We start from the raw sequence: 513,845 nt of genomic DNA on the forward strand, positions 1-513,845 counted from the left end.
CCCATAACCCCTTGTATTTACCCTGCTAATCCCCCTATGGGGCAATTTATCATGGCCAATCCACCCAACCTGCGCATCTTTGAACTGTGGGAGGAAACCGGAGCACCCGGAGGAAACCCACGCAGACACTGAGAGAACATGCAAACTCCACGCAGACAGTCACCCAGAGCTGGAATTGAACCCGGATCCCCAGCTATGTGAGGCTGCAGTGCTAACCACTATGTCACTGTGCCATCACACATGTCCATGTTTAACATGCTTTCCAGGAGAGTATCGCTGACGGTGCAGTACTCCCTCAGGACTGGATTGATATGTCTCAGGACATGGGGTTGAATCTTGATAGCCACAGAGATGAGAGTGCTATCACTAAGCCAAGGCTGACACCAAGGTAGACTGGGATTGGTCTTCCTTTCCCAAAACGTTTATTCATGAATTTTGATGAAAGGTCATTGACCTGAAATGTTAATTCTATTTCTCTCTCCACAAGATTTACCTGCCTGCTGAGTATTTCCATCATCTTCTAATTTATTTCAGATTTGCAGCATCTGCAGTATTTTACTTTTGGATTATACAATGGGTTACGCGTGATATTGGTGATCACAGTTGTGGTGCTGATGACCTGATATGAATTGCTCAATGTCATCATATTTCACCACCTTGTATTTACCAAATATTGTCTATTATCTCTGTCACATTGCCAATTAACTATCACCACATATAACACTCAATGCAAAAATGACACTACTTTATATTTGTTAGCTTTCTGCTTGCACTGTGGGTGGAAAGCACGAGCGATAATGAAATTGTTACTTGCAGGGTTTATGGATTTTGCTAAATGAATAGGAATCTTCAGCAACCACAGCAACAATCATCTTCAGAAGTGACTGTTTCTCTTACTATTTGCCCATCAGTGAAATTGGATTTTACATTATCGTTTGTGCTCTCCTGAGAGAATTCACTAGCAAATATTTGAAAGGATCTTGCATTCAATTAAAGCTTTGCCCAAATCGCTGCCCGCTCTGTACTCAGAGATGGTCCATCGATTTTAGCCCTCACCACATTCAAAGCAAAACTCCTCATCTTTTCTCTCTGGAGCCTAAATGGATATCCTAAATTAATATGGAAAAATGGACGGGTGACAGGCTGGCACAGTGGTTAGCACTGCTGCCTCACAGCGCCAGGGACCCGAATTCAATTCCAGCCTCTGGTCACTGTCTGTATTGAGTTTGCATGTTCTCCCCGTGTCTGCGTGGGTTTCCTCCGGGTGCTCCGGTTTCCTCCCACACTCCAAAGATCTGCAGGCTAGGTAGATTGGCCATGCTAAATTGTCCCCTAGTCAGGGAGATTAGTGGGGTAAATTCATGGGGTTACGGGGATAGGCCTGGGTGGGATTGTTATTGCAGCAGGCTAGATGGGCCGAATGGCCTCCATCTGCACTGTCGGGATTCAATGATACCATATAGAGACTAAGCACCTGAGATATGCTGTCCCTTGACAGGAGGTGCCCATGGTTTCTTTGGTCCAAACCATTTGCAGGTCCACTTCCTGCTAAGGTCCTAGAGGGCATAAACAGAAATCTAATTGTGGGGCTGAAAAGCTGCAACAATGTCCCAGTCACTGCCATTCAGGCCTCCAGGCTACTGCCCAAAAAACAGCAGCGCTAACATCAACCCAGGGTGGAAGTGGGAGGGTCTGGAAAATACAATTTAAAAAATACATTTGAAAATTACACTTTTTGCTCCATTGTCTGCCATGACAGTCCTAACACAAAGCCCAATGTCAAGTTACTTTGGGCAACTGTCTGCTCGGCATGTGTTGAGTGAAGAACGTAACGTGGCAGGGCTGGCAACATTGCCCAATTCACATTCCCATGCTGGGCATGTGTCTCCTGCAGTCATAGATTCAGTACCAACCATGGCAACGTTGTGAGGCAGAGGTCTAATGCGATGGGTCTCCACCCTTCTCCTCCGCTTTGCTCTCTGGGGACTGTGCATACCCCAGAATCAACAAGGAGGGAGGTGGTGCTAGCGGAACAGTAATCGAGAGACCCGGGGTAATATTCTGGGAATCCAGGTTCAAATCCCACCACAGCCAATGGTGGAATTTGAATCCAATTTAAAAAGTCAGGAATTAAAAGTCTGATGACCATGAAACCATTGCTGATTGCTGCAAAAACCCCATCCGGTTCACTAATGTCCTTTAGGGAAGGAAATCTACCGTCCTTACCTGGTTTGACCTACATGTGACTCCAGACCCACAGCAATGTGGTTGACTCCTAAAAGCCCTCTGAAATGGCCTAGCTCAGTTAGAGGACAATTAGGGATGGGCAATAAATGCTGGACAGCCAGCGACACCCACATCCCATGATTGAATAAAAATAAACCTCCCCTCCACTGTTGTGTGACTTCAGTCTTACTTTCTCCCTTTATAGTCTACATGTATTTAAAACACAAGCTTGGTATCCCTTCATTTCATTAGTTGCCTCGCGCAACCTTGAGTGTGGAGCCTATACAATGACATGTCTACGACAGCTTGACATCTTACCGTCTAGGGCTCCATCTTCCCCAGTCGTCCTGCAATCTCTTGTCAGAGACCAAAGGAAAAAAAGGTCTTAGGCCAAGAATGAAAAAATACATTGAGAAATATTCACATCAGGGTTCAGTTTCCTCATCCACAGTGAGATGGGCATCTGCCTTCAGCATGGTGAAGGACTGCCACAGGGCTGCTTGATATTCTAGCCACCCAAGGTCGATACCATTTACCAGGATTGCTCATCACCAGCTATTTTAATACATGTCCACATATGGCAAAGCGGGGCACTGCTGTGAGACCAATTCATCACCCCGGGATATGCAGTGAGTGGTCACTGTAAGCTGAAGCACTCCCCTTCCCCAAACAGTCACTGCCTTTGCTGCAAATGACTTGGCCCTGAACCTCATGTGTGGGCCAGAGGAAGTCCTTCAATTAGATGCGTAGGTGTTCTCAAAGATGAAGGAGAACTATTTGGACATCTGTCTTGCATAACATGTCTTGGGGAACGGTTCGTGACAGAGTCTGGAGGCTGTGCGAGGCAGATGTGAGTGGTGTTAGCACACACTCAGTGCCTTACTGCAATACAGGCACTTATTGTTCTGTGAGATGACCTACAGGGGAGCTGACACTGTGTATCTGGATGTTTGACTCTTCCATCAGGCAGACGAACTTCCACTGCTGTGTGGAAAGAACATTTAATATGATACTGTTGGGATGCAAAGTTACTGAAACTGCGACATTCTACAACTTGTCTACATAAGTGGGGGTTCTTTCTTATTTGTAACTTAGTGATGGCCAGGATTTTGCTGTGTTCTACATGAAACACCATTACTCCTTGCCCTTGTTAACAGAGCTTGGTAACTCACCCAGTGAACCTTAGCACATTACAGGCTACTTCCCTATAGTCTGCGTATGTGCTAACCCTAGCTTCAGCTGGGAGGGTGGGGGCGGGGGTCTGACGATAGTCTATGCTCAAGTGTGCTGTGTAATTTGGCTACATCCAGTGCTCAATGGATTCTCCTTGCTCCAAGAGCAGGTTTGTGGGTACAATTCCAGAGTCAGAGGGTTGAGTGGCCAAGGAAAAGTTAGAATGACCCTGCAGCCTTGAAAGGAGGTTTGGAGCTGAAATGGTTCATCTGAAGCAATGCGCGGGTTAATCGAGGACACCACGCACCCCGGACATACTCTCTTCCACCTCCTTCCGTCGGGAAAAAGATACAAAAGTCTGAGACCACCTACCAACTGACTCAATAGCAGTTGCTGCTGCCATCAGACTTTTGAATGGACCTATCATATCATAGAACCATACAGTGCAAAAGGAGGCTATTCGGCCCATCAAGTCTGCATTGACCAGTATCCCACCCAGTCCCTATCCCCATAACCCCATGCATTTTCCGTAGCTAGTCCCTCTGACACAAAGGGGCAATTTATCATGGCCAATTCATCCAGCCTGCACATCTTTGGCTTGTGGTAGGAAACCAGAGCACCTGGAGGAAGCCCACACAGACACGGGGAGAATGTGCAAATTCCACACAGACAGTGGCCCAAACTGGGAATTGAACCTAGGTCCCTGGTGCTGTGAGGCAGCAGTGCTAACCACCATGCCACTGTGCCACTTAAACTGATCTTTCGCTACACCCTAGCTATGACTGTAACACTACATTCTGCATCCTCTCCTTTTCTTCTCTCCTATGTACTCTATGTCTGTATAGCATGGAAAGACAATACTTTTCACTGTATACTAATATATGTGACAATAATAAATCAAATCAATCAAATCCTGCCCCTGGACAAGAGGTCTTGCTACAAGCCGGTGTAAAGGAAGTTCAAGAGTGATGTTAGGAAATTGTTCTTCACTGAAAGTTTTGGAAAGGTCTCCTGATGGAATAGCAGAGGTTTGAGCCATTGGAGAGATAGTCAGACATTTGAGCCAGAATTTTACCAGCTCGCCCACCACAGGAATCAGAACGGGCGAGGGGCAGAGCATTGGAGGTCCGTTGACCTCGGGTGGGATTTTATGGTTTCGGGAAGAGCGAGACAATAAAATCCTACTCTTGATCCGTAGAGTTGTATTGAAGGGTGACTGTATTGGCTGTACAATATTGCAAGATCTGTGCATTTTGCTCATGCTGCCCCCTCTGTTGGGGAGGTGTAAATAAAGTTAGTTCAATATTGGCAGCTAGCAGTGGAACATGTGCTAGATTTACCCCAGTGCAATACACAACATTAGCCAATGCTGTTGCACCCATTCTGATGCTAGCATTGAGCACGCTTACCATATATATTAAAAGTTGAATTTATGAGACTAACTTTTCAGTCAAAGGACATGGGGTTGACTTTGTCACAGATGGGGTTGACGAGTATGCTTGATTTGGGGTCGCATGAAATTCAATGTAATAAAATAAAAACCAGCAACACAAAAAAATTCATATTAATTATTTGATAACATTACAGACTATAGACATTTTATCCATATTACTTAAATGACAACTAAACTTAAATGTAGAAATGTTTTAAACATTTGCTTACTGACTCAATTTCAATAGTATTTATACATATACAATTAAATTTGACAGAGTCATAGAATCGTACATTGCAGAAGAAGGCCATTTGGCCCATCAAGTCTGTACCGACTACAATCCCACCCAGGCCCTATTCCCAAAACCCCATGCATTTACCCTAGCAGGTTCCCCTGACACTAAGGGACAATTTAGCATGGCCAATCCATCTTTGGACTGTGGGAGGAAACTGGAGCACCCAGAGGAAACCCACGCAGATACGGGGAGAATGTGCAAACTCCACACAGACAGTGACCCAAGCCGGGAATTGAACCGGAGTCCCTGGCGCTGTGAGGCAGCATTAACCACTGTGCCAAGGTGCTGTCCAAACTTAATCATTAACATCTCCAGGATTTTCATTTAGTTCTGAAATGTTTCAGGTATTGATCCTTGAAAAGTTATAGGTTGACTTTTACACAAGGTATATGAAAAACGGGAAGCACTCAGGTCTGACAGCATTCTCCAACCTCGCTGGCAGCCGGGATTCTCCCATCCCGCTGCAGTGAACGGAGATTTGGCCGAGCGCCCAATCCTCTGTCCTCGCTGGCAGCGGCGGCTGGGTGTGAACGGCTGGAGAATTCTGGCCAGACTTAATTTTCTCTTCTTGCTGATGGGATCTTCCAATCCCACCGATAGTGACCTCCCCCATGGCGCGTTCCCTGGTGGCAGAGGTTGCGGGCATGCAAAACCCTGTGGACATCGGCGGGACTGGAAGGTCCCGCCCCCAGTTAAAGGTTGCCAGAAAATATGTCGTGGGCAGGGCTGGAAAATCCCGCTCAATACTTTGAGTAGAATATGATTCTCCTTCAGAATCATTGGGGTGATTCTCATTCTAAGTGTCGAATCCCCGCACTGCCAGCCTCCCAATCACTGGCCAGCCCCGCAACCCCTCATCGCTGCCCCTCCACGGCCCAATCACTGGCTGGGCCAGCCTCGGCTGCCCACGACCCACCTCGATCTTGCTCCTCCTCCTCCACTGGCAGCCCTGAACCCGCCCCCCTCCCCACCTCCCCAACCAGCAGCCCTGAACGCCCCCCCCCCACCCCACAGTCCCGCACCCCCACCCTCCACCCCCAAGCAGGCCGACCCCACCCCCCCACGCCAATACCCAGCCCCAATCGCTGGCTTTCTTCCCTCTGCTCGCAATCCCTAAACAGAGTGGCATCGGGACCCTCCACCCCCCCCTCCCAACGATCTCCCCCCGAGGCTGTGGTAAACCCCGCTGGAGTAACCACTCCTGGCAGGGTGTGGGGGGGAGATGCGCGCTTCAGTCGCGGACCTGCTAGTGATATTCAAAATATATTCAAATTAACATTTACATAAATTATGCAGCTCCGAGCCGTTTTCTGGCGTGGGGCTGACGGCGCTGGAAATCTGGCACCCAGAGACTGGCGGAAGCCGTGGTGCCCAGCGACGAGCCCGCGAAAGGGCCTCCATTTGAGTCTCCCGGCCCACTGTGCTGCAAAAGCAGCGCAGCACGCTGGGGGAATCACCCCCCATATTTTGTTGTGTTTTTAGTCCTGGTACCTTTGCTACCTTACCTGCTAAATCTTTCCAGCAATTACTGTTTTCATTTCAGATTTCCAGCATCTGCAGTTTTTGCTTCTATTGTATGAAAATTGATATTTTTAGGTCACAAAATCATGAGGTTGACTTTTGCACGAGATCCACATTATTCACATTATGCATGTCTGTATATGTGTTGTGTGTGCGTGTGTCCGTGAGTGTGCGTGTTCACATGTGTGTGTCCATGTATCCGTGTGTGTGTGTCCATGTGAGTGTGTGTGTCTATGTGTGTGTGTGTGTGTCCATGTGAGTGTGTGTGTGTCCGTGTGTGTGTGTGTGTGTGTATGTCCTTGTGAGTGTGTGTGTGTCCGTGTGTCCGTGTGTGTGTGTGTGTCCATGTGAGTGTGTGTGTGTCCGTGTGTGTGTGTGTGTATGTCCTTGTGAGTGTGTGCAATTGTTGAATGAATCAAAGATTATTACTTGCAAATAACATCATATATGAATACTTAATAAGGATTAGGTCAGCAAAGCTAAAAACAGATTATTGGGGTCATTACCACATTGCCGTTAGTGCAGGCCCACTGTGCTCAAACTGGTGACTGAGTTTCCGACAGTGAATAGGCTTCAAGAAGTATTTCAACAGCTGAAATGTGCCAAGAGATACCTTCCATTCATTCTTTGATGGGATGTGGGCATCACTGACAATGCCAGCATTTGTTGACTATTCTCAAATTCTCCTTGGCTGAGTGGCTTGCGGTGACAGTTATAGAGTCATAGAGTCATAAAGGTTTACAGCATGGAAACAGGCCCTTCGGCCCAACTTGTCCAAGCCGCCCTTTTTTTTAAAACCCCTAAGCTAATCCCAATTGCCCACATTTGGCCCATATCCCTCTATACCCATCGTACCCATGTAACTGTCTAAATGCTTTTTAAAAGACAAAATTGTCCCCGCCTCTACTACTACCTCCGGCAGCTTGTTCCAGACACTGACCACCCTCTGTGTGAAAAAATTGCCCCTCTGGACACTTTTGTATCTCTCCCCTCTCACCTTAAACCTATGCCCTCTAGTTTTAGACTCCCCTACCTTTGGGAAAAGATATTGACTATCTAGCTGATCTGTGCCCCTCATTATTTTATAGACTTCTATAAGATCACCCTCAGCCTCTTACGCTCCAGAAAAAAAAGTCCCAGTCTATCCAGCCTCTCCTTATAACTCAATATAACTCAATCCATCAAGTCCCGGTAGCATCCGAGTAAATTTTTTCTGCACTCTTTCTAGTTTAATAATATCCTTTCTATAATAGGGTGACCAGAATTGCACACAATATTCCAAGTGTGGCCTTACCAATGTCTTGTACAACTTCAACAAGACATTCCAACTCCTGTATTCAATGTTCTGACCGATGAAACCAAGCATGCCGAATGCCTTCTTCACCATTCTGTCCACCTGTGATTCCACTTTCAAGGACCTATGAACATGTACCCCTAGATCTCTTTGTTCTGTAACTCTCCCCAACACCCTACCATCAACTGAGTAAGTCCTGCCCTGGTTCAATCTACCAAAATGCATTTGCTGAAATTAAACTCCATCTGCCATTCGTCAACCCTCTGGCCCAATTGATCAAGATCCCGTTGCAATTGGAGATAGCTTTCTTCACTGTCCACTATGCCACCAATCTTGGTGTCATCTGCAAACTTACTAACCATGCCTCCTATATTCTCATCCAAATCATTAATATAAATGACAATTAACAGTGGACCCAGCACTGATCCCTGAGGCACACCGCTGGTCACAGGCCTCCAGTTTGAAAAACAACTCTCTACAACCACCCTCTGGCTTCTGTCAAGAAGCCAATTTTGTATCCATTTAGATACCTCACCCTGGATCCCGTGAGACTTAACCTTATGCAACAACCTACCATGTTTAGAGGACAGTTGAGAGTTACCATCTCACTGGGGGCCTGAAGTCACATGTAGACCAGACCAGGGTCAGGGTTTTCCAGCCATCTACCATCAGGATCACTCAGTCCCCCCGAAAGCCAATGGTCTTTTGGCTGGACTGCGCTGAATCTCCCAAGGTGGGCCCCACAATGATAGGGGTCAGAAAATCCCGGCCCAGGTATGGTGGCTTTTACAACAATCTGTGATGGTTTCAGGGTTACCGTTACTGAGTTAATTTTCGGTTCCAGATTTTGATAATTGAATTTAAATTCCACCAGCTGCCATGGATCTCCAGTACATTAATCTGGGTCTCTGGATCACTAGGCTAGTGATATCACTACTACACCTCCCTCTTTGAGGGTGTGAATGGTGCTATATGATGCAAGTCTATCTTTTCCCTCTATGTGTGTAGGGGAGAATATGCCCCTGTTTACATCAATGGGGACAAAGTAGAAAGGGCGAGAGCTTCAAGTTTTTAGGTGTCCAGATCTCCAACAACTTGTCCTGGTCCCCCCCATGCCGACACCATAGTTAAGAAAGCCCACTAACGTCTCTATTTTCTCAGAAGACTAAGGAAATTTGCTATGTCCACTACGATTCTCACCAACTTTAACAGATGCACCATAGAAAGCATTCTTTCTGGTTGTATCACACCTTGGTATGACTCCTGCTCTACCCAATACCGCAAGAAACTACAAAGGATCGTGAACGAAGCCTAGTCCATCACGCAAACCAGCCTCCCATCCATTGATGCAGTCTACACTTCCTGCTGCCTCGGAAAAGCAGCCAGCATAATTAAGGACCCCACGCATCCCAGACATACTCTCTTCCACCTTCTCCCATTGGGAAAAAGATACAAAAGTCTGAGGACACATACCAACCGACTCAAGAACAGCTTCTACCCTGCTGCCATCAGACTTTTGAATGGACCTATCTCGCATTAAGTTGATCTTTCTCTCCACCCTAGCTATGACTGTAACACTACATTCTGCACTCTCTCATTTCCTTCTCTATGAATGGTATGCTTTGTTTGGAAAGTGCGCAAGAAGCAATATTTTTCACTGTATACTAATACACATGACAATAATAAATCAAATCAAAATCAATCCCACACCTGTAAGGTTAACTCTTAACTGTGCTCTAAAGCAGTTGAGCAAACTTGTCAGTTGTATCTGGTTGATGGGCGATAGCTGCCAACCTTACCTGTGCCACCCACACCTCAAGAACAGATTTATAAGAAAACTGTTGAAAGATGTGAGGTCTCAATGAGAGTGAGGGCGGAGATAGCTGAGTGAGCATGGAAATTTGTGTTGCCAGTCACCATGCTGTTTTGCCAGGACCATCCCACTCCCGGGCCATTTTCCCAGAGGTGGGATGTGAGGTTGCCAACTCTGATTTTATATATATCTATCTGTATGCCTGGAGCTTTTATCACATGACTTGCCCCCCCACACTCCACCCATTAGTCAGCCAACACATCCATCCTTGGGACGCACTTCCTTCCTGTGCCAACTGGAATGCAACAAGACTCATTATCCAATCGGATGATGCTTGAGTGTCAACCAAACGACCTTTTTGTTTCCCACTTTCAATACTTTTATACCTGTTAAAGATAAATGTTCCATGAACATTGCAAAGACACAATGTCCAGAAATCTCCAACCTTGCCCACAGCTGGGGTTATCCAGTCCCGCTGCAGTGAATGGAGATTTGACTGAGCGCCAAATTCTACGTTCTCATTTAAAGTTTAAAAAGTTTATTTATTTGTGTCACAAGTAAGGCTTACATTAACACTGCAATGAAGTTACTGTGAAATTCCCCCAGTGGCCACACTCCGGCGCCTGTTCGGGTCAATGCACCTAACCAACATGTCTTTCAGACTGTGGGAGGAAACCGGAACACCCGAGGAAACCCACGCAGACACGGGGAGAATGCGCAAACTCCACACAGACAGTGACCCAAGTCGGGAGTCGAACCTGGGTCCCTGGCGCTGTGAGGCAGCAGTGCTAACCACTGTGCCACCGTTCCACCCACTTGTAGCGAGAGTGGGGCATGTGAGACCTGAGAACTCAATGAACTCAACTTAATATCCCAATGATTTTAATCCTGGATTCCACACAATGGTGTCCTGAAGTTGGATCTTCAATTCCAGGAGACTCCTGGCCAATCCTGGAGGGTTGGCAACCTTAGCAGGGTGGGGTCTGTAGCAGAACTGCAAGTGACAGACAGCCAATTAAGAATCTTTAAAGACCTAATGAGGCCGATTGTCAGAGGCCAAGTTGGCCTCTGGGGTCCCTTCTGAACCCAAGGCATCAGGGAGTAGGCCATCTGCCTGGAGGTGTCCTCCTGGCAATGGACCGGTTGGAACCGGCACTCCGCAGGCAGGTTTTGTGGCCTTCTCTGCTGCCTCGCCTCTTCTTTAGGCTGCTCTTTGGAGCTGCCTTCCTTCCACCATGGTGACCTGGCTGCTGAAGACACTTTTTAAATTGAAAGTCTGAAAGGTTGGAGAGCGAGCAGTTCAAAATGGAGACACCTTCTTTCTCAAGTACCTGAACTGCAGGCCGCTGCTTCTTCAGTGCTGAAGGCCTGGGATTGGTCCTTCAGCATTGTGAGCCTGTTTGCCATCCTTCATTGGACGGCGAGCCCGCCATCTGAACGCGAGTGGCCAATTCTGGAAAAATCACTGACCACCGTGTGGGCTTGTGGTCTCCATTTAACCCAGGAACTGGAGCTTCTGACGTGAAAGGCGATGCTCTTAGTGTAGTTGTAATGTTTGTGAATTATTGTCTGCCAACACGGAAAGAATGTACATGATGTTCCATCTCTAAACTCCCAGGATCCACTCTTTTTCAGTTGCTGCTCAACAATTTTCACCAGAAATGTGTTTTGTATCCATTTGCACGAAGTGGGTGTTGCTTTTTAGACCTGCAATTATTGCCCATCCCTAATTGCCCTTGGGAAGTGGGTGGTGAGCTACCTTGAACCACTACAGACCTTGTGGTGTAGGTACACCCACAGTGCTGTTAGGGAAGGAACTCCAGGATTTTGACCCAACGACAGTGAAGGAACGGCGGTTATTTCCAAATCAGGGTGGTGAGTGGTTTGGAGGGGAACTTGCAAGTGGAGTTGGTGTTCCCGTTCATCTGCTACCCCTGTCCTTCTAGATGGTAGCAGTCACGGGTTTGGAAGGTGTTGTCTAAGGAGCCTTGGTGAATTGGTGCAGTGCGTCTTGTAAATGGTGCACACGGCTGCCACTGTGCATCGGTGGTGGAGGGAGTGAATGTTTGTGGATGTGATGCACAGCAAGTGGGCTGCTTTATCCTGGATGGTGTTGAGCTTCATAGAATAGAATACTTCATAGAATAGAATAGCTTCTTGCGTGTTGCTGGAGTTGCACCGATCGAGGCAGGTGGGGAGTATTCCAGCACTCTCCGGACTGGTGTTTTGTAGATGCCAAGCCTTTTAACAGTTACACCAATCAAATGGCTCGTTAACTGCTTAAAAGACTCTTCACTATAGATGCCTTTTCCTCAACACCCTGCATCAAATTACCCAGGAGTGAATGAATTATAGCTACAATCACACAGCTTAAAGTTTAGAAGGATGAGGGGGCGATCTTATTGAAACTTACAGGATACAGCGAGGCCTGGATAGAGTGGACGTGGAGAGGATGTTTCCACGAGTAGGAAAAATTAGAACCAGAGGGCACAACGTCAGGCTAAGGGGACGATCCTTTAAAACAGAGATGAGGAGGAATTTCTTCAGTCAGAGAGTGGTAATTTTGTGGTACTCTTTGCTGCAGAAGGCTGTGGAGGCCAGGTCATTGAATGTCTTTAAGACAGAGATAGATAGGTTCTTGATTGATAAGGGAATCAGGTGTTATGGGGAAAAGGAGAATGGGGCTGAGAAAAATATCAGCCATGATTGATTGGCGGAGCAGACTCGATGGGCCGAGTGGCCTAATTCTGCTCCTATGTCTTATGGTCTGAAAACTGTCTGCTTCAGTGATTCCATTGGTAATTTGTCCATGTGGGTGTGAAGCCATCCCTTCTCACCCACCCCCCTCTCCCCCACCTCCACCTACCCCACCTTTACACATTGGAAAGGGAATCTCCTATTGCCTGCCGCAATCAGCTGAAGCGGTGCCTCTGACAGTCAAATATCATGTTGTATTTATTGTCTGTGCTGATGCGTGAGGATTTAGCTTTGTGTGTGAGATACCAGAGGGCAGCTGGTAACTATCAGATTAAAACCCAAAGGAGATGAGAGAGAGAGAGACTATCAGACGGGAGTGGAGGAAGAAACAAATTAATTGGACATCATTGTGATTTCCCCCTTCATTCACTCTCAATATTGTTGACAATTCTGAATACATTTGATATAATTATCCCTCACTGCATACTATTTTCCAGCTGAATATTTAGATTTTCTGCTTGACAGCAAACATCTCCATAATTTGTTCCAATCATAATATGGTGAAAGCTCCCACACACTCAGTTCCATCTGTGTAATTCCTCCACACACATTTATTAAGCAGTAATCACACTAATCTAGCTCATTCCATTCAGGGCATGGAGTCAGACTTTCACAGGATTTTACATTACCAACAGAAAGCATTTATCAATAAAAATGGCCTTTTAAGGCAGAGTTTCTATAAACAAACTTACTATAATCCAGTGTAGAAGTGCTTAGTGATTTGTGTTGTAAGAGCTCATGTATATATCTGTGTCAGTGTGTGTTTTTATTTGTTTCTGTCTGAGTGTCTATAGGATGCTTGTGTCTATGTGACTTTGTGCATCCATGTATATGTGTGTATGTCTGTGTGGGCAATGAGCATGTATGTTTGTGTCTGCGTGTGTGAATGTCATAGTGTGTGTGACTGTGTGTATGTTAATGTGTGTGTCTGTGAATAATGAGCATGTATGTATGTGACAGTGTGAGTGTATGTGTGTGTGAATGTGAGAGAGACAGTGTGTATGTGACAGTATGCGTCTATGCATGTGTGTGCGCCTGTGTGAGTAATGAACGTGTATGTTTGACTGTGTGAGCGTACATGCGTATGATTGCGTGTGTGTGCGCTTGCGCGTGCGGGTATGTGTGTTTGTGTGTGTGTGGGTATGCGTGTGGGTGTGTGTGTGACTGTGTCTGAGTATATGTGTGCACGTGCGTGTGAGACTGCAGGTGTGCCTGTGTGTGTAATGGGTGTGTATGTTTGTGACTGTCATTTTGTGAGTATGAGCGAGTATAGGTGGGATTTTACAGGCACTCTGCTTCTGTGCGTTTTCAGCAGGGTGGCTTACCTCTGACTGGCTCCCGTCATAAATTGGGTGGCAGGCACCAAAATCAGCCTGCCCACCATTGTAAAATAAATAATTAATGAATAATTGAGCTTGTTACCAAGCTTATTAACCTGGATGTCATGCTGCCCATCCCATCCCATCAAACTCCCTCCCACCTCGTCGATGTGGGCGGGAGTGAGGAACCCTCTTTTGACAAGTTTTTTATAAATATGCAAAGAAAAGATTCAGAGTCTGCCCTTTCCACATTGGGACACCTCAACCCCCATCCCCCCACTGTTGAAGTGGAAACTTTCCTGCTTCTTGACTGTGATAGAAAGACTCAACAAAGCTCGTTCTGACAAAATAACCCGCCTTTATTTACAAAAGCCTGCATACAGTATTGGCTGACAACTTGAGTTCAGAGGGCAGTTGGTACAACTTGCCAATTCCTCCTCAAGTCCGCAATTACACAAAGAATCAGTTCAGTATTTATACATAATCATTATCAGTTTGTGTGACCAGAGCATATTCAGGAATTTGATTAGTAATAGAATCATAAGCAATGTCATTAATCATGTCATCACTTGCTGACCTCCTGAAACTCTTTGTCTCAACATTCGCACCCTTATCTTGTCCTTTGATGGAACAGAAAAAGGTCAGTGACTCCTTCAGCCCTGACCTTATCTTGTCTTATTCATACAGCCTTAAGTTATGCGAAGTCAGCCTTATCAAGTCTTACAGGGGTCTGGCATTTTGAAATAGCTTTGGTCAGCCGTTCTTATATTGTACCAAATAGCTGACCAATTTTCCCATCATGCTATTCCTTAGTTCGTACAACTTCACACCACCCCCCTGGGACGTTGCACCCAACTCTGCACCTACCTACCTGGCCACCGAACTTTCCTCTCAATGGCTGCCTAATTCTTCCCCTCCCAAAAAGGCGTGACCTACCTGGGCCAGGCCTTCATTTTCCCTTCTACATGGGCACCATTGCAGTTCCAGCTGCTGCCACAACTCAGTTGGGACTGCTAGCCAATCAGATTGCCAATGGACTACTCATCCAAGGCCCAGGTTATTGCTCTGGGGACATGGTTTCAAATCCCACCACAAAAGTTGGTGGAACTTAAATTCAATAAATAAATTAAAATCTGGAATTGAAAGTTAGTCTCAGTAATGGTGACCAATTGTCGTAAAAACCCGTCTGGTTCACGAATGTCCTTTCAGGAAGGAACTTAGACATCCTTACCCAGTTTGCCCTACTTATGATTCCAGACCCACAGCAATTTGTTGATTCTTAACTGCCTGCTGAAAATGGATGAGCGAGCCACTCAGTTCAAGGGTACTTAGGGATGGGCAGCAAACGTTGGCCTTGTCCTTGTGGGCGGCACGGTGGCACAGTAATTAGCACTGCTGCCTCACAGTGCCAAGGTCAAGCGTTCAATTCCAGCCTCAGGTGATTGACTGTGTAGAGTCGGCACATTCTCCCTGTATCTGCAAGAGTTTCTTCTGGGTCCTCCGGTTTCCTCCCACATTCCAAAGATGTGCGGGTTAGGTGGATTGGCTATGCTAAATTGACCCTAGTGTCAGGGGGATTAGCAGGGTAAATATGAGGGGTTATGGAAATAGGGCCTGGGTGGAATTGTGGTTGGTGCAGACTCGATGGGCTGAATGGCCTCCTCCTGCACTGTAGGGATTCTATGATTCTATGATTTGTCAGTGAGGCACACATCTCATGACAAATATGAGTTAAAGATTGGCCAGAGGCTATCAAGGATGGAATTTCTCCATTGAGGGCTGGAAGTCCCACCCTCTGTCTGTTTGCATATATTATCACTGCATCGGGGCTTTTTTGGGTCATTTGGCTGCCAGTTGATTCTTGCAACAGGGAGGTGAGCTATTCGCACCCCTGGGAAATGCCTGTGTGTGTATCTGTGACTCTGCGTGTGTGTATGTGCATTTGTGAGTGTGTTTGTGTGTGTCCGTGTGTTTCTCTGCGAAAATGACTGTCCTTGTGTATGTGTAACTGTATCTGTCTGTGTGTGGGAGCTAAAGTTTACCAGCTAGGAAGTGGGAAAGCGTCACATTGGCTGCTTGACTCTTCCTGCAGCCATGTCATTTTCCCAGATTGCTCACGCCACTTAAAAGGCCATTCAGAGCCTCTTCCTGCTTTTGTTTGACGTTTTTAAATGACAAACCAAGGTGGCTGTGCAAGCATGTGTGTGTGCGCGTCTGTGTGTGCGCATATGTGTGTGTCTGTGCATGTGCATGCATGTGTGTGCTCATGCGTGCGTGTGTACGTGTGTGTGTTTGTGTGTGTGCACGCGTGTGTGTGTCTGCATGTGTTTGCGTGCATGTGTTTGCGTGCGTGTGTGTGCATATGTGTGTGTGCATATGTGTGTGTGTGCACTTGTGTGTGTTTGTGTACATGCATGTGTGTAACTGTGTGTGTGCGTGTATACACACGTGTGTGTATGTCTGTGTGCACACATCTGTGTGCCTGCGTGTGTGTGCATGTGTGTATATGTTTGTGTGTGTGCACGTGTGTATGTGCGCACATGTGTGTGTGTGTGTGTGTATGTATGTGTCACTGGGGAAAATATTGGAATTTAGGATTTAGATTCATCAGGGAGTGGTGGCTTGGTGATGAATGTAATCTAAAAAGATGTGTGGGTTTGAAAAAGCCCTGCGCTGGACAGAGCAAGAAAAAGCAGCGTACAATCACAGAATGCTTGTCTCAATGCTGAGCTGGAAGAACTCATCCTGTAGTACAGCCATGCACAACAGCAGACAGAGGTCATTGTCTTGCAAGACCTCTTGATTAATTAATACATAGAATCATAGAATCCTACAGTGCAGAAGGAGGCTAATCGGCCCATCAAGTCTGCACCAACCACAATCCCTTACAGGCCCTATTCCTGTAACCTCTCATATTTACCCTGCTAATCCCCCTGACACTAGGGTTAATTTAGCATGGCCTATCAAGCTAACCTGTACATCTTTGGACTGTGGGAGGAAACCAGAGCACCCGGAGGAAACCCATGCAGAGACAGGTAGACTGTGCAAACTCCACACAGACAGTGACCTGAGGCCGGAATCGAATCTGGGTCCCTGGCACTGTGAGGCAGCAGTGCTAACCACTATGTCATCTCAGAAGGAGGCCATTCGGCCCATTGTGCCTGTACCGACAACAATCCCACCCGGGTCCTATCCCCATAACCCCACATATTTACCTTGTAATCCCCAGGCACTAAGGGGCAATTAACCATGGCCAATCAACCTAACCTGCACATCATATTCATGAAAACACATGGCAGTTGGTAAGATGTTGAATACTACTTTAGGAAAAGCTGCATTGGAGTTATCAGCAATGACAAAGCTATACACTGAAACACAGATTGAGAAGGCAAAAGCTGAACATGAAAATAAACAGTTCAAAGAGCAGTTAATTGTCCTTCAGTATCAGATTCAAATACAGTCCATTATCCTTCAACAACACGATGGATAAAGAATAGCTTGAGCAACAGAATGGTAGACCCAACTCGGTGAGACACTTGCAATGTAAAGGAAAACCTGTGGAAGGATCTTCAACAAGCTACCAGGATCCCCCATGTCTGAGGTTGTCCATCAGAAACATTATAAAGTGAAACAAAAGTAGTTTAATGCCACTCTGAAAGGGCTGATCAATCAGTTCTCCGAGAAGACTCAGGAATGTTTGGTATTCCAGGAGGAGATCCGGGCACAAATAAAGAAACTGCAGTGCTGAAGGAAAATTATTTCATTCCCAAAGAGCAGAGATGAAAGTCAAAACACGGATTGGCAACGAAGGTGGAAGTTCTCACTAGAAAGCGCAATATCTTTCATAAACAATTGGCAGAAGCACAAAGACAGGATGTGAGCTGGAATGGTAGCAAAGAGGAATTATACTCTGCTGAGGAAATTCTAATCAGTGGGGAGAACACAACATGGGGCAGCAAGGAAATCTCTGAACAGATGTATATCGTCGATAAGTAGCCTTTTTCTCGCACGAGCAAGAATGCCTGCACACTCCTACATCTCCAGAAAGCGAGGATGTCAAGACTACCACTTCCATTAGCCAGACAGAACAATATAGCCTTTAGTGCTCAAATACTAACGAACATTCAGACTCATATTTTACCTTCAATCTCTCTTTGTAGAGTAGGTTTGTCCATTATCACCCCAGGTCCTGGAAAGTCCCCAGTGGTCAGGCCGGCCTACTGCCCCTGAGATTACTGTGAGACCACAAGTGAAAGTGTACCAGAGAGTGATCAGTTGTCTGAGGAGCCTCTGGTTCCAACTAGGACAATAGTGCAGCTGCTGGACATAGCAACGCCTGGACACAGATAGCAACTTCCAGTCTGCACAAGCACAAGGAATGCTGAACCCTGGGACCAGTCTCTCTCCATCAAAACGCAGAAGTGAGCCTACCACTAAACCTTCTTTTCGCTACAGGAATGCTCCTCCTCAGCCTCATACGGCCCACGTGGAGAAAGAAGAAGGAAAAGCAACACCAAGGAGATGAATGCCATTGTCGCCCACCCTGCGAGAAATGATCGAGAATAACAGCAACCATAGATCAACCAGTCCAGCCTCGCAGCCAACAACAAGACCCAGATCCAACAGATCACGCCACTCTCCTCACAGAGTGGAGAATAAAATGCGAGAAGGTTATAAAACCTCCAGACCGCCTGAACCTCGAACTACAAGGACTTGAAGTGGGAAGATGGGGGTAATGAGAATCATTATGAATCAGTCATGAATGGCGGAGCAACCTGAATGGGCCGAATGGCCTAATTCTGCTCCTATGTCTTATGGTCTAATATTGTAATAATACTAATACTGCGATAGCAATCATGTTTGAATAGCATTAAAGTTGTAACAATGAAGTAAATACATAAGACTTATGTAAGACTTGAAGTAAACTAATGTACTCTATATCCATGGGATAAAGACTCGGGGGTCTGGTATATACAGGGTAAGTGTGGGGATGAGTATATTACCACTCATACAGTGATGTAGAGGGCACATGACCCAGATCTAGGGCCAGTGTAGTGTTCAGCAGAGACATGATAAGACCTAGACATGGAGATAGCTGCTTGCCTGAATCCTTTACTGCATGTATATAGAAAGTTACAGGTGGTTAAAGACTTAACAGTTAACATATGGAAGACTACGATGACTGCCCTACCAGACATGTTCTGTAATCAACACCATCACAACAATGCCCTCCAGCCAACTTTTTTCTGTTTGCTAAGGAGGTCCCTTGTGCCCAGGTATTGCAACAACCCCCTAAGATTTCTGTTCAAACGTTTATAAAAGGAAGAAAGTCTTGCATTAACAATCCTTCATGACCTCAAGACAGCTCAGAAATACTTTTTGATGTGGAGTCATTGCTGTGATGATGGAAACAAGGCTTGCTCACTGCAAGACCCCAAAGTGATAGTGACCAGATAATCTGTTTCTGAGTGATAAAAATATTAGAAATGTCCAGCGGGTCAGGCAATATCTGCAGAGAGAGAAACAGAGTTAACATTTAAGGTTGATGCTCGTTCCTCGGGGCTAGAAGATGTTTGAGATGTATCAGATTTTAAGCAAGTACAAAGGCAGAGAAAGCAGGGAAAGAGTGAAAGGGAAGAAGGTTTGTGATAGGGTGGAAGGCAGGAGCAGGATCAAATGATCAAAGATATCGGCCAGAATCTTACCACCGTTCACACCTTCGGGAATTTCTCATCCTGTCCAGGCTGGCCGCCAAACTCTCCAACCTCGCTGCAGTGGGAGGGCGGCGTGAACAGCTGGTGATGTTGCAAGGCAAAAGGAAATGATGCTGGAATGAGGAAAAGCTGAATTTGGAAGAGGCGGAATGGTTACAAAACCTACTGTTTGAAAAAGCTGGAAGCGGAGGTGATGATCTGAAATGATTGAACTCAGGATTGAGTGAGGAATGCTTCAAAGTGCCTACCCAAGAGATAAGGTGCTGATCCTCAAACTTACATTGAGCTTCATTTAAACAGCATCAGGGACTGAGGCTGGCGAGGTCAGAACGTCAGGAAGGCAGAGAATAAAAATGAAAGGCTATTGGGGGTCTCTGGGTCGTGCATGCAGGCTCAATGGAGGTGTTGGGCAAACTAAGTGCCAGGGCTAACTCCCCTCCTCTTCTTCGAACAAGGACAGGCATCATGGTATAACATCTCCTCTGAAAGATGGCACCTCCAATTGTGCTTCACTCCCTCAGTGCTACTCTGGAGTGTCAGCCTAGATTTGGTGCTCAGGTTCCTGGAGTGGGGCTTGAACCTGTGACCTGTGCGCGACAGCACTTTGTGCTGTTGGGTTCTTTCAGGGATCCAGAATTTCCCATGTTGCGGCTGCAAAGATCGCCCACTCAGTCGGAGATCTTTGGGGCGGCACGGTGGCACAGTGGTTAGCATTGCTTCCTCACAGCGCCAGGGACCCAGGTTCGATTCCCGACTTGGGTCCCTGTCTGTGTGGAGTTTGCGCAATCACCCCAGTTCTGCGTGGGTTTCCTCCGGGTGGTCCGGTTTCCTCCCACAGTCCAAAGATGTGCGGGTTAGGTGGATTGGCCATGCTAAATTGCCCCTTAGTGTCCGTGCATGTTTGGTTAGAGGTTTCAACGGGGTAAATGTGTAGGGTGTGGAGATAGGGCCTGAGGTGGGATTGTTGACGGCACAGACTTGATGGGCCGAATGGCCTCCTTCTGCACTGTCGGGTTTCTATGATTTCCATAAGTGGTGATGGAAGAACCAAAGTCACTCGAAACCAAAGCATCCGTGCACATTCTCTCTGCGTGAAGACACAACGCACAACATCACTACCACACTGCGTAACATATCACAATATCCCCATGGAGAGCTGTGAAGTATTACCCCATTTGAAAGGAGGCATAATTAACTTTCTGGGTCACACGGTTTATTGTTTACTAAATGCTCTTACAACTCTTCTTTATGCTTTGAGTCCTTTACAAATGAAAAACATCAAATATATCAGGGGCAGCATTTTAAATTTATCACACTGCATTTTCCGCTACGTCTGAGAGTTTCAGCAGCGAACTCATGTTTGATGTGAAAAGCACCTCTCCATTTTGAATTCCAACCATCTGTTTGGCCCAAAGACACATTTGCTCGGGCGCTAAATGAAGTGTACTTCCTGCCCTTAATAGGATTGGTGCAAATGTTGCAGCAGGGAAACCTGTGGGAAACCTCATTAATAAATAATAACTCAGATTTTCTGTTTAAATCCCTATCTCTCAACACGGGTATCATTACAATAATTCTCACAGACACTGGATTTTCAAATTCCACTTTTCCAATTAGTGTAAATATTCCTTTGGCCTGGTGCCACCTGGGCCAGCCGGGCACTTGAGTTGTCGCCTGCGTTGCTATGGCAACGGTCGTAGAATTCTCTTACGAGCAGAGGTTGAGTAGGTTGGGCCTGTACTCATTGGAATGAGAGGTGACCTTATTGAGACATCTAGGATTCTCAGGGGGGGCCTGACAGGGTAGATGCTGAGAGGTCGTATCCCCTTGTGGGAGAGTCTAGGACCAGAGGGCATAATGTCAGAGTAAAGGGTCGTACGTTTAAGACAGAGATGAGGAGGATTTTCTTCTCTCAGGAGGTCGTGAATTGGTGGAATTCTTTGCCGCAGAGGGCTGTAGAGGCTGGGCCATTAAGTATGTTCAAGGCTGAGATAGCCAAATTTTTAATCAGTAAGGGAATCAAGGGTTATGGGAATAAAGTGAGAAAGTGCAGTTGAGGAATATCACTTCAGATCAGTCATGATCTGATTGAATAGTAGAACAGACTTGATTGGCTGAATGGCCTCCTTCTGCACAGTAAGGATTCTATAGTTCTGTAGATAAAAAAAATTAGTGCCACAAGTAGGCTTACATTAACACTGCAATGAAGTCACTGTGAAAACCCCGTAGTCACCACACTCTGGCGCCTGTTCAGGTACATTGAGGTAGAATTTAGCATGGCCAATGCACCTAACCAGCACATCTTTCAGACTGTGGGAGGAAACCGGAGCACCTGGAGGAAACACACGCAGACATGGGGAGAGCATGCAGACTCCGCACAGACAGTGACCCAAACCGGGAATTGAACCCAGGAGTTAGCAGTGCTAACCACTGTGCCACCTAAATATTAAATATTAGCCAGGACGCTAGGGATGACACCCCTGCTCTTCTTTGGGATCTTTCATGCCCAACTAACAGGGCAGACAGGACTTCGACTTAACGCCCCATATCACTGGTGGCACCTCCAACATAGTGGAACTCCTGCAGGATTAGCTTTGATTTTTTTTAGACTCAAGATTTGAACTCACAACCTTCTGCCTCAGTGGGGGGAGGTGCTATCAAGGCAGCCGGCATCAAGTGCCAGAGGCGCTGGGTGGAAAAAAGAAGGCTTTGAGATGATCTAAAAGTAGATTGTAAAGTATATTGTTTAATGTAGGGAGCAAATCGAGGAACATTCATTCCCAAGATGAGCGGTTTAGAAGGTGGAATTGTTCATTTTAATTTTGGAAATTTTTAAGTGGGCTTGAGAAAGATAATGGGCCTGAACATCCTCAGAGAAGCAATCGGAGTCGGATTGCCTCTCCACATCTGGTTTTTACCTTCATTTTTCTTTCCAATTATTTTGCCTGACCTTCCGACTCAGGCAGGGTGAGATCCAGGCAGTTCTGTGCATACTTGGGGCTTAGTGCCGAGGGCAGCTCCATCAGACGTAAGGAGGCCATGTCCCCATATTTACAACACAACCAAATCAGTTAAATGTCCAGCTGAGTTTAAAGATCCTTGACAGGCCAGGGAGAAGGTATATGGTAAATTGGTGGGATTTGGTGGGGGAGGTTGAGAGCGGGAGGGGTGGTGTGGGGGGCAAGGGGTGGGCAGGGATTCCTGCGGGGAGTGGTTGGGGGGATGGTTGTGGGAGTCCCGTGGGGGTTCGGGGGAGTCCCATGGACGTTTGGGGGTGGAGGGGGTGACAGGAGTCTTGTGGGGCATCACTGTGGGTCTTTACAACAGTTACCCAGAAGTTAGAAGAGCTTTTAATTCTTCTAACGTCTTCTGGGTAACTATGGATGTAACATAGTCAGAACCATCCCAACTTTGTGATTTTCTAATGGTTCCCAGCGCAGGGCAATTGCCCATGGGAAGTTTACACCTCCAGGCAAATACCTTGCAAACCTTCTGGGAGCCAGGGGATTCCGCAGCACATCTTTTGGGTATCCTTGCCCACTCCCCAATATGATGCCCTGGAGCTCAGAAGTTATGACCCAATTATTGAAAAGAAGCTGTTTATGAGCAGGAGTGAACAATTAGGCCCATGCCATGCCACCATTTAGCGATTGCTTCGACTTTGAAAGATACAGGTATGGTGGCTAGGACGCATGGCAACATTTCTAGTTGGATGTACGCTGCTGCTATATTGGTTGCACATGGTTCATCTCTCACTTTGACTTCCCACATCCACAATTAAGGCCCCCAAATTGAAGTCAATACTTTCAGGTTTATTCTAAGAGGAAATGTCCAGACCTTGCGAACAAGCCTTGGTTCAAAACCATATTCCCTTGGTGGCTCTCTCCAACTGTTGTGTAGAAGTTGTGCTCCAAAAGAGGTCCACAGTTTTTTACCATCAGCACAGACATTTTGTTACCAAACACAACTTTTTGTCTTGTCAGATTGTTTTGCAAGAATTATAATTGTGAAATTCAATACCTGATACCTTTAGACACGGCCGAATAGCCTCCTTCTGCGTTCTATGGGGATTCTCTGAGTCTATGAACATCCACCCAGCTCTTGGCACCAGCTCTCCAATCTGTCTTTGCCTCTGGCCAGACTTCAGGCTGGTACAGAACTTTGTTCTGTGGAACAGCGCATCAAGATTTCAGGCACGGAAGTTGGCTGGCCTGCAAAATTTTCCATCCTTTATTCCTCCTTTCCCTCTGCCTCAAGCTTGCATTGCTATTTTGAATGAATCAAATAAGCAATTAAACAAAATCAAATCAACAGAGGGATGACTCAAGCTTGCGTTGGCGCTCTGTCTCATCCGCCTCTAGTTTGTCCCACTCTTTTGCAACTTTGTAACACTGATGAGGTAAAATTAGTACTGAGTCACTGGGTGGGATTTTGCGGCTTCGCTCGGGCCAGAATGTAAGATCCTGCCCGAGGTCAACGGAGATTTCCGTTGTGGGACCTTCGCCTGCGCCAATTCCAGGGGTGGCCGAGGTGGTACAGTTCTGGCCACTCACTCATTGCATTTACCCATGGCTATGGCAGCGATTCCCAACCTTTGTCTTTTTATGGACCACTAGATCGACATCAAAAGCTTTTGCAGATCGCAACGTACGTTTATTTAACATAGCCTCTGGGTGACGTGAGTCAAACTTTATATTAATGAGTATCAAAAATGTAGCTATTTCTAATAATTTATCATACACACTCACAAATATATTGCAGCACATTTACCTGCAGTAGGCTTACCAGTGGAAACAGAAAACACTGACCTCATGAAATGGCTTATATAGTTTGCAAATGTCAAACGCTGGATAACAGGCTCAGTTGGAGGTCTGATTCAATGTTAAGTTTATTCCATTATCTAGTCATCAGTGCGACAAGCCCTGAAAATTCAGTTTCGCAAAGGTATGTTGTAGGAAAAGGCATGAGAAACGTTACTGCCTTGTTGGACAGTTCTGGGTATTTTGAAACAACTTTAAGCCGAACATCAGTCTGGTAGTTCTGAGAAAATTCCAGCCTTAAAGCTTTGTCACAGGGCAGTTCCACAAGGCTGTCTTGCTCTCTCTCGAGGTCAGACGTTCGAGGATGTTATCATCGAGGCTTGTGAAGGGATTTTGTATCCAGTTGGACTTTTGTGTGGGGAACAGGTCAGTACTCGCATGGCTGTGTTTTCAAACATTCCAGATGCTCTCTGATGTCATGTTTCACACTGTGGAGATGCCGGTGTTGGACTGGGGTGGGCACAGTAAGAAGTCTCACAACACCAGGTTAAAGTCAAAGAGGTTTATTTGGAATCACGAGCTTTCAGAGTGCTGCTTTTTCATCAGGTGAGTCTGATGAAGGAGCAGCGCTCCGAAAGCTCGTGATTCCAAATAAACCTGTTGGACTTTAACCTGGTGTTGTGAGACTTCTTACCATGTTTCACACTGTTTGGAAGCCACATTTCTGCCGTGGCCAAAGAATCTGACAGATTCGCAAACGAGTCTGCTCGAGTCATTTCGATTTTTTTTGACCATCGCTTCTATTTTGTCCGGCACATGAAGAACTGTCACTGATTTTCCCTGAAGACTCAGATTCAGACAGTTAAGTGGTTGAAAGTAGCTGCCATAGATACCAATCTGGTAAGCCACTGAAAATCACTTGTTGTGAGAGTTCAAACTCTGCGTCAAGTAAAAACATTCTCACTTCGTCATGCGACTGGAAAAGACACGCGAATACCTTTCCTAGGGAGAGCCAGCAGACCCCGATGTGCAGAAATAGTTGATGGTGATCACTGCCCATCTCCTCACATTCAGCAAATATTCAGAAATTAAGTGGACGGAGCTTTGATAAAATTAATGCTTCCTCCAAAACGGCCATGAGATCAGCAGCATTTTCTTTGCAGCCAATATATCCCTGAGGGTGCTGCAGTGAATGGATGTTGTTAGTGGAGCCACTGCTCTTACACACATAACAACCCCACTGTGTTGGCCTAACATGGTACAGGTCCCATCTGTGCTAACTCCTACATATTTTCAACAATCAATCCCATTGCAATTAATAATGTAACATCGATAATAATAGATACGAAGTACATAACTGTATTCCGCCCCCCCCCACCACCCCCACCCCCCCACCCCCTACCCCCCGCCGCCCCCCACGGACCACCTGCAATACCCTCGCGGACCACCAGTGGTCTACAGACAACAGGTTGGGAACCATTGGCCTATAGAGCAGACCATTACTTGGACTGGAAAACTGTGACTAAAACTTTCAGCAGGGTGTCAATCAATTCAGTAAAGAGAATCATAGAATCCTATAGAGCAGAAGGAGGCCATTCAGCCCATCAAATCTGCACCAACCACGATCCTACCCAAGCCTCATCCCCATAACCCCATGCATTTTCCTTAGCTAGTCCCCCTGACACTAAAGGGCAATTTAGCATGGCCAATCCACCTAAATCTGAGGATAGAAAGAACTTGCATTTATGTAGAATGAGAAGTGATCTCATTCAAACGTACAACATATTTTAGAGGGCTTGACAGGTTAGTTGCAGGAAGGATGTTTGCCCTGGCTGGGGTGTCTACAGCCAGGGGACACAGTCTCAGAATAAAGACAAATCAATTAGGACTGAGATGAGGAGGAATTTCTTCACTCAGAAGGTGCTGAATCCTTGAATTCGACACTCCAGAGAACTGTGATAGCGCAATCATTCAATCCATTCAAGGTTGAGATCGATAGGTTTCCTCTACATGTTTAAAACATTAAGGGATGGTGTGGGGGGGGGGGGGGGGGGGGGGGGGGGGGGTTCAGACAAATAGTGTTGAAGTAGAAGGCCAGCAATGAGAGCATTGAATCGAGGATTGGCCTCAGGAGTTCAATGGCCGACCTCTACTCTTAGTACTTATAGATTTTTTCATCCCCTTTGGATATCCCTAATTGCTTAACAACCAATCAATCACTTTGTAAGTGTTGTACCTGTTGTTGTGTGAACAAATCTGACAGCCAATTTACACACAGCAAGATCCCACAATTGGCAATGTAATAAATAACACCCTTGTAATGGTATTTTAACTTGATTATTTTAAGTTCCCTTTTGTTTTAGTCACAGTGGCTTTAGTCACCCTGCTTTAATCTGTTTATTTTATTGATCATTTGTCTTACTCAAAAGAGCATAATCAGCTGATCTGTTTTTTAGCTCAGTTGGCTGGATGGCTGGTTAGTGATGCAGAGCGATGCCAACAGCACAGGTTCAATTTCTGTACCGGCTGAGGTTATTCATGAAGGCCCTGCCTTCTCAACCTTGCCCCTCGTCTGAGGTATGGTGACCCTCAGGTTAAATCGCCACCAGTCAGCTCTCCCCCCTCAAAGGTGAAAACAGCCTATGGGGTCACCTGGGACTATGGAGGCTTTACCTTTTTTGGTGATGTTGAAAGGCAGCCCTTGGCACCGCTTGGCGCCATGAGAACTTTAATATCTACCCAAACAAGTAGATAGTTTTTCAGTTCCAATAGCACCCTGGAAAAGCAGCATTATTGATATTGGGTGAGATTCTCCGGCTTCCCAGCCACATGTTTCCCGCTGGCGGGAGGTGGCACATTGTTTGCAATGGGTGGGATTCTCTGGACTCGCTGCTGTGAATGGGAATTCCCATTGATGTCACCCCCACACCAGTGGGAATCCCGCGGGTGGGGTGTGCTGCCAGTGGGACCGGAGAATCCTGCCGACGTGAACGGCAGGAGAATTCTGGCCATTGTCTGTCAGGTGGCACATTAAAGTACCACTGTGCCACCCTCATTTGTGGGCAGCATGATGGCACAGTGGTTAGCACTGCTGCCTCACAGCACTAGGGACCTGGGTTCGATTTCCGGCTTGGGTCACTGTCTGTGTGGAATTTGCACGTTCTCCATGTGTTTGCGAGGGTTTCCAACCACAGTCCAAAGATGTGCGGACTAAGTGGATTGGCCAATCTAAATTGCCCCTTCGTGTCCCGGAATGCATAGGTTGGAGGGATCAGTGGGTAAATATGTGGGGTTACAGGGTTAGGGCCGAGGTGGGATTGTTGTCGGTGCAGACTCGATGGGCCGAATGGCCTCCTTCTGCACTATAGTGATTCTATGATTCTATGAAATCTACATACTCCGGTGGAAGTAGATACTGGCTCTGGTGGAAGGACAAGGAATTGTCATTGTGTAACTATCAATGTTACTCTCTCAAACAACACCATGAGAATAATAACAGCTTAACTGTATCATTTGCTGTTTCGTCGACTGGCTGTGCACGGTTGGCCATTGTCACTGTGTTTGCCGACACAACAGCAGTGACGGCACTTCATAAATAATTCATTGGTTGTGAAGGATTTGGGGGGACGGGGGTGGCTGAGGCCACGATAAAACTCTACACCAGTAGTCTTTCTTCCACCTCAGTCTTGGGAGATTTTCCCCAGTTGAGAGAGACCCAGGAGTTGAACTGAGTGTGAGTATGTCTTGTGCGCTTGCGCTATTTTAAAGAAAGGCCACGGTCCATTAATGAGAGAGTGATGGAGCCCTGTGACAACTGCTTGACAAATCAGCAAGGGTTTGAAACTTATCAGATGTGTGGTTCTGCTTGGAGAGGTGCCACCCTGCTAGTCCCAGGAGACTAAACGCTATGCTGCAAATGAGAGGCTGGCACAGTCATTAGTGCTGGAATATCCCCTTCGTTCGACAGGCTTTCTACAAACGCACACGCCAGTAAAACATATTAGAGACTGTAACTATGTTATCCCCCAAAACCCAGCCAACTCTGAAATGAAATTTGAGCTTGATTATGCCAGTGCCACAGTGAGGGCCGGTGTGATTTGACAGACTGACTGGAGGGGGGCTGTATTCGCAATCAGTTGACCAGCGAAGTGTAGCAATCGATCTCACACTCAATCCCACAATTTTAATCAGACCAAGGTGTTGTCACGGTAATACTTTCTCAGATGCGCACGGGAGAGATAAAAAAATAATTCCACCAGTTTGACAATTTGCCAAATGCATCACAATTTCGGGTTTCCCCAGATTCCTGTGGCCTGCAAACACTCCAAAAATTGCCTAATCTCTGGCTGAAAATCCAAAATACAGTAAGGAGTGTAAATAATGACTTGCATTGATATAGCACCTTGAACAGAGTAAAACATCTGATTGTACTTCCCAGGATTATTATCAAACAAAATTTTGCACTAAAGCCGCATCAGGGGATATTTCACTTTGCTGAAAGCTTTGACATAGAGATCGGTTTTAAGGAGCGTCTTAAGGAAAGAAAGGGAGGTGGAGAGCGAGGCAGGGAGGTTGAGAAAAGAAATCTCTGAGCTTAGAACCTGAGCAGCTGAAAGCACACTCGCCAATGGGGGATTGATTATAATTAGGGGTGGGTAAGAGGCCAGAGAGGGTTAAGCTTGTGGAATTGTCTACCACAGAGAGCAGCTGAGGTCAAAACAGTTTTGTGTTTCCAAGAAGGAATCAGTTATACTCTTCGGGCAAAAGGGGATCAAAGGATAGGGGGGGGAACAGCAGGAACAAGTTACTGAGTTGGATGATCAGCCATGATCATAATGAATGGTGGAGCAGGTCCAAAGGGCCAAATGGCCTACTCCTGCTCCTATTTTCTAATTTGGGGGACGGCACACATCTCGGAGGCTTGTCGGGATGGAAGAGACTGCAGTGATTGGGAGTTGCGAGGTCAAGGGCTGATTTGAAAATAAAGAGGGGAGTTTAATAATGGAGGCATTGCTGAACTGGGAGCCGATGGAGATCAGTGAACACAGGGTGCTGGGGGGATGGGGGGAGACAGGGCTGGAAATGAGCTAGGATACGGGATGACATGGTGGCACAGTGATTAGCACTGCTGTCTCATAGCATCAGGGACCCGGATTTGATTCCCAGCTTGGGTCTCTGTCTGTGCGGAGTCTGCACGTTCTCCCCATGTCTGCATGGATGTCCTCCGGGTGCTACAGTTTCCTCCCACAGTCCAAAAGACGTGCTGGTTAGATGCATTGACCATGCTAAATTCTCCCTCAGTGTACCCGAACAGGTGCCGGAGTGTGGCGATTAGGGGATTTTCACAATAACTTCATTGCAGTGTTAATGTAAGCCGATTTGTAAGAATAAATAAACTTTTATACAGTCAACAGACGGCTGAAGCTTGTTCCTCGACTACATTAAGTCCCCATCATGCTGCTGTATTGCCAAACCAAATAGTTTACCTCATCAGGTTGCTCAATAGGTTGCTTTATACATTGATCAATCTCTACAAATTAATGCCTTTATTTCATCTCTCCAAAAGGTCTCAAAACACTCCACAAGTTATTATTATAGTTCGGTATTGTTATGTAGGAAAGCTACTTGATATATGTCCAAAGACGTGCGGGTTAGGTTGATTGGCCATGAGAAATTGACCCTTAGTGTCAGCGGGATTAGGCGGCTAAATATATGGAGTTGCAGAGATAGGGCCTGGGTGGGATTGTTGTTGGTGCAGGCTCGATGGGTCAAGTGGACTCTTTCTGCACTGTAGGGATTCTATAATTCAATAAATCTATGATTCTATGTTGGGAACCAGTATTATGTAGGGAACAATTATTATGAAGGGAAGCTTAACAGTCCTTTTGTGCAGAGCAAGGCAACAAACAGCAGTAAGGTAAATGACCATTTAATCTGTATTGTGGTTGTTGTTGAGGCACCAATGTTGGCCAGGATAATAGGTGAGCTCCTTGCTCCCCTTAGGATAGCGCCGTGGAATATCTATCGACCTGAACCACCAACATCGGTGATTTGTGTCCTTGTTTCAGAATGTTATTGGAAGGATGGGCTCCTCTGGCAATGTCAATGTGCGGGGAGAATTGATGCATCTGACTCATGAGTAATCATCCATCATATCTTGGCAATATGAACAATAAGAACCTGAGAAAATAACAGTTCTTCACTGGTGTATCTGACTCGATTATGTTTTCAAGAGCTGGTGTAGGGCTTGATGTGAAGAGGTTTGCCTCATAACTAACCTAATTTTACTTTTCACTAAAGTTTACTTATTAGTGTTACAAGTAGCTTTACATTAACACTGTAGTGAAGTTACTGTGAAAATTCCCTAGTTGCCACACTCCGGCACCTGTTCGGGTACACTGAGGGAGAATTTAGCATGACCAATGCACCTAACCAGCACGTCTTTTGAATGCGGGAGGAAACCGGAGCCCCCGGAGTAAACCCATGCAGAGAACGTGTAGACTCCACACAGACAGTGACCCAAGCCGGAATTGAACCCTGGTCCCTGCGCTGTGAGGCAGCAGTGTGCCACCGTGCTGCTAATTGTAGTTATGTGTTCTGGTCCTTTTCGGGTGTACCTTGACACAATAGTCTTGGGTCGCCTTGTCAAGGTATAAAGGCACTATATATATATATATACACACATTGGAACTAATAACAAGATATGATGAAAGATTATTCATGAGTCAGATGCATCAATTCCTGTGCATTGGTCACAAGAGTTATTTGGAGAGTCGATATTTCTTACAATGTACTTCTTATAGTTTCAGTGTTCTCTGTTGACTCTTTACTCCTGCTCAGCATCCCACAGGGAAGCCTGTACTTCCTATCAACTGGAGGATAATTGGTCTGGTGTTCCTGGTTGCGCATCAGGTCTGTTTATTGTCTCTGGGCTATGTTCAGGATTCTCACTGCTCACTCATGTTACTTTGCAAAATGATTAATAATGTTCACATCAGATAACTTTATAGAAGACAAAACCATCAAATGGATCAATCCCGTTAATGGCTGATCCGTTTGGGGCAATGTTTCCAACTTACAAGAGTGGCTACACTTCAAAAGTACTTAGAATCGTAGAATCATAGAATGGTTACAGCACAGAAGCAGGCCATTCAGCCCCATGGGTCTCTGCCGGCTCGCTCCAATTGAACTAGTGCACTCCCCTGCCTTTTTTCCATAGCCTTGCATTGTTAGTATAGTGGTTAATATCCCTCCTGTCACACGTGAGATCAGGGCTCACGGTGGCACAATGGTTAGCACTGCTGCCTCACAGTGCCAGGGACCAGGGTTCGATTCCCGGTTTGGGTCTGTGAGGAGTCTGCACTTTCTCCCTGTGTCTGTGTGGGTTTCCTTTGGCTGCTCTGGTTTCCTCCCACAGTCCAAAAGACGTGCGAGTTAGGTGCATTGGCCATGCTAAATTCTCCCTCAGTGTACCCAAACAGGTGCTGAAGTGTGGTGACCAGGGGATTTTCACAGTAACTTCATTGCAATGTTAATGTCAGCCTACTTGTGACACTAACAAATCAATTTTACTTTAACTTTTTCCCCGACGGGGAACATAGAAATTTAGCTGCAATGGCAAGTGGTAGGGCGATGGACTTGAAATCTAACAGGGTTTCCCTGCACAGGTTTGAACCTGTTCGCAGCAAGTATGAAGTTGTTTACTCGGCTCTCCAGAGAAACCACTGACTTGAAAATAAATTGCAAATTTTTCCTTTGCAGACAATGATCCAATTCTCTTTCGAAGGCCGTGATTGAATCTCCACACTATCAGGCAGTTCAGACCCGTGGGGCGGCACGGTAGCACAGTGGTTAGCACTGCTGCTTCACAGCTCCAGGCACCTGGGTTCAATTCCCGGCTTGGGTCACTGTCTGTGTGGAGTTTGCACATTCTCCTCATGTCTGCGTGGGTTTCCTCCGAGTGCTCTGGTTTCCTCCCACAATCCAAAGATGTGCGGGTTAGGTTGGTTGGCCATGCTAAAATTACCCCTTTGTGTCCTGAGATGCGTAGGTTAGAGGGATCAGTGGGTAAATGTGTAGGGCCTGGGTGGGATTGTGGTCGGTGCAGACTCGATAGGCCAGATGGCCTCTTTCTGCACTGTAGGGTTTCTATGATTTCCATGAGATCCTAACAAGTCACTGCATTAAAAAGATTTACCTCAGGTTGCCATTGTTTCTTTTGCCAATCACCTTAAATCCTTTGGTTCTCAATCCTTCTACCAATAGGAAGAATTTCTCCCTACCTGCTCTCCCCTGACCCGTGATAGGATTAATTGAGGTAAGGTAGGAGGAGGTGAAGGAGGGATATAAATACCAACATGGTGTTATAACGTAACCAATGATAACATTGGAATCTGTTATAATGTAACCAATGGTAACATGCTGTGAGGGTCAGCTGACCAGCTGACCCGGTAGACAATATAACCAATGGCAAAATGATGTGGAGGTCAGCTGATCAGCTGACCTGGCATAAATAGAAAGCAGGGATTTTATGGACTGAATATTGGTGAAATGAAGTTTTTTAATAAAATCTTTTCTTTGATTTAGTTTGTGAAGTTAGTTCTTTTATTGCTTGCAAATGAAGTATCCTTACTGCTGGAAGTGCACATAGGCCTGTTGGACTGAATGGCCTGTCTTTTTGTGCTGGGAATTCTACACAAAGTTTTGAACCAATGTGTGAAATAGGTGAATCAGACAAACTTGCTAGGTGAATTACATAGACTAGCTGCTTTAGCAGATCTGTCATACAAAAGCTAAGACACAGTAAGATATCTCACAACACCAGGTTAAAGTCCAATGGGTTTATTTGGAATCACGATCTTTCGGAGCGCTGCTCCTTCATCAGGTGAGTCAGGAGCGAATACAAACAGTTCTCACAAAGGAGCTGGCCACCTCTTCCCTGCTCGTTGTGGAACAGTAAAGCCTGACTTGCGATTGTGATGAAGGTGACTCAGTCCAAAGCTGATGAAACCCTTTGAAAAACAGCTTTGGTTTCGAGGAGCTGTGAAGCAGAGGCACTCCACTGCATGCTGATGAGTACCAATGGTGCTGTACATAAATTGACTAATGGATAGAGGCAGGTTTGATACTGCAGCTTTCTTCAAAACGTTGGCAATGAATCCTGCTCTTCTTACAGCTCTCCATCGAAACAGAGAGCATTCAGCAAATGAAAGTCATCAATCCCTTCATGATAAGGGTGCAATGAAGTACTAGCATTAGCGCATGGATTATTTCCCATTATCTGTGTGAAATGCATTTTTCCCATCTCCCTTTATTAAAAAACACAAATACTGAAATGGACTATTTTGTAAAGATGATTGACCTCAGTTATTCATACATCTCTCCACTTGTACTTCAGCCACTTGGTAAAATGGGTGTCACGCTTATGATTCCTATTCATGAAACTGATCAATGCGGACGTTTGGGGTAAGAATTCCTCTCGTGGCTATTTCTAAACCAGGAGTACAGCCTTTCTAAGTTTTCTCTTTGTAAATACTGCTCAGACTGACCATTGGTCTTCATATCCCACTGGCAGCCATTCCATGTATGTGATGTAAGTCGCTGACTTCTCAATCGATAACTGCAACCCGGGGGTGTGGGGGGGGGGGGGGGTGTGGGGGGTGGGGGTGGGGGGTGGGGGGGCGGGGGGTGGGGGGTGGGGGGGGTGGGGGGGCGGCGGGAAGTACATGGTTTTCACTGAGCTGTATTTGTACTCTGGGCTGCAGTGGTCCTATTGTTCACTGGGCTGCAATGGTCCTATTGTTAATGTCAATCCTGTGAAAGCAGAATTACACCACTCTACTAAAAAAAGAAAACCCCCTCAAAGACTTGATTCATAATTGTCCAACTCATGTACATAAAGTTTCGTTAATATTTAGCGCCGAGTAAATTAGTTATTGAAGGTTGTATGAAGGACTTAAAGAGGGAGGGATGTGGTGATCACCCCTTTCAGGGAAACACAGCAGAATAAGAGTTACATGGCCTGTGTAACTAATTTGGACTCAGAGTGTGGAATCGTCCCATGGTGAGGGAGGCTCCTAGGCAGTGATATTTTGGGAGCTAGCTACAGCCATGTAGTTGCTGTACATTTCTTATTAGTAAATACCTTTTGTGTTCATCAATGAAGTCTATGAAAGCGCATCTTTAACATATCATTTGGCTTATGCTGCCACTGAATATATGCATTATAAGGTTCCAACTCTGAGATCCAGTCATGGGTGGTTAAGCAACAATTGCAGAGACCGTGGCAGGGAAGGCAGTGGCATAGAGGTATTATCACAAACCCAGCGGACTGCAAGAGTCTCTTTCTCTACAACCGCATACCTTTTTTCAGTGTCAGATAGCACCCAAGATGCATTAAAGACTGATCTCCTGAACCCATTCAGTTGCTCTTGAAACTGGACTGCCCTCGTATTGTACCTGAGGCAGCAGCAGTGATTGTGGTTGGTATGTCATAGGGAGCTATAATATTGGTGAAAACAGCATGTCTTTAACCTGGTGGAATGCTTTCCCTTGGTATGCGTCCCATGGCCACACTTGAGCCTTGTTCAATAGGTGCCTCAAGAGCTACGTGACCTGTGCAGGTTTGGCAGGGGTTTTGCTAGCTTTTTTACTATTTCAAGGGATTGTTGAAGATCTGGAATGGATGATGGGGTCGGAAATTCACCGATGACCCTTTTTTTTGTGTGATTCTTTTTTATTATTGTCACATGTACTGGCACACAGTGAAAAGTATTGTTTTTTGCACTAAACGGACAAAGTATACCATTCATAGAGAAGGAAAGCAAAGGGTGCAGAATGCAGTGATACGATCATAGTTTAAAAGAGTTAGAATACAGTTTTAGAGGCGTAGGACAAGAGTAAAAGATAGAATTAGAGAGTATGCGAGACACAGCTTGCAAGAAGTTGCCACGCTCCAATGCTATCTTGAGTAATTGTACTGGAGAGTTGCTTGCAATGCATCTAAGAACTGTAGCGTGGTTTTGCATAATTTGGTTGCAGATAGTTTTAGGCATTGTGTTATCAGCCACAGATCTTTGTCAGACAAGTTAGACTTCCCCCTGTATCCAATTTAAAATTAGTGATTTGTCCATTGGTACAAATATCCACATTCCAGAATGTGCCTCGGGGGTCCTTGATCTCACTTGGGAAGCAATGTTGTTTTTGATTTTGATTTGATTTATTATTGTCACATGTATTAACATACAGTGACAAGTATTGTTTCTTGCTCGCTATACAGACAAAGCAAACTGTTCATAGAGAAGGAAAGGAGAGAGTGCAGAATGTAGTGTTACAGTCATAGCTAGGGTGTAGAGAAAGATCAACTTAATGCAAGGTAAGTCCATTCAAAAATCTGACAGCAGCAGGGAAGAAGCTGCTGTTGAGTTGGTTGGTACGTGACTTCACACTTTTGTATCTTTTTCCCAAAGGAAGAAGGTGGAAGAAAGAATGTCTGGGGTGCAAGGGGTCCTTAATTATGCCGGCTGCTTTGCTGAGGCAGCGGGAAGTGTAGACAGAGTCAATGGATGGGAGGCTGGTTTGCCTGATGGATTGGGCTACATTCACGACCTTTTATAGTTCCTTGCAGTCTTGGGCAGAGCAGGAGCCATACCAAGCTGTGATACAACCAGAAAGATTGCTTTCTATAGTGCATCTGTAAAAGTTGGTGAGAGTCGTAGCTGACATGCCAAATTTCTGTAGTCTTCTGAGAAAGTAGCGGCTTTGGTGGGCTTTCTTAACTCTAGTGTTGGCATGTTCCTCTTCATGTTGAGATTCCTCAATTTCATTAATGGCCTTGTGAACAAATTGGTGTATCTTAAATATTAATATATTTTATATTATAAATCTGTTGGTTTATAATAAAGTTTATTTATTAGTATCACAAGTCGGCTTACATTAACATTGCAATCAAGTTACTGTGAAAATCCCCTAGTCACCACATTCCGGCACCTGTTCAGGTACAATGAGGAAGAATTTAGCATGGCCAATGCACCTAACCAGCACATCTTTCAGACTGTGGGAGGAAACCCGGAGCACCCAGAGGAAACCCACACAGGAGAACATGCAAATTCCACACAGACAGTGACCCAAGCCAGAATCAAACCCGGGTCTCTGGCGTTGTGAGGCAGCAGTGCTAACCACTGTGCCAGCGTGCTGCCTGGAATGTGTGCTTATATTGGGGCAGCACGCTGGCTAGCACTCCTGCCTCACAGGCCAGGGACCCGTGTTCAATTCGTGGCTTCGGTTACTGTCTGTATGGAGTCTGCACGTTCTCCCCATGTGTCTGTGTGGCTTTCCTCCCAAGGTCCAAAAGATGTGATGGTTAGTCGCACTGACCATGCTAAATTCTTCCTCTGTGCACCTGAACAGGCACTGGAATGTGGCGACTAGGGGATTTTCCACAGTAACTTCATTGCGATGTTAATGTAAGCCTACTTGTGACACTAAGAAATAAATAAATATTGCAGAAGTCAGTGTACAATGATATATCTGTTTTGTAATTCTGTCTTAATATACTCAGTGCCTTTTTATATTGTAACATAGCTGGTGTATATAATTTTTTAAAAATTGATCCTTTCGTGGAAAGTGACCATTGCCAAGTAACGGTTTTAACAACACCAGGTATTTGTTACCAAATAAACCTGTTGGACTTTAACCTGGTGTTGTTAAAACTGTTACTGTGTTCACCCCAGTCCAACGCCGGCATCTCCACATCATGACTACCATTGCCAAGGCCAGCACTTGTTGCGCAACCCTAATTGCCCTTGAAATGAGTGGCTTGCAAGGCCACTTTATAAGGCAGTTAAGAGTCAAGTACATCGCTGAAGTCACATATAAGTTTAAAGTTTATTTATTAGTGTCACATTAACACTGCAATGAAGTTACTGTGAAAATCCTTGAGTTGCCACACTCCGGCGCCTGTTCGGGTACACTGAAGGAGAATTTAGCATGGCCAATGCACCTAACCAGCACGTCTTTCGGACTGTGGGAGCATGCGGAGGAAACCCACACAGACACGGGGAGAACGTGCAGACTCTGCACAGTCACCCAAACTGGGAATTGAACTCTGGTCCCTGGCATTGTGAGGCAGCAGTACTAACCACTGTGCCACCCCAGGTAAGGATGGCAGATTTCCTTAGGGAAGGAACCAGAGGTGTCCTTTATGATACCAATGATAGTTTCATGGTCACCATTACTGAGACAAACTTTGTATTCCAGATGTGTTGATTGAACTTAAATTCCACCTGCTGCTGTGGTGGGATTTGAATCCCTGTCCCAGAGCAGTAGCTTGGGCCAATGATTTACTAGTCCAGTGACATTATCACTACACTAGCATCTCAACAATACATTCAGTACGTACCAGAACAAAATGGGCAGAATTTTTCTCCCTCTCTGCGGCGTATTTGATGGCAGAGTGGGAGGTGGCGCTCTGCTCGCTGGCAGCGGGAGCTCATGGTCCAGCCATTGTCAACAGGATTTTCCATTGATCGCACTCTCACCAGTGGGAAACCCAGGCAGGGATGCACCATTGGCGGGACCATAAGCTCCCGCCAATGTGAACGGGAGCCAGATTTTGGCGAAAATGTTTTAAAGTAGAACAGCTGAACAGTTTGAAGAAAGCAGCAATAAGGTTGAGAATAAAATGCACAGGAGTTCCCCAAAGATTATTGTCCCTGTGCCCTAGGATCTGGACAGTAAAATCTATAATTTTTAACATGATCTTATTTGTTTCTTTAAACCTGCCTCCATGTAAGTTTTGTCAATGTGGCTTCATTCTGCTGAATGTAATAAGGGCACCAGGGAATGTCAGCGCAAGATTCCTGGGCTCGGATTTTAGAATGATGGGGTTTCCTTTCCCACATCCCAGGAGTCAATAGCAAACACATCCCCACGTGTACCGTTTAATGCTCCAAGTGTCATTTGAGGTAGAACATCCACCTCTGACTCAGAAGGAAGTTCCGCCTCAGGGAGAGATTGGCCAGCAACTTTCTAGTCCCTGCAGTGCCAGAAGCTGCAGTGGTGTCTGAGTCCTGGGGAGTCCATGACCAGGACTCAGACACCAGGACTCAGACACCAGGGCAGGGTGGAGAGGTGACGCCCAGTGAGGCGGGCAGAAAGTGGTGAGGATGATGGTGGAGAGGCCGGGGGGATGAAGGTGTGAGGGGAGCATGAGCAGCAGCCAGATCTTCTGAGGGGCGCAGGTGTTAAAAGGGGGCCCACTCGAGGCCTGAGCAGGGTTACTTTTCAGGTTTCCCCCATCATTGAGCTCCTCCCATCAGCTTGAAAATTGAGGTTGGGCGGGAAACAATCCTTCAGTGCTCAATAATTGGCCACTTAAGGTTAGGTCCCAGTGTAAAATTGCAGAGAAGTCAGGATGGACTGGAACCTGATGGGAAAGCCATTTGAAAGATTTTAATGCCACGCCCCCACCCAAAAACCTGCCACCCACACAACTTAAAATTCTGCCCCGTCTCTGTGCATAATCCTCACTCTCAGTTTGAGGCAAGATAACTCTCACAACACCAGGTTAAAGTCCAACAGGTTTATTTGGAATCACGAGCTTTCAGAGTGCTGCTCCTTCATCAGGTGAGGCAAGATAGAATTTCAAGGAATTATCGAAAAATCTTTTCGCAGGAAATCATTGAGTATTGACACAATAAAATAATTAATTGATATTCCACCATAGAGAGGCCGATTTTTAACACATGGAATATTTGGAAAGTTACATGACATTGTGTGGATATTAGAGTTTGCTTACTGTCAGTTAATCAGGTCCCCAAAAGTCCAGCTTCATACAAGCCAGAGAGTGGCAGGTTCAATTCCAGATCTGTACTGAGTTAGAAGATCCCACTCAGATAGCAGCTGAGGAACGATGGTCGGAATGTTACCACCGTTCACGTCAGCGGGATTTTCCCATCCTGCGGCGGTGAACGGAGTTTTGGCTGGGTGCCAAATCCTCTGACCTCACTCCAATAGGAGCATGGTGCGAACAACTAGTAAGATTGCGCCTAATGTTTTCATTTACTCCTTATGAGCTTGGAATAGCTGGAATAGCTTTCTGTAATCATTATACAATGAAACTTGCTGCACTCCGATACACACAAATAGTTTGTGAATACTCACAGCATTGGGTCACATATGAAGAAATGACTTTTTGTTAAAATACTAGATGGCTTCAGGTGTCCATGCATTGGTATGTCATCAAAATCACTGGCATAGAAACTGGGCAGTGCCATGTGGCCTACTGAAATAGCAGGCACAAAATGTGCACTCACACATGAACGAGGGGAAATAGAGGGATACAGGCAATTGGTCTAGATAGGATAATGTGATCGGCACAGGCTTGATGGGCCAAAGGGCCTGTCCCTGTGCTGTACTGTTCTTTGTTCTTTACTTCCAACCAGAAATGGGCTGACTGCCATATTGGATAAGGACAAGCAAGAAATGTCTTTTACCATGCCCTGAAGCAGGCATTATGCCCTTTATATAAGTACAAGATATTTACATATCCCTGAAGAGGTCAAACATCATTGAATCATGAAATCTCTAAAGTGTAAAAGGAGGCCATTCGGCCCATTGAGTCTGCACCAACAACAATCCCACCCAGACCCTATCCCGGTAACCCCATGCATTTACCCTGCTAATCCCCCCTGACATTAAAGAGCAATTTAGCATGGCCAATCAACCTAACCTGCACATCTTTGGACCGTGGGAGGAAACCAGAGCACCCGGAGCAAACCCACGGAGACTTGGGGAGAACATGCAAACTCCACACAGTCACCCGAGGCCGGAATTGAACCCGGGTCCTTGGCGTCCTCAGGCGGAACGGTAAAATTCGCCTCGTGGGGTTACGGGGATAGGGCCCGGGTGGGATTGCTGTGGGTGCAGGCTCGATGGGCTGAATGGCCTCCTCATGCACTGTAGGGATTCTATGAGGATTTTGTATCGGGGCCTCTAGAGCAGAACTTGAACCCACAACCATTCTTGCTTTAAAAAAAAAGACAGGACTGTTTTCCCTTCTGTGCGGTTAAGAGGTGAGATAAAGATGGGAAAAGTATCCGTCGAATAAACTCCCCTCCCCCACTGACCAAAATATAAGTGGAAGGTGGATTCTCAGTCATCACTGGAATCCAAACATGTGCCGCAAAGATCGCTCTGAAGCGTCTGCCACTGGGCCGCCAGCTGCTTTTGTTCCTCTTCAAACTAACTGGAACCTGATGTCAGCCCCGAGAGCCACAAAAAAAAGCAAGTGACCTATGACACTACCTCGTAGACATCATTAAACACATTCACTGCTGGGGTATTTTTCTCTCCTGACAGGCAAACTCTCTTTTGCTAATTATGACCAAAGAAAACCTTACACCCCTGAATCGATCTGATCTGGAGAGCGTTCACAAGCAGATAAATCCCCCACATAAAGCGTTCTGAATAAAATATTAATTCGGCATCCTTCAAAAGCACCTCTCAAGGTCACGGAGCTTGAAGTTGCTTCAGAAGCATTGAGTTTACAATACATCTGAGAACCGGGTTACATTTGCGTATTTAAATCTTGCGGGTATTGGCTCACATTTAGTTTTGGATGACTTTTTTTTGCTTTCCCAGCCTTTTCATTTTCCTTGTCGCCTGCAGGCTGTCCAATAATTTGATGCTGAAATCATACCTTTTCTTTCTTTTAGTCATGTTGTCAAAACATTGACTTTTTTTTTCTCGTGTTGGCTCCCAGCAAAAAATAAGAGGAGAATCAATATGCTGATGAATATTGCATGAGCTTTTGGACCACAGTGCAGTATGTGTGAGTGCAATAGCTCAGACTTGCTGACACCACACTTCAAGAGAAAAGCACACAAGCTATTTTCTTCTTGTTAAGTTGGCCTTTTGGAACAGATGCTGATTTTAGGTTAGCGGGAAGATGTGTATGGATGTGGGGGCATGTGTGCATCTGTGTATCTGTGTGTGTGTAGGAGGCAAGGCTTTGAAAGCCTTCACAATGGCTTCATCCCAATGTATGGTGGAACCTGTATAAATGATAATGTGCGGTACTTTCTGTGTTCAGCCCCTTCGTAGGGAACTGCCTGCACAGCAAGGGAGTGTAAATTGGACATGGATGGAAAGCTGGAACAAACAGAATTGCGTTCACTGCCTGTTATACAAAACATCGATATTCAGATCTGTTGAGTACAACTGAACTGAATAATAACACCACAAAAGCAGTGGCTGATACCATTCTATGTCGTCTCTCTGCCCATTTTGCCTCTCCGCACATGTCCAATTTCACTCCCTAAGTGTACAGAATTGGACTTTTGACTTCCAAAATAATCAATTACCCAAATTGAATGAAATAAAGGATTACTGAGCCCCAGCGCATCTCACATGTATTACTGCCGCTGTATTCATTATTGACTTTATTTTCTTGGACTTGGCAATCCCGTCCACTCCAGATACACCTTTTCTCATTCCCCATCCTCAAAACAGTGACTTGTATTGGGTCTAGTTACTCAGGTAGAAACATAGGGATTAGGAGAAGAAATAAGCAATTCATCCCTTTGAGCCCACTCCGCCATTTAACATGATCATGGCTGATCTTATCCTGGTCTCAAGGCCACTTTCCTGCCTGTTCCCCATAGTCTTTACCCCACTTTTCATCAGAAACATATCTATCTCTTTCTTGAATCTGTTGATTGATTCTGCCCCCACTGCACTCTGGGGCAGTAAGCTCCACAGACTCACAACCCTCTGAGAGTCGTTTCTCCTCATCTCAGTTCTGAACCTACCTCCCCTCACTATATTTCTATGACCTCATGTTCTAGACTATCCCACATATCTGTTCAATATCCGACTTATAAATCCCCTTTAGCATTTTATATACCTCACTCAGATCCCCCTCATTCTTTCATCCCACTCTGCTCCCTTCTCTCTTCCTTCTGCAACACCAATTTTCTTCTATTCATCCTTGAGATGTCCCAAGGACATATGTGGGCGTCACTGGCAAGGCCAGTATTTATTGCCCATCCTTAATTGCCCTTGAGAAAATAGTGTTGAGCTGCCTTCTTGAACCGCTACAGTCCAACACAGTGCAGGTACATCCATAGTGCTGTTATGAATGGAGTTCCAGGATTTTGACCCAATGACAGTGAAGGAACGTCAATATATTTTGAAGTCAGCATGGTGTGTGATTTGGTGAGGAGTTTGCAGGTAGTGGTGTTCCCATACATCTGCTGCCCCTTGTCCTTCTAGGTGGAAGGGGTCATGGGTTTGGAAGGTGCTGTTGAAAGATCCTTGACGAGTTGCTTCTGTGCATCTTGTAGATGGTGCACATTGTTGCCACTATATGTTGGTGGTGGAGGGAGTGAATGTTTAAGGTGGTGGATGGGGTGCCAATCAAGTGGCCTGCTTTGTCTTCGATGCTGTTAAGCTTCTTGTGTGCAAGTGGAGAGCATTCCATCACACTCCTGACTTGTGACTCGCCAATGGTGAACTGGTGTCAGGACAGTATTTACTCGCCACAGAATTCCTAGCCTCTGATGCTGCTCATTGGTCGAATGTGAATCGAATAATGACGAGGATTTTGAAATCAATGTGGTGGAGGGTTTGAGGTGGCAGGAAGGAGGGTGAGTGAAGGTCAATATGGACAAGCATGGAAGGTGAAAGCGCAATAAAGCTTTAGATTCGATGGAGCTAGTGTATGGAGGAGCTTGATCGGGCATTGGAAAATCTGTGACTGGAGCCCCAGTTACACTTTTTTCCCCCATTTTAGTGCAGGATCTTGGAGGCCAAATATTGTACCCCCGTGCAGTGGACCCTGTGCCTCTAATCATGTGATTGAAACAAGCCCAGGGATTGAACCTTTCAGGACAGCAGCATTAGGCATATATCCACTGAGCCACTGAGAATTATTCAACATTGAGGTGAAAACATGAAAGACTCATGAGGAATTCTGATATAAAGCATGAGTCAGGGCCAACCCTCGAGTAAGTATGGGTCACGGTATCTCCCAAGATGGCAAAGAAAGAGAGAGAAAATGAGACAGAATCTGGAGACTAAAAGTACTTTGAATCAGAGTCTCAGTGGAGTGTTTAACATTGGTACAACTGAGATTCAATTGCAGAGTAAATGATTCAGCATGCTGAGCTACAGATGAAGCAGATGGTCAATTTGTATATATGAAACTGGAGAAATTTAAATCCAACTATAACGAGAGTCAGGCAAAATGCTTCTTGACAATGTAATGGAACATTTATCAAGATTCAGCTCAAGTGTAACTTGATCCGCTAAAGATTACCGTGTTTGGCATGGTATGCCATAATGATGTCATGAAAACCACAATGTAAAACAAAACCCTCAGTGTTGAATAATAGCTTGTGTTGAGTATGTGACAAGCCTGTCACATTCCCACTGACTTACAGCGTGTCCCAATGCAATGATACTCTCATTACTTTAATGGGACTATCCCAGAGAATGCTTGCCAAGATCATATCTGTGGGCTCCCCTAGGGCCTCAATGGTACAATGTTACCTGGTGCCTACAGACCAGGAAAGCTCTCGACACTGAACTCTGGTCTCTGTTAAGTTATCTCAGGAGTGGGGGTTGATACAGTGTTCAGAAAGCATTGGTCAGCGTAAGGGAAGCAGGAGAGGGAGGGGCAAATTGAGGGACCAAAAAGACACCGTAGGTATTGTTTAATTTCTATAGCAGCTTATTCTTTCTGTTCTCAAATTAGTTTCTTTAAGGTTTGCAACATGATCAAAAATAGTCAAGACTGGCTCCCTCCACCATCTAATTGCACGCATTCAGTAACAACAGTAATGGCAGCAATAACAATGGTAGGAATAGCAATTCCCATTCTAAAAAGCTTCTTCTTGTATGGAAGGAAATGGCAGAACCCGACAAATACGTAACAGTGATGTTGAAGAGGAAGGGTAGATGTCAGCATGGGATTGGGAATACTGCCTGGGTTTGATCAAAGGCTTGCTTGATGAGAGAGGTTATAGGGAAATTTCGGAAAAAAGGGAGAGGGGAAGGAGGAGGATGGAGTTCAGGACAAGAATCCAAAGAACACGGACTGAGTCATCCAGTGGTTCAGTCACTCAGATTCACATTTTCATGCATGTACTTTCATTCACACCCTCATTCTCACTCATTCACGTTCACTCACACACACACACTGCACATATTTTAAGACCTTTTTATATCGCACAGGTATGTATAATATTGTCGTTAGATCCCAATGGGTGGAATCTCCCCGGTCCCACAGAGGCGAGTGTGAAGGTGACATTATGAACCAGATCAGAGTAAATGGTGTTGGGTCAGTACCATGATGTATTCCCCTCTCCCAGCATTCTTGCTGCAAGGTGGTAAGCATCGACAGCGAGAGTTAGCCAATAATGATCAATGGAGACACTAATGAAGGGGGCAGAGAGGACTCGGCCGGGTCCTTCCTGGTACTGGAGTGGCCTCCTGCTGGTACCGATCCCAGCAGCTCCATGGAGGCAGTGTCAAGGCAGCTGGCCAGTTGGCCATCAAAGCTGGAAGGTACAAGCCATATTGATGAGGTTCCAGGTATGAAAGACTGTACCTGCTGCCCAAATGAATCCTCCAGAGCACTTCCCACTCCACTTGGATGGGCCCACTTGCGTCGTTTCCCCCTTTGTTTTGGAAATTTCGTGCGTGCTTCTGAAAGGCACCTCCATTTTGTGGTGCCTTTCGTGCATTCCTTTCTTCCTAAGCAGAACCCACATCTTTCGGTGAAGCTACTGACCTTTCAAAGCTGTGGACTCTCTGATGAGGTTTGCTACTTCAGGAGCCCATCCACCGTCCTAAATTGGACAGCAGACCCTGAGATGGCCATTCGCTGGAAGGTAGTGTTTATATTTAGAGCTAGAGTAATCGCTGCATTGTTTTGAGATAAACAAGGCTTACAACAAACTGACAAATACACAACAGTGATGTTAAAGAATGCATGTTGACCAGGTTCAAATCCCCTTACTCCTCTTCAAAATAGTGCCATGGGGTGGCACGGTGGCACAGTGGTTGGCACTGCTGCCTCACAGCACCAGGGATCCGGGTTCAATTTCGGCGTCGGGTCACGTCTGTATGGAGTTTGCACGTTCTTCCCGTGTCTGCGTGGGTTTCCTCCAGATGCTCCATTTTCCTCCCACAGTCCAAAGATGTGTGGGTTAGGTGGATTGGCCATGTTGAATTGCCTCTAGTGTCCAAGAGGTTAGGGGGATTAGCCATGGTAAAATGTGTGGGGTTACGGGGATAGGGCAGGGGGTGGGCCTGGGTAAAATGCTCTTTCTGAGAGTCTGTGCAGACTCGATGGGCTGAATGGTCTCCTCCTGCACTGTAGAGAATCAATTGTTCTATGGATCTTATACATCCACCTGAGAAGACAGCAAGACCCGAATTAATGTCCCATCAGCAAGATGGCAGCTCCAGAAACGTAATATTCCCTCTGTAATGAACTGAGGTGCCAGTCTTGGTATTGTGAGTGGAATGTTTATCCATAACTATCTTTATTTCATTAAAACAAAATAGCTGTACTGCTTTTAGTGAAGCTGAAAGGTGAAATAAATATGAAGAAAGTCAAATTGCAATAACCTTTCCTATCTCCCACTAACCATGTGAGGAAAGTCACACCCTTGGCCAGTGTGGCATCTCAAGATGCATCCACTTAAGCCCACAACTCAGAAACAAGACTACAGCCAGCAAGGGGAGGCGATTCCCTTGTTGTCTTCTCAGGTGGATGTATAAGATCCATAGAACCACTGAACATCTACAGTGCTGAAGGAGACCATTCAGCCCATCGAGTCTGCACAGACTCTCGGAAAGGGCATTTTACCCAGGCCCACCCCTTGCCCTATCCCCATAACCCCAGACATTTTACCACAGCTAGTCCCCCTAACCTACACATCTTTGGACACTAAGGGTCAATTTAGCATGTCCAATTCACCTAATCCGCACATCTTTGGACTGTGGGAGGACACCGGAGCAACTGGGGGAAACCCATGCAGACACGGGGAGAACATGCAAATTCCACACAGACAGTGACCTGAGGCCGGAATTGAACCTGGGATCCTGGTGCTGTGAGGCAGCAGTTCTAACCATTGTGCCACAATGCCGCCCCATGGTACTATTTTTGAAGAGGAGTAGGGGGAATTCAGCCTGGTCAATATGCATCACTGTTATGTATTTGTTGACTTGTTTAACTCAGAACAATGCAGAGATGATCCTAGTTCCAAATGTAAACATTACCTTCCAGGGAATGGCCAGAATGGTATTGTCACTAGACTATTAATCCAGAAACCAGCTGATGTTCTGGGGACCCGGGTTCGAATCTCACCACAGCAGGCGGTGTAATTTGAATTCAACAAAAGAAATCTGGAATTAAGAATCAACTGATAACCATGAAACTATTGTCGATTGTCGGAAAAACCCATCTGGTTCACTAATGTCCTTTAGGGAAGGAAATCTGCCATCCTTACCCAGTCTGACCTACATGTGACTCCAGAGCCACAGCAATGTGGTTGATCTCAACTGCACTCCTTGGACAACTAGGATTGGGCAATCAATGCTGGCCAGCCAGCAACGTCCATACCCCTGGAATGGATTTAAAAATGTCATAGGCTGCACTTGCATATCTGGAGCTGCTGGCATGGGCGTGGCATCCAACCAATTACAAAAGCAGTATTAAAATAACACTGATACATAGAACAGCAACTTGCATTTATGCAGTGCTTTTAGCAAAGTAAAACATTCCAAAGTTCTCCACGGGAACATTATCGGACCAAATCTGGCCGCAAGCCACATCAAAAGATATCAAGGACTCGAAACGTTAACTCTGTTTCTCTCATCATAGATGTTGGGAGATGTGCTGAGTTTTTTCACCGTTGTCTGTTCTTGCTTCAGGTTCCAGCATCCGTAGTAATTTGCTTATTTTTAAGGAGATAATAGGATTGGTGACCAAAAATGACAGTCAAAGAGGTAGGTTTGAGGAACATCGCAAAGGAGGAGATTGAGGTCGAGAGGTGCAGAGGTTTGGGGAGGGAGGTCCAAAGGTTATGGCCTACACAACTGAAGGCACGGGTGCCAGAAAAATTGGATTGGTAAGAACATATGAACTAGGAGCAAGAATAGGCCATCTGGCTCCACGAGCCTGCTCCGTCATTCAATAAGATCATGGCTGATCTTTTTGTGGACTCAGCTCCACTTACCTGCCCACTCACATAACCCTTAATTCTTTAACTGTTCAAAAATGTATCTATCCTTGCCTTAAAAACATTCAATGAGGTAGCCTCAACTGCTTCACTGGGCAGGGAATTCCACAGATTCACAACCCTTTAGGTGAAGAAGTTCCTCTTCAACTCAGTCTCAAATCTGCTCCCCCTTATTTTGAGGCCATGCCCCCTAGTTCTAGTTTCACCCGCCAGTGGAAACAACTTCCCTGCTTCTATCTTATCTATTCCCTTCATAATCTTGCATAAGATCCCCTCACTCTTCTGAATTTCAATGAGTATAGCCCCAGTCTACTCAGTCTCTCCTCATAAGCCAACCGTCTCAAAACTGGAATCAACCTAGTGAATCTCCTCTGCACCCCCTCCAGTGCCAGTATATCCTTTTGTAAGGAGACAAAACTGTACGCAGTACTCCAGGTGTGGCCTCACCAGCATCTTATACAGATGCAATATAACCTCCCTGTTTTTGAACTCCATCCCTCTAGCAATGAAGGACAAAATTCCATTTGCCTTCTTAATTACCCGCTGCAACTTTTTGTGATTGCAAGAGGCTAGAATGATCATGGATCTCGGAGGATTGTACAGCTTGAAGATGATACACAGATGGGAGGGGTAAGGTCCTGGAAGGATTTGAAAAGCAAACTGAGAATGCTAAAATTGTGCTGTTGCTGGATATGGAGCCAACGCAGCCCAGTGCGCACAGAGGTGACGGGTGAACGTGACTTATTTACAATCTGATACTTGCACTTACGCACGCAGAAAATAATTGCAGGCTGTGTGCACAGGTGATAATTGCTGGGTGTGTAATGAATTTAATTGCACACGTGCACTTTACAAACCTTCCATTTGATTAAGTGTTCCGCACATCACAGGGGTTTTAGTGGCTCTTGTGTACATTGCAGTGCATCAATCTATAAAAAGAACTGTCTTTAGGCTGCAGAATGAGCAAATAATGCCCATCTGGCCACAAGCCAGGAATATCTGCCCATTTTATCGAATAAATAGTTTCCATTTATTTCTGATGGTTTTTTTTGTTCTGCTTATAAAAAGATGCATCTGTCAGTGTCAGTGCCACCTTCTGTACTGACTGATCTGCTATTCTGTGAGAAGACGACTAATTCCTGTGGGTTTTGCCACTAAATAAAGCTGCAGCCAGCTCCACAGACAGGCTCATTAAACTCAAAGCGTTTTTTTTTGTTTCATATACGCAGATTAAAGTAATAGAGAAAAGGCTCATGGTGAGAAGGAAGAGGACAGTCCCTAGCGGATAGCTTCCTGATTTGAAAGAACACTTACTTTTTGTGATTTTGAAATTAGAGGAACAACCTGCATCTATGTAGCGGTCCATCGCCACTCTTAGAAACCCCCCCAAAGTGCTTCACATGGATTGAATTATATTGTGCTCCTGTTATCTCGTGGGTGAAACAGCAGCGCTGTGGAGAACAGCAGTGTTCCCCTAAATAGCAATGCAAAAAAGGAAGAAATAGCTTGAATTTATATAGTGCCTTTCACAACCGCAGTCAGTGGATTATTTATGGGACTGTAGTCACTGTTCTTAAGAAAGCAAGCGGGGTAACAAATTTATCCATCGCAAAATCCCATAAACAACTAATTGGGAGAACGGCCAGTTAACTTGTTTTAGGTGGATACATATTGGCCAGAGGATCTCTTTCAAACAGGCGTACGGAATCGTTAAGATCCATTTGAATAGGTAGATAGGATCTCAGTTTGGTTTGATTGTCCCAGAGGAAGATAACCCATTTACCACTGCTGTAGGCACTTAGCAATCACTTTGCACTCCCAAGCAGGCTCCTTGGGGCAAGTAAGCTTCCGCTGTGTAATATCCTAACTATGTTGGGGGTTGTGGGTTTGAAGCAAAAAGAAAAGATGTGGTTTGCACACTGAGATTCAAATCAACAACAACAGATTTACCCTCGGACCTCGTGCTTGTACAGGGTACAAACTGAAATGAAAACAGCAGCCTGGGCAACACCCTAATGCCATCACCATCAAATCATGTGACCTGCTCTTAAAGCAATCATGCAACTACCCAAATATACAACACATTGGAAGCCTACCAGGCCAATACTGGGAAGTTGAGATTGCGGATACATGGGATGGGGTAATTCCCCGCAGGGGCTGTTTGAGGTGCATTTAGTGGTCAGGAACGTTAGAAGAAAATTATACTGACCAGGATTATCGACGTGTTCCCGCCTCCTGCTGTTTTCCCCAGAGGTGACCTCTGTACTCTGATGGCCACCCGCTGATGGTAATGGTGGAAATTCAATTGCATTTGGGACAATGAGACACCAAACCGAGACCCTATCGCACTTGTCACTGAATTAGTTAGCAGCCTTTTTGACAGGAAAGCTGCAATTTACCAATGGCTCCCAGATATCCCAATCCTGATTGTAACCCAAAATTGGTTCTGTCATCCAGAAAAGAAAGACTTGGGTGGCAAAGTTCCACCCGTAGAGTCTGTCAAACCCACTCTGGGCCAATATTTTTCAGACACAAAACCTTGACTTTCTTCAGCAATGGGAAGCAAAAAAACAGAAAGAGCTGGATGTACATTTGGTTAGAAATGAGATTACGGTTTATAGATCTCAAACATATTGCACTAAACCTCCTGATCACCAAACTGCTGGGAGCATTAATATACCAAGGATGAATGGTGCAGTTTGGAAGATTATATGAGGATATTGCTGGTTTTGTCTGCTTTCTGCTTGTGGTCAGGTGCTATTATTATAGCACCTCTCTCAGGGGATCACAAGGGTTCAGCACAAACTCCACAGTCCGTGAATTTACCCAAGGCCTGTAGCTGGAATAGGTGTAATGGGCCGAGTAGCCTTTTCCCATTCATTTCTTTCCTGTGTCCTCACTAGGTGTGGTCAAATGTGCTGCCTTTGGGATCAGGCTGAAGTGTTGCCTATTACTGAATGGAAAGATCTATACATTAACTCCCTGAGGAATGCAGTCTGCCCCAGGGACCCAGGTTCAATTCCGGCCTCGGGTGACTGTGTGGGTTTCCTCTGGGTGCTCTGGTTTCCTCCCACAGTCCAAAAGATGTGCAGGTTATGTTGATTGGCAATGCTATACTACCCATTATTGTCAGGGGGATTAGCAGGGTAAATATGCGGGGTTATGGGGATAGGGCCTAGGTGGGATTGTTGTTGGTGCAGGCTCAGTGGGCCAAATGGCCTCCTTCTGCACTGTCGGGATTCTATGGACCCTTTGTTTATTCATCCGTTACTGAGGCACATTGCATTGAACTAAATTGGCCAGAAGCAATGAAGGAGCTGGTCAGAAAACATTAGGTATCAGACAACCACATAGCCAGCTATATGCACACTGCAAAGCCCTCATTGTTCAAACCCACATCATTGACACTAGCTTCGAGGATGACAGCTGATGGGATTTCCTCGAATGGCCATTTAGCAGTGCAGCAGCAGACATATTCTCCAGAAGTTGGCCTTGCTCCTAAAACTAAACAGTTGAACCTAACTGTGGTCTACTTCTGGGATAAGGCTTTATATTCCAGCAAAGTAAGTGTGGAGAGCAGGTTCCCTGTGTTTACAGCCTGTGTTACACAACACGGCAGAAATACCAGCATCAGTGAAGGCTCTGCTCCCAAGCTGTCAATAAGAAGCACTCGGGAGCACACACCTCCAAGATGAAGTTAACAGTTCTATTCTCCTGCCTTTGTGTTTAACTCAAGTTTACAGAATTCAAATTTCTCCTCCAATGAGGCAAAGGCTTAAAAAGGCATTCAAGGGGGGACTTGGATGCTTATCTGAAAAAGGGAGAATGTGCAGGGAGAAGGTGGGGAGGGAGTGGCACAAGGTAAATTCCTCCTATGGAGAGTTGGCACAGGCACGATGGGCCGATTGGCCTCTGACTGTGCTATAATGATTCTGTGATGCCATAAAGTCACCTTTCCCAAACCCCTGGCTTGTGAAATTCATGATGTGGAGATGCCGGCGTTGGACTGGGGTAAACACAGTAAGAAGTTTAACAACACCAGGTTAAAGTCCAACAGGTTTATTTGGTAGCAATTGTGTGGCTTTTGCTACGAAATAAACCTGTTGGACTTTAACCTGGTGTTGTTAAGCTTCCTATTGTGAAATTCATACAGAGCAAAGAACAATTCTCAATATCTCTGGGAGTTTGACTCAGTTCACGGGGGACCCGGGTTCAATTCCGGCCTCGGGTCCTTGCCTGTGCGGAGCTTGCACATTCTCCCCGTGTCTGCGCGGGTTTCCTCCGGGTGCTCCGGTTTCCTCCCACAGTCCAAAGATGTGCGGGTTAGGCTGATTGGCCGTGATAAATTGCCTCTTAGGGGATCAGCAGGGGTTATGGGGATAGGGCCTGAGTGGATTGTTGTTGGTGTAGGCTTGATGGACCGAATGGCCTCTTTCTGCACTGTAGGGATTCTATGAACCCTGCTAAAGAGTGGTAACAACTCCTCCATTTGTGTCAGCAGATTCAGGGGTCCAACCCCACTCCTATTAGCTCCAGTGAAGAGAGACTGGCGTTCTGTCTCTGAAATTTAAGTTAACACCCAGTAGGAATTTGCTGTCTGTTGGGTATGGATGACCCTACGACTTGTGAGAGCCAATAACAACCCTCCGACCATGCAGGAGTCAGCACTCAATCAGTAGGTGGAAAGATGATGAGCATTCAAAGGTGGGCCTGTCGAGACTGTTAATCAGCCTTTGAAACCTTCCACTATTTTGTATTGTTCTCCGAGGGAAGAGAAGGTCTGAAAACAACACCTTGAGTTCAGGGAGGCTGAACTATCAGCGCTTGGGGAGGGGGCAGATGTGGTTCAAAAGCTGCTGGTTGGCTCCCGATGCTTTAAACTGGCTTGTGGGAGCTCGGCTGAGTCTATTGTGATGGTGCCAAGTGCTATTGATATCCTTGATGACTGCAAATCAGTGTGTACAACACAAGGGGTGGTTGCTGCCAATGGCCCGGCATCGTTGTGCAATGTTGGCAGACAATCCTTGTTCAGCAAGCAGCTCCTTTCAGATGCAAATGAGCCGTCAGAGCTGCGCTCGGTCTTTGATGCTAATAAGGACAGAAAATGTTGGAACCGCACCGCAAGTCAATCAATGCGTGAAAGCGAACGAGGGGCTAACCTTTTGGGTGAGACCCTTTGGCAGGACTGGCATGTTGTGATAAGGGGTCGCAGCTGCAACATTGTCCTGTGTTCAGCTGCCATTTTACTGCTGAATAGTTCCGGCTGCCAACTTGTGCAGTCAGCAGGAGCACTGAACAAAGCCTACCTGATTCGCTAAGGTGTTTGGCCAGGAGGCAAGCTCCACAAATGGTCACTGGCGCTAATGGATCCACTCTCCCCCCTTCCTCATCTCCAGCAACATGTCAAGATGACGTGGACTGAGACAGTTCGTTGGTCTTTGTTGGATCCCTCATTCTCTGCCCATGTAGCCAAGCTTCCACTCTTTGCTCTGGAGGTAAAGCTGCATCTTTTCCTGTTTCTCCTCCTATCTCCCCCTTGCTCTCCTCAAGCTCATTTTATCCATGACTCCTGGGGCAGGATTTTCTGGCTGCGTTCGCTCCAAGACCGGAAAATCCCACTTGAGGTCAGCAGCATGGTCCATGTCTCGCCCGTTACAATTCCACTCCTATTTCCCAACCCTATTTCCACCAACTGCTGAACATCTACTCTCCCTTCGTGGCTCCCATTGCTAAGCTGATACTGTGAATATTAATATCTTCCTAGACACCATCCCCTTCCCTTTCAAATCTGCCATTGTTACCAACCTCCCCAAATGTTAGCAACCATGGTGTTCAACTGTTCTATGTGTTTGATTATGTGAGTCTGTTTACTCTTGATGCTCACTGTGTTTGATTCATTAAGCCTGGGTGTGGACTTAGAGAAAAGTAAAAAAGACTAGAAGTTACTGGAAGAAAGACCTGTAAGCATGAAGCAGACATTTTAAAGCATGGGAGTAAAGGTACATATTATTTAAATATATGTATAAAGGTACATATTATTTCAATATATAAGCTGGGTCATTGCCTGAAATCAATTGCATTTCTTAAAAGATAATTTTTAGAATGCAAATCCTTCCATGCACACCATAGCAACATGCAACACCAGTATCATGATGATGTTCCTTACAACCTGTAGTGCATGGGAAGGAAAAGGTGACTTATTTCTCCATTCCCAACACACTAACTAAATGCGGGCACTCATATATGGGGAGCCACATTCAATGGCTCGTCAACCTTCTAGCAGATGGCTGCCAGCCAATGGAATAGATTTCTTGCATCGTTTCCACTTCTGTGTGTGCCAGATGTTTCCAAAATTGGGTGGATGAGAGGGGGTGATTCCAATAAAGAAGCAGAATCCTGATGTGTCCAACCTGAGAGACTCCAGAGTCCATATCGTGTCCTGGTCACCCACACCATTCAGCTAGTTTTCTCTACATGCATAGAACAACAAATGGGACATGGGCGTCGCTGGCTGGCCAGCATGTATTGCCCATCCCTAGTTGCCCTTGGAGGGCAGTTGAGAGTCAACCACGTTGCTGTGGCTCTGTAAGCCAGACCAGGTAAGGATAGCAGATTTCCTTCCCTAAAGGACATTAATGAACCAGATGGGTTTTCCTGACAATCGACAATGGTTGCAAAATCATCAGCAGATTCCTAATTCCAGATGTTTTTTATTGAATTCAAATTCCATTATCTGCCATGGCGGGATTCGAACCCGGGTCCCCAGAACATTAGCTGAGTTTCTAGATTAATAGTCTAGTAATAATACCACTAGGCCATTATCTCCCCCATGGATTGGAATTTAAATGGATTGGAAAGCACTTGAGCTCATGAAAAGGGAGATGTTAGAAAAAATCTCATTGAGGTACACAAGATGATAAAGGCATGGATAAGATATATCCAGATATATCTGCTTGATATTAAGCCATATCTGTTCGCCAATTTAAAAATAAAGAAAAAACTTGCATTTATATTGTGCCTGTAATGAACTCAGGACGTTTTAGAACCAAAAAAGAAATTTTCAAGTGTTGTCATTGTTGTAATGTAGGAAACCTGAAGAACTGTATGGGGTGGCACGGTAGCACAGTGGTTAGCACTGCTGCCTCACAGCGCCAGGGCCCCGGGTTCAATTCTGGCCTCAGGTCACTGTTTGTGTGGAGTTTGCACATTCTTCCCGTGTCTGCATGGGTTTCCTCCGGGTGCTCCGGTTTCCTCCCACAGTCCAAAGATGTGCAGGTTAGGTTGATTGGCCATGCTAAATTGATCCTAGTGTCAGGGGAATCAGCAGGGCAAATATAAGGGGTTATGGGAATTAGGTCTGTGTGGGATTGGCCTCCTTCTGCTCTGTAGGGATTCTATGATTCTATGAACTGTAACCTAAAGAGTTACAAACCAGGAGCTGGAAAGTGCAATTAGGCTAGCTAGTTCTTTTGGAGCCATCACAGACACAATGAGACGAATGGCTTCTTTCTGAGCTGTAAAGTCTCTATGCTGAAAGGATTGCAGCCAATTGCCACGCAGCAAGGTCCAACAAACAGCAATGAGGACTAACCAGATAATGGCCAGAATTCTCCGATGATGCCACCGTAAATGGAGAATTTGGCGCTCAGCCAAATCTCCATTCACTGCAGCGGGACTGGCGAATCCCAGCCACCGGCGAGGTCAGAGAATTCCGGCCAATATCTTTCAGTGATGGTGAGCAATGGATAAATTTTGACCAGCAAGAATAGTTTTCCTCCATTCAACAAAAAAACATTTTCAAGCACTGGTCTAGGGGTATGACTCTCACTTAGGGTGTGCAGTGCAAGAGATTATGAGAGATCGCGGGTTCAATTCAAGCATGAGCCCTTTGCTGTTGTTTCCTATTTGGCGGCACAGTGGCACAGTGGTTAGCACTGCTGCCTCACAGCGCCAGGGATCCGGGTTCAATTCCCAGCTTGGGTCACTGTCTGTGTGGAGTTTGTACGTTCTCCCCGTGTCTGCGTGTATTTCCTCCGAGTGCTCCTGTTTCCTCCCACACTCTAAAGATGTGCGGGTTAGGTGGATTGGTCATGCTCAATTTCCCCTTAGTGTCAGGGGGACTAGCAAGGGTAAATATATGGGGTTACAGGGATAGGGCCTGGGTGGGATTGTTGTCGGTGCAGGCTTGATAGGCCAAATGGCCTCCTTTTGCACTGTAGGGATTCTATGATTCTATGTTACATCCTTTTGTGTTGCTCAGCTGCATCCCAAAACCCTCCCTGTGCGACAAATTACTTTGAAACGCAGTGACTGTAGTCATTGCGAGGCAAGTTCAGTCATTATCTCTCAGCAGATCGGTTTTCTTTTCCAGTAACTGACACTCTGAGACCTCTGGTAAATATTTGCCGAGCAGCATTTGCATTCTGCTAACAAAATCTAATTGCACAATTATGCTGTAGTGCTTTCTGCGTCTGAGGCGAGTATCACTAATCCCTCTGTCTGCAAATGGCTATAGAATTACAAGCAGTTGCCTTTGTGATTTTCCTAATTTCCCTGAGGATTGTACCATGTCGTGGGGGGATGAAAACCAACAGTCTGTAATGACGGACTGAATTAAATGCAATCAAATCTACAGCACCAATGGAAGAACTGATGAAGGTCGGTGATGAGTCTCACGTGTTGTACCCATCTCTTCTCTTGAATCAATCTTTTGAATCGTTTGCAGAAGAGTTTCAATTTCGATCACAGTATTTTGGGCCTGTGAGACAATATTTGGATTCATGAAACTGCAGCCCGTATGGAATATTCAGATGAAAGAATTCTTGCTGCTTTCTGAACCAAATGAATAGAAAGAAGATGAGGATTCACCTGATCTAACTCATTCACACTAAAACTGGAAGCAATCAAGCTGGGCTAATTCCTGTATCTAAACACTGTCTCAAATTGGCTGGCGGAATATGATGGGCTGTGTTTTCCCAATCTCGGACATTCCATCTGGATGAGGGGACCCTGTCTGCCCTCGCCACATTAGCTTGCTTTTATCCCCACAGAAGAAAATCACGAGAAACACATAGCTGCAGAAAATGCTGGAAATACTCTACAGGGGCAACACAGTGGTTAGCACTGTTGCCTCACAGGGCCAGGGACCCAGGTTGAAATCCGGCCTTGGGTGACTGTGTAGAGTTTGCACATTTTCCCCTTGTCTGCATGGGTTTACTCCGGGTGCTCCGGTTTCCTTGCACTGTCCAAAAAGGTGCAAGTTAGGTGGATTGGCCATGCTAAATTGCTCCTTAGTGTTCCAAGATGTGTAGATTAGATGGATTAGCCATGGTAAATGTGTGGGGTTACGGGGATAGGGCAGAGGAGAGGGCCTGGGTAAGATACTCCGTCAGAGAGTCGGTACAGACTCAATGGACCGAATGGCCTCCTTCTGCACTGCAGGGGTTATATGATTGAGGTCAGACAGTAGCTGTGTAGAGAGAAACAGAGTTAACGTTTCAGTCTGTGAACTTTCCTCAGAACTGGGAAAAGTTAGAGTTGAAATAGGCTTTGAACAAGAGGCCCTTGTCAGATCCATCCCTTACTCGAAACCTATTCCATCTCTAGCTTTCCCCAGTTCTGATGAAAGGTCATGGGGCTGAAATGATAACATTGTTTCTGACTCCAGAGAAGCTTTGTGACCTGATGAGTAGGTCCAGGACTTTGTGATTTTATTTCGGATTTCCAACAGCTGCAGAATTCTCAAAATAAATGCCTACTCTAGACACTTCCATTTATCTGACAGTTTAAAATAACCCGTACATGACAAGGTCGCAACTTAATTGTAGATGAAGACATCCAGCTCGCCTCAGTTCACCCATCATCAAAAAAAATCTAAAGTCAGCTCATCGCAATGTCTGTTTGCTAAATGATTCCAGGACCCTGTCTTCCAAATGGAAATCAATTGACATGTTGACTGCTTTTTGTATGAAGAATAGCTGCTTGGCTTAGCCAGAAACTTGCTTATTGCCAGTTAGTATCAATGTCTATTATCACAGGTTAGTATGAAGTATTGATTTGATTTGCCTTTGCTGAATCATTCATTGGGAGTAATATTTTAACCTTGAATGATGTTGAATTAGCCACATATTATAGACTTTGCCTGATCATCCCTTTTATGGCCTTCACTGGTACAGAACACGCCAAAAATTACTTCATTTCAGACATCCTGTAATTGTAATAAAAATTTCATAACTGCAAGTTCTTTCTTCCTTAATGAGAATACACATGGTACTTGTGGTCTCAATGAAACATTTACTCTTGTTGGAGAAAGGTAATGACTAGCCTCAGCTACACATCACATATCTGAGCACCAAACATCACCATCCTCCTTTCAATCACAGATGCTTTAAGACCATAAGATATAGGAGCAGAATTAGGCCATTTGGCCCATCGAGTCTGCTCCTCCATTCGATCATGGCTGATATACTTCTTAACCCAATTCTCCTGCCTTTTCCCCGTAACTTTTGATCCCCTTGCCAATCAAGAACCTATCTCTGTCTTAAGTACACTCAATGACCTGGCCTCCACAGCCTTCTGTGGAAATGAATTCCACAGATTCATCACCCTCTGGCTGAAGAAATTCCTCCTCATTTCTGTTCTACGGAGTCGTCCCTTTATTCTGAGGCTGCGCCCTCAGATCCTAGTCCCTCCTACTAATGGAAACATCTTCCCCACGTCCACTCTATCCAGGCCTTTCAGTATTCTGTAGGTTTTAATGAGATCCCCCCCTCATTCTTCTAAACTCCATCGAGTACAGACCCAGAGTCCTCAAATGCTCCTCATGCATCAAGCCTTGCAGGTAAAGATCCTAGTGATATAATGCAGGGTGAGACACTAAGCTTTAGTGAGAGAGGAGTATTACTTTTGGTGGTTGATGATCAGCTGTAGGAACCAACCTTGCTGAGGGTCCCACCATACTGGATTGGGATATAGACATTAGTGGACCTGCATTCAATCCAAAACTTTAATGAAATTGCAGTTGCAATTAATGGAGATCACAATTGTATTGAACAGGTGAGTTAGGAGCAGTAGGTGTCATTTGGCCTCTCAAACCTGCCTTGCCATTCAATAAGACCATAACTGTTCTGATTTGATTTATTATTGTCATTAGTATTATTATACAGTGAAAAATATTGTTTCTTGCGTGCTATACATATGCATACCATTCATAGAGAGGGAAAGGAGAGAGTGCAGAATGTAGTATTACATAGCTAGGGTGTAGAGAAAGATCAACTTAATGCGAGGTCGGTTCATTCAAAAGTCTGATGGCAGCAGGGAAGAAGCTGTTCTTGAGTCAGTTGGTACATGACCTCAGACTTTTGTACCTTTTTCCCGAAGGAAGAAGGCAGAAGAGAGAATGCGTGGGGTCCTTAATTATGTTGGCTGCTTTGCCGAGGCAGTGGGAAGTGTAGACAGAGTCAATGGATGGGAGACTGGTTTGCGTGATGGATTGGGCTACATTCACGACCCTTTGTATTTTCTTGCAGTCTTAGGCAGAGTAGGAGCCATAACAAGCTGTGATACAACCAGAAAGAATGCTTTCTATGGTGCATCTGTAAAGGTTGTGGCTTTAACTGCACATTCTCATCTGTCCATAATAAACTTTTTGGTTCTGAAATTGGCAGCACTTGCTGAACAATCCTGAGTATGCTGATAGCTACAACAACCACTTCAGGAAATTTAGTTGAGCCCATACCATGACTCATTTACATTTGCGAAGAGCAATATACATTCATTCATACACATGGACTTACTCTCTGCAAACAAAAGGAATATGTTCAGGTCTTGCACCTTTTCTGGCAGCACAGTGGCACAGTGGTTGGCACTGCTTCCTCACAGCGCCAGGGACCTGGGTTCAATTCTGGCCTTGGACAACTGTGTGGAGTCTGCACGTTCTCTTTGTGTCTGCGTGGGTTTCCTCCGGGTGCTCCGATTTCCACCCACACTCCAAAGTTATGTAGGTTAGATGGATTAGCCATGGTCAATGTGTGGCATTACGGAGGTAGGGTGGGGGAAAGATCCTGGGTATGGTACTCTGTCAGTGAGAGTTGGTACAGACTCGATGGGCCTAATGGCCTCCTGCACTGTAGGGATTCTATGATTCTAATTACCCAGGAGTTTGGAGAACCTTTAGTCCCTGTTGTTTATTTTCCATGGCAACATTTCAGCCAATCGGAGTCAACTTGTCAACCAGTAACTGTCTTTTTCTCCTTTAGTATAAATTGTGATTGTTTGAGATTTGATGTTCTTGTGTTTGTCCTGACAAGTGAGAGGCGAAATACTTTGGCAGCAGGCCACTATTTTCAACAGTATATTTAGGTTAGCACTTGTGTCAGGAGGAGTTCAGTGCATGAGAGGACACACTGACTCTGAAAGCCCCTTCATGGTCACCGCTGGTGCATTGCAAATGGTTGATTAACCCTGCCAAGTTTTGTTGATTTGGTAACATCCTTCCGAGCGAGCCTCATCATGACCTGCCCCCTCACTGTAGCGAGGTATCTGACTCTGTTCCAGTTAATCCACTGCCTGGCGTCACACCTGCTGCCAGATATATGCCTCTGTGCCCTTTGGTCACCCTCTCCTTTTTCATTTCACTCCTCTCACTGTTGTGGAAATGTTTTTCTCATCAACCTCCAGGTCTGACCTGGGGTAAAATACTGTACTTTCTTTTCAATAACATTCTGCAGCTGTGGGATGCGATACGGGTTCATTATTAATGACCTTTGAGCTAAAGGCCTTTAGCTCATTCATAAAATCCCTACAGTGCAGAAGGAAGCCATTGAGTCTGCATCGACTCTCCAACAGAGGCCCTATACCAGGCCCTAACCCCGGAACCCCACACATTTCCCATGGCTAATCCCCCTAACCTACACATCTTGAGCCAATAAGGGGCAATTTAGCATGGCCAATCCACCTAACCTGCACATCTTTGGATTGTGGGACGAAACCAGAGCACCCGGCGGATACCCACGCAGACACGGGAGAACGTGCAAACTCCACACAGAGGCCGGAACTCTACCACGTCACCCGCCATGGAATCAGCGCGGGCGAGGGTCCGGCAACAGAAATCTCCGTTGACTTCGGGTGAGAATTTCCAGTCTCGCCCTAGCGAGGCCATAAAATCCCGTCCAGACGGTCATCCAAGGCTGGAATTAAACCCGGGTCCCTGGCGCTGTGAGACGGCAGTGCGAACCACTGTGCCGCCAAATTTTTTCTCTGGCATATTTAACTCCCTTTTAAGGAGGGATACAAATATTCAAATTCCTACTGAATGCACATGCTCTGTTGGATCTTTCTCCTATGGTGTTTTATTCATCCCTGTCTCTCTTTGTTAAACTTACTGATTCGAGCAATGCCAGGTTCAATGTCAAAAGTCGAAGCAGTTACGTTCATGCCCGAACATCCGTGCTGGCTATTGGATGCCAGATGAGAAACAGCTGGATTCTGGCAAAGAGCATGACAACGGGAAGGGAAATGATTGAGATGGCCAATGCAAGAAAGTGACAGGGTTCAACTGTAATCATATGGGACCACAGAGGGAAAGAGACACACAGTATGAGAAACTGTAGAGGGAAGGTTAAATAAGCAGAAGATGTAAATGGAATTGACTGACGAGGTCTTCTTCAATGGATCGGAAACCATAGCTTTTATTGTTGATGTAGAGTAGTTTTACTGTCTGAATTTCCTGCTGTTATTGATTACTTTTATGATTGCAGCCTGATTTTCTTTTTTTGTTCGATTTGTTTCTCACCTTGCCATCTCAACTTTTCCCCCCCTATTTATGTAACCGCCAGTTCTGCACTGCTTTGAGAAATCTGTGCTTCCTTCAATCCTTCTCTCTGGTGCATTTTTGATTTCCTTTGTCCCCATATTTGGGGCTTCAGTCCCACAGCGGAACACGCTGCCAGAGGAAACTGTCACAGTCCATTCACTTAAAATCTTCCAAATCCACTTTTAGTTGAGTTCCATTTAGTTTTCATTCCCAGAACCACCATTTCAGGTCATGCCTGATTTAGCTAATGCTATCCACGCTGGCCAACACAACTGAAGCACAAACTGAGATGCTAAGCTCTGGAATTCACTCCTCTCTCTCTCGCTCCTTATATCTACTTTATTGGCCAAGCTTTTGGTCACTTGTCCCAATATCTTCTTATCTGTCACAGTGTCAAATTTTGTGTGACATATTAAAGGCTGTATGTAAATGCTAGTTGTTGTCCTTATCCATTTAGTGGAGATTGGCAAACTATTTCCAAATTCTTGTGCTATTCTGTTACTACCAATCAGGTGTTTAGGAGTAGCCCTAGTTATGGGCGGCATGGTGGCACAGTGGTTAGCACTGCTGCCTCACAGCGTCAGGGACCCAGGTTCGATTCCCGGCTTGGATCACTGTCTGCGTGGAGTTTACACATTCTCCCCATGTCCGCGTGGGTTTCCTCCGGGTGCTCTGGTTTCCTCTCACAGTCCAAAGATGTATGGGTTAGGTGGATTGGCCATGCTAAATTGCCCCTGAGTTCAGGGGGACTAGCTAGGGTAAATGCATGTGGTTATGGGGCCTGGGTGGGATTGTGGTTGGTGCAGACTCAATGGGCCGAATGGCCTCCTTCTGCACTGTAGGATTCTATACAAAAACCCCTTGTGGCTCATTCCTTTAAAGTAAGGTGTTATACTCACTTGGATCTTTCTTTGTAACCTCATCAAGTGCCGAGGGAGACATCAGGGACTCATACTCTGGGTAACCGAAGTACGGAACAAGCTTCCTCTGCTATGATAAAAACAGAAGATGCTGGAAATAGTCAGCAGATCAGGCAGCATCTGTGGGGAGACGGAGAGCTCATAAAGGGTCATTGACCCTCTGTTTCTCTCCACAGGTGTGCTCCCTGGCCTGCTGAATATTCGCAGCATTTTCTGTTTTTCTTTCAGATTTCCAGCATTCCAGTATTTGGCTTTTTATTTATTAGTGTAATCCTCCACTGCCACTGCTTTCAGCTACTCCCTTTACAAAGCAGTGACACAATAACAGGCCACCACAAGAAACATTACTGCCATGGGCTAAATCGTGTTCTGCATAAAATGTAGGCGTCCAACAGTCCTCAGGATGTCAGAGGAGATCTTCTTCAAGGTGGAGTATTCAGCCCCTGTGGCCTGTGTGCTTCCAGTTCAGTTCCAGACTTGGACTTCATTCTGGTCCTCTTCCTGAAATGACAGGGCCAGCATTTGTTGTCCTACCCTAATTGCCCTTGAACGACACAGTGGCACAGTGATTAGCACTGCTGCCTCACAGCGCTAGGGACACGGGTTCAATTAAGGCCTTGGGTCACTGTCTGTGCGGAGTCTGCACATTCTCCCGTGTCCGCATGGGTTTCCTCCGAGTGCTCTGGTTTCCTCCCACACTCCAAAAGACGTGCGGGTTACGTGGATTGGCCATGATAAATTGCCCCTCAGTGTCAGGGGGGACTAGGAGGGTAAATATGAGGGGTTACAGGGATAGGACCTGGGAGGGATTGTTGTCAGTGCAGGCTCGATCGGCCAAATAGCCTCCTTCTGCACTGTAGATTCTATGAACTGAATGGTTTGTTAGGCCACTTGAGAGGGCAGTTAAGAATCAATCACATTGTTGTGATTCTGGAGTTGCAGGTAGGACAGATCAGGCAAGGGTGGCAGATTTCCTTCCCAGAAGGATGTTACTGAGTCAGGTGGACTTTTATGACAATAGTTTCACGGCCATCATTAGTTGGATTCCAGATTTTTATTAATTGAATTTAAATTCTACCAACTGCTGTGGCGAGATTTGAACCCATGTCCCCAGAACATTATCCTGGGTCTCTGGACTACTAGCCCAGTGACATTACCACTCGGACATTATCTCCCTCCCTTCTCCGCTGATGCATTCAAAGGTGCTGGAATGCAAATAGGATATCAGAAATAAAATGTGTGTGGTACCCATCATTTCTGTCCCTTCCCTGCCCTCAATTTTGTCACTTTTCTCTACTTTTTCAACAACAACTTGCATTTATATAGCGTCATTAACACAATACATTCCAAGGGTGCTTCACAGGAGATTTATAGTGTCAGGGGGACTAGCTCGGATAAATGCATTGGGGATAGGGCCTGGGTGGGATTGTGGTCGGTGCACTCGATGGGCTGAATGGCCTCCTTCTGCACTGTAGGATTCTATGATTATCAAAACAAAAGTTGATGCCATGTAGAGATATTCGGACAGGTGATTCCAGGATTAGGTTTTAAGGAGCTTCTTTCTTTCCAATTTCCAGCATTTAATGTATTTTTCTCCCATCCATTCTCATTCCATTCCACAGAACTGCAGATCAATCCCATCCTTCCCATTCCCTAACACTTGCAAAACCCATCCATCAAATAAAACCTGGGACCGCAAACTGGCATTTCTGGCTTGCAAATAACAGAGCCACGATGTCTGACAGCTTCCTGCCACTTGTCCTTAGCATACAGGTGAAAATAGAAAGCATTGTCACTCTCCTTCTGTGGTGTGAATCCCAGCTCAAACACTGTTAATGAAGGAGTAATTTTCTACTTGAGATAACAATCACACCGTCACTAATTACATGGGTATGTTTGTGTCTGTGGGAGGGGATGAGGGGGTTAGGCACTGATATTAATGAAATCCTGAACTCAGATGCCCTTGAGAAGTCAATCAGTTCTGACCTGATTTGGAGCAGTCAGACTATTTATTTTAAGTCCGCTGCTGTAAACCATTTAACTCTGTTCCACTGCCAATCCTTCACTTCCGCACCAGGTATAGGGATCAGCAAGGTGGAGATACGCTCATCTTCCCTTCCATTCCCAGAACACAGAACAGTTTTCAGGAAGTGTTGAAGCGTACGGCTCATGACTTCAATGCTACATCTCCAACCCCACTCCTGCCTTCACAAACCGGCACCAGCTCAACCTGTTAGTCGGAGCTTGGGAAAGCCATGGAAGGTCATTAACCTGAAATAATAACTCTGTTTCTCTCTCTCTCTCTCTACAGATGCTGCCTGGCCTGCTGAGCATTTCTATCATTTATATTGGAAAGGATGGAAATGACTCAACACAAGGCATCAGGGAAAGAGATTAGCATGACAGTGAGGAGGGGAGCATGGAAAGGGATGGGCATAGGCAAAAATCATTCAGCAGGTGGAATCTTCCATGGCTGTTTGCAGCAGGTAGCTTGACGGTGGGGTCCAAAGATGTTGTCTTTGCCACATTGAATTTAGCAAAGACAATGCTAAAATTGTCCCTTAGTGTCCAAAGGTGTGCAGGTTAGGTGAATTGGCCATGGTAAATGTGTGGGGTTACAGGGATAGGGTGGTGGGGGGGCTGGGTAAGGTGCTCTTTCAGAGAGTCGATGCAGAGAAAATGGGCCGAATGGCCTCCTTCTGCACTGCAGCCATCCTGTGGCATTCTAACTTAACTTGCGTGATTGTCATTTATATGACAATTTTCCTGGCGGAGTCAGCAGTAGCTGTGGCATGAAGTGTGTTGGGCAGTTAAAGGCGCTGTATCAGCACAAATATTGGTTGCTCCTGTTGCAGTGTAGATTCCTCATAAAAAGCAAACAGGTTTTGAATTTCAGACCCTTTAAGTCAAGTCGACACAGCATGCCGCAGGGTTAAAATATCCTGCCCGTACAAATCTGTTAAAAAGGTAATTCTTACGTACACCAGCTTTTTAAAAATGTATTTACAGGAACGTGTGGGTTGCTGACTGGGCCCACATTTATTGCCCATCACTATTTGCCCTTTAGAAGTGGTGGTAAGCTGCTTTCTTGAGCTGCTGCTTTCCCTGAGATGTAAGTACATCCATGGTGCTGTTAGGGAGGGTCAGCACTGTTCCTCCGCAGCAAACTATGTTTGTCTAATCTCAAAGGCCATGGAGTAGATCATTGCGTGCCAAGTTCTACTGAGTGCACGAGGGTTTCGGGCAGTCATTTGATGTTGTTCATAAGAAATAAGAAGCCAGTAGCAGTAAAAGTGGCCATAAAACTGTCAGACTGTCCTAAAATCCAACTGGTTCACTGATGCCCATTAAAAATGGAAATTTGCTGCTCTTACCCTGGTCTGCTGCTTGTGACTATATGTCACAATAGGCTGGTTGACTCTTAAGTGTCCATTGAAGTGGCCCAGCAAACCATTCAGTTATATCAAATGGTTACACAAAAAATACTGACTGCGGTGGTTCATAGAATCCCTACAGGGCAGAAGGAGGCCATTCAGCCCGTCATGTCTGCACCGACTCTCTGACAGAGCATGCCCCGCCCCATTCCCTTAACCCTTTGCATTTACCGTGGCTAATGCACCTAACCTACACATCTTGGGACACTAATGGACAATTTAGCAGAGGCAATCCACCTAACCAGCATTGTGGGAGGAAACCGGAGCACCCAGAGGAAACCCACACACACACATGGTGAGAACTCCGCACAGACAGTGACCCAAACTGGGAATTGAACCTGGGTCCTCTGGCACTGCGAGGCAGCCGTGCTAACCACTGTGCCGCCCATTAATGTGAATGCCCATCAACATTTTCTCAAGGCAATTAATGAACAATGGGCAATAAATGCCAACCTTACTAGAGGGGAACCAAGCCCAGCCTCATGATTTAAGGCAGCCTATTGTGCCTCACTGCAGTTCTGCACTCATCCTTTTCGATTATGTTAGTGTTCCCCAGAATAGTCTCGCAACATGTGGCATGTAAAGCCATCACACTATCTGAAAGCTAAATTAAGAGTTTACTCCTGGACACACTAAGTGATTTAATTTAGCTTTTCAATGCAGATCGATATGTAATCTATATCTCTGATGACCTGACAGAGGTCCATTGAGACCAAAATCAATAACTTACCCAAGCTGAGGCCACAATTTTTCTTTTGAGAATAAGTTAAATTGTGATTTCAGTGTGATCATCGAGTACCGTGTAATGAAACCCAAATGGTTTTATTGCTGTGCATAATGGAATCCACCTGAATCAATCTGATCAGATTTCTGCCAGGGTACTGAAACTGCTAATTGTTACCTTGCTCCTGCTTTGCTTCACAGACCATGCAGAGTTACCGTGATTTGTCCCAATAAAGGCTCCTGAAAAGGATTTTCTTTAAAGAATGATGTGTGGTCAAAGAGCTTGTGTGTGTATATATCTGTACAAAGAACAAAGAAAGTTACAGCACAGGGATAGGCTCTTCGGCCCTCCAAGCCTGCACTGAACATGCTGCCTGTCTGAACTAAAACCCCCTACCCTTCCGGGGACCATATTGCTCTATTCCCATCCCGTTCATGTATTTGTCAAGACACCCCTTAAAAGTCACTATCGTATCTGCTTCCACTACCTCTCCCAGCAGCGAGTTCCAGGCACCTACCACCCGTGTCTGTGTATGTGCGTGTTTCTGTGTGCATGTGTGTTGTATGCACCTTTGTGTGTGCACATGTACACATAAGTTTGAGTTTATTTATTAGTGTCACAAGTAGTCTTACATTAACATTGCAATGGAGTTACTGTGAAAATCCCCTAGTCGCCACACCCCGGCGTCTGTTCGGGTACACTGAGGGAGAATTTAGCATGACCAATGCATCTAACCAGCACATCTTTCGGACTTGTGGGAGGAAACCAGAGCACCTGAGGAAACTCACGCAGACATGGGGAGAATGTGCAGACTCCGCACAGACAGTGACCCAAGCTGGGAATCAAACCCGGGTCCCTGGCGCTGTGAGGCAGCAGTGATGACCACTGTGCCACCGTGGCTATATGTGTGTGTCTATCTGCCTTTGACTTCTTGTGGATTCCTCACGTCTTGTAGATTCCTCGCATCCTTCAACATCAGCAGCTGTGCCTTCAGCCATCCAAGCACTAAGCTCTGGAATTCCTACACTAAACTTATCTGTCTCTGACACTCCCCCTACACCTTTCACCAAGCTTTTATCCATCCCCCCCTAAAGTCTTTTGTTGTTTGTCTTATTGTGCTTCTGTGAAGAGCGATGGGCAGTTTTCTACATGAAGGATGCTATATAAATGCAGTGTTGTTGCTGTGTTCGAAGGCTCAGTGGATGGGAGCTGAAGGAATGGGCGAGGTGGTGGTTTACAGAAGCACCAAGCTTTTCCAGGATTGGGCTTTGAACTCGGAGTTCTGCTTTGCTGAGCGTGAAAATCTATGAGAGACCTTAATAACCTCATTAACCAATGCTGTTACCTTGTGTGATATTGAGCCTCTCCATCTCACCGTGCCTGACTCTCAGACTAAGGCTCAGCACCTTTTGTTCCCCGGTGGATCACACTCTAGCTTATGGGGTGGAAACAAATGTAAGTTTTTGCCATTCCCCTTCCTCCTCCACCGCACAATTCGGGACAGTTTAGTCCTCAATTCACACTGATCATATTAACTAGAATCAGAGGGCACAACCTCAGGCTGAAGGGACGATCCTTTAAAACAGAGATGAGGAGGAATTTCTTCAGCCAAGAGAATGGTGAATCTGTGGAACTCTTTGCCGCAGAAGGCTGCGGAGGCCAGGTCAGTGAGTGTCTTTAAGACAGAGATAGATAGGTTCTTGATTAATAAGGGGATCAGGGGTTATGGGGAAAAGGCAGGAGAATGGGGATGAGAAAAATATTAGCCATGATTGAATGGCGGAGCAGACTCGATGGGCCGAGTGGCCTAATTCTGCTCCTATGTCTTATGGTTTTATGTGTTATTTCTTCATGGGGAGGGTGGTGTGGTTGTGCAGGGGAACATCACTGCAGAACATGGTCCTTGCCTTACCCTCATTCACACTTGATCATTAGCATCACTGACTGGTGATCAGGAGTGGGATTTCTGGCTGATCTTTCCCCCCTCCTGATACAGGGATGTTGAGGGTGTTCCTGTCCAGAACTCAACTTATTCAGAAAAAGACTGATGCTTAAACTTGGGACTTTCCAAATGAAGAGATTTTAATCATGATGCTACATTAAAATTCTATTGCGCCCACTGTACACATATAGTTAAATAATAAACTTTAGTCGCGGATAATGCATCCACAGGCGTAGCATAAGGGTCTGGCACTTTTAGAACATAGAACATAGAACATTACAGCGCAGTACAGGCCCTTCGGCCCTCAATGTTGTGCCGACCTGTGAAACCAATCTGAAGCCCATCTAACCTACACTATTCCAATATCATCCATATGTTTATCCAATGACCCTTTAAATGCCCTTAATGTTGACGAGTCCACTACTGTTGCAGGCAGGGCATTCCACGCCCTTACTACTCTCTGAGTAAAGAACCTACCTCTGACATCTGTCCTATATCACCCCTCAATTTAAAGCTATGTCCCCTCGTGCTAGCCATCACCATCCGAGGAAAAAGGCTCTCACTGTCCACCCTATCTATTAATCTTTTGGGATTAATATGGCACTGAGTACAGTACCACTCACACAGTGATGTAAGAGAACACATGACTCACACCCAGGGTCAGTCTATTGGTGGATAGAGCCCCGAATACCAACAAGCAGCAAACCATAGAAAGGTTATGGCACAGAAAGAGGCCATTCAGCCCATCATGTCTGTGCTAGCCAAAATATGAGAGAGAAAAAGAAACTAGCCCTTCATTTTGATTTCACTTTCCAGCACCATTTCCTTCGGGTGCTGATCCAGATACCTCTGGATGAGTTGAGCGTTCCTGCCTCAGCCACCAATTCGGGCCGTGAATTCCCACCACCCTCTGGGTGGAGGCTTTTCCTCATGTCCCCTCTACTCCTTCTACCAATCACCTTCAATCTGTTCCCCCGGTAATTGATCCCTCAGCGAGGAGAAACAGACCCCTCATAATTTTGTACACCTCAATCAGGTCACCCCTCAGCCTCTTCTGTTCTGGGGAAAACAACCCGAGCCTATCTAACCTCTCCTCACAGCTGCAATTTTCAATCCTTGGCAACATTCTTGTAAATCTGTCCTGCACTCTGGCCAGAGCAATTATGTCCTTCCTTGAATGTGGTGACCAGAACTGTGCACAAAGTTCCAGCTGTGGCCTAACCAGTGTTTTATACAGTTCCAACATTACATCCCTGCTTTTGTATTCAGTAGCTTGCCCACTAAAGGAAAGCAGTCCATAGGATTTCATTACCACCTTATCCACCTGTCTTGCCACTTTCAGCGACCTATAGACATGCATTCCGAGATCTCTCACTTCCTCTACCCCTCTCTCCATCCTCCCATTTCCTGACTTTGTTTGTCTTACCCAATACATTACTTCATGCTTCTCCAGATTAAATTCCATTTGCCACTTTTCTGCCCATTCAATCAAAGAATTAATATAATTCTGGAGCCAACAGCCATCCTTTTCACCATCAACTATGCGGCCATTTTTGTGCCATCTGATAAATTTCCCATTCATGCTGCCCATATTTAAATCCAAATCATTAATATATACAACAAACAGCAAGGTACCCAACACTGAACCCTGTGGAATGCCATTGGAAACCGCCTTCCATTCGCAAAAACATCCATCAACCATTACCCATTGTTTCCTGTCACTGAGCCAATTTTGGATCCAACTCGCCCCTGTCCCTATATACCATCGATTTAACTTTTTTGATCAGTCAACCATGTGGGACATTTGTCAAATGCCTTACTAAAATCCATGTAAACAACATCTATCACACTTTCCTCATCTCGTCAATCCTCCTTGTTACTCAAAAAACTAAATTAAGTTAGTAAATTATGGTCTTCCCTTAACAAAACCATGCTGGCAATCCCTGATCAATCTGTGCCTTTCTAAATGACAGTTTACCCTGTCTCTCAGAATATTTTGCCCAACACCAAAGGTCAGACCGACCAGCCCATAATTTTCTGGCCTGACCCTTGCTTCCTTTATAAATATTGGTCCAACATTCACATACCTCCAATCTTCTGGTACCTCCCCCTGGTTCTAATGAGGATTAAATAGTGATGTCTTGAGGAGTGTACATATCACAGAGAAGGAGGTGCTGGAAGTCTTAAAGCGCATCAAGGTAGATAAATCCCCGGGACCTGATGAAATATATCCCAGGACGTTGTGGGAGGCGAGGGAGGAAATTGCGGGTCCCCTAGCCGAGATATTTGAATCATCGATAGTCACAGTGAGGTGCTGAAGATTGGAGAGTGGCAAATGTTGTGCCTTTGTTCAAAAAGGGCTGCAGGGAAAAGCCTGTGAACTACAGGCCAGTGAGCCTCACATCTCTGGTGGGTAAATTGTTGGAAGGTATTTTGAGAGACAGGATCTACAGGCATTTAGAGATGCAAGGACTGATTAGGGACAGTCAGCATGGCTTTGTGAGTGGAAAATCATGTCTCACAAATTTGATTGAGTTTTTTGAAGGTAGATGAGGGCAGTGCAGTTGATGTTGTCTCCATGGATTTTAGCAAGGCCTTTGACAATGTACCGCATGGTAGGTTGTTGCATAAAGTTAAATCTCACGGGATCCAGGGTGAGGTATCTAAATGGATACAAAATTGGCTTCTTGACAGAAGCCAGAGGGTGGTTGTAGAGAGTTGTTTTTCAAACTGGAGGCCTGTGACCAGCGGTGTGCCTCAGGGATCAGTGCTAGGCCCACTGTTATTTGTCATTTATATTGATGATTTGGATGAGAATATAGGGGGCATGGTTAGTAAGTTTGCAGGTGACACCAAGATTGGTGGCATAGTGGACAGTGAAGAAAGTTAACTCCAATTGTAACGGGATCTTGATCAATTGGGCTAGTGGGCTGACGAATGGCAGATGGAGTTTAATTTAGACAAATGCGAGGTGATGCATTTTGGTAGATTGAACCAGGGCAGGACTTAGTTAATGGTAGGGCATTGGGGAGAGTTGCAGAACAAAGAGATCGAGGGGTACATGTTCATAGCTCCTTGAAAGTGGAGTCATAGGTGGACAGAGTGGTGAAGAAGGCATTCGGCATGTTTGGTTTCATCGGTCAGAACATTAAATACAGGAGTTGGGACGTCTTGTTGAAGTTGAACAAGATATTGGTAAGGCCACACTTGGAATACTGTGTGCAATTTTGGTCACCCTATTATAGAAAGGATATTATTAAACTAGAAAGAGTGCAGAAAAGATTTACTAGGATGCTACCGGGACTTGATGGATTGAGTTATAAGGAGAGGCTGAATAGACTGGGACTTTTTTCTCTGGAGCGTAGGAAGCTGAGGGGTGACCTTATAGAGGTCTATAAAATAATGAGGGGCATAGATAAGGTAGATAGTCAATATCTTTTCCCAAAGGTAGGGGAGTCTAAAACTAGAGGGCATAGGTTTAAGGTGAGAGGGGAGAGATACAAAAGTGTCCAGAGGGGCAATTTTTTCACACACAAGGTGGTGAGTGTCTGAAACAAGCTGCCAGAGGTTGTAGTAGAGGCGGGTACAATTTTATCTTTTAAAAAGCATTTAGATAGTTACATGGGTACAATGGGTATAGAGGGGTATGGGCCAAATTTGACAAAGTCCCTCATGGTAGGCTGGTGCAAAAGGTTGGATCTCATGGGATAAAGGGGGAGGTGGCTAGATGGGTGGAGAACTGGCTTGGTCACAGAAGACAGAGGGTGGTAGTGGAAAGGTCTTTTTCCGGCTGGAGGCCTGTGACTAGTGGTGTTCCGCAAGGCTCTGTATTGGGACCTCTGCTGTTTGTGATTTATATAAACGATCTGGAAGAAGGTGTAACTGGGGTGATCAGTAAGTTTGCGGACGACACAAAATTGGCAGGACTTGCAGATAGTGAGGAGCATTGTCAGAGGCTACAGAAGGATATCGATAGGCTGGAAATTTGGGCAAAGAAATGGCAGATGGAGTTCAATCCTGATAAATGCGAAGTGATGCATTTTGGTAGAACTAATGTAGGGAGGAGCTATACGATAAATGGCAGAACCATAAAGGGTGTAGATACGCAGAGGGACGTGGGTGTGCAAGTCCACAGATCCTTGAAGGTGACGTCACAGGTGGAGAAGGTGGTGAAGAAGGCATATGGCATGCTTGCCTTTATAGGACGGGGCATAGAGTATAAAAGTTGGGGTCTGATGTTGCGGATGTATAGAACGTTGGTTCGGCCACATTTGGAATACTGCGTCCAGTTCTGGTCGCCACACTACCAGAAGGACGTGGAGGCTTTGGAGAGAGTACAGAGGAGGTTTACCAGGATGTTGCCTGGTATGGAGCGGCTTAGTTATGAGGAGAGATTGGGTAAACTGGGGTTGTTCTCCCTGGAAAGACGGAGGATGAGGGGAGACTTAATAGAGGTGTATAAAATTATGAAAGGCATAGATAGGGTGAACGGTGGGAAGCTTTTCCCCAGGTCGGTTGTGACGTTCACGAGGGGTCATAGGTTCAAGGTGAAGGGGGGGAGGTTTAACACAGATATCAGAAGGACATATTTTACACAGAGGGTGGTGGGCGGACACACTGGGAACGTTTAAGATTTATCTAGATAGCCACATGAACGGAGTGGGAATGGAGGGATACAAAAGAATGGTCTAGTTTGGACCAGGGAGCGGCATGGGCTTGGAGGGCCGAAGGGCCTGTTCCTGTGCTGTATTGTTCTTTGTTCTTTGTTCTTTGCTCTAAATGCGGGCAATTGGGATTAGCTTAGGGTTTTAAAAAAAAAGGGTTGCATGGACAAGTTGGGCCGAAGGGCCTGTTTCCATGCTGTAAACCTCTATGACTCTATGATTGGAAAATGATCGTTAGACCTTCTGCTAAGCATGGAGACAGCTTCTGGCTTATAACCATTACTGTATATTTATGAATAGTTATAAAAATCAATAAAGACTTAGTGTGGAGGGGAGGGCTCTTTCGGAAAGTATGTGCAGACAGGTCGAATGGTCTTCTTTTGCAATGTAGGGATTCTATGGAATTCTACATGTGTAAGATAATATTTAAAGTGGTTAAGGTTGGCCTACTGGACATACTCCAGTCTCTGAATTAGAAGGTGCGGGATTTGAACTTGATTCCAAGTAGTTGCAATGAATGGAGACCATAGCACCCACTCAGAAATGTGTTGACATCCAACTGGATTCTGACATCCAGTGGGTATGGGTGGCTGCTCATTTAATGGCTTGTAGCTGCTCATGAAAACCTTTGATCATACAGGACTAACCAGCCTATAGGCCAGTACAAAGAGGGCAATGGCCATGGAAAGAGTGCTTCCGTTGTGGCCTGTCAGACTGTTCATACTTCCACTATTACGGTGGCACAGTGGTTAGCACTGCTGACTCACAGCGCCAAGGACCCGGGTTCAATTCCTGGCTCGGGTCACAGCCTGTGCAGTCTGTATGTTCTCCCTGTGTCTGCGTGGGTTTCCTCCAGGTGCTCTGGTTTCCTCCCACATTCCAAAGGTGTGCAGGTTAGGTGGACTGGCCATGCTAAATTACCCCTTCGTGTCAGGGGAGCTAACAGGATAAATACAGGGATAGGGCCTGGGTGGAATTGTTGTCAGTGCAGGCTTGATGGGCTGAATGGCCTCCTTCTGCACTGTAAGGATTCTATGATTCTATTCCACCCGACTAGGAGATTTTCACTTCATTGCAGTGTGACTGTAAGCATACTTGTGACACTAATAAATAAACTTAAACTATTTCACTCAGTTCTCTGAGGGAAAACTGTGTAGCTACTATAACAAATGCATTAACCAATGCCATCCAAACCCCGAGATGAATTTGTTCCGAGTGTGTTTACATCACCACTCATTATTGCAAATACAACACTTGGGCATCAAAAAACAAATCATTAAATTTGTAACATCATTACTGCGAAATGACTGGGAATTAATCAGTGTATTACAGAGTGAATCATTTAGTTGAGAAAGATTATCAGGAGGGAATGACATTGATGGGTTTGAATAGTTTGTAACTGTCATCTAAATTCAATATCTTTTTAAACATTTTAAAATTTCCATGAAGCATTGATTCTTGTAACTAACCAACTCCACAGCAAGCAACAGCCAGATAGTCCCTTAGTAAAGCATAATTTTTTTTAACTTGACAGCCACTTTGGTGAACAGCGACTGCGTAATGCAACCATGTAATGCATCACTGCGGATCTCTATCCAGTCCATACCTTGTCACAGGAATCACTCTCTTGCAATCAACAACTCAACTACCTCTCCCTTCCCCGAACCCAAGAGGGCGGCATGGTAGCAGAATGGTTAGCACTGCAGCCTCGCAGCGCCAGGGACCCGGATTCAATTCCCAGCTTGGTGTCTGTGCGGAGTCTGCACATTCTTCCCAGTGTCTGCATCGGTTTCCTCCGGGTTCTCCAGTTTCCTTCCACAGTGTAAAAGACATGCTGATTAGATGCATTGACCATGCTAAATTCTCCCTCAGTGCACCCGAACAGGCACCAGAGTGTTGCGACTCGGGGATTTCACAGTAACTTCATTGCAGTGTTAATGTAAGCCTACTTGTGACGCTGATAAATAAACTTAAAACTTAAACTTAAAATCTTGAGGCTAATGAGCCCCAACTGAGGTTGACCCCATCAGTACAGACTTCGCTTCCCGCTGCCTCGGAAAAGCAGCCAGCATAATCAAGGACCCCACGCATCCCGGACATTCTTTCTTCCTTTGGGAAAATTATACAAAAGTCCGAGATCACGTACCAATCAACTCAAGAACGGCTTCTCCCCTGCTGCCATCAGGCTTTTGAATGGACCTACCTTATATTAAGTTGATCTTTCTCGGCACCCTAGCTACGACTGTAACACTACATTCTGCACCCGCTCCCTTCCTTCTCCCCTATGTACTCTATGAATGGTATGCTTTGTCTGTATAGCGCACAAGAAACAATACTTTCACTGTATACCAATGCATGCGACAATAATAAATCAAATCAAATCAAAAATCAGGGATTCGACCGGGGACGTTCCGGTCTGTACGGTTCAGCGCTACCTGTTTAGGTGGAGGACCCTATCCTAAATTGCAATGGCAGGTGCCACAGTGGGCAGTGAAAAGCAGATTTTGTGACTGAGGCTAGGCATCAGGACCAGCACTAGGACCTGGGGAATGTACTTGAGAACAATCTCAGGACATCTGCCTTCTCTTATAGAACAAAACCTTCCCCAGCCCCCAGCTCCGCAGCTTCCTCTTCTGGGACCCCTGTGTGATCAATGTTAATCTAACAGCATTATAATAAGTACCTAGAAACTATAGGTTTCCTTTTGAATCAAGCCACTCCAATTTGGTAGCAAGCCCCCGCAGTTTAAATTTCTTAAATAACCCACTACATTTCAAAAATGGAATAAGATGGTAGGATTAGATTTCATTCTAATTCAAAAGGTTAATATTACAAAGCTTCCTCGGTATTGCTGGGATATTAGTGACAATGCTGTTGATGTTAAATGATGAAGGCTTTTCACCCCCTCACCTCATGAAGGTGCTGGCTCAATCCTTCTTTAAAATTCATTCTCATGGTGTGGGCATCAATGAACAAAGAGAAATGTAGTACAGGAACAGGCCCTTTGGGCCTCCAAGCTTGCACCGACCATGCTGCCCGTCTGAACTAAAACACCCTACCCTTCCGGGGACCATATCCCTCTATTCCCATCCTATTCATGTACTCGTCAAGACGCCCCTTAAAAGTCACTAACATATCTGCTTCCAGTACCTCCCCCGGCAATGAGTTCCAGGCACCCACCACCCTCTGTGTAAAAGAAACTGCCTCGTACATCTCCTTTAAACCTTGCCCCTCGCATCTTAAACCTATGCCGCCTGGTAACTAAGTCTTCCACCATAGGAAAAAGCTTCTGACTATCCACTCTGTCCATTGCTGGCAAGGCTGGAATTTATTGCTCATTCTCAGTTACCTTGATGTTTTACACAACTTAATGGCTTCCTAGGCCACTTCTGAGGGCTGACATGTTGGTCTGTGCTGGGAATCACATATAAAGATGTGCAGGTTAGGGTGTCAGGGGAATTAGCAGGATAAATACATGGGATTATAGGGATAGGGGATGGGTGGGATTGTTGTTGGTGCAAACTCGATGGGCTCAATGGCCTCCTTCTGCACCGTAAGCATTCTGAGATTCTATGATAAACCCAGACTGCATAAGGACATTAATGAACTAGTTGGGATTTTAAGACGATTTGATTCTTTCATTATCACTTTTACAGCTGCCTGCTGCTTAATTGCAGCTTTAAATAAAAACTGAGTTCAAATTCTCAATGGCGAGGTTTGGACTAATGTTCTTGACATTTCTAGACGAGTAACATTATTACCCCAGGCCTGGGATGATGAGCTGGGTCCAGTTTGAATAGGTCATTCCAGACATCCACTAGTCTGTTGAAAAGGCTGTGGCCTAGGAGAAATATTGCTTAATTGACAACTCTTTCTCTGATCCAATCTGCCCATTTTATAATGTTTATTTACACAAGATAAAGAAGTATCAAGCGCTTGCTGTTTCATCTATGGATACTTTAAAGTGTCTGTGTTATTGGCTGTAATAAAAACAAATGTTTTAAAGAAAGAAATTACCAATGACTTTTTATAAGATTCTATTCATATATGATATTGTTCCTATAGGATTCAGTTGTTCTGTACAAAGTGTAACTGGGTGAATGGGTATGTCATAGGTTGACATGGAGAGTATGAGTCCTGCTTCACAGCTCCAGGGACCTGGGTTCGATTCCCGGCTTGGGTCACTGTCTGTGCGGAGTTTGCACATTCTCCTCGTGTCTGCGTGGGTTTCCTCTGGGTGCTCCGGTTTCCTCCCACAGTCCAAAGATGTGTGCATTAGGTTGATTGGCCATGCTAAAATTGCCCCTTAGTGTCCTGAGATGCGTAGGTTAGCGGGGTTAGTGGGTAAATATGTAGGGATATGGGGGTAGGGTCTGAGTGGGATTGTGGTCGGTGCAGACTCGATGGGCCAAATGGCCTCTTTCTGCACTGTAGGGTTTCTATGTTTCTATGATTCTATGAGAGGCCATTGGAGGTGGATGGAGGGGCACAGGTTGGAATGGGGGTGTGAGGGGTCAAAGGGATGTCAGTGGAGGGGCATGGTTTGTCAAGGGGGAATGGGTAGCACCCTTCAACGTACCTTACAAAAGGTTCTCTAAGCCATACGAAGGTTCACAACACCTCTGAAGCAATGTGAGCTGCACCTCCTTGAGAGGCTGTCCCGACTCTGCAAAAATTGTAGGGAAGCCAGGAGATGTCTATTGCTGAAATGGAGCTGGCCAGGTTGGGAATTCAGGGTGCCCACTTGTGACCTACACGAGCCTTCACCCTTTTCCCACAGTGGTGAAAATTGAACACACTGATAATGGGGCCGCACTGCATAACCCAGCCCAGGATGCTCAAGTTGTGCTCCAGAATCTTGGGTCTATGATCCAGACCAATACTTCGGTACTGAAGGCGTGCTACACAGTTGAAATGCTGTCTTTTGTGAAACCATGGTTCCATCTACCGCCTTAGAAGAATAAAACAGATCATAGAATCATAGAATTCTAGAATCCCTACTGTGCAGAAGGAGGCCATTCGGCCCTTTGAGTCTGCACCGATCACAATCCCGCCCAGGCCCTATCCCCGTAACCCCGTGCATTTACCCTGGTAGGTCCCCCTGACACCAAGGGGCAATTTAGCATGGCCAATCCACCTAACCCACACATCTTTGGACTGTGGGAGGAAACCGGAGCACCCGGAGGAAACCCACGCAGACACAGGGAGAATGTGCAGACTCCGCACAGACAATCACCCAAGCCAGGAATCGAACCCGGGTACCTGGCGCTGTGAGGCAGCAGTCCTAACCACTGTGCCACCGTGCCGCCTCTTATGCCACCGTGCCGCCCCTAAGATCCCAGGTCACACTATTTGGAGAAGAGCAGTGTGGAGTTCTCCCCAGCGTCTAGGCCAATTTTTAATCCCTCAACACCGATCACTGAAACGGAATATCTGGCCATTACCAATTTGCTGCTTGTGGGATCATACTGTGCACAAATTAACTGTCTCATTTCCAATATTACAACAGAGACTCTATAGGTATTTGAGGCATGCTAAAGTTATGAATGGAGGTGTTGTGGCGCAGCTGGGCGTATAACTGCCTCTGAGACAGAAGCTCCAGGTTCGAGTCCAACCTCAGGATTTAATGGTCAAGGAAGGTGCGCTCTTGCAGATACAGCTTTACAGGGATAGACACCCCCCCTACCCCCCCCCCCCCCACCCCATCCCCCCAGCTCAGGGTGACATTTGCCTCTTGTCAAGCTTCTTCAAAGCTCCACCACCTTGTTGGGGTATCACAGCTGAGCCCAGTCCTGGTATTATCCAAAATGTTTTGAATTCTAGAAGGGGGAAATCAGATTTTACCCTGAAATTAGGATGCAGGAGCAACATGGCCACTGTTCACTTCTGAACTAGACGTCCTGTACTTTGAATAACATCGCCAAAGATTCTCAGCAGATAAACTCATTGTCCTGTGCACTTCTTCACACTTGGATGGGGTCGCTGAATATCAGACTCAGGGCTGTTCCTTGTCAGAAGACGTGGCTTGGAAAGAGGGGGTGATTGTGAGAGGAGAGAATATAGGATCAGCTCGTTTGGCTTGGGTAGGGATATGATGAGGTGGTAAGTGACAGAGAGAGGGGATGATACGATCACTGGTGGGCTGATTGTGGCGTTCTCCAAGGAGCTGCACTGGTTCCTTAACTTTTCACAGAAACCAGATATCCAGGTTTTCTGAAGATACTAAGTTAGGTGGCAGAGTAAGATCTGTCCACTCAATGTAAGGCCTAGGGATATGGCCAGCTGACATCTGTGTAGAACAGCGGTGTGTGGATATGAAGCTCATTTTAAGGTGTTTACCTCGTTGCCAGGTGCATCTTTGCTCTGATTGGAGTATCATAGAATCCAGATAGTGCAGAAGGAGGCCATTTGGCCCATCAAGCCTGCAATGACTACAATCCCACCCAGGCCCTCTGCCCTTAACCTTAGGTATTTTACCCACTAATCCCCCTGACACTAAGGGGCAATTTGGCATGGACAATCAACCTAACTCACACATCTTTGGGCTGAGGGAGGAAACCGGAGCACCCGGAGGAAACCCACTCGCACACGGGAAGAACGTGCAGATTCCACACACACACAGTGACCCAAGCAGGGAATTGAACCCAGGTGCCTTGCGCTGTGAGGCAGCAGTGCTAACCACTGTGCCACCATGCCACCCCAAGAATGTCCTGTAGATTCTTTCCCCTCAGTATTACAGTTTGAAAGACATTCTCATCAAATAGCAACTCAACCAAAGCCTAGTCCTCGGTTTTCACCTAATCCCATGTTCTGTTATGGACATGACAGTAGGTGCTTCCAGTCATTCCCCTAGAGGCCCAGCGGATAGTGAAGCCTGGTGACTGACCATGATTAGCACAGCATTCGGGCTGAAATCAGATCATTAATGGAAATAATACAATCTTCTGTCAGTGTCAGCAGCTAAATCTCAGCCTTTGTTCCTCGGTCCGCTTGCTTGTCACGCAATCCATTGTAAATTTCTGTTTGGTATTCGAACAAGGGATCTCAGAGACACCAAGGTCAGATCAACGAAAAAGGTGAAGTTTTATGAAGAAAATGAATTCATTGCAACAAAGAGGGCCGTTTGTTTGATGTGAAGCGCACAATAAAATCCATGAGATATTGCGATCAATGGAAGCTTGTGGGGTAGCACGCTGTGAGGGAAAGGCTTTCAATTTGAGGAGGCTGCGCCTCTCCCCCACTGCTTCCCCCCACCACCCCACCTCTTCCCCTCCCACTACTCCCCATTACTAAGAAACACATCTGAAATGTTCCCCACCTAAGGAGAAATTCTGGATTGGTTTTGTCTTTTATATGTTGCTGTTTCTGATATTGTCTGACAGCTGTTGTGTCTCATCACCCAGTTCTCTCACAGCTGGTGACCACATGAAGGTAAAACAGGAAAGCTTTTTTTGTGCGTTGGATCATCAAGTGTCTGCTGCCACTCTATCTATGCCCAGTAAAAGCCCTACGCTGGCCGGAGCACAACAACAACTTGCATTTACATAGCAACCCCTCAAAACACTAAAATATCCAGGCGTCTCTTAGGAACATTACCAGAAGATATTAAGATGGCTGACCAGAAGTCTTGATTGAGGGGGAAGGTTTTAAGGAGAAGGCAAGAGATCTTTAAGCAGTGGAGAGGTTTACAGAGGGAATTCCAGGGCTTAGGCAACTAAAAGCAATGGCTGTCAGTAATCAAGTGTAGGAAATCAAGGATACACAGGAGATCAGAATAAAGGAAGTTTTTGGAGGAAAGCTCGGCTAGAAAGGAGTTATAAAGATGGGGAAGTTTCAGCACAAGGCTCAGAATTTGAAAGTTCAGTCCTTGAAAGATCAGAAGCCAAAGTAGGTCTGCGAGCATTGCTGGGGAGGGGGGCTAGATGAATGGGATTTGATGCAAATTATCATGTCGGCAGTAGAGTTTTGGAAGGGTTGAGACTCATGGACGGTGGAAGATGAGTGGCCAAAAACAAGATGATTGGAATAAAGCAAAATACGGCCGGTGCTGGAAATCTGAAATATAAACTGAAAGTGCTGGACATGCTCGGCTGGTCTGGCAGCATCTGGAGAGAGAGAAACAGAGCGTGGGGTTTTCCAGCCTCATCAACCAGTGGGATTTCCAGTCTCGCCGAAGTCATTGGACTTTTGGCTGACTCGCTGTGTTTGCCAGAGCGAAATCTGCCGCGCCCGGTAGAATTAACATTTTGACTACACATGACTCTTTTTTTCAGAACTAAAAACTCCAATTCCCAACAGATACTGCCCGAGCAGCTGAGAATTTCCAGCACTTCCTGTTATTATTTCAGATAGTTGAGTCTGGATGTAACAACGTCATGGATCCTCTCTCTGTGTGAGTGTGGTCCGCAGGAGGATGCCAATATGGGTACCTCACCCTACGTAATAATGTCACAGACTAATATCATTACAAAAGAAAGATCTTCAACTTATATAGCGCCGTTGACTTCTTCAGGCAATCCAAAAATGTTTCACAGTAGGTCGAGTACTTTTGACGTATGGTCACTGTTGTTATGTGGACAAAAAGTACATCAACGTTTGTGTGCAGCAGGTTTCCACAAATGGCAACGCGGTGAATAAATATTTGATCTGTTTTGATTCAGGGATATATACAGACCAGAAGAAAAATCCTAATGCCCTTGACATGGTGCATAAGACTCCATGGGCCTCAGTTTAATATTGTATATGAGTTAGCTGATTTCTGCCCAAGACAACAGGAGTGTTACTGCAGCTGGCCTCAGTGTTCATGGGCTACAAATGGAGTCCGCTAGGATTGCCAACTGGCTTGCCATAGCCGAGACGATGACCTCCAAATGCCCCAACCTTCCTGCCGTTGGCCACCTGACACATCAATCCTCAAGGAACTCCATCTTTCTCCACCAACATGTTCTTTGGGACCTGCGGAAGTGGCTATTGACTGGCAGACAAACAATCTTTTTATCCAATTCCAATTCATCCCTAAGCTTGTTTTTTCTCACAAATCGCTCTCAGCACTGTCTGGGAAGATTAATCTTTAATTCCTGGAGACTCTAAGACAATCTGCGAAGGGCGTGACGACTTGAATTCCCGACTCTGATCACAAGCAGGCCTGTGAATGTCGAGTGAGGATATCATAGAATCATGGAATCCTGCAGTGCAGAAGGAGGCCATTTGGCCCATCAAGTGTGCACTGACCACAATCCCACCCAGGCCCTATTCCCGTAACTCTACATATTTACCCTGCTAATCCCCCTGACACTAGCACGGCCAGTCAACCTGCACATCTTTGGACTGTGGGAGGAAACTGGAGCACCCGGAGGAAGCCCACGCAGATACGGGGAGAATGTGCAAACTCCACACAGACAGTGGCCTGAGGCTGGAATTGAACCCGGGTCCCTGGCGCCGTGAGGCAGCAGTGCTAGCCACTGTGCCACCGTGCCATCCAGGGTAATATGTCCTGCTCACCCATGATGTCTGCCAAAGGTCATCAAAGTCTTGACTCGAAAATGAGGAACTGGGGGTTGGGCACAATGACAGAAAGTTCTGGATATCCATGGTGCCATCCCCTAGTCTGAGAGAGAAGAGGAGGACAAATAAAACTCCCGAGGGTCCAGTTCTAGGCTGAACATAATAGTTGCCGACAACTCGCTAATTATTGTAAGTTCCGGAATTAAACATGAAAATTGAATTGTCACGCAGCTTTCAGCAACATGCTTTGAAATGAAACAACTTGTGTGTTTAAATGAAGTGAGGGCCAGGGCTGCTATTGGCCAATCTCAGTTCAGGGCAGGCCGTGGGTCAGTGTTAGGTCCTTTTGACTTGACAGTGATCGTTCATGACCAGATGCAAGATGGCCCAGTTGCTGTGGGATTGTTGAAGGACTCGGGAACAGGTCAACATGAAGACAGCTGAACATATTTAAAATGTCTGTCTTCAGATGATAATATCCGCTGTACTGTTACCCTCTAGGCTGTTTGCTTGAAGTATTAAAGTGACAAATCCTTACATTATCCAGTTTGGAAATCTGATACTGGTGACTCAGTCATCAAGTGTGGTTCCAAATGTGGGACTGAAACATAGGTTTCCTGGTCCCATCCCTGGTTTGTACTGAGATAGTTGATCTCAGTCTATATATCATTTGGATCACTATGTTAAAGGTTCACATTTACGTAGCGCCTTTCATAACTGTAGCGCATCCCAAAATATTTTACAACCATTGAAGTACATTTGAATGTGTAATAATTCTGCCAAGGCCAGTCTTCCATCACCAAAAGCCCTTTAATGATAACACAAAAAATACTCACACTCGGGGCTTACAGAATGCAAGTCAGTAACCGAGGACCGACAGAATCCTGATCCAGATTGAAGTAATGGATTTTAATGCCCCGTTGCTCAACAGAGCATTGGACAAGCCTCTACTTAGTCAATAAGTGTGTTTGTATTCCACGAATCCCCTGGGGAGATCTATCCCCCATACCCTTCGTGGCCATCATAACATCCCTCCCCCCTTAGATCCGTTTCTCCCCCAGTGACCCTGCCATCAGAAGGTCCTTTCCGTCGCTTGGCAGTCAGTCTGAAGTCTGTCAAAGGCAGCTCTGGGTCTGGCTGTGTGAACCGAATGGGAGGCCTTGCTTTCCGGAGGGAGTGTCACAGAATGGGCTCCTCCCTGCGTTCTACTTCAGCCGGGATGCCCGGTTCCTCTGCTTCCTTCTCAGAGTCCACGTCCTCATCTTTCAGAAGGGCTAACACTGGTTCAAGTTATGGGCAGACATTGGAGGAGGCCGCCTCTGTTGCCAGTAGTGAGACCCACTCAGGAGTGGACTCCCTGCCCCTGAGATGGTCCAAGTGTTTCTTTGCGATTTTACCTTGGATTTTGGCCTTGTAAGATACTGGCCCCATTTCCTCCATGATCTCTGGGACCAACTTGGACCATCAACAAAGTTCATTACGTAAATCAGATCACCTGTTTTAAATGTTCTTTCTGGCCTTGCAGAATCATGATCTTTTTCTGGTTTTCTTTTTGGGACTCCACTCTTCCCGCCAGGTTTGGGAAGAGTAGGCTCAGTCTTGTTCAAAGTTGGCATCCCATTAGTAGTTCCGCTGGAGCAACTCCTGTTGTGTGAGGCATGGTCCTAAAGTCAAACAGAAATCGTGCCAATTTGGTTTCTAGGGATGTCACCAGCTGTTTCGTCGTACTGTTTTTGAAAATTTGCACTGCCTGTTCCACCGGTCCATTTGATGATGGGTGATAAGGTGTTGTTCGGATGTGTTGGATACCACTACAGACACTAAGTTCTGGAAATCACTGCTCATAAAGACCGTGCCTTTGTCAGAAACCAAGATCTCTGGTATTCCATGCATGCAGAAACTTTGTCACAATTTCTCGATCGATGCCAAAACATTGAATGCATTCAAGAGGCTGCTACATTTAGCACTTGGGGCGAATGGGATCAAAGGTTATAGGGAGAAAGCAGGATTAGGCTATTGAGATGGACAATCAGCCATGATCGTGATGAATGGCAGAGCAGGGTCGAAGGGCCAAATGGCCACCTCCTGCTCCTATCTCCTATGTTTCAATGTAGCATGAGATGTTGTAGAGCCCATGCAGTGCACCTCCAACCATTTGGAGTGTGCATCTACCATGATTAAAAACATGGAGGCCATTAAGAGCCCAGTAAAGCCCACGTTCAAGTGTACCCATGGCCTGCCAGGCCACTCGCATGGATGTAGGGAGGCTGAGTGAGAGAGTTTTTCATTCTCTTGACATAAATCGCACCACCAAGTCTGTGATGTCTGAATTGAGGCCGGGCCAGCAGATATTGTTCCTCGCCGACATTCTCATCTTTGATACTCCAGGATGGCCATGACGTAGTTCCGTTAATATCGGACACCGCCCTGGATGAGGGACGACTACTCGGAACCCCCAGAGAATGATCCCGTCCTCAACTTGAACTCATCTTTCTTAGCCAGATAGGGTTTTGTTTCTTCTGAGGGTTGTCCTCAGAATCCACCATGTACAAGATTGGATCTTTTGGTGTGTAGGCCTTAATTTGCCTTGCGGACACCGGCAGAGTGTCCAAGCAATTTGGGGTCATCACGACCTCTTCTACTGCCAGTAGAGGAGCCAGGCTTGTGGGCTATGGGAGGTGACTCAGTGCACCCAGCGTTGGCTATCCATGTTCCAGGGCAGTGCTCTAGAAGGTATTTGTAGACCGCAAGTAACGAAGCCCAATGCTGTATCTGGCTTGGAGCAATAAGGGGGATTGCATTATATTCTTTAAAAAGTTTCAGTAAGTGTTTGTGGTCAGTAACTATTGTGAAACATTTGCCTTAGACGTATTGATGGACTGCAGCGGTTCAAGAAAGCGGCTTGCCACCATCTTTGCGAGACCAATTAGGAATGGGCAATAAATTCTGGCCTAACTAATGTTGCCCACATCCCATGAAGGAATAAATGAAAGCAAATTAAGTCTGATCACGGTTGATCTTTATCTTAAATCTATTTACCCTCATTGGTTTCATATCACTAAAGAAGCTGACCTAACAACTATCAAAATTGAAATTGGTAATTGGCCTTGACTCAGTAGCTTTTGGGAGGGGATAGTTGAAGGTTTCTACTACTCTTTGAAGATCTATAACTTGAATAACCTCACTCTAATTTTAATGTTATTCCTCCTCTCTCGCGAACAGAAGGACTTACATACATCCTTTGCATTAAAGAGTCTCTCATCATCAAGACCCCTTTTAAAGTGAAATTAGGAGTGTCAAGATCCTTTCATTTCTCTTGACTTTGACCTATTTTTCCTGATAATTTATGCTGCAGCCAGATACCTTTTAATAGCTTTCACCAACTGCTCGTCATGACTGTGAGGGTCAGTAGGCAGTCTAATCATTGAAGACAACACAGTCGAACCTGATCTTGTCTTCATCTATCACCCACACAATTTCGATAGGAGATTCCAGACGACAGGAGTAATGGGGAGAATTGGATGGATTTTCCTGCCTTTAACTGGGAGATGATCAGGCTGCTCGACTGAGGTGAGGTCACTCAGCAAAGACCAAGAATTGAACGAGGAGCTTTCTAGCCGGTGACATACTGGATGGTGCCTTTAAGAGGAGCACGGCCCGCTTAAAAAGAAAAAAAATGTAAAGCCTACTGTTCCAAAGAATTGTGACTATTTTCATAATGTTTCCTTCTTTTTCCTTCAGAATATCATAGTTAAAGGATGAGGGCAGCTGATAAATCCTGAGAGAGCCACTTTCGAGCAAATAACCAATACCATTATATGAAGTGGCTGCAATAACTTGTAGTACGGGAGGTGCAGCAACCTTGGGTTCAAGAATAGATTTGGAATATTTTCACTCTTCCTAATTGAAGAAAGGTCCACTGTGGGTCTTCATTGACATTTTCCTGTTGTCCCTCACTGCTGGCACAGCTATTCTTCCCAGCTTGCACATTGTGTTGTTAACTTTATCCCGATTGAGGCAAATCTGTTAACCCTTTACGACCGGACCCTGTAACTCCTTCCAATCAGGACTCTGTGTTACTGTCTGCAGAGTGTAAATTCCATTTGATTGAACCAGTTGTCAATGGGTAGGTAAGCTGGATTAGAAACTGGACAAACCAACCATGCAGGGTTCCTACTCAAAATGAGCACTGTGCTATCCACTTGTTTAGTTTTCATGTTGCCATTGTTCAGTTGGCCACATGGAGTAAGAAAATTGAGATGCAAGCGTGATTTTCTTGTGCTAGGCCCCATTCACCACCTTGAACATTCACTCCTTCCACCACCAGCGTAAATTGCAACAGTGCATACCGTCTATAAAATGCACTACAACAGTTCACCAAGCCTCCTTTGATAGCACCCCTTCCAAATCTACAATCTTTACCCCTTAGAAGGCCAAGAGCAGCAGACACATGGAAACACCATTGCCTGCAAATTCCCCTTCAAGCCTGACTTGGAACTACATTTCTTCACAGTCACTGGGTCAAAATCTGGAACTCCCTTCCAACAGCACTGTGGGTGTTCAAGGACAGTAAGAAGTCTCACAACACCAGGTTAAAGTCCAACAGGTTTATTTGGCAGCACTAGCTTTCGGAGTCTCAAGCTCCTTCATCAGGTGAGTGAGGACTTGTGTTCACAAACAGGGCATATAAAGACACAAACTCAATTTACAAGATAATGGTTGGAATGCGAGTCTTTACAGGTAATCAAGTCTTAAAGGTATAGACAATGTGAGTGGAGAGAGGGCCAAGCACAGGTTAAAGAGGTGTGTATTGTTTCCAGCCAGGACAGTTAGTGAGATTTTGCAAGCCCAGGCAAGTCATGGGGGTTACAGATAGTGTGACATGAACCCAAGATCCCGGTTGAGGCCATCCTCATGTGTGCGGAACTATCAGTTTCTGCTCAGCATTTCTGCGTTGTCGTGTGTCGTGAAGGCCGCCTTGGAGAACGCTTACCTGAAGATCAGAGGCTGAATGCCCGTGACTGCTGAAGTGTTCCCCGACTGGAAGGGAACGTTCCTGCCTGGTGATTGTCGAGCGGTGTTCATTCATTCGTTGTCGTAGCGTCTGCATGGTCTCCCCAATGTACCATGCCTGTTCAAGGAGGCAACTCACCACCACCTTCTCAAGGCTAATAAGCAGGGGTGCGAAACAGCCAGTGGCATTCAGTCCCATGAAGGAATAAAGAAAAAGGTATATCCAGTGATCAGACACTGAATAATGAAGTCAGCGACATCATTGCTCATCAACTGGTTCTTAAATTCACACGGCCCTTATTTGAAAATTGGATTCATGTTCAAATGCCCCCCCGCAACAATTTTTGTGTTTGAGGATATAGCAGACGTGCCCAGGAAGATCTCTTTACACCAGAGTCAGGGTGTTCACGCCTGTCCTTGCACCAAAAGCTGGCAGATCGACCTGTTAATGATCATGGGGAATTGCCGTGCATCTGCTGGTTCTGGGTCAACAGTCAGGCAATTGCAGAGTTATGCCATCTGTCTCGATTAGATTTAAAACCGACTACTACCATGGAGAGAACACTGCCAAGGTCACTTCCTCCCTTGACTTACTGCATCTAACTCCTTGCAGGGTATCATAGGCACCACCTGTAAAATGAGCCAATTTTATTCCCTCAGACACATCAAAACAATTAGAGAAAATGCTGGAAAATCTCAGCAGATCTGACAGCGTCTGTGGAGAGAGAATAGAGCCAACGTTTCGAGTCTGGATGACCCTTGGTCAGAGCTCTGAACCCAGCTCTGAAGATAAGTTGCATAAGCTCGGATTGTATTCCTTTGAGGCTAGATTGTCAGGGAACGATATAACCAAAGTATTTTAAATCATTAAAGGATTTAATGGGAATATCTGGTCGGGAATCTAGAACAAGAGGGCACAATCTTAAAATGAGAGTTAGGCCAGTGAGAAGTGACAGTCGGGAGTACTGCTTTTGATAAAATAAATCCATAGCTCATTCTCCAAAATTGCTGTGGGTGCTGGATCAGCTGAAAGATTCAAGATTGAGATTGGCAGATATTTGATGGTAAGGGGGATTGAGGGATATGGGATAAGGGGGAAAGGCAGAGAAATGATGTTGAGGTATCAGATAGAAACATAGAAACTAGAAGCAGGAGTAGGCCATTCGGCCCATCGAGTCTGCTCCGCCATTCATCATGATCATGGCTGGTAATCAAATTCACTATCCTGAACCCCCTTCCCCCATCTCCCTTGATCCCTTTAGCCCCAAGAGCTATATCTAATTTCTTCTTGAAATCCGACAATATTTTGGCCTCAACTACATTCTGTGGTAGTGAATTCCACGGATTCACCACCCTCTGGGTGAAGAAATTTCTCCTCACCTCAGTTCTAAAGGGTTTACCCCTTATCCTCAAACTATGACCTCTCGTTCTGGACTCCCCCAGCATTGGGAACATTCTTTCTGAATTTATAAGTTTCTATGAGATCCCCTCTCACTCTTCTAAACTCCAATGATCAGCCAGAATAACAAAGGTCTGTGGAGAGAAACAGGGTTAACAGAGTTTCAGGTCAACAATTTTTCATCAGAACAGAATTGTTAACTCTGTTTCTCCCCACAGATGCTCATTGAAAATCTCCATCCTCATTTGTGGCTGGACTTCTCCGGTGTTGCCGGAATACAAATTCTCCGTTCTCACGGACAAGATCGGAGAATCCCATCTGCTGTCTGACCTTCTGAGTATTTCCAGCACTTATTGTTTTTAATGGCAGACTCCCAGCATCCACTTTATTTTGCTTATGTACAAATCAGCCATGATCTATTTGAATGGCATGCACAGCATTGAAGGACTGAATGGCCTATTTTTAAAAAATGTATTCACTCATTGAGGGGGGCATCGCTGGCTAGGCCAACATTTATTGCCCATCCCTAATTGACCTTCAGAAGGTGGTGGTGAGCCGCCTTCTTGAATCATGGCAGTCCATATGATGTAGGTACACCCACAGTGCTGCTAGGAAGGGAGCGCCGGGAGTTTGACCCAGCGAAGGAATGACATAATAGTTCCAATTGTCAGAGTGGTGAGTGTCTGGGACGGGTATCTGCAGCTGGTGGTGTTTCCATCCTTGTCCTTCTGGTGGTAGAGCACACGGATTTGAAAAGTGCTGGGGAAGGAGTTTTGGTGAATTGCTGTTAACTGTTTCTGCGTAACGTGCATCATTCACCTCGGTCATGTTGGAAGACTTTGCTGATTAGTATTTCAGTAAATTAAGTGTTTTGGATGTAAGTTGCAGTGTATATGTGTGCTACACATGAGGACAATTGTACAAACTTGATTTGTTTTCACTTGAGGTGATGAAGTTTCCAAAATTATGGGAGGCATTGATAGAATGGATAGTCAGAGTCTTTTTCCCAGGGTAGAAATATCAATTACAATGGGACATAGATTTAAGGTAAAAGGGGGAAGTTTAAAAGGGATGTGAGAGGCAATTTTTTTACATAGAGGTTGGTAATTGGGAAGCATGGTGGCACAGTGGTTAGCACTGCTGCCTCACAGCACCAGGGACCCAGGTTCAATTCCGGGCTTGGGTCACTGTCTGTGTGGAGTTTATACATTCTCCCCATTTGGGTTTCCTCCGGGTGCTCCGGTTTCCTTCCACAGTGAAAAGGTGTGTGGCTTAGGTGGATTGGCCACGGTAAATTGTCCCTTAGTGTCAGGGGGACTAGCTGGGGTAAATGTATGGGGTTATCATGATAGGGCCTGGGTGGGATTGTGGTCGGTGCAGACTTGATGGGCCAAATGGCCTCCTTCTGCATTGTAGGGATTCTATGAAGTGGCTGGAATGCACTGCCAGAGGAGGTAGTAGAATCAGATACAATAGCAATGTTTAAGAGGCATCTTGACAAATACGTGAATAGGCAGGGAATAGAGGGATACGGACCATATAGAGGCCATTTAATATAGAAAGGCATTATGTGTCGACATAGGCTTGTTGGGCCGAAGGGCCTATTCCTGTGCTGTACTGTTCATTGTTCTTTATATTCTCGTGTCACGTGTGAATCATTCAAAGATATGCAGGAAAACCTTGAGGGATAAGAAGTACAAGAGTATCAGGACAAAAGAAAAATACTGTGGATATTGGAAATCTGAAATGTAACCAGGAAATGCTGGAAAGACAGGTCAGGCAGCAACTGTGCAGAGAGGAACAGAATTAAAGTTTTGAATCCATATGGCTCTGAAGAAGTCATATGGATTCAAGACAATCAAAGTTCTGAGAGTGCACCTTATGTCATTTAGGCTTGGGATAAATACTTGCTGCAATAATGAGCAAGACATTATCTTGGCACCTTTCCTTGGGTCTACTCCTCCACATTTGTAGCCAGCCCGTGGCCATATTGCAAGCATTGTGCCAAATGTCTCCTGCCAGCTGTATGGCACTTGTCTGAGATGGACCTCCTTGAATGTCGACCTGGGCACTCTGGCTTTCGTATTACTGGATACATTGGCGTCTCAAGGGCAGCCTGCACAACAATATTTGGGCACTGTCTGGAATTCGCTGCTGGGGGGAGGTTGTATCAATTTTCACCCCCTGCCCATAGGTGTATATGGAATTAAATTCCTTTGAACTTTAAAATACTCCTTCCATTTCTTTACTCGGTGAGTTATAAATTTTAGATCCTGAGGGGAAAAAACCTTCAATGAGATTTTTGTAACTTGCTCGCTCCAGTTTTTACAATTAGCTGCTGTTGCTATTATGGTAAAAGTCAAAATTTTAAGTGATAAACTTTAAGTGCAAAAAAAACAAGTGATTTAACAAATTGGAATATGTTGAGAATGGAATATAACTACAGTGCAACCAATTTTTTATTCATTTTTAGAATCCCGACAGTGCAGAAGGAGGCCTTTTGGCCCATCGAGTGTGCACCGACTCTCTGACAGAGCCCTATCCCTGTAACCCCACATAATTACTCCATTAATTTCCTCTAACCTACATGTCTTATGACACTAACGGGCATTTTAGCACGGCCAATCCACCTAACTTACAGATCTTTGGAGTGTGGGAGGAAAACAGAGCATCCGGAGGAAACCCACACAGACAGTGACCCAAGGCCAGAATTGAACCCGGGTCCCTGGCACTGTGAGGCAGCAGTACTAACCACTGTGCCACCCCAGATTTACAATTTGCACTATTTAACCAGGGCAAGTCTGTTCAAATTGCTGTCCACAGTTGTGCTTTTCTTGTCTTACTCAATGTCAGCTGCCTTTTTATGTTTTGCTGCAAACCCTATCATGACTCGGTATGGGAAGGAAAAAAATAATACTGTATTTCTCTGCTGCAGTCCTTTAGATCACGACAGCACTCAGTTAACCCACATTGTGAAATCTCCCAGTGGCACCTGATATGTACTTTAAATGCATAATTAGGAGCGCAGCAGAAGTTGTGGTGAAAAAAAAGGCTGTGGGCAGTAAGTTGAGTGGATGACCCACCATGCACTGCTCCCACCCTCGTCTCACAAATATTGATATCATTACTTTTATACATCTACTGATCTCAATCCATCTCCTTAGTAGCATTAGACTCAATGTAACTATTCTCAACCAGTGCTTTTTTTAAAGTTTATTTATTAGTCACAAGTAAGGCTTACATTAACACTGCAATAAAGTTACTGTGAAATTCCCCTAGTCACCACGCTCCGGCGCCTGTTCAGATCAATGCACCTAACCAGCACGTCTTTCAGAGTGTGGGAGGAAACCGGAGCACCCGGAGGAAACCCACGCAGACACGGGGAGAATGTGCAAACTCCACACAGACAGTGACCCAGGCAGGGAATTGAACCTGGGTCCCTGGCGCTGTGAAGCAGCAGTGCTAACCCGCTGTGTCACTGTGCCGCCCAAAAGCATACCACTTTGCATTACTGAATGCATTTATTTGGATATAATGAACCTTCTCCATTCTGTCAGGTTTAGAAGTCCATCCCAGTCAGTGCCCGGTTACTGACCACATAATTGTTAACATTATTTTCCAGTTTTTGCTTCAGTCACCCATTCCCAGCTGCTCCTGTTAAAGGGCTAGTACGATGTTTTTCTTGTTGTTATCGTTAGAACTACTCTTTCCCTTAAGTAGCCAGACAAAGTAACGGAGTGGTTTAAGATGATTGATTACTGCAACAACAGACCAAATCTTTAAGATCAACCAGAGTGCAGAATTCGGAAATACACAAGCAATTATAGTTTCAAATTTGATTACAAATAATTAGCATATACTGCTCAAAGTATAGCAGTCATCTCTATCAATTCACAGTTATTGATTAAGGTTACATCATTCATACATAACGGTCCAATTAACTTGTGCATGGTATATCATCAAGCAATGATAGCTACATCCCAAGCCAATGGCATATCAACCTCCCTTTCCATTGTTCCTTGTTCTAATGGGCAAACATGAACTGCTACTACACATTGTTCAATTAAATAGTCCTTGACTCTCATCTGGGTCTGCTTTAATCAAGACCTGTGGTTTCCACACAGCTTTCCCTGTGTGACTGAGATCTTGTCATCTGAAAGGGCAGACGAGATCTTGGTTTAACATAAAATCTGAAGGATGGCACCTCTGACCGTGCAGCACCTCCACAACACTGTCCCATGGGATTACTGCACTCTGTTAGAGGTCCTTCCTTTCATATAAGATTAGAATCCCTACAGTGCAGAAGGAGACAATTTGGCCCATCAAGTCTCCAAAGGAGCACCTTACCCAGGCCCGACTCCCTGACCTATCCCTACAACCTCATAAACCACCTAACCTAAACATCTTTGGACACTGAGGGAGAATTTAGCATGGCCAATCCACCTAACAGGTACATCTTTGGACTGTGGGAGGAAACCGGAGCACTCGGAGGAAACCCATGCAGAACCGGGGAAAACGTGCAAACTCTACACAGACAGTGACCCAAAGCTGGAATCTAACCTGAGTCCCAGCAGTACTAACCACTGTGCCACCCACGGTGCAGCAAGGTGTTGAGCTGAGGCCCAGTTTGCCTGTTCTAACAGTCAATGTCCTCCTGATATCCATGGTACTGAGATGTTAAGGGGCAATAATGCCAAGCTTGACCTGGTCTTAGCCGGAGTGATGGTTGGGGCACTCAAATTGATTTGACCACCACTGGTGTATGGGAGACGGGAAATCATCCAGGTTTTGTTCTCTTCATTGGCCTGTGGTGTCCCTGCTCGAATGTGTGCATGTCTGCAGCAAATCAGGCTGAACCTAAACCTATCCTAATGGTCAAACAACTGACTCACACTCACCGATCCTGGAGCAAGGCTTAGTGGCAACATTTCTATCTCTGTGTTAGATGGTCCACGAATCCCCATTCTGGATCGAACTGAGCTCAGGCTCTGAATTCTGAGCTGACATCCAGTGGGGTACTCACGGCTGGTGGCGGTTTGGGGCCCTTCCTCTCATCCTCTAGATTATGGGAGCCCTTAAAACCCTTCAGCCACATAGGACTAACTACCATGTTGGCTGATAGAAGGATGGTTATGGCTCCTGGAGGCAAATTCATCCTGCGAATCCTTCCACTACTTCACATTGCTCTCTGAGTGAACATTGAGTTTATTGAATTGAATTGATTGATTTGATTTATTATTGTTACATGTCATAACATCACAGAAGTTTACAGTAAGGAACCAGACCCTTCGGCCCAACTTGTCCTTTTTTTTAACCACTAAGCTAGTCCCAATTGCCCACGTTTGGCCGTATCCCTCTATACCCATCTTACCATGTAACTAGCTAAATTCTTTTTAAAAGACAAAATTGTACCTGCCTCTATTACTACCTCTGGCAGTTTGTTCCAGACACTCACCACCCTGTGTGTGAAAAAATTGCCCCTCTGGACCCTTTTGTATCTCTCCCCTCTCACCTTAAATCTATGCCCTCTTGTTTTAGACTCCCCTACCTTTGGGAAAAGATATTGACTATCTCGCTGATCTATGCCTCTCATTATTTTATAGACCTCTATAAGACCACCCCTAAGCCTCCAACGCTCCTGGGAAAGAAGTCCCAGTCTATCCAGCCTCTCCTTATAACTCAAACCATCAAGTCCCGGTAGCATCCTAGTAAATCTTTTCTGCACTATTTCTAGTTTAATAATATTCTTTCTATAATAGGATGACCAGAACTGTACACAGTATCAGGATACAGTGAAAAGTATTGTTTCTTGTGTGCTTATACAGACAAAACATACCGTTCATAGAGTACATAGGGGAGAAGGCAAGGAGAAGGTGCAGAATATAGTGTTGCAGTTACCGATAGGGTGAAGAGAAAGAGAACAAGCAGGAGCAATAATTCATAGACTCTGCTCCTGTTTCGCAAACAGGACCTCAGGGCAGACTTGATTTTCCCATTGGAAATACTGGAAGAACGGGAAAAATCCCACAAGGGGGTAAGTCAAGCTCTTTGCTCATTGTCGCGGTGTAGGACCTCTTTACAGAAACGGGATGTTGTAGCTGAGTGTTCTGCTGAGAGAGGGCACTGTGGAGCTAGCCTTTTTGTCAAAGGATACTCAGCAGGTTAAGTGTGTGTTGTTTGGTGTGTATGTGTGACTTAGCGTCCTCTGTGCAGTTCAGAGCTAGTTCATTTTGAGGCCATTTCAGTTACCTGAACTAAACAACGCAGTGCTTTATCTTATCATTTTATCAGTAAGATTAAGGAAATTTTTAACATAAGCTGACAGGTTTCCCAGCACATCTATTTAAGGCTGTTTACAAACTGTCAACAAATCCTAGAACCCTGTCGCCAGACAATTTTGTGGCAAACACCAGTCAGTAATGGATACTTCAGTGCTCACTATCGGTGTCAATAAAAATCGCTTATCATCTTCAAATTAAAAAAAGCAGAAGTTTGATCAGCTGCCAGACTTGGCTCGGTGAATAACACTTTCACCTACTTTTATTTCATCCTTTCGTGGGATGCGAACATCACTAGGCTAGGATATGCTGTCCATCGCTAATTGCCCTTGAGAAGGTGCTGGTGAGCTGGCCTTCTTGAACTATAGTCCATGGGGTATAGCTACATCCACAGTGTTATTGGGGAGGGGAAGGTGAGGAGAGTAGAAATTCAAGGATTTGACCCAGGGACAGAGAAGAAGTGGCGACATATTTCCAAGTCAGAGTCTACTGCCTCAGGATAGGTTGTAGATTCAAGTCCCACTCCAGAGACTTGACCATATAGTCCAGACTGATACTTCAGTGCAGTTCTGTGGGAGTGCTGCACTGTCAAAGGTGCCACCCTTGAGATGAGATGTTAAATTGAGGCCTTGTCTGACCTTTTAAGTGTCAAGATTCTATTTTGAAGAAGAGCAGGGGAGTTTTCTGCAGAGTTTTGGTTAATATTTATGCCTCATCAAGATCACTAAAACAGGTTACCCCCATAACTGTTCCACAGGTATTTGTAATACCTCACTGTGCACCAACTGGCCACCTAAAATTTCCATTCAGCTCTCTGGAATGGGACTTGAGCCCACAACTTGCTAACAGATTGCGAGGGTCTGATCCACTGAGCTTGGAAACTTCTTTCCACGTGGAGAGAGGAAAACTGCATTGCTGGCCTGCACAGCTGGTCTGGACTCAACACATCTGCATCCAAGAAAATGTGTAGCTCGCAGCACTGTGTTACCGCTGGGTTGCATTAAGATTAACAGCAACCATCAGATAAAGCATCAGTTGAATGAAGCACCTCTTCATACAGCCAGAGGCACCATAACTGGTTCTTTTTACCATACAGCTGAAGCCAGGTCTGGAATGTGAAAAAGCAGCAAAAAAAAGCTTCCTTATGGACTGCATGTAAACAAGTCACTTGTATTCGGAATGCCTGCTGCTGTAATGATAGCTGACATTCAGGTCTTGTGCTTCCTCAGGCTAACTTGCACTGTGAGTGAAATGTCTCTTAATATTCTAAGATTATTAGACTTGAAAGCAAGGCCCGCTGGCTTATCAAGTTTATATCCTATTAAGGAGATTATTTTTCATTTGGAAGGGAGCTTCAAGTTATACAACTCAGGGAAATGTCAGCAGCAGAGAAGGGAACTTGTCAGTTTTAGCACTAGTTTAATATTGTTACAGTTCTGGGCTTTAATGAGGTCAGGACCGAGACACTCATCCCCACCAATCTCCCCTGCTCACCTCCGGCGATATGTCCTCTGCACCATTAAAGGCAGCACCTCCACTGTGTTCCTGATGCCACGCTATGTACAGCAAAGTAAAATTGGCCCACATTTTGTGTTGTCCCTGATGAAGTGACATTGCTGACCTCAGAGAACGTTGCCGACAAAGATCCACTTTACTCTATGACATGGATTTCCCCTTTCCCAATGTTAATTTCATTCACTGGTGCCCAGCAACTGTGATGACATCAAGTAGGCTAAGCAGCCAATCACTGTGGTGAACCATCGTTGGTTACCACTGGGGGTTGTTCTTATGTTACTGTTGGGTTAGGGTGTTGTCACTGTGGGGGTTGTACAATGTTGTTGGGTTAGGGTGTTTACCTGTTGTAAATGTTATTATGGCACATCCCGGTGGGGCCCCGCCTCTGGAGGAGAGGTATAAGACCCTCTGCTCCGGCAGGACCCCTTCAGTCTGAACTGGTGTATTCGTGTTAGTTAGTTCCATTGTTTGACAATAAAAGCCTTCAATACTGAAGCCTTGTTCCACGTGCTTGATTGTCGCGCATCAATTTTATTGTCAAACAGAAAACTCTCAGCTGTACAAAAAAAAAGAGTATGGAACAGATCTTGAAACCAGATCGTCTGGCGTTGGACCCACGTGCGGTCGGTGCCGCTAACACCTTCGACCACTGGTGGAAGTGTTTCGAAGACTACCTGGCTGCCTCTGTAGCTATTACTACAGACAGCGACAAACTCCAAGTCCTCCACGCAAGGGTAAGCGACACGATTTATCTCGCGATTCGTGCGGCTACCACTTACCCGAGGGCCGTCGAGCTCTTGAAGAAACGATACACGAAACCACCCAACGAGATACACGCTCGTTACCTCCTCGCTACACGACGTCGGCAGTCAGGCGAAACCATGGAGGACTACGCCAATGCGCTCCTGCAGCTTGCCAGGGGTTGCGATTGTAAAGACGTATCAGCCGAACAATACATGTACGACCTCGCCCGAGACGTGTTCGTAGCAGGGGTAGGGTCCTCGTACATCAGGCTTAAATTACTGGAAAAAGGGAACCTCGACTTGACCCAAGCGATGGAGATGGCTGAGATGCTGGAAGCGGCGTCGAAAAGCTTGTCGCTGTACCCCGAGGACCACGTGGAGTCAACGTGGCAAGAGCAAGCTCAACTCCCTCCTCGCCCCGCAAACTCGCGCTCCCAGATCGATCCGACGACGGCGGCAGCTCCAGGCGGCCAGCGATGCTATTTTTGCGGTGGGGCCAAGCATCCACGGCAACAGTGTCCGGCAAGAACGGCAATCTGCAGCCAGTGCGGTAAAAAAGGCCACTACGGTAAAGTTTGCAGGTCGAAGTCCAAAAACGGCAGTGCAGCTTGTAACCCTCCAGAACGGAGACAATCTCCTTCGGCGTCGCAGTACCCACGAGGTCCGACCACGTGCGAATCCAGGACGGCGCCATCGTGGCTGACGGAGGAGGAGGAAGACCACCAGGAGTCGCTGCGTTTGGCGCCCTCGCCCACGTGCGATTCATGGGGGCGGCCATCATGGTCCACGACGACTAGGAGCGACCAGCAGGGGTCCTCAGCATCAACATCGGCGGCATGCAGTGACGCCCAGGGGCCAACGGTGGCGTCGATCTCCCTGGACCAGACTAAGCACCACAGGCTTGAGAATTCAATGATGGATATCAAGGTAAATGGTCGAACTGTGAATTGTCTGTTTGACAGTGGGAGCACCGTGAGTTTCATACACCCTGACACTGCTAAAAGGTGTGGACTCCGGGTTCTCCCTGCCAAGCAGACAATTTCCATGGCATCACGGTCCCGGTCTGTACCGATCCAAGGACGATGTATGGTAACTCTAGAGGTACAGGGCACAATTTACGAGCAATACAGGCTCCTTGTGTTACCTCACCTTTGTGCGCCAATTCTCCTCGGACTAAATTTTATGGTCCACATGAAGAGTGTGATCCTACAGTACGGTGGGCCACTCCCTTCACTGGCAGTAGGGAATCAGCCGCAGCCTCCAAATTGCCCAAAGCGCCCCGCATGCAATCTTTCCACTCTGAAAATCACTACACCATCCCTATTTAAGAATCTAGTACCAGGCTGCAAGCCCATCGCTACTAAGAGTAGGCGTTACAGCGCTGAAGACCGGATCTTTATTAGATCTGAGGTTCAGCGGCTCCTCAAGGAAGGGATCATACAGGCCAGTGCTAGTCCGTGGAGAGCGCAGGTCGTGGTAGTCAAAAGCGGGAACAAACCTCGGATGGTCATCGACTACAGTCAGACCATTAACCGTTATACGCAGCTGGATGCGTATCCTCTCCCGCGCATTTCTGATATGGTCAATCAGATTGCGCAGTACCGAGTGTTCTCTACCATAGACCTTAAGTCCGCCTACCATCAACTCCCCATCCGCCCAGAGGACCGACAATATACGGCTTTTGAGGCGGATGGTCGTCTATACCATTTCCTCAGGGTTCCATTTGGTGTCACCAATGGGGTCGGTCTTCCAGCGTGCTATGGACCGAATGGTGGACCAGAACGGGTTGCGGGCTACCTTCCCGTACCTGGATAACGTCACCATCTGCGGCCATGACCAGCAGGACCATGACACGAATCTCCAACACTTTCTGCGCACCGCATCTCGCCTGAATCTGACCTATAACAGGGAGAAGTGCGTATTCCGTACGCGCAGGTTAGCCATCCTTGGATACGTGGTGGAAAACGGGGTCATTGGCCCTGATCCAGACCGTATGCGCCCCCTTACTGAACTTCCCTTGCCCGCTAGCACGAAAGCACTGAGGAGATGCCTCGGGTTCTTTTCGTACTATGCGCAGTGGGTCCCCAACTACGCGGACAAAGCTCGTCCGCTCATCAAGTCCACGACCTTCCCACTTACGCCGGAGGCCCAATTGGCCTTCAAGGCTTTGAAAAGCGACATTTCGAAAGCCACGATGCACGCGGTGGATGAATCCATCCCTTTCCAGGTGGAGAGTGATGCATCTGATTTCGCCCTAGCCGCCACACTAAACCAGGCAGGCAGGCCCGTCGCGTTCTTTTCGCGCACCCTTCAAGGCCCCGAAATTCGGCACTCAGCGGTGGAGAAGGAGGCTCAGGCCATTGTGGAGGCAGTCAGACACTGGCGCCATTACCTGGCGGGGAAGCGGTTCACTCTGATCACGGATCAACGATCCGTGGCGTTTATGTTCAGCAACACGCAGAGGGGCAAGATCAAGAACGATAAGATCTTGCGGTGGAGAATTGAGCTCTCCACCTATAATTACGATATTATGTATCGTCCAGGGAAGCTCAATGAGCCCTCGGATGCCCTCTCGCGCGGAACATGCGCCATCATGCAGGAGGACCGCTTGAAGGCCCTCCACAATGACCTGTGTCATCCTGGAGTCACCCGACTCTACCATTTCGTCAAAGCCCGCAACCTGCCCTACTCGGTGGAGGATGTCAGGTCAGTGACGAGAAGCTGTCGGATTTGCGCAGAATGCAAACCACACTTTTATCGACCAGACCGGGCACAATTGGTCAAGGCCACTCGCCCTTTTGAGAGGCTGAGTGTGGATTTTAAGGGCCTCCTTCCCTCAACGGACCGGAACGTCTATTTCCTCAACATAATAGACGAGTACTCCCGGTTCCCGTTTGTTGTCCCCTGTGCGGACACGTCGACTGCCACCGTCATCAAGGCATTCAGTGAGCTTTTTACCCTGTTCGGGTACCCCTGCTACATTCATAGCGACAGGGGCTCGTCGTTCATGAGCAACGACTTGAGGCAATTCCTGCTCTCATTCGGGATTGCCTCTAGTAGAACCACGAGCTACAACCCTAGGGGTAACGGACAGGTGGAAAGGGAGAATGCTACAGTCTGGAAGGCTGTCCTACTGGCACTGAAATCCAGGGGCCTTCCAGTCTCCCGTTGGCAGGAGGTCCTTCCAAATGCGCTCCATTCTATCCGCTCCCTCCTGTGTACGGCAACCAATGCTACTCCCCACGAGAGGATGTTCTCATTCCCTCGGAAGTCGTCCTCGGGGATCTCATTACCAGCCTGGTTGACGTACCCAGGACCCGTCCTTCTGCGGCGACATGTGAGGGCTCGCAGGTCCGACCCCTTGGTCGAACCGGTCCAACTCCTCCACGCCAACCCTCAGTATGCTTATGTGGCATATCCTGACGGGCGAGAGGACACTGTCTCCATTCGAGACCTGGCGCCCGCAGGGGACGTAGCAACTCCGGTCGCTCCCATACCCCCTGTCACGAATCCCCTACTACTCATTTCTTCCCCAGACGTGGCGCGGTCAGCACCGGGACCAGTGCATAACAGTTATACTCCCATGTACAGCTTGCCTGAGACTCGGAGATCGGCGCCACCACCGAAGGTTCCAGGATCCCCTGCACCATCGCCTCACCAGGGCCAACTGGCCCGGGAGTCCTTGAGGGGACAGCCGGACGTTGTTTTGGAGAGAACGCCACCGCAAGCACCTGCTCCGGTTTCGCAACCAGTGTTGAGGAGATCACAGCGACGGTGCGGTCCTCCAGACCGTCTGGACTTGTGAATTTTGTACATATGACCTGTTTTTTTTGCACCCCGCCGGCCTTTGTTTTTAAAGGAGGGGTGAATGTGGTGAACCATCGTTGGTTACCACTGGGGGTTGTTCTTATGTTACTGTTGGGTTAGGGTGTTGTCACTGTGGGGGTTGTACAATGTTGTTGGGTTAGGGTGTTTACCTGTTGTAAATGTTATTATGGCACATCCCGGTGGGGCCCCGCCTCCGAAGGAGAGGTATAAGACCCTCTGCTCCGGCAGGACCTCTTCAGTCTGAACTGGTGTATTCGTGTTAGTTAGTTCCATTGTTTGACAATAAAAGCCTTCAATACTGAAGCCTTGTTCCACGTGCTTGATTGTCGCGCATCAATCACATTGAGGAATTCTCACAGCCAGCAAAGCAGGATGCAACAAGCAAATTTTGTCATGCTGATTTGATCATTTTTCAGAAAGTGAAATAAAATTTCAGACATGGATATGGTAAAAGCTGAAGTATCTTAATCAAACATGATTGTTGTTTTTTTTTAAAAACATGGACGTTGTAACGACTTTAATCAGGCAATTGAGGTGGGCCTGTTAGAATATGAACTCCCTGATTAAGGGCCAAATTGATGGGCCAATCAGGGAGCCTCTTGCTTTGTATTTAACCAGGCGTGTCAGTTCCTCTGGGGCTCCTAATATAGGCTGCCAACTGAAAGCACTTTATATGCTGGTGTCAGACTTGTAAATAAAGGGATTTTGGTGAAGGAACTTCTGCCTCCGAGGACTTATTACAGATGTTTATTATGACAAGGAGAAATCTGACTTTCCCCAAATATAAAATTAGTTTTTCAAGGCCAAAGAGGTTGTTCAGCCATAATTATAGCTTAGCACATTCCTCAAGAACAATTAGGTGTAGGCGATGAATGCTGACCAAACCTGCAAAACCCTCATCCCTTGAATGAATAAGAAATACAGCTGCATCTCTTTTAATAAGGCACAGGTTTTTTCAATGATTTCTATAGCAAAAACAATAGTTTAAGAAGTTTGAGTTCTAAGGAGAGGCTGGAGTTTGAGTTATAAGGAGAGACTGGATAGACTGGGACTTTTTTCTCTGAAGCGTAGGAGGCTTAAGGGTGATCTTATGGAGGTCTATAAAATAATGAGGGGCATAGATCAGCTAGATAGTCAATATCATTTTCCAAAGGTAGGGAAGTCTAAAACTAGAGGGCATAGGTTTAAGGTGAGAGGGGAGAGATACAAAAGGGTCCAGAGTGGCAATTTTTTCACACAGGGTGGTGAGTGTCTGGAACAAGCTGCGAGAGACAGTAGTAGAGGTGGGTACAATTTTGTCTTTGAAAAAGCATTTAGACATTTACATGGGTAAGATGGGTATAGAAGGGAAAGAAAATGGGGGCTTTCAAATTTGTTTTGAATGGGTGTTGCTGGGTGGCGATAAATGGGTGGATACAATGGCTCTTTAGGAGAATAACTCAATAACTTCCTGCGGGTTCAGCCATGGAAGTCCTGGAGACAGAAAGAGAGAGTGGGGGGCAGCTTGAGTGTGTTCAGCTTAGAGGAAGTAGGAAATGCAGATTGAGATCTAGACTTTCCTTCCGCTTACGGCCCAATTCTCACAACTTCTGGGAGCGGCACAGTTGGCGGCATGGTGGCACAGTGGTTAGCACTGCTGCCTCAGCGCCAGGGACCCGAGTTCGATTCCCGGCTTGGGTCACTGTCTGTGTGGAGTTTGCACGTTCTCCCCGTGTCTGCGTGGGTTTCCTCCGGGTGCTCCGGTTTCCTCCCACAGTCCAAAGATGTGTGGGTTAGGTGCATTGGCCATGCTAATTTGCCCCTTAGTATCAGGGGGATTAGTAGGGTAAATATATGGGGTTGTGGGGATAGAGCCTGGGTGGGATTGTTGTCGGTGCAGACTCGATGGGCCGAATGGCCTCCTTCTGCACTTGGGAATTCTATGATATGGGCCAAACGCAGGCAATTGGGACTAGCTTAGTGGTTAAAAAAAAGGGGCGGCATGGACAAGTTGGGCCGAAGGGCCTGTTTCAATGCTGTAAACCTCTATGACTGTATGACTAAGCGTATCTTAGTTTGGTGATTTTTAATTGGTTTCCATCTGCGAGGAGTTCGCCAGTGCACCCTTTGTAGCGATGGGGAATCGCTGACAACAACTTCTGGACTTCCAGCTTTAACTGTGCATGTTTGGATGCCTGAGGTTGCTTTCAGATTCATGGAGTGACGACCATGAAGGCTGACAGTTTTGCTGTCATTAATGCAAAATGCAAACCAAAGTAAACAACAATCACCGTGCTGATTTGGATTGGTGTTTTATCAGGGTATGGATACATACAGCGAGGTGCCGTTGTGTGCTACATCCAGAGTTCCTAGACTTATTAGCACTATGTTCTTTTAAGACTTGTTTATACCCTTTGGATAAAAGAACCTGCTGAGTGCTTTCACAATGGGAGACCCAGAAATAAACATAGCACACAGATATTTCTGATCGAAAATATCCTCAACATGTCAAACACTGTTGTTCTGCTTTGCTCCCCTAGCCTGTGAATCTGATTTGCTCGTTATACCCACTGTAATTCCAACAGAAGCAATGAGCATGATAGTTTCTTCCCCTGGTAGAGTGACGTTAATAATAATTGTGACGTATTTTCAGATATTTTGACACAATAAAGCATCAATACAGAGTATGTATATTTTCACCTGTTCTCAGCTGTTTGAGGAGTTGGCTGAAGTTTCTTCCAGTGATAATCTAGTTCACATTCAGGGCGCCACGGTGGCACCGTGGTTAGCACTGCGGCCTCACAGCATCAGGGACCCGGATTTGATTCCGACCTTGGGTGACTGTCTGTGTGGAGTTTGTACGTTCTCCCTGTGTAGGTTTCCTCCGAGCGCTTCGGTTTCCTTCAACAGTCCAAAGATGTGCAGGGCAGGTGCATTGGTCATGCTAAATTGTCCCTTAGATTTGTAGGTTAGGTGGATTAGCAGGGTAAATGCATGGGGTTATGGGGGTGGGCCTGGGTAAGATGCTCTGTCGGAAAGTGGGCGCGGACTTGATGGACCGAATGTCCTCATTCTGCACTGTAGTGATTCTATTATTCAAAGGTGAATCAAAGCGCTGGCCTCATGTGCTAAACAAAACGTTTGCTGTTGTTAAGTGTCAGAATTTACAAGTATTTGCACAGCACATTTCATGACCTCAGGACATCTCATAGCACCTAACACAGCCAATGAAGTAGGAACATAGGAATTAGGAGCAGAAGTAAGTAATTCAACCCTTTAGTATCATTTGCAAATTTTGCTATGTTACACACTATCCCTGCTTGCTGATCATTTATATAGATTGTAACTTACTTTCTGCACTGTTGCAATCTGGGAAATACAGTATACAATTTGCACAGAGCAAAGGTGTCACAAACAGTAGAGAGCTAATGTTCAGATAATCAGTTGTAGAGAGATAGTGGTTAAAGACTGTCTATTGGTCAGGTCACTGTGGTGAATTCATCTGCTCCTCCAATTGGTGCCATGGGATTGTTTATGTCCAGCTGAAATGACAGGTCGCACTTTGGTTTGTAACATTCCACCTGAACGGCAGCACCTATGATAGTGCAGTTCCTTCATTGTCGCTGGGTCAAAATCCTGGAACTCCCTCCCTAACAGCACTATGGGTGCACCTACACCATATAGACTGCAGCAGTTCAAGATGGCAGCTCACTACCAGCTTCCCGAGGGCAATTAGGGATAGGCAATAAATGCTGGCCTAGCCAGTAATGCCTACATCCTGTAAATGAATGGAAGAAAATTCCCTCAGTACAGCACTGGAGCATCAGCTGGGATTATGCGCTTATGTCCCTGGAGTGAGGTTTGAATCCACAACCTTCCAAGTCAGATGACAGTATGCTATCACCAGGCCACAGCAAGTTTTTTAAAAGATGATGGACGTGGTCTTACCATCCATTCACTGCTGCAAAGATGGAGAATTTGGTGACAAGCCAAATCTCCATTCACTGCAGCAGGATGGGAAAATCCCGCTAACGTGAACAGTGAGACAATTTCGGTCCATGACTTTCTTTATTTTTAAAAGATTCATTAAAATAGCTTCCTTCCTTAAATTAAAACCATGAGACTCACTTCAAATGAGGGATATTTAACGAGACTGTTAATTCCTTTCTATCTTTGTGATGCAGTTTGGATCTTTAACCAGTGTATGACTTAATCCATCAGTATTATCAGCAGTACTCATGAGACTGTTACTCAGCATGAGTCCTGGTGAATTCTCTTGTCTACATTGGCTGACGTGTATTGACTCTTACTGGAAATGGTACATGCGTAAGCTTTAGATAAGGACATCCTCGGAATTCCTTATACAGCTCTCATTATCACACCCAATGACAGAGGTCTCTGCATGAAGCATTGGTTAATTGAATCTGATGGAACCATGGTGCAGTGCATGCAGGGGCTCGGTGTAGAAAATGAGCAAATCTCACCAAAAAGAACTGAATGAGGGAGCCTGAGAGAGGAGGTGATTCAAACAGAACAGTTATTCCCTGCAGCAGTGCTCTCTTGTGACAGTACTCAGTACAGAGCAGAGTGCCAGGCAGGTAGAGCTGTACACTGAGAGGTCATTGTCTGAGAAAAATCTTCCCCATTAGCTCTGTTAGTAGCTGGACTGGACATACTGGATCTGGGCCTCACAGGTTCAATCCCTACTCAATACAGAACTCTCTAATCACAGTCCAGCTAGGAATAAGGATGATACAATTAGGCTGGGGAGTGAAAAACGTTGCCTAGGATTTCCAAGCCCCATTGAAACGTTTGTGGTGGATGGAGTGCTTAGATCCTGCTCTGTAAAATTCCCTTCCAACCATCTCTTGTTAAGACCCATCTTCATCATCGAGAATTTGGTCAACCTTCCCATTCTCCCCTTCTTTGAATGGCCATTTGTTTTACCACAAGCATCTGTGATGTGTCTTTTGAATGTTGCTTTCTATGTAAAAGGTGCTGTAGAAATGCAGGTTAATGTTAGTGTCTGCAATTGCCTGCTGATGATCATTGTCAATGGCCATACAAAGGTTGAGGATCTGGAGGACGGTCCTTAATTATTCAGGGGACTGTGTTCCAGCACAATTAAGAGATGGAAATGAAAAATTGTCAAATCAAACTGAAGTTCTACTGGTTGCCTAATGCCCTCCCTGCCCCACCTTCCCCTCGCCCTTCCACCCCTCCTGGCCAATCCCTCACCTGTGCTACTGCAGTGAAAATATTAAAGAGAAATATCGACTAAGTCTTCACTGCTACGAGAAGGATCATAAGAGGCTTCAACATCACTGTTCTCTTTGATATAGCCAAATGAGTGGTTCACTTGTATGAGAAATCTTTAATTGATCAGATACATAAAAAAGACTTGCATTTATATATTATCTTTCACAACCTCAGGGACCACAAAGTACTAGACAGCCAATAATGCATTTTAACATAGAATCATACAGTCCCTACAGTGCAGAAGCAGGCCATTCAGCCCATCGAATCTGCACTGACTCTCCAAAACAGCAGCTTACCCTGTTTAAAAACACTTAAATAAATGATGAGATAATTTGAGAGATTTTGGTTGAGGGATAAATATTGGCCAGCGCACCTGGTACACAAAACTCTTCAGTTCTTCTTCTCTGGGGAGATGGTGGCATAGTAATAATGTCACCTCACTAGTAATCCAATGGCCCAGGCTAATGCACTGGGGACACGGATTCAAATCCTACCATGGTCAATTCAATTAATGAATAGGAAAATCTGAAATTGAAAGCTAGTCTCAGTAATGGTGGCCATGAAACTATCATGATTGTCATAAAAACCCATCTATGTCCCCCAAAAGCCCACTAATGTCCTTTAGGGTAGGAAATCTGTTGCCCTTGTTTGGTCTGGCCTTCAATGTGGCTCCAAACCCATAGCAATGTGGTTGACTCTTAACTGTATTTTCAAATGGTTTGGAAAGTCAGTCAGTTCAAGGGCAATTAGCAACAGGCAACAAATGCTGGCCTTGCCAGCACCAGAAATATTTTTTTTAAAAATGAGGTCTTTAATACTCACAGGAAAGAGCAGACAGAGCCTTGGATTAACATCCCATCTGAATGCCAACACCCCAAATGGTATAGCACTTCCTCAGTACTGTCTGGTGCCAGCCTAGACCATTGACAGTCTGTGGAGTGAGGTTTGAAACCACAACTTCTGATTCTGAGGTGAGGGCCCACTGAACCAACAATCACTTCCACTCGCTCCAACATTATGAGTTCCTATATTACTGGTGGAGGCAGGAAAAGATAGAACGTAGCATGAAAACATCTTCATGAGGTGATGAAATGGTTAATGATTGATTCCCAATACCATCCTCCTTGTGGATAGAGAGGCCTGGGGTGAGGAATGGGATGGGGAAGGGGGGGGGGGGGGTGGTGCAGAGGCTGTTCAATATATATACATATATCCACTTTTCCACTTCAACCTCCACCACTTTGACCTCCCACATACTGCAGTATGGAAATTAAGTTCATAATGATAGCTTGAATAGTACGTTTGCAAGGTTCATGAGTGAGCTTGGAGAGCATGAATATGGTTAATAATGGACTGGAACCCAGGACATAAAACTGCAAATGATTCAATATTAATTGACATTCATTCCACGATCTCAATCAAGCCACCCACAATATTGGACTAATTCTTTAATTATATCAAAGTAAACTTGAATTATCATGCAATATTTAATGGTATTTTGTAACATCATGTTCAAAGTTATTATGTTTCATAACCTCTTCAGCTTTTTAACCTATTAAAAGAATATTCAATTCTATTTTTCATTTGGCATTAATTACATAGTATGTCATTATGTTTTGATTCATGCACTATTATGATATTTTGCAATATCATTGAGCACTGTGTAGGGGAGGGGCAGGAGCTAAATGTGACAGAATGCTAAATCACTGGTAAATGGTGCAGGTTACCTTCACTCACAGAACAGCTTTTTAAGTTGTGCAAATTAACATTGAGGGAATGGCAGTGGGATGAACAGGCCACTTCCCACAAGCAGAGGTGGGAGTTCAGGGGAATGAAATCAGGAGGGGGGGAAAAGTGGCGAAGAGGAGTTGGAGGGACATGGGGTGGAATGGGAGGAGTAGAGGGATGGAGACAGAGGTGCCATCCCCTTCCTGCTTACAATCTACCTATCTAGAGAAGACATTGCTCACTGGCCTACTGTCTCCTGCAGGTGTAGGGGAAAATGTAACTGTACATTTCAAGATAATGTATCTGAATTAACGGCTTTTTTTCTCTTCATAAAGATGACTACCATCATGTCAGTGCTATATCTCTGGCTGTTGTGTCATATTGTGTGACATTGAGAAATTACTGAAGGTGCTATCACACTGTGGGACAGTGTTATATCACTGAGACAGGCTCACATTGTGCGACAGTGTTATATCACTGAGAGAATATCACACTGTGCGACAGTGTGATATCACTGAGACAGGCTCATATTGTGTGACAGTGTTATATCGCTGAGAGAGTATCACACTGTGTGACAGTGTTACATCACTGAGACAAGATCACGTTGTGTGACAGTGTTATATCACTGAGAGAGGATCACGTTGTGTGACAGTGTTATATCACTGAGAGAGTATCACACTGTGTGACAGTGTTATATGACTGAGACAGGCTCACATTGCGTGACAGTGTTATATCGCTGAGAGAGTATCACATTGTGTGACAGTGTTACATCACTGAGACAGGATCGCACTGTGTGACAGTGTTACATCACTGAGACAAGATCACGTTGTGTGACAGTGTTATATCACTGAGAGAGGATCACACTGTGTGACTGTGTTATATCACGGAGACAGAATCACATTGTGTGACAGTGTTGTATCACTGAGACAGGTTCACACTGTGTGACAGTATTATATCACTGAGACAGAATCACACTGTGTGACAGTGTTATATCACTGAGAGAGGATCACACTGTGTGACAGTGTTATATCACTGAGAGAGGATCACACTGTGTGACAGTGTTATATTACTGAGAGAAGATCACATTGTGCGACAGTGTTATATTACTGAGAGAGGATCACATTGTGTGACAGTGTGATATCACTGAGACAGTGTCACACTTTGTGACAGTGTTATATCGTTGATAGAGTATCGCACTGTGTGACAGTTTTATATTACTGAGACAGGATCACATTGTGTGACAGTTTTATATCACTGAGACAGGCTCACACTGTGTGACAGTGTTATGTCACTGAGTGCAGTAACATATTCTTTGTGTCCTATTACTGGCTACAGTTTCACAATCTGTGTAGCATGATTGTTCTGCCTCACATTCTCCAGAATTATTATTCCTTTGTTAGAAACCATGGAATCTCTAGTGTGCAGAAGGTGGCTATTTGGCCCATCGAATCTGCACCAACTCTGAAGAGTTCATAGATTTGATTTGGTTTATTATTGTCACATGTGTTAACATGCAATGAAAGGTATTGCTTCTTGCGTGCTATAAAGACAAAGCATACCGTTCATAGAGAAAGAAACGAGAGAGTGCAGAATGTAGGGTTACAGTCACAGCTAGGGTGTAGAGAAAGTTCAACTTAATGCAAGGTAAGTCCATTCAAAAGTCTGACAGCAGCAGGGAAGAAGCTGTTCTTGAGTCGGTCGGTACGTGACCTCAGACTTTTGTATCTTTTTCCCGATGGAAGAAGGTGGAAGAGAGAATGTACGGGGTGCGTGGGGTCCTTAATTATGCTGGCTGCTTTGCCGAGGTAGAGGGAAGTGTAGACAGAGTCAATGGATGGGAGGCTGGTTTACGTGATGCATTGGGCTACATTCACGACCTTCTGTAGTTCCTTGCGGTCTTGGAAAGAGCAGGAGCTATACTAAGCTGTGATACGACCAGAAAGAATGCTTTCTGTGGTGCATCTGTAAAACTATGGGCCAAATGCGGGCAACTGGGACTAGCTTAGGGGTTTAAAAAAAAGGGCGGCATGGACAAGTTGATCCGAGGGGCCTGTTTCCATGCTGTAAACCTCTATGACTCTAAGTTGGTGAGAGTCCTAGCTGATATGCCAAATTTCCTTCCAACTTTGAGGAGTTTAATGTTTTGATAATCTATAAGTTATTGATTAATTGCTGCCAGTTTTGCAGTTAGACAGCACGTTTCAGTTTTCGACATTGGCTGAAAATCATCTGAAGTTTTCAGCTTTCTCCGAGATGGTGTCCTTTAAGTCCTCCTGCAGATGGTGCTGTCTGATGCTGAGGGCTTCCCTGCTCACCGTCACGCCAAGGTTCCTCAGTGTAATCGTTCAGGTGGAAGCGAGAGGGTATATGAATGAATGGTGCTGTTGGACTCTCTCAAGGTGGGGAGCATCAGCAGCTGTCCTATCCCCAGCAAACATTTCACCAACACAGAGGTACCAGCAGAGGCCGCTGGATTGTGACCGGCAGTAGGATTACTGACTGCTCCACCTCGGTTCAAATCAGCTACAACTTGTGAACTCTCTGCTCTGTGGGGCTGAGTGCCACATTGGGCGAGGCGGGCCAGTGTTGTGGACCCCGGTGGCTTTACCCCGACACTTGTTAGCATCAAGTTCGATTTGACTGCCAAACATCCCCTCTCATTCAGACTGGCCGTAGGCAGAGGGGAGCTGGACAGGGGGGTTCTCCTGTCTCTTTATCCGCAGGGATCCCTCCCAGATTGATTGATCAATCTGATCCCGAGGGGGTGGGGAGAAGGAGGAGGGGGATGGAGTAGGGGGTGGGGTTGGAAGGTGGGAGCGACTCCTGAGAGTGAGAGGCAGAATGTGCGGAGATCTGGGCGGTGGAGGGAGGCGGGCTGGAGTGCGTGACGGAATCAGCTGGGAAGTTGGAACAAGTTAACAAGAGACAACTCTTGTGGAGCCACGAGAGAGAGAAGGAATGAATGAATGAATGAGTGAGTGGAAGCGGCCTGAACATTGAGAAGACAGCCAGGGAGACGCGGAAATCTCTCGCTGGGGGATACATGGGGAAAGCTCTGCCGTCAATTTCAGCCGGAGTTTGAGTGAATTTCACCCCGGGAGCCGAGGGTTCGGATCCTAGACTCGCCGCTGCTTTTCTCGGATCCAGAAAGGAGGAATTTTTTTTTTTGAGTGGAATTTTTTTTATTACTTTATTGTTTTTTTTTCTTTGACGTCTGGGACGGGAGATTCGCGATGCCCGGGACACTGCCCTTTCTCCTACTGCTCACTGTCAGCTGGACTACGGGTAAGGGACAAGAAAATGTACAAGAAAGGATTGCTGTTTATAAATGTGGGAGGCTGGGGGGGAGAAGCGTTAAAACGAAATCACCCTCACCTCGGTGTGGATTTGACACTTTTAAGATTCTCCTCAACAATCTATCCCTGACACATAAAACCGGCTCTGTGAAAATAAATGCCGGGACTTTGCAAATATGAATTCCAACCCCAACCGAACCAGACGAGTAATATGGCATTCATTCCAGGAAAGCGGCTTTGATGACTCTTCTGTGGCTTTAGCTTTCAGAGGGCGAGGTTGGGGGGTAGGGCGAGGCTGGAATATTTGATTCCGAGGCAACATCAGAAAGTTGGTCAATGTGTAGTGCAGATGTGTGCGGTTTTCTGTGGCTGCCTGGAAGGCGGCAAGGCTCTAAGATAAACTTTGATTCCACAAGAACTGTCTGTGTGGGTGGGAGGGAGGGAGGTCCTGGCAGATTTAACCACACACACCTTCCCTCTTTCACACACCTCTCTCTCTCTCACATACATACCTTCTCTAACTCACACCTCTCCTCACACATTCACCTCTGCTCTCTCTCTCTCTCACACACACGTACATACACACAATCTTCCCTCTCGCACACAGACCTCTCTCTTCTCACATACACCTGCTCTCTCTCTCTCACACACATTTACTTCTGGGGGCTAAAGGGATCTTGGGGGGAAGGCGGGATCAAGATATTGATGAGCCATGATTAAAATGAATGGTGGAGCAGGCTTGAGGGGCCGAATGGCCTATCCCTGCTTCTAGTTTCTATGTTTCTGCTCTCTCTCTCTCTCTCACACACACACACACACATGCTCTCTCTCGCACACACCTTCCCTCTCTCACACACCTCTCTCACACACAATCTTCTCTCTCACATAATTCACCTCTCAAACACACATTTACAAATATAATCGCACTTCAGATATTTTACGCTGAAGACAGATTCAGTAAAACAATCCCTGCAAAGGGAAAAAGAAACAAACTTGGGGCTAATCTGCCCCATGTTCCCTCCACTCTCGCCGTATCCTTTAAAACTGCCTGCTATCCCTGCGTGACCTGCCGAGGCTTATCGCTCCAAAGGAGGGGATGTACACAAGCGGGACTGTGCTAGGGATTGGAACAGAGTATATATATATATATATATATACACACACACACACACATTGTGAGAGGCTGCACAGAGAAATCGCCAAATAGACAAAACGTTAATAGCTCAAAATGCCTGAAGGTATTTAGATGCTTAAAGTTGAATAAAGTGAGTTGCCGAAGCAATCGGAGGGATCTCAGTGTTAACTCGCCATAAAACAGAGTGGTCCGATATTTTTCCCTGGTGCGGTCGCATTGCTGAGCTGCTGTCAGGTCCCCAGCAGCCTGTGTGAGAGAGACATTAGGCAGCTTTATAATAGTTTAATATAGAGCTGGGGTAAGAAAGATCGAGTGAGGCGGGCCAGTGATCACAGACACGTGGTGTAGCTGGGCAAACACGAGAAAAGCCCAAACTGAGAAGTGTGTGTGTCAGTGTGTGTGTTACAATACAATGCCCTCTCCAAACAGGGGTCACAATGGAGCTGCCGCTATCATGAGGCGCCAGGGAATGAAGCCAGCTATTTGATTTCGAGAAGAAATTTCAAACAAAACAGCAGTCTTCAGAGAGGCTGAATTTTATTTCTGTGCGATTTGGGTTAATTACCTAAATACTATAACGTAACTGAAAATGTTGGATAAACTCATGGCAGGTTTGACAGCATCTCATAGAATCATAGAAACCCTACAGTGCAGAAGGAGGCCATTCGGCCCATCGAGTCTGCACCGACCACAATCCCACCCAGGCCCTACCCCCACATATTTTTACCCACTAATCCCTCTAACCTACGCATCTCAGGACTCTAAGGGGCAATTTTTAACCTGGCCAATCAACCGCACATCTTTGGACTGTGGGAGGAAACCGGAGCACCCGGAGGAAACTCACGCAGACACGAGGAGAATGTGCAAACTTCACACAGACAGTGACCCGAGCCAGGAATCGAACCCAGGACCTTGGAGCTGTGAAGCAGCAGTGCTAACCACTGTGCTACCCTCTCTGTGGAGAGAGAAACAGTTAACATTTCGGATCTAAATTACCCTTCTGTTTTGGAAGGATTAGTTAGACTCGAAACATTAACTCTTCACAGATGCTGCCAGACCTGCTGAGTGTTTGCAACATTTTCTGTTATTTCACATTGCCAGCACTATTCTGCGTTGATTTGTGTTCCTTCTCTCTGACCAAGTGAATGGTGTTTTAAGATTTTCCTGGAGTATTCCCCATGGAAGAGTTGCCCTCCTCAGTTGAGTTTCGGGGGGGTGGGGGGGGGAGGCTACAATCCAAGTGTCTATTCAGACTGTCCCCATGAACATTTCTGTGAGATGATGCAGAACTCTAGGGGAGAGAGTGATCTGGATTCGATCCCCCCATTCAGCCTTCCATTCTACATTTGGACATGTCTACTCAGTAATTTTGAGATATGCAAATTTCCCCCCCCCACCCCCCACCCCCACCCCGAAAGGCAAAACAAGAGTTCCAAACATGTGTCCCGGTCCAGAGTTTGAACTGGGACCAGTTGTGCTGTTGCCACAGGATCTCAGACTGTGAAAGCTCGGATCAAGTCAGTCTAGGACATAAATCCACCTCACGTTAGTTCGGGGTTAATCCTCCCAACTGTCTGCTCGGTCTCCGACCTTTGAATGAAACGCTTAGCAGCGTTTTGTTTGCGAGTTGCCAGTGTTGGTTCATTAGTGGGTGCAGATCACTTTTTTGCCCCCGTGGCCTATTTCCTTGTTTACACGATCTCCTGTTTTTACTTATTTGTCCAGGGGCTTAGTGAATAGAACGATAATAGCGCTGAACATTTGCTAGCTGTGAATTAAGCACGCTGCCATTAACACTTCAATTAAAATGTTCAACACAGGGACGGCCTTCCAGAGAACTAATTATTTCACCAAAGGTAGGATTACAAATTTAACCCTTTCATGACTAGTGTCGATTTTCGCATTCTCTGCAATAACCTCAACATCATTATGAAGCTCTCAGTTATAACACTCTCTCACACCTCACCTTCATTACCAGTCCCTTTCTGTTACACCCCACTCATTATCAGGCGCTCATTTCTAACCTCTCTCTTACACACCTCCCACTCATTAACGGGTCCTTGGTAAGGGCACTCCCTCCAGTCTACCCACTGTCATTGCCAATCCCGCTCCTACACACCGACCCCTCACTTACAACACTCCCTGCTGCACACGCCCCGCGATCATTCTGTGACTCCCGGGATCCCCAAGGTCAAATCCTCAGCCAAAGGAACACTTAGAATTCGCCCAGTGCTAGGGAATTGGAGTCAGGAGAGAGGATCCCAGAACCAGCTACTAAACAATTAGGAAGCACTCAAACATCTTTATTGTAAACTCCCTTTCATTGTTGTGAGAGACTCCTGACCAGGCTGTTTTCAAAACAGAAAATGCTGGATAAATTCAGCAGGTCTGGCAGCATCTATGAAGAGAGTCTAAGTGACCCTTCTACAGAACTGTTTTATTAATTTTATTAACTGTTTCATTAATAAAGAACAAAGAAAATTACAGAGCACAGGAACAGGCCCTTAGACTCTCCAAGCCTGCACCAACCATGCTGCGTGTCTGAACTAAAACTCTCTACCCTTCTAGAGACCATATCACTCTTTTCCCATCCTATTCATATATTTGTCAAGACACCCCTTAAAAGTCACTATCGTATCTGCTTCCACTACTTCCCCCAGAAGCAAGTTCCAGGCACCCACCACCCTCTGTGTAAAAAAAAAACTTGCCTCGCACATCTCCTTTAAAACTTGCCCCTCGCACCTTAAACCTATGCCCCCCTCATAATTGACTCTTCCACCCTGGGAAAAAGCTTCTGACTATCCACTCTGCCCATACCCCTCATAATCTTGTAGACTTTTGTCAGGTAATATTAATGTTAATTTTGTTGATTGTCAGAAAAACCCATCTGGTCCACAAATGTCCTTTCGGGGAGGAAATCTGCCATCCTTACCCAGCCTGGCCTCCACGTGACTCCAGAGCCACAGCAATGCGGTTGACTCTTAACTGCCCTCTGAAATGGTCTAGTAAGCCACTCAGTTCAAGGGCAACTAGGGATGGGCAACAAATGCTGGCCCAGCCAGCAACACCCACATCCCATGAATGAATAAAAAAAATTGGAAGTGTTTTTGTAAAAGCTGACTATGTATGAGGCACCTCTCTCATTCTGCAACCTCACATGGACTGAGCTCTTGGTCTATTGCTGCTCCCTCTCTCACTTTCCTGTCTCTTCAGGCACTATACGTTTCTGCTTGAAGTGACATTCTCTAAATGTCTGTCATTGTCATTAAAGAAAATTGCTGCCTCATCACTTTTACTAAAGAAAGAAGGGAATACTTGCACCTTTCACAACCTCACAATGCCTCCAAAAGTTTTACAGGAAAATGATGTGGTGGCGCTGGAGACGGTTCAGAAGAGGTTCACTGGATTGATTCTGGGTTTGAAGGGGCAGTCGTATGAGAAGCAGTTGAGCAGCTTGGGCTTGTACTCGCTGGAGTACAGAAGAATTTGATTGAGGTATATAAAATACTCAACGGGATTGATAAAGTAAACGTTAAACAAATGTTCCCCCTTCTAGAACAGTCTAGGACAAGAGGCCATTGTTGTAGAGTAAGAGAAGGGAGGTTCAAGACCGAGATAAGGAGAAGTTACTTCTCACAGAGGGTTGTGAATCTATGGAACTCACTGCCCCAGAGTGCAGTGGATGCAGAATCGATCAATGGATTCAAGAAAGAGACAGATAAAGAGACAGATAAATATTTGATCAAAAGTAGGATAAAGGGCAATGGGGAAAAGGCAGGGAAGTGGAATTAGGATGAGATGGAGATCAGCCATGATCACATAGAATGATGGAGCGAGCTTGAAGGGCTGAATTGCCTACTCTCGCTCCTATGTTCCTATATTCCTATGAAGTTCTTGTGGAATTGTAGTCACTGTCATAATGTGGGAAACACAGCAGCCACTTTGTGCACGGCAAGCTCACACAAACAACAACCAGGTAATCTGTATTTGTGATATTGACTGAGGTATAAATACTAGCCAGGTTACCAGGGAAAACTCCCCTACATTAGGATATATTTATCTCTGTTGGATCCTTGTTAATGTCTTACAGAAATCACATTGCCTTGCCACAAACGTTTGGTAGGTTTGGTGTAACATACTTTCTAAGTGCAGCTGAATTGTACAGATGCTGGGTTACAGCATTCTGTTATTTACTGACCTTCACTCTGAGTCTCTCAGTTATGGCACTTTGATACAAGTTCTGCAATGGTTATAAGGTTTTCAGGCAGGACACATCTTCAGTGTAAGTTAGAATACTTCTTTTTTACATACACACATATACTTCCAGTGGATTGCTCCCAGTTCTAATACTACTGAACACACCTTCTATACATTTGATCTTGTTTCATGAGATGTTGCCCATAGTGTTCATCCTTACTTGAAGATGGTACAGTGGTTAGCACTGCTGCCTCACAGTGCCAGGGACCTGAGTTTCGGTCTTGGGTGACTGTCTGTCTGGAGTTTGCACCTTCTCCCCATGTCTGCGTGGGTTTTGTCTGGGTGCTCTGGTCTCCTCCCGCAGTCCAAAGATGTGCAGGTTAGGTGGACTGGCCATGCTAAATGGTCCCTTTGTGTCCCAAGATGTGTAGGTCAGGGGAATTAGCGGGGTAAATATGTGGGGTTGTGGGCATAGGACCTGGGTAAGATGGTTTGATGGAGACACAATGAGCCGAAAGGCCTCCTTCTGCACTGTAGAGATTCTATGTGATTCCAATAGAACAAGGATGTGCAGGTTAGGTTCATTGGCCATTAAATATTGCCCTTCACTGTCCCAAGATATATATAGGTTAGGGCGAATATTTGGGTTACCAGGTACACCTGGGTAAGAGTGGGTGCAGACTTGATGGGCTGAATGACCAACTTCTGCACTGTAAGGATTCTGTGATTCTATGAATAGACAATAATCCAGTGATAATCAGTTGCTGGTTGGTTTTGGCAAGGTCTCAGCGATCCCATCAGAGCTGCACTAAACCCCTCCAATTAATTGGAAATGGAACAACTGGATCTGGTTGCCAAGGTGCAGTTTTATTTTACAGATCTGTACATAGAATCATAGCATCACAACAGTGCAGCAGGAGGCCTTTGGCCCATCGAGCATGTACCGACGACAATCCCACCCAGGCCCTATCCCCGCACCCCCACATATGTACCCTGCTAATCTCCATGACACTAATGGACAAATTAGCATGGCCAATCCACCCAACCTGCACATCTTTGGAGTGTGGGAGGAAACCTGAGCACCCGGAGGAAACCCACACAGACATAGGGAGAACGTGCAAACATGCAAACTCCACACAGACAGTGACCCAGGCCGGGAATCGAACCCGGGTCCCTGGCACTGTGAGACAACAGTGCTAACCACTGTGCCACCGTGCCACCCACATCAGGCTTCTCATCCATTCCCCCACCCTCTCCCCCCACTCGCTGTTATTGAAGCATCATTATTGCCCCATCAGCCTTGGTATGCCCTCCCTGACCATCTAGTTTGTCTTTGTGTTTTGTTCTGCTGTGCGCCAGTTAGCAAAATGCTTCTGATCAATATCCAAAATGCCAAAAATCATCAGTCACCACTGGGGAGTGATCGATGTTTTGTAGCAGCCATGCAGAGGGGAGAGTGACCCAGCAGAACTCCAGAATGCGTTTGGAAATATTTTAAGGCAAAGTGGTTGTCACTTTGTAATCGCATCAATTATCGAAATGTTTGGATAGGAAAGCTGAACGGGAAAGGGAGAGAATTTTAATTCTTTCCACAATTCAACCAACTGATTCTTGGCATTTGCTCCTGGCAGCTGCTGTGCGCCTTGCCAGGGTTGGTACAGCCTGAGTGCACTTCTTTTTAATGGATGTCAGCTCAAAGCTGGAGGCGGCCCCTTTCCTGATGTGAGCCTGATCTGGCTCAATCTGCAGAGTGATGAAAGGGTAAAGTGAGTGTAGTTTTCAATGCAGCCACCAGGTCAGCATCTTTGGGAGCGTGGCGTGGCTCCTGTTGGTTTTCCCAGCAGGATTGCTTAATGTCTCAGAGATCTCAAGTAAAAGGAGGCAGCCAAAAGTCAAAGCGAACCTTTGATTCCATTGGCTTGCAATCAGGCCGGACAAACTCGGCCTCCTGCTTGCTGCCCTGACATACAATCATGGAATGATAACAGCACAGAGAAAGACCATTCAATCCATCACGCCCACACTAGCTCCCTGAAAGTCCCACTCCCCTTTCTTTCCCATTGCTTTGCAAATCTCTCCTTATGCAATTTGTTTTTGAAAGCTATTGACTGTCTAGCAACTGTGTGGAATATCAACCTGGTTATTACATCCTGATCAAGTGACATTGAGGCTCAATGTGATGATTTTGTCAAATCCGTCATCCACAAGATTCAGTAACTGGGGGGAAAAATTGTCTCCACCGTAATGACATAATTGTTCAGAATGCTGGGCCTCCACCTCTGCATCCTGTCTTCAAATGTAGAGCTGATTGATTCAGTGAAAGCCCCCTCCCCTCCTTGTTAGCTGTTAGGATTCGAAGCAAATGACTATGGACAGTCTCAACCAAGTCTCTGTCTACATTTTAATACAATGTGGCACCAAGTTATCAATCCCATTCAGGCCACTTGGGCACCACGTTTGGAGAATGGAAATATCTAATAGGCATGGTAGGTTCTCTGGAACTGGGATTAAGGCACGATATTAAGCCTCCTATCGAGGGAACTTTACCATCCTTCTTGCTTGCACCTGGTCTGACTGGAAGTGCTAGATAGGAGAATGTCGAGGGATCCTTGCTCTGTGCCTAATCCACATTGGTCTTAAAATTACTTGCCAATGAATGCTACCTGAAATCAGTCCAGGAAGTGGATATTATAGACTGGTTATGCTTTAATCTGATCAATCCAATAACATCAAGGAGTGGTGAAAATGTGGCACCTGTTACTACAGGGAAAAGTTGAGATGAGTAGCAATTACCCGTTCAACAGAGACATAGGAATTAGGAGCAGAAGTAGGCAAATTCAGCCCTTCGAGCCTGCTCCGCCATTCAATCAGATCATGGCTGATCTCTCCCTGGTCTCAAATCCACCTCCGCACCTGTTCCCCATATCCCTTTTTCCCTTTGTTTTAATTAGAAGTGTATCCATCTCCCTCTTGAAACCATTCCATAATTCAGACTCCACCGCACTATGGGGCAACAAGTTCCACAAATTCACCGCCCTCTGTGGGAAGTAGTTCCTCCTCATCTCAGTTTTAAATCTACCGCCTCTCAACCTACACCTGTGACCTCATGTTCTAGATTGCCCCATAAGGGGAAACATTTGATCTACATTTACTTTATCAATCCCTTTTAAAATTTTATATGCCTCGATCAGATCCCCTCTCATCCTCCTAATCTCCAGTGAGTACAAGCCCGAACTGTTTAACCTCTCCTCATATGTCAACCCCTTCATCCCCGGAATCAATCTGGTGAACTTCCTCTGAACTGCCTCCAATACCATCACATCCTTCCTCAAATAAGGAAACCAAAACTGGACACAATACTCCAGATATGGTCTCACCAACACCCTGTACAATTGCAACAACACTTCTCTACTTTTATACTCCAGTCCTTTTGGAAGCCAGCTCAGTACATGAGGGAGAACAGAATGCAAAAATATACTGAGAGGGTGAAATAATGTAAGCTGGGAAGAGACATGTCTGCAAAGCGTTCGGCTGATTGACCTTTTCCTGTGCTGTAAAATTTGACTTAATTCTGTGTATCTAATTTCAGCAAAATACTTCTTGTTATACGATTCCCAAAATCTTGTCTAATAATTAGTAATTGAGTTGTTCCAAAACCAATTGTGAGATATAGATGCTAAGGATTGAATATACCTGCTGTAGGCAACCATGACATGATTTTTCCTTTGTATTGAAAATTGCTTTTACATGTAACTCTTGGCATCATTCTTAACTTGTACGTCTGTGATTACAAAATTCTCATTGCCAAATGTTCATTCAGATTGCCCCAGCTTTGCACTGTCTTGTCACAGGCTCGACACTCTGTGACTCCCATACTATTGAATGAATTACAAATGAACATTGGAAGTCACATGAACACTGGCTGAGGTGTAAGTCCACTTGTGAAGAAAGGCCCAAAGATACGACATAAGCTCAGGGTTTTAAGGCTGATTTAGGACATTTTAGAGGGTGGTCAACACTGGAGCAGGTTACCAGAGGATGTTTGAAACCTGGGCTTTGGATCAATTTAAGAAGAATGTTCTATAAAGAGGACAGTAGGACTGAAGACCCTTCTTCATGCAAACTTACCTTGTAAACTTAATACAATCCCCTTATAGTGAAGCTACTGCGCACCTAAAGTGAAAATAATATAGGTCCATTCAATGTCATGGTGTACTTAATTCGAAAAACTAAGAGGCAGTGATTTAGTTTCAAATTGCCATCAGATTTTGAAAAAGAGGCAATGAACCATGATCAAGCACACCCTGGTGGCTTTGTGGATAAATGTAGTTACTGGCATGGTGCAGTATTGCATGGCCGAGGTTCCCTACCTTAACCCTTGGGCCTGTACTTTCTTAGTTGATCTCACACTCGGGACAACTAAGACACTACAATCCCCCCCCCTCCCCCATTATGGGTCATTCAAAAACCCTGTTTTCAAACACTGGCGCTAAAAGATGTGCAGAGTGACTGAGACCAGGATTGGACTTATCTTTGCTGCCTCTAATTTGGAATAGTTCTTGGACGGCTATTCGACCATGAAAGCAACAAAGCCAATCACACTGCTACTCATTGTGTATGTTCAGACATAAATCGGGCAATTTTAACGGGACACATTCGTCAGGAACCTGATGAAATGGGGAGCAATGCTCACTTTAAACAGTTCCCTCTGTTACCGTCCTTTGAAAATGGTGGAAAATAATATTGAGCGGGGTGTGAAACCAGCAATTCCCCTTAGACAGTGGGTTTCTCAGTTAAAATTAAACCCCAATGTTTCAAGCCTGGTGTTTGTTATAGAATCCCTACAGTGTTGAAGGAGGCCACTCAGCCCATTGAATCCGCATCGACCATAATCCCACCAGGCCCCATTCCCGCAACCCCACATATTTATCCTGCTAACCCCCCCCCGACACTTGGGTCAATTTAGCACAGCCAATCCACCTAACCCGCACATCTTTGGACTGTGGAAGGAAACCGGTGCACCCAGAGGAAACCCATGCCGACACGGGGAGAATGTGCAAACTCCACAGACAGTGACTGAGGCTGGGAATTGAACCCGGGTCCCTGGAGCTGTGAGGCAGCAGTGCTAACCACTGTGCCACCGTGCCACCCAAAGATCTGTGCTTTCTTTTAAAATGCTAATTCACCTATCCCTACAGAGGAACCATTCCTCCACAATTTTCAAACCCATTTAAAATTATAGAATCGTCTTCACATTGGCAGAGTGGATCTTCGATCAGGCTTCTCTTCCACCGGTAGAACTGTGACTGCCCATTCATTGCAAGAAGCTGTTTCAGAGAAGTCATCCTTGTGACAATTGCCCAGGCTCTGAGTAAGATACAATAGAGGGAAAGCTTTCTCAGCGATGCACGAACTCTTTACAGACGCTGGCTTATTTTTTGCTTTTCGTGTGAAAAATGTCAGAGATTCACACTCATTGCCTGTATTGTAAAGCCTCCAGTGAGGGATATTTGCAACTGAATTCCCGATACTTGCTGTAAAGGGGTAGGTGAGGGGGGGGGGGGGGGGGTGGGTTGGGGAAGGGGGGGAGGGAGGAAGAATGCCCATGGAAACCAAAAGGGGTATTATTCAAGCTTGCTTCCATTAGAAAAGGACTTGGGATCAAGACTGATTAGCGTCTTAGGTGTTCTTTGACGCAAGAACTATAGCAACAGACACAGGCAGGAACAGAATGTGAAAGGTCCATGGGCAGGGTGAAAATAACAGTGCCAAACAAATTGAAATTTACATGGGGCTGTGCCTGGGTCGAGTAATGAGTAAACTGGGCTTTTTGTTCGGAGCTGTTGTGTTTTATTGCAGTCCTTTTTAAAGAGAGTGTCCCATGAGTCTGCTTTTGGATCTCTGCTCCTTGTCACAACAGTAAGCGGAAGCCCCATTTGGACCTATCTTAAAAAGCGGGAATGAAATAAATTGCAACATTTGCTTACTGAACTTTGGAAGTTTCTCAATCTGACTCACTGCCCTCTGTTCTGATAAGTATTTGTGTTCAGGGCTGTCGACCAGTTCTGTTAGTCTGACAGCTGAGATTTATTGATAAACCCTTTTTAAAATGCTGCTAATGCAGCAGAACTGCAAAATCTTCTTTGCAGTCTCTCCTGCTCATTGCGGTTTTTTTTTCTTTTGTCTCAATGCATTTGGACCTTTAAGGGCAAATTTCTCACTTGCGTTCCCCTGGGTCTTTCTCGTTGTCTTTCCCGCTGGAATCTCTGATATGGAAACAGTTTAATTTCTTGAAAATCAGTGGCCATGTACCCACTACCATGCCAATATCTGCCCCATCTGGGGGTGCTCCATGTTGTGAGCATGCAATCGGAAAATTTGCCTTTTTGCTCACTGTGTCCAAATATGATGGGCATCATTTTATGAAGGGGAAGGTGATGGCCTAGTGTTATTATTGCTAGACTATCGATCCAGAAACTCAGTTAATGTTGTGGGGATCCAGGTTCGAATCCCGCCACGGCAGATAGTGGAATTTGAATTCAATAAAAAATATCTGGAATTAAGAATCGACTGTTGACCATGAAGCAATCGCTGATTGTCGGAAAAACTCATCTGGTTCACTAATGTCCTTACCTGCTCTGGCCTACATGTGACTCCAGAGCCACAGCAATGTGGTTGATTCTCAACTGTCCATGGGCAACTAGGGATGGGCAATAAATGTTGGCCAGCCAGCGATGCCCAGGCCCCACAAATGAATTTTAAAAAACTATGCAGGCAAAGATGAGACTTGATTAGAATCTTGATTTTTCAACCTTTGCTCACCATTAGTTCCACAACAATGATGTGTTCGTTGGAAGGGTTATACTAATAGGTTACGTGGTGCGACCTGTATCTAGCTTCAGATGTTCAGTTAGCAGTGGAAAAGAAGGGGAAGTAACTGGTGGGTACACATGGTGTTCACCCCCTGTACTTTGTCCAGGGTTGTTATTGAGTTGTATGGCTCCTCTTGTACCTAGAGTGCAGGGCTATTCCCGTTTACCTTTTTATTTTAGCTTCCTGCTTTGAGGGGGAATATTGTGGAGATGGTGGGAAAGGGATCTTGGATTTGCCTCTCCAGAGGGGTGTCCAGGCAACTTGATGCTTTTCTTGTCCATTTGCCAAACTGAAAACCACTTCATCTGACTTTTCCGTGTCCATATGTGCCTTGTGCACATATTTAGTTAGGGACATTTTGTCCAGTTGAGATGGGGCATATCAATGCCACATATTTAGTTTAATATTCTCCCTGCATTGTTTGGAACCCACTATACTAGGCTTTTGTCAGGGGGTGATGTGTGTGGGGTGCTTTGCATCCAGGCAGAATGTAGCTCTGGACAAAAGCAGACCTTCCCGAGGGCAGTTCACTACCTCCATAGCAATCTACTGGCACTATGCAGACTGTTGAAATATAATTAAGTATTTGAATGCAATCACAGCAAAATCTGACTGTCGCAGACTTTTAGGAAGTGTGTTTCTTTTTACTGAGAGTCAGGCTCCTCTGACAGAGCTGCTATTTAAGCCATGTTCTATGTAACACCTTTCTAATGGAGTCTGAACCTGTACGGATGAGTTAAAAATGGTGACCAACAGCTCGGGCTGAAAAGACGGGATTTTTAGGTGGCTTTTGTCGGCTGACGGAGAAGTAGAAATGATGCGGAATGGGGGCTAAAGCGCTGAGGCAGAAGTTGCTGTGGGGAGCAGGGCCAAACTTTCACTATTTGCTTTTGCAAGAATTATGCAAGAGATATTGGCAGACACTTGGACAGTTGCTGAGTTTCTCTCTGTGTCAGTGAATTGAGTGGATGGCTGAAAGCAGAGAGTCACTTATTATTACAATAGCCTATTGACTGTATAATTAGCCTTGGCACACTGCTTGTTACATTTCAACTTTGTGAAATTGGTTTACAATTCGCAAACTGATTGTTGAGAAAGGAAATTCGGGGGATTCTCATTTGTGTTAGTTGTTGCAGTAATTTGATGGTACCCTAGACCCTGTACCCTGAGAGCAGCTTCCATCTGTGGCCTTTACCATTTACTCTCCCCCTTGATGTAGAGATGATTTCCAATTTCTAAAACTATGGGCCTGAAATCTAAGACAGCGATCAATTGAGAAACTCCTTTAACCAGAGGGTTGTTATGATGTGACACTCATTACCACGTGGAGTGATTGAGGTAAACATTTAAGGGGAAATTAGGTAAGCACATGCGGAGAAAGAGGAATAGAAGGATAAGCTGATGGGGTTCGATGAAGAGGGGTGTGAGCAGGGGAGGAGGAAGGCTCATGTGGAGCGTAAGCACCAGTCTAGACCCATTGAGCTCAGTGGCCTTTTACTGCTGTACATTTTATGGAATACTGTGTCTCCTGGCGTTACGGGGCTATCATGGTATTTTTCTTGTTGTATTTAAAACTATCGTTTCCCTCAAATAGCCAACTCGCGGAGTGGTTTCAAGATGGTTTATTTGGCGCTACAAGACTCTGACTAAGCCATTCAGACAAGTCAAAGTATAAAATTCAGAAATACACAAGCAATTATAGTTTCAAATTTGATTCCAAGTAATTAGCATAGACCAATAAAAGTAGAGAAATTATCTCTAACCACTCACAGTTATTGATTAAGGTTACATCACGCATACATAAGAGTCCAATGAATACATAATGTCCAATTAACTTGTGCATGTTATATCACCAAACAACGATAGCTATATCCTAGGCCAATGGTATATCAACCTCCCTTTCCATTGTTTCTTGTTCTAATGGGCAAACATGAGCTGCAGCTGCACATCGTTCAATTAAATGGTCCTTGACTCTTATCTGGGTCTGCTTTAATCAAGACCTGTGCTTTTCACATAGCTTTCCCTGTGTGACTGAGATTTTTAAACATGTGTGATTATTAACCCTTTCATCTGGCATTGCTGATGGTTCCAGGGGAGCTTTTAATGTTTAAATACCTGTGCAAAGTAACTGCTCCCAGCAGACACTGAGTATTAAAGGATTGTTCAAAACTTGAGCCATCATAGTCCAGCCTGTAGTTATTGTCATTCTCACGTGTGGACTATCGAACAGGGGCAGGGGTCACATATTGTGTAAACCCTAGCTAAAGTTTTCCCTCCCCCCTTGTTCTGGGAAAGTTGAGGGCACCTGTAGTGCAATAGTTATTACCCCATTGTGATGAGCTAGTTCTGGGTATACCAGGGCCTTTGACCTACCTCAACTAAGTAGCTCAGTATTACACTGGATGGCGGCTTCAGAAGAAAGAGTGAACTTACATCTATATAGCACCCTACAGCATCCCCTCAAAATGGTTCACAGCCAACTAATTACCTTTTGTATGAAGTCACTCTTATTGTAGAGGGATATGGGCCAAACGCAGGCAATTGGGACTAGCTTAGTGGTTAAAAATAAAAGGGCGACATGGACAAGTTGGACCGAAGGGCCTGTTTCCATGCTGTAAACCACTATGACTCTATTGTAGGAACAAAATGCAGCCAATTAATCCATGTATTGTATTACACAGTATTGTTTCGGTCTCTTTACCTAAGGAAGGATATACTTTTGATAGAGGAAGTGCAACAAAGGTTCACCAGACTGATCCCTGGGATGGTGGGATTCTCTTATGAGGAGGGTTTGAGGAGACTGGATCTATCAGTTTGACCTACAAACAGATCGGCCATGATCTTATTGAATGATGGAGGAGACTTGAGGGGCCGAATGGCCTATTTCTGCTCCTAGTTCGTATGTATGTATAGTTTTTAGAATTTGTAAGAACTGGGGGTGATTTCATTGAAGCATAAAAATTTATCACAGGGCTCGACTAGGTAGATGGATGGAAGGGATGGTTTCTCTTGGCTGGTAGAGGGGTGGGGTGGGGCGGTGGATGGGTGAGGGAAGGGGTGGGGCTGATCTAGAACCAGGGAACATAGTATCAGAAAATGTGGTCAGCTATTTAATATTGAGATGGGAGGAATGTCTTCATGCAGCATGAATCTTTGGAATTCTCTACCCCAGAGGACTGTAGAGGCTCAGTCGTTGAGTATGCTTAAGCAAGGGATCACAATATTTCCATAAATTAAAGATATCAAGAGATATGGGGATAGTGCTGGAAGATGGCATTGAGGTGGAAGATCAGTCATGATCTGGCAGAATGGCAAAGCAGACTCGAGGGGCCGAATGGCCTGTTTCTATTTCCTATATTCCTGCCCACAGCAGTGAATGAGTAGCAAAAACAGAAGATGTTGGAAAATCTCAGCAGGTCTGACAGCATCTGTGGAGCGAGAACAGAGCTAATGTTTCAAGTCTGGATGACCCTTCCTCAAAGCGAATGAATCTTCAGAGTGAACGAGTAGAATGAGCAGTCAATCTCTTTTGGATGGTGTTTGAGGGATGAATGTTGGCCAGGACACCAGGAGAATCCCTCTAAATAGTGCCATAAGATAGAAAATGCAGAAGGGCCTTGATTGAATGCTTTATGTGAACCCTGGGTATACCATGGCCTTTGATCTTCATAGCCTCCATAATGCAGTGCTCTCTCACTTCATATTCCATTCCATTGAATCATAGAATCCCTACAGTGCACAACTGGCCATTCGGCCCATCGAGTCTGCACCGACTCTCTGACAGAATATTTTACCCAGGCCCTCTCCCCCTCCTACCCTTGTAACCGCACACATTTCCCTAATCCTACACCTCTTGGGACACTAAGGGGTAATTAAGGATGGCGAATCCACCTAACCTGCACATACCTGGACTGTGACAGTTAACCCGAGCACCCAGAGGAAACCCATGCAGACAAGGGGAGAGTCCGCATATATCATATGTTCAAGTCCTGGAGCAGGACGTGAACCTACAATTTTCTGAGAATGAAATGTTATTATGCAATCAAGCTATAATACCTTGCCATTGGTGAAAGTTTTGACCACCTGCAATCTAATTTCAACAGTAGTGAGAGAGTAGTGAAAATGTTGAGAATAACTCACCCATTTCCCCCAAATCGTATTCACTTGTATGATCCTGCACCCAATCCCCCTTCAGCTGGGTCACCTTGGCACTGTGTGCGGGCACAACCAAAATTGGCATTGTGGGTGAGGAGAGAAGCAGGAAGGGAGTCCATGGCAAAGAGATTTTCAGTCTGCTTTCATGAATGTTCCAGTAATCCCCACTGGATTCCCACTCCTTTTATTATCAGCATAATGTAATTTTATTGTCAATTCTTACCTATTGTCCTCTTTCAAACCTCTTCTGCATCAACTTCATCATCATTGCCTTGTCAGGGCCATCAGGTACAACTGCTCTCAGCTGCTCTTTGCAAAGGGTCAGTGAAATCTGAATCTCCATAAAGCCAAGGCAAGGAGTGACAGGGCTCATTTCACACAGATATTGTTTTGAAAAGTTTAATCTCCCACCTTCCCGCAGAGAAATGCATCAGTGCGCTTGAGTGAAACCCTCTTTTTATCCCTTCATTACCTCACAAGGTGATTTCCATCTCTCCTGCTGCTTCCTTCATGATCCTTATCTTTGTCCCAGTGGCTTGCTTGCCTCCAGTCAGTCCCAATGCAGTCTTGTGTTATAACCCCACCCCAAACGAAGGAAGAAAGCTTACTAATTGTTTTATTATTTTCAGTTCTCCTGTGTTGAAGAACGTGCATTTATATAGTGCTTTTCGCAAACTCAAAATGCCCCAAAGCAGTTTGAAGCCTTGAAATACTTTTAAAATGCTGTAATGCAGGAAATGTAAACAGCAATCTGACCGCAACCAGATGTCTTAGTGATGATGGCTAAGGATTAAATATTAGCCAGGATACCAGTAAAACCCCCTCTGCTCTCCTTTGACTTGTGCCATGGGATCTTTTATATTCACCCAAAAGGGCAGATGGATCCTCAGTTTAATATCTCATCTCTATACATTGTACACTAGTGCACTGAAGTACTAAGCTAAACTTTGTACTCAAATCTCTGCAATAGGGCTTTGAACTGAGAAGTGAGAGTGGTACCCATAGAATTCTGAGGGAGTTTCCTTTGCAAAAGTATACCTTAGTCATAGAATATCTAAAAGAACAGAACAAAACATTTCAAATTGTCATCAGAGAAAAGAGCAGTGATCCTCAAATTATCTCCATAGGTCATGTTGCATTCTGAGGTGCTTCAATATTGGGAGTTTGCATGTTCTCCCCGTGTCTGCGTGGGTTTCCTCCGGGTGCTCTGGTTTCCTCCCACAGTCCAAAGATGTGCAGATTAGGTGGGTTGGCCATGATACATTGCCCCTTAGTGTCCCAAGATATGTAGGTTAGGGGGATTAGCAGGGTGAATACATGGAGTTATGGGGATAGTATGTGGGTAAGATGTTCTGTTGGAGAGTCGGTGCAGACTCGATGGGCCAAATGGCCTGCTTCTGCTCGGCAGGGATTCTATGACACAGTTACATTTGCTATATACAGTGAAGAAGTTCACAGTCTGAAGGGGGTTACACAGTTACCAGCCCCTCAGCTGAAGGGCCGTACACACATTCCCCATTGGGTCTTTGTGACACCTGCCCCCGGTTTGAGTGCGTCCCACAGTACGTCACTCAGGACCTTGGAATGTGCCAGATACCCACTGAAATAGAGTAATAGTGCCTCATCAAAGTGGTTATTTGACGGATTGATGAGCATTACTAGGTCACTGTCAATCCTAATATTCCCAATATTCACTTCCCAGCAAAGGATGCCGGGTAGGATTCCGTTGTGGAAACAGTGGGTCCATTTTTATTTTCTCCTTCATAACATTGGGTTGCGAAGTTGATTGGAGCACTTCTGTCTCTGCCCCGCTTGAGACCAACCAGCTGGTACACAGGGTCCTACCTGGTCTGTCTGATTTTGTGGTACCCATGAGGAACATCTTCACTCACTGTGTAATCAAACAACTGGATTCTCGGCTTAGTTTAGGAATAAGGATGTTTTACTGCAATTATATCGGGTGTTGGTGAGGCCACATCTGGAGTATTGTGTGCAGTTTTGGTCCTTATCTGAGGAAGGATGTCCTTGTTATAGAGGGAGTACAACGAGGGTTTATCAGGCTGAATTGTTTGTTTCGATTATTTATTAGTGCCACAAGTAGGCTTACATGAACACTGCAAAGAGGTTACTGTGAAAATCCCCTAGTTGCTACACTCCGGTGCCTGTTCGGGTACTGAGGGAGAACTTAGCATGGCCAATGCACCTAACCAGCACGCCTTACATCTTGAGATGGCAGGTTTGTCATATGAGGAGAGACTAAGTCGGTTAGGATTATATTCATTGAAGTTTAGAAGAGTGAGAGGGGATCTCGTAGAAACTTACAAAATTCTAACAGGATTAGACAGGATAAATTCAGAAAGAGTGTCCCTGATGTTGGGAGAGTCCAGAACTTTTTTTATATAGAATCATACAGTGCAGAAGAAGGCCATTCAGCCCATTGAATCTGCACTGACCACAATCCAACCCCGGCCCTATCCCCATAACCCCATGCATTTACCATAGCCAGTCCCTCTGACACTAAGAGGCGCACCACCAACACGCACATCTTGGTGTCATAGTTTGAGGATAAGGGGTAAACCTTTTAGAACTGAGGTGAGGAGAAATTTCTTCACCCAGAGAGTGGTGAATCTGTGGAATTCACTACCACAGAAAGCAGTTGAGTCCAAAACGTTGTGTAATTTCAAGAAGAAATTGGATATAGCTTTTGGGGCTAAAGGGATCAAGGGATATGGGGGGGAAGGCAGGATCAGGATGTTGAATTTGATGATCAGCTATGATCGTAATGAATGGCAGAGCAGGTTCGAAGGGCCAAATGGCCGCCTCCTGCTCCTAGTTTCCATGTTCCTATGTTTCCCCTACGCTGCTTTTATGGAACCAGCAGTCTGCTCCCTCCCTGAGGTGAGTGGGGTGAGAGCTCAGTGCCGCAGTATTGACCAGTTATTGAATGATCTGCAGTTACCGTGCCGTCAGGATCGCTGCTGTGGCCACCAGAGTGAGAACAGCAAGCACTGTAATACATAGTGAAGCTACTTTGAAAGAGCTTTTAATCTTTTCAACCACACCCACATCCCATCAATATCATGCTCCAGTTAATGCAGAAGATTCCTCAAATAAGTAGCACAGATGCACTGTATATTTGAGCAGTTTTATCCGTCCTTTTACATTGCAAATTTTAGCCTGCGCCAGACTCTTAAGCATACGATAGAACTGCATCTTGAAGCAGGAACTAGCAAACACAGTGCTAGGCTGCCGGTGCGATTATTTGGTGCCATTTTTCACGAGCTTCCTAAAGTGGAGAAGGTCGGCATTGTCGAGCTACATTTTGCTTAATGCAGGACAATCAATAGCACAATGTGTGCGCATTTAGTCATTAATTCAAAGTGCGTAGTGTGACAAACATGTGCCTTCGCCCCTGAGGCTTGGGTTCAACTTAAACCAGACAGATGGGGTGAAAGCTGTTACTTTTAGCATTTAAATACTTTATTTATTCAGCCTCAGCCGAGTTCGCGTTGGTACAAATCTGCGGTACAAGTGCATTCCCTTCCCCCACCCCACATCTCCTATTCACTATTCACAATGGAAAAAAGAGAAACAGCAGAATTTAGGGTTGCCAACTCTCCAGGACTGGCCTGGGGTCTCCAGTAAGTGAGGATCAATTTCCAGGACACTGCTGTGTGCGACCCTGGAGAAAAAAAATCATCGGGTCATTGAAGAAAGATCATTCCTTCTGTAATTTTCTTGGAACGTTTCTTTTTACCAGATGTAACGATATTGAAAATGAGGGAGGAAAAGTTGACAGTCAAACATCATGCAGTTGGATAATGAGGCTTATCTGGCCTGACGGCATTTATGGGGAGAAAATCGAGCCAACGTTTCGAGTCAGAGCAAATCTGACAGGGTCATCCTGACTCGAAAAATTAGCGCTATTCTCTCTCCGCAGATGCTGTCAGACCTGTTGAGATTTTCAATCTTTTGTTTCAGATTCCAGCATCCACAGTATTTTGCCTTTGTCCTTTTGATTTGATTTATTATTGTCCCGTGTATTAGTATACAGTGAGAAATATTGTTTCTTGCATGCTATACAGATAAGGCATACCATTCATAGAGAAGGAAATGAGAGAGTGCAGACTAGTGTAGCTAGGGTGCAGAGAAAGATCAACTTAGTGCGAGGAAAGTCCATTCAAAAGTCTGATGGCAGCAGGGAAGAAGCTGTTCATGAGTCGGCTGGTATGTTTCCTCAGACTTTTGTATCTTTTTCCCAACGGAAGAATGTGGAAGAGAGAATGTCCGGGGTGTGTGGGGTTCTTGATTATGCTGGCTGCTTTTCCAAGGCGGCGGAAAGTGTAGACAGAGTCAATGGATGGGAGGCCGGTTTGCTTGATGGACTGGGCTTCATTCTAGATCCTTTGTAGTTTATTACGGTCTTGGGCAGAGCAGGAGCCATGCCAAGCTGTGATACAACCAGAAAGAATGCTTTCGATGGTAAAAGCTATTTTGGACAATGAGTCTTTTTGCTTTTCAAGGAAGGCAGTCCGTCACAAGTTTGGATGTGTTGGCCAACTAATGGCTGGAGTGTGGAGGCAAAGCATGCGATGAAACCTCCAGGTTTACATTTAATCACAGTTGGCTACCCTAAAGACAATTTAGATGTCAACCAAGAGAATTAGGGGCTGAGATGTCAGCTGTGGATTAGCGGTAGTCTCTTCACTGCTGAGTGAATGGTTGCAGGTTGGAGAGGTGTACATATTTTCATACTTCAGTGCAGTACTAGAGTGGTAAGTGGTGCACTGTCAGTGGGCAGGTGGGTGGGGGCAGGGGGGGGGGGGGGTGGGGTGCCATCTTTCAGGTGTGCGAGGTTAAACCAAGGCCATGTCTGTCCTTTCAGCTGGAAGAAGAAGTAAGATCCAGTGGCAATATTCTGTGGAAGAGCAGGAGGCTACCTCCAGCACAAAACAAAATACAAAAGCAAAATGCTGTCAATGCTGGAAATCGAGGGGGGAAATATAAGCAGAAAGTTCTGGAGCATTTCTGGCAGCATGAAGGATATGATCTGGCCATTTATCACATTGCTGTTTGTGGGATCTTGCTGTGTGCAGATGGACAGCAGCATTTCCATTCCTGACCATGACTGAACTTAAATGGCTGTAAAGAAATTAGCAGCGCTTTTTACATTTTCAGAGTGCTCCAATGTAGAAAGATTTACAGTGCAAACTTGTCAGAGGAGAAGGCCTTTAAACACTGGACCCTCAAATATTTGTTTGTGTGTTGCACCTGTACAGGGGTCATTCTTTGACCTTGTGCTGCCTTAGGCAGCCCTGCTGCTAGCGACGAGGATTGGACGTTTGAGCACACAGTTGCTTGGAGAGTCATTCACAGCCAGTCCCACTACTTACAGAATGTGCAGCTGGTGAAGGAGGCAACCTGTCACCAAGCAGTGACAGGAAGCTAGCTCTGTAGCCTATTGTTCTTGTCAATAGATAGCACCACCACTGGCAGTGGCCATTTTCCATTCTTTTTCAGTGGACCATTTGAGCATGAGGGCTTTAATCTTGAGTTGAGTACACGCACACCCACACACCCCACACACACACACACACACAAAATCAGGAATAAGAGTTCTGGCTGAATGTCTCACCCCCACCATATCTGCCTTCAATAAACTCTGTTAATAAAGGGTAAGTCAGAGATGAGGCCTGATACATTGCTGATCAATATGGCTGTATACTACAAGGAGGTGGCGAGGGGGGCATGAGGGTGTGGAGGGCACGGTGGCACAGTGGTTAGCACTGCTGCCTCACAGTGCCAGGGACCTGGGTTCAATTCCGGCCTTGGGTCATTGTCTGTGTGGATTTTGCATGTTCTCCCCATATCTGCGTGGGCACTCCAGTTTCCTCCCACAGTCTACGCAGGTTGGGTTGATTGGCCATGCTAAATTGCCCGTTGGTGTCAGGGGGACCAGCAGAGTAAATATATGGGGTTAAGGGGATAAGGCCTGAGTGGGATTGTGGTTGGTGCAGGTTCAATGGGCCAAATGGCCTACTTCTACCCTGAAAGGATTCTATGATTTGATGGAGGATATGGAATGGGGAGTTTAGGCTATGCTACTTACTTCAGCTGTCTGGGCCTGAACTTCTGGAATTCTCTCCTTCTATCTCTCTACTTTCCTACCTCTCTCTCAAGAAACTCTTTAAAACTGAGTACAATTTCTAACCAAGCGTTTGGTCACCTGTCCCACAGTCTCCCTCTTTGGCTTGGTATCAGCCTGAGGCGTTTCACAGGTGTCAAAGTGTTAAATGAAAGTTGCTGTCAGTGTATTTATTTGGGAAAAACAGTGGGCATTCTACTCCTGAGTTTCGGAAGTATGCCTGTGGTGCCAAGAATTCCTGCTGGCAATTGGTGACATTGCTTTGAAGGTGAGCAGGCTGCCCGCTCACCTTCAAAGTATTCCCGTTGGCATGAAGCTGGTTGATATGATGTCATGTTGCCATATTGTTACGCTCCCTGCATGATAGCATCTCTATAAACAAATGCCCACATGAGTTGAGAAGACAACAAAAAGAGCGGCATAGTGGCACAGTGGTTAGCACTGTTGCCTCACAGTGCCAGAGACTCGGTTCGATTCCCGGCTTGGGTCACTGTCTGTGCGGAGCCTACATGTTCTCCCCGTGTCTGCGTGGGTTTCCTCCAAAGATGTGCCGGCTAGGTTGATTAGCCATGCAAAAATTGCCTCTTAGTATCAGTGGGATTAGTAGGGTAAATATGTAGGGTTACGGGGATAGAGCCTGGGGGAAGGGATTTTTGTCAGTGCAGGCGCAGTGGGCCGAATGGCCTCCTTCTCGACTGTAGGTGTTCTATGATTGTAACATTACATTTCTGTGGAACCCGCACCCCGAATCCCAGTGATTCGGGGGTCACTGACCAGACCATTCTAAGCAAATGAGAGGCCAGTAGTAGGAGAGTGGAGATATTTTTAATAAGCTAACCGTCTGATGTGCAAAGGGCAAACTATATACATACTGCCAGCAAGGAACACCGCAGGTACTACCACCACAGTCAAATTACTGAGCAATGTATGATCCTTTCCAGCAGGGAGATTGACAGCACTCAAAGAGATGAACAGCAATGACCTCAATAATTGGGAGTGTTTTATATGTGGATCAGGAACGCCTGTAATTGGGAATGCTGAGACATGTTTGCCTTTTCAGACAGGGTTGGGTTGGGATGTGGCACACATCGATCTGGATCAATAGAAGCTAAAATGTGGGGTGTCCACTCTGTCCTGTCGGTGACTTGCCTTTTGAAACAAAGCCCCCAGATCATTACAGTTGTGCGGGGAAATTGCCAAACAAACACTACGAGACAAGGAGTCCATAAATATTCCAGAGCTGTGTTCTTCGAGTATAGCTCCTTGTGTGTGGTTAACATGGTGGGTTGGGGGTGGGGGGGCCTGTTTAATGTGTATGTATTGTATTACACAGCCAGTGTTCCTTGGGGAGTGTTTGTAGTGTTGAGGTCAGCTGCAAGCCGAAGATTTCCATTGAGATAATGAAGAGACAACGATGCTCAAAATTTAATTTAGAGACAGAAAATCCGCTGAATCTGAAATATGTGTAGGGGTCTTTCCTGTGGATAGGATTTAACTCCTTCATTTTTCTTTTTTTTTTAACAGTTCTGAGTCTGATAAGGAACAATAACGACAGCTAGCATTTATATAGCACCTTGAACAATGTGAAAAGTACCAAGGTACTTCACAGCAGCATCAGAAGACAAAATTAGAGATAGTACTGAGCCATGTGTAAGATATTAGGAGAGAGTTGATTTATTATTGTCACATGTATTGGTTTACAGTGAAAAGTATTGTTTCTTGTGCGTTATACAGACAAAGCATACCGTACATAGAGAAGGAAAGGAGAGAGTGCAGAATTTAGTGTTACAATCATAACTAGGGTGCAGAGAAATATCAACTTAATGCAAGGTAGGTCCATTCAAAAATCTGATGGCAGCAGGGAAGAAGCTGTTCTTGAGTCTGTTGGTACGTGTCCTCAGACTTTTGCACCTTTTTCCCGATGGAAGAAGTTGGAAGAGAGTATGTCTGAGGTGCAGCCTAGTCAAAGGGGTAGGGTGTTAAAGAACCCCTTAAAAGGAGGAAAAAGAAAGTTTTAGGAGGAGAATTCAGAGCTAAGGCCCAGACAGGTAGGGCTGCCAATGCTGTGGCAAAGGGATGCTTAATAAACCAGAATTGCAAAGCTCTCAGAGGGTTGTAGGACAGAAGGAGGTTACAGAGCTGGGATATGAACATCACGGTGAGAATGATACATTTGTAGCATTTCATGCGCAGGAGACTATATGCGTCAAGTGTGAGAATGGGTGGGTGTTAGGATTCAGGTGGCTGAGTTTTGGATGGATTGTAGTTTACTGAGAATGGAAGCTGGGCTGCTACCTGAAATGAAAGAATTGAATCTGGAAATGACAAAAGCATAGCTGACAGTTTTATGTTTATTTATTAGAGTCATAAGTAGGCTTACATTAACACTGCAATGAAGTTACTGTGAAAACCCCCTAGTCGCCACACTCCGGCGCCTGTTCGGGTACACCTAGGGAGAATTTGGCATGGCCAATACACCTAACCAGCACGTCTTTCAGACTGTGGGAGGAAACCAGAGCATCCGGAGGAAACCCATACAGACATTGTGCCTTGGTGAATCGCTTCTCAGCCGCTTGGCTAAGATCAAGCGTGAGATCAGGTGTAATTCTTGTCCTTGTCAGCTTGGATGTAGAATGGCTTTTTTGTGGGGACCATGAATTGGATTCATTGTGAATTTGAATTGGTTTTTGGAGCAAGCAAGGAGATGGATTAAGGATTTGCCCCGTCCACCCTGCACACTGGCTTTGTAACTCTGAGATAGGAATGACATTTTCAAAAGAAACCAGTCGGAATATTTTTCTATGTTAAAGGGTACTGTAGAAATGCGAGCTGTTAAGATATTTTCACAGATATGCCTCTATGTCGGGCTCCTTCCATTGTTGCTGGCAGTCAGCAGATCCCTGACAGGGATTTTGGGAAGGATTGCTGTCCATGTTGTCAAACCTCCTTTCCTAGGAATTAAACAGTTTCTCAATGCCAGAAGCAGAATTGATTCGGAATACGGTAATCATGAACAAAGCCAAGCAGGGCCCAGAGGGATGTGATGCAGGCTGAGGTGCTTTTACAAATGAAATCTCCATGGATTAAAGAAATAAAGGGGTTATTAGGCAGCAGTCGTGAATAGGTGTAACCAACTCATTAGTATGTGTTGTGCAATGCCACTTTTTCCTATTATTTTGAACTGTTCCGTCGCTTTGCCTTTGTTCATTTTTTATGAGATTTTGTGCTCATCAACATGAGGAATATTAATGCTGTGGAATTAAACACTTTCACACTTCAGGCATCTAACACCAGTATCTAACACTGGCAGGACAGGAGGGCGACACTGGTTCAATTCTGTGCAGACTACTCTGTTTCCAGCAGGTCTATCCATAACTGCCTTCCTCCCCTTACAGGAAGATCAGTAAAAATTAAATAGCTGACAATCTGTCCAACTTGAGCCAACCCCAACCAGCAAAAAGACTAACTATAGTATTAGCATAGAACTTGGCAGCACAGAAACAGGCCATTTGACCCATCTGGTGAGTTTAAAAACTCGCTGAACCTCCTCCCACCTCACTTCATCTCACTCTATCGTCACATCTTTGATTTTCTTTCCCTCGTTTTATTAAAAGTAAAGTTTATTTATTAGTCACATCTGTGGAACTCTTTGCCACAGAAGGCTGTGGAGGCCAGGTCACTGAGTGTCTTTAAGACAAAGATAGATAGGTTCTTGATTAATAAGGGGATCAGAGGTTATGGGGAAAAGACAGGAGAATGGGGATGAGAAAAATATCAGCCTTGATTGAATGGCGGAGCAGACTCAATGGGCCGAATGGCCTAATTCTGCTCCTATGTCTCTGGTCTTACACTGAGGGAGAATTTAGCATGGCCAATGCACCTAACCAGCACGTCTTTCAGACTGTGGGAGGAAAGCAGAGCACCCGGAGGAAACCCACGCAGACACGGGGAGAACATGCAGACTCCACATAGACAGGCACCTAAGCCAGGAATCAAGCCTGGGTGCCTGGCGCTGTGAGGCAGCGGTGCTAACCACTATGCCACCGTGCCGCCCCTATTATCGAGCTTTTCCCTGGAAGGTTATTTAGCTTAACCACCCCTGTGATGGTGAGTTCTAAATTCTCACCTTACAGAAGTAAATATTTGAGTCCAATCCTCATGAAGAATGGGACCCAGGCAATGGAAGACATCACCATTGAGGGGTAAAGGAAGGAGAGCTAAGAGTTAGTGGGGTGGCCGGGGGTATGGTGGGAGGAGGGGTGGATCTAGAAACATAGAAACTAGAAGCAGGAGTAGGCCATTTGGTCCTTCGATCCTGCTCTACCATTCATTATGATCATGGCTGATCATCAAATTCAATATCCTGACCCCGCCTTCCTCCCATATCCCTTGATTCCTTTAGCCCCATGAGCTACATCTAATCTGTAGGACTTCCGCAGGTTAGGTGTGAAAGTGATGGTGGGATGAGAAGTTTTAATCGAGGTATCAGAAATTGTGAGCACAGTTGACTCGAGGTTACGCCCGCTTTACTCTGGTCCACTTGGCTTTGTGTCATAGTGCGAAACAAGTGAGTTTGATGGACTTAAACATCAGGAGAGATGTAAAATTCATCTGATGCTGTAGCACAAATTTACCCCACCAAGCGCCTCAGCCCCAGTTACAGGAGAACAGCTCCTATCAGCTTTAGTTACCACGTCAGCCAACCGGTGGTCGCTGTGAGTCGGTCTTTTCTGTGCTCAGTGGGATGTGTGGACGTTACGTGCCAACCACAAGGCTTGTCCAGCTGATGGCAGGCCTGATATGAAGATGATCCCAGTCCAGCGGAGCCCATCGTACCCGGAGAGAGAAATAAAGATCCTTTGTTTCAAATGAACCAAAATGCAGAGAAACATCCCCTTTTAGTGACACAAAGGCAAAATGGATACATTTTGTTTATGTTTAATTGCTTTTATTTTTCTAGCACTCTTGACACAGCAGTAATTGGGAGGATGCAGCTGAAATGTTTGTCCTGTTGAACTCCGGAGCTCTGAGTGAGCTCATCCTCCTTGTTTAGTTCTGTCTGAGTGTGTGATTAAAGGCTGCTGGTAATCTTTGAGCGTTGGATTGCCGGCTGTTGCAGCTGCTGATTAATTATTCCCACTAATTTGTTTGTGTGTGAGCCAATCCCCTAATGGCACTCTTGACGAGTATTTTATTCTCTGCTGTAGTTTCAGTGTTGCTTCCATCCCTCAGTTTCAGAGGCCTCAGCAAAGGCATTGACCCAGCAAGCTGCCTCGACTAGCCTGACTGTCAGCATCTTTGTCTACAGCCTCATAAAAGAACTTTTCCGCCAGCACCAGCCAAGCTCAGTGAGTTGTGGGTACAATTCCCACTCCAGAGACTTGAGCACACGGCCTAGACTGACACTCCAGAGTAATTGCTGAGGGTGCAGTGTTAGAGGTACCTGGCAGGGGGCGAGTCAATGATCAGACAAGGTGACCTCCCCTGCTAGACTAGAGTCAATGATCATAGAACCATAGGATCCCTACAGTGCAGACCATTCGGCCCATTGAGTCTGCACCAACTCTCCGACAGAGCATCTTACCCAGGCCCTATCCCCATAATCCCACATTTTTAAAATACTTTTCCAATTCAATCAAATCAAGTCCAATTCAGAGTCTCAACAAGTTGAGACATTTCCGATCCAGGCTGACAAGACAGGGCAAGCGACCATTTACCCTGTCCTGGGCCTGATCTACATGAGCCAAGCTGATTGGAGCAGGCGGAGAATTCCTCCTCCAAGGCTTGATCTCATTTACATCTTAGCCAAAAGGCCGAGATACCGCTTTTAAAAATTGCTTCATATGAAACATATGAAGCTTAAATGCAACCCAATGACCTCAACCAAGTGCAGCATCTGCATAACTACACTTGATCTTAGCCAAAATGTCGAAGCCCATAATCCCACATATTTACTCCACTGATACCCCTAATCTACACATCTTTGGACACTAAGAGGCAATTTAGCATGGCCAATCCACCTAGCCTGCACACCTTTGGATCAGGGTAGCCGATGAGGTTTAACCAAAGTATTTCCCAATCCAAATTTTCAAAGCCAACTCGGTCTTCTGGCTAAGATGAAGCGTCAGATCAAGCCTAAGATGGGTTACAATGTCTCATCTTGTCATCTTGGATCTTGTTTGTCTCCCTTTTCGGGACCATGAATTGGAATTTGGGTTGAATAAAAAAATTTGAAAATAAGAGATAACATCTTCCAAATACGGTGTGAAACCAAAGTCCAGTGGATATAGTCAATGTTGGGTGTAAGTGGTCCCATTGCACCATTTGGAGCGGAAAGCTCTCCTCGGTATCTGTCGGGATTTGCCAGTTGCTTGTGCATTACACTTCAGAGCAATGCAGATATGGCACTTGTTTCTATGTGTGTCAACAGGGGGTTTTAAAATTTCTCTGCAATCAGAAAATGTCTGCACCCTACATCTCTTGGCTGCTTTGACTTTGAGCCATTCGCTTTACCTGTCTCTGAGCCAACAGCCAGGCTTAACCAATCAAGTACAATGAGCATAGATCAGTTAGAAGTCTCACAACACCAGGTTAAAGTCCAACAGGTTTATTTGGTAGCAAATACCATAAGCTTTCGGAGCACAGCTCCTTCGTCAGATGGAGTGGATATCTGTAGATATCTGTAGATATCCACTCCATCTGACGAAGGAGCTGTGCTCCGAAAGCTTATGGTATTTGCTACCAAATAAACCTGTTGGACTTTAATCTGGTGTTGTGAGACTTCTTACTGTGCTTACCCCAGTCCAACGCCGGCATCTCCACATCATAGATCAGTTACCAGACTCTCATAATCAAACACAGTACAGTTGAACACCATCCTGATCAATATTTCTCTTTCAACCAATACTGATTAAAAATAGATGATTTTGTTATGATCACATTCCTCTTTGGGAACCCTTGCTCAGTGCAAATTGAGTTGTGTTGTTCTACATTGCAATATAGATTACAATTCAAAAGTGTTACACTGGCTGGGAAACATTCTTGCACCTTTTGAGGGCCTGAGAGACATTTTACAATTGCAAATCCTCCTTCTCCTTCTCCCTGACATAACATGAGAAGTCTTAAGTGAATCAGCACCTCCAACTGCGTCCCACCGTGTGGGAAAATATCTCGTTATGGAATGACTGAAAATAACAACTCGGAGGTCACCAAGGGAGCAACACACAGTATGCTTGGGGCTTCAGTGTGTGTTGTGCTGTAATACTCCACTCCTTTTTAAATTGAGAAGCCTGGATGAAAGAATAAGACCCCAAAGTACAGAACACCACAAAGACTTAAGGAAGGCTCAAGTAGGTACTTGTCATGTAACTCACGCTTGCAAGATATAAACAGAGAGGAAGACCTAGGGAGTTGCACGTGTTAGAGGTCCTGGGAAAGCCTGCGCTGGAATGAGAATTGTAAGTTTTAATTTCAGTGCAGTAAAGTTACCAGAAAGAGGCAGAGCATGGAAGATAGATTATTTAGAGATTAGCAAGCAAAGGAAAGGAAACATCAGAGAAGCAATAACTGTCCCTCCAGAGGAATCGGCACAATATCTGTTCATCTAAACAAAGCAGAAACATAACGTAACCTTCCCTTAATGAACAGCCCTAGAATTGTAACTTTTCCGTAGCCTTGTGAGATGCAGAAAGCAGAAACAGACACTGCTACGGCTTGAATGAAGTATTGAACTGCGTGTCGTGCTGTGCGATGCTGGCCCGAGCACCTCATGTAGTGGCACCTCTGCAGCCTTCAGTGAACAGTACACGGCTCACTGCCTCTCTCCCTATTAGAACTGTCATCACCTAGAAATTCTGATAAATTTTCACATTTGCGCTTTGCTGCCAATTAGTAACTTTTCCTGTTCTCCTCTGGTGATAGAGCAGGGGAAAAAGGTGCAACACTCATCGCTCCCACACCGGAATCCAAACAAACCCAATCGGGTGACGAGGGAGTTTTTAACTGCATTTTAATCATGTAGTTTGTGACATTAGTTGCAATATCTGAATACAAATTTGAACAAAACGGATATAGGTGATTGATGGCCTCTTTCTTTCATCAAATTCCCTTTGAAATGCTAGTCCTGTGCTCTAACATGTCCTAGGATGGTTGCTGTTCTAAACAGAGAGGGATTAGAATTTGACAGATAATATTACATGCAAAGTACAGTCCTTGGAGGCCTCACAGAGAGGGTTTAACAGTGAGGGGTATGTTATAGCATGTTCCTTTTATTGAGGAAGCCATAAGTATTGTGTGCCATATCAGTGTAACAGACAAGGACGTCATTAATAGAGTGTGCTCTGTTCTCTGTGACTGAGAGCAAGTATAAATTATGTGTCGGCTGAGATGTTACAGTGAAGTAGGACAGTGACCCTTTTTAAGCAGGTGGGGGATATTAGGAAAAGTAAGAGGTGTATATTACACCGCACAAGAGTTCAGGGGGCAATATGATCATCTTAGTAATACAAAACACTGACTGCCCCTGACCATCCCTTGCTGGAGCAGAGGGATATGTTAGGAAAATAGGGGCATTAAACCCAGATAGAAAGTAGCAGGGAGACTTAGAATCATAGAATGGTAATGATGCTATAGGACATTGAAGCTGGTCAGAAGAGTTTGCTTCAGGTTTTCCCTGTTGGATAATGCTCAGGGTTGGTCAACAACAACAATTTGCATTTATGTAGCATCATTAAAGGAGTAAAACACCTCAATGCATTTCATAGGAGCATTATCAGACATCATGATCGGAATTTTATCACCTCGCCCGTCCGGGAATCAGAGCAGGCACGGGGCGGACAATGGGAAGGTCCGTTGATCTCGGGCGGGATTTTACGGTTTCGGGACAAGCAAAGCCGTAAAATCCCACCCCATCAGTCAAAGAAGACATTAGGAGATGGTGATCAAATGCTTAGTAATAAATGGAGAGGCGAGGGTTACTGGTGGATATGAATGGTTTACTGAATTGCTTCTCGTCTTGCCCTAATACATGCAGCACACAAGAGTCCCAGTCCCGTCAACAGACTAGGTAAATGCCAAAGCCCCTGGGGCGGCACAGTGGTTAGCACTGCTGCCTCACAGCGCCAGGGACCCAGGTTCAATACCCGGCTTGGATCACTGTCTGTGTAGAGTTTGCGCATTCTCCCCCGTGTCTGCGTGGGTTTCCTCCGAGTGGTCCGGTTTCCTCCCACAGTCTGAAAGACCTGCTGGTTTAGCATTGGCCATGCTAAATTCTCCCTCTGTGTATCCGAACAGGCACCAGAGTGTGGCAACTAGGAGGCTTTCACAGTAACTGCATTGCAGTGTTAACGTAAGCCTATTTGTGACTAATAAGTTAACTTTTAACTTATATTTTGCATAAGGCACTGATGATTTAAACTGTGCAACCGAGGGGTATTAAGCTCCCAAGTCTGTTTTGAATTAAGTGAATTCATTAAAAAAAAGCACTTATATTGTCCACAGTTGTCCTGAGATAAGGAAGGGAAATATCAGAATGGTTCTGATCAATAAATGGAACAAATCTGCTGACACTCATTGCCCTGGTTGTGAAATAGTTACAGGAGTGCTAGAAAGCTGCTGACACCAGCCCAACTGTACAGATCGATGCCAAGCTATAACATTCACAAAGCAGCTTTTTCACAATAGCTACAATATGGGCTGTTTGAAATGTGCCAGCTGATGCCAAGCACATGCCACGCTGTTGCACAATGTGTATAATTGCAACATCAATGAATAAGAGCATTCAAAACCATGCTTACGGTTTGGACCTTTTTTTAGAACTCCCCTGGAGTGGCTTTTCATGAACATTTATTCAACCAGAGATAACAAATCCAAAAAAAAAACTGTGATTCATTCGACTCCATGAATGATTCTGTATTGTGTGTTACTGAGCAGTGGACTTGCAGGTTTGGTCAGTTAGTTGGTGGTAGGTGAGGCAGGACCAGGCCTGATGATGATGCCAGTCAATGCTTGACAAGGCGGCTGATGCTCATTGTCTAGGCTTACCACGGGAGTGAGGAAATTGAGGGCTGGTGGACCCCAAGAAACTATATCCTAGTCTGAGTCGGTGCTGCAGCAGAGGAGGGGAGGAAAGGACAGGAAAATCACTGCGGGCACACTGAGGGGAACTGGATGGAGGGCTCAGGAGGAGCTGTGCATGACAGATGGAGCCAGAACACAGAGAAGCAAGTGACAGCTGGAAGCTGACATCTGGCAAATCTCTGTGTGCTTATTCAGCCTCAGCGAAGCTCAACAGTGTCTGAGTGGCACATCCCAGTCCAGCACGCCATCAGGACAGTGCACATAACCAAAACGGTACTCGCGCATGGGGATATCTTGATGCTTCAACCAGAGTCTTGTTAATTTTTGAACTGCAGAGCGGTTTGTAAAAGGAAACAGCGCTGGCTACTCAATATTTAATCGCATTGTGCTTCATAGTGGGTGGTTGAGTGACCAGAGATAGCTCAGTGCACTCTGGTGAGTGTTTAATCAGGACGGCTGATTTATGATAATGTACTGAATGGATGACAGTGGCAATTTAAAACAAAACACAGGTTGCTTCAGGCTGTAAAGAGCGAATGTCACCATCGGGACCCCTCGTAAAAAAGTCAAACAGTTGTTAAGAATTATTAACGTTCACATCCTTTTTTAGCGTAGTTCTGTTCCTTTCAAAACAAATCTTGATAGTTTGAACAGTGGATGTTGGTGGCATAACTGATGGGAATGGATTGGAGGAGTGACGCAGCCTCATACTGTGGTGGAATCAGAATCCCACCAGTAAATATAGCTATTAACATTGGTTGGGGGAGTCATTGAATCCATATGCATGAATGAGTTGGATTCGCATCATTAAAGACATCCAAATGTATTTTTTAATAAAACAAGCTCCACATGAGCAAATATCCACATTGGAAGGGGAACAAGAATAGGTTGTTCAATCAATCTGATCATGGTTGATAGATTATTCAATTCCACTGGCCTTCCTTTTGTTCTATATCCTTTGATCTCCTTAAGCAACAAAAATCTATTGATCTCAGCCTTGAAACTTTATATTAACCCACAATCCACACCTAGTGCAGCAATGAAGATATTGGTCCACACTGGGAATGCAAATTCATAAAACATACCCTTCAGTCAGTAACTCAGGGCACTGCCTGAGGGAAGTTAATGTGAGTGATTAATATTCGTAGTGATGCACACATTGAGTGTAGATTTCCAGGCAGTTCTTCAAAAGCACGTTGGCAATGTCTTGATGAGTGAGATTCATGTCCTTCCCATCTTGCTTCACCACTTTGCCAGGGTCTAAATAGACCTCAAGTTGTTTTTTGACTTAAAGCAGAGGATTAGGGGATTAGGGGACTGGCAGAGGGTCAGTGGGGCTTTGCTGCATCTAACAAATCTTGATGAGATGGACTGAATGGATCAAAGGGTCTTTTCCCAGTCTCCTGTTCATTTATGCTATTAACCATCTTTCAGCTCCTTCTTTATTGATTCATTATCCTTGAACTGAGTGGCTTGCTGGGCCATGTCAGAGGACATTTAAGACTCTGCACTTTGTGGGTCTGGTGTCACGTGTAGGGCAGGCAGATAAGGAGGGGAGGTGATGGCCCAGTGGTATTGTCGCTAAACTATCAATCCAGAAACTCAGCTAATGTTCTGGGGACCCGGGTTTGAATGACAGAGCAATTTGAATTCAATAAAAATAATTCTGGAATTAATAATCTGCTGATGACCATGAAACCATTGTTGATTATCAGAAAAACCCATCTGGTTCACAAGTGTCTTTTAAGGAAGGAAATCTGCCATCATAACCTGGTCTGGCCTACATGTGACTCCAGAACCACAACAATGTGGTTGACTCTCACTGCCCCCAAGGGCAACTAGGGATGGGCAATAAATACTGACTAGCCAGCGACAGCCATGTCCCACAAATGAATAAAAGAAATGGTAGATTTCTTCCCCTAAGGGACATTTTTAACGATAATGGTTTCATGGTCGTCGAGGTTTTTATTCCCCATTGTGGGATTTGAACCCAGGTCCCCAGAGCATTACTCTTGATCTCTGGATTACTGTCAAGCGACAATACCACTACACCACCGCCTCCCCTGATGTATTTCCACTTGACTAAGTAACTGCCTCAATTAACAGCAGACAACACTAACCAGTAGAACACCAGCATGCCAGAATTCTGATTATTGCTCACATTGCTGGGCTTTACCAGTAACATTGCAATGATTTACTGTTCCTGAGAGCCACAAGTTGTCAGTCTGGCTGTGGAAGGCCACACTCCTGATTCAGGACCCATACCAACCTGATGGCCAAATTCCAATTTCCAAATTCCAATTATCTCGGTGTTCCAAGATGGAACACCTAGATAACAAGGACACCTGTGTCAGACTCCTATTTATTGATGACAGCTCAGCCTTCAACACTATTATTCCCACAAAACTCATCTCCAACCTCCGTGGCCTGGGCCTCAGCACTTCCCTCTGCGACTGGATCCTCAACTTCTTAACTCACAGACCACAATCAGTAAGGGTAGGCAACAACACCACCTCCACGATCATCCTCAACACTGGTGCCCCACAAGGCTGTGTTCTCAGCCCCCTACTATACTCCTCATACACCTATGACTGTGCGGCCAAATTCCCCTCCAATTCGATTTTCAAGTTTGCTGACGACACCATCGTAGTGGGTCGGATTCAAACAATGACGAGACAGAGTACAGGAATGAGGTAGAGAATCTGGTGAACTGGTGCGGCAACAATAATCCCTCCTTCAATGTCAACAAAACGAAGGAGATTGTCATCTACTTCAGGAGGTGAAAAGGAAAACATGCCCCTGTCTACATCAATGGGGATGAAGTACAAAAGGTCAAGAGCTTCAAGTTTTTAGGTGTCCAGATCACCAACAACCTGTCCTGGTTCCCCCCATGCCGACACTACAGTTAAGAAAGCCCACCAACGCCTCTACTTCCTCAGAAGACTAAGGAAATTTGGCATGTCAGCTACGACTCTCACCAACTTTTACAGTTGCACCATCGAAAGCATTCTTTCTGGTTGTATCACAGCTTGGTATGGCTCCTGCTCTGCCCAAGACCACAAGGAACTACAAAATGTTGTGAATGTAGCCCAATCCATCATGCAAACCAGCCTCCCATCCATTGACTGTCTACACTTCCTGCTGCCTCGGCAAAGCAGCCAGCATAATTAAGAACCCCACGCACCCTGGACATTCTCTCTTCCACCTTCTTCCGTTGGGAAAAAGATACAAAAGTCTGAGGTCACATACCAACCGACTCAAGAACAGCATCTTCCCTGCTGCTGTCAGACTTTTGAATGGACTTACCTTGCATTAAGTTGATCTTTCTGTACACCCTAGCTATGACTGTACCACAACATTCTGCACTCTCGTTTCTTTCTCTATGAATGGTATGCTTTGTCTGTATAGCGCGCAAGAAACAATACTTTTCACTGTAAATACATGTGACAATAAATGAAATCAAATCAATCACATGAGACTTTGTTCAGGAATGCTGTATCATAAAATTACCTGCTAATAGACAAAACATCAAGCCAACCTGCAAATTAGTACACTGACCTCTGAGGCTTGAATTCCTGAGGAATGCCCTTCAGGTCCATGCCGACCATGGTACCCTTCCTGCTAGTCCCAATTGTTTGGCCCATATCCCTCTAATCCTTTCCCATCCATGTACTTATACAAATTATTTTTAAATATTGCTATTGTATCTGCCTCAAATGTTAGAATGTAACCAATGATAACATTGGATCTGTTGTCGTGTGACCCAATGGTAACAAGGTGTAAGGGTCAGCTGACCCAATAAACTATGTAACCAATGACAAAATGATGTGATCAGCTGACCAGCTAACTCAGTATAAATAAGAACCTGTTGGGAATTGTTAAATAGCTTGGAATGGCCCAGGGTGAGGCCTCAAGCGTTGGAGTGAAGTTTCCTTATTAAACCTTTTTCTTTGATTATAAGTTTTGTTTTATTTTATTGCCTACAACTGAAGTTCCTTCTGGAGGATCAACATCAACCATTTTCTCTAGCAGCTCATTCCCATACATTCACCATCCTCTGCATGAAGAAGTTACTCCTCAGGTCCCTTTTAAATCTTTCCCCATTCACCTTAAACCGATGCCCTCCAGTTTACAATTCCCCTTCCCTGGGAAAAAGACTATGTGCGTTCATCCTATTTACAAACTTATGTCAGTATGTGCTGTGTCCACAAAATGTTACTTCCTGATGACACATTTTTGTAGCATTTTAATGCCATGGTAATTTCCCATATCCACATTTATAATGGAAACTCCCTATATAAACTTATTACACTGTAATGAGATCCTCCCACCAGCAGTGGCATTGTAGTGCCTCAATTTTGCATCTCTCAGATCGGTCTGTGCAACAAAGACAGCCTTATCTAACTTCTCAAATTGCTGCAACACGTATTAAGGGCGGCACAGTGGCACAGTGGTTAGCACTGCTGCCTCACAGCACCAGGGACCCGGGTTTGATTCCCGACTTGGGTCACTGTCTGTACGGAGTCTGCACATTCTCCCCGTGTCTGCGTGGGGTTTCCTCCGGGTGCCCTAGTTTCCTCCCACAGTCCAAAGATGTGCGAGTTAGGTGGATTGGCCATGCTAAATTGCCCCTTAGTGTTAGGAGGACTAGCTAGGATATGGGGATGGGGTCATGGGGATAGGGCCTGGGTGGGATTGTTGTCGGTACAACTCAATGGGCCAAATGGCCTCCATCTGCACTGTAGGATTCTATGATCTATCTTATAAATAATGATACAAATTAAAAGTATTATCTAAAAATAAGGCCAGAATATATGACTGTAAAATGCATTCCAACCCCACTTCACTGGGACATTACATGTGTCCCTGTTGGCAGTGCCACATGTGATTGGCTAGTTTTAAATAATAAAGTCTTGGTTTGAAAATGTATTCGTATTCTAATATCAACCTTCGTCATTCCTTTGAGTATGTCTATTGCATTAGTTATATATTCTTCTAAGATCCTGGCTGTATCATTCGGCAGTCTATATGCCATATAACTTTTTTTAGGGGCAAAGAGGGTCAAGTTTAATTGTTTGGACCGAGTAGTGGGTGGTCACTTGCACAGCTGTTAAGTTAGCGGTGGAATGTATCTGTAAAACGAGCCTCTGCCAGTGGCTCTCTCAACCTGCCGCAGTTTAGTCACACTCCCAGCTCTCCGGGGTGAAAGGATGATGTAGGAGAATCTTCTCTATGATGTTTGCAATGAAATACTTTCTTTCCCCTCTGACGCTACCACTCCCGCAGCAAGCTGCTGGCTAAATGTTTCAACACGGCTTGGGAAAGACTCAGGTTCGATCCCTAACCATAGGTATGTTAGTAAACATCAGCTGGGTTGGCAGTGGGAGTGCCACAATTAGTTCCAGTGACCTAAGAAGGGAATGAATCAGTCAATGAATCAGTCCAACCGCTGGCCCTTCCAAGACTCTGAAGGTCAGGTGCAAACTGTGTCAAGCTCTACTGCAGTGACCTCCCAACATCCCTTCAGCAACCAAATAGTCTAACACTCACTGTCAAGACTCGCCCATGCTGAATTCTAGTAGCACTCATTTGATAGTGATCAGGACCATTTCCCTTCATTAACCCAGGGGAAGTTCAATGCTGAGCCTTTGTCTTTTGTTCTTCCCCCACTCTTTCCCCCACTGCTGACAGTCTTGCATTCATATCGTGCTTTGACACAACTTTCACACATGTCCTAAAGCTCCTGATATAAACTAATTACTTTTGGAATTGTTGGAATTGGAATGTATTCACCTTGACTAAACCTAGCAGCATTTTGTACACAGCAAAATCCCACAAACTCCTCTTGAGGGTGAGTCTAGAATTAGACGGCACTGCTTTAAAAGCCACGGTCATCCTTTTAGGGCAGAGATGAGGGGACACTTTTTTTCTCTCAGACGGTTGTGCAACTTTGAAACACTCTGCCTCAGAAGGTGGTGGGAGGAGGGGCTTATTGAATATTTTAAAGTCAGGTGTAGATAGATTCTTGTTAGGGAAGGGAATCAAAGGTGGTTGGAGTAAAAAGTAATGTTTATTTATTAGTCACAAGTAGGGCTTACATTAACGCTGCAATGAAGTTGCTGTGAAAATCCCCTAGTCGCCACACTCCGGTGCCTGTTCGGGTACTCTGAGGGGGGAAATTTAGCACGGCCAACGCACCTAACCAGCACGTCTTTCGGACTGTGGGAGGAAACCGGAGCACCTGGGAGAAACCCACGCAGACACAGGGAGCACATGCAGACTCCGCACAGACAGTGACCCAAGCCGGGACTCGAACCCGGGTCCCTGACGCTGTGAGGCAGCAGTGCTAAATTTGGTAAAATGCCTTTAAGTCAGACAGGAAGCTAATCAAACTGATGCCAACTGATCGTGTTCACTTTGATATTCAACCAGAACAGACCATGTTCACACGTGTATGTATGCACACACAAATACATGTGTGCACACAGACCCACACATGTATGTATACACTCATGCAAATACATGTGTGCACACACACAGTGATGATTGCAGTTCAGAACTTTGTTTGTGATCAAGAATATACCTGGTCTGCCTGCACCCACCCATCCCTCTCCGACCACCCACTATCCCCTGCCGACTGTCATCCCCTTACTCCCATGGGTTTAGCGAGCAAAATAATTATTTAGTTTAGCTTCGAAGCTTGCAGTTAGGAAATAAAAAATTAAGTTACAGGTTTGATCCCTGTTTGATGCTGAATTGCCTGGTGGGAGTTGGGATTGTTTCAATTCCTGACAGAACTTGGGTTTAGAGGAAATCAACAAGGGCTCCTTACATTTGATTGTTATTAGTGTGAACATGTGGACCATGGGATCAGATTGAGCTTTGGTGACCCTTCCCTTCCCCAAACCCACCGCCAATACCCAATTGCCTGCCAACAGGCTCTAAGCTCATAATTGGTTACCGGGGTGAGGTATTGGAAAGAAGTTGGCATCCAGGCGACCAAATTTTACATGGCGCACAAAGGGATGACAGGGTCTTGTGTGTATGACTAACCACGCCAAAGCACAATCCAACTGCGGAGGATCAGTTGATGAGGAGTAATGAGGGAATTTGATTTGATTTATTATTGTCACATGTATTGGGATACAGTGAAAGATACTGTTTCTCGCGCTATGCAAAGCATACCGTTCATAGAGAAGGAAAGGAGAGAGTGCAGAATGTAGTGTTGCAGGCATAGCTAGGGTATAGAGGAAGATCAACTTAGTGTGAGGAAAGTCCATTCAAAAGTCTGATGGCAGCAGAGAAGAAGCTGTTCTTGAGTCGGTTGAGTCGGAATGAAAGGTTGGTAGAAATCAAAACTTGTTGTTCGCAAGAGGCTGTGATTGCTGCTGGTGCAATTGGAGCTTTCAAGCCTGAGATTGGTAGGTTTTTGTTAGTTAAACATATCAAGTGATCTGGAGATAGGTGGATAAATGGAGTCAAGGTGCAAATTAGCCTTGGTCAAATTGAATGGCAGAAGATAAAATCTACTCCTGCACCTCAATGTTCTGTATCAAGCCTGAAAATATCCTAAATGAACTCTTGGAATTCTGTGCCTCAGAAGGCAGTTGAAGCAGGGTCATTGAATATTCTTAAGACGAAAGCAGGTAGATTCTTGTTAGGCGCGGGAATCAAAGGCTATTCGGGGTAGATGGGAAAATAGAACTTGAACCACAAACAGATCAGCCTTGAATTTATCAAATGTCAGAGCAGGCTGATAGGCTGAATGGCCTACATCTGCTCCTATTTTGTATGATGGGAAACAAAATTTCTTTTGCAAAATTACACTTTATTCACAAAATAACTAAAAGAACTTTGCGATCATTTTGAAATGGCCATCAGGGAAAGTGCAATGGTGGTCAATTCCATTTTTACATGGATCATGTTGCATGTTGAGGTGTTGCAATACAATAAAAAGAACATTGCAAACATTTCAAAATAGCCACTGCAGAAAGTGCAGTGACATTCAGATTTTCTACATGGATCAAGTTGCACTCTGAGGTTCTTCAATACAATTGTGATACACGTAATATTTACTGTATACATTCAATGTGAGTCATACGGCCCTCCCCTCCCCTCCCCTCAGTGCACCTTGGCTGAAAGGTCTTAGACAGCGACAAACCTTAGACCACAAGATGATTTGCATGTAATGTCCTCGAGTTCCTGAAGGAAAAGGAGATGGTGGATCCTGCCGAATGGTTCCTTCAGCAAACCGTCATTGTCAGAACTTTCAAATAAGCCTCAAAACACAAACAAACTTTCTTTTTGCATAGGTATACTTAAAGTATCTGAAAGAAACATTACAAACTTTTTCAAACTGTCATTACAGGAAAGTGCAATGATATTCACAGTTTCTTCAGAGATCTCGATGGACTCTGAGCTATTTGAACTCAGTAATAAGAACGTTACAAACATTTGAATATTTTGGTTATAGAGAGTACAATCCTGTTCAAATTTTATACATTGGGCATGCTGCACTCTGTGGTGCTCCAATACAGTTACAGGTCAGTTTAGCTCAGTTGGCTGGATGGCTGGCTTGTGATGCAGAGCGATGCCAACAGCGTGGGTTCAATTCCTGGACCAGCTGAGGTTATTCATGAAGGCCCCACCTTCTCAACCTTGCCTTTTGCCTGAGGTGTGGTGATCCTCAGGTTAAATCACCATCAGTCAGCTCTCCCCCTCAAAGAGGAGAGCAGCCAATGATCATCTGTGACTATGGCAACTTACCTTATATGATTAGGATTAAACACACAGTCCGAGAGACTTTACCCGGTTACTAGCCTCTCGGTGAACGTTGGCCTTACACAGAGGCCTTTCCCCACTGCACCATGACGGTGGCTGCCCCAAGCTTGAGTGCATCCCTCAGCACCTAGTCCTGGAGCTTGGAACCCGCCAGTCTACAACACTCGGTCCAGGACAATTCTTTGCACTGGAAGAGCGAAGGTTTGGGGCAGACCAAAGAGTGTCTTTAACTGTCCTCCAGCAGTAGGTGATGTTTGTCTTGGTGTGTGTCCCTGAGATCATCTCGTAGAGCAGAGAGTCCTGCTCTACGGAAGACTTGTGGAACAGGACTGCTCGGGATGAACCACGACAAATACCACTGCGGGCAGGATTTTACGGCCTCGCTCGAGCGAGACCGGAAATTCCCGTCCGAGGCCAATGGAGATTTCCATTGTCGGACCCTCGCCCGCTCCGATTCTGTGGCGGGAGAGGTGGTAGAGTTCCGGCCACCATCTCGCGCGCCAGACTATCTTTGTAAAGGCACATTCCATAAGGAGGTGTGTGTCTGTCTCTTCCCCTCCAAAGCTGCTTTGAGGGCAGCGTGGGGGTGGCGCTGAGACTTCAGGCATGCCTGAAGGATCTGACGGAGAGGGCCTTTCTCACCACCAGCCCAGCTCAGTTTTGAGGCTTATTTGAAAGTTCTGACAATGACGGTTTGCTGAAGGAACCATTCGACAGGATCCACCATCTCCTTTTCCTTCAGGAACTCGAGGACATTACATGCAAATCATCTTGTGGTCTAAGGTGGTCATCTGAACAAATGTTCCCATGAGGGATAGGTGATATGGCATGGTCAAACTACTTGGAGCCTTCCGTGGCAATGTGGTCAGATTCCCACCCCTTGATTTAAACTCTGCTGGTAATGAGCTACTAATGAACTGTAGAGCAATTGGATCAAATTGCAGATTCCCTCCCCAAACCTCATTTTGGACAGCACATCTCATAGAAATCATAGAAACCCTACAGTGCAGAAGGAGGCCATTCGGCCCATCGAGTCTGCACCGACCACAATCCCATCCAGGCCCTACCCCCATATCCCTACATATTTTACCCACTAATCCCTCTAACCTACGCATCTCAGGACTCTAAGGGGCAATTTTTAGCATGGCCAATCAACCTAACCCGCACATCTTTGGACTGTGGGAGGAAACCGGAGCACCCGGAGGAAACCCACGCAGACACGAGGAGAATGTGCAAACTCCACACAGACATCTAGATATGTGATAATCCTTCTGGTCCAGGCTGATGAGGCAAATGCCCACCCTCCTGTCCTGCATGTAGGCAACTGTATCCCTGAGTAGCATGAAGCTAACTGAGATTTTCCTCCCAGGTTCAATACAAACAAAAACAGAAAATGCTGGAAAATCTCAGCAGGTCTGACAACATCTGTGGAGAGAGATTAGAGACAACATTTCGAGTCTGGGTGACCCTTTGTCAGAGTCATCCAGACTTGAAATGTTGGCTCTATTCCCTCTCCACAGAGGCTGCCAGACCTGCTGAGATTTTCCAGCATCTGCAGTATTTTGCCTTTATCTCAGGGCAAACAAATTATATACTTTATGCATAAAATATCAGAAAGAACGTTACAAAACATTTCAAAGTGGCCACCACACAAAGTGCAATAATATTCAGATTCTCCACATACATCATGTTGCATTCTTGAGGTGCTTCAATACAGTTAAAGAAATGTTACAGACATTTCAAAATAGTTATTACCAATGATGCAAAGTGTTTAAGTTATCCGCCTAGAACAAGGTACAGTACAAACAAACGTTTTAATACATTTTTACTCCTTTTTTGAAGTTACAAAGCCAATGCTTAGAGTGGACCAGGCAAACCCAAATTCATCTCCTTGCTTGCTCCAAAAAACCAAATTCAAATTGAATCCAATTCATGGACCCCCATCAAGATCCAAGCTAATAAGATAAGGCATTGCATCTTGGGCTTGATCTGAGCCAAAAGGCCAATAATTAACAAACAGCAAATTGCACCCTTGCATTCTCTGCTCTCTGTGAAGCCCCACTTGGAAGGGACAGTGTCCCCTCACATGCAGCACCTAAGCACTAGAATCATAGAATCCCTACAGTGCAGAACATAGAACATAGAACAGTACAGCACAGAACAGGCCCTTCGGCCCACGATGTTGTGCCGAGCTTTATCTGAAACCAAGATCAAGCTATCCCACTCCCTATCATCCTGGTGTGCTCCATGTGCCTATCCAATAACCGCTTAAATGTTCCTAAAGTGTCTGACTCCACTATCACTGCAGGCAGTCCATTCCACACCCCAACCTCTCTCTGCGTGGGAGAGTGGGGAGAAGGAGGCCATTTGGCCCACCGAGTCTGCACCGACAACAATTCTACCCAGGCTCTATCCCCATAATCCCATGTTTTTACCCTGCTAAGCCTCCCTGACACTAGGGGGCAATTTATCATGGCCTGTCCACCTAACCTGCACGTCTTTGGACTATGGGAAGAAACCGGAGCACCCGGAGGAAACCCACGCAGACACTCGGGAGAATGTGCAAACTCCACACAGACAGTCACCCGAGACCGGGAATTGAACCTGGGTCCCTGGCACTGTGAGGCAGTAGTGCTAACCACTGTGCCTCCGTGCCGCCAAGGTGTTGGGTTTCCGTTGGTATTTTTCTTTAGCTCAGTCTGGGCAGAAATTACATGAAAGATTGAGGAATTTTAAATGGAAGTGACACTAAAACCACTGGTAGCTGTGTTTTCTGCAATCATTCCCACTGCATCAAGATTCAATTTGGCCAGATTGGGGCCCCACCCACGAAACTGGCCCCTCCCAGTGAGTGAAATTGCAAGATTCTGCAGATTGCTTATCATGCTCTTCAGCGTGTAGGTGCCAGGCAGCACATTTTAAAGCTCTTTTCAGAACAAAAGATATTTAATTTGGTGAAATAGCTGACTAGTGTACCCCAGTGAATTGGTTCAGTGTTTCAGTATCTTTTAGTATTCATTGTCAGTGATTCAAAGCCTATGTGGCTCACAGGAGGAGGGCTACACTCCCGCATTCAAATAATTATTTTTGCTGCAAAACCCATTTCCAGCTCTAATTGCGCCCGGTGACCACTCTTCACAATATCAAAGAATATTTGTAATGGTAAAAGGGTTGAAAGGGTAACTATTATTATTATTCACGGAAGAATTTATGTTTAAAATTGTGCAAAGCACATTTTGGGAACATTTTTCTGACTGAATCCAGAGAATCCCTACAGTGCCATTTGGCCCATCAAGTCTGCACCTGCTGTCCCCTACCCCTGTGATCCCATGCATTTACCATGGCATATCTTTGGACATTGAGGGACAATTTAGAATGGCCAATCCACCTAATCTCCACATTGTTGGACACTAAGGGGCAATTGAGCATGGCCAATGCACCTAACTTTCACATCTTTCGACTCTGGGAGGAAACCCACGCAGACACGAGGAGAACGTGCAAACTCCACACAGACAATCACCCGAGGCCGGAATTGAACCTGGGTCCCTGGCGCTGTGAGGCAGCAGCGCTAACCACTGTGCCACCGTGCCGCCCAAAGTGGACCAAAAGTGGAAGATTTACCTCGATTCAGCCATCATGAGGAGAGATGGTGACGTGATGGTGTTATCATTGGACTAATGATCCAGAGGCCCAAACTTATCTGGGGACAAGGCTTCAAATCTCACTGCAGCAGCCTGGTGAAATTTAAATTTAGTTAATTAATAAATCTGGAATTGAAAGCTAGTCTTGGTAATGGTGACCATGAAACTATCACCGATTGTCGTATCTGATACACTAACATCCTTCAGGGACATAAATAGTCTCACAACACCAGGTTAAAGTCCAACAGGTTTATTTTGTAGCATGAGCTTTCACAGCACCTGATGAAGGAGTGGTGCTCCGAAAGCTTGTGCTACCAAATAAACCTGTTGGACTTTAACCTGGTGCTGTGAGACTACTTACTGTGCCCACCCCAGTCCAACGCCGGCAACTCCACATCATTCTTCAGGGATGAAAATCTGCCGTTTAATTGGTCTGAACACCAAACCCATAGCGAGCTGGTTGATTCTTAACCGCCCCTTGAAATGGCCTAGCAAGACATTTAGTAGTACCACACAGCCCACACAGTGGGTGTACCTACATGGACTGCAGCAGCTCAAGAAGACAACTCACTGCCATCTTCTCAAGGGCATTTAGTGAGTGACAATAAATGCTGGTCTAGCCAGTGGCGCCCAGATCCCATTAAAGAAGGCACAGTGTTTAACACTGCTGCCCCACTGCGCCAGGGACCTGAGTTCAATTCCAGCCTTGGGTGACTGTGTGGAGTATGCACATTCTCCCTGTGTCTGTGTGAGTTGCCTCTGATGTGCAGGTTAGGTGGATTGGCCATGGTGAATATGTGGACTTTGGGGGATGGGATGGGGGAGTGGGCCTGGATAAGATGCTCTTTCGGAGAGTTGCTGCATACCTGATGGGCGGAATGGCCTTCTGCACTGTAGGGATTCTATAGTTCTAATTACTCAGTCAGCATGTAGCCGAGGCAATGTGATCATAGAATCATAGAAATCCTACAGTGCAGAAAGAGGCCATTTGGCGCATCGAGTCTGTACCGGCCACAATCCCACCCAGGCCCTAACCCCATATCCCTACATAATTACCCACTAATCCCTCTAACCTATGCATCTCAGGACACTAAGGGGCAATTTTAGCACAACCAATCAACCTAACCCTCACATCTTTGGACTGTGGGAGGAAACCGGAGCACCCGGAGGAAACCCATGCAGACACGGGGAGAATGTGCAAACTCCGTACAGACAGTGACCCAATCCGGGAATTGAACCTGGATCCCTGGAGCTGTGAAGCAGCAGTGCTAACCACTGTTTAACCATGCCACATGATCTTCAGGAAACCATGGCCTAAATCTTCCAGTCCCGCCCGCCTTGGGAATTGTCGTGGGTGAAATGGATAATTTGACTGACCTCGAGTGGGAATTGCCAGTCCCCGGGTTGGGCAGAACTGGAACCGCGCCCCCCCTTCCCCATCCCCATCCCCACCCTGTGTCTTTTCAAAGTCGGCTACTTCCACTCTTCCTGAGCTTCACACATGTGAGAATTTTGGGTTCATTCTGCCGTGACTCTGCTTATCCTAAAGCTGGAAAAGGTTGGAGTGAATATGTCCACTTCTCAACACAAACAATCTTTCCTCAGTATCACAAATATCAAGGTGAAAACACTTGAGGTAAATACTTGGGCTTCAGGTAAGAGCATTGTTTCCTGATCACACATGCTAGGAATGTAGCTGTTGTGTCTATCCCAAGTTTTCCATTCAATTATTTCAAATCATGGGGTGTGTGAGCCAACGTATGAAGTTCTGATGTGGTACCACTAAGCTGATAATGAGGGTGGTTGTCTAACAGATCGAGTCTTATTACCAAGTGTCTGACAATGAGGGTGAGGCGTGCGACAGTGGAAGTGTTATAACCAAGCGTCTGAAATTGAGGGAAGGGTATAACAGAGAGGGAGTTTTATAACTGGTAATGACAGCATTTGAGCGCAACATTGAATTATAACCGCAGGCCTGTTAGTGAGGCTAGCTTGTGTGTTAGATTATAACTGGAAGCATCACCATGCATAGTCCATAATATAATGTTGGGTGCTGAATCCTTCAGAATCCTGGACCACACAACCCAATCCCACCAGTGCTGATTTTCCAGTGGTTGTTACTCAGACAGATGTTTAGTGGTGTAATCTGTTGTGCCCCTGTCATTTTCCATGGTCAATGCCCAATGGGCTGATGTACACCCCACCAACACCCATTAATCTTATGAGACAAACACAGCCTTTGCAGTGGTTAGGCCTCAGGCACTAAGCTGAGACATCTTGCAGTGTGATGGTACACAAGTCTCACCACCAACATTTAACATTTTCAATCCAAAATATACGTTCTCCACAGGAAGTTGGAACCCGCCTCTGCGGATCACCAAAGCTTGCCAGAACAAGTCACACTTACTGCAGTTGGTGAGGCCATGCCTGGAGTATTGTGTGCAGTTTTGGTGTCCTTGCTATTGAGGGAGTAGAGCAAAGGTTTACCAGGCTGTTTCCTGGGATGGCAGACCTGTCATATCAGGAGAGACTAAGTCGGTTAGGATTGTATTCATTGGAGTTGAGAAGAGTGAGGGGGGATCTCATAGAAACTTATAAAATCCTAACAGGATTAGACAGGGTAGATTCAGAAATGTTCCTGATGGTGGGTGAGTCCAGAACTAGGGGTCATAATTTGAGGATAAGGGACAAACCTTTTAGGACTGAGGTGAGGAGAAATGTCTTCACCCAGAGGGCAGTGAATGTGTGGAATTCACTACCACAGGAAATAGTTGAGGCCAAAACGTTGTGTGATCTCAAGAAGAAATTAGATGTAGCTTTTGGAGCTAAAGGGATCAGGGGTCATGGGGGGAAGGAGGGAATCAGGATGGTGATTTTAATGATCAGCCATGATCAAAATGAATGGCGGAACAGGCTCAAAGGGCTGAATGGCCTACTCCTGCTCCTATTCTGGTTTGGCACGAGAAAGGGAGGCCAGAAATGCAGCCAAGGGCAGGGCACTTCAGCAGTCAGCAAGCCCTGGCTTACTGTCAGTGGGTGCCATGTTCGAACATAGATTTCAGAAGGAAATTGGATAAATACGTGAGTGAGCAAAATTTGCAAGGCTATATAAGGAAAGAGTGGGATTGATCAATTAGCACTTTCAAAGAGCTGGCCCAAGCATAATGGGCCGAATAGCCTCCTTCTGCACTGTAGGGATTCTATGGATAAATCTCACTTGGTCAGGACATAGACTGTGGAGAAAGTACATCTTGTTCCTCTTGCCCCACTGTGTGCAAAAACACGGGGACCACAGTTGCCAGCACCTGCAGGATGCATTCCTGGGGTGAGATTTTACAGACCTTCCAGGGGCTGAGCTTTACAGCCCTGTCGCGGCCGAGGTGGGGTTGGAAAATATGGCAGGTTGTACTGCCTGCGGCATCTTCCAGTCCCGCCGAAGCCAATGGACCTTTGAACAACCTGCCATATTTTCCAACCCCACCTCGGCCGCGACAGGGCTGTAAAGCTCAGCCCCTGGAGGTTTAATCGCATGATCTCCTGCCTCTGAATGCCCCCAAGCACCCACCACTGGTTACTGGCCTCAATCATTCACGTTGCGAACTCCTACACCAAATGGAAAGCAAACAGGCTCTTAATCACCCTTTGGGTGGCGTCTGACTGTCAGCGAACCTTTTTATTGCAGCTCCAATATTTTTGCAACGAATAAGCGAAAGGAAATGTTAACAAAGTCACAGATGAATTTTTTCTGATATTGCTGATTGCTGTAATTTCTTTCCCCACAGTTACTTGTAGCAATGTCCGAGAGATTAATCTTTAATACTTGGAGATTCCACCTCAATTCTAGAGCGCTGGTAATCTTAATGCTGAGTGGGTTTGAAAAAGTGCCCTCGTTGTGACAGAGGTCGAGTTATAATGAGTATAGGGTCCATTAGATGGATAGTGTTATAACAAGAGTGCGATATGCAGTCCAACTCTTCACTTTCGCAGTAATTGACTTTATGCGCTATTTGAAAAGGGCACATTGTGAGTGAATATGCTGCGTTTCGATATGATTAAATGGATAATATTAGCATAAAGATGTATTTGCGTGGAGGAGTCAGGCTTGGGGAGATAAGGAGAACATTTCTGCAAACAGAATGCCTAGTTTCCTATTGTTGTACCTGTAAAACCCTTCGGGGTGGGGAGAGATAAGTGCAGCTGATTGTGAGGTGATTAATCTGTCTGTCACAGAAATGGGATTCACATTAAGTGGAATATACATTGAAAGTGCAGCGAGACTCCCGCAGACTGAGATAAACACACAGCCGCCAGTCCCAGTTATACCGGGGAAAATGAGGCCATTTTCCATGGCTGTAAATGCAGCTTGGCCTCTCCGTCTTGCTTGAAGGTGGATTAAAGGGGCACCATCTTTTATTGAGGTGCTCAGTAAATGAGTTTTGTTCGGGGTAATGGTTAAGCTGCCGTTTGACTCCCATCAACTGTCACTATGCCCATGTTTAGCCAACCTTTTCTAATTTTCCTTAATGTAAACTTTCTATGGTCCCCGTTCGAAGATGTCGGGAGTTTGGTTACAGCAATGAAAACAAGTCGAACTGCAGCTCCTCTACTGTGTCAGTTGGTAAATGCACAGCTGATGTGGGTGGACAAAGCTGATCAGGGAAGCTCAGTTTGATGAGGGGCTGTGTGAAGTTAGCTGATTTTAGCCTCTGCAGACGATCTCCCACCTTCCCCTTCCATCAACATTAGCTCAGCCTAAACTCTGTTTCCCTTATAATGCCTGTTCTGTTTGAGGTCAGCTTTCTGAGTCTAACCCACCTCCTCCCCCCCAGGCCAGGATATGGGCAATGCTGCATTTCTAGGCTACACCTGGGTGCTTAAGGTTGGGTCACTGATTGAATAGCAGCAATTCCTGCAGTGCTGGTGTTCCTGCAATAATGTGATTAGGCAAAGAACTCTAGCACTACCATATGATATGGGTGGCACAGTGGTTAGCACTGCTGCCTCACAACACCAGAAACCTGGGTTTGATTGCCTTGGGTGACTGTCTTTGCGGAGTCTGCATGTTCTCCCCGTCTCTGCGTGGGTTTCCTCCGGGTGCTCCTGTTTCCTCCCACAGTCCGAAAGACGTGCTGGTTAGGTGCATTGGCCACGCTAAATTTTCGCTTGGTGTACCCGAACAGGTGCTGGAGTGTGGTGACTTTGGGATTTTCACAGGAGCTTGCATCACGTCCTGTTCACCCCTTTGCCCACTTTCTCCTTGACTGAGTCACTGAATATTCCCATTTTAAATGTCTCACCCTCGTGTCTCTCCAAAGTTTCACCCTTCGCCACCATTGTAACCTCCGCCAGCTCCACAACCCTGTGTTCCAATTCTAACCCCTGTGCACCCCAGCAGTGACAATTCCTTTTGCTGCCTAGACCCCAGACTCTGAAATTCCCCACCTCTTCATCTCCCTGCTCCTTTAAAGCACTCCCTAAAACCTTACTCTTTGACTATCCACATTCAGCTGACATAATGGGCGGAATTATCCTGTCCCACCTGCCACGGGAATCGTAGCGGGTGGGACACGGACTATGTAAAGGTCCGTTGACCTTGGGTGGAATTTTCCGGTTTTGGGGCAAGTACGGCCAGAAAATGCCACCCGATGACTGTTTATGTAGCTCAGTATAGAGCAGAGAAGATACAGGAGATATTTAAGGGAGATGCCATCTGTGCAGCATGTATATATAAATACATGGGTTTGGGGTGCGGACTGCCCCTTTAAGAGTGCGGGTCAGGTGACTCCTGGGCAATTAGCTCCGCCCAGTGTGGGAGCCTATTGGGCACTCAGACCTAACTGTGAATGAGTGTACACCAACAATAAAGAGCTCCCAGTATTGAAGTATATGAGCCTACCTTGAGATTCTTTATGGTTCTTAGTCAATAAGGGCATGTAAAATAGAATGACATCTGTGCTGCAGTGGGAAATAATTGTCCATTGGTACTACTCTTTATTGCTGTTATTGCAAAATGCAAGTCTGGATGTAAAGTTACAGTGAGAATTTTCTTTTTGTACACTGAGGCCTAATGCCTGTTCTGTTTGAGGTCAGCTTTCTGAGTCTAATTCCCCCCAGGCCAGGGTATGGGCAATGTTGCGTTTCTAGGCTATACCTGGGTGTCCTTAGGAGGTGTTGGTTGGGTCTCTGCTTGAATAGCTGCAATTCCTGCAGTGATGGTGTTCCTGCAATAATGCAGCTAAGTAAAGAATTCTAGCACTTCCACCATATGATATGGGTGGGATAGTGGCACAGTGTTTAGCACTGCTGCCTCACAGCACCAGGAACCTGGGTTCAATCCCCTTGGGTGACTGTGTGGAGTTTGCACGTTCTCTCCGTGTCTGCGTGGGTTTCCTCTGGGTGCACTGGTTTCCTCCTACAGTCTGAAAGATGTGCTGGTTAAGTATATTGACCACACTAAGTTCTCCCTCAGTTTATTTATTAGTCACAAGTAAGGCTTACATTAACACTGCAATGAAGTTACTGTGAAATTCCCCTAGTCGACACAGTCCGCTGCCTGTTTGGGTCACTGCACCTAACCAGATGCCAGCATGTGGCAACAGGGGGATTTTCACAGTAACTTCATTGCAGTGTTAATGTAAGCCTATTTGTGACACTAATAAATAAACTTAAACTTTATTTATGCATTGCTCCAAGACAGAGTTCAAAATCTAAGATAATGAGGTGGTTGTTAAGGGCTCACCAGATTGGGTAAAGACAATGGCAAATCCAACTTTTTTCATATGTATGTTTTATTTTTCAGGTTCTCGGCTGCGTCTGGAAGACTCCGCGCCCCGAGTCATCGAGCATCCCTCAGACCTGATTGTGTCGAAAGGGGAGCCGGCTACGCTGAACTGCAAAGCAGAGGGACGGCCCCATCCCATCATCGAGTGGTACAAGGACGGTGAGCGAGTGGAGACACACCAGGATGACCCTCGCTCCCATCGCATGCTGCTTCCCAGCGGATCACTCTTCTTCCTGCGCATTGTGCACGGGCGGAGGAGCAAGCCGGATGAAGGTGTCTATGTGTGTCTGGCCAGGAATTACCTTGGGGAAGCGGTCAGTCGGAACGCATCGCTGGAAGTAGCAAGTAAGTGTCCGGGTGAAAAGGGCCCCTCCCTCCGCCACCTTCCTTGTGATGCACTGTCCCAAACACCTATCTTTATGATCCAATAGGCCTCGGGCTAAACACATGCCTTCAAGAAGTGTCATTCAGGAATTAGGCAGCGTTGTCTTAAACATGGGGAGACTAGAGAAGCTCAGACCTTAGCGCAGAGAATATTGAGCAGAGATTTAAGAGCGGTGTCCAAAGTTATGACTGGATTTGATGGTTCAGAGAGGGAGAAATTATTTTCACTGCCAAGAGAGCCAATTGCCAAGGACACCGATTTAAGACATTTGACAAAAGATCATAGGAATTAGGAGCAGAAGAAGGCAAATTTAAGTCCTTCGAGCCTGCTCCACCATTCAATCAGATCATGGCTTGATCTCTCCCTGGTCTCAAATCCACCTCCCAACCTGTTTTCCACATCCTCTTATCCCTTTTTTTATTAGAAATATATCTATGTAGATATACTTAGGTTCTAGGCTAAGAACCTAAGCGTAAGAGGAGGAATGTTTTTCTATAGTGATCTGATCTGCCTGAAAGAGAGGTGGAAGCAGATTCAATAGTGACTTCCAAAGCAAATTGCAAAAGTGATGGCAAAAGGAAAGATTTGTAGGTCTACGGAGAGAGAGCAGGAGAGTGGAGAGCTAATATGGTAGCTTTTTCATAGAGCCAGTACAGGCACGATGGGCCAAATGGCCTCATATGGTAAAAATGATTCTGTGAATTCAACATTCTTTCTGTGCTCTGATCCCAGGGACTGTTTCGGTCCCATCGGTTTGTTTGAACTTGGATAGGACATTGACTTCAATCTCTCCATTTATAAGAGGGACTCCATTTGCTGTAGGAAGTGATGCTGAATTTCCAATTCATTAGAGATGGCAGCTATGAGCGATTATAATTGGAGCCAGCCCCTTGTCCCAAGCATCCTCGAAACCCTTTTCACGCCGAGTGTTTATCAAATGTCGTTTGGTTGAGTTAAGCCATTGATCAGTCGATCAATATTGCTCGGCTGAGCATTGCAGCTTCCAGCTAGCAGAGGCCAAAGGTCAACGCTCACAGAACATTAACACCCGAATTGCAATGTCAGTGTTTGCGAGGTGTTACAGCCTTGTGGGCTGCGACTGACAGGCCCACGCCATTAGGACAACCTCAAGCCACAGTTTCCCATTTTGCTGACAGCTCATGTCAAAAGCCTTTAACGCTTTGAGGACTGAAATCTGTTTGCCTCAAAATGACAAGATGTGTCATGTTTATTTCTATTGTGTAAGCTGCTCGGAGCTGGACTTTCGAGAGTGTGAAAATGTATTGAGGGTCTCTTCAGTAATGCTGCAACCCTACACCCCTCCAGCATTAGGAGATCAATGCCCAAGCACCAAGGCTGGGGGCACCACTGCAGCCACCCCGAGAGACAGTAAGGAATCTTAAAGTGACAAGAGCCTCCTGTCTTACTGTCCCTGGCAGAGATTCAAGGCTGAAGCAACTCATTGAATGGGAGCTACTTTGGAGGAAGTGCAGTCTTTCCCCGAGATGCTGTTCCTTTGTTGCTGAACTTCGAGGTACAAATGCCCCTTCCCGCTACACCTACCCTTGCCTTCAACCCAAGAGAATGCCCGTAACCAGGGCGTGGCCCAGGGAAAGGGGACAGCAGGCTGGCCCCAGCCTCCCTGTTGGCATTTAGGTATTGGTGGATGGAGAAGGGGTATTCAGTTGGGCATTGCAACAAGGAAAGGGGAGAAACACCTTGAGCAGGGAAGAGGGTTGGCAACTGGCTTCATTGCTCTGTTTTCCCATTGACTTCCATCACTCGATGGGCTGAATGGCCTAACTCTGCTCCTATATCTTATTATCCAGCATGATTATGGGAATGATAGCGGAATATAGTCAGCCCTCAGCGTCGTAAGAAAGTCCATCATTCCCAGTTTGCATTTTATGGAATTTTTAAATCCTAAAAGGGAGCCTTCAAACTGTGCCAGTTCCAGGAAAGAGCAGATCCAAATGGTGTATAAGGCAGGAAGCTCGGAGCTCTGTCGTAATGTTTGTATTACAGTCCCAGCGCAAGATTGTTAGCTAGCATCACCCTGCTCTCCATACCCAGTGCCAGGGACCCGGGTTTATTCCGGCCTCGGGTCACCGTGTGGAGTCTACACATTCTCCCCGTATCTGTGTGGATTTCCTCCGGGTACACTCCGGTTTCCTCCCACTGTCTGAAAGACGTGTTGCTTCGGTGCGTTGGTTATGCTAAATTCTCCCTCAGTGTACCCGAACAGGCGCCAGAGTGTGGGAACTAGGCGATTTTCACAGTAACTTCATTGCAGTGTCAATGTAAGCCTACTTGTGACACAAATAAATAAACTTAAGCTTAAACGTAGCAGCGTGGGTTCCCACTTTCGGCCCCAGTGACTTCAGCCAGATGTTTCCATTTAGGTGGAGACCAAAGCTAGGGGGCCATAAATGTAAAACCATGAATAAATTCAGTGGGGAATTCAGGAGAAACTTCTTCACTAAAGAACTCCCTTGCTCCTTGAGGTCAATAAAATGGATGCATTTAAGGGAAAACAAGATGAGTTCATGAACTTTTTAAATTCATCCATGGGATGTGGGTGTCGCTGGCTAGGCCAGCATTTATTGCCCAACCTTAATTACCCTTGACAAGGTGGTGGTGAACTGCCTTCTTGAAATGCTGCAGTCCATGAATGGTGTAGGCACACCCACAGTGCTGTTATGGGGGTGAGTTCCAGGATTTTGACCCAATGACAGTGAAGGAATGGCGATATATTTCCACGTCAGCGTGGTGACTTGGAAGGGAACTTCCAGATGGTGGTGTCCCATAGAATCCATAGAATCTCTACAGTGCAGATGGAGGCCATTAGGCCCATCAAGCCTGCACTGACAACAAGCCCACCCAGGCCCTATCCCTGCAACCTCACGTATTTATCATGCTAATCCCCCTGACACTTAAGAGACAATTGAGCATGGCCAATCAACCTAACCTGCCCATCCTTTGGACTGGGGGAGGAAACTGGAGCAGGCGGAGGAAACCCGCGCAGACACGGGGAGAACGTGCAAACTCCACACAGATAGTGACCCGAGGCCGGAATCGAACCCGGGTCCGTGGTACTGTGAGGCAGCAGTGCTAACCACTGCGCCACCCATCTGCAAACCTTGTCCTTCTAGATTGGAGGAGTTGTGGGTTTGGAAGCTACTGTCTAAAGAACCTTCGAGAGTTCCTGCAGTGCATCTTGTAGATGGTGCGCACTGCTGCCACTGTGTGCTGGCGGTGGAGGGAGTGGATGTTTGTGTATGGGTGTCAGTCAAGCAGGGCTGCTTTGTCCTGGATGGTGTTGAGCTTGGAGAAAGGAACAGAAGGTTACACTGATGGGGGCGACACAATGGAAGGAGGTTCATGTGGATTATAAACTCCAGCATGGACCAGTTGAGCTGAATGGCTGTTTCTATGTTCCCTACTCAATATAGTCCTGTGTATCCCGAGAGTGATTATTAATGTGGCACGGGAAAGGTTGGTTGCAGAATGGAGTCTGAAGCTGCTGACTATACATGTTCAGGCTGTGCTATAAATACAGATTCCTCCCTTGTGCCTGCACCTCATGCTTTCGAATCTTCTAAAGAGTCAGCATTTGCTATTTTGATTTTTTTATTTCACTGAACTTCATTTGTTAAATTCAATTTTGGAAGGGTTTTGCCTGAAAGTGACACTTTGCAACATTAATCACAAACGTGTTACTCTATTGGGGTGAAATTTTTCTTTTTGATCCATTTTAATTTAACCAGCCTTCAGTATAAAGGAAGGAGGAGCTTTTGAAGCGTGATCGCTGTTGCAATATAGGAGCCCTGACATTCGCTTTGCACACAGCAAGATCCCACAAACCGATAATCACCAGCTGAGCTGTTTTTTTTAGTGATGTTGGTTGAAGGATAAATGTTGGCCAAGTCACTAGAATTCTTCTTTGAAATACTGCCGGGGTAACTTATGCACCCACCTGAGAGAGCAGGCAATGCTTTGGGTTCTGCAAAGGCGGGTACCTCTGACAGTGCAGCACTCCGTCAGCACTGCAGTAGAGTGTCAGATTCGTATGTGTTCCAGTCACAGGAGTGGGACTGGTTCTCTGACTTGGAGGTAAGAGTGTTTACCTGGATAGTGTTGATCACCGTGACTCCCAGTACTTGGATCATATTTACCTACATATGATCTGTGGTTGTACAATTGATCCTGCTGAAGTTGTGGCAATTTGTCTGAAGCCACAAATTGCAGCAAAACTTGCTCAGGTGATGGAGACCATGGGATCCTGTTGTGTGTGTGCGTGCACGTGTGTGTGCGTGCACGTGTGTGTGCGTGCACGTGTGTGTGCGTAAGAAAGAAGATACACATACAAAACTAGAAACAGATTTCGCACTGATGATGAGGAGAGAATTCATTCACAGTAATTAGACAGTTACATGGGTAAGATGGGTATCGAGGGACATGGGCCAAATGTGGGCAATTGGGATTAGCTTAGTGGTTTTTAAAAAAAAGGCAGCATGGACAAGTTGTGCCAAAGGGCCTGTTTCCCTGCTGTAAACCTCTGTGACTCTATGACTGACAGGGAAAGATCAAAAGAGAGAATCACAGTCATAACTAAGAGAAATAAATATAACCACGGACAGGGCCTGAAGCCAAGCCAGGAATGGACAAGGCTTCATTTGGTTGAATAGTATCACAATTTCCATACAACTCACTTGAGAAAGTCCAGTGGAACTGCCTCCGGGGTCACAGTGGGCAACCAGAGGTTAGAGGTCAGAAGTTGTTTAAACCAAGAGGTTTTCTATTTCCCTGACCCATCACCGCCTGACAGCTAAAGTGTCCTTTCTGAGGTGACACATGTCACGGCTCCTTCGGAATGGAGGGGGTCAGTGATGGATAGGAACTGACAGACATGTTACAAAAACGTTCAGAACTGATATAAATTGAACACGCATTGGAGTACAGCTCTGGACAGAAGCCATTCAAGCAAACAAAGAGTATCAAATTTTAATTTAAAAGGGAAATAAACAGAATTGTTCTCGGAAGTAGTTTTACCGTTTGCAAAAAGGACAAATACAAAGGTTTCACTGTTACGGAATGGTTCTGATGGCTCGGGGGTCTGTGTATTGTCAGGTTTGGTGTTGAACCCCACAGATCATGAATGTTGATATCTGGGGGAGGGAGGGAGGGGGGGGGGGGGCGCAGGTGTGAGACAGGATCAGGCTCAGGTGTAAATCTCATTGACTGCACTCCAGTACTTGCATAACTGGTCAAGGCACAGGAAGAATGGGCAATTTACCACAGGGCAGTCGGCACTTACAGGAGAGGAAGGGCGCACTGGTCAGTTACCTGACCGTGGATCCATGTGTGATTTTGGAAGAGTGGGAGTGTAAAACTTTGCACACAAAATCATGAATGGAATAAACTTGAGTTCACCTTCCACATGACAAAGCTTTACACTGGGAGCACTGAATTGTAAAATTTACTCTGATCATTCTTCTCACATTTGGAAAAGAGAGAATTGATTGGAATTCATTATCACAACTTGGAAATGTAACATTTAACAGCTCTGGAGATCTGGGCCTAATTTTACGCCTGATAAGTACCTGCTATTGTGGAAGTCTTATTAAACCCCTCCTTGCGTGGCTGAGGCCTTGCATCGCCAAGGTTACTCAACCGCTTCTTATCTGTTCCTGCCCCCGAGTCCAGATTTGAATGAAGCTGTTAAGTCATTGTATCTGCTAATGGTTTTATGGAGACTCAGCCTTGGCAAACACAGGAAAATTGGTCCTTATCACCTTTTGAGATAAATTATTGTACACCTGTGACCTACGTTGGTGGCCAAGACAGCAGCACAGGACTGAGCGTTACAAGCACAGCAGAGTGGCACATCACGTTCCAGATTTCTCTGTATGCAGGAAGGTAGTACTGGCAACTCTTCTCTGTAGGAAAGAGAAGGCTGAAATGTAACCCGACTGAGGCCCTTAAAGTTCATACGAACATTGATGATAGGAGCAGAAGTAGACCATTCGGCCCCTCGAGCCTGCTTCGCCATTCGACAAGATCATGGCTGATCTGTTTGTCCTGCAAGTTCTGCATTTCCTTTTTACCTCCGATGACCTTCAATCCTCTTGCTTCACAAGAATACCTCCGCCTTCAAAAGATTCAGTGATCCCACTTTCACCGCCTTGTGAAGCAGAGTCCCAAAGTCGCACAGCCCTCTTAAGAGAAAAAGCTTCTCCCCATCTCTGTCCTAAAAGGGAGACCCTTAATTTAAAAACAATGCACTCTAGTTCTGGACTCATCCACAAGAGGAAACATTCTTTCCACGTTGACCTTGTCAAGACCATTTGACAAAGGGTCATCTGGACTCAAAACGTCAGCTCTTTTCTCTCCTTACAGATGCTGCCAGACCTGCTGAGATTTTCCAGCATTTTCTCTTTTGGTTTCAGATCCCAGCATCCACTTTTTATCCAGAATCTTATATACTTCAATCAAGTCACCCCTCATGCCTCCAAACTCCAGTGGAAATGAGCCCAGTCTGTTTAAACTCTCCTCATGAGACAACCCATTCGTTCCAGTAATCAATCTAGTAAACCTCCTCTGATTTGCTTCTAACACGTTTACATCCAGAAATAAGGAGACAAAAACAGTTCACAGTATTCGAGATGCGGTCTGACCAGTGTCCTGTAATACTAAAGCAAAACATCCGTACTTTAGTTTGTAATTCCTCTCATAATAAAGGATAGCATTTCGTTAGCCTTCTTAATTACTTGGCGTGCCTGCATACTAACCTTTTGTGACTCATGCCAGCCCTTAACATCGAGGCAGCTTTTGATTGAGTGTGGCATTAAGGAGTCCGAGCAAAACTGGAGTCAATGGGAATCAGAGGGAAAACCTCCACTGGTTGTATTCATACCTGGCACAAAGGAAGATGGTTGTGGTGGTTGGAGGTCAAACATCTCAGCTGCAGGACATCACTGCAGGGTAGTGTCTGAGGCCCAAACATTTTCAGATGTTTCATCAATGAACTTGCTTCCATCACAGGGTCAAAAGTGGGGATGTTTGCTGATGAGTGCACAATGTTCAGCACCATTCACGACGACTCAGATGTTGAAGCAGTCCATGTCCAAATGCAGCAAGACATGGACAATATCCAGACTTGAGCTGACAAGTGGCAAGTAACATTTGCATCACAAAACTGCCAGGCAATGACCATCTCCAACAAGAGAGGGTCTAACCATCCCCCCTTGACATTCAATGGTATTACCATAGTTGAATCTCCCATTATCAACATCCTGAGGGATTCCACTGACCAGAAACTGAACTGAACCAGCCATATAAATACAGCGGCTACAAGAGCAGAACAGGGGCTAGGAATCCTGCAGCGAGTAACCCACCTCCTGACTCCCCAAAGCTTGTGCACCATTTACAAGGCACAAGTCAGGAGTATAATGGAATACACTCCCCTTCCTGGATGAGTGCAGCTCCAACAATACTGAAGAAGTTTGACACCATTCAGGACAAAGCAGCATGCTTGATTTCTACCTTTTCCACAAATAATCAATCTCTCCACCACTGACGAACAATGGCAGCTACAAGATACAGTGCAGGAACTCACCAAGGTTCCTGAGGGAGCACCTTCCAAACTCACAACTGTTACCATCGAGAAGGACAAGAGCAGCAGATACCTGGAAACACCACCACTTGGAGGTTCTCCTCTAATTCACTCACTATCCTGACTTGGAAATATATTGCCGTTCCTTCATTGTCACCGGGTCAAAATCTTGGCGCTGCCTCACTAATGAACCTGCACCTTAGAGACTGCAGCGGTTCAAGAAGCTCACCACCTTCTCAAGGGCAACTAGAGATGGGCAATAAATGCTGGTCTAGCCAACAATGGCCACGTCCCATAAATTAATTTAAGAAAGTTAAATGGACTAGAATACCTGGATCCCTCTGCACTGAGGAATTCTGCAGCCATTCTTCATTTAAGTAATATTCGTCTTTTTTATTCTGCCTGCTAAAGTGAACAGCTTCACATTCTCCCACATTATACTCCATCTGCCAGATTTTTCCCCACTCACTCAACCTTTTGATAGCAGTCAGCAACTTTCTTATGTCCACTTCACAACATACATTCCTACCTGTCTTTGTATCATCTACAAATTTATCTACCATGCCTTCATTCTCTCATCTAAGTAATTGATGTAATTGTTGAAGTCCCAGCACGGATCCCTGCGGACTCCACTTGTCACATCCTGCCAGTCAAAAAAAAGACCCATTTATGCCTACTCTTTGGCAGTGAACCAATCCTCTAACCAGGCTAGTATCTCACCCCCTACCCCATGGACTTTTATCTTCCGCAATGACCTGTGATGTGGCACCTTATCAAAGGTGATGTGGCAGCGGTAAATATAAGGTACTGAAGTCAATCATAAATGCAATAACAATGGGGAAGAAATCTCTTTATTCAGAAAGTGGTGAGTATATGGAAGTTGCAACCACTTGGAGTGCACAACAGAGATACACTTAAAGGGAAGCTGGATAACATGAGGCAGAATGAAATAATATGTTGACAGAGTTAGGTGAAGGAAATAGTGGGAGGAAGCTTGTGTGGTATGTAAACATCAGCATAGATCATTGGGCCGAATGGTTCTGTGTTGTAAATTCTATGCAGTTCCATATAAAAATAGGAAAATCAAGTGCAAATACATTCAGAGTGTCAGACATGATATCCTGGTGCAGATTGCACTATAGGTGAGTGAGAATCTGGTGCATATTGTTAGTGGAAGGAAACATTTTTTAATTCATTCGTGGGGCATGGGCGTCGCTGGCTAGGCCAGCATTTATTGTCCATTCTTAGTTGCCCTTGAGAAGGTGGTGGTGAGCTGCCTTCTTGAAACACTGCAGTCCACATGCTGTGGGTTGACCCACAATGCCATTAGGGAGTGAATTCCAGGATTTTGACCCAGTGACTGCGAAGGAACGGTGATATCTTTCCATGTCAGGATGGTGAGTAGCTTGGAGAGGAATTTGCAGATGGTGGCATTCCCATGTATCTGCTGCCCTGGTGGTTGATGTGGTTGATACCCTGAGCATGGCAAATGATTCACCTTCTTTCTTCGGGGGGGAAAAAAAAAAACAAAAGTCTGAGGACATGTACCAACCGATTCAAGAACAGCTTCTTCCCTGCTGCCATCAGACTTTTGAATGGACCTAAGTTGATCTTTCTCTATACCCTAGCTATGACTGTAACACTACATTCAGCACTCTCTGGTTTCCTTCTCTATGAGCGGCGTGCTTTGTCTGAATAGCGCTCAAGAAACAATACTTTTCACTGTAGACTAATACATGTGACAAAAATCAAATCAAAAAATAATCTAGAAGGACAAGGGCAGCATGTGCTTGGGAACAGCATCAATTCTAAGCTTCCCTCTAAATTAGTCACCATTCTAGCTTCAACATACAATGCCTCAAGTTAAAATGCAGAACTCCCTACTTAATGCCATAGACCGCAGCAGTTCTAGAAGGCAGTTCATCCCCACTTTCTCAAAGGTAACCCGACACTGGCAATACATGCCAGTCTCGTGAGCGACACCCACATTCCATGGATTAATTTTAGAACGAGGAGAGGAGATTACTGCAGGTTGGCTGATTGGAAATGCAAATCAATAAAGGGGATAGGATTCAAAGCACACTCCAGGCGCAATTTGTTGTATGCAGCATTCATACTGAGTCGCAGCTGAAGACTGAGAAGTGTTGCACTGTGGATAGCACACAATCGGTGTCAGTGATGAGTAATTACTCTGCACAGTCAGTAACCATTGACTGGCAAGTGCTTTGTGAGCATTGGGAAAGAAACTGTATCCTTTAGTATTGATTCCTTTAAATAGTTTAAAAACTGCGTGAGTGGTTTCTGTTTAGTTAAACCACACAGGAACATTTCTGGTAATTGATAGCTCGTCAGCATTTTATTCAGATCTGAGATATTTAAATTCAGCATTTTTGTGTGTGTGCGTGCGCGCGTGCGTGTGTGTTGAACTGTTGCTTTACGCTATGGCTCTGAAGCTACTGCATGAGTCGCAATGCATTATATTCTGTCATTAACTCTCTCAATCCTCCATCTCTCACACCACCAGCTCCCAATCTCAGCCGCTTCTATTGGGATCTAATGAGGGGAGGATTGACACTGTCTCAAAAGGTAACAAGGCAGAGAGCAGGTCAGGACAGGTCAGTGCCTGTAATTGGGAGAGACCAGGTAAAATAGTAGCATGTGGCTCAGTGGGCAGCAATATTGTCTCTGGCTCAGAGAGTGGTGGGTTAATGTCTCACTCCAGCATCTTGAGCATGAAATTCATGTTGACACTTGTACTGAAGGACCATCAAACTTTTAGAAGTGTTGTCTTTCCAATGGATGTTAAGTTATAGATCAATAGAATCATAGAAATCCTACAGTGCAGAAGGAGGCCATTCAGCCCATCGAGTCTGCACTGGCCACAATCCCACCCAGACCCCATCCCCATATCGCTACATATTTACCCGCTAATCCCTCAAACCTACACATCTCAGGACACTAAGGGCAATTTTTAGCATGACCAATTAACCTAACCCGCACATCTTTGGACTGTGGGAGGAAACCAGAGCACCCAGAGGAAACCCACGCAGACACAAGGAGAATGTGCAAACTCCACACAGACAGTGACCCAAGCCAGGAATCGAACCCAGGTCCCTGGAGCTGTGAAGCAGCAGTGCTAACCACTGTGCTACCGTGCCGCCCTTGTTGGGAGTTGGGAGAGTTAGCTCAAATGATAGAGCGCTTGCTTTGCGTGTGAGAGGTAGTGGCATTGATGCTCACACTCTCACTTTTGATTTTTGTTATCATGGGGAGGCAGTGGTGTAGTGGTATTGTCATTGGGCTAGTAATCCAGAGACCCAAGCTAATGTTCCGGGGACCTCGGTTCGAATCCCATGATGGTAATTTCAGGGCAATACGGTGACACAATGGTTAGCAATGCTGTCTCACAGCGCCAGGTACCCGCGTTCAATTCTGACCTTGGGTGATTGTGTAAAGTCTGCACGTTCTCCCCGTGTCTGCATGGGTTTCCTCTGGGTGCTCTGGTTTCCTCCCACAGTACAAAGATATTTGGGTTAGGTTGATTGGCCATGCTAAATTTCCCCTTAGTGTAAGGGGGATAAGCAGCGTAAGTGTGTGAGGTTATGGGAATAGGGCGTGGGTGGGATTGTTGTCGGTGCAGGCGTGATGGGCCGAATGGCCTCCTTCTGCACTTTAGGGATTCTATTCTATGTTCTGGTCAGAAATTCAATGGCCTGATTTTTTTAGTTGCTCAATGGGGAAGGGTTGAAATTGCGATTCATTTTTTCCTTTGATGCTCTTTGGTGTGGCAATTATTATTGATTGGAGGAATGCTACTGAGCGAATGAACTTTTAATAAGTGTCGTTGGCTCTGCTTACACTGTGCACTCTGGAGAGCTGTCTCCTTCTGTCCACACAGTCTGATGAATAAGGAAAGCTCAAAATCTATTGATTCCGAGCTTTAAAAAAGTGCCTCCGATCCTGCCATATGGGGCCAGTGCGACTGCGAGTCTTTCTGTCTCTGCTGAAGTGATTGAGGATGAACAGGTGTGTCGGGTTTCTCTTTAATCTCTTCATATCATTCCAGGACAAATGTTTGCTTTGACCTATTCTGCTTGACTGTAGTGACCTCCCTCGTGAATCGAGGCCACAATAAACAAGAGACATTTTACCGGGAGGGTTTTGTTCCCGGGACCATTGTGTACATACATTCAGTATATAAAACCACTCAACAATGTGGCATAAGGAATGTGATTTATCTGTATTAATGGCAGAACAAGTTTAATTGCCCTTCAGCTGAGACATTAGATCAAGGCCAATCCTCTACTTGGTCTAGAGATTCATTGGGGGGGGGATGTTCAAGGCCCTTGCGACAATAGTCAAAGAAAAGCAGGGAGCCCTCTCCATGTACTGGCCAACAACCCTTGCCACCAACATCTGTTGTGTTCAGTGGGTTTGCTGTCTTCAAGATGGGGTTGAATTTGATATTTCACATTCTCTGGAAAGATCAATTGCATGGTGAAAAAAGGAGCTTGTTTTTCCAAACAGGAATATAAAGAGATGTAATGAAATAATTCCTAGGACACATGGTTCATATAGTGCTGGAATATTGCCTTTGGCAAACATGAGAACTAGGAGCAGGAATAGGCCCATTGAACCTGATCTGCCATTGGATAATATCATGGCTGATCTGATTGTGACTTCAACGCCACTTTCATGGCTCCCGCATCCCTGCCCACCCCCGTCCCCCCCATAACCCTTGTCCATTAAATATCCACCCATCTCAGCCTTGAACATATTCAAAGACCCAGCCTCCACTGCTCTCTGGATGAGGGCTGACGAATGTAAAAAATAAGGATGGACAAATATAAACAGGCAGTTACTTGATAGCTCCTGGGGATCAGGATGGAGCAACTTAACGCAGATTTTTCGCAGGAGAAGAAGTGGCTTATGCAGAGCCCATGTTGGACTGGATTGTGTATGGCCAAAGAAATGGGTGTGCTTGATAAGGGGCCATGTGGCCTTTTTTATTCTGGAATTTCTGTCTATGATTAGAGATAAATGGACTTTGGTTCAGGATCCTGGGCAGTTATTTAGGCTGTAGCAGTGAAAACCTGCTTGGCCAGGTATTTTTTTCTCTTGCCCACATAGAGGAGAGGTCAAATAGATGCCTAAACTCCAGATCAATAGAGTCCAGTTGAGTCGGTCACAAGGTTAGATACTGTATCTCAGGAATGATATCAGATGTTGAACTCATGGCTCCCACACTGAGGTTAGACCGGCTCCACCATGGTGCAAAGCTAGGCTATTGATTTAAATTTGCGAACAAAGCAAATCTCTGCCCTCTACTTCTACCATTAGTAGTTTTGGGAGTGCTCATTCACTCATCGCAAAGGCAGGTGAAACCTTCCCTTACATGTGGCAAACTGTCAGCACAACACTGAAGCAATGAGAAACATGATAGATTTTCAATGTGTGTCCATTGTAGAAACTGCTCACTTCTCCACAGAGCATAACTTCCTGGTGCTGTGGGTAATTAAAGGGCATTTATTTGGGTGGGATGATGGCATACCAGAGCCCAGTTGCCTATGTGCCTCTGCCAGAGTTAGGTCCTGGATGGGAAGCCCATGGGCGCCCGTCCCGAAAAGCAGGTCTGGCAGCATTTGTGGAGAGAAGCAGAATTAATACTTCAGATCTAAGTGATCTTTCTACAGATACTGCCAGACCTGCTTTTCGGGATCTTTCTACAGACCTGCTGAGTTTGTCCAGCATTTTCTGTTTGTATTCCCGATTTCCAGCATCCGCAGTATTCTGCTTTTACCTCACAGCTTTCTCCCCATCAACGTCCATTGTCATGCCAGTCCCAGGTTTGTCAGTGCATACTTCAGTTACAAGAAAGTATTGACCCAGCTGTAGGTGGGCCTGTCGACATCGACTATGATAGATAAAACCATGCGCTCAGCTTGTCACCTCTGGGGAGGGTGGGGGGAAGTGGGGGAGCGGCATGATTCAATCAAAGGTCTGATCGAGGTCTTGACATTGGAAAGTGGGGAGAATGGGAAGGGGTGGATGCTGAGAGCCGGATTCCGTCCTCTGAGCTGAAACCTGATGCATGGTATTCGAGCAGTTACCAAAGAAGTAAAGCAAAAATCATTCACGCTCTTTGACTTCATAAAAATGATTCCCAAGAATGTTCGATCATACAAGACTCACCCTGCTCTTCCATCAGACCTGTTGGGTCATTATTGAGGGGGCTTGCTTCCTTCTGCTGGCCTGTGACACTTTTATTCTGACTGATTGAGCTGGCTATGATGACAGCTGACCTCTCTATACCAGAACTGCTGATTGGGTAGCATGTAGACGTGTCATCCTGAATACAGCCGGACCTGCGCTATCAGCATTGAGGGGAGACCAGTTTTGGGAGAGGACCCTGAAACCGGCATTAGACCCCAATGTAAAAAAGTTTAATATCTGCTGGAGCTGCAGGTCCTATGCATGTATAATTTAACAATATGGTGAGGAACATGCTTCTACTGAAGAATGTGTGCATGTGCATTGTTCACCATATTGGGTACTAAGGTGGCCATTTTATCGTGTAAAATGAGTGGGGCATCAATCAATTTCTTGGCCCTTCTGGGCCCATGTGTCTTGGCAGCTCTTGACATCTAATTTACTAGTTTGGCCATAGGTGTGACAGCCATTGATCTCTCGCTGAAGCGTCCCAGATCATTTAAAATAGCCCAGCTAACCAATCTCTGTCCAATTTAAAACCTTCAATCGTAATCTCCCTCCGTCTGTGTTCCTCTCTGAAGCATCCTGTCTGCCAACTCCTCGAGGTGGGACCCGGTGTGTTGGATTGGACAGGATTAGGAGGGGTTTGGAGGGAGAACACATCAGCGGTTGAGAGCAGATGATGGTCTCGGTGGGACTCTCATTGCTTTTCCTCACCTGGGGAAATCAGAGTGAATTCAGGCACAGAGAGGCCAGGCATTGATCGTGAGAGATAGATGTTGAAAAGAAACATCTGCCTTCATAAGAGTTGGCAGTGAGCGACATTGCGCAAAGTAATTGCAGCGTCTTGACTGACATGGAAGAACGTATCTGATATGAAAGAATGGATTCTGTATTGATTGCCATCACTACAATTAGTAACTGTCAGGCCGGGGAAACATTCGTGTCATTTTAGAGAAACGTACTGACGGAAATATTTCATCAAATATTTGATCATTCTTTTCACTTATTTGTTATTCCTGCAACTGGTGGGCTTGATAACTGACCAAGGTGGGCAACAAAGTGTCCTTGTTACTGGCTCACTGTTGGGGTGGTCAACAAACAACAGAGAGAATCATAGAATCTACAGTGCAGAAGGAGACCATTCAGCCCATCGAGTCTGCACCGACAATCCCACCCAGGTCCTATTCCCATAACCACGCATACTTACCCTCCTAATTCATTAAGGGCAATTTATAATGGCCAATCAACCTAACCCGCACATCTATGGACTGTGGGAGGAAACCGGAGCACCCGGAGGAAACCCACGCAGACACGGGGAGAAGGTACAAACTCCACACAGATGGTGACCCAAGGCCAGAATTGAACTTGGGTCCCTGGTGCTAACCATTGTGCCGCCCCAGAGGGTCAGAAAAATTCTTGACTGCTCGACTTGCATGCAATACAAGGCAGCGAAAATGTGCCTTGTTCTGCCACGTCACCTCAAGACAACTTAGAACTAGGCAGCTCACCCAGCACCTTCTCGAGGGCATTTTGGGGGAGGCAATAAATGTTGGCCTATCCAGCGATGCCCACAACCCTTGAATGAATAAAAAATGTTTTCAGATTTTAGGCTCATTTTGTTCTTTTATTTATTCTCCCTCAAGCCAGGGTACAGTTCCACAGCTACTGGATATTCTCTGGTATCTTGCCTGAGTGTTATAGTTATTTATGGACCCAGCCACTGTCGCCAGGCTAACCCTTCAGTCAAGCCTACTTCTGACCTCTCTGTCAAATGTGGGATCACTAGAATATCATCAAACTCCCTGGTGGATTTTTTTGTCCTGTTGTTCACTGACCCAAAGATCCTGAGGCCAACTGTAGAGAGCCCAATGGAAAACAAGCTGAGATCCGCTGACTCAATGCAGACTGAATCTGGGATCTTCCTCTGCACCACTTTGCGCAGTACGGTTACTAACTGAACCATCAGAGAGCTTTTAAAAAATGAGTGCAGACTAAAACGATTTAGATGCGAAAGATCATTTTGAGCATTTCATTCCTTGTTAAATGTTTTGGCTGAGATCCCTCCCGACCAACGCCCCCCCCCCCCCCCCCCCCCCCCCCCCCCCCCCCCCAACTTCTCAGTGGCAGCTGGCTACTGGCAGGATCTTCCAGTCCACTGATTTCTATGACATTTTGCGTGGCTCGCCCGTCCTGCTGCTGGGGGACCTGCCGCCAGGGAGTCGGCCTTTGGCAGGACTGGAAGATCCCACCGGTGGGAAGGGCTGGAAAATCCTGCCCTTTGTGGTTTTTTTTCCCTTTTGAAGCAAATTAAAACAGGAAAAAGAGAGAAATACTGGGATCAAAACCACAAAATGCTGGAAATAAGCAGCAGGTCTGGCAGCATCTGTGGAAACAGCAATGGATTTGACGTTTCAGGTGCATGGCCTTTCGTCAAAACTAGAGAAGGTCAGAGACAGAATGCTTCTTAAGACAGCACAGAGGTGGAGGAAAGGGCTGGAGAAGAACAATGTGGAATATCTGTGGTATGTGGAAGGAAGCAAGGTAAGGACAGAAGGGGTGATGGTGCAAGGCAAAGGGGCATAGTAATGGAACAAGTGAAAAAAGGATGTCGCAAGAGGAAATGTAAATGGGATTCGCAAAGTTGTCACCAATAGCTGTTGACTGAGAAAAGGTGAGTAGGTGTTAAATTAAAGTTTTAAATCTTATTTTTTCATGCCACATGTAGGCTTACACCAAGACTGCAATGAAGTTACTGTGAAAATCCCCTAATCAACACACTCTGGCTTCGGATACACTGAGGGAGAATTTAGCATGGCCAATAGGACCAGGCGACATGGTGGCACAGTGGTTAGCACTGCTGCCTCACAGCGCCAGGAACCCGGGTTCAATTCCGGCCTTGGGGTCACTTTGTGGAGTTTTGCACGTTCTCCCCATATCTGCGTGGGTTTCCTCCGGGTGCTCCAATTTCCTCCCACACTCCAAAGATGTGCGGGTTAGGTTGATTGGCCATGCTAAATTGACCATTAGTGTCAAGGGGATTAGCTGGGTAAATACATGGAGTTATGGGGATAGGGCCTGGGTGGGATCAGTGTCAGTATAGACTCGATGGGCCAAATGGCCTCCTTCTGCATTATAGGGATTCTATAATTCTATGAATGCATCTAACTAACACATCTTTCGGACTGTGGGAGGAAACCAGAGGCCCGGAGGAAACCCACGCAGACATGGGAAGAATGTGCAGATTCCACACAGGCAGTAGTAACCCAAGCCGGGAATCAAATCCAGGTCCCTGGTGCTGTGAGGCAGCAGTGCCAACCGCTATGCCATCGTGCTGCCCTAATTCAGTCATGAATGCTGTAAGGTGCAATTGATGGGCAAGGTGCTGTACCTCGAGCTTATGATGAGCTTCTGTGAGATAGGGCAGGAGGCCAGGGAATGAGAAGTGGGGTGGAGAATTAAAATCACCAGCAATCGGAATCATACTGAATGAAAGTGCACTGCAAAGAGATTAGCATTCTACGCTTGGATTTCCCCAGCGTAGAGAAAACGGCATCGTGCACAGCGAATACAGCGTGCTAAATTAAAAGAATCATAAAATCCGACAGTGCAGAAAGAGGCCATTCGGCCCATCGAACCTGCACCAACAACAATCCCACCCTATGCCCGTAACTCCACATATTTTCCTTGTTAATCCCACTGACACTAAGGGCAATTTAGTATGGCCAATCCACCTAACCCGCACATCTTTGGATAAGTAAGTCACTGTTTCACCTGGGAAGCAGTGTTTGGGATCAGTGGTAATAGAGGAGATGGAGCGTATTGCCTCTGCTGCATGGGATGGTGCTGTGAAAGGAGAGGGGAAATGCTAGGCCCTGCTTCAATAGATTTAATATAATTAAGTAAACTGTTGAGGGTTTGTTGGCCTCAACGCTCCCGCTTTGTGTGGACAAATGATGAATGACTTTGTGGTGAGCTGCGGCAGGCTTGTGACTCCCTAATTGTAATGTTTCAGCTCTAATGAAATCCCAGGTTGAATTGGACTAATCATATTTGCCCTCCAGGTTCCTGTCAAGAATTTAATAATCCTCGCGTTGTATTAGGAATAGATTGTTCCATTAAATCTTGAGCAGATTGAGATGAATATCCTGTGAGGGAAATGTATTGAGTGAGAAGTGAAGGAAAGTGAATGAAATTTCCCTTCCTAAAGGGGATTTATTCTCTGGGGCCCACAGTCAGGTGAGTGGGTTTAGGCACTGCTGTCTAACAGGAATAAGTCACGTACTCTGCCCTATTTATTTTCTGGCAAGGCAAATACTGCCTTTATTTAAATATTTTCAATTATTGTTGCCTGTGTTTGCATGTTCAACTCACTCCTAAGAAAATGCATATTGGGCCCTTGAATGGGAAACAGTTTGGAAACCTAATTTTGCTGTTGAAGGATGTCTAGAGGTCCTTACAGTCCTTCACATGACGCAGCCTGATGCCTGGCAGAACAGATAGGGATGCAGTTTCTGTTGATAAGAAACATTTCATCTTTTCAAAACCAACATTATTTCTCTGTTCTGCACAACTACATGTAACAGCTCTCTGGAACAGTTAGCTGTTCTTGGCACATGAGCATTAGCAGCCACCAGGCTCATGTCGGCCACATGGTCAAGCTCGGCACCTTCTTGCAGGAGTCACTGGTTGCAATCTAAAGTGGAAACTCTGGTTGGTTTTCTAGGGGTCATTGGGCTAATTGTAGTTCCCCTGCTGCCATCCAGACTGGCTCACCACAAACTGAGAATCAAACCATGGGCCTGCCTGCACCAAATGATTCAGTTACACTGCAGACATAGGCTTTGTCAGCTGGGTCAATCAAGAGCTTGAGCCATTTCCAGTCGATCTCAATGCTCCTTCTCATTTCGGGCGGGAAATTAGGAGGAGACAGTTATCGGTACTGACTTGTCCACGGCAGTGATGAACTATTACTTTGATTTGATTTATTATTGTCACATGTATTAGTATACAGTGAAAAGTATTGTTTCTTGCGCGCTGTACAGACAAAGCATACCGTTCATAGAGCTGGAAAGAAGAGAGTGCAGAATGTAGTGTTACAGTCATAGCTAGGGTGCAGAGAAAGATCAACTGAATGCAAGGTAAGTCCATTTAAAAGTCTGACAACAGCAGGGAAGAAGCTGTTCTTGAGTCAGTTGGTACGTGACCTCAGACTTTTGTATCTTTTTCCCAACGGAAGAAGGTGGAAGAGAGTATGTCCAGAATGCGTGGGGTCCTTGATTATGCTGGCTGCTTTTTCGAGGCAGCGGGAAGTGTAGACAGAGTCAATGGATGGGAGGATGATTTGCGTGATGGACTGGGCTACATTCATGACCCTTTGTAGTTTCTTGTGGTCTTGGGCAGAGCAGGAGCCATACCAAGGTGTGATACAACCAGAAAGAATGCTTTCTATGGTGCATCTGTAAAAGTTGGTGAGAGTCGTAGCTGGCATGCCAAATTTCTTTAGTCTTCTGAGAAAGTAGAGGCAAAAGACCCTAAGATACAGGAGCAGAAGTTGGCCATTCAGCCCATCGAGTCTGCTCCACCATTCAATGAGATCATGATTAATCTGATTTGATAATCCTCACCTCCACTTTCCCGCTTTGTCCCCATAACCCTTGATTCCTTTACTGATTAGAAATCTGTCCATCTCAGCCTTGAAAATCCACATCATACTTAACAACCCAGCCTCTACAGCCCTCTGTGGTAAAGAATTCTACAGATTCACTACCCTCTGAGAGAAGATGGCACGCAAACTGGCGTAGTTTCCAAAAGCAGCGCAGTAATCAAACCCATTCCCCTGGAAATGCACCAACCCAACATTAATGGTGTCAGATATGGCTCAGTGGGTAGCATGCCCATCTCAGAGTCAGAGGAATGTGGGTTTGGATCCAACTCCAGAGACATGAGCACATAATCCAGGCTGACACACCGCAAAAATTGACAGAGTGTGGGAAAATTCTGTGGGATAGCTCACTGAAAACTCTCTGGTTTTCAGACTTTTGTGTCACTTAGATTGTTTTGGGGAAAATTTTGCCCATCCTCTTTTGGATGAGGTGTTAATGCAAGACCCCATTTGCCCCCTCCAGTGACAATACTAGCATTTTGAAGGGTAAAACACAACTGAGGATCCAAGAACCAACATTGTTCTGTGCTGTACTGTTCTATGTTCTATGGATTGACAGAGCTAGTTTTTAAATGACAGAATGTCAATTTTGTTCAGAGTATTGTCTTAATGGTTCAATATTCTCTTTGATAGAGGCCCTTTTGATGGCGATTCTTCCCAAATTATACTACAAGTTGTATAAAATAATGAACACTGGTAGCTCAATTGCCTCTAATTTAGACGGTTGTGGGTTCAAGTCACTGGGGTTTGAACACACATCTGGCAATCCAGTGTGTTACTGATGGTGTGCTGAGCTGTTGAAGGTGCTGTCTTTTGGATGAGAGTTTAAACCAAGGTCTCGTCTGTTTTCCTACCAGATAATGGTAGAGCAGGGGAAGGCAGTGGCATAGTGGTATTGTCACTGGACTAGTAACACAGTGACCCAGAATAATGCTCCAGGGACCTGGGTTCAAATCCCACCACGACAAATGGTGAAATTTGAATTCAATTAACATCTGGAATGTAAGTCTAATGATGGCCATGAAACCATTGTCAATTGTCGTCAAAGGCCATCTGGTTCACTAATGCCCTTTAGGGAAGGAAATCTGCAGTCCTTACCCGGTCTGGTCTACATGTGACTCCAGACCCACAGCAATGTGGTTGACTCTTAAAAACGCCTTCTGAAATGGCCAAACAAGCCATTCAGGTTAAGGCCATTTGGGGATGGGAAATAAATGCTTGCCCAGTCAGCGACGCCCACATCCCATGAATGAATTAAAAAAAGATATCCATTTCTTTCAACAGCAATAGCAGCACTCAGAGCTTCTCACTCACACTCTGGGGATATTTGCAGGTTGGAAGCCAGTAGGAGAGTGATTTTAAAAAACATGTTTTAAATCAGCTGCTGCTAAGATTCCTCGGTTTTCTTGCCTGGAGCCTGCTTTTCTCACATAGCACAGAAAGGAACTGGAGTCTCACTCTTCCCAATCCACCGGATGAATCTTTCAAGAAGCCGACTTTCTTGACATTTATCACCTCTAGTCTCCACGTGTTGAGGTGTTTTTCTCTGTGTGCATACAGAGGCCACAGACAAGGAGAGTTCATCAAGTGGCAACATCTCACTTCTCCCATCCATTGTAACTTTGAACAGAGACCAATGGGGGTGGCTTTGGGGCAGAGGTGAAAGGCAGGCCAGCAAATGAGAATCGTAGGTACTGATTGACGAGGAGAAGTGGGTAAGTTTAAATTTATTTATTAAGGTTACAAGTAGGTTTACATTAACACTGCAATGAAGTTACTGTGAAAATCCCCGAGTCGCCACACTCCAGCACCTGTTCGGGTATACTGAGGGAGAATTTAGCATGGCCAATGCACCTAATCAGCACATCTTTGGACTGTGGGAGGAAACCGGAGCACCCGGAGGAAAGGTGGGCGTTCATGAATAACCTCGGCCAGTACAGGAAGACGGGAGTGTCAGCAGAACTGTCTGAACTATCACGCCTTATCAGTGCATTGTTTTGACCCTAGCTCTGACTGAGAAACTTGTGAGTTTGAGTTCCATAACTCCTCGCACAATGAGACACAGATTGAGTCAGAGTAATTCTTATCAGATACAGCCTCTATCATGCTGGATCAAGTTTTTAAATTTAAGTTAATTTATTAGTGTCACAAGTCGGCTTAGATTAACACTGCAATGAAGTTACTGTGAAAATCCCCTCGTCGCCACACTCCAGCTCCTGTTCGGGTACACTGAGGGAGAATTTAGCATGGCCAGTGCACCTGGTAGCACCTGGACGGCACGGTAGCACAGTGGTTAGCACTGCTGCTTCACGGCTCCAGAGACCTGAGTTCGATTCCTGGCTTGGGTCACTGTCTGTGTGGAGTTTGCACATTCTCCTCGTGTCTGCGTGGGTTTCCTCCGTGTGCTCCGGTTTCCTCCCACAGTCCAAAGATGTGCGGATTAGGTCGATTGGCCATGCCAAAATTGCCCCTTCGTGTCCTGAGATGTGTAGGTTAGAGGGATTAGCGGGTAAAATATGTAGGGATATGAGGGTAGGGCCTGGTGGGATTGTGGTCGGTGCAGACTCGATGGGCCCAATGGCCTCTTTCTGCACTGTAGGGAATCTAACCAGCACGTCTTTGGAAAGTGGGAGGAAACTGGAGCACCCAGAGGAAACCCACACAGGTACAGGGAGAACATGCAGACTCTGCACAGACAGTGACCCAAGCTGGGAATCGAACCTAGCTTCCTGACGCTGTGAGGCAGCAGTGCTAACCATTGTGCCACCCATAGTACAGCACCCGTTGGCCAGTTGCTTAGCAGTCGCTCCGTTGTTGGGATGGGGCAATTTGACTGGAGGAAATGGAGGCAGTTGCAGCGGGACAAGGGTTTGACTATCCATTGCTGCGCAGTGAGATGTGGATAAACCCATCAGACATCCATGCACTCCAGCATCAACAATGATTCGGAATACAAAGCAGAGCTTTGGCACAGAATGCAGGCTTTACCCAGGGTGGAATCTGGGTGTGCACAAAATTGGAGGAATTTGCCAGGCCCTTAGCCAAAGTGGTCGTTCGATATGAATCAAGGTCCGGCAGACTTGGGTTTAGATTAATCACTTCCTCTGCTTATTTGCTGCAGTGATTCATGATCTTGGCTGACTGACTTCTCACAAGAAATTTCTCACACGTTGGCACAGGATTCTTTCCTATCAAAAGTAATTGTTACTTCACTCAGTCCACAGTGCTGCATGGGATTGATAGACCATCCAGTATTCATCCTCATTCGTTTTGTATACCAGCCACCCTGAATGTATTGTTGATGCATTTGGAATTATTTAATGCTATCAGTCACTGAAATGCAAAAAAAAGGTGCCTGATTTGTTTGCCTTTATTTTTTCTTCTTCATAATTCTTACTGGGATATAATTCCACGGATTCTGCCCACTTACCTCACTTCCTTACCTCAACAAAGGTAATGGGAGCTCCGATGGGTTATTTTGATTGTGGGATATGTGCTTCACAGCCAAGTCTATGCCAGCAGGGTGGCATGGTGGCACAGTGGTTAGCACTGCTGCAGGGACCCGGGTTCAATTCCAGCCTTGGGTGACTGTCTGCGTGGAGTTTGCACGTTCTCCCCATGTCTGCGTGGGTTTCCTTTGAGTGCGCCAGTTTCCTCCCACACTCCAAAGATGTGCAGGTTAGGTGGATTGGCCATGCTAAATTGCCCCTTAGTGTCCCAAAGATGTATAGGTTAAATGGGTAGACCATGGTAAATGTGCGGGGTCATAGGGATAGGACGGGGGAGAGGGCCTGGGTAAGATGCTCTGTCAGAGAGTCGGTGAGACTCGATGGGCCAAATGGTCTCTTCTGCACTGTAGGGATCCTATGAACATGCTGTGTAATGAGCGTATGGAAGAGATCCTTCCGATTCCTGTGATTTACCCAAGGTCTAATTTATGAAGGCTTTAATTATTGATCCCCTGCTGTGGCACATCTCTCTCAGCATAGACCAGAGGCTGAACTTGGAAACATGCATATAAATAGCTCAGCAACACACAAGGGTGATGGGCATAATCACCAAACCATTGTCAGAGATGGCTGCTTCTATTCATCAATATGTAATGTGTGGTCACACCAGCCATTTAGATTTAGTTTGCATCCACCAGAGTTGGGTTTACTGCCTCTGAGTTTAGCCGTTGGGTAGATTCCATAATTACTTGAGCTTTCAAGACTTGCTGTCAAAATTAATTGCGGAGAGGCCAAGCACCTTCTGAACAGACTGGATATGTTTCTTGATGAAGAATCTGACGTTGTCAGTTTTGTTTAGTCAGAGTCATTGTTTGAATGGGTCACTGAAGTGCCAAGTGTCGAAACTACTTTTCAGGAGCGAAAGCAAAATATGGAATCAATCACTGACAAATAAAGAGGTTTCGTGAGCGTGGATTATGGAGCAGCCATTCGTAGCAATGGTCCCAATTGTTTCCATGAACTGTGGATCTCCGTTCGGACGAAGGTTCTTCCCACTTACTGCGTCTGCCTCATGTTTCCCTCAGCTCAAGTAAGCCAAACCCCCATTGTTACAACATGATTGGAACAGAATGTTGTATCAGTTCGGCGACAGAGTGAGGAGTGCAAGGCAGGAAGGCAAAAGTGGAGTTACAGTCAAGTCACGGCAAAGCGTGATTTGTTGCATAACAGGATCAGAATTCGCGGAGGCATTTTGTACACGGGAGTTCTTTGATGATCACACTCGCATTATCCATACTCCAAATATTCTGCAGAGAGGAATTGGTTTAGAAATAACCAGTTGATATGTAATTCAGTGCTTTCAAACTGATTTTGCATAGAATCTGGGTTCTTGGTGGCACAGTGGTTAGCACTGCTGCCTCACAGCGCGTGGGACCTGGGTTTGATTCATGGTATGGGTCACTGTCTGTGTGGAGTTTGCACATTCTCCTTGTGTCTGCGTGGGTTTCCTCCGGGTGCTCCAGTTTCCTCCCACAGTCTGAAAGACGTGCTGGTTAGGTGCATTGGCCATGCTAAATTCTCCCTCAGTGTACCCGAACAGGCACCGGAGTGTGGCGACTAGGGGATTTTCACAGTAACTTCATTGCAGTGTTAATGTAAGCCTACCTGTAGCACTAAATAAATAAACTTGAACTTAAAAACTTGATCCAGCATGATAGAGGCTGTATGTGGTAACAATTACTCTCCATACAGCCCTGATATTTAACTATGGGTTGGACGACCAGCAGTTATCAGATTGCCAACACTTTTCTAAGGACAACAATTATCATGCTCAGAGCGGAGTAATAAAACTCTTATCAGACATCCAGTGAGTTTGATTAATGAAACGCTCACATTTATATTGCCCTTTTGTGACCTAAGCTCATGCCACTCTGGGTTACCACCTGAAGTCAGGGTGGCATGGTGGCACAGTGGTTAGCACTGCTACCTCACAGCGTTAGGGACCTGGGTTCGATTCCTGGCTTGGGTCACTGTCTGTGTGGAGTTTGCACGTTCTCCCCGTGTCTGCGTGGGTTTCCTCCGGGTGCTCCGGATTCCTCCCACTGTCCAAATACGTGTGGTTAGGTGGATTAGCCATGTTAAATTGCCCCTTAGTGTCATGGGGTTATGGGGATAGAGCCTGGGTGGGATTGTGGTTGGTGCAGACTCGATGGGCCAAATAGCCACCTTCTGCACTGTTGTTGGATTCTGTGATGCACAGCAAGCTCCCACAAACAGCAATGAAATAAGTGGCCAGGTCACCTATTTTTACAAAAATAAAAGCTAAAATACTACAGATGTGAGAAAGCTGAACAAAACCCAGAAAATGCTGGATAAACTCAGCAGGTCTGGCAGCATCTGTGGCGAGAAAAACAGTTGATGTCCAGAATTTTACCGTCATGGGAATTGGAGCGGACGAGGGGCGGACCATGGAAGGTTGACCTTGGGCAGGATTTTACAGGATGAGCGAGACCATAAAATCCCATCCAATGATTCGAGTCCATATGATCCTTCTACAGAGAAATAGAAATTCTATACTTGGAGAGGGGGGTAAGACAGAATGGAAAGTCAGGGATAGGTTGGAGCTAAGGAGAGATTGACAAAGATGTCAGCAGGTCTGGCAGCATCTGTAAGGAGAGAAAAGAACTCATGTTTTGAGTTCTTTGTCAAAGCTTTGACAAAGGGTGATCTGGACTCGAAACGTCAGCCCTTTTCTCTCCTTACAGATGCTGCCAGACCTGCTGAGATTTTCCAGCATTTTCTCTTTTGGTTTCAGATTCCAGCATCCGCGGTAATTTGCTTTTATTGACAAAGACGTCATGGACATGAGACTAAAGGGGTGTTAATGGTGCCATTAAAGACTGAAGGTTGTTAATAGTGGCGTAAGGGTAAAATAGCAGAATTGGATGAAATGGTAGGTCTGAGGGTGGCACAAACGATTGAAGAAATTGACCGTGTGAAACTGGCGCAATGCAAATCGCTTCAGTGTCAATTTCCTCAGGAATATAGAGCCCAGTTCTGCTGTTACGCTGTAGTTACACTGAAATGTTCCAGGAAATTCCTGGATTTTCAATCATGTTTTGGGTGACCTATTTACTAATTCAGTGTGGGAAATGAGATGTGCTTGGCAAAGTTAGGAGCACGAACGGAATTAAGGACTTGTTCATGGGTCAGCTGTGCGTGTCCCTTTTGAAATCGATGCTGTTTTGTGAAAGCAATTTGAATCACTAACTTTGTAAATAGACATAGTGTCAAAGACAAGAAATGTGGCTGAAGGCAAAATACCCGTGGACGCTGGAATCTGAAACGAAAGCAGAAAATGCTGGAAAATCTCAGCAGGTCTGACAGCATCTGTGAGGTGGGCAGTTTATCACCAGAAATGGAGGCAGAGCGGTCAAGGAAAGGAAGTGAAGTGTCAGAGATGGACTATGTGAAGGTGATAGAGGGATGGAAATTGGAAGCAAAATTGCTAAATCTTTCCAGGTCCAGATGAGAGCACGAAGCGGCACCGAAATAGTCGTCAATGATCCGATAAAAGGAGTTGTGGGAGGGGACCGGAGTAGGACTGGAACAGGGAATGCTCCACATAACCCGTAAAGAGACGGGCATAACTGGGACCCACGTGGGTATCCAGGGCCACATCTTTTATTTGGTAGAGATGTGGATGATGGCTCTGTAACACTAATATTAAAGGTTTGTTCACTTGACTGTTCAATGATTCTGTGATAAATAATATCCCTGTATAATGCAGTGAGGGACAATCGAGGCCAGTAAGTGGGCCGCATGAGTGGCCCTCCTTCATCTCAGCGGGCCGCAAGATTGAAACCACCTTCTTTGCTAACCATGACTCCATGAATAAAAATGAATACACTTGATACACGTTGAATATTTCATAATGAGTTATAAAAATGCTTAATCATTTATATATTAATAGAACTGTCATCAACTTCAAGTGGTAAGAATAAAGCAAATGGTTACACTTGATTGGACTCTGACTGAGAGAGCTGTGCACTCCCTCTATGTTGTCTGCAATCAGCAATCTCACTTCACATGCCCTTGCTTTACATGCATATTTCTTTGATTAGAAGAAAAGCTATGCAGCGAGAAACCAGTGGAATGTGGCAACCTTGCACATGGGCAACAAGACGTCCCGTGGGCCACACTCGGAACCCTGATGGGGGTCGCAGGTGGTCCCTGGCCGCAGGTTACCCACCACTGGTAGAATGGGTTAACAGCTCATAGAGTCATACAGCACGGAACCAGGCCCTTTGGCCCAACTCGTCCATGCCAACCAGGTTTCCTCATCTGAACTAGTCCCATTTGCCTGCATTTGGCCATGTCCCTCTAAACCTTTCCCATCCATGTACCTGTCTTTTAAATGTTGTAATTGTGCCCGCCTCTACCATCTCCTCTGGCAACTCATTCCGTACATGCACCACCCTCTGTGAAAAAGTTGCCCCTCGGGTCCCTTATAAATCTCTCCCCTCCCACCTTAAACCTATGCCCTCTAGTTTTGGACTCTCCTATCCTGGGGAACAGGCAGCACGGTAGCACAGTGGTTAGCACTGCTGCTTCACAGCTCCAGGGACCTGGGTTCGATTCCCGGTTTGGGTCACTGTCTGTGTGGAGTTTGCACATTCTCCTTGTGTCTGCGTGGGTTTCCTCCGGGTGCCCCGGTTTCCTCCCACAGTCCAAAGATGTGCGGCTTAGGTTGATTGGCCGTGCTAAAATTGCCCCTTAGTGTCTTGAGATGGGTAGGTTAGCGGGTAAATATGTAGGGATATGGGGGTAGTGCCTGGGTGGGATTGTGGTCGGTGTAGACTCGATGGGCCGAATGGCCTCCTTCTACATTGTAGGGTTTCTATAATTCTATGGGAAAAGATTTGGCTTATTCACCTTATCTATGCCCCTCATGATATTATGAAACAAAACCGTGCCAGGCAGTGTTGTCAGGAGTGGTTGGAGTGGCCCTTTAAAATGTAGAAATTGCAAGGCTACTTAATGAGAGCAATGAACTGAGCACCTCACTGGGTATTTCAAGACCCACCTCTGCAAACCGGGCAACCAGCATCGACCACCTTGAAGTGTGTCCATTAATAACTGTGTCAGTGGAGTTGGGCTTTGTGAAGACCTGTCACCACCTCTTACGCATTTGTTTTCTTTTCTCAATCTCTTGATTATTTTCTGGAAGGTACTTAACTGGCAACAGGCAAGGGGTGGTGGTGGGGGGAGGGGGCAGGGGCGTGGGTGGGGGGGGGATGGTGCCTGTTGCGAACGGTATTTCTGGGGCCTGGCAGTCTCGGAGAGTCTTTGCCTGAGGCTGATATCACCTTCATTCTGTCGTGATACAGAACCCCACTCGGGCATGCTGTCAACAGGAATATTTCTGTGAAAGTAATTAAAATGGGTAGTTAAGGACGAAGTTTCCTTTCCGCTCGGTAAGGGCAAAACGTTTAAGAAATAATTCATTTCTGAGTTTTCTACGCAGAGAGACCCTTCCCCCAAAGAGATTGATTCCTATTAATGATACTGATTCAGTGAGTTATCATCTCATTTAAAACGCATCATCCTCGCTAGAAGCAGGGTTTTGTAGAAGTGACAGAAAAATGTTATGGATTATTTAAAAACCATCATCACTCTTTTGCACGTGGCATTTGGGCTCATTTTGATATTAATCATGTACATTTATGTTTGAAAACTCACAGCGTCCATTTACAAGTGCCCAGTAAATTGTTCGACATTATTGGGAATGTTTTACACACTCGCACTCTGTGCATGGGGCTTTATCTGCCGACAAACGCTATGGGGAATTCAGATAGCTGCTCCCTCGTGACTTCTGTCCATTTATCATCCAAACTCCCAACATTCTCGCTTCAAGAGTGAGTATCAGGGAGTGATGCAGGAACTAAGCAAGATACTGCGGATGCTGGAAATCTGAAATAAAAACAGAAAATGCTGGAAATACTCTGATGACCAACCTGAAACTTCAACTGCTCTGACCAAGACCGCAAGAAACTACAAAGGGTTGTGAACGTAGCCCAGTCCATCACGCATACCAGACTCCCAAAAATTGACTCCGTTTACACTTCCCGCTGCCTCGGAAAAGCAGCCAGCATAATCAGGGACCCCACGCACCCTGAGCCTACTCTCTTCCACCTTCTTCCATCGGGTAAAAGATACAAAAGTCTGAGGTCACATACTAACCGACTCAAGAACAGCTTCTTCTCTGCTGCCGTCAGACATTTGAATGGACCTACCTTATATTAAGTTGATCTTTCTCTACACCCTAGCTATGACTGTAACACTACATTCTACATTCTTTCCTCGCCTTCTTTCCTATGTACTCGATGAACGGTATGCTTTGGCTGTATAGCGCACAAGAAACAATACTTTTCACTGTATCCCAATACATGTGACAATAAATCAAATCAAGCCAAACTTGGTTTCTCCCTCCACAGATGCTGCTCATCTGTGCTACCAGCATTTTCTGATGAAGAAAGCTGCCTTAATGTGTTTTTCCCCAGCTCCAGTCTAAGTGAAATTATTCGCAGGCCCAGCCTCCAATCTGATCATTAATTCTACCGCGAGCGCCTTTGGGCTTCGCTGGCAGAAGCCAGATGTCGGAGAGCGACCTCGGCTTTGCTCTGAACGGAAAGAGGGAATGTTGCGAGACAGGTGACTCCTTGTGCCGTGCCCAAGACAGCTGGTTGTTGAGAATCCTGCTTTGTGGACAGGTGCTGAGGTGAAGAGTATTCCCGGCTGTTGCTGGAAGATGAGCGATCACTCTCTCGAGCTGGGGCTCCCTACAGGGCGCAGATGATGAACCATTTGTAGAGTCCACAGATTAATTCTGCAGCTGTGAGGGACCAAATTAGAGTTCAAATGTGAAAGATTAACCCCACCATTTCACTCGCGAAAAAAAAAAACCCCAGGGAAAACAAATCCTTTACTGATACTCGAAACTTCACACTGAAAGCAGCTTCTGAACCGAACTGAGCTTTAGCTTCTGGTGGAGACGGTGGTGAGATTGCAATGACCATTCCTGATTCCAAGTACCGTCTGCTGAGGAGATTGGATCTTTTCCCTGTCGTCATCCTGATAAGAATCCGAGAAAATTCCTTTTTTTTTGGTCAGGAATTTGAGCCATTGATTTTAAATGGGTTAAGATCGGTGTTCCACGTGAGGCGTATGCGTGAGGATTTGCTCAGTAGTAGGCCACACACAAGCTGTGCTGTTGAAGACAAAATAACATCCGCAGCAACGGGGGAAATAATATAAGGGACCGTGCATTAAAATGAACACAAGGTCGAGCACAAGAAAAATCAATTGGAGGGAACATTGAACAACAACCTCTGCTAAAACAATGAACAGAGGAATGTGGTATGTAAGTGTTAAACACTTGGCCCGTAACTATCAACAACAGTATCGCCTAGGCTATAAGTTGGTCCTTTACGATGTTGGCGACATGAGCGATTAAAAGGCTTTCAATTGATTTATCATCAGGTTTAAAAGATGCATCGGATCTCAAGCTGTGATCCCAGCCTTTGACCCTGTCCCTTATGTTGTCTTCTGTTCAGTTTTGAACTTGGCAAGAGCTGGCAATTCTGCTCGTACCAACTGGATGATAGAATATGTCAGCTGCCTGGATTGTGTCCAGGCTGAGGAATAATACTGAGTGAAGGGAGCTAACTGCTCCTGGAGCTGCCTTCTCACGCAGATACATATGCATTGTCACTTGGGGTACTGTCTTGCAGGGGAGAGGCATGCAACATACAACACATTTTAAAAAATTCATTTTATGGGATGTGCTGTCGCTGGCTGGGCCCAGCATTTATTGCCCGTCCCTAACTGCCCTACATTTCAGAGGGTATTTGGGAGTCAACCACATTGCTGTGGATCTGGAGTCACATGTAGGCCAGACTATTCCCAATGCTAATAGCAGACCCTTCAGTATTTTGAAAGAACTTATGTATTTTAGATATATGCAGTCACAGAGTCGCACAACACAGAAAAGGCCCTTTGGCCCATCGAGTCTGCAGCAACAATAACTACCACTGAAGTCCTGCTAATTCCATTTCCTTTGTCCCATATCCTTGAATGTTATGATGTCTCAAGCGCTCGTCTAAATATTTTTTAAAGGTTGTAAGGTTTCCGGCCTCCACTACCTTCCCAGACAGTGCATCTACGTCCACTCTATCCAGGCCTTTCGATATTCTGGTAAGTTTCAATGATAATCCCCCCCCTCATCCTTTTAAATTTCATCGAGTACAGACCCAGAGTCCTCAAATGCTCCTCATATGTCAAGCTTCTCATTCCTGGGTTCATTCTCATGAACCTCTTCTGGACCCTCTCCAAGGCTAGCACATCATTCCTTAGATACGGGGCCCAAAATTGCACACAATATTCCAAATGTGGTGTGACCAGAGCCTTATAAAGCCTCATCCCTGCTTTGTTTTCTAGTCCTCTCGGAATGAATGCTAACATTCCATTTGCCTTCCTAACGACCAACTCAACCTTCAAGTTCACCTGAAGAAAATCCTGAATTAGGTCTCCCCCCAAGTCCCTGTGTGCATCTGATTTCTGAATTCTCATCCCATTTAGAAAATAGTCTATAAAAAGAACAAAAACAAAGAAATTTACAGCACAGGAACAGGCCCTTTGGCCCTCCAAGCCTGCACCGATCATGCTGCCCGGCTTAACTAAAACCTCCTTCCCTTCCGGGGACCATATCCCTCTATCCCCATCCTATTCATGTATTTGTCAAAACGCTCCTTAAAACTCACTATTGTATCTGCTTCCACTACCACCTCCGGCAGCGAGTTCCAGGCATTCACCACCCTCTGTGTAAAAAAAAAAAATCTGCCTCGTACATCTCCTTTAAACCTTGCCCCTCGCACCTTAAACCTATGCCCCCTAGTAATTGACTCTTCCACCCTGGGAAAAAACTTCTGGCTATCCATTCTGTCCATGCCTCTCATAATCTAATAGACTTCTATCAGGTCGTCCCTCTACCTCCGTCGTTCCAGTGAGGACAAACTACATTTCTCCAACCTCTCCTCCTAGCTAATGCCCTCAATACCAGGAAACATCCTGGTAAATCTTTTCTGTACCCTCTCCAAAGCCTCCACATCCTTCTGGTAGTGCGGCGACCAGAATTGAACACTATATTCCAAGTGCGGCCTAACTAAGGTTCTATAAAGCTGCAACATGACTTGACAATTTTTAAACTCAATGCCCCAGCTGATGAAGGCATGCATGCCGTATGCCTCCTTGACTACCTTCTCCACTTGCTTTGCCACTTTCAGTGACCTGTGTACCGGTACACCCAGATCCCTCTGCCTATCAATGCTCTTAAGGGTTCTGCCATTTACTATATATTTCCTATCTGTATTAGACCTTCCAAAATGCATTACCTCACATTTGTCCGAATTAAACTCCATCTGCCATCTCTCCGCCCAAGTCTATGCCTCTTTTCCTACCAAAGTGCATAACCTCGCACTTTCCCATGTTGTATTCCATCTGCTACTTTTTTGCCCACTCTCCTAACCTGTCTAAGTCCTTTTGCAGCCTCCCTGCTTCCTCAATACTACCTGTCTCTCCCCCTATCTTTGTATCATCTGCAAACAGCCACAATGCCCTCAGTTCTTTAATCTAGATCATTGGTGTATAAAGTTGATTGATGTATAAAATATAAATTGACATATACCCTATGCCACGACTGATAAAAGTAAGTGTCCCATTTACCTTCTTAACTATCCTACTCACCTGCTCTGCTGCCTTCAGGTATCTATGTATAAGCACCCCAAGATCCATCTGTTCCTCTCAGCTTCCTAATGTCCTGACATTCTTTAAATACTCCCTTGTCTAGTTCTTCCAAAGTGCATAATTTCACTTATCAGGGTTAAATACCATTTGCCACAGCTCTGCCCATTTGACCAACTCATCAATATCTTCCTGCAACTTATGACCATCTTCACTATTAACCACCCTCCCAATATTGGTGTCGTCTGCAAGCTTGCTCATTGTTCCCCCCACTTTATCATATATCATTTATCATCCAGGAAGAGGATTTGTCCATTTTTAAGCCCGTCAGAGCCTCCAGTATCTCCTAATTTCCAATGTCAAAGTGTGCAAGTTCCTCATGATACCTTTTCCTGAATTCTGTGCCTGCATTCTCCTTTTCCTGAATGAAGACTGAGCACCAAACTTTCCGTCCTCGCTTGCAGCGGCGGCGGGGCATGAACGGCCGGAGAATTCCGGCCAAACTCTTCCTTGTGTGTTAGCTATTGGATGTCACACCTTCAGTGATCATTGCTCTTGCGGCCAGGTTGCCCACTGAACTCCATCCTATTCAATGTCTTCTTCAACGATTGGATGGTATTGTAAGGGATAGCTTTGGGACATCTGCTCCAGTAGAGATTGCATATTTGTCAAGGAAACATTGGTGAGTTCCTGCCGTTCATCTTGTAGGTGGCACGCATGGCTGCCAAGGTGTGTCAGAGCTGGAGGGATTGAAAGATTTTGCATGTGGAACTTTACCACAGTTCATCACGAGAATGTCAAGTGTAAATCAGATGTTTCTGCACATTTTGCCATAACTTGCAACTGGTGGCAAAGGTTATTTAATTTAATGCGTTTAGTAGCTTTGAGCTGAGACCAGGGCATTCATGCCTCCATTTTGCTGTCAGGAAGTGGCAGACAAAATGGACATCTGGGCCTCCTGAGAGAAGATAAGATGTATGTGACCACTATTTGATATGTGACAAATTAATTAATTAAATGTGCTTCCACCTTTTGCGTGGGTTTGCTCCAGTGTCCTTCCACTCTCCAAAGATGTGCGGGTTAGGTGAATTGGCCATGCTGAATTGCCCCTTAGTGTCTGGAGGTTAACAGGGTAAATAAGTGGAGTTATTGGGATAGGGCTTGGGTGGGATTGTGGTCCGTGCAGGTTCTATGGGTCAAATGGCCTCCTACTGCACTGTAGGGATTCTATGATTCTAATGAGCGCTGTGCTGGATATGAACCGCATTGCCGTGCCCTGTATCAACAGTACTGTGTTTTGGTGTGAATGTAAGGTGTGCAAGAATTCTCTACAACAGGTGGGAAGGCTGGATTGGGGGTGAAGGATTTGAAGGAGGCCTCTCATATAATTATCTTGTTGTTGGCATGCCATTGGCAGGAGGGGGATTGGTACTCTGCAGCTGATGACACACGATATTGTAAACCAAGTGATCTTTGCACCCCCAGCGTTAAACAATAGTCTCTTTGGCTCTTCAGGAGAGTTCTGAAGCACACAGGAGCAGAGAGAGATTAAAGCATTGCATGGAGGTCTGATTTCCCACTGTTAGAATAGGAAATGGCTTCACAGAGAGAAGCTTTCCATCGGTAGGTACCCAGATGAAAAATTAGGAATATCACACACAACCATAAAAACATAGAATCATAAAATTGTGAAATCATTGGAGTTAATAGAAAGGGAAGTGGGGGATCTGCAATTTCCAATTTTAAAAATTGATGTGCTAAAAATGAAAACAAATGCTACAGAATCTGTCAGCACAAAAGGCCATTTAGATTCATGATTCTCTCTGCAGGGCAGATTCAACCAGTGTCTTGGATAAGTGGCAAATCCCAGTGCTTGATGTTCCATAGAATCCCTACAGTGCAGAAGGAGGTTGTTTAAAGTTTAAAAGTAAAGTTTATTTATTAGTGTTACAAGTAAGGCTTACATTAACACTGCAATGAAGTTGCTGTGAAATTCCCCTAGTCGCCACATTCCGGCGCCTGTTTAGTTCAATGCGCATAACCAGCACATCTTTCAGACTGTGGGAGGAAACCTGAGCACCTGGGCTGTTTGGCCCATTGAGTCTGCACCGACAACCATCCCACCCAGACTCTATTCCCATAACCCTACCTATTTATCCTGCTAATCTCTGACAATAAGGGGTAATTTGGCATGGTGAATCAACCTTACCCGCACATCTATGGACTGTGGGAGGAAACCGGGGAACCCGGAGGAAACCCATGCAGACACAGGGAGAACATGCAAATTGCACAAAGACACCCAAAGCTGGAATTGAACCCGGGTCCCTGGAGTTGTGAGGCAGCAGTGCTAACCACTGTGCTGCCCCAACTTGTTCATACACACCAGGTATGACAAAAGATTAGCTTCAAGATCTTCTCTGACCAACTCAATTCTGTTGTTCCAGCAAGTCATGGGAAGATAACAGAGGATGGCAGTGCCATGTTTCTGGCCTTGGCACATACTCCATGGTCTTGGGCACTTAGTGCACAAAATTGCAGTCATTGAGCAGCTACCGAATTGTATATGTCGGCTAAAAATATCATGAGTAATGATGTGTCCGCTCTGGCTCAGTTGGCAGAACTCATTCCTTTGTTTCAGACGGTTTGTGTGTTCAAGTCCCACTGCAATAACTTGTCATCTCTGGTGGAGATAAAAGATTGCACGGGTTTATTTTGAAGGAGAGCGGGGTGTTGTCACCAGTGTCCCGGCCAATATTTATCTCTCAAATAACACCCCAAAAACTGATTATCTGGCAATTATTGCATTGCTGTTTGTGCACAACATGGCTGCTCTTGTACCTTACATTACAACAGTGACTACACTTCAGAAAGTACCTCATAGGTTGTGAAACATCCTGATGCTGTGAAAGGCTCTATATAAATGTAAGTTTCCTTCTCTTTGGTCAGGAGAGATTAATTTCCAATGGCTCACTGTGCAGATTGTCGACAGCATGTAAACCAGAGTTGATAGGACAGAACACCTGTTGGCTTGTCTAACGCCCCTCAGTATTTGCTGAATTAATTCAATTCATGGGACTACATTTGGTTGCTAAAAAGTCTTCAGTCGACAGAAGCTTAGAAACAAACGAGTTCGCTGAGCACAGATTATAGCAGCAGCAGTTACAACTAGACTCGGACATCTGTCTGTCATCAGATTAATTGACCAGCGCTTGTTATTGTTTGAGTGAAAGAAGCTGTTTGAACAGCTCGCTTCTGCCCTGCCGCTAACAATGACGGCAGGGTTTGAGCACGCTGCAAAGGGGCAGATGTTCCGACATTTTAAGAGGCTTTGTTACCCTGACAAAGTTCTGTGCAAAATCTTGCAGGAGCTGTTTGTAAACACAAACCAGAAGTGGAGTTTTCTTCCACTCGCTGTCTCTCCACTGCTCATTCTCCTACAAGCACTGACAGTTGCCGGGTTCCAGCTGCACCGGGGTTAATGACGCCTTGGCTTCCAATCCAAGTGGTCATTTTTTACATGACACCTTGGCAATGGGCATTGACAATACTGCCCAACTACAAAGGGCATCGCAATTGAGCCCAACCCTGTCCTTGCCCCAAAAGCCAATGCCATCTCCTTTCCAAGAAAAGCAGAATAGTCCGACCAGACTCCCCACAGCCCCCCACTCCACCGCCATCTTCCCTTAGCCCTGCTTCTGGGTAACATTACCCCCTCCCCACTAACTGATGTGAACTAACAAAGGATAGGAGTTGAATTGTGCATGATCTTGCACAATCTGGCTGATATTGGTATCGTTATCCTGTTGGCTACTTGGGGAGCATCAGGGGCCTGTCACTGCACAAAGGCACTTTTCATATTGCACTGACGTTGTGTTGAAAATGTGATATTGTAATCAAGCTGGCAACCAATCTTAATGCCAAAGGACTCCAAACCTTAACTCTGCTTTCTCTCACGTTCTCCCCATGTCTGCGTGGGTTTCCTCCGGGTGCTCAGGTTTCCTCCCACAGTCCGAAAGATGTGCTGGTTAGGTGAATTGACCATGCTAAATTCTCCCTCAGTGTACCCGAACAGGCACCGGAGTGTGGCGACAGTAACTTCACTGCAGTGTGAATGTATGCCTACTTGTGGCTAATAAATAAACTTTACTTTACTTTAGGTGCTGGCAGACCTGCTGAGTTTTTCCAGCATCTTCTGTTTTTGCTTCAGTCCCCATCATCTGCAGTCATAGAACAGAATCATAGAATCCCTACAGTGCAGAAGGAGGCCATTCGGTCCATCGAGTCTGCACTGACCACAATCCCACCCAAGCCCTATTCCCCTAACCCCACATATTTAGCCTGCTAATGCCCCTGACAGGCGGGTTAATTTAGCATGGCCAATCAACCTAACCCACACATCTTTGAACTGTGGGAGGAAACCGGAACATCTGGAGGAAACCCACGCAGACACGGAGAGAATGTGCAGACTCCACACAGACAGTGACCCGACGCCGAAATTGAACCCGGGACCCTGGTGCTGAGAGGCAGCAGTGCTAACCACTGCGCCACCAGGCCATTCCCCAGTATTTTGTTGATTGACCAATCTTAATGGTTGTTTGGCGCTTCAAGACAGTCTGTGCTTATTTTCTCAGTTCAAGGTTTCTCTGGTTAATGACAACGATTCGTGCACAGTGCTTTTATGCAGATAAAGTCAGCAAAGCCTGAGGATTATTTAAGAAAAGCAGGTTGGAAATAGAATGGATATTATCTCTTGTTCTGGGGTTGTTTATTCTGACAGTGCAGCACACTACAGGTCCTTCGGCATTGCTTTCCACTTTGACAGGAGCCATGCCGTGCAGAAAGCATGCAGAAGAAGCTGGGCTTTTTGAATGATTTGACCAGAATTGCCTGCTCATCAGGGTTCCGAAAAGGCTGCAAGGTTTAAAAATAGCAGAATCCCTTTCAAGTGAACAGCTTGAGGGTTGATGCTGTGAGACCGTGCTGCCTTCAGTCTGACCTACGGGATGAGGGGGGGGGTGGTGGGTGGGATTGGGGTTGGGGGTGAGCGGGGTTGATGCTGCTGACTGCAACATCACACGTTATCACGATGCTCCGTTTGGTGTTGAGAGTCGCGGTTACTGTACCCCTCAGATACAGTTATCAAATGCTGGCTCAGGATGGCACACAGGTTCTTGAAGCATGCCGGCTGCTTGGTGTTAGTCTCCAGAAAAATCACCATCAAATATCTATGGAATTTTTTTATTCATTTGTGGGAATAGGCATCACTGGCTGGCCAGCATTTATTGCCCATCCCCAGTTGCCCTCGAAGGGCAGTTGGGAGTCAACCACATTGCTGTGTAGGCCAGACAAGGTATGGATGTCAGATTTCCTTCCCCAAAGGACATTAGTGAACTAGATGGGTTTTTACAACAATTGACGGTCATCAGTAGATTCTTAATCCAGATATTTTTTATTGAATTCAATTTGTCGTGGCGGAATTTGAACCCAGGTCCTCAGAACATTAGCTGAGTTTCTGGATTAATAGTCGAGCAATAATACCACTAGGCTATCGCCTCCCCTATGAGAGACTACTTTGGGAGCTTCACAGAATCAGATAATGCAACTCCACCAATTGTATTTGCTTGTTTAAGATCCTTTTGGACTTTCCCTATCTATACTATTGCAAGTATTTTTACTTATTAATAGGGTTTAATTTAAAACACTGTTTCCTTGGTTCACCTTTTCATTTCTCCAACTCTTTTGATGCCTTGGACAATGGGCTATCATCCTTCATGAAGGTTTCTTCATTTTCACTGAAGGAGTTGTGTCGGCATGATCTCTTATAACAGATGTAATTCTACAAAGATATATTTCATTCAAGTAGCAAATGTGGCTATGAACTGCCAGTTAGTAAACGGAGAGCGCAAACCAAGGGGCGAAGGGGGTCATTTTAACCTACCTCGCTGGGTGGGAAACTCATGGGATTGGGCAGCAATATGGGAGAGACTGTTGTGATTTAGGGAAGATAGGAATGGTACAGTGGATAGCACTGCTGCCTCACAGCGTCCCGGGACCTGGGTTCAATTTCGGCCTCGGGTCACTGTCTGTGTAGAGTTTGCACATTCTCCCCGTGTCTGCGTGGGTTTCCTCCAGGTGCTCCAATTACCTCCCACAGTCCAAAGATGTGCAGGTTAGGCTGATTGGCCATGCTATATTGACCATTAGGGCGGGATTTTCCAGCCTCCCTCGTCCCAAAACTGGAAAATCCTGCCCGAGGTTAAGGGATCTTTCCATGGTCCGCCCCTTGCCCGCTCCTATTCCTGTGGCGGGCAGGATGGTAAAATTCACCCCTGAGTGTCAGGGGGATTAGCAGGGTAAATATGTGGGGTTACGGGAATAGAGCCTGGGTGGGATTATTGGCGGTGCAGGCTTGATGGGCTGAATGGCCTTCTGCACTGAAGGGAGTCTATGATTCTATCCCGTGGAAGAGTAAATTTTGAAAATGGAGCAGCAAACTGGACGGGGTGTAAAACATTGTACCCTTTAGATTCCCATCACATGGGCTAAGCTGAAATTGTCCTCTGTGTTCCAAGCTGACAAAGTCACTTCACATAAAAAAATTACTAAACATGTGGGATGTGAAGTTCAGCCCTTGCTGAATTCCACATACTGTGCCCAATTTATCCTGGATGTGGAGATGCCGGTGTTGGACTGGGGTAAGCACAGTAAGAAGTCTCACAACACCAGGTTAAAGTCCAACAGGTTTATTTGGCAGCACAAATAAAGTGCTACCAAATAAACCTTTGGAGCGACACTCCGAAAGCTTGTGCTACCAAATAAACCTGTTGGACTTTAACCTGGTGTTGTGAGACTTCTTACTGTGCTTACCCCAGTCCAACGCCGGCATCTCCACATCAATTTATCCTAACCATAAGTTCTATTTAGTTACCCAAGGGAAACTTTCTACCTGAACAATAAGTTAGTGAATGTTCAGATGGAACCATTGCTGCCTGTGTTCTGGGGGCACTTTGTGAGAGACACACAGCAATCCACCACTATATGTGATGCATTTTGGTAGAACGAACGTAGGGGGGAGCTATACGATAAATGGCAGAACCATAAAGGGTGTAGATACGCAGAGGGACCTGGGTGTGCAAGTCCACAGATCCTTGAAGGTGACGTCACAGGTGGAGAAGGTAGTGAAGAAGGCATATGGCATGCTTGCCTTTATAGGACGGGGCATAGAGTATAAAAGTTGGGGTCTGATGTTGCGGTTGTATAGAACGTTGGTTCGGCCGCATTTGGAATACTGCGTCCAGTTCTGGTCGCCACACTACCAGAAGGACGTGGCGACTTTAGAGAGAGTGCAGAGGAGGTTTACCAGGGTGTTGCCTGGTATGGAAGGGCTTAGTTATGAGGAGAGATTGGGTAAACTGGGGTTGTTCTCACTGGAAAGACGGAGGATGAGGGGTGACCTAATAGAGGTGTATAAAATTATGAAAGATATAGATAGGGTGAACGGTGGGAAGCTTTTTCCCAGGTCGGTGGTGACGTTCACGAGGGGTCATAGGTTCAAGGTGAGGGGGGGGGAGGTTTAACACGGATGTCAGAAGGATGTATTTTACACAGAGGGTGGTGGGGGCCTGGAATGCGCTGCCGGGCAAGGTGGTGGAGGCGGACACACTGGGAACGTTTAAGACTTATCTAGATAGCCACATGAACGGAATGGGAATGGAGGGATACAAAAGAATGGTCTAGTTTGGACCAGGGAGCGGCGCGGGCTTGGAGGGCCGAAGGGCCTATTCCTGTGCTGTATTGTTCTTTGTTCTTGTTTGTTTTTATATCTCGTGTTGCTCAAGTGACTGAGGGATTCACACAGCTTTGCGTTAAGGCTGATGTGAAGTGCTCCCTGTCCCTCGGTAGATGCATCCATCACTTAATTCATTCCATTGAAATTTGGTACTGGTTGTCAAGATCTGAGCAATCCTATGTGCTTACTTGCAAGGCTGCTGCTGGAACTTAAATGTTAAACTGCACAGTCTACCAACACAGAGCACCGAACCTTCTGCCTTGTCCAGCCCGGCCTGTCCTACCCATTTTTGTGGAACTCTCTCTGGAGCTGAGTGAGAAGACTTCCAGCCCATTCCAGTCACAGGCCTCACCCTCCAGGCCTTACTAATGAGTCATGCCGACTTGCTAATTATCAATAGTGCCCTGGAGCATTGCACAGAGAAGGTTGAGGAAGTATTCTCCATGAACAGAATCCTCTAGAAAAGGCTGAGAAAAGTGCTCAAATGTGTAGTCTGGGGTAAATGTTCCCTTACTGACGATATATTTGTTTCTTTAGTATTAGAGTGGCCATTTCATGCTCTCGATCCCTAAGCAGTGCAGGAATGCCTAAGGGGTGCAGGAGGACATGGCAATCTCTACTCTACATCCTCGGAAACAAGCTTGTGATATTAATCAGCAAAATATATGCCGAGATTGTGCCTGCAACTGCCAAATGCAGCAAATAATTACTTACATTTTGGCAACTCACAAAGTTTAATAGCCTCTGCTAATTGCAGCGTGGAATGCCCTCGGCGAGCGCTGTGCTTGGCTCCGAATATCACAAGCTCAAGCTCGTCAATAAACACAGTATTTGCATTGATCCCACCTGCCTTTGCATGCTTTATGAATTTCAGTTGACACGTGCAAACTGCCAGGAAAAGTGCAAACGTTCCTGCCTTTGATCAGTTACACGATCCATTCTTTCGCTTCGCTCTTTCCCCCAAGCACGCTGACTCCTGCTGGGGTGGAGCTCCAGCGGTCAAGACTTTATTTATTTATTAGTCACAAGTAAGGCTTACATTAACACTGCAATGAAGTTAGTGTGAAATTCCCCCAGTTGCCACAGTCCAGCACCTGTTTGGGTCAATGCACCTAACCAACATGTCTTTCAGAATGTGGGAGGAAACCCGCACAGAAACTGGGAGAACATGCAACCTCCACACAGATGGTGACCCAAGCCGGGAATCGAACCCGGGTCCCTGGCGCTCTGAAGCAGCCGTGCTAACCACTGTGCCACCATGAACCAAATCAGCAGAGTTTAGACTTCTGTGAGAAATTGAGCTGTTTAGTGCCCACCGCATTTACCCTCCTGTGTAACTGTGTGCTTTTGATTCCTCATTTAGAATGCCCCTACACACGTTCGCTTACGATGTTTCCCAGTATCGAACCTTAACGGGCACATAAACTGATGTGATTGTCCTCTCACTTATTTCTGTCAGCTCCAAGAGACCCAGTCAAATACTTCACTGGGATATCTTAACCCAGTTCCTAGTACAAGTCACTCTCAAGTTACCAGAGTGGCACAAGATTGGCAGTCCCCCACTCATCAGTTATTGTGGGTTTATCTCAGGATTCATTGGCTTCTTACTCGAGCAGAGAGCTTGCTGGGGGCAAACGTCTCTTTGTTCTGAACTGTTTTATTTACATGCCAGGTTAAATAAGACCAAGTCCTAGCAGACGCTACTCCCTGGGATGCTTCATACTCACCTCCTATTAGTGAGAGTGATATTACTGTGACATAGCTCCTCACGCACGGTGAGCTATCATTAGAGTTAACCCGTCACAATTCAGAGAGACCAGTTACGGCGTGGGAAGTGCGAACATCAGACTGGAGCAATGGAAGCTAAGGTTTTAAGTTTATTTATTAGTGTCTCAAGTAGGCTTACATTGGCATTGCAATGAAGTTACTGTGAACATCCCCTAGTCACCGCACTCTGGCGCCTGTTCAGGTACACTGAGGGAGAATTTAGCATGGCCAATGTACCTAACCAGCACGTCTTTCGGACTGTGGAAAGAAACCGGAGCACCTGGAGGAAACCCGCACAGAGACAGGGAGAATGTGCAGACTCCACACAGACAGTGGCCCTGGGAATTGAACCCGGGTCCCTGGCGCTGTGAGGCAGCAGTGCTAACCACTGTGCCACCGTGGCCACCACAATTCGACAGAACGTTTGCTTGAATCTAACCCACACTATATCTTACCTGGATAGTGTCATGGGACAGTGTGGAGGGAGCTTTACCCTGAGTCTAACATGGATATGCTTGAGCTGCACCTACTTGTGGCTGAGACGCCTGGGGTTGATTCTCACCTTGCTGCCAGGGATAAAAACAAATCTGCTGTTAAGTGTAGAAACTGGCAAATTTCATTTATGATGTGGAGATGCCGGCGTTGGACTGGGGTAAATACAGTAAAAGTTTTAACAACATCAGGTTAAAGTCCAACAGGTTTATTTGGTAGCAAATACCATTAGCTTTCGGAGCGCTGCTCCTTCGTCAGATGGAGTGGAAATCTGCTCTCGTACAGAGACACAAAATCAAGTTACAGAATACTGATTAGAATGGGAATCTCTACAGCCAACCAGGTCTTAAAGATACAGACAATGTGAGTGAAGGGAGCATTAAGCACAGGTTAAAGAGATGTGTATTGTCTCCAGACAGGACAGCCAGTGAGATTCTGCAAGTCCAGGAGGCAAGCTGTGGGGGTTACTGATAGTGTGACATAAACCTCTCTTTAACATCTCTTTAACCTGTACTTAATGCTCCCTCCACTCACATTGTCTGTATCCTTAAGACCTGGTTGGCTGTAGAGATTCGCATTCTAATCAGTATTCTGTAACTTTTGTGTCTCTGTGCCCTGTTTGAGAGCAGATATGATGTGGAGATGCCGGCGTTGGACTGGGGTAAACACAGTAAGAAGTTTAACAACACCAGGTTAAAGTCCAACAGGTTTATTTGGTAGCAAAAGCCACACAAGCTTTCGAGGCTCTGAGCCCCTTCTTCAGGTGAGTGGGAATTCTGTTCACAAACAGAACTTATAAGACACAGACTCAATTTACATGAATAATGGTTGGAATGCGAATACTTACAACTAATCCAGTCTTTAAGAAACAAAACAATGGGAGTGGAGAGAGCATCAAGACAGGCTAAAAAGATGTGTATTGTCTCCAGACAAGACAGCCAGTGAAACTCTGCAGGTCCACGCAACTGTGGGAGTTACAAATAGTGTGACATAAATTCTGATTCTAGGATCGCATGATAAAGACTCAGGAGGAAAAAAGCAGAAATATTTATGTGAAATAGTGTGACATAAACCCAATATCCCGGTTGAGGCCGTCCTTGTGTGTGCGGAACCTGGCTATCAGTTTCTGCTCCGCGACTCTGCGCTGTCGTGTGTCGCGAAGGCCGCCTTGGAGAACGCTTACCCGAATATCAGAGGCCGAATGCCCGTGACCGCTGAAGTGCTCCCCAACAGGAAGAGAACAGTCTTGCCTGGTGATTGTCGAGCGGTGTTCATTCATCCGTTGTCGCAGCGTCTGCATAGTTTCCCCAATGTACCATGCCTCGGGACATCCTTTCTTGCAGCGTATCAGGTAGACAACGTTGGCCGAGTTGCAAGAGTATGTACCGTGTACCTGGTGGATGGTGTTCTCACGTGAGATGATGGCATCTGTGTCGATGATCCGGCACGTCTTGCAGAGGTTGCTGTGGCAGGGTTGTGTGGTGTCTTGGTCACTGTTCTCCTGAAGGCTGGGTAGTTTGCTGCGGACAATGGTCTGTTTGAGGTTGTGCGGTTGTTTGAAGGCAAGAAGTGGGGGTGTGGGGATGGCCTTGGCGAGATGTTCGTCTTCATCAATGACATGTTGAAGGCTCCGGAGGAGATGCCGTAGCTTCTCCGCTCCGGGGAAGTACTGGACAACGAAGGGTACTCTGTCCACTGTGTCCCGTGTTTGTCTTCTGAGGAGGTCGGTGCGGTTTTTCGCTGTGGCGCGTTGGAACTGTTGATCAATGAGTCTAGCGCCATATCCTGTTCTTATGAGGGCATCTTTCAGCGTCTGGAGGTGTCTGTTGCGATCCTCCTCATCCGAGCAGATCCTGTGTATACGGAGGGCTTGTCCGTAGGGGATGGCTTCTTTAACGTGTTTAGGGTGGAAGCTGGAGAAGTGGAGCATCGTGAGGTTATCCGTGGGCTTGCGGTACAGTGAGGTGCTGAGGTGACCGTCCTTAATGGAGATGCGCGTGTCCAAGAATGCAACCGATTCCGGAGAGTAGTCTATGGTGAGCCTGATGGTGGGATGGAACTTGTTGATGTCATCATAGAGTTGTTTCAGTGATTGTTCACCATGAGTCCAAAGGAAGAAAATGTCATCGATGTATCTAGTGTATAGCACCGGTTGAAGGTCCCGTGCGGTGAAGAAGTCTTGTTCGAACCTGTGCATGAAGATGTTGGCATATTGAGGTGCAAATTTGGTCCCCATGGCTGTTCCGTGTGTCTGGATGAAGAACTGGTTGTTGAAGGTGAAGATATTGTGGTCCAGGATGAAGCGGATGAGATGTAAAATTGCATCTGGAAACTGGCAGTTGTTGGCGCTGAGCACTGAGGCCGTTGCAGCAATGCCATCGTCATGGGGGATGCTGGTGTAGAGTGCTGAGACATCCATTGTGACGAGGAGCGCTCCTGGTTCAACTGCTCCATGTGTGCCGAGTTTCTGTAGGAAGTCCGTCGTGTCGCGACAAAAGCTGGGGGTTCTTTGTACAATGGGTTTCAGGATGCCCTCGACATAGCCGGAGAGGTTCTCGCACAGGGTCCCATTGCCCGATACGATGGGACGGCCGGGTGTGTTTGCCTTGTGTATCTTCGGGAGGCATGGTACATTGGGGAAACTATGCAGACGCTGCGACAACGGATGAATGAACACCGCTCGACAATCACCAGGCAAGACTGTTCTCTTCCTGTTGGGGAGCACTTCAGCGGTCACGGGCATTCGGCCTCTGATATTCGGGTAAGCGTTCTCCAAGGCGGCCTTCGCGACACACGACAGCGCAGAGTCGCGGAGCAGAAACTGATAGCCAGGTTCCGCACACACAAGGACGGCCTCAACCGGGATATTGGGTTTATGTCACACTATTTCACATAAATATTTCTGCTTTTTTCCTCCTGAGTCTTTATCATGCGATCCTAGAATCAGAATTTATGTCACACTATTTGTAACTCCCACAGTTGCGTGGACCTGCAGAGTTTCACTGGCTGTCTTGTCTGGAGACAATACACATCTTTTTAGCCTGTCTTGATGCTCTCTCCACTCCCATTGTTTTGTTTCTTAAAGACTGGATTAGTTGTAAGTATTCGCATTCCAACCATTATTCATGTAAATTGAGTCTGTGTCTTATAAGTTCTGTTTGTGAACAGAATTCCCACTCACCTGAAGAAGGGGCTCAGAGCCTCGAAAGCTTGTGTGGCTTTTGCTACCAAATAAACCTGTTGGACTTTAACCTGGTGTTGTTAAACTTCTTACTGTGAGAGCAGATATCCACTCCATCTGACGAAGGAGCAGCGCTCCGAAAGCTAATGGCATTTGCTACCAAATAAACCTGTTGGACTTTAACCTGGTGTTGTTAAAACTCTTACGAAATTTCACTTCCCAATGGAAGTGATTGGAGATGGTTTCAATTGCACCCATGCTATCTGCAATGTCAAATTTACATTTGGATGCCAAGTTTAAAAAGTGTCCCAGAAATGAAATGTTTTGTTTCCCTGATATCCCTCACATTGAGGAGAAAAAGAATAAGAAAGAAGCAAGAAACTTCTGGAAGGACGGCCAGCGGGTCCTCCCCTCGGCTGAATGACAGATGTCTTTCAGGCAATTTCTGTTTACCTGAGTACAGCAGCTTCTATTAGCCCCTTACCCTCCTCCCCAATAAAAGGCCAATTGGAAGATTAGCTTAATCCTCTTATTCCCAAGCAATTACACAGTTAGTGCTGATACTGGAGAGGGCCGACGCACAAACTTCCGAAAGCGGCAATAATAGGCTTAACGCTGCTTACACTCTGCACTCAGCGATGGGATACAGAAGCGAGGCAGGAGTTTGCTCACAGCTTAAGATCCTGATCCAGAACTGTCGGTCAGGATTACGTGAGGAGTGTGCTTTTTGTTAATCTGAAATAAATCAGGAGCAGCGTGCTAGTTCACATTCCTCTCCCCTCCCATATCAAAGCAAGAGGCACCAGATTTCTCATTCTTGCCCCATAAGCGGTGAAGTGGTAATAACTTGATCCCATTTCTATATATTACAGCGTCTCATGGAGTCTGCAGAACACAAGTAAAAGTGAAATCCTTTATAAGGCAAAATATCTGATGCACCAGTTTTAAAACCTCCTCCAGAGCTCCCATTTTTCAATTTCAAGTCAATTTTGCCATTTCATGGATGAGCCAAATCAAATGGCAGCGTAAACCTGAAACTCTCTCTCCAAAAGGCAGCGGTCCCAGGGTCAAGTGGAATTTTCAAGTCTGGGAGCGATAGATTTTTATTAGCTCTGGGTATTAAAGGATATGGAGCAACGGTGAGTAAATGGAGTTGAGATAGAGATCAGTCATAATCTAATCGAGTGACAGAACTTGAAGCTTGAGAGGCTAAGTGGTCTGCTTCTGTTCCTACATTCCCAACCGAGCGAGAATGTTTCTTAACACAAGAACAGAAACTGCTGGAAAATCTCAGCAGGATGACGGCACGGTGGCACAATGGTTAGCACTGCTGCCTCACAGCTCCAGAGACCTGGGTTCGATTCTTGGGTCATGTCTGTGTGGAGTTTGCACTTTCTCCCCGTGACTGCCGTGGGTTTACTCCGGGTGCTCCGGTTTCCTCCCACAGTCCAAAGATGTACGGGTTAGGTGCATTGGCCATGCTAAATTGCTCCTTAGTGTCCCAGGATGCATAGGTTAGAGGGATTAGTGGGATAAATATGTGGTGTTACGGGGTAAGGGCCTAGGTGGGATTGTTGTCGGTGCAGACTCGATGGACTGAATGGCCTCCTTCTGCACTGTAGTATTTCTATGATTCAGGTCTGACAGCATCTGTGGGGAGTGAACAGAGCCAACATTTCGATGATGCTTCGTTAGAGCTTCGACCAGCTCTGACGATGGGTCATCTAGACTTGAAAGGTTGGCTCTATTCTCTGATGTGGAGATGCCGGCGTTGGACTGGGGTAAACACAGTAAGAAGTTTAACAACACCAGGTTAAAGTCCAACAGGTTTATTTGGTAGCAAAAGCCACACAAGCTTTCGGAGCTCCAAGCCCCTTCTTCAGGTGAGTGACCTGAAGTCATTCTGAAGTCATGTAGAGTCATCTGAAGAAGGGGCTTGGAGCTCCGAAAGCTTGTGTGGCTTTTGCTACCAAATAAACCTGTTGGACTTTAACCTGGTGTTGTTAAACTTCTTACTCTATTCACTCTCCACAGATGCTGTCAGACCTGCTGAGATTTTCCAGCACTTTCTGTTTTGTTTCAGATTCCAGCACCTGCAGTGTTTTGCTTTTACGTAAGCATATTTCCTACTTCATTTTGATTTTAAGGCCAGAAGATTTAAAAGACAAGATTACAGATGGTCCTCAGAAATTGAGGAAAATGGGAGCTAAGCTTTGTAAAGAAGTAAGGTTTGATTGCCAGTCTGAGCTGAGGTCTCTGATTTCGGCTGGCAATTATGACTTATTTAGAATTAGTTCCTCTGGTCCGTTGTAAGCTCTTTCGACCCTGTCTCCTTCCACCCGGTAGTATTTCTGGGAGGTGAAACACATGTCCTGTCAGCTTTACTCTTCCCTCCATCACGACGACCTGCAGGTATTTCGAACTTAGAATCCCTACAGTGCAGAAGAAGGCCATTCAGCCCATTAAGTCTGCACCGACAGCAATCCCACTCAGCCCTTATCCCCGTAACTCCACACATTTACCCTGCTAATCCCCCTGACACTAAGAGGCAATTTAGCATGGCCAATCCATCTTTGGACTGTGGGAAGAAGCCGGAGCACCTGGAGAAAACTTGCGCAGATACCAGGAGAATATGCAAACTCACCTCCACACAGACAGTGACCCAAGCCGGGAATCGAACCCGGGTCCCTGGCGTTCTGAGGCAGCAGTGCTAACCACTGTGCCACCATGTCCCCCCTTCTGACCAGCCTTCTTTGGGACTTCCTCATTGGTGACGCTGTGTCTCCATGTGATGCCCAGCATCCTACTTGGGCACACGCTGGTGAAAGATATCCCAAATTATGTGGCACCTTTGCTGTTCCTTTCCATGTCTCGCTGGCATGATTTGTAGTTGACAACGATGGTCAGAGTGGAATAATTAACCTGAGCACTCGTGGCTAAGGGAGGTGAAAGTTGATCAGGGTTCCTGTTCCTGTTCAGTGTCAATTGACTCCTGCTGGAACTGTTTGTGCCTGGGACATCAGGTAATGACCATTATGGGCAAATATGATAGCCATTGCCCTGGTTCATACATCAGTAATCACCACTTAGAGAAGGAACTGGAATATAATGATACATAGCCCAGCATGCAGTTAATGCCTTCAGGAAAGGAAAATGATTAAATATGATGCATTAGTGACTCAAGCACTTGAATTTAATGAGTGTATAGTTGAGCTGTTGCTTGCTGTCACACTGTCATTCTAGCAGACATATGTCGGACATACAAATCTACCCATAATCCACCATACAATTTCCTTCAAACCAGACAACTCACAGATTGGAGACCAGAGTCAAGCTCCATCCATACCCTCCCATTAAACCCTCCCAAATCAGCTACAGCACAGGTTAAATGTGGAGCCAAGCTCCATCTACACTGTCCCATTAAACATTCTTAAATCAGCTGCAGTGTGTGTTCAGTGCAGACTAAAACTCCTTCTGCAACGAAAAGACTTTTATTGCTCCCATAGAGTTGATTGAAACTTGACTGTAATGTCAATTAGGAGAGTAATTTTGATTGTAATTAGGTTGAAATAAAGAGCAAACATTGATCGACAGTGATATCTTGGTGTTACAGACTATTGTCTCAATAAATAAATGTTGTTTTGATCTAGTTCTAACAAAGAAGTCCAGGTTTTAAAACAGGACGAGCTTATATTGTTGATGATCTTGTGATTGGGAAGTTTTCTTTTGTCAATAGGTAGGTTTGTGGAACGATTGAAGGAAAATGGTAGACTGATTTGAATGGACGACAGGTAAACAGTAGCAGTCAAGTCACCATAGTCCCAGGCAGACTGGAGGTGATTTAACCTGAGGATCCCCACACCTCAGGTGAGGGGTAAGGTTGAAAATTTATTATTAAGGTTTTGTACCTGGATGCTCGGAGCATTTGAAACAAAATGGATGAATTAGTTGCACAGATAGATGTAAAGGGGTACGATATAGTTGGCATTATGGGGACGTGGCTCCAAGGTGAGCAAGGATGGGAACTAAACATTGAGAGCTATTCAGTGTTTAGGAAGGACAGACAGGAAGGAAAAGGTGGTGGAGTTGCATTGTTGATTAAAGATGATATTGATACAATATTGAGGAAAGATATCAGCAGACATTTTGTGCAATCTGTATGGTGGAGTTAAGAAACAGCAAGGGGCAAAAAGCATTGGTGGGGGTGGTATACAGACCACCAAACTGTAGTGGTAATGTTGGGAAAGGCATTAGACGGAATCAGAGATGCACGCGTTAAAGGAACCACTGTGATTATGGGTGATTTTAATCTGCGTATAGATTGGGAGAGGCAAATTAGTCACAGTCCAAAAGAGGAGGAATTTCTGGAGTGCATATGGGATGGTTTTCTGGAGCAATATGTTGAGGAACCAACAAGGGAGCAGGCCATTTTGGACTGGGTGTTGTGCAATGGGAAAGGATTAGTTGGCAATCTAGTTGCGAGAGAACCCTTGGGGATGAGTGAACATAATATGGTAGAATTCTTTGTCAAGGTGAATAGTGATGTAGTTGACTTTGAGACCAGGGTCCTGAATCTCAATAAAGGTAACTATGATGGTCTGAGGCATGAATTGGCCATGATGGACCGGGCAACATTACTGAAATGAAAGACAGTGGACAGGCAGTAGCAGGCATTTAAAGAACAAATCATAGGAACCCTGCAGTACAGAAAGAGGCCATTTGGCCCATCGAGTCTGCACCGACCACAATCCCACCCAGGCCCTACCCCCATATTCCTACATATTTACCCACTAATCCCTCTAACCTACGCATCTCAGGACAATTTTAGCATGGCCAATCAACCTAACCCGCACATCTTTGGAGAAATAGATGAACTCCAGAAGTTGTTTCTTTCTGTTTAGCGCAAGAGTGGTAAGGAAATTGTGGCCAAACCATGGCTTACAAGGGAAATTAGAGATAGTATCAGAGTCAAGGAGGAACAAACAAATTGGCAAGAAAAAGCAATAGGCCTGAGGATTGAGAGCAGTTTAAAATTCAGCAAAGGAGGACCAAGGGATTGATTAAGAAGGGAAAAATGGGGTATGAAAGTAAGCTAGCAGGGAACATAAAAGCTGACTGTAAACGTTTCTATCGATATGTGAAAAAACAAGATTGACAAAAATGAATGTAGGCCCCTTACAGTCAAAAATAGGAGAATTCATAACGGGGTTTAAAGAAATGGCTGAGGAATTAAATTTCTACTTTCTTCATATCTTCCTTTGTGAAGCTTGAAGCAATATACCAGAAGTGCTGAGAGAAACATGTTTTAGTGAGGGGCTGAAGGAAACCAGCGTTAGTAGAGAAATTATTTTGGAATTATTTAAGGAAGTGACCCTGGAAATAATAGATCCATTGGTGGTTATTTTCCAAAATTCTTTAGACTCTGGACTAGTTCCTACAGATTGAAGGGTAGCTAATGTAAGCCCACTATTCAAAAAGAGAAGTAGAGAGAAAGCAGGGAACTATAGACCATTGAGCCTAACGTCGGTACTGGAGAAGTTGCTGGAGTCCATTATCAAGGAGTTCACAACTCGGCATTTGGAAGGCAGTGCTATAATCAGACAAAGTCAACATGGATTTACAAAAGGGATATCATGCTTGACAAATTTATTGGAATTCTTTGAGGATGTAATTAGTAGAGTTGACCAAGGAGAACCAGTAGATGTGGTTTGTTTAGCCTTTCAGAAGGATTTCGACAAGGTTTCACATAACAGACTACTATGTAAAGCTAAAGCACATGGGACTGCAGATAATGTCTTGAGATGGATAGAAAGCTGGTTAGCAGATAGGAAGCCAAGAGTTCGCATAAATGCATCATTTTCTGATTAGCAGTCAGTGACTAGTGAGGTTCTGCAGGAATCTGTGCTAGGACCCCAACGATTTTCATTATATATTAATGATTTGGAAGAGGGAACTGAATGTATTGTCTCCAAATTTGCAAATGATACAAAGTTGGGTGGAAGGGTGAGCTGTGAGGAGGATGCAGAGATGCTTCATTGTGATTTGGACAGGCTGAGTGTGTGGGCATATGCATGGCAGATACAGTATAATGTAGATAAATGTGAGGTTATCCACTTTGGTAGCAATAATAGGAAGAGATCATTGCTTGAATGGGTGTAAATTGAGAGAAGTGCATACTCAATGAGATCTTGGAGTCCTTGTACATCAGTCGCTGAAAATAAGTGCACAGGTACAGCAGGCAGTGAAGAAGGCAAATAGTATGTTGGCCTTCATAGCGAGAGGATTGGAGTATAGGGATAGAGATGTTTTGCAGCAATTGTACAGGGCGTTGTTAGGCCACAGCTAGAATATTGTGTGCAGTTTTGGTGTCCTTATCTGAGAAAGGATGTCCTTGCTATCAATGGAGTACAGAGAAAGTTTACCAGGCTGATTCCTGGTCTGTCATATGAGGAGACACTAAGTCGGTTAGAATTATATTCACTGAAGTTTAGAAGAGTGAGAGGGGAACTCATAGAAACTTACAAAATTCTAACAGGGTTAGACAGGATGGATTCAGAAAGAATGTTCCCAATAGTGGGGAGAACTAGGGATCATAGTTTGAGGATAAGGGGTGAACCTTTTAGAACTGAGGTGAGGAGAAATTTCTTCACCCAGAGGGTAGTGAATGTGTGGAATTCACTACCACAGAAAGTAGTTGATGCCAAAACATTGTCTGATTTCAAGACAAAATTAGATATAGCTCTTGGGGCTAAAGGGATCAAAGAATATGGGGGTAGGTGGGATCAGGATATTGAATTTGATAATCCACCATGATCAAAAAGAATGGCGGAGCAGGCTCAAAGGGCTGAATGGCCTACTCCTGCTTCTAGTTTCTATGTTTCTATTAGTGTTCCAAGAAGGCGTACATTAACACTGCAATGAAGTTACTGTGAAAATCTCTGAGTTGCCACACCCCAGCACCTGTTTGGGTACAATGAGGGAGAATTTAGCATGGCCAATGTACCTAACCAGCACGTCTTTAGGATTGTGGGAGGAAACTGGAGCACCCGGAGGAAAAGTGGGGCCTTCATGAATAACCTCAGCCGGTGCAGGAATACAGGAGGGTCAGCAGAACTGTCTGAACTATCCTGCCTTATCAGTGCATTGTTTTGACCCTGGCTCTGACTGAGAAGCTTGTGTGTTTGAGTTCCTCGCACAATGCGACATAGCAGTGCAGTATTGAGTCAGTGCGGCACTGCTCAAGATCTTCCCGTTTGAGTCCATGCAAAAATTTCTTGGTCCTCGTCAAAGGTCAGAAAGTTGGTTCTCGTGTATCCTGACTCACATTCTTTCTTCAACCAAAACCGACAAAACAAACAGATTACTTGCTCGTTCATCCTGTTGATGTTTATGGGATGTAGTTGGCGCAAAATAGCTGCTGTTTCTGTTTACATAACAATGCTGCAATTCGAAATCAATCACTGGGGAGGGTAATTATAATTGACCTGGCCACTTTGTGGCTGACAGAGTGGGATTGGGTTCCTGTTTCACATCCTGGAAGACAGAGGACATATGTTTCATGGATTGTTTTGATTTGATTTATTATTGTCACATGCACTGGGATACAGTGAAAAGTATTGTCTATTGCTCGCTGTGCAGACAAAACATACTGTTCATAGAGTACATAGGGGAGAAGGAAAGGAGAGAGTGCAGAATGTAGTGTTACAGTCACAGCTAAGGTGCAGAGAAAGAGCAACTTAATGCAAGGTAAGTCCATTCAAAAGTCTGATGGCAGCAGGGAAGAAGCTGTTCTTGAGTCGGTTGGTACGTGACCTCAGACTTTTGTATCTTTTTCCCGACGGAAGAAGATGGAAGAGAGTATGTCCGGGATGCGTGACATCCTTGATTATGCTGGCTGCTTTTCTAAATGATGTGGAGATGCCGGCGTTGGACTGGGGTAAGCACAGTAAGAAGTCTCACAACACCAGGTTAAAGTCCAACAAGTTTATTTGGTAGCAAATACCATAAGCTTTCGGAGCACAGCTCCTTCATCAGATGGAGTGGATATCTGTGCTCTGTGTCTGTGCACTGTTGGAGAAAAGATATCCACTCCATCTGACGAAGGAGCTGTGCTCCGAAAGCTTATGGTATTTGCTACCAAATAAACCTGTTGGACTTTAACCTGGTGTTGTGAGACTTCTTACTGTGCTTTTCTAAGGCAGGGGAAATGTAGACGGAGTCAATGGACTGGAGGCTGGTTTGTTTGATGGACTGGGCCACGTTCACAACCCTTTGTAGTTTCTTGCGGTTTTGGTCAGAGTCGAAGCCATACCAAGCTGTGATACATCCAGAAAGGATACTTTCACTGGTGCATCTGTGAAAATTGGTGAGAGTCACAGTGGAGATGCCGAATTTTCTTAGGCTCCTGAGAAAATAGAGATGTTGGTGGGGCTTTCTTAACTATAGCGTCAGCATGGAGGGGCCAGGACAAATTATTGGTGACCTGAGCAGCTGAAAACTTGAAGCTCTCAACCATTTCCATTGCGGGAAGAAGAGTTTACGGGGCTTGGGTTCAAGTGACACTTGGAGCTGGATGCTGGATCTCAGTGGAAACTCAGGAACCGGGGTGGAATGAACAAACTGTACAAGCAAGATACAGTATAACTCCTAGTTCAAAGTTGCTTGTTTAAAATGAACTGACAGTTCCTGTTATTTACAGTTACTTAAACTGCTCCATTCAAATTTGAATTAAATCAATTCAAAATTGGACAATTCAATTTTCTTAGTTTAGTGAATGACTTCAATTCAGAGCAGACTGTATTTGATGTTGGCTCAGGGAGCAGAGTGGCTAGCGTTGCAGTAATGAGGACAAGTGGGCAAAGTACAGTTACTGAGCACATACTAATCAGGAAATTGCAATGCCCAGAGCTCGTGAGGTTATAGCTGAAGCTGAGTGTCTTCAGGGAGCGATGGAATAAGTCCCAGCTGTTGAAAGATGACCGGAAAGGCCAACATTAAGATGATGAGATCTTGTTTGAGAAGACTGGAAGATTGTTAACCCAGGCAGACCACTGCAGTGCTGAGGAAGTGCCGCATTGTCCATTGCCTTTCAGATGAGACATGCATTGTCAGGTTAATGTGAAAGATCCCGTAACACTATTCAAAGAAAAGCAGTGGATTTCCTCTGGTGTTGTGGCCACACCCTGAACCCCTAACTGATGCCTAAAAAAATCCACTCATTTATTTAGTTGAATGGACCTACCTCGCATTTAGTTGATCTTTCTCTACACCCGAGCTATGACTGTTGCACTACATTCTGCACTCTTTCCTTTCCGTCTCTATGAATGGTATGCTTTGTCTGTATAGTATGCAAGAGACAATACTTGTCACTGTATACCAATACATGTGACAAATCAAAATCAAATAGTACCTGTTTGTGAGAGCTTGCTGGGGGGCAAAATAGCTTTCAGGTTCTCTACGTTACTCCAAGGAGTTTATTTCAATAATGTACTTCATTGGTCATATAGTCCTTTGGGATGAAGATGTGAAAGACACCATCACTGGAATTCTATCGCCACGGAATCGGAATGAGCGAGGGACAGACAACGGGAATGTCTGTTGACGTCGGGCGGCAATTTCCGATCTTGCTCGAACGAGGCCTGAAAATCCTGCCCTCTGGCTGCGATTTAGCAGCCCAGTGAGATACCGTGGGTGCACATCACCGAACTGCCGCTAAAGCTCACAAGCAGCCAAAAATGGTATTTGCGCCGGCGGCAAGATCACAGTGTGGGGAGGGTTCACCAATGTTTGCATTGTGGGGATGGGGAGGGTTGCCCCGATGTTTGGCAGGGGGTGGTTCCTGATGTGGTGGGTAGGGGGGGGGGGGGGCGTTTAATTTAACTTTGAGATCAAGGTGCCCTTTAAAAAGGGCGCCCCGATCTCAGAATCCTGGCATTATTGATGCGTTTAGGCCCCGCCCCTCCAGCTGGCTGTGTGATCTTTACCGGCACTCTGAAACAGCACAGATTTAATGTGGTTAAATGAGGCGAGAACAAGTGTTCGTGAAGCCGGTGAGTTTCTCACAGTTTTCCACGCCGGATCCAGCACAGGGAAATGGGAAAATTGCACGGCGCAAGTCCTTTTTTTTCCCTCACGAACGGAGTTGGCAGCTGGAGGATTCTAATGACTCCAGCTTGTGACTTTAACTGATTTACTGACTGCCGCTCTTTTATTGATAGTTTTGAAAACAATGAATTAGCATTTCTGCAGGAAAATAAATTGGCTTCAGGCCATGACCAAAATCATAGAGGATTAAATTATGGGAATAGGTTGCATTAACTTGACTTGTATTTGTCTGAGTAGAGAAAATTGAGTGGGTGATCTGATTAACCTGTTTAAATTGATGAAGGGATTCGATAAGGTAGAAACTGAGAAACTATAAACTCTAAAGTAGAAATAAAATGCTGTGGATGCTGGAAATCTGACGTAAAACAGAAAGCTTTGTTCTAACGGCAGAGTTCTGAAGAAGAGTCATATCCGATTTGAAACGTTGGCCAGATCCGATCTTGTTTTCCCCGCCACTGCTGCCAATGAGAACGGAGAATTTGGCACTCAGCCAAAACTCCATTCACTGCAGCGGGACTGGAGAATCCCTGCCGTGGGCGAGGTCAGAGAATTCCAGCCGTTAACTCTCTCCGCAGGTGCTGCCAGACCTGAGCATTTCCAGCATTAATGATGAGCTCTGGTGGGACAGCCAAAAATCAGAGGGACACGATCTTAAATTCTCGACCCTTTGACAAGTGAACTCAGGAAGCCTCTCTAACAGAACTAGACAGGGTAGATGCAAGAAGGATGTTGCTGATGGTTGGGGTGTCCAGAACCAGGGGTCACAGTCTGAGGATACAGGTTGGAACGTTTAGGACAGAGATGAGGAGGAATTTCTTCACCCAGGGAGTGGTCAGCCTGTGGAATTCGGTACCACAGCAAGCAGTTGAGGCCAAAACATTGTGGGGGTGATTCTCCCCAAAAGATTCTAAGTGTCAAATTTGCGTGAAAACTGGAGTAATCACGTTGGTTTTTTCACTGGGAGTTCAGAGAAGTCTCTCATGCACTCTGAGCACCGCAGAGTGCCCTAGCATAAATCATGATAAAAATCAGTAGGGGGGCCCTATTCCCGCTGGAGAGGCCGACAGCATAGCGCTGAGTGGGCCACTGTGTGTGCGCCGATCTGTCAGCACCGAGATCGACGCATGCAGAGTGGCCCCTGTCTGTTGGCCTCCCCATCGCTGGCCAGTCCCACAATCCTGCATCGCCGGCCTTTCCAACCCCCACTGGCCAATCGCTGACTCCCCAAGCGTGCCCAGCCTCGAAAACCCCCCTCAGCCCCGATCTCCATCTCTCTCCTCCCCCCCCCCCCCCCCCCCCCCCCCAACCCTCATGCAGCCCCGACCGCCAAGCAGATTGTTCCCCCCACCCCGATGGCCAGTCCCGATCGCTGGCCTCCTTCCCCCACTGATCCCGACTGCAGAGTGACAGTGGGACCCCCCCCAACTCGACCGATTGCTGAAGTGGCTGAATGACGTACTCTGTTGTGATTTGATGGACACGCATCTTTAAGGGGCATGTCTTAAACTGATGTGCACCACTATTCACCACGAGCCAGGCTGTAATGCATAATGGCAGCATTGGCTTTGTTGTAATGGAATAGGGTAATAGTGAAAGCTGAGAAACATGTAGATCCAGCAGCTGGGGCAAGTCCACTTGAATCCAATACTTTTGGACTGTGGACGAGATAAAGAGAAAAATCACATGGAATCTTTCCAGAACTTTTCCAAAACATTGCGTGAAGATCTTATTTGATGTTGAATCATGTGACGAAGGTTGTGGTTTTTCCACCCATAAAAAGAAGGACTTACAAAAATAATGTGCAATGAAATCTCGATGAAGCTTTAATTTGTTCTGACCCGATGGGCCCGGTTTGTACGGCAGGAGTTGAGGCTAGAAAACAGATTTCTGCAGCTGGAAAGCCATAGCAGTATAAAATGATAAAGAAAAAAGCATCACATCATTAACCCTTCAGTTACTGAATGCCTGCTGCTGGTATTGCAGATTTGTTGACTTCCAGGATGTATCCAGCACAACAACTCCTGGACACTCTCCGTAATACACTGAAAATGTTGAAATCTCATCTGTTTAAAAACATGTCTCTTTTCTCTCTACTTTGGTAGAAGCGACTTCCTAGGAGGCTTATTGGCTTAGTGGGTAAGAAATCCGATTTGAACTGCATTATAAGGGCATACAGAGGGCTCTCCACAAGACAGATAAGAACATAATAACATCAGAAATAGGAGTAGGAGGAGATCATACGGACCAGCAAGCCTGCTCCACATTCAGTATGATCATGGCTGATTCTGGGCTTCAATTCGATCTTCCTGCACGCTCCCCATATCCTTTCATTCCATGAGAGACCATATATATCCCAGCCTGAAATATATTCAATGATGGAGCATCGACAACCCTCTGCATGAGAGATTTCCTAAGATTCATAACCCTTTGAAACTTAGGCCATAAGGAATAGGAACAATAGGCCATTCAGCCCCTCAATTCTGCTCCACTATTTCATAAAGTCATGGCTGATCTAACACTCAGTCCACTTTTATAGTATCGTAGAATCCCTACAGAAGAAGGCCATTCAGCCCATCAGATCTCTGACAGAGAATCTTACCAAGGTCCTCTCCCCCCCCCACCATATCCCCGTAATCCCGAACATTCACCATGGTTAACCCATCTAACCTACCACTGCCAAGGGGCAATTTACCATGGACAATCCACCTAACCTGCACGTCTTTCAACTGGGTGAGGAAACCATAGAAGCCAGAGGAAACCCATGCAGACACAGGAAGTATGTGCAAACTCCACACAGACCGTCACCCAAGGTTGGAATTGACACTGGGTCCCTGGCGCTGTAATGTGGCAGTGCCTTCTCTCCATAACCCTTAATTCTCCTATAAGACCATAAGACACAGGAGCAGAATTAGGCCACTCGGCCCATCGAGTCCGCTCCGCCATTCAATCATGACTGATATTTTTCTCATCCCCATTCTCCTGCCTTTTCCCCATAACCCCTGATCCCCTTATTAATCAAGAACCTATCTGTCTCTGTTCTAAAGACATTCAATGACCTGGCCTCCACAGCCTTCTGCAGCAAAATGTTCCACAGATTCACCATTCTCTGGCTGAAGAAATTCCTCCTCATCTCTCTTTTAAAGGATCGTCCCTTTAGCCTGAGGTTGTGCCCTCTGGTTCTAGTTGTTCCTCCTCGTGGAAACATCCTCTCCACATCCACTCTATCCAGGCCTCGCAGTATCCTGTAAGTTTCAATAAGATTCCCCCTTATCCTTCTAAACTCCAACGAGTACAGACCCAGAGTCCTCAACCGTTCCTCATACGACAAGCTCTTCATTCCAAGGATCATTCTTGTGTACCTTGTCTGGACCCTTTCCAAGGCTGGCACATCCTTCTTTAGATATGGGCCCAAAACTGCTCTCAATACTCCAAATGGGGTCTGACCAGAGCCTTATACAGCCTCAGAAGTACATCCCTGCTCTTGTATTCTAGCCCTTTCGATATGAATGCTAACATTGTATTTGCCTTCCTAACTGCTGACTGAACCTGCACGTTAACCTTAAGAGAATCTTGAACAATGACTTCCAAGTCCCTTTGTGTTTCTGATTTCCTAAGCATTTCCCCATTTAGAAAATAGTCTATGCCTCCATTCCTCCTCCCAAAGTGCATAACCTCCCACTTTTCCACATTGTATTCCATCTGCCACTTCTTTGCCCACTCTCCTAACCTGTCCAAGTCCTTCTGCAGCCCCCCTGCTTCCTCAATACTACCTGTCCCTCTACATATCTTTGTGTCATCTTAAAAACCTATTGATAAGATTCCTCCTCACCGCTGTCCTAAATGACTAATCCTGAGCCTTTATCCCTGTGTTCTAAGTTTCCCAGCCAGAGGAAAACGACCTCTCCGTGTCCACCATGTAAAGCACCTCAGAATCGTGAATGTGTCAATGAGGTCACCTCGCATTCTGCTAAACTCCAGAGAATATGGACCCAAATCTTTCATCGTCGAACAATCTCCTTATTCCCAGCACTGAAGAAGAAAGAGTCACATGCACTCGTAACGTTAACTCCGTTTCTCCCTCTCCACAAATATTGAGAGACCTGCTGAGTTTTTCTAGAATTTTCTGTTTTACTTGCTCCTCATCCCAGGGACCAATCTAATGAGCCTCTAATGCAACTATATCCTTCCTTAAGTAAGGAGACCAAAACTGAACACAGTCAGTTAGTCAGTACAGTAAAAATCTTAAAACATGAAATCTCGGGGGCGATTCTCCCAAAAAATTTCTAAGTGTCAAATTTGCATACAAACTGGAGTAAATCCCGCTGTGTTTTTTTCAGTGGGAGTTTCAGAATGAATCTCCCACACTCTGGTTACAGCAGAGTGCCTCAGCGTGAATCACGCTGAATTTCAATGGGCGGGTCCTATTCCCGCTGGAGGGGCCGGCAGCATAGCGCTGAGCAGGCCACTGCGCATGCGCCGATTTGTCCGCGCCGAGATCTGCGCGTGGCCCTGCACTGCCGGCCTCCTGATCGCTGGTTAGCTCGAGTGCTGGCCAGCACAGCAACCCCACATCGCTGCCTGATTGTTGGCCTCCTGGACGCGTTCAGGCTAGTCTCTCCATCCCCCCCACCCCCAGCCTGTCTCGATGTCCACCCCCACCAATCCCTTCTTAAAACTTCCACAGCATACATACAAGCACAGACACTTGGGGCGGTGGTGGTATTGTCACTGGACTAGTAATCCAGAGATCCAGGGTGATGCTCTGTGGTCCCAGGTTCGAATCCTCTCCACTGCAGATGGTAAAATTTGAATTCAATACAAATATGGAATTAAAAGTTTATTGATGACCATGAAACCATTGTTGGTTGTTGTAAAAACCCATCTGGTTCACTAATGTCCTTACCTGGTTTGCATGTGACTCCGCTGCAATGTGGTTGACTCTTAAATGCTTCTTAAATTCAATTTAAGGGCAAATTAGGTCCAGCCAGTGACTCTCGCAGGGGGGAGGGGGGGGGGGGTGGTTTAGAAAAAGATCCAGTTCCTGCCATCTATCTGGAGCTTTCCCATGTGAACACAGGCCCCTGGACCCAGTAGATATCTGGAGGTTCTAACCAATGAAGCATCAGCTTGGAGGAATATGTAGAGCTGAATCAATTATTTTTTGTCTCAACTTTGCAGGTTTCCAATTGCAGCCAAGTTACACTCCGATGAGAATTCTCTGGCTAAAGTTTGGTAATCACACATGAACGACAGGCGAGGCAGGGAGAGCACGAGTTAGGGCAGCATTTCTTCTCTCATTGATTCCAAAAACAATAGGTTCAAACCTTAAAACTGATCTCTGTCATGTGTTGGGGCGGCACAGTTGTTAGCTCGGCTGCCTCACAGCGCCAGAGGACCCGGTTCGATTCCCGGCTTGAATTACTGTCTGTGTGGAGTTCGCACATTCTTCCCATGTCTGCGTGGGTTTCCTCCGGGTGCTCCAGTTTCCTCTGAAAGATGTGCTGGTTAGGTGCATTGGCCGTGCTAAATTCTCGCTCAGTGGACCCGAGCAGGCGCCCGAGTGTGGCGACTAGGGGATTTTCACAGTAACTTCATTAGTGTTAATGTAAGCCTACTTGTGACACTAATAAATACATTTTTTTAAAACTTTGATTTCTAGTAGCCTTTGGCTCTTTTCAGGTTTTCCCCCCATCAATTTGGGCAGCATGGCGGCACAGTGGTTAGCACTGCTGCCTCACAGCACCAGAGACTCGGGTTTGATTCTCGGCTTGGGTGACTGTGCGGAGTTTGCACGTTCTCCCCGTGTCTGCGTGGGTTTCCTCCGGGTGCTCCGGTTTCCTCCCACACTCCAAAGATGTGCGGGTTATGTGGATTGGCCTTGCTGAAATTGCCCATTAGTGTCAGGGAGATTAGGGTAAATGCATGGGGGTTGTGGACATAGGGCTTGGGTGGGATTGTGGTCGGTGCAGACGTGATGGGCCGAATGGCCTCCTTCTGCACTGTAGGATTCTATGATTCTATGAATTAAAATGATTGCAGTTCAAAGCAAACAAACAGCCCTTCCCTCTCAGCTTCTCATCCTGAGTGTAACTCAAGTATTGGGTGAGTTCTTTGAAAGGACATTGTTGTCCTTTCAGTCCAAAAGTTAAAAAAAATCCAACTATCCAAGCGCAGTTTTAAAGTTTATTGATTAGTGTCAAAAGTAGGCTTACATTAACACTGCAATGAAGTTACTGTGAAAATCCCCTAGTTGCCACACTCTGGTGCCTGTTCGGGTACACTGAGGGAGAATTTAGCACAGCCAATGTACCTAACCAGCATGTCTTTCAGACTATGGGAGGAAACCAGAGCACCCGGAGGAAACCCATGCGGACATGAGGAGAATGTGCACACTCCACACAGACAGTGAACCAAGCTGGGAATTGAACCCGTTCCCTCGCATTGTGAGGCAGCAGTGCTAACCACTGTGCCACCATGCCACCTACAATGTCCTTCCAAAGTTTAAAAGAAAAATCCAGTTTATGAAGATATGGATATCCCAAATATAACTATGAAGGAATTATCGCGTGTCAGGAAACCTGTGGCCCTTTTAAGGGTTGCCTACTGTGTCTAAACGTGGGCCTGGAGGTTTCATCACATAACTTGTCCCCACACTCCAGCCATTAGTCGGCCAACACATCCATCCTTGTGACGCACTGCTTTCCCATTCCACTTGGAAAACAAAAAGACTCATTACCCAGTTAGATGAAGCTTGACTATCAGCCAAACAGAGAAATGTTGAAAGAAAGTGACAAAAAAAAGCAATCTTTTTTCAATGCCCCAGTGATTTTTCTCCAGGATTGTACATGGTAATGCCCTGGGGATGGCTCTGCAATTCCTGGAGACTCCAGGCAAACCCCAGGGGAAACGTGCACCTTCCCAACCCCAGGGGAAACGTGCACCTTCCCAACCCCATTTATTTTAAGCACAAAGGGATGGAGATGAAAATTTAGAACAAGGTTGTACTGTGAAGGAGTTGAAAAAATTGCTCCTGACCTAAAAGAGCACTTGGCAACTGTCAGATTGTAGTCAGGCAGCTTGGCTAATGTTATTAGTGAAGCAGGGGCCTCTTCTTTCATGTAAAGAATGTGTTTCTAATTCTTATCCAGATTAATGATACATGGAGTAACATTTCATCCATTCCAAATTATTCAGTTATACATGGATGCCTCTCGCTGCTAATCAGTCCTCCAAGTGTCCTTGCTTTTGAATTAATGTAGACGTTTTTCCAACTAACTGTGATAGTTGTTTCATCTTGTCAACTGGCCTATTCTTAGTCCTCTATTCATTGATTAACTCAGTAGTCCAGTATTGTGCACATTATTGATCAACACATGACATACTCAGGTACAGGAATCTAGCCGAGTGTTTCCTGAATGGGACAGAGAGTAAATTAGGAGAGGGAGAGATGAGGGTACAGACGGAGTTGGAAAATTGGGTAGGGACAGACAAAGCAATGAAAGCCAACAGGAGGGAGAGGAAAAATGGTTTGTGTTTGGATAATGGCACAGCCTTCTATCACACATCAATCAGAATGCCTCACTTTAGTTCTCAGCTTTGAGTTGAGTCAACTGATCCTCACCAGCTTGTGTGTTCGTGTTCAATTTGGTTTGTGGATGCTACAACTGATTCTAGCAAATCTCTGGTAGGGAAGGGGTAAACAGATGGGGCTTTCACTTCTGTGGCAGGTAGAAAAAGTTGTAAGAAGGGCAGTTGTGATTCTCACTTTCTCTCGGGGCTAAAGGGATCAAGGGATATGGGGGGGAGGAGGGGATATCAGGATATTGAATTTGATGATCAGCCATGATCATAATGAATGGCAGAGCAGGCTCGAAGGGCCGAAAGGCCTCCTCCTGCTTCTAGTTTCTATGTTTCTGCATGGGACTTTCAAAATGAAAAAAATGGAGTGGCATTGGGCGGGATCTTATAACCTTGCTTGTCACAAAACCGTCAAATCCCGCTTTCACTGTGCCTCTAAGTGACGAAGAGCAATTGGCGCATCCTAACATTTAAGGCTACGGACAAAGTGCTGGTAATTGGGAGGGAGGCCAGGGGTTTCCCGCATGTGGATGCGGACTCAATGGCCCAAAGGGCCTCTTCTACAGTGCATGATTCAGAACTTTATAATTTCGGGAACTGAAATTATAAATCATTTTCTTTTGCATTTTATGACACTTGATGGTGAGGTGGTAAATTTGGCTTTGGACATAATAGTCTAGATTTCAGATCAGCCATTCTTTTTACATCTCTCCCATTCGATTCAATGTTGATGATATTCGGGAGGAATGTACAATGGCGTCTGTTCTAATAATCTCCATTTTACATTATTGAACAAGTCAATATTATCTCTTTGATGTGATGATTAAGTCAAGTCATTTGCCAAATTATTAACTAACATGTGCCTTCTGCCTGAGTACCTCAACTCTACAAAGAAGATCTGATTAGCAGCGACAATGCTGGTTTCAGAGTGATAGCAAAGCACTTTATCCCAGCGGTAAGGGTTAGGTGAAGAGGAGCTGGGAACGAATCTGCAGCAATGCCATGTAGTAAGATTGCAGATGTTTTTATGGTTAAAACCATAATGTGGGCCTTTTATATACATGTTACTGGAGAACAGGAGTTTATAGCTCTCTGTAGAGTGAGCAATAATTTTATTCTTTTACGGGATGTGGGCTTCGCTGGCAAGGCCAGCGTTCATTGCTCATACCCAGTTGCCCTTGAACTAACTGGCTTACCACTTACTATTTCAGTTCAGAGTTTCAGCCACATTGCTGTGGGTCTGAAGTCACATGTAGGCCAGCCCAGATAAGGACAGCAGATTTCCTTCCCTAAACGACACTCATGGGTTCTGCGACAACCAGAGAAGGGATGGACAATTTGCCGGGACTATTGAAGGTCTGCTAGCTTTTCCGGTGTGAAATTCCGGTCTTGGGGTGAATGTGACTGGAAAATCCCACCGAAAGTTACCATTACGGCCGCCAACTTTCAATCCCAGATTTATTAATTGAATTTAAATTCCACCAGCTGCTGTGGTGGGATTTGAAACCACATACCGAAGGCACTAGTCTGGGCCTTTGAATTACCAGTCCGTCGACTTTACCAATGCACCACAATCTCCTCTTTGCATTAACCGAATGCTCTCCCAGTCTGTCTCGTCTGGCTATTATAACCACTCTGGTGCATCAGCCTCTCTCCTGGCCCCACCCGTCTGCCTCTCTGTCTGTTGCTCATTGCCTGTTCACTGCTGTGCGAGTATGTGAAACAATCAATGCACATTAAAGCCAACCAACATGCCATTGTTCGTGGAAGCTGCAAGAACTTCGAGAGGATCCAGTGAGGTCATTGTTTCTTTTCAGGATTTTTAGATGTAAAGTAATGTGATTGGCTTTCAAGAAAATCCATATGAAACCAAGGAACATGAACTCTCATTTGGATTGCGTTCGTGGAATGCATATTCTTTGGCCGAAATTCCCCTGACCTCGCCCACGGCTGGAATTATCCAGTCCCGCTGCTGTGAATGAAGATTTGGCTGAGCGTCAAATTCTCCGTTCTCACTGGCAGTGGTAGCGGGGCGTGGGAGACCGGAGAATTCTCGCCTGTGTCTCCAAGAAACTTAAAAAAGTCACCTGGACCGGAATTCTCCATCCATTCGCGCCGGCAGGATTCTTTGGTCCCGCCAGCAGCGCACATGGGGTTTACCCACTCCTAATGGGGAATGAAGCAGCGCCAATGGGGAATGAAGCAGCGCCCATGGGGCGACATTAATGGGAATTCCCAGAGAATCCCACCGCTCGCAAACAACGCACCACCTTCGCCCATGGGGGAAACATGGCTGGGAGGCTGGAGAATCTTTTGATTTGATTTTTGATTTGATTTGATTTATTATTGTCACATGTATTAACATACAGTGAAAAGTATTGTTTCTTGCACGCTATACAGACAAAGCATACCGTTCATAGAGAAGGAAAGGAGAGAGTGCAGAATGTAGTGTTACAGTCATAGCTAGGGTGTAGAGAAAGATCAACTTAATGCGAGGTAAGTCCATTCAAAAGTCTGGTGGCAGCAGAGAAGAAGATGTTCTTGAGTCGGTTGGTATGTGACCTCAGACTTTTGTATCTTTTTCCCGACGGAAGAAGGGGGAAGAGAGAATGTCTCGCCCCTGCTCTTTGAAAATAGTCCTCAAACTATCATTCTTTCCTTCCAATTATATTTATGTTTGTTAATATAAGCGTTTTTTGTAAGTGAATATGGGCTTCACTGTACCCACTCTGGTTTGCTATGTGGAGGAGGGTAGGTAAAGTCCGAGTGACATTGCAAATGAGCTTTCTGTTCATTTGTGTAACTGCAAAGAAAGGGCATCTTGTATTCTTTACCTTGTACGCAATTCAATTTACTCTCTGCTGTTTCAATTATCTACTAAACTATCAGTGACCCCAATGTTAGACGTAGAAGTACACAGGAAATTGTGCACCAGATAATTTCCCCTGATGTTTTTTTTTTGCGGTGTAAGATATTGTGGTCGCTGGGTTATTTATTGAACAGGAGAGAATGAAGATACCAGAAACAGACAGCGCCATGCAGAATGTGCGCCCTTGTTCTGAGGAGATTTGTGGCTCTGGATCTATGGACTGCGTTTCAGTGCAAAGCCCTCGGGCAGTCTGAGGTGTTCTCTCAACTCAGTCCCGGTCCGCATAGATTCGATCTTCATTATTGATAATGCCTTTGATGTTCAGGGAGGGCGGGGGGTTTATATTCAGAACAAGGAGCGAGCGAATCTTCAGTGCTGGGCGGAAGTGAATGGACAGATTCAGGGACTTGTATAAAGCGTGTGCCTTTTGTTTGGACTTGCTGTGCACGGCCTCGGATTTTGTTTGTTGTACTCTGTTGGAATGTCATTGTTTGTTCAAACCTTTATTGATGTCGGTCCTGTTAATTAAGGGTTCCATCCCCTCGGGGGGGTGGGGGAGAGGTTGGCAGTGTGAGGATGGCGAGGTGGTGAGGGGTGGGGGGGGGGGGGGGGGTTGGTAGGGGAGGGGGCTAGAACTCAGTTTCTATCTCGTAACGTGAAGCATGCCATGTCCCAGGGGGGGCTGAAGGGGCCATCTGCTGCTGTGTCCCCACTAATGAAGCCCTGTTGCTGGGACAAAGGCACATATTGATCTGTGCCTAATATTCACACATAGAACGACCTTTCTTTCAAACTGCCTCATGCCTGCCTGCCTTAGGGCCTCCAATGTAGTGTCAGTACTATTTTTTTTTTAGCTCCTTACATGGCTTCTAAAACTACAGCTGGGGCGGTGACAGCAAGTGGGACTGTACGTCTGAGAATACAATCAAGCCAGCGAAACCACAAAATATTTCCTCAGAATTGGCTTCTTGCATCGTCCTGATCTGCTGAACCCTAAATGTTTTAAATTTATGCTGATTGGATGATTCGCTGATGGGTTGCTAGGACTTTGTAGCTGTCAGCAAGAACAGGGCGCCGGGGACTTCTCAGGGGTCAGGGGTCGCAGTCATAATCTGCCAATAACCAGAGGGTATTGTGGGTAATTGTAAGTACCTAATGGGGAGTTAGCCTAATATATTTTTGATTAGTACTCGCGCACTAGAAAATCTGCAGAACATATGGTCGACATATTGTATGTGACAAGCGCGGGAGACATGACCTTCAACCTAGTGTTCTGACTATAAGATTTGATTAAGATCATTTTTATTGGAAGTGTACATAGTTGGATTGATGGCTTCAGGCATCTCAGTCCCAACAATGCGCAGACGACAGATTCCACGAGTTTGCGACAAAGAAGTGCAGCGACAAGCCTTTTGCTTTCATATCTGTTCCCCTCCATCTCACTCACCCTGTCTGCCAATGTACAGTCCTCACCCTGTCTGCCAATGTACAATCCTCACCCTGTCTGCCAATGTACGGTCTTCACCCTGTCTGCCAATGTACGGTGATGAATAGTTGTTAAGGAGGTAACCTCGCCGGAATTATAGGTGTTAAAAATTAAATTGTCACTCTCATTAATTTCCTTCCATTTGTTCCTGTAACTTTATTGAAAAACCGAGTACACAGGGTGACTAATTATCGGAGCTATTGAGTACAAATGTGTGAACGTGCTGGATTAACATCAGCAGAGGTATAGTTAGTAACACGGAAGTACATCAACTTGCATCCATGCTTATTCTGTAAATTTATAGAATCCAGCAAACAACATCGACTCACCAATAACCTGATCGCCAATGCTCAGTTTAAGTTCCATCCTTGACAAAACTGATGTCATTGGGGTCAAAAGGAAAGCTCTCACTTGGCAGCAGTTATATCTGGTACGACACAGTGGTTAGCACTCTGCCACACAGCGTCAGGAACCCGGGTTCGATTCCCAGCTTTGGGTCACTGTCTACGTGGGTTTCATCCGGGTCCTCCAGTTTCCTCCCACAGTCCAAAAGATGTGCTGGTTAGGTGCATTGACCATGCTAAATTTTCCCTCGGTGTACCCGAACAGGCACCAGAGTGTGGCGACTAGGGGATTTTCACAGTAACTTCATTGCAGTGTTAATATAAGCCTACTTGTGACACTAATAAATAATTTTTTTTTAAAAAGGAAGATGGTTGTGGTTATCGAGGGTCTATAATCACAATGTTAGCACTTCACTGCAGGATTTCAGAAGAACAAACATACATCATATGAGGAGAGATTAAATCGGTTAGTATTATATTCACTAGAGTTTATAAGAGTGAGAGGGGATCTCATAGAAACTTATAAAATTCTAACAGGATTAGATAGGGTAGATTCAGAAAGAATGTTCCAGATGGTGGGGGATTCCAGAACTAGGGGTCATAGTTTGAGGATAAGGGGGTAAACCTTTTAGGAATGAGGGGAGGAGAAATTTCTTCACCCAGAGGGTGGTGAATGTGTGGAATTCACTATCTCAGAAAGTCATTGAGGCCAAAATGTCTGATTTCAAGAAGAAAATAGATATAGCTCTTGGGGCTAAAGGGATCAAGGAGGTAAGATGGGATCAGGATATTGAATTTGTTGATCAGTCATGATCAAAATGAATGGCGGAGCAGGCTCAAAGGGCCGAATGGCCTACTCCTGCTTCTAGTTTCGATAAGATGTAGGAGAAGGAGTAGGCCTTTTAGCTCTTTCTGGGACCAGTTATATTCAGCTGTTTCATCAATGACTTTTATAGAGTCATAGAGGTTTACAGCATGGAAACAGGTCCTACGGCCCAACTTGTCCATGCTGCCCTTTTTTTTTTAAAACCCCTAAGCTAATCCCAATTGCCCGCATTTGGTCCATATCCCTCTATACCCATTGTACCATGTAATTATCTAAATGCTTTTTAAAAGATAAAATTGTACCCGCCTCTACCACTACCTCTGGCAGCTTGTTCCAGACACTCACCACCCTCTGTGAGGAAAAAATTGCCCCTCTGGACACTTGTGTCTCTTCCCTCTCACCTTAAACCTATGTCCTCTAGTTTTAGATTCCCCTACCTTTGGGAAAAAATATTGACTATCTACCTTGTCTATGCCCCTCATTATTTTATAGACCTCAATAAAGTCACCCCTCAGCCTCCTACACTCCAGAGAAAAAAGTCCCAATCTATTCAGCCTCCTTATAACTCAATCCACCAAGCATCTAGTAAATCTTTTCTGCACTCTTTCTAGTTTAATAATATCCTTTCTACAATAGGGTGACCAGAATTGCACACAGTATTCCAAGTGTGGCCTTACCAATGTCTTGTACAACTTCAACAAGATGTCCCAACTCCTGTATTTAATGTTCTGACCGATGAAACCAAGCATGCCGAAAGCCTTCTTCACCACTCTGTCCACCTGTGACTCCACTTTCAAGGAGCTATGAACATGTACCCCTAGATCTCTTTGTTCTGTAACTCTCCCCAATGCCCTACCATTAACTGAGTAAGTCCTGCTCTGGTTCAATCTACCAAAATGCATCACCTCGCATTTGTCTAAATTAAACTCCATCTGCCATTCATCAGGCCACTGGCCCAATTGATCAAGATCCCGTTGCAATTGGAGATAACTTTCTTCACTGTCCACTATGCCACCAATCTTGGTGTCATCTGCAAACTTACTAACCATGCCCCCTATATTCTCATCCAAATCATTAATATAAATGACAAATAACAGTGGGCCCAGCACTGATCCCTGAGGCACACCGCTGGTCACAGGCCTCCAGTTTGAAAAACAACCCTCTACAACCACCCTCTGTCTTCTGTCATCAAGCCAATTTTGTATCCATTTAGATACCTCACCCTGGATCCTGTGAGATTTAACTTCATGCAACAACCTACCATGCAGTATCTTGTCAAAGGCCTTGCTAAAGTCCATGTAGACAACATCAACTGCACTGCCCTCATCTACCTTCTTGGTTACCCCTTCAAAAAACTCAATTAAATTTGTGAGACATGATTTTCCACTCTCAAAGCCATGCTGACTGTCCCTAATCAGTCCTTGCATCTCTAAATGCCTGTAGTTCCTGCCTCTCAAAATACCTTCCAACAATTTACCCACCACAGATGTGAGGCTCACTGGCCAGTAGTTCCCAGGCTTTTCCCTGCAGCCCTTTTTGAACAAAGGCACAACATTTGCCACTCTCCAATCTTCAGGCACCTCACCCGTGACTATCGAAGATTCAAATATCTCGGCTAGGGGACCTGCAATTTCCTCCCTAGCCTCCCACAACGTCCTGGGATATACCTCATCAGGTCCCGCAGATTTATCTACTTTGATGCACTTTAAGACTTCCAGCACCTCCTTCTCTGTAATATGTACACTCCTCAAGACATCACTATTTATTTCCCCAAGTTCCCTAACATCCATGCTTTTCTCAACAGTAAATACTGATGAGAAATATTCTCATTCTCTTTCTTCTAAAATCAGGAGTGAGATTGAGGATTCCATAGTTCCATTCACAACTTTTCAGTAATAAAGCAGCCTATTCAGTCTACAGCAAGACCAGCTCGATAGCTCGTCCTGGGCTGACAAAGAGCAGGTCACTGATGTTGTATCAATGCCAGCCTAGAGAGAACCCAGACATCTCCTTTGGCCTGCACTGGCACCACTATCACCAAATCCCCTATTATCTTGCCCCACCCCCCACGCCCCCACCACTGCCACCCTTTCCCTACTGCTGCCCATTCCATCAATATCCATTGGGCTACTTTTGGTCTGAGGTTTAAATGGATTAGTCATATCAATCCAGGTTTTCATCCGTGAGACAGGTCGTGGGAGTCAGGAACATTCCTCTCTTGGCCCACTCGCCTCCGGGAGAAAGTGCTCACAAAGTTTAAAGTTTATTAGTGTCATCAGTAGGCTTACATTAACACTGCAATGAAGTTACTGTGAAAATCCCCTGGTCACCACACTCCGGCACCTGTTCGGGTGTACTGAGGGAGAATTTAGCATGGCCAATGCACCTAACCAGCACGACGTTTGGACTGAGAGAGGAAACCGGAGCACCTGGAGGAAACCCATGCAGGCTACGGGGAGAACGTGCAGACTCTGCACAGTCACCCAAGCCGGGAATTAAACCCGGGTCCCTGACGCTGTGAGGCAGCAGTGCTAACCACTATGCCGCCTCCAAGGTGAGATCTTCATGGCTGAAGGGGTGTGGGCTGGGGATCTAAGAGGGAGACAGCCATAGGGGTTGCTGCGTGCAGAGGTGGTCTTTTTAAAAGGCCCACCTCAATGCTATGGGAATTTGTCTTAGTTAAAATAAAACACAAAGGCTCTCAATGCCTCATGCCCCTTCACCCTCCAAACACTCTCCAGGGCCCATCCATGTCACCTCAAGCACCTTACCCAACCCCCCATGGAACCTGATGCTCCTTATGCCAAGCTCTGCCCTTACACCCACCTCCTTTGAACCCTCATACCCCCATTGCAAACTATATCACTTCCATGTCTATTGACCCACTCGCTACACATGACTTCGAACCAATGAACCCTGTAGTGGCAGGAGGATGCATTAAAAAAGCTTTCTCAAAAAATGTAGTTAATTCATAAGATTCTCTCATGGTGAAAAATAAAGTAATTTCACTAAAAGCTAATACAAGTGTCAACTAAAGTCTCAATAACAAAAACCACAACTCTTGAAACCACCTAACCTTGTGTAAACAAACATTGTTAAATTAACATCAGTGATCAGAGAGCCATTGCAATCAAGCAATGGTTTCTGTGGGATGCAGTTGTATTAATACTCAACTAGTTGGCTAGACTCTCAGCCAAGCATACAAAATTAGCTTATAGAACATAGAACAGTACAGCACAGAACAGGCCCTTCGGCCCACGATGTTGTGCCGAGCTTTATCTGAAACCAAGATCAAGCTATCCCACTCCCTATCATCCTGGTGTGCTCCATGTGCCTATCCAATAACCGCTTAAATGTTTCTAAAGTGTCTGACTCCACTATCACTGCAGGCAGTCCATTCCACACCCCAACCACTCTCTGCGTAAAGAACCTACCTCTGATATCCGTCCTGTATCTCCCACCACGAACCCTATAGTTATGCCCCCTTGTAATAGCTCCATCCACCCGAGGATGGAGCTTGACCAAGAACCTAGCCTAGGCATCCATTATGCTTGTTGATGTTAGAATGTAATTGGTGACAACTTTGTATTGGTTGTAATGTGACCAATGGGAACAAGATGTAAGGATCAGCTGACCCAGTAAACCATGGAACCAATTACAGAGTGATGGAATAGTCAGCAGACCAGCTGATTCACTATAAATAAGAAACTATGTAGAATTGTTGAGAGCTTGGAGTGGTCAAGGGCGAGGTCCCAAGTTTAGAGTAATGATGTTTCTTTATTAAATCCTTTCTTTGATTTATAATTTGGAGTAAGTTTTGTTGTATTTTCGTTATCTGTATTTCTGAAGAGTTCCTTCTGAAGGAACAGTTGAAACAGCTTCGCCCTCATGGAGGCTAAGGTTTATAACTCCTCTGAGGAACCATGAACCACTCGGTACCCCTATGCGCTGAGGCTGCCGAATGTATAGAACCATAGAATCCCTACAGTACAGAAGGAGGCCATTTGACCCATCACTTCTGCACCGACCACAATCACACCCAGGCCCTATCCCTGTAACCCCACGTATTTACCCTACTAATCTGCCTGACACTTAAGTGGCAATTTAACATGGCCAATACATCTAACCCGCACACCTCTGGACTGTGGGAGGAAACCGGAGCACCTGGAGGAAACCCATGCAGACACGGAGGGAATATGCAAACTCCACACAGACAGTGACCCAAGCTGGGAATCGAACCCGGCGCTGTGAGGCAGCAATGCTGACCACTGTGCCACCCTGCCACCCCATATGCTTTAAAGAATATAGAAAAACACCAAGAAAGAATGAACTTACGCTTTTAAAGCACTTTTCAGAATCTCAAGATATCCTAAAGTGATTTGGAGCCAAAAATCTACATTTTGAAGTGTCATTGCTATTGTTAACCAAACCCATTCCAAGAAGGGATGGATTGTCCTATGAAGAAATAATGCATAGACTGGGCCTTTATTCTCTGGAGTCCAGAAGAATGAGACTTCTTACAGGGCTGGACAGGGTAGATGCAGGAAGGATGTTTCCCCGGGCTCGGGTTTCCGAGAACCAGAGGACACAGTCTCAGAATAAGGGGCAAGCCACTTGGGGTTGAGATGAGGAGGAATTTCTTCACACAGAGGGTGGTGAATCTTTGGAATTCTCTACCCCAGAGGGCTGTGCTGGCTCAGTCATAGGGTGGGATTTTCCGGCTGTGCTCGACCCTAGACCGGAAAATCCCGCCCGAGGTCAGTGGACCTTTGCATGTCCATCCCCTGCCTGCTACAATTCCCGTGGTGAGCTGGATGGGAAAATGCCCCCAATATTGTCATTTCTGCATTGTTCCTGGGTCGATATTCACAGTGAAAGTTAGGAACGGCCAATAAATGCGGTTTTGACTGCATCATCCACATTCTAAGCACATTTTTCTTCTTATGTTCCATCTCACGGACAGGCTGAGTAATGCCAAAAAAGGCAGTTTCCTGAGTTGTATTTATCAAACCTTTCCGAAAAGAAATTTTTTAAAGCTGAGATAAACAAAAAGAAGTCAATGTTAATCAGAATTTTTTGGCACAATTTGATTTCAGGATGTCTTGGGTTTAATCGTTGGATGTCAACATTACTTATTATTTATGTCATTGTGAGGAACACATCTGTGTATTCCCAAATTTTCTTTCTCTCAGCAGGCTGTGTTTAGCTCATTTTCCTGTCAGCTTCATGGACAGATCACAACATGGAAATTTCATCACAAAGGTGGGGGAGGAAAGGGAAGCTAAACTTTTCAAATTGCCTCCTCTGAACAATCAGCCATGGTACTGCCTTGGTCAAGGAGTGACACTGAGTCATCTGTACCCAAGGATGGATGTAAGCCCAAGGAATTCTCAGTCACGGTCTCCAACATGGGGCTGGTTTTTATGCCCTCCCGCCCACTCCTCAGGAATGTTTTCTGTGGTGAGACACACAAAACATGAGGCGTGACAAGCCCATTGCCTCCCCGCCCAACCCCTCACCCAGTCCCCATGGGTGGGTGGGTGTGGAACTTGGCAGTCCTCCCTCCATTTTCAAATAAATAATTACCAAGCAATTGAACTTGTTGCCAAGCCAGTTGGTCTGTGTTCCACGCTGCCCACGGCATGAGGAATCTTGGCATCGGCAGGCAGAAATGGGGGGAGACATGTTGAAAGAGTTTTGGAAAGATGTGAAGGAATCGGGGCCACAGCATTCAGGTGTTGACCTTTGCTCTATGGGGGCAGCCCCCCCCAAGATATTACCCCTCCTCCACCTTTCTTCCTCCCTCCCTGGCCTCCCGTTGCCCTAACAATGGTGACCTTCAACTGCTCAGGCCCCTCACCTGTGGAATTCCCTCCCCAAACTTCTCCACACTTTTGTCCTCCCATCTTTCATCCTTTAAGATACCCCTTGAAACATAGGTCTTTGTCGAAACTTGGTCACCTGTCCTAACACCCCCCTTTCTTGTTAGCTGTCAGATTTTGTCTCATAACACTGTGGAACATTCCAGCATCTTAAAGGCACAATACAATAGCAATTTGTTGTTGATGTAGTTGTGCAGAATTCCAAGAGTGAACAGACTGAAAGAGAGACATGCATGGAATCGAAGAGGTTTGGTGTTGAGGAGATTCCGTTAACTAGGGTGTGTTGCCCTCCTCATTCAAGTTCAATATATGGTCGAAATTCATCTCAAGGCAAGGGTGAAGGGGGTTCCGGGGGTGGGGGAGTGGATTGACAGAATAGAGGGAGAGGCTTCCAATCACACCACACCTTGGAATATATGCAACAGAGAGAAAAGTCTACCAAAGGTCAAATAATCAGCAGCAGGAATCTAAAATTCAATTAAGTAATTGAGTCAGACACAAAACTGCGGCCTGACTTGATATCAGGCACTGTTCCAACTGAGCCGGAATCATCGTACTGCAACCTTTATAGGCTCTCTGAGACATTATTAAAAAAATAGAAAACCGGGCGGTTGCTACCCTGAGAGACCAAATCACTTCACAAACAGATAATTTTGTGTGTGTGTGCGCGCGTGCGCGCGCGGCGGGCGTGTGGGGAGGGCGTGTGGGGAGGGCGTTTGGGAGGGCGTGTGTGCGGGCGTGGGGGGGGTGTGTGTGTGCGCGTGTGGGGAGGGCGTGTGGGGAGGGCGTTTGGGAGGGCGTGTGTGCGGGCGTGGGGGGGGTGTGTGTGTGCGCGTGTGGGGAGGGTGTGTGTGTGCGCGTGTGGGGAGGGTGTGTGTGCGCATGTGGGGAGGGTGTGTGTGTGTGTGGGGAGGGTGTGTGTGCGTGTGGAGGGGGTGGGTGTGTGTGCGTGTGGGGGGGATGTGTGTGTGCGTGTGGGGGGGATGTGTGTGTGCGTGTGGGGAGGGTGTGTGTGTGCGTGTGGGGAGGGTGCGTGTGGGGAGGGTGTGTGTGTGCGCGTGTGGGGAGGGTGTGTGTGCGCGTGTGGGGAGGGTGTGTGTGCGCGTGTGGGGAGGGTGTGTGTGTGCGTGTGGGGAGGGTGTGTGTGTGTGCGTGTGGGGAGGGTGTGTGTGTGCGTGTGGGGAGGGTGTGTGTGTGCGTGTGGGGAGGGTGTGTGTGTGCGTGTGGGGAGGGTGTGTGTGTGCGTGTGGGGAGGGTGTGTGTGTGCGTGTGGGGAGGGTGCGTGTGGGGAGGGTGTGTGTGTGCGTGTGGGGAGGGTGTGTGCGTGTGGGGACGGTGTGTGTGTGCGTGTGGGGAGGGTGAGTGTGTGTGCGTGTGGGGGGGGTGTGTGTGTGCGTGTGGGGGGGTGTGTGTGTGCGTGTGGGGAGGGTGTGTGTGTGCGTGTGGGGAGGGTGCGTGTGTGCGCGTGTGGGGACGGTGTGTGTGTGCGTGTGGGGAGGGTGTGTGTGTGCGTTTGGGAGGGTGTGTGTGTGCGTGTGGGGAGGGTGTGTGTGTGCGTGTGGGGAGGGTGTGTGTGTGCGTGTGGGGAGGGTGTGTGTGTGCGTGTGGGGAGGGTGTGTGTGTGCGTGTGGGGAGGGTGTGTGTGTGCGTGTGGGGAGGGTGTGTGTGTGCGTGTGGGGAGGGTGTGTGTGTGCGTGTGGGGAGGGTGTGTGTGTGCGTGTGGGGAGGGTGTGTGTGTGCGTGTGGGGAGGGTGTGTGTGTGCGTGTGGGGAGGGTGTGTGTGTGCGTGTGGGGAGGGTGTGTGTGTGCGTGTGGGGAGGGTGTGTGTGTGTGTGTGTGGGGAGGGTGTGTGTGTGCGTGTGTGGGGAGGGTGTGTGTGCGCGTGTGGGGAGGGTGTGTGTGCGCGTGTGGGGAGGGTGTGTTTGTGCGCGTGTGGGGAGGGTGTGTGTGTGCGCGTGTGGGGAGGGTGTGTTTGTGCGCGTGTGGGGAGGGTGTGTGTGTGCGCGTGTGGGGAGGGTGTGTTTGTGCGCGTGTGGGGAGGGTGTGTGTGTGCGCGTGTGGGGAGGGTGTGTGTGTGCGCGTGGGGGGGGGTGGGTGTGTGGGGGGGTGGGTGTGTGGGCGTGTGGGCGTGGGGAGGGTGTGTGGGCGTGGGGAGGGTGTGTGGGCGTGGGGAGGGTGTGTGGGCGTGGGGAGGGTGTGTGGGCGTGGGGAGGGTGTGTGGGCGTGGGGAGGGTGTGTGGGCGTGGGGAGGGTGTGGGCGTGGGGAGGGTGTGTGCGTGGGGAGGGTGTGTGCGTGGGGAGGGTGTGTGCGTGGGGAGGGTGTGTGTGTGGGGAGGGTGTGTGTGTGGGGAGGGGGTGTGTGTGGGGAGGGTGTGTGTGTGGGGAGGGTGTGTGTGTGGGGAGGGTGTGTGTGTGGGGAGGGTGTGTGTGTGGGGAGGGTGTGTGTGTGGGGAGGGTGTGTGTGTGGGGAGGGTGTGTGTGTGGGGAGGGTGTGTGTGTGGGGAGGGTGTGTGTGTGGGGAGGGTGTGTGTGTGGGGAGGGTGTGTGTGTGGGGAGGGTGTGTGTGTGGGGAGGGTGTGTGTGTGGGGAGGGTGTGTGTGTGGGGAGGGTGTGTGTGTGGGGAGGGTGTGTGTGTGGGGAGGGTGTGTGTGTGGGGAGGGTGTGTGTGTGGGGAGGGTGTGTGTGTGGGGAGGGTGTGTGTGTGGGGAGGGTGTGTGTGTGGGGAGGGTGTGTGTGTGGGGAGGGTGTGTGTGTGGGGAGGGTGTGTGTGTGGGGAGGGTGTGTGTGTGGGGAGGGTGTGTGTGTGGGGAGGGTGTGTGTGTGGGGAGGGTGTGTGTGTGGGGAGGGTGTGTGTGTGGGGAGGGTGTGTGTGTGGGGAGGGTGTGTGTGTGGGGAGGGTGTGTGTGTGGGGAGGGTGTGTGTGTGGGGAGGGTGTGTGTGTGGGGAGGGTGTGTGTGTGGGGAGGGTGTGTGTGTGGGGAGGGTGTGTGTGTGGGGAGGGTGTGTGTGTGGGGAGGGTGTGTGTGTGGGAGGGTGTGTGTGTGGGGAGGGTGTGTGTGTGGGGAGGGTGTGTGTGTGGGGAGGGTGTGTGTGTGGGGAGGGTGTGTGTGTGGGGAGGGTGTGTGTGTGGGGAGGGTGTGTGTGTGGGGAGGGTGTGTGTGTGGGGAGGGTGTGTGTGTGGGGAGGGTGTGTGTGTGGGGAGGGTGTGTGTGTGGGGAGGGTGTGTGTGTGGGGAGGGTGTGTGTGTGGGGAGGGTGTGTGTGTGGGAGGGTGTGTGTGTGGGGAGGGTGTGTGTGTGGGAGGGTGTGTGTGTGCGTGTGTGGGGAGGGTGTGTGTGTGCGTGTGTGGGGAGGGTGTGTGTGTGCGTGTGTGGGGAGGGTGTGTGTGTGCGTGTGTGGGGAGGGTGTGTGTGCGCGTGTGGGGAGGGTGTGTGTGCGCGTGTGTGGAGGGTGTGTGTGCGCGTGTGGGGAGGGTGTGCGCGCGCGTGTGTGGGGAGGGTGTGCGCGCGCGTGTGGGGAGGGTGTGCGCGCGCGTGTGGGGAGGGTGTGCGCGCGCGTGTGGGGAGGTTGTGCGCGCGCGTGTGGGGAGGTTGTGCGCGCGCGTGTGGGGAGGGTGTGTGCGCGTGTGGGGAGGGTGTGTGTGCGCGTGTGGGGAGGGTGTGTGTGCGCGTGTGGGGAGGGTGTGTGTGCGCGTGTGGGGAGGGTGTGTGTGCGCGTGTGGGGAGGGTGTGTGTGCGCCTGTGGGGAGGGTGTGTGTGCGCCTGTGGGGAGGGTGTGCGCGCGCGTGTGGGGAGGGTGTGCGCGCGCGTGTGGGGAGGGTGTGCGCGCGCGTGTGGGGAGGGGAGGTTGTGTGTGTGTGGGGGGAGGTTGTGTGTGTGTGGGGGGAGGGTGTGTGTGTGTGGTGGGGAGGCTGTGGGTTGGGGAGGGAGGGGGTGGTTCAGGGAGAGATTCGACGGATGTGTGAAGAAATCCCCAAAGCAGTTTTAAAAAGTCAAGTATGTTTCCATTGCTCCTGACTCCCGAGTCACAACAGTATGTGACCCTTGAATGTGTTGACAATGCGCCTGATGAAAGCGAGAGCCTTTTTGCTTATTGGCCTCCACAACCATCATACTCCGATACCGCACAGCTCCCATATATCATAGAATCCCAACAGTGCAGAAAAAGGCCACTCAGCCCATTGAGTCTGCACCGACTCTCCGACAGGCCCTTCTACTGTATCCCCATGTACTTACCCCGCTAATCTGCCTAACCTACACATCTTATCATAGAATCTACAGTGCAGAAGGAGGCCATTTGGCCCATCGAGCCTGCACCGACAACAATCCTTGAACACTAAGGGACAATTTAGCATGGCCAATCCACCTAACCTTTAAATCTTTGGACTCTGGGAGGAAATTGGAGCACCCGGAGGAAACCCCACGCAAACATGGGGGATAATGTGCAAACCCCATGCAACAGTCACCCAAGGTCAGAATCGAACCCAAGTCCCCGGCACTGTGAGGCAACAGTACTAACCACTGTGCCACCATGCCGCCCTGTTGCCTGTTTATTTTTTTCACCGAGTATCTCTTGTCAATGACCATTGTCGAAACAGAGGGTTTAAATTTTAAATTTATCAGTGTCACAGAGTAGCCTTACATTAACTGCATTGAAGTTGCTGTGAAAATCCCCTAGTCGCCACACTCCGGCGTCTGTTCTGATACACTGAAGGAGAATTTAGCATGGCCAATGCACCTAACCAGTGCGTCTTTCAGACTGTGGGAGCAAACCGGAGCACCCGGAGGAAACCCACGCAGACACGGGAAGAATGTGCAAACTCCGCACAGACAGTGACCCAAGCCCGGGAATTGAACACGGGTCCCTGGCGCTGTGAGGCAGCAGTGCTAACCACTGTGCCACCATGCCACTCACAATATGAATCCTGACTGCATAACAGCAATATGATCATTCTTGGTTCAATATTTGTTTCCCAACTTAAATTTCCTTTCATGAATTTTGTATTGGCCAATATGATGGGAATGGGATGTATGATTGGAACTCTGTGTTGGTTCCATTTTCCTGGACATTCAAATAGTGGCCACCACATGCTTCAGACCATTCATAAGATAACCCATGCTCACATGCCTATATGGGGTGCTGGTCAGGGGCGTCCTTTAGCTCATGTGCTCATGCCAGCTGATGTGAATCGGTCTCTCGTAATGACACAGATGAGGAGTCAGAAGATTGAGGGTACGATTCCAAAACCGTGAGAACACACTCTAATGCAATAGTGTGTGAGTGCTGCACTGCATTTATCAAACTGTTATTAATTGGCTGTGGGACGTCCCAAGGTTGTGGAAAGCATTGTATAAATGCAACTTCCTTCATTTTGAATGAAGTTAGCTATTCTGAAGTGACCAAATCAGTGACAGGATAGAAAACTTAAAGTAATTCTGTGGGGCCTGGATAGAGTGGATATGAGAGAGATGTTTCCATTAGTAGGTGAAATTAGGACCGAGGGCACATCCTCGGAACCGAGGTGAGAAGGAATTTCTTCAGCCAGAGGGTGGTGAATCTCTGGAATTCATTGCCATAGAAGGCAGTGGAGACCAGGTCATTGAGTGCATTTAAGACAAAGATAGATGGGTTCTTGTTGGTAAAGGGAACAACCGTTACGGGGAAATGGTGGGCAGCACAGTGGTTAGCACTGTTGCCTCGCAGCGCCAGGGACCCAGGTTCAATTCCCGGCTTCGGTCACTGTCTGTGCGGAGTTGGTACATTCTCCCCGTGTCTGCATGGGTTTCCTCCAGGTGCTCTGGTTTCCTCCCACAGTCCGAAGGACGTGCTGGTTAGGAGCATTGGCCATGCTAAATTCTCCCTCATTGTACCCGAACAGGTGCCGGCGTGTGGCGACTAAGAGATTTTCACAGTAACTTCATTGCAGTGTTAACATTAGCCTATTTGCGACACTAATAAATAAACTTTAAAAAGAATGGGGTTGAGAAACGTATCAGCCGTGATTGAATGGCGGAACAGACTCAGTGGGTCAAATGGCCTAATTCTGTTCCCACATCATGTGGTGATGTGGAGTTGGCGGCGTTGGACTGGGGTAGGAACAGTAAATAGTCTCACAACACCAGGTTAAAGTCCAACAGGTTTATTTGGTAGCATGAGCTTTTGGAGCGCTGCTCCTTCATCAAGTGAGTGCTACCAAATAAACCTCGCCTGATGAAGGAGCAGCGCTCCAAAAGCTCGTGCTACCAAATAAACCTGTTGGACGTTAACCTGGTGTTGTGAGACTACTTACTGTACATCATATGGTCTTATGGACCCATGTTATGGGGGGAGTCACTTGACACTTTCAACATATAGGTGCTTTTGGTGGAGGGATGTAATTGAGCTGACTCATGACTGTAAATGCAACACCTCGGATGACATCTTTGGGCAATACTCACATGGAAAATATAATAGGCTTTTTTTTTAGGAGTATTTGCCTACAGGTTATAAATATACATCTCCGACTCCTTGTTATCTGTGGGTCAATTCCAACTGGGGAGGCTTATTAATTTGATGAGATCACATCAGGAGCTGACATCGTTAATCCAATTTGGGCTTCACTGAATCAACAGTAAGAACGAACAAAACCGAGAGGATGAGTGTGTAATTGTGACTTTTATATTTACCTGCTGTCTGACACTTCAGGAAGAAAACACTTGCTGATTATACATTCCATGTTCAGCGCTGCAACACTGACAGAAAACAACATTACAATGACACCAGCCCATTAAAAATTAAAATCATATTTTCCTGTCAGGTTATTTAAACCTTGTTGGATGCCTCTCGCTCGTTGAGAGAAGGAAGATTAATCAGGCACGAGCAGATTTATCCTTGACACCACACTCGCACTTGCTCAGGTTACCATCTGTAATTCTTGTAATGAACAATTAATTGCTGGTTGCAGTTATTCTAACTGTCGACAGCTCGTGCTTTCATTACACACACACTGACTGTTCACAATTGGCTTGGCCGTCCGTGCAGAGTTATTTCAGACGCGTTGTGTGTGCGCCGCTCCATTGCAGAAGCAGAACTAGCAAAATGCTTCCAGCACCGTTATCTCATTCTTTCAGATTCCAGTCAGGGCTAGAGCTTCTCGCATCTAAACCTGGTTGCTCCCCGCCGCACCCCCCTTCCCCCTCCCACTTCGCTTCCACAGCTCCCTGATCCTCCAAATGAGTGCGGGTCCCAGTGTTTGATGATTAGCTCCCTCCTGGTAAAATGTCCGCACTCCGGGCTTTAGGTGAGGATGGTGTCGGGTCTGGTTGTGATTCTCACCACATTTGGTGCTCATTAAGGCTCACACACAGCGGATTTTCCAGCCGTTACTGCCAGCGGAACCTTCCAGTCCTGCCATCGGCGACACATTCCGATCCCGCCAATGGCAACACCCCGCGGTGGGTTCCCCAGCAGTGGAGAGTGCAAACAACGGGAAGCCCCATTGACAGCGGCGGGATTGGAAGATCCCACTGTCGGCCGATGGTGGGCTGTCTCCAGTGCCGCAGCACGTGCTGCGGGAGAGGGAACCCTGCCTAGCCACTTAGGAAATTGGGCGGTATTTCTTGAACCATTTTCCCCTGCCGCAGTTATTCACACTCAGCTACCCACCACTGGGCCACAGGCAGAGGCCTCATAATCCATTTTATCCTTGTCGCCAATGTAATGATGTACACTATTGACTTCATCAGGAACACAAAGGGTATTTATTACTAAAGAAATTCTCTTCCGCTCCTGAAGCTGAAGGTTTGTGCTGTGAGTCTTACCATAGAACCATAGAAAATTACAGCTCAGAAACAGGCCTTTTGGCCCTTTTTGTCTGTGCCGAACCATTTTTTGCCTAGTCCCACTGACCTGCACTTGGACCATATCCCTCCACACCCCTCTCATCCATGAACCCGTCCGAGTTTTTCTTAAATGCATTTACCACTTTATCCGGCAGCTCATTCCACACTCCCACCACTCTCTGCGTGAAGAAGCCCCCCCTAATATTCCCTTTAAACTTTTCTCCTTTCACCCTTAACCCATGCCCTCTGGTTTTTTTCTCCCCTAGCCTCAGCGGAAAAAGCCTGCTTGCATTCACTCTATCTATACCCATCAAAATCTTATACACCTCTATCAAATCTCCCCTCAATCTTCTACGCTCCAGGGAATAAAGTCCCAATCTATTCAATCTCTCTCTGTAACTCAGCTTCTCAAGTCCCGGCAACATCCTTGTGAACCTTCTCTGCACTCTTTCAACCTTATTTACATCCTTCCTGTAACTAGGTGACCAAAACTGTACACAATACTCCAAATTCGGCCTCACCAATGCCTTATATAACCTTACCATAATACTCCAACTTTTATACTCGATACTCCGATTTATAAAGGCCAGTGTACCAAAGGCACTCTTTACGACCCTATCCACCTGTGACGTCACTTTTAGGGAATTCTGTACCTGTATTCCCAGATCCCTCTGTTCAACTTACAGTTGACCACAGTGGGGAAATTGCAGCTGAACAAACCCTCATCTTAACTAAGATTATCAACTGTGATTCTTTTTTTTAAAGTTTATTTATTAGTCACAGGTAAGGCTTACATTAACACTGCAATGAATTTACCGTGAAATTCCCCTAGTCGCCACAGTCCGGCAGCTGTTTGGGTCAATGCACCCTAACCAGCACGTTTTTCAGAATGTATTCACCGTATTCAATATATTCCTGGAGGTTTCATCACAGTGGTGATTGTCCCCTTAAGGGAAGCTCAGCAGAAGAGGGTCATCTAGCTTACAGGACCAATTAGGTCTGTCCACCCCATGGGATGGAACACTCTCTTCAGCTGAAGACATCTAGAAGCCATGTAATAAACATGTAGGGACTGGGGCAGCTGTTGGGCTGCTCTAGGGCAGTCAGTGAGGCTGTGAGCCTTTTTCTTTCGTAATAAATACCCTTTGTGTTCCTGACAAAGTCAACAGTGTACATCATTACATTGGCGACAAGGACAAAATGGATTATGAGGCCACTGCCTATGGCCCAAGATATGTAAGTAGTGAGATGTTGAGATATTGCCAGATTCTGAGGGATAAACTCAAAGCTAGCCTGGATTGGCCAGTACAGTCAGAAGTTTAGAAATATATAGTAAAGAATGAAGAGTAAATAATCTCCAGAAGCAAGAGCTATGACTTCGAGACAAACAGGCCTTGTGTTGAGGAAAAACAAAGAGTTGTTGCAAGTTTCTATTGTAAAAAGGAGAACACAGAAAGCAGTGTTTTAAGTGAAGAAGAAATGTCCCAGGGAGCAGGCAGCTAGAAGAGCCGTGGTTTCAAATTTAGGAAGAAAGATTGCTGCAGATAAACAGGTTGAAAAGCTCAAAAAAATCAGCCCAAGCAACACACTCTGTACCTGCATTGGTACGTTTGTTGCAAAACACAGCCGCAAAAGGAAGCCAACTATATCCAAGCAACGATGAAAGACCCCAGAAGGAAGGCAACAAAAAGCACTAAATGAAGAACAGTAAGAGAATTGCGGATTGGAAACAGGTCAACACTGTCGGAGACAGACCCAACCAATGGTGAAGCCGAAAAGGGTTTGGCTGAAGTTAAGGCAAGTAGAAATGAAGATTCCATTTGTGAGAAGTATATGCCCAGTAAGAACATGCCCAGTATATGTAAGTATATGCCCAGTAAGAAGTATATGCCCAGTAAGAACACAATGGATTCGCCTTGGAAGAAACTCAGAAATTAAAAGAAACTAGGAAGGACTGAACATAAAGAGGAATCAACGAAAAGAATTAAGGCTTTAGAGAAGACATTAAAACAACAAGATGACACGACTGGCAGCAAACTCGGAGAATAACAAGTTGTGAAAAATTAGTAAATGAAGAAGGAGGAGAACTTAATGAGACCATGGTGAATAAACTGAACCCCATGAAAAAGCAACCAGAAAATAAGAAGTCCAGTGAAGAATTGAACCAGGAGAATAAGAGCTTGTCAATGAGAAATTAACTAAAGAGGTCCAAACATTGAAATTGGCAGGAGAATCAACACTTCAGACAGAGAAAGAAACTGAGATTACATGCCAGAACCAGATTGCTGAAATGGTCACACAAATGGAAAGGCAGCAAGCCTGTATGGAAGCACTCCATGCAAGGCTATATTTGGAATTGTACATAGTTAAAGCCTACCAGTAAAAGTGTTTATGCTTCTTCAATGAGCCATCAAAAAAATGCTCTTCAACCTTTCAGTAGCAAAGTATCTGATCGACTTATTATGAACATAGGGTTTCTATGATTCTATGATTTATCAAACATAACTCTTTGGAGGCAAGTACTAATGAACTGCGTGTGCCAGAATAGAAACATAGAATCACTACAGTGCAGAAGGAGGCCATTAGGCCCATCGAGCTTGCACCGCCAACAATCCCACCCAAGCCCGATCCCTGCAACCCTTTTTTTCACACTTGCAATATTGTTATATCCGGTAAAGAGAAATGAAATCTTCTTCCATGTCCCGATGATTTTTCTCCAGGGTCCTGGAGAAAGATCTTTAACCCCTGGAGACCCCAGGCCAATCCTGGGGGGGATGGTAACCCAATACCGAACATGGGTGCTATCCAGCAGGCCAGTAGAACACAAGAATTAGGAGGAGGAGGAGTCAGCCATTCTGAGCCTGTCTCTGCCATTGGATAAGATCATGCTGATGTGATTGAGGCCTTACCTCCAGTTTGCTGTCTGCACCCCCCCCCCCCCCCCCCCACACACACACATAACCATTGACCCTCTTGTCAATCAATAATCTTGTCTAACTCAGCCTTGAATGCATTCAATAATCCTGGCTCTCTGGGGAAGAGAACATCACAGACTACTGACCCTCAAAGAGAAAACAAATTCACCATCTGAAATGGGGCACCCAAAATTATTTCAAAACTGTGTCCTCTAGATTTCCCTGCACAAAAGGGAAGCAGCCTTCCGGGAATCAGGAGTCACAGGACTGCAGGAAGGAGCTGCAGAAAGTTCCCTTGGTAGTTGCAGTGGGATTATCAGCCAATTGAAATCAAAACTCAGCAAAAAGCAGTGTCTCTTCCTACCATGCTGTAGTTTAGAAAGCCCACCAACACCTTTACATTCTCAGGAGGCTAAGGAAATTCGGCATGTCCACTACGACTCTCACCAATTTCTACAGAAGCACCATAGAAAGCATCCTTTCCGGGTGTATCACAGCTTGGTATGGCTCCTGCTCTGACCCAAACCACAGGAAACTACAAAGGGTTGTGCACATAGCCCAGTCCATCACACAAACCAGCCTCCCATCCATTGACTCTGTCTATTCTTCCCGCTGCCCCAGGAAAACAGCCAGCATAATCAAGGACCCCATGCACCATGGACATACTCTCTTCCACTTTCTTCCGTCTGGAAAAAGATACAAAAATCTGAGATCACGTACCAAACGACTCAAGAACAGCTTCTTCCCTGCTATTATCAGACTTTTGAATGGATCTACCTTACATTCGGCTGATCTTTCTCTACACCCTAGCTATGACTGTAACACTACATTCTGCACTAGCTCCTTTCCTTCTCTATGAACGGTATGCTTTGTCTGTATAGCATGCAAGAAACAATACTTTTCACTGTATCCCAATACATGTGACAATAATAATTCAAATCAAATGTTAGTGCTGGCACTCTCATCGTTGTGTCAAAAGGTTGTGAGTTTGAGTCCCAGTTCAGGGAGTTAAACAATCTAGACTGAGACTTCAGTATAATACTTGAGGGATTCTGCATTATTGGATTTGTCGTCTTTTGGATGAGACAATAAACTGAGGCCGCGTTTTCTACCCTCTCTGGTTCAAGGTCCCCAGTACTATTCAAAGGAGAGTAGGGCAGTTCTCCTGGTGTCTCAGCCAATACTTATCCCTCGAGCAATACTTAAAACAGGTTATCTCCTTATTTATTTTGTTGCTTTTCTTGGGAGCTTGTTGTGCATAGATGCGTCTTCAGGTTGCCTGCATTATGACTGTGATTATACTTGAGAGTATTTAATGGTCTTATAAAACACTTTGAGATGTCCTACAGTGCTGTGCAAATGCAGCACTTTCTGAATGCCTCAGACAGCCAATGGCCTCAGCAGGTTTTTTTTTATTAGTGTCACAAGTAGGCTTACATTAACACTGCAATGAAGTTACTGTGAAAATCCCCGAGTCGCCACACTCTGGCACCTGTTCGGGTACACTGAGGGAGAATTTAGCATGGCCAATGCACCTAACCAGCACGTCTTACGGACTGTAGGAGGAAACTGGAACACCCGGAGGAAACCCATGCAGACATGGGGAGAACATGCAAACTCCACACAGATAGTGACCCAGGCAGGGATTCGAACCCAGGTTCCTGGAGCTGTAAGGCGGCAGTGCTAACCACTGTGCCACCGTGCCACCAGCAACCAAACACTGGGAATTTTCTCTTTCATGATGTGGCATACTCCATGGAAGACTCCTTGGCCAGAATCAGTACCACTCTTGGTTAAGCTTACAAAGCAAACCATGATGGCCGTGAATGTCTTCACCACTTTCCTCATCGCTGCACAGCCTACCTTACAGGAATTTACTTTCTAACCCAGGAGTTGACTTTTCCCAAAAGGTCTCTATGAGCAGCTAGACTAGTCCATAATCGCATCTCAGCTCCTCCGGTTCTGAGCCAGCACCACAGAAAGCAAAGTGGGTGGTGACTGTTAACAGATGGAGTTCATTTATGGCCTGTAAACCCTATTTGTTTACTGCAATCAGATTCTTGTTTAGTGTATGCACTGGAGTGTGTCCAGTTCCCCTCTAACCTCAGTCAGAGCAGTGACAGATGTTACAATAACTTCAGAATCTGAGTTTTTCTTTAATGTCACCTGACTTTGGTTGCTAGCCTTTGGTAATGCTCTCTCCAACCCCCCAAAATTTCCTGATCGCTCCCCCGCCACCAACCACCCACTCCCACCCCCAACAATGCCCCCTGAAACCAACCCATTCCCAGTCTCCTTATTCACAGCTGTATCCTCGCATATTCCCAAGTGGAGACATTCATTTCCAGAATTTCCGGCTTGTATTTTAAGATAGAACGCTATCAGGAATCTAAACAAATGTCCAAGCAAGGGGAAGGGTGGGATATGCAATGGAGCGAATCTGTTAACAGCTGCACTGCCGAACAGCATTTCGGAACAGCGTCAATCCATTTACAGCTTCCCCCGCAGTCACGGGTGAAAATGATACCCAACAACTCAAGGAAGAGCCAAAGCTCTTTGAGGGACACGGCAGGCGCGGAGGCACAGTGGTTCGCACTGCTGCTTCACAGCGCCAAAGACCCGGATTCAATTCCCGGCTTGGGTAACTGTCTGTGCGGAGTCTGCCCATGTCTGCATGGGTTTCGTCCCACAGTCCAAAAGACATGCTGGTTAGGTGGACTGGCCATGCTAAATTCTCCCTCCGTCTACCCGAACAGGCGCCGGAGTGTGGCGACTAGGGGATTTTCACAGTAACTTCATTGCAGTGTTAATGTAAGCCTACTTGCATGTGACACTAATAAATAAAAAAGGCCACAACAAGTCACCTTCGAAGTTATTACATGGCCTCTTCCACCATTTTGACAGGCCAGTGTGCTAGCCGACTTCTGAATATCCTGCTTTAGGTAACAATGTAGCTTTAAGAATACCTTTTACACAGGAACCTGTTGCACAAACCACGCGACCCAGTCAGTCTGTCTCTCTGCCACTCACTTCAAATAGCATGTATGATGGCCAGCCAATCCTGAAGAACTTTCTGAGGAATAGGGGACCGAGCTGCTCTGGCCTAATATTTAAACCCTATGCATGCAGCATGCAAAACTCCCTACCCAGGTTCAACCTAGTGAACCTTCTCTGCACTGCCTCCAATGCCAGTTTATCTTCCTTCAATTAGGGGACCAAAACTGCTTCCAGTAATCCAGATGTGGTCCAACTAGTGTTTTGTATAGTTATAGCAAAGCTTCTCTATTTTTATATTCCATTCCCTTTGAAATAAAAGCCAACATTCCATTTGTCTGCTGAACTTGCATGCCAGCTTTTTGTGATTTCGTAGAATCCTACAGTGCAGAAGGAGGCCATTCGGCCCATCGAGTCTGCACCGACCACAATCCCACCCAGGCCCTATCCCCATACCCCCACGCATTTACCCTAGCTAGTCCCCCTGACACTAAGGGGCAATTTAACATGGCCAATCCACCTAACCCGTACATCTTCCGGACTGTGGGAAGAAACTGGAGCACGCGGAGGAAACACACATCAACTCCATACAGGGAATCGAACCTGGGTCCCTGGCACCGAGAGGCAGCAGTGCTAAACACTGTGCCACCGTGCCCCCGATTTATGTACAAGGACACCCAAATCCCTCTGTGCTGCAGCTTTCTGCAGTCTTTTTCCAATTAAAATAATATTCGGCTTCTTTATTCTTCCTACTAATGTGCATAACTTCACATTTTCCTATGCTGTATTGCATCTGCCAAGTTTTTGTCCAGTAATCACCTCTCAGTGTTAACATGCAAAGCATCAGGTTGCTTGTGCTATCCAGGCAGCTGCTATTTTTCCTTTATGCATTGTGGAACAGCATTGAAGAAATTAAATAGGATTTAGAACGTTGACATCAGGTGACAATAAAAAGAGGTTGTGAACAAGTGGAAGGTGTAAAACATTAATACACACCAGTGTCAGGCAAACAAACCTGAGCGTTGAGACATCACAATTGATGAGGACTGGAGGGGAAAGATTCCTCGATATAAAAATAAGGTCTGCATGAAATTTGTAATTGGTTCTTCAGGGTGTGGATTCATTTCTTGACTCTCGCGTAGGATCAAACCTGAGCTCAGGTGTAATACCTGTTCTTTGTCAGCTTGGATCCAATATGTCCTTTTAGTAAGACCATGGATTGGTTTGAATTTGAATTGTTTTTTGGAGCAAGCAAGGAGGTGGATTAGGGGATTGCTCCATCCACTCTGTACACGGGTTCTGTTACTCTGAGAAAGGAATAAAAATTGTTTTTTTAATTGGGACCGTTGGAGGGAAAAGTTACTTTGAGGTAACAGCTCGTTTTAACCTATTCCCTCTATTAAGCTGGGTAGAATTGTTTGCTCAATGCACTGTACGTCTATGCCAATAGGATCAATTTGTGTTGCTGTATAGGCAGGAAATAGATCATTGTGACCACTCTTTCAGATCTCCTAATTGGAGGAGACATTTTGGAATGAATCATCCAATGGGTTTCACTCCGGGCAGCTACTGATTCTGACCTAGGTAGCCAATATTGAGCCCTTATGATTCATCATGTAAATGTAGGCATTAGTTCATAGAGATTTCTGGAAGGAATGGCCTTTCTCCTCTGTAATTATTTTGTGATCTGGTGGTTGGAAATTAGTGTAGAAGATCATTGAATCCCTACAGTGCAAAAGGAGGCCATTTGGCCCATCGAGTCTGCACCGACTTTCCAACAGTGCATCCCACCCAGGCCCTATGTCCGTAACTCGCGTATTTACCCCGCTCATCCCCCTAATTTACACATCTTGGGACACTAGCATGCAATTTGGCATGGCCAATCCACCTAACCTGCACATCTTTGGACTGTGGGAGGAAACCGGAGCACCCAGAAGAAACCCACGCAGACACTGGGAGAACGTGCAACTTCCGCACAGACAGTGATCCAAGGCCGGAAGTGAACCTGGGTCCCTGGCACTGTGAGGCAACAGTGCTAACCACTGTACCACCGCAGAGCGAATCTGGTGGAACTTTTGTGTTCGACATGCAACAATAATGACCACTATTATATAGTGTTAACTACAGCTTAATTTCAATTGATCTATGAAGACTTTGTCTTGGTTACTTTTGGCCTTTTGTCCCTGTCATCCTCGAACACACACAACCATGCTCAGCACTGAAATATAACACTCTGAAGTGTTATGAGATAGGCCCAAGGGAGTACTTATGGGCCGGCAATCAAATCAAAAGGTTCAGTGGTCATTCCCAACTGTCATCAGACCCCCAAAACATTACAGTCCTGAAATTACTTCAAAACTCGAGGTATTATTTGATAGTTCATACCAGGATGCCCATTGGGTTATTTGTATTCAGTTTGCGACCCGCTTCTTTGTCTATTTCTTAAATGTCGATGAAATGCTTGATGCCAACACACAATGCAACTGTGTCAAGAGATTAACAACTCGGCTAGAATTTGTATTATTCTGAAAGAAATAATTTGTAGTAAATAACTAGCAATGCAGAGTATCTCGACTGGGAACACGATGGCACAGAGCATTGGCTGAACAAGTGAATAGAAAACTGAAGAAAAGATTAATAAAGAGTTTGATATGGGATGCGGTGCTGAGCACGGACACTGAGGAGTGGCGAGCTCAGATTTCTAGAAAATATTGAGATGTGGAGTGACTGAAGGCTGCTTTAAAGAAATGGGTTTTTAAAATATTTGTAAAAGCAGGGAGAGAGAGATAGGAGAAGATGAAGAATTTTAAGAAAGGAATTCAAAGTCTACGACCAGGTTGGCTAAAGGTTATTTCACCAAAAATGGGAAAAGGGAGGCAAGATGGATGGTGCTGTGTTGAATGGTTCGGTGTTTGATTATGTTAGTTTGTGTACGATTGATGCTCACTATGCTTGATTAGTGATGTCTGGGTGTGGAATCTGAGGAAAGTAAGGCTGTAGAAAGAGCTGCAAAACAGGACTGCAGGATGGAGTAGACATTTTAAACTACTGTGAATAAAACTGTTTTCACGTTGAGAAGCCAGTATCATCGCCGTACTGATCCAAGATATAAAATCTACAACAGATGGAAACTCAGAGTCACAGGAATGGGATCATAGAAATCAGTAAGAAGTCTCACAACATCAAGTTAAAGTACAACAGGTTTATTTGGTAGCAAATACCATAAGCTTTCGGAGCACTGCTCCTTCGTCAGATAGTGTTTCTTGTGTTTCTTCGTCAGATTTCCACAGTGCTCCGAAAGCTTATGGTATTTGCTACCAAATAAACCTGTTGGACTTTAACCTGGTGTTGTGAGACTTCTTACTGTGTTCACCCCAGTCCAACGCCGGCATCTCCACATCATCATAGAAATCATCATAGAAACCCTACAATACAGAAAGCGGCCATTCGGCCCATCGAGTCTGCACCGACCACAATCCCACCCAGGCCCTACCCCATATCCCTACATATTTTACCCACTAATCCCTCTAACCTACGCATCTCAGGACACTAAGGGGCAATTTTAGCATGGCCAATCAACCTAACCCGCACATCTTTGGACTGTGGGAGGAAACCGGAGCACCCGGAGGAAACCCACGCCGACACGAGGAGAATGTGCAAACTCCACACAGACAGTGATCCAAGCTGGGAATCGAACCCAGGTCCCTGGAGCTGTGAGGCAGCAATGCTAACCACTGTGCTACCGTGCCATTTGGGAGGGGATGCAGGACTGGATGAGATGGGCATTAAGTGGTTTATAGATTAAGGGAAGGATTTTATACTGAATGTAATGAGAGATGGAAAGTCAGAGCAGGTCAGCAAGAAAAGGAATGATGGATGAAATGCACAGTGCGGGACAGAGGACATCTGGTAGGGTTTTAGATGAGTTGGAGTGGGCTTGGTGGATTGGTTTGTAAATGGGGCAGCCCTGTGAAACTCCAACCGCAGTGCAGGCATGGAGAGATAGACATACAGCATTGTAGCCCTAACGTTACATCATTTTCCCCATACTCCTGGGATGGTCCACTTCTAATGCACCCCTTGCGATATTTTTGCCCTGACGTGCTGTCTGCCCCGATAAGATAGTGTGCTTGGCAGCTCTTACTTTATTTTGTAAGTATGGCTTTAGGCTGCAGCCCCGATCTTGCACCCTGTGACTTTGAATTGAATGCAGAATAAATCCAGTGCAAGAAAAGTGGCATCGACGTGCATTCCTGGTCATAAGGTTCCAGCAGAACGGGCATTTTAGATGATGCAGCAGGTCCGACATTGAATCTGTTGCTTTTTTTCCATCAAGGCCACGCAGAATTGATAATCCTCCTGTCCCCAGTGTATTTCCAGAGCTCCCCGAGGGAGATATTCAGAATACATTCTATGGATCTAATTAATAGCTGTGCTCTTCTGTTCCTGTAATATATGCTGGTTGGGAGCCATGAGTCCACTTTAGCTTCCTCAATGGTTTTTTGACTGACTGCGGGGTTAGCTGTTACTTTGGGTAATGGACGTATCTTCCATCCATCTGACTGGGAATATTCATTAATTCAGATCAGCGGAGACCAAATTGAATTACTAAAGGAGGGAAAAATGAGCTGGTGTAATTTGGTGCTGTTTACAGGCAGGAACTAATGCGTACATAGATCAAGGGTGATGTGGGCCATTACAAGCTTTAATGGAACTGCTTTGCGACTGAATAAATATAAGAATTACTTAGTAGATGCTGATTAGGCTGTTTTTAGTCAGATCATGTTGATAAAATGCCTTCGTTACTTTGTATATATTGTCGCTGTGCCATTCCTCTGCCCAAGGCTCTATCACGCAGGTCATTGTACAGCAGGTGCCCGTGGTAAGACATTGGATAATTGCACTGATGCCAAGGTAACACGACTGTGATTGGGTTTGTGGATCCCAGTGGTTCTGCATGAAGCATGAGGAGACAAGAATGTTGGAAAGCTTGGCAAGAATATTAGGTCCTGTGGGACGATCACTTCCTCATGCATCAATGCCACTTGCCTTCTGTCTCCAGGAACGCGTTCAGTTGCTATTTGAACCTCTTTGTTCTCTCTGTTTCAGTGATCTTCTCCCTCTGTCTTTCACCACAGCTTTGTTGTTCATCACCTTGTTAGGGTGATAAAGTTCTCCCCAAGCACCTTCCTTAATTTGGGTCCCCTGGCACTGGAAGTCTTCACCGTAATGAACCATTTGCCTGGGTTAATCATGAGCGGTTAGCAGTTGGATTCATGCAGATGTGCACAGATGTGACTGCTCGGGTGAATCATGAGCTGTGACTCCTCATGACGTTTTCTTTAAACATGTGCCAATATTTGTCAATCAGTGAAAAGGGGCGCCTCCTCTGACTAATGAAGATCTTCTCCTGTGGTCTCTCCGCAGTCCTGCGTGACGATTTCCGTCAGACGCCCAGTGACGTGGTGGTCGCGGCAGGTGAACCCACTGTTTTAGAGTGCCTCCCGCCCAGAGGGCATCCAGAGCCAACCATCTCCTGGAAGAAAAACAATGTCCTGATCAATGACAAGGATGAGCGGATCACGGTAAGCAGGGTGCGGCAGCAGGGAATGCCCAACACAACGGGAAATGGTCAGGTGGCACCCTATTGAGAAATGGCGGTGAACCGCACAGAGACTCTGATGCTTTCATGTTAAATGTTGAGCCATGAGGGACAAGCCAGAGTCTGTGAATACAAGTGACAGACTCTTATTCAACTGACTGAAACTTGTGCAGTATACTTCCCAGATCCCAGGGAGCAATCAGTAATAACCATTTGTGCTTTACATGAATGCATCCTGATCTTAATGTTTCATTTCCTACAACTTTAATTTTTGTTCATTGTTAATTGCCCAAAATAAACCTGCAATGCAAGGTGAAATATCCCAGAAGGGCAACATTCTGTATCCTTCAACATTGCACACTTTATAACACTCAGTCATACCACACCCTAATGTAACCTACTCCTTCGGTGTACCACACTCCAAGATACACAGTGCGTCTCCCTTCGTGTACCACAGTTCAGTAAACCCTGTTCCTCAGTCCAGTGTTCTTTCCAGTTGACTGTACCAGGCTGGGAACTTGGTGTTTATATCTGGAAGCATCTGGTGTTGTGGAATATATTAATGTCCTTTTCTCTTCTAGATTCGAGGGGGGAAACTGATGATCTCTAATACGAGGAAGGCTGATGCTGGCATGTATGTCTGTGTGGCCACCAACATGGTAGGCGAGAGAGACAGTGAGCCTGCAGAGTTGGTCGTATTTGGTAAGCACCATATTTGTATCCCAATTTTTTTGCCTTCAGCCCATGCAGCATGAACTGGCCTGTCAAGGACATACTGGTAAGCCTCTGTCAACTCTGCTTCCTGACCCCTACATACCTCCCACCCACAATTCTCATCCCTCCTCTCTGGAAGGCTGCCTACCATCTCCGTACGGTTCCAAAGGTGCCAGTCACCTCATGCTGCCTCATCCAACTCATGCGTTAGTCAGCTGTTCAGCTGTGAGGGGAATCACGATGCTGAGGGGGGTGGATCCCAGGCTCTCTCTAGCTCAGGTTGCTGAATCCAGTGATACCTCTAGGATTGTTGCCCAGTCTGAGGTGGTCTTGCAGCTCATTACTACAATGGGCACCGTCGTTTAGATAGAGCCCAAACCCACTTTCGAACCTGCCAATGGTCCGGTTTGCCCACTCACCAGTTTTTTTTAGTTGTTTCAAACTTTAGTTTATATTTTCTTCTCCAGTTTTTACCCTTTCTGCCTGATCAGGACTTTCTTTTTCTAATGTGGGATGTGGGCATCACAGGCAAGGCTGACATCTGTTACACATCCCTAATTGCCCTTGAACTGAGTGGCTTGCTAGGCCATTTCAGAGGGCGCTTAAGAGTCAACCCATCCCTGTGGGTCTGGAGTCGCAAGTCCGACAGACCAGGTAAGGATGGCCGATTTCCTTCCCTGAAGGACATCAGTGAACCAGGTGAGTTTTTATGACAATTTTCAATGGTTTCCAAACTTTTCTGGATTTCAACATCTGCCATGGTGGGATTCGAACCTGTGCCCCCAAAGCATTACTGTGGGACAATACCACTCTGCCATTGCCTCCTCACTGAGAATCGTTTTCCAACTGGTGTAGGCAAACTTCATGCCCACTCAACACTTATTCATGCACGACTTTAAACAGCGAGCACTGGCAGACAATTTGACACAGTAAGAAGTCTGACAACACCAGGTTAAAGTCCAACAGGTTTATTTGGTAGCAAAAGCCACTAGCTTTCGGAACAGGCTGTCCCTTCGTCAGGTGGGTGGAAGTTCCACCCACCTGACGAAGGGACAGCCTGTTCCGAAAGCTAGTGGCTTTTGCTACCAAATAAACCTGTTGGACTTTAACCTGGTGTTGTCAGACTTCTTACTGTGTTTACCCCAGTCCAACGCCGGCATCTCCACATCAAGACAATTTGACAGGCAGGCAGAGGGGAATTATGATTTTATCTTGATCCCACTGGGCACCCACTCAATCTGTTCTTTCCAGCAAGGCTCACTGGATCATAATTGGGGCAATGAAACTAAATGGAACATCCTGACTTTTACTTCTTACTGGACAACCCGGTTCAGCCATTGTGTGAACCAGATCCCATTATCAAAAGAATGTCTCCTCTTCCCATCCTGAATGATGAAGCATGAGCAGGAAGTTGAATATCCCAGGGCAGGATCGGGAGTGATGGCACGAGTCATTAATTTGTCTGCTAACTGAACAGGACTTTGATGGAGAGTACCTTAATCTTTAGAATCGGATGCTGTTAAGGTTCAACACCTTCACCTGAGGAAGGAAGTGGGGCTGTGGGTGTGGAAGCCATAGCGCGGGCAAGGTAGAATATCTGCAACGAAAGTTTCAGCCTGTTGCCCCGTGGCCCTGGGACGGCAAAGAGAGAAAATATTATAATCCAGTTTCTATTCTTAGTGTTGTTGACCTAAGCTGGAGTCCAGATGAGATACTGCAATTAGGCTTATTGTTCAGTGCAGGGAAATAATAATAATAATTTGGAGATTTTTTTGCCTTGTGTCTGTACGCCATACAAACTGGGCAGACCAACACCTTTGTAAGAAATGATTGAGTTATACACAAAGATAATGGCAAAGTAAGGAGCAGCACGGTGGCACAGAGGTTAGCACTGCTGCCTCACAGCGCCAGGGACTTGGGTTCGATTCCCGGCTTGGGTCACTGTCTGTGTGGAGTCTGCACATTCTTCCCATGTCTGTGTGGGTTTCCTCCGGGTGCTCCGGTTTCCTCCCGCAGTCCGAAAGACGTGCCGGTTAGGTGCATTGGCCGTGCTAAATTCTCCTTCAGCGTACCTGAACAGGCGCCGGAGTGTGGTGACTAGGGGATTTTCACTGTAACTTCATTGCAGTGTTAATGTAAGCCTACTTGTGACACAAATAAATAAATTAAAAGTAAATGAGTCAGAAAACATTTGATCTTGTTAATGTTACGGCCACTCCTGTTCAGTGAGGCTCACTGTAGGTACTTGTTTTACAATTGACTCAGTAAGTTATATTTCACCCCCAATAACTGGAGAAGGACAGCAATGGCTAATTAAAGGTACCTGACTACTCAACCCAATGGTGATCCATTGGTTGGAAAAGCCTGGCTTGGTTTCCACTAGCGGGGAGGTGATGGCCAAGAGGTATTATCGTTCGACTGTTAATCCAGAAACTCAACTAATGTTCTGGCGACCCGGGTTCGAATCCCGCCATGGCAGATGGTGGAATTTGAATTCAATAAAAATTATCTGGAATTAAGAATCTACTGATGACCATGAAACCATTGTCACTTGTCGGAAAAACCCATCTGGTTCACTAATGTCCTTTAGGGAAGGAAATCTGCCTTTCTTACCTGATCGGGCCTACATGTGACTCCAGAGCCACAGCAATGTGGTTAACTCTTAACTGCCCTCATGCAACTTGGGATTGGCAATAAATGCTGGCCAGCCAGTGATGCACATCTCCCATGAATGAATAAAGAGTTTAGAAGAGTGAGGGGCGATTTGATTGAAGTTTATAAGGTCCTGAATGGACCTTGAAAGGATGTTTCCTCTTGTGGGTGAGTTCAGGACTAGGGGATGCCCTATCAGACAGAGGTGAGGAGAATCTTTTTCTCTGAGGGTTGTGAGACTTTGGAACTCTCTGCCTCAGAAGGCAGTGGAAGCAGAAGTCAATGCGTATTTTTAAGGTGGAGGTAGATAGATTCTTGTTAAGAAAAGGGATCAGAGGTCATTGGGGTAGAAAGCAAATGTGGAACTCCACACAAACAGATCAGCCATGATCCTGTTGAATGGCAGACAGGCCAAATGGTCTACTTCTGCTCCTATTTTGTGTGTTTATAAGCTTGTTGATGCATCTGAGGGGTATTTATGGATCAGAATGACCAATTCTGGTGTTGCATCTCTCTAACTAATGGCCGTGGCTTGGTTTCCTTTAGCAGTTTGATGGCAGCCTTGTTACTGCCATTGATTGTGACATTTTGGCAGGCTTGAGTTCAGTGCCTGTGACTCGGCCCAGAGATCACATTTTCCTGGATTCAGAGAGGAGAGATGTTGCGTGTGGTGATGGCACTTTCAATTGTTAGAGAAGTGCAGGCTAGTAGCATGCGGAGAAGATAAAAGGGGAAAGTGATAGACCTTCGATCTCAGACTGAGTTCTCTTGCAACTTGGGACAGAATTTTGCCTTTGGGACCCTAATGTTGAGTGAAATGTGACTCACATCTTTGCACTGTCGCCTGGCAGTGATTTTCACCGAATTAGCCAATTAATGACAGCGGGCAGGTCCCAAATTTAGAGGGTGAATAGGATACCCTCCAACATGGAAATCTGTGGTTTAGATAAGAGAGAGAGAGAAGGAAAGTGGGTGTCTACATAACTCCAACTTTTGAAAATATTTTAGAAATATCCTCAGCTGCCAGGCCACCATTGTGAAGGGGGACAGGGCAGCCTATGGCTACAGCTGGGGTCAGGCAGTGGTGAGGGCCTCAAAGCCTGTCTGGAGCACTCGTCCTCTGGGTCTGCCACAGAGAGCTAGTCTAGGTTTTGATGCCTTGGTGGGGAGAGGAGCAGGTGCTACACGTCTCCATGAGACTTGGGGGTAAGATGGTGCTGGCACATGGCTGGCAGTGGGACCCATCCCCACATTCTCCCCCTGGTGGTGAAGGGGAGGAGAAAAATCCCATCTCTGAACTTTAGTACGAAGGTGTCATGAATGTGTTATTAGAAGATTCCGAAACAAGTCGAGGAAGACCTCAGGGCAAACCTCTGGACTGCCGATGGTTTGTCAACAGTGTGTTTGTTGTCTTTTTCTGTGTATGCTACTCGTGTACAGGTTCTCATTCTTCCCCTCTCCTGCAGAACGGCCCACCTTCATCAAACGCCCTATCAATCAGGTGGTCCTGGCAGAGGACACTGTGGATTTTCACTGCGAGGTGCATGGGGACCCAGTACCAACTACTCATTGGCGCAAGGAAGAGGGGGAGCTGCCACGCGGAAGGTACTGGAATTCAAGTATTTTAAAGCTTGTTAAATATTACATGATTATGTTACTTTGTTCCCAATCAAGGGAACTGTTCAGTCCCCAAGGGGATGGCATTGTTGTTAATTGATGTGTAAAGCCAGTTTGGCTCATGGAGGTCTGATGCCATGTTCTTCATTGGAACGGGCTAGAGTGAGAACCATTCCAGCATTTAATTCTGTTATCAGGATTTAAGCCAGGAGTGTAACTCTGGTTATTGTCCACTGTGGAACTGAGCCATTGCAGAGCTGGAAGGTTTCAGGTTCCATCTCCTGCCCATGTCGGTCCCCTCAATAGAAGGGGCAACTACAATTTCCTCAGCATGTCCGATAGATGTTATAGAAACAAATCTATTGATGTTCTTAGTCCTGATCACTATACAGTGACCTCCAATGGAAATACAGATGTTGGGTTCAGGATCTGCCTCTGTTGCGATGTCTTCCATACTCAACTCTGTTGATGAACATTTTCTGAGTCGGTCATGTGAAGGATGGCCAATAGCTGTTGGCATGTGGCAATCAGTAGCCCAACAGCATAGAATCCAAGTGCAGTAGAAGGCCATTCAGCCCATCAAGCCCAGACCAACAACAATCCCGCCCAGGCCCTATCCCCGTAACCTCACATATTCACCCTAGCTAATGCTCCTGACACTAAGGGACAGTTTAGCATGGCCAATCAACCTAACCCGCACATCTTTGGACTGTGGGAAGAAACCAGAGCACCCGGAGAAAACCCAGGCAGACACGGGGAGAACGTGCAGACTCCACACAGACAATGACCCGAGGCCGGCATTGAACCTGGTACTCTGGCGCTGTGAGGCAGCAGTGCTAACCACTGTGCCACCGTGCCGCCCTCCAATGGACTCGAGTCAAATTACCTTCTACTGCACTTGGATTCTATGATGTTGGGCTACTGATTGCCACATGCCAACAACTCTTGGCCATCCTTCATTACCGATTCAATGAAAATTGGGAGAAATGGAATATGGGCTGCCAATCACCGTTGCCAGCGTTACGATGACACAGCGAGTCAAAATGACCCTCAGTGAGTGAGCCGGTCTATTTTGTTTTGCACCAAGTGGCCAACAAAATCCTTTGTGTCTCCTAATAGGTTTGAGATTCAGGCTGACAACAGCCTGCGACTAGCTCGGGTTGGCAGCGAGGATGAAGGAACGTACACGTGTATTGCAGAAAACAGTGTGGGTAAAGTTGAGTTCTCAGGCACTCTGACTGTACACGGTAAGGAGCTGCGAGTTGATGTATTTGAACTGGTGACTGGTGTGTTTAAAGAATGTGCTCGCTTAGTGAATTATAACCATGCGCTAAGGTGTGAGTGATGGAATTCACTATTTCCAGTGGATAGTGGAATTGCCTCACAACGAAAAGCATTGTCGAAATGCACAACGTCTTTGGACTGGTTAGACTTGATAATGCTAATTTAACCTTCTGCAATGTTTTTGTATTTGAAGACTTTGGGGGGCATTTTCCAGCTGCGCTCGCCCCAAAACTGGAAAATCCCACCCGCTGTCAACAGACCTTTGCATGGCCCCACCCCCCCGACTCGTCCACTACGATTCCCATGGCGGGTGAGACGGGAAAATTCCAGTGTTTATCTCTTGATTTATGAGCCTTGACCGTGAGTGCCAAGCTGCATGTTCAACCTATTGCTAGGGCATCTCCTGACACTACCCTTGCCAACAGGGACACTTCCTCCCCACTCCTGACGCTGACTGGAGAAGGTGTTGGGTAGATGCCGGAGGACGGCAGAATGGATCTCGGCTATGATTTCACTAATATCATAGAACATAGAACAGTACAGCACAGAACAGGCCCTTCGGCCCACGATGTCGTGCCGAGCTTTATCTGAAAAAATATCAAATAGGCTCCCCCTGTACTTTCAGTTTAGACTCGAAGTGAGGAAGATGATGAACTCCAAAAATGAATGAGGGGACCTGAAAGCTACTGATGGAATCCCATCCCATCAAAAATCAACCTTTCCGGCAGACAAAGGGTTAAATCTTGGTCTTGTCCAATTCTAAAACATCCCTCATGATCTTTACTTACATTGAATTCACTTAAAGAAAATCCCTCTCTAATATTTTTGAATGGAGGTAGAATGATGAATACGTTTGAATAGTTATGATCATTAAAAACCACTCTCGATATCTCTGCGAGATTGGATTTTTTTTCCCCAGCGCTAGGGAGATTTGAACCTTGCTTTCTGTCAAAAGGTTTTCAAGGTGGCTGTAGCTGAAGATGGAGAAGCTGGTTTCCAGCAGGAGGTTAAATCTCTAAACGGCTCGGTTTGACTCACTCATCGGGTCAGCACCATCCTAAATGTTCTCCTTGTTTAATGGCTTCTGTTCGGAAGCAATATCTGAGAGCTGGAACTCATTCATTTACCATCCGCCGGTGAGGGACATTCAGCTCCCACTCGAATCAAACCGTAAAATTACCAGTGAACGCTCGCTGCTAAAAATGTGCAATTGTCAGGGCGAAAGGGATGCTCCGGTGGTTTTCTCTTTTCCCTGATTGATTGTCACTCACTCTGCAGCGGCATACCACCTATTACAGTGCACCTGGAGTGAGAAATGGAGACAGGAATTGGAAATACCCAACCATGGAGCCAGGCGTTCATTTTCATTCTCTCAGATTGGTTCACTATTTGAGCTGGGTAACTTTTTCAGATTAATTCTGGGGATGAGAGCATCGGCCAGCGTTTATTGTCTTATCTCCAGCTGTCCTTGAGGATGGGGCAGGCAGGGTGAGCTGCGTTCACTGTCCGTGTGGTGAAGGTGTCCCTGTAGGCCTGTTAGGCAGGGAGCTCCAGCGGTTTGATACAGTGACCATGAAGCAGCGAGGATGTACGTCCAAGTCAGAATGGCGTGGAATATGAAGGGGAATCAGTCAGTGATAGCGTCCCTTTGCTCATGTCCTTCCGGAACCCACGGATGCTGCTCATTGTTTGAGTGGGAGGGTGAGAAGGAGCCAAATTCCTGTTTTAACGAGAACAATGCTGATAGAATCATAGAATGCCTACAGAGACCATTCGGCCCATCCAGCCTGCACCAACCCAGGCTCTATCCCTGTAACCCCACATATTTACCCTCCTAATCCCCCTGACACTGAGAGGCAATTGAGTGGCCAGTCAACCTAGCCTGCACATCTTTTGGACAAGGGAGGAAATCGGAGCACCCGGAGGAAACCCACACAGACACGGGGGGAATGTGCAAACTCCACACAGTCACCCGAGGCCGGAATTGAACCTGGGTCCCTGGCGCTGTGAGGCAGCAGTGCTAATCAGATGTTAATTACCCCCAAAATGGTTATCATATTGAAGACATGGCGGTGTAATAATCATGGAACTGGAAGAGTAACCCAGACGTTCTAAGTACAAATCTCGCTATGATAACTTCTGAAGTTGAGTTAAATAAATTTGGTCATTTGTAGTGTCAGGGGGATTAGCAGGGTAAATACATGGGGTTATGGGGATATATAGAGCCTGGGTGGGATTGTTGTCAGTGCGGGCTCGATGGGCTGAATGGCTTCCTTCTGCACTGTAGGGATTCTATGATTTTTAAACTCGCACTGCGGTGTTTGCATGGTTCAATCTTGATAAAAGCAGAAAACAATCTGGCAGGAAATAATCCCTGAGTGCAGAATTGTTAGACACAGCAGATATAACCAGCCTGTTAATAAACTGCTGTAGCACAGCCCATGGACATACACAGCCAATTGTTGATTCTATTGAAGATAATGTTAAAATCACAGTGTACATTATAGGATATGTGGCCGCATCGAAGTGCAGCTCAATAGTGATTTGACCATATATTTAGTGATAAACGAGGTAACAGCAACCTATATTTATGTAGCACTTTTAACACAGGAAAGCTTCCCACAGGCGTGTTAGCATATCTAAGTTGGCACCAAGTCAAAAAGGAGGCATTTAGATAGGTGACCAAAAGGTCAGAATTTGATGAAAGAACTCAGAGAGTCTTCATTAATAATGTTTTTCTTAAAATTCTAGGGTAGGAATGGTACTGAAAAGCCTACATTTACTCCCAAGCGTTATTTCCCCTAAAAGAGGGTAAAGAGTTCATCTCAAATGAATCACATGTTAGCCAGTGGGGTTGGCAGGCTCCAGAAGGACACTGGGGATTTGGTTGAGTTTTTACAATAATCGTTGGGTTTTAAGTCAGTCATCGGTACTTTATAAACATTCATTCACAGTGCCGGCCCACAAATTATCTTTTTTTTTTACTGAATTCAATTTTGCAACTGTGGGATTGAAACTCTCAGGGCGGGATTTCCACCCGCGCTCACCTGAGGTCAGCTGACCTTTGCTTGGTCCGCTCCCCGCCTGTTATGATTTCCATGGTGGGCAGGATGGGAAAACTCCACCCACAATCTCGGGTCTGTTCATCAAGCTCTGTTACAACACGTTCCACCGAACACAGAACAGACCTTGGAGCTGAGCTGATTTTAGGGGGTTTAAAATAGATAAGACACCTCACTTCCTGTGAGTTGCTGAGCCACCTGAACATGAAGAGCGTGATAGTTACGTTGCTGCTCACTTGGGCGCCTTATTAGTTGGGGTTCCTTGCTTCTGATTGGTGACCTGTGACCCCCTGGTGGAGGACATTGGGTGACAGCAGGTTCGAGCTGGACCACAATGCCCACCCATGAAATTGAAACCATTGCTCCGAAAAGGGCCATCTTGGTGACCACCACAAATGCAATGTATTTGCAAAAGCTGGTCAGAGAAACTTTGAATAAATCATTGCCAACCTTGCAAATGGAATGCAGCATGTAAAGATTTCAATAAGTTTAACAGATGAACAATTATGTTTATTTCACCACAGGAAGAGTTAGCTCAGAAACAACATGTGCTGTTGACAAAAATTGAATCCAAGCTTCCAGCATATTTTAAAAAATTATTTATTAGTGTCACAAGTAGGCTTACATTAACAGTGCAATGAAGTTACAGTGAAAATCCCCAAGTCGCCACACGCCGGTGCCTGTTCGGGTACACTGAGGGAGAATTTAGCATGACCAATGCACCTAACCAGCATGTCGTTCGGACTGTGGGAGGACACCGGAGTATCCGGAGGAAACCCACGCAGACACGTGGAGAACGTGCCAAGACCGGGACCCAAGCCGGGAATCGAACCCAGGACCCCGGTGTTGTGAGACAGCAGTGCTAACCACTGTGCCACCATGCTGCCCCCATGTGTAAATGTACAAGTTCTTCACTTGAGATGCCCATCTCACCTTATCGAACGGGCGGCACGGTAGCACAGTGGTTAGCACTGCTGCTTCACAGCTCCAGGGTCCCGGGTTCGATTCCCGGCTCGTGTCACTGTCTGTGTGGAGGTTGCACATTCTCCTCGTGTCTGCGTGGGTTTCCTCCGGGTGCTCCAGTTTCCTCCCACAGTCCAAAGATGTGCGGGTTAGGTTGATTGGCCAGGTTAAAAATTGCCCCTTAGAGTCCTGAGATGCATAGGTTAGAGGGATTAGCGGTTGGTGGGATTGTGGTCAGTGCAGACTCGATGGGCCGAATGGCCTCCTTCTGCACTGTAGGGTTTCTATGATTCTATGATTCTATCTCTAAAATGTTCTTAAACTCCAGCACAGGGAGGCTCTAAGAACTTTGATTTCCCTGCAACAAATTCCTGGTGTTCCTGTGTTCGCCGACACTTCAGCTGAGGAACTCTGGGGGCTGTGCCTGGTTCAGTTAAACACCTAAATTCAGGTCTTCCCCTAAGGGTAAGGTGCAACCAACCTTCCTGAAGGGCAGCAGTTGCTTATGTTCAATTCTCAGTAGACGACTTGCACTTAATGCTATTGCAAGCAGGGCAAAGGTCTTCTTCCCCAGTCGCTGGCGAGGAACTCCTACCTTCCTCCATTCATGGTGGCCATTGAAGGTAGAATAAGGTTCAGCTTTCTTCAGTTTGGGCCACTTGCCTCATCTAAGTTCTAGTTCGGAAAGAAATGATTTGCCAGGCACCATTGGAACCACACGCCAGCAAGAATCAGTGTCTTCAGGTGAAGAGTGGTCAGAAACCATCAAAAGAAATCTAAATTCAAGTTGTGTGTGTGTGTGTCTCCTGTTCAAAATAGGATGCGATGGCTGGATGCAGGTCAAGCAGGGTCAGCCGCCAACTCGTGGATCTCCAGCTTCCTGTGTCATACCGCACGCACAACCCGGGAATGATGGAGATTTTCTTTTTATCATTGCCCGGCACTTGTGACGTTATAAAAGCATAAATTTGCTAGATTATTATTTTAAGCGGTGCGTTATGAATAGAATGTGTCACCGGGCAGCAATGGGGATGTGATAAATGTCTTCACACGATGAGGCCGACTCAATTACTCATGAACGCGGAGACACGAGTGAATTAAACTCAGGCTGATTTGAGGAGATATTCATCACACCTCACCGCTGCCCCTGACATATCCTTTATGTATTTGTAAAAGAAAATGATGATATATTTTAATGCACTGGGAACGTGGCAGTGAGTAGTTGAATAGTGATGGCAATTAAATCCGAACGGTGACTTTGCATTTTGCTTCACGCTCAATATCTGGGTGAAGTGATTTGACACGGCATTTTCACACACATCCCACATGAGTAATCTGCTGGCAAATTGTCACAAAATTGTGTAAAGAGTCCCGGAAACAGTGATTTGACGAGTTTTTCATTTCGGATGGATCCACAAGCCAATTAATCACTCGCTGTGCCAAATCACTTTTCCCTTATCAATAGCTAAAGTTAACGTTTCCTGCTGTTCTCCATGTTTAAGCCAACATTAATGCTGTCATTTGTGTATGAGTTCATTCATGAATTTTCCTTAACATCTCATGTATGTTTTTTTTATTTTTTTTCTTTGTTTCAGTTGGTCCATTCAGTAAGTATCCATTTCACCTCATTTACTTACTGGTGCATGCTGGGGTAGGTGGAGGTTTATAAATTAATGACTTTCATTAGAGGCATGTCCTAATCTTTAGACTGAACCTTCATCCATTACAGCAGCGATGGGGGGTGAAAGCCCCATGCACCAGGTATTTAATGCACAAGATCCAACTCTTTGCACAAAATTTCATTTTCTCATAATTTCATCCACAAAGTGAGACCAAGTGATAATTCCTGTGTCTCTGGAAGCAGCTATTAACTCATTTTGCGTCGCTTGTTGATGATGTCATGGTGCCCATTGCTGTGCGCTGAAGCACATGGGAAACCAGAGATGTCAACATTGGTGCCTTTTTATTTAAGGTTAATGGAATAAAAGTGTTTCTCCAGTGATTAAAATGAGGTAGTTAATGGCAGATGTATAAATCCCCAGGATCCTTATGGACTTCAGCCAGCAGGAAGGGTCATGACATCATCATCTGGGGGCCACAGCCCATGTAAGACCGATCAGAGGTCTGAAAGACACCAACATTCAAATCTGATGTTATATTAATTCAGACAATCAATAGCAGGAGCTGGTTTGTGTCGGCGTGTGGCTTGTGTAAAATAGTTGGCATCCTGGCATTTTTCTTCAAGAAAATGTATTTGTAGAATAACATTTTTTTCCATATGAGCCGATGTTTTACGGGCCCTCATTTTCTAAAGTGGGATGTTGCGGAGTTGAGGGTTACCAGTCTGCAATCCTGGTGGAGTAGGGATTCAGTTTGGATGTGGCATCACAACACCTCCCACCATCTCCACGTACTCCTTGTGGTCAAACAAGATTTGACATGCACTTTATCATCTCCGACATGAAGAATGGACCTTTAACAAGGTGCTTCAGCACTGCTGGTGACTGGAGAACTGCAGCATAGCAAGAGTCAGTGCCTTCAGGAGCGAGAGAATCGGAAGGGGGAAGGCAACAAGGAACAGATAGTTCCAGTGCAACTATAGAGGTCAACCAGAGTACATCATCATTAGGTTATTAGTTAATATAAAAGAACTCTCAAATCTCTCTTAAATCACGGACATCTTACTGCTGCTACAGAGGATGTGCATTCCCACTTTATTGTGTCAACTGAGCAGGCGTAGAACTTTAATGGGATAGTCCCTCTTGGAATCTGTCTGGGATGGATCCAAAAATAAACTAGGCCATTATCAGTCTACCATCTAAAAGTTAAGCAGGAAATGTACTCTGCCGGGGGAAACGGGATTAAACACTTACAGGGGCCAAGTCATTAGAAAACGACATACAGGGGATTCATCTTAACAAAAGACCCTTGCACTAAACAGCATGTTTGATAGGAAGGAATGAGATAATGAACAGATCAAGGCTCGAGTAGATAAAAGCTTAGAAATGCTGGAATTCTGAAACAAAAGGAAATATGCTGAAAATGCACAGCAGCGCTGTCAGAGTTTGTAAAGAGGAAGACAGGTTTTATGTTTTGGGTGTAATTCTTTGTCAGAAATTGCCCTTTATCTTCACAGATCGTTACAGGTATCTTTCAGCACCTTCTGTTTTTATTTCAAGACCATGACTGTTTTTGTAGTGATATATCTCGTCTCCAGAAACATCCTCAGACCACATTTCACTTGACAAAGCATCAGTCCAACAGGTTCAGAGCATCCAGTCCATATCCATGACTTTACAAAGGCCTGCCAGCTATTCTTATAAAGTGTTGAACTTGGCACAGTGGTTAGCACTGCTGCCTCACAGCCCCAGGGACCCGGGTTCAACTCCCGGCTTGGGTCACTGTCTGTGCGAAGTGTACACTTTCTCCCCGTGTCTGTGTGGGTTTCCACCGGTTTCCTCCTCCAGTCCAAAAAACGTGCTGGTTAGGTGCATTGGCCATGCTAAATTCTCCCTCAGTGTACCGAGTAGCGACTAGGGGATTTTCACATTAACTTCATTGCAATGTTAATGTAAGCCTACGTGTGACCCTAACAAATAAATAAATTTAAACTCTGGACTGGGATAGCAAAGTCCCAGTCACCACAGGCACACACCCTTACTCAGGCTCCTGAAGAACCAGCGATGGAGGCGGCTTGGGTGCGCCATTCTGGGAAAGAGGGAAATGTTCTGACTGGATGAAAGGATTTAAACTGCATCATTGCAACACACTTCCTGATGACGTGACTGAGCAGCAACGGTGATACCTTCACCGGGGAATGTTTGCTCCCTGTCAGCCTCACACAACCAACACATTGTGGGGGGAGAGAGGAGGGAGAAACGGTTACCCTAAAACTGCGTTTCCATTCTCTTTTTGCACTTAACATTCAAAATGTCCAAGAAATGATCGCCCCGGAGAAGATTCCTGACCGATGGGTTGATGTTGAGCCAAATACTTTCATTCTAACCTGATTCTAATCAGCCGTGCTTAATAGGAACATTGAGGAAACGTTTACCATTTCTTTGCCTCAACTTACAACAGTAACAGGTACTGATATTGAGAGCACATCCATAGATTTCATAGGCTTGCAACATTACAACCAACTTTGTTTTCAAAGGAGTGCTAGATACGTGACAAAAGTGGCAGTATAACTCCAGACTCAGGTTGTAATCTGTAGTCAGGGAAGGTTACTGCAGAAAATTGCTCCTTTAGAATTAAATCATTAAGATGTAGAGTACAAAGCCTGTATCCATTGTAGCTTAGAAGAATGGGAGGTGTCCATATTGAGACATATAGGATTCTCAGGGTAAATGCTGAGAGGTTGTTTCCCCTTGTCAGAGAGTCTACGACCAGAGGGTTTAATCTCAGAGTAAGAGATAATCATTTAAGACAGAGATGAGGAGGAATTTCTCATAGAATTAGAGAATCCCTATAGAGCAGAAAGAGGCCATTCGGCCAGTCAAGCCCAAACCAGCAACAATCCAACCCAAGCCCTATCCCCGTAACCCCACACATTTACCCTGCTAATCTCCCTGGTGCTAAGGGGCAATTAAGCATGGCCAATTAACCTAACCCGCACATGTTTGGACTGTGGGAGGAAACCAGAGCAAAGAGGAAACCCACGCAGACACAGGAGGAATGTGCCAAGTCTGCATTTTTCTCAAGGGTAGTGAATTCGTGGAATTCTTTACTGCAGAGGGCTGTAGAGGTTGGGTTACTAAGTATGTTCAAGGCTGAGATAGACAGATTTTAATCAATAAGGGGATCAAAGGTAACGGAGATAAGGCAGGAAGTAGAGTTGAGGATGGTCAGATCAGTCATGATCACATTGAACGTTGGAGTGGATTGGATGGGCCAAATGGCCTTCCGCCGCTCCTACACTTTATGCTAAACCTTTACAAATCACTGATTAGGCCTCAGGTGGAGTGTTGGAGTCTAGGTTTGGGCAGCACACAAAATTGATGTGAAAACCTCAGAGTGCTGAGGAAATTTATTGGACTGGTTAATGGGGGATGGGGGACACCAGTTACATAGAGAGACTAGAGCAGCTGGAGTTGTTCTTTTGGAAGAGGGAAGATGAAGGGGAGATTGAATGAAGGTGCTTTAAATTGTGGAATGGCCTTGATAGAGGAGACAGGGAGAGAGTCTTACACTGACTGGAGCATTGATAACCGAGACACACATTTGAAGAGGTTGGCAGATAAACCAGAGGAGTGAGAAGGACAGGGATACTCTTCCTAAAGGTTACTGGAGGCAGATTCAATAGCAACTTTCAAAACAGAATTGGGTAAATACATGAAAAATATGTGGGGCTGTGTGGAAAGTGCGGGTGAGTGGAACCAATTGGATTGTTCTACCAAAAGGCTGGCACAGGCAGAATGTGCCAAAAGGCCTCCTTTTGTGCTGTAAGATCCTATGATTGAAGATTTGCTTACCTTGGGTATCCATTGCTATTTCAATGGATGCACAATATGATTGAATGGCAATTAGATATCGATGGTGAGCTTGGCTGAAATTCTCCCATCTCACCCGCCGTGGGAATGTAGCGGGCAAGACAGAAAATTTGGGGGACCATTTACAGGTCTGTTGAGTTCAGGCAGGAATTTCTAGTCTTGGGGTGCACGGAGCCAGATAATCCTGCCCCTTGTTTCCAAAACATTTTGAGTGCATCTAATGGCAAAAGATTACTTTAGTGTGTCCTGGTTTGACTTGTGCTTTCAGTAATCCCAATGCTATAGAATTAATTGCAGCATGTGTGTGTCCATCCTTATGATGCCCATTAGCTGCAAGGGTCAGAGCTAAACCATGGCCTGGCAGCCTGTAATCAAGTCCCAGTCACCACATCTGTCCTTACGTTTATTATTGACAATCGGAGATTAACATCTGGAGTAACTTTCTGGGAAGCAGCTGTGCTGACTGCCAGAAGGTTTGCATCAAGGCTTTTTGTTAGCGAATCAAGGCAGAATAGCATCCAGGAAAAGTGAATTCATCCAACTAGAATCGAATCCTTCAATTGCAAAGAAGGATTCATAGTTCCCATATTTCCTCACCTTTGTAAAAACTCAATTTCAAGGACCCGAGGGGGTACAGAGAAGGTTAACCAGGATATAAAAGCAAATTACTGCGGATGCTGGAATCTGAAACCAAAAGAGAAAATGCTGGAAAATCTCAGCCAGCAGGTCTGGCAGCATCTGTATGAAGGCTTACCAGGGCGTTGCCTGGGATGGAGCATCTGAGTATAAGGAGAGACTAGATAGGCTTGGATTGTTTTGTTTAGAGCAGAGAAAGCTGAGGAGGGACATGATTGAGGTGCATAAGATCATGAGGACAGGGTGAGCAGGGAGCAGCATTTGTTGAGTAGTCAATAACGAGGGGGCATAGTTTTAAGGTAAGAGGCAGGAGATTCAGAAGGGATTTGAGAAAAAGCTTTTTCACTCAGAAGGTTGTGGGGATCTGGAACGCACTGCCTGGTAGTGGAGGCTGGAAACCTTACAACCTTTCAGAAAATATTTGGATGAGCATTTGAAATATTATAACATTCAAGGATATGGGGCAAGTGCAGGAAAATGGGATTAGCGTGACTTTAGTGGTAGATATTGACAGTGCAGATTCGATGGGCCGAAGGGCCTTTTCTGCACTGTATGATTCTATGGGCGGAATTTTCCCATCCCACCCACCACGGGAATTGTAAAGGGCAGGACACGGACCATGCAAAGGTCCGTTGACCTCAGGTGGGATTTTCCTGTCCTGGGGCGAGCGCGGCTGGAAAATCCCGCTCTGTGACTCTATTCCAGCCTTCATTTCTTCTGCGATTATGTCTCTATTGTTTCATTCTTTCAGTTTCTGATTTTTGCCTGGGTATGTGGGTGGTGCTGGCCCTGATGTTGGTTAAAGTATAGGCATTGGCCAGAATACTTTCCCCATTTTATTTCCCCAAATAATGCCATGGGATTTTTAATGTCTATCTGAGAGGGAAAGGACAGCCTGGTGCAAGATTTCATCCCAAACGCAGAGTCTCTCCCTCTGACTTTTACTGGTGACTCAGTGAGTTATGTGCTCAAGGCTCCGTAGTGGGCTTTAAAACCTGAACACTCTGACTCATGTTTAGCATGCTTGCTCTTAGATCAAGGCTGGTAGCTTAAAGTTTCCCTGAGAAGATGGGACTGGGTCTTCTTCTGTGTTTCAAAGCAGTACTTGCTACATTGCTTCAGAGGGCATTAAAAACCAAATACATAGAAATGGACTCGAGCTGCATGTTGGGACAGTGAGTGAATTTAAGGAGGAGTCAGACAGATTTTTAATTGGTAATGGGTTGAAGGGTTATGGGGAGAAGGCAGGAAAATGGGGATGAGGAGCATATCAGCCATGATCGAATGGCAGAGCAGATTTGATGGGCAGAATGGCCTAATTCTGCTCCTATATCTTATGAACTTAGTTCAGGCCATGTGGTGGTGCCCAGTTCTCTTACCTGAAGACATTAGTGAACCAGTTGAGTTTTTTTTGACAATGGTCATTTTGTCCTGTCCTTGCCCACCAAATAGCTAGGAATACAGGAACAGGTGTTGGTCATTCAGCCCCTCAAATCTATTCTGCAATGAGATCCATGTCTGATCTGCAATCTAACTCCTTTGCCCCATATCCCTTAATGACTTTGCATAACGAAAATCTTATCAATCTCAGACTTGCAAGTAACAACATGACCCCAATATCATCAGCCATCTGTAGAAGAGAGAACTCCAAACTTCTACCACACTTGGCCATCACTGAGGGGTTGGCTCTAATTTTTAGACTATGTCCCCCTAGCCTGGGATTCTCCAACCAGCAGAAATAGCTTCTCTCCATCAAGCCGGTCAGTTTCCCCGAATATTGTAAAAGCTTGATTCAAATCAGCCTAAATTCCAGTGAATGCAGCCCTGGATATCCTGAATTTATCGACGGTATTCAAAGCAGTGGGATTGGAACTCTCAACCTTTGGATTGTGAATCCAGCACCAAATGCATTTTGGAGGTGCATTCCCAAGCAATGAGGAGCCTTTTCCTTAGACACTGACTCCACTCAGGGAGAAACCTTGCTTTTGTGCAGGGTGCAGTTGGGTACCTGGCCTCTGGTGCCTCTAACAAGACTCATGTGAGCAGACAAATTAGGAGCAGGAGTAGGCCACTCGGCCCCTCGAGAATGCTCCACCATTCAATTAGATCATAGCTGATCTGACTGTAACCTCATCCCCACATTGCTGCCTGCCCCCGATAACCTTTCACCCGATGTTACTCAAGAATCTATCTAGCTCCGCCTTAAAATACTCAAAGGTCGGAATGTTACCACCATTCACGCCGGCAGGATTTCCCCACCCTGCTGCAGTGAACGGAGGTTTGGCTGGGTGCCGATTCCGGGGCAGGGGAGCTCGCCGAACGGCATTCTCCACTGGCCTCGGGGGCGATCTTACGAGCCTCGGAGCGGGTGTGTCGGTAAAATTCCAGCCTATGACTCTGCTCTGCTGCCTTTTTGACAAAGGTGCACTCCATGGACTCACGACTCTCTGATGGAAACAATTTCTCTTTATCTCTGTTTTGAATGAGCGACCTCTTAGTTTTATACAGTGGCCCCCAAAGTTCTAGATTTTCCGACGAGGGGAAACATCCACCTTGTCGACTCGCCTCAGGATCTCAAAGGTTTCGATCAAAACTGGAGTGTCCCAGGGCAGCAGACAGTGAGAGAGACTGAGTGAATTCCCGGCTGGTTAGACCACTGGCCCTGGGCCCTGTCCCTTCAATTTGAAAGAGAATGCATAACAACAACAGGCAGAGAACAGAGAGAAATATGAACAATGACCTGCACGGAGATATAGGACTAAACAGCGCTATTGGTAAACAGTGAAATCCTGACCTTTCGAAGCTCGCTTCAGCTGTTCAAGGTCTGTGAGAGTATTCATCCTAAAAGATTCAATCTGATCTGACAGCGCTGTCTGAATTCAAAGGGCACGCCTCCCTGTGTCACCTTAATTTCCTGTGCACCACATTCTAATCTCCCTTATCGTACTGTAACCATCTTTGACCAGAAATTGGAGGGTTTTGTTTGTCATACATGGAGGCTGTTCTTGTTGTCAGTGTTTCTCTCTCTCTGGTTTCTTTGAAGTGAAGAAGACCGGGAGACAAATCGGAATATTGATAATCAGTGACCCAGACCTCCCGAGCCGGATTCTCATTAGCATTTTTATCAGATCGGGACAGCTTCTTAACACAGCACGTTGTAATGTGAGAGCTAGCCTGGAGGGACTGGTGTCATGAACCCCAAATCTCTCGCCACCCCATCCACCCCCCTCCTCACAGTGTCCGAGCTTTGTTATTTTCAAGTGTGTTCAGTGCTCTGTTTTATGTTCTGGAAGAGCTTACCCTGAGTCAGAATCATATGCAAGGTGTATGTAGCTGTGTGATGTTGTCGTCCCAGTGCCTGCTTGTGTTGATCTGGACCGAGTCATTCCGAGCTTAGTCCACGAGCGACCAGAATAAAGCGACAGGCAAGTGCTGCCATGTTGGGGCACAACTTTCGTAAAATGGGCCCCGTCGTCCTCAAAGGCTCAGGAGTCACCCAGTTAATGTTGCATCATTTCAAAGATAAACCTACTGCTTTATTACAAGTGGAAGAGGTTCCGCTTTCATAAAGGACCAATGGAAGTCACAAGATCAAAAGAATTTTGATTTTGTTTTTGGACAGGCAGAGAATGATGATTTCTCCGTGACCGACCATTCACTATCTATTCTTCCCCCTGCCATGGAGTGTTCTGATTTCAACGTGTTCTTTTAGTCACCAGTATTCATTCCCAGACCCGTGCTCAAGCTTCAAAATGCAAGAAGAGACAAGTTGAGGTCCGTGACTTTCGAACGCTGTTTCTCCTGGGGCTCTCTGTGATATCAGCCCCGACTGGAAAGTCAATATGAGGAAACCTTTCAAGTTTCAGCGAGCAGGATTATCCAGCTTTTCCTGCTGGCGGGATCTTCCAGTCCTGCCGAAGGAGACCACCACCCCCTCTCCCCCTGGTGGCGGGTTACTCGGTGGCCGGAATGAAGAGCCGCACAAAACGGTATCGACATTGGCAGGATTGGAAGATCCCGCCGATGGCGAACTGCCTGCTTGTAGGGGCAGCATGTTGACACTGCTGCCTCACAACGCCAAGGACCCGGGTTCAATTCCAGCTTCGGGCGACTGCCTGTGTGGAGTTTGCACGTTCTCCCTGTGTCTGTGTGGGTTTCTTCCGGGTGCTCTGGTTTCCTCCCACAGTCCAAAGATATGCGGGTAAGGTGGATTGGCCATGCTAAATTACCCCCAAGTGTCAGGGGAACTGGCAGGGTAAATACATGGGGTTGGGGGAGAAGACCTGGATGGGATTGTTGTTGGTGCAGACTCAATGGGCTGAATGGCCTGTGTCTGCACTGTAGGGATTCTATGATAAGTTGCACCACATGGTTGCACATCATGAAGAGTACATCCATGTGTCACAGACCGTGAGAAACTCCACGTCCCTCTGCCAACTCGAGCATCAAATCTTGACTCCTATGAAGCCGTTTGATTGGCACCCATGCTACTGCTCCTGGGCAGCTTAGGTAAGATGAGATGTTTAGGGTTTTAACCAGATATCTTGGACTCTGCCCCAGCTCAACAAAGGGGGCAACTTATTCAACACAAGGTTAATAACTGTCGAAGCACCAAGCCATCTGAAATGATGCAATTAGAAATTGTACACCAATTCTTTTATTCATTCATGGGTGGGAGGTTTTGGGGACATTTGAGGAAAAACCTTTTTACTCAGAGGTGGTGACAGTCTGGAATGCGCTGCCTGGGAGGTTGGTGGAGGCGGGATGCCTCACATCCTTTTAAAAGGTACCTGGATAAATACTTGACACGCCATATCATTAAAGGCTATGACCAAGTGCTGGCAAGTGGGATTAGGTAGGCAGGTCAGGGCCGAAGGGTCTCTTCTGCACTGTGGTATTCTCTGATTCTGTGACATGGGCCAGTATTTATTGCCCATCCCAAGTTGCCTTTCGAGGGCAGTTGAGAGTCAACCACATTGCTGTGGCTCTGGAGTCACACGTAGTCATGAGGTGGAGATGCCGGCGTTGGACTGGGGTAAACACAGTAAGAAGTTTAACAACACCAGGTTAAAGTCCAACAGGTTTATTTGGTAGCAAAAGCCACACAAGCTTTCGAGGCTCTAAGCCCCTTCTTCAGGTGAGTGGGAATTCTGTTCACAAACAGAACTTATAAAGACACAGACTCAATTTACATGAATAATGGTTGGAATGCGAATGCTTACAACTAATCCAGTCTTTAAGAAACAAAACAATGGGAGTGGAGAGAGCATCAAGACAGGCTAAAAAGATGTGTATTGTCTCCAGACAAGACAGCCAGTGAAACTCTGCAGGTCCACGCAACTGTGGGAGTTACAAATAGTGTGACATAAACCCAATATCCCGGTTGAGGCCATCCTTGTGTGTGCGGAACTTGACTATCAGTTTCTGCTCAGCGACTCTGCGCTGTCGTGTGTCGCGAAGGCCGCCTTGGAGAACGCTTACCCGAATATCAGAGGCCGAATGCCCGTGACCGCTGAAGTGCTCCCCAACAGGAAGAGAACAGTCTTGCCTGGTGATTGTCGAGCGGTGTTCATTCATCCGTTGTCGCAGCGTCTGCATGGTTTCCCCAATGTACCATGCCTCGGGACATCCTTTCTTGCAGCGTATCAGGTAGACAACGTTGGCCGAGTTGCAAGAGTATGTACCGTGTACCCGGTGGATGGTGTTCTCACGTGAGATGATGGCATCTGTGTCGATGATCCGGCACGTCTTGCAGAGGTTGCTGTGGCAGGGTTGTGTGGTGTCTTGGTCACTGTTCTCCTGAAGGCTGGGTAGTTTGCTGCGGACAATGGTCTGTTTGAGGTTGTGCGGTTGTTTGAAGGCAAGAAGTGGGGGTGTGGGGAATAGTCACACGTAGGCCAGACCGGGTAAGGACGGCAGATTTCCTTCCCTAAAGGACATTAGTGAACCAGATGGGTTTTTCCGACAATCATCAGTAGATTCTTAATTCCAGGTATTTTTTATTGAATTCAAATTTCACCATCTGCCGTGACAGAATTCGAACCCAGGTCCCCCGAACATTTTCTGGTATAATAGTCGAGCGATAATACCACTAGACCACCCACCAGGATGAGACTGGGTTTAATCTATTCTGACATTCTTGTGTCCTGGTCCTGGGCCTGCCCTGCTTGACTCAGCACTTTGCGGTGTCGATGGTAGTCATGATGTGGAGATGCCGGCGTTGGACTGGGGTGAACACAGTAAGAGTTTTAACAACACCAGGTTAAAGTCCAACAGGTTTATTTGGTAGCAAATACCATAAGCTTTCGGAGCGCTGCTCCTTCGTCAGATGGAATGGTTTCCACTCCATCTGACGAAGGAGCAGCGCTCCGAAAGCTTATGGTATTTGCTACCAAATAAACCTGTTGGACTTTAACTTGGTGTTGTTAAAACTCTTACTGGACTCAGCACAGACCAGGGATTGACTCTGGGCCCTGATCATTAGGAGCCACTACGCACTGTACAGAGAGTATCATCTGGAGGGCTCCTGAACCACGTTTCTTGTTAACAGATATAATCAGAGTGGACTCCCATCTGTCTGCCAGCATCCTTCACAAAATTAATCTGCCTATACAGCAATATCCTCAGGTATTGGGCAGCAAGTAACACAGGGATGTTAATTGCACTTTGGTAACCACACACACAGCAACTCGATACCATCATTCACAGAGTGGGAATTGTTTTGTGTTGTGGGAGCAGGATTTTTGAATGCCCAGAGGATCCTGACTCAGAGAGGGACTATCTCCAAATCTATAGCTTCATTAACCCAAAGCCTTAGATGATCAGCATCACAATCTAACACCTGACACTGCGGCACATGTTCTCCCTATCTGCCACCGCTCAGCTCACACACACACACAGGCTGATTGTTTGCTGCACTCATTAAGTGACTGTGGGTGGGGCTGTGTGCAGTAATCCGTTTGAATGGTATCTGTGAAACATTCCTTTTTATACATCAAGCAGTGCCATTTTTCTTTTGCACAAACAAACTTGATTGCAGAGAGAATGAGGACATGGTCCCACCTCTGGAACAGGTATCACCAGAGGAAAGACTGTCAGGAGCTCCAAGTAAATCCATTTTGAGCCACAAAGCACATGATGGTCTTCAGGTTTATTTCTTTCATCAATACGGGCTTGTAGGAAGATTCTGTCGATAATATGAAGGATCGGTAGCCAGTATAAGACGTGGCTCTGTATTAAAAAAATTATTTGGTTATTAGTGTCACAAGTAGGCTTACACTGCAATGAAGTTACTGTGGAAATCCTCTAGTTGCCACACTCTGACGCTTGTTCGGGTACACTGAGGGAGAATTTAGCATGGCCAATGCACCCTAACCGGCACGTCTTTCGGACTGCGGGTGAGGCAGCAATGCTAACCACTGTGCCACCGTGCCGCCTGTATTAAATACAGGCTGCTTTAAATTCACATTTATACGTTTGCTGTAGAATTCATCCTGAACTATAAATGCTGCAAATTTGTCAGGAAACAGTTCAGTGATATGAATGAGTTACGGAGTACTCACTCGAACCATTCCAGCCCAGCCCCAAACTCAGAAAGAACTCTGCCACGGAGTGACATTTTCATTTCCCCGATGCACCTGGCTTTGTGAGAACTCTTGAATAAATTTGCAATTTATGCCAAATTAGCAACAGTTTTGTATTCTGGTGCCGCACCACTGAGAACTGAGTTGACACTGAACCCAAATCATTTCACTTTGGACCTTTGTAGCTGTCACGAGACAGGAACCTTCCATTGTTCAACTGGATCAAACCCAGGTCCCAAGTGTGAGGGGTCAGTGTGCTCACCCACCTTGTTTGCAGAAAAACTCTTTAAACAATGCCACTGGCACTCTCTATTATCGAATGATACAGCACAGAAGAGGCCTTTCAGCCCATCGAGTCCACACTAACACATTAGAAACACCTAATCCCATCTGACAGCACTTGGCCCATAGTCCTGAATGTTATGATGGGCCAAGTGCTCATCCAGAGACTTTTTAAAGGATGTGAGCAACCCGCCTTTACCACCCTCCCAGGCAGCGCATTCCAGACTGTCACCACCATCTGGATAAAAAAGTTTTTCCTCACATCCCCCCCAAACCTCCTGACCCTCATCTTGACCATATGTCCCTTTGATCCTTCAGCTAAGGGGAATAGTTGCTCCTTATCCACTCTGTCCATGTCCCTCAATCTTGTACACCTCGATCAGATCACCTCTTAGTCTTCTCTGCTCCAATGAAAACAACTCAAGCCTATCCAATCTCTCTTCATAACTTAGATGTTCCATCCTAGGCAGCATCCTGGTGAATCTCCTCTGCACCCCTTCCAATGCAATCACATCCTTTTGATAATGTGGTGACCAGGACAGCACGCTGTACTCCAACTGTGGTCTCACCAAAGCTCCATACAACTCCAGCATGACTTCCCTACTTTTGTAAGCTATGCCTCGATTGATAAAGGCAAGTGTCCCATATGCCTTTTTTACTACCCTACTAACATGTCCTTCCGCTTTCAGAGATCTGTGGACAAACACGCCAATGTCCCTTTGTTCCACAGAACTTCCTAGTGTCCTATCACTTGACATAAGATGCTTTTCTTAAAAAATACATGTTGATGGAATCTGCAGCAATAAAAGAAAGAGGTTTTTCACAATCCTCTAAACTTGTGTTCATCCAAAGCTCTGCTCCCCATATCCGAACTCACACCACGACCCATTCGCCCGTCACCCCTGTGCTTGTTGATTGGCTTCCCAGGGGAGGTGATGGCCTTGTGGTATTATCGCTAGGTTATTAATCCAGAAACTCAGCTAATGTTCTGGGGACCCGTGTTTGAATCTCGTCATGGCAGATGAAGGAATTTGAATTCAATAAAAAATATCTGGAATTAAGAATTTACTGACCATTGTCGATTGTTGGAAAAACCCATCTGGCTCATTAATGTCCTTTAGGGAAGGAAATCTGTCACCCTTATCTGGTCTGGCCTACATGTGACTCCAGAGCCACATCAGTGTGGTTGACTCTCAACTGCCCTCCAAGGGCAACTTGGGATGGGCAATAAATGCTGGTCAGCCAGCAACATCCATGTTCCACGAATGAATTAAAAAAAGGTCAGGCAATACTTCGGTTACAAAATTGTTGGGCAATGTTTTACAGTTCCTCATTGGGGTTTTGAAGGTGTGGGGGGAACTCATAAAATACAGCATGTGACCTGCCTGTAATCCTCACTGAAATAAAGTGTGGTGCCAGCGAGTTGGAGGACTGCTAATGTTGTACCTTTGTTTCAAAAATGGACCGAGGGACAGACTGAAAAAACACAGGACACAATAGTGGGCAAATGATTGTAATCGAGTGAGAATCATAGAATCCTACAGTGCAGAAGTAGCCCATTCAGCCCATCAAGTCTATACTGACCACAATCTCACCCAGGTCCTATCCCCATAACCCCATGCTTTTACTCTGCAAGTCCCTTGACACTAAGGGGTAATTTAGCATAGCCAATCCACCTAACCTGCACATCTTTGGACTGTTGGGAGGAAACCGGAGCACCCGGAGGAAACCCATGCAGACCCGGGGAGAATGTGCAGACGCCACACAGACAGTGATCCAAGCCGGGAATTGAACCTGGGTCCCTGGCGCTGTGAGGCAGCAGTGCTAACCACTGTGCCACCCTGAGATACGAGATTAAACTGTCATTTAGAAATGAAAAGTATAATCAGGGACAATCAGTTTGGGTTTGTTACAGGAAGATCATATCTGACTAACTGAACCTGTTGAGGAGATAACCAGGAAAAAGGGTGGTGCGGTTGATGTGGTCTAAATGGACTTTAGCAAGGCTTTTGATAAGGTCCCAAATACCTCTCATTTTACAGTGGAGGCATTGGGTAGGTTGCCCTTGGGTCTATTGAGGCTCTTAAGTAGCCATTTAAATACCTCATCTTGCCCCCACCACTATTTCGCCCACAGCGGGCAGGAGGCCAATATCAAGCGGGTAGCCTGGTAGCTTTATGGACTAGTGTTGGACAAGAGAGGAGGGGGTCTCCTGTACCCTTCAGAGGTTATTCGGTCAAGATAATACCATCTTCTAACCTTTCCCCCACCGGTCTCTCAAACCCAACTCCCCAATCCCCTCTGATAAAGGCAAAATACTGCAGGTGCTGGAATCTGAAACAAAAACAGAAAATGCTGCAGAAACTCAGCAGACACTGACGAAGAGTCATCCCGACTGGAAACGTTGGCTCTGTTCTCTCTCCACACACGCTGTCAGACCTGCTGAGTTTCTCCAGCATTTTCTGTTTTTGTCCCAAATCCCCTCATACCCCTGCCTGACAAGCAGGTGTCTCCAAAACCCCAGCCGTACCTTCATTCCAGCCTTCATTAGATCCTCTTCCTGAGGGATTGACTGTAATTCCAGCAATGGCCACCGCTTGGACCTGGCGCTGCTGTGACTATAGAGCTGCCGGCCAATCGGATTGACTCTCAGAAATGGGCTTCCCTCCCAGATTAGGGTGGACGTCTCACCGTTAGCCAATTAATGCCTCACTGAATTGGGGCAGTCTGTCCATCCCAGCCCACTCTTCAGGTTGCAGGATGGGAAACCCCACCAGGGAAAGTTCTGTCCCTCATCTTTATTTTCAAGTCCTCCATGGCCACACCCTCCCTATCTCTGTAAACCTCTCCAATCCCACAGTCCTCCAAGGAATCTGTGCTCACCTATTGTTTATCAATGATGTCATGGATGTGTGGCGGTCTGGTCTGGATCTTTTGGCCCCTGCTGGGGCCGCAATCCTGCTTCCTGACCATTTTCCTGAAGGCGGGGTCAGAGCCAAAGGGCTACTCGCCTGCATACGTAGCCAATCAGATTTCCTCAAGATGTATTTGGGGCTAATTAAAGGACGCTAACTGGAGTTTGCCAGTCAACCTCCAGGTTCCCCTATCGGCAACAGGGAGCCAGTTTAGGTGCTGGAGGAGGGCATCCAGCAGCAAGCCATGGGGTGAGGGGTAGGACTCCCCAAACCCAACCCAACCCCCCCCTCCCCTCCCTGCTCCCTCTCACCCCCACCATGCTCTCCATTCCCCACAGTGGTGACCTGGCTACTCAATCTAATTTGTAATTAAAGATTTGACAAAGTCTGAGACAGGATGTCACCGTGTTGACATTCCACTACAGCAAGCTGCAAATTTGATTGGTCCTCCAGTTTCGAGACCCCCTACTGCCATCCTTAATTGGACAGAGAATCTGTCTTAATGCCAATTAAGGGGATGCCCCGTGAAATCCCAGTGAGTGACCCTATGGCAGGTTTGAGGTCAGGATCTGGAAACAGTGTTGACCTCTGCATCCTGCCATGGAGTCAAGAGAAAATCCAGCCCTTTGTCCCTGTTTATCACTCTGGATCTATCTCTGAATCTAAATAGAGGTCTCTGTACATCCCTGTGTGTTCGTGTCTGTCTAATTCTGTTTCTCTTTGAGTAGTTGTCTCTCTGTGCGTGTGTGTGTGCATGTGTGTGTGATGTGTACATGTGTGCGCACATGTGTTTGTGTAGGCATGTGTGTGTGTGTGTGCGTCTGTGTGTTAGTGTGTGTGTGTGTGCATGCATGCTTCTGTATGCATCTGCATGTGTGTGTTTGTGCGTGTGTGTGCATGTTTCTCTCTGTAAGTATCCCTCGTTTGGAGTCCTATAGCAAAACTCCATTAACCAACTCCAGTTGCTTACCACCAGCTGCTGTGTGCATCGTACAGTCACCTTAAATTAACCTGTTCACAAATCAATTTACATCTAAAGCTTCGAACACCCTCCAGGCAGGCACTTTAACTGCACAAAGCTTTAAAATACACTTGCAAAATTGTGGCCGTATCTGCAATAGGGTTTGACAATCTGGATAGATGGTAGATGTATCTATTGGTTTGGACACTGCTCGAATCCTGGCCATTCCAATCCCCTTTGTTATTGTGTGGCTCCCTGCTACAAGTGTCAGCTGTGCCTCAGTGGGAGTATACCTGTCTCTGAGTCTGAGGTTGTGGCTCCAAATCTAATCTTATTGAGGTGTTGGGATCTTACCTGCTTGCTGGAGAGCTGGCGAGAGACTCACGCTGGCTCTATGCGGGAAGGCCCACTGAAATTGGTTTACCAGGCTAATTCCAGGGATGGTGGGATTGATGTATGAGGAGAGATTGACTAGGTTAGGATTGTTTTCACTGGAGTTCAGCTGAATGGCAGAACCCTTAAGAGTATTGATAGGCAAAGGGACCTGGGTGTACAGGTACACAATTCTCTGAAAGTGGCAACGCAGGTGGAGAAGGGAGTCAAGAAGGCATATGGCATGCTTGCCTTCATCGGCTGGGGCATTGAGTTTAAAAATTGGCAAGTCATGTTGCAGCTTTATAGAACCTTAGTTAGGCCGCACTTGGAATATAGTGTTCAATTCTGGTTGCCACACTACCAGAAGGATGTGGAGGCTTTGGAAAGGGTACAGAAAAGATTTACCAGGATGTTGCCTGGTATGGAGGGCATTAGCTATGAGGAGAGGTTGGAGAAACTTGGTTTGTTCTCACTGGAACGACGGAGGTTGAGGGGCGACCTGATAGAAGTCTACAAGATTATGAGAGGCATGGACAGAGTGGATAGCCAGAAGCTTTTTCCCAGGATGGAAGAGTCAATTATTAGGGGACACAGGTTTAAGGTGCGAGGGGCAAGGTTTAAAAGAGATGTATGAGTCAGATTTTTTTACACAGAGAGTAGTGGGTGCCTGGAACTCGTTGCCGGGGGAGGTAGTAGAAGCGGATACGGTAGTGACTTTTAAGGGGCATCTTGACAAATACATGAATAGAATGAGAATAGAGGGTTATGGTCCCCAGAAGGGTAGGGGGTTTTAGTTAAGTCGGGCAGCATGGTCGGTGCAGGTTTGGAGGGCCGAAGGGCCTGTTCCTGTACTGCAATTTTCTTTGTTCTTTGTTCTTTGAATGAGGGGGGATCTCATAGAGAGTTATAAAATTCTAACAGAACTAGACAGTGTAGATGTGGGGAGGATGTTCCCGAAGGTGGGGGGAGTCCAAAACTAGGGGTCACAGTCTGAGGATTCGGGGTAAACCACAGCATTCAGCTCTGAAAAAACGTCATCGAGACTCAAAATGTTGGCTCTATTCTTTCTCCACAGATGCTGCCAGATCTGCTGAGATTTTCCAGCATTTTTCTGTTTTGTTTCAGATTCCAGCATCCGCATTATTTTGTGTTTATCTGGCTTTTATCACTTTGTTATTTGATGGAGTTTGTTGTGCATAAAATGGCTCCTCCATTACATCAGTGGCTGCACGTCCAATGTACTCAAATTACTGTAAAGCATTTAAACTTAAAGTTTGAAGTTTATTTATTAGTGTCACAAGTAGACTTACATTAACACTGCAATGAAGTTACTGTGAAAATCCCCTAGTCGCCACACTCCAGCGCCTGTTCAGGTACACGGAGGGAAAATTTAGCATGACCAATGCACCTAACCAGCACGTCTTTTGGACTGTGGGAGGAAACCGGAGCACCCGGAGGAAACCTACGCAAAACATGGGGAGAACATGCAGACTCCACACAGGCAGTGACCCAAGCCAGGAATCGAACCCAGGTCCCTGGCGCTGTGAGGCAGCAGTGCCACCATGCCACGTTTGCTGACAACCTTAGATTGTGAATGGCATTGTAGAAATGCCAATCTTTCTTTCGGTATGTTTGCACTGTACCCTTTAGCAAGGTAAAATTCACAGGAACTGAGTCCTCCCAATGCCCGTCTGTGAAAATCTGTCCTAACTATTCTCATCTAAACATCTGGCTTTCATCCCTGTTTGTAATCGTTCCCTGTTGGATGTCATCATCTTAATATTGGATACTTTTAAAAGGCTTTTTCTCTGGAAGCCTCGAGTGTTGAGTTGATGGATTAACGCCTTTTCATTCAAGGACATCTCTCAGGAGCAGGCTCCTGATTACAGGGCTGCAGGTCCTGTCATTTCCTTTCAGCACACGCTTACATCCAGTTCAAAAGCTATAATCTCAGGGTAGGCCAGATGTCAATATCCTTCAGCACCTTTTACTGTGGGAAGCTCTGCCCGCTCAAAGGTATATTGAACTGTTTTGTCCGTGTGTTGTATTTAGTATGACAGGTTAATAAAGAAATCCCTCTCATATCTTCCTTATTTATGCCTTTCCCTTCACACTCTGTCATACTTCAGTCTATATAATGTACTGTTCACCAAACAGGAGAGCTGGTCGGAAGCTCAGCACTCTACAACTTTCTGTTTTACGGATTAGCTCGCAAGGATAAATGCGAGGACACTTTCTACTGGGTTCATATCCTTTGATTTTTATGAACTTAATCTCCTCTCTTTAACAGTGTGGCGACTGTGGGATTTTCATAGTAACTTCATTGCAGTGTTAATGTAAGCCTACCTGTGACACTAATAAATAAAAAAATACTTAACTCGACCCTGATGCCCAGGCGTCCCACCCTGGAAATCTGGCACAGAATGTTCTGAGTCTTGTTTGGGGAAGTTTACGGTTGCCGAGTGATCTGTGTGTCCTTGCCGAGTGGCCATTCTTCATGTTAGAGCTGTGATGCTGAATACTGACAGGCTTAACACACAGCGCAAGCACACGCATACACTAGCCACATACAAACATGCCAGCACCATATAAGCACACAGCAACACCATACAGATACAAGTGCAACCTAGGCATCATGTAAACAAGCACACCGAGGTCATAATCCCTCACCAACACCATACACACACATATACAAATTTGCCATATATACACACAATATTGTTGTGATCGAATGAGGAGGGGTAGAATGGGCCCCCCTCTTTTCCCACTCTTTGTTTGATTACAACAGTTTTTTTAAAAAAAGGACATGCTTGCCAATGCAGTGATTGTTTAACCGTTTACATACTGTGACAGTGAAAGACACAGGCTGGTTTCCTCGTAAGTTTTTAAGAAGAAACTAAATACATTTATTGTAATTCATACCAGGTCTAAACAAATTAAGACAAAAAGCTCCATCTCTCTCTCTCTCACACACACACACACACACACAACACACTACAAAGTGGAAGGATAGATTAAGCAGTTTTATAAAGTCCAATAAAAGTCAATCGCTTATGGATCTTGTAGATTGATGAATTGGATGGTTTCCGATTGAGCTCTGTGGTCCTTCTGGATTCAGCATCGAGACCATTTAAAGATGTTTGATGGATCACTTGTATCCTTTCCTTCTCGAAACAACAGCTGCCTGTGGTGTGTTGTTGGTCAAAGAGCAAGCAGAGTCTGAGCTTGCAGGCTGAGTGGAGAGAGAGAGATCCCTATTCCGGGGCAAAATATTTGGTAGGTGGAGCGGGGAGAGCAAATTCGGCATGGAGCAGTTCCTTAAATACAGAAAACGGGACGAGATGTCTCATCACACAATCCCCTCTCACCAACTGACCAGTTACCCAAACATGGTCATTGTTGATTCCAGACCCATGCTTTACATGATGAGATGATGGCTGGATGAGTTCCCTTCTCAGCCAGTGTTTGTAATCTGAAGTGATTCTGTCTAATAATTTGTTCCCACCCAGTTGAGTACACAGGTGATTGGCTGGATATTTTGTGAATGGGTGTCAGGAGGTGGTCCAATCACATTCATTCAAAGTGATTTTCTTTGATGGGTTCTTCCAGACAGGCTGGCTTCATTGGAATGACTTTGGATTGTGTAAAATATAATTATGTAAATGTTCAGCCATTTTACAAGCTGCTGTTTTAAATCTCTGGAATGCTGTGTCAGTCTTTTAAAACTCAACCGGAGGTTTCAGCCCAATAATTAAATGCAGTCATTTTTGATATAAAGAATTGTTTTATAACAGTGCACACATACGCATAGGCACACACGCGTGCACACACACTCATGCACACACTACGCACCCATATAAATCCCATGGACACATATTACTTTGCAACTGGAGTGGTGGGAACCTTGACTATTTCCCTCCCTGCCCTCGGACAATGATGCCAGTTGTTGTCCCAGCTAAGGGTGAATTGGGCTGAATCTGGAACCTCTTTCTCTCTCTAGATCAGTACTACACAGAGCAACACTTTTAAACCCATGCCTCTCCTTGGTACAGCTGAATGAGCCTGACTGAACTTAGGAATCTTAATGTGTGGTTTACCTGGAACTTGGCCCTTCATTTCACGAGTCCTATGTAGGTTATATTCTAATACATGTTGGAACACCAAGGACCATGGCTACAGCCTCAACATTTTATTACCTCAAACACTCCACGCTATGGCTGTCTTTCATCCCAAGTGAATGTCAAAGATCCCATGGTACCATTCAAAGAAGAGGTGGGGAGCTGCCTCTGTTATTGGGGTGGGGGGGGAGGGGGGAGAGCAAATTAAACATGGAGCAGTTTCTTAAACACAAAAAAATGGGGTGAGATAGCTCATCACGTGATCTCCATCTCACCAACTGACCAGTTATCCAAACATGCTCATAGCCAGTTGATTCCAGGTCTGTGCTTTACATGATCAGATGATGGCTGGATGAGTTCCCTTCTCAGCCAATGTTTGTTGTCCAAAGTGATTCTGTCTGATAATTTAATGATTCCCGCTGACTAACATGTATCCCACAACCAGCAGCTAAAACAGATTCAGAAAATGCTGGAAAATCTCAGCAGGTCTGACAACATCTGTGGAGAGAGATCGTTAGCTCTGACGAAGGGTCAACCAGACTCCAAGTGTTAGCTCTATTCAGATGCTGCCAGACCTGCTGAGATTTTCCAGCATTTTCCTTTTATTGTTTCAGCTTCCAGCCTTTAGCTAAAACAGATCATCTGGTCACTATTTCATTGATGGTAAAGCATTCTGAGACATCTTGAGATGAGGAGAAACACAACAGAAAGAGAAGTTATGCCTTTTTTTTGTCTTGGATCTGTAGCTCTTCACTGAGAAGGACTAAGTTTATTACCAGGGTTTAATCTACAAATGCTGCAAATTTGAGATTAAACATGGAAATTGCTTAAATATGTAGCAGACCATTCAGCATCTGAGAAGAGGAGAAAACCCAGTTATCACGATGACATGTGATGACGAGGTGAACTCATTTTGATGAAGGGTTCATAAAGATCAAATTGAAAGATTGAAAGGACTATATATAAGGCTGAGAGAGGCTCCAGAGATAATTAGTAACTCAATACAAGCACACAGAAGAACAACTCATAACAAAGTACCTTTCTCTAGATTTCTGTAGGGTTACAAAACTGAATATTCAATAGTAGTGTACATGTTGTAAGTGGTGCAATCTGATAACTCATAGAGACACAAGTGAGCTATGAATGACTCATCGTGTCGCAACAAAACATTCTCATCATCTAGCATCTACCACAATGTCAAATAATTACTGTATTTACTATTATATTCCCATTATAAAAATGGCAATATAATTTCCATATATAACTTGAGGTTTTCCTCTAGTCAAGTTGTCACCTGGACAGATGGGATTGTGGAATCTTTGATGAGGGAAACTAAATTTAGGATCAAGCTCCACCCCACAGAATCCCTACAGTGCAGAAGGAGGCCATTTTTTTTTAAATTTCAAAAATATACTTTATTCATAAACAAAAACTCTCAAATAAACCATTACAAAACAACATATCCAATAATTACAAACAGTGCAAAAAAAAGTCATTTTTACAATACTATACGATGCTTATTTACACATTACATTCATTACATTTCAAAACTTAAAACTATATACATACATCAGATTTTACTGTGTGCTGTTATTTTTCAGTTTAGCACATAGTTACGCAGGCCGAGGGTATTCTACAGTTACCGGGCTCTCGGTTGAAAGGCTTTACACGGTGGCCTTTCCCCATTGTGCCTTTGTGGCGGCTGCCCCAAGCTTGAGCGCATCCCTCAGCGCGTAGTCCTGGACCTTGGAATGTGCCAGTCTGCAACATTCGGTCGAGGACAAATCTTTCAACTGGAAGATGAGCAAGTTTCGGGCGGACCAAAGTGCATCCTTCACCGAGTTGATGACCCTCCAGCAGCAGTTGATATTTGTCTCGGTGTGCGTCCCTGGAAACAGCCCGTAGGCCAATTGGCACATCGAGTCTGCGTCAACCCTTCGACAGAGCATCCTACCCAGGCCCTAACCCTGTGATGTTCTCTCATAAGGAACTCTTCAAAATGCAGCTAATGAAAATACAACAAATCTTACTCCAACTTATAAATCAAAGAAAGAGTTTAATAAAGAAACATCATTACTTCAAACTTGGGGCCTCGCCCTGGGCCACTCTAAGCTCCCCACAATTCTACATAGTTCCTTATTTACAGTGAATCAACTGGTCAGCTGACTATTACATCAGTCTGTAATTGGTTCCATGTTTTACTGGGTCAGCTAACCCTTACATCTTGTTTCCATTGGTCACATTACATCCAATCAAAGTTGTCACCGGTTACATACTAACGCGTGACCCCACATATTTACCCCACTAATCCCCCTAACCCCACAAATAGCTCCTTCAAAGGTTCATAGCTCCTTGAATGTGGAATATGGTGAAGAAGGCATTCGGCGTGCTTGGCTTCATTGGTCAGAACGTTGAATACAGGAATTGGGACGTCTTGTTGAAGTTGTACAAGACATTGGTAAGGCCACACTTGGAATACTGTGTACAGTTCTGGTCACCCTATTGAAAGGATATTATTAAGCTAGAAAGAATGCAGAAAAGATTTACTAGGATGCTACCGGGACTTGATGGTTTGATTTGATTTTATTTGATTTATTGTTGTCACATGTATTAGCATACAGTGAAAAGTATTGTTTCTTGCATGCTATACCCACAAAGCATAACGTTCATAGAGTTCATAGGGGAGAAGGAAGAGAGTGGGTGCAGAATGTAGTGTTACAGTCATAGTCAGGAGGGTGCAGAGAAAGATCAACTTAATATAAGGTAGATCCATTCAAAAGTCTGATGGCAGCAGGAAGAAGCTGTTCTTGAGTCAGTTGGTACGTGACCTCAGACTTTTGTATCTCTTTCCCGATGGAAAGAGGTGGAAGAGAGAATGTCTGGGGTGTGTTGGGTCCTTAATTATACTGGCTGCTTTGCCAAGGCAGTGGGAAATGTAGACAGAGTCAATGGATGGGAGGCTGGTTTGCGTGGTGAATTGGGCTACATTCACAACCTCTTGTAGTTTCTTGCGGTCTTGGGCTGAGCAGGAGCCATACCAAGCTGTGATACAACCAGAAAGAATGCTGGTTTGATATCCTAATCCCGTCATCACCCCCTTGATTCCCTTTAGCCCCGAGAGCTATATCTAATTTCTTCTTGAAATCATAAATGTTTTGGCCTCAACTACTTTCTGTGGTAGTGAATTCCACACATTCACCAGCCTTTGGGTGAAGAAATTTCTCCTCACCTCAGTCCTAAAAGGTTCACCCCCTTGTCCTCAGACTATGACCCCCTAGTTCTGGACTCCCCCACCATTGGGAACATTCTTTCTGAATCTACCCTGTCTAATCCTGTTAGAATTTTATAAGTTCCTGTGAGATCTGCTCTTACTCTTCTAAACTCTAATGAATGCAATCAACAATTTCAGTAGAATGACATTTCGCCTTGACGACATTAAATGTTCATGAAAGCTTTCCCTTTGTGACATAAAACTGCTGTAAGTGTATTGGGAAGCTGATGTTAGTAATGATAGAATTCTTAAAAAAAAAAGCTTGAAGGTCAAGAGAACATTTAATGGTGAATTAAGCCTCATCTCTCCATTTTTAATCTGTCAAAAGCCTGAAGCTCTTTGAACTCGTGGGGTTTTTTAGTATCCTGGGAATGATCTTTACTCGTTGCATAAGCCGGGCTTTGTTGTGAGAGTTCTTCCCCTTTTTTAATTTGAGAAGTAATGCTGGTTTCTTTCTGTTCTTCCTGCAGTGCCACCGCAGATCGTCGTGCGGCCTCGGGATCAGATCGTAGCCCAGGGCCGCTCCGTCATCTTCCTCTGTGAGACCAAGGGGAACCCTCCCCCGGCTGTCTTTTGGCAAAAGGAGGGAAGCCAGGTGGGATTTGTCGCAGTCGGACAGCCGCAGTAACAGAAACTCAAACTCACGGTCTTGTTCCTCATGAGAAAGGAGTCGAACATCTTTCCGAAAGGGGAGGGTCTGTAGTCGCGAAGGTTGGAGACTGGGGCAGCATGGTGGCATAGTGGTTAGCACTTCTCACTGTGCCCACCACAGACAATCACCCAAGGCCGGAATTGAACCCTATGAGGCAGCAGTGCTCACCACTCTGCCACTGTGCTGCCCAGTGTATAGTTAAACATAAATTAGAAAGAAAAAATGATGGGAATACTCAGCGGGTGAGGCAGCTTCTGTGGAGAGAGAAACAGTTAATGTTTCAGGTCAAGGCACATAGTCGGAACAGAGTGGCACAGGGAGAAGTTTATAATCTGCACCTAACTGCCCTATTCTGAGTTCATTGCAATTGATGCTGATGCTGGCTACTTGAAATAATAGGGTATCCCACTGTCCAGCATGAATATCCCTCTTCTCCGATTAATGCATACAGTGACATACTTACAAACTGGACAACACTTCCTGTGAGTTGCCTGCAGACGATAAGAGTTCCTACGCTTTAGCGTGCAGAGACTGGTTCCCTGGGCTTTCAAGTGCTTTTCAGGAGCTGCTGGGCTTCCACATGAGTGATCCTGTTAAGAATTTGAGTAGAGAAAGTGCCTCAGCAAATACTGTTCTGCAGAGCAGTTACTGTAACTACAAGGCCCTGGGCCCCTGGGACATGGTCTCTGGGGTTAACTGTTACATTTAGACAATGAAGATATTACTATGTAAAGCTAGCCCAGCTGTCAGAGGTATCCTGTTGCTGTTAATAGGATCATTCCCAGTGATTCTTTTACCCATTTTACTTCTTGGACTCGTCCTGCTAATTGACCCCCCACCGCCTCCCAACGACCTTGGAACTTTGACCTTTCACCCAGCTCTTCATGTATTATTATTTGAAGCATTTAACCATTCTGGGAGCTCAATCCTTCTGATATTTCAAAATATAAATTTCATCAGAAAATTAGCATTAAAATATTTGCGTGAATCCCAAATCTTGGCCATTCTGTCATTGGAGCTTTGGAACAAAGACAGGAATTACTTTGCCAGCCGGAACCACTTAGATCCTGGAGGATGCCTGCATTTTTTTTTCTTTATTCTTTCATGGAATGTAGCATTGTTGACAAGATTGGCATTTTTTGCCCATCCCTAATTGCCCTTTAACTTAATGGGTTCATGAGGCCATGCACAGTGCGGGGAACAGGGGAGAGAGGGATTGCTGCATGCACAGAGTGGGGAAGTTGAGGAAAGCATCCACGCTCTAATGTTACTCCCTGGACCGCAACAACCAGCAGGTAAACGTGAATCTGGATAGCGTCAGCAAGCAGCAATACGGGAGAGAATGTTGTGATATGGGAAGATAGCACTGCTGCCTCACAGCCAGGGACCTGGGTTCAATTTCCGGCTTGGGTCACTGTCTGTGTAAAGTTTGCACATTCGCCCCGCGTCTGCATGGGTTTCCTCCGGGTGCTCCGGTTTCCTCCCACAGTCCAAAGATGTGTGGGTTAGGTTGATTGGCCATGCTAAATTGACCCTTAGTGTCAGGGAGATTAGCAGAGTAAATATGTGGGGTTACGGGAATAGGGCCTGGGTGGGATCAGTGCAGAATCGATGGTCTTATTGGCCTCCTTCTGCACTGTAGGGATTCTATGAGTTCAGAGGGCAGTTAAGAATCAGTCACACTGCTGTGGCTCTGGAGTCAAATGTAGGCCAGAATAGGTAAGGATGGCAGATTTCCTTCCCCAAGGACATTAGTGAACCAGATGGGTTCTTACAACAATTGATGATGAGGTTATTGAGGCTAACTTTAGATTCCAGATTTATTAATTGAATTTAAATTCCACCAGTTGCCATGGTGGTATTTGAACCCATGTCCCCAGCGTATTAGCCTAGGCCTCTGGATTACACATCCAGTGACAATACCACTACACCACTGTCTCCCAAAGGTGATATGGAAAAAACCAAAGAGGTAAAGAAAATATACACAAACCCATAAGAAGCAATGAAAATAATCAAAACAATTTAACGTAATACAGTAAAAGATTTAACTTTAAATATTGGGCACCAATTTAGGACAATCCCTGTCTTGTGCTTTTGCTTCCTGCCTGTTTCACACCTGACACGTGGGCAGCATGGTGGCACAGTGGTTAGCACTGCTGCCTCACAGCATCAGGGATCCGAGTTCCATTCCGGCCTTGGGTGACTGTGTGGAGTTTGCATGCTCTACCCTTGTCTGTGTGGGTTTCCTCCGGGTGCTCCAGTTTCCTCCCACAGTCCAAAGATATGGAGGTTAGGTTAGGCTAAATTGCCCCAAGATGTGTACGTCAGGGGGATTAGCGGTGTAAATACATGATGTTATGAGAATAAGGCTTGGGTGGGATCGTTGTCAGGGAGAGTCGGTGTGGGCTCAATGGGTCAAATGGCCTCCTTCTGCATTGTAGGGATTCTATGATTTTATGATTCACATGCCTCCTCTCCTGAAGATCTGACATATTTTTGGGGTATAATTCCATGGACACCAGCTGCCCTCCCACACTTCACCAACCAACCATGGATTCTGCACGAGTCTTGACGTTGAGTATTGGTAGGGAAGGAAGATGGACTTAAGTGAGGATTTTGAGGTCATTGAAATACATGTGAACAGTAACAGGGAAGGAAATCTGCCATCCTTACCTCGTCTGGCCTACATATGAAGCAAGAAGTGTGGTAGCCAATATTCACAAAAACAAGGTCCTACAAGTGAGATAAACTGTTTTGGTGATGTTGATTGAGTGCTGAGCTTGTTTTAGCGCACAATGGTGGCCATTTTGAATCTGATGAATAGCCAATGTGAATTTATAAATCTTCAGTTTTATTTTCTTGGCCTCCAGTCTCTCTCTGCATCAACATTCAATCTAACTAATTCTCTGCTGATTACAGCCAAGTTAACTTGAGGGTGAGGGATGAAGATTAGATCCCACCGAGATCCTCTCCAAAATACTGAGATAGTTTGCATCTGCTTGAGGGGCGGTTGGGGCCTCAATTTAACATCTCATCTGAAAGATGGCACCTCAGAATGCAGCACTCCCTCAATACTGCGCGGGACTGTCCCCATGTGCTCAGATCTCTGGAGTGGGACCATCAGGTAGTTAGAGTTGGAGTGGGGCAGAATTGATATAGAATCATAGAAACCCTGCAGAGCAAAGGAGGCCATTCGGCCCATCGAGCCTGCACCGACAGCAATCCCATCCAGGCCCAATCCCCGTAGCCCCACATATTTACCCTACTAATCCCTCTAACCTACGCATCCCAGGACACTAAGGTTCAATTAGCCTGGACTTACCAGTCCTGATCTGATGCTGAGCTCAAGCACACGCTCATTCCAGCAAAAAAAAGTGGGAGCATCAACACGGGCTGATTTCTCCTCTCCTCACCCACCCTACCTCCCCCTCTTTTTCTGCTGGCCATTACAGTGTACTTACCCTGAGTGAGACCAGTACTTGACATCGACCAAGTGCAAGTGGGCTCCACGTAGTTACCTAGTAAAACTATCCATGCAGCCCAACAAGGTCAAATCTGTTGATTAACCTGACTGTAATGTCTATTGCAATTTTGTTTTACTCTGGAACAATGAACAACGGGCTGGTTAAAACATGAGGGACAGCAGAGTGTTTCAATCAGCTGGAGGGGCTTTGCAATCCCGAGCGAGACAGACGACCGACGCAAGGATAGATATCTGATGACTTTGACCCTGACAGTAGCTGGGAGCTTAGCTGCGACTGTCAAGTTTGTTTTAGCAGACGGAGTTGTCCATTTTGAATCTGATTAAGTGCCAGTGTGCATTTATAAACCTGGTAGTCTTCAGTTTTAGTTTATTGGCCTCCAGTCTCTCTCTTTGTAAAAATCCAATAAAACTAATTTTCTGCTGATTACAGTCAGGTTAACTTGGGGAGTGAGGAAAAGAGAAGGTTAGATACTGAGAATAGTGTTCTGTTGGTACATTGCATTGTGTAGGGTTGCAAGACATTCTTTCAGCGTTTAGCAAATTCCCCCGATTTAATTCTGTCATTCATTCTCTCTATATTTAACATTGTGCACATTGTGTGGTTTTTTTTAAGGTAATTTAAGAGCCAGGGTGGAGAGAATATTTTTTTATGAAGCAAATTGTTGTCATCTGGAATGTATTGCCTGGAAGGAGATTCAATACTAATGTTCAAAATGGAATTGAATAAGTACTTGAAGGGGAATAAATTTCAGGGTCATGCGGGAAGAGCAGAGGGAATGGGACTAAATGGATATCTCTTACAAAGAGCCAACGCAGGAACGATGGGCTGAATGGCTTCCTTCTGTGCTCTGTGATTCTATGATCCTCATTAGGATGATGTGGAGATGCCAGCGTTGGACTGGGTTAAGCACAGTAAGAAGTCTCACAACACCAGTTAAAGCTCCGAGCTTGAGACTCCGAAAGCTTGTGCTGCCAAATAAACCTGTTGGACTTTAACCTGGTGTTGTGAGACTTCTTACTGTCCTCATTAGGATGTCAGTAAAGCATGAATCAGCAACATCTTGGGTTAATAGAACAGTCAGCTATTCAGTTGTATATGCCATTGCTCCATGCTAGAATCCCTACAGTGCAGAAGGAGGCCATTCGGCCCATCGAGTCTGCACCGAGCACAATCCAACCCAAGCCCCATCCCCATAACCTCATGCATTTACCCTAGCTAGCCCCCCCCCCCTGACACTGAGGGGCAATTTAGCGTGGCCAATCCACTTTTTGATTTGATTTGATTTTGATTTGATTTATTATTGTCACATATAGTAACACAGTGAAAAGTATTGTTTCTTGCGCGCCATACAGACAAAACATAGCACCCGGAGGAAACCCACGCAGACACGGGGAGAACGTGCAAACTCCACACAGACAGCGACCCAAGCCGGGAATCGAACCTGGGTCCCTGGAACTGTGAGGCAGCAGTGCTAACCACTGTGCCACCGTGCCAGCTGGTGTGGGCGGTAGAAAGAGGCCGAGGGTTTTCCACTTTTGTGTTCACCAGTCCTGATTTTAACTCCAGTGAAACGAATTTGTAGGGAACTCCATCCATTCTAGATCATCCCAGGATGAAGCACGGATGTTTACAGGTCGGTTCCTGGCAATGTTGTGGTGAAGGCACATGAAATCCGTCATAGAGTTTTCAAATGTCTGGGTTTAAGTAAATGAGTCTTCTTACTTATAATTTTTTTGTTCAATACACTTTATTGGAAAATTGATCAGATGTGTGTACAGTGTTGCATTCTGGAGCATGACAATGAGACTGGTTCTGTCTACTTGATACCTCCGAACACCTACACTCAGCAATATCCAATTTAAAACAGACACCATGTGGATTAACAAACACCTAAAAGATTGGAGGAAAGCAGTAATTGATGCCATTGCACAGGATAAACGTGGCGACAGCGTTGAATGGGGCTGTGGTCAGGCTCATCCATTTGCTTAGTGTAGTCTAGATCGGACAGATGATGTTTGTGTACCCCGCTCAGTTTGTATTGCCAGAGTGCAGCTGTTACCACAATGAATTACACTTGCCTTTCTTTGCTACAGATCCTGCTTTTCCCCAGCCAGCCTCAGCCTTTGGGGCGTTTCTCTGTCTCTCCGAAAGGCGAACTGACAATTACCGATGTCCAGTCAGGCGATTCTGGGTATTACATGTGTCAGGCAATCAGCGTGGCCGGCAGCATCCTGTCCAAAGCACTCCTGGAGGTAGAAGATGGTAAGTCCGAGAGCACATTTCACATCCACTCCCCCTCCTCCCTTTGTGTGTTGGAAGAAAGATGGATCGATTTCCATGTCTGCAATGTAGGACTGAAGTACCGCACTGGTACCATGGTAGCCAAACAGAACTTAGAAATTGTTGCAGATATTTTATTTGGGAATTCTTTGTGAGCCTAAAGACCAAAATTATTCTACTTATTCATCTCCCTACTCTGCAACTGTACTGGTCTTGAAATTTACAAAATGATTCAGGGCTGAGAGGCTCTGAATCTCAGCAGTAATGAGACAGCAATCATTCTGTAGTGCAGTGATGGGCAACCTCTGGCCCAGGGGCCACGTGCATTCCAGAGTTCTGAGCGCACCCCATGAGACGTTTTGTTAACCGTTGCCCATGCGCAGGGTTGCCGCATTCCACTGATGTCCGTCCACATCGTTTTTTTTCCTACCAAATGACTGAAGTGATACGCACGTAAAGCAAAGGTATGTGAAGTGAGGTGCTTGCTGATTATTGACTGAGAGAGCCAAAGCATCCAAAGTATAAATACTTATTTTGTTTTTACCATTTTAAATTGGGGAGTTCTATTGGTGTATGAATGATTAAGCGTCTTCTGTAACTCGGCGTGTATTAACTGTATTTAATCTTATTCATGGGGTCATGGTTAGTGAACAAGCCCGATTTCAATCTTGTGGCCCACTAAGATGAAGGAGAGCCACTCATGCGGCCCACTCACTAGCCTAGGTTGCCCATCAGTGCTGTGGTGGACTATAGCACCTCGTCACTTTAAAGTGTGAGTTAACACAGGCTAGAATTCTGCCTGTTACGGAGGAGAGAGAACCCAAATTCGACTCCTGACCGTCATAAGATAGATTTAAGTGTCAATAATTTACAACCTTTTTTTAAAGCGGTAGAGTGTATCTAATTTTTCAATTTAGCCCGTTATGCTTAGCCTGGAGTCAGTCAGTGGGGTGGAGCTAAGATGTTGTAAGTGGGCTGAGAAATAGATGAGTCAAAAATTATTAATGGCCTTTGCAGTCTGCATTAAAGCTCCTGCAGTGGCCCAGAGGAGTACCCGCTGTACCAGTGTGAAATTTCTATTGCTCTCACCAATCAACCCCGTTTGAATGAAGTTTCGGATTAGGTCTTTTGTTGAGGGCCCATAATCTCCAAGAATGGCCAAGGCATGTTGCATTCTGCAGGCAGTTTGGACTGGTTGCAAACCCCGGTTGCAGAAGATAATGGGCTGTTCCTTGAAGCAGGATGGCCTTGCATGCTTCTCCAGGTTGCTCGCTCTGTTTTCATTCCAACCATTGACCATCTAGTTCGCTGCCACCCTGTTACAGTTGCTGTGTGGATCGGGGGGAGTGCATACAGGACTGAAGAGGGGATGGGCTAGTGACGCTGTGAGCCATGCAGAATGATTTAGCTCCCAAAAACAAAGATTAAGATAGATTTTCTCCACTTGAATATCCATCAGAGCAACTGCTTACATTTATATAGAGCCAGTCACTTACATCGGCTGCTTCACTGGAGCGCTATCAAGGAGCATTGCTACTAATTTCTATTATGTTTCTACAGAAAATAATTGAGGCCAAAACGTTGTCTGATTTCAAGAAGAAATTAGATATAGCTCTTGGGGCTAAAGGGATCAAGAGATACAGGGGGGAAAGGCGGAGGATCAGGATATTGAATTTGATGATCAGCTATGATCATAATGAATGGCAGAGCAGGCACGAAGGGCCGAATGGCCTCCTCCTGCTTCTAGTTTCTATCAAACAAACTTTGTCACTTAGCGACATAGGGAGAAATTACAACAGACGGTCAAAAGCTTTGTCAAAGAGGTAGATTTTAAGGTCAGTCTCAACGTTGGGAAGAGAGGTGGAAAGGTGTGGGGAAGAATCGAGCAGCTGAGGGCATTGGCAAAGGGAGCACAGCAGTGCATTTCCCGACAGTGCCGCTCCTCCAGACACACTGGGCCCCCAACACCAACCGCATCAGCCTCAGGAGCTGTAATTGATGATGTCGGAAGAGATTACCGCACCATTAAAGGAACGCAACTGGGTAACAAACAGTTCAGAGGAATCACCTGGGTTCCCAGAGCCCCATTTTAAAACGTTGTCAGTCTCGTGTCAGACCAAATGATCTTGGGCTGACTTCTCCTGGCCCTGATAGAATAGTGAAGCCCCTCTGGCATTGTGAATGATGAGCACAGCCTGTGATAGCTGACAGGATGACAGACCTCCCCGAGACTACCTCTGCTCAGGGTGAGCCACTAACCGTGATTGATTTTCTTCCCTCTCCCCCTCGCTGCAGATTGTTGCTGGGAAACTCAATTGAGTGTGAGCGTTCAGCAGCCCCTGACGCTGCTTCCAAATCAATGGGGTATAATTCATGCTGCAAATGAGTGCAGGAAATAGAATTTGGGGAGCGTATCTCTGCACTGTGTCATCTTGCATGTTTTCATACCTCATCTGGTTTGCACAATAGGAAGCACAAGTGCAAATCCGTAACTGCTAACATTACAGCAGTCTTGGGGCATCCTTATAAGGGAAGCTATTTATTTATACTTTGCCTAAATGTTTACCATGTTTGTGTGGCATTCTCTGTTCGATACTTCACCTGAAGTCGTTCAAGTTAAAGGCCCAACACCATCTCTTGTAGAAAGAAGGGATGGCCAATAAGTGCAAGTCTATTTATCCGCAAGTATGTTTTTTGTATAAATAAATAGCTCAGCCCTTCACTATTTACACTCCCATATAAAGAGCTGTTGCCGTTTATTGGGGGAGCTTAAGGAATGGGCTCTGAGTTGCTGATGTTGGTGGATGTAGAAAGGAAAAGAAGTTTGAAAGAAAATTAAGAGTAAACTTTCAAGGTTACATTCATAGAAGCATAAATAATGAAGTATAAGGGATTAACATGTAAACCTTTAGTGCGGTTGAAACACAGCTTTCAGAGCAGGAGGAGCAGGCACTATTTCGGAATCCCTTCTCTATGACGGTTGTGTGGGACATGGAGTGAGTGATGTCCGCTCTGCCCAAAGTCAGCTCCTTGGCTTATCGCCTGCTGAGGCTTCATCATCTGCCGTTTCTTTGGCTGATCCGTTTCAGGGGTGGATTGCCAATGCTTTCCACTTATTACGGGGCAGCAGGACTCAAGATTGCCTCAGCTCGAATGGGAATCAATCCCGAACTGTTTCATGTTCTTCAATTCTTGATCTTCATCCTTTCACCTTAAATTCTCAATTTGTTATAAAATAAAAGCCTGTTTTTTAAAAAAATCATTCATGGGCTGTTTCTGGCTCGCCCAGCATTTGTTGCCCATCCCTAATTGCCCCTGAACAACAGAGAGGGCCGAAGGGCCTGTACTGCGCTGTTCTATGTCCTATGTTCTATGAACTGAGTGTCTTGCTGACCATTTCAGAAGGCATCTAAGAGTCGACCACATTGCTGTGGGTCTGGAATCACATTTGGCACTTGGGTTTTTACACCTCATGAACCAGATGGGTTTTTACACCAATCGACAACAGTTTTGTGGCCACCATTAGGTGTTTAATTCCAGAATTTAAAAATTAAATTCAGATTTCACCATCTGCCGTGGTGGGATTTGAACCTTGGTCCCCAGGCCATTACCCATGGTCTCTGGATTGCTAGTCCAGTGACAATACCACGACACCCCTGCCTCCCCTAAAACACCAACAAGCCTACGTTGTGCGGGCTTGAAGAGGTTGTGGAAGAACCTGCTCTTCCAGTGAGTGTGGAGGACAGAGTTTCATAGAATCCTACAGTGCAGAAGGAGGCAATTTAGCCCATTGAGTCTGCACCAACACAATCCCACCCAGGCACTATCCCCACAACCCCATTAGAAGTCAGGTCCTGGAATATTTTGGCTATTTCCTTGGCCCAGTCATGGTCGCTGCCTCATTGTTGCATTTACTCAGCTCAACCTTCCATCACTGCAATTTTCCAGAATATAGTTTGTTCCACTGAGAGTCTCCTGATGTTATTGAATGTATACCATTGACGTTGGGGGGAATTTTACCATTTTGAGTCTAAGTGCCGGATCTGGGCGTCAAATAGATCCGCGCCTGGAATCCTCTTTGCAGCGCGCCCATACCCGTTTTGCCGGCTCCAGCGCAATTCGCGCTGTGGGTGGGGCTTAGCGCTGGCGGACCGATCGGAGCTCTGAACTGCGCATGCGCAGTTTGAAAAAAATCTGACAGCACGCCCAGGCGCGAAAAAAAAAGCGGAGAGAGCGACTCTCTGACGGTCATCCTCTGGTCGGGTGGGGGGAGGGGAGGGGAGGGGAGGGGATGTGCCCGCTCATCCCCTGGGGTGGGGTGGAGAGGGGGTGTGACGTATCATCCCCTGGGCGGGGGGGAGAGGGGGTGTGACCGATCTTCCCCTGGGGGGGGGAGTAGAGGAGGTGTGACCGATCATCCCCTGGCGGGGGGGAGGAGAGGGGGTGTGATGTATCATCCTCTGGTCGGGGGGGGCTCTGCTGCCTGTCTGCGGCCGATCCCTCCTGGCACCATCACTGGTACACTACCAGCCACAGCCATCTCTCCCGCTCTCTCGCACCTGCAGGGAAGAGTAATCTGTGGCTGGTAGTGTACCAGTGATGGTGCCAGGAGGGATTGGCCGCAGACAGGTGTGTTTTCGGGCGCGAAGCTTTGGTAAAGTCAGGCCCTCTATATTGTACACTGCAGTCGCAACAACCAGCGGTATGTCTGACCTCTAGTTGTGCAATCTGGCACCTTCCTCTGCCCTTCCTGCACCCTCTCTCACATTAAGTTTTACCTTAGTCTAGTTATAAGTAATAATTCATCTTTCAGAAAAGCCTATTTATCGAGTACAGTGGCATGAAACATAACTGTTACTGGAGCCTGTTAAGGGTCGAGTTAATCTTGTTATTTCTTGACTACCCTGCAGTTTAATGCCCAGTCATTTTGCAGTTCTCACTGGCCTGAAATCAATTTGACAATTACTCCATCTCATTTCTCACCGTGTCACTGCTCACCGCTGTACAATCAATTTCCATTGATCGCCACAGAATCTCTCCTGGAAGGATCCCACTCTCTGGGCCCTTCCAGGAGCTGAGGCCTTTCAGTTTTCAACCCGGCTGGAGCCTTGAATTTTTCAGGTAATCCCTGGCAAGCCACAACAGTTTAAGTTGTTATTGGCTTTCTGTCTTTGACCAGGGCCTTCTGAATAATGTATTTCCTTGTGGCGCTGGCTTGTAGAATACAGGCCTTCCACCGAAGGCATTCAAAGGAATCTTTCCCTGTCAATGAAGAGAAATAGGAATGGAAGACAACAAAGAGCAGCTACCTGACTGCAGGTGGCCCTAGTGTCTCAGAAGATCACAAAATGTACTCACTGAAAGGTTAATATTTATGCCGTGTGGAAATCAAAGATGGCCCAGCTCTCTGAAGAAACATGAAAGCATCCTTTTTTGTAGCAGAAAGAGTTTTTACATTTTTGTTGCACCTTTTACAACATCAAGACACCCCCAGGTGTTTTACAGCCATTGAAGTACTTTTGAAGTGTGGTCACTGTTGTAATGCAAGGCGTTCAGCAATCTGAGAAGCAATAGCCTAGTGGCATTATCGCTAGACTATTAATCCAGAAACTCAGCTAATGTTCCGGGGACCCAGGTTCGAATCCCGCCACAGCAGCTGGTAGAATTTGAATTCAATTTTTAAAAAAATCTGGAGTTAAAAATCTACTGATGACCTTGAAACCATTGTTGATTGTCAGAAAGCCCCATCTGGTTCGCTAATATTCTTTAGGGAAGGAAATCTGCTGCCTTTACTGAGTTTGGCCCACATGTGACTCCAGAGCCACAGCAATATGGTTGACTCTCAACTGCCCTCTGAAATGGCCTAGCGAGACACTCGGTTGTTCAAGAAGGCAGCTCACCATCACCTTCTCAAGGGCAACTAGGGATGGGCAATTTCTCAGGACTATGAAATTGAGTGCGTTTTTTTAATGTACTAAGTGAGAATATAGTGTATGACCATCCCTCACCCTAAGTCACTTCAACCTAGAATTACTTTCCTGGGGAAAGGCTGACTGCTTCCCTGAACCAGCTAGATCCGTCCAAGTGGCTGGGATGATAGTCACTGTGTCGCAAATTTCACTGGTGGTGGGTCAAATAGACACAAGCGCCCATGTCCCACGAATGAATAAAAAAAAACCCCAACAATCCAGTGTGCTAGCTGAATGACGCTGAACAGAGAGACCAGGAGAGTTTGAGGTTCTTAACCCGAGCTGGTCTCATTGGGGCAACTAAAAGCAATACTGCGGATGCTGGAATCCCCAGCTGTTGGGGATGCTAGCATTGATAAGCTTTGACAAAGGGTCACCTGGACTCGAAACGTCAGCTCTTTTCTCCCCTCACAGACGCTGCCAGGCCTGCTGAGATTTTCCAGCATTTTCTCTTTTGGTTTCAGATCCCAGCATCCGCAGTAATTTGCTTTTATCTAGAATTGATGAGAATTGACTTTTGTCAACAGGGTGGTGTGGGGGAAGGGGGGAGGCCGGCGGGGGGGAGGCCGGCGGGGGGGGGGGGGGGGGGGGGGGGGGCGTGAGACATGTCTCAGTTCTCACAGATTTCACTTTTCATTGGGAAAAAAATACAACTGTGGAGAAGTGGCCATTAAATGCCTTAGAAATACCAGTTGTAACAGTTTGATGTTGGAATCGCTGTTGATGAATTGTTCAGCATCGTGTGACTGTAACCAGGTCAACTTTGTGAATGTGGTTGCTCTTGAGTTGACCGCTCCTGTCTATTTGACCCGCCACCAGTGAAATTTGCGACACAGTGACCATTATCCCAGCTACTTGAACGGATGTGAATGGAGACGGGTCTAGTTGGATCTGGGATTCCCCAGATCTTCCCCCAGAAATGGAATTCTAGGTTGAAGTGATTTAGGGTGAGGGGTGGTCGTACAGTTTATTCTCACTTAGTACATAAAAAAAACGCACTCAATTTCATTTATGTTTGAGTACATCAGAATTAAGGGGTGATAGTCCTGGGGAACTGTACACCTTCCAATTTCTGGGTCAATTTTTTTAAACCACATAGGGGTAACTAGGAAGGTGGGCAGTTGGTTACTCCAGTGACAAACCTTGCACACCTTTAAGGTTCTCCAGGGAGTTGAGACGTCCCTCTAATGGCGAGTGGACGGGGGGGTTGATGGGGAATGGGGGTTGTGGGGAGGCCATCAAGAATTCATACAAATGATGCTCCTATTATATCATGGAAACCCAGATTTATTTTTAACCTGAGCTGTTGCGGGGAAACAGTTCTCTATTTTTATTCGCCATATTTCAAAAAGGTTATGGAAGCTCTGTAACAGATGGAAAGAAAGATTTACAAGGGTGATACCAGAACTGAAAGGTTGTAAATATCAGGAAAGACTGAACGGGTTAGTGCGCTTTTCTCTAGAAATCGGAAGGATTAATGACCTAGAGGGTCTTTAAAATTATGAAGATCTTTGATAGGGTAGGCATAAAGAAAATATTAACGTTTGTGAGGGAATCAAAAATTGAGGAGCATGAATGGAAGATAGTCAATGAACAAATCCAATAAGGAATTCAGGAGAATCATTGCTCAGAGAGCAATTAGAAGAGGGAGGTTGGTGGCAGAGTGGCAGTGTCACTAGACTAGTAAAACAGAAGCTTTGGGACCACAGGTTCAAATCCCACCATGGCAGCTGGTGGAATTTGAATTTAATAAATAAAACTGGAATTAAAAGTTAGGCTGAAACTATCATCGATTGTTGTAAAAACCCATCTGGTTGACCAATGCCACTTTAGGGGAGGAAATCTGCCATCCTTTCCTGGTCTGGCCTGGTCTACATGTAATTCCAGACCCACTGTAATGTGGTTGACTCTTAACAGCCCTCTGACATGGCTTAACAAGTCACTCAGTTCAAGGGGCGATTAGTGATGGGAAACAAATCTTGGCCTTTTGGGCGGCACGGTGGCACAGTGGTTGGCACTGTTGCCTCACAGCATCAGAGATCCATGTTCGGTTCAAAGCCTTGGCTTACTGTCTGTGTGGAGTTTGCACGTTCTCCCCGTGTCTGCGTGGGTTTCCTCTGGATGCTCTGGTTTCCTCCCACAGTCCAAAGATTTGCAGTTTAGGTGCATTGGTCATGCTACATTGCCCTCATTGGTGTAGATTAAATAGGTGGGAATATGGAAATAGGGCATGGACGGGATGATCTGTCAGAGATCGGTGCAGACTTGGTGGGCCAAATGGCCTCCTTTTGAACTGTGGGCACTCTATGAAGCATTAGATCAAGCCTGGGAGGGGGTAGAATGCCTCATCCTGTCATAGAAATCATAGAATCATAGAAATCCTACAGTATAGAAAGAGGCCATTCGGCCCATCGAGTCTGCACCGACCACAATCCCACCCGGGCCCTACCCCCATAACCCTACATATTTTACCCACTAATCCCTCTAATCTACGCATCCCAGGACACTAAGGGGCAATTTTAGCATGGCCAATCAACCTAACCCGCACATCTTTGGACTGTGGGAGGAAACCGGAGCACCCGGAGGAAACCCACGCAGACACGAGAAGAATGTGCAAACTCCACACAGACAGTGACCCGAGTCGGGAATCGAACCCAGGTCCCTGGAGCTGTGAAGCAGCCGTGCTAACCACTGTGCTACCATGCCGCCCTTGGCACGGTATCTTGGACCTTGGATCTTGTCTGATTGAGCCCAAGATGGATTGCAATGTCTTGCCCTGTCAGCTTGGATCTTGTTTGTCCCTCACGTCGGGACCATGAATTAGATTCAATTTGAATTGGGATTTTTGGTTGGAATTAAAGTACCAAAAAGTACTCCAAAAAAAAGGTTTGCAAAGCCACCCACATTCCATGAAAGAATAATTTTTAAAGGTTTGGAACTAACTAGAACAATGTGTGCAGCAGAGCTTCATATAAGGGAAAGCAAGATAGGGGCTGAGGAATGAAAGATTACATGGATAAAGTAGATGAGAAGTGGTGGGAGTCGAGACCAGTTTGATTGAGTGTAAGAGCGATAAGGCCCCTCCGAGGGTCAGTGTGGAACTATGCAAGAGGAGCCTCACGAAGGACTTTGCAAGCAGATTTACACAATCACCCCTCTCCACCCCACCCCACCCCACCACCCAACATCATTACTGTGAGACCATGCTGGACACCTCTCCCTGAGACTGTGACTCTACCCTTTAGAGCCAGGAGCTCTCATAGAAACATGGAAAATAGAAGCAGATGTAGGCCATTCGGCCCTTCGAGCCTTCTTTGCCAATCATTATCATGGCTGATCGTCAAGTTCAAGATCCTGATCCTGCCTTCCCTCCCATATCCCTTGATCCCTTTAGCCCCAAGAGCTATATCTAATTTCTTTTTGAAATCACACAATGTTTTGGCATCAACTACTTTCTGTGGTAGTGAATTCTATAGATTCACCACTCCTCGAGCGAAGAAATTTCTCCTCACCTCAGTCCTAAAAGGTTTACCCCTTATCCTCAAACCATGACCCCTAGTTCTGGACTGTTCCATTCTTTTTGAATCTCCCACCTACTGGCCAGCTGCTGTGTTCACCTTTTTCGGCAGGTACAGGTGAATGCTGGGAATTGAGATTCCCCAGGTCTTGAAATATAGGCCAGTGAATGTTGTTACAATCGCTCTAGCCCTGCCCTGCCGAAGCACACTTGGGGTGAAAATTAGCTCCAGTGCCCGGTGTCTGTATTAAATTCTCCCGGGTCAGGTTTAGCCTGGCTAGGTACCGAGTAAAGGTTCCCTTACTCAGACACAACAATACCCCTCCGCCCCGACCACACCGGTGCGACAGTTCGGGTCCTTACACTTTGCTGCCTGTGTTTGTGGGTTTAGTGGCAGTATAGGCCGAGGCTTTTGTATCCTGACCAGAAGCGAGCTTGTGCCAAACTCACTTCACCTGCAGCTGACCCTTCGCCAGCCAGGGCTAGATTTGAAGCCAGTCCCCTACGGAAAAGAAAGTGTGTTACCCCGGACCCATACTTTTCCTAGAAGGAGCAACCCCAGAGAGCTAGCAATCTCAAGCTGTATGTACCTACCTCTCACTCACTGCAAACAGGCCAGGAGTGGGGAAGAGTCAGGAAAGAGAGAAGATTCAACTTTGATCCCAGGTTTCTGTTTTATTGGAGCGTATCAGCCATGCAAGTGTCCCTCCACAACTGTCAGCCCTGCTGGACTATGCAACTGCAGGAATTATCACAGCTGAGCTTGATCCTGTCCATATTTAGGATCAGCACTTTCCATCAAAATTCACTCAGTGAGCCAGAACAAAGAAACTTACAGCACAGGAACAGGCCCTTCGGCCCTCCAAATCTGCACCGACCATGCTGCCCAACTGAACTAAAACCCCTTACCCTTCCGGGGACCACATCCCTCCATTCCTATCCTATTCATGCATTTGTCAAGACGCCCCTTAAAAGTCACTATCGTATGTGCTTCCACTACCTCCCCCGACAGCGAGTTCCAGGCACTCACCACCGCCTGTGTAAAAAAAACTTGCCCAGCTAAAAATTTAAACTCTGCTTACCCAGGTCAGTTGTAACAGCTCAATCCCAAATGCAAGCAGAGTCGGCTATCTCAGCACAGACTAGGAACATGGGAAGTAATTGGGCCGACCACCAGCGGCAAAATAATTTAGTAACTGGAATATAATGAGGAGCAAATGGAGCTTCCGACGAATTCTTTAATAAAATGACCTGGTGCAAAGCCTCCTTGTATTTCACACTGCACTTGAAGCACTTTAATTAAAACTGAGACAAAGAACTTCACATATTTTACATGAAATAATTAAAGCCACATTTGAATTAAAACATATGTACCAGGCCTGAAGTCTGCTTATAAAATCGGCAACTTATTAAAATGTCTGTGCCTAAAATTTAATGCGATTGATGTGGGTCTAATTGGAGACATTTACTGACACTTTGACTGCCTGTGGAAACAAGTCATACATTATAAGAGCAGCCAATTAATGCTCAGCATTAATTGACTTTTTTAATTATTGCACGGGGGGGTCAAAGTGTCTTGCTGTGTGAGAGGGGGCAAGTCTCTTTGCCTGTGGCTGTGTGAAGGGGACAGGGGGAGACATCAATCCATCTCCCGAGCCTTTCAACCGGTAGTGAGAAGTCGATTTGAAGAGTCAACGCTGAGAGTATCAGCTGAGAACAGTCAATCAGCTTCACTGCGATCCTGTCAGCCTGTCCCATCTGTTTAGTGTTGCCTTGGGCAGACAAGCTGAAGCTCCTGGCTACAGTGTTCGTTTGTCGAACAATCTTTCCCTTCATCATGTAATGCACCATTCCAACAATACTGCTGCTCCCGTGTGACTCAGTGCTCACCTATATTCTGTAGAATAGCCTGGAACAGTTCCCCAGTGTTACACATCATTCAGTGAGTGCAGTTTCCTTGTCTAAAGCACTGGTCTATCTATGATATCTCACTGTAACACACAGTGCAATCCACAACCTTGTGTAACACACTGTTCAGTGTACACAGCTCCCAGTGTAACGCGATGTTCAGCGTACACAGCTCCCTGTGTAACACACTGTTCAGTGTACACAGCTCCCTGTGTATCACACTGTTCAGTGTACACAGCTCCCTGTGTATCACACTGTTCAGTGTACACAGCTCCCTGTGTAACATGATGTTCAGTACACATGGCTCCCTATGTAACACACTGTTCAATGTACGCAGCTCCCTGTGTAACACACAGTTCAGTACACAGAGCTCCCTGTGTAACACACAGTTCAGTACACAGAGCTCCCTGTGTAACACACAGTTCAGTACACACAGCTCCCTGTGTAACACACAGTTCAGTACACAGAGCTCCCCGTGTAACACACAGTTCAGTGTACACACAGCTCCCTGTGTAACACACAGTTCAGTACACACAGCTCCCTGTGTAACACACAGCTCCCTGTGTAACACACAGTTCAGTACACACAGCTCCCTGTGTAACACACAGTTCAGTACACACAGCTCCCTGTGTAACACACAGTTCAGTACACACAGCCCCCTGTGTAACACACAGTTCAGTGTACACAGCTCCCTGTGTAACACACAGTTCAGTACACACAGCTCCCTGTGTAACACACAGTTCAGTGTACACACAGCTCCCTGTGTAACACACAGTTCAGTACACACAGCTCCCTGTGTAACACACAGTTCAGTACACACAGCTCTCTGTGTAACACACGGTTCAGTACACACAGCTCCCTGTGTAACACACGGTTCAGTACACACAGCTCCCTGTGTAACACACGGTTCAGTACACACAGCTCCTGTGACACACTCTTTACTCGCTCCACGTCCATGTATAAAACACTGCATACTCCATTTAGACAGCGTAATGTTCTCCTTAGTTTGAATGCAGGTTCACTATCTAATCAGTGTTCTATCCATTATATCTACATGTAACCCCTTATACAGCGTGCAAATATCCCTGTGTAACACAGTGTACAGCACACAAATCTCTAACACCGTTTACAGTATACACTATATAGCGCACAAAAAACAATACTTTTCATCGTATACTAATACATGTGACAATAAATCAAATTAAGAAACATGCCCCTGTGTAACACAGTGTACAGCGCACACATCTCTCTTGTGTAACACTGCACAGTATACACATGTCCCTGTGTAACACAGTGTACAGCGCACACATCTCTCTTGTGTAACACTGCACAGTATACACATGTCCCTGTGTAACATGTCGTTCAGTCCATATAGCTCCCTGGGTCCCACACAGTCATTAACATCAGCTGTATAAGTGTTTTATTTGTCTTCACTTGTCTCCTTCTTGTGTTTCAGTCTCTTCAGATCGGATACCACCCATCATTCGCCAGGGCCCCGCTAACCAGACACTCGCCGTTGACTCCACAGCGCAGCTTCAGTGTCATGTGATCGGGAACCCTCTTCCCAGCGTGCACTGGCTAAAGGATGGGCAGAGGATCCTGGGTAATGACCCTCGCATTAGCATGCTGGATAATGGGACACTCCAAATTACCAACGTAAAGGTAGGATCCGGGCACTGCTTTATATTGCATCAGCCTTGGGGAAACATCATGGGTTTTCCGTCATTATTCCCAACTCCGGGGAAATTATTCGTGTAACCTTTTCTTTGCATCCTTCAAAGTGAATGATCCAAAGACACAAAAGGGCTCTTTTTACGGAATGGCATCTGAACTGATAAAATCTTGCACCTTAAACTAACGGATGAAAGATTTCAGGAAGCTTGGCTGTGATTTCACGATATGTGCTCCACACATTGAGAAATTGGCTCTTGGTTATCAAGCCAAGGATGTGATTGCACGAGAAAGGGTGCGGAGGAGATTCACCAGGATGTTGCCTGGGCTGGAGCTATGAATTTAGATTAGCATTTTGATGAGCCCTTGAAACATCATAGCATACAAGGCTATGGACCAAGTGCTGGAAATTTGGGATTAGAATAGCTAGGTGCCTGATAGCCAGCACAGACATGATAGGCTGCACTGCAAAACTCTACAGGGGTGATCTTACAAAAAACAAATTCTAATTCTAACCTGAACGAGTGTGAAAGTGGGAGAAATCTGCACCTATTTTTTGGGTGACTTAAAAAATTGAATCTTACCTGACTCAGTCAAATAAATATTGCCAAAATTGGAATCTGCCAGCGGGGGAAGTGGGCGGGGCCTGGATCATCTGAAAGCCGGCTGACAGCAGCAGAGGTCACCATTGCGCGTGTGCAGGTTTCTGTGCTCTGTGAATGCAGAAACCCTGTCATTGGGTTTCTCCTAGTTATAGCTGGCCTTTGTGGCTGAAACCATGCCCCCTCCCCCTACCGCGGGGTTCCGTGGCTGATCCCAACTCCCTGCCCAGACCGATCTCGAACCTGATTTCTCAGCTGTCTCATGCCCCACCCGTCAGCTGGTGGGGCGAAATGGTAGGATCACCCCTAATGACTCTCGCCGACAGCATACCCTGATCGATCAAAGTATGAAGAATTAAAATTATAAAACTATGTGGATGTCTCGCAAAATTTGGCTATGAAATCACTTACTTTCAAATGTCCAGCATGTTGTTAGGTCTTTAAACGACTCCTATCCTACATTCTTAGTCTTATTCACATCCCTGTTGATGACGTTTTTGACCATTTCCATTGAAACCCGTTTACTTTTAAATCTATATTCCCACAGATGTTTGTCTCGCTCTCTGTGCAGATGTTGTTCACAGTTGAGGGTGCCAAGTCATGTCAGAGCTCTGCTCAAACCTGAGGACAGTAAGAACTCTCACAACACCAGGTTAAAGTCCAACAGGTTTATTTGGTAGCAAATACCATAAGCTTTCGGAGCACAGCTCCTTCGTCAGATGGAGTGAAAATCTGTTCTCCAACAGTGCACAGAGACACAACATCAAGTTACAGAATACTAATTAGAATGCAAATCTCTACAGCCAGCCAGGTCTTAAAGGTACAGATAATGTGGGTGGAGGGAACATTAAACACAGGTTAAAGAGATGTGTATTGTCTCCAGACAGAACAGCTAGTAAGATTCTGCAAGATCAGGAGGCAAGCTGTGGGGGTTACTGATAATGTGACATAAATCCAACATCCCGGTTTAGGCCGTCCTCATGTGTGCGGAACTTGGCTATCAGTTTCTGCTCAGTGACTCTGCGCTGTTGTGTGTCGTGAAGGCCGCCTTGGAGAACGCTTACCTGAAGATCCAAGGCTGAATGCCCGTGACTGCTGAAGTGCTCCCCCGCAGGAAGAGAACAGTTTTGCCTGGTGATTGTCGAGCGGTGTTCATTCATCCGTTGTCGTAGCGTCTGCATGGCTTCAGCAGTCACGGGCATTCAGCCTTGGATCTTCAGGTAAGCGTTCTCCAAGGCGGCCTTCACGACACACGACAGCGCAGAGTCGCTGAGCAGAAACTGATAGCCAAGTTCCGCACACATGAGGACGGCCTAAACCGGGATGTTGGATTTATGTCACATTATCAGTAACCCCCACAGCTTGCCTCCTGATCTTGCAGAATCTTACCAGCTGTTCTGTCTGGAGACAATACACATCTCTTTAACCTGTGTTTAATGTTCCCTCCACCCACATTATCTGTACCTTTAAGACCTGGCTGGCTGTAGAGATTTGCATTCTAATTAGTATTCTGTAACTTGATGTTGTGTCTCTGTGCACTGTTGGAGAACAGATTTTCATTCCATCTGACGAAGGAGCAGCAAGCTCCGAAAGCTTATGGTATTTGCTACCAAATAAACCTGTTGGACTTTAACCTGGTGTTGTGAGACTTCTTACTGTGCTTACCCCAGTCCAACGCCGGCATCTCCACATCATGAAAACCTGAGTAAGCATGCAACACGGACTATCTCGCAACTCTCCAAATAACCAGTGCCACAGCTAAAGATCAGCAAAGCATGGTTAAAATCACAGAATGGTTACAGCACAGAAAGAGGCCATTTGGCCTTCCATGCTAGCCCTTAGCAGGAGTAACTCAGCTTGTCCCACTACGCCCACCCTTTCCCCCAACCATGCAACTCTCCAATTCCCTTTGAGAATCTGCCATCACCACACTCTCAGGCAGTGAATTCCAGATTCTAACCACTCGCTGTCTTAAAAAGGTTTTACCTTATGTTGCCTGTGGGGTTTTTATTTGCCATTCATCTTAAATCAGAGTCCTCTGATTCTCAACCCTTCCACCAAGGAGAAATAGCTTCTCCCTATCCACTCTGCTCAGGTCATGACTTTGAATATTCTGTATCAATTCTCCTCAACCTTCTCTAAGGAACAACACCGGCTTCTCCAGTCTATCCCAATTACGAAAGATGTTCCAGTTAGCCTCTTTACTGTGTACAACTCCTCATGGTTCCCAACAATGAGATGCCCATAATGGACTTTTCCCAGATCTCAAAACACTGTAGAATTATGGGGAGTAAAAGCATTGGCTGTGGAAAGTGGAGTCTAGCTGTGAAGTATGGGGGTTCAATGTGTGGAGAGTAAGCACACTAGTTGTGGAATGGAGGTGGGGGGGGGGATTGGGGGGGTGATGGGTGGTTGAGTGTGGAGAGTAGGGACACTGGATGTGGAGTTTGGGGGGGTTTGAATGTGGAGGGTAGGGATACTGGATGTGGAGTAAGCGGGAGGTTTTGAGTGTGCAGAGTCTGGAGACTGGATGTAGAGAACATGGGCGCTGCTTGTTCCCTTGGACAATGTTGCCCGGGGTCACATTTATTGTCTATTCCGAGTTTCCCTGAAAAGTTGGCAATGGGCCGTCTCCTTATGGTCATGGTGAAAGGTGAAAATATTCCCACAATGCTGTTGGGTAGACAGTTCTAGGATTTTGACCAAGGGAGTGAAGGATTAAAATAGTGAGGGTTACTTAAAGGAGGTGTTTGCATGTTCCCATGATGTTATCCAAATCCTAATGAAGGCTCACATGGGCTTATTCATTATTGGAGCAGTTAAATCCCTGGAAAATGCGCAAATTGTTGGGCACATGTCTTCAGCACAGATTGCTTATGTCTGCGTGCCAGCCATGCCAGTTAGTCACATCCTCACCTCTGAGTCAGCTGGCTATAGGTTCAAATCCCATTGAAACCTGAGCATAAAATCCAGGAAAACCTGCTGGTGCAGTGCCTAAGATGTGCTGCACTGCTTTTCTTGATACTTTTTTTATTGATTCGTGGGACATGGGCGTCACTGGCTGTCCAGCATTTATTGCCCATCCCTGGTTGTCCAAGGGCAGTTGAAAGTCAACCACATTGCTGTGGCTCTGGAGTCACATGTAGGCCAGACCAGGTGAGGACGGCCGATTTTCTTCCCTAAAGGACATTAGTGAACCAGATGGATTTTTCCGACAATGGTTATCAGGAGATTCTTAATTCCAGATATTTTTTATTGAATTCAAATTCCACCATTAGCCGTGGTGGAATTCGAACCTGGGTCCCCAGAACATTAGTTGAGTCTCTGGATTAACAGTCTAGCGATAATATCACTAGGCCATCGCCTCCCTTTCTTTATACTTGACAACACATGATGTTAATACTTGATCATGTGCAACTTAAAATTATGAGAAATGATCTGACTTGCTGTAGTAATACAGAAACATAGAAAATAGGGGCAGCAGTAGGGCATTCGGCCCTTCGAACCTGCTGCACCATTCATTATGATCCTGGCTGATCCTCTATCTCAATGCCATGCTCCCATACCCTTGACACCATTAGTGTCCAGAAATCTATTTATTTTCTTTTTTAATATATTCGGTGACTTGGCTTCCACAGCCTTCTGTGGTAGAGAATCCCACAGGTTCACCATCTTCTGAGTGAAGAAATTTCTCCTCATTTCTCCTCATAGCTTGAGACTGTGATCCCTTTTTCTAGAACCCCCACCTCCCCCAACTAGAGGAAACAACATCCCCGCATTCAGGTTAAAGCAAAATACTGGGATCCCTCTTCCGTTCTGTAAAGGGTCATATGGACTCTGAACATTAACTGTGTTTCTCCATAGGTTCACCCAGATCTGTTGAGTTTTTCCAGCATTTTCTGTTTTTAACCCTGCACCCAGTCGGTCCAACCCTATCAGAATTTTGTACATTTAAATTTGATCCCCTCTCTTCTAAGTTCCAGTGAATACAGGCCCAGTTGACCCACTCTCTCCTCATACGACAATCCTGCCATCCCAGGAATCGGTCTGATGAACCTTCGTTGCACTCCTTCTATGGCAACTATCTCATTTCTTAGATAGGGAGACCAAAACTGCATACAGTACTCCAGGTGTGGTCGCACCAAGGCCCTATACAGCTGCAGTAATGATGTGGAGATGCTGGCGTTGGACTGGGGTAAGCACAGTAAGAAGTCTCTCAACACCAGGTGAAAGTCCAACATGTTTATTTGGTAACACAAGCCACAAGCTTTCAGGGCGCTGCTCCTTCATCAGGTGAGTGGGAGTTGTGTTCACAAACCGGGCATATAAAGACACAAACTCAATTTACAAGATAATGGTTGGAATGCGAGTCTTTACAGGTAATCAAGTCTTAAACGTACAGACAATGTGAGTGGAGAGAGGGTTAAGCACAGGTTAAAGAGATGTGTATTGTCTCCAGCCAGGACAGCCAGTGAGATTTTGCAAGCCCAGGCAAGTCATGGGGGTTACAGATAGTGTGACGTGAACCCAAGATCCCTGTTGAGGCCGTCCTCATGTGTGCGGAACTTGGCTATCAGTCTCTGCTCAGCGATTCTGAGTTGTCATGTGTTGTGAAGGCCGCCTTGGAGAACGCTTACCCGAAGATCAGTGGCTGTGTGACCACAGCACCACACAATCCTGCCACAGCAACCTCTGCAAGATGTGCCGGATCATCGACACGGATGCCATCATCTCACGTGAGAACACCATCCACCAGGTACGCGGTATATACTCTTGCAACTCGGCCAACGTTGTCTACCTGATACGCTGCAGGAAAGGATGTCCCGAGGCATGGTACATTGGGGAGACCATGCAGACGCTACGACAATGGATGAATGAACATTGCTTGACAATCACCAGGCAGGAGTGTTCTCTTCCTGTCGGGGAAGACTTCAGCAGTCACAGGCATTCAGCCTCTGATCTTTGGGTAAGTGTTCTCCAAGACGGCCTTCACGACACACGACAACGCAGAATCGCCGAGCAGAAACTGATAGCCAAGTTCCACACACATGAGGACGGCCTCAACCGGGATCTTGGGTTCATGTCACACTATCTGTAATCCCCACGACTTGCAAAATCTCACTAACTGTCCTGGCTGGAGACAATACACATCTCTTTAACCTGTGCTTAACGCTCTCTCTACTCACATTGTCTGTTCCTTTAAGACTTGATTACCTGTAAAGACTCGCCATTATCTTGTAAATTGAGTTTGTGTCTTTATATGCCCTGTTTGTGAACACAACTCCCACTTACCTGATGAAGGAGCAGTGCTCCAAAAGCTTGTGGCTTGTGCTACCAGATAAACCTGTTGGACTTTAACCTGGTGTTGTGAGACTTCTTACGGCTACAGTAAGACATCCTTGCTCCTGTACTCAAGCCTTTTTGCAATCAAGACCAACATGCATTTGCTTTCCTAACTGCTTGCTGCACCTGCGTGGTTGCTTTCAGAGATTAGGGAGAGTTTAAGATTTCTTTGGACTGGTTGAACAGACATGAGCTGAATGTTTTTTGTTTCGTCTGTAGCTACCTTGTGATGTGGCATAACAAACACATTCATTTTAATTATGCGATACTGAGTAATATGTGAGCTTCATCCTTATTGAGTAAGCCTGGCTTTTCAAGTGTGCAGAACAAATTCACGTACCTATCATTCTCTAGTTTAACATTACAGAGTGTGACGGATTAACCTAGCTGGTTGTGTGTGCTATTTTCATGCAAGCATTAATTGTTCTGTAATACCAGTATAAAATTACTATACAAAGTAATGCACTACTAGTGTATTATGTGTTGATCTTTACAAATCAGAAGATCTAACCTTACATTTTGGCTGGAATTCTCCAATCTCATAAGCTCCGCCACCGAGAACATAGAAATTGGCGCTCAGCCAAAACTCCTTTCACTGCAGCGGGACTGGAGAATCCCAGCCGCGGGTGAGGTTGGAGAATCCGGCCTTTATGTTTTACTCACTATCCTTTTGCTAAAGGTTGCAATCCCAGCTGTTTTTATGCCAGATATTCTCACTCAAGTTCATTGACACTGGTCATTCCCATATCCCTGCAACCTGAACCTGGAGTGGATCTTTACCTGTCCAGGGTTCAACAGGACAATCTCTGCTATTGTTTGCTGATTTATTTGGAACTTGTCATGTGACTCTTGTTGCTTTCACTTGGCCAAATGAAACATATATTTGATCAAACTGTATACAAACCAGCAGGTTATTTACTTAAGACAGAGTAGTAATCAGCATGGTGTAGAATATTTACAGTAACCTATAAACATTCTACTTTGTGATTAGAAATTTGATGTTTGATGAATGATGTTTCAATATGCATTAATTGAAGCTTGGAAATAAATTGCCACTGTCTACACAGTGAACAACTATCAGAGAATCACACTTGTTCAGAGTGGGGCGGCACGGTGGTGCAGTGGTTAGCACTGCTGCCTCACAGCTCCAGAGACCTGAGTGACTGTGTGGAGCTTATACGTTCTTCCAGTGTCTGCATGGGTTTCCTCCAGGTGCTCCGGTTTCCTCCCACAGTCCAAAAATGTGCAGATTAGATGGATTGGCCATGCTAAATTTCCCCTTAGTGTCCAAAGATGTGTAGGTTAGATGGATCAACCATGGTAAATATGTGGGGTTAGATTGGGAGAGAGGGTCTGGATAAGATACTCTCAGAATCCTAGAATCCCTTTAAAGTTGAAGTTTGTTTATTAGTCACAAGTAGGGCAAACGTTAACACTGCAATGAAGTTACTGTGAAATTCCCCTAGTCGCCACACTGTGGCACCTCTTCAGGTCAATGCACCTAACCAGCACATCTTTCAGACTCTGGGAGAGGAAACTGGAGCACCCGGAGGAAACCCACGCAGACACAGGGAGAACGCGCAAATGCCACACAGACAGTGACCCAAGCCGGGAATCAAACCCGGGTCCCCGGCACTGTAAGGCAGCAGTGCTAACCACTGTGCCACTGGCAGAAGGAGGCCATTCAGCCCATCGAGTCTGCGCCAACCACAATCCCACCCAGGCCGTATCCTCATAACCCCATGTGTTTACCCTGCTAGTCCCCCTGACACTAAGGGGCAATTTAGCCTGGCCAATCCACCTAACCTGCAGATCTTTGGACTTGTCAGAGAGTCAGTGCAGACTCGATGGGCCGAATGGCCTCTTCTGCGATGTAAGGATTCTATGGTGTTCAAGTTTCTTCAAACCCAAGCAAATTACTGCGGATGCTGGAAAGCTGAAATGAAAGCAGTAAATGCTGGAAACTCTCAGCAGGTCAGGCTGAGAGAAACATAGTGAGTGTTTAAGGCCAAAGATCTTTAGCCAGAACTGCAAGAAGTTAGAGGTATAACAGGTTTTTTTTAAGGAGGGTTGCGGGGATAGGGCCTGGGTGGGATTGTTGTCGGTGCAGGATCGATGGGCCGAATGGCCTCCTTCTGCACTGTAGGGTTTCTATGATTCTATGAAATGCAGAGACAAAGAAAGGGGAAAAGTGGGGGAAGGACAGAAGGGAAGATGTGTGAGAGGGTGGAAAGCAGGAGAGTTTAAATGACAGAAGGGATAATGGTGCAAGGCGAAAGGGGTGATGATGGGACAAATAGGGAAATGAAAGATGTCTTTGGCGAAGATGTAGATGGAAATGGCAGAATCTTTATCAAAGTTTGCTTTCACCTGATGAAGGAGCAGCGTTCCGAAAGCTCATGATTCCAAATAAACTTGGTGCTGTGAGACTTCTTACTGTGCCCACCCAGTCCAATGCCACCTCGTAGAAAATAAATGGTAGCAATGGTTATGATCTGTAAATTATTGAACTAAATGTTGCATTTGGAAAGCGCCTAATTAAAGGATGAGGCGTTCGAGCTTCTGTTAAACTTGATTAGTACAGGAAGCTGAGGGGAAAATGTTAGAATCCATTATAAAGGATGTAATAGCAGGGCATTTAGAAATACATAATGTAATCAAGCTGAATCAACATGGCTTCGTGAAAGGGAAGCCGTGCCTTAAAATTTAATAGAATCCTTTGAGGTGGTAGTGAACAGGATAGATAAAAGGGAACCTGTAGATGTAATATACCTGGATTTTCAAAAAGCGTTCTATAAGATTCCACTCAGAGGACTACTTAATGAGCTAAGAGCCCATGATGTTGGGGGTGGTATATTAACATGGATAGAGGATTGGCTAACTGATAGAAGACAGAGAGTTGGGATAAGAGGGGCATTTTTAGGATGGCAACCTGTAACTAGTGGAGTGCCACAGTGCTGCGGCCACAATTATTTACAAGATATATTAATGACTTGGATGAGGGAAGTGAATGTGCAATTGCAAAGTTTGTGGATGACATAAAAATAGGTGGGAAGGCAAGTGGTGAGGATGACACAAAGAGTCTACAGGAGGGTGTAGACAAGTTGGCAGAATCTCTACCACCTCACCCGCCTCGGAATCGGTGCAGGCGAGGGTCCGACAACAGAAATCTCCGTTGATCTCGGACAGGAATTTCTGGTCTCGTGCGCACTAGGCCGTAAAATATCACCCATTAAGTGAGTGGGCAAAAACTTGGCAGATGGAATATAAAGTAGGAAAATATGAAGTTATGCACTTTGGTAGGAAGAATAAAGGAGCTGAATATTATTTAAATGGAGAAAGACTGCAGGAAGCTGCAGTACGGGGCGATTTGGGGGTCCTCGTGTATAAATCACAAAAAGCTAGCATGCAAGTTCAGCAGGTAATAGGGAAGGCAAATGAAATATTGGCCTTTATTTCAAAGGGAATGGATTATAAAAATAGGCAAATCTTACTAAATCTATACAAGGCACTAATTAAACCACACTCAGTACCTAGAATACTGTGAACAGTGGCATCAGAGGCAGTCCAGAAAATGTTGACTGGATTGATCCTGGGTTTAAAGGGATTTTCTTATGAGGAGAGGTTGTGTAGGCTGGGCCTGTACGTTTGGAGTTTAGAAGAATGAGAGGTGACCTTAATGAGGCATATAGGATCCTCAGGGGGTTTAACAGGGTAGATGCTGAGAGGCTGTTCCTTTGTGGGAGAGTCTAGGACCAGAGGGCATCATCTCAGAGTAAGGGGTCACCCATTTAATGATGTGGAGATGCCGGCGTTGGACTGGGGTAAACACAGTAAGAAGTTTAACAACACCAGGTTAAAGTCCAACAGGTTTATTTGGTAGCAAAAGCCACACAAGCTTTCGGAGCTCTAAGCCCCTTCTTCAGGTCAGTGGGAATTCTGTTCACAAACAGAGCTTATAAGCTTATAAGCTCTGTTTGTGAACAGAATTCCCACTCACCTGAAGAAGGGGCTTAGAGCTCCGAAAGCTTGTGTGGCTTTTGCTACCAAATAAACCTGTTGGACTTTAACCTGGTGTTGTTAAACTTCTTACTGTGTTCACCCATTTAAGACAGAGGTGAGGAAGAATTTCTTCTCCCAGAGCGTAGTGATCGGTGGAATTCTGTACCGCAGAGGGCTGTAGAGGTTGGGTTGTTTAGGATGTTCAAGGCTGAGATGGACAGATTTTTAATCAGTCAGCGATCAAGGGTTTTGGGGATAAGGCAGGAAAGGAGAGCTGAGGATTATCATATCAGATCAGTCATGATCTCATTGAATGGCGGAGTAGACTGGATGGGCCGAATGGCCTACTTCTGCTCCTACATCTTATGGAGAGTGATGTCAGAGTGGGCATGGAGAGGGGAATTAAAATTACACAATAAAAGCAGCTTCTCTCGTGGCTACAAACTGTAAATTAAATTGACTGGCTAGAGTTTCCGATAAGCCGATGTTTAGAAGCTGCTGGCCACAGAACGTCCATCAAAGAAATCAGTGGCCCGGTCCATAGATACCAAAGTCACAGCTGTCAGTCAAAGCCCATCCTCTGCATGTTAATGACTGAGAATGTTTTAGGATTGACTGCAATGTCTTGCTTCCATGACCTGTGTCAAGTGAATTATCTGCAATGGCTGATAATTAACAGTCAGCTTTCAAAGATACTGTTTACCCAATAGTCCCCTTAGATTCTGCATTCAATCCACATTAGCATATTAAACTACCTTTTGTTTTGATAAGATACAGTCACAGTAATCCCGACACTATTCATTTCCAAATTGTTTGATAGAAACCAAGACTTGAATGTAAATTAATTAACCTTTGCTTGCTAAAGCAAATGAGTGGCGCCAGAACACTTCAGGAACTACGGATAGCCCTGTGAGCTAATACATTTCTTTTATTCATTCACTGAGATGAGTCAGTTGCTGCAAGGCCAACATTTATTGCCCTTGAGAAGGAGCTGGTGAGTTCCTTCTTGTACTGCTGTAATCTTTGTGGTGAAGCTGCTCCCAATGTGGTGTTAGATAGGAAGTTCCAGTATCTTGATCCAGCAATGATGAAGGAACACCAGTGTAGGGAAAGATAGTGGCGTAGTTGGTAATGTCACTGGACTAGTAATCCAGAGGCCCAGGTTAATGTTCTTGGGGGAACAAGGGTTCAAATCCCAACATGGCAGTCGTAATCCGGAATTGAAAAGCAAATCATCAGTACTGGTCAAATGTCATTGAACCATAAAATCCCTACAGTGCAGAAAGAAGAGGCCATTTGGCACCAAACACAGTCCCACCCAGGCCCTTTCCCGTAACCCATCCATTTACCCTGCAAATCCCCAAACCTGTTGGACTTTAACCTGGTGTTGTTAAAACTGTTACTGTGAATCCCCCTGACACTCAGGGACAATTTAACATGACCAATTCACCTAACTCGCACATCTTTGGACTGTGGGAGGAAACCGGAGCAACTGGAGGAAACCCACGCAGACACGGGGAGAATGTGCAAACTTCACACAGGCAATCACCTGAGGCAGGAATTGAACCTGGGTTCCTGGCAGCAGTGCTAACCACTGTGCCGCCATGCCATCATAAATTAATTGATGTCCTTTTGGGAAGGAAACTTGCCATTCTTACCCAGTCTGGCCTGCACGTGACTCCAGCCCCACAGCAATGTGGTTAACTCTTAACTGCCTCCTGAAATGGTGTGGCAAGGCACTCGGTTCAAGGGCAATTAGGGTTGGACAACAAATTCTGGCCTTGTCAACGATGCCCACATCCCATGAAAAAATCAATAAATATTTCCAAGTCACGGGTGGCAGGAGGAGTTTGGAAATGATGGTGTTACCGCACACGTGCACCGCTTGTCCTTCTAAGTGGAGGGGTTGTGGGCTTGGGAGATGCTGTTGGAAGAACTTTGGCCATAAAGGAACACAAATCGATGCCTAATGCAGACAAAAACATCTTTTATCACAGACTTCCAGGAAAGCCCCAACATGCCACACTTCGATTGAAAGCTTTCATTAGTCCAAAGATGTGCGGGTTAGGTTGATTGGCCGTGCTAAAATTGCCCCTCGTGTCCTGGGATGCATAGATTAGAGGGATTAGTGGGTAAAATATGTAGGGATATGGGGGTAGGGCTTGGGTGGGATTGTGGTCGGTGCAGACTCGATGGGCCGAATGGCCTCTTTCTGTACTGTAGGGTTTCTATGATTTCTTTCTATGATGAATTAATGTAGCCTCTTTTAAATCTCGGGTTGCTCCAGAGTGCATCGCAACCAGGAAAGTACTTTTCAAGTATAGACATTGTTGCAGTGTAGGAAATGCAGCACTGGCTTGTACACAGCAAGATCCCAAAAGAACCAATGAGATGAACGAATGGATAATATTTTTAGTGGCATTAAAGCCCAGAACAAACCCCAGAGCTTTATTGAATAGTACCGTAAGATCAATTACACCCAGCAGGGAAGAAGGCATCTCCATTTAACATCTGTTCTAAAACACAGCCACCGGAACTTTACCACCTCACCCACTCTGATTCCGGGACAGGCGTGCTGGTAAAATTCCAGGGCAGCATTTCCAATAGTGCAGCACAACCTGAGAACACGAGAGACAGACAGTGAGAAACTACTTCCTGAGATGTTGGAGCCCAGAACAATCTTAATATTTGAGCTTGGTCACTGAGGGGGTGATTCCTGGAAGAACCTCCTCATACCAAGAGTAGTGGAAATCTGGAACTCCTCTCCCTCAAGACTGTTGCTTCAACTGGGGGCAAATCCTCTGTCGATCGGACAGCACGATGGCACAGTGATTAGCGCTGCTGGCTCACAGCACCAGGGACCTGGGTTCAATTCCGGCCTCGGGTGACTGACTGTGTGGAGTTTGCATGTGCTCCCCATGTCTGCGTGGGTTTCCTCCCAGTGCTTTGGTTTCCTCCCACAGTCCAAAGATGTGCAGGTGAGGTGGAATGGCCATGCTAAATTGTCCCATAGTGTCAGCAGGACTAGCAGGGTAAATACATGGGATTAAGGGGATAGGGCCTGGTGGGATTATGGTCAGTGTGGACATGATGGGCCAAATGGCTTCCTTCTGCAGTGATCATAGGATTCTATGATTCTATGAATTGGAGATATCAGCTGAAACTGACAGATTTTTGTCAGATGAGGGTATAGAGGGCGGATTGTAAAACTGAGGTGGGTGGTTGCCATTGAGGCCCAGAACAGCAAATATTTCATTGACAGGCAGAAGAGACTCAAGGATCTGAATGGCCCATTCTTGTTCCTATGTTCCACACCACATTTCATAATTTGCAAATTTCCTTTATTGCGTATGCTTTTTCCCCTCCAAACAACCCTTGTTTTTTTTTCAGAATATACCTCTGAGTTGTACATAGTTCAGTTTGTAGAATATTTCTGAATATTTTCAAAGTTTCAAAGCAGTGAAAGGCTAATAAGAGCCTTTGAAAAGTGGAACCAACTTGCCGATGGTAAGCTTGATATTCCTCTCAATGAAAATGTGGGAATGTCTAGTCTTGCTCCATAGTGAATAATCTAACAATGAAACTGTGAGCGCAGGAGGCTCCCAGCTACGATTCCCGAGAATGACTTTCTGTTAGTGTCACTCTCATGCCTTCCATTATCCTCACCCCCCATGTTGAATTTGAAGCAGCCACTGATCATTTTGAACAGTAGTGAGCTTTAATAAACTGGTCATTGAGATCACAAGATGGTTCCGTTAACACAAGGACACACTTTGTGATATTTTGTCACTAAAATCCACCGTGACTGCAGAAAGGGGCCCTGTTTTGCAGATTAAGTTAATCTTTCACACAAGTGCTTCTAGGTGCAGTGATGTGTATTTCCTTCAATCCAATTTGATCCACCCTTCTTCCTTTAACTTAAAAGATCCTAATACATTGATCAGTACATTATTCTACTCTGTCCTTTCAATCAATTTTTGTATTTTTATACCTGGAATGATTTATTGTAAAACATGCCACAGTTCAGCCCATAACTGTGACTACGTTCATTTTTAAATAAGGAACGTGTGGGCGACACGGTGGCACACTGGTTAGCACTGCTGCCTCACAGTGCCAGGGACCTTGGTTCGATTCTGGTCTTGGGTCACTGTCTGTGTGGAGTTTGCACATTCTCCCCATGTCTGCGTGGGTTTCCTCCGGGTGCTCCGGTTTCCTCCCACAGTCCAAAGAAGTGCAGGTTAGGTGGATTGGCCATGCTAAATTGCTCCTTAATGTGTAGGTTAGATGGATTAGCCATGGTAAATGTGTGGGGTTACAGGGACGGGGCGGGGGTTGGGCCTGGGTCAGATACTCAGTCAGAAAGTCAGTGCAGACCCGATGAGCCATATGGTTTCCTTCTGCACTGTAGGGTTTCTATAATTCTGAACCTTCTATAATATTAATAAGTGTATATCAGGAGACAAAGGACATCAGCCTGAAAGAACTCAGGGAAAGAGCAGGGGTGAAGGCACAATGGGCAGGTCTATCCGGCACTTTCTGCAGGCAGGATCAAAGGCGACTCCTGCCGTGGGGGGACAGGCAAACCATGCAAAACGTCGGAGAGATCAATGAGATCGGAAGATCCTGCCAGCGGCCAATGGCGATCTGCCTCTGCCGCCGGAAAATCGGTATGATTTCCCCCCAGAACAGAGAGTGGATTTTCGCGCCGGATCTTTCAGCAAATTAATTATGCGTTAGCGAGAGGCTTGGTGAAGCTATGGCAAGATGGGTGGCTGAGATGGAGGCATCGTGGCCCCCAAGCAGGTCTCTGTTGTTACATAGAACATAGAAAAACTACAGCACAAACATGTTAACTTCTTTAGGCAGGGAGATATTTTGGGTGCTGTCGGTGGTAACTGTGGAGATTCAAAGTGACAGTTGGTGATTTTTAGCTTCCCAGCTCACTAATAACCTGATTTCAAATTCAAGTTGTAAACCAACGCTGGAATTCTAAAGCACTAGGTTTTATTTTAATAAAAAGAGTTTGGGTCGGAACCTAAAATAGCAAAATGCCTGTTTTCCGCCAGATATTGCAGGGTTTTCCAGCATTTTCAGGCTGTATTTTACACCCTGTGAATGAAGTTTTTCTTTAAAAACTGCTACTCCTCCAACTCTATATCCCAAATTGCTCCACGTTTGGTGGTCAGGCCAGCAGTTGTCTGGCCTATAAGCTCGAGAATTGCCTTCCTAAATCTCTCTGCCTCTTTGTACCACTCTCTTCTTAAAAGCCTGAGTCTAACCATTTGCTCACATGTCCTAATATCCTAATACCATCACGCAAACCAGCCTCCCATCCATTGACTCTGTCTACCTTTTCCGCTGCCTCGGCAAAACAGCCAGCATAATTAAGGACCCCATGCACTCCAGACATTCTCTCTTCCACCTTCTTCCATTGGGGATAAAGATACAAAAGTCTGAGGTCATGTACCAACCGACTCAAGAACAGCTTCTTCCTTGCTGCCATCAGACTTTTGACGAGACCTACCTTGCACTAAATTGATTTCTCTATACCCTAGCTATGACTGTAACACTACATTCTGCACTCTCTCCTTTCTTTCTCTATGAACGGTATGCTTCATCTGTGTGGCACGCAAGAAACAATACTTTTCACTGTATAGTAATACATGGGACAATAATAAATCAAATCAAATCTCCTTATGTGGTTCGGTGTTGCATCCCCTATGTAGTGTTGTGGTAGGTTTACTATGTTCAAGGAGCTGTATTAATGCAAGCTGTTGTGATTATTATACAATAATCGTCTCTGTCTACCCTTTCTTTAATTTAAAGATCCTAATTCGGTGCATTAATCTATCCTGTTCCTACCATCAATTTTTGTATTCTTATACCTGGAGTGATTGATTGTAAAACTTAAATCAGTTCAGCGTTTGGCTGCGATGTAAGTTGATTTTTAAATAAACCATTGGTAATAAGTGTATATGAGGAGCTAAGCGGCCTCAGCCTAACAGAGTTAGGGTGGGAGGAAGAGCAGGGTTAAAAACACAATATTTAATGTACAAATGCATGGTGAAACCCTTTTAAACAATTATCACAGTATGAAGAGAAGATGTTTTAAATTCTCTTGCACTGGTGATGTTCAAAATGGCTGCCACTTTGCTATTCCAGCTGCATAGCTAGAACTGGCATTCAAGTAATAGAATCAAATTCACCAACAAGGTAAAACAGAGGCCAGTCATACATTAGTCATAAAAGCTTGTGGTCACGCTGAACATTTAGTTAAAAATTGATGCTGAAGTCTGTTGGGAGTGAAATATTTAACGTTTTTGTGCTTTCGTTGTCCCGAAGTCATGGGGTTAATGCATCTTCCTTGTCCCTGTGCGGGTAATAGCATCATTTTATTGCTGCTGTGGCTGTTTGCCCAGAAAAAATTAGAGCTGTCAGGCAGTTTCTGAGACGACTATGAATTAATGGTCCCCCGGGAGACAGCCTCATCAGGTCAGAGTGATTCAGGGGGTACGTGGGGAGGTCATGTGACTGAGCTCGGAGAAAGGGACAATCTGCCACTGAAACACACTCGGAATTGGAAATACAGAGCCGCTGAGTGGCAAGAGAGATCCTTTTGCCTTGGTTTTTATGCACAGTTCCCGTGTAATCGAGCAGGTTAATTAACATTACACATGCTGTGAGGCCTGTTGCTGATTGGCAATGTAAGCCTCCCAGTCCAGTCTGTCACCTCCAAAGTCAACGTATGTCTGATAACATTGTCATTTTAATTAACATTTCAAGGAACCAAACATTATAAACAAACAGGAAAATAGGCAGATATTTAAACAATTAGGGGGTCGAGTTCAAAGCATTTTAAAATTCAACATATGCCTCATGAAATAAATACATAGTTTTCCACATCTAAATAGGGGGATTTTTTACTCACATTGAGCCATAGAGTTTTACAACAAAAAAGAGGCCCTTTGGCCCATCATGTGTGTACAGGCCATTAACCACCTCTCTGATCTGATGTGTTATGGAATCCCTACAGTGCAGAAGGAGGCCATTTGGCCCATCAAGTCTGCACTGACCACAATCCCACCCAAGCCCAACTTCCGCAGCCCCACCCTGCAAATCCCCTAACACTAGGGTCAATTTAGCATGGCCAATCAATATAATCCACACATCTTTGCACTGTGGGAGAAAGCCAAAGCACCAGGAGGAAACCCACGCAGACACGGGGAGAATGTGCAAACTTCATACAGTATGTATTGTACATATACATATTATAACTCCACACAATATGTATTATATTGACATGTTATATTGATTATATTAATATCAAAGTTCCCACTGATTCAGGACAAGTGCATATTTACAGAAATATTGGGACGATATATATTCTTGCTGATATAGATGTAGCCTGTGTTCTTGCAAATATTTTTGTTATTCATTCGTGGAACATGGGCATCGCTGGCTGGCCAGCATTTATTGCCCATCCCTAGTTTCCCTTGAACTAAGTGGCTTGTTACGCTATTTCAGAGGGCAGTTGAGAGTCAACCACATTGCTGCGTCTCTGGAGTCACATGTAGGTCAGACCAGGTAAGGACAGCAGATTTTCTTTCCTAAAGGACATTAGCGAACCAGATGTTTTTTTTCCGACAATTGACAATGGTTTCATGGTCATCAGTAGATTTTAATTCCAGATTTTTTTTTTATTGAATTCAAATTCCACCATCCGCCATGGCGGGATTCGAACCCAGGTCCCCAGAACATCAGCTGAGTTTCTGAATTAATAGTCTAGGCCATTGCCTCCTTCTTGAGGTAAAAATACCATATATGTTTATTCTCACTTAATGTAGAGTTTTGGTTACTATTTCTCGGCTGCGTACTGTGATCTATGGTATTAGCTTCCATGGACAATTTACTTTTACTTCAGTTCAGTGCAGCACTGGCGCCATTTTATTAGATGCTTGGTGAATGTCAATGATTTGTCTATAAAATAATGAGGAACATAGATAGTCAACATCTTTTCCCAAAGGTAGGGGAATCTAAAACTAGGGGGCATAGGTTTAAGGTGAGAGGGGAGAGATACAAAAGTGTCCAGAGGGGCAATTCTTTCACACACAGGGTGGTGAGTGTCTGGAACGAGCTGCCAGAGGTAGTAGTAGAGGCTGGTACAATTTTGCCTTTAAGTAGCGTTTAGACAGTTACATGAGTAAGATGGGTATAGAGGGATATGGGGCCAAATGCAGGCAATTGTGAATAGCTTAGTGGCAAAAACTGAGCAGCATGGACAAGTTGGGCCAAAGGGCCTGTTTCCATGCTGTAAACCTCTTTGACTCTGTCAGTGATTCTCTGAAGAAAAGTATCCAGCCATTTATCTCATTGTTCTTTGTCTTTGCACAAGTTGACTGCTGTAGGAATGATAATTGTGCACATCACTGGTGAGAGTTTTAACGTGAGGAACATTGAAAGAACCTCCCCTCTCACACTACCATCCAAAAGTCTTTGCTAAAGATGGTGGCAGATGCTAGGTTTCAGTTCCAAAGGCATTGATAGACCCCAGTCAACCCAGACATTAAAGGGAGGATTTTGTGGCCCTACTATGGGTGGGAATAGAGGTAGGTGGAACTGAAAAATGTGGCTGGCCGATAGGGCTCATTAAAAGCCACGCTGACTCTTATTAAAGGAGAGCAACAGGAATTTCCCAATTGACCGCCCATTTTCCGTACTGGAGAGGGCCAGTTTGGGTGCTTGAAGGCAGGCATCTATAGCCCAGGAAAACTCAAGCCATTGTCAAGCAACTGCGACAAATGGGGAGAGGATGGCCTAGTGGTATTATCGCTGCTCTATTAATCCCGAAACTCAGCTAATGTTCTGGGGACCTGGGTTCAAATCCCACCACGGCTGATGGTGGAATTTGAATTCAATCAAAATTATCTGGAATTAAGAATCTACTGATGACCATGAAACCATTGTCAGAAAAACCCATCTGGTTCACTAATGTCCTTCAGGAAAAGAAATTTGCTATCTTTACCTGGTGTGGCCTACTTGTGAATCCAGAGCCACAACAATGTGGTTGACTCTCAACTGCCCTCCAAGGGCAACTAGGAATGCTGGCCAGTCAACGACGCCCATGTCCCACAAACGAATATGAAAAAGAATGCAGCATAGACTGGGGACTGAGTCGACTCCGAGGTGGGGCAAGGTGGTAAGTACTGTGACATGTGACTCTCTGCCGCTGCCAGGTGGCAGAGGGAGGGTCCACCAAGGAAACTGGGGTTGGAGAGGGCTCAGACTTTGAGGAAGGGGTTGACCTTGCACTCTCCCCCAGGAATTTAAGCGGTTCAGGCCAATAGTAAGCAGAAAAGAGCCATTTTTACATGTTTTATTTTGGGGCAGATATTTTTGTGTGCCTGTTAAGGTCAAGGATAGTTATGCTTCTTTCTGGATTAAGTACTTCCAGGTCAATTACAACACAGGTTAGATATTTAATAAAACCCTTCAATTCTGTTCTTCACGCAATCCAAGTGTATATAAAACACGGGTTAAGTGCAGAATAAGGGTTTCTGTACATTGATTATCAAGAATGTGCCAGACATATGCAACATGGAATATGTGCAGAATGAAAGTCCTGTACATTCTGTACAAATCATGTTGCAGCTGTATAAAACCTTGGTTAAGCCGCATTTGGAGAATTGTGTGCAGTTCTGGTCACCACACTACCAGAAGAACGTGGAAGCTTTGGAGAGAGTGCAAAGAAGGTTCACCAGGATGTTGCCTGGTCTCAAGGATGTTGACTATGAGGAGAGGTTGAATAAACTAGGATTGTTTTCACTGGAAAGATGGAGGCTGAGGGGAGACCTGATAGAGAAAATTATGAAAGGCACGGACAGGGTGGAGCGTCAGAGGCATTTTCCCAGGGTGGAAGTGTCAATTAAAAGGGGACACAGGTTCAAGGTGAGAGGGGGAAAGTTTAAGGGAGATGTGCGGGGGAAGATATTCACACAGAGAGTGGTGGGTGCTTGGAACGCACTGCCAGAGGAAGTGGTGGAAGCAGGCACATCAGCAATATTTAAGAGGCATCATGGAGACATGAATAGGGAGGGAATAGAGGGATACAGACTGAGTAAGGGCAGAGGTTTTTTTTTAGTTTAGTTAGGGCAGCACGATCGGCATAGGCTTGGAGGATTGAAGGGCCTGTTCCTGTGCTGTACCTTTCTTTGTTCTACTCTGTCTCTTCAAGCATTCACTGAACGCATACACACAGGTTTTACGCAGAATAAAGTTCCCCTTATGCTTTCCTAACAAGCAATCAGAAGCCAACTAGATTCAGGATATATTTCCTTCTTCAGAATCATAGGCCTGGGGCAGCCCTGGTTACAAGTAGACTGCTTACATTGCCTCACGAGTTAGATACTGGACAGTGATGGCTCTACACAAACTCTTCAAGCAATCGCATGTCAGGTGATGGGCTGAATGGCCTCTTCCTCTACTGTAGGTCCTTCACAGGAAGGTAGATGTTTAAGGGGGAGTTTTATTAAGATATTTACAATGATGAATGATCTCATGAGAGATTGCCTCCTCGTTGAAGCATCCTCTCTGTTACATACCTGCCGTCACCACCTGGTGTTCTCAAGCTGAAAGACCCCCTATTGATCCTTCAGCTTTGAGAGCCTATTCAAGATGTAACCATCAACTGATTATTATCAGTGGAGAAATGGAAGAAGATATTCAAATTGTTTTTATACAGAAGGTAACTGCAACTTAAAACACTTCAGCAAATCTTGCTGTTGAGACATCTGGGTGGGATTTTCCGGCCTTGCTCGACCCAAGACTGGAAAATACCGCTCGAAGTCAACAGACATTCCCATTGTCCGCCCCTTGCCTGCTCCGATTACCGTGGTGGGCGGGGCGGTAGAATTCCAGCGAGAGACTTATATAAGGGAATTGTGTATATAAAGAGAAGGTATGTGAACTGGAATGGGAGTGAATTAGACCTGAGACAAGAATGGCCAGCTTCTCTGCTGTAATTTTTATTACAGATGCAACCTGGGTTAGATTCAGGGTAAAGCTTCCTCTGTACTTTCTCATCAAACACCTCCAGTCAGGTAGTTTTTGCATTTGATTGAGGCAAGCACCTTCTTCACTGTCTCAGACATAGTATCAGGTAACTGTGGAGTAAAACAACTACTTCCATTAAATGCATCCACATAGGGCAGCATAGTGGCACAATGGTTGACACTGCTGCCTCACAGCGCCAGGGACCCGGGTTCGATTCCCGGCTTAGGCCACTGTGTGGAGTCTGCATGTTCTCCCCGTGTCTGCGTGGGTTTCCTCCGGGTGCTCCGGTTTCCTCCCACAGTCCGAAAGACGTGCTGGTTAGGTGCATTGGCCATGCTAAATTCTCCCTCAGTGTACCTTAACAAGCAAAGGAGGGGTGGCGACTCATGGATTTTCACAGTAACTTCATTGCAGTGTTAATGTAAGCCTACTTGTGACACTAGTAAATAACCTTTTTAAACTTTTAAACATTAGGCATAGACAGGTTTGGTGTCTCCACACTGCCCTATTCATCACTCTCTGGTTTAGCTAGAGGAAAAATACTTTGTTTTGACAACAAGAAGGCTCCACTGTTTTGGGGGTGAATCCCAAACATGCAAAATCCAGATGCTTCCTTATGACATAGGTGGAAAATAATAAATGTAGAGTTACCCAAGGCTACGATACAGGTATCTCCGCATTTGGCTACTAAACAGTATAGGAGAACAGCAGGGGGGCAGAGGAAAAGATACATACACCCTCTAATTAGTATTTGATCTGATTTATTGTCACATGTATTGAATTACAATGAAAAGTATTGTTTCTTGCGCACTATACAGACAAAACATACCTTTCATAGAGTACATCGGGGAGTAGGAAAGAAGAGGGTGCAGAATAGAGTGTTACAGTTACAGATAAGGTGTAGAGAAAGATCAGCTTAATACAAGGTAGGTCCATTCAAAAGTCTGATGGCAGCAGGGAAGAAGCTGTTCTTGAGTTGGTTGGTATGTGACCTTAGACTCTTGTATCTTTTTCCCAATGGAAGAAGGTGGAAGAGAGTATGTCCAGCGTGGGGTCCTTGAGTATGCTGGCTGCTTTTCCAAGGCAGCGGGAAGTGTAGAAGGAGTCAATGGACCGGAGGCTGGTTTGCATGATGAACTGGGCTATGTTCACAACTCTTTGTAGTTTCTTGTGGTCTTGGACAGAGCAGGAGCCATACCAAGCCGTGATACAACCAGAAAGAATGCTTTCAATGTGGACCTGTAAAAATTGGTGAGAGTCGTAGCAGACATGCCGAATTTCCTTAGCCCCCTGAGAAAGTAGAGGTGTTGGTGGGCTTTCTTAACTGTAGCTTTGGCGTGGAGGGACCCAGACAGGTTGCTGGTGAACTGAACGCCTAGAAACTTGAAGTTCACCCTATTGTCACCATCTCATCCTATTTCCTTACTTTGTTTGTGGATTATGTATCTTTCTTTCCTGTTGACCGGGTGAATGGAGTATTGTTTGAAATGACTGTTATTCACTTAACGCAGTATTAATCATTGGCCAGCCTTTAACATGTTGCCTTCTCTGTAGCACTGAGATCATATGAATCACTATTTACAGCTATCACAAGGAATGATCCACATTCTCCTGCGATTCCGCTGCGATTTGAAACCCCCTTCAAACAGTAAATGAGATGAAAGGGTGGTTTTGTGTGTGTTCAGTTCTTCTGCTGTTATACTGAATGAGGGACCTTCACACTTTGAATCAATCACTGTTTGGACTTGACATAGTTCAAGTCTTTATAAAATGATTCAATTTAATGTCCTTGGAGAGAGTATTTGTACAAACTTTGACCTTTTCTGGCATTATGGGCTGGCAGAATGATGCCACTGTCTTCGACTTTTAATCAGACTGTGTAGCGAATGACATTTCCCTATGACAGATGCTAATTTGCAATGGGGGCTGGGAGCTTGCCTGTTTGGTGACCCCTTACGCTAAATAACAAAGAATGCTAGTCCATCCCATGGAGCGATGATCCTAAGATCATGATCCAGAACTCTGATGGAGAAATATGAGAAATATAGGCGTGGATGTAAGCAGATGACATCCAGATGCTGGGCTATCGCTGATGACCAGGGTGACCTCTGAATATGATCTTGCGCGTCAGTCAATCTTGGGGCAAAATTTGTCAGCTGTGATTTTTGTGTTTTAATATCATGCTTGATAATTTCCCAGGAAATCCAATCGGGTTATTCTATAGGAAAACTTGCATTTATAAAACGCCTTTCACGACCTCAGTGGTCCCAGCCAATGAAGTATTTTTGAAGTGTAGTCACTGTGAAAATATAGGAAACAACCAATTCATGCACAGCAAGATCCCACAGACAGCCTGGAATACAGAGCACAATGATTATGTTTAAGTTTATTTATTAGTCGCAAGTAGGCTTACATTAACACTGCACTGAAGTTACTGTGAAAATCCCCTAGTTGCCACACTCCGGCACCAGTTCGGGTACACTGAGGGAGAATTTAGCATGGCCAATGCAACTAACCAGCACGTCTTTCGGACTGAGAGAGGAAATCGGAATACCCGGAGGAAACCCACGCAAAACATGGGGAGAATGTGCAGGCTTCACACAGACGGTGACCCAAGCTGGGAATCGAACCCAGGTCCCTGGCACTGAGGCAGCAGTGCTAACCACTGTACCACCGTGCCGCCCAGTTGGGTGCATGGTAGGTGCAAAGCATAAGCGACAGTACCAAACTGCATCCACAAATGATGCTAAACCTGTGACATCAGTGCTGAACTGAACTGAACTCTGCTTTGCGAATGCACTAGCTGACAACCATTGCCTGACATTCTTAAATGAATGGACTAGTAACCAGAAGTAATTATCTGGAGACATGGGTTCATGTTCCTGCTTTGGCCACTGGAGAATTCAAATACAACTAATTAAATAAATCTGGAATAAAAAAATAATTTCTGTGGTAATCACTGGATGGTCATTGAACCCCATTTTGTTCAGTCAACATATACTTCAGGGAAGGGAATAGAATTTTTTTAATTTATTATTTTTTTAGCATGTGGGCACCTTTGTTGTCCATCCCTAACTGAGTGGTTTGCCAGGTTATTTCAGTCTTGGAGTCAACCACATTGCTGTGAGTCTAGTGTCACATGTAGGCCAGACCAGGTAAGGACGGCTGATTTCCTGCTCCAAAAGGACCTTGGATTTTTACCACAGTTGATGATAGTTGCCAGGGTCACCATGACTGAGACTAGCTTTATATTCCAGATATATTATTTGAACTTAAGTTCCACCAGTTTCTCTGGTGGGATTTGAACCCACATCCTCAAGAGCATTAGCCTGGGCCTCTGGATTACTAATCCAAGGATATTACCATTACATCCCCACCTCCCCCTGTATAGTCTATGTATGACTTCATTCCAATCATTATTTTGTAAATTGAGTTTGTGTCTATATATGCCCTGATTGTGAATAGAACTCCCACTCACCTGACGAAGGGGCAGCGCTCTGAAAGCTAGTGGCTTTTGCTACCAAATAAACCTGTTGGACTTTAACCTGGTGTTGTGAGACTTCTTACTGACTTCAAAGCCACAGCAACATGGTTGACTGTTAACAGCCACCCTCAAGGCTCACCACAACCTTCTAAAGGGTAACTAAGTATGGGCAATAAATGCCAAGCTGGCCACTAATGCCCATATCCCATGACTGGTAAATTAGTAATTAAGTTAATTTCAAAGGATATGTTTTTAAGTGTTAGTTGAGGGATAAATATTGATCCAAATTCTGGCAAGAAAGCCACTTCCGCAAGATAGATCCATGGGATCTTTTACATCCATCTGGGAGAACAGATTGTTTAACATCTTGGCTGGAATTTTACTGTTCTGCCCACCTTGGGGATCTGAGTGGGCGAGGGGCAAACCATGGGAAGGTCAGTTGACCTCGAGTGGGATTTTACGGTTTCGGGACAAGCGAAGTTGTAAAAATCCCCTTTCTCGTCTGCAGTGTTAGCCTGTAATATGCCTTTGAGCTCCTGGAGTGTTATTTGACCTCACAGCATTCTGAACTAGAGACAAGAGTGCTGCCACAGAACCAAAGATAACACCACAGTGATGGACATCTTCAGAAATTACAGAACTTAGACTAACAAATAGTTGTTGACAACTCGATGTCATTGAGCAAGAAATCGAAGCTCAAATAACAGAGTGAGATATAATTCAAATTTAGTCTCATAAGTAGTAACTAGTTCAACCCTGGACCCAGCTGTTTGTACAGAAAACATTCAGAGCAACTAGGCAATAGATCGAGAGATGGATTTGAGTTCAAATCCAAACCACAACAGTGGGATAAAACTCTCTCCTTTCACAATGATTTGCTTTCTATAGATTGCAATGCAGGGGAACTACATCCAGGATGTGTAATGGGTTGACAGCATAAAGGGTGTGTGTGCGCAACAGGATTGTGTGTAATGGATGGGTATGCAATAAGTGAGCATGTAATGGATTATTTGTAACAGGAGGGCATGTTAAAGGCTGGGTGTGTAATGAGTGGGTGTGTAACAGGTGCACGTGTAATGGGCTGGGTATGTAAAGGAAATGTATGAAACAGGTGAGTCTGTAATGTGTTGGGTATGTAATGGGCTGTGTGTGAAATGGATGGCTATCTAATGGGTGGGTTTTGCAATAAGTCAGTACCTAATAGATGGCACTGTGGTTAGCATACGGGTTCGATTCCCGGCTTGGGTCACTGTCTGTGCGGAGTTTGCACATTCTCTCAGCATCTGCGTGGGTTTCCTACCGGTGCTCCGGTTTCCTCCCACAGTCCAAAAGACGTGTAGGTTAGGTGCATTGGCCGTGCTAAACTCTCCCACAGTGTATCCGAACAAGCGTCGGAGTGTGGCAATTAGGGGATTTTCACAGTAACTTCATTGCAGTATTAATGTAAGCCTACTTGTGACACTAATAAATAAAATAAAAGATTTAAAAAACCTGTATGCAATGGGTGGTTTTGTAGTGGATTGAGTGTGTACCAGGCAGGGTAAATGGGAACAATGTTTAGTGGCCTAGATGTATACAGGGGTGTGTAATGAATTATAAATCCATTAATGCCTAATTTTTGATGCATCAAAATTGAGTTTCGCTCCCATAATGTTACTAATTCATACTCAATAGTGTCAGCTTGGCTCAGTCTTCAGAAATTTTGCCTATAACTCAGAAGGTTGTGTGTGGTTCCAACCTTTTTCTAGAACTTGAGCACATCATTTAGGAAAGTAAGCTGTGGGGAGGACACAAAGAGATTGCAAATAAATGTAGACAGGTTGGCTGAGTGTGTAAGAATATGGCTGGTGGAACATAATGTGGAGAAATATGAAGCTACCCAGTTTAGAAGGAAAAATAGAAAGAAAAATGTTTTTTAAATGGTGAGAGACAGGAAAATGTTGGTATTCAGAGGGACCTGAGTGTTCTGTACATTGATGACAGAAAGTAGGTGCAATCAGGAGAGCAAATTGTATGAGCCCCTTTATTACAAAGGGATTGGAGTTTGAGTAAAGATTGTATAAGCCCTTATTGAGACCTCATCTGGGGTACTGTGTACATTTTTGATCTCGTGGCCTAAGGAAAAATATACTTGCTATAGAAGAAGTGCAACTAAAGTTCACTGGACTGAGTTTTGGAATGCAAGGATGAGGAGAGATTGTGTGGACTGGGCCTATATTTCCTGGAATTGAGAAGAATGTGAGGTTAACTGAATGAAACCTCAAATTTTTAGAGGACTTGACAGGGTAGGTGATCATAGAAGTTAATCATAGAATCATAAAATGCGGAAGGAGGCCATTCAGTCCATCGAGTCTGCACCGACCACAATCCCACCCAGGCCCTATCCCCAATACTCCATGCACTTACCTTAGTTAGACCCCCCGACAGTAAGGAGCAATTTAGCATGGCCAATCAACCTAACCCGCACATCTTCGGATTGTGGGAGGAAACCGGAGAACCCGGAGGAAACCCATGCAGTCACGGGGAGAATGTGCAAACTCCATACAGACAGTGACCCAAGCTCGGAATCGAACTCAGGTCCCTGGCCCTGTGAGGCAGCAGTGTGCCACCATGCTGCCCATGATGGGAGGAGGTTTCTCTTGGCTCCTGTGTTTCAAACCAGGGACGTGAGAGTCACAGAATAAGGGGTCAGCTATTTAGAACTGAAATGAGGAGAGTTTTTTATTCACTCCAGGGGTTGTTAATGTTTGGAACTTTCTACCTGTGAGAGCCATGAATGTCCAGTCTTTGCTTATAGTCAAATCAGAGATGAAAACTTTTCTGGAAACTCCAGGAAAAACGAGGTCTGAGGATAGGACAGGAAGGTGCATCTGACAAAGAAGATCAACGATGATCTTACTGAATGACACAGCAGGCTTGAGGGGCTGAATGGCCTACTCCTGCTTCTATTTATCTTGGTGTCCATCGTGACTCAGTTGGTAACATTCTTGCCTCACAAGGTTCTAGATTTAACTCCTGGGCTGGGACACAGAATGAAGACCAACACTGCAGTGCAGTATGGAGGGAGTGCTGCACTGCCAGAGGTTCTCCCTTTTTGACTGAGACTTTAAGCTGAGGGCCTATCTGCCAGAAAATAGGGTTTCAAAGAAAAGTAGGGTAGTTTTCCCAGATGTCCTGGTCAACATGTATCCCTCAATCAACACCACAAAACCAGATTAACTGGTCATTATCACATCGCTGTTCGTGGGAGCTTGCTCTGCGCTAATATGCTGCCATGTTTCCTGGGTCCAGGGTTGAACTAGTTACTATTTATGAAACTAAATTGAATTATATCTCATGCTTTGTGATTTGAGCTTAGATGTCTTCTTCATTACAACAGTGACTAAAAAGGATTTCATTAGCCATAACGTGCTTTGAGATGTCCAGTAGTTGTTGGAAGATGCCATATAAATGCAAGCCTTTCTTCTATCTCTTATTTCTAACCACTGTGGTTGAATGGAGTGCTGACGTTCAAAGCCAGAGTTCTCATGTGAGCAAGAACTGAAGAGCAAATGCTAGGTGAGGACAAGGCAGCGGGGAAAACAGGCAATAGAATGAAACAATTTTTAAAATCTATATTCCAGACATTTTGGTACAGAGTTTAATTGGTGGTTTTTAGACAGAATGCATTGAATGGTACAAGCTGATTGATCAATCATCTGTTAGAGACATCGTTGTTTCTAACATAGAATGGTCAAAGAGAAACAAAGCATCTTTCTACGAGGCACTTAACATTGAGTTTAACAACATTAGAGCTGAACCACTAGTCTCGTGTTCTCACGGATAGCAAATGCCAGTGATGAAGAGCTGGGACTGAAGTAAAGATGGTGTGGCCCATTGCTTGCGATGCTCATCTCCGTTGGCCTGGCAAAGTGGTCTGCCCCCTCCTCGGGCCTACAGGCCTTTCTCCCACCACACAATCCCACGTGACAGGAGCCTTCTGCTGTTTGCCAAATTTTACATGATTCCCTCCTGTTCTGCTATTCTGCTTACGTGACCGACCCCTAATCTTCTCTTTAGTTTCTATAATTAAAACAGATTATCGTGGATGCAGTCAGCAGGTCAGGTAGAGTCTGTGGCGAGAGAGAGAGAGAGTGTTTACATTCCAGGTCCCTAACCTTCATCAGAACTAGGAGATACTGAGCGGAATGTTCCAACCATTCCCACTGGTGGGATCTTCCGGTCCCGTTGTCAGAATACCCCCCCAGCTAAGGGTTCCCCCACAGTGGAGGATGTAATCAGAAGATCCCATCGTTGGCCATAGGTAGGCCAACCCTGCTGCCATAAAACACACCGTCAGAGGGTGGACGGAAAATCCCACCCATTTTCTTTTCACCTGTCATGTTGCAACGAACAACGAAAATTACAGCACAGGAACAGGCCCTTCGGCCCTCCAAGCCTGCACCGACCATGCTGCCTGACTGAACTAAAACCCCCGACCATTCCGGGGACCATATCGCTCTATTCCCATCCTATTCATGTATTTGTCCAGACGTCCCTTTAACAGTCATTATCGTATCTGCTTCCACTACCTCCCCCGGCAGCGAGTCCCAGGCACCCACCACCCTCTGTGGAAAAAAGACTTTCTATTCTTTTGCCTTGCACCATTATCCCTTTTGACGTCTAATAACTTCTGCCTTCTGTCCTAGCGCAGAACCTGTCCTTCTTGTCCTAAAGCTTCCACCCTCTCCCCTGCCTCTGCATTTGCTCAAAAGTCATTCATCTCACACACCTTCCCATTCTGATGGTAGGTCGGTGACATAAAAGCATCAACTCCAGGAACAGGAGAAGGTCATTCAGCCCCTTAAGCCTGTTCAGGCATTGAATTAGATCTTGGCTGATCTGTGTCCTTTAGTTCTGAGCCCCCTCCCTGCCCCCCAACCCAAATCTTCCTTTCTCCACAGATGTTGCCTGACCTGCTGAATTTAACATCTTCTGTTTCTATGTCCCTCCGCATCATGTTTGTTTTTGTACTTATGAAGGAGTTGAGAGCTGCAGAACAGAATATTAATTGTCCATTAGTCTTCAGGATGCTTTGAGTGGTGCCCACTGTGTCATCTGCAGCGACAGGGACAAGCAAGGACAGCATCCAATTGACTCTGCTTTGTTGTTGCTAGGTAACCGATACTGGTATGTACGTCTGCGTCGCCACAGGATCAAGTGGAGAGACGACCTGGAGCGGCTACCTGGAAGTGCAAGGTAGGGTGCAATTAAATCAAATTATGTCAGCTCGGAAGCAAACAGTGGCCGGAACAAGTCACCAGCATGGCCTGTTTAATTAGAACTAAAAGGAAATATGAAACTACAGATGTACATGGCCTAAATGCAAAATATGAGAGATTATTTGCAGTGCAAGTCACTAAATAAGCAAGAGAACAATGAAGACCATCCACCATTGACAGCAATAGGGATAGGGGCAGCACGGTGGCACAGTGGTTAGCACTGCTGCCTCAAAGCGCCAGGGACCTGGGTTCAATTCCCGCCTCGGGTCACTGTCTGTGTGAAGTTTGCACATTCTCCATGTGTCTGTGTGGGTTTCTTCCGGGTGCTCCAGTTTCCTCCCACACTCCAAAGATGTGCAGGTTAGGTTGATAGGCTATGCTAAATTGACCCTAGTGTCAGGGGGATTAGCAGGGTAAATATGTGGGATTATGGGGATAGGGCCTGGGTGGGATTGTTGTTGGTGCAGGCTCGATGGGCCGAATGGCACTGTAGGGATTCTATGATTTGCTGCCAGTGCTAACGTTAAGATTTATTATTTCAGTTATGAAGATCGGTTGGAGAGGTAAGGCTGTTCTCCTTAGAAGACTAAGAGGAGATTTGACAGAGGTGCTTAAAATTATGAGGGACCTGAGTTGATGGGGAGAAACTGTTCCCACTTGTAAAAGGATGGAGAATGGGAGGACACAGATTTAAAGCGATTTGCAAAAGAAGCAAATGTGACGTGAGAAAAGCTTCTTCACACAGCGAGTGGTTGGGGTCTGGAACGCACTGCCTGGATATGTGGTGGAGGCAGGTTCAATCGAGGCATTCCAGAGGGCATTAGATGATTATATGACTGGAAACAACATGCAGGGGTACAGGGAAAAGGCAGGGGAATGGCACTGAGTCATGCTGACTTAGAGAGTGGTGCAGGAATGATGGACCAAATGGCCTCTTTCTGTGCCGTAACAATTCTGTGACTCCTTCGGTAATACCACAGTGACCCTCCACACAAGCAGGTATAAACCTGGGGACAGCAGTGCCGTCCAGCAGTCATGTGAGTAAATCAGTCACCTCAGGTCCACCAGCAGCAGTTTGAGAGTTTCAATTTGGTTTGGAAAATCTGGAAATAAAAAGCTGGCAGCTTTTTATTTCCAGATAAATAAATCTGGGGGAAGGAAAGTTGCTGTCCTTAGCTAGCCTGGCCTCACTGTGTCACGCCAACACGGATGGTCCTTAACCTCCCCTTGGGGCCCTTAACCTCCTCAGGGGTCCTCACCTTCTCCAGGGGCCCTTACCTTCCCCCGATTGTTCAGCACTCCATCCTGTTATAGCAGCCCACAAAGGCGGCCCACCCTAAATGTTTGCCTTGTTGGTGATGCCAAAATCCTGCAAATTTGTCAAAAATCTTGAAGATGGAATTAAAATGCCCTCTCTGAAAGGGAAGGGGGGAATCTCAAACAGTGGAGGAGTAGGAGCGGGGCAGGGAAAGATGATAGCTCGGCTGGGCAATCACAAAGGAGAACAGCTCAGCATGGAGCTCCTGGCCCGGCAGCCATCCCCATCTGAAATATTAATAGAGCTCCTGATATATGTCTGACTTTCCCTGATAATTGCTCTTAAATGAACTCACCTTCCCATACATCACCGGCTGGTTTGATTTTCAGTGTCGCAACCTGACCTGGAATGGAGGCAGGTCAAGAGGTTAAACAAATATGTTTGATTGTGCAATGCATTACAGAGCTTGACGGCCTTTGAAACAAAGAGTGAAGAGGACAGGCCTACGCTGCACTTGGACCTTAAAGAGATGATGGCCTGCAGCATTTGTGAGGCGTTCGCTGGTGCACACTTGTGTGTTTCTGTCAGTTGGTGGATAGGAGTTGATTCTTGTGCTAGGTGGTTGTTGTCTTTTAGATCTTGTGACTGGTTGGATACGGCTCGCATCAGCCCAACAATTCCAAATCCGGAAGTATTTAAACTGGGGTCATCTGTGAGATGATGTAAATTCAGTGGCAAACATAGGATGTCGAAGGACCTGTGACCTTAATGCAATCCAGGAAATATTCACTGAATTCCCTCTCCAAAGAATAATATTTGTTGTTTTATTAGCAATTGTCTTTGAACACTGGTTAGGCCCGCACTTGGAATATAGTCTTCAGTTCTGGACGCTGCACTGCCAGAAGGATGTGGAGGCTCTGGAGAGGGTACAGAAAAGATTTACCAGGATGTTGCCTAATATGGAGGGCATTAGCTATGAGGAGAGGTTGGAGAAACTTGGTTTGTTCTCACTGGAACGACAGAGGTCGAGGGGCAACCTGATAGAAGTCTAGGAGATTATGAGGGGCATGGACAAAATGGATAGTCAGAAGCTTTTTCCCAGGGTGGAAGAGTCAATTACAAGGGAGCATAGGTTTAAGGTGCAAGGGGAGGAGGTTTTAGTTCAGATGGGCAGCATGGTCGGTGTAGGCTTGGAGAGCCAAAGGGCCTGTTCCTGTGCTGTAATTTTCTTTGTTATTTTGTTGTTATAGCTAGCTCTGTCTGTTGGGTTGTGGAAGGGGAGTGGAGTCCCAGCGACTGTGTCCTTGATGTGATTTGATTTTATTTTGATTTGATTTATTATTGTCACATGTATTGGGATACAGTGAAAAGTATTGTTTCTTGCACGCAATACAGACAAGACATACCGTACATGAAGAAGGAAAGAAGGGAGTGCAGAATGTAGTATTACAGCCACAGTTAGGTGTAGAGAAATATCAACTTAATATGAGGTAGGTCCATTCAAAAATCTGATGGCAGCAGGGAAGAAGCTGTTCCTGTGTCCTACAAAACTCATCTCTTAACTCCATGGCCTGGGGCTTGGCTCCTCCCTCTTCCCGCTGCTTTAGAAAAGGAGCCAGCATAATTAAGGACCTTACGCACCCCGGACATACTCTCTCCAACCTTCTTCATAGAAACGTTACAGTGCAGAAGCAGGCCATTCGGCCCATCGAGTCTGCACTAACAACAATCCCACTCAGGCCCTATCTCCGAAACCCCACATATTTACCCTGCTAATCCCTCTAACATACACATCCCGGGACGCTAAGGGGCAATTTAGCATGGCCAATCAACCTAACCTGCACACCTTTGGGCAACTTCAGTCAGAAAAATGATACAAGAGTCTATACAAAGTCTATCTGTGTCTATAGGGACGGGAGAGTGAAGTATACCAGTGCTTACACAGTGTTCCTTTGCCCCCAGGGCATCCTTCAGACAGAAATGCTTAAACCTCACTTTTAAGTGCACCATAGCATAGTGGCACTAATTATCCAGAGAGCTGGGCAAATGCTCCAGAAACATTGGTTCAAGTTCCATCCTGGCTGTAGTGGTCAGATTGTGACACTAGCCAGAACAGCCAAGGTGACTCAGTTCAGCTACAACACTGCCATTGGCCAACAGTATGGAAAATTGCCTCAGTGTGTCCTACCCAGAACTCTGGACAAATTCAATCCGGCCAATTACTGGCCCATGGGGTTGGTGGTAAGGGGGAGTATGAAGGCGAGGAGGGCATTTAAGCAGTTGGGAAGATGGTGTTCAAGTATCCCACCAATTTCCCACCTCTGGGTGGGGAAGGCCCATGGCCAGACTTCCCATTTCGCTGCCAGTTGAGACCCTTACTTGGCCAATTCATGACCCCATAAGGGCCTCATTCCACCTCTGCTGGTATTAACCCAGTGACGGGTGGGCCTGTGGTCATGTGGCATGGACGACCATCGAACCTTGTGCCTTCCAGCAGTAGGGGAGGGGGATGTGCAGGGGTGTGGCCCCATTCAAAGACACTGTGCTTGATCAAGGGACCCGGCATGCCAGCTGAGTGCCACACCACTGCCCTGGCTGCTGACACCCACTCCCCCATGATCCCGTCCCACGAATGCCTTCTTGTCTTGACTTACCTCTGTGTCACACTGGAGACAGCCACTGCCTCCTTGATGACACTGCTAAATGAATCAGCTGCCAGCCTCTGATTGGCCACCAGCTCTCAGGGGGCCTTGATCCTGGGAAAGGTTAGTGGGCACTTCAGGTCTTGAGACAGGCGGATTCCAGGAATGGGCAACAAAGCTCTCTTTTCTGTTCTTCAATGACAAGCAAGGCCTCAGTTGCCTCATAAAACCCTACCCATCAGCCATCTCTTATCAGCAAAGCGGCGTCATTAACAGTGCTATTACACAGCACTTACTCAATAACAACCCGCTCATCACTGTTCGTTTGCACTCTATCAGGGCCACTTAGCTTCAGACTTCTTTATAGACTTGACCATAAGAGCTGAATTCCAGAGGTGAGATGAAAGTGACTGCCTTTCACACAGGACAATATTTGACCGAGTGTGGCATAAAGGCACCCAAGCAAAATTAAATAAATGTGAATTAGGGGAGATCCATCCATTGGTTGGAGTCATACCTAGCACAAGGGAAGATGATTGTGATTTTTGGAGGCCAATCATCTCAGTCCCAGGACATCGCTGCAGAAGTTCATCAAAGTAGTGTCCTAGGGCCAACCATCTTCAACTTCTTCATCAATGACCTTCCTTCCATTATAAAGTCAGAAATAGGGGTGCTCGCTGATGTTTGCACAACATTCCCCTCCCATTCACAATTCCTTTCACCCTCAAATTAGTCTGTGTAAATATGCAGCAAGACCTGGACAAAATTCAGTCTTGGGCTGATAAATGACAAGTAACATTCACACCAGTCAATGATCATCTCCAACAGAGAAAATTTAAACCATCTCTCCTTGGCACCCAATGGTATTTCTATCATTGATGCTCACATCAACATTTTGAGGGTTACCATTGACCAGAAACTGAACTGGAGCAGCCATGTAAATACTGTGGTTGTAAGAGGAGGTCAGAGGGTAGGAATTCTGCAGTGAGTAACTCGCCTTGTGGCATCCAAAGCATGTCCACCATCTACAAGGCACAAGTCAGGAGTGTGATAGAATGCTTTCAGTGCAGCTCCAATAACACTCAATAAGCTCAAACCATCCAAGACGAAGCAACCACCTGATTAGTATCCTATCCACCACCTAAAACATGCACTTTCTCCAACAACAGCACACAGTGGCAGCAGTGTGTACCATCTATAAAATGCACCACAGCAACTCACTAAGGCCCCTTTGACATACTCATGACCCCTTTCGTCTGGAAGGACAAGGGAACAGGTGTATGGGAGCACCAGCACTTGCAAATTCCACATGCCAGTCACAAACTATCCTGATTGGAATTATCCCACCGATCCTTTCCTGTTGCTGGGTCCACATCCCTCCTCGTATCACGTGTACATACAACAGATGAACTGCAGCGGTTTGAGAAGGCAGCTCGCTGTCAGCTTCTCAGGGGCATTGAGGGATTGTTAATAAATACTGGCCCTGACAGTGATGCCCACATCCCAATACTGAATAAATAAAGAAGTGATAGAGAGCTGGATAGACCAGTTCATCTTTTCTCATTCCTTCTTTCCATATCAAAGTGCAGACTGATACTGGGGCATGGACCATTCTTGGTTACCTCAATGTTCCAACTCTTCTGTAGGGTCTCAAATATTGCACTAATTGGCCACAGGATGCATCACAGTTGTGTTTGATTGCTGCAGCCATCCGATTGGCTATTTTGAAGTTTCAATGTCTGACGAGGGAGCAAGAAGTCAAGTTCTGATTGGTTGTTTCACATTTTGTTCCCTCTTATGCCAACTAAAGATTAAATTGAGTGATTCGATTTAAGTCCCATTGTTTCAGTCAGAGAGTGTGGTATCCAGTGATGCATCCTGGGCTGTGAGGTGTGTTTGCCTGTGATTAGATGAACAGTGAAGACAATTTGGTGAAAAATGCAACTTACTTTCTTTCAGAAAATGGCAGCCCAACTCGCATCCTGTCGGCAGAACCAGACCTCCTGCCTGGCCCTCCCTCGAAGCCACTGATCACTGACGTCACCCGTAATAGTGTCACCTTGACATGGCAACCAAGCCAGCACATCGGAGGCTCGGCAGTCACGTCGTACATCATCGAGGCGTTTAGGTAGGAGAGCGAAGGAAAGCAGCTGGGGAGACGGCGAATTAATATCGCTGCACAGAGGCTTCACGTCTCCGCAGACAGGGGCAGGGTGTTATTTAGCGAGTGGCAGCTCTCGGTGCCAATCTTTCGCAGATTTATGAGGCTCGCTCGGGTGGGGAATGTGTTTGTTCACAAAGAGAGATTTGCCTGTCACAGACGTGACAGGAATGGCCCTGAATTACTGTCGGACATGTGCTGCACTAACAGGGAAAGGCTATGAGGCAGAACCAACATTGCTATCCAGGGAGGCAATTGATGGCTGCATTAGAGGTGTCTTGAAACCCATCAGTAACATTGCTGAAGGAGCAGCCAGTCTCTCTCTCTCATGGCTTGAGATGTTCATTCAGAGGAAGACATAGTAAAATATTTGCATTGTTTTGGTAATTTAATTATTTGATTTTTTTTTTAACCACACAACCTCCCCCCCACCCTCAAATTCTTCCCATGCCTTGTGCCTTTTCAGTGCTCCCAGGCTCAGATCCTCTGACATCGGCTGAGACAGAGGGTGGGATTTTCCTCCCCCTCCACGGTGTGCTTTGCAGCAGCGGGAGGGGGTCTACCGCTCGCTGGTAGCAGGCTCATATTGTCAATGGGCTTTCCCCTTGATCGCAGCCCTCACCATCGGGAAACCCGATGCCGGGGTGGAGGGGGAGGAGAGGAGGGGCGCCGTCCTCAGGACCATAAAATCTTGCCGGCGTAAAGGCCAGCAAGAGAATCTCTCAATGTTTATCCTTTGCTCAACTTCGGTCAACATCAGTCAGGCCAAGGTCATGGAATTGCCATGGGGTAGAGAGGCCATCACCAAAGCAATTGTGTTGCAATGGAGTGCCAAAGAGCTGTGCCCTCAATTCCTTAGTGTATGAATTTTTTATTCCCCCTTCATGTTCCACCTCTCCTGAAGATTGCTGAAGAGTGAAGCATGTTGCCAAAGATTTTTGTCATCAGGACAGGTACAAGAATACCAAAGTCAGTGCAGACACGATGGGCCAAATGGCCTCTTCTGCGCTGTAATGATTCAATGAAAGTTCCGATGATCACAACAATTAATATGATATATATTTGCATTATAATTATTATTGCATTTATAAGATCATTTGAAATTTGACATTCTTACGTCCAACCTGATGAGTGCAGGGTGAAAAGCTTTGACAACATGTCTCCCTCTTCAGCAATGTTCATCTTCTGGTGGTATTGGTTCCTGCTGAAGTATAGTCCCGAGAGCATTGGCAGATCCCAGTATCTCAACCAATTCTCCATCCTTTACATGTGAGCTGGGACAGTGAGTACCAGCATGTTAATCCATCAGGGGAAAATCATCACAGTTCAAGGAAGCACTCTCCTCACCTGATGTCAATACACCCTTCTCAGCATCACAGGGATCCCGCTCCTTGCCTTGGATTCAGAAGAGGTAACTCATGGGTTAATTTTTTTTAGAAAAAGAAATCAAAACAAAAACATAGCTGGGCAATGCTTTTGGTGACCATGGAAGGTATGCGTCTGGATTGAGGATGCCTCTGGATTGAGGATGCATCTGGATTAAGGATGCTTTCTTGAATTCCCACACGTTGCACAACAGCTACTTCCTCAGCTTCCTGGAAGTTTGAAGGAAGTCAAATGAAGGCACTAGGAGTCACCTATAGGCCAGACCAGGTAACGACAACAGATTTCCTTCCCAAAGGGACAAAGGATCAGGCAGGTTTTCACGATAACCTGTTAGTTCATGGTCACCAATACTGATGTGAATATTTTTTTAATCCATACTTTTTGACTAATTAAATTCAAATATCCAAGTTACAATAATGCGATGCAAACTGTGTACCTAGAATAATAGAATACCATAGAAATCCTATAATGCAGAAGGAGGCCATTCGGCCCATTGAGCCTGCACTGATTCTCCAACAGAGCATTTTACCCAGACCCTATCCCCATAACCTCACATACGTACCACGCTAAACCCCCTAACCTATACATCTTGGGACACTAAGGGGCAATTTATCATGGCCAATCGACCTAACCTAATCCAGGCCTTGGGAATGCTAGTCTTGTATCATGAGTGCTACACCCACTTGAAGTTTTGTCGAACTAAAGGAAGGTAATGGGGTGGGGAAAGCTCGGCTAGGCCATGAAGGAATTGGGCAATTGCACACGAGCTAAAGTTTTAAAATTGAGTGGTGGGTGAGCTGTGAGCCAGATAGGTCAACAGGCACAGGGATGATGGGCAGAGAGCTTTGGATGGCCTCAGGGGTGGTGGGGGGGAGGAGAATGCGGTCTGGTGGTGATATTGGAAGATAGGAGAGTCTTAAAATAGAAGCTTGGAATGTATATTCCAGAAACATTTTGATTTTTGATTTGATTTATTATTGTCACAGTGAAAAGTATTGTTTCTTGCACGCTATACAGACAAAGCATACCAGACAAAGGAAACGAGAGAGTGCAAAATGTAGTGTTACAGTCATAGCTAGGGTGTAGAAAAAGATCAAATTGATGCAAGGTAGGTCCATTCAAAAGTCTGACGGCAGCAGGGAAGGAGCTGTTCTTGAGTCAGTTAGTACGTGACCTCAGACTTTTGTATCTTTTTCCCAATGGAAGGGGGTGGAAGAGAGTATGTTTGGAGTGCGTGGGGTCCTTAATTATGCTGGCTGCCTTGCCGAGGCAGCAGGAAATGTAGACAGAGTCAATGGATGGGAGGCCTGGTTTGCGTGATGGATTGGGCTACATTCACGACCTCTTGTAGTTTCTTGCGGTCTTGGGCAGAGCAGGAGCCATACCAGGCTGTGATACAACCAGAAAGAATGCTTTCTATGGTGCATCTGTAAAAGTTGGTGAGAGTCATCTGTGCTTGCTGTCCTGGAATCGGGGTGGCCTTCATATCCCAGCGTCACAACTCTCATTGTGAACTGTGTTTTCTGCAGTCAAGTAAATAGCACAGGCTGGAGTGATGATTTATGCTTTGAGATTATAAATCACTTCAACTGCAAGTTGATGATACTCCCCAGTATTTCAGGTCATACGTTCAGGGTCTTCAAAGCTTATCAGTGTTTGATGGGCAGGAAAAAAAACAGCAGCAGTAAACTACAGAACGGAGAGTTGAAGGCTAGACTGTCGCCTGTCAACCTGTGAATTGTTTTCGTTCATGGAATGTGGAGATTGCTGGCTAGACCAGCATTTATTACCCATCCCTCAATCCCCTTGAAAAGCTGGTGGCCTTCCTGAACCACTCGGTCCATGTGGTGTAGGTACACCCAAGTGCTGTTAGGGAGGGAGTTCCAGGATTTTGACCCAACGACAGTGAAGGAATGGTGATATATTTCCCAAGTCACGATGATGTGTGACTTGGAGGGGAACTTCTAGCTGGCAATGTTCCAGTGCATCTGCTGCCCTTGTCCTTCTAGGTAGTAGAGGTCAAATCCAGCCATACAGATAATCAATGTAAGGGGTGAGATTGGACACCCTACTGGGTGCAAGGGTCGTACAAATGAGGTCAGACAGTCTCAGCCCAGCTCCCTTTTAGCATTGAGCTACAGCACAAAGCTGCAGCCTTACTTTCTTTAGATGGCTGGTTTGAGTAATAAGGAAAAGATATTATAGAAAAATTTAAGTATGAGGTAAGGGGAGCTTTATGTTGCATTTATCTGTCATCATAACTAATCTAGCGGGGCTAAGGATTGATTCATAGAATCATAGATCCCTACAGTACAGAAGGAGGCCAGTCAGCCCATTGAGTCTGTACCAATCACAATCCCACCCAGGCCCTATTCCGGCAACCCCACACATTTGCCCAGTTAATCCCCCTGACACTAGAGTTAATTTAGCATGGCCAATCAACCTAACCCACACATTTTTGGACTGTGGGAGGAAACCGGAGCAGCCGGAAGAAACCCACGCAGACACGGGGAGAACGTGCAAACTCCGCACAGACAGTGACCCGAGGCCAGAATCGAACCTGGGTCCCTGATGCTGTGAGGCAGCAGTGCTAACCACTGTGCCACCGTGCTGCATGATCAACAAGCCCTATACCCTACATGTGATAAGTACTGTAGCTCCTAAGGAGATCTTGTGATGCAGTGCTTGTGCAGTGCTTGCGCCCTACCGCTGGACCAGAAGCTCTGAAGTGCAGCATTGGAGAACTTGTGGGGGAATGGACAGTCTAGGCCTTGGCCATCCCATTGTAACATTGCGGAAGGGTCAGGGTAGGCGGGAGGCCAGTGAGAAAGCCATCCGAAGAGCCTCTCGTCTGTAAACCCTCCAGAGCGGGAACATAAAATTCTGCCTTTGGTTTTCCTGTGAGTGATTAAACGTAATGTCACTTGAAGCTATTCCCAAAATCCTCTCTGTTACACAGAGGTGCCTTTGTGAGTTGTACAACATTGCCGCACAACAGTCCAAGTCTATATTCAGACATATTGGTGTGCCAATGGGGCATCCTATAGCAAAATACCATTCAAAGTCTATTCTTAGTTTTGCATTCATAGAAACATAGAAAAACTACAGCACACACAGGCCCTTTGGCCCCACAAGTTGTGCCGAACACATCCCTACCTTCTAGACCTACCTATAACCCTCCATCCTATTACGCTCCATGTACTCATCCAGGAGTCTCTTAAAAGACCCTACTGAGTTCGCCTCCACCACCACTGACGGCAGCCGATTCCACTCGCCCACCACCCTCTGTGTGAAAAACGTACCCCTAACATCTCCCCTGTACCTACCCCCCAGCACCCTAAACCTGTGTCCTCTCGTAGCAGACATTTCCACCCTGGGAAAAAGCCTCTGAGAGTCCACCCGATCTATGCCTCTCAACATTTTAACAGAAATACAAGTCTCAATTCTTCATTTCAGTTCACCAACAGTCACATAATAATTGTGCGATATTTAAGTGTAGTATCCTGAAAGGTGAATCCTACAAGTTCCTCAGAGCAGACTGGCCTCCAGTCATAGTTAACTAGCCTCTGAGAGGCTCATAGATTTTGTATCTAATATTGAAACCTGCGCTTTGTATATTGTGTAAAACTGATGTCTGTGTAGTAGCACAAAGGGAACGGAGAATCAGTGAGCATGTAAGAGAGATGCTGAGACCCTGAGCTCCTTTGACTTTCAGCGGCATAATGGAATGCTCCCTTAACTATCCATTCACGTGAAATGTAATGTTCAAAAATATAAACCCAATGGTTCAGTCGCTGATTAGTTACAAGCGTAACGCGTTTCAATTCCTGGTCAAGATTAACGTGCGCCATAAAGGTTTGATCTAATCCTCTGAATACTAACTGATTTTGAAATTCCAATGAAGCAAGTTCACACATTACACTTGTAAAAGCTATATAAATGCAGAGCCTTGAGGTCTAAGCGACTCTCATTTTCTCTCCTGACACCCCAGGGCAACCTTCATCTTGATCATAGAACAAACGAATAGCACAGGAACATCCATCAGCTTTAACCAATGAAAGGACCCTGCGTGATGGATTATGTGGCCTAGGTTGTGGCTGGCTATGAGAATAGCAAATAACAATACCACGGAGTGACGGAATGAAATTATTTCCAATTAAAAAAACCATTTAACATTCTGAGTATCCAAGCTGATGGAAGCGGGCAGCAGCCTTCCGATACATTGAAATGCATCAAATATTCAAATGATCAGATCGTGTTTATATTCTGAGCTTTGATTTGGCTGGGAAGCAGGCCTCAAAGGAGATTTTCAATCAATGAAGTCTCTTTTCAGAACTATAGAACCATATGCAAATAAGCTCATTAAATGATGTTAAAGTGGTGGAAAATGGCCAATAATTAATTGTTGATTCTTGTTTGGAGCAAATCCTGGTTTTGGATTTGTACCAAATTCATCGAACATTCAGCAACTGGTTCATTTTGGAATGTTCCACAAATTTCAGAACTAACTTTGATAGCAAAATAAAATTAGCGAGCGAAATGGCTGCCAAAACCGTCAGTTTGCCTCCTATAGTCGATGCACTCGCACTATCATTTGGCTTGGGAAAGAGGGCATGATCTTGGAAACTTTGGCATTGACCCACGGGGGATTTTCATCAGTATTTTCCCCTTCCCCTTTCTCAGTCAATCCGCAGGTAGCACGTGGCAGACAGTGGCTGAGTATGTGAAAGTGGAAAAACACACAGTTACCAGCCTCAACCTCAACACCATCTACCTGTTCATCGTCCGTGCGGTCAACATGTACGGCCTGGGAGACCCCAGCCCCATCTCTGAACCTGTTCGCACTCAAGGTAAGCTGAGTTCACTCCATTCTCATAGAATCACAGAATCCCTACAGTGCAGAAGGAGGCCATTCGGCCCATTGAGCCTGCACCGACAACAATCCCACCCAGGGCCCTATCGCCCGCCATAACCCAAAGTATTTACCCTGCTAATCCCCCCCCCCCCCCGACACTAAGCGAGAATTTAGCATGATCAATCAACATAACTGTCACCTCTTTGGAGTGTGGGAGGAAACCCACGCGGAGAATGTGCAAGCTCCACACACACAGTGATCGGAGGCTGGATTTGAACCTGGGTCATTGGCGCTGTGAGACAGCAAGGGCAGAATTTTACGGTCTCGCTTGTCCCAAAACTGTATAATCATGCCTGAGGTCAACGGACCTTTCCATGGTCCGCCCCTCGCCCGCTCCGATTCCCGGGTGGCAGGACGGTAGAATTCCGGCCTAGTTCTGAACAACTGCCACAATTAATTCCCACCCTCTCCAGTTCTCACTGTACTGCTTACCATTCCATGGACAGCTTTATGGTGGCTTGGTTCAATTTTGTTCTGAAAAATGCTGAAAGAGAGAGGACAAGCATGACTTTATATTTTGATGATTGCATTGCATGTTTGAGCTTGGGATTCCCATTCCTGAGTCACTAGGTTACAGCGTCAAGTCCCACTCCGAGTAACTAGTGACCGGGGATGAGAGTTCCAGTTTCAAAATACTGCTTGACGCCGAGTTCACTTTTGCCGCTGCATAATTTTCGGTTGATTAAACTCTGAGCTCTCCACCAATAAAGTCAAGTCATTATTTTTAGTTTATTAATTAGTGTCACAAGTGGGCTTACATTAACACTGCAATTAAGTTATTGTGCAAATTCCCCAGTCGCCACACTCCGGCGCCTGTTCAGGTACACTGATGGAGAATTTAGCATGACCAACACGCCCTAACCAGCACGCCTTTCGGGCTGTGGGAGGAAACCGGAGCACCCGGAGGAAACCCACGCAGACATGGGGGAGAAGGTGCAGGCTCTGCACAGTCTGTGACCCAAGTTGGGAATTGAACCCAGATCCCTGGTACTGTGAGGCAGCAGCGCGAACCACTGTGCCAGCGTGCCGTCCCATAATGGGAGGAGAAGGGTGACAGTGTGAGGGAGCTGGATTAACACCACGTTGAAAGAAATGCCGATACAAGACGCCCTGGAATCCAGCACAGGGTTGTCAACTCATTTTTAAAATTGGGCTGTAGCAGTATATTTCCCCTCTGATAAGATTACAGCTAGTTACACCATTATTCCATTTATAATATATGTCGTATTAATTGTAAGAATGAATAATAATTAAAATGTTAATAGATTTACGGCTATTTAGTTAAATGTGTGACTGATGCATGCACCATTAATTTGAACTCAGAGACAGGGTCTGCATTGCTGCAGTTGTTCTTATTGATTAATTAATCCTGCAATGGACCATTAAAGTACTTAGCATAACTGTTAGTAGATACCGAGGCACTTAAATGCATTAGCACAAATTTATTGCATTACTTCTCCTTATTGTCCACAGACGTAAGTCCCACGGGACAGGGGGTGGACCATCGACAAGTGCAGCGTGAACTTGGGGAGGTGGTTGTGCAGCTCCAACCTCCTGTCACCTTGACGTCCACAACCATCCAAGTCACCTGGGCAGTAAGTAGTGAATACGGCAGTGCCGATGCAGGAGAGGGCAAAGTGAGAGTGAGCGTGTGAAGGGGAATAATAAATATCAGGTTTTTTTTTATTTATTCGTTCGGGGAATGTGGGCATCACTATCTGGACTAATGTTTATTGGCCGTCACTCACTGCCCTCTGTTTCAGAGGGCATTTCAGAGTCAACCACATTGCTGTTGTTCTGGAGTCACATGTAGGCCAGACCCTGTAAGGACAAAAGATTTCCTTCCCTAAGGGACATTAGTGAACCAGATGTGTTTTTACGACAATCGACAATGGTTTCATGGTCATCATTAGATTTTTAATTCCAGATTTTTATTGAATTCAAATTTTACCATCTGCCATGGTGGGATTCGAACCCAGGTCCCCAAACCATTACTCTGAGTCTCTGGATTACTAGTCCTGTGACAATACCACTAGGCCACCACCTCCCTGTATCACTGCCAGTTGGCTGACCATGATGAGAATTGCTATGAACATATGGAAAAAGGTAACGTGGAATATCGTTGATCCTTGGTACTCTTTCTCGAATATGTAAAGCTCCAACACCCACACGAGATGCTGGCACCTACATAGTCACTGCTCATCTGGACGTGAAGGGAGATGTGGGCAATAGATTGGACACTAAGTATCTCCTTACTCATCCTTTTCCCCAACAAGAAAGACCTCGGGTGGGATTTTCCAGCCCACCAGCGGCATGTTTCCCAGTGGCAGAGGTGGCTTGCCTTTGCCAGACAGTCCTGCCGGACAGGACTGTCCGGCCCCAATGATGCCTACGGTGTTTTGCGTGGCTCGAGCGTCCCCCCCACCGGGGACCCCCACCCCGGGGGTTTGGGGGTCCCCTTCGGTCTCGCCAGCGGGAATATCAAGCCGAGAGATCAAACAAAAGACTCAGTTGCTCTGAGTGTTGTGTGTATGTGGAGGCTGCAGAAAGCAGAGCAGCAACATTTTGTCTTCCTGAGTAATTGGAAACCTTGACGCAGGACGTGCTAGGACACAATGGTGTCCCAAGCATTAAATGCCAAGAACATAGATGAATGCAGCACATTGTATAGACCTCCTGCCGAGACAATGATTAAATGTATACCTTGCCTGCATTCTTTGGAAATGTTTCCAGGAATATAGGAACGTAAGAAATAGGAGGAGGAGTAGGCCATTTGGCCCCTTCAGCCTCCTCTGCCATTCAATTAGCTCATGGCTGATCATCTACCTCTGAGATCTACCCCACTATCTCAAATTTCTTGCTGCCATTCGCCTCCAGGAATCTGTTTTGAAACATGCTCAATGATTGAACCTCCACAGTCCTCTGGGATAGAGAATTCCAAAGATTCAGCACCCTCTAAGTGAAGAAATTTCCCCTCATCGCAGTCTTTAAAGATCTGCCCTTTATTCTGAGACCGTGTCCCCCTGGTTCAACTCACCAGCCAAGAGCATTACAGACAGTAACCTATAGGAACAGAAGGAGCCATTCAGCCCCTCAAACCTGTTTCATTGTCTAATGAATGACTGATTTGTATCGTAACTCCATCCACCTGCTTTGGCTCTAAGCTCCTTAATGCCCATAGCTGGCAAAGATCTATTGATCTCAGATTTAAAGTTATCAGTTCACCTAGCGCCTATTGCTTTTTGTGGATGCCAGTTCCACAATCCCACTGCACTTTGTGTGAAGTTGTTTTCTCTAACGCTTCAATGGCATGACTCTTGTTCTGGACCCCCTCCACCTCTGGTAAACCTTTCCCCCTATTTACCTTATCAATTCACTTCGAAACCCTCAAAATCACAATCAAACTATTCTTTCACCTTCTGTATACCAGAGAACACAAACAAGGGTTATGTTCTCTCCCTGTGCAATTTAAGCCTGAGAGTCCTGGTGATATTCTGCTAAATTTACACTGCATTTCTTCCAAGACCAGTGGTGTATCTTTTCTAAAGTGTAGTGCCCCTTGATTTTTTTCTTGTGCCTGGCTAACATTTGAGTGATCTGTGGCCATGGGCCCCTAGATCCCTTTGAATCTCTTTGGTTCTAAGTTTTATGCTTCTTAAAATTGGCTAGAGTTGATTCTTTCTTCATCCAAAATGGAGAGAGCGGGTAAATGGAGTTGAAATCAACCATGATTGAATGGTGGAGTGGACTCGATGGGCCGAATGGCCTTACTTCCGCTCCTATGTCTTATGGTCTTATGGTCTTATGACTCCTTGGTCATCTGACCTCATCTATAAGATGCTTGTATTACAGGTTGATCGCCAGGCCCAATTCATCCAGGGTTACCGGGTGATGTACCGAACCAAGACGAGTGTCTGGCTCATTCAGGATGTGAAATCTCCGGCCGAACGCTCGACCATTCTCGTTGACTTGAAAAAAGGCACTGAGTACGAGATTAAGATCCGCCCGTATTTTGACGAGTTTCAAGGAATGGACAGCGAATCTGTCATTGTGCGGACACCAGAGGAAGGTAAGGCACAATCTGAGAACCATTTTGTCCCATGTTCGACCTTCATCTCCAGTGACTAATCATGCACATGATGCACTGTATTTGTGAGCTGCCATGAGACAACCCATACTATGCCTCCAGTATGCGGCATACTATGAGGCAATCCCATATTACTGGCACAAACCACTTTTGTTCCCTTTAATATATCCAAATGATGGTGAAATTTTTAAAGAGAATTTTAAAGAGCCCAAAGATGTGCAGGTTAGATGGATTGGCCATGCTAAATTAACCCTAGTGTGAGGGGGATTATCAGGATAAATATGAGGGGTTATGGGAATAGGGCCTGGGTGGGATTGTGGTCGGTGCAGACTCAATAAGCCGAATGGCCTCCTTCTGCATGTAGGGATTCTATGAACTCCAAGCTTCTGAATGCAGCACATTGTACAGACCTCCTGCTGAGACAGTGATTAAGTTATTCAATTATTAATTAATTTATTAATTATTCAATGCATAGGGCAGATGACAAGATTTCACATTTTTTTTAAAAACTTCAACCATATCAAATGACTAAAACAACTATTGATTAAACACTTGCTTTTTGTAGGCAGCCTATATTTTAAGCAATCAAACTGAACTTTTGCCCCTTTCTACTTTTACTGGCAATCAAAAACTTCAATTTTGTTATGTTACTCAGTCTCTTAAGTAGACATTCACAGTTCCTGGAACTAATCCAAAGTGTTTTACGGCTCCCAACGGTTTTACTTCTGTTCTTTTTCCTTTCCCAATACCATCTTAACACAATGCGAGTTTTTTTCCTGGGGATTCTTCCTACAGGTTTGGTTAGGCAAACCCTTAATATTGTTTCAATTTCTCACAAACTAGCTTTTCAAACCAGCTTATCATTCACCACATTCCGCGTGGTGAATGATAAGAATCAGCATTTCTTTACTTATGGTGTAGGCCTGGCCAATATCTTTCTTCTTGCTCCTCCCCTCACATCACCCAAGGCCAAAACTGCAATTCCCCTTCTATCTGTGATACCTTTGGGTTTATAGGGAAGCCTATAACCTGATCTCAAAATGGCTTCCTCTACCATCTTCTCTATAGTAATGAGAAATATACTAGTCCTGTACCTAAATAGAATGGACAATCAGATATATCTAATTACCACTGCTTTGTATCTTAGAAACAAAGGTACAGGTTCCAGATCAACAGTAAATGTCTTGATACCAGTAACGCCTTTCTTGGAGGCTTAGGGTCTTCTCACTGTGGACTTAAGAAACAGCTGTCATCGTTCCCAATAGTTCATATTTGGCACACATCTCTTTCAATAATATTATGTCATCGAATTTATTTTTTTAATTCAGGAGAGATTCCTGTAAATCATAGAATCCCTAAAGTGAAGAAGGAGGCCATTCGGCCCACTGAGCCTGCACTGCCAACAATCCTACCCAGGCCCTATCCCCGTAACCCCATGTATTTACTCTGCTAATCCCCCTGACACTAAGGGGTAATTTAGCATGGCCAATCAACCTAACCTGCACATCTTTGGACTGTGGGAAGAAACTGGAACACCCGGAGGAAACCCACGCAGACACGGGGAGAATGTGCAAACTCCAGACAGACAGTGACCCAAGCCAGGAATCAAACCCGGGTCCCTGACGCTGTGAAGCAGCAGTGCTAACCACTGTGCCACCGTGCTGATCTTGTGACTCTCACGACAACTAAACCACCCAGATTTAATGTCAGACAGTCATCAGCATGGGTTATATAACTCCTTTTGTTTGACCTACATTTAAAGACACCGTTCAAAACCATGATAATCTTTTAAATTAAAAGAAATAGTCAAACATCATTATCATTTAAACCTCACACTTGTAACAACAGTCATTTATTGTCATCCTAACAGCATCATGGCATGAGCAGTTCTTTTTAAAATTGAATTTGAAACCTTATTTGAGGGCCTCAGATTGAAGCAGCATCAATACGTTAACAAATCTCAAGCTGCTGTGTATCAGATTAGTTTCTAACCTGCAGAAGCAAAGGGCTGATAGGACTGTGGAGTAAAATAAGATCAAGTAAAGCACATGGCCTATTTACCGAGAAAGTTTCCTTTTATAGCCTTGTTTACTTCACTCAATAACCCAAGATCAAGATAGTTGGAGAGGAGGGACTCCCACACCAGCTGAAACACAATGTGTGAATGATCACAGGCGCAGCAACCAACAATCTACCCCACGCAATCCCCTGTTCCTTATTCTTTTCCGCTTTTTCCTCTTCAGATCTCATCCTTACATCTTTCTCCGATCAGTGTTTGTCAAGGCTTTGGGAGGAAGCTGTCTGTCTGTTCAGCTTCCCAGCTGTGGAGTACACCATAGCATAAGGAGACCAAAAGAAAGAAAGAGGGGGAATTCAGTTTAACACCCACAGACTAAATACCCTCTTTCATGGCAAGCACCCGTTAATAAAACTCTGATAACAGATATTCATCAGTAATGCCGATCCAAGCTCTGCCCCAGTGTACATGGAGTTTGTCTAATAGCTGGAATGCAAAGAAGAAATGCTACAACTTAATAGGCTGATTGACTTGATTGAGCCTCTGAAACAAAGACTGTAGCTTGACTTGATGTAACAGTGAAGGGGAGTGGAATCCTGTCTGTTAATGAAATACTGGGCCCCAGGCTTTCCTCGAGAGGTTAAATGGTCTGGGGTAAAGTGTGATACAATGGATTGCACATGATCTGCGGAAAGAGTGGACTTGATGGGCCATTAGGTTTCCCCGCCTGAAGTGAACTGTCCACATGTGAGGAGACCAGCCCCGTGTAATGGCTGCCCTCTGTCTCTGACAAAAAACAATGAGGGAATCCGTAATGTTACACCCAGGGTCATTAATAATCGCAGCAAGCCTTTCATCGTCTTGTTTCTTTTTGGGGAGGACATGCTCTGATCTTATTTGCTCGCCATGACCGAGGTTGCCCCCAGGAGAATATCTGCTTCTCAATCCAGGAACTGTTCATTTGGAAAAAGCAGTCACTTGCCAACACAGGGTGGCAACGTGGCTTGACCTTCTCAACTGCTCTGTGAATGTGGCGTGAAGTTGTTTCTAAGCACAATAATGTTTTATATGTTTTTTTTTAATATATAAAGTAATTTGAAAGAAAGCTTTATTTGGAAATTTGTTAATTGCTGTAAGTTATCGCCTAACTCCCACCGGCCCTGCTTAACCTCCCGCAGCAGGACCACTGCACATCCTTGAACTCACTTTACCTCAAACATGTTCAACCACTAAAGTGCAACAGGAGATGTTTCAGAGTCCTGCGGCGTGCTTTCTCTTCGCTTAAACATTCTTTTCTTCCTTTTGCGCACAACAAAAACAGCCCCCGCTGCCGCACCACAAGCTGTTACCGTGGCGACAATTGGCTTGAGCAACAGCACCAGTATCAGCGTGTCCTGGGAGCCACCCCCTGCTGAGGAGCAGAATGGAATCATCCAGGAGTACCGGGTAAGCTGGGACACATGAGGGATAAATCAAATGAACAGTGGGGCAGGGGAAGCTAATGACCTGGGTCTGAAAATATATTAGCCTAATTTCTCAACAGTTGGGACACGTTAATTAAAGAATTTAATCATAATTGTTCAGAGGTGAAGAATGAAAACAAAAGAAGTCTCGTAAATCCGTGGGGACTTGGCATTTTTACAATGAGCCTTTAATTGTGCTAAGGTTACTGTTTACCATATGTTCATTAGTTTAATTGATCTTTATTCTCCCTACAGCTGGCCTGTCTTGGGGAGGGTTGGCGAGAGGAGGGGGGGGGGTGGTTGTCATGCATACTCGGTTCAAAAGCTTAAATAGGAAAGAATTGAGGGATATATTTGTCACTTAATTTCCGGTTAAGTTGGTTTCTATCAGTATCTCTTTTCTAGATATAAACACTCGCCGAACGAAATAGTATCTGGCATTGAATTCGCCAGTCGCAAATTGGAGAGGCACCAATTCGATAGTAGGCATGGCAGAAAACTGGCCAAATCTCAGCACACACACACTGTTGCACACACTGTCACACACACTGTCTCGCGCGCAACTGTCTCGCGCGCACACTGTCGCGCGCACACTGTCGCGCGCACACTGTCGCGCACACACTGTCGCGCACACTGTCGCGCACACTGTCGCGCACACTGTCGCGCACACTGTCGCGCACACTGTCGCGCACACTCTCGCACACGCACTCACGCACACTCACGCACACTCACGCACACTCACACACACGCACACACACGCACACTCACACACACGCACACTCACACACACGCACACTCACACACGCGCACACTCACGCACACTCTCACACACATGCACACTCACACACACGCGCACTCTCACACACGCACACTCACACACGCGCACATACTCTCACACGCGCACACTCTCACACACGCGCACACTCTCACACACGCGCACATACTCTCACACAGGCACACACACACTCACACATAATAATGCTGGCCTTACTCTGCGCACTCAGCCAACCTGTCTGTACAAATGCCGTGGGTTTTGTTCAGCCATCTACATGGTGTAGACAGTAAAGAACTAAACGTGTGCCTTAGCATTGAGAAGACAGATTGACAGAGCAGAACATGAAGGCAATCATTGATGGTGTTCTTCAGGAGGAAAACAGCCTTTTCTGTTCCGCTGGGAACTCCAGTCACCACACAGCGCAGGCAAAGAGGACAGAGACTCATCTGCCAGCGTAAATTTACTAACCAGTTGAACAATCACCCATGTCTACTGATTTCAGTTCCCCCAGACACAGGCTCAGTAACACAATCTGTTCACAGCCGCTGCGATTATCAACCACACCGGCTGGGTGAGTGTTCTGGCTGGACGCATCACTTGTCCTTTATAGGAACTGCTGGATTTTCATTATGCTCATCTCAAAGGAATGACAATTAAATTGGGACTATACAGGATGGCATTTTCATCCCCCCCCTCCAACAACCCATTCCTCTACCCCCACCAGATAACCACCCAGCTGGAGAAAAAAGAAATGGGCCTTTGTGTTACCAACTGTTTCTTTGCTAATGTTCAGCCAGATCTCTAATGTCTCCCCTCAGTATCTTGTGTGGATATCTCTGCTGATGTTAATCCAGCTCCCTCACATTCACTCAGTAACCTCTCCCTCAGCATCCTGTATGACTGTGGATTTCGTCCGGGTGCTCCATTTATTGCCTATTCCTAGTTGCCTGAGGGCAGTTGAGATTCAACCACATTGCTGTGGCTCTGGAGTCACATGAGGGCCAGACCGGGTAAGGACGGCAGATTCCCTTCCCTAAAGGACATTAGTGAACCAGATGGGTTTTTCTGACAATCGACAATGGTTTCATGGCCACCAGTGGATTCTTAATTCCAGATATTTTTTACTGAATTCAAATTCCACCATCTGCCGTGGCGGGATTCGAACCCGGGCCCCCAGAACATTAGCTGAGTTTCTGGATTAACAGTCCATTGATAATACCACTAGGCCATCGCTTACCCCATCCCACGGTCCAAATACATGTTGGTTTGGTGGATTGGCCATGCTAAATTGCCCCTTAGTATTCGAAGATGTGTAGATTAGGAGGGATTAGTGGGATAAATGGGTGGGTTTATGGGGATAGGGCAGGAGTGGGCCTGGGTAAGATGCTCTGTTGGAGAGTCAGTGTAGACTTGATGGGCTGAATGGCTTCTGCATTGTAGAGATGCTCTGATTCTATGATATTGACTGACTGTATCTCTACTGATAATCCAGCTCCCTCACACTGTCACTCAGTAACCCCTCCCTCAGCGTCCTATGTTACTGACTGTATCTCTACTGATGTTAATCCAGCTTCCTCACACTCATTCAATACACCCTTGGAATGTTAGGGTCAGTAACTCCCATCTTATCATTTGAACTCAACAACAATGAACATATATTCAATTTTACATGCGGGGTGGAAAAAGAGGAATGACATTTCAATCTCTGCTTTTATGAGTAAATTCTGGATAAACCTGAGGTCCAAAATTTTTTTAAGTACAATGGGGGGCGGCACGGTAGCACAGTGGTTAGCACTGCTGCTTCACAGCTCCAGGGACCTGGGTTCGATTCCCGGCTTGGGTCACTGTCTGTGGAGTTTGCACATTCTCCTCGTGTCTGCGTGGGTTTCCTCCAGGTGCTCCGGTTTCCTCCCACGGTCCAAAGATGTGCGGGTTAGGTTGATTGGCCATGCTTAAATTGCCCTTAGTGTCCTGGGATGCGTAGGTTAGAGGGATTAGTGGGTAAATATGTAGGGATGTGGGGGTATGGCCTGGGTGGGATTGTGGTTGGTGCAGACTTGATGGGCCGAATGGCCTCTTTCCGTGCTGTAGGGTTTCTAAGATTCTAAGAATATAATAGGCCTGATTTAGATGGGAGCAGGCTGATACAATCCATCATTTGATGGATCTTGCATTGGCATTTCAGTTGAGATAGAATTATTCCACTAAACCTTGTTGGTGCAAATGCTTCCTCGGAATAGTGTAGATAATCTTGGCTTAAACTAACAAGGAATCTGCCCAAAACTAACATAACCCTCATGCTCTCAGCCCCAGGAGCTGAGAAAGTCACATTTAAATTATTGGTGTTACGTTTCATTGATAGGCAACATAAGGTAAGAAGTGGATGGGGTTACGGGACCACACACTCTGTGTTCCTGGGGAGAGGCCCAGCCATTGTGATGGCCAGGTCTCATTTGCATCTGATTAGTGAGCTGCACATTGGCCTTCAGGAGGTGGGGGTGGGGAAGGAAATCTGTTGACTTCTCCGCCAGAGGTTGGAGTTTCAGTTTTTTAAAGTTTATTTATTAGTGTCGCAAGTAGGCTCACATTAACACTGCGATGAAGTTACTGTGAAAATACCCTAGTCACCTGTTTGGGTACACTGAGGGAGAATTTAGTATGGCCAATGCACCTAACCTGCACGTCTTTCGGACTGTGGGAGGAAACCGGAGTCCCCGGGGGAAGCCCACGCAGACACGGGGAGAACGCGCAGACTCCGCACAGACAGTGACCCAAAACGGGAATCGAAACCGGGTTCCTGGTGCTGTGAGGCAGCAGTGCCAACCACTGTGCCACCTTGCTGCCCCGAGGAGTACTCAAAGGGGGTCAATGGGAAGAGGCAAGTGTAACTGAGGGACCAGTAAGTGCAAAGCTCTTTGTAGGGTCTGACCCCAAAAGATGATTTTTAAAAGTTGCATATTTTAGTTTAGTGATGAACCTGTGGAATTCTCTACCACAGAAGGCTGTGAAGGCCAATCACTGAATATATTTAAGAAGGAAACAAACAGGCTTCTAGACGCTAAAGGCATCAACGGGTATGGGGAGAGAGTGGGACAATGGTGTTGAGATTGAGGATCAGCCATTATCAGATTGAATGGTGGAACAGAATAGAAGGACCAAATGGACTGTTCCTGCTCCTATTTTCTGTATTTCTAAGCTTCCCCACCCCACGTTGCACACTTGACTCAGACGTACGCCATCATTCCCTCATCGCCACTGAACCAAATTCCTGGAATTTTCTCCCAAATACCGTTGTGGGAACAAAGCAGTCTAACGAGAAACTCATTTTCTCAAGGCAACTAGTCATGGACAATAAATGGAGTTTTGCTAATGGCCCTTATATCGTGAGGAAAAGAAAAGTCATGAGGATTTCACCTCCAGTCTTTCTAGCAGTCGGGGGGGAGGGGGGGGGGGGCGGGTGGTTACGGGACCACAGACCCTGTGTTCCTGGAGAGATGCCGAGCCATTGTTACGCCTCATTTGCATCTGATTGGTGAGCTGTGGATTGGCCTTCAGGGACAGATTGTCCATCAGGAGTTGGGGAGGCGGAGCTGAGAGAAAATGATATGGACAAAATGTTGCTTCAATGTAAACAAAAGAGTCTAAGGAAAATCTGAAATTTATATTCATAATGAAAATTCATATTCAAAGTCAGAGGGTGGGATTTTATGGCCTCGCTCGTCCCGAAACCGTAAGATTCCGCCTGAGGTCAATGGACTTTTCCATTGTCCACCCCTCGCCTGCTCTGATTCCCGTGGCGGGCGGGGTGGTAACATTCCAGCCATAGAGTTTTACAGCATGAGACCCTTCAGCCCATCCTGTCTGTGCCAACCATCAAACATCTATCTATTCAAATGCCATTTTCCAGCACTTGGTCCACTTGTGTGCTATGGCATCTCAAGTGCTCATCTAAATGCTTCTTAAATGCTATAAGGGTTCCTGCCTCCAATACTCTTTCAGGCACTGAGTTCCAGATCTTTCCTCAATCATGTCCCCCCTCAGCCTTCTCTGCTCTAAAGAAAACAACCTCAGCCTACCCAGTCTCTGACAACAGCTGAAATGCTGCAGCCCAGGCAACATCCTGGTGAATCTCCTCTGCACCTTCTCTAGTGCAATCACTTCCTTCCTACAGTATGGCGACCAGAACTACACACAGTACTCCAGGTGTTGCCTAACCAGCTCCATCATAACCCCCCTGCTCTTATATTCAGTGCCTCAATTAATAAAGGCAAGTGTCCCATATGCCTTCTTAACCACCTTATTTATCTGTCCTGCTATCTTTAGAGATCTGTGGACATGCACACCCCAAGGTGGCGGGGGGGGGGGGCGGGGCGAGGGGGGGGGGGTGCATTAGTGGTTAAACCTCCACGCACAGAGTGAGGAATGTTTGGAAATAATCTGTCAGGCAGACAAACATCGTAGGGATTCGAAGGATGAGCTCCATGGAGCGAAATGATGCCTCCCCCTTGCTGCAATTGTTCTTTGAAGGAATCATCACTTCAAAAATGCAGGAATATTGAATACACTGTATCCAGTATCCTGTCAAATTGGCCATCAGAGCTGTTGTTCCTTAAAGCAGATTAATATAATTCAGGTCTGGACTTCCTAATAAACCCTAATCTTTGGGTATTAAGGCAGTTGGAAAACAATATCTGGCAATGTGTTACTTTTGTTTCCATAAATAACTCTGTAATTATTATGTCGTAGATATCTGTATATACATCATTAATGTGGATTCACAATAATATATTTTATATTACAATGTTCTCATGTTCATTACAATTAATAACCTCTGATTACATCCTTTCCGGATGTATCACAGCTTGGTATGGCTCCTGCTCCGACTAAGACCGCAAGGACAAAGGGTTGTGAATGTGGTCCAGTCCATCAGGAAAACCATCCTCCCATCCACTGACTCTGTCTACACTTCCTGCTGCCTCGGAAAAGCAGCCAGCATAATCAAGGACCCCACGCACCCCAGACATACACTCATCCACCTTCTTCGGTCGGGAAGAAGATGCAAAAGTCTGAGATCACGTGCCAACTGACTCAAGAACAGCTTCTTCCCCGCTGCCATCAGACTTTTGAATGGACCTACCTTATATTAAGTTTATCTTTCTCTCCACCCTAGCTATGACTGTAACATTACATTCTGCATTCTCTCCCTTCCTTCTCCCCTATGAACTCTATGAACTGTATGCTTTGTCGGTATAGCATGCAAGAAAAAATACTTTTAACTGTACCCCAATACATGTAACAATAATAAATCAAATCATTCATTGTACTTAAAGCTTTGATAATCCTTTGGTTGGTATAAATGGCAGTTACACAGTCACTCACTGCCTAATCACTTAATCCCACATTAATAAATTTATAATTAAATTGCTGTTCCTAAAAAAAAAGACATTATCACAAAGCCTTGTCTCAGTTCATTGCCTGCAGCTACACAGTGACCCATGTGGCTGGAAGCTGAGTGCAAAGTAATTGAGATTCTCGAGATACTATAAGTCATTTCCAAAAACAAACTAACTTTAAAGGAAAGATCCCACCGATGGCGTCTAATGCATAAGAAGATTTGTTTGCTGCCGTGCTGATTTTACTTGCTTCAACCTTTGTCGTGTTTTGGTTCCTGAGATTGATGCTGGTCTCGATTTGATCTGTTTGCCCTGGCAGATTTGGTGCTTGGGGAATGATACCCGTTTCCACGTCAACAAGTCCATTGACGGGACAGTCCATTCAACAGTTGTGCGGGGGCTGATAGCAGGCGTGCTGTACCGCGTGGAAGTGGCAGCAGCCACTAGCGCTGGAATTGGAGTGCGAAGCCATCCAGCAACTGTCCTTATAAGTAAGTGACCTGGAGGTAATGGCGGGGGTGGCTGTTATCGCTACAAAACAAGTAAAAGCTATCCATGAATTCTTCTTGTAACACTTCCCTATAACACTTTGTGGCTAGTACTCCAATTGCTATAAAACAGTTATTACTTATGGTGACTAACACTGAAGTAGTGCAATTACACTCTAGGTGACCTCAGAATCTGCTATTTGCAACAATGGAACCGTAAAGGAAAGACTTGCATTTATACAGCTCCTTTCATGAGACACAGGGGGCAGAATTTTCCCGTCCCTCCCGCCACGGGAACTGTAACAGGCAGGGCACGGACCAGGCAAAGGTCTGTGGACCTCGGGCGAGATTTTCCAGTTTTAGGACGAACGCGGCCGGACAATCCTGCCCAGGGTGTCCCAAAGCAGTTTTGAGCCAATGAAATACTTTTTGAAGAGCATTATTGCAATGTAGGAAATGTGGCAGTCACTTTGTGGAAAGCAAGGACTGACAACCTGCCAGGTGGAATGACAAAATAGTTTTTGCTCACACAAAAACAGAAAATGCTGGAAAATCTCAGCAGGTCTGACAGCATCGGTGGGGAGAGAAAAGAGCCAACATTTCGAGTCTAGAAGTCCCTTTGTCAGAATAGTTTTTGCTATTGGTTGAGCAATAAATGATGGCCAAAACATGCCAGGGGAGAACTCCCTCCTCTTCTTCAAATAGTGAAATGGGATCTACATCTACCTGAGAGGGAAGATGGGGTTCTGTTTAAACTTTTATCCTAAATGCGGTGCCTCTGACTGTGCAGTTCTCTCTCTAATCAGCACTGGAGTGTCAGCCTGGATTATAGGATTTTCGTTGTTAAGGGACATACCAGAGCTCTGCCTTTGCAGCAGAGTGATACCCAGCGAGCTATACCTTCTCACACTCCTGTGCATTTAAAACTGTAACATCTGGCACATTGTGGGTAACACTTGGGAGATGGTGGCTGGTATTTTACGACCTCGCTCGGGCGAGGCTTGTAAAATCCTGCCAGAAGCCAACGGAGAATTCGGGGTTCGGGGGCGGGCATGCCGGAAAATTTCCAGCCGGTATCATTAGTGAATGCAAAAACCTCAAATCACCAGCACTAATGAAGGACATTTGGACCATACGGCATAAGGGGCAGGATTTTCTGGCCGCGCTCGCCCTAAAGCCCGAACATCCCACTCGAGGTCAATGGACCTTTGCATAGTCTGTGTCGTCCCCACCCCCCCGCCGCCTGCTACAGTTCCTGTGGCAGGGGGAATGGAAAAATCCCTCCAAGGTATTATGTGCTGCAGATACAAAGTTTATCCAGCTCACCTCACCCTCCAATGTCTTACTCCAGAATCCGATTGGACCATTTGTCATCTTCTCTCCCACCACAAGCTTTAATTCTCTGTTCCCGACGGAATCATGAATTGATCCAATTGCTTCTTGAATGCTTTGGTTTGTGATAATCATCCAGCAATTTGACGCATGAAGACATTGTGAGTCATCCCGGAGATTGCCAATTATCCCCGTTACTCATTGAAGGGAAGTGCCTGGTCCCTCCTAAGTATCAAGTTGTACAGCTCAGAACGGAAACTATCCTGAAACAACTTTCCTTTAGAGCAAGGCACATTTGCCAGAGGTGTTCAGAATGATGAAGGATTTTGATTGAGTAGAGGGGGAGAGACTGTTTCTAATGTCAAGAGGATTGATAACCAGAAGACAAAGATTTAAGATAATTAGAAAAAGAATGAAGGGGTAGAAGTGAGAATTATTTTGTTTTTGCACACAGTAAGGTTGTAATGATCTACAATTTACACTGATTAAACAACAGTGGATGCAGTGTATCCTTACAGTGCAGAAGGAGGCCATTCGGCCCATTAAGCCTGCAGCGGCAACAATCCCATCCAGGCTCTATCCCCATAACCCCATGTATTTACCCTGCTAATCCCTCTGACACTAAGGGACAATTTACCATGGTCAATCCACCTTTCCTACACATCTTTGGACTGTTGGAGGAAACTGGAGCACGCGGAGCAAACACGGGGGAAATGTGCAAACTCCTCACAGACAGTGACCTGAGGCCGGAATTGAACCCTGATCTCTGGCGCTGTGAGGCAGCTGTGCTTGCCACTGTGCCGCCCAAATGCAGATTCAGTTGTATCTTTCAAGAGGGAATTGAAAAATTCGTTAGGCCGCATTCAGAATATTGCCTGCAATTCTGGTTGCCGTAGTACCAGAATGACGAGGATTCTTTGGAGAGGGCGCAAAGAAGGATTGCCAGGATTTTGCCTTTCCTGAAGGGTTTTAGGTATGAGGAGAGGCTGGATAAACTTGCATTGTTTTCACAGGAAAAATGGAGGCTCAGGGGCAACCTGATAGAAGTCTACAAAATTATGAGAGGCATTGATAGGGTAGACAGCCAGAGGCTTTTTCCCAGGGTGGAAAAGTCGACTACAAGAGGGCACAAGTTCAAGGTGAGAGAGGGTAAGTTTAGGGGAGATGTGCAGGGAAAGTTTTTCACACAGAGGGTGGCAAGTGCCTGTATTGCACTGCCAGTGGAGATGGTGGAAGCAGGCACATTAGCAATGTTCAGGGCGTATCTTGAGAGACATGAACGGGAGGTGAACAGCAGGATAGAAACTGCGTATCGGCACAGGCTTGGTGGGCCGAAGGGACTGTTCCTGTACTATATTGTTCTTTGTTCTCTTTGTTCTTTGTGATATAAACTTATAGGATTAAATGGATAGCTTTTTCTGAGAGAAGGCACAGTTAGTATGCAACGAATGGTGTTGTAAGCTTCTCTGATTCTAGAAGATAAACTGCAGGTTTTGTTACTAATTCTTCAAGGTCCCTGGGGCTGTTGTGGTTCAAATAATTGGTCAGAATGTGACTGAGCCAGCACTGTGGAAACCAATGGCAACTTGGAGACCAGTGAGGCCAGAGTGACATCAAACGCAAATAAACAATCAAATGTATTTTTAATGGTTGGTAAATGAGCTTAAAACACGCTGCAGTGTGAATCAGTATTCAGCAGGAGGTCTTTACACCACCCAGCTTGATGCATCGCTTTACAGAGAATTATTCATCAAAGGCATATTAAACAATCATTTCATTTTGCTTCGCCCTGATGAAGTGTACTGGGGTACGGCTCCATGTTTGCCAGTAGCAGCATCACTGTAGGAAGTAGTGACTGAACATGGAATGCTTCCTCACTAGGATAGGGAAGTAGGCCCTCAAATTTATTCATGGTCAGTCAGACCATGGCTAATATATATGATAGCTAGACCTAGCTGCCTTGTTGCCGTAATCTTTAACACTCTTGCCGAACTAAATCTATTAGTTTTTGAACTGTTCTATATGTGGTGGACGAAATTTGATTAACATTGCCCTTTGTGTTAAGATGTATTTCTTCTCATCACTCCTGAATGACCAAGATCTAACTTTTATGTTCCCTTGTTCTGGACGCTCCCACCAAGGGAATCTATCCCACTCTCCGTCTATCTCATAAACTCCTTTAATCACCTCATTTAGATCATCCCTCATTCTTCTCCTTGCCGGGAAGCTCCTCACTCAGGTTATTGTTCCTGCTATAGTCCAGTGCAGAAACTCCAAGGAGTTTTATGAAGTCAGCCTGGATCAGACGTTTTGCACTTTAAATTTGGCCGATCTCTCTCAGGCTGAAACTGAAGCTTAAAATTTGCAGAGAATCATGAGTTAAATATATTTCTAAAAGGCACAGTAGCGTCACAGTACACACCTTCTAGCAAACAGCTCAGAGCAGCAGAGAGATTGGTCTGGGATCACGTCATTCAGCCACACAACTACATTTGGTCCTGGATTTTCATGGATCCAGAATGATTCCAGAGCCATTTAAAAATGGCGAGTGGGACCCAATTCCAGGATTCGGCCTTCCATTACCTGCACCCAAATTTTCACTGGTGTGTAGGATATTTATGCTCTCCTGACCTGGTCAGCTCCATTGCGGTGATGGACATCTCCAGTATTGGTGGAGTCGGGCCAGCTTTTGAATAATTCATGGGGTAAATTCCTTGGTCCCACCAGCCGCAGGGATCATAGCCAGCGGGATGGACAGTTTGATCCCATGTGAACTCATGCCAACTGACGTCCCCCCCTATAGCCCCTCTTACCTTGCATGCCAACTCATGGCCCTTCTGTACCCACTCATCCAGTATACACTATGTAAAGAACCAATGAACCAAACAGTAACAATAGTTTGTGTGGAACTGTTCAGGAAATAAATAACCCATTCATATATCTTTCTGGTGGGGAGATTTGAATCGATCCAAATGTTCAACTCCACAATTGAAAGTTTTTCTTTTGACGTTTCTCCTATTCCTTTGGCTGCCCTGGAGGTCGTTGGCACCTCTTGGCCATGTCAGGCCTCCGCAGGGTGCCATTATTCACCAGAAAAATCCAATCAACCTGAGACCAAAATATCCGCAGGGCTCAGGGACAGTAGTCCTGCTTTGCTTAAGATGTGTCAAGATTTCAGGAGAGAGGGAGATCCCTCTGCAAATCTCCATTGTAGCTTCTTGAACAGATTTTTTCCATTCTCACGTACACACAGGCAGGCTGCTCTTTGTCATTTTTAAAGAGCTGGGGATTTAAATAACTTTAGAGTTTAACAGTTCTGCATACATACTTAACTGCCATTCGTATGCATTTGTGTCTCCATTCCATTGCACCAAGTGCAACATTTTAATAAACCTGATTGACCGACGATGGACCGACCGACCATCTGTCCTCACATCTCCCCTGTGAGTAACCAACCTCCATGTGATGGGAGAGCTGCACCATGGAGATCAGGGGCTCCTCCATGTGCCGGAAGAGAGAAACAGAGGGTCAGTCAGCGCCAAGCCTTTGTTGGAAGCGGTTTTCTCCCATGGCTGGAATTTGCCTGGGAATATAGTAAAAGGATATTGAACTGGAGGATTTCTAAACAACGGGTGAAAGGTCATGGCTGGATTTTCATTCCTGAGGCAGGTAGCTGGAGTCAGGACATTTCCCTGCTCAGTGCACACGCTTCAAGAAAACACATTGAGAATTGTGCGATATTCGCCCCGGAGAGCGTACGGGCATGGGATGGAGTTGGGATGCAGATCAGAGGCAGCCGCAGGGGCTGTCAGGCTGCCAAGTGGACTGTTTACAAGGCACACCATTGTTCTTTATGACTTTGTCCTGTTGTTTCATTAAATATTAGGCCCTTTAGCGCTCACCTGTCACACCCCTTCACCCATCCCATCCATTCCCCATGCCCCATCCATGTAAACTCATGTCCCCCACTCACCACCCCATGACCACTCATGCCCTTTATGCCAAATCATACACCCTACCCAACAACCATGGCTGTTTATAACCCCCATGCCAACATAATACCAATTTATATCAACCCATGCCTCCCACGCACTATCTTTTGCCCTTACACACACCATGCCAATTTACCCACTATCCATCATGGGCAGACCTTGGGAGTCATATTAAGATGAAATAAAATAAATATCTATTACAGCCTTTACTATATTTAATAAATGTTCCCATTCACGAAAGCACGTTCAAAACCCTTATTCTCCCTAAAATACTCAATTCCTTATCAAAACAATCAGACTTGCATTCATAACCTCCTCAACTCTTTGAACTGTCAATAAAACTTTCTAACCCCTTGTTAGGATAATTATAGGATGCGGAATTCAGCCAACTATTAGTTGTGATATAATGAGAGTCCTTGGGGTAACGCCAGCAAACAGCTATTGTACCTTCTTGAGCAGATATTTTTCCACTCTGACACAGGCAGGCTGCTTTTTGTCATTTTTAAAGGGCTGGGGACTTAAATACCTTTACAGTTTAACAGTTCTACATACACATTTAACTGCCATTTGCATGCTGCCTCCATAAATTTGTGACTCCCACATAGCAGAATCAGATCTTTTGCCATTGCAAGAATGGGATCGATTTGAACTCAGTAGTGTGGAATTCAGATAGCCTTGCTAAGTTTGTGTTTCCTTCATGTGTGAATAATGTCTTTTCCCCTGTTGGTGAAAATGGGATCAACCAGAAATGGGGACAAGACTTCTGAATTCGGGTTGCATCTCTCAGGCCCGCTGTGTCTCCAAAAGTCCACAAAAACCGAGCCTAACATTTCAACTCAGAGAATTCGGCAAAACTGCATCCCGGGACCGATGAAAAACTGGTGGAGTGTGAAACGGGTGGAGAATTCCTTATCGCTCTTTTCCCATTACTGTCCGTGATGGATTTCCAACCTGATTTCTTTTAAACTGCTTCATTTTTGTCAACTTTTTGAGCCTCTTCTAACCTGTTCAACTTTCCCCAGATCCAAGTTCGGACCAGGAACCCGTTCCCATCGAGGACAATGGAAATGTCAGCCTGGCAGAGCAGATCACGGACGTGGTGAAACAGCCGGCGTTCATCGCGGGCATTGGAGGGGCATGCTGGGTGATTCTGATGGGCTTCAGTGTGTGGCTGTACTGCCGAAGAAAGAAAAGGAAGGAGCTCAGTCACTTCACTGGTGAGTAGGACAGCCACAACAACAACTTATATTGTCACGGCGCCTCCCACATAGTGCCCAAGGCATTTCACAAGAATGTCATCAGATGTAATGTAACACATTGGAGGTATTCGGACATGTGCTGAAGAGTAGGTAGGCTTTCGGTCTTATTCGAAAGGAAAAGGAAGTGGAGAGGTTTATGAAGGGAATGCCTGAACTTGGAGCCTTGACAATTGGAGACACAGTCATTAACCGTGGAGTGATGAAGATCAGGGGAAAAAGGAGAGACGTAGAGAAGAGCAGGAATCTCAATGGATTGTAGGACTGGAGGAGGTTACGGATGCAGTCAGGAATAAGGCTTATAGGGATATGAACATCACGATAACTGAAAAATCAAGGCAGTGTGAGAATGGGAGTCAGCGTGGGTTAGATCATGCAGAGGTGTCTTGTGCATATCATAGAATCCCTACAGTGCAGAAGGAGGCCATTCGGCCCATCAAGTCTGCACCGACCACAATCCCACCCAGGCCCTATCCCCGTAACCCCACATATTTTCCCTACTAATCCCCTGACACTAGGGTCAATTTAGTATGGCCAATCAACCTAACCTGCACATTCTTGGACTGTGGAAGGAAACCAGAGCACTCGGAGGAAACCCACGCAGAAACGGGGAGAATGTACAAACTCCACACAGACAGTGACCAGAGGCCGGAATTGAACCCGAGTCCCTGGCGTTGTGAGGCAGCAGTGCTAACCATTGTGTCACCATGCCGCCCCCAAGTAACTCCTCCACATCTCTATTGTAGGGTGTAGACTAAACACACTCACTGAATATTCTCATCCACCCACCTCAACCACAGAGCATGATCCCTTTGATTCCTTGGCCACTTTCAATGGCAGCAAAACCCTCAATACCGTATATTATTTGCTCATGTACTTTACTTGGGTCTTTCCCTCCTTTCCTGAATCCACCAATAATGAGGTACCTTTCCCCATGGGCCCCTTCCTGCCATTGTCATAAAGTCATGTGACAGTTCCATGCATTCCATACTTGCGTCCATTAAAATTCAAACATTTTATGTTGAAAGAAACAAATCGCTTTTGTTCCCTCTCAGCCACCGTGCTTCAGCCGAGCCAATAGGCAAACAGACTGGCTCCGGGCACACCAACTGAATGTACCCTCCGAATGGGGAAGAACCTTTCCCCTTGGTGATCCCTCTTAGAGCGCAGCTGAATTAAGAGGCATGGGGAAATTCAGACACTGACCCAGGGACTATTCACCTGCGGCACTGCACAGCCACGGTTGCAATTTCCTTCTTAAGTCTAAAAACAATTAGATGTCGGCGATTTTGATTTTCCAGTTTTGACCCTAACTTTCCTCAAACGAGATCATTTCAATTACTTTTTCCAATTTCAAATTCTGTGCATCTTTGCTCAACGGATGGCACATTAGCTTTAGAATGATGAGTACCTGATCCTGCCAAAATAGAAATCAGCGGCCATATTTGTGAATGACCATGATGCTCCTTGGTGAATATGGTCAATTAACAGCATGGCCTGGACAACGCAAAGAATGTCGTTTTCCCTTGTGGCAGAGTCTATGACCAGAGGGCATAATCTCAGAGTAAGAGATCGTCTTTTTAAGACAGAGATGAGGAGGATTTTCTACTCTCAGAAGGTAATGAATCTGTGGAATTCTTTACTGCAGAGGGTTTTTTAAATTCCTTTGTGGGACATGGCCAACATTTATTGCCCATCCCTAGTTGCCCGAGAGTCAACCACATTGCTGTGGCTCTGGAGTCACATATAGGCCAGACCAGGTAGGGGCGGCAGATTTCCTTCCCTAAAGGACATTAGTGAACCAGATGGGTTTTTCCGACAATCGTCAATGGCTTCATGGTCGTCAGTAGATTCTTAATTCCAGATTTTTTCTATTAAATTCAAATTCCACCATCTGCTGTGGCGGGATTCGAACCCAGGTCCCCAGAACATGAGCTGAGTTTAACAGTCTAGAATCATAGATCATAGAATCCTACGGTGCAGACGGAGGCTATTGGGCCCATCGAGTCTGCACCAACCACAATCTCACCCAGACCCTATCCCCATGCATTTACCCTAGCTAGTCCCCCGACACCAAGGGGCAATTTTAGCACGGCCAATCCACCTAACCCGCACATCTTTGGACTGTGGGAGGAAAGCGGAGCACCCGGAGGAAACCCACGCAGACACGGGGAGAATGTGCAAACTCCACAGGAACAGTGACCCAAGCCGGGAATCGAACCCACGTCCCTGGCGCTGTGAGGCAGCAGTGCTAACCACTGTTGTCACCGTGCCACCCCACTATAATACCACGATATACCACTCGGCCATCGCCTTCCCACTAAGAGTCATAGAGGTTGGGTCGTGAGGTATGTTCAAGGCTGAGATAAACAGATCTTTTCATCAGTAAAGGGACCAAAGGTTATGGGGGTAAGGTGGGAAAGTGGAGTTGAGGATTATCAGATCAGATCAGTCAGTATCTTGGTGAATGGTTGGCGGAATAGACTTGATGGGCCGAATGGCCTACCTCTGCTCCTACGTATTATGGTAAAGTGTTAATTCCGCCTGCTGATGATGCTCTTTCCTTTGCTTTACAGCGTCCTTTGCGTACACTCCAGCAGGTATGTTATATAGTCATTATCTGTTCTCTGAAATTTTGAACTCTTGCCTTGCCGTTCACAAAGGAACAAAGGCAATGTTTGTGAAGGAAAGCAGCAAAGGACATAGCCATTCAATAAGGGCGTTGCTCTTCTCAGCTTTTACATGGCCACATCAGATGAGCTGTCTTGTTTGGAACGGACACACGAAAATTATCTCGACTGTAGAGGTTCAGTGCACTCCTATTATATGAGCTGCAAGCTAATTCCTGGCTGTCTTTTTAAATTAAATGATTTATCCGGAATGGTAGCCCTGAGTCAGATCAATTTTATTCAGTGCATTGTGCACCCTTGTGATGCCGCATTAAGTATAGGCTGGGAGTGCCGGACTGTTTGGGAACCTGATGAGAAAATGGCCGCCTGTCAACCTTGCAGAGACAGCCGGTCAATAAAATGGATTTTCTCTTCAAGGAACTGCTGTAAGCAAAAAAAAGAGAGAGAAATAAATTAACATGGATCAATCAGGCTGGGTCCAGACACCAAAGGAACGGAAATGTAGTCATTTTCATTATATAAGATGACTCTTCTAAAAGACAGGGACCAAAATCCCGACCACATCCAACTCTCAAGCCCTGATAATTCAGCCCTGAAAGCACATTTACACTCAATTATGAATATCAACTATACAATAGGAAATAGAAACACAAATTATATTCTAATGTGAGAAAATGTAGCCCATCACTAGCTAACAGAAAAGGCAAATTACTGCGGATGCTGGAATCTGAAGCAAAAACAGAAAATGCTGGAAAATTTCAGCAGGTCTGACAGCATCTGTGGGAGAGAAAAGAGAGCCAACGTTTCCAGTCTGGGTGACCCAACTAGACTCAAAATGTTAGCTCTATTCTCTCTCCACAGATGCTGTCAGACTTGATGAGCTTTTCCAGTTTTCTGGGGTGTTGCTTCGCGCCGATGGCCCGTGGGGGCACTTTGAGAAAGCTCAGATGAATGGGTATAGCATTCCCCAGCCTGTACCTACTACCAGGGGCAAGTTCCAAGTAACCCCCTAGCAATTCTGTGGCAACGTAATGGGTGACATGGATGTGAGGTTATAGATCGCCACCCACTTACTGTTGTGCTGCTCCTGAGAACTGAGCATTCCTCAGCAGTAACGAAGAGAGAAAATCCATCATGATCAATTCAGGCACAAAATCAAACCATTTTCCTCGTTTGTTGTTTGACCATAAACTCCCAAAGTGGAGCTACATCCATCAACATCACATGCCAGAAAAGTTGCTGCATTTGCGTCCAATTTTCTGACCAAAATGGTCAGCAGACAATGTGTTCCATGCTCCCAAATATGTGCTGTGTGAATGACAACGTACAGCCAGAGCATCTTTGATTTCACATTCTCATTTAGAAATGACTGATTTTCACAAAAGTCCAACCAGACCTTTTCGAAGGAACATCCCGCCTAGGCCCTCCCTCCATCCTATGCCCTGTAACCCCACGCCAATCCACCTAACCTGCACATCTTTGGACTGTGGGAGGTAACTGGAGCACCCGGAGGAAACCCACGCAGACATGGGGAGAATGTGCAAACTCCACACAGACAGTGATCCAAGGCCAGAATCGAACTCTGGTCCCTGGCGCTGTGAGGCAGCAATGCTAACCACTGTGCCACCATGCTGCTCATGGCTGTCTCCATGGCAATGCCTCAGCCAGAGTTACTTGCCAACCAATCAGTATCTTTTTCTCATTTGTAGAAATTGTTGGCATCATTTGAAATTTGATATTCTTGCGTTTGTCCTGATGAAGTGAAAAACTTCAGCAACATGTCTCTCTTTTCAGCAATAACAGTGGAATATTTTACAGGCCAACCCATGAAATATGCAATTTGCACTTGCTGTGTCTTTCAAGACCGCAGGGGGTCCAAAGTGGTTTAGAAGCAGTGAAGCACTTTTGAAGTTTAGTCATTGTTGTTATGTGGCACCCAAGGCCACCCAATCTGCGGAGAATATCTCCCACAAACAGCAACATGACACTGACTGTCTTGATGATGTTTGGCAAAGTGCAAATATTGGCCAGGACACCAGGGAGAACTCTTCACTCCGATTTGAATATTGCCATAGGATTTTTTTTACCTTTGTTTAACATCTTGTCTAGAAGGCAGCGCCGCTGAAAGTGCAGCATTCTCTCAATCCTGCACTCGAGAGGCAGCATAGACTTTGTGCAACCAGTCATTTTTAATTGAATCATAAAATGGTTACAGCATACAAGGAGGCCATTCAGCCTGTCACATCTTGGCCATCCTGCTGCAAGAATAATTGCCTGACCCCCGAAACCTTGAGGCCCTGTAGACATTTAGAATCATAGAATCCTTACAGTGAAGAAGGAGGCCATTCGGCCCATCGAGTCTGCACCGACCACAATCCCGCCCAGACCCTATTCCCGTAACCCCACATATTCACCCTGCTAATTCCTTGACACTAGGGTCAATTTAGCTTGGCCAATCAACCTAACATGCACATCTTTAGACTGTGGGAGGAAACCGGAGCACCCGGAGGAAACCCACTCAGACACGGGGAGAAAATGCAGACTCCACACAGATAGTGACCCAAGCTGGGAATCGAACTCAGGTCTCTGGCGCTGTGAGGCAGCAGTGCTAACCACTGTGCCACTGAGCTGCCCCCTTCATAAGTTGACCATAGGTTTATCTTTCTATCTGAACCAGAAAGCAGCAGTACTACTGGTGGGAGGTCAGTTTGTAAGGTTGCATTTTGAACTTGATGTTCATTTTATAATCATACTTGTTTTATGACTTCACTATGGTGTAAGGATGCAGTTTGTTGTAAAGGTTTAACTGGCTTTTGCTTTTATGCAGTAGCTTTTCCACATGCAGAAGCCTCGGGTATTTCGAGCAGCAGGCAAGTCACAAACAACTCATTTAAATAAATCGACATACCAAGTTTTTAATTAGCAACACAGAGCTGTGGTAGTCACCTCCTGATGTCTCCCCACAGGCCAGGAATCCTGAATGCAAATGTCACCAACTACCCCTGGCTGGCAGACTCGTGGCCAACCACTAACCTGATGCGCAACGGGAACGGGAAGGAAAGCAATGCCAGCTCCTGCATGGCAAAGCATGAAGCTACGGAGCGATTCTACAATGGTGAGTGAGGCACTGGGTGCCCACGAGGGCGCACGAGGTATCTGTCATCATACGACTGTTTATACTGTGTGTGCAGGAGAGTGGATGTTGAATACAATATCCAGCGGGCACTAGCCAGTGCTGTGTGCGACGCAACAGCAATATCAGCTTTTAGATTTTCTGAGCTGCGCTCCTAATAGGCACAGCTCCCCGCTGGGACTACAGCTTTGGAGAATCACACTTTTATGTTTCATTTTCGGGCAATTAATAAAATGATGTACGCTCGTGTCAGGTTGTCAATTAAGGGATGGATGGCTATTGTTCAAATAGAAATGGTCTCACGTATTGGGGCATTTTGCTCTACCAAGCCTTTTGAGAAATGTATTTTTGGGGTATGGTTGTCCTTGACAAAGCTGACATTGAATGTCTGTCTCCAGTTGCCTTTCGAAGGTGGTGGTGGGCTACATGTTTGCACAGTTTGATACAACTGAGTGGTTGTGAGGCCACTTCAGTGGGCAGTTAAGAGACAGCCATTTTGGTGTGGGACACTGGAATCACATATAGGCCAGACCAGCTAAGAACTTGAGATTTATCCCTGAGGAAGAGTCAAGTGGTTGGGATTTCTCAGTCTTCCGACAGTTTTGTGATCACTTTTGCCAACGGCAGCATTTTGTTTCCAGTTGTTTTGAACCGAATTTCAATTCTCAAACCACTGCACTGGGTGTCCAACGTTCAGCTCGATTATTAGAATCTGTCTTTAGATGAGTAGGCCAGTAAAATAACCACTGCATCACCAAACCTAAGGCATGTCATACCTACAGCCCCATCTGTGCTGAGTTCCAATTCTTGGGTGTGATGCTATGACAAGATGCCATTGCAGGGGCCCTGGATGGATATATACAGGGAGGTAGGGAGGATGCTGGAAAGAACATCAGCATGGGGAGAATCCAGTGGAGAAGGAGGTACTTCCTTCTGTCTCTGGCCGTTCCTGCCTCCACTTCTCTCCTGGCTTTCCCAAGCACAGGCCCAACATAGCTGGAAACTGTTACATTTATTTCAGGCTCCCACTTGCACTGTGAGATCCCAATTTACCAACACCCATGAACTGTGACACTGAGAATGAGTTGCGGACACTTTCCCAATTTTAAAATTTTTTAACACCCTCCTCTTCCCGAATGATCCTCTCCTGCAGGGTTAATATCAAGGCCTATCTTGCTCAAGGAGAGAGGTGAAATGAAAGGTGGAGTCAACCTTTCATATTGTGCGTTAACATATTCATTGTATTATTTGGGGCAAAGAACTAGTTATCACCAGAGGCTGCCGATGATCCAAGGCTCTGTCTGCAACTCATTCTCAGTGACACAGATAATAAAGAACAAAGAACAATACAGCACAGGAACAGGCCCTTCGGCCCTCCAAGCCCGCGCCGCTCCCTGGTCCAAACTAGACCATTCGTTTGTATCCCTCCATTCCCACTCCATTCATGTGGCTGTCTAGATAAGTCTTAAACGTTCCCAGTGTGTCCGCCTCCACCACCTTGCCCGGCAGCGCATTCCAGGCCCCCACCACCCTCTGTGTAAAATACGTCCTTCTGATATCCGTGTCTCTATGAGGTTTAATGTCATTAAACCTCATAGAGACACCTTGAAGTGCTTCATGTAGATGGTTACATAAGATTGCAGTTACTGTTGTTGAGTGAGTAAAACACATTGGGCATTTTGTACTCAGGAAACTTTCACTGTTACTGAGATGGTTCGCCAGTGAGTTTATCTTTTTGCTGGCATTAACCGAGGGAATAATGTTGACCAGAGCATGATGTAAACTGCCCAGTGGTTTTTACACAATGTCATGAGATCTTTAACATGCAACAGGAAATCTTTTTTGGATGGATCTTGATTATTGTCTCATGCTCCTCCAGCAATGCAGCACTCCCCTCAGTTCAGCATCATAGAACTTGGTTAGACCACATACTGTGCACAGTTCTCATCTTTATATTCTGGGAAAGATATAAAGGCACTGGAGAAGGTGCTACAAAGATTCAAAAGGATGATAGCAGTACTAAGTTCAAGGCGACTGAACAGACTGGGCACTTTTCTCAGGGAAGATTCAGCAACTGAGAGAGGATTTTAAAATTATGAAAGTCTTTGATTGGGTAGAAATTAAGAAAATGTTTTCATTTGTGGGTGTGGATGCTTTGGAGAGAGTACAGAAGAGGTTTACCAGGGTGTGGCCTGGTCTGGAGGGTAATAGGTATGAGGAGAGGTTAGATAAACTCGGTTTGTTCTCACTGGAACGATGGAGGTTGAGGGGTGACCTGTTAGAGGTTTACAAAGTTATAAGTGGCATGGACAGAGTGGATAGTCAGATGCTCTTTCCTCGGGTAGAAAAGTCAAGTACGAGGGGACATAGGTTTAAGGGGCATGGGGAAAAGTTTAGAGGAGATGTGCGAGGCAAGATTTTTTTACAGAGGCTGGTGAATGTTTGGAACGCGCTGCCTGAGGAGGTAGTGGGAACAGATATGATAGCGGCATTTAAGGGGCAACTAGACGAAGACATGAATAGGATGGGAATGGAAGGATCCGGACTTTAAATGCATGCAGTTTTAGTTTAGGTAGGCATCATGATTGGCGCAGGCTTGGAGGGCCAGAGGACCTGTTCCTGTGTTGTACTGTTCTTTGTTCTTTATTTGTTGGAAATCCAAACTTGAGGGCCATTAATATGAGATAGTAACCCCCTAACAAACCCAATAGGAAACTCAGGAGGAACTTCCTTCCTGAGGATTTTATCCCTGCCGCAGCATTAGAACAGCAATTATCAATAGCTTTGGGACTGTGACCCTGGTTAACTGTTTTTCTTTGTGATTCTCCACTTGTCTGCAGTCTTGAGCTCAGTTTCATCCTCTAATGCCTCACCACAGTGGTGGCCTTTTTCAATTCCTATCCATCCACTGTTAGCTGAAGAATCTCCTGCAGTCTCCACTCCCTCGCCATTACCTCCGGACTCTCCCCCTCCTCCCAGTCTTTATCCTCGGTCCCCTCCTGTTTCTTGATGAGCAGTAAATGCCTCCAATGGAGACTGTTGTCCTGAGCCCTTGACCGTGTACTCTGTTTCCCAGCCAATGACTCCATTGCTCATCATGGGCACAATCCGAGACTCAGCGAGACAGATTGGGACCTTGACTTTGACCATGACATGGGCTTCAGCCACTTATCCACGCTACTACCAAGACTATCTACTTCCACCTCCATAACATCAACAAGTCTCTACCTCTCCCTCAAACTTTAATTCTTCCATTGCCTTCCCTCTTTGTCATGTTCCCAGCATTAGCTCAGCAATGGGCCTTGAGTTCTCCCACAAATGACTCTTGAGGGCCCCCATCCCAGGACATCAACCCTGCAAGGAATTCTGTACCAATCCATCATAACGACCTCCAATGTTCTGATGGATCCCAATAGTTTCAAACAGTTTTGGGTCATTCACGTTAAGGAAAGCTGAGTGAATTATTGACGACCACTTTCTGCTCTGTTAACTCCTGCTGCCTCTGGACTCTATTGACAAATCTCATTGTTGCTGAATGTTTCATTTGCTCTGTACCTCGATCCAGACGCAGGCATTTCCAACTACATTGCTCAGACGGAGAAGTTTGGAACCATGGTATCAGATGGGCCCATCTACAGCACCATCGATTCTGCCAGCGACGAGATGCGTACGTTCAACGCTCAGCAGACCACCTTATACGCCAGCACGCCTGTGGTCCCACTTGGAGTTCAGAACCAATACACAGCAGACCCTGTCAATGGGCACTGGGGTCTCCAGCCTGGGCCCTCCAATGCCCAGTACTCACAGCCCGAACGTGCCAGGACAGAAGCTGGTAAGATGTCTGATAATCGGCACCATTCAATCAAAGCGATAACCAGCTAAAATAAAAACTTGATAGAACCGTCAGCACCCGAAAGAGAAGATGGTGAAAATGGCAGTGTTGTTTCCAGCGAGGAAACCGGTGTGTTTCTCTCCAGACAAACCAGTCGGTTTTCTCTCCAGATCCTATCACACTCTGCCAAACAAAATCCAGAGGGTGCAATTCATACCATCAAGCAGCAGGGGTTACGGCAGGTGGGGAGGGGGGTGTGCTAGAAACAGCAGCAAAACCCAGCTGCAGAGATCAGAATCTGAATGAACCCCTCCCCAGCACACCATGGAGGTCTCAGGGGCTCCCGTCCCCATCCCTACCCCCAATGGGAGTCTGCATTTCTCTACAATCATTGGCATCTTCTCCCCCCCTCCCCCTTGTCTTTCCCCCCAGTCATCAGCCCCTCCCCCTCGCCCACCCCCACAGTCGGAGCCTGTACCCATCCTAACACCCCGCCAGCCACCCACCGTCCCTTTTAATCCGTGAGCTTTAACTTAACGATAAGTCTTTCATGTGGCACTATATCAAATGTCTTTCGGAGGTTCATAAATACCACATCAACTGGAGTGATTTCATCAAAATTCACTCTTATCTCATCAAAAAAACTTGATCAGGTTAGCTAAACATGAGTCGCCTTTAACCAATATGTGCTGGTTTTTCTTAATTAATCCATAACTGTTCATTTTGTCTGGGATTATCCTTTTAAAAGCTTTCCCACCACCGAGTTCAAACTGACTAGCCTGCAGTTGCTGAGCTTATCATTATTCTGGTGGCACAGTGGTTAGCACTGCTGCCACACAGCGCCAGAGACCTGGGTTCGATTCCCGGCTTGGGTCACTGTCCGTGTGGAGTCTGCACGTTCTCTCCATGTCTGCGTGGGTTTCCTCCGGGTGCTCTAATTTCCTCCCACAACCCAAAAGACGTGCTGGTTAGGTGGATTGGCCATGATACATCCTCCAGAACAGGTGCTGGAGTGTGGCGACTAGGAGATTTTCACAGTAACTTCATTGCAGTGTTAATGGAGGCCTACTTGTGACATTAATAAATAAACTCTAAAACAAAGGTGCAACATTTTTCAGTCCTCCAGACCTCTGAGACCTCCACTGTATCTAAAGAGGTTTGGAAGACTATGGTCAGTGCCTCTGTAGTTAGCACAGTGAATCATTGCAGTGACTGTTTTGCAGATAAACTCTGACATTCTGCACCGGCCATATCCCAGCATCAGGAATGGGGAAGGGTTAGTGTTGATTGAGGTGTATCGGCCAGTAACCAGAATACACTTGCTCTTCTAATGGTGACATCAGGGGTTTCTGACATCTGCTGAACAGCAAAATGGGACCTTAAATGTTTCACCTGAAGGAGCAAAAGAGTGACAATGGGACTAATTGGAAGCAGAAATCGATCAGGCAATCACCAGTGCAGTAGCACAGTGGTTAGCACCGCTGCCTCACAGCGCCAGGGACCCGGGTTCGATTCTTGGCTTGGGTCACTGTGCGGAGTCTGCACGTTCTCCCCGTGTCTGCGTGGGTTTCCTCAGCGTGCTCCGGTTTCCTCCCACAGTCCGAAAGACGTGCTGGTTAGTTGCATTGGCCATGCTAAATTCTCCCTCAGTGTAGCCGAACAGGCGCCGGAGTGTACCGACCAGGGAAGTTTCACAGTGACTTGATTGCAGTGTAAATGTAAGCCTACTTGTGACACTGATAAATAAACAAACAATGTTAGACTGGATGTTCTAACCTGTGTTTTCCCTTTCACAGTTGGGAAATCTGGGAAGCAGAAATTAAATGCCAAGCCGGTGAAAGCCCCTCCCATGAACTGGACAGACTTGCTCCCACCCCCGCCCCCCAGTGTCGATATTGATTCCTACGAGGATGAAGAGGAATTGGAGTATGGGTATGTGTCATAACACTGGAGCATTCACTATAACTACACTCAATTCTAGAAACCCCTGGGCATCTCAGGGCCCCGTGCCCCTGGGCTTTGTTACACAAATTAGGAGTAGAGGTAGGCCATTCGGCCCTGCTGTCCTGCTCCACCATTCAGTAAGCTCACGGCTGATTTGATTATGGTCTCAATGCCACTACCTTAGTTCTGGGGATCTTTAACGTTTTTGGTACCAACTCAACCAAGTGGGTCCCAAGCCTAAAGCACAAAGGCCACAATATGATGCCGATTGACCTTGCGTTGGGAACCATGATCAGAGAGGTCATCAGGGTGTGTACACTCATGAGCACAAGAAACCTGTCAAATGAAGTAATTACTGAGATGATGAAGAATGGAGTCCAATTTCTATGAACTACAATACTAGCCCTAACATCAGAATCAAGCATTTTATGTGGAATTATAGGAGAGAACTACAGGCAAGATTCTCTGGCCTCCCACCGCGTGTTTCCACCAGCGGGAAGTGGTGCGTTGTTTGCTAGCAGTGGGATTCTCTGGACTCGCCGCTGTCAATGGGAATTCCCATTGGTATCACCCCACACCAGCAGGAAACCTGCGGCCGGGGATGCACTGCCGACGGGACCAGAGAATTCCGCCAGCGTGAATGGCCAAATTCCGGCCAACATTTCCAACATTATTTAATTGTCTGTAAAACATTTTGGGACGTCCTGAATACATCGAAAGCTACCCAGTTCAAGGGCAATTAGGGATGGGTAAATACTGCTATATAAATGCAATTCCTTTTCTTTACAGGCCCCCACCTGCCATTAGTATGAATCATAGATTCCCACAGTGCAGAAGGAGGCCATTCGGCCCATCGAGTCTGCATCAGCCACAAACTCACCCAGGCCCTATCCTCATAACCGCATGCATTTACACTAGCTAGTCCCCCTGACACTAAGGGGCAATTTAGCATGGCCAATCCACCTAACCCGCTAATCTCTGAACTGTGGGGGGAAACCGGAGCACCCAGAGGAAACCCACGCAGACACGGGGAGAATGTGCAAACTCCAGAAGGCGGTGACTCAAGCCAGGAATTGAACCTGGGTCCATGGCGCTGTGAGGCAGCAGTGCTAACCACTGTGCCACCGTGCTGCCCTCTTAGCGATGCCTCATCGCCACTTTTAATATTATGATTGTGGGTTGGAGGCTAGATCTTGCTTTCCAATATTTTCACCTCTTGGTTGACACTTTCCTGTATGTCCACAGTGGGAAGAGGTAATGGGGAATGGATCAGCAATCAGGTGTGCGCAAAGGTTTGTGGCTCCAACAACTCGGAGATCCCTGGTAGACTACAACCCTTAAAGGGCTCTACTCAACACTACCAATGTTATATTATTTGAGTGAGCAACACTTCCCCTTCAGTTTTTTTTTCCCTTGAGAGTAAATTTTGCTCCTATCCTTTTGCAGGCCCAGCATCGATGAGTGGTGCCCCCCACTCCCTGAGAGGACCTACTTGGTGGAAGGTGCCCACGAGGAGGAAGGCCCACCTCCACCGCCTCGAGGAGAGGCATCATCGCCTGCTACTTCATATGGGCAGCAATCTACAGCGACGCTGACACCATCACCGCGGGAGGAGGTGCGGTCAACAGGGCACGGGGCGACTGAGGACATTCCAAGGCTGCATCAGTTTGAGATTCCGCATTTACCCCGGTGAGTGGATTTACATGTTGATCCTTATAAGTATTGTATGGTTTATTTTGCAATAATTTCAAGAGCTAAAGAATAAAATGGAGAAACAAAGATTTGATTGTCACACAAAAAAGTTTAGTGGATATAAAGCTGTCATTTCTCTGTTCAAATTTCTCCGTGGCCTTGTCCATCTATAACTCTATTGATTCTCAATCATGGTCCCATGAAACAATTTTGTTTGTCACTCACTGATGGGAGATGAGTATGAAATATCTCAGCTCCTGCTATGTCCTGGCCTGGTTTCGCCTTTGCAAACAGTTAACATGTAAATAAATGACGTTGAATAATTAGGGCGGCACGGTAGTACAGTGGTTAGCACTGCTGTCTCAAAGCGCCAGGGACCTGGGTTCAATTCCAGCCTTGGCTGACTGTCCATGTGGAGTTTGTGCGTTGTGCTAGGTTGTGATGAACAAAGCATCGTAGCTGCGAGGGACAGCTCGGTGGATAGGATATTAGGATGTAGATAGGCTGGAAAATTGGGCGGGGATCCTGGATTCAGGATTCAATCCTGGACCGGGGAGCGGCGCGGGCTTGGAGGGCCGAAGGGCCTGTTCCTGTGCTGTATTGTTCTTTGTTCTTTGTTCTCCACGTGTCTGCGTTGGTTTACTTTGGGTGCTCCCACACTCCAAAGGTGTGTGAGTTAGGTGGATTGGCCATGATGAATTGCCCATTAGAGTCCCAAGATGTGTAGGTTAGGGAGATTAGCAGGGTAAATGTGTGGGGTTACGGAGTTAGGGAGGGGTGGGATGGGCCTGGTTAAGATGCTCTGTCTGAGAGTCGGTGCAGACTTCAGGGGCCAAATAGCCTCCTCCTGCACTGTAGGGATTCTATGAAGGAGAAAATTCTAGACAGTATATGTCCTCAAAGAGATGTGAGAACACAATCAGAGATTGACACCACTGACACAAGAGACTGTGAGAGGGAGGAGTAGGAAAATGTGGACGGGATTCTCCAGCCATTCACAGCAGCAGGATTCTCCAGTCCCGCTGCAGTGAACAGAGATTAGACTGAGCGTCAAATTCTCCATCCCCGCTGGCAGCAGCGGCGATGCATGAACGGCTGGAGAATTTTGGCCAGTGTGTTTAATAATGTGGGGATAAAGACTCGAGGAGAAATATAGCGATAGCTACTGAGCATGTGCATAAGGAACAGTGGGGTGGCATCACTCGGTGAGAGGCGAGTGTGAAGCATCTCGCAGAGAAGCTCCAGCTATGTCTTGGGGTGTGTCTTCAGTCTTTGTAAATAGCATGCAAATAAATATTTCTGAGTAAACGACCATTGCCTCCGGCAAGATCTCTTCTAGAATAAAAAGCTGAGATTATCCCACAATCACAGCGTGAGCAGATGAAGACAGTCTTAAATATTCCACTTAGTGGGAATGAGTATTTTATCAGTCTCCTGCCTTAACACAAAATGCTAGGGGGCAGAATGAGTCAGGCCTCTTCACAAAACAGTTGCATAACGTTCTGGGGACCCGGGTTCAAATCCCGCCACGGCAGATGGTGGAATTTGAATGCAATTTTAAAAATTATCTGGAATTAAGAATCTACTGATGACCATGAAACCATTGTCGGGAAAACCCATCTGGTTCACTTACGTCCTTTAGGGAAGGGAAATCTGCCGTGCTTACCCTGGTCTGGCCTACATGTGACTCCAGAGCCACAGTAATGTGGTTGACTCACAACTGCTCTCTGAACAAGGGCAACTAGGGATGGGCAATAAATGCTGGTCAGCCAGCGACACCCATGTCCCACAAATGAATGAAGAAAAGGCAATTAGGGATGGGCAATGCTGACCAGCTGGTGATGCTCATGTCCCACGAATGAATAAAATTTTTTGTTACCCTTTTAACCAGAATGTTTTTTGATGGGGGTGGAGGCAGGAACTTGGGGTTTGTGAAATTTCCCTTTCTTATCGCTAGTTACACTTCTGTTTCAGGCGGCTCCCAGTGGGGCCAGTCCCTCTGCCCAGACCCCCAACCCCTCCAACGCCACAGAGCAACCAGAACATCAACGGGAATGAAGACGCAATCGCGGAATCTGCTGGCCCACACCGGCATGGACACAAACGCAACCTGAGCCAAACACCAGCAATAAGCACCGAAAACATCAATGTGCCTGGAGCAGGTGAGGCTTAACCACCCATCCCTGGGTAGAGAACTTTACATCAGCAAGTGTCAGCAAAACGGTCAAGTGCATGAAGACACCTGGTGAACAGATGTTTCACAGATGTGTGTATCATAGTTGTTCAACAGATGATTAACAGATGTTGAACGCTGTTTCTGCTATGTTAAATGACACTGATTGGATGTAATCACTATAATTTGGGCAGGCAATGTTGGTGAATAACTGAGATCCAACATAATAAATGACTTTAGAAATGCTGCACCTCATTCAATATCAAGGGTACGGTTTTGCAAGGATCTGGTGACCAATGCCCAATGTGGCTTTCTTTCTGCCAGGGTCGGTCCTGAGTTTTATTAAGATTAAATCTTCTTTCTGGTCCCCAGTTCTGATGATCTGGCTCTGCCAAGAATGTAGTCCCATGCTGAATAGCCTTCCTCCAGGACCTTAATCCAATGATCATTCTTCATCTGTGAGCTCAGATAGTGAGAGTTGGCTGACTGTTCCCCAATGGAAGGCATCACAGTTGAACCAAATCCTGATACACTTTCCGATGGGGATGTTGGTATAAAGGAACAAAGAGCAGTTCAGCACAGTAACCGGCCCTTCGGCCCACCAAGCCTGTGCTCTATTCTCTCTCCACAGATGCTGTCAGACCTGCTGAGAATTTCCAGCATTTTCTGTTTTTGTTTCAGATTCCAGCATCCGCAGAATTTTGCTTTTATCAAAGTGTTCCTACTTCCTGGTTTATGACCATTTAGAATCGTAGAATCCCTACAGTGCAGAAGGAGGCCATTTGGCCCATCAGGTCTGCACCGATTGTCAAACAGAGCATCTTACCGAGCCCTCTCCCCCCCACCCTATCCCCGTAATGCTCCACATTTGCCATAGCTAATCCATCTAACCTACACATCTTGGGACACTAAGGAGCAATTTATCATGGCCAATCCATCTAACTTGCACATCTTTAATATGCTTCATGCTGCAACTTCATTACCTATTGCTGGTACAAACTGGGCATTCTTTAACATACACTTAAGAACATAAGAACATAAGAAATAGGAGCAGGAGTAGGCCATCTAGCCCCTTGAGCCTGCCCTGCCATTCAATAAGATCATGGCTGATCTGACGTGGATCAGTACCACTTACCCGCCTGATCCCCATAACCCTTAATTCCCTTACCGATCAGGAATCCATCCATCCGCGCTTTAAACATATTCAGCGAGGTAGCCTCCACCACCTCAGTGGGCAGAGAATTCCAGAGATTCACCACCCTCTGGGAGAAGAAGTTCCTCCTCAACTCTGTCTTAAACCGACCCCCCTTTATTTTGAGACTGTGTCCTCTAGTTTTGTCTTCCTTACTAAGTGGAAAGAATCTCTCCGCCTCCACCCTATCCAGCCCCCGCATTATCTTATAAGTCTCCATAAGATCCCCCCTCATCCTTCTAAACTCCAACGAGTACAAACCCAATCTCCTCAGCCTCTCCTCATAATCCAAACCCCTCATCTCCGGTATCAACCTGGTGAACCTTCTCTGCACTCCCTCCAATGCCAATATATCCTTCCTCTTATAAGGGGACCAATACTGCACACAGTATTCCAGCTGCGGCCTCACCAATGCCCTGTACAGGTGCATCAAGACATCCCTGCTTTTATATTCTATCCCCTTCGCAATATAGGCCAACATCCCATTTGCCTTCTTGATCACCTGTTGTACCTGCAGACTGGGCTTTTGCGTCTCATGCACAAGGACCCCCAGGTCCCTTTGCACGGTAGCATGTTTTAATTTGTTTCCATTGAGATAATAATCCCATTTGTTATTATTTCCTCCAAAGTGTATAACCTCGCATTTCTCAACGTTATACTCCATTTGCCATATCCTCGCCCACTCACTCAGCCTGTCCAAATCTCTCTGCAGATCTTCTCCGTCCTCCACACGATTCACTTTTCCACTTATCTTTGTGTCGTCTGCAAACTTCGTTACCCTACACTCCGTCCCCTCCTCCAGATCATCTATATCTCTTGAATCTCATTCAAAGAAATTTGTAGTGCACATGGAGGCCATTCTGCCCATCAGCACTCTGTAAACTCAGTCGAGCGTAGTCTTTCGATGTCTGCTTTTTACCCGTAATCCGGAAGCATCTCATCCTTAAGGAGTTACCCGGCTCCCATTTAAACTTATTGTTGGAATCATTTGAGGTGGAGCCTTCCAGATGCCGACATTGTGACAGTATCCTGGCACTTTGCATGTTATCACGAGGTGGAGGTGATTGACCCCGAGTTGGAAACTAGTGTGAAGTATAAGACAAGTTGCCACTCAAGGTCTGGTGATATTACAGATTCAGCATCTCGCTGTTTGGACCTGCAACCTTGCAATCGGTATCATGTTCAGTTCTTTCTGAATACTTAAACAACATTCCAATTCAATGTATTGCAGTGAAATATCGTTAACAAGTCAAACAGAAGATGGTGGATATGTAAAAGAATCCAGAGTGAGGTTAGATGAGAGAAGTACTCAATGATTTATTGATAAATACTTTATTATCTTGACACTAAGTGGTATTATTTAAATGCTACACAGGAAATAGCCATTTCATTTACTTTGGTTAAGTGGAATGGTACTTACTTATGTGTGTAGAAAGCATATCTGGTCATTGCCAATCGACCATAACCACAGTAGCAACAGAATAACTATAACTGGCATTAAAAAGGGGGAAATCATCCACGGATCTTGCTCCTGATCCCTACACAGTTTCTGCTTGAGTGTGGACCATGGCTGAGAACAGAAGCAGACTTGACCACAATTCCCACCCTGGTTCAATGCCCCTCTTGGAAACATAGTGGTGAAAAAGTGTTTGAATGAGGTACTGGAGGGCAGGCACCCCTGGCAATGGATCCGACAGCATGAGAACGGGAGTTGAGGGGACAGAAAAGGATCCTAAAGGAGCTGGTATAAGGTTTAGGATTTTGAGGAATAAAACATTTTTAATTCAATAAAAACTAAGGTCCAAATTTTTAATTTCTAACGCAAAGGCCCTCGCTCATGCTTGACCTACAAGTTACGGATAACTAGTATTTATGAATCAAGTCGAATTTATTCAGCAAGATTTTACATATACTTAACAAGAAACAGTGAAGACAACGGAGAGGTTTTTCATCTCTCAAGATCCCAGGAACTCTTGATTTTCCCATCCCGCCCGCCACAGGAATTTTGGTGGGTGGGGAGGCGGACCACGCAAAGGTCCATTGACCTCGGGCGGGATTTTCTGGTTTTGGGGCGAGTGCGGTCAGAAAATCCCGCCCTTGGTGTTGACAACACAGACATCATCCCTCTTTGACTTTGAGATGATGTTGAACTGTGCCCAGAACAGTCAAACCCCAGAAGCCATGGTAACACTGTGCCAACGAGAGTTACGATTTCTCAACTTCCATCTCTCCAGTCTCCCATTCCTCCTTCCTTTTTTGGAGATGGTCCAAGTTCACTCCCCCTATTGGCAATAGGACACAAATCTAAACCGAATCACTTAATTTTAAACTGTGTCGAAGTCTTAGACTGGACTTCTGGGATCATACTCTGTATGCCGTGGCATGACCCTAATGTACTTTTGGGAATCAAATGTTTGCGGAATCCAGCCCAGGATTTGCAGTGGAGCAACATGAGATTTTGATCAGCAAGCATACAAATAACCCAGGAATTCTCGCTTTCCATTCCAATTTTGCCTCAACTCCTCGTGGACTTTTAGGGTCATAGAATCCCTACAGTGCAGAAGGAGGCCATTTGCACCAACCACAATCCCAGCCAGGCCCTATTCCGGTAACCCCACATAATTACCCTGCTAATCCACCCTGACACTAAGGGGCAATTTAGCATGGCCCATCAACCTAACCTGCACATCTTTGGACTGTGGGAGAAAACCGGAGCACCCGGAGGAAACCCACACAGACACAGAGAGAATGTGCAAGCTCCACACAGACAGTGAGCCGAGGCCGGAATTGAACCCGGGTCCCTGGTGCTGTGAGGCAGCAGTGCTAACCATTGTGCCACCGTGCCACCCTTAGTAACTTGAATATTTGAATTCAATTAGTTAAGAAGTATGGACTTAAAAAAGTCCATACACAGCAGTATTGGTGACCATGAACTAATGGGCTAGCGTGAAAGCCTGCCTGATCCTTTGTCCTTAATAATTTGTATCTGATTTCCAGGGAAGACGAGACACACCCCGATGATGGGCAGCAGCAGTGTGAACACTCCGCCCAGCCAGAAAGCCCGGGCCAAAAAGAAAGCCAAGCCCAGCCAATACCGCCGTGACCTTTCTCAGGGAGGTGAGTTCCAGGCCACGCTACGAGTTTCCAATACTAAAAACTTATTAAAATCAACACACAACGTTTTCTCCTTCCATCCGTTTTGCACTCACGCCAAATCTGGAAGTTTCATCTTATAGATTTTGTACATATTGTTATAAGATTACTACACCACTGAAATAGGCCATTTGACCCAACCGATCAATGCAGTATTTCTGTTTCACATGAACTTCCTGACAGGTATAATCTCTCAGTTCTGGCATCATTTTTGTCAACTCCTTTGCAACTCCTCTACAGTGATATTATAGTATGTGGTCTAACCCAGGTTTGATGTAGTTTTAACATAATTTCTCTGCTTTTCAATTGTATCTCTCAAAAATGAATTCCATTTCTTCGTTTTTTATACAGTTACTCATGTGTGGCACTAATTTAAGTGTATCTACACTACAAGTGTTCCTTCTAGAATTCTCCTAACCCATTGAGAATCTTGCTTTCCAAGGAGTATGTGACTCCTTATTCTTTCTTGCACTACCTCACATTTACCTATATTGTAATTGATTTGTTAGATTTGTCAATTACTTCTTTATCTTGCTGGCCTATTTATGTTTTCCTGTTTCCTGTCAGGTTATTGACTGTACCTTCCAATCTTGTGTCATCTGCAAATTCTGAGATTGTGCTTCTGATTTAAGTCCACATGTACTATGTAAATGGGGATTAGCAGTGGTCCCAGTCTGTCTCTGTGGAACACAGTTTCCTTCTCATCGCCAGTCTGGGTAGCTAGCCTTATAACGTACTCACTGTTCCTGCATTGCTTAAATCCATCAACTCCTTGCCTCTTGTCCTGAAACCGTAAAATCCTGCCCGAGGTCAACGGACCTTCCCATTATCCGCCCCTCGCCTCCTCCGATTCCCGTGGCGACGAGGTGGTAAAATTCCGGCCTACATCTTAGTCAGATATTAAATTTGGGATGCATAATCCCATGTTTAATTGGAGCACAGGAGTTTCTCTGCAGCACAGGGCGAGTTGATGGAAAATGTGTTAACTGAAGCACTACAGTGCCAGCACTGGTGAGATAGTGTAATATCAACATGCCATATTTACATAGGAAGTCAGGAATTGGACTTTATCATTGAAAGCTTGAGGTGTACTTTAGCCAAAGCCATGTGGGAAGAGAAAATCAGAAGCCACTAATTTGTATCCTGGAGGAGGCAGCTAATTAATATTTTAGCTCCGTTTGGGTTTGAATGGTTCAGACAGTTGCTGCTTGTGCCTTTTAGTTTCCCCCCCCTCCCCCGAATGTACTGTATCCTTTGGGAATGTGGTTTGGGTGGCATGAGCAGAGGGTGTAGCTATTGGTTCTTATTGCGTCTGTGTTCTCGGTGGAGAAAGGGAAGCAAAAGGGAGCATCTTGTATCCTCCGGGTGCTCCGGAGGAAACCCACGCAGACACAGGGAGAATGTGCAAACTCCACACAGACAGTGACCCAAGCCAGGAATTGAACCCAGGTCCCTGGAGCTGTGAAGCCGCAGTGCTAACCACTGTGCTACCGTGCCGCCCATACAAGATGCTCCTCTTACTGTGTTTACCCCAGCCGGCATCTCCACATCATGACATCCCCCGGGCCAGGGAGCCAGGTTCGATTCCGGCCTGGGGTCACTGTGTGGAGTTTGCATGTTCTTCCTGTGTCTGATGGGTTTCCTCCAGGTGTTCTGGTTTCCTCCCACACTCCAAGCATGTGCGGGTTAAGTTGATTGGCCATGATAAATCGCCCCTTAGTTTCAGGGGGATTAGCAGGGTAAATATGTGGGGTTACAGGGATAGGGCCTGGGTGGGATTGTTGTCGGTGCAGTGTCGATGGGCCACATGGCTTCCTTTGTCATTGTAGGGATTCTATGACTCTATGATTCTATGGGTAATTTGAATGCAAGGCTGTTGAGTTAGAAAACAACTGGAGAGATCAAGCATCCATAAGTCAAATTATCTTATCTTATTTTGAGTTTTCTTATGACGTGCAATATATTTCAAGATCTTAGTATTTTTTTATTTTGCTTGTTCATGGGATGTGGACATCGCTGGACGGCCCAGCATTTGTTGCCCATCCCTAATTGCCTTTGAGCCACTTTCTTGAGCCACTGCAGTCCATTTTGTGTTAGTACATCCAGAGTGCTGTTGGGGGTAGGGCGGACAATCAGTCGGGCTGCTCTATCCTGGATGGTATTGAGCTTCCTGAGTGTTGTTGAAGCTGCACTCTTCCAGAGATTATTCCATCACACTCTTGACTTGTCCCTTGTAGATGATGAACAGGCTTTGGGAAATCAGATAGTTACTCGCCAAGGAATTCCCAGCTTCTGAACCGCTCTTTTAGCCACAATATTTATATGGCTACAGAAACAGAAAATGCTGAAAAATTTCAGCAGGTCTGACAGCATCTGTGGAGAGAGAATAGAGCCAACATTTCCCAATGACCATCCAGACTCAAAACATTAGCTCTATTCTCTCTCCACAGATGCTGTCTGACCTACTGAGATCTTTCAGCGCTTTCTGTTTTTGTTTCAGGTTCCAGCATTTGCAGTATTTTGGTTTTATTTATATGGCTGGTCCAGTTCAGTTACTGATCAATATTAAACCACTCCCCCCCCAGGATGTTGATATTAGGGGATTCGGTGATAATAATGCCATTGAATGTCAGGGGTGAGGGTTAAATTCTCCCTTGTTGGAGATGATCATTGCCCTTTCTGCTGCCCTTTCTATGGGACAGGTGTAAATAAAGTCAGTTCAGTAATGTCTACCTGCAGTTGAGCATGAAACAGTCTTATTCAGTGTGATACACAACAGAAAGATGGTGACAAGAATGGGATGGAATTTTCTTAAATATTTCGTTTGAGAAATTAACAACCGAAGAATATTGTGATGTATTTTTGAAACTTCTAAAGTTGATTTTGGGGAAGTTTGAACAATGTGAAAGATTACTCCAAGTACATGGCAGTGAGTCAGAACATTACAAAATTGAAAAAATGACACTGAAGGTCTATTTGTGGTCAATGAGGGAATACAACCTAATAAAGGGTGCTGGTATAATCACAAACAAAAGTTACACATATGGCTGTATGAGGAGATGTGGATATAGTCAATGTTTTCTTCACCATGATGGAGACAAATTCTTTTGACGTTTTTATCCAATATTGACCGCAAGACCCTTGTTCAATGGAATATGCAGAAATTAATCACATTCTGGGCTCCGATGGCACAACTAAGAATGAGATTACACTGAGAGTTGCATTTCATGAAAGGTAACACTTGCCAAGTGAGATTATTGCAGATTACATTCTCGAACAAAATAAACTCTCGTCACTGTGGGTGTGACGTAAGCATAGAAATTGACCTGTGAGCCAGGTCCATAGGAGGCCTAAAGAACAACACAATCCAGGCCAAGCTTTTTAACAAAGGCAATAAGCTATTGTGGAAGGAGGCATGTGATGAGGCCAATTAAAAGCCCCCATTTGTAATCAAACACCTGAATGAAATCAGGTTGTGTAATTTCATTTAAATCACTGAGCAGGCATCAGCTCCAATTCCTAAAATGTGTCCAAATGCCACAGGCACCCAAGTTTTTGGCCAGAATTCTCAGACCTCACCCGCAGCTAAGATTCTCCGGTCCCGCTGCTGTGAACGGAGATTTAGCTGAGCGCCAAATTCTCCATTCTCACTGGCAATGGTAGCAGGGTGTACAACATGAGAGAATTCCAACCTATGGGTGGAATTTTCCTGTCCCGCTCGCCATGGGAATCGTAGCGGGTGGAGGGGCGGACCATGCAAAGGTCCGTTGACCTCGGGTGGGATTTTCCGGCCTTGGGGCGAGCGCGGCCAGAAAATCCTGCCCTTTGTCTTTGTGGAACCTTATGGGTCACATAAGAAGTTATATCTTATGATCTTATAACTTAGATCGATTGTGTTAAGCAACAGATGCTACCAACTTGGTCTACAGATTTGTAGCCAACTATTTAAAAGCCCCATTTTCCAGTCAACGTGGAAGAGTCGGTCATATCCAGATGGCATGTTGGGAGTAGAGGAAATTATCATAGAATTATAGAATCCTGCAGTGCAGAAGGAGGCCATTCGGCCCATCGAGTCTACACCGACCACAATCCCACCCAGGTCCTATCCCCATTACCCCATGCATTCACCCTATATAGTCCCCCGACACTAAGGGGCAATGTAGCATGGTCAATTCACCTAACCCACACATCTTTGGACTGTAGGAAGAAACCGGAGCACGCGGAGGAAACCCACGCAGACACGGGGAGAACTTGCAAACTCCCCACAGTAAGTGACCCAAACCGGGAATCGAACCTAGGGCCCTGGCACTGTGAGGCAGCAGTGCTAACCACTGTGCCACCGTGCCGCCCCTATAATGCTCCAGGTCGCAGCCACGTATCTGGTTGAGGTCATGGTTGATGTAAAGCTAGTTTAGCAATCTGTAAATCCTTGAATCTGCATATGATAGAACTGGAAACAAAAGTCGATGTTGTCAGGCAGGAACATCAATAGTTGGACTCAGTCGGAGAGCAAGATTAAAAGATCAGAGTAATGGGATTGAATATGTAGTTCTAGCGCCCACAATAAAAATGAAAGGCAGCGATTCACAGCTTACTTTCACCATTGATACAACTTCAGCAATGAAATCCCTGAGTCCCTTTCCCTTACGCAGAACTGATGTGAAACAGACTAGATATTCCAATAACAGCATGAGGTGGAGTTAATATTAGATTGAAATACAATGATTTCTTCTATCACTGGAGTCTTGTGGTGAAGTGATAGCATTTCTACCTCTGGGCTAGAAACTCCAGTTTGAAGTCCCACTTCAGGATTTGATGACTGCAGAAGGCATATTCATACTGTGGCCAATCAAGTTGATTATCAGCCTATGAATTCTTCCAATATGCCTGATGGCAGGTGGTAAAAGCAGGAGAGTTTCCCGGGCGGCATGGTGGCACAGTGGTTAGCACTGCTGCCTCACAGCGCCAGGGACCAGAGTTCAATTCGGGCCTTGGGTCACTGTCTGTGTGGAGTTTGCACATTCTCCCCATGCCTGTGTGGGTTTCCTGTGGGTGCTTCCCCCACTCCAAAGATGTGCGGGTTGATTGGCCCCTTAGTGTCAGGGAGATTAGCAGGGTAAATCTGGGGTTATGGGGATAGGGCTTGGATGGGATTGTTGTTGGCTCAATGGGCCGAATGGCCTCTTTCTGCACTGTAGGGATTCTATAATTCATACTGCAGAAGGCAATGGTGAAACACTGTAGTACCTTGCCCAGAATAGACTTGCCCGGACCAATCCAATGGAAGTCCATTGTGCCGATGCCTTTGTAGGACGTGGTAGCTGAAAGGGAGGAGGACCTTATTACTTGCCAATGGTGTTCAAAGAAGGGAACTAAGTATCCTTGATGGAAAGGAATTGGTTTAAGATAATACATTAAAACTGGGAAATGTTAGTTACAATACGATTATGTCTGATATTGCCATAGTGCTAAGAGAACTTAAAATGGCCTTTAACTAAGGAGGACCAAATGATAAAATTAGCCATCACTATGGTATTAAATGCTGCAATTCAGCAGATTGTGCAAATATGGACGTTGTTTTGAGATATCCCACAAAGGCGGATTCATTTTTAATCACAGTGTTTCCCGTGAATTACTTTACACACACAAATGACAGTGTCTGCCAGATAAATTAATGAAGAAACTCACAAGGATGTGCTGCTCAGTAAAGTGCTCAATTACGGAATGAGTGGCGTGTGCGATGATGATAAATTGCAGGCGTATTTGACCCATTGAAATAAACTCAACGTAGATCAAGGCTGTTTCCCAAGCAGGTTGAGTCATCATTCCACCGAGGTTCAGAGATTTTTAGAGGAATTTCATCAAGTGCAACAAAGGGGTGGTCTGTATGAAAATGGGAGCAAGAAACGACCTTTGGTATCCAAAGGTGGATAGAGATATTGAAGAGTTGGCAGGTGACAAGTTTTGAAGTGTGTCTCAGAATGAGAAATGATCCAAAGTTTATTTCATTCTCACAAGAAAACTATTGTCAACTTTGTTGCAGTGGAAGGGAAAAATGTCACCTTGTTTTGGTCGAAAGTAATAGCAAGTTGATAAACGTTGAGACTATCCATGCCCAAGAAAGGAGGGCACAAGTGCCAATGCTATTCAGATTTTGAGAAGTTGGTTTGCAATACAAAGAACAAAGAACAGTACAGCACAGGAAACAGGCCCTTCGGCCCTCCAAGCCTGTGCCGCTCCTTGGTCCAACTAGACCAATCGTTTGTATCCCTCCATTCCCAGGCTGCTCATGTGACGATCCAGGTAATCATAGAAATCATAGAAACCCTACAGTGCAGAAGGAGGCCATTCGGCCCATCGAGTCTGCACCGACCACAATCCCACCCAGGCCCTACCCCCACATATTTACCCACTAATCCCTCTAACCTACGCATCTCAGGACTCTAAGGGGCAATTTTTAACCTGGCCAATCAACCTAACCCGCACATCTTTGGACTGTGGGAGGAAACCGGAGCACCCGGAGGAAACCCACGCAGACACGAGGAGAATGTGCAAACTCCACACAGACAGTGACCCGAGCCGGGAATCGAACCCGGGACCCTGGAGCTGTGAAGCAGCAGTGCTAACCACTGTGCTACCGTGCCCCCTAAGTCTTAAACGATGTCAGCGTGCCTGCCTCCACCACCCTACTTGGCAGCGCATTCCAGGCCCCCACCACCCTCTGTGTAAAAAACGTCCCTCTGATGTCTGAGTTATACTTCGCCCCTCTCAGCTTGAGCCCGTGACCCCTCGTGATCGTCACCTCCGACCTGGGAAAAAGCTTCCCACTGTTCACCCTATCTATACCCCTCATAATCTTGTATACCTCTATTAGATCTCCCCTCATTCTCCGTCTTTCCAGGGAGAACAACCCCAGTTTACCCAATCTCTCCTCATAGCTAAGACCCTCCATACCAGGCAACATCCTGGTAAACCTTCTCTGCACTCTCTCCAATGCCTCCACGTCCTTCTGGTAGTGCGGCGACCAGAACTGGACGCAGTACTCCAAATGTGGCCTAACCAGCGTTCTATACAGCTGCAACATCAGACTCCAGCTTTTATACTCTATACCCCGTCCTATAAAGGCAAGCATACCATATGCCTTCTTCACCACCTTCTCCACATGTGTTGCCACCTTCAAGGATTTGTGGACTTGCACACCTAGGTCCCTCTGTGTTTCTATACTCCTGATGACTCTGCCATTTATTGTATAACTCCTCCCTTCATTATTTCTTCCAAAATGCATCACTTCGCATTTATCCGGATTAAATTCCATCTGCCACCTCTCCGCCCAATTTTCCAGCCTATCTATATCCTGCTGTATTGCCCGACAATGCTCTTCGCTATCCGCAATTCCAGCCATCTTCGTGTCATCCGCAAACTTGCTGATTACACCAGTTACACCTTCTTCCAAATCATTTATATATATCACAAATAGCAGAGGTCCTAGTACAGAGCCCTGCGGAACACCACTGGTCACAGACCTCCAGCCGGAAAAAGACCCTTCGACCACTACCCTCTGTCTCCTATGGCCAAGCCAGTTCTCCACCCATCTAGCCACTTCTCCTTGTATCCCATGAGCCTTAACCTTCTTAACCAACCTGCCATGTGGGACTTTGTCAAATGCCTTACTGAAATCCATATAGACGACATCCACGGCCCTTCCTTCATCAACCGTTTTTGTTACTTCCTCAAAAAACTCCACCAAATTTGTAAGGCACGACCTCCCTCTTACAAAACCATGCTGTCTGTCACTAATGAGATTGTTCCGTTCTAAATGCACATACATCCTGTCTCTAAGAATCCTCTCCAACAACTTCCCGACCACGGACGTCAAGCTCACCGGCCTATAATTTCCTGGGTTATCCCTGCTACCCTTCTTAAACAACGGGACCACATTCGCTATCCTCCAATCCTCAGGGACCTCACCCGTGTCCAAAGAAGCGACAAAGATTTCCGTCAGAGGGCCAGCAATTTCACCTCTCGTCTCCCTGAGCAGTCGAGGATAGATGCCATCAGGCCCTGGGGCTTTGTCAGTTTTAATGTTCCCTAAAAAACCTAACACTTCCTCTCTTGTAATGGAGATTTTCTCTAACGGGTCAACACCTCCCTCCGAGACATTCCCGGTTAACACGCCCCTCTCCTTCGTGAATACCGATGCAAAGTATTCATTTAGGATCTCCCCTATTCCCTTGGGTTCTAAGCATAATTCCCCTCCTTTGTCCCTGAGAGGTCCGATTTTCTCCCTGACAACTCTTTTGTTCCTAACGTATGAATAGAATGCCTTAGGATTCTCCTTAATCCTGCCTGCCAAGAACATCTCGTGACCTCTTTTTGCCCTTCTAACTCCCCGTTTGAGATCTTTCCTACTCTCTCTGTATTCCTCCAGAGCTCCATCTGTTTTCAGTTGCCTGGACTTAACGTACGCCTCCCTTTTCATTTTAATCAGATCCTCAATTTCCCTGGTTATCCACGGCTCTCGAATCCTACCTTTCCTATCTTTCCTTTTTACAGGCACATGCCTATCCTGCAGCCTTATCAATAGTTCCTTAAAAGACTCCCACATGCCAGACGCGGACTTACCCTCAAACATCCTCTCCCAATCAACATCCACCAATTCCTGCCTAATCCGGCTATAGTCAGCCTTCCCCCAATTTAGCACCCTGCCCGTAGGACAGCACTCATCCTTGTCCATTACTATCCTAAAGTTAACAGAGTTGTGGTCACTATTTGCCACATGTTCCCCTACCGAAACTTTGACGACCTGACCGGGCTCATTTCCCAGAACTAGGTCCAGTATAGCCCCCTCTCTAGTCAGGCTATCTACATACTGTTCCAAAGAACCTTCCAGTATGCATTTTACAAATTCCTCCCCGTCCGGTCCCCCAGCTCTAAGCACTTTCCAGTCTGTGCCAGGGAAATTAAAGTCCCCCACTACAACAACCCTATGTTTTCTGCACCTATCCAGAATCTCCTGACATATCCTTTCCTCCACTTCCCGTGGGCTGTTGGGTGGTCTGTAGTACACCCCCAGCATAGTGACCGCATCCTTCCTGTTTCTGAGTTCCACCCACAGCGACTCAGTACATGACCCCTCTAAGTTGTCTACCCTCTGCACCGCGGTAATATGCTCCTTAACTAATATCGCTACTCCCCCACCTTTTTTAGCCCCTCCTCTGTCTCGCCTAAAACACTTATACCCCGGAATATTCAGCTGCCAGTCCTGTCCTTTTAACCAAGTTTCCGTCACCGCAACCACATCCAAATTCCGCACAAGCATTAAGGCCCTAAGTTCGTCTGTTTTACCCGTTACACTCCTCGCATTAAAGCAGATGCACTCCAGACCTCCAGGCCCAGTCAGGTCCTCCTCCTCCAGAGTGCTCCTCTTCTTAGCTAGCCTTGCCCTGGCCCCCAGCTCGACCCCAGCCTCAGTATTTACTGACCACTATATGGGTTGTCAAGAATTTGAACTTTTTGAAATAGAAAGAAGCCAGATAGGTTAATGGAAAGTATGTAGAAAGGAAGAAGAGAAAAGTTGTCTATTTCATTACTTCTTGTCAAATGATGAAATTTTTGTTGAATACATACTAGTGTTAAGGAAAAACGTTAATTTACTTCTAAATTATTCTGGCAATATCAGTCATAAATGTTTTGGCTCAGATTATTGTAAAAACAAATATTCATCCAACCTGGTAAACTTTTAGGAATTGTTGATGTTGTGTTAGTCATATTGTATTATTGGAACTTATCCACATGTAATATTTTATATTTTAAGGTGTTTTTTAAGAGGGAAGGGAGTGGTATATTTCAATATCTTGCGCATTTTTGCTATTTTGCCCTCCCTGCTGCCCTCTCTGTTGGGGGAGTGAAAATGAAGTTAGTTCAACAATGGCTGCCTGTGGCTGAACATGTGTTCAGTGCAATACACCATAGTGTTGATATATGCACACTCTCTGACAAGGGTCACCAGTTAGGAATCAGGGATCCTACCTGATGTATCGCCTCTCTCTCTCTGGCCCAAGGGTGCTGTAAGGACGCTGACTTAGCCAGCTTTTTTGACTCACTCTATCTCTGCCTTGGACAGACCTGCCACCACCACCTGAACCTCCCCCAGCTGATGGAGTTGTGGAGACACCTTACCTGCAGCCCAGTGGATTGGAGAGCAGCCTGACCTCGCTGGACCATGACGGCAGTTCTTCATCCGTAGAAAGGAGGCAGTCAGCCGATCAGCGAACAGAGAGTGCGCATTCTCACAACAGAGCAGCTTCATCACGACACAAAAATGGTGAGAGGAATAAATACTTAGGATAGTGAAGGAGGTCAATTTTACTGGACAAATAACAGAGCTGTCGTTATAGCAAGTCTGCCAGGCTCTCCAGAAATGAAGCTTGCTTAACTTCAAAAATCAGACAGGGAGAGTACAAATGGGTGGCACGGTGGCACAGTGGTTGGCACTGCTGCCTCACAGCGCCAGGGACCCAGGATCAATTCCAGCCTCAGGTGATTGTGTGGAGTTTGCACATTCTCTCCGTGTCTGCGTGGGTTTCCTCCCAGTCCAAAGACGTGCGGGTTAGGTTGATTGGCCGTGATAAATCGTCCCTTAGTGTAAGGGGGATTAGCAGGGTAAATAAATGGCTTCATGGGGACAGGGCCTGGGTGGGATTGTTGTCAGTGCAGGTTCAATGGGCCGAATAACCTCCTTCTGTACAGATTCTGCGATTCTACGAAATAGTCCAACTAGCCTGTCCCATATAGTTATGATGCTTCTCTAACCTCTTCGATCTCATGTAGTTTCGGAAAGTTAATTTATTACTGTCAAAAGTGGCTTACATTAACACTGCAATGAAATTACTGTGAAAATCCCCTAGTCGCCACACTCTGACATCTCTTCGGATAAATTGAGGGAGAATTTAGCATGGCCAATGCATCTAACCAGCACATCTTTCGGACTCAGGGAGGAAACCGGAGCACCCGGAGGAAACCCACGGAGACACGGGGAGAATGTGCAAACTCCTCACAGAGACCCTGGGTCCCTGCTGCTGTGAGACAGCGGTGCTAACCACTGTGCCACCATGCCACCCACTGGAATCCTCTCTTGGATTGTCTATCTTGGGCACAAATCCCGATCAAACACCCAAGCTCAATTAGGGTGAAGAAAATCCGGAAAATTAGTTTCCAGTTTCTCGAAGTGATCATGACTTGCTTTAATTGGTGCCTGTCCATCTCAGTCTAGAACTGATCCAATTCTCTGCACAGTTTGGATGGTGACAAGTAAATAGTCTTGTTCCTCGGGAAATCCATATCCTTGTGATGCCAATCCATCTTCAGGACATGAGGGATTTCTCACCAGCTATCCAAGCAGGCAAAATTGCTCTATTTTCCAGTTAAGCTACTCCCCTATAGCTTAGCTCATAGAGACGCTTCCTGGAAAGCCAGATTTGACCTTTGTTCTGTGTTGAGCAAGTGCTCAAATTGACCTTAGCACCTCTGGCCTCGGAAGGGAAATCTTCATCCAGATGCTCCCAATCCTGATTGCTTATCAATGAAATAGGAGCAGAAGTGGGCCATTTGGCCCCTCAAAGCAGCTGCACCATTCAATAAGATCATGGCTGATCTGTTTGTGTTTGTCATTCCTCATTTCCATCTATCCTCAATAACCTTTGATCCCCTTGCCTAATAAGAATCACTGGAAGGGCTTAGAAAGAGCACCTTCCTGGATACCTAGTGAGGGTAAAACCAAGCTCAATAGTGACCATATCTCGTCTTCCAGCTATGTAGCTGACATTGACTTAAAAAAATGAGTGTGGCCAGAACCCCAGCAATCAGCAGCTCCAGAAATACACTGGGGGGACAAAGTGTTTATCTCTTTATTCAAGAATGTACATGCATATCAGGACAATAAGTCCCTCTGCCACTGTTTAGGGTTCCTTTCCATTCCTTGCACATCTGCCTTTTGTAATTAGAACAGCAAAGCACAGGTTTTCTTTTTAAAACGATCATTGTTGATTGTACAGATACTTTAGGTACCTTCTGACATGTGGGTGGCCATGTCTGAGGAGCGGCCTGATAGTTGTTGTATTGCGGTGTCATTATCTGAGGTGTGAGGTGGCTAGTCACTCGCTGTGTTGTGAGTTGTCGGCTGGAGCACACTCATAGCTCTTGTGCATCTGAGTCTGAAGGCCGTGAAGTCATGTCCTCTCCAGAGGCTTGAGCACAAAATCTATTAAGGGAGTTGGAAGTGCCAGCTTTCATAGAATCACAGTGCAGAAGGAGGCCATTCAGCACATCTGCACTGACCACAATACCACCCAGGCCCTATTCCCATAACCCCATACGTTTACCTTGCTAATCCCTTGACACTAGGGTCAATTCAGCATGGCCAATCAACCTAACCCGCACATCCTTGGACTGTGGGAGGAAACCAGAGCACCCGGAATCACAGAAACCCCATCTGGCCCATCGAGTCTGCACCGACCACAATCCCACCCAGTCCCTACCCCCATATCCCTACACATTTACTCGCTAATCCCTCTAACCTACGCATCTAAGGACACTAAGGGGCAATTTTAGCATGGCCAATCAACCTAACCCGCACATCTTTGGACTGTGGGAGGATGATGTGGAGATGCCAGCGTTGGACTGGGGTAAACACAGTAAGAAGTCTCACAACGCCAGGTTAAAGTGGACTTTAACCTGGTGTTGTGAGACTTCTTACTGTGGGAGGAAACCAGAACACCCGGAGGAAACCCACGCAGACACAAGGAGAATGTGCAAACTCCACACAGACAGTGACCCAAGCTGGGAATCGAACCCAGGCTTCTGGAACTGTGAAGCAGCAGTGCTAACCACTGTGGCTACCGTGCCACCCACGCAGACACAGGGAGAATGTGCAAACCTTACAGAGACAGTGACCTGAGGCCATAATTGAACCTGGGTCCCTGGTACCGTGAGGTAGCAGTGCTAACCACTGTGCCACCATGCTGACCATTCAGCCGAGACTTTAAACTGAGGCCCCAGCTGCTCTCCACAAAGGGACCAATGGCTCTCGTCCAAGGGACAGCAGATTTGCCCAGTATCTCGGCCAAAGGTTATTCTTACGCCACACAAACAAAATCTGGTGATTATCTGATTGCCTTTTGTGGAACCTTATGTATCACCATGGTGTGATACAGTGGTTAGCACTGCTGCCTCACAGTGCCAGGGACCTGGGTTTAATTCTGGCCTTGGGTGACTGTCTGTGTGGAGTTTGCACGTTCACCCCGTGTTCTGCGTGGGTTTCCTCTGGTTTCCTCCCACATTCCAAAAATGTACAGGTTAGGTAGATTGGCCATACTAAATTGCCCCTTAGTGTCCAAAACTGTATAGGTTAGGGAAATTAGCATGATAAATGTGTGGGGTTACTCAGCTAGGGCAGGGGGTGGACCTGGGTAAGATGCTCTGTCAGAGAGTTGGTGCAGACTTGTTAGGCCAAATGGCCTCCTTCTGCACTGTAAGGTGGAGATGCTGGCGTTGGACTGGGGTGGGCACAGTAAAAACTCTCTCAACACTAGGTTAAAGTCCAACTGGTTTATTTGGAATCACAAGCCTTCAGAGTGCTACTCCTTCATCAGGTGAAACTCACCTGATGAAGGAACAGCGCTCCGAAAGCTTATGATTCCAAATATACCTGTTGGACTTTAACCTGGTTTTGCGTGACTTCTTCTGCACTGTCGGGATTCTATGATTCCCTACATGACCACGCTGGCTTCACTTAATTTGCTGTAAACTTCTTTGAGATGCAGGTTGTATAATTGCTTGTCTTTCCTTTTCATTTAATAATCCTTGGTGATCTACTGAAATGGACACTTCAAGGTTGGGTGTTGTGTACAGTTCAATGTGAAAAGCATGTATCAAGCCCCTCCTTTCTAGAAGCAGCACGCAATCAAACCTTTCATAGACCACTCATTCATTGCTGAGGAGAATTACGAAATAAATACTCCATGATCTCTGATAAGTGAGCAATAATTGATTAATCCCATCAGCCCTCTTTGATTCTGGCCTGCTGCTGTCCGCAGGCAGCGTTCTCCCAACCCCCAACCCCAGTCATTGATCATCATCATGTTTGAGGAATGCTTTGATACCCCAAATGATGCCAGGCTTCTGGGATTATTCAGTATAAATTACATAAACCTGGCTTATTTTTCCTTGAGAGTAGACTGAGGGATGGTCCAATGGAGGAAGTCAATGTGATTAATACACACCAAGGAATAGCTAACAGAGAAACCATTTCTTCTGTTGGAAGAACCAATCATTTAAATCTTTATCATAGAATCCCTGCAGTGCAGAAGGAGACCATTCAGCCCATCGAGTCTACATCTGACAGAGTATCTTACCCAAGCCCTTTCCCCACCCTATCCCCGTAACCTCACACAGTTACCACAGCTACCCCATCTAACCTACACATCGTGGGACACTAAGGAGTAATTTAGCATTGCCAATCCACCTAACCTGCACATCTTTGGACTGTGGGAGGAACCGGAGGAAACCCACGCAGACACAGGGAGAACATGCAAACTCCACACAGGCAGTGACCCAAGGCCGGAATTGAACCCGGGTCCCTGGCGCTATGAGGCAGCAGTGCTAATCACTGTGCCACCCTTTAGTTTAATGTTATTGAGGCCATTTAGAAGGGAAATTACAGAGCATCGTCACACGTGGTTGAAATCTGGAATTTTCTCCAGTTGGGGCTTTTAAGGCCAAAAGTGATGGATTTTCCTTAAAAAATGTCAAGTGGTACAGAACTAAGAAGGGTAAATAGAATTGAGATACAGAACAGCCATGATCTAGTTGAATGGCAGAGAAAGGATGAGGGGCTGAATGGCTTACTCCTGTTCCTCTGTTCTAACACACGTGTCATAGAATCCCTACAGTGCAGAAGAGGCCATTCGGCCCATCGAGTCTGCACCAGCAACAATCCCACCCAGGCCCTATTCCTGTAACCCCACGTATTTACCCTGCTAATCCCCCTGCCACTAAGGGGCAATTTACCATTACCAACCCACCTAACCTGCACATCTTTGGAGTGTGGGAGGAAACCAGAACACCCGGAAGAAACCCACGCAGACGCGGGGAGAACATGCAAACTCCACACAGGCAATCACCCGAAGCCGGAATTGAACCCGGGTCCCTGGCGCTGTGAGGCAGCAGTGCTTGCTACCGTGCCACCCCTATTGTGACGCCCTTTGATGGCTGAAGTTCCGTTTATCCGTACACTATTGAGACTCACCCTAACCAGATGGGCCCCTCCAGCAGCACTGGCCTCTTTGAAATCACTTCAACCCATCATGCCGCGCAGGAGATGACACCCGCCCCCTTAAATTTATTTGTAGTGGAATGAAAACCAATTGCTATAAAATTTTGCAATTCATAACCTTTTATTCTAGATGGGAGAATAAATCATAATCAAGATGGCCACTTTTTTTTAACAAGGTTGAGGTCCAATTAGTTCCTTTCCAACAATTTTCCGATACTTGGCACAGTGGGCCTGAGGTGCTTACAGCAGATTGATTGGGTCAGCATTAAACTTCAGTGGAAATCTCAAATTAGCTGCTGTGTGGAAAGTGCCGTAACCATGGTGTGACATTCCATCAGAGCTGGAGTTAATTGATTGCATTATTTCAAACCCTGCGCTGATGTTAGTTTGAGTTCTTTATGTATATGAAACTTCTGCGGAATTATGAATAGTGCTGAGACAGAAAGGCAATGGAATGTTAGACTCGGGCAAATCTCGTATTCAAGTACACACTTTGTTAATGAAACAGAAAAACAGACACAGCGAGTGTTCCTGAATTCCATTTCATTGTTACTGGCACATCAATTATTTGTTCTCTCCATCTGCGCCAGTGACAGACTCCGTGCTGTTCCACTCTCCAGGCTGTTCTCTGACATCCCAGTGCACCTCACCCTCTCTTTAAATGGGAAAGTTTTAAGTAATAAATGCCCACAGTGGCACCTGACAGCGCAGGAGATCTTATTAACGTCAGTAGGGATGTCATCAGTAACATGCTGGCTGGCAGAGTTACCGAGCTCAACATTGTCAGTGAGCCGGTCTGTCAGTAAGCTAACACAGAGTACAGGCTGGGCGTACAGTTACAGAGCTCCTGAGTGTGAGAGACCTGGATTGATATCAGGAGAGCTACAGTCAGCGTCAGAGGGTGCTGATTGAGAAGAATTACTGTGCTGACAGCGTGAGGACGGTGGATTATCATCAGTTGAGATACAGATAGAGACTCACCCTAACTCACCCTTTTATGGACGGCACGGTGACACAGTTGTTAGCACTGCTGCCTCACAGGGACCCGGGTTCAATCCCCGGCTTGGGTCACTGTCTGTGTGGAGTTTGCACATTCTCCCCGTGTCTGCGTGGGTTTCCTCCGGGTGCTCCGGTTTCCTCCCACAGTCCAAAGATGTGCGGGTTAGGTGGATTGGCTGTGCTAAATTGCCCCTTAGTGTCAGGGGACTAGCTAGGGTAAATGCCTGGGATTATGGAGATGGGGCCTGGGTGGGATTATGGTCGTGCAGGCTCGATGGGCTGAATGGCCTCCTTCTGCACTGTAGGATTCTATGATTCTAGATAGTGACAGATGGTGCAGGGAGGTGTTACTGTTCCTGACATTGAGGAAGCTGGACTAACTTCAATAAAGATGTTCATCAGATGCTTAAGTTTCTTCAACTCCTGGTGTGAGTTCTGCTGTATCACTCTCTGTCAGGTGTTATGACAGCATTATTTTCCAGTAAGTGGACAGAATGGCAACCCAACATACTAAAGTCCCAGGCCTGCTAATAGGATTTAAAATATATGGTAATTACCATAATGTATGCACCTCCCTGCCGATTTCCGGAGCAGAGTTGATGCCGCTGGAAATCCGGCACTGGGAGACGCTAGCGGGCTGTGAACCGTTGGAATCTCCCAGACCACTGCACTAAAAAATGAGGTGGAGATGCCGGCGTTGGACTGGGGTAAACACAGTAAGAAGTTTAACAACACCAGGTTGAAGTCCAACAGGTTTATTTGGTAGCAAAAGCCAAAAGTGGCTTTTGCTACCAAATAAACCTGTTGGACTTTAACCTGGTGTTGTTAAACTTCTTACTAAAAAATGAGCGCAGTGGAATGGGAGAATCATCCCCATTGTTTATCCCTTAATTTTATACAGGATTTCCATTATATATTTATTTAACAGATGGGAAAAGAACATTTATCCAGTGAGTCTGCCTTTTGCAGAGGATAGCCCAACCTATCCAACCTTCTCACTATAGAGGCATCAATCCCACACGTGAATGATATGTGCTGCGATGTTCGATGGGAGCACAAGCTAGAGATTTGGCACCACAGTGTTGTACCTCTGACCTGTGCTTTTTACAATTGCATTTCCTCATTCGCCCTCAATGCCTTCACTCTGGACATACCCTGGTATATAACTGCTGTTATGTGTCAGCTGCACCTTATAAAAACCAGCAATGTTTTCAGATCCATAATGGAAAGTGGACTAGTCTCTGGAGCCAGTGCCAATCCACAGTGGCAGTTTTATATCCATGCAACAAGCTGAAACTGTGCCCTTTGCTGCCGGTCTATTATCAATGCTCCTTGGCTTGACCAACCAACACCATCATTCGAGTGGTGGCTTTATCACCTGAGATGAAGAACAATTTCAATTTGCAGAGGACACAAGTTAAAGTTTAAAGTTTATTTATTAGTGTCACAAGTAGGCTTACGATAATGAAGTTACTGTGAAAATCCCTGGGTCGCCACACTCCGGCGCTTGTTCGGGTACACTGAGGGAGAATTTAGCATGGACAATCCACCTAACCAGCACATCTTTCGGACTGTGGGAGGAAACCGGAGCTCCCGGAGGAAACCCACGCAGACACGGGGAGAACGTGCAGACTCCGCACAGTGACCCAAGCCGCGAATCAAACCCGGGTCCCTGGCGCTGTGAGGCACCACTGTGTTGCCCCACCCATAACATTGTTTACAGATCAATAAATTAATCTGGGCCTAAATTTTATACTCCCTGGGTGGTGGGTTTGTTGGTGGAGGAGGGGGTGAACATGAAACAGGTCAGATGGCTTCTCGCTAGGTCTCTGCCCACCCCAACCCCTCAGCAATTTTACACTGGGATGAGTGAGCTCTCAGACTGCCCACCCGCCCTTTCCCCCAATTGAAGCCCTTGCGTGGCCAATTATTGACCACTTGAGGGCCTTTTCCTGCCTCACCTCGATTTTCAGGCTAGTGGGAGGAGTTCATAGGTATGAGGCAACCCATAAGGTAATTGGGTTTAGGCTTGGGATGGGAAGTGGGAGTGGGGGACTGTCCATATGACGCCCCCTTTTAACTTTGAGCCCTTATCCTTGAGGTCTGGAAGTTCCCCTCCAAGCCACTCACGATCCTGACTTGGAAATATATCGCCGTTCCTTCACTGTCGCTGGGTCAAAATCCTAGAACTCCCTTCCTAACAGCACTGTAGATGTATCTATACCACATGGACTGCAGCGGTTCAAGAAGGCAGCTCACCACCACCTTCCCGAGGGCAGTTAGGGATGAGCAATGGACGTTGGCCCAGCCCTTGAATGAATTTTTAAAAACTGCTGCAATTCCCTCCCCAGCAGGAATGTGATCCACTGACTCTTCAGGTAGGAAACCGTGCCATCCTTAAAATCTTGCCCCGGGTGTCCTCCTTCAACCATCACAACCAAAGATGAATCGAGTGGTCGTTCAATTCATTTGCTGTTTGTGGGAGCGTTGCTGCCCTTGGCAATATTTTTTAAAAAGTGACTGTGTATACATTTACTTGGTTGTGAGATGGGGGGTAATATTGGCAAAGCGCTATCCCCTCAATGTCCTAAGGTCATCTAGAGCCAATCACATAATTGACAATTGGATGTATATGCGGGATGTCAGATTCCTTTTCTGAAGGTCATTCATGAAGCTATTTTGTTTCTTTCAACGAGCCTTCACCTTTCGTGGTCATCTTTTTCTAACATTAGTAACCCACAAACATATGTTTTTCACCTCAGTTTTGCACTTGCCACAGCAGGGGACTCTGCATTGTTAAGCCAGGTTCTATGATCATGAAATTTTGTATGCTTTATTGGCTGTGAAGTGTTTTAAAACGTGAATGGCTCCATACAAGTGAAAGCTCTTCCTAATTGGTAGTTTTCAGCAAATGAATTAACTCTTTAGTTTTTTTTCCACTTGCTTTTGCAGAAGATGACTTGATACCTTACAGTAAACCCACCTTCCTGCAGCGGGGTCAAATGTCAAGTAATTGCTCCACAACAGGAAGTTCATCATCCAGAGGTTCAACAGGGTCACGGGGTCATGTAGCAGGACGGAGCAGAGGAACTGGAGCAGACCGCAGTGAAGTAAGTGGTAGAACAAGGATCTGAGGCATGAGGTGGTGTAACACTCACACACACATTTGTTCATCAGAAAACATTGTTGGGTTATTTCAGCAAAACCTGTACCTGTGCAGACGGTCAATACAGTAAGATTGTCCCTGAGCAGATTGTACAATACAGTCATATTCCACCTGTACAGATTGAGTCAGCACAGTCATCTTGTGACTGAGCAGATTATGCAGTATTGTGATGTTCCATCTGTACAGATTGGGTCAATACAGTGAAACCTATAACTGTATAGATTGTGTTGGTACAGTAATTGTGTACCTGTGCAGACTGGGTCAGTACAGTAATTCCTGTATCTGTGAGGATTATGTAAATACAGTAATTCCTGTGTCTGTATAAATTGGGTAAGTACAGTACAGTAATTCCTGTATCTGTGAGGCTACAGCAATACCTGGCCGTGTATGAATCTGAGTCGTTATCGCAGTTACTGCATCTGTAGAGCTCTGACTGTTGTGTTGGCCGATCATGCAGTTCTCCACACACCTCAACGAGATATTGCAAAATGGAAACTCGGGTGAATTTTCCCATTCCGCCCGCCATGGGAATCGTAGCGGGTGAGGGGCATACCATGGAAAGGTACGTTGACCTCGAGCGAGATTTTCCAGTCTTGGGGGCGAGCGTGGCTGGAAAATCCCACCCTCAATCTTTAGATACTTGGATCTTCCAATCCAACGAACAAAGATAGGTAGACAGTTTATCTCTTAATGAGGTGTTGAAAAATATCTTTACAAGCTGTTGTATTCAAAGAGTTAAATTATTATTTGTTAAAAAGAGTGATGAACATTTTCTCCAGAGAGCTGCTGCTGGAGGGTAAGGATTTACACATATCTATGTTAGAGGTCCTTTTTAGGTCTATTATGCGTCTTACGTTACAAAGCTAATCACTGTATTAACATCCACTGAGCCCTCCTGCACCTTATCTACCTGATACTCCCTGAATGTGACTGCCACTGGAATGAAAAGAACAGCTTGTGAGATGGCTCTTGCCTCGAAGGCCCGCACAGACCTGTCAAGCTTTACCTTGTGCAAAGGGCTAGCTTCAGCCTCAATTCCTTTCAGTAATTTTTTCCTTTTGTTGTGCCTTTTGGCTTTTCCACAAAGGCCCTTTCATCTTGTCTGAAGATTCCAGTGGTGTATCTGTCACAGGAATGCTGTCAGTCGAGATGTGACGGCACTGTCTGCTTTGTTCAAATGGGAACTCTCCAGACTGCTTCCACAAGCCATTATGGAGAAATTAAAATGGAAAGTCTTCAGCTGAGATTTAATCTGCGCCCTGTCTCAATCAGATCCACAATTAGTCTGAGGCTTGGCTTGTTGAATGATGCTCCTCTTCAGCGGAACTTGCTCTCAGAGTCAATCTGCTGGCTCGCAAGGTTGGCAGGTGGAGACTCGGCCCGAAGTTGAGTGGCGTTTTGTAGATGGGATGCAACAGTTACTGTATACCCCTGTCCTCTGTTGACATTGCTAAATCAAATATAGCACAGCCAATTAGTGCATTATTTCTTCTGATCTATGTGTCAGCCTTGGTTCGGTGGTGCTATTCTCGCCTCCCTGTTGGTCGTGATTTCGGGTCCCACACCACAATCTTTTACACATGTTCTAGGTTACTACTTCAGCGTAGCACTAGGAGAGTGCTGTACTGTTGGCAGTGCTGTCTTTCAGATGCGATGTTAAATCGAGGTCCATATCTCCTCACTTCGCTAGATGTAAAGACAGTAAGATGTCTCACAACACCAGGTTAAAGTCCAACAGGTTTATTTGGTAGCAAAAGCCACTAGCTTTCAGAGCGCTGCTCCTTCATCAGGTAGGAGCCAATGGCATTCGTAGAGGTGCAGAGGAGTTCTTCCTGTGTCCTGGCCAATATTTAGCTCTCAAGTTTAAAGTTTATTTCTTAGTGTCACAAGTAGACTACACGAACACTACAATGAAGTTACTGTGAAAATCCCCTAGTTGCCACACTCCGGCACCTGTTCGGGTACACTGAGGGAGAATTTAGCATGGCCACTGCACCTAACCAGCATGTTTTTTGGACTGTGGGAGGAAACCGGAGCACCTAGAGGAAACCCACCAGACATGGGGAGAACGTACAGACTCTGCACAGACAGTGACCAAAGTGGGAATTGAACCTGGGTGCCTGGCGCTGTGAGGCAGCAGTACTAACCACTGTGCCACCGTCAACCGATATCACTAAAATAGATCAGATTGTAATTTATTTCCTTGCTGTTTATGAGATCTATCTGTGGGCTGATTGGATGCTCTGTTTCCCTCTGTTCCATCATTGACTGTCCCACTTTGGGACATCCTGGTGCCAGGAAAAGCACTTTAAAAATGTAAGTTCTTTCTTTACGTCACCCTGGGCTCAACTCAGATTAACAGATCCCTGCTTAACAAACTGTGACATCCCCATTTCACACCCCAAACTATTCTTGCAGCTGCTGAGGCTGAGGGTGCTAAAATGGGGGCAATTCTGTAACCCCCTAGCTATACAAAACTGGATCAGGATTTCTCAAACATAAGTCACCCACCGCCAGCAGATAGAGGCAACTTACATCCCAACAGTGCTGGCCGGATTCCGACCCAAATCTCAAAGTGTTATAACCCAATGCATCGGATTAACATAACTCTGCAATTTCTCTACTTTGTAAGAAAGTCTTTCCATATATTGCATAACCTCTAGCAACAGAGCACATGAATGCAGTTTAAGTTTATTTATTAGTGTCACAATTAGGCTTACATTAACACTGCAATGAAGCTACTGTGAAAATCTCCCAGTCGCCACACTCCGGCGCCTGTTCGGGTACACTGAGGGAGAATTTAGCATGGCCAATGCACCTAACCAGCACGTCTTTCGGACTGTGGGAGGAAACTGGAGCACCCGGAGGAAACCCATGCAGGCACGGGGAGAACGTGCAGATTCTGCACAGAGAGTGACCCAAGCTGGGAATCGAGGCAGCAGTGCTAACCACTGTGCCGCTCCCAGTTGAGTCTGCAACTGGCAGACTCTATAACTTGCATAGTGTAACACGATACATTGTTTCATTTGCCTCAGAGGATTCATGTTGTGGAAATAATCAACAAAATAAATAGACATAAGAAGCAAGGTAAACACCAATGAAATTTTATCCGATGATCTGTGTAATAAAAGCCCTCTCTGAGCTGCTCCAGTTGCTCAAGATTAGTGAGTGGACAAGTTTTACGTTGTATTCACAGCATGGAAACAGGCCATTCGGTTTATTGGGCCATGCCACTATTTATGCTTCATACAAGCCTCCTCCCGTCTACTCACTAGTGGAAACTGTTGCAGTTGTTCCAGATGTTGCACATTTCCTCAGAATGGACTTTGGTTTCCTCTTCACTGTGAGCTGAAGACAGTCTTCAACTCAGACTCCTCCCCGAGAGGCTAAGCTGCAGTGGACTTGGACTTCAGATGTGAGGCGGTATCTGTGTGATCTGACAGGGTTCTGCTTTCATTAGAAGAACAAAGTGTTATGCTTTGTTGCCTGTGGACACCGTTCCATGTTCGAACTGTCCCTCAGGCGATGCATTATTCAAATCCACCCCCCCCCATATCCGTTTGTTCAGGGAGCTGGGGTCAGATTGTTTGATGGCGCACCTTCAATTATCCTGCCCTCCTCTTACTGCAGTTGGCTTGAATGGCACGGTGGCACAGTGGTTAGAACTGCTGCCTCAAAGCGCCAGAGACCTGGGTTTGATTCCTGGCTTGGGCGACTGTCTGTGTGGAGTCTGCACGTTCTCTCTGTGTCTGCGTGGGTTTCCTCCCATAGTTCAAAAGACGTACTGGTTAGGTGCATTGGCCAAGCTGGCAGAGTACCCGAACAGGCACCGGAATGTGGCGACTGGGGGATTTTCACAATAACTTCATTGCAGTGTTAATGTAAGCCTACTTGTGACACGAATAAATAAACTTTAATAATGTGTGTGTACGACCAATTAGCAGTTGGAAGGGGAAAATAAGATACAGTATAAAAGCCTTCGTAACGGTTCCTGCAGCTCTGTCACTAAGTGCAATGTAACCGGGATGGCACGGAGTGTGGTGTGACTGCCCCCTGCCTGTGATGACCGGGATGTGGAGATGCCGGCGTTGGACTGGGGTAAACACAGTAAGAAGTCTCACAACAACAGGTTAAAGTCCAACAGGTTTATTTGGTAGCACAAGCCACTAGCTTTCAGAGCGCTGCCCCTTCATCAGGTAAGATGAAGGGGCAGTGCTCCGAAAGTTAGTGGCTTGTGCTACCAAATAAACCTGTTGGACTTTAACCTGGTGCTGTAAGACTTGTGACCAGGATGTCCAGGTGGACTCAGCCTCCTCCAGCTCCAGCTTTCTTAACTTGTGTTTGATCTTTCTCTGCCAGAAAGAAGGGAGAGCATTAGTGACACTCTGGCGAAGCGTGTGGAGAGTATGCTTGTTACGGTTCATGTGGTGTTTCAGATATGAGGAGTGGAGAAGTCAGGATTGCAGCAGCAATGAGGATAGAAAGAGAAAGGGATGGAATGGAGTGTAGTGCAGTGTTTGCAGGATAGTGAGGGAGGAGAAGGGACTCACGGTGAATTGTGCAGCAAGGGGTGATGGAGGTGTCAACAGAGAATAAGGAAGTATAATTCGTACCTGGCTAACTGTGGTGAGGTCGTTAAGCTCTCTGCAGCATTGCAGAGTTGGGGGCATGGCCCCTGGCATTGGCCTCCTCCGCAATCCTTTTACACATGGCAAATGAGAGGTGTCTGCCCTGCCCAGGGGGTCTGGAAGATGAACAGAACATGGCCAGAATTTTCCGACAGTTCACGCCAGCGGGATTCTCTGGTCCCATTGCAGGGAACGGAGATTTGGCTGAGCGCCAAATTTTCCATCTTCGCTGGCAGCGGGGCGTGAATGGCCGGAAGTTTCCGGCTGAGAGCTCCTTCCTCCTGCCCCGGGGCCTCCAACAAGACATCTTTAAAAAAATATTTTACTCCATCCTTAAAGTTACAAAGCCAACGCTCAGAATGGATTGGGCAAACCCAAGCCGATTCCTTGCTTGCTCCAAAAACCAAATTCAAAATCCATTTGAATCCAATTCTCCTCAAGAGAGACAAACAAGATCCAAGCTGACAAGATGAGGCATTGCACACCATCTTGGACTTGATCCGACGATGCTTGATCTTAGCCAAAAGGCTGAGAAGCTAAATGTCCTATTTTGAGCTCTACCAGCATCCGAGCTCTATGATTCCTCCCATCAGTAGCCAGGACGCACCTCTCCTTTCAGAGGTGCCTATATGCGGCAACAGAGACAGTCAATCACTGGCCAGGGTAAGAATTTTAACAACACCAGGTTAAAGTCCAACAGACTTATTTGGTAACAAATGCCATTAGCTTTCGGAGCGCTGCTCCTTTGTCAAATGGGGTGGAAATCTGCTCTCAAACAGGGCACATAGACACAAAATCAAGTTACAGAATACTGATTAGAATGCGAATCTCTACAGCCAACTAGGTCTTAAAGATACAGACAATGTGAGTGGAGGGAGCATTAAGCACAGGTTAAAGAGATGTGTATTGTCTCCAGACAGGACAGCCAGTGAGCATCTGCAAGTCCAGGAGGCAAGCTGTGGGGGTTGTTGATAGTGTGACATGAACCCAACATCCCGGTTTAACAGTTTAACAGGGGCATAGCCTGTAAGTAGTGTAGGTACTGTTGCCTGAATGTCTGGTGAATTTTGCTGTGGTGCCTAGGACCAGGAACAGGCACATGATGTATGCAGCCTTTAGGACCTATTCTCAGGCTCAGTTGAATTTCTGGGCCATGAGACATTCATGTTGAATCTCTCATTTGTGATCTGACGTTGGACTACCCGAGGCTCTGGTGTCACTTTATTCACAGTTTCCAAATTGTAAAATATGCCTTCTTCTTGCAAAGACACAAGGAGCATTAGAGTGAGGCATCTTATCACAGCCTGAAGAAAAGAGAGGGTCAAACATCACCTCGGGTTTGAGTACCACATCAATATGTAAATCAAATAACCCACTGAGAATTTGTTGGATGCTCGTATCGCAGATTGCTTGTTTGAGATTGTAATCACATCTTGGAGGTGAATTCAATGCCTGTCAGTTATTGTCCTAAAGTACAAGTTAGTACGATTCAGTTAATAAATCTGGAATATAAAGCTAGTCTCATTAATAGTGACCATGAAACTAGCATCAAGTGTCATTGCCATCTGGTTCATTCATATCCCTTAGGGAACAAAATTTGCCGTCCTTACTGATTGGGTGATTCCAGCCCCATGGCCATGGGGTTGACTCTTATCTGTCCTCTGAAATATTCAATTCAAGGGCAAATGCTGGCTTTTCTAGAAACATCCACATCCCATGAAAAAATAAGCGACCGAGGCAAAGTCAGTGATTGAGGTTTTGGATGAACAAGGTAGCATATCGCTAAAATGCACGCATCTAATTCTGTCTTCTTTAGTATCTCTGATTTTAATTGCTATATCATTGGTGGCTGTGCCTTCAACTGCCTAAATCCTAATCTCTGGAATTCCCTCGCTGAACCTCTGTCTGTCTACCTCTTTCTCTGCCTTTAAGACACAGTTTGAAATCTACCTCTTTCGACCAAGCTATAGGTCACCAAAACCCTTATCTCCTCCTGCGCTTCAATGTCAAGCTTTGTTTGGGAGGGATGGTGGGAACTAACAATGCAGAGACTCAGACTAACGCATAAATTAAGGGATGGGAGGAGGAGGCGGGAAAATGGAGTTGAAGCCCAAGGTCAGCCATGATAGTATTGAATGGTGGAGCAGGCTTGACGGGTCATAGGGTCTACTCCTGTTCTTATTTCTTGTGTCCTTGTGCCAGCGTTGTTGCTGTGGAAATGCTCACTGCCTCACTCCCACTCCAGTTGCGACCAGATTCAGAATGGTCTCCTGCTCAATAGTCGGAATACCCGCCTGTTTCAAGCCCGTGGGATCTTGTTCAGGGATACAACTGGGCAGAGCTGTTCATCCAGCTGACTGTGGGGTGAGAGGTGTGGAAAGTTAAGTTCCAGCACCAACCTGTCAGAGAAGTATGTGACCTTTCCAACATTGCCGCATTCTGAAAACATTTTTAAAATATCATATCTTGAAGCGCAACAGTAGCAATTTTTAAAAATTCATTCGTGGGACATGGGCATTGCTTGCTGGCCAGCATTTATTGCCCATCCCTAGTTGCCCTTGAGAAGGTGGTGGTGAGCTGCCTTCTTGAATCGCTGCAGTCCATGGGCTATGGGTTGACCCACAATGCCGTTAGGGAGGGAATTCCAGGATTTTGACCCAGCGACTGTGAAGGAACGGCGATATATTTCCAAGTCAGGACAGTGAGTGGCTTGGAGAGGAACTTGCAGGTGGTGGTGTTCCCATGTATCTGCTGCCCTTGTCCTTCTAGATCGAAGTGCTTGTGGGTTTGGAAGGTGCTGTCTAAGGATTGTTGGTGAATTGCTGCAGTGCATCCTGTAGATAGTACACACTGCTGCTACTGAGCGTCGGTGGTAGATGGAGTGGATGTTTGTGGATTTTGTGCCAATCAAGTGGGCTGCTTTGTCCTGGATGGTGTCGAGCTTCTTGAGTGTTGTTGGAGCTGCACCCATCCAGGCAAGTGGGGAGTATTCCATCACACTCCTGACTTGTGCCTTGTAGATGGTGGATCGGCTTTGGGGAGTCAGGAGGTGAGTTACTCACCACAGTATTTCTAGCCACTGTGTTTATGTGGTGAGTCCAGTTGAGTTTCTGGTCAATGGTAACCCCAAGGATGTTGACAGTGGGGGATTCAGTGATGGTAACACCACAATCACAACCACACTTAGAACATAGGATCATTGAAGTCAAATCTCAAGGAAGTGAATTTAGTCCAACTTTCCCCCTGGGCTAAGTAACTAATCCTAGTCTTGCTGTTCAGAATGTTCTCACAGGAAAGACGTCAGCCAGAATTCTCCCATCCCACCCACCTCTGGAATTCTAGCGGGGGGGAGGGGGGGACCATGTAAAGGTCCATTGAAGTTGGGCGGGAATCTCCGGTTTTCGGGTGGGCATGGCCGGAAAGTCCCGCCCGCCATTGTCAGTCGGAGTTTCTTGGTTGCATGGCTAAATTTTCATCTTGTGCTGACAAAGAATAGCCTTTTGGGGAGTATAAACTGCTGCAGGGAACAGACCAAATACGCACAATTCTTAAGCTAAAACCTTTTGGGCAAAGTTGCTTGGCATTGGGGTGGCACCCCTTATTCCATGACTCTTAACATCCCTTGTTTGAAACACATGAGCCAGGAGAAACCTCCTCCCATCACGGGCGGCATGGTGGCACAGTGGTTAGCACTGCTGCCTCACAGCGCCAGGGGAACGGGTTCAATTCCGGCCTTGGGTCACCTTCTGTGCGGAGTTTGCACATTCTCCTCATGCCTGCGTGAGTTTCCTCCGGGTGCTCCAGTTTCCTCCCACAGACGTGCTGGTTAGGTTGATTGGCCACGCTAAATTGCCCCTTAGTGTCAGGGGGATTAGCAGGGTAAATATGTGGGGCTACAGGGATAGGGCCTGGGTGGGATTGTTGTTGGTGCAGACTCGATGGGCCGAGTGACCTCCTTCTGAACTGTAGGGTTTCTATGATCTTATATACTGGGGCTACTGTGAGGTCATGTGTAAATGTTGTGACAGAACCTGTAAACGAAGATAAATTCAATGCATATTGCTCACATACAAGGTTCCTGAACCCCTGGCAGCATCTTTATGTTCAGATCTGCTCCACCATTAATGAGTTTGGCCATTGTTAGTACGTAGGCTTTTGTGGCCTCCTAGGCCTCAGCTATAAATAGTAGGATTTTCTCTGTCAAAATATTATTTTTCTGCAGCGAAAACTTGCCAAACGCAATGGTCAGTCACAATTATTTTATATTCATTTATTAAATTTATCTAAAAAAATACTCAGCCTGTTATATTCTACTCAGTCGGTACTCTGAAGCATCTATGTATGATAAATGTCTCCCATTTCTTTACAGACAGTTCATACCCTAAAGGGAAAGAGATTGTATTAAGCTATCTTGAAGTCTAATGAATTGAACATGCTTTTAATATATGAATTACATACGTAAGGATTGACTTCAAAGTGTGTGCTGTGTCTGCATATTTTCTTCACTGCCTAAGGTCAGAATATTAGAAAAATGTGAAACGGAATCAAATATCAGAGATTGTGCAACTCGATCACCTAATGACCCAAAGGAAACCTGTTCCTATTTTCTGGGTCTCCCGTGGGAAACTGTTGCCTTAACAAAATTTTATCTTTGCAATGCATAACAGGCATCTTTAAAGGATTTGTTTAAGCCTGTAATTACATCCCTTCCCCCACCCCATCCCCACCACCCCTTAAACCCCCCCCCCCCCCCCCCCCCAAACTGAGTACCAGGGTTCCTTATTCCTGAGCAGGTGTCCTTGGGATCCGATGACAGTAACTATCTCCCTGAAGTTGTACGTCGAGTCATGGGGGGTTGGGGGTAGGGGGGGATGATGAGGATGTGGAGGAAGCACCGTGTGGTGAGTTCAAGAACCTGAGCTGCAAATCCCCGCCTCTCCCCCACCCCCCCAACCAATTGTCATTCTGTTCCACTCTGCATAACAAACGTTCAGTGGGGGTAGGGGGGGTGGGAAGGAGGGGGGAGGGGGTGGGAGGACAGGGCAAGGGGAGGAAGGAGGGGGGTGGGGGGGTCACGGAGGGGGGCGGGGGAGGAGGGAGGCACAAGGGGGGGGGAGGGGGGGTTGACAGTCAGAGCCGATTGACTCGCAAGTTCAAAAGGTGAAGTCCATCCTTCTCCAAGCAGACAAACGTGTGACCAACTGTTACAGTTCAAGTGAGAAACCCCTCTAATGTTCTACCCTTTGCCACCGTCCCATAGATCAACTGAATAAAGCCTAGTGTGCTAATCATCAATAAGACCATAAGACATAGGAACAGAATTAGGCCACTTGGCCCATCGAGTCTACTCCGCCATTCAATCATGGCTGATTTTTTTTTTCTCATCCTCATTCTCCTGACTTTTCCCCATAACCCCTGATCCCCTTATCAATCAAGAACCTATCTATCTCTGTCCTAAAGACACTCAATGACCTGGCCTCCACAGCCTTCTGCGGCAAAGAGTTCCACAGATTCACCACTCTCTGGCTGAAGAAATTCCTCCTCATTTCTGTTTTAGAGGATCGTCCCTTTAGCCTGAGGTTGTGCCCTCTGATTCTAGTTTTTCCTACTCGTGGAAACATCCTCTCTGGTCCAATCTATCCAGGCCTCGCAGTATCATGTAAGTTTCAATAAGATCCCCCCTCATCCTTCTAAACTCCAACGAGTCTTTTAAGAGACTTTTGGATAAGTTCATGGAAGTTAGTAAGATAGAGGGTTATAGGTAAGCCTCGTAGGTAGGGACATGTTTGGCGCAACTTGTGGGCTGAAGGACCTGTTTGTGCTGTAGCTTTTCTATGTTCTATGTTCTACAGACACAGTGTCCTTAACCGTTCCTCATACGACAAGCTCTTCATACCAGGGATCACTCTTGTGAACCTCCTGTGGACCCTTTCCAAGGCCAGCACATCCTTCCTTAGATACGGGGCCCAGAACTGCTCACAATACTCCAAATGGGGTCTGACCAGAGCCTTATACAGCCTCAGAAGTACATCCCAACGCTTGTATTCTAGCCCTCTAAGCATGAATGCTAACATTGCATTTGCCTTCCTAACTGCCAACTGAACCTGCACGTTAACATAAGAAATGTTCAGAAAATATCAGCAGAAAATGCTGGAAATGCTCAGCAGGCCAGGCAGCATCTGTAGAATGAAAGGACATCCTTTCATTAGGACTGGAAACAGTTAATGATGTAGGAGGTTTTAATCGAGAGCAGAGGCAGAGAATGGGGGAAGTGCAGGGATAAACAAAGTAAAGGTCTGTGATAGTGTGGAAGACAGGAGAGATTAAAAGCCGTAAGAGAATCTTCTGTGGCATTACCATCATTGGACGGCAAGTTGGCACAGTGGATAATATTGCTGCCTCACAGCGCCAGGAACCTGGGTTTGATTCCCAGCTTCAGTCTCTGTCTATGCGGAGTCTGCACATTCTCCCCGTGTCAGCGTGGGTTTCCTCCAGCTGCTCCAGTTTCCTCCTGTCTATGGTAGTCATGATGTGGAGATGCCGGCGTTGGACTGGGGTAAACACAGTAAGAAGTTTAACAACACCAGGTTAAAGTCCAACAGGCTTTTGTGTGGCTTTTGCTACCAAATAAACCTGTTGGACTTTAACCTGGTGTTGTTAAACTTCTTACCCAGTTTCCTCCCACAGGCCAACAAAATTGCTGGTTAGGTGCATTGGTCATGCTAAATTCTCCCTTAGTGTACCCGAACAGGCGCCGCCGGAGTGTGGCAACTAGAGGATTTTCACAGTAACTTCATTGCAGTGTTATTGTAAGCCTATTTGTGACACTAATACTTAGTGAAAAAATACTGAAAAAATTGCCCCTCTGGACCATTTTGTGTCTCCCCCCTCTCACCTTAAACCTACGCCGTGTAGTTTTAGACTCCCCTACCTTTGGGAAAAGATATTGACTATTTAGCTGACCTATGCCCCTCATTATTTTATAGACCTCTATAAGATCACCCCTCAGCCTCCTACGCTGCAAAGAAAAAAGTCCCAGTCTATCCAGCCTCTCCTTATAACTCAAACCATCAAATCCCGGTAGCATCCTAGTGACTCTTTCTGCACTCTTTACTGCACACAGTATTCCAAGTGTGGCCTTACTAGTGTCTTGTACAACTTCAACAAGACATCCAACTCCTGTATTCAATGTTCTGACCAATGAAACCAAGCATGTCGAATGCCTTCTTCACCACTCTGTCCACCTGTGACTCCACTTTCAAGGAGCTATAACCTGTACCCCTAGATCTCTTTGTTCTATATCTTTCCCCCAACGCCCTACCATTAACTGAGTAAGTCCTGCCCTGGTTCAATCTACCAAAATGCATCACCTCGCATTTATCTAAATTAAACTCTATCTGCCATTCGTCAGCCCACTGGCCCAATTGATCAAGATCCCATTGGAATCCTAGATAACCTTCTTCACTGTCCACTATGCCATCAATCTTGGTGTCATCTGCAAACTTACTAACCATGCCTACTAAACTCTCATCCAAATCATTAATAGAAATGACAAATAACAGTGGACCCAGCACCGATCCCTGAGGCACGCTGGTCACAGGCCTCCAGTTTGAAAAACAACCCTCTACAACCACCCTCTGTCTTCTGTCATCAAGACAATTTTTTATCCATTTGGCTACCTCACCCTGGATCCCATGAGATTTAACCTTATGCAACAACCTACAGTGTGGTACCTTGTCAAAGGCCTTGCTAAAGTACATGTAGACAATGTCGACTGCACTGCCCTCATCTACCTTCTTGGTTACCCTTTCAAAAAACTCAATCAAATTTGTGAGACATGATTTTCCACTCACAAAGCCATGCTGCTGTCCCTAATCAGTCCTCGCGTCTCTAAATGCTTGTAGATCCTGTCTCTCAAAATACCTTCTAACAGCTTACCCACTACAGAGGTGAGGCTCACCGGCCTGTAGTTCCCAGGCTTTTCTCTGCAATCCTTTTTAAACAAAGGTGCAACATTTGCCACCCTCCAGTCTTCAGGCACCTCACCCATGACAATCGATGATTCAAATATCTCGGCTAGGGGACCGACAATTTCCTCCCTAGCCTCCCACAATGTCCTGGGATACATTTCATCAGGTCCCGGGGATTTATCTACCTTGATGCGCTTTAAGACTTCCAGCACCTCCTGTTCTATTATATGTACACTCCTCAAGACATCACTATTTATTTCCCCAAGTTCTCTAACATTCATGCTTTTCTCAACAGTAAATACCGATGAGAAATATTAATTTAGGATCTCATCCATCTCTTGTGGATCCACACATCGATGACCTTGTTGATTCTTAAGAGGTCCTACTCTCTCCCTTGTTATTCTTTTGCCCTTTATGTATTTGTAGAAGCTCTTTGGATTCTCCTTTGCCTTATCTGCCAAAACAATCTTGTGTCCTCTTTTTGCCCTCCTGATTTCTCTCTTAACTCTACTCCTACACCATCTATACTCTTCAAAGGATCCACTTGATCCCAGCTGCCTATACATGTCATGTGCCTCCTTCTTCTTGACCAGGGCCTCAATATCCCGAGTCATCCAGGGTTCCCTACTTCTGCCAGCCTTGCCCTTCACTCTATGGTTCTAAGAGGAATGTACTTACCCTGAACCTTGGTTAACACACTTTTGAAAGCCTCCCATTTACCAGACATCCCCTTGCCTTCCCACAGACTCCCCAATTTACTGTTGAAAGTTCCTGCCTGATACCATCAAAATTGGCCTTGCCCCAATTTAGAATTTTAACTTTTGGGCCAGACCTATCAATCAGGTGGGTAAGTGGAACTGATCCACTTCAGATCAGCCATGATCTTATTGAATGGCGGGGCAGGCTCAAGGGGATAGATGGCCTACTCCTGCTCCTATTTCTTATGTTCTTACGTTCTCCATAGCTATCTTAAAACTAATAGAATTATGGTCACTGGTCCCAAAGTGGTCCCTCACTAACACGTCTGTCACCTGCCTGCCCTTATTTCCCAAGAGGAGGTCAAGTTTTGCCTCCTCTCCAGTCGGGCCATCCACATACTGAATGAGAAATTCCTCCTGAATACACTCAACAAATTTCCCTCCATCCAAGTGTGTAATACTATGGCTGTATCAGTCAATGTTGGGAAAGTTAAAATCCCCTACTATTACCACCCTTTTTTTCTTGGAGCTATCTGTAATCTCTTTACATATTTGCTCTTCAATTTCCCGACGACTATTTGAGAGCCTATAGTACAACCCTACCAAAGTGATTTCCCCCATCTTATTCCTCAGTTCTACCCGTATACTCTGAGAGTGAACACTCAGATATATCCCCTCTCAGTACGGCCATGATGTTTTCCCTAATCAAAAGTGCAACTCCCCCTCCTCTCTTACCTCCTGTTCTATCTTTCCTGTAGCATCTGTACCCTGGAACATTGAGCTGCCAGTATTTCCTTCCTTTAGCCATGTTTCAATAATTGCTATAATATCCCAGTCCCATGTACCCATTCATGCCCTGAGCTCATCTGCCTTGCCCGTCAGGCCTCTTGCGTTGAAATAAACACAGTTTAATCTGGACTTCCCTTGCTCTCTGTCTTGCTTTTGCCTGATCTGTCTAGTACTAGGATTACTGACACTGCCTTTACTATTTAATGTGCTCTCTTTAACTTCTGTGCTGTCCTCAACCTTCTCTTCTGTCTCCCTACTGCTTTGGGTCCCACCCCCTGCCAGGTTTACAGAGGAGCACGGACCACAGGGATATTGATGAAATGTTTGAGCAGTTGCACTATATCATTATATTGTCCACAGGAACTCAATTAGGCCATTCAGCCCATCAAACCTATTCCACCATGCTAATAACATGGCTGATCTGTATTTTAACTCAATTTACCTGCCTTAGTTCCCCTTTACTTAACAAAATCTCTAAATCTCAGTTTTAAAATGTTCTGTTGACAACCTTTCCTGTCAATTTTTGGGGACTGATTTCCATATTTCCAATAGCCTTGGTGTGAAGAGGTTCTTCCAGACATTCAAACTTGAATTTGAAAGTCACGCCCCCTTGGTCTGCACTTTCCCATGAGAAGCATCGGTTTCTCTATATCTACCCTCCTCAGTCCTTTAATCATCTCAAACACCGTGTCGGACAGCACAGTGGTTAGCACTGCTGCCTCACAGTACCAGGGGTCTGGGTTCCATTCCCGGCTTGGGTCACTGTGTGTGTGGAGTCTGCACGTTCTCCCCGTGTTGGCGTGGTTCCCTCCGGGTGCTCCAGTTTCCTCCCACAGTCCGAAAGACGTGCTGGCTAGATGCATTGGCCATGCTAAATTCTCCCTCAGTGTCCCCGGACAGGCACCGGAGTGTGGCAACTAGGGGATTTTCACTGTAACTTCATTGCAGCGTTAATGTAAGCCTATTTGTGACACTAATAAATAAACAAAACTCTACACTCAAGGAAATACATACCTTGGGCTGGATTCTCCTGTCTCGTCATTCACTTTCAGTGGCACCAGAAAATACTCAAACGGGGATGGAAAATTCTGGTCTTTGTCTATGTCACCCGTCCTCATTTTGCCTTCACATCATTCTGCAGTGTTGGATTCTTTTGACATTTAACGCTTATAAAGTGTTTTTTTTTTGCAGGACAAGAGATGAACAGAAGACGTGATGTACAGAAGAAACAGGCAGTAGGTGAGGTGTCTGACAGTGGCACCACCCACTCTCCTCTCACTTGGCCCTGAACAGAATGATTTTGCCTTGTACGAAAAAGTTTGAATTTTGAAATTTGAGGAAGAAGCGTTTTGCATTTAATTTATGACATGTCGCTGGACATCAGGAAAATCCATGTTAACTTTGTAAATAATTGGGAATTATTTTGTTTCTGTTTCTAAGCATTTCCTGGCCTTCTGGTGAACGTATTTATAAATGAAAAAAATGTTGGATATTATAAGGTTATTGTCTGAATGTGCCAATCTTTTTCAATAGCAAGTATGCGTCTAACAGATTGAACTAAGAATATATATATATTTGCACTCTGTAAAACACAAGCACAACGCGTTCTGGATCTGCCCATCTGATCCCATAGGCCGCAGGGCAGCCATGTTAGAAAATACTACTGTGCTTCCTCTGATTGGATAGGGTAACCGCTGCCTGCATGTCCTATGAATGCTCCCATCTGTGCACCGAGATGATGCTTTAAATAGCGGACCGCAATACTGAAGTGAATATGCGTTGGAATAAGCCGTTAGTTAGTGCCCAGTCCGTGAGAACAGTTCTGTGTGAAAAGAAGTCATGATGGGAGGGCAGGTGGCTGCTGACATAAAGTTTTAATGAGAATGAATGTAGCCTGATATTTTGTTGTATTAAAAACATTTCGTACAAATGTTCATTAGATAAAATATGAGTGGTTATTTATCTAGAGATATATAGATACATGTATGGTCTAACACTTGAGGAAGGAAACTGCTCATTGCCCTAAAATCCAACAAAAAATGGAGATCTGGCTCAGTTGGAAGGTTTATCTGTTCTAACTTGGATTTCGTCACATCTTGAATGACAGACGATGAGGGAGTGAATTGAAGAAGTGGGTTTTGCAACTTAACTCTGTGCCTGGAGAGTCGCAGACTGGGAATTTTAATTAGAATATCAGAGACAAAAGTGAAGGCAGCCATTTTGTGGTCAACCCAATCTTCCGCCCATTATTAAACAGAAAAGGATGGTGGAATGGCTCCAAAAAATATCGGCCCTGACATTCCAATCAGCACTGCAGTGCATGAATCTCTGCATCGAGTGCACTCATTTGTAAGATTAGTTGATTTGAGGTACCACCTAAGATTATTTAAGCTCCCTCCCCCAAGTACTTCACTGAATTGGGCCCTGGCCTCTGTCAGGTTCTTCTCTGACTCTTTGTTAGAAATAGCCGACAATATATCAACTAACACAAGTGCACATCTGAGGAAAGATGGGTTGTAACTATAGGAACTCTGGTTCCTGCAATATTTCAACTAGTTATTTCAACAGCATTGAACTGAGCCAGACAGGACAAGGATGTTGCAGGGCGGATTGCTAGTCTGTCTTAGAACATAGAATCCCACAGTGCACAAGGAGGCCATTTGGCCCATCAAGTCTGCGCTGACCACAATCCCACCCAGGTCCTATCCCCATAACCCCATGCATTTACCTTAGCTAGTCCCCCGACACTAAGGGGAGCAATTTAGCATGGCCAATCCACCTATCTTTGGACTGTGGAAGGAAATCGGAGCACCCGGAGGAAACCCATGCAGACACGGGGAGAATGTGTAAACTCCACACAGACAGTGACCCAAGCTGGGAGTCGAACCAGGGTCCCTGGCGCTGTGAGGCAGCAATGCTAACCATTGTGGCACCGTGCCACCTTTGGGTAGGCTATGCCCCCTACCGTCTTGGGTAGACTGATCACATCACCCGAGCAAAAGGAAAAATCCACCTCTGCTAAACACTATCAGCCAACTTCTCTGAAGTGTGTGAATTTGAGGCAGGACAGGGTTAGGTTTAGCTTGGCTTGACGCCTCTCACTTCCCTCGCTGTCTAAATAACCTTCTGATACCCATGGAACGGTACACCAGCATATCAAGGTTCCAGGCGAAAGAGAGACAAAATTTGAGAAAGTAAGAAACTCGATGGGTGAGCGATTGAATTAACGGAGAGCTGCAAAATATCAGAAAAATAACCTTTTCATTTAGACACAAACGCGAACATATCAGAAAGCCCATACTTTGAGCAGTGAAGAACACTAACATTGTGGCTATAATATTGTAGTCTGATCTCTTGCCCATGCTCCCTGCAAGCATGAATGGAAACCCAGAATCAAAGAAGATATCTTCAGACATAGCAGATATGGAAAATCCCCCAATGTAGAGGGCAGCCATTTTAATAGGGAGCCTTCACATCCGCAAGGAATGCTGGGATGGACCCTCCTCTATTGTACCTGTTGTATTCAATCTCAATGAGAGAAAGTAGCAGGAATCCTATAACATATATAGGTGTCTGATTGTAAACCTGATACAGTGCAGGAATATAGAGAGGCACACACACTTCAAGAGCTCCGAAATTGTCTCTACTCCAACACAACCGTTATTATGTACAATACAAAGTGGCTGTGCAAGATTTTTGTCAGGGGGGGGGGGAGAGTTGCATTATTTGTGGATGTTTTTGGATTGTGTCACAGGCAGAGGGAATAGTGACTCAAAACCTGAGGTGCTTTGCTAACACAAGGTGGCTTGTCTGTAGGGCCCTAATGATCGCTGTGCAGCGTGCTCGCTGCTTTATGGAGGATAAACAAAATGAACGAGCTCAAGAAATGACATTCTATGGAACGGAGTCATGAATAAGAAAGGTCAAAAGCCCGATGGTAGGATTGGCCAACACTCAATTCTTTCTTAAGCAATCACAGTCCCTCTGAAACAGTTGAAAGCGTTCTCGTGTTTTCTGTTCATTTACAGTGTAAAGTTAAACTGTACCAAAAATAATGTTATTGTTAGACCTGACCAAAAATATTCTGGTTTTCTCTAACCCGAAGACTATAATTTTTTTAAAGAATTAAACATTTTAAAGAAGCAAAACAAAAATGCCTTTGTTCCTTCTCAGTGTCTGATGTGTGTCAGTCTTAAGTGCGTTTATGTGTCAATGTGAACGTGTGAGCCTGTTGCTGAGTATGAGTGCGTGTTACCATATATGCATGTGTGCAAGTGGATATATATGTCATAAAAGTCATAGAAACCCTACAGTGCAGAATGAGGCCATTCAGCCCACCGCGTCTACACCAACAACAATCCCACCCCCCGGTCCTATCCCCACAACCCCACACATTTACCCCGCTAATCCCTCTAGCCTGCACATCCTGGGACACTATGGGCAACTTAGCATGGCCTAGCATATCAAAAGTATTAGAACAGGGAAAGATTTGTTGACCAGAATGGCCAATCAGCCCATCGTATCTGTTTCCAGCCTAATTCATAGCACTGGAGTTTAAGTTTATTTATTAGTGTCGCAAGTCGGCTTACATTAACACTGCAATGAAGTTACTGTGAAAATCCCCTAGTCGCCACACTCCAGCGCCTGTTTGGGTACACTGAGGGAGAATTTAGCATGGCCAATGCACTTAACCAGCACGTCTTTCGGACTGTGGGAGGAAACTGGAGCCCCCGGAGGGAACCCACACAGACACAGGGAGAACGTGCAGACTCCATCCAGACAGTGACCCAAGACAGGAATTGAACCTGGGTCCCTGGCGTTGTGAGACAGCAGCGCTAACCAGTGTGTCACCATGCCGCCCATGTACCTCAAGTACATACCCCATTTTTTTAAACTTTAAATGGCATGAGGGTTTCTGTTTCTACCATCCCTTCAGGCAATGAGTCCCAGAGCATCCTATGGGTTAATAAATTACTCAACTCTCCTCCCAATTATTTGCAATCGATGCTTCTGAATATTGACCCTGCTGCTAACAGAACTAACTCCTTCCTGTCCACTCTACCACAGCTCCTCATTACTTTACGCACCTCAATGAATCTCCTCTCACCCTCCATTATTCTAACAAAATCACTGTCAGCTTATATGGTCTTTCCTCATTGCTAAATTTCTCCATGCTTGTAAACTTAGACACTGCATACTGTGACAGATACACTGCCATGCGCAACATCCTTGCACATTTCTTTTGTACCCTTTCTACTGCGATCACATCCTTCCTGTAATGTGCTCTAGCTGCAGTGTGACTCATATTTTATTCAGGTCTGGCATAACCTTCCGGCTCTCGCAGTGTAGCCCAGTGGTTCCCAATCTTTTCCATCTCACGGCACACTACGGATCACTTATATTGAGTTACCGTATTACAGAGTTACTTAGCCTTCTGTGACCTCAGGATGACCCATCACTATTCACAGACAATGAAGTACTTTTTGAAGTGCAGTCACTTGTCGAACCACGACAGCCAATTTGTGCACAGCAAGATCCCACAAACAGAGACGAGAGACATGACCAGATAAAGGGGCTAAATTTGGCATTTGGTGATTAGCACCAAACAGCTGTGGATTGATCATACATTTTACATAACACACCCGGACCTCGATTTATCTTTCTGGTAGGGAAACGCTACTCTAGTCCTTGGTCAATAGAGAAACGTACCCTGTATACTTTCTTGACCACCTTATTTTTCTACCTTCAGGGATCTCTGGACACATACTCCCAAGGTCTCTCAATTTCTCTACACTTTTTAGAACCTTACTGTTGTCTCAGTGAGTGTGTCAATATCTTTGATTTGATTTATTATTGTCACATGTATTAGTATACAGTGTAAAGTATTGTTTCTTGCACGCTAGACAGATAAAGGATACCATACATAGAGAAGGAAAGGAGAGAGTGTAGAATGTAGTGTTACAGTCATAGCTAGGGTGTAGAGAAAGATCAACTGAATGCTAGGTAGGTCCATTCAAAAGTCTGATGGCAGCAGGGAAGAAGCTGTTTTTGAGTCAGTTGTTAAGTGTCCTCAGACTTTTGTTATCTTTTTCCCGATGGAAGAAGGTGGAAGAGAATATATCCAGGGTGCGCGGGGTCCTTGATTATGCTGGCTGCTTTGCCGAGGCAGTGGAAAGTGTAGACAGTGTCAATGGATGGGACGCTGGTTTGAGTAAAGAACTGGGCTTCGTTCATGACCTTTTGTAGTTCATTGCAGTCTTGGACAGGGCAGGAGCCATACCAAGCTATGATACAACCCAAAAGAATACTTTCTATGGTGCATCTGTAGAAGTTGGTGAGAGTTGTAGCGGAGAGTTGTATCTGTACTATCAGTGTAAATGTGCATTTATCAATATGATTTGATCAGTATGAATGTGTGTGACATCCACGTCAGTTTGAGTATACCAGTTTGTGTGCATTGAGTCTCTATGTGTTAACGTGAACATATTTGGATGTCAGTCAGTGTATGTGTCAAACTGTGTGTGTGTGTGCATCAATGTGAACTGTGTGCTAGTATAACTGCATGAGTGAGTGCTGCTAAGTGTGTGCATTATGTGGAGATGAGTGTGTGCATGCCAGTGGGTGAATGAGTATCAGAATGTGTCAGTGAAAAAGGCGCGTAGGTGTGTGTGTGTGTGTGTGTTTTTATAGGAGCAAATGCATGAGCAGAATTTGTGTGTATTAGTAGACAAGTATACATCGGTGCAAATGTACATCAGTCTGTTTTCCAAATGTGTACATGTGTCTGTGTGTGTCAGTATGAAATGTAAGTATGCCTGCGGGTCAGTGTGTGAGCAAGTAGCAGTTTACGTGTTGCAGTATGCAGTGTGTAAGTTTTCACAGTAATGTCAGTGAAATGTGTATATATTAAAACTAAGATTAGACTGGCCAGCTATTCTAATCTGCCCCATGGCAATGTTTAAATAAAAACAGAATGTTCTGCAGATTCCTCCATTTGGATATCTGCCCTTTAAATATTAAATACCAGTAAACAGCATCATTAAGCCCAAATCTGCAACATTTACACTGGATTTCCCATACTGAATACAGATACTGCCATTGAGTTGTTTATACTGGATTACCTTCACTGAGTGACTGATACTGAGTTATTTCTATTAGATTACTTATATTGAGTTACGCTATTACTGGGTTACTTAGCCTTCTGTGACCTCAGGATGACCCATCACGATTCACAGACAATGAAGTACTTTTTGAAGTGTCGTCGCTTGTTGAACCACGACAGCCAATTTGTGCACAGCAAGATCCCACAAACAGAGATGAGAGACCTGACCAGATAAAGGGGTTAAATTTGGCCTTTGGTGATGAGCACCAAACAGCAGCTCATACATTTTATGTAACACACTCTGACCTCGATTTATCTTCGCAGGGAAGAGTAAATTGAATTGGTGTAAATCAGATTCCTGAGTTACTGGTTATTGCCCATATTGAAATACCATGACCAATTTCAGCCCATTTCAATGGCGGTTGAGGACATTGAAAAACATTTTTAATATATTAAGCCAGATAATAAATTACTTATACTCAGTTACATATTTGAGGGTTTGAACTCTTTAAACTTGTATGGAATTATTTACAAGCAGCCGGTGTCTCTCAGTGATGGTGTGAAAGGATGCAAAAGCAATGCCTACTGACCTAAAGTCCAGGAAGAGGTCTAGCTCGCCAAGTGCAAGCCACTTATGTACAACCCTGAAACACACACAACATTCTAAGTTCCTGCTGATGAGGGGGGGAGGAGGGGGGGAGGGAGGTGGGAGTGGGGGGGATTCCACTGTGTTAGGCTTTTAATGAATGTTAATGAGATGCAAATGGGGTTCTCAAAGTAGATCCATGGCATTTAATCCATCATGAAAATCAAGAGGACAAGATTCCAAACTAATTTCCCAACGTCATTTGGCCCCAGCCAAACATTGCTCCCCCACCCGTCATGATTCCCCCTGCTGGTGGGAGTGGAAAATTCCACCCTAAATTGGGTTTACCACATCATTTGACACTGAGGCGAGATTCTCCAATCTTGTTTGCCCACCACCACTGTCAGCAAGAACGGAGAATATGGCGCTCACTCCATTCACAGCAGCGGGACCGGAGAATCCCAGCCACAGGCAAGATCACAGATTACATAGAATTCCTACAGTACAGAAGGAGGCCATTCAGCCCATTGAGTCTGCATCAACCCTCCAATAGAGCCCTCTCCGCATATTTAGAAAATCATTGAGTCCATAGAATCCTACAATGCAGAAGGAAACCATCAGACCCATCGAGTCTGCACCAACCACAAACCCACCCAGGCCCAATCCCCATAACCCCATGTATTTACCCTTGCTAGTCCCCCTGACACAAAGGGACAATTTAGCATCGCCAATCCACCTAGCCTGCACATCTTTGGACTGTGGGAGGAAACCGGAGCACCCGAAGGAAACCCACGCAGACACAGGGAGAACGTGCAGACTCCACACAGACAGTAACCCAAGCCGAGAATTGAACCCGGCTCCCTGGCGCTGTGAGGCAGCAGTGCTAACCACTGTGTCACCATGACGCCCAAGGTAATTACCGTGCTAATCTTCCTAACCTACACATCTTGGGAAATAGGGGTAATTTCGCATGGCCAATCAACCTAACCTACGCATCTTTGACCTGTGGGAAGAAACTGGAGCACCGGGAGGAAACCTAGACGGACAAGGGGAGAATGTGCAAACTCCAAACAGATCAGAATAGAACCCAAGTTCCTGGCGCTGTGAGGCAGCAGCACCATATCTGAATTTTTTAGTTTCTTTGCTTATACTGATACGCAATGACATATACGAGTACTGACTCTGATATTGAGCTTGTACTGATTTATTCATACTAAGTCATGTCTCGGGAAACCCTCATTCACACCTTCATTACCTCTAGAAATGGCTGTTCCAATGCACTCCTGGCTGCTGTCCCTCATTTATCCTCAGTAAACTTAATTTCTGCTGCCTTTTTCCCAACACCATCTCATCACCCATCAGCCTCTCTTCGCTGACTTACAGTGGGTTCCCAGTTGAGCAACGCCTCGATTTTAAACCCTTCTGCTTGTTTTCAAATCCCTCCACAACCTCTCCCCACCCTTTCCCTGTAATCTCTTTCAGGTTCACTACCCTCTGAGGTAGGGCGGCACGGTGGCACAATGGCTAGCACTGCCAGGGACCCGGGTTTAATTCCGGCCTCGGGTGACTGTGGAGTTTGCACATTCTCCCCGTGTCTGCATGGGTTTCCTCCGGGCGCTCTGGTTTCCTCCCACACACCAAAGATGTGCGGGTTATGTTGATTGGCCATGCTAAATTATCCCTTAGTGTCAGGGGGATGAGCAGGGTAAAAAAGGGTTATGGGGATAGGATCTGGGTGGGATTGTTGTCGTTATAGGCTCAATGGGCCGAATGGCCTCCTTGTGCAGTGTAGGGATTCTATGATTCTATATCTGCGGCCCTCTAGTCTTGCCCACTTGTGCATCCCGATTTTAATTGCTCCAACTGGCCATACCATCAGTTGGCTGGGCCATAAACTCTAGATTTTCCTCCCTAAACCTCTCCAGCTGTCCATCTCTCCTTGATAAGAGCTTTCATTGTTTGCATCCTTTGTGGCTTTGTGTCAAAGCTTACTTTATAACTTGAAGTATCTTGGGATGTTTTATTATGTTAAAGCAGCTACATACATGCAGACTCTTGTTTTTGAGAGATGCTTATCCTGTTTTTTTATTTGACCAGGTTATCTATTACACCCAGGCAGGCTAACCAACAGTTCATAGAATCATACACTGCAGAAGGAGGCCACTCGGCCCATCAAGCCTTGGAGAGCATCCCACCCAGGTCCACCCCTCTACCCCATTCCTCAACCCTGCACATCCACCAAAGATAACCCACCCAACCTACCCACTAGGGAGAATTTAGCATGGCCATTCCACATAATCCGCACATCTTTAAACTGTGGGAGGATACCGGAGCACCTGGAGGAAACCCACCCAGACACGGGGAGAATGTGCAAACTCCCAAGGCAGGAATCGAACCCGGGTCCTTGTGAAGCAGCAGTGCTAGCCACTGTGCCACCATGCTGCCTCCGTATGGTAATGACTGAAGTCACAAAACTTTCTTTGACATTATAATGAAACATCTGTGAACAGTTTCATTTATTTAAGCCACAAATTAAACTGCTCAGCTGAGCTACTTGAGGAACGGGCTGGAGATTGGAACCAATTGCCCACAGATTGAGTCTCCGTTGCCCAATGCGGCCCTCATCAAAATCAAATGACAACACAGCAGTCCGACGGAAGTCCCTACGGCATACTTAGGGGTAACCACTTGAATTTGGTTAACAGGAAGAGCCAAGAAGTCAGTGTGACACAAAGAGAAAGCAGAACAGAGAGATTACTTCTGAATTGGTCCAAATGACTCAATGTCCATACCCATACATCAGAGATAAACCAACTCCCACACTCAGCCAAAGCACCTTGCTATGAAAAGAAGTTAGATGTGTTTTCCTGCGAGCAGGGAAGAATGAGGGAGGAAACTGATTGATGTTTTCAAAATTATTAGGGGCATAAATAGGAAAGAACTTTTCTCTTTAGTAGAGGGGACAATAGCCAGAGGCTGTAGTGGGGTGGCACGGTGCTTAGCACCGCTGTCTCAAAGGGCCAGGGATCTGGGTTCAATTCCTGCCTCGGGTCACTATCTGTGTAGAGTTTGCACATTCTTCCCGTGTCTTCATGGATTTCCTCCGAGTATTCCGGTTTCCTCCCACAGTCCGAAAGACAAGCTGGTTAGGTTGACTGTCCATGCTAAATTGCACCTTTGTGTCAGGGGGACTAGCAGAGTAAATGCATGGGGTTGCGAGGATAGGGCCTGAGTGGGATTGTTGTCAGTGCAGGTTCGATGGGCCGAATGGCCTCCTTCTGCACTGTGGGGATTCTATGATTTAAAGTAAGGGACAGGAGATTTAGAGGGGATTTTAGGAAAAACCTTTTCACCCAGAGGGTGGAGGGAGTCTGGAACTCACGGCCTAAAAGGGCGGTAGGGGCGGGAAGCCTCACAACATTGAAGAAGCATTTAGATGAGCACTTGAAATGTCTTAGCGTGCACCAAGTGCTGGAAAATGTGATTAGAATAGATAGGTGCTTGCTGGCCAGTGCAGACATGATGGGCTGAATGGCCTCTTTTTGTGGTAAAATTCGATATCCATGGCTGTGACCTTCAGTTTATATTGTCACCGCCGTGTTACATAGATTGTTTTTTATAATGATGCAGGAATGTGGAATTTGTTTGTAGATATCAGGAGTCATCATTAGTCAGAAAGAGCCAATCTAACTGCAGCTCAGAATGTTCAAATCTGTGGATGAAGAAGCTCTGATCATTGAGAGGCTGGGATGGGGGATGTTACTGTAATACATTCGCATCCACAGAATCCGTTTCATGCTGTTATTTCTTTTCACACGAGAATATATTTGGCAGGGCCTGCCTGGGATCAGATTTCCTGTATCCTTAGGAAAGTTCCGGACACCTTTGAGCCCTGGAAGCTGCGGAACTGATTTAGGCACTGGCTCTTCATCTGCAGCTAATTCAGCGAACCGAAGCATGAGTGAAGTTTGATACCGACTGTCTGTGAATGGGATCACATCATCCCACAACGGGAATCTCAGGGCGTGTAGGGTAAAACATTCACACCCATTAGCCATACAGTGGGAATAGGTTCTCTCATCTTTATAGCCACCTAAACACATATATTCGCGAGGCACGATGGTCAAGAAAACTCGGCAGAGAGAGGCCTCATTGGAGTTGGGATCTCGATTGGGGAAAGTAGAAGGCGAGGCATGGAGAAGATGGAGAAGGGGTGTGGGGTGGAAGGGGTGGGTCCCCAATTTCCCTTTTCTGCAGTTGGTTATGCAGATGCAAACAAGGAGGCCTTTTCCCAGTGGCCCCGCTTGAAGCTGTAGGGCCAATCAGAGGCCCTTGCTGCTTAAGGGGAACAATCGGCTGCAAGAAAGAGTAAGGGCATTCATGCCGGTGGGATTTTCCCATCTCGCTGCTGTGATTGGAGGTCTGGCTGGGCGCCAAATTCTCTGACTTTGCTGCAGTGGGACCGTGGTGTGAACGGCCGGTAAGATCGCACACTGAGAGGGTGCTTCAGCGTGGAGGCCATCAACTTTTTCAAAGCTTTACATTAAAACTGGAATAAACCAGGCCCCCACATTTGTGTTAGAGCACAGATGCGTGAGGAGGATGGGGAGGGTGGGGTGGTGGTTGGCCGTGGGGGTGCGGTGCTGGTGAGTCCCTCAATAGGGTGGTCTTTGGCTTCGTCTGCAGCTATGGGCTGAGAGTGGCTCTGAGGCAGTTCAACCGCAATGTTCAAGGACATGGGGGCAATTGTATTTTCAGGCTTACTGTTATTTTCGGGGCTGGAGGCCACTCTTCTGGAGATGGGGGCAAGGGCTGGGGCTTTCTGGCCCTGTCGTGAGGGAGTCCCCCACAGCGGATGCGACTAGCCATTCAGGTGTACGTTGACTTCGGAGGATCTGGAGATCCCGCAGGTGGGAGGGGCTAAAAGTTCCGACCAAAGAGTGGGCCTACACTGGGTTTGGTTAACACTGGACTATTTATACTGAGCCAATTACACTAGATTGTTTAAATTGACTGCTGAAAGTGAGTTTAGGGATCTGAACTAATTACGCTGAAACTCATCCTAAGTTGCCTAGACTGAGGTAAATCGCAGGGCAGCAGAGGCTGGATTCTCAAATCCCACCGCGATCAGGAATAGAGAGGCCAGACAGGTGCCAGTGCCAGTTAATCAATCCCATTCTCAGTGTCGGCCATTTTTTTTGAGACAGGTTTGGGGCCAGGGGCTGTTCACCCCTACGAGGCAAGTAGCCAATTCAGCAGATTCAGAGTTTAATCAGCCATTCTTAAAGGAGGGTTATTTAATCGGCCTGATCTGAGACAGTTTAACTGCGTGGAGGCGGACACCCAGCAGCAGGCCACAAGTTGGCCAATTTTCTGGACGGTCCCAATGTGGACTACAATTAAGACATGCCCAGGTATCTCCTATGGAACATCACATCTGCCGATGTCAAGAACTACTGCAAAAGATTTACTGAAACCATGCTGGACCTCATTTGCAGTTGTATAAGGCTACCTCACAAACGGAGACATTTGAGTATGGGGATAAGTATGTTTTACTGCAATTGTATAGGGTGTTGGTGAGGCCACACCTGGAGTATTGCGTGCAGTTTTGGTGTCCTTATCTGAGGAAGGACGTCCTTGCTATAGAGGGAGTGTAGCAATGGTTTACCAGGCTGAACCCTGGAATAGCAGGTCCGTCATATGAGGAGAGACCCCCCCCCCCTTACCCCCATATCCCTGGATCCCTTTAGCCCCAAGAGCTATAGCTAATTTCTGCTTAAAATCACACACTCTTTTGGCCTCAACTACATTCTGTGGTAGTGAATTCCATACATTCACCACTCTCTGGGTGAAGAAATTTCTCCTCACCTCATTCTAAAAGGTTTACCCCTTATCCTCAAACTATGACCCTTAGGGGTGGCACAGTGGCACAGTGGTTAGCACTGCTGCGTCACAGTGCCAGGGACCCGGGTTCGATTTCCAACTTGGATCACTGGCTATGTGGAGTTTGCACTTTCTCCCCGTGCCTGTGTGGGAGCTCCGGTTTCCTCCCAGAGTCCAAAAGACGTGCTGGTTAGGTGCATTGGCCATGCTAAATTCTCCCTCAGTTAGGATTATAGTAATTGATCTCTATTTCTCGGAAAGATATACTTTCATTGGAAGCAGTGCAGTGAGTTCTCATTAAATTGATCCCTGGAGCGGGATGTATGGAATTCACTACCACAGAATGTAGTTGAGGCCAAAAGAGTGTGTGATTTTAAGTAGAAATTAGCTATAGCTCTTGGGGCTAAAGGGATCCAGGGATATGGGGGTAAGGGGGGGGGGTCTCTCCTCATATGATAAGAGCCTGAAAAAATGGTGTCTATAGTCGATTTGGAAGATTGAAAGGTGGTCGAATTGAAACATTTAGTATTATGGAGGGGCTTGATAGATTCCCTCTGGCCAGGAATCTAGAACAGCCGATACAGTTTCAGGAAAAACGGCTGCTCATTTAGGACTGAGATAAGGAGAAATTTCTTCACTGAAAGGGTTGTGAATCTTTGGAATTCCCTATCCAAGGGGCTTGTGGATGCTCCATTATTTAGTACATTCAAGAGGAGGCTAGGTAAACACAAGGGAGGAAGGGATGATGATAAATATTCATGTATAAATGGGGAAGATGAGTAGAGGGAGGAAACTCATGTGGAATATAAACACCAGTATGGATCAGACAGGCTGAACGGCCTGAATCTGTGCTGAATCGGCACGGTGGCACAGTGGTTAGCATTGCTGCCTCACAGCTCCAGGGACCTGGGTTTGATTCCTGGCTCGGGTGATTGTCATAGAGTCATAGAGGTTGACAGCATGGAAACAGGCCCTTCGGCCCAACTTGTCCATGATGCCCTTTTTTTTTAAAACCCTTAAGCTAATCCCAATTGCCCGCATTTGGCCCATATCCCTCTATACCCATCGTACCCATGTAACTACCTAAGTGCTTTTTAAAAGACAAAATTGTACCCGCCTCTACTACTACCTCTGGCAACTTGTTCCAGACATTCACCACCCTCTGTGTGAAAAAATTGCCCCTCTGGACACTTTTGTATCTCTCCCCTCTCACCTTAAACCTATGCCCTCTAGTTTTAGACTCCCCTACCTTTGGGAAAAGATATTGACTATCTAGCTGATCTGTGCCCCTCATTATTTTATAGATCTCTATAAGATCACCCCTCAGCCTCCTGCGCTCCAGATAAAAAAGTCCCAGTCTATCCAACCTCTCCTTATAACTCAATTCAAGTCCCAGTAGCATCCTAGTAAATCTTTTCTGCACTCTTTCTAGTTTAATAATATCCTTTCTATAATAGGGTGACCAGAATTGCACACAGTATTCCAAGTGTAGCCTTACTTGACCTTGTCTTGTACAACTTCAACAAGACATTCCAACTCCTGTTTTCAATGTTCTGACCGATGAAACCAAGCATGCCGAATGCCTTCTTCACCACTCTGTCCACCTGTGACTCCACTTTCAAGGAGCTATGAACATGTACCCCGAGATCTCTTTGTTCTGTAACTCTCCCCAGTGCCCTACCATTAACTAAGTCCTGCCCTGGTTCAATCTACCAAAATGCATCACCTCGCATTTGTCTAAATTAAACTCCATCTGCCATTCATCAGCCCACTGGCCCAATTGATCAAGATCCCGTTGCAATTGGAAGATAACTTTCTTCACTGTCCACTATGCCACCAATCTTGGTGTCATCTGCAAACTTACTAAACATGCCACCTATATTCTCATCCAAATCAATAATATAAATGACAAATAGCAGTAGACCCAGCACTGATCCCTGAGGCGCACCTCTGGTCACAGGCCTCCAGTTTGAAAAACAACTCTCTACAACCACCCTCTGGCTTCTGTCAAGAAGCCAATTTTGTATCCATTTAGATACCTCACCCTGGATCCCGCGAGATTTAACCTTATGCAACAACCTACCATGCGGTACCTTGTCAAAGGCCTTGCTAAAGTCCATGTAGACTACATCAACTGCACTGCCCTCATCTACCTTCTTGGTTACCCCTTCAAAAAACTCAATCAAATTTGTGAGACATGATTTTCCACTCACAAAGCCATGCTGACTGTCCCTAATCAGTACATGCGTCTCTAAATACCTGTAGATCCTGTCTCTCAAAATACCTTCCAACAATTTACCCACCACAGATGTGAGGCTCACTGGCCTGTAGTTCCCAGGCTTTTCTCTGCAGCTCTTTTTAAACAAAGGCACAACATTTGCCACTCTCCAATCTTCAGGCACCTCACCTGTGACTATTGATGATTCAAATACTTCGGCCAGGGGACCTGCAATTTCCTCCCTAGCCTCCCACAATGTCCTGGGATACACTTCATCAGGTCCTGGGGATTTATCTACCTTGATGCGCTTTAAGACTTCCAGCACTTCCTTCTCTGTAATATGTACACTCCTCAAGACATCACTATTTATTTCCCCAAGTTCCCTAACATCCATGCTTTTCTCAACAGTAAATACTGATGAGAAATATTCATTTAGGATCTCACCCGTCTCTTGTGGATCTGCACATAGATGACCTTATTGATCCTTAAGAGGCACTACTCTCTCCCTTGTTACTCTTTTGCCCTTTATGTATTTGTAGAAGCTCTTTGGATTCTCCTTTGCCTTATCTGCCAAAACAATCTCGTGTCCCTTTTTTGCCCTCCTGATTTCTTTCTTAACTCTACTCCTACACTCCCTATACTCTTCAAGGGATTCACTTGATCCCAGCTGCCTATGCATGTCATGTGCCTCTTTCTTCTTCATGACCAGGGCCTCAATATCCCGAATCATCCAGGGTTCCCTACTTCTGCCAGCCTTGCCCTTCACTCTAAGAGGAATGTGTTTACCCTGAACCCTGGTTAACACACTTTTGAAAGTGTGTCACTTACCAGACATCCCCTTGCCTTCCCACAGACTCCCCCAATTAACTTTTGAAAGTTCCTGCCTGATACCATCAAAATTGGCCTTGCCCAATTTAGAATTTTAACTTTTGGGCCAGACCTATCATTCTCCATAGCTATCTTAAAACCAATAGAATTATGGTCACTGGTCCCAAAGTGATCCCTCACTAACACTTCTGTCACCTGCCCTTCCTTATTTCCCAAGAGGAGGTCAAGTTTTGCCCCCTTTCCAGTCAGGCCATCCACATACTGAATGAGAAATTCCTCCTGAATACACTCATCAAATTTCTCTCCATCCAACCCTCTAATACTATTGCTGTCCCAGTCAATGTTGGGAAAGTTAAAATCTCTGACTATTACCACCCTATTTTTCTTGGAGCTATCTGTAATCTCCTTACATATTTGCTCCTCAATTTCCTGCTGACTATTTGGAGGCCTATAGTACAACCCTGTCAAAGTGATTTCCCCCTCCTTATTTCTCAGTTCTACCCATATAGACTCAGTGGCCGAACCCTCAGATATATCTCCTCTTAGTACAGCCATGATGCTTTCCCTAATCAAAAGTGCAACTCCCCCTCTTCTCTTACCTCCTGTTCTATCTTTCCTGTAGCATCTGTACCCTGGAACATTGAGCTGCCAGTCCTGTCCCTCCCTTAGCCATGTTTCAGTAATTGCTATAATATCCCAGTCCCATGTACCTATCCATGCCCTGAGTTCATCTGCCTTGCCCGTCAGGCCCATTGCATTGAAATAAATGCAGTTTAATCTGGACTTCCCTTGCTCTCTGTCCTGCTTTTGCCTGATCTGTCTGGTACTAGGATTACTGACACTGCCTTTACTACTTAATGTGCTCTCTTTAACTTCTGAGCTGTTCTCAAACTTCTCTTCTGTCTCCCTACTGCTTTGGATCCCACCTCCCTGCCAAACTAGTTTAAACCCTCCCGAGTGGCTCTAGCAAATCTCCCCGCCAGGATGTTAGTCCCCCTCCAGTTCAGGTGTAACCCGTCCCTCTTGAACAGGTCAGCCCTTCCCCAGAAAAGATCCCAATGATCCAAAAATCTAAATCCCTGCCCCCTGCACCAGATGAAGCCACGCATTCATCTGCCTAATCCTCCTGTTCATACTCTACCACGCGGCAGCAGTAGTAGTCCTGAAATTACTACCTTCGAGGTCCTGCACTTTAGCCTTCTGTCTAATTCTCTATATTCACACTTCAGGACCTCATCCCTTTTCCTCCCTATGTCGTTGGTATCAATATGTACAACAACCTCTGGCTGCTCACCCTCCCCCTTAAGAATGTCCTGCAATCGCCCAGAGACATCCTTGACCCTGGCACCAGGGAGGCAACACGCCATCCTGGAGTCTCGATTGCGGCCACGGAAACGCCTGTCTGTGCCTCTAACTAGCGAGTCCCCTATTACTACTGCTCGCTTGCTCTTTGCCTGACCCTGTCCCACAGCAGAATCAGCTGTCTGTGTGGAGTTTGCACGTTCTACCCGTGTCTGCCACAGTCCAAAAGACTGGCCATGCTAAATTGCCCCTTAGTGTCAGGGGGCTAGCTAGGGTAAATGCAAGGGATTATGGGGATAGGGCCTGGGTGGGATTGTGGTTGGTGCAGACCTGATGGGCCGAATGGCCTCCCTCTACACTGTAGAATTTTATGATTCTAAATACTGTGTAAGACCAGGTAAGGTCTTGATTCAAGGCCCAATCTGCCCTCTCCCATGGATATAAATGATCCCATGGCATTATTCAAAGAAAAACAAGGAAGATTCCCCTGGCCCTAACTAATATTATTCCCTCAACCAGCATCACTATAAAACACATTGTCTGCTCATTATCACTACGCTGTTTGTGGGATTTTGCTGTGTGCAGATTAGCTACCGCATTTTCCTGCACTGCTGACAATTCAAGCTACTTAATTTACTCTGAAGCATTCTGGAATGTCTTATGGTCATGAAAGCAGCTATATAAATAATCTGCTTAAACGCCCTGTGTGCACCAAGGCCTGAGGGGCCGAACCTCTGCGGATTGAGGTTAAAAAGCGTTCCCCATAAGTAAAGGAAACTGCACACTCAAAAGCTACTGGCAATTGTGGAGAATGGGAAAGATAAGACTTCCAGCTGTTCCACACCATTTCCCATCGGCACGAGAATGGATCCAGTGACTGGGCAGGAATTTGCTCAATTTCCTCCTCTCGGGTGGAGTGCGAGGTCAGGGAATCTGTTTCTCTTATTGAATTCACAAGAATAATTTTACAGAAAGTGCTTCTGGACGGCTCAGGGCCCGGCTGGCCTCGATGGGAAATGAGAACAGTGCAGGGCCCCTCCCACGTTTAGCTACTATCCCTTTGTTCTCTGGTCTGTGACTAATCTCCACTCTCTTCGCAATTACGCACAGGCCTGCCAGCCACAGTCACACTGGGAAGAAAGACTATTAAAAATCAAAAGGAGTTATGAATGTTTGGCCCTGACCGTCCCTCTGTGAGTGTACACAGTTTCTATTTGTCTTTCCGTTTGTTAGCTGTGGCTCGTTTGGTAGCACACACAATGCTTCAGAAACACATAAGGTTCTCGGTTCAAATTCCACTCCAGGGCCTGACCACAGAAGTTAATGCCGAAACACCAGTGCAAAACAGAGGAAGTGCTACACTGCCCACACTGCTGTCTTTTGGGTGAGCTATTAAACCAATGGCCTACCTGTCTGAATAGGTGATTGTAAAAGATCACAGGGCACTATTTTGGAAAGAGCAGGGGAGTTCTCCCCGGTGGCTTTATTTACCCCTCAATCAACATCACAAAACCAGATGGCTCTGCTCAAGGGTCGCCCAGACTCGAAACGTTGGCTCTATTCTCTCTCCACAGATGCTGTCAGACCTGCTGAGATTTTCCAGCATTCTCTGTTTTTGTCACGAAACCAGATTACCAGGTCATTTTCCCATTGTTGTTTGCGGGAGCTTGCTATGCACAAATTGTTGCCATGTCTTCTACATTACAGCAGTGAAGAGGGTTGGTTAGCTCGGTTGGCTGGATAGCTGCTTCACGATGCAGAATGGTGCCAACAGAGTGGGTTCAATTCCCATACCAGCTGCAGTTATCCATGAAGATTTCCGCCTTCGTGGCGCAGTGGTTAGCACTGCTGCTTCACAGTGCCGGGGACCCGGGTTCGACTCCCGGCTTGGGTCACTGTCTGTGTGGAGTTTGCAGTTCTCCCCGTGTGTGTGTGGGTTTCCTCCAGATGCTCCGGTTTCCTCCCACAGTCCAAAGATGTGCGGGTTAGGTGGATTGGCCGTGCTAAATTGCCCCTTAGTGTCAGGGGGACTGTCTAGGGTAAATGCATGGGGTTATGGGGATAGGATCTGGGTGGAATTGTGGTCGGCGCAGTCTCGATGGGCCAAATGTCCTCCTTCCGTGCTACAGCATTCTATGATTCTACGATCCTCAACCTTGCCCCTTGCCTGACCCTTGGGTTAAATCACTACCAGTCAGCTCTCTCTCTCTCAAAGCCACTGCTGCCAGCGAGAATGGAGAATTTGGTGCTCAGCCTAATCTCCATTCATGGCAGCGGGACTGGAGAATCCCAGCCTCGGACGAGGTTGGAGAATCCTGGGAATAGTCTCACAAAATCCATTAGCTTTGTAAAAAAAATGCAAAATACTATGGGTGTTGGGAGACCCGATATGACAACAGAAAATTCTGGAACAGTTCAGCGGGTCTGGCAGTGTCTGTGGTAGTCATGATGTGGAGATGCCGGCGTTGGACTGGGGTAAACACAGTAAGAAGTCTGACAACACCAGGTTAAAGTCCAACAGGTTTATTTGGTAGCAAAAGCCACTAGCTTTTGGAACAGGCTGTCCCTTCGTCTACCAAATAATCCTGTTGGACTTTAACCTGGGGGTGTTGTAAGAATTCTTACTGTGTCTGTGGAGAGACAGAGTTAACATTTCAAATCCAATATTACTCATCTTCAGAATTATTTTTGTATATTTCCTTTGCAGAATCTAAGTTTCTTTTAAGTCTCTTTTCTCGAGATGTGGGGAGATCAATCCCTCAGAGGGAAGGTGGGTTGGCATCGTGTGGCCCTCAGCAAATGATGCTCTCCTTCAGAGGTGAACAAGACTGAATCCAGCTGTTTACTTGGGGGCCGGCACAGTGGTTAGCACTGCTGCCTCACAGCGCCAGGGACCCAGGTTCAATTCCAGCCTTGGGTGACTGTCTGTGTGGAGTTTGCACATTTTCCTCCAGGTGCTCCGGTTTCCTCCCACAGTCCAAAGATATGAGGGTTTGGTTGATTGACCATGCTAAATTGCCCCTTAGTGTCAGGGGGACTAGCAGGATAATAATATGTAGGGTTACGGGGAAAGGGCCTGGGTAGGATTACTGTCGGTGCAGGCTCGATGGGCCTAATGGTCTCCTTCTGCACTGCAGGGATTCTATGATTCTATTCTATGAGATCAACATACACAGATCTGAATGTACAGACTTATGAAATAGGAGCTGAAATAGGCCATTTGGCCCCTCAAGTCTGCTCCACCATTCAATAAGGTCATAGCTGATCCTTTGTGTTTCGAGTTCTATATTCCCATCTAACCCCGATAACCTTTGATCCCTTGCCTAGCAAGAATCGATCTACCTCTGCCTTAAAAATATTCAATGACCCGATTCCACCACCCTCTGAAGCAGAAAGTTTCAAAGTCACACAACCCTATGAGAGAAAAGAATTCTCCTCATCTCTGTCTAAAAGGGCAATCCCTAATTTTAAAACAATGCCCCCTAGTTCTGGGTTCACCCACAAGAGGAAACAATATTTCCACGTCCACTCTGTTGAGACCGTTCAGGATCTTATAGACCCCTCACTCTTCTAAACTCCAATGGAAACAAACCCAGTCTGTCTAACCTTTCCTCATAAGACAACCCGTTCATTCCAGGTGTCAATCTAGTAAACTCCTCTGAACCACCTCCAACGCATTTATATCCTTCCTTACATAAGGAGACTAAGGCTCCACACAGTATTTGAGATGTGTTCTCACCAATGCCCTCACACAGCTGAAGTGAAAGCATCTTGTGTTAAATGATGAGTTAAGTTCACACCTTCCTGCTGTCAGAATCAATAAATCCAGTCTTCCCACTGCTTGCATCAAAACTCTCTGCCTATATAACATTCAAAAGTTCATGGTTCAAAGTGTAAGTGCAGCCCAGGGAGTTTTTGCAGCACTGAATCATCCTGTCGATATCTTCTCTCTCTCTTACTCGCTCCATTCTAATCTGTCTTTCCCTCTCATTGGGACGTATTCTCCGACCTTGTCCACAGCTGGGATTCTCCGGTCTTGCTGCAGTGCATGGAGATTTGGCTGAGTGCCAAAGCGCTGACAGCGGTGGCAGGGCGTGAACGGCCGGAGAATTCTGGCCATTATTTCAATTTCTGTACCTGATTTATCTTTAAATTCACCCCCTCTTATTTGCCCTTTTTTCACTGTGGCTAATTTCACAATCCTTGAATCAGATTCATTCAGGAGGTTCAGTTCTTTACCCTGTTCATTCAGGTCCTAGATATTGTGTTTCGCTCACTTTCCAATTTTAGCTCACACTTGCAGCACCTTGCCTTGTAAACGTTTGAAAAATCAAAAGCACAATAGCACATCTAACTAATGGCATTGGTATTAGATGCCCTGCATCATGGTCCAACCAGCTTTAAGTGGTGGTTGGCAGCAGGAAGACCTCACATGTGTTCAAAGTAGTCCTATGGGAAGTCATAGATCCACTGAAGAGATGGATGGGACCTCTGACAGCACAGCACTCTCTCGGTACTGCACTGGAGGGTCAACTTTGACTTTGAGCTCAAGTCCTTTGAGTGGGGTTTCAAATCCATGCCTCCTGATTTAGCGAGGAGAGAGCTACCACTGAACCACAGTTAATTGCTTAATAGTGGAAGGCATCACCCAGGTAAGGGGGAAACTCAATCAGTAGCCCACCCAACTCTGACTCCTTTCCACTAATTGCTGTATGATGTGGGCATTGAGTGAGGACATTATTGGGTTTGGCTGTGAGTCCTTTATGATCCAGTAAGTTTTGTTGTTGACCTATTCTCTGGGGTCACTGACTACCAACTCCAAAAGAAGGATCAATACGAGAATTTGATTAGCAAAAATAGGAAACAAAATGAAACTGTCCAAGTTAATAGTTAGAGAGAGGTCTGATGATTGATGTCTCTGTTTAACATGCAACTGTTGGCCTGAAGCAGAGGGCGGCCACATTGCTATGCTCAAATATTACTCAATTGCAAGAGATCAGATATGAAATGTAACCACTGTGAGCTAACTAAGCATGCCCCCAACTCCCCCTCCCCTAATACAATATATCCTATGCTCAGAAAAGACATCCAGTGGTGTCACAGGTAGACAGGGTGGTGAAGAAGGCGTTTGGCACGCTTGCCTTCATTGGTCAGAGCATTGAGTACAGGAGTTGGGACATTATGTTCCAACTGTACAAAACATTGGTAAGGCCACATTTGGAATATTGAAAACCATTCTGGTCGCCCTGCGTTAGGAAGAATGTTATTAAACTGGAAAAGGTGCAAAACAAAAATTACAAGGATGTTACCGGGACTGGAAAGTTTGAATTGTAAGGAGAGGCTGGATGGGCTGGGATTTCTTTTCTTGGAGCGTAGAAGGATGAGGGGTGACCTCATAGAGGTTTATAAAATAATGAGGGGCATAAATAAGCGTAGACAGGGTAGGGGAGTCCAAAACTAGAGGGCATAGGTTTAAGGTGAGAGGGGAAGATTTAAAAGGGACCTGAGGGGCAACCTTTTCACACAGAGGGTGGTGCGTATATGGAATGAGCTGCCCGAGGAGGTGGTAGAGGCGGGTACAATTACAACATTTAATACTCAGCTGGACAGGTACATGGATGGGAAAGGTTTAGAGGGATATGGGCCAAACGCAGGCAAAAGGGACTAGTTCAGTCTAGGAAACCCTGTCGGCATGGATAGGTTGGGGTGAAGGGCCTGTTTCCATGCTGTATATCTCTATGACTCTATACAAAAACTTACTGTTCACCTCTCCACCACACCAATGAGCAACCACGGTAGAAAGTTAATTATTTAACCGGCTCCAAGGAAATGGGCAACAACTGAGGTAGTCCTGGTGTTTAATGGAAAACAAGGGAAGGTTCTACAAATTCTGGAAAAGAATGGCCTGAGAGAAAACTTGCAGGACTGCCTTTGTTCAGGAGAATGAACTGGCCTGTACCCCCACCAGGGATTTGTGAAAACAATCTCGAGAATAACTGGCCAGCCATAAATGTACATATGGTTTCTATCACATCAGAGCTTCAGACACAACTGGGCAAAGCTATTGTTTTGCGAGAATTACATTCCATGCTTTTCAGTTTTAATTGTTGCATGCTGCACTAAATCGGATGAAAAATATTCCGCAGGGTTTAGGTTTCATAAATAAAAGCCCCCAAAATGAACACTTTGTGAAGTGTTGTTGTTCGTACTTCAAAGGTTTAACTTTTGCTGTTCCGTCATATGTGGGGTTAAAGTGCTCGCTTAAGAAGATCAGTTTAAGAAATGGATTGAACCAGCATTGACAGGACTACAATGTGAACGCGCTAACAGATGTATTGAAAACTATACACAGGGGAAATTAAACCGTTATATTGTAAAACAGAATTGGAGAAACATGAACTTGGAAATAATTTAGTGATATTAGCATATGAAATTTCATTCAGAAAATTGATTTTAATGTGGAGGTTAATCGTTGGGCTAATGTTTCCTTTGATTTGCAAAAGAGGATTGAGTGAACGATTCATAGTCATAATGTCAAGACTAATTGCGAGGTCAGACCTCAAATGAGTATGTCTAAGCTTAGCATTTTCTCAGAAACAAAGGAAGAACCCTAACCCTAACCCTATGTGACCTGAGATCACCTTCAAGTGATCTGCCGCCTAATAGATTTCCTATGACATGTTGTTCAATTGGGTACCATAGGCATATGTGGCAATTGGTTTCTACACAGCAAAAATAAATAACCAATTAATTTGTTTTAACAATGTTGATTGAGGAATCATTTTCGACCAGGACCTCTCTGCCCTTCCTCTGAGAGTCCAATGAAATTGGCAGAGTGGTATTGTTACTGGCCTAGTAATCGGTTAATGTTCTGGGGACCCGAGTTCAAATCCAACCGCAGCAGGTGATGAAATTTGAATTCAATAAAAATCTGGAATTAAAAGTCTAGGATGACCATGAAACTATGAAGGGCGGCGGCACAGTGCTTGGCGCTGCTGCCTCACAGCTCCAGGGACCTGGGTTCAATTCTGGCCTTGGGCGACTGTCTGAGTGGAGTTTGCACGTTGTCTGCGTGGGATTCCTCCGGGTGCTCAGATTTCCTTCCACAATCCCAAGATGTGCAGGTTGGGTGGACTGGCAATGTTAAATTACCAATTAGTGGAAGGAGGATTATCAGGGTAAATGCATGGGGTTATGAGGATAGGACTTGGGTGGGATAGTTGTCAGTACAGGCTTGATGGGCCGAATGGCCTCCTGCTGCACTGTAGAGATTCTATGATTTACTCTGTTTCTGCCTCCACAGATGCTTGCCGACCTACTGAGTATTTCCTGCATTTTCTGTTTATATTTTAGATTTGTCTTGATTTTCTAAAGTTCACTGCTTTAAGTTGACAATAGAAATTGTCTATCTGTGACACTGACACTGTAGAAGGGCACGGGACAAAGGCAAAACAACAGTCCTTGATCCTTTGGAAGTTGGAGGCTGATGTGAGGATCTGACTTGGTGCTTTTTCTAGTCTGTGAACGAACTGGAAGACTCGGCAGTGGCTGCTGTTTAAAAATGTAAAAGGGCGGCACAGTGGCACAGTGGTTAGCACTGCTGCCTCACAGCGCCAGGGTCCCGGGTTCGAATCCCGGCTTGAGTCACTGTCTGTGTGGTGTTTGCACATTCTCCCAGTGTCTGCGTGGGTTTCCTCCGGATGCTCCGGTTTCCTCCCACAGTCCAAAGATGTGCGGGTTAGGTGGATTGGCCATAGTAAATTGCCCGGGGGGGGGGGGGGGGGGGGGGGGGGGGGGGGGGGGGGGGGACTAGCTAGGGTAAATGCATGGGGTTATGGGGATAGGGGCTGGGTGGGATTGTGGTTGGTGCAGACTCGATGGGCTGAATGGCCTCCCTCTGCGCTGTAGGATTTTATGATTCTATGATTCTAATAAATATCTGCCTCCTGACAAACTCCACACCGACATTAGAATTTCTTAAGTCTCTGCCTTACAGACCTCTAACACTAACTCTGTTTCTCTCTCTACAAGGGTGATGCCCAACCTGTGAGGTCTATTTTTTCCAGCTTTCCCTGTTTTTATTTCATATTTCCAGCATCTGCAGTATGCAGTCTTCTGCTTTTCGACAGAGAGTGATTGATTGAGGCGGGAGTGAAGGATGTAATCGTGAGAAATCAGAAACAGTTCAAATCCATCGGAACTGCACTGATTACATTCTCGGAATTCTTTTTCCTTAATTATTATTTGTTGCATATGCCCGGAAGGAGTTGGAAAGTGATAATTGCCTGAAATGAAAGAAAAAACATGCGGCTTGTGCATAGTTTCGATGTAGGATAAGGAAGTGACAGGATGGTCCTTTCTTAGCACATTATCTCCTGCTCCTGAGAAGCAAAGTCCATTGTCTCCACGGGATGTTGTGTTGTGGATTGACCTTTAAGGGAAAAAGCTAACAGAAGATATATTTGCAATCAATTACATATTAAACACAAAATGTTGAATAAACAAAGTGGTATATAGAGAAATTTTATTTAAAAATTGTGATTTCTTGGGGATTTCACATCTTATTCTTGAAAATAAACATGCACATTTATATTCTATAATGCTGTTGCGCCATTTGGTAAGATAAGGCTTGCAGGAGAAGTGAGTTGGATTTGGGTGACCTTGTGTGTAATTATGAAGGGTCGACATAGACATGCCGTTTCCACTTGTTGGGGAATTGAACATAGGATAATTACCAATTAAATCCAAAAGGGGTTTTTGGAGAAACCTCCTTACGCACTGAGCGGTAAGAAAGTGGAACATGTTACCATGTGGAGTGGTTGATATGAAGAGTATTGATGCACTTAACGGGAAGCCACATAAAGTCATAGAGTCATAGAGGTTTACAGCATGGAAACAGGCCCTTCAACCCAACTTATCCATGCCACTCTTTTTTTAACCACTAAGCTAGTCCCAATTGCCCACATTTGGCCCATATCCCTTTATACCCATGTAACTGTCTAAATGCTTTTTAAAAGACAAAATTGTACCTGCTTCTACTATTACCTCTGGCAGCTTGTTCCAGACACTCACCACCTACTGTGTACATGAGAGAGAAAGGACCTGCTCATAGAGTTAGAGGCAGAATGGGTTAGGAGGTTTATGTGGACCAAAAACACGGCCTAGTCAGTCTGGGATGAATGGTCTGCTTTTTGCGCTGTAGTTTCTATGGTTAGAATTTAAATTTCCCGACATGCAGAAGGTGGTGGGGGAGACTTGGAGTGTTTGGGAAACCCAGGGGTAGGTTCAGTCAGTCTAACAGCAGTTTCCTAACCTCACCACATTATTTTTGGGTTTTCTGACCAATTAGCCCCAGTTATTGTCATTGTGCATGAGTTGATTTTGGCTCCAATATTTAAAGAGACTTGGCAAACATGAGTTCAGATGGATTTTGTAGCTGGGACCTGGAGCGCACACATTCAAATGTTTTAGTGATGTATTCCTGGAGGTGATGTGGGAGCCGTAAGGAGCCTCAGGGAGATACTGTTCCTTACTGATAGGAGGAAAAGCTGCCAAGACAGTGTGGCTGGAGGTAGCTGAGGATCTCAGCAGCAGGAGTGTCGTGCCCTGCTCGTGTATTCAAATGCTGGAAGCAATTTAATGACCCAAGCGGGATTGGAAAGGTGAATACAGCGGCACATTCAAATACATCCTGGTGATGGGGGTGGCACACAGTAGTTAGCATTGCTACCTCACAGCTCCAGGGACCTGGGTTCAATTCCCGGCTTGCGTCACTGCCTGTGTGGAGTTTGCACGTTCTCCCCATGTCTGCATGGGTTTCCTCCAAGTGCTCTAGTTTCCTCCCACAGTCCAAAGATGTGCTGAGTAGGTGTATTGGCCATGCTAAATTCCCCAAACAGGCGCTGGAGTTGGCGACGAGGGGATTTTCACAGTGACTTCATTGCAATGTTAATGTAAGTCTATTTGTGACATTGATAAATAAACCTTCAAATTTTCATGTGTGTCTCACACCAACAGCCTCACTCTGCTGCCTTCTCAAGCCTGCTCCAGCATTGCACATCTCACACAATGTATCTCGAAGCTGCACCCATCCCTCTCTGAACAACACAAAATACTTGCATTTCCAGAGTGCTTTTCATGACCACTGGGTGTCACAGTTTTCATTAATTCATTTATTGGGTGTGGACACCACTGGTTAGGACAGCACATATTTCCCATCCTTATTTGCCCTTGAGAAGATAGTGGTGAACTGCCTTCTTGAACTGCTGCAGTCCATGTGGTGTTGGTACACCCACAGTGCTGATAGGGAGGGAATTCCAACGTTCCAAGATGATAAAAGGTATGGATAAACTAGACATGGAGCGGCTGCTTTCGCTGGTGGAGCATTCTCAGACGAGATGTCATATCTTATGATAAGGGGTAGCAAATTTAAAACAAAGTTGAGGACTACTTCTCCCAAAGGGTTGTAGATTCACTACCCCAAAGTGCAGTGGATGCTGGGACAGTGAGTACATTTAAGGAGGAGTTAGACAGATTTTTAATTGGCAATGGGTTGAAGGGTTATGGGGAGAAGGCAGGAAAATGGGGATGAGGAGCATATCAGCCATGATCGAATGGCAGAGCGGACTTGATGGGCCAAATGGCCTAATTCTGCTCCTGTATCTTATGAACTTATGAACTATTTTGACCCAAAGACAGTGAATGAGCGATGATATATTTCCAAGTCAGGATGGTGAGTGACTTGGAGAAGAACTTGCAGGTGGTGGGGTTTCCCCAGCTCCCTTCGCAGCCTGAAGTGCTTTTGAGCTGTCATCATTCTAAATGTAGGCAAGTCAATGCAGGTTATCCACCCTGCACCAGGTATTCACACATCAGTGGGACTGGTTTGGTGGATAGTTGCATGTCTCACCAGGTGATTCACACATCACAAGTTTGCAAGGGGAGATCGTAGAGCCAGGGGCAGCAGTGGAGAGACTGAATTATAGGATGGTCCAAGCTCCTACTGACTGCAGGAGATCAGGGCTATTGTTTTTGGAGCTGTGCAATGTGCAATGTCAGAAAGTAAGAAAGAGACGTCGGGGCACAGGGTACAAGAATAAGGAAACTATATTGAATTTGTGTAAGTCACTAGTTTGGCGTCAGCCAGAATATTTGATTTGACTTGATTTGATTTGATTTGATTTGATTTATTATTGTCACATGTATTGGTATACAGTGAACAGTGTTCTTTCTTGTGCACTATGTGGTGAACCATAGATGGTTACCACTATGGGTACTGAACCATAGATGGTTATCACTATGGGTACTTGCACATATGTTACTCTTGTTACTGTTGGGGTTAGGGTTGGGGTGTTCCACCTGTTGGTATTGTTCTGTGGTACACTCCGGTTGGCTCCGCCTACCTATAGGAGTATAAAGGTCACTGCACTGCCTGGTGACCCTTTAGTCTGGGATTGTATTGTTAAGCAGTATGCTCCATTCTTGTTACTAATAAAAGCCTTTATTTCCCGGGTACGATCCAGCCTCCCGAGTGAATTAATCGCGCATCACACTATAAAGGCAAAGCATACCATTCCTAGAGAAGGAAACAAGAGAGTGCAGAATGTAATGTTACAGTCATAGCGAGGGTGTAGAGAAAGATCAACTTAATGCAAGGTAAGTCCATTCAAGAGTCTGACAGCAGCAGGGAAGAAGCTGTTCTTGAGTCAGCTGGTATATGACCTCAGACTTTTGTATCTTTCTCCCAACGGAAGAAGGTGGAAGAGAGAATGTCCGGGGTGTGTGGGGTCCTTAATTATGCTGGCTGCTTTTCTGAGGCAGCGGGAAATGTAGACAGAGTCAATGGATGGGAGGCTGGTTTGAGTGATGGCTTGGGCTACATTCACGACTTTTTGTAGTTCCTTGTGGTCTTGGGCAGAGCAGGAGCCATACCAAGCTGTAATACAACCCGAAAGAATGCTTTCTATGGTGCATCTGTAAAGGTTCGTACAAGTTGGTAAAAATATTGTGTTCAGTTCTGGAAGGAGGAAGAATTAGAGTGATGCGCGATAAATCACACGGGAGGCTGGATGTACCCGGGAAATAAAGGCTTTTATTACCAACAATAACGGAGCTACTATATACAATATACAATCCCAGACTAAAGGGTCACCAGGCAGAGCAGTGACCTTTATACCTCTCCCGGAAGGCGGAGCCAACTGGGGTGTACTATAGGACTATATTAACAGGTAGAACAGCCCAAACCTAACCCCAACAGTAACATATCTACAGACTCATAGTACTGGCCAAACCATGGCTCAGCACTCCTGGTGGTAACCAACAATGGTTCACCACATTCACCCCTCCTTTAAAAACAAAGGCCGGCGGGGCACAAAAAAAACAGAACAACTGTTTTGTCTGTCTATAAGTTCAATTGTTTTGGGGAACCGCACCGTCGCTGCGACCTCCTCAACACTGGCGATGACACCGGTTCAGGCAATCGCGGTGACCTTCTCACCAAGGCGGTGTCCAGTAGCTCCTCCAATTCCTCACGGGCCGGTAGACCACGAGGTGGTGACAATCTGCTGGACTCGAGCACACCTTGAGGTGGCGACAATCTCCTGGACTCAGGTAAGCTGTACACGGGAGTAAGAGGGTTAAGTGGTGGTCCCGATACTGCCCGCGCCGTGTCAGGAGAAGAGATAATGGTCGGGGGGTCCCTAACTGGGGGTGTGGGAGCGACTGGGGTTTCCAAGCCCCCTGCAGGCACCAGATCTCGAATCGAGACCGTGTCCTCTCGCCCGTCAGGATATGCCACATCGGCATATTGAGGGTTGGCGTGGAGGACATGGACCTGTTCAACCAAAGGGTCGGACTTGCAGGTCCTAACATGCCGCCGCAGGAGGACAGGTCCTGAGTACGTCAACCAAGACGGTAATGAGGTCCCAGAGGAAGACTTCCTAGGGAATGAAAACAGTCTCTCATGAGGAGTAGCGTTGGTTGCCATACACAGGAGTGAGCGGATGGAATGGAGCGCATCAGGGAGTACCTCTTGCCAACGGGAGACTGGAAGACCTTTAGACCTCAACGCCAGTAAGACAGCCTTCCAGACTGTAGCATTCTCTCGTTCAACCTGCCCGTTACCCCTAGGATTGTAGCTCGTGGTTCTACTAGAGGCAATCCCATTTAAGAGCAGGTATTGCCTCAAGTCGTCGCTCATGAACGACGAGCCCCTATCACTGTGGATATAACAGGGGTAACCGAACAGAGTGAAAAGATCCCGTAATGCTTTGATAACCGTGGCAGCGGTCATATCAGAACAGGGAATGACAAAAGGGAATCGTGAGTACTCGTCAATCACATTGAGGAAGTACACGTTCCGATCTGTCGAGGGAAGGGGGCCCTTGAAGTCCACACTCAGTCTTTCGAAAGGACGAGTGGCCTTAATGAGGTGTGCCCTGTCAGGTCGGTAGAAGTGCGGTTTGCATTCAGCACATACCTGGCAGCTTCGAGTTATGGACCTGACATCCTCCACCGAGTAGGATAGATTCCGGGCCTTTATAAAATGGAAGAGCCGAGTGACCCCCAGATGGCAGAGGTCATTGTGGAGAGCCTGTAATTGATTCTTCTGCACACTAGCGCATGTTCCACGCGACAGGGCATCCGAGGGCTCGTTGAGCTTCCCTGGATGGTACATGATATCATAATTGTAGGTGGAGAGTTCGATTCTCCACCTCAAGATTTTATCATTCTTGATCTTACCCCGTAACATGTTGTTGAACATGAACGCCACGGACCGCTGGTCCGTGAGCAGAGTGAACCGTTTTCCCGCCAAGTAATGGCGCCAATGCCGAACGGCCTCCACAATGGCCTGGGCCTCTTTTTCCACCGCAGAATGCCGAATTTGGAGGGTGCGAGAAAAAAAAGGCGACGGGCCTGCCCGCCTGGTTAAGTTTGGCGGCCAGGGCGAAATCAGATGGATCACTCTCCACCTGGAAGGGGATGGACTCATCAATAGCGTGCATCGTGGCTTTCGCAATGTCGGCTTTTATTCCTGCAAAGGCTAAGCGAGCCTCTGTTGTTAGGGGAAATGAGGTAGACTTGATGAGCGGACGGGCTTTGTCCGCGTAATTGGGAACCCACTGTGCATAGTATGAGAAGAAGCCTAAGCATCTTCTCAGTGCTTTGATGCGAGTGGGCAGGGGAAGTTTGAGGAGGGGATGCATACGGTCTGGATCAGGGCCGAGGAAGCCGTTTTCCACCACGTATCCGAGGATAGCGAGGTGGCGCGTGCGAAATACACACTTCTCCCTGTTGTAGGTCAGATTCAGGCGAGATGCAGTGCGTAAGAATCTAAGAAGGTTGGCATCGTGGTCCTGCTGGTCGTGGCCGCAGATGGTGACATTATCCAGGTACGGGAAGGTAGCCCGCAGCCCGTTCTGGTCCACCATTCGGTCCATAGCATGCTGGAAGACCGAGACCCCATTCGTGACACCAAAGGGAACCCTTAAAAAATGGTACAGACGACCATCCGCCTCAAAGGCCGTGTATTTTCGGTCCTCTGGGCGAATGGGGATCTGGTGGTCAGCAGACTTCAAGTCAATGGTGGAGAACACCCGGTACTGCGCAATCTGATTGACCATGTCAGATATGCACGGGAGGGGATACGGATCCAGCTGCGTGTATCTGTTAATGGTCTGACTATAGTCTATGACCATCCGGGGTTTGTTCCCATTCTTAACCACCACTACTTGCACTCTCCATGGACTAGCGCTAGGTTGGATGATCCCCTCCTTGAGGAGCCGCTGAACTTCAGATCGAATGAAGATCCGATCCTCAACGCTGTAACGCCTGCTCTTTGTTGTGATGGGCTTGCAGCCTGGCACGAGATTCTGGAATAGGGAGGGTGGGGTAATCCTGAGCGTCGAGAGGCTACATGTGGAGCGCTTTGGGCAATTTAGAGGTTGCGGGTCTCCCACTGAAAGCGGAGGGAGTGGCCCATCGTACTGCAGGGTTACACTCTTCAGGTGGGCCATAAAATCTAGTCCTAGGAGTATCGGTGTGCAAAGGTGCGGTAACACAAGGAGCCTGAAGCTCTCGTAAACCGTGCCCTGCACCGTCAGGTTGACCACGCAGCTCCCTAGCACGGTGACAGACCGGGACCTTGACGCCATCGAAATTATCTGCTTGACAGTCCGAATCTGGAGACCGCACCGCTTCACGGTGTCAGGGTGAATGAAGCTCTCCGTACTCCCACTGTCAAACAAACAATAAATCTGGCGTCCGTTTACCTGTATGTCCATCATGGACTTGTCGAGTCTGTGAGGCTTGGCCTGGTCCAGGATGATTGGCGCCACCGTTGGATCGTGGTGCAACTGCAGGCAGCTGAGCTGGTTGATGACGGCCCCTGCTGGTCATTTGCGGTCGGTGCCGACCAAAATGACTGCCCCCATAGGTCGCACGTGGTCGATGGCGCCAAAAACGGCGGCCCCTGCAGGTCGCACGTGTCTTGCGACTCCGTCGTTAGGCATGGCGACGCTCTGGAATCGCATGTGGTGGAAGACCTCGAAGACGCTGAAGACAGGGAGACCGGCTCCGGGGAATCACACGCCGCACTGCTATGTTTGGAGGGTGGTTTGGTCCTGCAGACTTTGGAATAATGCCCCTTCTTGCCACAGGCGGAGCACAATACCGCTTTAGCTGGACATCGCTGCCGAGGGTGTTTCACCCCCCCACAGAAGTAACACCGCGGGCCACCTGGAGCTGCTGCCGTCGTCAGGTCCGAGGCTGGAAACGCAATCGCGCAGTTTTTCGAAACCGCTGAATAAAGTGGAGCCTGCGGCTGCACCTGCCACAATGTCCCCACGCGGTCGTCGGGGTACATCTCCAGACTTTTGGAGGCCGTTTTTAGAGCGTCAGCAAATTCTACGGTTTTAGTGAGGTCGAGGTTACCTTGCTCTAGCAGCCGAAGGCGAATGTACGACGAGCCGATTCCCGCCACGAACACATCTCGAACTAGGTCGCTCATATACTGGGCTGCCGACACTGGCTTGCAGTTGCAGGCTCTGGCTAGCTGCTGAAGTTCACACAGGTACTGTTCTGTCGTTCCACCGGGCTGCCGCCGTCGAGTGGCTAGAAGGTGTCGAGCATGGATCTCATTCGGCGGTTTGTTGTATCGCTTTTTGAGAAGCTCGATGGCCCCTTTGTAGTCTTGGGCCTCACGGATCGCTAAGTATACAGCATCGCTTACCCTCGCGTGGAGGACCCGCAGACTGTCGGCGTCGTTTTGAACCGCTGTGGAGGCGTCGAGGTAATCTTGGAAACACTTCAACCAATGGTCGAAGGTGTTCGACGCTCCCGCCGCACGTGGATCCAACGTAAGCCGCTCGGGTTTCAGCATTTGCTCCATGGTTTTCTTTTGTTTTTGGTCAAAAAAAAATTTTGTTGGTCATAAAATTGATGCGCGATAAATCACACGGGAGGCTGGATGTACCCGGGAAATAAAGGCTTTTATTACCAACAATAACGGAGCTACTATATACAATATACAATCCCAGACTAAAGGGTCACCAGGCAGAGCAGTGACCTTTATACCTCTCCTGGAAGGCGGAGCCAAGTGGGGTGTACCATAGGACTATATTAACAGGTAGAACAGCCCAACCCTAACCCCAACAGTAACATATCTACAGACTCATAGTACTGGCCAGACCATGGCTCAGTACTCCTGGTGGTAACCAACAATGGTTCACCACATAGAGCATGAGAGGAAGACAGCTAGAAATATTTTTAAAAATTAATAGTTTGTTTTCAAGAATTAAAAAAAAGAATAACTAAAGTGAATGTTGGACTTCCAGAGAATGAATCTGGGGAATTAGTCATGGAAAATAAGGAAATGGCAGAAATTTTAAATAAATATTTTGTGACAATCTTGTTATGAAGATGTGTTGTATAAAATATTAATTTATAATCTGATCAGCTAGACATATCTTACTTTATACTGTCAGCAGAAGGACATAAACTAGACATTTGTGAAAACAATACCTTTACGAAGCAAAGGACACTGGCTTAGACCACCTACTATGTTGAATTTGCAGAATTGCGAGGGACAAGCTGTTTTTTATGGAGCTGTGTGGGCTGAATGTTGCAGGGGCAGACACCCTACCCCCTCCCCTACCACCCCACCCACCCACACCCAACCTGGGACACCACATTGGCATGAAGCCAACTAACTCCACGCCAATCAGCTCCATGCCAATAAAGCATTGCGGGGCTCATTAACAAGGTCTGAGTAGGTTTTTTGCTCCTTGTTGGGGCGCTGGTCCCGCCCTCTGGAGCTGCTGGTCAATCTGATTGGTTGGCAGTTCTATCAATTTTGCCAGCACTACAAGGGCATCATGGCAGCTGCCAGGGGTGCAGCTGAAGAGAGGAACCCAAGACCATGGAGCAGGTAAATCCAGGGCTTTGTGCTGGGAGAATTTGGAAGCATTAGGTACAGGGGCATTGGGGATGGGGAGGGGATATGGAAAGGCTGTGTTTAAGAGAGAGAGAGAGTGGATAGGAAGGAAAGGGGGTTTAGTTTGGAGGGGGGGGGGGCACCCTGCTATTAGTAAAGGGTAGCCCCAAAAGCTGCCCCTTCCTTCCTGCCCTTTAACCCAAAATTTGAGATTAAATATCAGGCTTCCCACTTCCGCCCTGCTGCTCAGGCCATAGGTATTATGGCATGTGCAGTGTATTATTGGGTCAATAGGTTTGATCGCAAGCCTAATTGACCTTTAAATGGTGGTTTTAATATGAAGGGCAGCTGCCGATTTCAGCACCCACCCACCCCATGTATTATATAGTTAGGGATAGTCAGCGTGGCTTCATCAGAGGGAGGTCATGCTGAACAAATTTGATTGAATTTTCTGAGGAGGTGACCAGGTGTGGAGACGAGGGTAGTGCAGTCGATGTAGTTTATATGGATTTCAGCAAAGCCATTGATATGGTCCAACATGGGAGACTTGTTAAAAAGGTAAATTCACATGTGATACAGGGTAATCTGATAAAGTGGATTCAAAATTGGCTGAGTTGTAGAAGACAGAGGGTGATGATAGAAGGCTTCTTTAGTCACTGGCAGCCAGTGTCCGGTGGCGTACCACAGGGATCCATGCTGGGTCCCCTATTATTCGTCATTTATATAAATGACATAGATGACTATGTGGAGGGTAGGATTAGTAAGTTTGCGGATGACACAAAGATTGGCCGGGTGGTTAACAGTGAGGCAGAGTGTCTTGGGCTACAAGAAGATATAGATGGAATGGTCAACTGGGCAGATAAGTGGCAGATAGAATTTAGCCCTGAAAAGTGAGAGGTGATACACTTTGGAAGGAATAATTTGACAAGGAAGTACTCAATGAATGGTAGGACACTAGGAACTTCTGTGGAACAAAGGGAATTGGCGTATTTGTCCACAGATCTCTGAAGGTGGTAGGGAAGGTTACTAGGATGATGAAAAAGGCATATGGGATACTTGCCTTTATCAATGAGGCACAGATTAAACAGGGAAGTCATGTTGGAGGTGTATAGAACTTTGGTGAGGTCACAGCTAGAGCACTGTGCGCAGTTCTGGCCACCACATTATCGGAAGGATGTGATTGCACTGGAGGGGGGGGGGGCAGAGGAGATTCACCAGGATGTTGCCTGTGATGGAACATTTAAGTTATGAAGTGAGGTTGTATAGACTTGTGTTGCTTTCGTGAATGTAAGCCTAACCGATTCAATCTCTCGTCATAAGTCAGTCTTGCTATCCCAGGAATCAGTCTGGTAAACCTTTGGTGCACTTCCTCTATAGTAAGCACATCTTCCTCAGATAGGCAGACCAAAACTGCACACAATATTCCAGGTGTGGCCTCAACAATGTCCTGTATAATTGCAGCAAGACATTCCTGCTCCTGTACGTGAATCCTTTTGTTGTGAAGACCATTTGCCTTCCTTACCACCTGCATGTTTACCTTGAATGACTGGAGTACGAGGACATCCAGGTCTCATTGCACATTCTCCTCTCTTAATTTATAACCATTCAGATAATAATCTGCCTTTCCGTTTTTGCTACCAAAGTGAATAATCTCACATTTATCCGCATCGTGCTGCATCTTCCATGCATTTGCCCACTCACTCAACTTGTCCAAATCATACTGAAGCATCTCAGCATCCTCCTCACAGCTCACCCTCCAGCTTTGTGTCATCTACAACTTTGGAGATATTACAATTTAGTTCCCTCATCTAAATTATTTATATATATTGTGAATAGCTGGGATCCTAGCACTGATCCCTGGGATGTAGATTAACAGGCCCTGGGGATTTATTAGCCTTCAATCTCATTAATTTCCCCAACACCATTTCTCTACTAATACTGATTTCCTTAAGTTGCTCCATCTCACTAAACCCTGTGTTTCTTAACATTTCTAATACATTATTTGTGACTTCCTTTGTGAAGACAGAACCAAAGTATGTATTTAGTTGCTCAGCCATTTCCTTGTTCCCCCTCGTAAATTCCCATTTCTGACATTTGCCTTTACCAACTTTACTCTTCACACGCCTATAGAAGCTTTTACATTCACTTTTTATATTCCCTGCAAACTTACTCTGGTACTCTATTTTCCCCTTCTCAATCCCCAGTCATCATTCCAGCTTCAAACCCTGGGCTTCCAGGAGCTGCAGATGGAGACACTCCCTCCACACATGTTGTTCCTGAAAATGTTCCTGGCTTCCCATGTGGAGCACGAGGAGCACACCATGGCTTTGAGACCTTCTGCAATGATTTACCCCTTCAAATTAAGATGAGGCTCTGCTTTGGAAGATGCTTAATATTAAATAACATCAATTACTCTAGGGCCCTTCTTCGCTGATCCTTGCAGAATATAACCCTCACAAACTATAAACTACAAAAAGACCTTACGAACGATAAGCAATAAAAGTAATAAACACTTACACGACTTTACCCATTATTCACCAGCCAGCTCTCTCCCTTGTAGCCTCTACTGTTGCAGCAGGGCAAGACCACTCTGAAAATTTAAGAAGTTCTTCCTCCTCATTTTACAGCTTGCAGCTGCTTAAAGAGGCTCTGCCTTGAAGAAGCTCTGTCTTGATGAGGCTCTGCTTTGTCCCTTCTGCAGGTCCAGACCCAGTGCTGTTCAATGTTGTGCAGACCACAGCACACCTTGACCATTCTGGAGAGCACAGCTGGTGTGTTCTGAAAGTATCTTCAGCAAAGGATGTTTATAGGAACCACAAAGCTAAATGTATTATAATCATTGACCCGAGGACAGTGGTGTTGTGTCATGTCGAGGAATCTGATCTCCCACCTGTGTTGTGGGTACAGCCTCCGGTGAGCCCTCTGCTCATCCCCTTTCCCCTGTGGAGTGGCAGGACTCTGAGGAGCAGGTTGTTAATATTCCTGCTACTATTGCTGCTGGTGGTCACTTTAGTGTGATGTCAGTTTACCTTTAAGAAAGTTTTATTTTTAAACATAATTTCTGCAGTTCACAGCTTCAGTGATGTAATTGTTGCCGACTAGGCTTTTTAAGTGGCTTAAATGGGGTTGTTTGTGTTTATTCTGGGGTTAGTTTTACAATTGTTAAGAGAAAGGGTCAAGTGTTTTTGGACAGTTTTTTTCCCCCAGTGAGTTTAAGGTTTCAGTTTTGAGAGTTCTGAGGCTGCAGTTTAGTTTTTAGTTTTAGAAGGAGCATCAAGCAGGAAAGAAGCTGAAGTCTCTCTCTCTCTCTGCCTCCCTATTCTATTTGGAAATTCTGCTGGTTATCTCAAGGCAACATTTTGCTTTCCAGAAGAAAAGGGCAAGTTTCGAAAAGACTCAATTCCAGTCAAGTGAGATTTTAATCTATGCTGTGTTAAGTCTGTGAAGAGGGTTTTGTATATGAAAGGATTGGTTTGTTGGAACAACTTTAATATTCAATTAAGGGTTAATACATTATTGTGGTTGTTTTCGTTCTTTTTTTTTGGTTTACAATTGATAAAAGTTATTGGTAATTTTTTTCGATACATGTTAACTATATTCTTAAATAAACTGTGTTTGACAAAAGCTCTCTAGAGGGTTGTTGAATCATATCTGAAGTCAAACATATCATGCTCATCCTAGCCATATTCAAGGTGCAAAACTTATGGTTCCGGCAGTCTCCATAAAGTACTTTGGAGTTTCTAACCTGACCCATAATATTAGTCCTCATTTGAGGATCACAGTGAAATAGTATAAGCGGCAGCCATGCTGATCTGATAGATCACCGCTGCAAAGTGGGGATCAGACATACAAACCTCCAAAGTTGCCTAAGTAATCTCTTGGTGCAAGGACTGTGCCTCGCGCACTATCAGGCAGGGAAGCAACTCTGAAAGTTACTTACTGGTATGTTTCCCTGTCACATTTTCTGCACCACCCTCCCCATTCTCTGTCATCCTACTCCTGCCTTCCCCCTGACCCCCCACTTCCCCCAACCAACCGTGTCCTGGCCTTGTTTTCACTGACTCAAAGCCTGGGAAACTGACAGGCCAACAGATAGATTGCAAAAGCCATGTTAATATTGCTGTAATTGGAAAAGTAACACACTGAAATTGACAGACTGCACCTCCTGAGGGGCTTACACATATGCAGCCTCCGGTACGAGAGCTAAATGTTGAGCTCAGGTTTGCTGGCAAGCTGTCAATTTCTCTGTTTTTAATAGTACACACAAGCCCCAACCCATTCCCAAACTCACCGGCTCTCACACATTAAAGTTAAAGTTTATTTATTAGTCACAAGTAAGGCTTACATTAACACTGCAATGAAGTTACTGTGAAATTTTCCAAGTCACCACACTCTGGCGCCTTTTTGGGTCAATGCACCTAACCAGCACGTCTTTCGGAATGTGGGAGTAAATCGGAGCACCCGGAGGAAACCCATACAGACAGGGGAGAATGTGCAAACTCCACACAGACAGTGACCGAAGCCAGGAATCAAACCCGGATCCCTGGCGCTCTGAGGCAGCTAACCACTGTGCTACCGTGCCTCAAAGTTCAGCCCCATCTAATTCCATGCCATTTCGTATGTGCCAACCAGAAATCATAGAGTGACTTTGTACCAAGAACCGTGGCGGTCTCAGTCTTGAGGCACCTTGTTTGGACGGGATCTTGGGGTGTGAGTGAGACTGGAGATGAGGGAAGAGAAAGGCCGCTGGATACTAGTGACCATATCACTTAGGTTTCCGATCCCATTGTGAACAAAGAATTTGTTCGGTCCACTATTGGGTAGGGAGCAGTGCGTGCCAACTGACGCAACAAGAGCAAGCCCCGAACTGTTCATTGTTTATCTGGCTCAAGACAGAGTCCAAACAGCATCACTTCTGCCTGGCATTTGTCCTTCATGTTTTTCAGCTACATGATTGCCATTGGTAGAGCTGTAACTTCATGCTGCAGGGAGGATTTCTCCTTCTTAGTTTCACTGCGCACTGAACAAACCTGGATGAAAGATATATCACAGGCTTACGTTTCAAACTTCAATTTCACCAATAAAACAACCAAAGCTAATATTTCATGAAGATAAAGTATTATGTGTTAGCACATCAAAGATTTAAGTTCCCATGCATGCTGTTTTATAGTGCACTGGTGAAGGTGTTTGCGGAGGTATATTGGGTTTAGAAATAGATTAATGTAGCACTAACACATATAATGTGACTGTGTTAACAGATGTATTAACAATTGTACACAGAGAAAATGGGATCATTAACATTGCAAAGTGGAATTGGAGAAATATGAACTTGGAAGTGACTTTATGACATTAGCACACAAAATTTAACTAATAAAATCACTTTTGATGGAGGGGAATGCACTTTTTATGCAGCTAGTGACAAGAGTTCTGCAGTCGTGATGGTACACTGTGAACAAAGAAATAAATTCTAATCTCCAAAGGGTGCTGTGACCATCACTTCATGTAAGTAGCTCCATGTAAACTCCCATGTAAAGGTTTCCTGATGTAATTGCCAGAATCTAGTCTCACCATCATCCTTTTCGGACCATAGAAAGATAGAAAATAGAAGCTGGAGTAAGCCATTCGGCCCTTCAAACCTGCTCCACCATTGCTTTTGATCATGGCTGACCATCAAATTCAATATCCTGATCCTGCCTTCCCCCATATCTCTTGATCACTTTAGCCCCAAGAGCTATACCTAATTTCTTCGTCAAACACATAAGGTGGGACTTTACGGCCTAGCTCTCCTGAAACTGTAAAATCCTGCCTGAGGTCAATGGACCTTCCCATGCTCCGCCTGTCATCTGCTCCGAATCCAGTGGTGGACGAGGCGATAAAATTCCATAATGTTTTGGCCTCAACTACTTTCTGTGGTAGAGAATTCCACAGATTCACCAGTCTCCGGGTGAAGAAACTTCTCCTCACTTCAGTTCTTAAAGGTTTACCTCTTATCCTCAAACTATGACCCCTAGTTCTGGATTCCCCCAACATTGGAAACTTTCTTTCTGAATTTACCCTGTCTAATCCTGTTAGAATTTATAAGTTTCTATGAGATCTGCTCTTACTCTTCTAAACTCTAAATATAACCCTAACTGACGTAGTCACTCCACATATGACAGACCTGCCATCCCAGGAATCAGCCTGGTAAACATATCATCTTATCATTTCATCATCTTATTTCTAATTACTGTCTTGTATTCTCATTTCCCCACAGTTTGTCTTCTTAATTTCTCCTTTAGATTGATTTCCTATTCTTTTTCCGCCTCTACTCTCAACACAAACAGAAGCAATCAGAGCGTTGTATTTTTGAGAATATACACTATGATATAGTGAGCCCTTCTGATAGATTTCGACCATGCTGATGTCCTACACTGCGGGCTATGCCCTTCAGTGCGGTTCTTCAATTAGAATAAACACCAGACTCATTTGCTGAGCAACATTATGACCAGATTCCAGTTTCTATCGACAGCAATTGAGCAATATCACTGCAGATCAGCCAAGTTCCTCCTAATTTCTGCACCAAAAAGGGCCATGAATTCGAGAAGAAGGAATTGAAAAATGCAATTTATTTGGGTCCAAGCACATGACCACAGAGACAAATTATGAAATGTGGCCCTGGAAACTCCGCCCATGAGCAGGCAGATCGCACACTCAGCCCCAGGCACACGAGGTCCCCAAGGTGTGGGGCAAAGGAAGGCATGAGTTGATGAGTAGTCAAGATTGGAGTGTGCCAATCAGATTGGAGTGTGTGATTCAGATTGGAGTGTGTTATTCAGATTGGAGTGTGTTATTCAGATTGGAGTGTGTTATTCAGATTGGAGTGTGTGATTCAGATTGGAGTGTGTGATTCAGATTGGAGTGTGTGATTCAGATTGGAGTGTGTGATTCAGATTGGAGTGTGTGATTCAGATTGGAGTGTGTGATTCAGATTGGAGTGTGTGATTCAGATTGGAGTGTGTGATTCAGATTGGAGTGTGTTATTCAGATTGGAGTGTGTTATTCAGATTGGAGTGTGTTATTCAGATTGGAGTGTGTTATTCAGATTGGAGTGTGTGATTCAGATTGGAGTGTGTTATTCAGATTGGAGTGTGTTATTCAGATTGGAGTGTGTGATTCAGATTGGAGTGTGTGATTCAGATTGGAGTGTGTTATTCAGATTGGAGTGTGTTATTCAGATTGGAGTGTGTTATTCAGATTGGAGTGTGTTATTCAGATTGGAGTGTGTTATTCAGATTGGAGTGTGTGATTCAGATTGGAGTGTGTGATTCAGATTGGAGTGTGTTATTCAGATTGGAGTGTGTTATTCTGATTGGAGTGTGTTATTCAGATTGGAGTGTGTGATTCAGATTGGAGTGTGTTATTCAGATTGGAGTGTGTTATTCAGATTGAAGTGTGTTGTTCAGATTGGAGTGTGTTGTTCAGATTGGAGTGTGTTGTTCAGATTGGAGTGTGTTATTCAGATTGGAGTGTGTTGTTCAGGTTGGAGTGTGTTATTCAGATTGAAGTGTGTTATTCAGATTGGAGTGTGTTATTCAGATTGGAGTGTGTTGTTCAGATTGGAGTGTGTTATTCAGATTGGAGTGTGTTCTGCAGATTGGAGTGTGTTATTCAGGTCAGTGTGTGTTATTCAGGTTGGAGTTTGCCAGGATGGAGTCACACAATGTTTGGATCTCCTATGTTACTGGAATTGTGAACCCAGTTATTGAACTAAGAGTCTGATTAAATTTAGTATTACAGTAAATCTACTCGATAGTGAACTCCAAGCTGTGTTCAATAAAGAATCCCTGTGGATTAAATATAGTTTAGGTAAAAGAATTACAACCATCCTTCAGTTAGTCAGGATGACATTCACAGTCAGTCACATAAACACCTGATGATTCAATAATTTCATCATTATATGGCATACACTGTCAGCAGTGCTGACATCTCAGTAGAATTTACTCTAAGACCTCATCAAAATTATAATTCCCCATGAGCTCTGAGATGACTGCATCCCCCAGAACTTGCTCTGTAATCTTAAAGGGCTCTGCCAGTGTTATGTTTCTTCCTTGCTACTCACAATGGACTTCCAATAGCATGATCAGGGCATGGGGAGTGTTGCAGGGAAAAGGACAATATTTGGAATCTAGCAGAAGTGTCTTACTTAGAGGAGGGAGACACTTTTTGTGTTCTTCCTTAAGTAGCTAATTATTCCTGAGGTAGAGTGTCAGAAATTTCAACAACATTCAACAACAATTTATCTACAAGCACCATTGTTTTCCTCCTCAGGTGTTTAAGTTTTCCAGACTATATTCAGCAGGAGGGACAATAGCTTGAGGGCAAGGTGGTCAAACTTCATTTGATGAGTTATAATTGTTAGGATGCCAGATGAGAAACCCCAAGATATATTATGAAGCCAGACTGGACCCCAACAATTTTTTTATTTTGGCATAAATGTGAGGAATGCTTCACCTCAGGAGTGATTCCACTAACAAATTAGGGATCTTTTCATCAAAATTAACTTTAATCATAACACAGTCTAACAAAATGGAACAGTTTAACTATTAACCATAGAACATGAAAAGAAACAACTCTTAACTGCTAACTTAACATTAGTCAGTTCCAATTAAGCAATATTTATCTTATAGACTTTAACCCCACTTTAAAATATAGTTAGCAAATCCAAGTATACTTACTCTGACTTGGCTTTACAGCTTTGGAGCTTCCAGAGAGATTTTGTAGAGAGAGAGAGCTGCTTGCAGTCTGCTATCTTTAACCAACCCTCTCCAGCAACTGCACTCTTTTAAGTATGAAAATGAAACCGTTTCTTTGCTACAAGCCTAGCTCCTCCCACTAACCTAATACCATGTGACTCGGTCTCCCTCGTCAGAACCCCAGGTGAACTTAAGTAAACAAAGGTGCATTGACTCTGCAAAGTAATACACTTGTAGCTAAAATGAGTTATTATCCTGCTTTCTCAGCATCTGCTGCGTTCCTACCAGACAAACCGACTCCCTTGCAGAAAAGCACAGAATCTTAAAGCACTGTTCTGAACATAAAATATACTAATAGCACAGGATTGTCCCAGCTACCTTCTTTAAAAAAATGAACCAACAATATGAAAAGATGGCTTCATTTTTCCAAAATCTTTCATTGTCACATTATTAGTACCCTATAACATATATATCTCATTACACCCAAGTGTACACATTTAACAATAGTATAGTCCAGTTCAGTCTTTCTTCTCCAATGTTAATAGTTCTATCCTTCTTTCACATCAAAGGTATGATAAAGCATCTGCAATCACCTCTCTTCCTGCTAATTCTCAACACTCTGCTGTTGTTCAGCTGCTTCCCCCTTCATTTCAGAGCCCCCCTACTGTTCTTGATCCTGCTTTGATTCTGAATCTGAACTCGCATGATTGTAAATTAATTCTGGTGATGTCCTCAGAGAGCCGGGCAGGACCCGGAGGGTAAAACTTTACATTGAATGAAACCTGCCACAAACCATTTTATAACTTCCTTTGCTGAGTCCAACCAGTTCTTTTCATTTCCAGACTCCCAAAATGGCAAACAAAGTAATGTGTTTGAGAAGGTTGAGCTCTCCATAGATTTTGTCAAAGAGAACCTGTCCCTTTGCACGCTTTGTCAACTTCACATGCGTGTTTAGGGTCATCCAGAAGGGTCACTTTATCCCTATCCCCTTCTTTTTAACTGGCCTTAGTTCCTCGGGTGAATGAGTGTAATTCACCACCACAGAAAGTAGTTGAGGCTAAAATGTTGTGTGATTTGAAGAAGAAATTAGATATAGCTCTTGGGGCTAAAGGGATATGAGGGGAAGGGGGGAATCAGAACAAAAACAAAGAACAAAGAAAACTACAGCACAGGAACAAGCCCTTTGGCCCTCCAAGCCTGCACCGACCATGCTGCCCAACTTAACTAAAACCCCCTACCCTTCCGGGGACCATATCCCTCTATTCCCATCCTATTCATGTATTTGTCAAAACGCCCCTTAAAAGCCACTACCGAATCGGCTTCCACTACCTCCCCCGGCAGCGAGTTCCAGACACCCACCACCCTCTGTGTAAAAAATCTGCCCCGTACATTTCCTTTAAACCTTGCCCCTCGCACCTTAAACATGTGCCCCCTGGTAATTGACTCTTCCACCCTGGGAAAAGGCTTCTGACTATCCAATCTGTCCATGCCTCTCATAATCTTGTAGACTTTTATCAGGAAATATAGCAGGCAGTGAAGCAGGCAAATGGTATGTTGGCCTTCATAACAAGAGGATTTGAGTATTGGAATAGGAATGTTTTACTGCAATTGCATAAGGCATTGGTGAGGCCACACCTGGAGTATTGTGTGCAGTTTTGGTGTCCTTGCTATAGAGGGAGTACAGCGGAGTACAGGGGAGTACATCAGGATATTGAATTTGATGATCAGCCCTGATCAAAATGAATGGTGGAGCAGGCTCGAAGGGTTGAATGGCCTACTCCTGCTTCTATTTTCTGTTTCTATGTTTTTAGTCTTTAATGTTTGATGCTATTGTTCTGACGCTCCCTGTGATCCTGGATGACAGCAGTCAAAGTAAATTACTCCGAAACTATCCATAAGTTATTTCCAGAGTAACTTTGACATAAAATTGGACCCTTGCTCTGATTGGATTTTTGGGGGCAGTAGGTCACATGGTGGGCCCAAGGCCAAGTGGTTGTTGGGATGGTCCAATTTTGAGGAGGTGGAAGATACATGCATTGCGAGGCGGGAGAGGAGAGTTTACAGGGTTAGCTTGCTTCACTCAGAGAAATCATTTATGTTCTTCTACACCCACAAGCAGTGCTGTAAAGTTATTTACCTTATCGATCCAACCCTTGAGGTCATGTTGCAGCTGTACAAAACTCTGGTGCAGCCGCACTTGGAGTATTGCGTACAGTTCTGGTCGCCGCATTATAGAAAGGATGTGGAAGCATTGGAAAGGGTGCAGAGGAGATTTACCAGGATGTTGCCTGGTATGGTGGGAAGGTCTTATGAGGAAAGGCTGAGGGAATTGAGGCTGTTTTCGTTGGAGAGAAGAAGGTTAAGAGGTGACTTAATAGAGGCATACAAGATGATCAGAGGATGAGATAGGGTGGACAGTGAGAGCCTTTTTCCTCGGATGGTGATGGCTAGCACGAGGGGACATAGCTTTAAATTGAGGGGTGATAGATATAGGACAGATGTCAGAGGTAGGTTCTTTACTCAGAGAGTAGTAAGGGCGTGGAATGCCCTGCCTGCAACAGTAGTGGACTCGCCAACATTAAGGGCATTTAAAGGGTCATTGGATAAACATATGGATGATATTGGAATAGTGTAGGTTAGATGGGCTTTAGATTGGTTTCACAGGTCGGCGCAACATCGAGGGCCGAAGGGCCTGTACTGCGCTGTAATGTTCTATTCTAACCCTTATCTTGTGGTTAAAAGTAGAATCACATTTAAAATGAAGGCACACACAGCCTCATTAAAATATTTAAGTGACTAACCCTCCTCCTTGTTCGACCACCCTTCATCTTGCCTTTGCTAAAATTGGGAGTGGGTGAGTGTGAGGCGAGTTGGTTTCTTGTTTCTGAGTTCTGGTTTCGAAACCTTCATTTTTTAGGTTGAAGATCCCCCTTAAAGCACCTTTGATAAAAACAGATAATGTTGTAAAAACTCAGCAGGTCTGGCAGCATCCATGGAGAGAGAAACAGAGCTAACATGCCGATCCATATGACTCAGCTCTGAAGAAGTTATACAGACGCAAAACGTTAACTCTGTTTCTCTCTCCACAGATGCTGCCAAACCTGCTGAGTTCTTCCAGCATTTTGTTTTGATTTCAGATTTCCAGCATCTGCAGTATTTTTGCTTTTATATCACTGCTTTTGAATTTTATTATGATTCACTTTACAACACAACTGCTTTGATATTTGACACTTGAAACAGAGGAGAAAGAACTTGAATTTACGTAACACTCACAATCTCAAAAGACTTTACAGCCAATAGCTTACATCTGCGCGCAGTTGTTGTCATTTTATAGAATCCTTGCAGCCATTCGGCCCATCATGTCTGCACCAGTCCTCCAAAAGAGCATCCCACCCAGGCCCTCCCCTTCACCCTATCCCCATAACCCTTTTACCATGGCTAACCCTTCTGACCTAAACCCATGCAGACATGGAGAGAATGTGCAAACTCCACACAGTCACCGAGGCTGGAATCGAACCCGGGTCCCTGGCGCTGTGAGGCAGCAGTGCTAACCGCTGTGCCACCGTGTCATGTGGAGAAGTACAATTCACACTCAGCAAGGTCCCACAACGGAGAAAACTGACCAGTTGATAAGTTTTTGCCGGTGCTGGTTAAGCAACGAGTGATGACCAAGGCAACTCTTTACTCTTTCTCGTACAGCCCCAGGAAGGGGCCACACTTTGATGAACGACACAGACAGTTGCAGGTTCCCAGGGACTGAAGCAGCAACCTGAGTTACATGCTCATGTCTGGTGGCCTGGCAGAGCTTGCAACCTTCTGACTCAGAAGTGAGAAGGAGCCAAGCTGACATTGTAGAATAAGGGAAGAGAAGAGAAAGTTTAAAGTGGTTTAAGAACTGGAAAGTCTGCTGTCTCTGAATTGCTGCTGTGTCTGAATTCAATGCACCGTAAAGAGGATTACAGTGGGTGAGATGAAATCTGGCTGATAAGATGAAAGCCGCCTCTCTGATGGCTGTTCATGATCTTAATTTAATTAAGTGTGGATTTTTTTTATCCAATGACTGGCAGCCACAGTGCTAAATCGGTAAAATGCAGCATTACCCATTCCTCACGGTCATGCTCAACAACACAGTCTGGATAGACGAAGTGGAAAATGGAAATGTTCGACTCATGAAGTGAATGGTGTTAGTCTAAAACAGGGAAAGGGGGTCGAGTACCACGTAGATGTGTCGGGGAGAAGGGCATTCCATCTGGCCCATGTTGCAGCTGCCATTGGAGACCTGGTTACTGACATGACACTGATCTTCTTCACCAGATTGAGTGCAAAGGAACCAATAAATAAAATACCGGTGGGACAAGGAGGGAAAGAAATGTTTAGGAAAACAACAGGGATGCTTAGAAATGCTTAGAGGAATGACTGGTGGCACGGTCATTGGATAAAAAAACATCCACACTACTGCCTCACAGCCCCAGGAACCCCGGTTCAATCACCGCCTTGGGTTACTGTCTGTGCGGAGTCTATATATTCTCCCTATGTCTGCATGGGTTTCCTCTGGTTTCCTCCCACAATCCGAAAGACGTGCTGGTTAGGTGCAATGGCCATGCTAAATTCTCCCTCAGTGTACCCGAACAGGCGCCGGAGTGTGGATTTTCACAGTAACTTCAAAACCTACTTGTGACACTAATAAATAAAGGGATCTTTCTTTTTTTTTTTCGCAAGTCGTGCAATTGAACAAGGCCAGGGAGGAGGGCAGCCAGGCAGCTGCAAGCAATTTTTATGTCACAATAACGCCACCAGCCTCTCAGTTATGTTTGTAACTTAGCAATTCAGGGTTACGCTATGAATTGGGTCACGGTAGCTGAGGTGGGGGAAAAGGAAAAAAGAATTGCCAAACATTTCTCATAAGAGACCGGAACAGCTTCCAGGAGCTCACAGTGTACGTGTGATCGACAGATTGATCACGTAATAGGACCTTTTTTTAATTATTTCATCCAACTTCTGGCAACCTCCAGGGGTTGTAAGCAGAGAAAAAAACCACGATCAATTTTTCACAGTGACATGTAATTGCTGTGATACTGAATCTGAACCTCTGTCTGCAGGTGCTGTGCTGGCGTGATGATTGACTGGGCGACTCAACAGGTCATTAACCCTTTGCCCTCACCGGGATAAGATCTTTATTAGTGTTTGTGACTCACGGATACAGCGTCTCTTTTTTGTAATACTCTCGACTGGTCAATTCTTAATGGAATCAGAGGAACCGTTGACAGTCATTTGGGAGGTTTGGCTGGGTTTTCCTTTAATGATTATCACTGCCAGATTTGGGGGCTTTGCAAGCAGTTTCTGAAGGAATACCATGTAACCTCATCCTATAACTCCTGACCACTCCAGCAGACAAGTGGCTGACTTCACTATATGTTTATCCCACTTTTCCTACAGTGATTCTCCAGAAAAGCCAGGGAGGAGAAATGGCCACACAACCCACTCAAACTCAGCCTTCTGATATACTCGGTCTAGTTTCTTATTTAAGGAATTTTTACTCACTTTACACTGAAGAGAAATCACGTCATTTGCAAGATTCCCCCCACTTGCCTCTCATGTTGACTATGTTCTGATTTGTTGATACTCTGCATCCCAGCAGATAATGTTGGACTCAGTTAGAGTTTCATATGATACACTATGCAGACTTATCATGGTTGGGTACAAGAGAGTTGTGTATGACTTTTAATTTGGACTGGAGGGAGGTACATTGTGGAGTTTCCCATGGAGCTGTACTAGGATTTCTGCTGTTTTGGGATGGACCTAGATTAGGTGCATTGACTCGAACAGGCGCTGGACTGTGGCGACTAGGGGAATTTCAAAGTAATTTCATTTCAGTGTTAATGTAAGCCTTACTCGTGACTAATAAATAAACTTTAACTTGATACGCATTAATGACTTGGGCCAGGATTTCCCAGATCCTGAGTGGCGGGTTTTCCCATGACGGATGTGGCGAGACATTGGCCACGGGCAGGATCTTTCGGTCCCACCAAGTCCACGGCATTTTGCATAACTCGCCCACCCCCAACACAGGGGCCCAACTTCGGCAGGGTGGGAAAATCCCGCCCTTGGATCCCACCCCCCACCCGCCCCTTGGGGGCCTCAGGGCACAATTTTGAAATTTGCAGGTGACATGAAACTTTGAAGTGTAATAAACAGTGAGGAAGATATCAATAAACTTCAAGAGGATGTAGATAGACAGTTGGAATGGACAGACACACAAATGTAACACAGAAAAGTGTGATGTGGTACATTTTGGCAGGAAAAGCAAGATGCAAATCTAAATGGTATAATTGCAAAGGGAGTGTCAGAACAGAGAGACCAGGCAGTGATTATGTACAAGCTTTGAAAGTGACAGGACAAAACAGTTTAGAAAGAATATTCCAGTCTTTATAAATAGAGACATTCGCCGGAATTTTACCACCCCGCCCGCCCTGGGAATCGGCGTGCGCGAGGGATGGATAATGAAAGATTTGTTGACCTCGGGAGGGATTTTATGCTTTCAGGATGAGCGAGGCCATAAAATCCCATCCCTAAAGACCAATGGACTAAAGTACAAACGGACGTTATGCTGACGCTAAATAAAACACTAGTTCAGCTCCAGCTGGAACTTTGGATCCAATTCTAGGCAAATGAAAAACAGAAAGTGCTGACAATTCACAGCAGGTCCGGCTACACCTGTGGGGAGAGGAACCAAGTTAATGTTTTGAATTTAAGACAACTCTACTTTGGAATATCATGCAGGGCCACTCGCCGTGGGAAAGGTGTGAAACTTTGGAGACAGTATTGAAGTAAAATGTTTCCAGGGATGAAGAATTATAGTTGGGTAGATAGCATCAAAGAGCAAGAAAATTTTCCTTCAAGCTGAGAAGGCTAAGAGGAGGTTTGATGTTGGTGTTTAAAAGCATGTAAAGTTTTGATAGAGGAAATTAGGAGAAACTACTTCCAATGGCTGTTAACCAGAAGGCTCAGATTTAAGGTAATTGGCCAAAGAACCAGAGGGCAACATGAGAAAATACACTTTGTTTGCCACAAGTGATTAGCATTTGGGATATACTGCCTAGCGCAGGCTCGATAGTAACTTCCACTGGGAAATTCAATAAACACATGAAGGAAACACAATTGCAGATACAAGGAGAAAGAACAGGAGGAATAGGACTAACTGGATTGCTCTTCAAAATGGCCACCACATTTGATGGGCCGAATGGTCTCCTTCTGAGTTGAATTATTCTACGACTCTATAATAAACAATTTGGCAACTGGTAGTAAGCAAAATAAATCATTTCTCTTACCTCAGAAGATTACCCACTGCTGCACCAATCTAATATTTATTCTCTACCCCAGTTATCTTGCAATTTCTCAAAGGCAGATTGTCAACTTGATGCCAATATGCATTTCTACCAGTGCCGCCCATAATCAAGGATCTACAGAACAAACCAATCCACCATAAAAGAACCATCAATAAATTTAGCATCATTTTCTGTCCCTCAAAATGATGCTGTAGGACAGAAATGTACAAGTACATTAACTAGGTTAGTGCCTCTGTCATTTCGAGACCTCTCCATGCTGTTAGTAATTTCATGACAATTTTTAAAGGGATGTGCCCGTCATTGGCAGCACTTTATTTTCTATCAGTTGCCAGATGCAGAATAATAATCAACATTGAAACAGATTTCTGTGTTGTAAAACATTACTTGGTTTTTCCTTAATGAAGTGACTGTGGCAGGTACTACGCTTGGCTCTACGTTCGTTCCCCTATTGTCCTTTCCATTAGGGACAATGAAAGCTTGGAGTTTTCTCGTATTGTTCAGGTTAAAGTTCATTTTTTTATTAGTGTCACAAGTAGGCTTACATTAACACTGTAACTGTGAAAATCCCCTAGTCGCCACACTCTGGCGCCTGTTTGGGTACACTGAGGGAGAATTTAGTATGGTCAATGCACCTAACCAGCATGTCTTTCGGACTGTGGGAGGAAACTGGAGCACCTGGAGAAAAACCCACGCAGACACGGGGAGAACGTGCAGACTCCGCACAGATAGTGACCAAGCTGGGAATCGAACCTGGGTCCCTGGCGCTGTGAGGCAGCAATGCTAACCACTGTGCCCACCGTGCAGCCCCGGGATTTATCAAATGAGCCACCAGGACACTTATTTTCTTATAAATATGGAATAGTGATATTATCACAAGATGGTGTGGTAAAGATTCTGTAGGTCAGTGTCCTGATCCAACTGGGCAATCAGGTTGCTGACGACAATTTGCCTTTTTACAGCATATTTAATGCAGTCAAACATAATGCATTTCACAGAAACAGTATTGCTGAATCCCCACAATCAACATCCTGGATGCATCATTGAATCTCCCACTATCAACATCCTTGGAGTTATCATTGACCAGAAACTGAACCAAACTTGCCATATAAATGCTGTGGCTGCAAAAGCAGGTCAGAGGCTAGGAATCCTGTGGCAAGTAACTCACCTCCCGACTCCCCAAACTCTGTCCACCATCTACAAGGTACAAGTCAGGAGTGTGATGAAATACTCTCCACTTGCCTGGATGAGTGCAGCTCCAACAACACTCAAGAAGCTCAACACCATCCAGGATAAAGCAGCCCACTTGATTGGTACCCCCTTTCACAAACATTCACTCCCTCCACAAACAATGAACAATGGCAACAGTGTGTACCATCTACAAGATGCACTGCAGAAACTCACCAATGTTTCTCAGGCTGCATCTTCCAAACCCATGATTTCTACTATCTGGAAGGACAAGAGCAGCAGATACCTGGAGGTCCCCCTCCAAGTCACTCACCATCCTGACTTGGAAATGTATATCGCCGTTCCTTCACTGCCGCTGGGTCAAAATCCTTAAGATCCCTCCCTAACAGCACTTTGGGTGTAGCTACACCTCAAGGACCGCAGCGGTTTAAGAAGGCAACTCAACACCACCTTCTCAAGAACAACTAGGGATGGGCAATAAATGCTGGCCAGCCAGTGATGCCCACATCCCATAAAGGAATTTGACACTGAGAAGTGGAAGGAGATATTAGGATAAGTGAAGAAAGAGAGGTGAGAAGGTTTAGTGAGCAAAATCCAGAGCACAGGGACAGTGGGAGTCACAGCTGTCAATGGTGGGAGGAAGAAAGCTGGCGATAGACAAATATCCCAAATCAGAGGATCTCAGCTATCTTGGAGGGTTGCCAGACTGTAGGAGGTTACAGAAGTTGAGAGGAGACATAGAAGCATAGAAACTAGAAGCAGGAGTAGGCCATTCAAGCCTTCGAGCCTGCTCTTCCATTCAGTTTGATCTTGGCTGATCATCAAATTCAATATCCAGATTCCCCTCTTCACCCATTTCCCTTGATTCCTTTAGCTCCTACAGCTATATCTAATTTCTTCTTGAAGTCAGGCAACGTTTTGGCCTCAATACATTCTGTGGTAGTGAATTCCACACATTCATCACCCTCTGGGTGAAGAAATTTCTCCTCACCTCAGTTCTAAAAGGTTTACCCCTTATCCTCAAACTATGACCCCTAGTTCTGGACTCCCCCGCCATTGGGAACATTCTTTCTGAATCTACCCTGTCTAACACTGTTAGAATTTTATAAGTTTCTATGAGATCCCCTCTTCCTCTTCTAAACTCCAGAGAATATAATCCAAACTGACTTAGTCTCTCCTCATATGACAGACCGGCCATCCCAGAAATCAACTTCCACTGTACTCCCTCTATAGCCAGGACATCCTACCTCAGATAAAGACACCAAAACTGCACACAATACTCTAGGTGTGGCCTCACCAACACCCTATAAATTGCAGCAAAACATCCCTTTCCCGATACTCAAATCCTCTCGCAATGAAGGCCAACATACCATTTGCCTTCTTTACTGCCTGCTGCATCTACGCACGTACTTTCAGCAACTGATGCACGAGAACAGCAAAGTCTCGTTGAGTGTCCCCCACTCTCAATTTACGCCCATTCAGGTAATAATCTGTCTTCCGATTATTGCTACCAAAGTGCAGGAAGCATCATTGGAGTGGAGTAGATGTATGTCAGAAAGCACAGAATGATGAATGAACAGGACCTGGTGCGAATCAGCATAGGGGCAACACAATATTGAACAAAGGGGTGTGGGATGGGACAGTTTAGTAGGAACTCTGAGCTGTATCTGACCTGTGCTGTACCATAGCTGGGAGTGGTGATAGGGGCATGCGGAAGGAACTTTGCTCTAGATTTGACCTGCACTGTATTTGAAACAGGAGTGACTGAGGGAACAAGAGTTAAAAGTTGCAACACCCTCACCCAATGGGAATAAAATTTAGCAAAGAAGATCGAAACATTTAAAAAAGTTAAATAGAAGCATCCTAAATGCTAGAGACTATCAAGTGAAAGACTTGCACTGTTAACAGTTTGCGATTAGTCCGTTATTTAGAAATGAACTCATTTTCATTTCAGATCATTAGCACTTCGTGAGGCGCAAAGCAGCAATTCATCCTCCCTGAATCTCTGAGGTTGCAGCAGAGGGAGGTGTTTCACCATTTTCACCTTGCTCACACATCATTTCACTGGCAAGTGTCAGCTGCGGCTATTTGGGGTTAAATTGACACCTCCTGACTGTGCTTTATCTAGTTCTTGTCAGTAATCATGCTTAGCAAATCCAGCAGGTTTACTTTGAAGGTGCTGGTGATTATGTGAGACCAATGCATTAAGAGCCAACAGCACCACCAAACCTCTAAATCCAATTTCAGAGCAGCTTATGTTATTCGGGAGAGATAACGTGAGACCCTCCACAGGCAGAAGGGCCGGGAGCCGAAGGATGTAGATTTACGATTCTTGGCAAAAGAACCAGAGGCGGCATGAGGAAAAATGTTTTCATGTAGCATATTCTCACGATCTGAAATACACTGCTTGGAAGTGTGGAGAAAATGCATTCATTCTGGTATAGATTAAAAGGCAATAATTACAGAGCTATCAGAAAAGTGCAGAGATGTGGGATTAATTTAAGTTTAAAGTTTATTTATTAGTGTCACAACTCGGCTTACATTAACACTGCAATGAAGTTACTGTGAAAATCCCCTAGTCACCACACTCCAGCGCCTGTTCGGGTACACTGAGGGAGAATTTAGCATGGCCAATGCATCTAACCAGCACGTCTTTTGGACTGTGGGAGGAAACCGGAGCACCCGGAGGAAACCCACGCAAACACGGATAGAACATGCAGACTCCGCACAGACAGTGACCCAAGCCAGGATTGGAAGCCGGGTCCTTGGGACTGTGAGGCAGCAATGCTAACCACTGTGCCACCGTGCCACCGAATTGGACAGCTGATGGGCCAAATGGCCTCTTTCTGTGCAGAATGATCCTATGTCTCCCTTATGATGTCGACATTCATCATTATTGCTGTAGGTAAGAAACTGTAATGATTTGATTTGATTTGATTTATTATTGTCACATGTGTTGGTATACAGTGAAAATTATTGTTTCTTGCGCGCTACACAGACAAAGCATACTGTTCATAGAGAAGGAAAGGAGAGAGTGCAGAATGTAGTGTTACAGTCATAGCTTGGGTGTAGAGAAAGATCGACTTAATGCGAGGTGGGTCCATTCAAAAGTCTGATGGCAGCAGGGAAGAAGCTGTTCTTGAGTCGGTTGGTATGTGTCCTCAGACTTTTGTATTTTTTTCCTGACGGAAGAAGGTGGAAGAGAGAATGTCCGGGGTGCGTGGGGTCCTTAATAATGTTGTCTGCTTTTCCAATGCAGTGGGAAGCGTAGACAATGTCAATGGGAGGGAGGCTGGTTTGAGTGATGGACTGGACTTTGCTCACGACCCTTTGTAGTTTCATGTGGTCTTGGGCAGAGCAGGAGCCATACCAAGCTGTGATACAACCAGAAAGATTGCTTTCTATGGTGCATCCGTAAAAGTTGGTGAGAGTTGTAGCGAACATGCCAAATTTCCTTTGTCTTCTGAGAAAGTAGAGGCATTGGTGGGCTTTCTTAATCATAGTGTCGGTATGCGGGGAGCAGGACAGGTTGTTGGTGATCCAAACACCCAAAAACCTGAAGGTCTCAACCATTTCTACTTCATCCGCATTGATGTAGACAGGGGCATGTTCTCCTTTACGCTTCCTGAAGTTGATGACTAGCTCCTTCGTTTTGTTGACATTGAGGGAGAGATTATTGTCATCGCACCAGTTCACCAAATTCTCTATCTCATTCCTGTACCCTGTCTCATCATTGTTTGAGATCTGACCCAGTATGGCGGTGTCATCAGCAAACTTGAAAATCGGGTGGGAGGGAATTTGGCCACACAGTCATAAGGAGTATAGTAGGAGGCTGAGAACACAGCCTTGTGAGGCACCGGTGTTGAGGATCATCATGGAGGAGGTGTTGTTGCCTATCCTTACTGATTGCGGTCTGTGGGTTTGGAAGTTCAGGATCCAGTCGCAGAGGGAGGAGCCGAGTCCTAGGCCATGGAGTTTGGAGATGAGTTTCGTAGAAATAGTGGTGTTGAAGGCTGAGCTGTAGTCAATAAATAGAAGCCTGGTATAGGTGTCCTTGTTATCTAGGTGTTCCAGGGTTGAGTGCAGGGCCAGGGAGGTGGCGTCTGCTGTGGATCTGTTGCGGCGGTAGGCAAACTGTATTGGATCCAGGCAAGCTGGGAGGCTGGAATTGATTCGTGCCATGACTAGCCTTTCGAATTTGAATTTCGAAACGAGTCAGTAAATGTTATTTTATTTGAAAGTGCGGGTGATCTCAGTTTTGAAGAAGCTTTCTTTTCAGAATATTATCAGCTACTTACCTAAACATTACACTCAACTGTATAGAATGTAGAGCACAGAAGCAGGCCATTCGGCCCCTTTGACTATGCTGATGTTTATACTCCACATGAGCCTCCTCATCTTACTCTATTAGCACAATCTTCTATTCCTCTCTCATTCATGTACTTATCTTAAATGTATCAATGCAAATTGCTTTATGATGTTTTTAGCTCCATCCAGAGTTTATTGTTTCCCATTTTACAAATTCAGATAATGACTGGATATGTGTAGAAACAATTAATAATATCTAGCTTCAAGTTAAAAGTGCAATAAGGGCACAATTTCATTTCAATTTCGATTGCTCTGTAATGTAGACTTTTCTTCAAAACTCAAAGCTGAAAAGTTGAATTCATCAATTCTATATCTTGTGCAGTTCCTCTTCAAAAACAGAAGAAACATGGGCTGGAATTTTACCATCCCGCCCACCGTAGGAAGCACAGCAGGTGAGGGGTGGACCATGGGAAGTTCCGTCGACCACAATTTTACAGGTTCGGGACAATCGAGGCCGTAAAATCCCACCCATGGCCTCAAAATTGATGTTCTTCAAGTAACTTTACAAATATTTTACACTGTGCTGCTCTTTGGAACAGCCCCAAACTGTTAATTCAAGGTGACACAGTGGTTAGCACTGCTGCCTCACAGCACCAGGGATCCAGATTCAATTCTGACCTCAAGTCACTGTCTGTGTGGAGTTTACTCATTTTCCCCATGTCTGTGTGGATTTCCTCCGGGTGCTCTGTCCAAAGATGTACGGGTTAGGTGGATTGGCCATGCTAAATTGCCCCTTAGTGCCCCAATATGTGTAGGTTAGATGGATTAGCCATGGGGAAATGCGTGGGGTTACAGGGGTGGGGCAGAGGAGAGGAGAAGATACTCTGTCAGAGGGTTGGTGCAGACCCGATGGGCAGAATGGCCTTTTCTGCACTATTGGGATTCTATGATTCTATGATACAATCTGGTAAATTGGGACAAAAACCAGTCCAAACCTGTAGCTTCAAGTAATGATAACAACGAGTGGACAGAGACAGTCACACTTAAAAGCCAATGCTAGATTATCTGGGTGAGTCGGGGTTGTGACCAAAGGAGACATTAATTTTATTTGGTCCTGCTTGCCGTTATTTAAGGTCGGGAAGTAAAAGATAATTACTAGTTTATTAGCAACCCTACTTTTGTCACATAATTAAAATGTACTCATTATAAACCTGCCAAGTGCCTGCAGAAAGACAAAAGATCCAGAGGTGAGAGGCAGAGAATTTTTTGAACACAATGAAATGTTATGATCTGCAATGTCCTACTCAATGGAAGCAGATTTAATAGAACTTTCAGAAGGGAATTGTATATGTACAATTGAAAAGGAAAAATTTGCAGGATTATTAAAAAAGCACAGGGGAGTGGGACTAATTGGACAGATCATTCAATAGAACAGGCACAGGGCAAGATGCACCAAAGACTTGTGCTGTACCATTCTATAGTTCTGTGATAAGATAATTGGCACCCACAGGTGAATCATCGTACCAAACGTTGCGAGCCAGCACAGATTTGTTATTACAAGTTTTATTGAAACATCTTTATTTTCTTAAAGCATGGACACTGAGAGAGTGTTTCCCCTTACGGGGGAATCTAGAGTTAAGGGTCACAGTTTAAATTGGGGCCTTTCATTCAAGACTGAAATGAGAACATTTTTTCTCCCTCAGAGGGTCATTAGTCTGTGGAATTCTCTTCCAAACTTTGGAGACTGTGTCATTAAGGTTGGGTCAGACAGATTTTTGATCGATAAGAGATTCAAGGGCTATGGTGGCAGTCAGAGCCCACAAGCAGATCAGCGCAGCAGGCACGAGGGCCAAAATGGCCTACTCCAGATCTTAATCCTTGATTTGATAGAGATGTTCAAAATCATGAGAGGACTGGACAGAGTAGATAGGGAAAAACTTGTTCCCACTCATAAAAGGATCAGGAATAGGGCGGGGGGGGGGGGGGGGGGGGGGGGCACAGATTTAAGGTGATTTGCAAAAGAAGCAAATGTGATGTGAGAAAAATCATTTTCACCCAGCGAGTGGTTGGGATCTGGAATGCATTGCCTGGCAGTGTGGTGGAGGGAGTTCAGTCAAAACTTTCAAGAGAGCATTAGATGGTTACTTGAATAGATACAATGAGCGGGATTTTCCAGCCACATTCACCCCGAAACTGGAAAATCCCGCCCGAGGTCAAGGGACCTTTCCATTGTCCGCCCCTCGCCCACTACGATTCCCCTGGCATGCGGGATGGGAAAATTTGCCCCAATGTGTAGGGGTAAGGGGAAAAGGTGCAGCACTAACCCATGATGCTTGGCTGGAGAGCCGGTGCAGACACGATGGGCTGAAGGACCTCCTTCTGTGCTGTAACAATCCTCTGATTCTTGTGAAATACTAAAAATTGCAAGTGGTGAAAATAATGGGTCAGTCCATATCTGCAGAGGAAACGGCCAGGCTAATATATCAGGTAGAAATCCTTCAGCAGAACTGGATGAAATTACAGATAAACAGCAATGTGATGAATGGCTGGTTTGGTTGAGGGAGCAACAGGAGATGTTGGTTCTTCCTCAATAATGCCAGCTTTTATGTTGAACTGAATCTCAATTTAACATTTCATCTAAAGGAGATGGCATGTGACAATGAGAGAGTCTCTCAGTGTTGTAATGGAGTTCGAACCTGGATTATCTACTGTAGCAGGACTTCAATCCAGAACTTTATAATCCCGAGGTGAGCGTGCTTGCAGGACTTTCTGTTTCTAGATGCTGTTGGGTTGCAGAATTGTAGCAATTAATAACTTTTCCCAGTCAATCCCATGATGTGGAAACTGAGGTAATAAAGGTTCCTGTGTTGGTTTTGAGTTGCTTTGCTCCCCGCGGCTGACTAATACACAATCTGCCCCACACTTCACGACTTTGTTCGTGTTTCCTGGTTTCCATCACCTGGCTCCATACACCAGGAAGACAGATGTTTTGACTGAGAAAGAGACAGAGGTAGCATCTCTGACAGGGTAGCACTCCCTTTGTGCATTGCAATGTGCTGGAGTGTCAGATTCTGCTCCAGAAGTAGGTCTTACATCTGAAGGTTGCAATTTCCACCAAATACTAGCAGCACTTGTGGTTTGCATGTCTATTTATTTGTGGGGCATGGGCGTCGCTGGCTGCCCAGCATTTGTTGCCCATCCATAATTGCCCTTGAACTGAATGGCTTGCTCAGCCATTTCAGAGGACAGTTGAGAGTCAACCACATTACTGTGGCTCTGGAGTCACATGTAGGCCAGACCAGGTAAGAGCAGCAGATTTCCTTCCCTAAAGGACATTACTGAACCAGATGGGCTTTTTTGACAATAGACAATGGTTTCATGGTCATCAGTAGATTCTTAATTCCAGATATTTTTTATTAATTTCATATTCCAAAATCTGTCGTGGCGGGATTTGAACCCGGAGCCCCAGAACATTAGCTGAGTTTCTGGATTAACAGTCTAGCGATGATACCACGAGGCCATCACCTCCCCATGTGCCTTTGGAGAATTGTACCCTTGATGCTGTCAGGATCAGGGAACTGGTTTCCACAGTACAAACCTAGGGAAAATACATGAGGGAGCGAATTTTCCTATTTTACTCACCACGGGAATCGTAGCGGGCGAGGGGCGGACCATGGGAAGGTCCGTTGACCTCGAGCGGGATTTTCCAGTTTTGGGGCGAGTACGGCCAGAACATCCCATCCAACCACTGAACTGCAGAAGCATGAAATGTAAAGATACTTTTCAGCCTCGATTTACACAGTGTATATATTATTTTATTCATTCAGGGGATTCGGGTGTTGCTGGCTAGGCCAGCATTTGTCACCCATTCCTAATTGCCCTTGAATCAAATGGCTTGCTAGGCCATTTCAGAGGGCAGTTAGAGTCAATCATATTGCTGTGGGTATGGAGTCACATTTTTTAAATTCATTCATGGGACATGGGTGGCCAGCATTTATTGCCTATCCCTAATTGTCCCTTGAACTCAGTGCCTTCCTAAGCCATTTCAGAAGACAGTTGAGAGCCAACCACATTGCTGTGCTCTGGAGTCACATGTAGGCCAGACCAGGTAAGAATGGCAGATTTCCTCCCCTAAAGGAGATCAGTGAACCAGATGGGTTTTTCCAACAATCGACAATGGTTTCATGGTCATCAGTAGATTCTTAATTGCAGACTTTTAACTGTATTTACATTCCACCATCTGCCATGGTGGGATTCGAACCCAGGTCCCAGAGCATTACCCTGGGTCTTTGGGTTACAACTCCTGTGACAACAACACTATACCACTTCCTCCCTGAGAGGGTAATTTTAGGGTAATTATTAATGGGTTAACGCAGCATTCCAGTCATTTACAACAAGTGCTTAATCTAAAAACATTCTTCACCTCAATCACTGTAAACAACATGGGGGGGGGGGCGATTCTCCCAAAAAAATTCTAAGGGTCAAATTTGTGTAAAAACTGGAGTAAATCACGCTGGGTTTTTTTAGCAGACATTTCAAAATGAATCTCCCACACTCTGTGCACTGCACGGCTCCTCAGCGTGAATCACACTGAAAATCAGTGGGCAAGGCCTATTCCCACGGGAGAGGCCGGCAGCATAGCGCTGAGTGGGCCACTGCGCATGCGCCGATCTGTTAGCACCGAGATCAACACACGCGCAGTTGTCCCGCACTGCCAGCCTCCTGATCACTGGCCAGCCCCACAACTCCCGCATCGCTGGCTCTGTGAACCCGCCGCGGCCCGATCGCTGGCCCCCCAAATATGCCTGGGCCCTCGAAACCCCCCCCCACCCCCAGCCTGCCTCAATGATCCCCCCTGCAGCCCCGATCTCCTGAACCTAGCCCCCCCCCCAACGATACCTCCCCTCCTCCCACTGGAAGCCTGGCCACGCCCCCTCCCACCCCACAGCCCTGATCACGCCTCCTCCCACCCGATGGTCAGCTCCAATCACCGGCCTCCCTCCCGCTGGCACTCAACTAAAATTCAGAGTGGCAGAGGGACCCCCCCCACTCCCACCTATTACCCCCATTAGGCCACGCCTCCATGAGGCCCTGCCCGCATTAGGCCCCGACCCCTTGCCACTGCCCTATGCTCGGTGGACAGTGCCAAAGAGTCCCCCGTGCATTGGCACTTTGCTTCTTGGGCAGTGCCTGGAGGCCTAGGCTGGCATTCCCAAGGTGGCAATGCCCAGGGGACACCCAGCCCCCTCCCCCTCCCTGGCATCCGACCCTCTGGGGGGCATCGATGGCCCCACTTCACTCCACCAGGGTCAGGCTGCTAGCTCCCCACGAGTGCGGTGCTGTATTAAACCCCACTGGAGTGAACCACTCCTGTTCTGGGGAGGGGGGGGGGGCACACACTAGTGGGCCCGGACATATCAGTCCTGTACCTGCTGATAGGAATTAAAATACATGCAAATTCAAATTTACATGAATTAATCAGCTCCACACCAATTTCTGGCACAGAGCTCATGGCACCGGAAATCTGGCTGCCGGAGACACGCGGAGGCCATGGCGCGCAGAGAGGAGCCCGCAAAACAGCCTCTGCTCGAGTCTCCCAGTCCGCTGCACTACAAAAGCAGTCATGATGTGGAGATGCCGGCGTTGGACTGGGGTAAACACAGTAAGAAGTTTAACAACACCAGGTTAAAGTCCAACAACCTGTTCGAAGAAGGGGCTTGGAGCTCCGAAAGCTTGTGTGGCTTTTGCTACCAAATAAACCTGTTGGACTTTAACCTGGTGTTGTTAAACTTCTTACTACAAAAGCAGTGCAGTGGGATGGGAGAATCGCTCCCCCCACCTTCTCCTGATCTCTCTCAGTCTGACATTAGACAATGAATACAACAGTCTCTTGGATTACCTTTAATGATTAAGTTTAAGTATTAGTGTCACAAGTAGGCTTACATTAACACTGCAATGAAGTTACTGTAAAAATCACCTAGTTGCCACACTCCAGCACCTGTTCGGGTACACTGAGGGAGAATTTAGCACGGCCAATGTACCTAACCAGCACATCTTTTGGACTGTGGGAGGAAACAGTCCGAAAGTCATGCTGGTTAGGTTCATTAGCCATGCTATATTCTCCCTCGGTGTACCCAAACAGGTAACTAAGGGATTTTCACAGTAACTTCATTGCAATGTTAATGTAAGCCTACTTGTGACACTAAGAAATAAACTTGAAACAAATCCTACACACTGTTAAAAAGAAAGTAGGGGAAGCACATGACATTATTTTGTGCTTTTCAAAATTCAGGATATCTCAATGATTGTGACAATCAGTAGATTACTTCTGAAGCATTCCAATTTGAATTTCATGTCTGTATGTACAAAGAACAAAGAACAAAGAACAATACAGCACAGGAACAGGCCCTTCGGCCCTCCAAGCCCGTGCCGCTCCCTGGTCCAAACTAGACCTTTTTTTGTATCCCTCCATTCCCACTCCGTTCATGTGGCTATCTAGATAAGTCTTAAACGTTCCCAGTGTGTCCGCCTCCACCACCTGGCCCGACAGCGCATTCCAGGCCCCCACCACCCTCTGTGTAAAATATGTCCTTCTGATATCTGTGTTAAACCTCCCCCCCTTCACCTTGAACCTATGACCCCTCGTGAACGTCACCACCGACCTGGGAAAAAGCTTCCCACCGTTCACCCTATCTATGCCTTTCATAATTTTATAGTCCTCTATTAAGTCTCCCCTCATCCTCCGTCTTTCCAGAGAGAACAACCCCAGTTTACCCAATCTCTCCTCATAACTAAGCCCCTCCATACCAGGCAACATCCTGGTAAACCTCCTCTGTACTCTCTCCAAAGCCTCCACGTCCTTCTGGTAGTGTGGCGACCAGAACTGGATGCAGTATTCCAAATGCGGCCGAACCAACGTTCTATACATCTGCAACATCAGACCCCAACTTTTATACTCTATGCCCCGTCCTATAAAGGCAAACATGCCATATGCCTTCTTCACCACCTTCTCCACCTGTGACGTCACCTTCAAGGATCTGTGGACTTGCACACCCAGGTCCCTCTGCGTATCTACACCCTTTATGGTTCTGCCATTTATCGTATAGCTCCTCCCTACATTAGTTCTACCAAAATGCATCACTTCGCATTTATCAGGATTGAACTCCATCTGCCATTTCTTTGCCCAAATTTCCAGCCTATCTATATCCTTCTGTAGCTTCTGACAATGCTCCTCACTATCTGCAAGTCCTGCCAATTTTGTGTCGTCCGCAAACTTACTGATCACCCCAGTTACACTTTCTTCTAGATCGTTTATATAAATCACAAACAGCAGAGGTCCCAATACAGAGTCCTGCAGAACACCACTAGTCACAGGCCTCCAGCCGGAAAAAGACCCTTCCACTACCACCCTCTGTCTTCTGTGACCAAGCCAGTTCTCCACCCATCTAGCCATCTCCCCCTTTATCCCATGAGATCCAACCTTTTGCACCAGCCTACCATGAGGGACTTTGTCAAACGCTTTACTAAAGTCCATATAGACGATACCCACGACCCTTCCCTCGTCAACCATTCTAGTCACTTCTTCAAAAAACTCCACCAGGTTAGTGAGGCATGACCTCCCTCTCACAAAACCATGCTGACTATCGTTAATGAGTTTATTCCTTTCTAAATGCGCATACATCCTATCTCTAAGAATCTTCTCCAACAACTTCCCCACCACGGACGTCAAGCTCACCGGCCTATAATTACCCGGGTTATCCTTCCTACCCTTCTTAAACAACGGGACCACATTAGCTATCCTCCAATCCTCTGGGACCTCACCTGTGTCCAGTGACGAGACAAAGATTTGCGTCAGAGGCCCAGCGATTTCATCTCTCGTCTCCCTGAGCAGCCTTGGATAGATTCCATCAGGCCCTGGGGATTTGTCCCCAGGGCCTGATGTAGCTAATTAAATTACTTAATTTAAATTAATTTATGTCTTAATTGCAGACAGTGAAACTCAATATTTGGCTTGTTTCACCTCAAAATAAAATCACAAATTGGAAGACAAACCTTTGTTAATATATAATTTAATGAGAATGAGTATGATTTATTGAGAATGGTGCAAAATTCCACAACACAAAAGGGAAAACAAAATTTAAAAATGGTGGGGAGAATAATTTCTGAAGTAAGAGTGACATTCAGAGTTGCTAAAAGACATCACAAGCTACGGGCCAGAGGATTCATCTGCATGATGTGACACACTCTGTCAAAGTTATTGTTGAGTTGTTTGCCAGAGAGTTCATCACCTCAGATTTTATACTTAGCCTGACTACCACAGTGAGATTAGTAGCTCACTATTCACAAACTGCAGTGCTCACGGCTGAAGACATCCACTGTATCATCATACTGCATGAAGGACTCAGTACATGGAACACTTTTCATCAATATCTGACCACGAGTGACTCATAAGTGCAATAAATCACTGAAAATAAGCAAGTGAAGTTTTCCTCTGCTCTTTGTTCAAGTTTCCAACTCTTCTGTACCCCTCCGCCATCAGTCAATAAGAATATTTTGACCTAAAAAACAAAGGAACAGCAGGAGACCATTTAGACCCACGAACCCATTGTATTAATTCAATTAGTTCATCACAGATTGGACTGGCACGATGGCACAGTGGTGAGCACTGCTGCCTCACAGCGCCAGGGACCTAGGTTCTACTCCCAGCTTGGATCACTCTCTGCGCGGAGTCTGCATGTTCTCCCTGGGTTCCCGTGGGTCTCCTCCGGGGGTTCCAGTTTCCTCCCACAGTCCGAAAGACGTGCTGGTTAGGTGCATTGGCCATGCTAAATTCTCCCTCAGTGTACCCGAACAGGCGCCAGAGTGTGGTGACTAGGGAATTTTCACAGTAACTTCATTGCGGTGTTAATGTAAGCCTACTTGTGACACTAATAAATAAACATAAACACCTGCATTCCAGATACCATTACCCAACAAAAAGAAAATAGAGACTGGGGCCTTGAAATCAGTCGGTCCCCAGTGTCTAAAACCTTTTGGTGGAGAGAATTCCGGATTTCTATTACTCTGAGCCTGGGATTTCCCAAAGTTCCACTTGTTGAACGATGGAGGTAGCATTAGGTGGGATGAGATTGGTCCTTCCTATTGGTGAATAATGCAGTCCAACCACAGTTGAGTGTCATCGGAGATAAGGGGCGGGATTTTATGGCCCCGCTCGACCCAAGACCGGAAAATCCCACCCGAGGTCAACGGACATTTCCACTGTCCCCCCCTCGACCGGTCCAATTCTGTGGTGGACTGGGCAATAGAATTCTGGCGAAGGAACCAAATCTCACCCTCTGTAGTTCGGGAAATTGATACAATGGGTTGACAAAGGGTCATCTGGACTCGAAAAGTCAGCTCTTTTCTCTCCTTACAGATGCTGCCAGACCTGCTGAGATTTTCCAGCATTTTATCTTTTGGAAGCTTATATGTCGTTGGTGAGGCACTGAAAGATGGTATCGATCGTCTTTTATAAGAGGACGACAAGTTAATTTTGCTTCACTGTGGACCCAGTTGCAGGAGGGCAGGTTGGAAGGTCTACAGCTGAAGCATTTCAAATGGGTCATTCTTTCTTATATTTTACATCAGTTTCAAGATAAGCCTCAAATGTAGGTCAGCCCAGAAAGACAATGCAGGAACCAGGCTACTTTAATGAAAATGGATGATAACAGCTGCCCACAGCTGAGTTTTAATGTTAACCGTGAGTTTTGTGCTTGATTTGTGGGATGTTTGGTTTTCTTTGGGTCTGCAGAGATCCATGTGCATTCACAACATCCACTGAAAAAAGCAGCTCTGCGTTAATCTGGATTCGACTACAGCGAGAATATCCAGGTCAGGGGAGGATTTCAGAGGCAAAACAAACGACAGGAGACGTGTTTTTTTAATCCTTCGAGACATCCGGCATTGTTTTTCTCCTGATACAAAGGAAAAGAAAAGTGGCCAACGTCGGAAGTTTGAAGCGGAAATAAAAGCTGTTGACAGCGTGCGGAACCTGAAAACAGAAAGGGCCAATATTTCATCAGGACTGGGCGGTAGAAGACGAAGGAGCTCCTTAATATTATTGAACGAAACAATGAGGAGAGAGGAGTACAGCAGATAAAGGTTATGAGTTCAGAATGGGAGCTGCTATTACAGTTCATGGATTGAGAGTTTAAAACCTGAGAATTGACATTTTTCAGAAACAGTTAAGAGGTAACAAAGTGTTGATTGATGTATAACGACAAGATTAGGTCATTTGATGTTGGTGAAATATTGAAGAAATAGAGGTAGTGCCACCAGGGTGATAAGGTGGCAGCAAAAGCACAATGATCAAGTTTTGATTTAGAAATCAGCTCCATATTTTTAAAAATTCATTGGTGGGACATGGGCGTTGCTGGCTGGCCAGCATTTGTTGCCCATCCCTAGTTGCCCTTGGCTTGGCCATTTCAGAGGGCAGCTAAGAGTCAACCACATTGCTGTGGCTCTAGAGTCACACGTAGGCCAGACCTGGCAAGGATGGCAGACTTCTACCTCCCCAATGGACACTTAATGCAAAGGCTATTTTGAAGGAAATGTGAGAGGAGTTTTAGGAAAATTGGGCCGCACGTTGGCACAGTGGTTAGCACTGCTGCCTCACAACGCCAGGGACCCGGGTTCGATTCCAGCCTCGGCTGACTGCGTGGAGTCTGCACATTCTCCACATGTCTGCGTGGGTTTCCTCCGGGTGCTCCTGTTTCCCCCCACACTCCAAAGGTGTTCAGGTTAGGGGATAGGCCATGCTAAATTACCCCTTAGATGTGTAAGTTAGATGGATTAGCCTTGGGAAACATATGAGGTTATGGAGTTAGGATCTGTGTACAATACTCTGTCAAAGAGTAGGTACAGGCTTGATGGGCTGAATGGCCTCTTCTGCACTGCAGGAATTCAATAATTCTATGAAAACTGAAGGTACTTGTTGTGCAACACTTCAATCAAGCACAGGTGAAATCTTTAAAGGCAGAATGCTGAGGGTGCAGCTAAGTACATCCCCGAGATTAAGAAACTTAAGAAGAAGCCTATATGGATTAATAAATTAATTAGAAGGGAGATAAAGAGGGAAAATAAATCTGAGAAAGATAAAGAGCTTCACCAAAATTAATATATGAAAGAACATGCAGAAAGATATTAAGAAGTAATTCAAACAGGCAAAGAGTTGTGGAAATATCAAGGCCTCAGATATAAAATGTAACAAGATTAAAGAAGGTCATCAGATAAAAGAAAAACCCTAACAGAGGTCACAAAATATGACCGTAAACTGCTAATACTTCCTCCATCTATCCACGGGGGGTGTGGGAATGATATGCTCTCTATAAATCATGATAATCCCAGTAAAATTAATAGCTTCTACATCAATGATGGAAGTCGTATAGATTAAAAAACCTGAAAACAAATAAATCTCCAGGGATGGATGATATTTATCCTCGAGTACTAACAGAGACAAGGGGATGCGGTTTGCAAAGTATTGGCAGTGATTATGGAGAAGCCATGAACACTGGGGGAATCCTCAGAATCGGGTATACATAGCGGCCATTGTCAAAAAAGGTGTCAAAACAAACTCAAACATCTGCAGTCCAATGTGCTCTACATCAAATATTTAACCTCAAAGGTGATCTGTATGATACAGCCTGACTAACATAGATTCAGATGATGATCCCGTTTGACCAACTCCTTGTTGCAGAGTGCTTTCAGCAACTTCCACCAAACATTTGACAAAGATTTTGCTGGCAACCCATCCATCACTTTAAATATGGACTTCCTCCTTTCAGCAGGGAGGCGATGGCCTAGTGGTATTATCGCTAGACTATTCATCCAGAATTTCAGCTAATGTTCTGGGGACCTGGGTTCAAATTCCACCGCGGCAGATGGTATTTCAATTCAATAAGGAAAAGTATCCGGAATTAAGAATCTACTGATGACCATAAAACCATTGTCGATTGTTGGAAAAACCCACCTGGTTCATTAATGTCCTTTAGGGAAGGGAATCGGCTGTCCTTATCCTTATCGGCTGTCCTGTCCTTATCTGATCTGGCCTACATGTGACTTCAGAGCCACAGCAATGTGGTTGACGTGCAACTGCCCTCAGGCAACTGGGGATGGGCAATAAATGCTGGCCAGCCAGCGATGCCCATGTCCCACGAATTACTAAAAAAAAGTCTGTAGCTTCGACTATCTACAAGCTGTATAATTGCAATTTGTAATGGCTTTGTCTCCTTTTAAACCATCAACCGTCACCACCTAGATGATGAAGAGCAGCAGGACAATCGGCACACCACCACCTCCAATGTCCCCTCCAAGTCGTGCACTATGCTAATTTGCTAATATTTTGCTTTTATTTTAGCATTGTTGCGTCAGTTTGCACATAGCAAGGTTCCACAAATCATAACGTGATCATGACCTGATGATCTGCTTTAGTAACGTAGAGGGCTAAATGTTGGCCAGGAAATCAGCTCTTCTTCAATGTATTTTTTTACACATGAGTGCAGAGAGGGTGAAGGGCTAACGTCTCACCTGAAAAATGGCATCTCCAACAGTGCAGGAGCTTTTTACAGGAGTGTCATCCTGGATTTTTTCAGATGTTTCAGGAGCGGGACTTGAACTTGGAACCTTCTGACTTAGATGTGAGAATGCTAACATCATGACTGACAATAAGGAGAAAGTAATGCATGGCAAAAGTGGTATAACTTAGGCCTCTACCAAAATATTTTACTCATAATCCAAAAGTCAACAAGTCTACTCACTCTGGACTACTATTTGACTATATGTTCAATACATGAGTTAGTATGCCAACTATGCACCAACCCTTAGGTCTCAAACAATTGGAGACCACAAACATTTATTGTTCAACATAAACTACTAATTCAAACATTTTTCTAAGTCAACTATAAATCATGAATTTAGACAATATTATATCGTTGAATTTTCATTGTGCATTCACAAGTTTTTCCAAGAGCAAAATAAATGGTATGAAGAGAGGGTAATCATAGAATCATAGAATCCCTACAGTGCAGAAGGAGGCCATTTGGCCCATTGAGTCTGCATCGACCACAATCCCACCCAGGCCCTATTCCCATAACCCCACATATTTACCTTGCTAAACCCCTGGCACTAAGGTCAATTTAGCATGGTCCACACATCTTTGGACTGTGGGAGGAAACCGGAGTATCCAGAGGAAATCCACGCAGGCACGGAGAGAATGTGCAAACTCCAAACAGACAGTGAGCCAAGGCCGGAATTGAACCTGGGTCCCTGGTGCTGTGAGACAGCAGTGCTAACCACCGTGCCACCGTGCCACCCAATGTGGCCAATGTCCCGACCCATTTGGAAACCATTTGAACTCAGGTTATCCCTGGTCAGCCCAGGAGTCTGCTGAATCAGGCAGGGATAGCATGAATCCATGTAAATTCAGGTATCAGGATGTACTCTCGTAAGATTTTAAGACATAGCTGAACGGACACCCTGCTCGGTTTAAGTTGGAAGCCGAGAAGCAGAGGTAAAAGGTAAGGGTTAAAATTATCTTTGAAGGCTGGAGGAGGAGAACTCTCCACAAGCATCACTCACCAAAGCTACCTTCCACTCTATCCCCTTGGACAATCAAACCACTCCCTGAATCCACCTTTCCGTCAGGCTGTCCAATATTGTCCATGATCTGGAGATGGCATGGAATGCCCATTTGGGCAGGATATATTTTAAAAAGGTCAGTTCTCAAACAGGACTGACCTCTCACTCATCCACCACCAGAAGTTTTGGGCAGTTGGTCAATACATTCCTCTGGGCAACGCTAAAGTCCCCCTTCAGTCCTTTGTCAGAATGTGGTCGGCACAGTGGCACAGTGTGGTCAGTGCAGGCTCGATGGGTTGCATGACTTCTTTCTGCACAATAGGATTGTATAATTCTATGAGCCAGCAATGAGAGGGATGAGCAGAACATCATCCCACTGATGAGGTAGCTAGTGTCTGTCCCTGGCTCAGGGGGGCCTTGGGTGGGGAGGAATTTCAGTGCTGAACCTTCTGACTCAGTTTGTCTCTGTAGATTGACCTGTCAAAAATCTATTAGCTTTAAAAGTTTCAGTGGAACTCCAGCCTCAAGAGCTTTTCAGAGAGAGCTCCAAAATTCTGCTATCACTAATGTGGACGCGTCCATGCTGATATTATATAATCTCTGAATGGCCTAGCTTGCATTTTGAAGTTTGATTCCCTTTGTTCTAGACTGACCCATCAATGAAATAGTTTCTCTCCACTGACTAACTACTTTGATCATCTAAAACACCTCACTTCAATCACCCATTAGTTTTCTGTACTTGACATAATGGTTTGTGCAACCTGTGTCATGTTCATCTCGCTATCATCTCTACCGCGTATCCTCCAAGGTCAAGTTATCTTTCCTGAGATATAGTGTACAGAACAGAACACAGTACTCCAGCTGGGCTTTGCCAGAACTTTATATATAACTGGGAATCACAAACGTTGAGTGTATTTACATGGTTTGTTACCATTGTGTCTTACGTTCTGCTTTTGATTGACAGTTCTGCATGAGCTTGGGAATAAATATGACAAGATTTGACTAGTTCCTTAGAGCAGCTTGTGCTGTTCGTTCAGTCATACTGTCTGTCTGAGTCCCTGTTGTGAGACCGGGGAATCTGAAGTGTTTGATCACATATTTTTAAAATATAGCAGTAAGAGTTCATAGAATCATAGAATCCCTACAGTGCAGAAGGAGGCCATTTGGCTCAAGTCTGCACTGACCAAAATCCCACCTAGACCCTATCCCCGTAACCCCACATCTTTATCCTGCTAATCCCCTGACACTAAGGGGCAATTTAGCATGGCCAATCCACCTAACCCGCACATCTTTTGGACTGTGACCACTAATCACCCTGTTACAGATGTACCTGTCTGGAAACAGTGTTGGTAGGTGTGGTGAACCATCGTTGGTTCCCACTAGATAGTACTGAGCCAGGGTCTGGCCAGTACTACAAGTATGTATATATGTTGCTCTTGGGTTAGGGATGGGTTGTTCTACTTGTTGCTGTTGGGGTTAGGGTGGGGTTGTTACACCTTTGTATTGTAGTATTGTGGTACATCCCAGTCGGGCTCCACCTCCTGGGAGAGGTATAAAGGTCCCTGCTCTGGCTGGGACCCCTCAGTCTGGGATCGTGTATATAATTGGCAGCTGCCTTGTTACAGCAAATAAAAGCCTTTATTTCCTGAGCATCAAGCCTCGTGTATGATAACGCGCATCAATTTTATTTGCTGTAAATAAACTCTCGTCGAAGAAGAAAAAAAAAGAGTATGGAGCAGATACTGAAGCCTGAACGCCTTACACTAGATCCACGTGCGGTGGGCGCCTCTAACACCTTCAACCACTGGCTGAAGTGTTTCGAAGACTACCTGGCAGCCTCCGCAGCGGTCACCACAGATGATGACAGACTCCGGGTCCTCCATGCGAGGGTAAGCGAAACTGTCTACCTCGCGATCCGTGCGGCCACCGATTACACAAAGGCCCTCGAGCTTCTGAAGAAGCGTTATATTAAACCACCCAACGAAATACACGCTCGTTACCTCTTAGCCACTCGACGACGGCAGTCTGGCGAAACGATGGAGGAATACGCGAACGAGCTCCTACAGCTAGCCAGGGGCTGTAACTGCAAAGCTGTGTCGGCTGAGCAGAGTATGAACGACCTCGCCCGAGATGCGTTTGTGGTGGGAGTCGGATCGTCGTACATTCGACTCAAACTACTGGAGAAAGGTAACCTTGACCTTACCCAGGCAATAGAACTAGCGGAGATGCTGGAGACGGCCTCCAAAAGCCTAGTATTGTATCCTGAAGACCACGTGGAGACAACGTGGCAGGAGCAGTCGCCAATCCCTCCTCGTCCCTCGGGTTTGAAATGCTGCGTAATGGCGTGCTCACACTCGGGCCAGACGACGGCAGCAGCTCCGGGCGGCCCGCGGTGTTACTTCTGTGGGGGAGCGAAGCATACTCGGCAACTGTGTCCCGCTAAAGCTGTGTTGTGCTCCACCTGCGGTAAGAAGGGGCACTATTCGAAAGTGTGCCGATCTAAATCTAGGAACAGCAGTGCGGCCTGCGATTCCTCAGAGCCCGGTTCTTCGTCGTCGAAATCGTCGAGGGTTTCGTCCACGTGCGAGGCCAGGACGACGCCATTATGGTCGACGGAGTCGGAGATGTGTGACCACCAGGGGTCGCTGAGTTTGGCGCCATCACCCACGTGCGACCTATGGGAGTGGCCATGTTGGTCGGCACCGACCGCGAACGACCAGCAGGGGCCATCCTCGTCAATTTCAGCTGCCTGCAGTGACGCTCATGAACCAACGGTGGCGTCGATCATTCTGGACCAGGCCAAGCCTCATAGACTTGACAAATCTATGATGGATATTCAGGTAAATGACCACTTGATTTATTGTCTGTTTGACAGCGGGAGCACCGAGAGCTTTATCCACCCAGACGCTGTGAAGCGGTGTGGACTCCGGATTCAACCTGTCAAACAGACAATTTCTATGGCATCAAGGTCCCGGTCTGTCACCGTGCTAGGGAGTTGCGTGGTAACTTTAACGGTGCAAGGCACAGTTTACGAGCGTTTCAAGCTCCTGGTGTTGCCGCACCCTTGCGCGCCAATACTTCTCGAACTAAACTTCATGGTCCACTTGAGGAGTGTAACCCTACAGTATGGTGGGCCACTCCCTTCGCTTTCAGTGGGAGAACAGCAGCCTCCAAATTGCCCAATGCGCCCCGCCTGTAGCCTCTCAACGCTGAAGATCACCACACCCTCCCTGTTCCAGAATCTTGTGCCAGGCTGCAAGCCCATTGCGACTAAGAGTAGGCGTTACAACGCTGAGGATCGGATCTTCATTCGATCTGAAGTTCAGCGGCTCCTCAAAGAAAGGATCATACAACCCAGCGCTAGTCCGTGGAGAGCGCAGGTCGTGGTGGTCAAGAGCGGGAACAAACCCCGGATGGTCATTGACTATAGTCAGACCATTAATCGATACACGCAGCTGGATGCGTATCCCCTCCCGCGCATATCTGACATGGTCAATCAGATTGCGCAGTACCGGGTGTTCTCCACCATAGACCTCAAGTCTGCCTACCACCAACTCCCCATTCACCCAGAGGACCACAATACATGGCTTTTGAGGCGGATGGTCGCTTGTATCACTTTCTCAGGGTTCCCTTTGGTGTCACCAATGGGGTCTCGGTCTTCCAGCGTGCTATGGACCGAATGGTGGACCAGAACGGACTGCGGGCTACCTTCCCGTACCTGGATAATGTCACCGTCTGCGGCCATGACCAGCAGGACCACGACACAAATCTCCTGAATTTCCTACGCACTGCATCTCGCCTGAACCTGACCTACAACAGGGAGAAGTGTGTGTTTCGTACGCGCCGTTTAGCCATCCTAGGATACGTGGTGGAAAACGGGGTCATTGGCCCTGATCCAGACCGTATGCGCCCCCTTTCTGAACTTCCCTTGCCCACTAGTGCAAAAGCACTGAGAAGATGCTTAGGCTTCTTCTCTTATTATGCGCAGTGGGTTCCCAATTACGTGGACAAAGCCCGTCCGCTCATTAAGTCCACTACTTTTCCCCTAACGCCAGAGGCCCGATTGGCCTTTGATAAATTAAAAGCCGACATCGCGAAAGCTACGATGCTCGCTGTTGATGAGTCCATCCCCTTTCAGGTGGAGAGCGATGCATCTGATTTCGCCCTGGCCGCCACACTTAACCAGGCGGGCAGGCCCGTCGCCTTTTTTTCCCACACCCTCCAAAGCCCCGAAATTCGGCATTCAGCGGTGGAAAAGGAGGCCCAGGCCATTGTGGAGGCCGTCAGGCACTGGCGCCATTACTTGGCGGGAAAACGGTTCACCCTGATCACGGACCAGCGGTCCGTGGCGTTCATGTTTAATAACACGCAGAGGGGCAAGATCAAGAATGACAAGATCTTGCGGTGGAGAATTGAACTCTCCACCTATAACTACGACATCATGTACCATCCAGGGAAACTCAATGAGCCTTCGGATGCCCTCTCACGTGGAACATGCGCCAGTATACAGGAGGACCGTTTGCAGGCTCTCCATAATGACCTATGCCATCCTGGGGTCACTCGGCTCTACCACTTTATAAAAGCCCGCAATCTGCTCTACTCGGTGGAGGACGTCAGGTCCATAACAAGAAGCTGTCCGGTATACGTGGAATGCAAACCGCACTTTTACCGACCTGACCGGGCACATTTAGTCAAGGCCACTCGTCCCTTCGAGAGACTGAGTGTCGATTTTAAGGGCCCCCTTCCCTCAACAGATCGGAATGTGTACTTCCTCAACATCATTGACGAGTACTCTCGATTCCCTTTTGTTGTTCCCTGCTCTGATACATCCGCTGCCACGGTTATCAAGGCATTCCATGATCTTTTTACCCTGTTCGGGTACCCCAGCTACATTCACAGCGACAGGGGCTCGTCGTTCATGAGCGATGACTTGAGGCAAACCTGCTCTCATACGGGATTGCCTCTAGTAGAACCACGAGCTACAACCCTAGGGGTAACGGACAGGTGGAACGTGAGAATGCTACAGTCTGGAAGGCTGTCTTACTGGCGTTGAAGTCAAAAAGCCTTCCTGTCTCCCGTTGGCAAGAGGTGCTCCCTGATGCGCTCCATTCTATTCGCTCGCTCCTGTGTACGGCAACCAACGCTACTCCCCATGAGAGGATGTTTTCATTCCCTCGGAAATCTTCCTCGGGGACCTCATTACAGTCTTGGTTGACGTACTCAGGACGTGTCCTCCTGCGGCGACATGTAAGGGCCCGCAAGTTCGACCCGTTGGTCGAACAGGTCCATCTCCTCGACGCCAACCCTCAGAATGCCTATGTGGCATACCCTGACGGGCGAGAGGACACGGTCTCGATCCGAGACCTGGCGCCAGCAGGGGACGTAGCAACCCCTGTCGCTCCCATACCCCCTGTTACAAACCCCATAACTCTTGTTTTCCCCCCGGACACAGCGCGGGCAGCATCGGGACCATTACTTAACCCTTTTACTCCCGTGTACAGCTTGCCTGAGTCCAGAGGATGGTCGCCACTTCAGGGCGTGTCGGAACTCCATGGATTACCGTCACCTCAGGGTCAACCGGCCCGTGAGTCTGTGGAGGAACAGCTGGACATCGCCTTGGGGAGAACGCCACCGCAAGTGCCTACTCCGGCGTCATCGCCGGTATTGAGGAGGTCACAACGAAGGTGCGGTCCCCCTGACCGTCTGAACTTATAGACTGATGACAAATTATTCTGTTTTTGTACCCCGCCAGCCTTTGTTTTCAAAGGAGGGGTGAATGTGGTGAACCATCGTTGGTTCCCACTAGATAGTACTGAGCCAGTGTCTGGCCAGTACTACAAGTATGTATATATGTTGCTCTTGGGTTAGGGATGGGTTGTTCTACTTGTTGCTGTTGGGGTTAGGGTGGGGTTGTTACACCTTTGTATTGTAGTATTGTGGTACATCCCAGTCGGGCTCCGCCTCCTGGGAGAGGTATAAAGGTCCCTGCTCTGGCTGGGACCCCTCAGTCTGGGATCGTGTATATAATTGGCAGCTGCCTTGTTACAGCAAATAAAAGCCTTTATTTCCTGAGCATCAAGCCTCGTGTATGATAACGCGCATCAGTAGGGAGTCGGGATATCATGCAGCAGAGGCGTAACAATGTGAACCGAAAGTCGGCCACAGCTACAGATTCAAAGACTCTAAACCTTTTCCTATGGAAGCCTCAATGAATAAATGAATTCAGAAATCATACAGACACTGCCACCTTCCCAAGCAGAATCTGCTGCGATATTCAGCTGTGGTCTCAGAGACAGGCCTTTGCTTCCACCTTTGTTCACTTCGACATTCCTGCTGTAGGGCACATCCAAACATTTTCTCATCTAACACCAAAAATGAAGTGGACAATGAAAATTGCGGCGTAAGTGGCTCTTTAACAAGCTCAATATCTTGTCAACTTGTAATTTCAAAATAGTGGCCACCCGTTCGCCATCCATAGTTTCGGAGACTGGCATTATGACACTGTATTTTCTGCTTGTATCCAGGGTGAAGTGGGGTGGGGTTGGGGGGGAGGGAGGGGCGGAGGGGTTGGGGGCGGGGGGAGGCAGCCCACCCAATTTGCAGCCATAAAATCCAGCACTTTGATCCAATTCTCAACTCATATGCCTGAGAGAAGGAACAGCTTTCATCTTATTAATACTCTTATTAATAGTCAATTCAAAAGAATTCTTTATCCACTCCATGTGTACGGGATGAGTGTAGAAAGGAATAAATACAGAATACAATGCTGTAATCAACTGGACGGGTTATGGAGGATCGGGGATAATGACTACAAGTCATGGATGCTTGTGGTTCTTCCCAGCAAGTAGTGCCCACATGGAGTACTGCAGCATTGCAGAGTAGGTTAGACCTCTTCCTGGTGTTGCACAAGCTGCAGATTCCCTGTAATACAAGTCAAGGTTAACGTGGACTGCAGCAATTCAAGAAGGCTGCTCACCACCACCTTCTCAAGGGCAACTAGGGATGGGGATAAATGCTGGCCCACCAGCGACGCCCATGCCCCACAAATTAATTTTTAAAATGTTGTCTCCTTCACTATTTTCCTAATCTACAAAGGTAGGCAAGAAAATTTTCATCTATTTATTTTCTAATTATCCTGGGCTTTCCTCTGGTATTTTGCCTCTTCTAAGAGATCACAAGACTCTGGATGGGCAGAGAGCACCAATCCTTCTAGCCCCCGATTGCATTGTGCGAATGATCTGTTGTGCAGTCACCTTAAGATTGACACCATAGAATCATAGAATGCCTACAGTGCAGATGAGGCTATTTGGCCCATCGAATCTACACCGACATGCCGAAAGAACACCCTACCGAGGCTCAATTCCCCGCCCTAATCCCGTAACCCCTCTTATTGACCATGGTCAATCCACCTAACCTGCACAACTTTGGACTTGGGACATGCAGTGATGCAACACGCATCTCAAAGGTAACCTTATATCATGTTTGTTCACTATCTGCCACATTCCCATTTGTTGTGTCAAAATGCATCGGTGTGATTTAGAGGGAACTTTGAGAAAGAGGACCTGTATCATGGTGCACGAGGCATCACTGCTGCATAGGATTGGCTAAATGGACTATTCCGGTGGGATTTTCCGTCAGCGCTCGCCCCAAAACCGGAAAATCCTGCCCGAGGTCAATGGATATTTGCATGGTCTGCCCCCGCACTCCCCCCCCCCCCCCCCCCCCCCCCGCCACCCTCCCCCCTCCCCCCCCCCCCCCCCGCCCCCATGATTCCCATCGCAGACGGGACAGGAAAACTCCCCTGTTCCTGTCTGACATTTTCATATGTTCCTTTGTAAAACAGGTTGGACTTCAGTGATGCCGTATTAGCCAAGGTCAAAGCTGAGAAAGATCTCACTGCTTTAAGTTGACTTAAAGCTTGCACAGCCAATCCTTGAAGAGCAGTAGTCAACATTTCAAACAGAATGCTGAGGCATTTAAACAAAGAATGGAGTTGAAATCAGAGCGAATTCTTCATGAACTCTCCACTGTTCCAGTCAGGCCACATGCCTTGTTGTGGTCACTGAGATATAAGAATGATTCTGAGGTCTGGAGGCTGATCCATCAATGAGACTCGATCCATTGGATTGAGCAAAGACTGGAGAAATGTGAACCTTTGTGGCACTGTGTGGTGGACCTCAGTTGTGCCTTTGTCCTATATGGACCACCGTTGTGTGTGCTTGTCATACCTGGACACATCCCCTTCCAGTTTGGTTCCTCCCCTCGGCACCTAGTATAAAGGTGGCTGTCTCCTCCCCCTTGTTCAGTCCAGGTTGGTTATATGTTAGGATCTGCTCCTGATTCTGTTGTGAATAAAAGCCTACACTTATATTGGCATATCGGTAGTCTTTCGCCTTATTGGTAGCGCATCACACTGAAAAGCGGAAATGGAGACGAAGGGCCGGAATCTCCAACCTCCCCCGTGGCTGGGATTCTCCAGTCCCGCAGCAGTGAACGGAGAATTGGCTGAGCCCCAAATATTCCATTCCCGCTGGCAGCAGCAACAGAGCATGAACGGCCGGAGAACTCCAGGCATGGTCTTACATAAAATGATAAATGATAGAGGAAAAGCAGCACGGGCTTTTTTGGCTGTTGGTGCAGTAATGGCGGAAAAAACCCGAATGCCATTGGAGAAATAGACCATCAGGTCTTTCTACGGTAAGATAGGCCATATAACCTTCTTTATCATTTCAAGCAGAGAGCAAAATGACATTAGAACAATAATTTGAAGCAAAACAACTCTAAATGGAAGGGAACAAAGTAAAACATGGATGCTAAGTATAGCCAAAATACTGTGGACTGTAGTTAGAATAGAATCATAGAATCCCTACAGTGCAGGAGGAAGCCGTTTGGCCCATCAAGTCTGCACCGACCACGATCCCACCCAGGCCCTATCCCCATAACCCCACATACTTCCCCTGCTAGTCCCCCTGACACTAAAGGGCAATTTAGCATGGCCAATCAAACTAACCCACACATCTTTGGAGAGGAAACCAGAGCACCCGGAGGAAACGCACACAGACACGGGGAGAACGTGCAAACTCCACACAGATGGTGACCCGAGGCTAGAATTGAACCCGGGTCCCTGGCGCTGTGAGGCAGCAGTGCTAACCATTGTGCTATCGTGCCACCTTAGTTGGTAAATTTGATGGCCGAATCATGGGGAATTAGACACTCCAACCTTTGTGATCAGCTTCATTAGAAAATCAATGTCCAAAGACAGAAAGCTCCAAATCAGGTTTGAATAGGAGCTAGGTTGAAATGATTCTGTCAGGATTATACGGGGACGGAATGGAAATGTTTAGTAAGGCAGTTCCTTTTCTATGTTTGGCCTTTCCCATTGTAGAGAAGCACAATGTATTAGAATCATAGAATCCCTACAGTGCAAAAGGAGGCCATTCGGTCCATCAAGCCTGCATCGACCATAATCCCACCCAGGCCCTATTCCCATAATCCCACATATTTACCCTGTTAATCCCCTGACACTAAGGTCAATTGAGCATGACCAATCAAATTAACCCACACATCTTTGGGCTGTGGAAGAAAACTGGAGCACCTGGAGGAAACCCACGGGGAGAACGTGCAAACTCCACCCAGTGTCCCGAGACCAGAATTGAACACGGGTCCTTGGCGCTGTGAGGCAGCAGTGTGCTACCGTGCAGCCCTTAGATTGGAAGGGGTACATTTAAATTGCTGTCTATTGCAAGGAGCAGTGAAGTGCAGTCAAAGGTATGGTAAAAGGCAGTTGTCAATCAAAAGGGAGAGTGAAGAGAAAGAGAGCGGAAGGAGTAATGGGTTATAATGAATAATTGGTAGTGAGATCATTCGACAGGTGGTAAAAATAATGGAACGTAACTTCTCAGATACAGAGTAGTAGAATGAAAGGCGAGGGTGTTAAGGATTCAGACTGGACAAATACTGGGTTGCAATAACTGGCAACGAGGGGCTGACAACACTAAAGATTTATTGGTCACACTGAACAGATCTTACATGCTGTATGTCTGTTCACGCCCCCAGGGAGGACTCCCACACTCTAGCCGCTTGACTCCTGTTGAACCCGTGCCCACATGGTCACCCGATCTAAACCCACCTTGTTGTAAGATGAGGGAGGGTATGAATTAAATGGCTGGATCTTTCAGATTTCCTGCATCTGGAACGTTTTGCTTTCGCCTTTCCCTGTTTCTGGATCAGGGTAGATAAACTGGAGATAAAAACAAAACTGGGTTCAGGGAATAGTTTTTTTTAGGAATGCGATGTGGGGGGAAAAGCATTATGCAATGAGTGTGGGAGTCTACAGATTTGTAACAAGTTGTTATATTCAGAGATGAAAGGAAGGGAATCACCAAACACAGACATGGACCATGTAAATATGATGGACCAATGAAAAGTAAAACATAACCAGTGAAGTCAATGCAGGGTGGCACAGTGGTTAGCGTTCTGCCTCACGGTGCCAGGGACCCGGGTTCAATTCTGGCCTTGGGTCACTGTCTGTGTGGACTCTGCATGTTCTCCCCGTGTCTGCGTGGGTTTCCTCTGGGTGCTCCAGTTTCCGCCCACAGTCCAAAGATGTGCAGGTTAGGTTGATTGGACATGCTAAATTGACCCTTATTGTCAGAGGGATTTGTGAGGTAAATATATGGATTACGGGGACGGGTCTGGACGAGATTGTTGTCTCCATGGGCCAAACGGCCTCCTTCTGCACTGCAGGGATCCTATGATTCTAGGAAGTCCTCCCGATTGGAGCAATGATGTGGAAATGCCAGCATTGGATTGGGATAGGCACAGTAAGAAGTCTCACAACACCAGGTTAAAGTCCAACAGGTTTATTTGGTAGCACGAGCTTTCGGAGCACTGCCCCTTCATTAGGTGTGTGATGAACCTGATGAATGAGCGACACTCCGAAAGCTCCATGCTACCAAATAAACCTGTTGGACTTTAACCTGGTGTTGTGAGACTTCTTACGATTGGAGCAGGAGCAGGAAGCAATGTCAAAGCATCAATGTGGCGAGATGTGGGTGGGACTTCAACAAGCAGTGGCTCACATAGCACACAAAAGATTGGTATGTCTGGGAGCCATACATGTTCTCTTAGTGACACCTGCACTTAGAGATAGTGTGTGGTTCTGAAAGGTAATGGCAGGTTCAGCCAAGGAAAGGAGGGCAGTCTGAGGCCATCTTGTGTCAACACTATTATCTTTTCCCTCTTTCTGATTAGAACAGGAAGCCTTTTTGTGTTTCTTTTACTCCGGCTGGGTGAATTTGTGACAAACAACGCAAGCTAAAATCAGATGGTGCAAAATGATGAAAAACTTGTTGTACCACAGCCCAATCATTGTCCAACTGAAAACGATTGAACGTCATGAACTAATTAGTGCTTCCAGTCAGGACGGGCTCCATTTCCCAATTCCATTGTGTCTGTGGAACCACCAAGCACATTCCTATTTTGACACACAATTACACAAACAATTCATTCTTTGTAATTTGTCACTTCCTCTCATTTTGGGCCTCGAGGTGAAAGGTCATCAAAGTAAATTCTCGTGTCAGGCGTTTATTAAGAATTTAATCGTGTAATGTAGTTAATCGGATTGTCTATTCAACATGCTTGGTTGTAAATGTCTGATTTGAACTCAAAGGGGATGATTTTCACCCGTGTTCACCATCAGAAAGAACAGCGACATGGGCTGAAAACCCAGAGAGAATTGGAAATCGTGATTCTCTCCGGAAAGATCGCGTTCTGCAATTCCCCTATTGAGAGAATCTAATTTAAATGTATTTTAATATATTTCAATATCATTAACCACCCCCCACTATACGCCCCCAGCAATATATTCCCCCCCCAACAGTATTTTCAAACCTCGCCAAGTGGACAGTCGTGGGAATCCTACCCGGGGGCATAAAGTGAGTGTAGCCCCAAGGGAAGGAACATGGGCTAGGCAGTGCCCTGGCACTGCCCCTTGACACAGGTTGGCACCATGCCAATGCAGCAGTGCCAACCTAACAGTGCCAACATGCGAGTGCCAACCTGCGCCAGGGGACAGTGCCAAAGTAGATCCAAGTGAGAGACTCATGCGGGTGCGGGGGAGGGGGGGGGGCATGTGTATGTAGTGGGGGAAGAGAAGGAGTGATGTTGGTGATGACTATTGGAGAGTGGGGGTGGGGGGGGAGAGAGAGAGAAGAGTTGATGCAGAAGGTGGAGGGATGCAGAAGGAGAAGAGATGCCAGCGATGACTTGATGGGGGGTGGGGTGGTGACGCCAGCGTTGATTATGGGGGGGGCTGGTGGTGGCAGTAAGAGTGTTCATTGCGGGGAGGGGGGTGGGGGGAAACCCTTGAGACCTCTGTGGTGGGGTGCGAGGGAGGTAATCTCTTAGTGCAGCTGGGCTTTGCCAGTGTGTTTAGACCCCAGACATCAATATGATGCTGTGAAACATGCCCCTCTGCTATTTGTTCCACCATGTGCCATAAAATCGTGAGAGAAAATCCCTGTCTGTTTCTCCGGAGAGAAACACGTCCATTTTCAGTCCTGACACTTTGCTATTTCTTGGTAAGATTCCGCCCGAGGATCCCTTCAGTTACTGGATGGAAACTACAGAGCTCGAAACGGTTAGCTGATTCTACTTTCTAATGACTGTTTTGCACTTGCATCGATGTGAGAGTAACATGCACTACATGCAAGATTCTGTTCATAGAAATCATAGAAACCCTACAGTACAGAAAGAGGCCATTCAGCCCATTGGGTCTGCACCAACCACAATCCCACCCAGGCCCTACCCCCATATCCCTACATATTTTACCTGCTAATCTACGCATCCCAGGACACTAAGGGGCAATTTTTTTTTGGCATGGCCAATCAACCTAACCCGCACATCTTTGGACTGTGGGAGGAAACCGGAGCACCCGGAGGAAACGCACGCAGACACGAGGAGAATGTGCAAACTCCACACAGACAGTGACCCAAGCCGGGAATCGAACCCAGGTCCCTGGAGCTGTGAAGCAGCAGTGCTAACCACTGTGCTACCGTGCCGCCCGTTATTAGGTTATTGGATCTGTTGTGGCACTGTATATTGCATGTCAAACAGGTTTAGGAGGATGGATGTGTTGTAGAAATACTAGAGGGGTCGATTAGAAGATACAGAATGATATCCCTCAAAACCACAGGAGACCCCAAAGCCAGTGAAGTATTTTTTGAAGTGTAATCACTGCTGTAATGTAGGAAAACACAGTAAGAGTTTTAACAACACCAGGTTAAAGTCCAACAGGTTTATTTGGTAGCAAACACCATTAGCTTTCGGAGCGCTGCTCCTTCGTCAGATGGAGTTGTAGGAAACACAGCAGCTAACCTGCACATGGCCAAGAGCAAAGAATATGCGCAGATAATCTTGGATTTTCTTTGTTGGTGATGTTGTTTGAGGGATAAATATTGGCCTGGCCAATCAAGAGATATTCCTTCTTCAAATAATGCCACAGGATCTCATCCA

At 45.8% G+C, this 513,845-nt stretch overlaps 1 protein-coding gene across 1 annotated transcript; it reads left to right on the forward strand.

Moving 5' to 3' along the window:
- The first annotated feature begins 111,445 nt into the window (after positions 1-111,445).
- On the forward strand, positions 111,446-433,939 carry robo3 (roundabout, axon guidance receptor, homolog 3 (Drosophila)). Its single transcript, XM_078198844.1, has 28 exons — positions 111,446-111,584; positions 163,399-163,725; positions 257,978-258,135; positions 258,734-258,854; positions 262,985-263,123; positions 264,255-264,382; positions 294,548-294,672; positions 300,308-300,476; positions 313,345-313,550; positions 343,196-343,277; positions 349,160-349,328; positions 355,431-355,597; positions 357,136-357,257; positions 359,515-359,731; positions 363,088-363,212; positions 369,717-369,888; positions 376,232-376,426; positions 379,042-379,065; positions 381,923-381,965; positions 382,062-382,210; positions 385,794-386,060; positions 387,857-387,992; positions 389,451-389,693; positions 391,671-391,858; positions 396,059-396,178; positions 406,338-406,538; positions 415,497-415,654; positions 430,987-433,939. Exons 1-28 carry the CDS (start codon positions 111,533-111,535, stop codon positions 430,996-430,998), a joined length of 4,215 nt encoding a protein of 1,404 aa, XP_078054970.1. The 5' UTR covers positions 111,446-111,532; the 3' UTR covers positions 430,999-433,939.
- The last annotated feature ends 79,906 nt before the right edge of the window (positions 433,940-513,845 follow it).

The sequence above is a fragment of the Mustelus asterias genome, chromosome 27 (assembly GCF_964213995.1).
Source record: "Mustelus asterias chromosome 27, sMusAst1.hap1.1, whole genome shotgun sequence".
NCBI lineage: Eukaryota > Metazoa > Chordata > Chondrichthyes > Carcharhiniformes > Triakidae > Mustelus > Mustelus asterias.

Bases quoted from the DNA above. Each gene is read 5' to 3' on its own strand.
- robo3 (XM_078198844.1), top strand. From the start codon at position 111,533: ATGCCCGGGACACTGCCCTTTCTCCTACTGCTCACTGTCAGCTGGACT. The intron at 349,329-355,430 runs GTAGGAGAGCGA...CCCCTTTCTCAG, and splicing joins TACATCATCGAGGCGTTTAG to TCAATCCGCAGGTAGCACGT. The intron at 359,732-363,087 runs GTAAGGCACAAT...CAACAAAAACAG, and splicing joins TGTGCGGACACCAGAGGAAG to CCCCCGCTGCCGCACCACAA.